The sequence below is a fragment of the Miniopterus schreibersii genome (genome assembly GCF_964146895.1).
Source record: "Miniopterus schreibersii genome assembly, chromosome: 20".
Lineage (NCBI taxonomy): Eukaryota > Metazoa > Chordata > Mammalia > Chiroptera > Miniopteridae > Miniopterus > Miniopterus schreibersii.
This window is the reverse complement of record NC_138122.1, coordinates 25,591,864-26,143,440: the sequence shown is the minus strand read 5'-3', so window position 1 is coordinate 26,143,440 and position 551,577 is coordinate 25,591,864. Positions and strand designations below refer to the sequence as shown.

At 52.8% G+C, this 551,577-nt stretch overlaps 24 protein-coding genes and 1 long non-coding RNA gene across 52 annotated transcripts in view; 13 read left to right on the top strand and 12 right to left on the bottom strand.

Annotated features, from left to right (window-relative positions):
• Positions 1 to 27,157, top strand: part of MPHOSPH9 (M-phase phosphoprotein 9) — a 27,274-nt gene extending 117 nt beyond the window's left edge. Inside the window, exons 2-24 of one of the 6 annotated variants that reach the window (XM_081123676.1) lie at positions 2,231 to 2,489; positions 4,325 to 4,434; positions 6,023 to 6,112; positions 6,313 to 6,836; positions 7,849 to 7,972; positions 9,566 to 9,662; positions 10,883 to 10,971; positions 13,734 to 13,859; positions 14,003 to 14,457; positions 14,991 to 15,146; positions 15,643 to 15,730; positions 15,956 to 16,171; positions 16,405 to 16,452; positions 17,012 to 17,076; positions 17,592 to 17,693; positions 19,487 to 19,624; positions 20,435 to 20,604; positions 21,355 to 21,501; positions 22,240 to 22,360; positions 23,113 to 23,216; positions 24,086 to 24,327; positions 24,624 to 24,692; positions 26,665 to 27,157. In XM_081123676.1, the coding sequence (XP_080979802.1) occupies positions 4,378 to 4,434; positions 6,023 to 6,112; positions 6,313 to 6,836; positions 7,849 to 7,972; positions 9,566 to 9,662; positions 10,883 to 10,971; positions 13,734 to 13,859; positions 14,003 to 14,457; positions 14,991 to 15,146; positions 15,643 to 15,730; positions 15,956 to 16,171; positions 16,405 to 16,452; positions 17,012 to 17,076; positions 17,592 to 17,693; positions 19,487 to 19,624; positions 20,435 to 20,604; positions 21,355 to 21,501; positions 22,240 to 22,360; positions 23,113 to 23,216; positions 24,086 to 24,327; positions 24,624 to 24,692; positions 26,665 to 26,766 (3,330 nt within the window). In that variant the 5' untranslated portion in view covers positions 2,231 to 2,489; positions 4,325 to 4,377 and the 3' untranslated portion in view covers positions 26,767 to 27,157. Of the gene's footprint in view, positions 1 to 2,230; positions 2,490 to 4,280; positions 4,435 to 6,022; positions 6,113 to 6,312; positions 6,837 to 7,848; positions 7,973 to 9,565; positions 9,663 to 10,882; positions 10,972 to 13,733; positions 13,860 to 14,002; positions 14,458 to 14,990; positions 15,147 to 15,642; positions 15,731 to 15,955; positions 16,172 to 16,404; positions 16,453 to 17,011; positions 17,077 to 17,591; positions 17,694 to 19,486; positions 19,625 to 20,434; positions 20,605 to 21,354; positions 21,502 to 22,239; positions 22,361 to 23,112; positions 23,217 to 24,085; positions 24,328 to 24,623; positions 24,693 to 26,664 lie in introns of those variants that run through there. The other 5 variants (XM_081123675.1, XM_081123677.1, XM_081123679.1 and 2 more) reach the window with 5 other exon arrangements.
• A 7,020-nt stretch (positions 27,158 to 34,177) lies between these two features.
• Positions 34,178 to 104,522, top strand: PITPNM2 (phosphatidylinositol transfer protein membrane associated 2). 2 transcript variants are annotated; one of them, XM_081123504.1, is made up of 27 exons: positions 34,178 to 34,507; positions 46,894 to 47,004; positions 77,157 to 77,329; positions 81,263 to 81,477; positions 82,151 to 82,272; positions 84,677 to 84,904; positions 85,887 to 86,192; positions 86,628 to 86,723; positions 88,742 to 88,846; positions 89,043 to 89,113; positions 91,599 to 91,846; positions 92,247 to 92,436; positions 92,590 to 92,709; positions 92,924 to 93,159; positions 93,599 to 93,777; positions 94,915 to 95,085; positions 95,602 to 95,754; positions 96,825 to 96,989; positions 97,687 to 97,830; positions 99,207 to 99,355; positions 99,672 to 99,788; positions 100,127 to 100,243; positions 100,362 to 100,510; positions 100,609 to 100,758; positions 101,115 to 101,298; positions 101,380 to 101,508; positions 101,599 to 104,522. In XM_081123504.1, the coding sequence occupies exons 3-27, from the start codon at positions 77,252 to 77,254 to the stop codon at positions 101,926 to 101,928; spliced, it is 4,152 nt and encodes a 1,383-aa protein (XP_080979630.1). In that variant the 5' UTR covers positions 34,178 to 34,507; positions 46,894 to 47,004; positions 77,157 to 77,251; the 3' UTR covers positions 101,929 to 104,522. The 2 variants fall into 2 exon arrangements, with proteins under 2 accessions (XP_080979630.1, XP_080979631.1); XM_081123505.1 differs by lacking the exon at positions 97,687 to 97,830 and having other exon boundaries at positions 34,179 to 34,507.
• On the bottom strand, positions 54,597 to 59,992 carry LOC308550102. Its single transcript, XR_013997841.1, has 4 exons — positions 58,517 to 59,992; positions 55,137 to 56,424; positions 54,859 to 54,979; positions 54,597 to 54,696 (listed from the first exon to the last, which is right to left on the bottom strand). It is a non-coding gene; the product is annotated as an uncharacterized lncRNA (long non-coding RNA).
• Positions 104,523 to 105,078: 556 nt separating the features above from the next.
• ARL6IP4 (ARF like GTPase 6 interacting protein 4) lies at positions 105,079 to 107,411 on the bottom strand. Its single transcript, XM_081122905.1, has 6 exons — positions 107,303 to 107,411; positions 106,810 to 107,009; positions 106,015 to 106,278; positions 105,812 to 105,929; positions 105,436 to 105,505; positions 105,079 to 105,356 (listed from the first exon to the last, which is right to left on the bottom strand). Exons 2-6 carry the CDS (start codon positions 106,970 to 106,972, stop codon positions 105,300 to 105,302), a joined length of 672 nt encoding a protein of 223 aa, XP_080979031.1. The 5' UTR covers positions 106,973 to 107,009; positions 107,303 to 107,411; the 3' UTR covers positions 105,079 to 105,299.
• Positions 107,412 to 108,111: 700 nt separating this feature from the next.
• On the bottom strand, positions 108,112 to 111,411 carry OGFOD2 (2-oxoglutarate and iron dependent oxygenase domain containing 2). Of its 3 annotated transcripts, none has more exons than XM_081122903.1 (7): positions 111,229 to 111,411; positions 110,784 to 110,840; positions 110,266 to 110,379; positions 110,081 to 110,180; positions 109,699 to 109,826; positions 109,213 to 109,470; positions 108,112 to 109,138 (listed from the first exon to the last, which is right to left on the bottom strand). In XM_081122903.1, exons 1-7 carry the CDS (start codon positions 111,358 to 111,360, stop codon positions 108,875 to 108,877), a joined length of 1,053 nt encoding a protein of 350 aa, XP_080979029.1. In that variant the 5' UTR covers positions 111,361 to 111,411; the 3' UTR covers positions 108,112 to 108,874. The 3 variants fall into 3 exon arrangements, with proteins under 3 accessions (XP_080979029.1, XP_080979030.1, XP_080979028.1); XM_081122904.1 differs by having other exon boundaries at positions 110,953 to 111,240; XM_081122902.1 differs by having other exon boundaries at positions 108,112 to 109,470.
• Positions 111,412 to 116,417: 5,006 nt separating this feature from the next.
• ABCB9 (ATP binding cassette subfamily B member 9) lies at positions 116,418 to 134,843 on the top strand. 2 transcript variants are annotated; one of them, XM_081122901.1, is made up of 12 exons: positions 116,418 to 116,583; positions 120,544 to 121,242; positions 123,245 to 123,359; positions 123,873 to 123,952; positions 124,873 to 125,078; positions 127,055 to 127,252; positions 127,975 to 128,103; positions 128,735 to 128,923; positions 129,405 to 129,578; positions 131,528 to 131,687; positions 132,077 to 132,213; positions 133,630 to 134,843. In XM_081122901.1, exons 2-12 carry the CDS (start codon positions 120,636 to 120,638, stop codon positions 133,888 to 133,890), a joined length of 2,256 nt encoding a protein of 751 aa, XP_080979027.1. In that variant the 5' UTR covers positions 116,418 to 116,583; positions 120,544 to 120,635; the 3' UTR covers positions 133,891 to 134,843. The 2 variants fall into 2 exon arrangements, with proteins under 2 accessions (XP_080979027.1, XP_080979026.1); XM_081122900.1 differs by having other exon boundaries at positions 123,822 to 123,952.
• Positions 134,844 to 150,589: 15,746 nt separating this feature from the next.
• Positions 150,590 to 171,630, top strand: VPS37B (VPS37B subunit of ESCRT-I). Its single transcript, XM_081123236.1, has 4 exons — positions 150,590 to 150,746; positions 167,451 to 167,622; positions 168,813 to 168,895; positions 169,612 to 171,630. The coding sequence occupies exons 1-4, from the start codon at positions 150,636 to 150,638 to the stop codon at positions 170,089 to 170,091; spliced, it is 846 nt and encodes a 281-aa protein (XP_080979362.1). The 5' UTR covers positions 150,590 to 150,635; the 3' UTR covers positions 170,092 to 171,630.
• Positions 171,631 to 174,926: 3,296 nt separating this feature from the next.
• Positions 174,927 to 199,621, bottom strand: HIP1R (huntingtin interacting protein 1 related). Of its 3 annotated transcripts, none has more exons than XR_013997851.1 (32): positions 199,439 to 199,621; positions 187,393 to 187,456; positions 186,819 to 186,961; positions 186,525 to 186,581; positions 185,357 to 185,437; positions 184,874 to 184,950; positions 184,706 to 184,767; positions 182,524 to 182,664; positions 181,819 to 181,876; positions 181,654 to 181,729; positions 181,332 to 181,472; positions 181,166 to 181,227; positions 180,862 to 180,934; positions 180,589 to 180,772; positions 180,395 to 180,483; positions 180,199 to 180,315; positions 179,985 to 180,086; positions 179,504 to 179,698; positions 178,935 to 179,082; positions 178,739 to 178,825; positions 178,232 to 178,339; positions 177,937 to 178,073; positions 177,600 to 177,710; positions 177,332 to 177,390; positions 177,016 to 177,046; positions 176,867 to 176,929; positions 176,493 to 176,607; positions 176,278 to 176,383; positions 176,031 to 176,154; positions 175,890 to 175,951; positions 175,532 to 175,741; positions 174,927 to 175,270 (listed from the first exon to the last, which is right to left on the bottom strand). XR_013997851.1 is itself a non-coding variant. In XM_081123632.1 (32 exons), exons 1-32 carry the CDS (start codon positions 199,529 to 199,531, stop codon positions 175,223 to 175,225), a joined length of 3,210 nt encoding a protein of 1,069 aa, XP_080979758.1. In that variant the 5' UTR covers positions 199,532 to 199,621; the 3' UTR covers positions 174,927 to 175,222. The 3 variants fall into 3 exon arrangements, 2 of the variants coding, with proteins under 2 accessions (XP_080979758.1, XP_080979759.1); XM_081123632.1 differs by having other exon boundaries at positions 176,507 to 176,607; XM_081123633.1 differs by having other exon boundaries at positions 174,927 to 175,267; positions 176,507 to 176,607.
• Positions 199,622 to 203,258: 3,637 nt separating this feature from the next.
• CCDC62 (coiled-coil domain containing 62) lies at positions 203,259 to 220,035 on the bottom strand (the record flags this gene model as incomplete). Its single annotated transcript, XM_081123634.1, has 13 exons — positions 203,259 to 203,840; positions 204,534 to 204,623; positions 206,301 to 206,426; positions 207,574 to 207,721; positions 209,766 to 210,488; positions 211,275 to 211,390; positions 211,742 to 211,830; positions 213,145 to 213,246; positions 214,752 to 214,923; positions 215,802 to 215,903; positions 216,791 to 216,957; positions 217,755 to 217,947; positions 220,000 to 220,035. 12 exons carry the CDS (start codon positions 220,033 to 220,035, stop codon positions 204,576 to 204,578), a joined length of 2,022 nt encoding a protein of 673 aa, XP_080979760.1. The 3' UTR covers positions 203,259 to 203,840; positions 204,534 to 204,575.
• A 2,485-nt stretch (positions 220,036 to 222,520) lies between these two features.
• On the bottom strand, positions 222,521 to 229,788 carry DENR (density regulated re-initiation and release factor). Its single transcript, XM_081123235.1, has 8 exons — positions 229,655 to 229,788; positions 228,830 to 228,944; positions 227,290 to 227,309; positions 226,538 to 226,622; positions 225,770 to 225,853; positions 224,904 to 225,020; positions 224,119 to 224,258; positions 222,521 to 224,014 (listed from the first exon to the last, which is right to left on the bottom strand). The coding sequence occupies exons 2-8, from the start codon at positions 228,933 to 228,935 to the stop codon at positions 223,970 to 223,972; spliced, it is 597 nt and encodes a 198-aa protein (XP_080979361.1). The 5' UTR covers positions 228,936 to 228,944; positions 229,655 to 229,788; the 3' UTR covers positions 222,521 to 223,969.
• Positions 229,789 to 234,811: 5,023 nt separating this feature from the next.
• HCAR1 (hydroxycarboxylic acid receptor 1) lies at positions 234,812 to 238,397 on the top strand. Its single transcript, XM_081123525.1, has one exon. The coding sequence runs from the start codon at positions 235,380 to 235,382 to the stop codon at positions 236,364 to 236,366; it is 987 nt and encodes a 328-aa protein (XP_080979651.1). The 5' UTR covers positions 234,812 to 235,379; the 3' UTR covers positions 236,367 to 238,397.
• Positions 238,398 to 243,449: 5,052 nt separating this feature from the next.
• Positions 243,450 to 244,544, top strand: LOC308549788 (hydroxycarboxylic acid receptor 2-like; the record flags this gene model as incomplete). The annotated part of the gene is made up of 1 exon (XM_081122783.1): positions 243,450 to 244,544. One exon carries the CDS (start codon positions 243,450 to 243,452, stop codon positions 244,542 to 244,544), a length of 1,095 nt encoding a protein of 364 aa, XP_080978909.1.
• An 8,854-nt stretch (positions 244,545 to 253,398) lies between these two features.
• KNTC1 (kinetochore associated 1) lies at positions 253,399 to 300,509 on the bottom strand. Of its 3 annotated transcripts, XM_081122704.1 has the most exons (65): positions 300,443 to 300,509; positions 299,439 to 299,557; positions 298,203 to 298,373; positions 297,068 to 297,188; positions 295,642 to 295,757; positions 295,205 to 295,283; positions 294,273 to 294,350; positions 292,860 to 292,894; positions 292,508 to 292,618; positions 291,786 to 291,879; positions 291,389 to 291,441; positions 291,055 to 291,170; positions 290,582 to 290,636; positions 289,946 to 290,044; positions 288,830 to 288,873; positions 288,660 to 288,725; positions 288,477 to 288,552; positions 288,233 to 288,358; positions 288,053 to 288,142; positions 287,339 to 287,392; positions 285,788 to 285,849; positions 285,094 to 285,205; positions 284,238 to 284,381; positions 283,987 to 284,043; positions 283,799 to 283,900; positions 283,452 to 283,571; positions 283,215 to 283,358; positions 282,602 to 282,700; positions 281,868 to 281,971; positions 281,616 to 281,715; positions 281,034 to 281,168; positions 280,390 to 280,509; positions 279,683 to 279,755; positions 279,032 to 279,099; positions 277,392 to 277,672; positions 276,583 to 276,755; positions 276,068 to 276,165; positions 275,494 to 275,632; positions 275,231 to 275,287; positions 274,591 to 274,754; positions 273,516 to 273,620; positions 273,011 to 273,139; positions 272,463 to 272,579; positions 271,587 to 271,696; positions 270,812 to 271,019; positions 269,355 to 269,444; positions 268,090 to 268,261; positions 267,945 to 268,003; positions 267,608 to 267,824; positions 266,745 to 266,818; positions 266,150 to 266,360; positions 265,923 to 266,032; positions 264,792 to 264,838; positions 263,484 to 263,562; positions 262,281 to 262,399; positions 261,768 to 261,903; positions 261,068 to 261,163; positions 260,691 to 260,747; positions 260,031 to 260,085; positions 259,883 to 259,946; positions 259,245 to 259,374; positions 258,115 to 258,204; positions 257,558 to 257,703; positions 257,088 to 257,178; positions 253,399 to 256,506 (listed from the first exon to the last, which is right to left on the bottom strand). In XM_081122704.1, the coding sequence occupies exons 3-65, from the start codon at positions 298,329 to 298,331 to the stop codon at positions 256,486 to 256,488; spliced, it is 6,627 nt and encodes a 2,208-aa protein (XP_080978830.1). In that variant the 5' UTR covers positions 298,332 to 298,373; positions 299,439 to 299,557; positions 300,443 to 300,509; the 3' UTR covers positions 253,399 to 256,485. The 3 variants fall into 3 exon arrangements, with proteins under 3 accessions (XP_080978830.1, XP_080978829.1, XP_080978831.1); XM_081122703.1 differs by lacking the exon at positions 299,439 to 299,557; XM_081122705.1 differs by lacking the exons at positions 260,691 to 260,747; positions 299,439 to 299,557.
• Positions 300,510 to 300,783: 274 nt separating this feature from the next.
• On the top strand, positions 300,784 to 317,217 carry RSRC2 (arginine and serine rich coiled-coil 2). Of its 2 annotated transcripts, XM_081122605.1 has the most exons (10): positions 300,784 to 300,948; positions 305,091 to 305,247; positions 306,535 to 306,578; positions 308,963 to 309,153; positions 310,043 to 310,246; positions 311,377 to 311,499; positions 313,597 to 313,676; positions 314,603 to 314,835; positions 315,322 to 315,411; positions 316,233 to 317,217. In XM_081122605.1, exons 1-10 carry the CDS (start codon positions 300,943 to 300,945, stop codon positions 316,410 to 316,412), a joined length of 1,308 nt encoding a protein of 435 aa, XP_080978731.1. In that variant the 5' UTR covers positions 300,784 to 300,942; the 3' UTR covers positions 316,413 to 317,217. The 2 variants fall into 2 exon arrangements, with proteins under 2 accessions (XP_080978731.1, XP_080978732.1); XM_081122606.1 differs by lacking the exons at positions 300,784 to 300,948; positions 305,091 to 305,247 and adding an exon at positions 307,344 to 307,421 and having other exon boundaries at positions 306,559 to 306,578; positions 308,941 to 309,153.
• Positions 317,218 to 319,633: 2,416 nt separating this feature from the next.
• Positions 319,634 to 336,057, top strand: ZCCHC8 (zinc finger CCHC-type containing 8). 3 transcript variants are annotated; one of them, XR_013997840.1, is made up of 15 exons: positions 319,671 to 320,027; positions 321,090 to 321,132; positions 323,236 to 323,310; positions 324,815 to 324,920; positions 325,971 to 326,048; positions 328,359 to 328,462; positions 328,580 to 328,645; positions 329,220 to 329,280; positions 329,755 to 329,897; positions 330,171 to 330,313; positions 330,953 to 331,074; positions 331,399 to 331,485; positions 331,734 to 331,845; positions 332,736 to 333,581; positions 335,293 to 336,057. XR_013997840.1 is itself a non-coding variant. In XM_081123502.1 (14 exons), exons 1-14 carry the CDS (start codon positions 319,829 to 319,831, stop codon positions 333,509 to 333,511), a joined length of 2,115 nt encoding a protein of 704 aa, XP_080979628.1. In that variant the 5' UTR covers positions 319,634 to 319,828; the 3' UTR covers positions 333,512 to 335,086. The 3 variants fall into 3 exon arrangements, 2 of the variants coding, with proteins under 2 accessions (XP_080979628.1, XP_080979629.1); XM_081123502.1 differs by lacking the exon at positions 335,293 to 336,057 and having other exon boundaries at positions 319,634 to 320,027; positions 332,736 to 335,086; XM_081123503.1 differs by lacking the exons at positions 328,359 to 328,462; positions 328,580 to 328,645; positions 335,293 to 336,057 and having other exon boundaries at positions 319,665 to 320,027; positions 332,736 to 335,086.
• Positions 336,058 to 341,337: 5,280 nt separating this feature from the next.
• Positions 341,338 to 408,236, top strand: CLIP1 (CAP-Gly domain containing linker protein 1). 10 transcript variants are annotated; one of them, XM_081123135.1, is made up of 26 exons: positions 341,340 to 341,537; positions 357,965 to 358,158; positions 358,931 to 359,502; positions 365,726 to 365,850; positions 366,323 to 366,545; positions 369,202 to 369,399; positions 369,988 to 370,091; positions 371,212 to 371,272; positions 372,522 to 372,554; positions 375,545 to 375,649; positions 379,512 to 380,456; positions 382,202 to 382,318; positions 383,164 to 383,221; positions 383,738 to 383,821; positions 384,715 to 384,871; positions 386,055 to 386,220; positions 386,312 to 386,527; positions 391,282 to 391,398; positions 392,645 to 392,751; positions 396,607 to 396,727; positions 398,438 to 398,490; positions 403,362 to 403,479; positions 403,553 to 403,703; positions 404,248 to 404,297; positions 406,169 to 406,293; positions 406,571 to 408,236. In XM_081123135.1, exons 2-26 carry the CDS (start codon positions 358,044 to 358,046, stop codon positions 406,794 to 406,796), a joined length of 4,347 nt encoding a protein of 1,448 aa, XP_080979261.1. In that variant the 5' UTR covers positions 341,340 to 341,537; positions 357,965 to 358,043; the 3' UTR covers positions 406,797 to 408,236. The 10 variants fall into 10 exon arrangements, with proteins under 10 accessions (XP_080979263.1, XP_080979261.1, XP_080979258.1 ...); XM_081123136.1 differs by lacking the exon at positions 372,522 to 372,554 and having other exon boundaries at positions 341,427 to 341,537; XM_081123129.1 differs by lacking the exons at positions 372,522 to 372,554; positions 375,545 to 375,649 and adding an exon at positions 387,888 to 390,155 and having other exon boundaries at positions 341,432 to 341,537.
• A 1,215-nt stretch (positions 408,237 to 409,451) lies between these two features.
• Positions 409,452 to 422,545, top strand: VPS33A (VPS33A core subunit of CORVET and HOPS complexes). The gene is made up of 13 exons (XM_081122998.1): positions 409,452 to 409,649; positions 411,611 to 411,676; positions 412,132 to 412,259; positions 413,108 to 413,294; positions 414,883 to 414,999; positions 415,918 to 416,092; positions 416,451 to 416,644; positions 417,772 to 417,898; positions 418,382 to 418,449; positions 419,009 to 419,146; positions 419,479 to 419,616; positions 420,875 to 421,043; positions 421,419 to 422,545. Exons 1-13 carry the CDS (start codon positions 409,548 to 409,550, stop codon positions 421,598 to 421,600), a joined length of 1,791 nt encoding a protein of 596 aa, XP_080979124.1. The 5' UTR covers positions 409,452 to 409,547; the 3' UTR covers positions 421,601 to 422,545.
• Positions 422,546 to 425,162: 2,617 nt separating this feature from the next.
• On the top strand, positions 425,163 to 425,297 carry LOC308549897 (uncharacterized protein; the record flags this gene model as incomplete). The annotated part of the gene is made up of 1 exon (XM_081123026.1): positions 425,163 to 425,297. The coding sequence occupies one exon, from the start codon at positions 425,163 to 425,165 to the stop codon at positions 425,295 to 425,297; it is 135 nt and encodes a 44-aa protein (XP_080979152.1).
• Positions 425,298 to 425,600: 303 nt separating this feature from the next.
• DIABLO (diablo IAP-binding mitochondrial protein) lies at positions 425,601 to 433,633 on the top strand (the record flags this gene model as incomplete). 3 transcript variants are annotated; one of them, XM_081122996.1, is made up of 6 exons in its annotated part: positions 425,601 to 425,695; positions 426,402 to 426,528; positions 431,883 to 432,014; positions 432,717 to 432,827; positions 432,998 to 433,094; positions 433,440 to 433,633. In XM_081122996.1, exons 1-6 carry the CDS (start codon positions 425,646 to 425,648, stop codon positions 433,631 to 433,633), a joined length of 711 nt encoding a protein of 236 aa, XP_080979122.1. In that variant the 5' UTR covers positions 425,601 to 425,645. The 3 variants fall into 3 exon arrangements, with proteins under 3 accessions (XP_080979122.1, XP_080979121.1, XP_080979120.1); XM_081122994.1 differs by having other exon boundaries at positions 425,614 to 425,695; positions 432,783 to 432,827; XM_081122995.1 differs by lacking the exon at positions 426,402 to 426,528 and having other exon boundaries at positions 425,610 to 425,695.
• A 590-nt stretch (positions 433,634 to 434,223) lies between these two features.
• On the bottom strand, positions 434,224 to 435,618 carry B3GNT4 (UDP-GlcNAc:betaGal beta-1,3-N-acetylglucosaminyltransferase 4). Its single transcript, XM_081122997.1, has one exon. It carries the CDS (start codon positions 435,613 to 435,615, stop codon positions 434,554 to 434,556), a length of 1,062 nt encoding a protein of 353 aa, XP_080979123.1. The 5' UTR covers positions 435,616 to 435,618; the 3' UTR covers positions 434,224 to 434,553.
• A 2,144-nt stretch (positions 435,619 to 437,762) lies between these two features.
• Positions 437,763 to 449,509, bottom strand: LRRC43 (leucine rich repeat containing 43). The gene is made up of 13 exons (XM_081123196.1): positions 449,401 to 449,509; positions 447,585 to 447,845; positions 446,454 to 446,564; positions 445,173 to 445,312; positions 443,118 to 443,356; positions 442,392 to 442,579; positions 441,727 to 442,013; positions 440,351 to 440,492; positions 440,050 to 440,196; positions 439,772 to 439,960; positions 439,393 to 439,420; positions 439,224 to 439,268; positions 437,763 to 438,194 (listed from the first exon to the last, which is right to left on the bottom strand). The coding sequence occupies exons 1-13, from the start codon at positions 449,491 to 449,493 to the stop codon at positions 438,091 to 438,093; spliced, it is 1,974 nt and encodes a 657-aa protein (XP_080979322.1). The 5' UTR covers positions 449,494 to 449,509; the 3' UTR covers positions 437,763 to 438,090.
• A 3,059-nt stretch (positions 449,510 to 452,568) lies between these two features.
• IL31 (interleukin 31) lies at positions 452,569 to 454,322 on the top strand (the record flags this gene model as incomplete). Its single annotated transcript, XM_081122782.1, has 3 exons — positions 452,569 to 452,584; positions 452,690 to 452,829; positions 454,035 to 454,322. 3 exons carry the CDS (start codon positions 452,569 to 452,571, stop codon positions 454,320 to 454,322), a joined length of 444 nt encoding a protein of 147 aa, XP_080978908.1.
• Positions 454,323 to 463,065: 8,743 nt separating this feature from the next.
• On the bottom strand, positions 463,066 to 502,501 carry MLXIP (MLX interacting protein). The gene is made up of 17 exons (XM_081123674.1): positions 501,984 to 502,501; positions 478,636 to 478,742; positions 477,760 to 477,845; positions 476,812 to 476,901; positions 476,368 to 476,409; positions 475,824 to 475,995; positions 474,968 to 475,057; positions 474,301 to 474,392; positions 472,709 to 473,363; positions 472,213 to 472,331; positions 471,936 to 472,116; positions 470,368 to 470,495; positions 469,634 to 469,735; positions 469,429 to 469,556; positions 469,073 to 469,196; positions 468,609 to 468,738; positions 463,066 to 468,016 (listed from the first exon to the last, which is right to left on the bottom strand). Exons 1-17 carry the CDS (start codon positions 502,394 to 502,396, stop codon positions 467,895 to 467,897), a joined length of 2,781 nt encoding a protein of 926 aa, XP_080979800.1. The 5' UTR covers positions 502,397 to 502,501; the 3' UTR covers positions 463,066 to 467,894.
• A 3,903-nt stretch (positions 502,502 to 506,404) lies between these two features.
• BCL7A (BAF chromatin remodeling complex subunit BCL7A) lies at positions 506,405 to 524,593 on the bottom strand. The gene is made up of 6 exons (XM_081122797.1): positions 524,269 to 524,593; positions 518,825 to 518,906; positions 516,178 to 516,274; positions 515,100 to 515,267; positions 511,191 to 511,312; positions 506,405 to 509,310 (listed from the first exon to the last, which is right to left on the bottom strand). Exons 1-6 carry the CDS (start codon positions 524,358 to 524,360, stop codon positions 509,239 to 509,241), a joined length of 633 nt encoding a protein of 210 aa, XP_080978923.1. The 5' UTR covers positions 524,361 to 524,593; the 3' UTR covers positions 506,405 to 509,238.
• A 4,445-nt stretch (positions 524,594 to 529,038) lies between these two features.
• CFAP251 (cilia and flagella associated protein 251) lies at positions 529,039 to 550,849 on the bottom strand. The gene is made up of 20 exons (XM_081122811.1): positions 550,484 to 550,849; positions 549,898 to 550,038; positions 549,028 to 549,137; positions 547,775 to 547,886; positions 547,448 to 547,528; positions 546,832 to 546,909; positions 546,678 to 546,728; positions 545,622 to 545,836; positions 543,805 to 543,999; positions 542,775 to 543,025; positions 541,922 to 542,073; positions 541,093 to 541,266; positions 539,586 to 539,770; positions 536,896 to 537,010; positions 536,617 to 536,780; positions 534,810 to 534,900; positions 534,449 to 534,592; positions 533,080 to 533,308; positions 531,883 to 531,984; positions 529,039 to 530,527 (listed from the first exon to the last, which is right to left on the bottom strand). Exons 1-20 carry the CDS (start codon positions 550,796 to 550,798, stop codon positions 530,397 to 530,399), a joined length of 3,036 nt encoding a protein of 1,011 aa, XP_080978937.1. The 5' UTR covers positions 550,799 to 550,849; the 3' UTR covers positions 529,039 to 530,396.
• Between the last annotated feature and the right edge of the window lie 728 nt (positions 550,850 to 551,577).

Sequence of the window (551,577 nt, the reverse complement as noted above, 5' to 3'; positions counted from 1 at the left end):
TCGCGGGGAGCTGCAGGTCTCGGGGGGGTGGATGGGGGACGAGACTTAGCGAGACACGGCCTTGGAGGAGCCCTGAGTGTGCTGGGGCCCCGGGGCGGGAGAGGACGGCGGCCGCGCGACGCGGGCCCCTCGCCGCCCTCGGGCGTGTGGGGGCCCCGCCTGCGGCCCGGTGCCTTTTCTAGCGTCGGTGCCCTTGAGTGACACCCGCGCGGCCCAATCGCGGCGCGCCTCTCCCCGAGGGGCGGGGGGCTGGTGGGCTTCCTCTTTTTCGCCCGGAGGCGCTCCTGGTGCTCACTTTAGGGTCTCGGGAGCAGCTGGTGGGACGGGGCCTCCCTGCGTTCCGGCGGCTTCTCCCTCCGGCCTGCCCGCCCCAGCCAGTGGGGTCTGGCCCGCAAACCTCTCTGCAGGCGCCCCTTCCTCCCCCTCGGGCTTCCCGCAAAGCTGATCTGCATGGTGCATGGTGACTTTTATAAATGAGCAGCAGACCCCGTTCAGGGGCTCGCTTCCCCCCCTCCCCCAGCTCCTTTTTTTTTTTTTTTGCTAGGGGTCAGGGAGACCAAAAGCATCATATTTTGTTGCTTAGAAATATAACACTGTCTCTGTTTTTTCTATCTATTCTCCATGAAGTTTTCTTAATTTTTTTTTTGCACTGTATATCGCCCCCCATCCCGTTTCCCTGCCCTCAACACCCCTCCTCCTGATGCAGAAGCATCACTGCATTGAAAGTGGTTTTCCTCCTGGATCTGCTGCATCCGGATGATCTCAGCCGGGAGAGAATAGATGGGTTGCAGGGCCCCGTCCCTAGAGAGCTCGGTGTTTTTTTTCGCGTAGAAGAGCCAGGTGATATGAATCCAGGTATTCTCGCTGCCAGCTGGAGGGGGCAGCCCCTGATGTTGTCAATACCCCGTTTGTCGCTGGTGCTGGGCCGGAGCCACTGGGGAGAAATGCATTGAGTTAGGTCCGGTTACCTGCCCTTGGCTTCCACACCTGTCCCCAAAGGACGTGGTTCCTTTATGAGATGATGTGTCTGAGGCTGTGCTTTGTAAAAACCTGGCCCTAGGAAGTGGGAACCTAGAGGAGCCAGAATACTAGATAATTTCCCTCTCCTTTCACTTCCCAGACTTTCCATTTTGTAAGCAGCAAGATTTTCTTTTTCCTTGCCTTTTTTTTTTTTTAAATACATGAGTTTCCTAAGAAGGAGGCATATTGTTTGACCTGTTATCACCCATTTGCTTCCATATACCCAGGGTCAGTTCAGTTTCAATTGGTCTGGCAGATAGTTTATTTTTAAAGAAGTAATGGGTGCACAGAGCACAAAAGGCTGTGTATGCAACATGCATCCCTTCCACTTCCAGCCGGTGGGAAACCACCACCGGGAACCGTTTAACGGGCTGTTTTCAATACCAAGTTAAATCCTAAGCAGTTCCTGTTTACCTAGTCACTGTGTAAACCAGCAAGCATGGATACTGGGTAGAAGTTATTAAACAAATGGACAAGGCATGTAAATATTCCGGTTGTTTCCTAGTAGCATTGTGTCTGGAACCTTGATTATTAAACACACACAATTCTGAAATGTTACCTGGAAAAGACGATGCTATTTTGCAAATCACAGATTTTTATTGAGATATAACTCACACACCATTCATTCTTTTAAAGTGTACATTACAGCTCGTGGGTTTTGGTGTGTTCACAGAGTTGTGCAACCATCACCACTGTCTAATTCCAGAACTTCTCATCACCCCAAAAAGACACCCCATACCCCTTTTGGTCACTCCCATTCTCTCCGTTCCCCAGCTCCTGGCAAACATTCATCTACTTTCTGTCTCTGTAGATTTGACTATTCTGGATAGTTTGTGTAAATGGAATCATACAATGTGTGGTCTTTTACTGAGCTTGTTAGCATGTTTTCAGTGTTCACATTGTAGCGAGTTCAGCCACATTGTAACAAGTTTAGCTACTTGTAGAGTGTGTCAGTACTTCATTCCTATTTTTTAGTACTTCATTCCTTTTTATGGCTGAGAGAGATTCCTTTATGTGGATGCACCACATTTGTTGATCCATTCAGCAGTTGATGGACATTTGGGTGGTTTCTGCATTTTGGCTGTTGGGAATGATGTTACTCTCCTTAATGTAGACTCATATAAAAGGATCAAGGTTTCCAAAGTCACAAAGAGACAGTTGCTAGGTTTAGTGGCTTTTTAGTAGTATTTTTCCCCCTATTCGTTTTCAGACCCTTGGGAGCTTAGGATATCTCAGTTCTGAATGTTAGCACCTGAAAATGCCGGTAGACGAGGAAGCACCTGAAGATGACTCGGACCCAGTTTCTTCAGACAGTGAAAGAACCTACACTTACCAGTGAGAGAGCCTAACACTTTCTACACCATGGAGGACTTTGACTTGGTGAAGCACTTACAAAAAACTCCGTCTTCTGTAGGATCTGATCTAAAAAATTCTCCCTACTCTCTTGGACTGAACTTAAATATTAATAGGTAAGAAAGGGATAGATTTTTTTAAATGTATTAACAAATCAAAATAAATTTATTTGTGTAGATTACCAGTTTGTCCAAATAATGTCATAGTTACTGATTTGCATTTTTTAAAAAACAAAACAAACTATGATCAGGAACTGTTGGGGACAGATAAGTATAATTTCAGCCCTCCCACATTTTTTATTTCTGCCAGTGGAATGTACTTTTGTATGGGGAACAGTGTGAAAAAGTTGTTGCTAGTTGTAGCGTGCTTTATACTTTTTCCGTTTTTAGTAAATTACAAGAACATCTTTAAAATTTAGTTGCCTAAATATTGTTTTTGCATTTTTAAGACCAATAATGCTTAATAATGCAGAAATAGCTCACCAATCTGGATGTAGCAATTAAGGTTGAATACTAGGAAGTAAGAAAAAAACAAACAAAAAAACCCAGACAGAGTCCACAAAATAGATGCTGTCAAACAATGCATTTTATGCATTTTTTTTTTAAAACTACCCCACATCTGGCTTGTTTTTAATCAGAGCCGGTTTACTCTGATTGTGTACATAGTCTGACAAGCTTGCTTACTTGGTGTCTCAATTTACAGTAGCTGAAAAACAGCGAAGAGGCAGCAGGGACTCTTAGAGGAGGCCAACTGTAAAAAGCTGTCGGGGTAAAGGGAAAGCAGCAGTCGGGCCTTTACACACAATAGGAGGAAGCATGACTTCAAGTAGGGTGCAAGGAAAAACCTGGCGTGGGAAGTGGCCCGGAAGGGCCGTCTGCGTGGGAACCTGACCCACTGCCGAACGTGGGCCGCGCTGTTTCCTGTATCGCCCGGTGGCCCCTCGGAAGCCCGTTACTAGGAGAAGCCCCTTTAGAACCCGGTGCTGGATTTGCCGGCGGGAACCTAAGTGCCTTTCTAATGAAAATTATGGGACGGAACTCGCCTCCCTTTCGCTGTGCCTGCAGCTGAACCTGCCAAATTTAAGCTGGATTAACATACACCCCTGACGGGTGACACACACTGTCCTCCTGCCCCTGGAATTTTTACTCATATTTTCTCTGACCCTGATCTGGTTGGCTGGTGTTTTCATTGGTGTCCTCTCTCTCACAAATTCTTCGTGAAACAGTATCAGTGAAGAAACAAAAGTGGCCTTTCAGTGATTGGGATGTAAATACATGTTATCGCCCTTCATTGTGCTGTTGGTGTTTTCATGAAACATCTGAAATAAACTCGATTCCGGCTGGGAAAGGCAGTCCTGGAGGGAGCCGGCACTGTACACACTGAGTAGGAGCAATTCGTCCTGAATACTGGCTGCTGATGTGCTTGGCTCGACTTTTATTCAAAGATGTGCGAAGTTAAGCATCAGCTTATCAGGCCAAATTAGAGGGACCCAGGCAACCCGACCCCGCCGTCACCGTGGGTGGCGGGACAGAGCCCCAGGACAATGAAGGGCTGTGCTCAGGGGCCACCTCACCCGTCCTGCAGTAACTCGGCTCAGAGAGGCCGGGGTGCTGCTGCTGATTGTTCAGCAGAAACTTTTATTTTCTGCCGCTACTTCCGAGTGGCCTCTCACTCCTGAAAAAGGCCTTTCTGTCGTGTTCTTTAAAAAAAATTAAATGCTCTCTGTCTCTTTACTGCTGTTTTTCTTTTGCGGGCAAACGTGGGATCAGATTTGCAACAAATGTGGTGCCATTAAGACGGATTAAGTGTCAGTGGTTTTGTTCTGCGCTGCTAAATCTTGGGCTGCTGAATTATTCAACACTCTGGTGGAACGAAGGAAACCATCTGAATTATTTGTGTTTCAACAGAAGTAGTCCCCACCTTAGTACAAACGGGGTGTCCTCTTTCTCAGGGAAGACCAGAGCGTCCGCAAGCCGAGGCGCAGCTGGAGCCCTCGCCCCTTTGATGCAGGAGCTGCCGAGCCGGGCGGGCACTGATTCGCAACTCTGGAGGAGCCGTCAGGTACCCAGCTTTGTTTTGTTTTGGGGATTTTAAAATAGCTTTAAACGTGCCTCTACTCAGCTCTAACCTCTTAGGAGTTTATATCCTGGAGCGCGTGGCTGCTGAAGGACGGTGCCGAGGGCTTAACTGGGGACGAGACGGGGCGGACGGAGCGGGTGGTTGGAAGCACGTCAGGATATTCGTGATTAGACCTGCCACTGAGTGATACCTTCAGTGTGGACTGAAACGTCTCTTCAGAGGAACCCGAAATTATTAATACTGTTATTGATCCCCATGTTTTAAGTGACTCACGGAATTGTCCTCATTTTGAAAAACCTAAATGAGAGCATTCAGAAGACGTAAATGAAGGCCTCTGTTGACTTAGCGCCTTACCAGGCGGGGCTGCGGTGGGTGTGTTGGGGATGCTGAGCTCAGGGCAGTGGTCCGCAGGCTGGCTCCTGATGTGGGACCTCGTGCAGGGAACACTTGTGTGTATAGACCTTGCCTCGCCCTGGCAGGGGCTCGGGGCTGGAGCCCATCCCGAGCACCGAAAGGGTTCAGGTTCGGTCCTGGTCACATCCGGGAGGCAGCAGGTTGGCGGTTCCGTCTCCTCCCTCCCCCTCCAGTCAGTAAACAGACCCTTGGGTGAGGGTTTAAAATCTTTTTGCTTCATAGACTAATGCCCGCAATAGACTTTCCCCGGCTAGCGAGCTGTGTGCTGCGGGGGGGGGGGGCTGGGGTGCAGGAGCCAGTGGTGCGGCCCGGCCGGTGCGTGGTGGGAGAGGGGCCGCGGGGTTGCACCTGTGCCGCCTCCTGGAGCACGGCCGCCCTCGGGAAGCGGGTCTCTGCAGAGTCCGCGCCCCTCGCCCCTCGCCCCTGGCCCCTCGCCCCTCGCCCCTCGCCCCTGGCCCCTGGTCCCTCGCCCCTCGCCCCTCGCCCCTGGCCCCTCGCCCCTCGCCCCTCGCCCCTGGCCCCTGGTCCCTCGCCCCTGGCCCCTCGCCCCTCGCCCCTCGCCCCTGGTCCCTCGCCCCTCGCCCCTGGCCCCTCGCCCCTCGCCCCTGGCCCCTCGCCCCTGGCCCCTCGCCCCTCGCCCCTGGCCCCTGGCCCCTCGCCCCGCCGCCTTCAGGCACCGACCGCTCGTGAGGGTCAGGATGTCCCACCGAAGGAGGCCGTGAGGGTCACAGCCAGCTCCTGGGCTCCCGTCTCTCCCCCTGCAGTGCTTTAAACTCTCACCCGGCTTTCAGAAGGCATTTTTACTTTAAGAAAAAATGAATTAGGGGCTAAAATCTCAAAACACCAAACGATTTCTTGTTTTAAGATGTGTAAGTCAGTGTTTAAGAAAATCGTTGGCCGTTTCGAGGAAAGGAGGAGGAACCTGCGACGAGGGCAGGGCCGCCTCCCCGTTGCTCCATCCGCAGTGGCGGTGGACATCGTTAGGAGGCCGTTTGAAAACGGTGTTTGCGCATTAAATACGGTTTTATAACTAATTCAGCTTACAGATTTTACATTAAAAATGTATTTTAAAAAAGGCCCTTTCCCACTGGAGGGATTTTTCTGTGAAATGCTAGATTAGAAATGATCTTCACCTAAAATCCCGTGTATCCACTAGGCCAGGTGGTTGCAGCTCTTCAGCCTGGTGGAGACGCAGTGCCAGGAGCAGATCGCTGCCCAGCAGGCGCAGTTCCACACGCAGGTCCAGGTGAGTCCCCCTCCCGGGCTCCTTAGCCCTGAGGTTTGCAGAGCCAACTGAGACTTTATATCAACTTTGTTTGCAAACTAAAGCACAGCGTTCATGTCATCTTCACAGTCATATCGCATACTTTGAACACTGTTTTCATACCATGTATAAAATGTGGTGTTGATACACTTTCTTACCCAAACCTGTAACTTTCTTTTCAGCGGATACAGGAGGAGATAAAAAACCTGGTCAAGTTACAGAGCAGTAATGCTGCGCGGGCTTCGTGCCACACAAGCTCTTTAAGCAAACACATCTCTCCTGGAAGGCAGATGGGTTTCTTTTCGGAAAACAGTGACAGAAATGAGTCTGTTCTCAGCTACCCGAAGTCTAAGGAGCCCGAGACGCAGCAGGACACGGCCCCGTCCCAGCCTGACTGCACCATGGACAGCAGCTCCGTGAGCAGCGGCTACGGCACCTTCTGCGTCTCAGAGTTAAACACCTACACGCCCAAGGGCCCCCAGGACTTCAGGGAGCCCGCAGAGGCCTCTGCGGGGCAGTGTGGGGCGCCCGCGGTGCAGGACTCGGCCCTCGTGGACAGAGGAAAATACAAGCGTTTCTTCTTCCACTCTCCCGAAGAGCTCGGTGCCTCCCTAAAGGAACAGATTCCCGTTTTCCCTGCAGAATTTGAACACAGTTTTCTTGGTGAGAGTCAGATTTCGGAAGTATACAGTGGGAAAGCAAACAGGTAAGCAGGGTTTCTGCAGCATTTGTGGGGGAGTTTACGTGTTTGTTACACTTTGAATCTAGTAAATAAAGCTCCTTTTGGTTGGACTGTAATAGAAGGAGGTGTGTTTGAGCATTTATCAGTTTTACCGACGTCTTTCGTTTAGTACCTGCGGGCGTTGAAATAAACAAAGCACGTTATATCCTAATGACATCTGATGTCTTCCCCGTTTGTGATGCTATTAGACAAACTCTTAAGGTGGAAAGGAGGCCTGGCCAGAAAAATACGGTATCTTGTAGGTTTTCTAGTCACTAGAAACTTGCTGAAAATGACAGAATGGGACCGTGTCAGGAGTGGGATTTTGCCACACGTTCGTATGATTGGAAATAAAAAATTATACACAAGCAAGAAGCGTTTTTCTCAGTCTGTTGAGATCTTGCTCTAGGCATGTCCTCTGATTGGCTCAAGTAAACTTTATATTTTATAAAAAAGTATACGTAAGCATGCTTAATTGTGTTTTTTATATATAAGAAGAGATCTGTAAGTTTAAGGACATTTTGATTGATCCAGGGAGTTTTTAGTGAAGGACACTGTAGCTGAATGTTTGTAAAACAAAAAATCATTTGAAAGTGTGTAGTTTCTCTTGAATTTCCAGTTCTGTGTCTCTGAAATGTGCCCTCTGAAGTGAGGTTTGGAGCCATAGCAACAGCAGCCTTGTGCGCAGACAGGGTAGTTACCAGTCCATGCAAATCAACCTGTCCTCACTGTGGGGAGATTTGGAGCTCGAGGGTCCCTGTGTGGCTCTGCTCCAGTCCCTGTGTGTTGTTAGTCCCTGTCGGTCTCTCGGTTCACTTTGCCTTTGGTAGCGAGAAACTGGAAGGAGAAATGTAGGTGAACCCGTAAGTGTCCATCCTGTCTTTGCTCTTAGAAAACAACGCAAAGCCCTTTGCACGGACACAGCGGGGGCGTGCGTTGGTTTCCCGCGGGAAGGGCAGCCTCTGAGGAGCCATGTCGGTTTTCTCTCTCTGAGTAGTAAAGCGATAACGTCATGGGCCCAGAAGCTGAAGCAAAACCACCCAAAGGGAGCTCACGCGGAGGAGGGACGCCCCAGACCCACGCATGGAGGCGAGCGGCCCCAGAGAGCGCCTGCGGAGAAGGTAGGCGACACATCACGTGACTGCATTTCATCCAATCAGACGGGGCCAGCTTCTAAAGTTTGGAAAAAACCCGACTTTCCAATTTCAACATATTATACTGGACAATGCTGTTTCCTGGTAATTCAGGTCACGGGGCTTTAGAGATTCTTAAAACGTATCAATATCCATAAATCTAACGAAAGCAGTTACTATGTTAGCAAAAGGGCCACAGAGGATTTAAACATTTAATGTCTTATAACTTGGGTTATAAATTCAGAGCTGTCCAGATGCCACCATTTTTATACACAGGATCTGAAAGCCTTCACATACTCACTACTACGTCTCACAGCTCAGTAGTAGCACAAATTATTTGAGGGTTTTTTAAACAACTAAATGAATTACTCTTGGGTTAAATGTGACATTTGCAGTAGAAACATAATTAGGGCCTTTGCAATTCAGTTCATTTTTTCTAGTATTTCCTCCCTCATGAGTGTTGATTTCTGGAAAGAACCAGGACTTAGAGCCAGCCACTGTTTCCACCCCCTTGTGCCGCCAAAAGGCAGAGCTGTCAGTGGAACAAACTGACCATGCAAAAGAAAAGGCAGAATGTCGGTGCAGCTCTTTTGAGGCGCATCTTGAAGTTGGGTGTTGTTTCGCATAAGGATTGTCCAAAGCTCAAGTCTGTCTTTGTTTCCCCGGGCTGGGACAGACCTGATGTTACCACTCCCCCGGCTGCAGACTCTGGTGGCTTTCCAGTGAGGGCGAGGCTCAGCCAGCTTCCTGGGAAGGGCTTTCACTTCGTCTGTTACGTACTGACTGGTCAGAAATGCGACCAGGTGGGCGTTTCAGAGGAGGCCGGAGATGACATAGGAATTTCTCAGTGAGGAGAAGACGCTCAGCCTCCCCCGGGGCCCGGGTGACGGCCCCTCCTCGGTGGGCTCTGCCTGTGCAGGGGCCACGTGTGAGCCCAGGCTGCAGCTGCAGTGGCTTAACCGGGTGGAAGTTTGATGGTGGTGGGACTAAGAAACTTTCAGGTTAAAATAACCTTCTCACATTTCTATCTGGAAACACAGATTTCTGTGACAACGCCAGAGACCGTAAGGAGAGACTGGCTCAGAATTCTTATTAGAATTAATGAGCCAGCGTTCTGAGCCTTTTCTGAGTCTATAACCAATTGTTTGTATGTAAGACGGAGTCTGCTATTTAAAGTTCACGTTAATTATTGTTTGTGGTTTTCAGAGTTGGCTTGATTTATTGTAGTTTGAATGATAAAATGAATTATTATAGCTCTTATATTAATTTTTGTACCAAAGGACTTTGATCCTAGGCACCTCACATTTCTTTGGGAAGTAGATGGCAAATTAGAAATGCATTTCATTCCAAACTCGTTGATAACACCTGCTCCCGGTTTTCTCCTCCCAGCTCCACAGAAAACCCCAGTTAACTTTTGTGAATTACCCAGGAAAAGACTTACTGATAGTTCCCGCTGTTTTGCATCCTTGTAACCAGAGGGCCCGCGGCCTCCTCCGAGCCTGGCCTTGGCCCTGGGTCCCAGGGTCGGCCGTGTGCCTGAGGGTGTTGGGCTGTCCTCACAGTGTCCCTCTTGAATTGCAGTCGGAGTTGGAGTTCGCCGCTGCTACACCGCCTCGTGCTTTTTACCTCAGCAAACCAGATGAAAGTCCCAGTTTTTGGATGCCCGATTCCGGAGCAGGTACGAGACTTACATTTTTAAAGAGTATTTTTTCTTTTTTAAAAATAATAACAACTGCATTTCCCGCGGGTGAGGCTCAGGGCAGTGGGTAGAGTGGTGTCTGTCAGGCTCCACGAGTGGCCGTGGCAGCTGTCAGCCCCTCCCCTGGTGTCCGGATGCCGTCGGGAGAGAGGATGTGAGTCTGCAGGCTTCAGGCAGCTGCAGGATCATCTCGGTGCATCTCAGGTGCCGCACAGGGAATGAGACGCAAGCCCTCTGCGAGCCGTTCTCCACTCCGTGGGAGCCTCATTTTAGTTCTGATGGTCGGACACAGGGGCTCCCTGTCCACACTCCACATCCAGTTCACCGGGATGAGTTAGCTTTGCTCCTGAAGAGTGCCCGACTCCAACCACCTTCACGCTGTCAGCGTAATAGAGCCCGTCATCTGTCACCTGGGCTCCTGCAACTTCTAACCAGCCTCCCGGGCTCACCTTTCCATCTGTGCTTCAAACAGAGCCAGCTGCTCCTTTTAGAGATGAGTCAGGCCATGTGACTCCTCGGCTCAGACTCGGGTTCCGCCTCCCTGGAGTGACAGGAGTCCGGCGGGGTGGCTCTGGCTCACGCCCTGCTGCTCTCCCGTCCCTGCTTCTCGGGGGCTGTTGGCCACACTTGCCAGATAGGCTCTCAGGTTAGGGCTTTTGCCTGGGCTGCTGCTTGCACTTGGAATGTGCCCCCCATGGGATCTGCCTCACATGTGGCTAAAATGGCCAGCTCCTGCTTAACTGTTACCTCGCAGAAGGCCAGCCCTGACCTGTTCAGAAAGAGTACCTGCCCACCTCCCATTACATGTTCTCTTCTGTCCAGTTCTTAAATGTTTCCAGCCGAGTGCCTCCCAGCCTCTAACTTCACATATTGTGTGATTTTCTGATTGTTCGGGTCCCCCCTCGCCTGGCACAGTAAACGCTCCATAAATACTGTAGTTATTGAATTCTTTACGTTGATCATGAGATCTGTACTATTCATAAAGACTTTTTTTTAAAATGATGCTAGCTGATCTTGACTTGTCATATTTCAGTTTTAAATGTTTGGACTGTGACAGGCTCTTCCATGGGAAGGCACTTATGTGAACCTTTTCCTATTCAGATGGGCAAAGACCAGTCACTTCCGCATTTCGCTTTCTTTAGGTAGAAATAAGTTGTTGTAGAAACACTTCTGTTCTCTGTCCTCTGTGCTGTGCTCAGGCCTGACCTACTGGAAGCTGGAGGAGAAGGACCTGTACCACCCGCTGCCCGAGGCGTCCCTGTCTTCCACCCGCGTGTCGGCCAGCCAGGTAAGTCGGACACGACCTGTGGGTTTGCGCTGTCACAGGGCAGGCAAGTCCTCCATTTCAGTACATGGTCTATACTTTTCTATTTCTGACGCAGAGAAGAAAGCATGGGGTTAAACCATAGGCACCTGCTCTCAGAGTCTGTCTCTCTCTTCGCCTGTGTGATCTCAGGGAGGTTATTTAGAAGTGGGATTTAAAGAGCCCAGTGAGGCCGGGCGTGGCTCAGCTGTTGAGCATCGACCTAGGATCCAGGAGATCGCAGTTCACTTCCCGGTCAGGGCACATGCCTGGGTTTCCGGCTCGATCCCCGGGGGGGGGGGTGTGCAGAAGGCAGCCGATCAGTGACTCTCATCATTGATGTTTCTCTTTCTCCCTCTCCCTTCCTCTCTGAAATCAGTAAAAATATATATTTTTAAAAAGCCCATTGAGCCCTGGCTGGTTTGCCTCAGTGGTTGGAGCATCGGCCTGTGGACTGAGGGTCTCAGGTTTGATTCTGGCCAAGGGCACGTACCTCGGTTGCAGGCTCGATCCCCGGCCCCAGTGGTTGGGGTGTGTGCAGGAGGCAGCCAATCGATGTGTCTCACATCGGTGTTTCTGTGTCTCTCTCCCTTCCACTCTCTCTGAAAAGCAATTGAAAAAATATCCTCAGGTGTGTGGGGGGAAGCCCAGTGAGTGCTTTGTGAAGTTAAACGAGGTTCTGTGCCTGCTATTTTACGTGCAGAGGGTCCACATATACACTTCCCCTGCTCTCGGACCTGCTTGGGTTTTCCACCCCATCACCCCCCCAACCCATCTGTATTCTCATGCTGAGCAGTTTAATTGGCAGGTTAATTTTGAGTGAGAAATGTAAACATTTCAGAGCAAAGAAATAAAACTCTCCAATATGTGCACATTGAGGTACACGCCTCACTTCTGTGTTTCGATCAGGTGATGAGAGGGAGAGGGAGAGAGACGACGGAAGTGACCAGGAGAGCTGAGCCCGAGGGGCGGGCAGACGGGGTGCAGCAGACCTGCAGACACCAGGGCTGGGAGGCCAGCGGGCTTTGTGCTCCCAGGCTCCCTGTGGTGCCTGATCTGCGGCGTCAGCAGTTAACACTGTGTGTGTGACTCAGGTGCCGCCCGTTTCAGGGCTTCCTGCCTCATCGGCTACCAAGAGAAAGATGACCAGCTCGACTGATGCGTGCTCGCTTATTTATCACTGAGAATTTCTGTTCTTTTTTACAGAAAGAGCTTGTAACTAAGCACAGGTTTCTGTTGTATAAAGCTCATACTTAGGAAGGAAAATGTAGGTGAAATACATTCGTTCAAACCTCTTCACCTGAGAGGCTCACCCTCCTCCATCCCAGTGCTGGGTTCTGGCTCCCACACGGCTCTCGGTGGTGACCTGGCGTTTCTTTAAAGGCGATGAAGGGCCCTGGTGCCACGCTGGGCAGCTGTGCGGGGCTGGCCCACTTCCCACTCCCCGATGGCGGGGGGGCAGTGTTGCTAAGCAGGTCCGCTCCCCGTCCCTTACGTAGCGGCTCTCAGCAGTTCCAGCGCCGCCTCAGGACTCCTGTGGCCAGTCTTGATGGCTCTGGTGGTTGCTCACGAGCAGGCAGAGACAGACACGTCACAACTGTCACTTGACTGAAGTAGCTGCAAGATGCCAGAAACTACAAGAGGCCTTGTTTCAGAGATGTTACACTATGAAGGGAAAGGGAGTCACCAAAGTGGGGACACGTGGTGGCTGTTCCACCCGGAGTTCTAAGTAAATAACTTCACTTGCCCAGGCCACTGGGCAGGGGTCCCGAGGCTGGAGCCAGGGCCAGGGCTGGAGCTGGAGCTGGAGCTGGAGCTGGAGCGCTGCTGCTGGTCCCTGGCCTCGAGGCTTGAACAGGGCCTCTGGGTTGTTGGTATAGAAAACGTAAAGTTTTAAAACAGGATTATGGGGAATTTTAAGGGTTTACATTTGACAAATTAATGCCTTTGATACACCCACATAAATATAATGGATTGTCTTATTTGCAAGCTAGTTCTAGGGTTGATTTAGAAACACTAATTCATGGTGCCTGCCGCCCGCGCTGGGTCTGGAAATGGGACCTAGGTTAGAGCTGAGTGATGACTGTGTTCTTTCAGTGTGTCCCTCGTGGAACCTGTAACCTCACCTGACAGAAGGTCCACGGGTTATTAACAAGGTTAAGTGGTCCCTTGTCACACCCACAGCAGCTCCCACCTTGAAGTAATTTAAACCCAGAGTTTTACCACTTGGAGCGTAGACCGAGTTGCAGTATTTCCAGCGTAGCGGGGGCCTGGATGTCAGGCTGTAGACACACTTTCTCCCTGTCTGCCAGCTCTTGAGGTAAACGTGGCCACACAGGTAAGGGACCGCACCTCTCGACAGCCGTCCCCGAGCCGCAGGAAGTTGATCTGGGGCAGTGTCCTGCCAGCTTCATCCCCTCGTTCTGAAGTCTTGTCTCAAAACCTGGTCCTTATTTTGAGTAGGGGGCTACCAAGGATTTTATTCTTTGAAAATATCTAGGCTGCTAAATAATTAGGTTCAAATAACTCCCTTAGTATTTATTGTGAGGGATATGAAAACATTCTCATTGTGAGGGACACTTGTTATTACAGGTTTTGACCTCTAAACTTTTACTATAAATCTACAGCCCAAAGTCTCCGTTTACTTAAAGCCTTTTTAAAATCTCTTTATGGTGCTGATCGTGATATCAGTCAACTTTTTCGTTGTTGCTGATACCACTGAAATGATTGTGTTTTGTGTCTTTAAGTCCAACACTAGCAGTGAGATGAGGCTCCCGTCACTGAAGGACATTTATCATAAAAAGCAGAGGGAGACCAAGCAGTTACCAGAGAGGGATCTCGCGCCTGCCTGCAGCCTGGAGCACCCGCCCGAGGTAACGTGGCCGCCGCCCTGCGGGGGGCGTGGGGCTGCGCCCGCCCGCCTGGCCTTCGCTCCCTCTCCCCAGGAGGCCTGCGGCTGCGCACCCCAGCACCAGCCCCGCGCAGTGGGGAACACGCGGCCGTCTCTCCTTTCCAGGTGCTGACTCTCGACCCAACGTTACACAGGAGGCCGGGTGGGCCGGTTTCAGGGGCCCAGCCGCCTGGCTTTCTGAACGTCCTGCAGGACAGGCTCTCCTCGCCGGACTCAGTCCCGGAGCCCAGTGTGTCTGCTCACTCTGATATTGATTCGTTCTCACAAGCAAGTAATGTCCCTTCCCAGCTGTCTGGGTTCCCAAAATGCCCCTCAGATGCGAAAGCGTCAACAGGGGCCTCCTGGAAGAGCCCCGTCTCCCCCAGCGGGAGCAGGACCAGCTCCACATTCCCCTCGGTCTATACTGTGACCTGCAACGACACCTCGGTCAGCACGGTGGAGGAGGGCTCTGTCGTGGTAACTGCAGCCTCGTTCGGTCAGTCCCAGCTCCCAGGGACAGCCAGCGGCGGCCCAGAGTGCGTTTCCTTGGCTTCCCTGGAAGACCCCGGGCTGCTGTCTAAGTATGTATTTCAGCCGCTGTGTGTCTCTTACTCCATTCCCTGTGGTGTCTGCTTAAATGATGAAAGTGATTTCTTTTGAACTTCGGTGTTGCTTAGTAAGTTAAAAAGAGATAGGTCCAGCCGGGTGGCTCAGCGGTTGAGCCTTGACCTGGGATCCAGGAGGTCACGGTTCAGTTCCCAGCCAGGGCACATGACCCGGTTGTGGGCTCGATCCCCGGTGGGGGGCGTGCAGGAGGCAGCCAATCAGTGACTCTCTTGCATCATTGATGTTTCTCTCCCTCTCCCTTCCTTTCTCTGAAATCAACAAAAATATTTTTAAGGAGAGAGAGAGCATTTTTAAGGTAGATCATCAAAAAATTAAGTAATCCGTGTCTTTTTCCTCTTTATTAGTGTTCAACTTGTGTATTAATCTATTTCCTGAGTGTGCAAAGGAAAGGCTGCATTTTCTTTGCATAGAAGGACTGTTCCTAGTTGCTCTTTGGGGTTAGAGATGAGGCCATGGTTCCTAATAAACCTTTTACTCCCCCCGACAGCATCCGGCAGAACCTGAAGGAAAAGCACGCCCGGCACATAGCCGACCTTCGGGCTTATTACGAGTCAGAAATAACCAGCTTGAAACAGAAACTGGAGGCAAAAGAAATGTCTGCAGTTGAAGACTGGAAGAAGACCAATCAGATTCTTGTGGACAGGTAGAACTTAACGTTTAACTGCAATTAAAAAGTATAATTTAGCTGTCAGTGTTTCTCCAATTTGGAGATACTATTTTCCCCCAAGTATAATATATCGTGATGATAAAACACTTTAAAGTCCTGTGCTTCAGGTGTGAACATTTTAACACTGAAAACATGTTTGCCTAAGTATTTGTACAGATTTGAACCAGCCTCTTAGACTATACTAGTAACTGACAGCTGGTTCATGTGGGCAAAATCCTGAAACAGTTGAGCAGCTTTGTGTGTGTCAGATGTCAGATGCCGGGCGGATTGGTGCCACATGGGTTCTCCAGTGAGACGTCGATGACTAATGTCCTGGGGCAGGTCTCAGCCGTTTTCCTACCCAGTCGCTCATGAACCCGTGGGAGCAATTATCCTGTTAAAGCAACTGTAGGCACACGGGGGAGAGAGGCTCAGAGCACTTGCCGGGGAGGGACCTGACCTTCTAGTTGTCTCACTTCCATTATGGGCTTAGATGCAGCCAGCTGGACGGTGCTCTGAGTGAAGCCACCAGCCGTGTGAGGACGCTTGAAAATAAGAACAACCTGCTGGAAAGAGAAGTGGTGAGTATTTCCTGTTGTTCTAGTGTCGTTTTCAGTCCTCACCGAGGGAGAGAGAGACATTGACGGGAGAGAGAGACGTTGGTCGGTTGTCTTCCATACGCGCCCGACCAGGGATTGAACCCACAACCATTTGTTTTGCTCTGCGGGACGGCGCTCGGCCGCGAGCCACGCTGGCCGGGCTGCACCTGCTCGTTGTAAACAGCCGGTTACCTGGCCCGTCTGCAGAGTGATTTCCGAGAGCGCCTCAGCGCCGCCAGCAGTGCCTCCAAGGCTCTGCAGGACCGGATCGAGGAGATGCGAGCGAGCGACAAGGAGAAGGACGGCACCCTCCTCCGGCTGAAGTCGCGGCTGCAGGACGTGGAGGAGGCCCTGGAGCACACGTACAGGCTCTCCAGCGACAAGGACACCAGGCTGAAGCAGGAGCACAAGATGTTTCAAGACGTAAGTGACGGCGACCGCTGGGCACGTGCTCGGCGGGGTGACTGGGTGCTGCCCAGGCTCTGTGGCTCCTTCCACTGCGTGTTTTACTAGCTTTGCCGTAGCTGAGCTAGGTTCCCTTCCCACGGGGAGAGGTGGGTCTTTTTTGAAGAGCGTGGGCAGTTGTTTTGCAGAGTATCCTTCGGCTGATGTTACGATGTCTGATTCTGTGGTGCGATTCTTTGTTTTTTCTGCAGCTTTTAGGAGAATACGAGTCCCTTGGAAAAGAGCACGAGAGAGTGAAGGTGAGAGCGGGTCACCCTTCATGTGCTGAGCTTGCGGTGGGGGCCGGAGCGGCAGACCCCAGACCAGGGGCTCTGAGCCCCCCGCCCCACACGGCTGCTGTCACCAACCACTCGTGTTTCCTCTCCCTGCCAGTGGGCTCGTTTTTAGATCTCTCCCCCTGTAACTCACAGGCAGGTGGATTTGTTCATTTAACAAATGTTTATTGAATGGCCGTTGCATTTGAGATGAGTTGAAATTTTTAGAAGAGTAGGAGTCCATACAGATGCAAGTCACTGGCGCCATTTAAATGTGAAGTTTTGTTTTCGAAGCATTGACTCTGTGGGCTTAAACTTGCCCATCGTGTGTGAACTCAGCCAGAACTGGGTTTGGGAAGCACCCTTCACACTCAGACCCACGGTGATGCCGGGCGCTGGTTGGTGCACACGGACTGAGCATCGTGATTTTCTCTGTAGCTCTCTGGTCAGCCTTAGGTTAGCTGTGTGTTTTGCATTTTTAAGTAAAAGGGCTGCATTTGAATGCTTATCTTCAGTTCCCTGAGCATTTCCATTTTTTCCAAAGGACACGTTAAATACGACAGAGAACAGATTGCTCGATGCGCAGACTCAGATCTCTGACTTGAAAAGGTAAGTGTGTCGTCTTGTGACGGGCTCCGGGGCACGTTCTGTCCGCACTTACATGTGTGTCTACTGAGCGTAATGAAAAGAACGTTTTTCCTGAGGGTTTTAAAGCCCTTTGAGATTAGATTTTACCCTAATGTCCCCAACACAGGAATACATTTGATTTTTTTTATTCTTACCCGAGGATATTTTTTCCTTTGATTTTTAGAGAGTGTGGAAGGGGGGAGACAGACAGACACGTAGATTGGTTGCCTCTTGCACAAGCCCCGTGACCTTGGCTGGAATCGAACCCGAGGCCCTTCAGTCTGCAGGGGTTAGCGCACTTGTCTTTCGACCTGCCCTCCCTGGGCCTGGTCGGCTTTCTCAGGTTCATGGTGGGGCCTGATGGTGAGAAGGTTTAGGGCTGCAGCCCCTTTGTCTCCCCTTCTCTAGAAGGGTCTGTTAAATGAGTAATTTGTAGTCGAGCTGTATGTTTAAATTTATTGCAACATATTTACTTTTATCTCACTGCTTTGAACCAGAACAATCTCCAAACTCGAAGCCCAGGTTAAGCAGGTGGAGCACGAGAACATGTTAAGTCTCCGGCATAGTTCCAGAGCTCCAGCGAGGCCCTCGCGTGCCAAGTAAGTCCTTCTGTGCCATCCCTGCAAAGCTAGAAACGGGTGCGCCTTCTCCCGAACTCAGAGGCTCATCTGTGTGAATCACAGGAACGTCAGGGCTGAGTGTCACGACAGAGTTAGATGTGTGAAAACATCCCATTAGCAGGTGTCGCGAAAGCTCTGCTGCGGAGCGAGGCAGTTCTCGGAGGGCGGGATGGTGGCGTCGGGTTGGGGGTGAGGAGAGTGGGGGTGTTTCTGTTTTCTGGCTGTCCAGCTGCATGACCTCAGGCAAATCACGTAATTTTGGGGAGCCTGGTTTTACTATCTGTAAAAATAAGGCCACTGGGCTGAGACATCTCAGGAGGGCGTGTAGCCTAAAAGTCGCGGCGTTTTAGTCCCACGTCGGCGGGAAGGCCTGTGAGGCGGGTTGTCACCGGCTGCTTGGACCCTGCTGCCTGGTTCCTCACTGTTAGCTTTGCTGGCGTCTCAGCGCCGCCTCGATGGTGCATTTCCAGAAGACGGGTCTTCCCTGGTAGAATCGGTCTGTATGGTTTTGGTGGAAGTGACGAGTGTTACTGAGCAGACCATGGCCTTGTTACATTGTAACCGTCAACCTGAGTCGTCGTCGTCCAACGAGAAAGTTTTTCTAGGTCTTTGTCAGTCCGACTTGGTGGAACATAGGGAATTATTTAAAGAAAAATCATATAAGCCACTGAAGTTGAACGTTGAGAGGACGGGAAGGCTGAGGCTGGGCTGGGGCCTTTCTGGGGAGGTGGCTGGAGGCGGGGGCGTGCGGGGCTGTGGGCGTGGGCGCCCGAGGCAGGGAAGCGCCCTCCGCGCTGCGCCCTGACGTAACCTATGGAACAAGCCCCCAGCGCTCCTTTGTTTCAGTCACTAACAAGCCGGGCAAGCCGGCACCGTTTGTTAAAACTGAGTGCGGGCGGGTGCCTGTCCGAGGAGCCTGCATTTTCTAAGTTGAAGGCTGAGAAGGAGTGACTGGGCTTAAAGTGAAAATCGGTGGGAGAGACGTGCCTGGAGGGGGGCCGTGCGGGGAGCGGGGCGGCAGGCAGGGGTGGCTCCTGGTGTCAGTTCTCGCTCAGGTGCCACGAGGGTTACGTTATCTCGGGCGGCAGGCCGGGCAGAGTGGCCGGAGGAGGGGGCAGGAGATGGTCACCGGTTACAGGAAGGTCTGCTGCCCGCAGCGCTGGGTGTCCCGCTGAGGTGGGGAGAGATTGTGTGGCACCCCCCAGCTGCGGGAGCGAGGGCTCTGGGAGGGGAGGCCGTGCAGTCGCCAGGCCGAGGCGCTGGCTGGAGGAGGAGCGGCGCCAGGTCCTCGGCGAGGCCCAGGGCTCCCGGGTGTGGCCTTCCCGGTGCAGGGGCAGAGAGGGGGAAGAAAAGGAGACGGCTCCAAAGTCCAGCCAGTGACTGGTTATTCGTTAAAATTAAGAAACATTTAGAAATGGGTTCTTCAGTCTCAGTAGCCACGTTTCGAGTGCTCAGTGGCAGAGTGTGACTGGCAGCGGCGGGTGTGGGCTGGGCAGAGAATCCTGTCCCCTTCCCTCCCCTCCTGCCCTGAGCTGGTGCTGGGGGCTGGCCGGGGGGGTGCAGAACTGGGGGTGTGGGAGCCCCTGAGTCTCGGCAGGTTCGGGAATGATCACATCGCAGAGCGTGAAATGACTGTGCAGTTCAGTGTTGAAACCACGACGTAGAATTCGTAGATCTAAAGTGATTGCTGTCTGCGGTTTTTATTTCTGTGCGAGTAAGTACCTTTCAAAGCACAAACCTCGTAACGCCCAGAGCACCCCTCATCCCCACAGCACACTGGCCACCTCGGATGTCAGCCGGCGGAAGTGGCTGATCCCCGGGGCCGAGTACTCGATCTTCACGGGGCAGCCCCTGGACGGGCAGGACAGGACGGTGGACCGGGACCGGCGGGAGGAGACCTGCCTCCCCGGGTGAGATGTCTGTCAAAGTTCGTGCTTAGGGCTGCTGTTTGCCTAGAGATCCCAGTTGCCTTTATATAAAGAGCCATCTCCTTGTTTCCTCAACATGTTCAGTTTAAGGACCTGATTTTTATTTTACTTTGAAAGACTAATGCTCTCCGGACAGTTCACTTTTGTAACTGCGCAGAGCTTCCCTGCTTGTGCTCTTGGCACCGGGTGTGCCACCCATGGGGGTTAAGATAGGATGTGGGTCCTCTCATACCCTGCACCATATACAGGGAGCATTTCCTTTGTGCTGGGATGTGAGACGGACCGGGAAGCACTGGGCTGTGACGTGCAGGTTCCGTCTTATTTGCATTGTGAAGCACACATTCACTGCAGAGCGTAACTGTCAGCTCTCCTGTTTCTCCCTCACCATCCCAGTGACCTGCGCATCTAGCTCGGCTGCTGCAGCCAGTCACTGTAGACCAGGGGCTTACGCATCCAAGGTCTCTTTCCTACCCTTCTGCAGGGGGAGGTCTGAGGTCAGGTGCCAGCAGGGTTGGGTTCTTGGTGAGGGCCTCCTCCTGGCTGTGTCCTCACTGGTCTTTTCCTCTGGGGGGGGGAACAGAGGGAGAGAGAGAGAGATTTTCTCTCTTTTTTATTAGGGCACTAATCCCATCGTGGGGGCCTCACCTTCTTGATCTCATCTAAACTCAGTCAACTCCCAAAGGCCCCACCTCCAGATACCATCACACTAGAATTGAGGCTTCCACATGTGAATGGGGCGGGGGGTGGGGTATTCAGTCCATAGCACTGTGTGAATTGCGATTGCTGTTGAAGGTTCCATCCTTCTGAGGAGGAGTCTGCGCCCGGAAGTTCACCAGCAAACTTCCTGGTAACGAAACAAAGAGCGTCCGACTCGCCGATTGTGAGAGCTCTAAAGGAACTCGAGGGAGAAAAAGTGTTTAAACACTGGGGCACGCAGACCGAGAAAGAGGACACTTCGAATAGTAAGTATTTTACTGTTTAACATGGATGTGGAGAGACAGGTGCACTCCCTTCCCCGACCGCGTTACCTTCTGTGCAGTGGGATCCCCCCGACGGCTGAAAGGCTACTTTGGTTTACTGCTGCTTCAGTCCCATTTCATAGGTAACCGTGTCCCCCAGCGAATAGTTTATCACAGTCATGGCTTAACACGTACCTTTTGTAAGAGAAGATTACGCATTATGTTCTGATTATTAGAGGTTTCTGTGGGGTTCTCAGGATATGTGGCGAGTTTCTGCATCAGGTTTCCTTACATCAGAAAGCTGTGGCAGACGCCTGGTGGTCATAGTGGGCGGGGGCATACCTGCTCCCCTCGTGGTGCCCAAGCGCCCAGCAGAGGGGCAAGGGCATCTTCAAGGCTGGTTCTCCTGGTCCAGGGACCTGCCGCTGCTCCTGGTGCTTCCTCTCTGCTCGCTCGCTCGGGCCTGCTCATCACGTCAGTGACGTCTCCGGTGTAGCATCCAAAGCCGTATCTCCTCGTAAATAAATGAGTGACCTGCTTTCCAAAAATAAACTCTTGAAAAAAATCACCTTGGCTTGTAAACAGAACCAGACCAAACGCATCATAAACTCCCACATTTTTCGTCTGTAACGTGCGTTCACAAGTCGTCATCAGCCGACGGCGAAGGGCTGCTCACTGGTGTGGCCACCTGTTAACAAGGCGGACGACCGAAGCTGGCTGTCTTATTTGATTTTTTTTTTACATTTGTCTCAGAATTAGCAAATCCTCAGCAACCTGAAGTGCCCGTCGGTGCGAGTCGGTCCCCAGAGAAGTGCACCCAGCAGAGACCCCGGAGGTTCAGCTCCACCGCGCAGAGGTCCTCGTCTTTACCGCCTTCCAACCGCAAGTCAGGCACTCCAAGTAAGAGCCAGGCTTCACCCCGCCCGGAGCAGAGGAGCACCCTCGGCGAGCACAGGGACCCTTCCTGTCCCCCTCACGCTCCCTCTGACTCAGGGCCCCTGAATGGGACCTTTTCTGAGAGTCACATTGTCTGGCTATACGGATACTGTGACTAGCTGAAAAAGTGATCAGCTTATTGAGTGAGATTTTTTGTGTGTCCAGCAAATTTTTGCCACTAATACCCCTGCACAGTTTTTGAGAGAGTAGCCAACCATTAATTGAACATTGTGCAAACATTAAGTTCGCCTGCGAAGAGACATTCCTTGCATATACTTACCAAAGGTTACTCGGCACCAGCTGCCTTTCTCTTTAGCTGATGACAGGGATGTTTAACATTTAGACGCTGGATTCCATGTCCTCGATTTTCACGTTCACAAAAGCTGGGGCGAGTCCTGTTCGACTGTACTTACAGGAGCGCTCGCGGGCTCTGGCATTGCGTCTTATTTCCAGTCTGCTTCTAAAATCCTGAAAAACCAGTTTTGAGCTAGAGCCGGAGCTACAGTCTGCTGTGTAAAATGTTGGCCTGGTTCCCTCCAGATGTCAGGGTTAGGGATTATTTCATTTTTATCTTTTACACTCTCATTTATCTTTCAGAAAGTTTTACAATGAAGTTGTAATTTCTTCGAAAGTTAGAAAAAAGAACTGAAATATAACGTGGATCATACAGAAGGAAATGTTTCCTCTCGTTTTCTCCTGTAGCGAAGAGAGAGATCATGTTAACGCCAGTGGCTGTGGCGTACAGTCCAAAGCGGTCCCCTAAAGAAAACTTGTCCCCAGGGTTTAGCCACCTGCTGAGCAAAACCGAAAGCAGTCCGATTCGGTAAGTTCTCTAAAATTATAGCATAAAACACATATATTACCGATTTTATTTTTTTAAATGTCAACTTGTGCCCGTAGCTGTCATTAATTTTCCAGTTAATGGGAACTCTGGATGTAAATCGTGTCAGTGAGCGTCATACTAAAGACAAAACCGCTGTAATAAATGAGGACAGTCTGTGACTGTGAACTGCCCGCTGCTCAGCGCAAACACCGTCTCAGAGCCCTTCCTTCTAGCTCGGGGTGTAGACGATGATTCCTGAGTAGGTTAATGGCACAGGGACATTTCTGAGCCGTTTGTACAAGAACCTGGGCTGTCCTGGTGTGGCCCTGGCGCTGAGTCTCAGTTTCCTCGGCTCCTGGGAAGTGTCCTCACTGATGTGTGGTCAGCGGTGTGAACTTGGGAGGGGGGCGGCCACTGACTCCTGCTGAGCAGCCCCCGCGGCCCCTGGAGGAATCACTCGGGCAGCAGACCTCAGTGTCCCCTTCTGTAAGGCGGGGAGAATAGCTGCCCTGCTGACTGTTAGCTGCTTAGATCGGACGCGATGCCGTGGGGGGGATGCTGGAAGTCTAGTACGTCGCTATAATTTGTGTTAGAAAACACTAAATTTCAGTTCTAGAAAGTTCTATGACCAGCTTTCTTTCTAAAAAAAAACATCAGTGTGTGAGTTACCTGGACGCCAGCTCGTCTTTCTAGGGGCGATAGGGAAACCAGGTGACAGTGTTTTCTCACAAGTTACTTGCTTCATTCAATAGATTTGATATACTTTTGGATGATTTAGATTCTGTTCCTGTGTCTACGTCACAACGCACCAACCCAAGGAAACAGCTCCAGTTTCTCCCGCTAGATGACTCGGAAGGTATGTTTTCCTCCAACATTATTCGTTCTGGCTTTAGTCATTCGTTTTGTTAGTTTCTGGTATCATGTTAAAATTCCCTTTACTTACGTATTTTGTAACCAAGGGCCTTTAAAAATAAGCGCTCACGGTGCGTCCGCCTTGTGTTCTCTTGGACGAGTTGGGAGACTGAGGTACAGGGATGTTAACGTGTAAACCAGGGCCTGCTGCTCAGTGGTTCTCTCCACTTCATACTCTGGTTTTTATGCAACTTAGACTTTGGGTAACTTTTTAACTTTTTTTCATTTATATGTTAAGTTTGGAATAAAGTTATAAGACAGTGTAGGTGAGGCCATGTGGGCAGTGACCTCTTTAGTGTTGGTATCAATGTCTGTTTAGTTATTAAACTTTTTCTTGCCTTAAATTTACTTAAAGTTCACTGAAGTTTGTATGTATATGTATTTTTAAAAATATGTCTGTTGATTTCAGAGAGAGGAAGGGAGAGGGGGAGAGAGAGAAACATCAATGATGAGTCATTGATCGGCTGCCCCTGGCCGCCCCCTACTGGGGACCAAGCCTGGGCATGTGCCCCGACCGCGAATCCAGCTGCAGTCTCCTGGGTCGTAGTCGATGCTCAACTGCTGAACCACACTGGCCGGGCCATTTAAGTTTATAGAAAGTCTCCATTGGCTTATTTAGGGAGGATTGTCTGACCGAGGCAAAGCTTTTAGATTCGGTGGAGAAACAGCTCTGAGTAACTGGCTGATGTTGCTCCTTACACGTTTGGCCCTGTAGCAGCTATTTCCAGAAAGTGCACTGGGTTAATTTAGTGTGTATGCGAGCTATTTGGAAACTTGATATGAAATAAAAGAAATTTCTTTCCTCTCTGACAGAAAAAAAATATTCAGAGAAAGCCACGGACACCCATGCAAATAATAGCTCTCCCCCCGAGCTGCTGCCCAGTGGAATGAAGGCCCCAGGGCGACCTGCCTGGGCGAGGGGCGAGCCGGGCAGCTGCGAGCAGTGTCAGTCCACACCCGCCCCTCGCGCCCAGGACTTCGAGTATACCGCCAAAATCAGGACCCTGGCAGAAACCGAGCGGTTTTTCGATGAGCTTACAAAGGAAAAAGACCAGGTAAAAACAAAAAAAATCTTAAAATCTTTTTCTGAACTTATGCTTATGTCTAAGGACCAGTCCGAAGGGAGTCAGTGAGTCAGACACACCCAGGAAGTCGCTGTGAATTTCACACCAACGCTGCACGTGTGTGAGCACAGCTGTGGTTAGCAGTCAGGACAGAGGGACTCGGTGGGGACGGGATGGACAAGCAGATGCCAGGCGGGGCCTCTGCTCTCCGGTCTGTGCTGCACACCCCCCCCCCCCCCCCCAGCAATGAGATTCTCGTTTTCATTTGAGCTGTTTCGTGTTGACAGATCGAGGCCGCCCTGAGCCGCATGCCTTCTGCAGGAGGACGGGTCACCTTGCAGACGAGACTGAACCAGGTGAAGCGACAGCCTGACTGCTGGGGAGGCAGGCGCTGGTCAGGGCCCGTTTGCTGGGTGATGTTTGAATCACGCTTTTTGCAGGATTGTAGTAGATTTTATAACTTCAGGCCAGCTTTCAGTGTAAAAACAGGTCTTACCTTTACATTCAAGAAGACCCCGTTGTCGCCATTGTTTCCAAGACACGACCTTTGGGCGCAGGGCTGGCTGGAGAGAGGGCTGTGGCCCCTTAGCTCAGCAGGAGGCGGGGCAGGTGACAGGTGCTCCCACCTCTTTCAGCTGCTTTTCAAAGAAAATGAAAACACAGGAAGCCACGGGACACTTAAATTCTGCAACATTTAAACCTAACAGCCGCTCTTGGGTTTCTCAGGGCCTGAGCTCAGGGAAAGTTCATTCCCAGGCTGAACTGTGATCCCAGAAGGACAGATGGACAGAAAGTAGCCGCTGTCTCTCTCCAGGGCCTGTAGCCCTAGCTCCTCTTTTTTTCTGTCTCTTAAGTCTTTTTGGTTTTATTGGTTTAGCTGTTCTGGAAGTTTTTATTCAGTAATTTGTAAGATGCAGCACGTGAAACTCTTTTTAAAGTCATTTACTGGGAAGGCAGAAGGAGAGTCGTTGGTACTCTGACCCTAAATCTGCCAGAAACGTTTGCCTCGTGAGTTTCCATAGAATGATTGTAAGCTCTTAAAGTAAGGCTGGAAGGGCACTGGCGTCTGTTCACACAGGGTGGGCCGGAAGGAAGTTTACAGCTGCGGATATGTGAAACAGCTTATGCTCGTGTTGTTATTTATTGTTTACCGTGTTTTCCACGTGAAAACTAAACCTCCTTTTGCCCACCCTGAGCATCAAAGCTCGTTCAGCTCAGCAAGAAGACAAACGGCAGCAGAGAGGGGCTGAGGGTGAAAAGTAGCCTCAGCAATGAGTGAAAACAATACGCCTTTAAGCAAAGGCATCAACATTGGCAGGTATTTTTTAAAAAACAGTTCCTGGGTGGGGGAGTAGAAATTGCCACAGACTCTCTGGAGTCCAGCTTGACGTCCCTCCAAACCTAGAACTTTGCCTGCCTGTGGGCCTCGCGCCTTCGCCCCGGGAATGACTCCTCAGGCAGTGCTCACACGTGTGTGCGAGGAGACGTGTTTCAGGGTATCTGGTGCAGCCTTATTTGTGGGTCTAAAATTAGAAGCCACCTAAGTTTCTACTAGAAGGTTCTCCGTTAAATATGGCACATCGATGAATGTTGCACTTAATTTAAACCAATGCTGTAAAAAGATTTCCTAACAAGACAAGTTCAGTTGGGAGACATTTTGAAGTAGCGAGTTGGATTCCGTTTTAATTTTTCCTCTTGAGCGTGGTGAGCGTGTCTGCAGGAAAAACAAGCAGAGGACAGTAGTTAGTTACTTCCTCCTGTCCACCACCTGCGCCATAAGGAACATGGGTCCTTTTATAACTAAAGTTTTAAAGAGGAAATTTTAAAGTCTTATGTCAGGGTACCATGGGGGGTACACGCTGAACGAAGTGCCTAAAATGAAAAATACATATTCCAGGTGCTATTTATTTAACATTCGCAGTTGCTACATTGATTCATTGTAAAATCTCTTCCTTGGAAATGTCTCCTCCAGATGTTGTTTTTCTTTTTAACTTGGACATTTTTGTCAGGAGAAAGCCATGTCCTGTGTGCGGCGCTGTGGCCGCTGCCTGGTGGGAGGTCTGGGTCCTCTGCCGTCTGGGCTCAGCGGAGCCAGCGCTCCGTCCGCGCGCTTGTGCCTGTGGCTGGGCCCCCCACGCCCTCGCGCGAGGAGGGCAGGCGCAGAAGGCAGTGGGGCGCCGACGCTGGGCCACACGGCGCAGCGTGTACGAATGTCAGTGTGGGTTCCGCTTTCGCGGGTGTACTGTTCTTTTGGAAAAGAAAGGCCCATCTGGTGGTGAGGAACGGCGACCTGGCCCAGGCAGAGTCCTAACGATGCTCTCCCCCCAGGAGGCCCTGGAGGACCGGTTGGAGAGGGTCAACCGGGAGCTGGGCTCGGTGCGCATGACCCTGAAGAAGTTCCATGTGCTGCGCACGTCGGCGAACCTGTAGCGTTACCCCGGCGGCCGTTGGCTGGAGTCTGTCTGTCTGTCCTCGGGCGGCCGGTGTCCCTGCCCGGCCCCGGACGAGCTTCCCAGCCGCGCTCTTCGCAACACTTGCTCTTTTGTACTTAAGACAGCCACATATTTTCAGGATATTTTTGTTACACTCAGGAATCTCTTGTATATTTTACTATTTAGAAAGTGTTATTTTTAACTAGCAGCGACTCCAGTTTATATTGGGGTGAGGAGGTGTGACCGGGCGGCGGCTGGTCCCCACGAAGTGCGTCCTGTTGGTGACCTGTGCCCCGTTTTGTAAGCTTGTCCCACATTGTGTCATTTTTTTAAATAAACGCTTCGGAACAGCTTTCCTGATGGGAGGCTAATGCCGCTGAGTGCAAACCGCTGCAGCGCCCCTGGGAGGTGGTTTAAAGCGCTAAGAATTCCTGCCCCGGCCGGCGGCGGGCTCCCCGGGCGCCCCAGGCGGACCCGCCTCGCGGGGCGCTGCTGACCCCGGGAGCCGGAGCCGGGAGCTGGGGGGCAGGGCCCCCCTTCACCCCGCCAGCGGGCGCCCGGTAACCCGGGAAGGGGCTGGCCGGGGATGTGGCTGTTTATCAGCTGCCCGCGGGCCTGCTTTCCGGGGTGTGTGTAAATACATTTTTATTCGCGTTTTTAGAGAGAGGAGGGGGGGGCGAGGAGCACGGGGGGGGGCGCCCCCCGCACCCTCGGCGGGTCAGGCCCCAGCCCCGCGGTGCCCGCCTGCGGGCCCAACGGCCGCCTTCGGGCGCCAGGACGCGGCCCCGCCTGGCGCACGCGGGTCCGCGGGCCGCCCTCCGGGCTGGGGTTCCGGGGGCGCGGGTCCGGGGTCGGCCCCGGAAACCCCGCGCCTGGGGCGGGCGGCGGCGCGGGGCGCGGCGGTCCTTCCGGGGAGGCGCCGGCGGCCCCGCGCGCCCCGCGGCCTGACGGCGGCGCAGCGGCCGCGAGCGGGGGATGCGCCCGGCGCCGCCCAGACCCGCCGCGCCCCCGCCCGGCGATGCCCGCGGCCCGGCCGCTCGCGCGGGGCAGCTGGCGGGGCCGGGGCCGCGGCGCCCGCGCCTGGCCGGCGGCGTGAGCGTCCAGCGCGGCCGGAGCAGGCGGGTGAGTGTCCGCGGGGAGCGCCGGGCGCGGGAGGGGCGGCGGGGACCCCGGGACCGGCGCAGCGCGTCGCCCCGGCCCCAAGGCTGATGTGCGGGCTCCCGCGGGGCGCGGTGGGGGTGGGGACCCCCGGGCAGGCGGCGCCTCGGGCGGGCGGGTGTGCGCGGGGCCTGCGGGGGGGGGGGGGGGGGCGGACCCTGGGCCCGCTGCCCGCCGCCCGACCCCCTGCGGCCTGGGCGGGCCCGGGGTGGGCGTCGGGGCCTGGACCCGCCGAGGAGCCGCCACCCCACCCCCACCCCCACCCCCCCGCGCCCGCGGCTGGAGGGGAGCCCGGCCCATCTCCATCCCGTTGTCACCGGGGCTTCCTCGCCCTGCCCCCCCCCCGGCTTTTTTCCATCAGGGGCAGGGCTCAGGGGTGACCGGGGAGAGGGAAACTTGGGTGCCCCCTCCCATGGGTGCCCTCATGCCCCCCAGGAAGCCCCCCAGGGACATTCTGAGTAAGCACAGTGCTCGAGCCACAGGAACGTCATTTGGAGGCAAGTTCTCCAGCTCTGTCCCCTCGGAAGGACTCGCTGTCCCTGCAGAGAAGTCCTGGGCCCCTGGTCCTGCACCCTGAGGCCGGCGGCCTCTGCCCACCCGGGATCCCTCAAGACCTCATCCAGCATCTTTCCTGGTCCACTCCCAGCTCGCTCCCCACCCCCACCAAGTGTCGCTGTGGCTGAGAAGACAGACACCCCATTTCCGGGGGGAAGGTGGGCACCGCTCCCCTTCTCTGAACGTCCCCCACAGCCCCAGCCCCCCAGGAGGCTGGCCTCCGCGGGGACTCCCGCAAGTCCCAGCGCGGTGTTCCTCTTACCAGCACCCGAGCTCCTTGTTTTTGGTGACTTGGGTGCCTGGCTTATCTCCCCGCCGGACTGGGAGCTCCCGCAGGACAGTGCTTCATTCGTCCCCGGTCCCCCGCCCTGGGCCTGCACCCTGGATGGAGTCGGAGGCCCTCCCCGGTTCCCCCCACCCCGGGACCCGGCTGGCCTGACTCCTAGGGCCCTGGCTGTGAAATTATCCTTCTGTCAGGAGACTGCCCGGCCTGGAAGGTTCCCGCCCTCTCCCTTCGCAGAGGGGAACACGGCGAGTTAGGCAGGGCTGTTATCCTTGTAGGCAGTGACTTGCCACATGACAGGGACAGTGCATGCTCTTCTCTGACGGCAGGCGCAGACCCTGGGTCCCCCGGGTGGTGAGCCTGCACCGGGAGGCCTGGGTTCCCCGGGGGGTGAGCGTGGGGCGGGCCTTCTCTTTGGGTTGCGCGGGAGGCGGGAGGGTAGAGGCCCGGACTGCGGGAGTCGGGGTTCCAGGCCTGGCCATCCCATAAGGTCGGTACAAGCTTCACGAAGTCCCTGGCTTTCTCTGGGTCAGGACCTGGGGCCCACCTCCTCTCCCTTATCAGCTCTTCATTATCAAGACCCGGACCTCCGGTTCGGTGGTTAGAGCCTTACCCCCATGGTCAGCCTGCCTGTTTCTACTTTACTGCCCGGCCGCGTCGGTGTGTATGTTTACGTGTAAATCCGCCTGTCTCTATAAGTCATCCGTAAAGGGTTCTGGAAAACTGGACAGCCTACGCGAGTTGAATGCAATAAGTAACGTTGCACCTAAAAGTTGGGCCAGCTCCCCGTGTCGGGGAGATGCCCCCCCCCCGTGACAAACGCGGGGTGTGTGTTGAGGGAGTGTTGCTCCAGCAGCAGGTAGAGTTCAAAAGAGGAGACACCCTTTCTGGGAAAGGCAGTCAGGGTGGACTTCCTGGAAGAGGTGGGATTTTGAAGAGGCCTTGAAGAATGGGTGGAGTTTTCACAGCCACAGCTCCCGTAAAGGGTGTGCGAGTTAGAGTCTGAAATGTGTTTATGGCCAAGGCCCCATCAGAACAGGTCTTTGGACCTGAAAGGAGAGAACTGGTTCGGGGGGATAGAGCGGGAGGCCTGGCGACGCCTTTTCAGTCTCAGCGGTGGGCCTGGAGACACGGGAACTGGGAGGGCTGCGCCCCGTTAAGAATGAGGGGTGAAAAAATGAGACCAGCAGAAGAGAAGTGACCCGCCCTTCGGCCTGGAACCCAGGCCCCCAATTACCAGCTCCGGCTGACGGGCAGTAGCCCTGTCCATCGGCTCTCTTTCCCCCTGTGAAATGGGTCTGGGGTCCTGACTTCCCCACGCCCAGCACTGCAAACACCGTGACAAACCCCTGCAGAACCTTTAGGGCCGGAGACACCGAGAGTGTCAGCAAGGGGAGCTGGCTTTTGCTGAAATTACTGGCCTTGCCAGAGACGGAAGGAAAATGAACCAACAGGCAGGGTTCCGGTAACAGACAAATCAGAGCAGCAGCCTCGGGGACAAGCATTCAGCAGGCGGCTTCTCTCCCTCTGCTTGCCGGAGTCCTGCACCCCTCACTAAACTGTTCCTGGGGACCCCACCCTGCAGTTTCCTCACTGTGGGAAGGGGCCGGGAGTCAGGGAGCAGGGGAAAGGCAGAGACTTATCCAAGTGGGTCTCGGGGGCCCCTGAGGCTGATTCCCGTCTCAGAGCGACGCTGACAGGCGGTCGTGGGCGCCACAGCCCGCAGCCTAGGGGCGTGTGGCCCCCGCAGGGCGGGAGGCTTCCAGGTATAACGCACGCCCTGCGCACGGCCCAGTCTCGCTGCTCCCGGCAGCTCTGCGCCGTAACGCGCTATGAGCCCCAATCAGCGAATCCTGAGCCAGGGCTCCTAGGGAGGGGGAACTCGGGGTGCGGTTCCCACGAGCCTCTGCACATGTTTGTCAACCAGTCGCTCATGCATTTCTGTTTCAAGACCCCTTATTTTTATTTTTTAAAAATTTTCCATTGATTTTTAGAGAGAGTGGAAGGAGGAAAGGGGGGGAGAGAGAGAAACATTGATGTGATAGAGACACACTGATGGGTTGCCTCCCGCACACGCCCAGCTGGGGCCCGGGATCGAACCTGCAGCTCAGGTACCTGCCCTTGGCCGGGAACCGAACTTGCAAACCCTTCGGCATGCAGGCCGGTGCTCTAACCACCGAGCAACCCCGGTCGGGGCTAAAGACGCCTCACTGACTAGATATTGATTCATTAACGCTGAACTCGGCCAGCAGCACTGTCCCTCGCCCGCACGAAGCTCGTTCACGTGTTTCCCCCGTGAGACCCGTCACCGCCGTCCTGCGCTTGGGGACGCTGGACAGCGCTTGGGGCCGTTTTAAACAGTGGAATCACCACCAACAAAAAAGCACAGAAGTGTGACAATCGTAGGACTAAACAGCCCACGCTAAGGGCCCTGCTGACAGCTTGAGCTGGGGGGGCGGGGCGGCTCCTAGTTCTGCCTCCGCCGGGGCTCGCACCTCAGGTGACTCAGCATTTCTGCCGTCTGCACGTGCTCACGGGTGACCTCAAAGGCGCCGGGAGCATCGATTTGGGGGTCACGGATAATTTTAGCGACGCTGCAAGTTCGTGACTATGGAGTCCGAATGAGGGGGGTTGACCCTGTGCGGGGTGACTCCTGGAGCGCGGCGTTCCCGAGCCGCAGGAGGGACTGCTGCCCGCTGGCCACGGAAGAGGAAACGGGCTCTGAGAGGTTGAGCAACGTGCTCGAGCCTGCACAGGAAGCCCGGCCCCGCCAGGACGTGCGCCCACCGCCCGGGTTCCAGCTGTGGCCCTGACTCTGGGCCTCGGGCGCCTGTGGGCAGATTCTTCCCTCCTCTGTCTCCCCCGGCAGGGGGCCGGCCGCCCCACGTTGGCGCCTCTCACAGAGCGGGTCCTTCTCCCAGGACGGCCCCGGGAGGAGGTGTTTCAGGCCAGCCTGGGCCTTCTGGGGCCTCCAGTCCCAGCCTCCTTGCTCCTGGGAACGTTTCCAAAACCGTTCCGCCCCAGGTGCCCTGTAGAGTCGCTGCGGTGATAACGCACATCACTGCCCCTCCTTCTCTCCAAGGCTCCCCTTCCCTCGGCCAAGGGTGGGATTTTCTCTTAAGGCCGCTGGGGGGCTTCTCAGGCCCCCCCCCCCCGCCCCGGGCGTCCTGAGGGTCTGGCTGACACGCGGGCTCTGCTGCGGGCCTGTGGGGCCTGAGTCGGGGCCTGCAGCCTGCTGGCCTCACCTGGCCTCACCTGGCCGCGGGCCACCCAGGAATCCAGCCCGGGGAGGGCCCACCAGGCCCCAGTATCCTGGGCGAGGCGAGTGCAGGACAGGCCAGCTCAGCGGGTGCTGCCAGCTGTCCCCTGCTGTCCCTACAGCCCCTTGAAAAGCCACCTGAAAGGGCGGTGGGGGGTTAGGTTCGGTGGGGGGGTGTCAGGGTGGAAACACACCCTTCCCATTTCTCCCGGGAGAGCCTCCGTCAGCCCCGGGCTGGGGGGGGCAGGGTTTCCCTGCAGGGCTGGAGGGGTCGAGGCCGGTTCAGCCACAGAGCGTCCCCTCCCCTCCCCTCCCCTCCGTCCTCCTGAAGGGCCCGTTAATGGCTTTTCTCGGCACTTTGTAAGAGTTGACTTTTCACTTGTGCTGGTTTGTTTTCTCCCCCCATACGAGGGAGAAAAACCGAACATTTTGCGCAATTAGAATTTTCCCCCCTTGGGCAATCACGCTGCGGAAAGCGTCAAACGCCTTCGAAAACCACACAGGTGCCCTGGCCGGTGCGGCTCGGTGGTTAGAGCGTCCGCCCAAGCGCCGAAGGGCTGCGGGTTCGAGCCCCAGCCCCGGTCGGGGCACGTGCGGGAGGCAACCAATCGACGTGTCTCTCTCACGCCGATGTTTCTCTCCCTTCCCCCGCTTCCGCTCTCTCAGAAAAGCAGTCGGAAAAAATGTCCTCGGGTAAGGGTTGAAGAAAATAATAATAAAATAAAAATAAATGGAAAAAACATCCTCGGGTAAAAAAAACCAACCACACACGCGTGAGGCTCCCGAGTGGCGGGCATTCCCTCAGCAGGCTGGCAGTCGGGGCCTCGGTGTATGGAGACGGCGATTCACGTCTGTTTTGGGTTTGCCCCTTGAAGCGTGTTTCGGGGAGCCGGCCGGGCTTGCAGCCCGCGGGCCGCACGTTTATTGTGGCCGAGCCGCGGGGGGTGGGAGGCCGCCGCCTTCCCCATGGCAGCCAGTGGGTAGCTCCGGGCTTACGGGGAATTTGTTTAAGAGCCCGGCGCTGAGGCACCTTGATAACTCGGGCCCCGGAGCCCCCAAGCAGCTCACTTGTTTGGACGGCAGCACCCGAGGCCTCACTCCCCCCCCCCATGCACATGCAGGTGACAGTTCTCAGGCCTGCGAGCCACAGTGCGCCCGGGGACAGTTTGCGCCAGCCGGGCTCGAGGAGGGGCTCATTAGCTTATACTCGGGGAGTCGCCAGGGTGCGGTCACCAGATGCCGGCATTAGCCTGCGGCGGAGCGCTGGCCTGGCCGAGGGGTGGAGGGAGGGAGGGAGGGAGGGAGGGAGGGAGGGAGGGATGGAGGGATGGATGGATGGATGGATGGATGGATGGATGGATGGCGCCGCTTTTATTTTGGTTCCCGGCCTTGGGTGAGTCACCGAGAGTCGTGAGTTCACGCGAATGACTGCTCAGCACCAGCACAGTCTGTCTTGCGCTCCCGGGGACCGAGGTGGACAGTCCTGATGACACCTATTTTTCTTTTCACCTCTGTTATTAACCAACCCCCTCCCCACCGCCGTCCCTGAAAGCCCATGGTCCTGAGGAATGTTCTGGCTGATTTTCCAGCCGCGGGGAGAGAAAGGAATTCAGAATCTTAGGGACAGGCCAGCCGGAAGGAGCACTGGAAAAAACCAGGCCCAAGGGTGTGACCTTTCTCTCCACCCAGAGAAATGACTTTCCGTTTCCCTGAAAGCTTCGGATCCCAGGGCCGGGCCTAGAGGGGACTGAGACGTGAGGCCTCAGCGACAGGGTAGGGAACCGGAGGCCGGCTCATAAAACCTGGGTGTCCCCACCCTGGCCGGTGTGGCTTGTTGGGTAGAGCGTCGGCCTGTGCACCGAAGGGTCATGGGTTCGATTTCCGGTCAAGGGCACGTACCTGGGTTGCAGGTTCGATCTTTGACCCCAGTCTGGGCTCATGTAGGAGGCAGCCAATCGATGTGTCTCTCCCCCCTACCCCCTGCCTCTGTCTCTTCTGTTCTCTCTAAAAAGCAACGGAAAACTATCCTTCATTGAGGATTAAAAAAAATAAATAAATCTGGGTGTCCTGGTGGCCCGGGAGCTGCAGGACTGGTGTTTGCAGAGTTTAGTCCAATAATGTCACCCGACCAGGTGACCTTGATCCTGGGATTTTCCGGCTGCTGAGGTTCCCGCCGGAGAAGGAGGCAGCTCTCCCCGCGTCAGGCCACAGGGGTCCCCTGTGTGGCCCAGCTGCTCCAGAAGCCCAGGGACCCTGGCCTATTGGTGTTTGAGTCACTGGTGCCCAGCACAGTGGCCTGGTGACTGGGGCAGGCACTGGTGCAGGTCCCGAGGTGGAGGGGCCTTGTGCGCCCAGCTTTTGTATAATATGCTCCGTGCACACAACGCTTCCTCTTGCTCTCGCTCGCCTCTTGACCGGAGACAGTGAAAGACAGCTGGGCCGAGAGGGCCTGGGGGTCCCGAGGCGCGAGTTGTCCCGTCTCAGGTGAGAGGCTCTTGGTTTCTGTGCCCATCCGTGGGGGTAGTGACGCTCCCGCCCAGGGATGCTGTGCGGATGGGAGGGGGCCTGTGGCAACTGTCAGTGACCTTGCACACGGGGCGAGGGACGGCCTGGGTCTTCATGGCTCACAGGTGTGACATTGGTGGTAGCTGGCCTCCCACCCACCGGGGCTCCCCTGTGACTCCCACCAGCCAGAAGGTCCCCTCCCTCCAAGAGGTTCCAGCTCCAGCAGAAGGCGGCAGGCGGGTGTCCTGCCTCCCAGGAGCCTTATGAGCCCTCGCTGACCCCAGCCCTCAGCCCCGGAGCCACGGGGCAGCGGGGACGCAGGGCCTCCTGCAGCGCAGGCTCTGGGCCGGCCCTCGCTGCTCGGGAGGGTGAGGGGCGGGGCAGCTCCCTGGGGAGGGCTGGGCGAGCGCCGAGTCACACTTGCTTTCATTAGGCTAATTACCCGCTGCTGTGAAGTGGCTCCAGGAGCTGCCTTAGGAAGAGGGTTCTCTGGGCTGGGCCAGCTCCTCCCGGTGCTGCCTCGGGGACTGTCGGGGCCACTTTCTCTCCTCCAGTGAAGGGGCTGAGTTACTAACTTCCGGCCGGTGACAGGCGTCCAGTTGCCCGCTTCGTGCCTGACTTGCGAATTTTCAGGCCGTTGAAAGCGAGCTGTAACGCAGGCCGGTCGTGGGCACCTCGGGAGAGGAGCCGAGCGGAGGGCGGGTCCGTGGAAGGCCGTGGAGACTGGGGGGGTGTTCGCTTGTGTAAAGCGCTGGCTGACGGGTGTTTCCCGCTGCCCCGTGGCCGGCCCCGCCCGTGGAAGGCAGCTTTCTGTGTGCACGCCCGTCACGGGCGGGTCCTCAGGCTGCCCAGCGACCACAACGCGACCCACCAGGTGGCTGAATGACTGGCTCTTGGGGCCCTTACTCTGTGCCAGGTCCTCACCGGCCCTCTGCAGCAACCCCATTTGACAGATGAGGAAACTGAGGCCCAGAGGGGAAACGTGGCTGTCCCAAGGTCACGGGGCAGTGGCTTCAAGCACAGGCCGCCTGGCTCTGGAGCTCGAGGCTACAGGGCTGTTTTAGACAGTTCACCCCACGCTGGGCTGGGCTGGTCATGAACCAGGCTTTCGAGAGCCCATTATGTAAAAGTTTTGTCTGCATGGAAACTTGTCCCCAGGCGAGGCTGGAGAAGGTACAAAGCCTCCTTCCCGGGCCGAGCAGTTCCCGCCCGGAGGCCGCGGTGCCCGCAGCTCGCTGGCTCGGCCCGCTGTCCAGGCCCCTTGGCGACCATCTTCGCAAGCTCTCCTGGGGGCACAGACGGTTCACCAGTGTCCTTTCCCCGGGCGGGCAGGTGGGCTTTCTGTTTGGGCCACCGAGCCTCGCTGAGGCCCTCACAGCCGGAGCTGAGCCCTCCAGGTGTCGAGGTTTCGGGAGGTGGAGGTTTTGTTTTTAGCCACACAGCCTCTGTGGTTCCGTCACTATGGAGAGTCCAGGCTGGGGGCCACCAGCTCCAAGCTTTTCCTGCTGGTGAGGAAAGTGGGCCCCCCAGATACATCTAAGGCGGGGGAAAGGCCCTCCGCTCCCAGACCCGTGTGCTGTCCTGGGGAGCCGATGAAAACTCTCTCTTCTGTTCCTGCCGTGGACTCACTGCCCCGCCTCCAGCAGGAGGGGACACTGGGCACCGAGCTCCCTTCCTACCGTGGGCGTAACTGAGGCTCGGAGCGGTTCAGGTGTCTGTCCAGAGCGGCACGGCCCTAGGCCCCGGAGCCTGGACTGAACAGAAGTGTCTGGACGCTGCAGCCGGCGCTCTTTCTGTGGCTCTGTGCGGGCTGGGGGCACAAAGGGACGGCCAGGGATGGGCCATCGCCCGTGGCACTTGTCTCCTCCCTCCCTCCCTCTCGCATCTCAGTCTTGGCTCTTACCCTGCAAATGGGAAATGACACGTGTTGGCCAGGATGTGGCGAGACGGCAGCTGTTGTGCATTGTTGGTGGGAACGTAATTGGTTAAAGACCAGCCGATGGACAGACAAACACGTGGCCTATCCGTGTGGTGGAATATTACTCGGCCCTGAAAAGGAAGGGGGTTCTCACACGGGCAGAGCCATGGAGACAGAGCAGAAGGGTGGTTACTGGGGTCTGGGGGTGGGGTACAGAGCTCCTGTCTGGGGTCATGAAAATGTTCTGGGAACTGAGAATATCCTTAGTGCTCCTGAATTGTTCACTTAAAAATGATTATAACGGTGCCTTGGCCGGCGTGGCTCAGTGGTCAGAGCGTCGGCTTGCAGAGGGGTCGCGGGTTCGGTTCCCGGTCACCGGCACGTACCTTGGTTGCAGGTTCGATCCCTGCGCCCGAGGCAGGGTGCCTGTGGGAGGCAACCAGTCGATGTCTCTCTCTCTTTCCTCCCCCGTCTCCCCCCTCTTCCATTCTCTCTGAAAATCAATGGAAAAAATACTCTTGGGTGAGGATTTAAAAAAAAAAAAAAAGATTAAAATGGTAAAAAAAAAAAAAAATCTCAGGCTCCCCCTGGAACCTCAAGTGGGTCTCGGGCGAGGACCGGTGGCCTCTGCATTTAGAGCCTGTAGGTGCCCCCGGCTTGGGAGCGGCCCCCTTGCCTGCAGGCCCCGCCAGGGCCCCAGCTGCACCCGGCCTGTTCAGGGAGGGCGTTCCCGACGGTTGGGTTGACGACGGCCGGGCTGTGTGAGTGACATCTGTCTCAGGAGCGCGGTGCACCTGACGTGGGCTTGTCCTTTTATGGCGCGCTCTGGCCGCCAGCGAGCGGAAAGATAAATACCTTTTCAAAGAGCAGATGCCAACTGCCCCGGGTCCCGGCGTTCGCAGCTGCGAGGCGCGTGGGAGACGGCCCTGCCCCGGGCAGGTGCTGCGCCCGGGTTGGCGAGAGGACGGGCCCCACGGCGGGGCCGAGGCCCACGCAGGCAGCACGGGCCTGTGGCGGGAACTAGGGGGCCACGCGCCCTCCCGCAGCTCCCGAGGTTTCACGGGGGCGTGTGGGAAGGTGTCCTCATGAGGCTCCCGGGCTCATCCTGTCCCTGGCCCTCGGGAGGTGGAGAGGCCCCAGGCTCCCCCGGTGTCCTGGCGGCAGAGCGGTAGAAGGTAAGGCGGCCGGGCCGGGGGTGCTGTGACCGGAGGGGCTCCAGCGGAGCCAGCCCGCAGGGGGCTCCCCGTGCTTGGACTGGTTCCCGGGGTGCGTGTGATTTTCTCACGGATCAGGAGGCCCGACGTCCGAATCCGGGTGGGGGCAGGTTGGCTCCCGGGAGGCTCTGAGGGAGAACCTGTCCTCTCCCAGTGTCCGGGGGTGGCCGGCTGTCCCTGTGCTGCGTGGACGTGTAGATGGGCCCCCCCCCCCGCCCCGGCTCGCGGGTGGGCGTCTGTGTGTCCGCCCGCGTGGTTTCCTCCGCGTCCCTCCCTCTCCCTTCCCGACAGGCAGGGGCCGTTTGCTTGTGGTTGGGGCGTCTCTGCGCCTCCCCCAGCGCGGCTCCCGGCCCCGGGCTCAGGACCAGCCTGGGAAACACATAAGCAGAGGGTTAAAGGCTCGGAGCGAAAGAGCTTAGAGCCTTTCAGCAGATGCCGGGAAACGCATTTGATAAAGTGCATCCGACATCCATTACTCCTGAACACGCGGAGATGGAGGGCCCGGCTCGGGTTCGGCCCTTGGGGAGCGTCGCCCGTCAGCAGGGACCTAGTCCCGCTCCGAGGGGGAGACGCCCGCCGGCAGCCTCTCCCTGAGCGAGTCCCCGAGCCGGGGCGCTCGGCCCCGGGGGGATGGCGGGACCGCGGGCAGCGTCCGGGCGGCTGGGCCGGGCGCTCCCTTTCTCCCCTGCGCGGCCGGCGGGCGAGGCACCCGGGCGGGCCGGGCGGGGCTGTGGGCCAGCTGCCCTCTCGTCGCCCGAATCGCCCCTCCCAGCCGGCCAGCGGGACGGGGCACAGCCCTTGGAAAGGCTTTTAAGCGGAGTCAGCGTTCGTCGTGGGTTTTCAAAGCAGACGCCCCGATAAGCCAGCAGGAGTCAGGAGCAGGACGGGTGGGGTTCCCACGCGCGCTCCCGGGCGGACGGAAAGTGCTTCTCCTGTCCCGGCCGTGAACCCGGCCGGGCCGCGATGTCGGTCCGTGAGGGTGGCGGGGTGCCCGGTCCCGTGATCCAGGTGCCCCCGGCCGGGTGCTCAGGGTTAGCGTGGTTCCGCCCACGGACCGAAGGGTCCCGGGCTCCGTTCCAGCCACGGGCACGGGCCTCGGTCGCCCAGGTTCCAGCCCCAGTGGGGCACGCGGGGGGGGGCAGCCAGCCAGCGTTTCTCCGTCACGTCGATGTTTCTCTCCCCCCCCCCCGAAAAAGCCTGTGGAAAAAATATCCTCAGGCGAGTTTAACAAACAGACAAACAGACATCTCTTTACGGTGCCACCTGCAAAGCGTCAGAGACGTGGGCGCTGGATCGCGCCTCAGCGTTAACCCGCCGCCGACAGACGCACTTGCGTGAACCGGGAAGATCCTGGAAGTGCCAAGTGAGCCGTGGCCGTGAAGGGACCGGGCCACGTGCAGAATGGCACCGGGGGGCTTCGCGAGATCGCACGTGGCCCCGCGGCAAGGGGCCGGCCGACGGGCGGGCGAGGCTTCGGCGCACCCTCCTCCGCCCTCTCCCCCTGCCGCCGGCCGCGGGCGCCCGTCTCTGTGCTGCCCGAGACTCTCTGCCTGTGTGAACCTGTATTATTTTTAAAAACCCCGCTAATAGCTGCCTAACCTTGTGCGCCTGCTGTTTCGACTTAGCAATTCAGGAACCCGGAGGGGGTCCCCCGTCCGTCCCTGTCGCTCGCCGGGCCTCTGACCACTGGCTCAGCGTTCGGCTGCCAGAAGCCCCACCGCTTATTCCGCCAGCTCCCTCGCAGGGCGTTTGGGATTTTAACAGCAGAAAATTGGGAGCCCGAGGGCACCGGGGGCCGGTTTCCACGCACCCGGGGGAGAGGTTCCAGGAGCAGGTCGGCGGTCAGGGGCGGCCTCCCTCCCGTCCCCAGCAGCTGCTGCCAAATCGCTCTGCACAGACGTGGGGCCGCTTTACACCCCCGCTTACGCCGCGAGTGCCAGGCCGCGGTTTTCAACCTCAAAACCCCAGGCAGGGAAGAGCTCTTAAGCAAAATGAAAATCGGGAGAAAGCCGTGCGAGAGCCTTGTCTACTGCAAAGGGCGGCCGAGCGGGTTCCTGGCACAGCCAGGCGAGGGCACCAGAGGGGGTCCTGGGCGCCTCCTGGGGGGCAGCTGCCTTGCCCGCCACCAGCCCACCCGTCACCAAGTGGCTGAGAAGCTCTGGGAGCTTTAAAATTACCCCAGGACTTTGTAAAATCGCAACATAATTTTGCCAAGGAAGGACATTATTATTATTTTAAAAATGTACGTCTTTATAGATTTCAGAGAGAGGAAGGGAGGGGGGAGAGAGAGAAACATCAGTGATGAGAATCATCGATCGGCCGCCTCCTGCAGGCCCCAGGCTGGGGGTCGAGCCCGCGACCCGGGCCTGTGCCCCGACCGGGCGTCGAACTGCGACCTCCTGGGTCCTAGGTCGACGCTCAGCCGCTGAGCCCCACAGGCCAGACAAGGACATTATTTTTAAAGAGTCACCGTCCAGGGCGTTTTCAGTCGCCAAGGGTGTCGGTGGTAAGGAGACGGTAGAGCCGTGGTTCACGCTGGCGGGAACAGCCCGCCTGCCCCCGGTGTGCCCCCTGCAGGCCCCGTCACAGCGCCAGGCCTGGCAGACACCTGCGACGAGTTTCCATTTGACTCACCGTTGTCGAGAAGGTGACAGGACTTACCATATTTTCAGGGCGCCACGGTCCCCGAGCCGCCGCGGCTCCCCGCGTGGGCGGCAGGCGTGGGCTTCCCACTGAGAAAACCGCCGCTTTGAACAGGCTCCGGATGGAACTTTTTTGCTTTCACTAAAGAAAATAATAATAAAGCAGCTCACCCAAACACACCCTTTAAAAAAAAAAATCTAACGTCAACCCAGGAAAAATATCTCTGTATCCAGCCTGGTATCAGAACACAGCCGAGCCGCCCGGACAGGAGGAAGGGGACACCGTCCCTTAGCAAGGTCAGACGTCCATCTTTCAGGGGCGGTGGCACCCGGTCCTTGCCCCTGCCGCCTCCCCAGCGGGCGGAGCCTGGGCACAAGCAGCTCAGACGCGCGGGAACTGGGCCGCGTTGCCTCTGAGAACTCCCAGCGGGGCCGCTGCTCCCCCGAGACACCCCAGGAGGCTGCAGGGCCGGGACTGTCTCGCTCGGGACACCGGAGTCCTGAGGGGTCCCTGACCAAGGCAGGCCGGGCTGCCGTTACTGATGCTCGGCCCGGAGTTTGAAAGCTCTGTTCCCGGGCTTCGGGTGCCCAAGGCCGACGGTGCGCCCGGGCCGGCTGAGCCCCGGGCAGCCGACGTGGCCCCTCGGGTGCCCCACGGGCGGGCGTGTGGCAGGAACGGGCCCGGGGCGGCCGCCGGAGTCCCTGAGGCCCGCCTGTCAGCGCCGAGGTGTCAGCGCCGTGTCTGCGGACGGCCATGTGTTTGACAGCCCTCCCCGCATCTAGCGGCCAGATGGTCTAAACAACCCATCCGTGGTTCGGTATGTAAATATTTCCCGTCATTATCGCGGTCTGCCGTGTTGACATTAACAAGGATGAAGAATGACTCTGAGGATCTTGCCACCAGGAGCCCGTCAGGGCTGCAGAGCTGGCCCTGCACCGTGGAGGGAACAGCTTTCGGGGCGAGGCCGCCCCCGCCCCGCGGCCTCCTGCCCGGGCACCCCCTCCCTGGCGCAGTGACCCCGGGGCGCGTTCCCTCGGAGCTCTTAGCGAGGACGAAGTGTGTTTCTCATCATGAGCCGACGTGACGTCTCCACTGCTGGGGCGAGCTCCACGGCCCAGCTTATTTCCCTTTTTGCTGTGCCTACTAGGAAGCACACGGCTAAGTTTTGTTTTGTTTTGTTTTTACTCATTTGCTTGTAGATTTTCCTCTGTCAGGAGCATCAGTATAGATTTTCTTCCTTCGTGGTTTCTTTCTTTCTTTACTCCCCTAGTTTTCTGGGAGGCGAAGCTGTGTTGTAAGGTTTTCCTGGAAGCAGGTAGTGTGACTAACGTGAAGAAGCTCTTGTCGTGAGCTTAGTGTGTGATTGCGGGCCCTAAGCCTGGTCTCTAGCCCGTCTCCTTAAATGGTCAGCTGGATAGTGGTGCCAAGAGGGGCAAGACTGGGCGCGGGCCTAATTCTCCTGTGTACCCGTCACGCACTGGACACGTAGTAACAGCCTGGTGAACGCGTCAGGATAGGTACTGCCAGCTGCTGCGACAAGCAGTCCCCCTTCTCGGCGGCTTACGGCGGTAAAGACTTGTCACTCTTGTTGCAACTGGGTCGGATGCTCTGGGGCGGCCTCCACGCAGGGACTCAGGGATCCGGGTCCTTTCCTGTCGTGGGGCTCCCTCGGGGCCCTCCACTGGGAGGCTCACATGGGGCTTTTAGGGGCCAGGCCTGGAAGGAGTGTTCGTCCCTCTACACAGACAACTGGTCCCACAGGGCCAGACGGTGTTCAGCGGGAGGGGGTTCCACGAGGCCGTGGCTCCTTGGTGGTCCCCAAAGTAACCGTCCATCACAACCACTCTGGGGGAAGATCTTTTGCAGAAGCGGCCGGGTGGACCCCGCACACAGAGCCACCCGAGGCCCCTGACGTGCCCAGGTTCCCCTGACCCAGGCGCCCAGAGGCCAGGTTCCCTTGGGCAAGCTCCGGCCGGACCGGCGGCCTTCCCTCGAGGAGGCTGTGGCGAGGGCCGCCTGCTCCGCGTCGCTCGCGGCTGCGGCTGCGATTACATAACCTGTTGTTCTGTGCCGCACCAGGCCCCGGGGACTTGTCAGAAGTTTCTGGAAGCCAGCTGTATGAGCTCCAGGCAACTGGGGGGGCTCTCCCTCATAGTATTAGTCACTCTGTACTCGGCTAAATTTAACTTTTATCGTCCAAATGATATTTTTGTGGGCTTAGGGTTTTACATAATTCCACCAACTGCTGCAGGCCGAGGATTTCTCTGATTTGTTAGGCGTGTCCGTGCGTGCATGTGTTGCGTGTGCGTGTGCCTGGGGGGGGCGTCTTCCCCCGTGAACTTCTGCCGCCCGGGGAAGCGTTGCCGTTTCCCTGCCCTCGGAGGCCTGGGTTTGCCCTTTCGGGCTCCGCTCTGCTGGGGAGCAGTCGCTCCTAAGGGCTCTCTGATGGCCTCCCTCGGGCCCCCTTCCTCACTCAGGCCTCTCCGCTCGGGGAGGGGGTCCCCCAGGGTTTCCTGCCGCCTCCAGCAGGCCTCCGAGGGAGGAGTGAGCTCCGGAGTAGGGTGTCCCTGGAGAAAGCAGAGAGAATGATCCTGAAGGGTGGGGGTGGGGAAAGGAACGAGATAAGAAGCCCAGCCCACAGTGCGGGGTCCGGGGTGCTCACAGGCGGGCAGGTGCGGGGAACGCTGGGCTGCGGGCGGCTGAGTGGGGAGACCCGGCCTCTCCCCGGGGGGGGCCCGGGGGCAGCCCAGGGGGACCCGGGGACGCAGCTCCGCCATTCCCCCTTCCTCCCAGCTGCTCAGAAATGGTGGCTCGTGGGTGTCCCCAGGGGGCCTCCTGCTCTCCAAGGTAACTGTGCGTGGGGGTGCCCACCTCCGTTTTCCAGATGGGGAAACTGAGGACCACGTCCGAGGGCCGACGCAGCAGCCAACATTGGGCGCTCGCCATGTGCCAGGCCCGGTGCTGGGCGCTCGCTCTGGCTGGCTCGTGGGCTCTTTGTGGCCCTTCTGTGAAATGGGTATGCGTGTCGGGGCGTGTTACAGAACAGGAAACCGAGTCCCAGAGGCGTCCAGCACACAGGGTAAGTTGCTGGAGGCCAGGTGTCAAAACCCGTCCACCTCCAGGCCCTCTGATCTCAGCCACTGGGCCTGTCACCTCTTCCCTGCTACGGGGACTCCCAGGGGCGCAGACGGCAGAGAAGGGACTCGGGCCAGGCCCCGGGCGCTTTCCAGAGCATCGCTAGTCTCATGATGTCCTCATATAGTTGCCCCGTGGCCTCTCCGCAGGCCGTCTTTAGAATAAAACGGTGCAGGTGTGTATAGACTGTGTCTGGGGAGAGGAGCTGGGTGCTGGGGAAGGGACAAGAGAGACTCACTCTCACCCTGCACCCTTTGTAGCTTTTTAAAAAATACAGATGCACCATTTTAAGTAATTTTATTTAAAAAAAATTAGGAACCCCTAGGTATAAACCCAACAGAATTGAAAACATACGTCCACACACAGACTTGTACGTAAGTGTTTACAGCACCGTGATCCACAGCAGCCGAAAAATGGGAACCGCCCCCGTCTCCATCAACGGAGGACGAGAGAAGCAAACGTGATCAAGCCGCACGGTGGAATTTTACGCAGCCATGAAAAGGAAGGGAGCGCTGGTCCCGGCTGCGTCCTGGACGGACCTTGAGAGCCTGGTGCCAAGTGAGAGAAGCCAGACTCGGAAGGACGCAGTGTGATTCCATCGCCCCCCCCCACCCCTCCTTCCCCACCTGCCCCCCCCCCCCCCCCCCCCCCCCCCGGCTCCCTGCCCGCAGCGAAAGGAAACGAGTGTTTAACTTCGGTCACACCACCCACTTGTTTGGAACTCAGGCATTTGGCCAGGGCCAGCGGAGACACAGGCACGCCTGGGCACGCCGGTGAACTGGCGCCTGGTCCAGAGGGCATTCGTTAAGCGTTTGACATTTATTTAGTGGGGACGGGGGCAGACCAATAACCCATTAATAGAAACCGCGTGGTTCACATCCGACGACTGAAACAAAGTCAGGGATCCGGAAAATTTTCAGGACAGAAGTTTGGACTTCCTGTCTCCAGAGGGGGGTTTGGTTTCTTGGTTGGTTGGTTGGTTGGTTGGTTGGTTTGTTCCCCAAACCCCGCGAGCGGCACTGGAAGACTTAAGTTTAACATTTAAAGGAGGGCCTAGTGTATGTCACGATCCTCGAGCGGGTGATACTGTGCCATGTGAGTGAAATTTGCTCATAGCTGAACTTGTCTCACTCCCCCCGCCCCCGGCAAAAAAAGTGAGTATGGGGGTGATGGCTGTGTTAATTAAAGATTTCAGGAACCCTTGCCCTGGCCCGTGTGGCTCGGTTGGAGAGTCATCCCACCCAGAGGTCGCCGGTTCGATCCCCGGTCAGGGCGCATGCCCGGGCCGTGGGTTCAGTCCCCAGTTGGGGCGCATGCCCGGGCCGTGGGTTCAGTCCCCAGTTGGGGCGCATGCAGTGCGGGGACAACCGGTCAGCGTTGCGCGCTCACATCGATGTCTCTCTCAAGTCAGTAAAAACAAACAAAAAAAAAAGAGATGGGAGGACTCCTTTCACGGTGCATGCACACATCAAATTATCACCTAGACGCTGTGTTACACCTTCGTCACAATGTATCACAATGTTACCACTGTACCTCAGTAAAACTGGGGAGGGGGGCGCATAGGGGAGTAAAACGTTTCCTTTTGTTCCCAGTAAACAGAAGAACGTGTATTATTTCGTTTCAGGGCCCCCCCGCACCCCACAATGCCGCAACTGGGGGTGTGCGTGGGACCTGCGCGCGGCGAACCTCAGCGCAGAGCGCGTGGGGTGCTGGCTCCTCGCTTCCCCTGGGGGGGGGGCTGACTTGCTTTCTGCCTGTTTTGTGCGGGTTGGGGGTGGGGATGGGGGTGTCACCCGGGGAACCTGCATCACCTGGCAGCACCTTCCTATGTTCTCCCAGCCGTGTGTAGCCTCCGCCCTGAAGGAGCCGCCTCCCTCCTTAAGCTGACTCCACGTTGGTTTTTTGTACTCTAAACGCTCTTTTGTCAAAACAGTCACCTCCCGCATGTGCCTTTGTCCCTGGGCCCCTGTGGGTCTCCTGCCGGCGGCTGTGAGTCACCGGTGACCTTCTCACCCGGGGATCGGCGCCCGGCGGGCCTGCAGAACCCTGCTGCGGGGACGGGTGTGTTATCCCGGGGAGCCCGTGACTCCGACACGGGGAGACGCGCAGGGCAGGGCAGGGCAGGGCCCACGTGGGAGCTGTGGATTTGGTGGCTCCGACCAAGAGCAGCGGGCGGGCTCGGCGTGCCCAGCGGGGACTGGCACCTGGGATAGCGGGACGTTTTGTTCCCTCGGGGCCCAGCGTGTGTGGGGCTGTCGGAGAGGCTGCCGTGACGGGAGGGCAGGCTCAGGGCCGGGATGGAGGCTGGGCCCTGCAGGCCCGTCCCAGGGAGGAGTTTGCAGACTTGGCCGGGACTCGGGACTCGGCAGGGAGTGTGGGACTCGCTGGGTGGTGGGCGTGTGAAAGCCGGTCTGGGCGCTCTGCTCTGCGGGGCTGGCAGCCACACCTCCCACTGCTGTGCCCCCCCAGTTCTCTTCACCTCCCCAATTAGATCTCCCTCCTCTGCACTCTCACTGTCTGTCCTCACCGGGCAGTTTTGCACTTTTGTTGTCCGCGGCCACGAGGACGTTCCTCTTCTCTTAGCGTCTGTCAAGACTGCTGGTCCCTGGCGGGTACAGGCCGGTGTCCCCGGAGCCCCCGTACCTGGCCTCAGGCCCCCGAGGAGGGTCGCCCCGGAATTGGGAGTTGGTTTCTAGAACAATCCCTGCTCCTTCGGCCTGCAGGGGGCTGCCTTCTGCTGCTGGTCCCTGGAAAGCCTCCTGGGCTTGGGGACAGGTACAGGGGCTCGCTTCGCACGTGGTCAGACAAGCAGGGACGTATGTCAAGCTGCAGATGTGGGCCTGGGCGTCTCCACGGGAGCCCTGGGTCGGTGGCGGCATCGGCGGTGCCTGTGAATTTTCTGACGTCTTGTAGGCTGGTCGTGCCCGGGACTCCCTGGGTCTCCGGTCACACGCTGCCCGGCTGCAGGGGATCAGAGGGAAGGCCAGAGTCAGTCAGTTGCATCACCCCACGATGCTGACCATCGGGGTGCTCCCAGCTGACCGCCAGCTCTGGGCTGCTTCCCTCCCTCCCCCTTCCACCTGCCTCCCGATGCAGCCTGAGGTCCTCGGGGTTTGATGGGTGAAAACCTCAGGTCTGAGGCCGAGGGCTCCGAGCCGGGCTTGTGAGCTCAGACAGCTCCCGTGTGTGTCTGAGGTGTGGGTTCAGGGTCCCCAGCACGGGCGCCCGAGGACATGTGCAGAGCCTCAGTCTCCACGAACACATCCTTTGTCAGATGGATACTCCTCTAGCCGGGCGTCCCCCGTCCTGTCCTCCGGGCGCATCTGAATTTCCAGTCTCCGGCCTTCGTGGCTCAGGATGAGGCCTGGATTCATCCATTTCCCAGTGGGGTTGGTGCTGGGTGATCAGAGCGACCAAGCGTCTCACCTCCTCCCCCGCTGGGCTTCTCCCTGCAGGATGCTGGCATGTGGGTCCTGGTCCCCGACACCCTTCCGTGGGCCTAGTCAGCCGAGCCGTCCCGCCGCCACCGTGGGACATCGAGGGAGCCTTCTCACGCAGACCTACAGGTAAGGCCCCCCCCCCCGGCTTCAAAGTTTGGGGGTGCCAGGGCTCTGTTGCCGTTTGCTTCCTTCCTAAACATCGGACTTTATCTAATTAACACAGGGTGGGGCGTATTAATCGATTCTCCTTCTTGCAAATATTGGCTGCTCTTCGCTGAGTCCCAAGGACTGGTACTCGTCTTGGGGGCTGTAGGTTCCAGATTCGACCAAGCTGGTCACTGTGCTTGGTCTAGGGCGCCTGGGGCCTCCCTTCTCTGGGCTCCCCTGGCTCAACCTGACCCCCCCCAGCCAACAGGACAGGACAGGAGTGTGGGGCTCCCCGAACTCCGCAGTGGGTAGGGGCTCGCTGTGACCTGGTGTGACAAGCTGTGGTCGGTGACACTAAAACGAAAATGTGTGTATTTTTCACGTCAGCGTCTCCCTAGACGAGAAACTGAGGAGGACATGGCCCAGGTCCTCTGCGGGGTCATGGGCGGCCTCAGGACTGGAGGTCGAATCTCGGGGCGCTTGTTTGCTTTCTCTCCTTCTGCCCTGACTTAAGAGTGGGAGCCCTGGGCCCTCCTGGGGCCCCTTGTCCATCCCGTTGCCTTTCACGCCCCGAGTCTCAGGCACAGGCCTCGCCCTGTCCTCTGTTGTGATGCCAGGGCCTCTGGCGGGTAGAACAGGGAGTGATGTTGCCCTTTTCCTTCCTAAACTCCGACAAAACCTCCTCCCTGTGCGCTGACCGGCTGGATTGAGCTTTGGGGGTACAGAGGTCGGGTCTGTCCTGGGAAGCTGACCCAACAGGGCGACAAGGCCGGGAATGGGGATCTCAGGCGTCCGTCCCGTTTCTGTTCTGTCCGCCTGGCTGTGGGCTGTGGACACCCAGTAACCTGTGCAGGAGCCAGGACAGTCCCTGAGGAGGCCAGGGCCCAGAGACACCAAGTACCTGGCTCGAGGTCACACAACTGGTCAGTACTGGGCTTGGGACTCGACTCCAGATCTAGACCCAGAAGCGCATGGTCTGGTTTCTAAACACAGGCGAGAACTCCCCGCGGGACGGGGCCAGGCCCAGCCTTCCTTGCAGTCCTGCTCCAGGTGGGCCCCTTCCCTGCTCGGGCCTCCCCTCCCTCCCTGGGGTGTCGGCAGGGAGCACAGGCCTCCTCGAGTGCCCCTCTCACCGCCGAGCTGGCACCGGAGGCTGTTTCTGTCTAATTGCTCGTTCTCAGTTGCTGCGAAAAGGCCTCCAAGTGCTAAGGAGGAAGGGTGCTGGGTTGTATTTTGTTTTGTTTTAATTTACTTTGCAAGGTGGTGTCTCAGCTGCCAGGGTGATACGGGATGGGGGGGCGGGCAGGGGAGCCGGGCACAGACCCTCAGCCTCCGGGAGGCCACTGTGGAGGTCACCTGTGAGCACTTGCCTGCCGCGCCTGAGCCCGGCCGCCCCCGCGTGGCTCCGAGGGCCCTCCTCCGGCAGAGCCCTTGCTTCCTGTTTCCTTTCCGCAGGGGGGGCTCTGCCCCTCCTCACAGCTGCACCCCCGGTTCCCGGGCCACTGACGGCAGCCTCGCTGCCCATCTTATCCAGGGGGCCCCACTTAGCGCTCCTCAGCTTCACTCGTTGGTCCAGCCAATATTATTGACTGCTCAGTACCCACCAGGTGGGGCTCCAGGTGCTGGGGACGCAGCTACGGACACAAGAGACAAAAGCGCCCCGCGTGGAGCCGACACCCGGTTGTGGGCCCAGCGCTCTCTCCACACTCTCATTTCATTTCTGCTGTGAGGGTTCCCTCTCCTCACCTCCACCCAGACCTGGAACAGGAAGATCAGGGTCACTCCCATAGGCCTCTGAGCCCCTGCTGGGAGTTGGTGGCCTTGAAGGGCCCTGGATGGCGAATCGCATGGTGGGGGGACTCGGCCCTTCCTTCCCCTGGCTGCTGAGAAAGTGGCGTCTCCCCATCTCCTCTGCAGGGCGCTGAGGGAGGAAAGGGCTTCAGGAGCAGGGTTTATTTTTAGAGGAGTTTCTTGCTCCAGCGGAACTCCGAGCCCTTCCTTCCAGAGGTGGGGGTGGGTGGGGGCCGGGCCAGGATAGCCGGGGTCCTTTCCTCAGCTCTGCCCGGCTGTCTCTGCAGTAGCTTGACCTCCAGGCAATGGCCCTCGCCGCCGAGAGGGTCTCCCCCAAAGAGGAGTCCCCGTGGGGTGAGCCTCTGCCCTCAGCCCCCTTCCGGGCGTGAAGCTGTTTGCGGCTCTGAGCTGCTGAGCGGAGCTTCTGCGTCCACAGTGGGGAGGGTCCCTGCCCAGCCGGCTGCGCTCAGAGGCGGTCACTTCCTTCCTGACTCCCCGGGCTGGGCTCTCGCAGGGAGGGGCGCTTCCTGCCATTGTCTCCTCCGAGGCCTCCCCAAGGTCACTGTCTCCCAGGGAGGAAGAGAGCTGAAGACTCAGGCAGGACCTCTGACCACGGCCACCCGCTGACACTTTCCACACCCACCTCCCCTGTCCTCAGCGCCCCTGCATCCCCTCCTTTCCCCGCGGAAGCTGCATCCCCTCCTCCGGGGTCCTGGCAGGGGGTGGGGTGGGGCTGGGACCACAGAGTTGGCCGCTGTTGCCTCCGGGTTTGGTCCTGTGATGAAGGGCAGGTTGGGTCCTGCAGCCAGCAGGGGAGACCCCAGGTGCGGAGAGGACGTCCTGCGTGGGGCTCATCCTCAGTTCCTCTGCGGTCCCCCCGCGGCACTCAGGAGACAGCGGGCGGATCTGACGCCCCACTCGCACCCCTTCTGACCTCTCCTGTCCACAAGTCTTTTTCTTGTGTTTTTTTAAATGTTTCTTTTCTTTTTTTTTAAGTTGGCTTTTTTTATTATTATCATTTCAGAGAGAGGAAGGGAGAGGGAGAGAGAGAGAAACATCAGTGATGAGAGTCATTGATCGGCTGCCTCCTGCACGCCCCCCGCTGGGGATCGAGCCCACAACCGGGGCCTGTGCCCCAACCGGGAATCGAATCTGTCTCCTGGACCATAGGTCAATGCTCAACCGCTGAGCCACGCCGGCCGGGCCCCAGTTCTTTTCCTGATGAGGAATGAATGACTCAGGGTAGAGGGCGGGCCTCCCTCCCACTGCGAGCCCTGCACCTGCCTCCAGGGGCCGCAGCTTTGGCCCCCGGGACCTGCATTTGGTGAGCGAGTGCCTGGGAATCGGCGAGGCCCTCGGGTGCGCTCCCTCTGAGTATTTGCTCTGGCTCTGAGCTGATTAGCAAGCCGATGCCCGTCAGGAGGCCATGCCACCTCCGGTGTCCCCACAGCCCGGGGGGCTGGCACGTATGTCTTGGACTTGTCCGCTGCGTCACGACAGAGGCCGGCGGCCGGTAGGGGAAGAGGGATTATATTGTTTCCATCTGGCTTCGGCCGCCTTTCAGCCCCATCCAGCTGTTCCCCGGTACCCAGTGCCCGGCGGCAGGTGCCGGGGGCGAGGTCAGCCAGGCGCTGGGGACCTGTCCGTCTTCTCCACGTGCACGTCTTCAAGGCTATTTCTGGCCTCACCATTATCCCAGAGGCTTTGGTGATAAATATAGACGTGGATTGAAGAGCCCCAGCGGCAGCAGGCAGGCAGGCAGCGGGGAGAGGAGAGCTTGCGGACGGGCACACAGCTATAAATAAGTCCGCCAAACACCTCCCCAGCCATACCGCTGGTGGGAAGACAGGTTTCCCTGCCACGCACTCTGCCTGGGGGCTGCTGGGTGAGCAGGGAGGGAGGGTCCGCGGAGGGAGAGGGACAGAGGATGCCGGTCTATCGGGACCTCGCACAGGAAGGCAGGCTGCCGGCAGCGACTCCCCCTTCGCCCTGTTAGCAGCTCATGAAGGACACTGGCCAGTGGCCCCAGCAGGAGTCACGGGGACAGCTACCTGGAGGGACAGTGTGCTGTGCCGAGACCGATGGCCCCAGGCTGGGCGTCTGCTGCAGCGGGGGCCTCGGGCAAGGGCTGGGCCCGGTGATCCTGGGCCGGGGCGAGGCCTGCAGGCAGCTCTGTCTCTCTCGAGGCCCACGCCCGTCTCCTTTCCAGCTCCTGCGCTGCCGGGATCCTGCCTCCTGGCGAGAGCACAGCTTTGCTTCTCTGCTGGTTCCGGGTCCTCACCACCCAGCAAGGCGGCTGCGGAGTGACCCTGGCTTAGGCTCAGGGAGGGGGCCCTTCCCGCCCGCCTGCCTTTGCTCCTCTCTCCCCTCCCACCCCTGATGCCTCCTCCAGGCAGGAGCAGACGCCTGGGGCTGGCACCTACCAAAGGCCCATTGCAAGGAAAAGGGTAGAAGTGGGTTAGCGGATAGGAATCTCCCTGTGGACCAAATAGTGTTGCGGTGATGTCACCCTCGTGTCACAGGAATCGTCTTCCTAGCGTCCCCTGCGGTGGCCCCATGGAACAAAGGCCAGAGGCTGGCGTGTGCACGCGGGCCGGGCAGGGGGAGAGATGTCCGTTCACCGCTCATGCGCAGGCAGTGCCCCGGGAGTGCCCGCTGTCCACGGGCGGGAGCGGCCAGCCCCGTGGAGGAGGGGTCCGCGCCCTGCCCCGCAGGCCGTCGGGCCACAAGGACAAAGAGTTGCTTTGGCTTCCTGAGCGGGTGGCACATGTGGGGATCCGGCACTCAGCGCCCAGTGTGGCTTCAAGCGGAGGGCTGCAGAGATGCATCGCACCTGGGTCCCACTCTCGGATCTCATCGGACACCGGAGGGGGCAGAATCCGAAGCAGTTGCAGTGCCCGGGGTACACGCCCGGGGGGAGGACGGGATGGGATGGAGACACCGTCTCCTGGGGCCAGGAGCCCATGGAGGAAGCTCTCAGGGGCCTGGCACCTGAGCTGGACCCTCTAGAATGCCCAGTTCACTAACACAAGAGGCAGGGTTGGAACGGAACAGGAAGGGGCTTCCCAGCAGAGGGAACAGCCTGTGCGAAGGCACAGAGGCAGGAGGATCCTGTCTGCCGGCCAGGCTGCTTGGGGGCTGTGCTGGGAGCCAGGCTGAGTGGAGGCCGGGGGCCAGGTGCCTCACACGCCTGTTGGGGAGCGGGGAGGTCCCCCGGAAAGCCGAGGGCGAGCATGGGCGGCCCTTAATCAGAGCCGTGTCAGGGCGTCTTAGAAAAGGCTTCACCCGACTCCACGGGGATGACAGGCTGGGGGCGGGGGAGGAGGGGCGGGCCGGGGCCAACATCACGGTGTCTTGCTGTGTGAGTACCTGAAGGGTGTTTTTTTTGTTTGTTTTTTTCTGCCCGAGCCTGTGAAATCGGGATGAGAAACTAGGAGTTGGAGAGCCTGGCCGGTGTGGCTCGATGGTTGGGTGTCATCCCAGGCACCAAGAGGTCACGGGTTCGACTCCCGGTCAGGCACCTGCCCGGGTTGCAGGCTCCATCCCCAGTAGGGAGCATGCAGGAGGCAGCCGATCAGTGTTTCTCTGTCATCATTGATGTTTCTGTCTCTCTCTCCCTCTCTCTTCCTCTCTCTCTAAGAAAAGCAATAAAAACATATTTTAAAAATCACTTAAAAAATAATAAAAAAGAAACTAAGAGTCATCGAGATGGCAGTGCCCGGCGGGGGGCCTGTGCCCGGCACGGAGCCATGGTTTCTGACTTGCTCGGTTCCCCTTGTCACCAGAGGGATGACCTTGTCCAGCAAGCTTGACCACGGCCAGCAGCCCAGGTCCGGAGCAGAGATAACGAGCTCCCAAGGGGCTCAGCCTGCGACCTGGGGCTCCCCCTCCAAGGCCCCGAATCAGCGGCTGCGTAAGGGGTGGATGTATCGCTCTCAGCCGCTTCCCCCCCATACCCCAAAAAAGAATCGGCCTGAAAAGTGCTGCGTGACGGAAAGATAAACAAGTTTGCACAAGGGAGCCACAGAAGTTAATCTGGCCGTGTAAATATTTTCGTGTGCGCGGGATGCTGTGGCTGCCTGTTGATTAAATGGAGCAGAGGGGAGGTTGTGGGGCCCTGAGCTGGCCTTGGGGGGAAAGCGGGATCCTTATTAAGAACTGTGGGCCACGCCCCGACGGGTGTGCTCGGCGGTCAGAGCGTCAGCCCGCGCACCTAAGGGTGGCGGGTTCGATTCCCACTCAGGGGCAGGCAGCTGGGTTGCAGGTTTGATCCCCGGCCCCAGTCAGGGTGCCTGCAGGGGGCAACCGGTCAATGTGTGTGCGTCTCTCCCCCCACCCCTTCCGCTGTCTCTGAAAATCAAATGGAAAAATACCCTCAGGTGAAGATTAACAAAACACACACACACACACACACACACACACACACACACACACACACACACACACACACGGCTCGTGTGAGTCAGAAGCCCAACACTGCTCTCAAGTTCGGGCGCCTACGTGGACTGAGAAGGTCCCAGCCAGGAGCCTGGCCAAGGCCATTCGAGTCTCGGTGGGGAGCGAAGGGAAAGTTTCTCATTCGACATTCCTGACGCCCCACGTGGGGTTTCCATTCAGGCAAGTCTCCCGCCCTCTGTGGACACCAACCAGGTGTCTCACACGTTGATCCTGTCTGGCCGCCGGTCCCCCCATCCCCTTGGGTCCTCGGCGACACGTATCACCCGCAGGCCCTGGGCTGCGTGCTTAGGCCCTTCCCGTCTCGGCCTCGTTTTTTGCATCTGTGAAATGGCTCTTACACGCTAACGCTCAGGCTGGCTTCCCATAGCCGGCCCGGGGCTGACCCTCACGGGCCTGGGGACCGACTGACCGGGGGTGGGGGTGGGGAGGAGCGCTTGGCGACCGGGAGACTTTTTATTTATTAATTAACTAAGAGACTGTGATGCCTCAGGACGTAAGAGGAGCTGACAGGTCACGTGGCCCCTGAAAGCACAGGGCTGGTAATCCATTTAAAAAAACATTTTCTCCTTTGTAATTTAATGGAGGAAATCATTAGCTGGGAAATTGGTAGAACTGATTTATTCCCATTTTGGGGAGGGGGAATGGGAGAGAAAGCCGGCTCTCATCGCCGCTTGTTCTAGAAATATGTCGGCACAATAGTCCCATTAGCTGGGCCTGGCGTGGGCAGGGCAGCCCGTGGAGCCGGGTGAGGGCAGGGGGCTCTTTCTGGGCGCAGGGGGGTGGCCGCGATGTCGGCAGCAGCTGCGCATCTTAGGAAACACGGCAGACGTGCCCGGGCCCGGTGGCGGTGTGGCAGGGGCCCCGGCTGCCCGCAAGCCCAGGATCACGCTCACGCCCTCGTTCCCAGGGACGCGGGACCTGGACCGGCTGGGAAAATGGACTACGTGCCTCTCGGACTTCATCCGGTTCCAAGGGGAGGCAACTGGGTTCACCCTAAAAATAACCAAACTTGCAAACAGCTTCAACATGCAAATGTTTCTCGTATCGATAGGGCCACAGCACTTAAAGGTACAGCAGTTTTTCCACCGCCCCGATCTGTTTGTTTCCCCCGCGTGGGGAGGAGCTCTGGGGTGATCTGGGCCCTTCTGGGGTCACCATCTTCCAGCGCCCGGCTGAGGTCTGGCTGGGCTTCTGCCCTCCCCGTGGGCGCCTCCTGCCCTGGGGCACCCCAGTCTGGCAGGGGTGAGGCACCTGCGACTCTCAGTGGCCCCGGGTGCCCCCCGACTCGGGCAGGGTGGCTGGGCGGGAGCACTGTCGCCCCGTCAGGCTCGCGTGTGTGCGCCGAGGGGCTCGCCTGACTTTGACTTTCCAAGCTCCTCTGGCCCAGAAACCCGAGTAAATGAGTTTTCAGAGAGGAGGAGCCTATAAATAGCCAGGCAGGATGTGGAGAGGTGAGATGCAGGGGACCGCCACGGTTGTGGGCCCCGCTCTGAGCGGTGGCTGCACCGGGACCCACCCCACCCTGCCGGGTGCCCGTCTCCCCACTCTGTTGGCAGAGTCCTGGCGTCACAGGCCCCTGCTGACCTCCGGCTGTCCTGGCCGCCACGCCCAGCACGGGGCCACCGTGAGGCTCTGGGGCACCCTGTTATGTCCCCTGCTGGGGACTCTGTGTCCGTGTGCTAACTCTTCCACAGATGTGCCATGTCTGGGGGGGGGAAAGTGCACCATCAAGTGGGGGGCTGAGTGTGGTCGCACCCCCTGGACGGCGGGCCTGGGACTCCAGGGCCTTAGGGCAGGGCCACCGTCGCCACCGTCTCTGGGAGTCGTGAGGAGGTGCAGGCCTAGACCCTTGGGGTACTAACCTCTGCAGAGTCTTCGTTCGTATGTTCATTCACCCCTGAGATCATTCATTCGTATGTTCATTCATTCCTTCCCGCGTTCATTCGCTCCTGAGTTCATTTGTTCATTCAGCGCCCGCTGGGCGCCAGGAGCTTCCGGGCCCTGGGGATGCTTCAGTGAATGAACCAACCCAAAGCCCTGCCCTCACGGAGCCCCATTCCTGTGGGAGAGAGACTTTAAAAAACACACGAAAACACAAAACGTGCTACACCGTGGACGAACCTGGAGGACATGAGGCCGCGTGAAACAAGCCAGACACAGAAAGACAGACACCGGGTGATTCCGCTCATCGGAGGCGCCTAGAGTCAGATGCATAGAGAGGGAAGGGGGGGGGGGTGTTAGTGTCTCGCGGGACAGTTTCCATTTGGGAAGATGCCAGTTCTGGGGATGGTTGCACAGCAGCATGAATGTGCTTAATGCCACTGAACTGGCCACTTAAAAACGGTCGCGACGGCCCATTGGGTGAGGTGTGTATTATACCCCGATTTTAAAAACAAAAAATATAGAAATGAGAGGAAAGGAATGCACAGTGTATTAGATGAGGGTCGGTGCTGGGAAGAGAGCAAGAAAGGGCGGGAGAGGGCCGGGGCTGGGTTAAGGCATTGTCAGGGCGAGGGAGGGAGGCCCGTGGGGTGGGGGAGGAGGCCTAGTGAGAAGGGGCTGAGCGGAGGCGGCAGGAAGGGGAAGCGCCTCCGGGCAGAGGGGACGCAGGGACCGATGCCCAAGGCAGGCAGGGTGGAGCCTCCAGGCCTTCACTCCGGGTGGGTGCCGCCAGGACACTTTGGGCCCAGGCAGGACGTTTGTGGGTTCGCGAGGGGTCCCTCCGGCCGGCCGTTCTTTGCAGGGTGGGGGTTTGAGGCTGGGTGCCCCGGGCCTGTTCCTGAGCTCAGCGCACAGTGGGGTAGGGTTCTCTGCGGTCGTGTTTAAGTTTTTCTGGAGTCCTTGGCTGTCGCTCCCAGATGCCACTTCTCCCTTTGCCACTCGGGCAGGGTGGGGTGGGTGGCGTGACGAGGCGGGATGGCTTGGCCAGGGTTCGGTTCCTGCTGCTGGGGCCTGGAGGCCGCCCCCTAGGCCCCTGCCTGCCCCGCCTGGGAGCTGAGTGCTGAGGGCCCGGGAACTGGGCCTGTCCCAGAGTTGCCTCTGGGGGGGGGGGAAGGCCCCTGCTGGCCAGGTGGGGGGTCGGGCCGGGCTTCAGCCCCACCTGTTGTCTGCCCCACCCTGTGTCTTCCAGCTGTTCCTGGGTTTCTGCATCTGCAAAGGGAGAGGGTGGGACTGGGACCCGGTCTGGATTCCAGTTTCTGCCGGGAGCTCAAGCAGCTCCGTGCGTGAGGGAAGGTCCCCCTGAGCACCCCCCACCACCCAGCCGGGGCCCAGCGCCCTCTGCACACCCCACGGCCCCTTCCACCCACCCCGGCTGCCGCTTTAGGACGGGGGAGGGTCTGTTCTAATCCTATAGCTCCCGCCCAGATATTCCAGGGGTGACCTCAGGAGTTGCTGGGGGAAACAGCAAGCGATGGGGTTCTAGAACGGGTGTCAGGGGCCAGTTGGGGCAGGAGGAGCGGCCAGTGGCTCGGGGACCTGTCATTATGGCGCCCATGGAGCCCACTCACCAGCTGGAGCCCCCTGTGTTCCCCGAGAGCCCAACCACCTGCCCTCTGTCCTTCTAGAAGGGGCCTCGGGGGCGAGGCCACAGACAAGCCCTCTCCACCCCGAGGACACCCCGAGGACACTGTGGGGTAAGTCGGGGGAGGAAGGGGCCAGGAAAGAAGACCGAGGGGCTTGGCGCTTGGCCGGGGCCCTGGGTCCCACACGCCTGTCTTATCCAGTCCTCAGAGCTGCTCTGTCTGGGACGATCACCACTCACCCCATACGACTGTTTAATTTTAAATTAAATTGAAATAAACTTAATAATCGCGTTTCCAAGTCACACAGTCACATTTCAGGTGCTCAGTGGCCACGTGGGGTGAGTGGCGGCCAAGCTGGACAGCGCAGGCGTAGAAACATCCATCGGCGCAGGGAGTTCTGTGGGACAGAGTTGGTCCCCACTCGAGCAGCCCCACGAGGTTGAGGCTGTTGCCCCATTTCACAGATGGACAAGCTGTGGCTCTGAGAGCAGAAATGGCCTGCTGGTCGTGCAGCCGGGGAATGTCAGAGGGCGCAGGACACAGGTCCGGTGGGTCTCAGGGCGTGGATGTGGGGCTGGTGCGGGCGCCGTGTCCAGCGGCCCAGCGGCTACTTCTCAGGACAGAGGGGCCTAAGGCCCACCCGTGGCCCACCCACATGCCCTGGGACCTCTGCCTCCTCCAGGAGCCCTCCTGTGCTCAGTGACGCTTTATTGCAAAGGCAAAGCAGGGGTTAACATTCAGTTGGGGCCTCCAGGGGCCTGCACCTTGGAGACCAAATCCCTTAGGAGAGACTCAGGGGAACTGCCAGGAGCCTTGGCCAGACAAGGATCCCGGCCCAGGGGCTCCATCCACTTGGGGGGCCGGGTGTGGCTGGGAGAGCTCAGCCCACCCTCCCCCGCCTCCTGCATAGGTGGCCCTGGGCATTGGTGTTCTCCTGTCAGTGGGCACCCCTGCCCTCCTCAGGGTGGCAAATGTGGCAGAACCTACTGCGGAATTGGGACTCAGGTCTCAGCCACACTGATTTTGAGAAGTGGGGAGGCAGGTGGGGGTCAGAAACGGCTCCTGGACACCAGGGCCCAGCTGCTTCCCGGGCTGGCTGTCGGGAGGGGCTCTGCTGTCCTTAGGCCTGGCCCTCTGGGAGGCTGATGGGGCATCCTGAGCCCCGCAAAAGCCCTGCGGTTCCTGCCCCGCCGCCCGGCACGGAGCTGCTCTTTGCCCCACCGAGACGCAGGTCCCCCACGGCCTGGCCCTGTGGCCCGGAGGCCCGGCTTGGGGGCGGCTGCTCCGGCAGGAGGGTGGGGATGGGCTCTGCTGCCGCCTTCCCTCTGGCATATGGCTCCGCCGCCCGCCTCGGGCTGTGCCAGCGGCTCCCCCTTCTCCATGGCAACTTCGCTCAGTGGTCCCAGTGGAGGAGAGAGAATCAATTCTCCCTCTTCCCTCCCTCCCTCCCTCTCCCCACCCCTTCCTCTTGGCCTCCTGCCTCTTTCATCCCTGCCGGGCTCACGGCTCTTCCCTCCTCAGCTGGCTGTCCGTCAGTCCATCCAGGGGACCTCCCGCAGCGCCCTGAGGCCGAGGGCGCCGGGACCTCCGAGGAGGAGGACCTCCGGGGACATGGGGACCAGCTCCTGCGGCGTGGGGTTCCCGGCGGCTCTCGCACTCTGTGCCCCTCGTCCCCCCTGCTTGCATTTTCCTCCCGAAAGGTAATTTTCTGCTCTAACCGTCACAGCCTGAGGAGGGCTGATTAGGCAGGAAGGCTCTGTCCCGGTCACGTGGGCCGCTGGTTTCCTCTGAGTCGCTGGGTTGGAGGGAGAGGCGAGGAGAGGCCGAGTTTGGGGGCCCAGGGTCTCCTCCAGGGCTGTTGTGAGTAGCGGGCCTCGGGCCTCCCGGTCGGTGCTTGGGCACCGCTGTGGGTGCCCATCCATTTTCCAGTGTAATCGCCGCTCACTGGGGACAGCCGGCCTTCCTCGCCCGAGGTCTGCGGGGAGGGGGCAGGCGGAGGCAGGCACATGCACCCCACATGGGGCTGGGCCCGGGTGCAGGGCTCCCCGCCTAACCCCTCTCACCCGACAGCGGGGGACCGTTTCGTCCCGTAACCAAGACTTCCCCAGGAGACGGTTTAGGTGGATCTTGGACCGGCCGGTTCCGGGCAGAGCGGTCCCGCCGGCACGGTCTGCTGGGCACAGTCCCTCGGCAGAGTTTGTCCACAGGCTGGCTTTTAAGGCGGCTGCCCAGTGGGCGGACATTGTCCGTCGCCCCTGCCCCACCTCCCGGGTGCGGGTCAGGATGGCTTCCCTGGAGGGAGCGCATGAAGTTAGCTGCGGGCGCCGTCCCCGGGCCGTCGCCAGGTCTGCAGCCCCTCCCCGTTACCTCTCTGCCTCCTGCGCCCCGTGGATGGAAAATACAGCCCCTCCCTGTGCACAGAGCACCCCCCGTGTGGATGGGAAGCCAGGCCCCAAAGGCACGGGCTCAGCACCCAGTTCTTAGAAGCCGAGGGTTCCACACCGCGTCTGAGAGGAAGCCCCGTGCGGTCTTTAAATAGACCGAGGACGCCGAGCGCCCCGTCTGACTCACAGGGAAGTTCAGAGCCGGTCGCAGGTATCAGAGAAAACAGCTCCCGGCTGCGAGCGCGGGACCCAACCTGGGGGGCAGAAATGGCAGGGGTGCCTGGCCACGCAGGTACGCGGCTGGGAGGCAGGCTCGCGGGCGGCCAGTCGGACTCCGCGTCGCCTTCTGGGGTGGCCCCGGACAGGCCGTTTTCATAACAGATTCGGCCTTGACGGTGCCCCGGGGCTGGGCCCCCCCCTGCTGCTGGGGGCTGGGCCGGGCCCCTTTCAACTGTCCTTGCCCCGAAGCCGCCTGGGACCCCGGATTCCCTCTGCGCTTCCTTTGATGATCCGATCAGTTCCTGTTGGGCGGGTAGGAGCGAAGCTTTTGTGTCTGCAGACGGGCCACGCCGCGCCTTGTTTTTCCTCGGCTCCGAGCCTGGAGTCTGTCACCGCGACCCTCCCGGCATCCGGCCGCTGTGCAGGCTTCTTAATGACATTACCCGCGCCTGGCCTCGCGGGTGGCTGCGCCGCACATTCTGATGGGTTTGCGAGGAGTTGTGTGACGGGCGGGCGGGCGGGGAGGCGGTGCGCCGCTTTTGTTTGGTTTGGTTTTGGTTTGCCGGTGAACGGAAAATCTGATGTGACACGGAAAAGGTCAGTCCTGTGAGCGGCTCCGTGGAGCCCTGGGCCTCCCTGCGGGGCGGGGGGGGGGCTGGCCCGGAGCCCCCGCGACAGCTGGGGTTCCTCTGCTCGGGGTCTCTCCTGGGTGGCCCGGGGTGGGCTGCCTTTGATGACACCCCCCGTGTGCGTAAACCTGAGGTCGGAAGGGAGGCAGAGCAAGGCTGGCCGGCCTCGGAGGAGGCGGGAGGCTCGGCCCACCAACCTCCCTGCTTTGTCCCGAGTGACTGCTGAGCTCCTGTGCCAGCCCCTCCCGCGCGCCGGGAGCCAGCCTCCTTTCTCAGCGTGATTCCACCGAGCGGAGCGGCGGGGACTTACTTGAAAGCCTCGCAAACAGCTGTGGAGGGTGTGGGAACTGGTCGGAGGGGGGAGCCCGGCTGCCGACGGCTCCGGCCAGGGGTGAGAGCGTGGGCAGCTCATTCCAGGAAAAGTGGAGTAATCGCCGCGTTGGCCGGCGTTCAGGCGGTGAGTGGATGTGTCTTCTTGAACTCGAGGGGAGCTCCGAGATTCAGGGAAGGGCGCGGCGGGCGGCCGATGGTTCCCACAGACCTCACAAAGTACAGGAAGCTGCCAGGGGAAGTGACTTCTCCCCCCACCGTGTGCTGGCCGCTCGCGGTGTCCACCTCCCAGGCCGCGCCGAGCAGGACAGGCAGGGCCCGGGACCACCTCCACCGGGGAGGCCTAGCTGGTGCCCTCCAGGCCCCAGGCCCAGCTCTGAGAAAATCTCTCGGTGGTGTCTCTTCATTTTCATTGTGTGAATGGCTTAGAAACTGTGCGGGAGGAAGGAGCTCGTGAACATCAAACTCTCCCCGGTCTGTCTTGTGATGTCCCCGAGCATACCCCCCCACACACACACGCTCACTCATGTGCACACCCAGCTCCCCTGCACCGTGCATGCAGACACACACACACACACACACACGCATGCATACACTCATGTGCACACAGCTCCCATCCACCGTGCATGCAGACACACACACACACACACGCATGCATGCATACACTCATGTGCACACAGCTCCCCTGCACCGTGCATGCAGACACATACACACACACACACACGCATGCATACACTCATGTGCACACAGCTCCCATCCACCGTGCATGCAGACACACACACACACACACACACGCATGCATACACTCATGTGTACACAGCTCCCATCCACCGTGCATGCAGACACACACGCATGCATGCATACACTCATGTGTACACAGCTCCCATGCACACATGCACTCTCATGCACACACACACACCCCGACGTTTGCCCTCCTGCCATCAGGGCCATGCCTACCACCTGGCTTTCTGCTCCTGACGAGATCTCCCTTGAACAGTCCTCGGTGTTGGTAAGACCCCGCAGCTGCCTGTCTGTGCCCCGCCTTCAGCTCATCAGCTTACCTGCGTGAGACGGGCCGTTCCCGTCCGCTTCTGCAAGGAGCTGCCTCGCTCTCTCGCTGCTCCTCTTTTCCATGCCACCCCCCAGGCTCTGCCCTGCCCTCGGTGTGTGTCTGTGGGAGACCCCCCCGAGTGCCAGCCTCCCACCCTGGGCCCCCGAGAGTCCAGGTCAGAAGGAAGGGGCATCGTCAGAGAGAGACCGCTGAGCTGAAGATGTGCTGGGCTGCAAGGCCACGCGCACGCGGGCATGTCCTCCCCACGTTGTCCGTAATTTGCCACCTTCAGCTTTGCTCTCCATTTCTCCCTATTTTCTGGTTGATTTCCAAGAGCAAGGCTCAGCAAACTCTGAAGCAGGACCTGAATTCCCACCTCATGGGCTCCTTCGCGAATATCATCTAATTTAACAGTTTGCGGCCACCCTAGAAGTGCTTGCTGTGAGCAAACTGAGTCTCAGAGCGGTTGAGTAGCTGCCCTGGGAAGGCAGGGCCAGAACTCATTCATTCATTCACTCATTCATTCATTCACTCATTCATTCCTTCATTCATTCATTCACTCATTCATTCACTCACCTGTTAGACATGGAGCCTGCTCTGCATTGGGCCGGGGGGGGGGGGGTCCATCCATCCCAGTTGTCTGAGGAAAGCAAAGAAGCGGCGAGCAGGCCTGGGAGGAGGGGCAGCCCCGGGGCCTGAGCTGGGAGCCCCTCGTGGCCCCCCCAGCCCGCCGCGCCCGCGGGAGTGCGGGATCCCGACCGCCTGGGTCCCTCCTCCTCCTGCTGTGGGCCGCCCGGCTCACTCTGCTTTAAAATCTGTCACAGCATGGTCCTGTCGCCGGGAAGGCAGCCTGCGGAGCGGGGCCGCCTGCTCCACGCCGAGGACTTCAGGGCGGGCGGCTCGGCGCCGAGGGGTTACAGTAGGAGGCCGTGCCTCGGTTTCCTCCTCTGTCACCTGCGGGCAGCGCCGCCTGCTTCACACCGCTCAGCGCGAAGGGAGCGGTGGACGGGCGCTTGGCAGTAAGGCCCACGATGGGCGTCAGATGCTCCCGAATTACGATGGGGCTACGTCCCGGGAGACCCTTCCGGAGTCGAATATCGTAAGTCGAAAACGCACGTGCTCACCCGACCTACCGACCGTCGCAGCTTAGCCCAGCCCACCGCACGCGCTCAGAGCACTCGCCCGGCCCGGGTCGGACACAGCCCGCCTCGGAGTGCCCGGCGTTGCGAGAGTGCTGTGCCCACGGCGCCCGCCCAGGAAAACACCGGAATTCAAAACCCAAAGTTCAGTCTCTACTGACGGCACATTGCTTTTGCACCGTCTCGTAAAGCTGAAAAATCGAAAGTCGAGCCCGGCCGGTGTGGCCTAGCTGGTCGAGCGCCGCCCTGGGTACCAAACGGTCGCCGGTTCGCTTCCCGGTCAGGGCGCAGGCCCGGGTTGCTGCTCGATCCCCAGCAGGAGGCAGCCGATCGAGGACCCTCGTCATTGACGTTTCTCTCTCTCCCTCTCCCTTCCTCTCTCCGAGACCAGTAAAAACATATTAAAAAAAGAAACCGTAGGTTGAACCCCGTAAGTGGGGGGCCGTGGGTGCAGAGGACCTGCCCGCAGAGGTTGGGGTGGAGTGAGCACAGACGGCAAAGCAAACGACCCGCTTCACGGTGGTCCCGGGCAGAGGGAGGTGCGAGCGAGAACTCTGTTATTTTTGCAATTCTTTCTGTAGGTTAGAGAATATGTGAAAGAAAAAAAAAAATGACGTAAGCATTTGAGGGGCTTCCCCCAAAGGTGGCAGAATGAGGACTGAACCGAGCAGGGTTCGCACCCGAAGGGACCACAGGAAGCCCCGTGGCAGTGGCCGGCCCTGGGGGCGGGGATGGTGTGTGCTGTGCCCGTGTTCCGCCCGGTGCCCTCGCCTTGCCCTTGCCCGCGCCCTTGTGAAGCACTTTGCAGCTTTCTAGGCGTGGGCCTGTGTGATCGCCGCCTGGGGCCGTGAGCAGCTCCACAGGCTGTGCAGACAGGGCCCGGGAACGGGTCGTGTTAAAACGCTCCTGCCCCCGAGCTGATCTGCCTGCTGGGCCCCCGGGAACCGCGCGGCGGCCGGGGTCCCGCCTCAAGGGCTCTGGGCTCCTGGGATGGGAGGCGGGAGGCGGGGGCTGCTCGGGGTGGCGGGAGTCCCCGGGTTTGAGTCCCGGCCGTGCGACCTGCAGAAGCGCTTGGTTTCGGAGCCTGCGTTGCCTCGCGTGGGGCGGGGGGCCGTCCTGCCACTCGGGCGCTGGGTGACAATCGCGAGCCTGTGTTTCTGGCCTGGCCCGGGAAGGAGCGAGATGGCGACAGGGCGACCGTTTTATAGGGCGCTTCTTCAGTGCGGGGCTATAAAAAAAAAAAAGAGTTGGCCTCAGATGGACACTGTGTACCAGAGGCTGTCCTAGGATCAGGGCCAGGCTGGCCCCTGCTCTCCACGCTCCCAGTGTTTGGCGAGCGGGCCCCGGGTCGAAGCCAGCGGGACCTCCTATCCCGGGGCGCGGCCGCTACGCCGCCCGTGGCCTGGAAGACGAATGCCCGAGCTTTGCCAGCCCCCCCGAGGGCACGTGGCACAGCAGTGTTGCTGGTGGGGAAACGGAGGCGGGGGGAGCGTCTCACTGTCAGAGCTGGGTGTGGCCGAGGCTCCGAGGAGGGGCCTCCCCTGGACCCAGCAGGAGAGCAGGGGCCGGAATTTGTGTCTGGATCACCAGCCAGCGGCTTCCTTCCTCCCCCCGCCTCCCCGTGCCCCCTGCTCACAGCTGCGGAGGGGCCCTGCTGGCGTTGGTGACATCCCTGCCCCACGGCAGGGGCACCGTTGAGGCACTCTTTCTTTTTTTTATAACCCTCACCCGAGGGTGTTTTTTCCGTTGCTTTTCAGAGAGAGTAGAAGCAGGGGAGAGAGAGAGAGAGAGACATCGATGTGAGAGACGCACCGATTGGTTGCCTCCCGCAGGTGCCCCGACCAGGGCCGGGGGTCGAGTCTGCAACCCAGGAGCGTGCCCTTGGCTGGAACAGAACCCGGGACCCTTCAGGCCGCGGGTGGCCGTGGCATTCTTGGGGCTGCCTCTTGCCCCAAGTCCATCCAGGTTGGGCCGGTGCGTGAAGGGGCACGTTGGCTCAGGGCCTTTGGGGTGCCCCCCATGACCGGCCCGGGCTGCAGGACCGGTTGGTCCCTGTGAGGCCATTCAGAAGACGCAGCTCCGAGTAAGCGGCAGCGGCCTCCCGGGCACTCGGAGCAGAGCTTCCCGCCTGATGGGCAGCCACGCGCCTCTGACCGCTTGGCAGTCCCTGGACCTCGCACGGGAGGCAGCCAGCGGGAGGGCTCCTCCCTTGGCCCGGCTCGCGTCACGTCCCTCTGAGCTGCCAGTCTGTGGTCCGGGAGGGTTCAGAGCCACTGCCCCTGAGGTCTAAGGGCCCCTGGAAAGGGGTCAGTTCAAACCCTTCTGCTAGAGCTGGGAAGGTGATGCCCACGGAGGGCTGGGGACCGGCCAGTCCAGCTCCCAGGGCCTGGGCAGCACTGACTGGCACGACCTCCTGTTTGCAGCCTGGTCATTTTCAGGGTCTTGGCCCAGGTCCCACTGTGGGTGCAGGATTGTGGCAGGATTTCTACCCCCAGGAGCACTGAACGGTGCAGGGGAAGAGGCGGGGAGAGCGGCTGGGACCCGCCTGCCTCCCTGCAGGGGACTCACCTGCCCCCTCCCCGCCCCCGTCCACCTGTGGTCTCCTGGCCGGGCTCCTGCCCTGGATCCTCAGTGCCGTGTGTGATGCGTTAACAGCGGGGCTCAGAGCTCACGCTGGGATTCGCTCCTCGGTCCGTCCCGTCTTTGTCCTGTGAAACGGCCGAGGCGGAGGCCTGGAATCTTTTCCACGCAGAGAGCTTGAGTGAACCCTCCAAGGTCAGACGGCCGCTCTGGGACAGAGCGTGGACTTCAATCACTTACAGCAAATATTTGCCGGGCGCCTGCCTTTATTGAGCAACTGCTCCAGCCAGGCCCTGGGGAGCCACTGGGAGCAAGAGGCTTGCAGGAGAGCGTGCGGTGATGTCACCGTCTGGGAAAGGCGTAGAGGGGCGTCAGGCCAAGTGCCCGGGAGCCGGCGGGGCCCACCCGCAAGGTTTCCCTGGGAGTAGGGCTCTTGGAGTGAAGGGGTCTCAGTCACGGGACTCCAGGTGTCCCCACCAGCAGCTGCAGGAGACGGAGATTCTAGTGTCGGCCCCGCCCTGGGACCTCAGGCAAGCCCGTGTCCACCTGCAGGAGAGGCTGACCCAGGCCATTCTTTTCATTCTCTGGGGGGCTTCCCAGGACCCTCGGGGAGTGTGTGAGACTCAGGGCCCAGGGCTTCCTCTGTCCAGGAGGCCAGGGAGGGAGGGCCCGGAATCTGCCCTTGAACAAGCCCTGTTGGGGTTCCGCAGCTGGGTCTCCCTCCCCTCCCGTGTCCTGCAGCATCCTGCCCACCTAGGGGGCTGGGCACCCTACCCTCGCTCTGCTCTGCCTCTCTCTGAACATCCAGCCCTCACCGGGCACCTCACCCCGGGGCACATTGTAGAGGTGTCACCTTGACACCTGGCTCCTGCGAGAGCCTTTATCTCTAGGCGTCCAGGGCCTGTGTCTGAACACTCCTCCCGGTGACGTTGACATCAGTCTCCACACAATGACACCAACACCAGACTGGAAGGTGTAGGCGGGTACCAGGCCCAGACCTGCCATGACCTGCTGGGGGCCTCAGGAGGGTCTCTGTGTCCAGACACCTGCAGGACGGGGGCTGGAGGGGGCTGCCCGGCAGAGGTGGCCGTGCGCAGCCCCTGAGGGATGACCCAGTGTGTCAGGCCAGGGCCAGGCGTCACGCTTTGTCTAGGTGCCCAGTGCCTCGGCGTCGTCCCATCTAACCCCACCCCGCCCTGAGAGATGGGTCGTGTTTCTAAAAACAGGTAAACTGAGGCCCAGAGTGGGTAGACAGCTCGAGAGAAGCATGAGTTCAATCGTGGGTCCGCCTGGCTCCGGAGCGGGTCTTTCCCGTGGTGCCTCGGGGCCTCCAGCTGGTTCTGGTTGTTTCACGACCGGTTTGTGTTTTGTTCAGGGCGGGGGGGGTGCACCTGCCCCTGCCGCCCCCCGACTGCCCCCCGTCCTGCTGTTCTCAGCTCGGGGCTGTTCGCCGCCTCTCACTCCCACCCCGCTGACACGGGGCTGGCTTTGTTTTTGACCGTCAGCCGGGCAGGGAAGTGGCAGGCTGTGTGCAGAGATTCCCGAAATAGCCCCAGGCTCCCCGCCAGAGATGGGAGAGCCAGGCTGTGCGCGGTGGGCCGGGGCCTTGAAGATGACTCAGTTCCCCGCACCCGGCCACCCCCTCTTCGCGCCCTCCCCTCGGGCTCTTCTGCCTGAGCTGCCCCCAGCCCTGCCCGCCCGATGCCCCCAGGATGTGCCGAGAGGCCGCCCCAGGCTGGTGGCTTCGGGGTGCCGGCTGGGAGGGCTTTGGTGTAGCCCTGGCCCCGGAATCAAGGGTTCTCGTGCCCTCCCTTTGCCTGACTTGCCCCATGGCCTTGACCAAGGCCCCGATGACCTTGACCAAGGCCCCCGTCGTCCTGTTTGCTGCAGTTTCCCAGTTGGGGCCGGGGAGGGTGTGTCGTGGGATTGTGCGGACAGAGGCCCCAAACAGGCGTGGGAAGGTCGGTGACAACACCGATGGGTTATTTCTCCCAGTCCTGGCTGGTTTTTGGTTTTTGTTTTTTTCCTAAGCCTCACCTGAGGACATTTTTTCCATTGCTTTTCAGAGAGAGCGGAAGGGAGGGAGGGGGAGAGACTTGACTGGGAATCGAACCCTCGACCATTCGGTACATGGGCCGGTGCTCTAACCGCTGAGCCGCCGGCCAGGGCTCGCCTGCCATTCTCGTTGCCCCTCCAGGATCCAGCCCAGCCCAGCCCTGCCCCCCGCCCTCCCCCTTGCCCAGGTGCAGGCCTGGGGCCGCGGGAGGACAGGCGCTGGCCCGAGCAGGTGCCCGTGGCCACCGGGCTGCACGGGGCTGGGCTCTGTCCCCGAACGGGGCTTCTGCCTGTGGCCAGTGATGAAATCCGCTCCCGTCGCTCGCGGTCTGTGTCCGTGTGCTGCTGGCTTTTGCTCTGTGACTGACCTTGTGCTGCGTCCCCTGGGTCGGGGTGGGGCGAGCTTCAGGGGCGGGTGCGTGTGACCCGTCGGGGCCGAGGCTCAGGCTCGGCTGTTTCCCGGTCAGGGGAGAAACACCCCAAGGCGCGAGCCAGGGTCCCTGACCTTCCATCCCCAAGCCCAGCAACTAAACGCTTTTTCGTAACTCGTTTGGCAGCCAAGTCTCGCCTGAACCGAGGTGAGGCCATTTTTTCATGGCCGTTACGTGTCTTCGTTCGCGTCTTTCGCTGCAGAAATGTCGAGTTTGACTGTCGGATGCTGCCGAAAAATGCCCCGAAAGTGCAGGGAGCTCTGAGTTCTTGGACACCTCTGGCCCGAGGGTAAGGCCTCTGCTTTCATACCAGTTACAAGCAGCCTCTGCCCCCAACTCTCCACCGTGTCCTTCCCCTGAGATTCCTGGGGCTGAAGGGGTGATGCCGCCCACGGCGCCTCCAGCACCCAGCCCCTGGCAGCACCCGGGGGGGGATATTTTTAATATCACTGTAGGCGCTAGAACGCATCCCTGTTGCCAGGCGCGGCGTGGGGTGCTCTGCACACTCACGCCTGACCCCCTCATTGGATGTATCGCCATCCCATCCCCCTTTTACAGATGAGTAAACTGAGGCTCAGAGTTTTAAGTATTATTTCTAAAGACAGAGAGGTGAGAAGGGTGAGCGCTGGGGCTCACACCTGCAGCTTCATTTGCTGCCTCTCGGGGGGGGGTGTCTGGGGACCCAGTGGCGTGTCTCCCTGGATTTGCGGCCGTGGCACGTTGAGATTGGGCTGGAGCCTGAACTCTCAGCGCCAGCACCCCTGGCCTCCCTGGGCCCGGGCGCCTCAGCCCCGTCTGTGGGCCCGTCTCCTGAGGAGGGGGGAGAATCCGAGAAGCCCCGGGTCGCGCCCCCCTCCCGGTCCTGATTTACACCAGGCCGATCTGGGGCACTTGGTAAATATTTATAGGATGAGAGATTCATGGGACTACTTGTACTCTTAGGAACATTCTTTCCTTTGCTCTTCCCAGTGTTCCCACTGGGGACAGAGGGAGACACACGCACGCACACGTGCACCCCACCCGTTTGGGCTCTCAGGCTTCAGGGCACCCCAGCTTGCCCAAGGCGAGCAGCAGCGACTTCAGTCCACACCTGCCTGATCCCCGGTCAAGGCCAAGGGCCGGACCTCCGTGGACAGGGAGCTCCTGGGACTACGAAGCCCTGTAGGGAAACTTTAGGGCATGTTCCGCGCCCTGGTCGTCGGCCTCATGAAATCCTGGGGGAACCAGGTGCACGTGGCCCCCTCATTGGGCTGAATGTAGAGAGAGAGCCAGATCCCCAGGCCCAGGCTGTAGGCGGTCACCCCGGCGTCCGGCCCAGGGCAGGGAGGGCAGTGTCCATGTCACCCAGGGCTGGAGACGCCAGAAAGACTGTGAGCCTTTCTCCATCAACCCAGGGGGACTTGCTGGAGGAAGAGGGCAGGGCAGTTCCATTTTTCCTCAATTTATGTCTCATGGACGGAGGCAGCGGTCGGTCCCAAGCTTCCTGGTGTTGTGAGGAGCTGCTGACACTGATAACCTGACCCAGCCTCGAGGAGGCACCTCCGGGTGGCACCGTCCCGCGTCTGCCTGCCCAGGTGAAGCCTTCCCTGCGAGGAGCTGGCACGCAGCTCCCTGGGGCAGCTCTAAATAGAAGAGGAGCTTGTCTCCCAGGCAACGCGAGCCTGAGCCATCAGCCTCCGCGCCCCCACCCAGCGTCGCCCCGGAGCTCCCTCCGAGTTCAGGTGTGAGCGCTCCTTCCCGGACGGGTAAACCGAGGCCAGAGTTACCCGACACGCACAGGTGGCCCCAGCTAAGCCTGACGTTCTCCCCACTGACCCTGCACCGCCCCAACCTCGCGTCCAGGGACCCTCAGAGCTGACTCACGGACGCTCGACGGGGCCGGGGGCCAGGAAGCGTCCCGGGAGCCAGGTGGACCTGGGATTCAGGTGGGGAGAGGTCAGCATCCCAGGGAAGCGCCCAGAGGGAGGCGGGGCCTGCGGCAGCGGCCGGCGGGTGCGAACCCTTCACTAAGAGGCGCCGCTCTCACCCTGGCTGGCGAGTCTCCGTGGTTAGAGCTCCGGCCCTCGCACCGGAGGGCCGAGGGTTCGATTCCCGGTCAAGGGCACGTACCCGGGTTTCGGGTTCGATCCCCAGCCCCGGCCTGGGCCCGCGTGGCAGGCAGCCAGTCGATGTGTGTGTCTCACACTGATGTTTCTCTCTCTCCCCACCCCCCGGAGAAATCAATGGAAAAAACATCCTCGCGGCTCTTGGGGTGAGGGTTACAAGAAAATTTAAAAAGGCGTCGCTCTCAGCTCCTCTCCGTCTCTTTTAATTTTGCTCTCGCGCGGTTTCCACTGACATCTTGCACGTGTGTGCGCCTGTCTGAAAACCATCGTATTATTACTGTATCGGGGACGCTTGTAGACGAGGCCCCTGGGGACGCCCCGGCACCAGGCCCCCCGCCCTGGATGCTTCTTTGGGGGAGGGGAGCAGACGAGGGGGGCTTAAGGGTCTGGCCAGAGGGGGAGAGGGGGCCTCGGGCCTGCTGGAGGGACGGGTCTGGCTGTGCAGCTGATCCCGCAGCCCGAGCTCCCTCCGCGTGGCTGGGAGACACGTGAGCCTGCGCCGAGTCCACCGGCGTCTGGTGATTTGCAAACAGGCGTGCGGAGCGGGACAGTGTGTACACAGCAGCCTGCTGTTCCTGCGAAGCTGCGTCAAGATGTCACCGAGCTGGGGTTTATTTTCGTCCCGGGTATTGTATCTGTTTAGCACCGAGCCCGCCTGGCACTGTGCTCTCGGGGTGGGGCCAAGCTGGCGGTGTCACCACCTCCTGCGGGGGAGACAGCCTTCGAGGTCGGCCCCGGGCAGGGGGGACCCAGATTGGTGAGAAGCCCCAGGGCGAACCCCCAGAGTGACAGAAAGGGCCCGTGTTTCGCGGTGAAGTCTCCGTGTGATGACAGGGTGGCCTGTGTCCAGAACACTGTGGCCTGGCGTCTGCCCTGCACCCCCAGCCAGCTGCGTCCTTCCCCATGGGGCCGACCCGCCGTGGCTCCCGTGGACTCAGGAGGTAGCCGGTGAGATTTCAGAGCGGTCGGAGAGGAAAGTCACCCTGCGGGCTTGGAATCGGCCCTCGTTTTTTGACCTTGGGGTCGAGTGAACTTGCCCTGCACACCCTTCCGGAGGAAACGGTTTGCTCGCCAGAGACGGGCGCGCAGCAGGGCGGGGGGGGGGGGCACCGCCTGCAGGCAGTCGGGGTACCCGGCGCTGGCTCCGCGAGAGGGGGACCTGCCCGGGGTGCAGGCGACCTTGAGAAGAAAATGTAGAGATTGTCGCCCAGCCGGCGCGGCTCAGCGGTTGAGCGTCGGCCTAGGATCCAGGAGATCAGGGTTCGATTCCCGGTCAGGGCACGTGCCCGGGTCGCGGGCTCGATCCCCAGTCGGGGGCGTGCAGGAGGCAGCCGATCCGTGACTCTCATCATTGATGTTTCTCTCTCCCTCTCCCTTCCTCTCTCTGAAATTAATTTAAAAAAAAACCCCACATATTTAATTAAAAGAAAATATAGAGATTGTGCTGTGCAAGCGGCTCAGAGAGAGAACACAGCCTGAGTGTGGTCTGAACTGTCTGCCCCGAAGTCGTGTCCAAGTCCCAGCCCCGGGCGCCTGTGGATGTGGCTTATTTGGAACTAGGGTCTTTGCAGATGTGATCAAGTTAAGACGGGGTCCTGTTGGGGTGGGGGGCACCCTGACTCCAATGACCGGTGTTCTTATAAGCAGGTGATGTGAGGTCACAGGGACCCAGAGACACACGGAGAGAGAATGCCACGTGACGAGAAGGGGGGATGAGAGTGCTGTGACCCCCGAAGCCAGCACGGAGCCGTGGAGCGAGGCCCAAGCTTACCAAGTGACCACGTTCTGGACCTCGGCTCCCAGAACCCCGCGAGGACACACGCGTGTTGCTTAAAGCTGCCCACTTGGTGGTGCCGTGTGGGGGCAGCCCCAGGAAACAAGTACACCCTATCTATAGGGCGTCCCCCCAAAACACGTACACACTGTGAATAATTATAAAGGCAACGTTTATTAAAATATATTTCATTTTCAGAATTGAGCCATCCGCTGTTAAAGTGTGTGTACATTTTTGGGAGACACCCCGTATTTGGGGAGGAACAGAAGAATTAGAAAGGGGTGCAGAGAGCGGCTAGCCGGGGCTCTGGGGAGCGTCTCAGATGGGCAGTAACCCAGGCTCGCGGCGAAACAGATACAGGCCTCAGGAAAAACAGACCCCGTCCGAAGTCTCCCAGGGTTTCTACAAATAACCTCCGCAGAACACGAGCCGTTCGGAGTCAAAAATAGCCGAGCAGAAGAGCAGATAAGGCACCGGAGGCTCCGGAGCCGGCAGGGACGAGTGAGAGCAGAGACTGCCGCGGACCCCCCATACGGCAGTGTTTAGGCCCCGCTGATCAAATGACCACGCTTGCTGCATTTAAACAGAGAAAAGGCAAGGTTGCAAATTCAGGCTGTCCCGCCGGCCGGCGAGGCTCAGCGGCTGAGCCTCGACCTAGGATCCAGGCGATCGCGGTTCGATTCCCGGTCGGGGCACAGGCCCGGGCTGCGGGCTCCATCCCCAGTCGGGGGCCTGCAGGAGGCGGCCGATCAATGACTCTCATCATTGACGTTTCTCTCCCTCTCCCTCTCCCTTCCTCTCTCCAAAATTCATTTTAAAAAACAACCACCATACTTAAAAAACAAACAAACAGGGTGTCCCCAAAAACGTACACACGTTTAACAGCTGACAGCCCGATGGATGTGTCTTTCTTTTCAGATTGAACCCCCTGGGATTAATAATTATCCAAAGTGTGTGTACATGTTTGGGGGGACACCCTGTACGTGCAGGTAACAAAAAGGCATAAAAAACGATGAAGCCGATTTGGAAAAGGACCACACGGACTTTTTATAGGACAACAGTCAGAACCGGATCAGCAGCTGGAAGGCGGAGAGGCCGTCGCCCGGGACACGGCGCTGGAAGGACCAGGGAGCCGCGGAGGGTGAGACCCGCCGGGGAGCCGCTAGCAGGACGCCCGCGTGATGGGGTTTCCAGAAAGGGGAGAGCGATGGGCCAGAGGCCGGGCCTGACGAGATCGCCCCGAGAATTTCCCGGAACTGGTGAAAACCGAGGCAGGGCCCTGGCCGGGTAGCTCCACTGGTCGGTTCATTGTCCCCATACCCCAAGGTTGCGGGTTCGATCCCCTGTCAGAGCACCTACAAGGATCCACCTATGAAGCATGAATAAGTGGAGCCACAAATTCATGTTTCTCTCTCTCTTTCTCTAAAAATCAATCAATCAATCGATACAGAGACGGGCAGGCACGGAGCGCCGTTTGGAGAAAGGGAGGGCGCGCTGGGGACCTCGGTGAGATTCAGCTCAGGGAAGAAGCCCCGTTCCTCTCAGGTCCCGGGGCGCCGAGCCCTCCTTTCCCGCCCGGCCCCCAGAACGACTCGGGAAACGCCGGGCCCTTCCCCTCGGCTGCCGCCCGGCCTCGGCCGGTTCTCCCTGCCCACGCGTCACCTGCCGACGGGCAGTTCCTGAGAACGGAGGGGCCCTCGTGCTAGGATAAGGCGACAGTGAGGGACGAGCCGTGAGACGCTGGAAGGCGTTGCCCCAGATCAGGTGGGGCCCTTTGCCCGCACTGCCCAGCTCGAGAGGGTGCCAGTCCTGGTGCCGTCCATGAGAACGTCACCTCCTGGAGTAGACAGTGCCCAGCCGGCCGCCCCGGGCAGCATGGCCCTAAAGGCCATGCCACTCGCTCCCTGAGGCCGAGCAAGGACCTGGGCAGCGTTGTGCAGGTGCGTGAGTTTGCGTGTGCGTGTGCGTGTGCACACACATGCGCGCCGCCCCCGGGGGACGCCAGCTGGGCCTTTTGACGCAGGATCAGGCTTGGCCTGCTTGCTGCCTTCTGAGTAGAACATTTGGACCCAATTGTTGGTGGCCTGAGGCTCCTGGACCCGGGCTTGCCCAAGAGCAAAGTAGATCAGACCCAGGGTCACGGCCTTAAATCGTGATTCTAGGCCTCCTGCCCTTGCCTCGCTGTGTGGCTGTCAGGTGACTCAGCCCCTCTGGGCTTTCCTCTCCCCACCTGCTCTGGCTGCTTCCAGGCACTGACTTTGCAGTGTCATAAACCGTAAATCGTGAGCATCTGAGAGGGGCTGGCGGCCACTTGAAGGCCACCTGGGCCACCCTGCGGGCAGGGCCCTATCTCATCCGGGGCCCCGCCCCACCGTGGGAAACCCCCGCGGCCCTCTGTCCGTCTGTCTGCCTGTGTGTCTGTCTGGTTGGGGTTTGCTCCCCTGCACACACTCGGGGGGAGGCCCGTCTGGCTCCGCGCACAGTCTGAGTCACAGACGCTGTCAAGAAGCCGGTTTGTTATTTCGGGGACGCGGCGGGGGGGAGCGCTGCTCTTGGCGGAGCCTCGCTGCTCGGAGGAGCAGCTAACGGAGCAGTCGGCATTAGCACTTTGGCTGCTCCGCGGCGTCATCTGCCTGGAGACGCTGGGTTTGGGGAGCGTTTGCCAAGCAGACCTCCCCGAGTCCCTACTAAGTGCCAGGGGCCCTCATTCCAGAGGCTGGAGCAGGCAGTGGGGGCTCCGCCACCGACAGGGACGGACAGGAGCCAGCTGTGCCAGGGCTCGGGTGGAGCACCGTCCCGATGTATCGAGGTTGCGGGTTCAGGGCATGTACAAGAATCAACCAATGACGCATGGATAAGTGGAGCAACAAATCGATGTCTCTCTCCCCCTCTCTCCCTCCCTTCCCCCCTCTCTCTCTCTCAAACCAATAAATAAAAACGGCTGTAACAGCCCTGGAGTAGAATATTACTCTGCCGTAAACAGGGAGCAGGGGCTGACGCCTGAGCCTTGAAAATATGGTGCTGAGTGAAAGACGCCAGACACAAAAGGCCACACGGTGTAGGATCCCAGTTAAATGGAAACGTCGAGAACAGGCAAATCCACAGACACAGGAAGTAGATTAACTGGTGCCGGGTGCCCGGGGTGCGGGTGGGGTGGGAACAGAGTGTGGGTGCCCATGAGTACGGGGTTTCCTTTCGGGGCAAGAGAATGTCCTGAAATTAGATAGTGGTGCTGGTCACACAACTCTGTAAATATATTAACGTGACTGAATTACACACTTTGAGAGGGTGGGCGGCATGGTATGCGAGTCACGTCTCAATAAAATAAATAGACAAGTTGGGGTACTAGATCTGCCCCAAGGCCGTCGTCAGCATTAAGTAACTCATAACTTATTCGCGTGGCCTGAGTGTGCGAATGAGTGAAGGGAGTCGTGAGCCCCCACCCGCCCGCCCCCGGTCCTGCGGAGCAGGGCAGGCTCCGCGGTGCCCCCAGGCGACCGCTGTCCCACGGAGTCTGATGACACGTCCCGCAGTGGCCTGGCAGCTGTCCCCGGCTTGGCACCCGGGCATACGCTGTGGGATGTATTGCTTACCTTGCAATGTCGGTGACTGCGGGGGCGCCAGGACTTTGTCGGGGACACGTTGTCGGGGGGCTGCGCCCTCCAGTTCCTCACGCCTGCAAAATCCAGGCGTCTTCTCATGTATAAACCGACGCTCGGACTGGAGCAGAGGTCCTCTTGGTGGAAGTCCAGTGCCTAGCAGATGAAGGTGGAACTGCGCGCCCCCCCAGCTCCTTGCAGCTCAGACTTTCCCGGGGGCTGTGCCCGCTCCCGCTTTACCCTCGGGACAGAGAGGCAGCCGATGCGTTAGCTGCATACACACGCTCCCCGTGGCACCCCACGCCAGGCCCGGCAGCTGGGCCCTGGGGCGGAAACAGCTGCCCCTTTCCTCTCCCGCGTCCCTACGGTCCCCTCCGTTCACCTGGAGGCTGCCTTCCTGGACGGGGCAGGTGAAGCTCTTTTACTATTTCCCGCTCTGGCCCCTGATTGGGAAGCAGGCAGCCGAGGCGGGCGCTTTCCTGGAGAACGCCGGGGAGAGACCCCAGGAAGCCAGAAGGGTTGTTCCAGGCGCCCCAGGTCTCCAGAAGCTGCCCGTGGCCCCAGCGCCCCGCCGGCCGCCCGCCCCACCGCCACCAGGCTCAGCAGGCTCCGCTGGCCGGCTGGGAGCAGCTCCAAACTAACGCGGTTGGATGCACGACACCCGCTTTGTCCCCACGCAGCCTCGGTCCTAAATTCCACCCGTGACGTCGGACCCCCGCCCATCGGGGAAGCACAGAATCGGCTCTGTGCACCCGATCCTCTTGCTGCTGTTCCCAGGTGGGGTGTCTCCCTGCGGCCCCCCTTCCTGCCTGCGCCGCCCCCCCCGGAGCCAGACCCAGGCAATCCACCCGTCTTCACGGGAGCCCCTCCGGCCTGGCCACCCTTTGAGCCGGGAGCCGTTTCTGCTGCCTGGACACCGCCTCTTCCCCACGATGCCCTGGGGGTCCCTGACGCCTTTGGGCTCCTGCCCTTGATTCCTCAGGTGACACCATGTGCTCTCGGTCAGCTGCGGGCCTGTCCCCTCTCTTCACGTTGCGGACTCTGGCTGGACAGGCTGCCTGAGGATGAGGAGGGGGACCCCCACCCCACATCCAGGCCGGGGCTGCAGACACAGGCTTGCCCAGGGCTGGTCCTGCCCCCTAGGGCCTCCCTGGTCACCGAGCCAAATGGCCTCCAGTCTGACATTGTCGGCCCCGCTGTTTCCTCAAAAACGCTGATGTACATGGGGCCTGGGGCCCTTTCTAGGGTCCTGAATACAGGGGTCTGGAAGCCCAAGGCTTTTCTAGAGAGAAGGGGCCAGAGGCCATAGTAGAGGGTCCGTCCCTGCTATCCTTAGAGAGGGGCTGTGGGTTGTGCTCCTGGGTGGGGTTTGTCACCCAAATTCCTCGCCTGGCTTCCCCCATAGAAGGGCCTCTCAAGACTTGTATTTTCCTTTCTTCCCTCTCACCCGGCCAAGCCCCCGAGGCTGCCCTGTGCAGAGCAATAAAATATAATTCCGTCTAACCCACCCCGACTCCAGGGGGGACGGAGATGAAATGTGTGTCTGCCTCACGGCCCGGAATGAGCGTAATGAGATTGTCTGTGGGTTCAGCTGCCGGGCTCGGAGGGCTCGGGGGACAGGCGGCCACTCTGCCTTCTGTCATTAGGCGGCTGGGGGCTGCCGGGTCCCCTCGCTTCAGGCTCATCCAGGAGGAAAGCAAGGGGACCCTGTTGTGGCCACTGGAACCTGCCAAGGGGCCGTGTGTTCTTCAGACGTCCTGCCCTGGGTGCTTGGCTGTCCTTCCCTGACGGCAGTGGGTTTAGGGTCCTGTATCTTGTGTGTGCCCTGACCAGCAATCAAATCAGCAACCTCCTGGTGCATGGGACGGACGGTGCTTAATCAACTGAGCCACACCTGAGGTGGCTGGGAGGAGAGGGGACTTCTTCAAGGTCACATGGTGGACTCGTGGTAGAACCAGGACCAGCACTCCAGCCTCAGGTCTAGACCGGGCCCTTCCTTGGTGTTCTTGTGCCCACTGGCCTTTGCAGAAACTGACTCTCCTGTCCTCTCTTTCTCCCTCAGGGGTCCTTGGTGAATTCTGTCATGGTTATTTAAGGAACCTCACCTAGAAGTCCCAACACGCAGTTCCCCATCGCTGGGAAGGCCTGGACTCCAAGATGATTATAAAGGAATATCGGATTCCTCTGCCGATGACCGTGGAGGAGTACCGCATCGCCCAGCTCTACATGATACAGGTGGGGGGGGGCTGGCCTCGCCCAATGCGCACACGGCCCTCCACACCTGTGGGTGGTGCTGTGGCCTTCACGGCACAGCATCTGCCCGCTAGGCTTCTGGTCAATGTCTGGCTGCCAAGCATGGTGCCGGGCACACACTGGGATCCCTGGATGTCTGGCATGGAGGGTCTCGCCAGTGCTCTATTCTCGGCCTTTAACACAGATCCAGATACTATCCTCATGTTTAGTTGGCTCGGCCGCTGGAACAAAGTACCCCAGACTGGGGGCCTGAAACAACAGACATTTATTTCTCACTGGTTCTGGAGGCTGGGAGGTTCGAGGTGAGGTCAGGGTGCTGACAGATTTGGTGTCTGGTGAGGGCTCACTTCTTGGCTTGCAGGTGGCCACCTTCTTGCTGCATCTTACACAGCAGAGGGGTAGGGGCTCTCCAGGGCCCCTTTTTATAAGAGCACTAATCACCTCACAAAGGCCCGGCCCCTTCATACCATCCCATTAGAGGTCAGGCTTTAAGGTGTGAATTTTGAGGGGGATAGGACACAAATTCAGAGCTGGCAGGGCCTCCACCTCCACCCTTGGGTTTGCTTGATGGCTTCCACCCTTCAGTCCAGGCCTGGGAAGTTAGCTACAAGCTCCCTACAGAGCCCCGGCCCCCAGCTCCCTTCTGGGAGGAGCTCGATGGAGCTGGGAGAGTTTGAGCCAGCTCCCAACGTGGGAAGCTCGACTAGGAAGAGAACAGAGGCAAACTCGGCCTCTCTGGGGGGCCGAGTTTGCTCTGTGCTACTGCAGAAGTGGCACTCAATTCCCTCTTGAGCCACTTACCCCATAATTATTCCTCGAGAGCAGGGAGACAGGAAGACACTTCCATTAGCCCCCCGCCCCTGCTCTGAGTACCCTGGAAACTGCTCAGCCTGTGCAAGGACCAGGCGGATCTGCCACAGCCGCTGTTTATCCTGCAGCTCCGTAATTCCCGCGCATGCCAGGGGAGCCCCCGACCACAGCGGCAGTCCCCCAACCTCCCCCCCTTTCTGCTCTGCCTGGCCTGCTACATCCAGATCCTAGGGGACAAACTCCCAGCTTCTAGAATATCCAAAGTTCTTTCGAACATTAACCACCTCTGACTCTGGGTCCCTCAAAACACCTGCCATCTTCACCCCCTCTTTTGAGGTTATTTTTTTAAACATCTATCCTTATGCCTTTCATGAATGTAAGACATACCACAGCCTCCCATTTGACGCCCCCTGCAGCCCAGGGCTGCCGGTGCACTCTCCCTTTCCTGATCCCCACTGACATCTGCCTGCCTCTCGGGCCAACCTCCCCTCCTCCTGCTCCCATGTTTGTCTCACCCGCATCTGGCCCTGCGTTCCCGGGGTCTCTATATTCACCGTGTGGGAGACAGACAAGTGCATTATCTCCATTGTGTGACAGTTTCACGGGTGTGAGCACACGTGCGTCAGACCTCAGAAAAGCTGAGCTACACTTTTGTGGGAAGGAGAGCAAGGCCTTCGTTCATTTCTCACCGGTCCCGCTTACCAGCTGGGATGGCGGCTGAGAACAGGCTGCTTTCTGAACCAGCTGCCTCCTCCGGGAGGCTGTGAACAGGATAGTGCGAACGCACCCCGGCTGGCTTGGCTCAGTGGTTAGAGCGTTAGCTGGAAAACCGAGGGGTCGGTTCCCGGTCAAGGGCATGTGCCGACGTTGCAGGTTTGATCCTGGGCCCCCCAGTCAGGGCCCCTGCAAGAAGCAACCAGTCAATGTGTCTCTCTCACATTGATGTTTCTCTCTCTCTTTCCCTCCTTCCCTTTCTCCTTCCCTCCCACTCTCTCTAAAAAAATCAATGGAATAAATATTCTCAGGTGAGGATTTACAACAATAACGAAAAAAAGGGATGAACTCACATGTTCTGTGCCTCGTACCATGCCTGACCAGCGCTCAGTATATGTGTTCTGAGTTTTAAAAACACACAAAAAATTGGCCTGGCTGGAAGCTGACCAGGCTGGGAGACACTCTTATATCCTAGAGGAAGCAAATGCTTAGCTCTGTGCGAGCCATCAGGGGCGGTTGGCCAGCTCTGGGAGCTGGTGCCTTGGGGGTTTCTTGCTCTCTTCCCCTTTCTATCCCCTCCATCAGCCCACCCACCTGGGAGCCTCCTGTTTCTGAAGGATCCTGGCCCCATCGGGTATGTGCTTTGTCTGCATCAGGCCCGAGGTGGCTCGGTCCCCTTCTGTGTGGCCTCAGGTCCCAGGGAGGGAGCAGGCAGGGTTCTCCACCCAGCCCGTGTGGGCCGAGCAGGCCGGGGTCACAGGTGTGCGTGTGTGAGCATGCGCACACCTGCTGTTCAGGAAGCTGACCTAAGGCGGCCTTGGCGGTGCCTTCATGTTGTCATGGAAACAGATACTGGGCTCAAAGTCGGCAGCATCTCAACCATGAGGTTTTCTGCATACGCAGAAACCCGAGCTTTTGGATGTGAGGAAGGACATTCATGGCAGAGAGACACTTAGCGGTGGCCTGGGCGTCATAGTGCTCAGGCCGTGGCTCCGAGGCCCCTTTGCACTCCCCACAGTTGCCCTTTCTGAAATTTGAGTGAGCGCAGGAGGCAGGATTGGCTTTTGTGCCTGTGTGTTTTGTTTTATACCAGCCTTATTGCGATGTGAGTCATACACCCCACAGTTCTCACGTTTAACGTGTGCAGTTTAGTGGTTTTTAGTATATTCACAGTTATGAAACCGCAATCAATTTTAGAGTGTTTTTGTCTCCTCACACAGAAGTCATTTTCCATTCCCCGCCCTCCACCCCCCATCCCTGGGCAACCATACTCTGCTGTCAGGCTCTGTGGACTTGCCAGTTCTGGACATTTCATAGAAGTCGGGTCATACAGTATGAAGTACGTGGCCTCTTGTGTCTGGCTTCTTCCACTTAACACAATGTTTTCAAGGGTCATCCACATTGTAGCAGGAGTCAGTGCTTCATTTTTATGGATGGGCCATATTCCATTGTCTGGATATAATATTTTTGTCCATTTTTGTTGTTGTTAATCCTCACTTGAGGATATTTCTTCCACTGATTTTTAGAGAGAGTGGAAGGGGGGGAGACAGAGGTGAGAGAGGCACATCAATTGGTCCAGGGCCAGGGACTGAGCCTGCAACCAAGGTACTCGAACCCAAGATCCTTCAGTCTGTGGGCTGACGCTCTAACCACTGAGCCAAGCTGGCTAGGGTTCCCCTTGACATCCTAACAATATTAAATCTTCCAGTGCACAAACACAGATATCTTTCCATTTATTTAGGTCTCTAATCTTTCAGCAGCGTTCTGTAGTTTTCAGGGTACGAGTCTTTCACTGCCTTGGTTGTTTCTAGGTATCTTATTGTTTTGGATGCTGTCGTAAATGGAAATAATTTTCTAATTTTCTTTTTTGCATTCTTTGTTTCCATGTGTTGACTTTGTATCCTGCAACTTTGTTGAATTCATACGTTAGGCCGAACGAGTTTTTAGGGGAATTTTTGAGAATTTTTCTGTATATGAGATTATGCCTTTGGTGAAGGGAGATAGTTTTATTTCTTCCTTTCCAATTGTGATTCTTCTTGTTATTTCTTTTTCTTGTCTAATGTCTCTGGCTACAACCTCCAGTACAGTGTTGCAAGGAGGTGAGACAGCAGACATCCCCACCTTCTTCCTGACCTTGGGACAGATGGGAGTCAGGATGGAGGTGTTTGCACGCGCAGTGCTGGGCTCAAGGGGAACCATGGCCTGTTCAGTCTCCTGCAGGGGTGCTGGGGTACAGGGAGCTAGGGTCTGGATTTAGGGGTCCTGCAGTGACTCAGGAGGAGCCAGCCTCGTTGTTCAAAGCCCCTCCTCCCATTCGGCACTCTGGGGCTTGGTCTCCCTCCTGCAGAGCACTCTGGCCCCTGCACACAGACCGTGCCTTTGTCCCCACAGAAGAAGAGCCGCAACGAGACACATGGCGAAGGCAGCGGCGTGGAGATCCTGGAGAACCGACCCTATACAGACGGCCCTGGCGGCTCTGGACAGTACACGCACAAGGTGTACCACGTGGGCATGCACATCCCCAGCTGGTTCCGCTCCATCCTGCCCAAGGCAGCCCTGCGGGTGGTGGAGGAGTCCTGGAACGCCTACCCCTACACACGAACCAGGTGAGCAGGGAAGCACCCCGCGAGCGGCCCTTCAGGTAGGCTCAGCCCCTGCACCCCAGGCTTCCAGGGAGCTGAACCTGTGTTCCCCAGGGTGCCCCTCAGGAAATGCAGGAGAGGGATGCCAGGGGAGGAGGCCTGGAAGGCATGAGTTCAGCAAGGACCAGCTGAGACCCCCTTGCCACCTAGGGGCTCAGAGAATACAAACTCACGTAGATGTTCACCTGAGAATGCAGGACAGTCGGTGGGCTGGGAAGAAACACGGCCTGAGGGTAGACCAGATGGTCTAGATTCCCTCCAACCCTGAGACCTTCAGCTACTAGGATGTCTTGTTACATCCCACACTGAACTGGGGTTTCCTTTGGATCCCCAGTAGGGGATCCTTCACTCTGTGACCCCATCCTGCCCCGTGTAGCTGAGCATGACTGGGTTAGACCAGATGGGGGCTGCACCTAGCCACCTGCCCACTTGCCGTGCAGATGGTGTCCCCACGAGTCTCCTAGGGCTCCCTTCCCCACCCTCTGAGGGCCTAGAGCTTGCTGAGGATCCATGGAGGTCACTCCTCCTTCCAACAGCACTTTCCTCCTCTGAGCTCATCTCCAGCCCAGAGAGAGAAGGGCTGTTCCCCGTGGGTCCTGATGGCTGTTTTTCTCTACGCTTCCCCCCCCCCCCATAGGTTCACTTGCCCTTTTGTGGAGAAATTCTCCATCGACATTGAGACCTTTTATAAAACTGACGCCGGAGAAAACCCCAACGTGTTCACCCTGTCTCCCGTGGAAAAGAGCCAGCTGACGATTGGTAACCGTCCACCGAGTGGCTCCCATGCTGGGGAGGGCAGGAGTGGGTTTCCTTGCCCATGGGCCCCTCATCTCCAGGCCTGGCAGGCTCCAGACCCACTCCTGACCTTGACGAGACAGTCAGGGCCTCGAGCAAGCATGGGTGGAAGCACCAGGGGAGATAGGATGGGCCTTCTTGACCCCATTTTTCTGACATGCACGCTGAAGCTTAGTGCCTCTTACACCCTGAGCCCCTTCCCTGCTCCCTTCGAGGTGTCCCCACCCCCCAGAAGTGCCCATGTGTGCTCAGAAGGCCATCTCAGTCTGATCGCTGTGCCTGGGTACAGTGGGCCTGGCAGGGTCATGTCCCCTTAACGGCAGGTGGTGGCTTCTACTCCACTCCCCTCCAGGTGACTGTGCCATGTAGGAGAAGGCCCCATTTGTTAAATCTACTTTTCCAAGTGAGGCCAGAAATCAGGATTTTCATGTGACATCTCCCAACTCCTAAATGTTAGGAACTAATTAAAAATATACATACATAAACTCACTCTGGCCACACAAAACACATCTGCGGCTGGATGCAGCTCAGCAGCCACCAGTCTGGAACTCTGGGTTCCAGGCCCCCCACCCAAGGAGCGAGTCCCGTGGAGATGTCTCAGTGCTCGGCGGGCACTGGGGAGGCGGGTGCTGGCACCCCAGGAGCAAACAAACTCCCAGGCAGCCTCTCTGATGGGGGTGAGGGGCTTTTCCCCTGAGAACAGCCCTCCATGGGCCCCAAGGGAACCTGGAAGCTGTTAGTTTTCTGGGGTTGCTGGGACAAAGTGGCTCAAACACAGAAGTTGATTGTCTCTGAATTCTGGAGGCCAGAAGTCCAGGATCGACGTGTCAGCAGGTGGATTCTTCTGGGGTCAGTGAGGAAGGCTCTGCTCCTGGCCTATCTCCGGCTGGCACCCCTCGGTGTTCTTGGCTTGTAAACACATCTCCCCAGTTTCCACCTTCATCTTCACCCAGCGTTCTCCCCGTGCGCAAGTTGGGTCCGAATGTCCCCTTTTTATAGGGACACTAGTCATATTGGAGCAGAGCCATCCTGATGATCTCATTTTCATTTGATTATATCTTTAAAGGCCCTGTGTCCAAATAAGGTCATATTCTGAGGTGCTGGGGCTCAGGACTCCCACATATTAACTTGGGGGGGACGCATTCCACCCATAACAGGAGGGATGGATGGCCCCATCGTGACGCAGGCCCTCTGACAGCTCTTGTCCGGCCAGCTGCAGACATGGCCCAGGCTCCTCGGGCTCCCTCCAGAGGCCACCTGCGTGGTTCCTACTCCCAGTCCTCCCCTGGATGACCTTCCGGCCCCGGCAGGTTGGGCACATGGTCTGCTCCAGGCAGGACTTCCCCTCGCACCAACTGCACACCATGGTGGAGCTAATGTCTGTGCTAGCAGACCAGACCGCAGCCCAGACCCGGTGCCAACACGCCAGGGAAATGAGACAGCCAGGGCCTGGCTGGGGCAGGGTGCCCCCCAAGTGCCATCCTCCCCACACGTAGTAAGAAGGGCTCTGTGAGCCACACACCCTGCCCCTGGCTCCTTCCCAGCCCCTGTGTTCCAGCCCCTCGGGAGCCGGCACAACTGGTGGTTTTGACTTGGGGGGAGGCGGCAGGTGACAAGAGGTGGCATGGCTCATGTCCTTCCCAGAGTCACTACCATTCCTCTTGTCACCCCCCACAGGTCCTACCAGTCCCCAGTCCTATTTCCCAAGTGCCCAGCCCTGTGGCATCTGCTACTCAGTTGTCAGGACCATCCTGGTCCCGGCACCTCCTGCTGGGCCCTTGACTCAGCTCTTCTGGTCTCCTCCCTTCTGTCTGGGAGGTTTCCTACAGGCCACCTGCCTTAAGACCACATATAGTGCCGCTTCCCCCTCGGGGGACTGTCCAGGCACTTAGCCTGTCGAGAAGTGGCCCTGGGCCCAGCCTTATCACCTCTCCCCACGTGCACCCCTCGGAGGCCCCCCGCTCCTCCACCTCCCAGTCGAGCCACTGTGCTGGGATAGTCCGGGCCGCACAGGGCTCCTGCAGCTGAAACGCCGCCTTCCTGGGAAGCTTCTCCTGGCCTCTCTTGGACCTGCCCACACCCACCCCCATCCCCGGGCGCCTTCTGCTCGGCACCTTAGCAGCCTGCTTTGGCCATTGGGGGAACGCACAGGAAGCATGGGGGTTGCCCAAATGATTTGAAAGGACGACCCGGGAAGCCGTAGGCCTCCCAGCCAGGGGAGCTCGAGGTCAGGGTGGCCCAGAGCAGCATCCTCGCCTCTGCCTGCAGCCCTGGTACATCGGGGCCCAGAGCCCGCGAGGATGCGGAGGCAGGACGGGGGCGGGCGGAGGCCGGGGCGCAAGTGCCCATTCGCAGGGTCTCCCCGCAGACTTCATCGACATCGTCAAGGACCCCGTGCCCCCCAGCGAGTACAGGACGGAAGAGGACCCCAAGCTATTCCACTCGGCCAAGACGCAGCGGGGGCCCCTGTCGGACAACTGGATCGAGGAATACAAGCAGCATGTGTTCCCCATCATGTGCGCCTATAAGCTGTGCAAGGTGGAGTTCCGCTACTGGGGCATGCAGTCCAAGATCGAGAGGTTCATCCACGACATAGGTGAGCGCCCGGCCGTGTCCCCGCCGCCTCTCCACGCTGCTCCCCGCCGAGGGGTGTGCACCGCGATGCTGGGGGCTCCTGAATGGTTTCCTGACCAGCTTTATTGAGGCCTAGTTTACAGACCACACACTTCGCCGGTTGTAAGAGGACAGTCATTCTAGTGTGTTCCAGAGCATCCCAACATCTCAGTCTCTTGTTCCTGTTCACAGTCACCCCTCCCCACTCTCACCCCAGCCCTAGGCAACCCCCATCTGCTTTTTGTTCTTATGGTTCTTTTATTATTATTATTTTAATTCTCACCTGAGGATATTCCATTGGGTTTTTTAGAGTAGAAGGGAGGGAGGGGGAGAGAGATAGAGACACGTTGACTGGCTGGTTGCCTCCCACTCGCGTCCTGAGCAGGGCCGGGGATTGAACCTGCAACCCAGGTACATGCCCTTGACCGGGAATCAAGCCTGAGACCCTTCAGCGCACAGGCCGACGCTCTAACCACGGAGCCCCATCGGCCAGGGAGTTCCTTTATTATTTTTATATCCTAAAACCACCTTACTTTAAATGCACCTGTATTCTGTTAGGACGAGAACCAAGCTGCTTTGAACTTGAGCTTGATTTTCCCTGGGAAAGTCAGTGGGAAAAGTGTACCAGACGCTGAGACTGGAGACTCTCAGGAGGTCCTCCCCCAGCATCTCCCCCCCCCACAAGGCAGAAATCTGCCCCCACCCCCAATTCGGCCTGGCTTCTGAGCAGACGCATTACCTAAGGGAGGCCAACTGTGAGCCAGACCCCACATTCACAGGAGGGGAAACTGAGGCACGGGGTGGGGATGTGATTTGCTGGAGGCTCCACCGTGAGTGCGGTTGGAGCCTGACCCGCAGCGTCGGGCAGGCACCTCCCGGTCCCCAGCCTGGGCCCCGCGCCCCGGGGGACCTCGAGGTGGGACTGACGTGGCCTCCGCCTGCGCCTCTGTCCCCCGCCCGAGCAGGCCTGCGGAAGGTGATGGTCCGGGCGCACCGGCAGGCCTGGTGCTGGCAGGACGAGTGGTATGGGCTGAGCATGGAGAACATCCGGGAGCTGGAGAAAGAGGCCCAGCTCATGCTGTCCCGCAAGATGGCCCAGTTCAGCGGCGACGAGGAGGAGCCCCAAGTGCTGGCCAAGGGCGAGGCCGGCCAGGCCCAGGCCCCCAGGGAGTCCCCCCAGCCCAGCGGCGGCAGCGAGCCCCTGGCCAGCCGGGGCCTGAAGAAGCAGTGGTCCACGTCCTCCAAGTCGTCAAGGTCGTCCAAGCGGGGAGGTGAGCACCCCCCGCCGCCCCCCAGCCCAGCCGCAGGGTCCCTGCCCTCTGCGTGTCCACCCGGGCGACAACCCTCAGCCCTGCCCGAGGCGGCCCCGGGCCCAGAAAAGGGACCCTTGCTCTCGGCGGCCTCACGGGCCACAGCGGCAGGGAGTCAGAACCGCTCTCCTGCTCGGAGGGAAAGCCCAGGGTGCCCCTCCCCTCTAGCAGGTGCCCCCGGACGCCCCTCCACAGCCCGGGCGAGACGGGCGCGCTGGCCCTGTGGGAACCCCGCTCCCAGCCTCTCCCACTGGGTGGGTCCCACGCAGCACACTGGGTGGGGGGGGTCTCTGCTCCTGAGGGGGGATCCAGGCCAGAGGAGCCCAAAAGGCTTCGGACCCCGAGCGAGGCCCCTCTGGGGACCCGTGTGGACGGCGGGTGGGTTTTGCCTTCCAGCCAGCCCCTCCCGCCGCAGCCTCTCTGAGTGGAGAATGCAGAGCATTGCCCGGGACTCGGACGGCAGCTCCGACGACGAGTTCTTCGACGCCCATGGTAGGTTGGCCGCCGGAGCGCCCTGGAGGCCTTCCCAGGAGGGGTGTGGGGGCCCAAAAGGGTTGGAGGGCTGGGGATTGATAGGATGGTTGCTGTGCAAAGTCCTGGGCGAGCAGCATGGAAGAGAGGGCAAGACTGAAGTCGTCACCCCCAGTCGCAGGCTCACCCCACCCGGATGTCGGGATGCGCGCGGGGCCGGCAGGCGGGGACCGTCCTCGGGAACGCCCCCATAAATGGATTTACAATCAGAAAGAGGATTTTTTTTTTCTACGTGTCCATTTATTTCCGTAAGAAGCTCCATAAAAGCCTAAGGCCTTATAATGTTCTCTTTGCTTTCCCCAATTACCTTTTTTTTTTCTTCTTGGTTAAATTAATACACAGCCGATGTAAAAAAACTTTAGACAACGCAAACAAGCAGAAGATACGTGAAGTGCCCATTTCCCCACTCATCCCAAAATCCGCGCAGCGAGCGCAGGGCCACCTGGCTGGAGGAGCCAGTGCAAAACCCTCGCTCACCTCGGCCCTCGGCCGCTCCTTCCAAGGAAGTGACAGGGGCCTGCAGACAGGTGTGGGGGGCGGGTTTCCAGTTTTCAGGTTGCAAGCGGGACACAGGCTCAGAGAGAGACAGAGACTAGCCTCCCGGCACACAGCAGGACAGGGGCAGGGCCAGAGCCTTGTCCAGCCACCTCTGCGGCTTGACTCCTGAAGAGGAGCCATCTAACAATTAGGGCATCTTAGTTAACAGGCCTTCCCTCGAGGGAAAGAATTTGGGGTGTCTGTGTCCAGGCAAAAGGGAGGTGCCTGGTTCGGCCTTGAGGTAGGGACCTAGAACAGGTGACAGGTGGTTCCTGAGCTGGCCCCTGCACCTGGGGCCTCCCGAGGGTGGGGAAGGGTGTTTTGGGCATCCCACCCATCCCCCACCAACCAGGCCCAGAGGCTGAGCCCCTCCTGGCTGTGTCCCTGACACAAGGAAACGATCCATCTCGTGTAGAAACTTTAGAAAAAGCCGGAAAAGAGAAGAGGCCGCAGAGCCGGGAGACACCAGACCGGCAGTGCCCGGGGGAAGGGGCCCGGCGGCCCATCTCGGGGTTGGGGGAGGGGCCGGCACGTGCCCGCGTCCCGACAGCTGCCTGCGACCCCGCGGTCCTGGGCGGGAGTTCTCGGAAACAGGAACCACGGTGGGATTGTTCATAGCAGCGCTTCTCACGAAGCTGTATTTTGTGGATGTTGGAAATGGTTGGGAACATGAGCTGACGAGCAGAGAGACAAAATGTGGTCCTTCCAGACGGGGACTAGGATTCAGGCATGAAATGCAGGAACCTGGGAAACACAATGCTGGCCCCGAGAAGCCGGGCTGTAAAGATCACATCAATTCGAAATGTCCAGCACAGGCAAATCCACAGACAGAAAGCAGACGGGTGGTGGCCAGGGGCTGGGGAGGGGGGAGGGGGAGTCGGCTTAGGGGGACAGGGTTTCCTTTTGTGTGATGAAAACGTCCTGGAACTAGACAGAGATGATGCTTGCACAGCATTGCGAATGTACTAAATGCTGTTTCTCAGCGGCTTTAAACTGTGACTTTTGGGGGGGGGGGAGAGGGAGAGAGAGAAACATCAATGACGAGTCACTGACCGGCCGCCTCCTGCACGCCCCCTACTGGGGATGGAGCCCGCCCCCGGGCCTGTGCCCCGACCGGAATCGAACCGTGACCTCCTGGTCATAGGTCGACACGTAACCACTGAGCCACACCAGCCGAGCTTAAACGGCGACTTTTACGTTAGGTGACTGTTACCACAATTTTTTAAAAAGGCGAGGCAGCAGCCCCATGGGTGCGCAGCATGTGTCTGTCCTGTTAAGGAAGGCAGAGAGCAGAATGGAGCCCGGAGGGGCCCACGGCCAGAGCAGCAGGGGAGACCCCGGAGCCACCACTCCTGGGCCCCCCACCTCCAGGAGCAGACCTCCCAGCACCCCCCCAGTCCCTGTTCCCAGACAGCATGCTGAAGCCCCTCTCTCCTTCCCAGAGGACCTGTCCGACTCAGAGGAGATGCTCCCCAAGGACATCACCAAGTGGAACTCCAATGACCTCATGGACAAGATCGAAAGCCCTGAGCCAGAGGACGGGCAGGGTAACTGGCTGGGGTGCTGCGAGGGTGTGGGGAGCAAGCCCCTCCTCTCTGACCCAGCTCCTGGGCATGGGGTGGGGGGCGAGGGGGATGAGCGACACCCTGGGCCCCACTTGCCACCATCGCGGCCTCTATATGGGGGACCTGGAGCTGCCCGGCCGCCCCTCTGCTCATGGGACCCCCCGTTTCTGTGTTGCAGACGGTCTGTTTCGCCAGAACGCCCCTGAGTTCAGGGTGGCCTCCAGCGTGGAGCAGCTGAGCGTCATTGAGGTGGGTGCCCAGGGGTCATAGAGACCCAGCCAGGGCTGCCGGGGGAGGGGCCGGGGCTCAAAGGACCAGTCCCCTGGGGCTGCAGAGGCAGAACTCAGCACCCACAACCTCACTCACGTCCACGCTGGCCTGGGTCCCCCACCCCTTCTGATGTCCCCGAGAAGCGGCAGGGACAGTAGACAGCCCCCGAGGAAGGACCCGACCCAGCTCCCGGCCTGGGAAGTAAAATGAGGAACTTGTAAATTCCAGACCAAAAATAAGACCTTCACCATGTTCCCAGCCTTCCTGAAGTTCCTGAAGAGGAAAAGATGGAAGGGAAGGAAGCAAAAGCCATCTAGGCAGAAGTGATGTGGCCGGTGGCCGCCACCCGCTGGGACGGGGAGCTCCCGGTGCCCAGTAAAGCCGTCTCGGCGGAGCCTGTGTCTGCTTTGGGGGCTCTTTGCACGGAGCTCACGCCCCTCCTCCTCCACCTGTGGGTGGTCAGAGCTGTTGGCGCTGGGGGCCGGAGCCCCAGCCGGGCTGTCACATGCGGCGGCCACCACACTGCTCTGGCTTCAAGCTGCCCAAGGTGCAGACAGCCCCCGGGGACTCGGGACCCCTGGGGAGTCTGGACTGGGTGGTAGTGGGGGAGGGAGCTTCTACACTGCCCTCCCCCCTTTTGGGGTTTCCTGCTCTGAGGTCTGAGGTCCCACGGGCTTTTCTGGAAGAGTAACTGGGGTGATTTCCACTTGCGGGTTAATGGCGATAAAGCAGGCGGAGCCCCCTTCCCACCAGCGTCGCACACAGCTCTGACGGCCCCCGGGAGGGGCAGAAGGGGCCCGGGCTCCGGGTTGGCGGAGGGTGTGCATCCAGCCCAGCACGGTTCTGGGCACCGCCACCCGAACTCAGATCTGCTTGCTGGCAAAAGCCCCCAAACCAGAGCCTCCTCTCCCGGCCTGTGGAAGGTGGGGGGCTCTACGGAGACAATGACAGGTTCCCTGTTTTCTCAGGGCCTGTCGCCCCCGCTCCCCCGTGCTGTGGGCTCCGTTCCCACTGGGCTCTCGTCTCCGGCAGGGTGTGCCCCCTAGAAAGCAGGCTCACAGGGAGAAGCTGTGTCTTAGGCTGGCCTCCAGGGGTCCCTGAATGGTCCCAGCAGAGGGGACACAGGCAGGATTCCCTCAGCTCCCCACTGCTCAATCCCATGACCAAGTGCCACTGTCCTGGCCCCGCCTGTGGTCTGGGCAGCTGGTGGTCCCGCCCTGCCCTGGACTGTGAACTCATCCGTGCCCCACAGGCGGGCAGCAGTGGGCAGTACATGTATGGGGACAGGTGTCATCCCCAAACTATGCGTCCAGGCCCTGTGGCCCACAACTGGCCAGTCAATGACCAGTCCCCTCTACTGGTCAGTGGCACCCGCTCCCTTCCTGGCAGCCTCACCAGCCCTGGGTCCAGGGCCCAGTTCAGGTCCAAGTGCCCCCACATGTGCCCTCCAGGTGGCTTCAGCTCCTTGGTCTGTCTCCCTGGTTCCTCGGGGACAAGCCCCTCTCTTCATTCAACTCCCTTCCTCACCGCCCCCCCCCCACCTCTTGACAATACGGGTACAGCAAGTGCTCACCCGTGACCCCTTTTGGGCCCAGGCCTCACCCACAGCCATCCTACACCAGACGCTGGGCTCAGGGAGAGGCCCCTGGGGATGGTGCCACAGCCAGGGGTGGCAGCAGCTCTGGGTTCCAGTCTAGCTTGGCACTGATGTGCTGTGTGACATTAGGCAAGTCCCTTGGCCTCTCTGAGCCACTACCGCCTCATTCCTAAATGGAACTTACAAATGTACACAAGTCTCAGGTCTCACTTTGACCTCGCAAGCAGGAGGTGGGTTCCTTACCCTCCACAAATGAGGGGGTTCAGACAAACACACCTGCCTGGCCCTCCCCGCTCTGAGATGCTGGGATATCTCTGCCCCTGGGACCTTGGTCTTATTGGGGGTCTAGGAATGGCAGGGTCTGGGGGGCGGGGGCCAGAGAGGAGGCCCCATGTAGATGTAGGGAGAGCTGCTAGCTGCTGGCAGAGTGGCCAGGCTGAGGCCCTGACCCCAGCCCCTCTTAAGTGACCTCATGACTTTGAGCAGCTTTTGGCCCTGCCTGCTGGGACTGAGACAGACCCATGCCTGGACACAGACACACCGAGGGCAGGCAGCCCCAGAGGCCTGGACCGGCTGAGCCTGTACCCAGGGCCAGGGCTCCCCAATGGAAGTGGAGTGTATGCCTTCGGGGTACTAGTCTCCCCGCTGTGTGCCCTCTGCCGGGGTCAGACTGGCCGCTGAGAGCAGGAAAATGGGCTTAGCCTCCCCAGAGGGTGGTGTTGAGGCAGCTGACACCAGGCTGAGAAACTGGAATCAGGATTCTTAGAGGGAGCCAGGGGACCTCGACAGGCCTCCCCCAGGGTGACAGGGGCCTTAGCAAGGAGCTGAGTGCCCAGGGGAGTTGACACCCGCCCCTTGTCCATGCAGGACGAGGTCAGCCTGCCGCTGGCCATGCCACCCTCCAAGATCCACGTGCTGCTGCTGGTGCTGCATGGGGGCACCATCCTGGACACGGGCGCCGGGGACCCCAGCTCCAAGCAGGGCGACACCAACACCATCGCCACCGTGTTCGACACTGTCATGCGTGTGCACTACCCCAGCGCCCTGGGCCACCTCGCCATCCGCCTGGTGCCCTGCCCGCCTGTCTGCTCAGATGCCTTTGCCCTGGTCTCCAAGTGAGTGTGCTGTCCCCTCCCGAGGGCCGTGCAACTTCTCTGGTGTCCGGACACCTGTCTGGACATCCAGACCTGCCATCCAGTCCGTTCTGCCCAGATGTGGCAAAATCTATGCAGATGGCTGGGCACAGAGTCAGGAGGGCTGGGGCCCAAGACTGAGCCTCAGTTTCCCCAGGTGAGGATGCTCACCTACCTCCAAGATACGGGGCCTTACTCCCCAGCCCTGTCCCCACACCTGCCCAGGGACTGACCTGGAAGCAACCCCACTAGGTTTGCCGAGTCACAGCTGAGGCTCCCGGGTGGCAGGCAGCCCCTGGCCTGTTGCTCAGGGCAGGGGACACAGGCTCCTTGGGCTGACCAGAGGCCACCTGCTCTGTCCTGACCGGGCCCCCTCCCCCAGCCTCAGCCCCTACAGCCACGACGAAGGCTGTCTGTCCAGCAGCCAGGACCACATCCCCCTGGCTGCCCTGCCCCTGCTGGCCACCTCCTCACCCCAGTACCAGGAGGCGGTTGCCACAGTGATCCAGCGGGCCAACCTCGCCTACGGGGACTTCATCAAGTCCCAGGAGGGCGTGACCTTCAATGGGCAGGTGAGTCCTGGGGTGGGGGCAGGGAAGGCAGAGGCCCCTGCGGGGCGGCTCTACCCAGACCTTCCGCCCGGCTGTGCAGGGTGTGACGGTCCTCCCCAGCCGCGCCCCGCAGGCAGGGCCGGCGCTCAGGCCTGAGAGCCCCTCTCTCCCCAGGTCTGCCTGATCGGGGACTGCGTCGGGGGCATCCTGGCCTTCGATGCCTTGTGCTGCTGCAACCAGCCGGTGTCTGAGAGTCAGAGCAGCAGCCGCAGGGGCAGTGTGGCCAGCGTGCAGGTACCAGGGGCACCTGGAAGAAAAGCCGTCAGTCCCTGACCAGTGGGCAGGGGAACCATGGGGACATGGCGGGTAGGGTTCCCCCCACTCTGGCTTGGGGGAGAGCTTGGCTGGGCAGTGAGTGGCCAGTGGGCCTGGAGGCGGGAAGGAGGACACTGATAAGAGGGCGAAGCCAGTGGCCACCTGGCAGTGAGCCTGCATGGGGCTGTTCCAGGACACTGACCTGCTGTCCCCGGGCATCCTGGTGAATTCGTCACACGGCGGTGGTGGCGGTGGCGGTGGCGGTGGCAGTGGCAGCCTGGAGAGCAGCAGGCACCTGAGCCGCAGCAACATCGACATCCCCCGTAGCAATGGCACCGAGGACCCCAAAAAGCAGCTGCCCCGAAAGAGGAGTGACTCATCCACCTACGAGCTGGACACTATCCAGCAGCACCAGGCCTTTCTGTCCAGGTGGGCAGGGCTGGCAGGAGCCCGGGGGTCAGATCAGGAGGCCCCTCCGCCAGGGGACCATGGGGACTCCTAGAGGGAGGGACAGCCAACGTGAGGGTCCTGGACGCCCCCAGCCCGGCTGGGTCCCCAGCGCTTCAGCAGGAGAAAGAGGTTTGCAGGAGACAGCTGTGGTCTTGTCCATGCTGAGGGCCATCTTGAACCAGAGGGAACAGATTGTCAGAGGGGAAGCAGTGTCAGGGACAGAGATGACCAGGTGCAGCATGGTCCCTGCCAGGCCTGTCCCAAAGGCAGCGGGCCCCCTGCAGCTGCGCCTGAAGGGCAGCACAGGTGCAGCCTCTTTGGGTCTGATGACCTCTTAGGGGCCTCCTTCAGGAGCTGAAGAAAGGCCAGCCCTGGGATTGGCCTTGGTATGACCTGGCGTGTCCCCCCTCCTCCACAGCCTCCATGCCAGCGTGCTGAGGAACGAGCCTGGCTCCCGCCGCTCAAGCAGCTCCACCATGCTGGACGGCACGGGAGCCCTGGGCAAGTTCGACTTTGAGATCGCCGACCTCTTCCTCTTCGGGTGCCCGCTGGGGCTGGTCCTGGCCCTGAGAAAGACTGTCATCCCCAGCCTGGATGGTGAGAGTCCTGCAGGGGCAGGGTGGGGTGGATGACACCTGAGCCCATCATAGGGCCTCAGTTGTACCCCTGTCAAAAGGCCATGGTTGGTCCCAGGCCCCTTCCCGTATCAGCCTCTTTTTTTGTCCTACGCACTAGGAGCCCGAACCTCTCCCCTGCTCCTCCTTCAGCAGCTCAGTTTCTTGCCCCTGGCCCCCAACATCTGCTGTTTCATTTTATCTCCAAGGCACCCGTGGGAGCCAAGGTTCAGATAAGAAAGGGACCCTTCCAGGGTCAGATGGGGATAGACGCAGTCCCCCTGACCCAAGGTCTTCCCAAAAGGGAGAGGTATGAAGCCGGGCACTCCCCAAAGCCTTCTTGGCGCAGTGGCCTTCCAGTCCCGGAGGTGCCACAGCCACGCTGCTCCGAGCTCCCTCTTAGTCTACACAGACAGAGAGGCAGGGCCTTATTTATATATTAGTGCACAAGGACCTAGGGACAGTGACGCTATGTTAAAAAGAATGTGGCGGAACTATGCGTGCTGATATGAAAGGCTCCAAAATTAAACGAAGAAAAGAAAAAACAGCGAAGTTCAGGAAGTATAGCATGTGTGTGTTTTAAACGCGAGATGCACACCGCTGACCCTCTGTGCAGGTGTCCCCCGCTCCCCGAAAGTGGAGCACCCTGTGAACGGTCATTATAACTTTTCCGTTTTAAAAACGGTTAATAAAGGGAAAATGGCCCAAACAGATCCCCAAACCTGTAGAAGACACGCTGTCAAGGTGTTCTGTGTGCAGACCACACCCGACCGCGCCCAGCTCCGGGCCCCGCCCCTTCCAGAGCCCGCCCCTGCAGGCCCCGCCTCCCGGGCCACGCCCCTCCAGGCCCCGCCTCCCGGGGCGGAGCCAGCTGCCGCCCAGCGACTCCGCTCCGCGCCCAGCTCCGGGCCCCGCCCCTTCTAGAGCCCGCCCCTGCCAGCCCCGCCCCTGCAGGCCCCGCCCCCGCAGGCCCCGCCTCCCCGGGGCGGAGCCAGCTGCCGCCCAGCGACTCCGCTCCGCGCCCAGCTCCGGGCCCCGCCCCTGCAGGCCCCGCCCCTGCAGGCCCCGCCTCCCCGGGGCGGAGCCAGCTGCCGCCCTGCGACTCCGCCCCGCCCCCCAGTTTTCCAGCTGCGGCCCGCCTGCCAGCAGGTGTACAACCTGTTCCACCCCGCCGACCCCTCCGCCTCGCGCCTGGAGCCCCTGCTGGAGCGGCGGTTCCACGCCCTGCCGCCCTTCAGCATCCCCCGCTACCAGCGCTACCCGCTGGGCGACGGCTGCTCCACGCTGCTGGGTGAGAGCCCCGCGGGCGGCTGGGCGCTGGGGGGGGGGGGGCGCCTCTCCTGGGTGCTGCAGGCCAGGGTGGGCCCGCTGTGCGCGGAAGGGCAGCCTGCCCTGGACACCTGAGAGTCTGGGCACCTGTGCAGGTGCAGGTGCGGGTGCGGGTGCACTGGCCCCACCGATCCCAGCGAGTCGGGAATGACATCAGGGTCTCACCACCATGCCAGGGGACCGGACTACCGTCCCCACTGCCCAGGGAGGCATAGCAAAGGACCCGACCCCTACAGGGGGGTACAGGAAGGGGGGGCCAGAGAGTAGACCTGAGCAGTGAGTGAGTGTGAGACCTGCCCAGTGTCCCTTCTTGGCCCTCCCTGGGAACGGCCCCATCCCACCCATCCCAGCGTGTGTCCCAGTGTCTTGTGGCGTCCTGGTCCTCGAGGAGCCCCGCGTGTCTTGTGTCCGAGTGTGTCCGGACGGCCCACGTGAGTGTGTCTTCTTGTGCTCTCTGTTCTCTCCCGTCTGCCTCCAGTTGAGACCGTGCAGAGAAACCCTGAGCTGGTCCTGGAGGGCGGCCCCCTGACCCCCCTCCCCGGGGATGGCTTCCTGGAAACCAGTATCCCAGTTCCCGAGCTCACCTGTCAAGATGGGCCCCGCCCAAGTCCAAGTCCGGGCTGTGCTGAGTGTGTGTAAAACCCCTGCTCGTGGTGGGGTCTGCTTCACTGGCTAACCGCTGCTCCTCAGGGACCCCCACCCTCTGCTCCTGGTCACTAGGAGTTTGTGGGACTTAGGTAGCGAGGAAGGGAGACCAGGCAGGACAGGTCCTGGGGAGCAGGTCCCGGTGCCCCTTCTCTGCACACCAGGCAAAGCCAGGAGGAGACCCAAAGCACAGGGGGCCCAGGAGCCCCGAGAGGGGAGCAGCTGTCCAGGGTGACCTAACACAGGTGCCAGTAAAGGACTCTTCCCCCATTGTGAGGCTGGCAGAGGCAGCCAGGAGATAGGGTGGAGGCTTCCAGCCCACTGGGACTCACCTGCACCCCCAGGAGAAGCCTTCAGCCCTGGTGAGGGGTTGGATTCTCAGGGCCCTACTCCCTCCCTCCCGGAGGAGGTCCAGGCACCTGCACCCAACCAGATATGGGTCCTTTAGCCAAGCCACTTATCCCAGCTCCACCCTGCCCTGGGCCCGGCCCAGGTGAGGCTGGTTCAAGCCCTCAGCACCTGCCTTTGTCAGTGTGGCCTGTGTGGGAGGGACGCATGTGAGGCCCCAGCATAGGGCAGCCACCCAAATCCCTGTTGTTAGTGGCCTTCAGTCCCAACTGCCATGGGCTGTGGGTGAGGGTGAGCTGGGCTGGGCCCTGCAGCCAAGAAGCCTAGATTAGACCATACCAGGAGCAGTGCTGGGGTAGAGGGTGGTAAGGATGCCCTGGGGGGACGTGGGCCTGGCTGCATTGCCTCACTTCCCACTGTGTCTGTGTCAGTTCTCTGTCCATCCTGTCCCAGCCCTCCCGTCTCCCCTGCCTCGACTCTGTACCCTGCCCTCTCAGCACTGAGCAGGCAGGCCCTGGCACACTTGGGCCCCTCCTCACTGCCACCTCTGCTGTCCTGCCACTGGAGGTGTCGGCCTCGCCTGGCACAGCCACCACTCTGGCCCCCCCAGCCCATGCTGGACCCTCCCTCCCACTGCTCAGGAGCTGGGGGACAGGGCAGGGCAGGGCCTCTCTTACCCCTGGGTCTCTGGTCCCTGTCCACCTGCAGCAGAGGCACTCCAGACCCACAACACGGTCTTCCAAGAGCACATGGCCCCGTCCTCGCCTGGCACGGCCCCCACCAGCCGAGGTTTCCGCCGAGCCAGTGAGATCAGTATCGCCAGCCAGGTGTCGGGCATGGCAGAGAGCTACACTGCGTCCAGCATTGCCCAAAGTGAGTGCAGCAGTGCCCTGCCTGCCCTCCCTGCACCATCCCTTCTGTCCTTCAGGGGGCAGGATGCCCCCCAGGGAATAGTTGGCAGTGTCTGGACACAACTGGGGAGGGGGTGCTGCCGGGATCTGGTAGGTAGAGACTAGAGATGCTGCTCAACTCCCTGCAGTGCCCTGGATGCCCCACAGTAAAGAGTGATCCGGCCCCAGATGTGCACATCTGGAGGGAAGGAGTGTTGGAAGGAAGGGGTGGCCCAGTGGGAGAATGGCGGCACCCTCTCAGAAAGCTGGGAGATAGTGAGCCTGGTCCTAGCCCGGGGTGGGGGGCGGGCAGGGTGCTCCCTGAGGAGAAAGCTGAGGGGGCTGTTTCTGGAGAGGTGAGCAGAGCTGAGCAAGCTGGAGGGTTGGCTGAAGGAGTCAGGGAGGTGAGGTCTCACCGTGGCCACCTGCCCCTCCTGCCGCCCCAGGGGGCAGAGGACACATGGGTGGAGTCCGGGTCGCCCCTTCTCGGTCCCCCCTGCCATCCTCCCTGCCCACATGACCAGGTTTCAGGCTGCCCATCAGAGCCAGCGCTGCTGGGGCGAAAGCTGGTGTGGTGCCCTGTGAGGAGGGCCCGGGGGCCTGGCGCTCTGCCCAGCATCCTTCCTGGCCCTCAGCGGGGGCCGCAGTGCTGAGGCCTCTCCCTTGTTCTCGGTTCTCAGAGGCCCCAGTGCCGCTCGGCCACACCCCCAGCGTCAGGCGCCTGTCCCTGCTTGCCCTGCCCCCCCCATCCCCCTCCACCCCGGGTCCCCGCGCGCAGGCCAGGCGGGTGCACTCCCGCCTCCCCGACTTGGACTTCAGAGAAGGTACCGGGCAGCACATGCCCACCACTCACACTCACCTCCTCCTTTCACTGGGGTCACTCCGTTTCCAGGCACAGCCCTGCTCACCTGCCCCGCTGAGGACTAACCTGGAGCCCGAGGCTGGGCTGGGGGCACTCAGACATCCAGGGAGGAGGCAGGAGCAGCTGGAGTTGGGGGGGAGGGCCCATGGAGCTGGAATGAGGGGGTGGGGTGGGGATCAGGACTGTGGGTCAGGCAGGCAGCCGGCAGAGGGCAAGATGCCTGAATTTCCTGTGCATCTGCATGTGGCCACCGGGGAGGCATCTCTACACCTCATCTCTAGCTGGGGTGGCCGCCCAGGCCCGAGGGGGAGCCGACACTCACACGCAGGCCTGTCCGACCTCACCGGGTCCCAGGCTGAGCGGGCCTGTCCGACCTCGCCGGTCCCAGGCTGAGCGGGCCTGTCGGACCTCGCCGGGTCCCAGGCTGAGCGGGCCTGTCGGACCTCGCCGGGTCCCAGGCTGAGCCGGCCTGTCCGACCTCGCCGGGTCCCAGGCTGAGCCTGCCTGTCGGACCTCGCCGGGTCCCAGGCTGAGCGGGCCTGTCGGACCTCGCCGGGTCCCAGGCTGAGCCGGCCTGTCCGACCTCGCCGGGTCCCAGGCTGAGCCTGCCTGTCGGACCTCGCCGGGTCCCAGGCTGAGCGGGCCTGTCCGACCTCGCCGGGTCCCAGGCTGAGCGGGCCTGTCGGACCTCGCCGGGTCCCAGGCTGAGCCGGCCTGTCCGACCTCGCCGGGTCCCAGGCTGAGCCTGCCTGTCGGACCTCGCCGGGTCCCAGGCTGAGCGGGCCTGTCCGACCTCGCCGGGTCCCAGGCGGAGCGGGCCTGTCCGACCTCGCCGGGTCCCAGGCTGAGCGGGCCTGTCCGACCTCGCCGGGTCCCAGGCTGAGCCGGCCTGTCGGACCTCACTGGGTCCCAGGCTGAGCGGGAGCGCAGGCCTTGCCGTGGGTCCAGGAGTTGTAACTGCACTGCAGTGAAGCCTTTCACGGCCTCGAAGCCTGGGGTGGACGGGAGCCAGGAGAGAACAGCGGCGGGGCCTAGGGCAGCGGCCACCAGGACAACAGGACCAGGGACAGGGAGTCCAGCCTCCAGAAGGGCTCTTCCCCTCCCCCTCTAAATCCACACGCCCACCCGAAGGCCCGCCCCTGGCACTCTGCTGCCTGCCCCGTCCTGGCCTGCGCCTGCCCGAGCTCCCTTTGTCACCCAGCCTGGCAAGGGGACTCTCGCTTTGGCTGCTGCCCTTTCCCTGGTTGGAGGAGGGTCTTATCTTTGGGCCAAGCTGGGCCTGAGGGGCCAGGTGACCCTCTGGGGTCCCAGCCCCGTCACAGCGCCTCCTCCTGGCAGTTGCCGCGAAGTGGTGGGGCCAGAAGCGGATTGACTATGCCCTGTACTGCCCCGACGCCCTCACGGCCTTCCCCACGGTTGCCCTGCCACACCTCTTCCACGCCAGCTACTGGGAGTCGACCGATGTGGTCTCCTTCCTGCTGAGACAGGTACCTGGGGCCCCTGGGGTCCTGCATGCCACGGCTGCTGACACAGCCCCATCTCGTAGACGAGGACAGTGGGGGGCCCTGCCCTCTGACCCTGTCGGACAAGAGCAAGCGGGATGGAGGAACCCTTGGGAAGCTGAGATGGGGAAATGCATTTGCAGTCACGGGACATGTGTGACCCCGGGGGGCCCAGAGCATGGCTGTAGAGGGTTGAACGGTGCCCCACATAACCTCACAGCTTCCTGCTTCCAGCTCCCAGAACAGCGGGCCCAGGGTGAGGCCACTCCATGACCTGCCCCTGCCCTCCCGTGTTCCCCAGGTCATGAGGCACGACAGCTCCAGCATCCTGGAGCTGGACGGCAAGGAGGTCTCGGTGTTCACCCCCTCGAAGCCGAGAGAGAAGTGGCAGCGCAAGAGGACCCACGTGAAGCTGCGGGTGAGGGGGCTCTGGGTGCCGGGGCCCCATGCCTGTTGTCCTGTGGGATCCTCCCAGGAAGACCCAGCTTACAGATGAGATAACTGAGTCTTACTGAATTCTCCGTTTGCGAGGTTGGAGCTATTACTCCACTTACAGACAGGGAAGTGCAGTGCACGTAGCTGCTTCATTTCCCCACGGCCACGTGGCTCCATGGTTGAGCTGGACTTGAACCCAGGCTTTCTGGCTGTAAGCCCAGCTCACCCCACAGGCCCACGGGAGGCTCAAGCTGAGCCCAGGAGACCCCAGCCACCCCTCCGTCCCCCACCCTGACCCAGCATCACCCCTCCCCTTCCCAGAACGTGACAGCCAACCACCGGATCAACGACGCAGTTGCCAACGAGGATGGCCCTCAGGTTCTCACTGGCCGGTTCATGTACGGGCCCCTGGACATGGTCACGCTAACTGGGGAGAAGGTGAGGACACAGGGAGACGGCCGGAGCCCCCCTGCCTCCCCCGCTCTGGCTGGGGTGTGGGGGTGGGAGGCCAGGGTGCACAGCCCACTCGTGACCAGCCTGCCCTGGGGGCTCCCAGGTGGATGTGCACATCATGACGCAGCCGCCCTCGGGCGAGTGGCTGTACCTGGACACGCTGGTGACCAACAGCAGTGGGCGGGTCTCCTACACCATCCCCGAGACTCATCGCCTGGGCGTGGGCGTCTACCCCGTGAAGATGGTGGTCAGGTTCGCGCCTCCTCAGGGCGGATGGGTGGGCGGGGGGCCTGCTCTGGGGCGGGAGGAAGGGGCTCTGGTGGGTTCTGATGAGCCGCCCCCGCCCCCAGGGGAGACCACACGTTTGCGGACAGCTATATCACTGTGCTGCCCAGGGGCACGGAGTTCGTGGTCTTCAGTATTGACGGCTCCTTTGCCGCCAGTGTGTCCATCATGGGCAGCGACCCCAAAGTGCGGGCCGGGGCCGTGGATGTGGTGCGGTGAGTGGCCCCAAGGGGCATGGTGGGTGGGCCCGGGGGCCAGAGTAGGGGACATTTGGCCGGGACCTTGAAGCTGCTGCCACCACTTCCTGGCTGCATGACCGTCACTTGACCTCTTGATGTTGGTGCCTCCGTCCCCTCCGCTGGGAGGGGGGCTCACAGGCCCAGGTGCGCGGCTGCCAAGTGCATCTGTGGGATTGCGTGGCTCAGGCTGCGGGCGCCGCTGTTACTGTTGAAGCCAAGTCAGAGAGACCCTTTTCTGCGGCCCCCGTAGGGGCCGGCTGGGCAAGGAGGCGGGTGGCCCAGGAAGGGGGTGGGGCTGCTGTGGGACACCCGGGCCTGCCCCTCGCCCGCAGGCACTGGCAGGACCTGGGCTACCTCATCATTTACGTGACGGGCCGGCCTGACATGCAGAAGCAGCGGGTGGTGGCGTGGCTGGCCCAGCACAACTTCCCCCACGGCGTGGTGTCCTTCTGCGACGGCCTCGTGCACGACCCGCTGCGGCACAAGGCCAACTTCCTGAAGCTGCTCATCTCCGAGGTGGGTCCGGGGCAGGGGGGCGGGCCGGGCGGGGCTGGCCGGGCCGGGCCGTGCCCGCGCCCACACCGGTCTCGCCCGCAGCTGCACCTGCGCGCCCACGCGGCCTACGGCTCCACCAAGGACGTGGTGGTCTACAGCTCCATCAGCCTGTCCCCCATGCAGATCTACATCGTGGGCCGGCCCACCAAGAAGCTGCAGCAGCAGTGCCAGGTGAGCGGGCGGCGGTGGCGGGTCACACAGGCGGGCAGGCTCGGGCCCTGCCCCGCGACGGCCGCCGCCCTGACCGCCCCTCCCCCACAGTTCCTCACAGACGGGTACGCGGCCCACCTGGCCCAGCTCAAGTACAACCACCGGGCCCGGCCGGCCCGCAACACGGCCACCCGCATGGCGCTGCGCAAGGGCAGCTTCGGCCTGCCCGGCCAGAGCGACTTCCTGCGCTCCCGGAACCACCTGCTCCGGACCATCTCTGCCCAGCCCAGCGGGCCCGGCCTCAGGCACGAGCGGACGCAGACGCCGAGCCAGCCAGAAGGCGAGCAGCGGGGCCAGCGCAGCATGAGCGTGGCCGCTGGCTGCTGGGGCCGAACCATGGCCGGCCGGCTAGAGCCAGGGGCAGCCACGGGCCCCAAGTAGGGCCCCGTAGTGAGGCGCTGCGGTCTCCATGGTGCTAGGCCAGTGGCCAGCCCACCAGGAGGCCTGGCCTGGGCACATGCCGTTGGCTGGGGACAGACTTGTCCCAGGGCCCAGCAGAGGACACTAGCTGTACCACACACAGCCCGCCCAGCCCTGCCTCACATCCTAGGGTCTTGAGGGGGTCCAGTTGCCATGGAAACTGGCAGGACAGCCAGCCCCAGGATGACAGAGGGACCAGGACCCCCCCACGTGGACCGGCCTTGAAGATTCTCCTGGACAACCGCCCTGCGTTGACCTCGAAGCATCCTCACGCCAGGCCTAGGCCCAGCCTGCCTCCTCCCTGGCCACTAGCTTGCCCTGACCCCCACATACCCTCCCACCTGGTAGCAGCTCTGATGGGGGACAGCCTGCTTCTTGTTAACGCGAGTTAACTCTTCAGCCTCACTGGTTTTGCACTGATTTTTGGGAGCAGAGACCCGTTACCCTCTCCTGTGGCTATGGGCACATCCACACGCATGAAAAGTCAACTTTTGCTGATCCGGGACCTAGTGCCACACGGAAGGCTCCAGGGTGGCAGATCCCTGTGCAAGCAGGAGAGAAAGGCCATATCTTAATTTCTGCAGCTCTGCCTGACTATGGCAACCCCAGACCCCTGCCACCTGCCCCACCCGGAGCACAGTGAAGCTGTGAGCCTGACGTCCTCACAGGCGGCGAGGCCAGTGAAGACCAGGGCGGGCTCTCGGGAAGCCCAGCCTCAGCCTACGGCGCCAGGCCTGGCCGCCTCTTCCACTGCTCGCCTGCCATAGGCCAAGGCCCCACGCCTGGGCCCTCCCGCGTTTCTACACCTTTCTACTTCTCCGATCTGGTTTCTACGAGGTTTTTTTAAATAAGCAATCCTTGGCTGCTTCCTTTTCTTAACTCTTTCAGTACCAAGTGCAGCCCCTCCACACAGAAACGCCCAGCACTGTGACGGAGTCCAGCCTGGTTCTGGGTCCTGGGGCCCTGCCTCCTGAGCCCACCCAGTGGGGTGTGGGCTCCCTGCCTCACCTGACCCATTAATCCCACTGAATTTCTACTCTGGAGTGGGTGGGGCACACACTTGTTTCTTTTTTTAACGCCAATTCCGTTCCAATGCCGAGTCTGAAAAGCCACAACTCCCGTCTTTAGCTTAAGGGCAGGCAGCCACGGCGTGTCCTACCCGGCCAAGGCCGCGCCGTCCTGCACACTGGGCCTGCCTCAGCCCGCCCTCCCTGGGACTGCCTGCGAGCTCAGCTGCGGCGCTCGGCTCTGGGCGGCCCCTCTGCTGCTCCTCCACCTTCTTCAAGGCGGGGGGAGCCTGTCTGGCCTCATCCAGCCGTCCAGCCACGAGGCTCCACATCTGATAAGCTGCCGCCAGCCTGGCTACGCACGGCCTGGGGGCCTCCTGGGCTGGGATGGGGAGGTGCGCCGATCCGTGTTAACTTTTTTCCCGTGTGTAGATATGTACAGCCAAAGGGTCGTGTAAATGTTCTGCAAAAGGGGGCCTACACAGAGCGAAAGCTATTTATTTTGTGCAGAGAAGTGTCTGGAGGGATGGGACCTCCAGGCTTATTCATATTTAAGATGTAGCTTTTTGTTTTCCCAGGCGTTCTGTATAAAGCGACGATTATTTTATGGACCGAGTTTTAACGTAACTGTTGCAGTGAAAGTGCAATATCTGACCTCCCCCTTCGCCCCCCAGCGGGAAACTGCTTGGCCGACAATCACAGCCCCTTGGGGGGCCCCTGTGGCCAGTGCCTCCCCCTCTATGGGCCCCACCTGGCCTGGGACTAGCCATTGGGAGGAGAACCCGGAAGAGTTCCGGCCCGCCTGCAATAAAGGCTGAGGCTTCCTGGCCGGGGGAGGCCCTGTGGGCGGTGGGCTCGGCCCCCCCCAGCCGGCAGCCTGCCCCCCACAGCTCTGCGCTCCCCACCTTCCTGCCCAGCCGCCAGCCATGCCAAGGACAACAGCAATAGTCCCCCGGGCCTCTCCCAGCGGCCCCCAGCCATAGATGGCGAGGTGGGCAGCCTCCCCTCCCGCTGACTTCTCCTCCGTATCCAGGTCTGCTTCCTGCCTCTCTTTGAGATTCTTTTTGACACAGTCTTCTCTTGAGGAAGCACCAGTTTTTCAGAAACTAGGAGAAGGAGGGCAGAGTCCTTTAAAAAATATATACCAAAAATGTTTACAGCGTTGGGTGCTGAGCTGCGGGGCTCAGGCCTGACCGGTCATTACCAAAGGGTAAGGCAGACCTTGCTGACTGCCACCCACCCAGGCCTGTTAGAGTAGAAGCCTTAGTCCCATGCCCACCCCCCCCACCTGGCCACCTGCCTTCTCTTTGATTTCTAAAGAGGGATTTCGCAGAGACCCCCATCCCCTGCTCAGCTCTGAGCCGCCCGCCCACCCACCACGTTGGTCTCTATGTCTCAGCCCCTCCCATCTGTCTGTCCGTCCGGGCCCTGTGTGAGCAGCGTCCTGATTCCCCACCTGCCCTTGCTGTCCCTGCGCCATCGGGCCTGAGTGTGCTCTGTATACGGTGTCATTGTCTGTCACACAAATTAAAGAAGCAGGACGGCTTCCTTCTGGGTCTCGTTACTGCACCAGCCACCAGAGCAGCAGGTAGGGCGGGGGTGGCAGAGGGGGCACAGCTTGTCCTGTGCACAATGCCCACTGCATTCATGGTAACACCAGTGGACTTGCAAGGGTCTGATCCTGTGCTGGCCCATTCTAGCCCCTTCCTGGGAGTGAACTTGGCTAATCCTCCCAGCAACCCAGTGACGAGGGCGCTCCCAGTCTCTGCTTCACAGAGGACACAGCTGGTGAACTGCCCAGGACTCCCTCCTGGACCACCTGCCCCAGCACCGGGACCCTCAGCTATTGCCATCTTCAGCCTGAACTCCCAGCTGCAAGGGCAGCTGACTCCCTCCAAGCCTGAGGGAACTGGGTTAAAGAGCCGAGGCTCTGGGTTTGGGGTGGGGGTGGCAGTGATTCCAGGCACACTGATCTGGGGATGAGCGCACAGCCACTAGAGCACACCCTGGCTTTTCCCAAAAGCTCCTGCAGCCCTTATTTGTTCCCGGCAGTCTGGCAGCACCCTTCCCTCCCTCTCAGCACAAAAAAGCAACACAACAGGAGAAGTCTCCAACCAGGCAACGTTTAATATCTGGGAAACTGCATTCTTTCAGGAGAAGGGGAGTGGGTTAGGACAGTGACCCGGTCCTCCTCCCCTGCATCTGAGAGGCGGCTGGGACAGAGGCCGGTCCACAGGAAGAAAGACAAACAGCACCCGTCTGGCTTCCTGCTGCCCACCCTCTCATGCCACCAACACTGTCCACAGACCTTGGTTGGCAGGGCCCTCAGGGCAAGAGCCCTGCTCGCATCTGGAAGGCCAGGCCATCCCCTCGGGTGGCTTGCTGGATAAGAGAGCACACAAGAGGGGGCACGTCACAAACAGAGCCGAGAGTGAGCCCTGGGCACAGGGGTGACACCCACCTTGTTGATCTCCTTGTGTCGTTCCTTGGTTACGATTTCCTCTAAGACCTCGCCGTCTCCCTTAATGAGCCTGGGGGAGGAGTGGGAGCAGGCTGAGGCCCTAATGCCAGACAGAGCACCAGAACTGCCCAGCAGAGGGGTGCCAGGCCTCAGGCCCCACCCCTCCCTCTCTCCCACCCTTGGGACAAGGGTAAAGGTGGCCAGGTAGCCTCCGCCATCAGATCAGCCAACAGTGGCATTCTGATCACCCTCGAGAAGGCCCTTCCCACCCCTGCAATCACTTCGGGAAATGGGGGAGGAATGGCCTCAGAGGTCCCACTGACAAGTGACTGCTTTGCTCCCCACCCCTGGCCTTTTCGGAGCAGCAGCCCCCCACCTGGTGCGGCCGGTCTCCGGGTCCACCACCTTGCGGATGACGCTCTGCCGCGCATCCCACTCCTCCTTGGTCATGGGCTTCATGGCCTGGATTCGAGACTTCTGCTCATCCGTCAGCACTGGAAGGGGAGATGGCAGGGAGGCGGTGGTGGGACCTTGGGGAGGGGACCCCCTCGTCCCGTGCACCCGGCAGCAGCCCAGTACCTGGGCCGTCGTCTTCCTCCCCGGCGGGTCTGTGCCACTGGTCCAGCGAGGGGCCTGGCGGCGCCTCGGGTGGCCGCACCTTAGCCTTCTCCTTGCCCTTCCTCTTCAGCCGCTTCTTCCTTTTCTTCCGCCGCCGTCTCTTGTCCTCGCGCTTCTCCCGCTTCTTCCGGCTGCGGCTGGAGGAGGAGGAGGAGCTGGAAGAACTGGAAGAGGAGGAGGAGGAGCTGGACCGCGGCCTCCTGCGGGCCTTGTGCTTGCTTCTCTCTGTGAGGCGGAGAAGGTGAGGCTGGAGGCTAGGAGCGGGGAGTAAGCCCCGTCCCCTTGCTCTGGCCTGTGTCCCCCCCCCTTTGCTCTGGCCTGTGTCCCCCCCTTTGCTCTGGCCTGTGTCCCCCCCTTTGCTCTGGCCTGTGTCCCCCCCTTGCTGTGGCCTGTGCCCCCCCTTGCACAGCCTGTGTGGGCTCAAGCCTAGGACGGGGGGCTGGCAGGCATCGGCACTCTCCAGACAGGCCCTTTTGGGCTCCACACAGTCACTGTCCAGCAGCAGGGCGGCCGGACCCCACGGCTCAGGCCCAACCGCACGGGAAGCGTGGCTTAAGAGCCCCGCTAAGCGACGCGCGCTGCACGGGCCGGCCCAGCCCCGGTCCCGGGTGTCCGTCAGTCCAGACCTGCACGCCCCACTCTGCACCCCTCGGACTACTGCTCACGGCGACCTCCCCGCAACCACCCCCAGGAAGCCCGCCCCGCCGAAGTCCCCGCGCCCCTTCCCCCCCATGACCCCTGACCCCCGACCCTCACCCTCGGCCCCAGAGGCGGAGGCGCTGGCCTTGCGGCCTCGCGATCTAGACGCTGAACGGCTCCTCCGGGCGTCCTTGCTGCTCTTCCGGCTCCGCTTTCCCGACCCTCGCCCCCGAGACCGGCTGCGGCTCCTCGAGCGCTTGCGGGAGCCCACGTGGGCCATAGCGCCGCGGGCTGGGGGCCGGGGGACCCGGGGACCCCTGAAATCAACGAGGCTCTCAGGGGTGCGGGGGCCCGCAGGCTGGGCTCCAAGGCCCTTGGGGCCCGCTCCCCACCCCCACCCCGGGGAAGGGAGACGAGAAACTCCGCAGCAACCTCACGACCCGCAACCACCCGCTGCCCCCGGAGACCCCGGATTCCCCGCTGCGGCCCCTTTAAGGGCCCGCCCCCGCCGGGACGCTCCGCGCCTGCGCCAGCAGCTCCGGCGCCCCCGGGAACGGCCGCCACGCTCACCCGCCAGGTGCGTCCTGAACCCCTTCCCACGCGCGCCTACCCTGCACCCACGCGCCCTCCGCCTGAAGGAGGGTCCCCGGGGCGGCTCCGTTCCCCACTCCGCTGCCCACGCGTCCCGCCCCACACCACGCCTCCGCGCTCCGCCGCGGCTCTGGGTGACTTCCGGCCGGGGCGGTGCTCCGGGAGGCCGTCCGGCTGGAAAGCGGGGAGCTGCTTCCTTTAGTTCTGAAGCCCCAGGTTCCGCCTCTGGGGCGGCTCAGGAGACGCTGTCGGGCGCACCCACCCTCCGTTTAAGAGGCGAGCCGGGCGTCCAGGTCTCACCTCCAGGCCCGTGCGAGGCCCTGCCGGCTCCCGCAGCGCCCGGCCCAGCCCGGCGCCAGTCCCCGAGCTCGCAGGCCCTTTGCTGTTGCACCCGCCTCCAAGATCGCCCTTCCAGCGCGCTGCGGCGCCCCTCTCCCCGACGTCCTAGCGGAGGCCACCCCACTGCGCCCCGCTTGCCAACCTGGGTTGTCTGCCGCCTTGTCCGCTCCATCAGGCCGTGAGCTCCAGGGCTCAGACGCCCTGGCCTTTCCAACGTCCCCACGCGGAGACGGCCAACCTCAGTGTCCATCGGGGGCCTGAGAGACCGGGGCCGTGCAGGGGGAGGGGCTCCTGTGAGGGGGGCCCGCGGGTGTTCAGACCGCGCCGCGGGGACCCTGCTCCCGCCGGTCTCTGCAGTGTGGGAACGGCGTCTGATTTTCAAACCCCTGGTTTTCAAAGGGGCGACCACCCCGTGTGCACAGCTGCACTCCTCACCCAATTGGGGGGCCAAATTGCAAGCTTTTCAGTAATAATGACAGCAGCGAACTCGGGGCTGTTAAAAAGCACTTTATAAATCATTGGACTCTTACAGTAGCTCTAGGACATGGGCACTTTCCAGATGAGGAAACTAAGGCACAAAGAGGTCAGGTAGCTTCCCACAGTCACAGAGCTGGACGGGGCAGAATCAGGCTTTGAACCCAGGCAGTCTGGCTCCAGAGGCCCTGCTCTTGACCCCTCAGCACCATCTAGAAGATGCTGTTGGTGGCCCACCCAGATCCCCTCTAGAGGCAGGGGCCCTCACCCGCAGCTGTGATGTCGGATGCTGACATCTACACCTGTACATTTCTCTGGAAGTTTCCCTTGGCCACTGGGAGCCACCTGTCCTGGAGATGGATGTCTGGGAGGTTGTTCACACATATCCTGCCCCCCCCATGCCCTCTCGTGACACACCCTGTAGCCAATAACCAATGCTGGGGGCAAACTGGTAGATTCATGCTCCAGAGCTCCCATGGGACTGGCCTGGGCTTAGATGCCATCTGAACCCACGTCCTGGCCCAGCTCCTTCCTGCCTTGTCCTGCTTCTTGGACTCCTTTCTCCTGAGGGTATTCCCTTGAGAAATAGGAATCCCCATCTCAGGTTCTGCTTCTGACCTAAGCTGGCCCGTCTGCTGAGAGAATAACCCAGAAGCCTGCTTGTCCTTTTGAACCAAGAAGTGCTGAGGGCTGCAGGGAGTTTATTTCTGCCCTCCCCCAACCGAGGTGGCAGAGTTCTCCGCTGGCAGGCCACCCCCGACACGGGTCCCAACCAGGCTCAAGTCAGGGAGCACACATCCACCGTCGTGGGCTCCTCTCGGGTGAAGCCGTCGCCGAACCCCTCGTCGTCCACCAGGTCGGGCGTCCGGCAGCACATGGGGCAGAGGCGGTTGCGCACAGCGGAGGCCCGGAGCCAGACAACGAGGTTCCATCGCTCACCAGCGCCCAGGGGCCGGGCTCCGTGCAGCTGGCCGCCTCGATGCAGGATACCCTGGCCCACCACGTGCTCCACCTCCAGGGGCTCGGCCAGGGCTGAAGGCGCCTGCAGACAGCTGGGCTGAGGCCTGGGCACTCCCGGCTACCCCAGGCCCCGCCCCGTGGGTCACACACACTAACCTGGAAGAGGCCTCCGAAGTATAGGGCACCCCCCGTGAAGGTCTTGCCCAGGGCCACGTTGATGGTCAGCTCAGCATTATCGTAGTGGCAGCCCAACTCTCGGTCCTGGCCTGGCGCGTACTTGACCACGAAGGCTCGGTGGCTGTCGAGCCAGCCTCCGCCACAGTCTGGGTACAGCAGGGCCATCAGTGGCTGGAGGAAGCGCTCCCGCAGCGGTGTCACCAGTGGCTCATCCAGGCCTAGCTCATGTAGCAGCACCTGGGAGAAGGGTCCTGGGGTCAGCAGGGAAACTGGTGGGGCCTCGCTCTGGATCCCCAGTGTGTCCTTTGACTTGTTTAACTTCATAATCCTTCCTCGGTTTCATTTTTACAGCTGGAGAGACCGAGGCACAGAGAAGACCACACAGCTCATCCGCAGCCCTGCAGGTCAGTCTCCCAGACCCAGGTGTCCCTGTCTCCTCAGCCCACCAGGTGGAGCCTCACCCACCCCGTAGTTGTTCATGGTGTTGGGTCTTCCCTTGGGCATATCTGACTGCTCGAAGTGCTCCAGCTCCTCCAGCAGGGCCTGGCAGAACGGCGCTGTGAACACAGGCAGCCGGTAGATCCGCTTCTCCTCTGCAGGGAGGGACAGTGTGTCGGCCAGGAGCTCTGGTGTGGGTTTCGATCTCCCCGTTGAGTTGTGTAGCCTGGCACACCTTTTCACCTCCCCCAGCCTCAGTCTCCTCGTCTGTACAATGGGGATACCGTGGGTACTCTACACTCCTCTCAGGGCTATTATGACGCTTTGGTGCTTGGAGGCAGACAGAATGGGTAGCAGGACTCCAGTCTCTCACGCCCTATTCTGCCAGGTCATGGGGCCAGGACCTCACCTGACACTGTCTCCAGCCGGTGGAGGAGGCCCTTGAGGTCTGCACCCGGCATTGCGCTGTACTCAGCTGCGGCCAGAAACTCGGGGGCCAGAGCCACATCCTGGGGGCAGAAACACACCCACTGTGGGGCAGGCAGCCCCCCAGCCTGGATGCCTCCTCCTCAGTAACCTGCCCCTGCTGGGTACCTGCAGCAAGCTGTAGATCTCTGGCCGTGCCGGGTGGTAGGAGCTGGCGATGAGGGCTTTCCTAGCAGCCGACTCCTGCCCCAGCCGCTGTCGTCGCTCCACCTCCTGCTCAAGCTGGGGTGGCACAGGGCCTGGTTACCAGAAAAGGGCCTCCCATCCCCTCAAGGCCATTGTACGGATGAGGAAACGGAGGCTCAGGAGGGCCAGAGCAGAGCCCAGGCTGGGAACCAAGCCTCCCTATGTTCCTGACTCTGGCAGGGCTGACTGCAGGTGCGGGGCTGTTAGCTGAAGGGGCCTCCTTCCAGAAGGGGGCGCATCCCCCCCTGGGCTGCGTCAGCCGGAGCCGGCTGGGAGGAGAGCCCCGAGATGCACCTCGGCCGGCTGGGGCCACTCAGGGAAGGGAACAGAGTCCCAGCCGCGCCTTGTGTTCCAGAGGCTGCAACAGGGCTCCCCTGGGAAGCTTCCCACCGCTAACCCCCCGGTGAGGGAGGAGGGGCCGAGGCAGGGACCAGTGTTACCTCTTCTAGCAGCTGCTGGAAGTCCTTGGGGCTGACGCAGCCTCGGCTGCGCAGGATCTGGGAGCAGAAAGGTCAGTGAGCACGACTGCGCGACGCCGGGCGAGCCACCTACCAGCTCTGAGCTTCAGTTTCCGCTCCTAAAATGGAGTCGAGCGCCCCCCGACCTCACCGAGCCCCCCGATCATCGCGAGGGTGGAATGCGGAGGCCAGGGCAGGGCTCCCAGCTGCTGTCTCGGCGCCGACAGGGCGCACTGCGCCCGCAGGCTGGCTCACCCCGCCCCCAGCCTCACTAAGGAGACACTGTCACCCCCGTTGAAGGCGAGGAAGCTGGGGCACCGAGAGGCGAAGATCTGAGCTCGCGGGCAAAGCAAACGGCCCGGAGGACCGAGGCGCCTCCTCCCGCCGTCTCGCCCGCTCCCCCGCGGGGCCGACGGGGGCCGCTCACCGGGCCGTAGTCCCGGCGCAGCTGCTGCTCGCCCCGGAAGCGCAGGTGCAGCCGGTAGCGCGCCACGTACAGGTTCTCGGTGCAGAAGCAAGCGCAGCGGCAGAAGCGCCGCGGGACGCCCGCCGTCGCCATGGTGAAGAGGCGAGCGCGCGCGGCCCCGCCGGCTTCCGTAGGAGCACTTCCGGGGACGCCCTCCTCCGGGGCGGGATGTGAAACCCGCGGCCAAGGGCCCGGTTTAAATTCCCAAGCGCAGAGAAGAACGGAGGCTCCGCCCCGAGAAAGCGGCCCGCGGTGCAGAACGGCGCTCCCGGGGCGGGGAGACAGGGACGCGGGCCGCCGCCCTCAAGGCCCCCGCCCCCTCCCTTTTCTGCTCGGAGCCTTTGAAGAACCAGCCAACCCCACAGCGACCGTTACGGCGCCGGAATCCAGTTCTGTGCGTCTGAGCTCGGGTTTGGCACTTTCCCCCGGTCCCTGCCCCCGCCCTCCCGTTGCCAACGCCACGGTCTCTTAGGATTCGTCGCTGGTTGTCCCGGTGTCTCCACGAAAACGCTCCGTCCGGCGCGACTTCCGAAGCTTTCAGGGGCGGGGCGGGGGGGACAGGGCGTGGTCTGTCCTCGGCCACACCCCGCGCCCGCCGCTTCTGGTTCCGCGCAGCCGCCGGGAGAGGAGGAGCGTTTGTGTCTCACCGAGCGCGCGTCCCCGCTGCGGGGAGGCCGGCCGGCGGGCCCCGAAGCTCGGATGGCGTCCCGGTTACTGAGACGGGAGAGCCAGGGCGGGGAGCAGGAGGGAAGTCCCGGACCCTGGGACTGGTTCCTCCAAAGAGCGACCTTGCGGCTGAGCCCCAACTGCTGCAGCGAGCGCTGGCAGGAAAGGGTTGCAAGCCGGGGGCCGCGTGTGCTGAGGGTTGCAGCTCACTGAGCATCTGGGGGGGCCCAGCCGGAGGGAACGGGGCCGGTGGTGTTGGGGCCGAATCGCTGGGCGCAGGAATTTTACCCTCCGCGCAAAGGGAAGTTTAATCTTCACAATAAACCCTATCGCATGGGAACTATCCCCATTTTACAGATGCGGAAAAGGGGGCTCAGAGAGGTCGAATGATCCACCCAAGGTCACACAGCTCATAAGTGGTAGAGTCTGAATGGAACTCAGATCTGACTCAGCTGGGTTGTTTGTAAAGGTGCAGCCAGGTCTGCATGGGTGCCCCCTCCCCCGCCCAGGCATAAAAATTACTGGGTCCCTGGGGACCCCTAGGCTCAACCCAAGCCTTCTGAAGCTACCAGGCTTTCCTAAAGAGAATGGCTGTCGGGGGCCTGCGTCCTTTCAAGGGCCCCGCTCCCCAGCCCAGAGCTGTGTGGCCTGAGAAGGTGTTTAAAGTTTCAAGGGCAGCTTGATTGCCCAGCGATAGCAAAGGACCCTGCTCTCCAGCGAAGGATCCATTTCCCAGCTTGATGTTCAGCACCCCGCGAACTGCCCTTCTGCCCAGCCTGCCACCACACAGGCCTGGCACCAGCGGCCTCCCCAACCCGGTCAGGTTTCTCTCTTTCTCAGCAGTTTGCAAGATGAGCCTGTTCTGCTTGTCAGCTTAGACTGGCCTTCCCCATGGCCCCCCTCCTCCTCGGGGACAGTGTCCCCACCCCCACCCCGCCCCAGCCTGGCCTCAGCCAGGAGAAAGAACAGCAGCAAGAGTATTAACAGTAAGCACCAGATCAATGCGACTCCCAGCCAGCAATGACGTGTTTTTATTAACTGCAGGAGGTATTTCCATTATCTCCATTTTACAGATGAGGAAACTGAGGCTCGGTGAAGTGCAGGGGTCTTCACCTGGTGAGAATTAGAACACCCATCCTGCGTGGTTCCAAAGTGGCATGAGTCCCGGTGTGTGTGTGCGTGCATACACGGGCATGTGTGTATGTAGCACATTCTTCTGCATTAACATGGGGCACCCATACAGAAAGGATACAAATCGTAAGTGTACAGTTTGGTGAATTTTCACAAACTAGACACCCAAGTAACCAGCACCTAGATCCAAATCAGAACATCCCAGCCTCACAGAAAGCCACTCCCCACGTCCCCTCATCTCAGTCGCTCCCCATCTCCCAAGGGTCTTAAGAGCAAAGATCTGTTCTTGAGTTTGCTGCAGAGAAAATCACAGTGTTATTATTTTGTGTACTGCTTCTTTCGCCCAGCATGCTCTTGAGCTTCATCTGTGGTGCGTCGCAGCGGTTCCTTCTCTTTATGGCTGCGTAGTATTCCCTGGGGTGGTCATCCCGCCGTTCCCTGAGCAAGCCCACCGTTGATGGGCCTTGTTTCCCGCTTCATGAATGAAGCTGCTAAATTCTTTTCTTTTTTTCCATTGCAGTAAAATACACATAATGTAAAATCGACCATTTTTAACCAGTTTTTAAGACTTTTATTTTTATTTATTTATTTTTAAGTTTTTATTTATCTTTTAAATTTTATTTTTGTTTAAGACTTTTTTTTTAAATAGCAGTTTTAGGTTCACAGCAAAATTGAGCTGAAAGTACAGAGATTTCCCATATACTCTCTGCTCCCCCCCACACACAGAGCCTCCCTCACTATCACGTCCTGCACCGGGGTTGGACATCGGTTACAATGAATGAAATCACGCTGACACAGCACCCAAAGTCCACAGCATACTTTAAGGGTTCACTCTTGGAGCTGCGAGGTCTCTGGTTTGTGACCCTGTGTAACGATGTGTGTCCCCCACTGTAGTATCATACAGAATAGTTTCACCTCCCTAAAGGTCCTGGGTGCTCTGCCCATCCCCCCCCAACCCCTTGTAGCCACTGACCTTTCTGCTGTCTCCATAGCACGTAGCCTTTCAGGCTGGCTTCTTCCACTTGGTAAATAAGCATTTTAGGTTCCTTCATGTCTTTTCATGGCTTGGCCGCCATTTCTTAGCGTTTCTTACCCCATTGCCCGGATGGACCATGGTTTGTTTACCCAGTCACCTGCTTTCTTCACCATTTGTTGAAAAACAAAAAACAAAAAACGATCTTGGCTGTGCTATATTTATTGCCCTTGGTCCTCTGTCAGAGATCAGCCGGCTATATCTACGTGGGTCTATTTCTGGTCCCTCTGTCCTGTCCCATCGATCTGTCTGGTTTTTGCTCAGCGCCACACTGTGTTGGTTACTGCAGCTTTACAGTAAGTCTGGACGTGGGCGGGGTCAGCCCTCGGACTTTGCTTTTTTCCTTCAATATCCTGCTGGCTCTATTCACACAGCAAAAACGACAGGGCGGGGGTTTGGACCCAGCTCCGAGTCGCTCTAACGTTTGGGTAATCCATCCAAGATAGGCCCTTTGGGTACAATCATGTGTTTGCTTTTGTTTTTGCACAAACGGTAACATACTTCAACTGTATTCTGTCCCTTTTTCAAAAAATAAAAAAACCATTGATTTTTTTAGAGAGAGAGAGAGAAGCATCGACTTGCTGTTCCATTTTTGTGGGCACTCATTGGTTGACTCCTGTATGGGCCTTGACCAGGGACAGAGCCCGCAACCTTGGTGTGTCGGGACACGGCTCTAACCAACCCAGCTACCGGGCCAGGGCTCTGTCCCTTGTTTCTACTCAGTACGTTTAGAAGGTCATTCCATTCCTTGGTGTAACTCTGCATATAGATAGATAGACAGATTTGTTTCCACCGCTGTAGGGTGCTCCGCTGAGCAATGCTGTGTAATTATTTGGCCAGTTCCCTGTGGAAGGATATTTAGGTTACTTCCATTCCAGACTTTTGCTACTGCAAAAACCATCCACAAGCTAGTATCTTTGCTCCCCTCTAGGAGTCTATCTATAGAAGAAATTCCTACTGGGTCAAAAAAAAACCACACACACAAAAAAGTGTGTTTTAAATTCCAAACTTCACCCAATTCCCCTTGAAGGAGGCTCTCCCATGTGACTAGCTAGCGGAGGCTGTTTTAAATCAGCGCTTTAGGCCTCTGGCTGAAGGATGAGGGGTGTGGACATACCTGCCCCCCCTGCTGCCCCCCTGGGCCTTGACCTACTCTCCCCAGCTCTCCTTCGGGTCACACTGACCCTTCTCTGCGCCTCCAATGGCCAGGCAAGCTCGCCGGCCAGAGCCTTTCGGCCTCGCGAGGAAGGCCTTCCCCGGAGCCCTGCCGGGGCGCCCTCCCCTCCCCTCCCCGGCGCCTTGCTCCGAGAACCCCCCCAGTTACGCAGCCCTGGGCGCGTTCCGCGCCTCCCCAGTTCCATTCCCTTTGCAGGCGCCAGAAATCGCCCTGCGCACCTGCCTGTCGGTCTCCTGCCTCCCGCTGCCTGAGGGACGGGACTTTCCTGTCTCTTTCTTACACGCTGCAGGGTTCCAAGCACCCAGCGCCCGGCGCCCAGCACCCACTCAGGGCGCGGGCCCCCTCCCCGCTGCCTCCCCTCCCAGCCCTCGCTGCCGCCCTGCCCTGTTCCCCTCCGTACAATGGGTTCCCTCCCAGCACGTGCGCTCGGCGGGCTTATCACGTGTGTCGCCCGCCCGCGGCCCTCGCTAGAATGTGCGCCCCAGAAGGGCAGGGGTCTTGCTCTGTTCCCCGGTGTCGGAAACGCTGAGAGGGGGCCGGGCACCCAGTAGGTGCGGGGCGTGCGTTTGTTGAATGCATGGGGAACCGCACCCCCACCCTCCCGGGAGAAAGGCGGGTTGAAAGCCCGCGCCTGCAGCAGGTGAGGACGTTTCCGTGCGCAGAGGGCCCGCGGGGGGGGCGGGGCTGGTCGCAGGTGGGCGGAGGCCCCGCCCCGCCCTGGAGGCCCCGCCCCTCCAGCTGGCCCCGCCCCCACCAGCTGGCCCTGCGCCCGCCCCGCCCTGGAGGCCCCGCCCCCTCCGGCTGGCCCTGCGCCCGCCCCGCTCTGGAGGCCCCGCCCCCTCCGGCTGGCCCTGCGCCCGCCCGCCCTGGAGGCCTCGCCCCCACCAGCTGGCCCTGCGCCCGCCCGCCCTGGAGGCCTCGCCCCCACCAGCTGGCCCTGCGCCCGCCCCGCCCTGGAGGCCCCGCCCCCTCCGGCTGGCCCTGCGCCCGCCCCGCCCTGGAGGCCCCGCCCCCACCAGCTGGCCCTGCGCCCGCCCCGCCCTGGAGGCCCCGCCCCACCAGCTGGCCCCCGAGGCCCCGCCCCGCCCCGGAGGCCCCGCCCCCGCCAGCTGGCCCCGCGCCCGCCCCCTGCGCGCCGACCTTGCAGCCGCGCAGCCCGGGCGGGAGGCGGGAGGAGCGGAGCGAGCTCGGCGGAGCGGGCGCGGCGCGGAGCGCAGTTTCCACCGGGCGGCGCGGAGCCGGCGCCCCGACGACCCGAGTTCGCTGCGGCCCCTCCTCACGGCTTACCTGGTGCCACGTTAGGTAACAGGTAAGAGCGCGGCGCCCGGGGCCCCGGACGCGGGGGCGCTCCAGGCTGGGGTGCCAGGCAGGGCGCAGGCCCGGGGCGTCTGGGTGCCCCTTGCCCGGGCGTGGAGCAGGCATCTCCGTGGGAGGTGGGAGCCTCCAGAGAGCCTTCCTGGCCTCCGCCCCGGTGCCCCCGCGCCCGCAGGCCCCAGCCCCCCATCCCTGCAGCATCCTTTCCACGCCCGCAGGGTAGATGTTGCATTATTATTTTTTTTAACCCCGCAGGTGCCACTGCCTCTTGGGAAACGGTGGGAATGCCTCTGGGGAGGATCCTGGGGTGGCTGTTGTCGCCCCAGGATCCACTGGCTTGTCTTCCCAGGCTCCCCGCCCCACACAGCGGGACCTGCCCACGCACCCTGAGCGCCTGGGGCTCCTGGGCCCGCTCGCCTTAGCGCACCCCTTCCCTCAGTCTCCCCAGCCCCCTGCGGCCTCATGCATTCACCCTGGAGTTAGGCCTGTGGGTTCCTGGGACCCTCCCTTGTTTCTGGGCCTCTGTGAAAACAGGGGGCCCTCTCCCCAGACCTGATCTTCAGTAAGACAGCTTTAAGCTGGTCTGACAGGACTCCCTGCCCTCTGTTCCACCCCTTGGTGATGGTTGACCTCCATTCCCCTCTCCAGATGGAACAAATGCCAGGTGACAAGAGGAGGGTTGTGGAAAGGCCACGGCAGCTCCTCAGTTTGCCTCGCCCAGAGCCACAATCACCTGAACCAACTTTTGAGTCCCAGCATGGGAGGTGGTGGGCTCAGCAGTGGTGGGAGTCAGGATGGAACAATGTGGACCCAGCCCAGCGCTGGCCATGTGTCCTGAGACCCCGCGGGGACACCACTCCACAGACCTGGCCTCAGCCAGCCAGGGTCCACCGAGCAGCGAACGGGCCTTTTCACCGCTGGGCAGCGGATGGCCACTGGGGTGAAACGTTCACCAGGTTAGGGATGACCTGAGCTGCCTGGGCCACCCAGGTCCCTCAGGACCCTGTTCTTTCAGTCCCTGGGAAAGGACCCACCTGGAGAGGGAAGTGTTGGTTCCAGTCCTGCCTTTGCCTAATCTCTGCATGTCACTTAACTTCCCTGAGCCTCAGTCCCCTGATCTGAAAAATGGGGATGACTGTGAGGACCTCCGGCCCACCAGCCTGCTCACCTGCCCCGGGGTGGTGGCAAGGATGAGCTGAGAAGGGAGGCGCAGGCACGCAGCACTTAGTAACAGCCCCTAAACAGTGGCTGTTGTGGGTGAATAGTAATCATTTATTATCTCCCGGCTGTCCCAGACTTGCCTGACAGCTGGAGGTGCCCCAACCACCATTTCTTCTACTGGAAAGAAAACCCTTTGACTGGCAGGACCTCCGTGGGGTGGGGCCCCTTGCTAACCCTGTGTCTGAGGTCAGGGCGAGGTGCCCCTGTCTTCCTGGGCCATGCTAGCCCTGGGCGGTGTCTGCCCTGGCCTCTGTCCACCACCTTCCCCTTGTCCCTCGGGCCATGTACACGATGTGCCCTCCAGCTGCACCTGGCCAAGTCCTCCAGCTCAGGCAGGAGGAGGGACACACCTCCAAGCAGCCCTGTGGCCCTGACTCCCTGCCACACGGTTGTGGCTGGTGGTCTTTTCCGCTTCACCCCACCACTCGGTAACTTGAAGAACAGCACAGTGGCCTGTCCCCACCCAGGGCTGTAACCCAACCGGAGCTGGACTCTGCCCCATCGGGGCCTGGACTAGAAGGACCCGGTACTCGGGAGCTGGGGACCACGGGCTGTCACTGCTCTGCCTCCCGCTTGCTGGGTGACCGTAGGCAGACTTCGCCGCCTCCCTGTCTGAACCTCAGTTTCCCCATCTGTAAAACACAGTCCAGATAGCCTCTGATGCTGGAGTGCAAAATTTTGTTTATTTTGGTGAAGATAAACCGGGTCTCCTGGGTAGGTGGCTGTCCCATGGGGTTGACATTACCCAAAGCAGAGGGGTGTCAGGAGGGAAGTCCCCCAATGACTAGGAGTGGAGACAGGGAGAGCTGGCCAAGCCTCTGGGCTGGTCTCTGGCAGATCTGCCTCGGGCCCCACTTCTGAACCCCAGATCCTTTCTGGGGGCTGAGAGGGACTCCCTGTGCCCACCAAGAGGGGAGCAGCATCAACGTGGCTGGCAGGGCCTGTACAGCCGACAGTGGCTTGGCTGGGAGGCCTGGTGGGGCGCCAGGCCAGCAGCATCCCTCCCTGGGCTTCGACTCACGCTCACCCACTCACTGGCTCCCCGAGGCCTCTGCATTGCAGCAGGCAGGAGCTAAACCAGCAGCCCAGCTAGGGCTGGGGGCGGAGCAAGGGCCTGGCAGGGGGGTGTCGCTCCCTTGTCCCCACCCCTTTGGTCCCACCCAGCCCTGGCTTCCTTTGGAGTGGCAGCTGCTGACAAGGTAACCACCTTCCCCAGAGACTTGAGCTGGCCTGGAGTACCGGGTGTGCAGGCAGAGCCCAGGCTTGGGACCATCACGCCCCTGGGTCCCCTCAGCACCTCAAACCCCTCCTCAGCATCAGTAGGAGAGGGTGTTTTGAAGGATCAGGGCTTTGCAGTTGAGAGCACAGACTCTGGAACTCGAAGGCCTGGGTTCACATCCAGATCTGCCGCTTCTTAGCTCTGTGACCTGAGGCAGGTTGCTTAACCTCTCTGTGTCTCAGCTTTCTCAGCTATACAGTGAGGATAGTAATAGGATGCTCCTGAGGCTTAATGCCTGCACATTCCTTAGAACACTGACCTCAGTAAGCATCAGCTGTCATTACCATTATTGTCACCATCATTGTTGTCATCACTGTTACCAGCTCCACTTGGCAGAGCCCCCTCTGGTATAGACTCTGTTTTCCTTAGACAAGCACTCCCTGAAAGCATCGATGAGCATCCTAGCTTAGTTTAGAGGCCAGACTCTGGAGCCAGACAGTCCCAGCTCTGCTGCTCACCAGCTGTGTGATCTTGGGCAAGTTCGTGACTTCTCTGGGCCTCGGCTTCTCCACCTGCTAAATGGGGATGACGACAGCTTACATCTCGAAAAGTCATCAGGAGAATTAAATAAGCGGATACATGGTGATGTACAGGGCGGGGCTCGTGGGAAGAGCTGTGCAAGTTACCTTGGCCTGTAGTTATTGGGCGCCTGCCATGTGCCAGGCAGGCGGCCCAGGGCTTGAGTGAGCTGCTGGGATCCCTCCCACACAGGCTCAGGTCCTGGCTTGGGCCTCTGTTGGCAGAATGATATAGGGCACATGCTTTTGCCTTTCTGTACCTTGCTTTCCAAGTTAACAGTAACAATATTTATAACAGAAACAGGGGCCACTTATTGCACTCTGCTCATCTCAACTTCATCTGCAGAGTCCTCCAGATCCCTGCCCCCTCACCTCTCTGACCGCATGGGTCCTCTTCACGTCCCTCAAGCACATGGGCACAGTCCTGCCTCAGGGCTCTTGAGCTATCTGTTCCACCCATCCAAAATGCTTTCCCCCCAGATGCCCACGGGGTGGACTCCCTCACCTCTTTCAGTCGTGCTCAAGATTTACCTTCACAGCACAGTTCTCCCTGGCTGGCACCCCCTATATAAAATCGCCCTCACCCCATGGCCCTCCCTCTCCTACCCCCCTCTCCCCGCCCCCAACCCTATCTCTAACATACTATATCATTTATTTATTCTGTTTAGTGTCTATTTCTAGCATGAATGTGTCCTCTCCCCAAGAGCAGGGATCTCTGTTATTTTTGTTCGTTGTTAAAGAACAGAGTCTGGCCCATAGAGGGCGCTCAATAGCTACTCCTTGAATGAATGGAAACCTCACAACACCCCGGTGAAACCAGTTCTCTTGCCGTTTTATAGATGAGGAAACTGAGGCTCAGAGATGCCAAGTGACCTGCTCAAGGTCACACAGCCAGCCTGTAGCAAACCCGACCCCCTCGCCCTTTTTGCCCTGACAGGTCTGGCCTTGCCCCGCAGACGATGGCTTCGCCCCCCGTGAGCTAGAGCCTGCCCCACCTTCCCCGGTGCCTGCCCGCCGCCAGCCAGCAGGATGCAGCTGTGGAAGGCGGTGGTGGTGACCCTGGCCTTCATGACCACGGACATCGGCATCACCACCGCCATCTACGCCTTCAGCCACCCGGACCGCGGCCTGCTGGAGGACATCCGCCACTTCAACATCTTCGACTCGGTGCTGGACCTGTGGGCGGCCTGCCTGTACCGCAGCTGCCTGCTGCTGGGGGCCACCATCGGCGTGGCCAAGAACAGCGCCCTGGGGCCGCGGCGGCTGCGGGCCTCGTGGATGGTCACGGCGCTCGTGTGCCTCTTTGCGGGCATCTACGCGATGGTGAAGCTGCTGCTCTTCTCCGAGGTCCGCAAGCCGGTCCGGGACCCGTGGTTCTGGGCCCTCTTCGTGTGGACCTACATCTCGCTCACCGCCTCCTTCCTGCTCTGGTGGCTTCTGTCCACGGTGCAGCCGAGCACCAAGGCCCTGGAGCCGGGGGCAGGTGCCGAGGCCGAGGCCGAGGGCTTCCCGGGGGAGGACCGGCCACTGCCGGAGCAGGCGTCCGGGGCCACGCTGCAGAAGCTGCTGTCCTACACCAGGCCCGACGTGGCCTTCCTCGTGGCCGCCTCTTTCTTCCTCATCGTAGCGGCGCTGGGTAAGCGAGCACCGCGGGCCTGCCGGGCACCCAGGGCGCCGGCCCCTAGGGCTACAACCGCCGCCTCTTGCCTCTTACATTTTAGCATTTACTTACACCGTTCAAGCAAACTGATAGAGAAACAATGAGAGTTTCAGTCCTAATTCTGCCCCTGATCCCCCGGATCCCCCAGAGCTAACTATCGGAAAAGGTTCCGGAAACTTCCAAGTGGGCCGGAAACCACTTTGATTCATTTCTTGTATATGCTTACGTAGCTACGAACCAATAAGAACACCTTACTCACCCCGTCTCACGATCTGTTTCGTGTTTTGCCTTTGGCACTTAACAATATATTCTGAAATGTCCCCAGTCAGTACCCTGTTCTTTTACTGGGCTGCATAATGTTCCACCGTGCGGTCACACCCAGCGATTTGGTAGGCCTCCTGTTGTTGGCCTCTTGGGTGGTTTTTCTCTTTTTCTCTTATGGCTTATAACCCTGTTCACACCCGGTTCACGTGAACGTGGGTATAAGTAGAAATAACTCCTGGGGGTGGGAGCCCTGAGGCCGAGCACCGTTTGTAACGAAAGCAGAATAGACTAGAGACCATGCGAGCGTGTTGCCTGTGGTAAGATTAAGTGTTGTTTCGTGAAACCTTTGTTTCGGTCTTGTGTGCCTGTGTGCTTGTGTTTGTTACTGTGGGTCCAATATTTTGACAGACTGGAGAGTTTCACACGATTCTCGTGCAGACCGGACGAGAGGGTTTGCTCAGCACAGCGCCCGCGCCCAGTATGGGCTCGGGAAACGCGCTGTGGTTATTACCAGCGTTAACTGGTGCTTGCTGGGGTCAGAATGCAGCTGGAGCTCACTGGTGCCCTTCTCTCCCCTGTGGGTAAACTGAGGCAGAACTTCCACTTGGCTGGAACTCCACCAGCAGTGGCTGGAGACTGGAGGCCCAGGCCCTCTAGGCTGCCACCTATGGTCCCTGTGCCGACGCCAGCAGAGGGCGTCAGAACCCCACGGAAGTCCCTGCCCGCCCTAGCCCGTCTGTAGAGCTAACAGGAATTCATTCACTGCCCTTGACTGAGCGCCTACTGCGTGCCCGGCCCGAGCCCAGCTGTGGACCATGGAAAGGGCTGCAGTGAAAACAGGGGCCCCAGCCTGGCCTGGCCACGCTCCACCCCATGTCCTTCATTTCCAGAAGATGAGAGTGGGCGTCCCGGATTTAGGGGGGGAAGGGGCCAGGAAAGACCACTCCCCAAATTGGAAACTGGTTTGGGTTTGAGACCTGGCCCTTTCTCCTCAATGCTGTGTGACCTCTGGCAAATTACTCAGCCCCTCTGAGCCCCCCATTCCACCTCTGTGAAAGGGGTGGCATCCCCTCTCAGCCCCCTCTTCTTACCCCTGCCCAGGGTGTTGTGAGGATACAACAAGACAAACGGGTAGGAAATAATCCGGCAAACTGTGAGGTTCCCCACCAAGACGGACAGGGGGCAGTTCCCGGCCCTGCTTGGAGCCAGAGTATCAGCAGCTTCCGAGGCTGCCACCCGAGGTCCCTGCAGCAGCCGAGGCCTGCTTCCCACTGCCTTCTGGGAGCCCCAGGGGCAGGACTCCCCATGCCTGTGGCCGAGCGGCCCAGATCCTCTGGGGCGAGTGGGGTGGGGGTGCAGAATCTGAAGGAAGTGAACTTTGGAGTCCACCTGGGCGGGTGTCATCTCAGCTGTTTAGTTTCATTTTCCTCAGCTGCAAGGTAGGGTGACAGTGACCAACTTCACAGTGAAATGCCGCTCGGGCCCCGTGGCCCCGTGGCCGGTGGCCGCGATGATACCCACACACTCTACAGACTGAAGCCCCCCTGCTTCCTGTGTCCCTCTTCTCTGAAAAGTGGGGTGTGTGTATGGCCCCCCCCGTCCTGCCGAGAGGAGGAGTTTGCTGGTGGGGGGTGGGGGTGGGCCCCCGGGGCTCCGGAGGAAAGGCCCCGGCTCCCCGGCTGCGGACGCCCCCTGAGCCCCCGTCTCCCGGCAGGAGAGACTTTCCTCCCCTACTACACGGGCCGGGCCATCGATGGCATTGTCATCCAGAAGAGCATGGAGCAGTTCAGCACGGCCATCATCATCATGTGCTTGCTGGCCCTCGGCAGGTAGCCGCTCGCAGCCCCGCCCGCCCCGCAGGCCACAGTGGGGACAGGGGTCGGGGCAGCTCCTAAGGGGCAAAGGAGCCAGAGGGGCCCCAGAGATGCCCCTGGTGGGCCTGGTCCCCAGCTGGTCACCGCAGGAACCAACAAGCAGCTGGCTCAGCACCCGTGTCCCTCTGGTTGAGCCATGCCCTCCTCCAGGGCTCCCCTGTCGCCCTCCCCGCTGGTTTCCAAGGGCCAGCCTTGTGTGCTTTCTGAAGGAGAGGGGTCCAGCTGGCGAAGCTGAGTCCTTTCCCCCCATAAACACAGCCCCCTTTTTGCCCCCACCTTGGGGGCTCCGGGTGGGGACCAAGCCCCAGGAGGCTGCGCCGGGGCCCCGGGCCTGCCAGCAGCGGGAGGGTCGGCGGTTTGGTGGTGGGTTGCTGGAAGGACGCCGTGCTATGTATAACATCTCTTATCTGCAATTAGCTCATTTGCCGCAGGTATTCGGGGCGGCATTTTTACCCTCATATTTGCCAGACTGAACATCCGCCTCCGGAACTGTCTCTTCCGCTCACTGGTGTCTCAGGAGACGAGCTTCTTTGATGAGAATCGCACAGGTGGGTCCCCCCGGGGCCTTGGGTCAGGGTGGGCTTGCCTTGCGCCGAGGAAATGGATGGGCGCGTTTGGGGTCTCCAACGCTCTGGCCCTTCCTGCCGACCAGCGCAGGATGGAATTGGCCTAGGAGGCAGGCTCGGGCCTCCGGGAGGCCTGAGCCCTGGGGAGCTGGCCTGCTCGCCGAGGTTTTGGTGTGAGCTGTGGCCACTGTAGGACCCTGGCCAGGCCACCCGAGGTCCCTGCAGCAGCCAAGGCCCTGCTTCCCACTGCCTTCTGGGAACCGCAGGGACTACCCATGCCCGTGGCCGAGAGGGCCCAGATCCTCTGGGGTGAGTGGGGTGGGGGTGCAGGGCCAACATCGCAGGCTCTGGGATGGACCAGCCTGGGCCCAAGCCCTGGTGCTACGGCTCAGTAATGTAACCTCGAGGCCTCTGTTTTCTCATCTCTAAAATGGGAACAAGAGCAATAGCCACCCCATGGGGTTGTGAAACTCTTAGCTCAGCGTCCAGCAACTGGTAAAAGGGCCTCGGCTCCTTCCTCCCGCAGCCCAGATTTTATTTTTGTGGGAGGGAATCAGGGATTCACCTCTCTGCCAGGGACAGTGAGGAGACAAGGGTTTGGTTCCAGCTCAGTCACAGACAATCCGTGTGGCGCTGAGCAAGCGTGCTCCCCCTTCCGAGTCTCAGCTGCCTCCTCTGTGCCCCATAGATCCCCGTTTGGGGGATATAACATCACAAAATGCCAGTGACAAGGGCTGGGCTCAGAGCAGCCCTTAAGGGGGCATCCACTCTCCTCCCCTCCCCATCCCCCTAGAAGACGGAGGAGGCCCGAGCTCCTGGGTGCCTCTCAGTGTCCCCTGCCCCCGCCTGCAGTGGCCCCGTAGCCACAGCGGGAGCTGGGAGCTGAGCTGCCTGTGTTCCAGGGGACCTCATCTCCCGCCTCACCTCGGACACCACCATGGTCAGCGACCTGGTCTCCCAGAACATCAACGTCTTCCTGCGGAACGCAGTCAAGATCACGGGCGTGGTGGTCTTCATGTTCAGCCTCTCCTGGCAGCTCTCCCTGGTCACCTTCATGGGCTTCCCCATCATCATGATGGTGTCCGACATCTACGGCAAGTACTACAAGGTAGGCCGTGGGCTCGGACGGCTCCGGAGTAACCCCTCGGAAGGGGCTCGGGAGCCCCGGGGGGCTAGTGAAGGACTTGTCGGCCAATAAATATTTACTGAGCACCTACTACATCCCAGGCAAAAAGATACATCAGTGAAACCGATAAGGGCCCCGCCCTCAGGGAGCATAAATTCCAGTGGGAGACACAGAGGATGAATAACAGCAAAGATAGTGACGTGTAATATGGTAAAAGATGGTCAGTGCTGAGGGGAAAAAAGAAGTGATGAAGAGAGATTGGGGGCAGCTGCAGCTGTAAATAGATCTTCCCGAGAAGGTGACATTTGGGTCAGGAGTCGGCCACTGGGGGGAAGCACATTCCAAGCAGAGGGCACAGCCAGTGCAAAGGCCCTGGGGTGGGAACGTGCATCTGAGGAGCCTCAGTGAGGCTGGAGTGATGAGCGAGGGAGAGGAGAGGAAATGAGGGTGGGGAGGTGCCGGGGCCAGACAGCGTAGGCTTAGTGAGAACTTCGGTTTTCGCTCTGAGTGCAAAGTTCACTCTTTCTGTGGAGAGTCTGTTTTTGGGGGGATGCTTGGGCCCCCGTGAGCGAGGCCCTTGCCCGTGCCCTGGCTCACTCACCTTCTGCCTCCCAGGTTGGTGGGTGCCCCAAGCCCCAAGGGACCCAGGCTGTGCTCGGACAGCTGCAGGGGGCCCTGCTCAGGGGTCCAGGCCTGAAGGGCGCGGGGGACTCCTGAGCGGAGAGCTCTGACACGTGATCACCTGGGAGGAATCCTTGGTGTTTGTGACCTGATCCAGCTCCAACAAGAATCCATTCCCCACAACCCTCGTGTCACCTGGCAGGGCCGCCCAGGAGGGCCCGCTCGCCGCCTGTTCTGGGTCACGGGTCTCACTGTTTTCCTCCCCAGTAGGAAAAGTAAACTTGCCAGTTGGAGTTGGAGCCAGTTCCCTTCCTGCGCTCCCCACCCCGCCCTTCCTGCCTCCCGCCCTCCCCAGCCCCTGGGTCGGGGCAGGAAACCCCCGCTGCTCCAGCCGGGCGCCCCGCCCGCCCCGGTGCCCACCTCAGGCCCGCCCCAAGCCCAGGCCGCGGGGCCTCAAGGACGCTCTTTGTCCGCCCGCCTCCTCCCCACACCTGAGTGCTGAATATAGCCACCGAGTGGTCGCCACAAGCCACACGCTGCCGACAGCCAGAGGTGACTGGGGCGTGGCCGACCCTGGGCACTGAGTACACGGCACAGTTCCGACGGCCGGGCGTGACTCAGAGGTCATGGGACAGGACATGCCCGTGCGTGGTCCCCGCCTGGCCTCCGGGCAGCCTCCGGGCTGGTTTGAGAAGCTCAGTGCGGTGACCGTTGCAAAGCCCGAGCAGCGCTGCCCTGGGGCCTGCCCAGGGTCCACCTCCAGAACTCTGGGGGCAGCAGCCCCGGGGGGCAGACACCTGAGACCACGTCTCAGCCATCTGTCCCCTACGCCCACAACACAGGCAGACTTTATAGCCCCTGCCCTCTGCCACGGTCTGGACCTTGGCTGGGAGGTCAGCCTCCCACCTGACTTAATGTGGGTCGGTGATGTGAGTGGCACCCTGCACCCCGCTCCGGGCACAGCCTGAACAGTCATCCAGGGGCTTCACTGTCTTCCTGTCAGCACAGGATCAGGAGCTCAGGCTCCTTGCCCCAAACCGTCTGGTCACGAGTAACCTCTGGTCACTGGAGATGACTTAGCGTTCGGCACCCCTGTCCCTCAGGGCTGGGACTTGGGCGCTCACCCCAGAACCCAGCTGCAGTCTGATCTCTGAGTGCATCAAGACAGGCTGGGAGGAGATGGGGGAGAGCTGGGTCTCCCCTTGTGTCCCTGGAGCTCCCTGCATGCGGCTGGCACCAGCCAAGGCAGAGAAGCCCAGAGAGGCCTGGGGGCTCAGGCCGACCGTGACACTGTCTGTCTGGGGTCAACCCCTCCTTGTGCCCATCCCTGCCCATAGAGGCTCTCCAAGGAGGTGCAGAACGCCCTGGCCAGGGCCAGCAACACGGCCGAGGAGACCATCAGCGCCATGAAGACGGTGCGGAGCTTTGCCAATGAGGAGGAAGAGGCCGAGGTGTACTCGCGGAAGCTGCAGCAGGTGTACCAGCTGAACAGGAAGGAGGCGGCCGCCTACACCTACTACGTCTGGGGCAGCGGGGTGCGTGCCCCTGGCCCCGGGCCGGTCCCACCGCGGGGGGACGGGACACGAAGGCGGGGGCCCTCGCTTGGGACATCAGCCGGGCCCCTGAACGGGGTGGCAGGCGGTTGCACTTGACTTTACTGCCCCAGTGCTCTGCGTGTGCATGGAGGCGCTCCCCAGGAAGGGACGCACACCCCAGTGAATGTCCCCACAGGGACCCCTCTGTCCCTACCTGTGGGGTGCGGGGCAGGGGCTGTCTTCTCAGCTGGGGGAGCATCCTGCCGAGGCCGGAGTCACCCCGAGGCCAGCCAGGGCCTCACTGTGTGACCTCAGCCAGTGGGCTCAACCTGTCTGATCCCTGCTCTTCCCAGAGGACGGGGGCCTATGGCTCCCGCTTGGCCTAGCCGAGGGTTCGGGGCCTGATGTGTGTGCCAGGGCCTTACAAAGCAAGCCTTGTTCTCGGCCAGGCCCGTGGCCAGCTCCAGCTCCAGCTCCAGCTCCAGCTCCAGCTGGGGACCTTTGCAGGGAAAAACTCCACTGGGGGGCGGGGGAAGGCGTGAGTGACAGACGGGCACCAGCCCGTGGGAGGGTGCTGCTGGCTGGGGTTTCAGTCTATGGCTGGGAGTGCAGGGCCCACAGCTGCCCTCACCTCCCCCTGCAGCCCGGGGCCGGGGAATGGGGCTGGGGGAAGACGTGAGCCAAGCCTCCCGTGACCAGCACCCCTTTCCCTCTGCCCCCAGCTCACGCTGCTGGTGGTCCAGGTGAGCATCCTCTACTACGGGGGCCACCTTGTCATCTCCGGGCAGATGACCAGCGGCAACCTCATCTCCTTCATCATCTACGAGTTTGTGCTGGGAGACTGTATGGAGGTGAGGGTCCGGCTTGGGGCCGGGGCTCTGCAGGAGAGAGAGGGCTGTGTGACCCGGGGGAAGTTCCTTGAGCTCTCTGTGCCTCAGTTTCCTCATCAGCACAAAGGAGACAGCAGTAGACCCTACCTGGTGGCACATCCAAAGTGCTCCCTGAAATGCATCGTCATATTATTTACAGTTATATCGGGCATATGTTTTTTTAACCCAGGGAGATGTATAGTATAAATTAAGACCCTTTTTTTAAAAACTGGCATTTTCCCAACACTGCGGCAGCTAAAGGAGAAGGTTCCATTCCTGTTTTGCCACATTCTGGTCAACCGGTTCCTTTAGCTTCCCTGCTTCCGTTTCCTCCTGGGGAGGGGGTGGTGACACCCACCCCTCGGGGCGGTGCTGAGGTTTAGCTGCACCCCCCGTGAGGCGCTGGCTCCTAACACATCAGCGCTGATTACTCCTGTCCTCACTTTTTCATTGTCGTGAATTAGCAGGTGGGACCCCAGCAGCTTCCCAGGGCCCCCAGAATGGATGCCGTGTCCTTGCTTTCTCCACACCCCCCTCATCTCCTGGCACCACGGGCGGGGGGGATCCCAGGAGCGGGCTCAGTGGGACAGGAACGTGTCTCCTCCCCCCGCAGTCCGTGGGCTCTGTCTACAGCGGCCTGATGCAAGGAGTGGGGGCCGCCGAGAAGGTGTTCGAGTTCATTGACCGGCAGCCGACCATGGTGCACGATGGGAACTTGGCGCCTGACCATGTGGAGGGCCGCGTGGACTTTGAGAACGTGACCTTCACCTACCGCACTCGGCCCCACACCAAAGTCCTGCAGGTGAGGGGGAGGTCGCGGCCTGCCCCGGTCATCCTCCCCCCACCCCCGGCTCTTGCGGCTCCCCCACGCCAGGCCAGGGCAGTGCAGCCGGGAATATGCAAGGTCCCTGTGCCCTGTGCAGCTTGGGCTCCAGTCGGGCTGGGGAAGACTGGCTATTAACAGAAGGGCGGTGTGATAGGAGTCATATGCAGGGCTGATGTAGCAGTCAAGGAGGGCTTCTCGCAGGAGGTGACATTTGAGCTGAAACCTGAACAAGGAGCAGGAGGCGATCAGGTTGCTCTCTGCAGAAAGAACATTCCAGGCAGGGGAGACAAGTATACAAGTGCCACCAGATCCTAGATAAGAGAGCATTCCAGGAGCCAGCGGTACCCAACCATGGCAGAGGGGCCTGGGGTGGGCTGGGAAGGGCGCCCGCCTGTGTCTGGGGCCGGAGCACCAGAGCCAGCGGCCCCACACGGCGGCGTCTGTGTGTTCCTTGCAGAACGTCTCCTTCAGCCTGTCCCCAGGAAAGGTGACTGCACTCGTGGGGCCGTCGGGCAGTGGGAAGAGCTCCTGTGTCAACATCCTGGAGAACTTCTACCCGCTGGAGGGGGGCCGCGTGCTGCTGGACGGGAAGCCCATCAGCGCGTATGACCACAAGTTCCTGCACCGAGTGGTATGTGGCGGCCCTTTCTCCGTCCCAGCTTCTCTCTTGTGAGCCGCAGCACAGATGCAGTGAGGAACCTCGAGTACATGTGTGGTTCAAAGACTAATCACCAATGTAACACCACCCGAATCAAGAAACAGAACACCCCGGCGCTCCAGGAGGCCCTCAGAAGCAACATCTCACCCAACTTTTAAGATCATTATTTCCTTTTTTTTCTTCCCAAATACAAGCATGAGTTTATTTAGAAAGTCACAGAAGTAGAAAAAGAAAAGTGAGCCATCTGGGCTGCGTGGGCCCAGGAAACAAGTTACAGAGGCAAACAGAGGGCCCTTGGAGCAGAGAGGGTGAGAGGCTGGAACCACAGCACGTGTGTTCATCAGTATGTGGCTTCTGCCCACAACATTATTTGTGAGTTGCATCAGGTTAAGGCTGTGGTTGTAGCTCATTCCTTATCAAGACTGGAGGATAATCCCCTGTGTAAACATGTCACGCGGTCTACTTCTGCGTTCTGCCTTTAACGGATATTGGGGTTGTTTCCTGGTTTGATACCAGCAATGCTGATGTGGACACAGTTGTCCCTGTTTCCTGGTGCACACGGGTGCAGCTGCTTTCCCAGGGTGGATGCACAGCCCGTGTTCGCAGCTACTGCCACCAGGCTGGTCACACACTTCACACCCCAGCAACAGCAGACGAGAGTCCCAGTAGTTGCACATTTAAGTCATCCCCAGGACTCAAAGGAGGCTGTCGGTGACTGCACAGTTTTGGGTAATCCTTTCAGAAAAGGAGCCTCAGTACCTTACTCTGTGCTGACATGGAGCAGGAACACCCTGGATGGTCGTTCGGGTTGTACCCTGCACAAGAAGCACCAGCTTCTGAGGACGCACCATTTGCGTCATCAACGTTTTTTAAAAAATGTCTTTTTAATGGATTTTAGAGAGGGGAAGTGAGAGAGGGAGAGAGGTAGAAACATTGATGAGATAGACCAGCCGCCTCCTGCATGCCCCCTGCTGCTGAGGATTGAGCCTGCAACCCCGGCATGTGCCCTAACTGGGAACTGAACTGGTGACCTCTTGGTTCATAGGTTGACACTCAACCACTGAGCCACACTGGCCGGACTCCTAAACACACATTAAGTCATGTGAGAACCTGAGGGTTGGCACAGAGGTTCCACGTAGAGTTTCCTCCCACCTCACCTTTCAAATCGCACCCCGTGACAGTGACCAGCGTTAGCAGTTCAGTAAATATCCCGTCCAGCCTGTTTCCCATCTCTCTATATATAATCCATCGATATATAAAGGTCCATGTATAGTTTTTAAAGAAAAACAGAACCATGCTCTGTGTGTGTGTGTCTATGACGATTTGATTTTATGGATGCACTGTAATTATTTAACCAATCCCCGATATATGGACAACTAGATTTTAATTTTAATTTTGCTCTTTACAATGTTGCAGTGCTATGCTCCATGCTATCACTTCTGGAGGCCACATTCCTAAAATGGGGACCATGGGACAGCAGCTGCTTTAAGTTATCCTGTTAGAAGGAGGGAGGTCTGGCCTGTCTGGGCTACGCCCGCCCTCCGGTCGCCCCGTATGAACCGACTCGCTCACAGAGCTGCCGTCTCCCCCCTCCCTCTCTTTCTCTCTCCTTCCCAGGGCAGGACAGGGCAGACAGCGAGCTCTGTCGGAGGTCGGGGCACTAGGCTTAGGCCAGAGCGGCAAGCTGAGCGGGCCCCAGCCTGGGGGTCGGGGGGGCCGGGGGCCTGTGCAGAAAGCGGATTCCATTGTTGGGAACGAAGAGAGGCGGCTGAAGGCAGCAGCCGGGTGCAGCCCCGATCATATTTCAGACCCAAGACCCCTGGCGTCAGTCAGCCGGGCCGGGGGCTGGCGAGGTTCCTGGTGACAGCTGGCCGCACGTGTTCCTGGCCTCTCATGCCCCCTCCCTCCTCCTCCCTCCGCAGATCTCCCTGGTGAGCCAGGAGCCCGTGCTGTTCGCCCGCTCCATCACCGACAACATCTCCTACGGCCTGCCCACCGTGCCCTTCGAGATGGTGGTGGAGGCCGCGCAGAAGGCAAACGCCCACGGCTTCATCATGGAGCTCCAGGACGGCTACAACACAGGTACCCTCGGGGCCCGGAGCGCCACCCTCGGGGAGGCGACCCTCTCGGTTGGTTACCCATTGCCCTCGGCCGGCTGCCCTTTATTATTTCGGGTGAAATTCACGTCACATAAACGTAGCTGTCTTCTTTCTTTAAATATGTTTTTATTGGTTTTAGAGAGAGGAAGGGAGAGGGAGAGAGAGAAACACTGACGTGAGAGAGAAACATCAATCGGCTGCCTCCTGCACGCCCCCTCCTGGGCATGGAGACAGGACCCCTGCTAACCTCACTTTTCCTGGAAAGAGCAGCCCCGGGGCAGCAGGGAAGGCGGAGGGAGGGGGCTTCTCGCTCACCCCAGGGCTGCCCGGCCTGACCTCCCACTCACTTGTCCCTGTGCCTCCGCCACACAGAGACGGGGGAGAAAGGCGCCCAGCTGTCGGGTGGCCAGAAGCAGCGGGTGGCCATGGCCCGGGCTCTGGTGCGGAACCCGCCTGTCCTTGTCCTGGACGAAGCCACCAGCGCTCTGGACGCAGAGAGCGAGTTCCTGGTGAGTTGCGGGTGATGTTGGAGCAGAGGGTGCTAGCAAGGGCTTGGAGATGGCCAGGGGCTCTTCTGGACGGTCAGCTTCCTACTCTAGGGCATTGTGTCTGTGTGTGTGTGTGTTTAAAATGTTTTTATTGATTTTAGAGAGAGAGGAAGGGAGAGGGAGAGGGAGAGAAACATCCATGTGAGAGAGAAACGTCCATCGGCTGCCTCCTGCAGGCCCCCTACTGAGGATCGAACTCACAACCCCGGCACGTGCCCTGACCAGGAATCGAACCGACGACCTTTTAGTGCACAGGCTGGTGCTCGACCAGTGAGCCACACCAGCCAGGGCCGTTTCGGTTTTGAGGAAAGGAAAGGAGGGAGCCATGGGGGCCCTGGGGTAAGGGTGTCCCAGGAAGAGGGGCAGCAGGCGCACAGGCCCCGAGCGGGTTCACAGCCCAGCCCGAAGGCCGGTGTGTCTGGTGGGCGAGGCAAGGACAGAGTCAGGGGGAGACACAAGCGCCTCGGGCCCCAGTCAAGAGTTTGGACTTTTAAAAAAAGTTAATAGGTTTTTATGTTTTAGAGCAGTTTCAGGTTTCAAAAAAATTGAGCAGAAGTACAGAGAATTTCCACATGTCCCCTTTCCCGCCACCAACAGCCTTCCCTGTTATTAACATCTCGCATTCTCGTGGTACGTTTGCCAAAGCTGACGGACCACCATTAAGGCGTCATCGCTAGCTGGGGTCCGGGCCTTTACGTTAGAGGTCCCTGCTGTGGGTTTTGACGAACGGAGGATGCTGGGTGTCCACCCCACAGACACAGACTCGCCCCACAGCCTGGAGTTTGGGTTTTATATCAAGGGGAACACGAAGCCGTTGGAGGGCCTGGAGCAGGAGCTCACCCAGAACTGACTAAACGTTCTTACGCCCACGGGGGGAGTGGGACAGGGAGCCGGGCAGGGAGGCCGCGGACGTCCAGGAGTGGCGGTGGAGGTGGAGAGGCGGGACAGAGCGGGGTGACTGGGGAGATGGGGTCCACAGATCTGCTGTGAGCTGGATTTGGGCCACAAGGGAGGGTGGGGAACGGAGGGCGATGGTTTTGCTGGCGTGAGCTTTGGAGGCCGATGGTGAGACCGTCCCCCAAGGCCAAGGTTAGAGGATGGGGCGGGAAGGCCGGAAGATGACCCGGTTAGGGCCCATCTGTCAGTCACTGGGCACTGCCCTTGTTGCCAGTCGCTGTGCCCTGGCCCCCGGGAACGGAAACCCAGGGAGCAGGTCCTGGCAGGCCCTGGCCTTACGACGAATGGGGAACTGAGCTCAGCGAGGCTCCGCGCCACTGGGAGGCGGCAGAGCTGGGATCGAAGCCGGATGGGGTGGGTGGCGGGTGGATGGGGTGGGCGGTGGGCCCCCGTGCAGACCGGCCCCTCCTGTCCCCCCAGATCCAGCAGGCCATCCACGGCAACCTGCAGAAGCACACGGTGCTGATCATCGCCCACCGGCTGAGCACGGTGGAGCGGGCGCACCGCATCGTGGTGCTGGACAAGGGCCGCGTGGTGCAGCAGGGCACCCACCAGCAGCTGCTGGCCCAGGGCGGCCTCTATGCCAAGCTGGTGCAGCGGCAGATGCTGGGGCTCGAGCCCCCCCTGGACTGTGCCGCGGGCCACAGCGAGCCGCCGGGCAGCGGCTGCCCCAAGGCCTGACCGTGGCCCCTGCCTCTCCCGGTGGGGCAGAGGCCCGGCACCCACTTGGCAGATGTACCCACGGAGGGAGGGTAGCCCTCAGCTGTCCCAGAGCTCGGGCCCACGGCGGCGGAGGGGACCTGCCGCGTCCCACGTCCCACGTGTCGCTGCTTCCTGCATCTTGCCCTGGTTCCCGTTTCGTTCCCCGGCCGCCACCAGCCCTCGCTGCCACGAGCCGCTCCCTCCATCCGGCAGTGGAGACGCCGAGGTCTCTCCACCTGGTCTCCCAAGGGTTCCACGTGAAGGTCGCGTCACCTTTTTAAACCAAGTTCTCTCCAGGTGGTTTTGTTTTGTTTTGTTTTGTTTTTAACTGGTTGGTTGGATGGGACCCGGTCTACTCCCAGATTTCAAAAGCATTTTTCTAATTGGGAGTAACAGTGGGCAGGGTCACTGAGATGTTCTAGAAACTTCTGAGCCAGGAGCGAATGACCCTTCCTAGTAGCCTAGGGGAGGTCGGGGGGAACTAGGCCTCTACTATTTGCCCCTGGAGAGAAGGGGCTTCCCTGCCCCCGAGGGAAGTCACAGGGAGGGGACTTTCTGTCTCTCCCTCTTCCCAGCTTTGTGAGTCAGGCCCCGGGCGGCCCGGGAGGGTGGGAGAGGCCTGTCTGTCTCCCGGCCCTGCCGCCTGCCAGATCTAAGCCAGTCTCACTGTGAACCACTGTGAACTTCAAATGGGGGAGTGAGGGGCTGGCCAGGCCTGGCGGAGCCTAAGGGTGACCCTGGCCCAGGACCCAGCTTTAGCCCCTCACCCCACCCCCCACTCTGCTGTCCCGAGGCCCTTTGATGTTTGGGAGACGCGTTCTCTTTACCCGATCAGTGGATGGGAGGGTGGCAAAGTTCAGGGTCTGGCTTTGCAGGGAGATTGGGAGATGTTGGGAGAACTCGGTCAATAAAGTGTACTACCTCTGACCCCTGACCTCCGACCTCTTCCTGAGCCACCCGCCCCATCACCTGGTTAGGTTTTTCCATCGGGCCAGCTCTCCTTCAGGCCCCGCCTGGGGTAGTCGTGGAGAGACTTCGGGAGGGGTCTCGGGCCTCTCCCCGGTGTCTGGGTGTCCCGGGACCCCCAGCGCTGACATTCACATCGCTGTCTGTCTCCCCAGGGCTGCGCTGGGTGACAGAGCCCTGTCTCCATCAACCCCCCGAGGCGTCTGTGCCTCCAGGGAAGGCCGAGACCCAGCAAAGGCCACCTGCTCTTTTCCCTTAGGGCCCAGCACCCCACGCCCACACCCACGCCCGCCCACGGAGCTGAGAAATGGTGCGGAGCAGAACAGCTCGGTCGGGTCCATCTGTCCCTTTGTCAGTCGGATTCTTCCTTGGGCTGCTGAAAACCCTCCCACAGCGTCTCTGTGCATGAAACCCAAACACACACACACACACACACACACACCCCACCTGCCTTTCGGCCTCAGGTTTGAACCCCCCATGATCTGCTGCAGCCACACTGGCCCCCTGAGCTCATTCTTGCCTCTGAACCTTTACACCGGCTGTTCCTTCTGCCTGGCACACTGTTCCTTCCACTCGGTCCCCAGCGGGTTCCTTCTCACTGTCTCGGCTCATGTGTCCCCACCTCCACGACAAGTCCTAAATGTGTAAGAAGCACGTATGTGCGTGTGACCCCAAGCACAGGACACCTGTGAGAGACGCTTGGAGGGCGTGTTGACATTGGCAGCAAAGGCCACAGATCAAATATTAGATCCGAGCTCTCAAATAGAAGTTCCTCCCGGAGCCGCGCGGCCAGCCAGCTGTCAGGAGCATCGGGCCCGCTCCCGCTTTCTCTTCTGCTTTTCCATTCTTTTGCCTTGGTGCAGAGAGATCTTTCTGTTCCATTAAAAATAGAATTGGGTGCAAGCCTGAGGATCGATGGCAACCAAGGCTCGGCGTCGGGTGACAAAAGGGGGAGGTGGGGACTGCGGCTAACAGGAGAGCTCGAGCTCCAGGGGGTGCCCGGGACTGGGCGCCAGCGGCTCGGGCCTACAGGAAGGCGGGGCAGCAGGTCTTCAGATACTTCCAGAGAAGTTGGCAATTCCAGTTTTAATATGAGATCAGCTGCTTTTTATAGACAGGCTCGAATTATTTTTACAAAACCGAGGGTCAGTAAAACACATCTCCGGGCCGAGTTCAGCCCGTGAGTCACGTCTGCAGCCTGTGTTTGTTGGGCCTGTCCTCCCATCTGCCCATGTCTCTGCCCACCCGCCCCCTCCCAGGCTGGCAATTCCAGGTTCCCCTCCCTGTCCCACGCCAGGGAGTCAGTTCCAGGGCCCCAGTTTGCAAACCTGAACCCCTAGTGGTTCCAGAGACCCCACTAGCCCCCCTGTAGAAGGCAGATAGGATTTTTTCCATACAGGGGTGGGCAAAAGCAGGTTTGCAGCTGGGCGACATTATTGTCATAATCAGAACCTGCGTGTCTTTCTTCCACACACCACTGGAAACGCACTTCTGCCCATCTGCCGGTGTGACGTGGAGAGCCGTGACTTTTGCAGCTGACGTTTTCTGTGTTATGATTAACTGAGCAGATATGGCTGCCTGCCCCGGTCCCAGGCACCCCGCTAGGCAATCGCTGTGGTCAGAGCACCGGCCACGGGGACCCAGAGCAGGCTGAAGGCTGGCTGAGGATCCAGGGGCAGGGAAAGGACAGGACCAGCCCAGGGCCCAGGGCTCAGGAGGGCCGCCCATCCCCCAACCCCCACCACCTCATTTGCTTAATGCCCTGCAGCCTCCGTCTTGAAATTTGTTTAGTTTAGTTTAGTTTTGTTAATCGTCACCAAGAATATTTTTCCCCCCTCCCCTCCCCAGGGTATTTTTTCCATTAGTATTTAGAGAGGGAGGGAGGGAGGGAGGGAGAAACATCGATGTGAGAGACACACATCGATTGATTGCGCCTCCTGCACACGCCCGGACGGAGCCAGGGATCGAACCCGCAACCCAGGTACGTGTCCTTGACCGGGAATCGAACCCACGACCCTTCGGTGCACAGCCGACCCTCTAACCACTGAACCACACCAGCCATTGCTTGAAATTCTTAATAATGTTTCAACGAGGGGCCCGGCATTTTCATTTTGCACCGGGCCCTGCAAATGAGGCAGCCAGGCCTGGGTAGTGGTCTCAGCTGGAGGCTGGGCCCGGGGGGAGCCTGTCCCCACAGCTGTGCCTCTGGATCTGGGGGGAGGGGGCTCAGAGAACCCTAGAACCAGCACTCTGCCACACCCCCAGGTCCTCACTGTGGGCTTTTCTCAGGTCACCCCCTCCTCTCCCATTCCCCCCCCCCTCCAAGCGGGTCTCTGAAGCTGAGTTAGCGCCTTAGGCAGCAGCAGATGGGTTTTTCCAAATGGTTGTTCCCGGCAGACTCTGACCCAGAGCGCGTGTGTGGGGGGGAGGCTGTTCATCTGATTTGGGGTCATGGTCGGAGCTGACAGCTCCAGGGGCAGAAACTTGGGGCCTCGAGATGCTGCTCCCCAGCTTCAGAGCCACAGAAGAGGCTGCAGGGGGGCTCGGTGGGGCCGAGCACCCTCGCCTGGGCGTCAGGAATGATGGTTCCTCGGCGCCGTTCCGGTATCCATCGCACGGGGGCTGTGCCCACGTTCCCCTCAAGCCCCCAAATCCGCTTTCCTCCCCAAGTCTGGCTGAGACCTTAGGGAGCATCCGTAGCTACTGGGCTCGGAAACCCATCCCTCCTCCTCTTCACCAGGCTGCCTGGTGCCGTTGAGCGGGTGGGGGCCTGCACGCAGGTGCTCAGCTGCGAGATGGAGCCCCCATCGACCCCCCTTTACCCCAGGGGCAGTACTCAGAGGAGTACACAGGCCAGAGGGCATAAGTGAGTAGGTGGAACCAGCTGTAAGGCATTAGGGAGCAGTGGGGACTGTGGTGAAATGGAGACCTCGCTCCCCCTTTAAAGGGGGCGCCAGTTGTTCAATTCTGCCCGCTTTCACCACAAGGAAATGGGTACCAAATGGGGCCCGGTTCCCCGGTTTTTCAAGGGAAGTTGGCCAACCACATTTTGTAATCTCCCAGTTTTAACTGGAGGCATCTCGTTCAAGCTTTTCCAAACACAAGCAGGCCAAACAAAACAAGTCCTTGGGCTTCTCGATTGTGCGCTCCGGTTTATACCCACAATTCAGCTCTGAATTGTCCTCCCGATTCTTATTCTCTTGGGTATTTGTTTTTTGTTTTTTTAAAGTATGGACCCTGGCCGGGGAGCTCAGTTGGTGAGAGCGTTGTCCTGATACACCAAGGCTGCAGGTTCCGTCTCCGGTCAGGGCACTTACAAGAATCAACCAATGACGCGTGAATAAGTGGAGCAGCAAATCGATGTTTCTCCCCCCCACCCCAGCACATTTATTATCTCCTTTGTTTGAATGACCATCCCACAGAGATTAGCACCTAGATGGATAGATGATAATGCTGACAATGATTATTCTGGTAAAAAAACACACACAAAAAAGGCATTTTCAATGCACCAGCCAGTGAGCACCAAGGACTCTTTTAATCCTCACAAGCTCATGAGGCAGCTATTGCCATTAACCTTATTTTTCTAAAAACAAAATTGAGTAACCTGCAAAAAGTCACACAGCCAAGTGGCAAAGCTGGGACTTGAACCGGCAGCCTGAAGCCCTGAACCCCACCCGGGAGCCCTTCACCAGTGCCCAGGGCTGACTAACAGGCTGCGGTGGGCACCCAACTCCCCGCCCAACTTCTTCGGCACCTTGGTCTTTTCCTTTCCTTTGCAATAAGTCACTAAGGGTCACTCGTTCCAGCCCGAGGAGCTGGGGCCTGCTGAGTCACTCCGGGAAGCTTGGAGGAGCAAGCTCCTCCCTGTTCCTGTTCTTTCCGGGGCCGGGAGGAGCCGTCTGAGTCACCCCAGGGTGGGCCCCACAGCACCTAAACTGTCACATCCCTGCAGCTCCTACCTGAGATCAGACATTCAGCAGCGATTACTACGTACCGAGCGCCTACGGCGTCCCGGGTGCTGTGCTAGGCTGCGGGTCGCCACGGGACGTAAGAGGCAGGGGTCACCTACGTTCTAACGGGCCCTGAACCCCAAATGGTGAAAAAGACAAGAGAGCGATTAGGGAGAGGGGCGCCGCTTGCGCCTCGGCGAATGAGCCAGACGGGTTGCACTTGGAGTTACCGTGCGACCCAGCCACCCCACGCCTGGGCATAGACCCCGAAAAATGAAAGCGGGTCTGAGCAGGAGCCCGCGCATGGATGTTTGTCACAGCAGCCTGACGGCGGGAACACCCCGAGCGCCCCTCAGCGAGCGGCTGGACAAACCGCGGGCTCGGCCTGTGGAGGGAGCACTGTTCATCCCCCAGGAAAAGGAAGACGCTCTGGCGTGTGCTACAATGTAGACGAACCCCGCAAACATTGTAGCAACGTAAGAGCCAGACCCACAAGGCTACAAACTGTAGGGTGCCTTTTCTGAGATACGCCCCGAATAGGCCCATCTGCAGCCCGAAAGCAGGTGCAAGGCTCGCAGGGCCGGGGCGGGGGCCGGGAAGGGGCTGCTAAGTGGGTGAAAGGTGTTTTTATGGGGTGGTGAGAAGGTTTCGAAACCCCCGGTGGTTGTGCAACATTGTAACTGCGCTAATACCAACCAAAGTGTCCCCTTTGAAGGGACTGATTGCACGGTTATGTGAATTTCACCTCATTTACAAAAGATAAGAGGTAGGAAAATATCGATTCCAGCAAAGGAAGCTTGGACAGGAGCCCAGCTGTGGCGCCTGGGAGGGCGTCTGACTCCCTCCACATGGACTGGAGGGTGTTGGAGGGTATTTGTACCTTTTCAGAAAAGGTGGGAGGGAGAGAGAGAGAGAAACGTGGATGTGACAGAGACACATCCGTTGGTTGCCTCCCATACTCGCCCCGCCTGGGCCGGGGGATTGAGCCTGCAGGTGCCCTTGGCTGGAATCGAACCCGGGGCCCTTCATTCCGCAGGCCAATGCTCTAACCGCTGAGCCAAACCGGCCAGGGCGCGTTGGAGGGTTTTGATCGGGGTGTGAGGTGACCGTCCTCTGGCGGGCTCTCCGGGCCCCTCGCTCCCCCTGAGGCGGGGCCTGCGCTCGGGGAACGTCGGCCGCGGAGGGGCGGGGGCGGCCCGGTTCCGTCAGCAGGCTTTCCGCAGCCCTTGCTCAGGATGTCCTGCTGTTATTTATAACTGAAGGGGCCCGGAGAAGCGCTGAGAGGCTTTGAGAAGCACTTCAAGGAATTTTCTGCTCCGCACGTGGCCAGAAGTGGCCAGTCAGCAGGGACCTTGGGGCAGCAAGACAAGCGCCAATGGATCCGCGGTAGAAGCCCTTCACCTCCCTTGGCGCGGGAGCTGGGGCCGCACACCACACACCAGGGCAATCGGGGGCCTCCGTGACCCAGGAACAGACAGCGATTACGCAACTAAAGCCCGGTCAGCTGCCAGAGAAGAGGTCCCCGACCTTTGGCCCCCGACGATCCAGCTTTTCTGGGTATCCACCTAGAGAAGGAAGGCTTTTCCCATGAGGGAGTCGGCTGGAAGCCGGGGCCGATTCGAGGTGGCGCTGGTCGAGGACAGGTTTCACCAGAACAGGAAGACGGCTGAGTTGGGGCCATCGTTTGTGCCCCGCTGCCTCTAGGCAGCCTCCCCTGATTTCTCACTACCCCAGCCGGTCTTCTCCATCCTCTGGATTTGACCTGTCGCCGCCGCCCTGGTGCGTGGCCTGCGCTTCGAGCATCCGGGGAACTCCCGAAAGGCGGGGCCCGCGCCTTCCACACCTGGGCCCCGCAGGGTGGCCGTGCTCTGCTCTAACCCTAACCGCCAGAGGAACCTGTACACCTCCCCGCCTACCCGGAATGTCCCTTCTTATGTCCCAAAGACTCATCGTGGCAGAAACGCAGCCTCTGGAGATGCTCCTCCCAAACCTGCTTTTCTCGCAGCCAGGTCGTCTCGGCGACACCCTCGCCGGCTGCTCCAGTCGCCCGGCTGAGCTCACACCTGACTCCTCTCTTTTCTTGTCCCCTGCAGTGCCTCCCGTGGCGAGACCCCTGGGCTGTCAGCTCAGCCTGCTGAGCCAGACCCTCTTCCTCCAACTCCTCCGCCCACCGAGACCCACGAGACCCACGGGACCCACGAGGCCCATGAGGCCCACGGGACCCATGAGGCCCACAAGGCCCACGGGACCCATGAGGCCCACGAGGCCCACGGGACCCACGGGACCCACGAGGCCCACGGGGCCCACGGGGCCCACGAGGCCCACGTCTAGCCCGCAGGCAGCATCAGTAATCTCCCAGCCCCCTCCTAGCCATCCCCACAGCAGCCAACAAGAGCTTTCTTTCTTTCTTTTTAAATATATTTTTATTGATTTTGGAGAGAGCGAGGGAGAGAGAAACGTTGATGGGAGAGAGACACGTTGCCTGGTTGCCTCCCTCACACGCCCGGACCGGGGATCAAGCCTGCAACCTACGTGCCCTTGACCAGGAATCGAACCTGCGACCCTTCAGTGCTCGGGCCGGCGCTCCACCGCCTGAGCCACGCCGGCCGCGTGAGAGCTTTCTTTCTTTCTTACCCAGGCTTTCTTCCCTGGAACAGTTTTAGACACACAGGAAAACTGCAGAGGGTGAAAGGGTTCCCGTACCCTGTCCCCAGTCCCCCTGCCGGTCACATCTTTCATTAACATGGTCCCTCTGCCCGGCATCAGTACATTATTATTAAGCCTATACGTTATTCGGATTTTCCTGGCGGTCCCCGCGATGTCCTCCTTCTGTCCCGGGAGCCCGTCCAGGACACCTCACTACCTTCGGCCATCCTGCCTCCTCTGGGCTGTGACGGTCCTGGGACTTCCCTTGTTCTCGGTGACTCGGACCGGGCGGGGACGTGGTAGTTTGTCCTGCTGGAACCTGACGTTCTTCTCGTGACTGGGGTTGTGGGTTATGGGAAAGAAGGCCACTGGGACACAGTGCCGTTCTCATCAGGTCACGTCAGAGGGACACGCTGCCAGTGTGACTTGTCACCGTCGATGCTGACCCGGGTCACGGCTGGGGCGTGTCTCTCAGGTGACGTCCCTCCTCCCCCACTTTCATACCGTCCTGTCTTGGGGGGGGGAGGCCTCCGCGCACAGCCCAGGCCCGGGGATCAGGGAATCTTCCGGAACCCTGGAGCCGTGGGTCAACGCCTCTCACTCCTCCGCTCAAACCCCGTGACAGCTTCTCCTGCCCTTGGGATACAGCTGACCACCTGGCCCTGGCCGGTGTTCTCGGTGGTTAGAGGGTCTGTCTGTCCAAAAAAGGGCCTCAGGTTCAATTCTCAGTTAAGAGCACATACCTGGGTTTCGGGTTCGATCCCCAGCCCCGGTCTGGGCACGTGCTGGAGGTAACCAGTCGATGTGTCTCTCTCGAATCAACGTTTATCTCTCCTCCCCGTGCCCCCTTCCACTCTCTCTAAAAAACAAAACAAACAAACAAAAAAATGATGGAAAAAATATCCTCAGGTAAGGATTAACAAAAATATAAATAAAAAATAAATTAATTAAAAATCATCCTCAAGCTTGAAAATGCTTACAAGGAATCGAGGGCTATGAAAGCAACACAGCAGATCTGAGAAAGGACCAAACAGACTTTCTGGATAATTAGCGAGTCCTCGGGAGAATGATGCCGAATGCAACGGGAGACGACCGAGGTCACAGCAGCAAGGAGCCAGGACAAGGGGCCTCCAGGGGCGTTGCCTCGGCCATCCCTGCGGGGGCTCCCGCAGAGGCGGAGAGCAGGGCGCGGGGGCCCAGGAGGAGCGGGGCCGGGATTGCCCAGGGCTGGCGCGGGCCTCGGCCTGCAGGCCCGGGAGGCCCGGGAGGCTCCGGGAAGCTGCGCCTGCCCCTCCCTCGCCCTCGGCTGCCTGGGTGGGAAGCCCCCCCCTTCTCAGGCGATCAGGGTTGGAGAGCGTGCCAGCTCTGTGCCCTCTCCTGCCAGGTGTCCCTCACCCGCCGTTCAGCCCTTGTCCTCTGGCCGGGCCTCCCTGGCTATCGGTGAGGCTTAAACTAGACGGGCGGGCGGGCCAGGAAAGCCGCCCAGACACGGCGCTGGGAGCAGCCCAGCCTGCAGCCCAGAATTTGCCCCTCGGGGAACAGGAATATCTAAACCTGTTTAGCAGTTTTTCTTGGAACAAAGGGAAACATTTCATACCCAGAAAATCCACCCAGCTCCCCTTCCAGCCAGAGAGAAGGAGGGAAGGGGGTGAGAGAGTTTGCTTGTCATCAGGGGACCACCCACCACGCAGACCAGGCCACGATCCCCGCCCCCCGCCCCCAGCGTGATTTTCTGGAAATATAGGGTGTCCCCAAAAGTGTATACACACACTTTGGATAATTATAAAGGCCGTGTTTATTAAAATACATTTCATTTTCAAAATGGAGCTACCAGCTGTTACAGTGTGTATATATTTTGGGGGGATGCCCTGTATAAGGAATGCCTTCTTTTCTTGCAGCAAAGGCCCTGAGACAGGAATTAGCCCCATTTTCCAGATGGGAAAATGGAGGCCCAAGAAGCAAAGTCATTCGCTCTTCCTGTCAGTGGCCAGAACCCAAGGTCTCCGGTTCCCCAGACCAGGCTGCTTTCCTCGCCTGCCGCCGGGAACCAGGGGCCTGCCGGGTATGAAGCGTGTTGCCAGACTCTGTAGGGGACGGTTGTCTGGTTTTCCTGACCCCAGGAGTTTACAGTTAACTGGCAAGGACAGAGCAAACCCCGGTGGAGAGGTTCCAGGCAGTTTACAGAAGAGAATTCAGAGGGGTCGGCAGAGAGCACACGGAAGCCGTGGGCCCTGATGAAGTCACCTCACGCTTTAGTGAGTTCCACAGGCATTGCTTTTTTTAAAAAAAATAGATGTTTTTATTGATTTCAGAGAGAGAAACATCAATGATGAGAGTCATTGATCGACTGCCTCTTGCAAGCCCCCTACAGGGGATCAAGCCTGAAGCCCAGGCTTGTGCCCTGACCAGAAATCGAACCTGCAACCTCCTGGTTCATAGGTCAACGCTCAACCGCTGAGCCACGCCGGCTGGGCACAGACGTCGTATTTTTTTATAAACTGAAGGCAAGACCCTCCCCTGGCCAAAAGATGACCCCTGTCTTTATTGGGGTGTTCTGGGACCGAACCCGAGATCCCCCAGGACGGATAACACGCTTACACTGTGCATGAGCCTTGGACAAGTTACGAACAGTGAAAGAAGCCGGACACCGAAAGCACAATATTGTGGGACTCCACTCGTGTGAAATACGGACCCAGCACATTCACAGAGGGGGCAGGATGGGAGCTGCCCGGGGCTGGGGGCGGGGGCGGGAGCTGTTCAACGGGGACAGAGTTTCAGTTCGGGGCTGATGCAAATGTCCTGGGGACAGATGGTGGTGCCGGTTGCCCAACCACACGATTGTCCTTCATGCCACTGAACTGCCGGTTTCATCGCGGTGAACGTGGTACATTCTCTGTGATGTGTATTTTACCAGGATACAGAAATATTTTGCAAAGCGGTCGGTGGCTGCGGTGGTTCTCTGGGCCTCCAAGCGGAGACGGAAGAGTATTAAGTGATCGGATGCCATCTGGGCTTTTCGGTTTTTTGTTTGTTTTGTATGTTCTTTGTTACCAAAAAGAAATCCACCAAAAAGAATACTAAATATGCTGCGTGTCCATACATTAAAGAACAGAAACGGTCGGGAGAAATACCCCCCTAGTGGCCCGGGAGACAGGATGGGGGACCGAGCGAGGTGGTCAGAGGGGATCCTAGGCTGTGGCCTGTTTCTTTTTAAAGGAGGCTGGTGGTGCAGGCTGAAGAACAGCCCCCCCGAAAACCCACACCCCGATCCCCAGCACCTGCCGACGCAGCCTCCTGCAGAGAAGGGGCCCGGCAGGTGGGACTCGGTCAGGGATCCTGAGATGGGAGCCGCCTGGGTTGCCCAGGTGGCCGGGTGTCCTTATAAGAGGGAGGGGGGGCTCGAATCGGGGGCCGTGTGGCGGTGGAGTGGAGCTCGGAGGGGTGTGCGTGGCAGATGGAAGGGGGCCGCCAGCTCAGGAGTGCCCAGGCCTCTAGAAGCTTCCGGAAGGAACCGGTCCTGCCAACACCCTCCCTTGAGGACTCCTCGACTCCTGATGTCCGGATGGTAAGAGGAAAATCTTGTTTAAGCTGGTGGTGGCCCGTTAACTTGGGAAACACATACGGATGGATTCATACATCACACGGGCAGTTAAAGGAAAAATGAGCCCTGGCCGGCAGCTCAGTGGTTAGAGCGTCAGCCCCAGCACCGCAGGGTGCGGGGTGGGTTCAGTTCCCGGTCAAGGGCAGGTACCCGGGTTGCGGGTTTGATGCCTGGCCCGGTCAGGGTGCGTGCAGGGGGCGGCCCATCGGTGCGTCTCTCTCACGTCGGTGTTTCTCTCTCTCTCTCCCTCCCTCCCTCCCGGCCTCCCTTCCACTCTCTCTGAAAATCGAGGGGAAAAAATATCCTCAGGGGAGGGTAAAGAACAACAAGAAAAGAAAACATTACAAAAATGATGAAACTGAAAGACGGAGGGGGCAGATTGGGGGGGATCAGATAAGGCGGCCCCTCCTGAAAGAAGAGAGAGCCAGGAGGGCTTCTGGAAATCGCAGCCAGGAGCCGGGGTCAGGAAGTGGGGGGCGGCCGAGGGTGAGATGATGTCAGGCCCCAGCCTGTGCGGAGCCCCCTCCAGCGAGCGAGACCCGGGGCGGGGGGGGGGGGTGCAAAATCAACTCCCGTCCCCGCTCTTTCTGCGAGGAGGAGACGTGCAGAATTTCACAGTGATGACAACGTCCCAGATTTAGCGCCTGAGTTAACACCTTCTGCCGAGAAGAATCTTCATTAAAAAAAAAAAAAGCTGCATTGAATTTAAAAAAAAACACAAACCACACACACACCACTCAAGCTATTTTCAGCGCTAAGAGAGGAAACGTTACCTTGGGGGGGGGGGTGTCTGCCGAGCGCTGTGGGAATTACCTGGGGGTCACACACTATTAAGGAGTCGTATTAATAAAAAGCCGACGTATCTTCTTTATCGACATGATTTCAAGATGACAGATGCTGCGGGAGCCAAACATGGTCCCTGGAGCCTGGGCGGGTGGCAGGGCGGAGGCGAGCTCAGCTGCTCGCGCACACGCTGAACGACACTCCGGGGAGCAGACACGGGCTGTGTGTTACCCCTTTCTTTGCTGTTTGGAGAATAACATCACCCAGCTAGGAAACGAAAGATGCAAATTACTTCTAGAACTAAAACACACGGGACGGCCGGGGCCCTGCCGGTGTCTTTTCAGAACACACCTTGGGAAGGTTTCAGTTTCTCCCTAGAGCGCGGGCAGGTGGAAATCCTGCCTCTGGTCTTAACCGACGCCTAAGTCAAGTCCGACGTCATCGCCGCCGCTCAGATGTCAGGTTTTTCCCTAATCTCGCCAGGGCTTGGAAGCGACGTTGAGAGCTGAATTCATTTCTTGGTTCGTGAACTTCATATTCTTGAAGGTGCCGGGCCTATTCTTTCTAAGCCCGGGACAAACCGTCCGTGGCTGCGGGGTCGGGGCAAAACCAGGCCCCGGTGTTGAAGGGCCGCTTACGGAAGGCCTGTGGGTGATGAAAACCGAGCTCTGGGGTTTGAAAGCACCTGGGGTTCCCTCGAGGGCCGGCCTGTGCGGTTCCTCTTTAGCAACAAGCATGTTACGTGAGAAAGGGATGGGCTGATGAACCGAAGACAAAAAATAGCTTCATCCCCTCTCGTTTTCACTGGGGCTGGGGGGAGACTGGTCAAAACAGAACTGGTTCTGGTGGGAGATACAAATAAGCAAAGCGAACATTTCAGGAGCCCTCTTCCTGAAAATCACTAGTGAGAGGAAAATTTTAGCAACACCCGAGTAGGGAGTTTCAAGGACATCGGGCGGCCCAGCCGGTGTGGCTCAGTAGGTCGCCGGGTTCAAGTCCGGGTCAGGGCACAGGTGGGAGGCGGGACCGATGTTTCTCTCTCACTCTTAAAATCAATGAAATAAAAAATAAAGGGTACCGGGCTGTGAAAATTTGTGTTCCTCTGATTCGTGGCATAGGACCCCACAATTCTTTACTCACGGCGGGTTCACTCAGTGTATAAACTCGGGGTTTAGGAAGTTTATTTTTGGGGGGTGACCATCCTGGTCTTAGCACTGATGTTCAATACAATTTCTTCCCCCCGAGGCCGTCAGCAGCTGCTAAAAGGAATCTACATCAGTTTTCTTTTGGTTAAAAAACAAAACCAAAAAATTCTTAATGCGCAAGCATCGTTGTAAACTTAACTCAAATAAAAGAAAAAATTTTACCTATGGTTGTGTCCACCAACAACATACAGACTGGTTAAACTCTCTCGTTTTCTGTACGCCTGAGACAGTTTATTAAACCTCCCCGTGAGAGCAAACGATTTTTTTTTTTTAATATATCTTTATTGATTTCAGAGAGAGGAAGGGAGAGGGAGAGAGAGAGAGAAACATCAACGATGAGAGAGCCATTGATCGGCGGCAGCCCGCAACCCGGGCCTGTGCCCTGACCGGGAATCGAACCCTAATCGCCTGGATTCTAGGTTGACGCTCAACCGCTAAGCCACGCCCAGCCGGGTGAGCAAAAGATTTTTAAAAATCCCAAAACTGAGGGAGCCGAATCTTCAATGGAAATAATCAAGCTTTCTGCACCTTCCGCCTTTATATCAACCTTAACTATAATTTCTAAACCACTGCTCTGTTTTCATAGCTCCTCTCACTCTCCAAAGCAGGGCCTGTGACGAAAACGATTTTTTTTTCCTTCTTGATGACTGGTGCTTAGGTAACGTTGGGCATTTAGGTGTTAGCCGATGACAGGGGACAAGGGCGGTGGCAATGTGAGGCTGTGCGTCCTGAGAGGGGCCTGGCTGGCCGCCCGCCCCACCCAGACCTGCCCACGCAGCCGGTGCTGTGGCTGCCTCGTCAGCGGGTCCACACGTGTCCTCCCGGCTCTTCAAACTGGAAATCATTCGTGAAGAATCCTCCTACCTGCATCAGGGAGAAAGAATGCTGATCTCAAGGCTGCAGGGTTTTAAGGTTCAGCTGCGTGTGTGTGAAGGTTAGAGGTACTTTTTTTTTTTTCTGGTGGGTGCTTTCCAAACAGTTCCTGGGGTTGTGTAACAGGAGATTCATTTCTGGGGTAACAAAGCTCCCATTGAGAGAGCAGCCCCGGCTCGGGCGTCTGCTGCCCTTGATCTGCCGGAGCAGAGCCTCAGTTCACCCCCCACCGACGTCACACGCAGACGGAGGTGCGCGGGGAAGCTCGGGCGCGGTCTGGGGCAGGCAGGCGGGCGCCCACCCGCGCGGGAGATTGGCAGGCGGGACGCCCGCGGGAGGGTTTTCTGTGTCTTTCCTATTTTCGGCCGCTTTGGAGAGTGTCGAGAAGTTTCTCGAGCAGCAGAAAACAAGGTTTCTCTGCGGTCGGCCCTGCTTGACAAAGGAAGTGGTGTGAATGTGACCCGAATAGGTTGGCGGCAGAAGGTAGTTGGAGAGGAGCCGCGACGGGGCTGGGCAAGGCCGAGCCGGGAGCCCCCTTCCCACTGAGCGTCCACACGGGTGTGTTCCTGGGGGTGCTCTTGGCTAAGCCGCCCCGTCCCTCTATATTCCGGAACACGCCCCGTCCCCTCGCCTTTTTCTCACCTCCTGCGGGGATTGGGAGGAATTTCTGGACATCGTAAGCCTCATAGGTGAGACTTTTCTGGAAAATACACCTATGAGTCTCCACTTGGCAGGTCTGATCTCCTGGAGAGAAAACACACACACAATGAGCTAGTACCCTGACCATAAATTTGACTTTCTACTTTCCCTTCCTCTTTTTTGTGGTGTTTCCTCCTCAAAGCCACATTTTTAAATTAAACATCTTTTTAATTGATTTTTTTCTTGAGAGAGAGAAACATTGATCAGTTGCCTCCTGCAAGCCCCCTACCGGAGATCAAGTCGGCAACGTGGGCACGTGCCCTGACCAGGAATCGAACCGACAACCTTTCGGTGCAAGAAACGACGCCCAACCAACCGAGCCACACCGGCCACCTTTTCTGACCAACTCTAACCAGTTCAGAGGAAGATGATTATTAAACGCAATGAATGCTTTTACTTGCAGCTAACATGACACGTGTCCTCTAACTTTCCTCATTTTTTTGACACCTGTGTGCCCTTCGTCACGAGGGGCTAGGAGGAGAGAGGAGGCCAGCAGAGTCCAGGCCAGCGTAAGGCTGCACAGCCCAGACCTTGTGTTCTGCAGACGGAGAAGCAGAGGCATCGTCTTCACACACAAAGCCCATCAGTCAGCCCGCAAGCGTGCCCTGAATGCCTCGCCTGTGTTCAGGGCCGACGGGCTCAGTGTGGTGTGATGCCAGCGTGGTGGACGCCAGCCTGGGAGCCAGGAGACCTGCCAACGACTTGATTTTGGAAAAACAAAACGAAAACTTCCTCTCCCCGGGGGCCACAGTTTCTTACGTGTAAAGTTAGGGGGCTGTAGTGGTTAACCTCAGACTCGGGTTTCTTTCCACTAGAACCGCGGCAGGTTCCGAAGCGGGATGAGTTCCCAGACTCCCGGATCTCCAGCGACTTCCAGGGAGCTGCGGAGACTGAGCGATGACACCCTAAATTACGTCATTTCTGAAAGGGCGCAGGTCGGCCCACCTTGATGTCCAGGTGCCGTCCTCTGAGCGGGTGCAATGGGGCCACGGGCACGGGTCCTGGGTCACGATGATCCAGCCATCCTGGTCTTCTCGTTCCTTGAATGTTCCAAGCTAGTCCTGCCTCAGGACCTTTGCACATGCCGGTCTGGCTGCCTCCGGCTTCCTACAGGAACGGTGGCTGTTTCGTCCGCTCCTGTCCTGTAGCTCCGCTGAGCTGTCGCCTTCTCCGAGAGGACCACCTTTTACTACTCTCCTAAAGAATGGCCCTAGCCGGGTTCGCTCAGGGGTTAGAGCTTCGGCCCCAGGACTGAAGTGTCCCAGGTTCAATACCAGCCGAGGGCACAGAGCTGGGTTGCAGGCCCAGCTGGGGGTTGGGGGTGTGCAGGAGGCAACCAACTGGGGTTTGTCTGTCTCTCTCTGTCTCCCCGGCTGCTCCCTCCGGAAAGAAATGGAAAAACATCTCCCGTGAGGCTTAAAACAATAAAAAGAAGGCCTTCCTTCCCCCCTCTCAGGCCTTCCTTCCCTCTCCCAACTTGTCCCCACGCCACTTGTTTGCTCCCCCGGCCGGCGCGCCCCCCGGAGCAGCGCCCCACAGCCCAGCCCCCAGGAGGCCTCAGGAATCGCAAGGGAGCGATGGGACCCCCGCCCCGCGGGCACCTAAGGCCTCCCCGCAAGGCCCCTCCTGGGGCTCAGCCTGGGCCGCACCGACTCCCGTCCTCCGCCCACTTCCTCTGCGTCTGGGAACCAGGAGAGGCTCTTATGACATCACGCCGCCCTCCGCTGCGCCGCAGTGACATCATCGCCGCCGCCCTTGCGTCACGCGTCCGGGCCCGAGCCCCTTCCCTCCCCGCGGGAGCCCCCGGCCTCCCCAGGCCCGCGCCCCGCGCCCCGCGCCCCGCGCCCCGCCAGGTGAGCGCCGGCGACGCCCCGCCCCGCGCGGTGACGTCACGCCCAGGCTGGCGTCACGCGCCCCCTCCCCGGGCCGGGGGCGGGGCTTGCGGCGGCCCTTCCGGTCGGCGGAGTCCGGCGGCCAGAGCGGCGGCGGCGGGGACGCGGGATGGCGGGCGCCGGGGCCGAGGCGCGGTTCGCGGGGCTGTCGCTGGTGCAGCTGCACGAGCTGCTGGAGGACGAGGCGCAGCTGGCGGCCATGGTGCAGCGCATGGAGGAGGTGCGGGGCCGCGGGGCGGGGGCGCGGGGCGGGGGCGCGGGGCGGGGGCGCGGGGCGGGGGGCGCGGGGCGGGGGCGGGGGCGGGGGGCGCGGGCGGGGGGCGCGGGCTGAGCGGGGAGAGGCGTCGGGCCCCGGGGCTGGGGTCCGGGCTGGGGATGAAGCGGGGGATGGGGGCCCGGCGTGGGCTTTTGGGGGCGCAGAGGACTGTGGCTGAGGCTGGGGGGCGGGGGGGAGCCGGGGGGTCGAGGATCAGGGGTGACAGGCCGGACTGAGGCGCCGGGGGTTACGCCCGGGCAGAGGTTGGGGTTTAGGGGGAGGCTGGGGTACAGGGAGAGGGAGGCACGGGGTCGGAGGATAGGTTTTGAGGGGCCGAGTGGACTCGCTGGGGGTGAGCCTTAAGGAGAGAATTTTTCGGGTTCCGAGATGGGTTTGAGGGGCTGACTGTGGCCGAGTCTCGGAGGTCGTTGTGGGGGGCTGAGGGTCTGTAGCTGAGTCTGGGAGGTAGTTTCGGGGGGCTGTGTCTGTAGCTGAGTCTGGGAGGTAGTTTTGGGGGGCTGTCTGTAGCTGAGTCTGGGAGGTAGTTTTGGGGGGCTGTGTCTGTAGCTGAGTCTGGGAGGTAGTTTTGGGGGGCTGTGTCTGTAGCTGAGTCAGGGAGGTAGTTTTGAGGGGCTGTGTCTGTAGCTGAGTCTGGGAGGTAGTTTTGGGGGGCTTTGTCTGTAGCTGAGCCTGGGAGGTAGTTTTGGGGGGCTGTGTCTGTAGCTGAGTCTGGGAGGTAGTTTTGGGGGGCTGTGTCTGTACAGCTGAGTCTGGGAGGTAGTTTTGGGGGGCTGTGTCTGTAGCTGAGTCAGGGAGGTAGTTTTGAGGGGCTGTGTCTGTAGCTGAGTCTGGGAGGTAGTTTTGGGGGGCTTTGTCTGTAGCTGAGCCTGGGAGGTAGTTTTGGGGGGCTGTGTCTGTAGCTGAGTCTGGGAGGTAGTTTTGGGGGGCTGTGTCTGTACAGCTGAGTCTGGGAGGTAGTTTTGGGGGGCTGTGTCTGTAGCTGAGTCAGGGAGGTAGTTTTGAGGGGCTGTGTCTGTAGCTGAGTCTGGGAGGTAGTTCTGAGATGGGCTTTAGGGCTGGGCAGGGGTCTCCGAGTTTGGGATGAGATGTGAGGGGTCTGTGTATCTGAGGGGTCCCCAGTATCCCAGGGGCCCTCTGGGGTTTGACTTCGTCTGGGAATGGCCCTAACAGCGTTACCCCCCGGGGGGCTCTTTTCGCCAGCCTGTGGGTGGGGCTCAGGGTGGTGGCAGGATCCCTGCCTCTGTAAGAGTCGCCCCCTTCCCCCTGAAAGAAGGGAATTCTGGAATTCCAGTGGAGGGTGCTCTGCCCTACAGGGTTGTCTCTGCCCCCCCCCAAGGAGATTTCCTCCAGCTGTTTTTGGGGGGAAGATAAACTGGGGAAGGGGGGCTGACAGCCAGCCCCCCTCTCTGATGGCCCAGGGTTACCCCCCTCCCGGCATGGTTGGCTCTCGCGGTCGCCGACTTCACCCTGTGCCTCTGCAGCCTGCTTCCTTCTCGCCCTTCCTCCCGGCTCTTTCTCTGAAAGTCCCATCCCGTGGGTCGGGGTCGCCGACGGGCAGGTGGGCCCGGGCGGGTCCCAGCCCTCCCGCCGGCGCCCACTCCTCCTCCTTTGTCTCTGAAGCCTGCGCCTTCCCACGCCCGCCCGCCCGCCCGCGGGCCGGGCCGGGCCTGTGTGGGGAGGCTCTTGGCTTTCTTTCCGGGGAGGGCGGAGGGATTGTTCAGCTCCCGGCCAGCCCCTCAAAGGGGTCTTGTCTGGAGGCTGCACATTCAGAATCCCTGGAAAACCCTCAACAGATCATTGTCCCGAGCTACAGAGAGGCCCCTGTCGTGAGATGGTGTCAGTCTTTCCACTAAGACTCCCCTTGTATTCAGTGCCGTGTAACTTGGCGCAGAGAAGGTTTCCCCGAGATGCAGTGTTACCCCGTTTGTGGTCTCCATGTGGCCCTTTCCATGCTGGAGGATAATTGAGTGACAAAATCCATCTTTCCCGGCTGAATGAAGAGTCTCAGAAGAAAGAAAATCTGTGCTTTTTTCTCTGCTTCTCCGTTGCCAGGAGACCTTTTGTTGACTGCCCAGCAGGCATCTTTCTCGGTTAATAATAAAATGATAGGTGTGTTATTCTGACGTGGAGCCCAAGTTATTTGGCTAGACGTGACTGTCCTGTTTCAGTCAGAACTGAGCGCTGTAGTTATATCGGTGGAAGATTAAATAGAAATAAACCGCCTGTTAGTGGAGGGAAGATTGTGGAAGGCAAGTAATTCTGCTGACCGAGGCTGTTAGGGGCCTCACTTGCTGCCTCTGCCTAGGAAATGGAGATAATTATTTTAAGGGAAAGGCAAATTACGATAGCAGCTGTTTTTTTTATTGCGGGTTGTTGGTGGTTTGGCTTGGTTTGGGTTGGTTTCTGAGTCAAGGTGACATTCATACCTGAGTAATCTCTGTAAGTTCTGAGGACTGGCTGACTCCACTTGAAGAGGCCACATAGTTCAGGCTAAGAACTCGGCAGTCACTGTTTTTCAGGGTGTAGTGCTTTTAAATAAAACAAGGAAACAACTCGAAGGCCAGAATACCTGACATAGCCGGGCGGCTCACCTGGCCGCGGTCGCACTTAGCAGTTCCTGTGGCCCTGGTCCCGGGCAGGGCGTTTCCGAGGGAGCAGGTGTACCGCAGACGACCAAAGCTTTGCAGGCGTTCATGGGCGGTGGGAGTTTTCGCTCAGCTGCTAGTGTTATGCGTTGGTTTATCTGGGGGTGGTTGTGAGACACAGGAGAAGAAAATACTTTGTGAACTGCCCACTGGTGACCAAATGGAACAGTTAAGCTCCGGCGGAAAGAACATCCAGGTTTCGGAATCAGACAATCCAGGCTGGACGCGGCCCCGCCCCGGCTGTGCGATGCTGTGTGGTTGCAGGCAAGTCACGGCACCTCTCTGAGCGTCTGCAGAGGAGGGTCATGGGATGGTATTTATTTCCGGGAGTTGATGTGGGGAATATGTGAGACAGTGCGTGTTAAGCCCTTAACGCAACACACGGTCAGTGCTCAGTAGGGTGATTGCAATTTTTAATAATCATTTGTAGTTCTTTCTCTTTTTTTTTTTAATCTTCACTCGAGGATATTTTTTCCATTGATTTTCAGAGAGAGTGGAAGGGGGGAGAGAGAGAGAAACATCAATGCGAGAGAGACACATTGATTGGTTGCCTCCTGAACGAGCCCCAACTGGGGCCGGGGATCAAACCGACAACCCAGGTGTGTGCCCTTGACCGGGAATCGAACCCACGTCCCTTCTACGCGCCAGCTGACGCTCTAACCACTGAGCCGCGCCGGCCAGGGCATGTAGCCCCCTCTTTTTAAGATAAGTTCCTGACAATCGTTAATACCAGATCACCCGGACACATCAATAGGGTCTTATTTCAAGAATGTTAAGTACAAAAAAAAAAAAAAAAGACCGTTAAGTACATTTTTACTTGCCATTAGCCTGAGACACGTTTTACCTGCCTGTGGTCAAGAGGATTAGGTGTCCCAGTAGGTGCTAGGGTGAGCCTGTCAGTGGAGCAGGCCTTTTACAGGACAGGATCGCTTAACCTGGACCGAAGCCTCTCTCTCTCTCTTTTTTTTTTTAATTGGCAGAAGGACATGTGTTAAATTGCAGAGTAAGGCTTCTCCGAGCCGGAGGGGATATTTTGTGGCGACTGGAAAGTGTGGCTGGGTTTTGAAGGCCTTCATTCCTGTTAGGCGTAAAGACAGCCGGGCATTGTGCTCCACTGAGATTGTTTTAATGGGGGGGGGGAGCTCTCCTGCCGCCAGGACGGGACGGTCGTGTTGGAGCTGCGGACGTTCCCGCGTTCCAGGCCGCGGGTGTCTCCTGTTCCCCTGCAGGCGGCACTTCCCCGGTGATCTTAGGTTCTCTCCTGTTGCCTCGGGCTGATGTTTCCTATGTTCACATTTTTTTTTGCATTTTTTTTACATGGCCATGGCGTGCGCCTCTCCCGCCCCCCCCTTTCAAGGCCCACCTGACCCACAGGTGGGTGTGCAGGGCACTCCCTTAAAAGGAACTGTCATCTAGGAGATTGGGCGGCAGAACCGGACCCCCCGGGTCACTTCTCCCACCCAGCAGATTGGCTGGTGCTAAGGATTCCAGTGCCCACCTGCAAAACCGCGGAGGGTCTGAGACCCAGACCGTGTGGTGGGGAAGTCCAGCGTCTCGACTGGAAGGAGCTGTTTCCTCCCCCGAGGCGCGTGCTGGATGGAGCGTGTTCTGGGTGGAGCGTGTGCTGGGTGGAGCGTGTTCTGGGTGGAGCGTGTGCTGGGTGGAGCGTGTTCTGGGTGGAGCGTGTGCTGGGGCTCTGTGCGTGGGGCCGCCGGCCGCCGCGGGATCACAGTGGGCTCGTTGCAGTGGACCAGCCTCGCCGCGCACACGTGGACGCTGGGGCGAGGGGCGTGTGGGACCTAAGATTTAAACTCTCCCAGTGTGTGGGACGGCGTTGGTTCCTGCTCGCGTCGCACGGTCATTATTGCGCATGTAAAGGCTTCATCTGCCCGTTTGTTTCTCCCATTCCGCGGACCTGTTACTTTAACTCGAGTGAAAAATGACTGCGCCGGGCCCCTGGTGGGGTTGGGGGCTCGATCCCCAGCAGGGGGCGCGCAGGAGGCCGCCGATCGGTGACTCTCATCATGGATGTTTCTCTCTCTCCCCCCTCCCCTCCTCTCTCTGGAATCAATAAAGATATATTTTTAAAAAAGGGAAAAATGACTGAGCCCAGGATATTTCCTGAAATTCGGTTTTTAATCTGATTTTACGTTTTTTTAAAGTTGTGTCACCTTCTTCCGGTTCTTTGCGCCCTATGCTTCGGTTTCTCCGCTGGAGGGGGGCTAGCGGCCCTGCCTGCCTTCCGGGGTTCCCGAGGGGGGCAGTGGAACCCCAGGGGAGACAGGACGCGGATGGAGGACGCCCGCAGTGGGGGCTGCTCCCTTTCTTTAGCGAGAGAGTTTCAGAACTGCTGGCCGGTCCTGCTGCATCGCTCTCTGCGGCTGCCGCCGTGGTCGACGGCGCCGTGGGGGTGGCAGAGGACACCAGCCGTGGGGCCACTCAGGCTCTCCAGGGGCTGCCTCCGCGTTGAAAATAGAGGGGGTGACCAACGGTAAGCCACGTCCGGTGGGCTCCACGAGATAAGCCTGTAAGATGCTCCGCGTGGCCCCAGGGCCCCGGGGGAGCCTCAGTGAATTGTTACCGTTGGCCGTCGTCGCCGAAACTGAAAGGCAGGGTCTCTGCCGCCGTCTCCAGAAGGTCCCGTCCCGGCTCCACAGCCGTGGCGCTCGGGCTGTGCGAGGGATCGTCAGGGACAGACACGTGAACAGGCAGGGCCCCCGTAGTAAACCGGGGGACGAAGCCACGTGCACGGACCCCTGCAACACAGGACAGGATGGGACGGGAGCTTCCGCGTGGGAAGCTCTGGGTGGGTGGGGGTGACGGTCGCCCGACTGTGTGAATGTGCCTCGCGCCCCTGAGCTGGGCACTTAAACCCGGCGCCCTGGCTGGCGCGGCGCCGTGGGTAGAGCGTCCGTCCGTCTGCACACGGGAGGGTTGCAGGCTCCGTCCCCGGCCAAGGGCACGTGCCTGGGCTGCAGGTTCGATCCCCGGCCCGGTCGGGGCGCCTGCGGGAGGCAGCCCGCCAGCGGGTCCCTCTCACGCCGACGTTTCTCTCTTCCTCTTCCCTTCCACGCTCTCTGAAAGCAGTGGGAAAAGTACCCACAGGTGGGGGTTAGTAACAATTTTTTAAATGGTTAAATGGCCCTGTGCTTTCTTCTGAGCCTAACCCCCCCTCCCGGAGCAGGTGGCGGTTATTAGCTATAAAGGCGCCTCAGCGGCACCGGGACAGACAGACACGGAAGATCAGGAAGAGGCCACCCGCGGGCGCGGCCGGGGCAGGAAGGCCCGGGACAGGTTTACGGCCGGTGAGCCCGCTTTTGCCAGATCAGATTTGCCGAGGGGCAGGGGAGTGACAGGAAGAGGGGCCGTGGGGGCAGAGGGCCGGGCGCGGGCTCCGTGGTGGCGGCTGTGTTTCCTCCACTTTGGAGCAGAGGGGCACGTCGGGAAGGAGAGCCTGGCAGCAGGCCGTGGGCGGGACTGGCGAGGGGACATGCCAGGGGACCAGGTGGAAGGCGAAACAGAAGTGCCGGTGAGAAGTTAGGATGGGAGCCCGGGCTCTGGAGAGGAGACGCAGGCCGGCTGTGGGCTCGCCTCCCACTTCCCTGTCCTGGTGGGATTGTCCCTCCCCTGCCCACTGGAGGGACCTCGCCAGCCCCGCCCCCCGGGCTCTCCCTTCTTGGCATGACTCTCCGTGGCACTCGCCACAATCGTGTGAGTTCTTTACTTCCCTGTGTCCCCACTGAGACTGGGATGCGTTTTTGTTTGTTTGTTAAATGTCTTTATTGATGTCAGAGAGAGGAAGGGAGAGAGAGAGAAACGTCAATGATGAGAGTCACTGATCGGCTGCCTCCTGCACGCCCCCCACTGGGGATCGAGCCACAACCCGGGCACGTGCCCTGACCAGGAATCGAACCCCGATCTCCTAGATCCTAGGTCGATGCTCAACCGCTGAGCCTCGCCGGCCGGGTGAGCCTGGGATGTGTTTCTCTCTGTCCCGGCTCCTGGCACGCTGCCTGGCACACAGGATGTGTGGGCAAGCGCTGCCCAGCGAATGCAGAGAGCTGGGCGTCCAGCAGAAATTAGAGGGTGGGCCAGAGGGAGTGGGAGGTGGGAGAGGGGGTCACAGAGTCAGGGTTGGCCTGAGCGTGACGGACAAGCAGGGCAGGTCCACCATCCGGCAGGTTTGGAGCCAAATTTGGGGGCCAGCTTCCTCCGGGTGCTTGCTACAGGGGGATGTACAAGGTTGAAGGATCGCGGGGAGTAATGGGGCTGGGAGGAGGAAAGAGGTGGCATCAAAGGGCGGAGGCGCGGGCGGTGACCTCCTTTGACGGACAAGCTGACATCCTGTTGCGGCGGTCGTGTCCCGTCGGGCGGACGGGCGGAAAGAGGAACCTCGGAGTAGACAGAGCGTCTTGGCCTCGGCCTCCGTCACGTGTAGCAGTGATGGGCTCTCGGGCTGAGCCGACGTGGCTGGTTACTTTTTCGGCTTTTATCTCAGTATTTGGGGCAGAATAGCTGCTGTGGGGACGGTGGCAGGTGCCCGGGCCTGGGCCGGGGCCGCCCGTCAGGGAGCCCTGGAGGTGCCGAGCCGGGCAGGGCGCTGTGGTCTCGCTTGCAGTGTCTGTGGCGGATTCAGGCAGCCAGTGGGGGGAACGGACGGAGGAGACGCGACCGGAAAGCAGGCAGAGCGGTTGAATGCTGGAAACCAGCGGGTACAGAGGCCTTGGGGGCCCTCGGTGCCCAGGACGACTCGCCCTGGGCTCACGGCGCGGCCCGTCTCGCTTTGCGCGCAGTTCAGCAGCACCTTGGGTCGCCGCGTGTGGTTCGTCTGCCAGTGGCAGACGCTTACCAAAGGGTGTCGGGAAAAACACAGCCAAGAAATCGGTGATAGACAGAGAGGCAGATGTTATCAAAAGCTGTGCACAAAAAGGTAAGGTCAAAATAAAGTAAAACCTAAAAATGTGAAGTCGACGAGTCAGCCTCGTGGTTGAGACAGGACTGGGCTTGCGTCTCGGGAACTGTGGGCACAGCTTACGCTCCCCGGACGTCGGTGTGCTTAGTGGGAGTTTCCTAGCACCACCCTTAGGAGCTGTCCTGCGGGCGACGCAAGAACGTTTGTAAACCTTGGACACAGTGGGTGGCGGTGTTACGTGCCCAGCAGGCGGGAGCCGCGGCAGTTCAGCGGTGGGGCCGCTCGGGGCAGGGTTCCCCTTAGAGCCCCAATTCTGTGGATGTTCACGGTGATCCCCTGAAAGGGCCGTGTGGCAGTCGGGGTTAGGAAAGCAGTGGTTAGGTAAGAGGGTTTCGCTCTGCCTCACTTTGTCCAGTGGGCACTGCCGGGGCGTGGGGGGCGCTCCCCAGAGGGCCACGCGTGGCAGCTTTGCCACAGAGCCCCTGGGGCACGCTTGGCAAGTGCTTATTTAGGGGATATGTGGGCCCGTCGGCTTCCACAGCCCACGGGCTCGGGTTTATAAAAAAATAACTTTTTTTTTGCCCGGCCAGGCGTGGCTCAGCGGTTGAGCGTCGACCTGGGATCCAGGCGATCGGGGTTCGATTCCCGGTCAGGGCACATGCCCGGGTTGCGGGCTCGGTCAATGGCTCTCTCATTGTTGATGCTTCTATCTCTCTCCCTCTCCTTTCCTCTCTCTGAAATCAATAAAGGTATATTTAAAAAATAACAATAATATTTTTTTACGTGTTTATCATAGGACAGAAAATGAAATACAGAAAACTGTAGGGAAAGATATATAGTCGTATGTGTTAACGGACGTTTTATCCGTCTGCTTTCTCCACTGGGTTCATTCTGTTTATACAGTTTTCTGTGTGTTTTGTGTTATATTCTGGGCATTTTCTTACTGGAATATAAGAATGTATCTGGGCTTTTTTTTTTTTCAAAATTTTTTTTCTGGCTGTTATAAGTTATACCACAGTTAACATCGTTGAACCTAAATCTATGAGAAAAAAAATCAACGTTTAATTTTTTGGAAATGGATTCGCCTGAAGTATCCAGCCACGCCTTTCCGTGGGACCGTCTAGTTTCCTCCGTCCGATAGACTTGCCAAGGTTTTCTTGGTTGTGAAGTTTGAGTGGCTGGTTTCTCCTCTGATGAATCCTCTTCTTCTGTAGCCACAGACTTTAAAATAAAAACTCCCTGATTAGAGCAGCATTTTCTCGACTTGACTAAGGGATGAGTAATTTCAGTCATGTGAGAGTAAATGTTATCTGTCCGACCGAACCCTCGAGTCAGGCGTTGGAAGCGCGTCTCGCTGCGTTTTTAAGTGTCAAGGGCGCAACTGCCAGGAGGTCGCGCCTTGAAGGTGAGCCTGGGGTGGGCCCGGTAGGAGTTTTCCTCTGTGCGCCTGTGCGGAGACTGCCCCAGAGCATTGGCGTTTCTTGCACCTGGTGGTTAAAAAGGCCGTAGAGTAGAGAGAAAAAAGCCTGAGCTCTTGCTAGCGAGCGAGTGCTGTGGCTGACGGTTCCAGCCAGAAACTGCTACTGAGAAAAGCAGGGTTTCGAAACTGCCTTCTTTTTGGGCGGCTTTCTTTGGGGGGAGGGGAGGAGGGACCTGGTTTTTAAATTACAGTGGAAGCTACTAATTGACCTCCCTGCACTTAACCAACGTGGGCCCGGGGTTGACCGGTCCGTGCCCTTCGAGTCTAATGATCGATGCCGCCCCCCCCCATGACCGTGACCGTGACCAGTTAGCAGGCATTGCTGTTCCCACACTCAGAGGTGTTTGCTCGGAGACCGGTCCTTCTGGTTTTGTTGTTAGGGTAATGAAATGACTCCGTGAAACCCTCCAGCAGCTGCGGAGCCGGGAGGGTAAGGAGAGGGAGAGGTGTGGGCTCAGAATTGGCGTCGGCGATGGACGCCAACCAGGCGCGGACCAGGCTGGGGGGAAACGGGGGTCCCGGGAGGCCTCCGCCCACCTGGCTCGTCCAGCGCCTGCCCGGTCTGGGCGGGAAAACGCTTGGAACTCGAGCCAGTGGACACGCTTCAGACCTTTGCCTCAAATGAAAAAAGGGGCAGGTGTGTCTTTACAATCTCGTGTCTTTAGCGATTTCCTGCTTTAACCAAACCGCTGGGTTAACCAGCCGCTAATTGGTTCTGACCGTGGGGAGGGAGGGAGGGAGGGCTCCCGGGGCTCCCCTGGCTCACCCGCTGAGACTGGGACTCTGTGGGACCAGGTGGGCCCAGTGTGGGGAGCCCCTTGCTGTTGGGGGACGAAGGCAGTTCATTGTGATCAGTTGGGTGCCCCATCCCCCTTCCGCCTCCCCCACCCAGAGCCCCAGGCCTTAGAAGGCCCCCGATACTCTCCTAGTGACCGTTACAGCCCGGGACAGTCCCCAGAACCGGCACCCCCGGTATATCCACATACATCCAAGAAGCGGGGAGAGCTTGGGTGGTTTTCTCCGAATATTAGGAAATAAGTCGTCTAGGAAAAAAACCAACAAAGCCTCCCTGGAATGTTGTGCGGCCAGAACTGGAAAACGATAAAATCGTGTGTCCCCAAGACCACTTAACGGCTTCTCCGGGACAGTCCGTTGATTTCCAAGCCCAGCCTTTTGTTTTTTGGTGTGTTTTTTAAAATCCTCACCTGAGGATATTATTTCCGTTGCTTTTCAGACAGTGGAGGGGGGAGAGACACTGATGTGAGGGACACATCGGTTGGTTGCCTCCCGCTCGCACCCCAACTGTGCCCAGGGCTCGAGCCTGCAGCAACCCAGGTACGTGCCCTCGGCAAGAATCGAACCCGGGACCCGAGGGGCTGACACTAACCACTGAGCCAAACTGGCCAAGGCTCAAGCCCAGCCTTTTGCATTTGTGGGGTCGCCCGTCCTTAGAGTGACGGGCATACTGACTTAAGATGCCAGCCGGCCCCACAGGGAGGGGTGCCCGGCTGCTCTGTCCCCGAGGGCAGCCAGCTCCGTCTCCACGGGTTCTCGCTCATCTCACCTGTTGCTCGTTGCGTGGCTGCCCCGGTGGAAGGTCCGAGAAGCAGCTGGTAAATTTCCCTTCCCGAGCAGGCTGCCGCCCTGGAGACGGCCTCGCGGGCCCACGGGAGTGCTGTATTTTGGGACAGTTTCATTGTGTTCCACTGGGCTCTCGCTCTATTTTTGTATATTTCCAGATCTCTCGTTTTGTTAATGTGTTAAACAGGCCAACTCTGCAACCGTTGAGGGTTGTTTTTTTTTCTCATTAAAACTCAAGGAACTGCCCTGGCCGGTTTGGCTCAGTGGTTAGAGTGTCAGCCCGCAGACTGCAGGGTCCGGGGTTCGATTCCGGTCAGGGGCACGTGTGTACTTGGGTTGCAGGCCCCATCCCCGCCCAGCCACCATCTGGGCGTCTGCAGGAGGCAGCCAGTCAGTGTGTCTCTCTGTCCCTCCCTGTCCCTTCCACTCTCTCAAACTGGGCTGGGGCATGTCCGCCCTCGGGCCTTACACGGCCCTGAGGGATCCTTTGGTCAGGCCCTGCCAAGGCAGCCACAGGCGGGACTCGAAATTCAACAAACTTAGGAGCTCTCCTCGTAGCTGATTTTTAGGTTGATAATTTTGTACGGCCCTCGAATGATGTTATAAATAGCCAAGCGGCCCTTGGCAGAAAAAAAGGTTCCCCACCCCTGCACAACTCGATAGAGAAAATATCCTCAGGTCAGGATTTAAAAAAAAACAAAGTCGGGTGGAAGGCTCGGGTAGGAGGAAGCGCGTGGGCTGCGGGTAGCAGGCAGCCCCGGGCACTGAGGCCTTGGGTGGGTCACGGCTCTGCCTGACGCCCGCGGGGAACCGGCTCGCCCTGGAAAGGGCGTCTCACCGAGTGGAGGTGAATTTGGGCTGCTTTCGAGTAACCTAACCTTTCGCATCAAAGGCCGAGCTCACACCGCACGTGACTCTGGCGGCCCTGACCCTGAAGCAGCCGGTGAGCTGGATCAGGTGTGCGCAGCCCAGCGGGAGACGAGGTCAGCCTGCCCCGCGCCTGCCAAGCCTTCGCCACCGAATCCGCCGGCCGGCCCTGCTTAAAGGGCCAGCGCGGCCCAGCCGTCGCTGCCGTTCGCTCGGGCGCAGCCCTGGCGGCACCGTCACCTCTCCCTTCCCGGTGCATTTCCAAACCGCGGTCACTGCCGAGAGGCGGGAGCGCAGACAGCTCCCCAGCCAGCGGCCGGTGGGTCCCTGTGTGACTACCTGCGGTGAGCATTCTAAGAAGTTTATCTTCAGAGCAGTTTAGCGAGTTGTTAACAATTAACTGACAGTGGCCTGAGGCTCCCGAGATCCCAGTTCCTGCCGATTAAGTTGAGCAAGTTTTTCTCGGTAGCCGGTGCCTGCCGGGTGCCCTGCTGGTTCCCGGCATCCGGAGCGAGCGACAGTTCTCTCGGGTGGGTGTGAGCTCCTGTCATTTTACTTCATCGGGAAAGCCCTTCCCTTCCGTCATCCAGGCTCTCACAAGGCGGGGCCCGGCCCAGGTGAGTAAATAAGCAACCACCTGTGATTCGAGGTAGAACACGCTGCGGGGACATCACGTGCCGCCAGGAGCATCGCAGGAGGGAAAGGGGTCGACGTTTATGCCAGGGCAAGTGCGTGGCAAATCCTTGTCTCCTTTTCTAAGACAAAGGCGGGCTATTCCCTGGAGCCCCTGCCCTCTGGCACCACTGATACCTGACAGGTGGTGGTGGTTTTTTTGTAATTAAAAAAAAAGACTTTTTCTGTAAATTCGCCCTTGCTCGTTACAGTGAGCCGAGCATTGTACACAAGCAGAGGGAGGAAGGCACCGAGGTCGCGCCGTGTGGAGGTCACTGTGGGCTGTGGGTGGACATCCTTCCCGACAGCTCCGGGCTCAGGGCAGACAGACACACAGACGGGCAGAAATGACCCCGTGAGTCGCATCCTGCGGTAAATGCTGCTTCGTGCATCTGATTTTCCTCCGATCACAGGAGCAGGAAGAGAAGCTTCAGTGAAACTGAGCACACGGATGAAAACGTTTCCTTACCACAGAGATTATTTCCTGAAAAGATCTCTCTCTGGTTAAGAAAAGGGAATACGAGGCCGTCGGGGGCGGGCGACACTGTTTTCAATTTCGGGCGCCTGCTGGCTCCCAGTGCGGCGGCCTCTCCCGCGGTCTCGGGTTCGCTGTGCGGATCCGTCACGGCCGCCGAGGCCGGGGTCGGTGGGGGTCGGGCTGTGCGTCACCCCGAGTGGCTGCCACTGGCCTGGGCTGTGCGGAGGGCGCCGTGTGGCTGTCCCCATGCAGGGGCCCCGGCCCTGTCCCCCACCTCCCGGGCTCCTGTCCCCCCAGCTCGCCTTTCCGGCGGAGCCTCGGGAGGGAATATTGAGGAGGAAAGAGCGTTATGCGTGGCAGGCGCGTCCTGGGCGCGCTCTGGGCGTGGTCAGGTGCTCGGGAAGAATCCCGCCCGCCGGGCGCCTGTCCACCTGCGGGGTGCTGGGGGGTGGTCCGGGCAGCCACGTAGAATCCACTGAGTTTTTTAAAATGTAAAAACATGAATACGCAAAGAATATAAATAACACAGCTGGCCCCGTGGGCGTCGGTGGGAGTTTTCCTTGGCCTCTCCTGTTGGCTGGTGACTGACTTCGCCGTTATGGTTATGCAGACGAACTGCCTTTTGTCTGTGGCCTGTGCCGCCCTGTGTTGCCCGCTGGTAGGACTTCTAGCAGGGAGAAGTGACATGGCCTGGCTTAGACCCTGTGCTTAGCTGCCCGAGGAATCACATGCCCGGCCCCTCCTGGAGAGCTTGGCAGCCTTGGGCCCGGGCTGGGCATTGGGGTTTATCAGTGCCCCGCCTCGCCCGCAGGTGATCCGAGGCCGCAGCTGACACTGGGACCACTGCCGGGAAGGACACGGGGCCTGTGCTCGCAGTGCTGCCTCGGAGAGGACTTTTGGGGAAATCCACTTTCGGAATTACCCTCTCACGTCCAGTGTGAGACCCCACTCTCCGGACTCAGCCTGAGAGGAATCATTAGGGGCGTCCCCTGTTGAGTAAGCAATTTGGGGCATTTCCTTGGCAAACTCAGCTTTTTGCTTTTTCTTTTCCCTTTGCCTCCGCATTTCCTTACCCACTTCGTTGCCAGCCCTGGCCTGAGTGACGGGCCGTGTGTGGCGGGCACGGCCTCTCTGGGTCACTCCGCAGCTGTGCTGAGCGGCTGCCGGTGTGCCCAGTGCCCGCCTGCCAGTGACAACGAGAGGTGGCCCAAGTCGTTCATGCTCCAGCCGGGAGGCAGAGCGCCAGAACACAAATTACATGCTCGTTGCGGTTGGTGGCAGGAAAGAGATGGCGCTGTGACCGAGGGTGGCCGCTGGCCTAGGGGCACCGTCAAGGAGGTCCCTGAGGACGAGGCATGAAGCTGGAGCCCGGCCGTGGGACAGGGCCAGAGGCCCGCGGAGGGAGGAGCTCGGTTGGTTCTCAGGATCGGGTCACCCCGGGCCGCGGAGACCAGGACGCAGCCGGTTCGGGTCCGTTTGTGCTGACTCTTGAGTTTATCTGAGGACAGGAGCCCTCCTGTCCTCTCGGCTCCCTGCGCCCGACTGAGGAGCTGGATTAAGAGCTGCCGTGTAAACGTTTGTTGAACGAAGATTGATTGAGCCAGAGCCGTGGGTCTGGGAGCAGGAGCCCGGGTCCTGGCCGTGGCCTTAAGCACCTGCCCCGGGCTCGTCCCTCGGAGGCGAGACCAGCAGGAGGAAGGAGCTCGTCAGCGGATGGTTTGCGCAGGTTTCAATGTGGAGACGGTTGTAGAGTCACGTGCAGTTGTCAGAAGGGCCCGTCACCCAGTTTCTCCCAGAGGTAGCACCTTGCAGAGCTGTTGTCCCCACCCACAGCCAGGAGGGTGACACCCGCGCAGGACGGGGGACCGGGAGGTCCTGGCACCACGAGCGGCCTCCGGTTGCCCTCCTGGAGCCACTTCCTCCCCCGGCCACCAATCCGCCTCCGTCTCCATGATTCTGCCCCTTTGGGACGGTGTGGACACGGGACCGGAGCCTGTGGCCCCCGGCGGGCGTTTCTCGCTCTTCCATCCGCGTTGCCACGCGGGTCGGCAGTTCTCCGTTACGGCCGATGGCGTTCTGTGGCATGCAGGTGGCGCGCCCGGTCCCCGCCTTCACCCGCTGAGAGACGCTTCACGTTTCTGCGTCGGGTTTTGGGTGATTACACACGAGGCCGCTCAGAACACCGACGTCCGGGTTTTGCATGAACACGGTTGTCATTTCTCAGGGACAGAGGCCCAGGAATGCAGTTTCTGCTCGGATGGTAGTTGCGTGTTTAGCGTTAAAAGAAATTGCCGACCTGGGGGCCTCGGACATGCTACCGTGTGGCAGCTGAGCCCCTCCCTGCCGCCCCCGCCGCTTGTAACTCACCAGTAAAGGCCCCCTGACCCCAGGGGAAAACCCTCTGAGCTGCGTCTCCCAGCGGCTGTGTGGTGGCTGGGTTTTGTCCCTTGTTCTTTGAAACGCTCAGCGGTCGAAGGAAGGACCTCGGGACACAGCTCGAGCTACAGGGCAGCGCAGTGCCGGGGGGCTGGGCAGAGGGAGCCCCTGCTGGGCCCTGCGGGGACCCCCGTGGTACTGTGAGCCCCGTTGGTCGGTCCCAGGCCTCCCGGGTGCTCCTGGCTCCAGCGGGAGACGGTTCCTGCTGCCCGAGGGCGGAGCGCTGAGCGGAGGCCTCCGGCTGCCTGTGAGCTGAGCTCCGTGTTGAGCTGCGCCCGCTCCCCGGCCCGGCGCCCACGCCCCTGTGGGAGAGTCCTCGGAAGGGCGTCGGGCCTCCCGTGCTCTCTTACTCCACTAAGTCGTGTGTGTGCATGTGTGTGTGCCCGTGTGTGCCTGCACGTGTGTGTGCGTGTGTGTGCGTGCGTGTGTGTGCATGTATGTGCGTGTGCGTGCATTGTGTGTGTGCATGCGCGTGTGTGCATGCGCGTGCGTGTGCGTGCATTGTGTGTGCGTGTGTGCATGTGTGTGCGTGTGCATGTGTGTGTGCGCATGCGTGTGTGCATGCGTGTGCGTGTGCGTGCATTGTGTGTGCGTGTGTGTGCGCGTGTGTGCGCGTGCGTCTGCACGCATGTTGGTCAGTGTGCCGGGAGCCGTGCGGGAGCCTCCAGTGGGCCTGGCTCGGGAGGGCAGCGGAGGCAGCCCAGCCAGGGCTCTACCCTCTGACTGTCGAGAGGAAGGAAGTAGCAGCGAAAAATAGACCGGGGGTGGTGGGTAGGAAACCTGCAGGGGAGCCCGAGGGGACTGGCGTGGGCTTGAAGAAGAGGCCCGAGGGAAACGGGCAAACACTGGGGACCGCGGCTGCTGACCTTGGGGCCCAGAACGCGCGCTTGCATGACCTCGGCCGGCCGGCCTGGAGAAGCCGGTCAGCCGCGAGTGAAGGGAGCCTGGAGCAGGAGGGACCTGTGTGCCTGTGTTTGCCTTTTCATCGCAGTGTTGTCCTGGCCAAGCTTTGTTAGGCTTTACGTTTCTCTCAGCCCTTCCGTCCCCCCCAGGCCGGGGCAGCGGGCTTCTCCACCTCCCAGATAGTGAGCCCCCGGTGGGGCAGATAAGTCCCCTCCCCCAGCCCAGGGTCAGGCTCGCCGGACTGGACGCGGCCAGGCGCCGGAGGCCCTGGGGCGGGCGTGGGAGCCAGGAGTGGCCTCGCTGGGAGCTCGCCTCCCCAGGGCCCCGTGTCCCAGCTTCCATCTCCCTGGGACCAACCGTGAAGCCTGAGTTGACATCATGCCAACTGGCCCTGCCCTGAGACAGTGATCTTTTAACTTCCCCGGGGCAGCAGAAACCTGCCCTAAAAAACCCCAGCCCAGGATCTTTGCTCCCAAGGGGGTTGAGGAATTCCAGCCGCAGCGCAGCCGCCGAGGCCGGTCCTGCGCGCTCCTTGCAGGGGACGCGGCCTTGCTCGTCAAGGGCCGGGAGCAGGGTCCGCTCGGGACATCAGAGGGGCTGGGGGGGCCTCTGGGGACGCGGCGGGAACCAGCGCGCTCGCCCGGGTTCTCACGGGCCGGCCTGTTCCTCGCAGACACAGAACGTGCAGCTCAACAAGGAGATGACGCTGGCCAGCAACCGGAGCCTGGCCGAAGGCAACCTCCTGTACCAGCCCCGGCTGGACGCCCGAAAGGCCAGCCTCACGCAGAAGTACCAGGAGCTGCAGGCGCTCTTCGAGGCCTATCAGATAAAGAAGACCAAGCTAGGTACGCTGCCCCGGGCGCGCTCGGGCGCGGGGTGGAGGGGAGCACACGCTTGCACGGTGCCGCGCCCCAGGGAGGAAACAGTCTCGCGGGAAACCTCAGCGCCGCGAGGGCGCCGCCGCGAAGAAATCGTGGACACGCAGGACTGGGCCGCCAGCTTCTGCCTCCCCACAGCGCGGGGGAGGCCGGGGCAGCTTCCTGATCGCGACGCGCAGCAGGCGGTTTATCCTGCGCCGTTCGGCCCTGAGTTCGTGTTAACATCGTCAGTGGGGTGTTTTCTGTAAAAACTTTCATTTTCATTTTTTTATGGATTTCATTGAGAGGAAGGGAGAGGGAGAGAGAGAAACAGGGCGATGAGAGTCGAGGATCCGCTGCCTCCTGCGCGGCCCCTGCTGGGGACCCAGCCACGACCCGGGCCTGTGCCCGACCGGGACTCGAACCGTGAACCTCCCGGATCCTAGGCCGACGCCCAACCACCTTGCCACGCGGGCCGGGCCCGGCCTTTTTATTTTAATGTCACTGAGGCACCACTTTCGTTTACAGCCGTTAGCAAAGAGAAGTAGGGACTGAAGATCGAGTCCTGAGGGCTTCGGGTCGGTTCCCGGGAGACTTAGGAGATTAAAAGTCATCCCCTTAGCGAGGTCCCAGTGGCGTCTGGTACCGTAGTCCCCTCGCTGTCTGCGTCACGTCTGTGAAAAGGGACCAGGACACACCCAGCCGGACGGACGCCTGCGGAAAGGCCCGCAGTGCCGGGCGCCCGGGGACGGGGAAGCGCAAACTGGCAAAACCGCCTCGGCCCCTCCGAAAATGAGAGACGCACACTCCGGGCCCGCGCGCCACCCCTGGGTGTCTCCCTCGGAAGTGAGCGCTGACGTCCATCAGAAGGTCGCCGGGATGCGCTGGGGCTTTATCTGTCAGCTGGGATTCGGGCGCAGTCTCAGTGTCCACCGTGCGGCGACGGCCCCACGGGCGGCAGACGGGCAGTTCCCGCCGCAGCACAGGGACTGGAGCCGGCGCGTCTGGGGAGCAGCAGGGCTCCTGTTGGGAGGCCCAGGGAGTGTCCCCTAGAGGCCCCTTCTGGCTGCAGTGCTGCTGCTCTGAAGGGGAACGTGGGGAGCGAGGGGCGGGGGCGGGGGCGCTGATTTCCGGGGTCCGGCCGGTGCTGCTCCTCACCTGCCTCCTGCTTCCTCCAGACCGACAGCCCAGCAGTGCTTCCCTGGAGACCCTGCTGGCGCTTCTCCAGGCTGAAGGAGCCAAGATTGAGGAAGACACCGAGGTAACGCCCGCCGGTGCCCCTAGCCCAGTTCCCCCGGGGGTGGTGTGCGCCACACCCCCGAGGCAGGAGGTGGCACCTCGCAGGCTTGCAGGGTGCTCCTGAGCCCAGGGGGCTCAGCCAGGGGGCGGGGGAGAGCCAGCTGGAGCCTGGGCACGCCGCAGGGAATCTGGTCCTCAGGTGCCGGGCGCAGGGGGCGGAGGTGCCGGCTGCTGTGCGTCAGCGGGTGGGCACTGCCTGTGGGACTCGGCCAGCCGGGCCCTGGAGGCCGGAGCCTCGCTAAGCGAGGAGATGAGTCAGGGCGGACGGTCGTAGCTGCGAGGCCGGCAGCCGGCCCGCATCCAACTGCACCGTCTAATGAACAGTCAGGCCTGGGTGGGGCCCGGTGGGCACGAGCTGGCTCCTGCCTGCTGACCCTGCATGTGCCAGGGTGCAGCCAGTGGAGGGGAGGGACGGGCCCCAGCTGGCGTGAGGAGGGAGGGTGGGAACTGGGCACAGTGATGTCCTCTCGGGGCCACCGAGGGGCCCCCTGCATCCTGAGGCCGGAGGCAGTGCCCACGGGGTGAGCCAGTGTCTGCGGTTGGAGCCGTGGTGGACGAGAGGAGGGAGGGGAGTTGGGAGGAAGCCGGGGTCCTCTTCGAGCTGCTGGGTGGTGAAGGGAGCGGCCTCCCCTCGGGGCTGGGCCGTCCCGGTGACCAGGCGTCCCTCGCTTCTTTCAGAACATGGCGGAGAAGTTTCTCGACGGCGAGCTGCCCCTGGACTCCTTCATCGACGTCTACCAGAGCCAACGGAAACTGGCCCACGTGCGGAGAGTGAAGATCGAGAAGCTGCAGGAGATGGTGCTGAAGGGGCAGAGACTCCCGAAGGCCCCGGCCCCGCCGAAGCCCAGGGTGCCTGAGCCGGTGCCCACGGTGCCCCTGCCCTACCCCCCCCTGGAGGCCAGTGGGCCCCCCTCCGCCATGCCCCGGCGCATCCCGCCCCCGGTGCCCGCAGGACGCTTAGCCACGCCGTTTACCACTGCCCTGGGCGCTGCGCAGGCCTCCCTGTACCCGGGACCGCCGTGCCCCCCCCTGCCCCCCCGCGTGGGCCTCCCCCCCCAGCAAGGATTCCCCGCGCAGTTTGTGTCTCCGCACCCGCCGGCTCTCCCCCAGCGGCCCCCGCCCCGCCTGCCGCACCAGCCGGGCTTCATCCTGCAGTGAGGGGCCCTGGGCCGTCCTGGAGACTTTGCCCTCCCGCCAGCCCGCTGGCCGGGCCGCTCGGGAGGCTGCCAGGCCCGGCGGCGCCCGACTTCACCGCCGTAGGTCGGGGTGAGTCACGTGGGGCCCTGGGCCGTGCATGAGCCTCAGCCTGGCACCCGGGCCGGCTGGTGTGTGTGCTCGTGCGTTTCCTAGGTCCTGTCGTGTGGGTGAGCTCGTAAATCGGGGGAAGCCGCCTGGCCCCCTTAGGATCGGTCCTCATCTCAGCTTTCCTCAGTGAGCGTGGCCGTCTTACTGCTTCATTTCCAGGACAGCTTGTCCCGGCCTGCCCAGCCCAGTGAGGGTCAGCCAGGAGGTGCTCACTTGAGTCTGTGTGGGGTGGGCGGTTGTCCCCCTGCCCCCCCAAACCTGGATCCTTCCAAGCCACACGCAGGGTTTGCACTTGGCCCGCTGCCCATGAGGCCGGGCCTGTGGGGTGGGCAGAGCTGGACTTTGCACAGATGTCCCGGCTCCCCCCTCCCCTCCCCCCCAGCCCGTCCCCCTCAGCCGGCCCCAGGGTTTCTAGGAAGAAATATTCCGATATTTTTACTATGTGTGTAAATTTCCTGTTTTATATTGGGGAAGGAAACTTTTTGACACAAAGCCATTCAGGGAAACTTTATAAAAACGCACGTCTGAGCAGATCGAAGTGAACGCTGTTTCCTGTCTCGCACCCCAGCACAGTCCCACCAGCGACCTGCAGGCCCCGTGCCTTAGCTTCACCCGGTGCCAGTGGGGGCTGCCTTGGGCACCCGCAGGCCCCCGGGCCATGGGATGGCCGTCGCCAGCTGCTGTCCCTAGTGGCTTGTTCAGGAAGCTCAGTGTTGTAAAAAGGCTGCTGCCCTGGCCCAGGACCCTCTTAGCCAATATCACTGCCCCCAGCTGGGCCCTGGGGCGTGGGTGGGGGCAGGGGCTCCAGCCAGAGGGAGCTGGCCCCCTGGGAGAGGGAGGGTGCCAGCAAGCTAGGGCCCTCTTCCTGCCCCTCGGTTCTCAGCTACAGGTGCCACACGTGCTGAATTCCCAGGGGTTGGGGGTCAGCCGCCGCCTACCTGTTGACAAACAGGCCAGGTGCTCAGGCGTGAACTGGCCTTGGCCTCTGACTACCTGCCCCGCTGGCTGCTGCTGAGGTGACGGGATCCGGGCAGAGCTCCAACGGTCCGTCCTGGCGGCCGTGGGCGAGGCCACCGACCTTCGTGCTCAGTTACCACACAGCTTGGCTCTGGACTTGAACTCTACTGTATTGTAACTTTTTAAGGAAACAACGCTGTATAGGACGATTTACTGCCATGCCAATCACGGGCGCCCGCCACGTTCTGTGGACCTCGAGAGCAGTGCCACCCACCCCGATACCTCTGCCGCCCGCAGGGGGCGCAGCCAGCCCTGGGCACTCGGCTCAGACGTGGCGAGGGGGCTGCCAGGCTGGCCGCGCCATCTCTCCAGGGCACGTCTGAGCTGCGGTTGTGAGGCTGTAGGACCCTTTTTAATAAAGAATTGTTCGTAACAGCTGTGCTGTGTGTGGTCTCAGAACATCGGTGGAGCTCACTGGGGCGTCTACTGGAGTTAAAAATAAAAGCTGCCCAGATGGCCCAAGTCCTGCCTTGTCCGGGGCCCCGGCCCTGAAGCAGGGCCTTTGTTCCTGCTTTAAGTCAGGAATTCTCGTAAACATCAGTAAAGGGCAGGAGGCGGCAAGGGTCTCGGGTGGCTCTGGGGTCCAGGCTGCCCTGTCAGGACCTCAGTCCCTTCCTGGCTTCTGTCCACAGGGTCCCCTCTCCACCTCATGCTGCACAGCTGGTGGAAACTAAGACAGTCTTGCCTGTTTCACATGATAGAGGTCAGTTGCTTTTTTAAATTTAAATTGATTTTTAGAGGAAGGGAGAGAGAGAGAAACATCAATGATGAGAGTCACTGATCAGCTGCCTCCTGCACACCCCCTTCTGGGGATCCAGCCCGGGCCTGTGCCCCGACCGGGAATCGAACTGATGGCCTCCAGGTTCGTGGGTAAACGCCCAAGCCGGCTGGGCAGTGCTAACATTTTGCTCTGGGGACTTGCCCACGGTATTTAAAGGGGCCCCACCAAGCTGAGCCGCGCCAGGGGCCCTCACTGCCTGCTGTCCCGGAGCTGCATGTTGGCCTGATGCCCTGGGGGGGGCTTTGCTCCGTGGGTGGGGACACAGGAAGCACCCACAGCAGCCCTGAGCTCACCCACCTCGGCCCCTGCGCGGGACACCACTCCCTGCGCAGCCGGGTGCCGCGAGGACCCGTGGGAGACACTCCTGGGGCTTTCCTGAGAGAGCAATTTGCACCTTTTTTGTTGAAGAGAATTTGTATCTGGTTTCTCTTTTCCCATTGGCTGCTAGGGAACTTGCAGCCAGAATCACAGTGGGCCCGGCTCCTCCCCAGCCTCCTCCTGCCCTCCGGGCCTCCGGGCCTCCGGGCCTCGGCTCCGGGAAGATCCGGGGAGCGGCACCTGCCCCGAGGCTTCTCCTGCGTGGCCTCCGGTTCCAGTGTCCCCGACTCACACCGGTGCTCACTGGCCTGTACCGGGGGAGGGAACCAGCGCTTCAGTCTTTTCTCCAGCTGTTTCCCCTCAGGAACAAGAACAGGCGTCGGCCGTAAACAAGGCCATCTTACCGTTTGCGACAGCGCGGATGGGCCGAGAGCATGACGCTAAGTGAAACAAGCCAGTCGGGGAAAGACAAGCATCCCATGACCTCACTCCTGGGATCTTGCGAACAAAATAGAATCAGATAGAGACTGACAGCTGTCAGAGGGACAGGGTTGGGGGGCTGGGTGAAGGGACTAAGAAAACAAAAAACAGAAGCCCCCACAAAACTACAGAGCCCTGGCCAGTTTGGCTCAGTGGTTAGCGTGTCGGCCGTCGGTCCGAGGGGTCCCGGGTTCAATTCCGGCCAAGGGCATGTTCCTCGGTTGCAGGCTTGATCCCTGGCCCTGGTCGGGGCGCGTGCAGGAGGCAACCGATTGCTGTGTCTCTTTCACATCAATGTTTCTCTCTCTCTCTCCCTCTCCCTTCCACTCTCTGAAAAGCAATGGAAAAAAAATCACTGGGAGAGAATTAAAAAAAAAACACCAAACACCACCTGAGACACAGACGACAGTAGTGATGACTAGAGGGAAGGGGGCGGGGAGGTAGGCGAGGGTAAAGGGGGGATAAGTGGTGCTGGAAGGAGGCCTGGCTTGGGGCGAACACAGCGCAGCATACAGGTGATGGTGTGAATTGTACACCTGAAGCCTATATAATTTCATTACCCAATGTCCCCCTAGTAAATTCAATGAAAATGTTTTTTTAAGAAAGAACAGGAAGGACCCCCTCCCCTTTCATGGAGATTAGTTTTCAAAGCACTTCACACCTGCCCACCTGGACCTCACGGTCACCTGGGGAGGCAGAGCCTACTTCGCCCTTTAGGAGACCGAGCGCAGGGCGTGGACGGGCCGGACGAGGGAGGCCACACAGTTCTGCCAGCTGGGCAGGAGCCACCCAAGCTGCCCTTCCCTCCCCACACCTGCACTGTCCTTTTGTTCCAAGTGCTGCATGAGGCCAAGGGCAGTGCCGGAAGCCTTCATCTCCCGGGAAAGGGCGCAGGGGCGCTCAGCTGTGAACTCGGGGACCTGGGCTCCCGCGAGGTGGTCAGTAGGAAGGCTGTGCGGCCCACATCAGTCAGGGACCCTCCCTTTCCTGAGAGGCGAGGTTGGCCACAGGCTGGGGGGAGGGGATCACGAGCCATGGGGGCTGGGAACCAGGCCTCCCTAACAGCCCGGACGACACCTGGCAGAACCAGCAGCACTTGCCAGGTTTGCGGGGTTCCGAGGGCCGTTGTCACCTGCCGAAGCTAAGTGGGTCCCACCCCAGGTCCTGGCCCCCGAGAAATGAACAGCCGAGGCGAAGCCCCTCACGGGACACTGGTGACTACAGTCCAAGTGTTTTATTGCCAGTCAGACTCCAGTATAAGGAAACACTGCACTCCCGGCCGAGAGCTGGAGGCTTTCCCTCTTCCCCACGTGGCCGGTCCTGCGCGGCAGGGGGTGGTTCGCGCAGCCGCGGTCGTTTCCTCGCAGCCCGGGCCCCGCCCCACCCACGGGACCACACCGAGCTGGGTCCACGGCTCAGCGAGTTCATCCACGCCCTCCGGGCAGGCAGGGCAGGCGGGGCGGGGCCGGGCCTCCGCGCGGGCGGAGGGGGCACGAGGCTCCCTGGACCTGGAGGAGGGCGGGCGGCCCCAGGCAGCGTCAAGCTTCTGGCTGAGCTGGCGACCATCCCGCGCAGGTGGAGGTGGGCAACGGGAGCGGCCAGAGCCGGCCTCCAGGGCCAGGGCAGCCAGACGGGATGGAAAACAGGAAGCGGGCGGCCCCAGGCTTCATCAGGAAGGGGCTCCAGGAGGGCAGCGCCTGTGCCCAGCAGGTGAAGGGCTCACGGCCGCGCCCGGCCCGCAACAGCACCCCTCCTGCCTCTCCCCCCGGACAAGGGCCACATGGTCCTCAGTGCCCCCTCACTGGTGCCCTAGAGCGCGGCCGAGGAGAAATGGGCGACCCCAGCCCACTCCAGAGCATCCTGCTTTGCATAGGGTCCCGTCTCCATGGAAACAGTGTCCCAGACCACAAACCCAGGGGACAACTCTCGCAGTCCCGACAGCCAGCAGGAACTGTGTTCTTTCCATTCACCTCTCACCTCAGACCCCGAGTCCAAAAGGCAGGGGAGGCCCTGCCCAGACCCCCAGCCCGGCCCCATGGCCTTGCTTCCCAGTGTGCAGAATACAAATTCACAAAGAAGCGTGCTAGCTGGCATGGTACAAATGCTCTGTATTTCCTAAACCGAGGCTCAGGCCCACTGGGGCCTGGCTGCTCTCAGTTCCTGCTGCAGATAAGTACATCCAGAACTGCCCCACCAGCCCTGAGTGGCCCAGGTGCATCCCGTGGGCTCAGCAAGGACTGGGGGCCTCGGGGACACTGATCCAGGCCGTGGGGCAGGCCTGGGCACCTGGTGTGGGGACCGCGCCCCTCAGAGCCTCCTTAACCGAGTCAGGGGGGCCACGTGAGGCCCAGGCCGGCCCATCAGCCTCTCGCTGGACCCCTCCGGAGCCTAGGAGTTCACGAGTTGAGCCGGGCAGACACCATCCTTTTTGTCCTGCTGCAGGGGTCAAAGATGAGAGGCTCACTGGACATGGCAAGGAGTAGGTGACCCAGCTCAGGTCCTCCTGCACCTTCCCCTTGAGTAAGCTGAGCCCCACCCCCCGCCCGTGTTGCTGGGGCAGCATTTTTGCTCTTGCTGGTCAGCATTTCTGACCTTCCAGAGGCCCTGTGTCCCACAGACCTGGGAGCACAGGCCAGGGAGCCCCTTCCAGGGCCCCGCCCCATCCCAGCACTGACGCCTGGCACCCAGTGGTCCTACCTGGTGGTCTTGCCTGGGGACCACACTGGGCTTCTGGGCCAGGGGTGGCTTCTTGGAGGTCCCACTGCCATAGGTGGGAGCACTGGGCTGGCCAGGCTCCTCCTCGCCGGGTGTCCCCACCCCCACGGCCAGCGCGTAGTGTTGCTTCCGCAGCTCCCCCAGCCGCACGCGCTCTGCCTCCAGCGTCTTCTCCAGCTCCAGGACCCGAACCTGCGGCGAGCACCACTCAGCACACCCTGAGGCCTCTCCCCGGGGAGTCCTCCTGCCCTTTGGGAGCTTAGCCCTGGGAAAGGGACAGGCTCGGAGGCTGGCCAAGCACCTGGGGAACAGGTGGCTGTGGGGTCCGATGGGCACCTACCTGGGTCTCCATCTCCTGCTTCTTCAGCTTGATGAGGGACAGGCCCGAGAAGTCCATGGTGTCTGTGGACAGAGTGCGGTAAGTGCCTGGGCCCCACCCCCACCTCAGCCCCACCACTCCCGGGCCCCAGCCTGACGTCACCTCGGTCTTCGATCTGCTCTTGGCCTGACTTGGTGGAGGCCACCACGTTAGCGGCCATCACATTGACCGTGCGGGAACACTCCTGCAGGCGGCCCAGGTGGCGGCTGTCCTTGTTGGCCTTCACCTGGGGGAGCGTGGGGGCGGGTCAGGGTGGGCCCCCTGGGATCACCCCCATCCTGAGGTCGCCGGCCACATGCAGTGCATCCCCTGCAGCTGGGAGTTGGGGAACCTGAGCAGAGAGCCTCACCTTGGAGGCGGCTACCAGCTGGGCGGTGCTGGCGGCGATCTCGTGGGAGCAGACGATGAGCTCCTCGTACTGGCCAGTGTGCAGCACCACCCTGTCAGCGGACTCCCTGCGGGCAGGGGCAGGGCCTGGGTCTCCAGCCCACAGAGAACCGCCACCCCCACACTCCCTCCCCAGATCCCCAGACCCTGGGCACCACATTCCCTGCTGCCCCCCACCTGGGGCCACATACACCAGTTGCGTGGCTCCCCAGCCCACGGCCTTGGAGGCGGAGATGAGGCCTTCAGTCCACCGCGAGTTCTTGGCGTAAAATTCCTGTGGCGAGGCTGCCCCCTAGTGGCGACATGAGGGAAGTGACGGGCAGACCCGTGGATGGCATCACAGGTGGCAACATGCTCCCGGGGAACTTCTCCCTTCCCGCCAGCCACAAAGGCGCACCCCTGGGCTGTGCTGGATTCAGCTGTGGCTCCCAGGCACATGTGTACACCACGGGGTCTCATCACCACGCACGGGGGGAGTGGTCTGGGACGAGGGGGGCGCTGTCTCCTCCTCGCTGTCAGCTGTACCCTGCCCACCCGGAGGCCCAGCTCACCCTGCCGCTCTCCACGATCTCCTTCTGCAGGCTGGTGGATGTCGTCACCAGGAGCCGGATGGCCTGCCAAGACCAAGACACATGTCACCCTTGGGGCCGCCCTCTCAGCTACAGAGTCTACCACCCCTGGGGTCCCGCTGGCCACTCACCTTCATGAGGTCTGTGCAGGACTTGAGGATCCTATTGGGGGGGGGGGAGTGAGAGCTGCAGTGTGGCCCCAGAAGCCACGGGGAGAGATGGGGTCAGGGAAGGGCGGGAGCAGGGCGCCAGCTGGGCCTCTGGCCTCTTGTATGGACAACCCTGGGCCTGACACCGGGTGCTAGACACCGTGGGCCCATAGGGCAGGGGGTGCACTGCTCACACCCTGGCTTCTGAAGAGCTGAGCAGTCAGGAGGGCAGCCCCCTGGCTCTCGGAGGTTAGGGGGAGCCTGCCTCGTCCTGGGCCTGGGGATGAAGTGGGCTCACCTCTCGTTCACCTCCAGTTTCACCCCCGAGCTCGCGTGGCGGGCCTGGTTCATCATGTCCTGCACCAGGGACAGTCGTGAGTGGGCTGGGAGGAGGGCAGGGGGAGGAAGGGGGCTGCGGGTGCTAGGCGCAGGCCCTGGGAACAGCCACTGAGCCGGGGAGGGGCGGGCTCGGCTCAGGTCGACACACTGTCCTTGGCAGAGGTGGGTGCTGCCTGCCCGCAGCCCACCCAGCCCAGGGCTCCTGCAGGAATGCATCCCGGTCCTACCTCAATCCTCCGCACTGCCTCCTCGATGGCCGAGGATGTGGCTGCCATCTCCTTGTCCACCATGGCCCCGAGCTCCTCCTGACGCACATCCAGGCTCTTGGGCTTTAGCTCCTGGGGGAAGAGGGCACCCGGGGGGTCAGACAGGGTGCATTCAACCCCCGCCATCCCGTGGGGAGCCTGGGAAAGAGGCTGGGGCAGCAGGGGGTTGCTCTGTCCCCAAGCACCCATTCAGTCCAAACTAGAAGATGCAGAGAAATTGGGGACCCAAACCCCACCCCAGACCCACTGACCCCCAACAGAGCCCGGCCCACGCTCAGTGCCCCGGCTGCACCCTCACCTGGCCCAGCTGAAGGATGCCCTGCAGGGGGGTCCGCACCAGGCCAGGCTGGGCCTGCTGCACAGCCTGCTGGTCCTGCAGCTGCCCCACGAGCTCCAGCGCCCGGGCCCCACACTCCCTGCAGGCGTCAATCAAGCCTAGGGGGAGAGGGCTGTGAGGGGAGCTACGCCCGAGAACCCTGGGAGGAGCCCCCACACGGGCCCCTGCCCAGGGCCCGACACCAGAACCTGTCTGCGGCCCCCACCCTGCCCTGGTCCACTGTGAGGACATGTGTGACACAAACCCAGCCACTTACGGTCAGCAGGGTCGGTGGGGGCCAGGTGGGAGGTGGCACTGCCATTGACGATGGTGTCGGCAGCCAGGTGGGAGAACTGGGTCAGGGCTGCCACCAGGGCAGAGGCATCTGTGGTCAGGGAGAGGAATGAGACCCTAACGCTGCCGCCACTGAGTGAGTCCCAGCCAGTGCCCTAAGCAGGAGCCAATCTCTCCGCCCAGCAAGCCTGAGACAGGTCCCCGTGCCCCAGTCCACGGAGGAAGAGCAGGGCTCAGAGGGGAGGACACATTGGGCAAGGTCTCGCAGCTAGAAAACATCAGAGCAGGAACCAAACCCAGGTCTGTGACCCCAGGCCCGCAGGGCAGGGCTCCCAGGTGGGCATGGGTGGGAGAGCACTTGCTCAGCTTCCTGAAGAGGTACCTGTGGTGATGGGAAACCACCCCAAAGGCAAGAGGCAGCCAGGGACAGTGGACCCAGCACCCATGTGCCAGCAGCCTCTCCCTGCCCAGTCCGGTCCCCAGCACTCACCTGACCTGGAGGTCAGGTACTGAGCGTGGCCCGTCTCCAAGGAGCTCACGGCTTCCAGGGCTGCCTGGGCTCTGCTCACCAGGTAGTCTGCAAGCACAGGGAGGAGGCGTGAGGGGCAGAGCCTCAGGGTGGGGGAGCACCTCCCTGCCAGCCGGTCAGGAAAGGAGGTGGCCGAGTGCCTCGCCGGAGGCCCTACCCGGGGAGCTGGTGCAGCGCAGGTGCAGGGGGTCGTCCAGCTTGCCCACGGCGTCCTGCAGGATGCGCTCGGCCTCAGCTGCAGTGCGCCGCAGCACCGAGAACTGCTCGTCTAGGAGCCGCTGCTGCAGCCCCTGCTCCTGAGACTCCTGGGGGGGGCAGGGGAGAGACAGCTTGGAGACCACGCACAGCCTCACAGCAGTCAGTCAGGACCCAGAGACCCTCTCTGGGGGGGGTCAGAGAACAGGCCCGCTCCACCCCCAGGAATTGGGCCATGAGAGGAATGAAGTCCTGAAACAGGTGACCCTTAACAATGTACTGAGTGCAGAAGCCAGCCCTCCTGTACGGTGCCATTTTCATGAAACGTCCAGAACAGGCAAATCCAGGGACAGCGAGCAGGTCAGAGGTGGCCAGGGGCTGGGGGTGGATTAACCGCGTATTGGGCAGGGGCTTCTCTTTGGGGCGGTGAAAATGTTCCAGAAGCACCAGATGAAAGTGCTCTCGGCAGGCGGGCTGTGGGTGTGACTGTCTCAGGCCAGCTGCCTGTCACCGGGCAGCGGAGGCCCCTACCTTGTCCGCCAGCCGCCCCCGCAGCTCGTCCCTCTCCTGGGAATGCCGCTGCTGCTCCTGGCTCAGGGCCGCCTCCTTCTCCTGCACCAGGCTCCGGGCTGCCTGCAGGTCGGCCTCCCGCTGCCTCACGGTGCTGCTCAGAGTCTCCTTCTCTGCACTCAGCGCGTCCAGTCGCGAACTGAGCTCCGACCCGCTCTGCAAACACCGCCGGGCAACTGAGCAGGGCCTCCAGGGGCCTGGCCACCCCTCGCCCCACCAGAGTTTACAGACCATTCCCTTAGGGCCCTGCCTTCGTTATTCCCCTAGACTGCGAGCCTCCCGAAGGTCAGGGCCCATTTCCTGTGTGTCCTCTGGGTGCTGGGTCAAAGCCACACGCCAGGCTCGCAGAGGGGCCTCTGAGCCAACCCAGTGGCATGTAGGCGTGGCCCAGTTCACGAGAAAGGAGACCCTAACTTCTGTTCCGCCCCAGCCAGCAGCTCACCTGCTCCGTGCGGCTCAGGTCCTCCCGCATGCGCACCAGCTCTCCGGCCTTGGCCTCCAGCTCCCTCTTGAGCTTCTCTAACTGGTCACTCTGCTCCTCTAGCTGGGACGGGAAGGAGTGTGTCAAGGGGACAGTGTGTCACAGGGACAGTGTGTCACGGGGGCAGGGGTGCTGGGGGACTCCAGCACCAGGTTCCGGGCTGTGGGGGACGCACCTTCATCTCCGACTCCCGCTTCACCTGCTCCACCTGGAAAGCCAGCTGTTCCTTCACCCGGGCCACCTCCTCCTGGCTCTGCTGCTTCTCCGTCAGCTGCTTGGCCGTGTCCGCGTTCTGCACGGCAGGGCATGGGCTCATGCTCTGCTGTCGTTGGGGCTCCATCCCCCCCCAGCTGCCTACCCAGCCGGCCCACCTTTCTGAGCAGCTCAGCGTGCGTGGCGATGAGCTTGCTGTGCTGCTCCTTCAGCTTGCTGTAGCGCGCCTCCGTGGCGATTGCCTTCTCTGCAGGGGACGGGGATGGGGGGGGGGTGAGGCCGTGACCTTCAGCTCAGCAGAACCCCCCCCCCCCGCAGGAACCAGTCCCTCCCTCGGGGCTCGGCCACGCACTCTCGGCCTCCTCGCGCAGGCCCTGGTTCCGCTCGCCCTCCTGCCGGGCGGCCCGCAGCTGGGCCAGCTCGTGGCGGAGCTGTTCGTTGTCCACCAGTGCCTTCTGCTTCTGCTTCCGCTGCTCCTCCAGCTCCGCCTCCAGCGTGTTCACCTGACCCTTCAGCTGGCCGATGTACCGCTGGGCCTGTGGTGGCAGGAAGGACGTGGTGGACGTGGACCCGGACGTGGACCTGAGGGCCGTGCCAGGCCCACCCTCCACCCGCATCACCTCACCTCCAGCCTCATCTTCTCCAGCTCAGCCCGGAGCGTCTCCACCTCTCTCTTCAAGGTCTCGATCTGGAGGTCCCTGGGGACAGGGCGAGGCAGGCAGGGCTTTTGAGGCCGCACAGTCCTGGCGACCAAGTTCAGTCGACCAGGAAGATCAGAAGCCCACCCTCTGGACAGGAACTGGTGGTCTCTTTGGCAGCCCCTTGGGATCTGGGTGTCTCAAGTTCACATCCCCCACCCATGGCCTTTCCTGACCACAGTTGCACGAGGGCCATTTCCAGCCCCACCCCAGGGCATCCCAGGCCCTCACCTGTCATCCTTCATGGAACCATTGGGGGGTCCAAATGTCTGGTCAAAGAGGTCGGCCACCACCTGCCACGGCAAAGCACAGTGACTTCCACCCTCCAGGACAGGGAGGGAGTGGAGGGAGGCCCAGGCACCCCCAAACCCCCATGCAGGAAGAGGGGGCCACTCACCGCTGGCTCCCCAGCAGGGGGGCCCGTGCTGATCTCAATGAGGTTCTCGGGCTCCTCATCCTCGGGGGCCTCCTCGGGGATCACCACCACCGGCTTGATGTGCTCAGCCAGCGCCGAGGCCCGCAGGAAGTTGGGGGGTCCCTGCAAGGGCCGCAGGTGGGAGCTGCTCAGCGTGCCCCCAACCCTGCACATGGGCCTTCCCTTGCCATCCCCAGAGCCCATGTGGGGCCCTGCCAGGCGGCCGGGGTTCTCAAAGGACTCAGAACCCAGAGAGAAGCAGGGCTGCAGCCCAGGGGGCGGGGGCGGGAGCCTGGGCAGGTACCTCGGGCAGTCGGGGGATCTGGATAAGGCGCTTGAAGTAGAGCATGTCCGATGCTCTGCGAAAGAAGTTCCTGAGGCTGCGGGGACATGTGCGGGGGGTCAGAGGGAGCCAGTCCCGCTGACAGCCCAGCCCCATGGCCGTGCCCGAAGCCCTGCCAGTTGGTACCTGTGGAACTGCTCATGGAACCGGTCCCTGTGGCCTTGCAGGGTGTCCGCTGGGAGACCTGGGGTGGCACAGGCTTAGTGAACTTCGTCCTGCTCACTGCTCCGTGGCCATCGAGACCTCACAGTCCCTCCCTCCCTCCCCACTGCCTGTCCCTTCAAATTGGAGAAACTGTCAGAGGTTAGACAGATCACCACCACCCGGCCAAGTCCCTGAGATGGAGGGAGAATCGGTGAGTGGGAAGGGCAGTCCCAGGACTATGGCAAACCCGCCAGGGCCTGGCTTTGGGGCCACAGTCCAGTCACTTTAGACTTGAGTTAACCCTGGGCTAGTATTCGAATGGCTCAGATGCTCCAGGCCAGCGATTCTCAAAGTGGGGCCCGGGGACAAGCCCTGTTCTGAACACCCTGGAGACACTAGGCACCAACTGAATGCAGGAGTCCAGGGAAGCCCCCTCCGAGGCCAGGCATTCGAGGGAGCGGCAAACACGTCAACTATGCCGCTTTTCTGTTTGTTTTGGAAAACAGCGGTTTTTCATAACAAGTATGTTATTTATGTTAATAGTAACGAGCTTATCACTGCTACTTTTAATTAACTTCCTGACTTTTCATCTCTGACACAGTACACCTGGTCACGTCAAGCCTCTCTGGGGCTCTGGCTGGACTTGGGGGCCTGCGGGCAGGGGGCGGGGGGAGCTCTGGGACTCACAGGCGTGCAGCTTAAACATGAGCTTGACCGTGTAGTGGTAGAGGTGACTGCAGTCCTGGATGACCTGGATGAGGGGGGCCAGGCGGCACTGGCCCGAGGACATCTGGGACACAGCGATGGCCGTGTTGAGCTGCCGGAAAACTGCACGAGAGAAAGAAAGGGAGGGAGAGAGACAGAGAGAGAGGGAGGCGGGAGGAGCGTGAGCACGGGAGCCAGGAGCCACAGGCACAGGCTGACAGGGGCAGCCAAGTGGCAGCCGTGGTGTGGACGGCACCTCATGGCATCGTCATAGAAGCCTGGGGAGGTGACAGCCTGGGTCACCTGGCTTTCCCTCTCCCGGCTGGGAAGTGGGACTCTATCTGGGTCCACGAGCACCAGGGGGCCCCTTACTCCTAGAATAGGTGGCCCCAGACCAAGGCCAGTGCTCCCTTGAACTAGGGTGACAAGGTCGGGCAAAACCCCGGCTCAGCTTGGCCAGGGTTTCCCAAAGAGCCTCCCAGGGCGGGCCCAGGACGAGCAGCTGCAGGGGCAGGAGAGTCAAGACTCAGCTCTGCAAACCCTCAACCCCAAAACCTCACCTGCACCCGGGGTCAAACTCCCTGGACCTTGACAATCAAGCTTTTCATCAGATCGTCCAAGTGGGAGGGTCAGGGACAAACGTGAGGCTGCCCCCGCCACCCAGCCCCTTCTCTAGGCAGCCCGCCAGGATGGGGGAGCTGCCAGGGCACCCACACAGGACACGGATGCCAGGGACATGGCTCCAGAGGGTGGGCTCCAAGCTCTGGGTCCCCCTCTCACCCTGCCTGGACTGGGACCGTTGGCAAACCTGCACAGTGACATGAGAATGCCCAGGAGGGAGGGGACAGGAAGGAAGGAGCTAGGTGCTGCCCCCACATCTTTCCAAAACTTAATTTTTAATTCCCTCTCAAGTACAATTTCCTTGTAAAAAATGAGAACACACATGAAGTTCTATCTTGGGGTGCTTTTTTTTTGAGACACAGCCATCTCTCCACTGAGGGGCGCTCGGGACGTTCCCATTGTTGGCTGTTGCACACCGAGTGGCAAGGAGCAACCTCCCAGCAGGGCAACGCCCTGCACCTCCCTCTAGGGAGATGCTGGCACGAGGCACTGCCAGGATCCCTTCTCTGTGCTTCATTAAGACATCACTACCCAGGCCGGTGTGGCTCAGCAATTGAGCATCGACCTGTGATCCAGGAGAGAGAGATTCGATTCCCGGTCAGGTGCCACACCCGGGTTTCGGGCTTGATCCCCAGTGGGGGGCGTGCAGGAGGCAGCCGATCAATGACTCTCATCATTGATGTTTATATCTCTTTCTCTCCCTTCCTCTCTCTGAGATCAATAAAGACATTTAAAAAAAAAAAAAAAAAGATATCAGTCACTACCACTGGGGGCCCACCTGTGGGCTTTCTACACATTCCCTCATGGGGACCCCTGCCCTGTCCACACTCAGCCCCTGCCCAGGCCAAGAGCAGGACACAGCTCCTGCCTGGCACATCTCTGCCGGGGCCCAGGCTGGCAGCCAGGGCCCTGGACACCTGCCCCTGCTCCCTGGTTGGGTGCTGGGCAGGGCTCCCTTCCAGGCATGGAGGTTCGGTGCCAAGCTGCCCGCTGGACCGCCAGCCTCAGAGTCCAGATCCGGGAGGCTGCCCAGACCCACCTCTTCCTAGCTCCCAATTTTCCCTTAAAAAGGCATCTGCTTCTGTGAGAAGCGTGAGTCACCCACATGTTATTCTGAAACTGTCGCCCACAATAATCACCTCTGCGGCCCTGGAGGGGGACCCTGAGGTTTCCTGTCCCAAGGCTGCCAGGTCCCTAGGCGGGAAAGTCCAACACCCTCAGAGGCCTTTTATAGCAGAAAATAGGCAAATGGCACAGACTAACTCTCCCGGGGGAGGCCAGATCCTGAGTCTGCACCCTGCGGCGCAGCTCCTGGCGGCCCTGCCCCTGCGCCTCCTGCCCCGGGACAGGGGCGGGTTCACTGGGTGGAAGGAACGGCAGACACCTCTCCCGCCAGGGGCCTGGCACCCTCTCCCCTGTGCTTTGGGGGCACCTGGAGGCTCCCTCGCCTACTCCTGGGGGTGTGGACCCCCAAGGGGCAGGTGCATGCGGGAACATAAATCAGCCTGGCTAACAGGCAGCAGGTCGGCCCTCGCAGGCTCACCTGATTCCGACAGCTTCAGCTCGCAGTCCAGATAGTCGAACATCTCCACGGTGAGCTGGAAGCTGCAGGGGGAGGGGGAGAGGGCTGAGTGGGAGAGGTGGGGGGACAAACAGGGAAACGGGGGGCAAGGGGACGGTGCCAGGCCACGCCACCTCCCAACGGACTCACATGTCATTGATGTCGGTCCCAGCTGCCTTCTCCAGCACCTCGTCTGTCACCTCAAGACCCGCAGGAAACTGGGGGTGCTGCGGAGAGGACACCCCCTCAACAGGAGCCCGTGTTGACTCGGGCCCAGAACCAGTTCTAACTTCTAAGGGAGGGGAAGAGGCCAGAGGAGCCCCAGCCTGTGGAGATGCCACTGGTCTGAGGTGCTGGCTGAGGAGGGGGGACCAGAGACCGAGGACAGAAGGCAGGACGTCTGGCCAGGGCGACAAGGCTGCCCAGAGCCCAGGGCAGGGCCAAGGCCACCTCCAGTGTCCGCGGGAAACACCTCAAGGGGATCTGACTTCCAGGACATCCCTGCATCCCTTGTGTCCCCTCCCTTGGGTCAAGGCCGGCGCAGAACAAGACCTGCCCCCCTCTAAGTCCCCAGACATCATGGAGGGAAGAGCCCAGATCCCTCCGGCCCCACCACCCTCCCAAGGACACTACCTTGAGGTGGAAGGAGATCTTGGTCAGCAGGAGTTTGGTGTAAACATTGACCAGCTGTCCGTACCGATCATGCAGATGCCCCTGTGGAGGCAGGAGGGGGTCAGGGTCCACCGCCCGGGAGGGGGCCCGAGGACCCCACAGGCCCTGGCGCGCCGCGGGGCAGACTAGGAGCTGAGGTGGGGCGATGCGAGGTGACAGCTGAGTGTCATTCCTCCACCCACCCACCCACCAGTCACTTTTCACTCAACAAACGTCCTCCTGAGGCGGCTGAGCCTTCTGAGCGACCCCGCCGATCCCGTCTACGGCGCTCTCCCCTCCCTTCGTTCAATCTCACTCCTTGTCAGTCTTGCCAAAGAGACTCCTGTGACAAGAGGGCTCTTTGTCCAGGCGACAGGCCAGTTCCGGGCTGGGACACTTCATTAACATGCTGGCGGCAGCCGGGGAGGCACATTCCGACAGGCGCGTGTCCATGCCCTCCCGTCACCTCCCGGACCGCGTCCCCTGTGGCCACACCAGCTGGACCTGCGTCCGTAAGTGGCACCCTGGCTGTGTTTTCCTGACTTCAGTAAAACACAGTGGCTCTGGGTCTCGCCACCCGGCTCCCAGGGGCTGCCCTGCCTGGCGGGGCTCTTGAAGACAAAGAGGCCCGAGGCCCTCTCTCCGCCCAGGGGCCCCCCGATTCCCGAGGGTGCTGGGGTGACCCTGGGTAACAAGCCCTCAGGCTCGCAGACTTGACCGTGGATAAGAATCTTCCGGGGACCTTCTTGAGCACACAGACTCCGATGTGAGATTCTAAAGCAGCCAGTCTGGGGGCCTGGGAGCCTACATCCCTCCAAGGGCTCTAATTGCCACTGTGACACACTAGACACGGGGACGGCCACGTTCCTGACTCAGGGACTGAAGGGCTGGTGATTTCTGGGGCTGGAGGCCCCTAGTCATGTGTTTGGAACTTCCTTGACCAGGCCTTCTAGAGAAAGGAGGCAACAGCTCCCTCTGTGGCCCCCAGAGCATCACTCTAACTTCTGCTCTGAGAAAGACACTGTTGCAGGGCACTGCCATTGCTCGGCCAGAGTGCTGGGGGCTCGAGCACCAAGCAGGCCCAGGGCCGGAGTCTGTGGATGTCCTGTCTGTGAGGACTGAGGCTGCCAAGCTCGCCCCTTGCACCTACCCACAGCTCTCCGATCTCCCGGATGTTGCTCCGGTACCGCTGGCAGTCATGCAGGACCTGCAGCACAGGGAGGGGGGAGGCGGGTGAGGAACCCAGAACCGGCAGGGGGAGCCCAACGCGCTTACGGCACGGGGACGGCAGCAAGTAAGGCGGGACCGTCTCCCATTTCAAAGGGACACTGCTCTGCTCCCCTGGGGTGCTGGCCTGCTCAGGTGGCACAGACAGAAGGCCCAGGCTCCCCCCGAGAGGCTTGGGGACTGAAACTGGAGACCCCCTGGGACAACGGCGACTCACGTTGGGGTGGCCGTCACGCAGGACCTTGTGGAGAACGTGGCAGAACTTCCAGCTGAGGATGGAGCTGCTGGGCAACGGCAGGCCGATGGCATAGGACCAGAAGGTGAAGGCCCCCTTCTCGTGGTGAGTGCCCAGGATGATGCCTGCGAAGTCAAGGCCAAGTGCAGGAGGCAGAGACAGCGTGGGAGGCCCGGGCACTCAGCGACCCCCACCCCACGGCTGCTGAGCTCCTCCCGCTTCCCTCCCTCCACACCCGCAGCAGTTACGATTCTCAGCCAAGGGCGAGGTCACACCTCTCAAATTCAACCCAGCCCAACAGCCTAAGATGACAGATGATGTCCCCCAAGACGGGGCTCAGAGTCTGACAGGAGCTGAGTGAGACGGGAGACCCGGCTGGGCCAGGGCCACAGGAGAACACTCGTCGTGGGGCCTCGTCTCCCTGAGGGTGGACCTCACAAAGCCTCGGTGCCACCTGCAGCGCCACCCTGCTCCCAGGGTATCCACGGTCAGGGACCATGCAGGGCTGGCCCGTCCGCGCCCCCCCACCCGCGCGACTCGGAGGCAGGAAGGATACGCCGGGCATGCTTCTCCTTCACGGGGGCCTCCTGGCTGTTGATGGCTTTGCTGATGCTGATGGCCTGGCGGGGGGACAGAGGAGGCGGGATTTAGAAGACGCCCCAGCAGAGAAAAGGGCAACGCCAGACAGACAGGGCTGATTCTTTCGTGCGGAAGGCGCGTGTAGAGATGGACAATCAGACGTAAGCAAACCAGACCTCCGGAGGGACCTGGGAGGTGGACACGAGCTGACAAGGCCCACACAGCCACCACGTGGAAAACCGGGATAAACCCAGCTCCGGTTACCTGCCAAGCAGCCTGCCTCTCTCCTGGGTGGGGGCGAGTCCTGACTCAGCTCCCACCCCCACCGAGGCAGACGACATGGTCCCGCTGGGGGGGGGAGGAAGGGAGGTTTCCCTCAGCACCCTGCTGCGGTCACTTGGGCCCTGGGCAAGCAGCAATCTCATCCCTGATGAAGGTCCTCTCCCATCTCCACCTGCTGGAGTCTGGTCTTGTCCCCTTTTGCTTAAGGCCTCCTCTTCCGAGAAGGCTTCCTGGATGTGACTGCTCCCTCGCCAAAGGCTCAGAGCACCTACTGTCACCGTGGAACTACCACCAGCCCTGGGTTTACTTGTGGATGTTTTATTTCTCCACCTGGCAGCAGGTCCTACATGCCTCTGTCCACACCCAGCACTGAGCTGGGGACATCAGTGTCTGTGGAAACCTTTCTTGGCCAGCTGACTCTCCCAAGTCTCCCACGACTCCTTAGGCGGGGGTCCACACTGCCTTTCCCCCAGGAGCTACATGCCAACCCTTCAGGCAAGACCTGAGCCCCCCCACCTTGTCCACAGGAAGCACAGGAACTCCGGCAGGAGCTAGAGGGGACAGGACAGAGAGGGCCTGAGGGACAGTGCCGGCGCTTTCTTTTTACAGCAGAAGCCACTGTGCTCCCACCTCTGGCATCTGAACAATAGCAGCTGCCCCTGCCCAGCGTGGAGGCGACTGGCTCGCTTCTAGTGTATTGTGAGCCGACTTGGAGCCCGCTCAGAGATTTCCTCTGTAAGAAAAGCAGCCCCATGGGAGGCAGGCGGCCTTTCAGATCAGACTCAGGCCTGGGGGCCGGGGCCGGGCAGGGGCAGTGCTGGGCCCGCCCCAGCGAGGCAGGCTGCCCTCCTTTCCCACACAGCGCCCATTGTGGCCCAGTGCGCCGGGTGCGGGCAGGGCTGCAACCACACGCTCTCCAGCATTGAGGACGGGCTGGGGAGCAGCTCCTGCCTGGGTACCAGGTCCTGAGAGGGACGCAGGCCGGCTCTGGCTTCTCTGACTGTCAGAGGCTCTGGGAGCCATACTCGGAAGGTGCCCTTGACCGTTCTTGACCGTTGGCTGTTTGCTGGGCCTCTGCCAGCACAGCCTCCGAGCCCTTGGCGCCACTGAGCAGCTGCTGGGAGAGGGCTGGGCCCCACGTGAAAGTCACACCCCACCCGGGCAGGATGTGTCCATGACAGTGGCGAGATGGTGGCAGGCACCCAGCTTATCCTGTGCCTGGCATGAGCAACATGCCTCCCGGCAACAACCCTGGGAAGTGTTCATGAGCCCATTTCCCTGATGGGGAAACAGGAATGGAGATTAGGCATCTTGTCTGTACAACTAATAAAGGCAAAGGCAGGTCTGGCTGATTCCACGTTTCATGTCCTTAACGATTCTGCCTGCAGCTCCCTAGGCACCTCCTTCCGGGGCGGGTACAGAGCTGGGAAGGGGGGCGGGAAGGCAAGGGGAGGGTGCCTCCCCAGCAGCCAGCGGCTGCCAGCTCCTAAGCCAGGCGTGTCCTGTCTCTGAGGGTGTGTAAACTCATCCCCCAGCTGCCCTGACACCTGAGCTGGCTCTCCTGACAACTGCCACCTGGTCCCAGAGTCCAGGTGAGCACGGAGCAGAAAGCCACCCGCACAGAGCAGGCCACCCAGGAGGAGACTGAGGACCGAGGACGTCACCCACAGGCAGTCGGACAAGAGCTTTCTCCGCCCCGGGGCCCGAGAGGACCCCACGAAGGGCCGCATGGGAACCCCTCTCCCTCCCGCAGGCCTCCCCCTTTCTCCTCCAGGCCAGGGCAGGGCCAGGAGGGAGGCAGAGCCTGCCCAGCAGCAGTGGGCTGGCTGGGGCCCAGCAGGAGGGAGGGGCGGGCTGCCCGGGCCTGGAGCGGGAGAAGCGGGCAGCTCAGAGGGGCCCAAGGTTGGGGCCGGGCGTCCCCACCTCCCAGTCTTCCCTGTAGGTCACTGGGCACAGGCTTTACTGTACTGAGCTCCCTCTCACTGCCGGACCCGGGGGCCCCCAGAAACAGCACTTGTCCCCCTACCCTGACCCTTTGGGTCTCACCCTACTTAAGTCTCCAGATTACACTTCCCCGTGTACTCGGCACCCAAGGACAACAGGCTTTCATTACCTATTACCCTCGCCCCCTACGCTGTCAGCACCGCAAGAGGGTAGTTCTGCCCAGCGGCCGCTGCTGCACCCCCAGCCCCTCACGGTGCCTGGCACGGAGAAGGTTCTCTGAGGCAGGGCGCCATCGGTCAGGCCTGCCCGGCCCTCCGCGCCCCCCTCCGGCGCTGGCTGGCTGCAGGGGAGGGTCCCTCCCAGCGGGAACACGGTGCCGTTGTGTGCAGGGCAGATGTGCGGGTCGGCGCTCACAAGGAGGCTCAGTGCTCACACAGAGGGCGTCTGTGGACACTGCACAAGGCTTCGATGTTCCTACCAGCAGCAGTGGCCAAGGCCTGTCCCAGGAGGGGACAGACATCAGGCCCCGGGGATGCCCGTCCCGTTGGACTTTCCTCTGATGGGCACACGGATGGGACGTGCAGCCGGGTCCTGCTTCGGGCTGGACTCTGTGCTGGACGGTTAGGACCCAGCTCAGCTTTGGGGCTGACGGTCTCCATAGAGGCAGCCCGTTGCCTCGTTCTGTCTACACAATGTGGCACCCTCATGCCAGCCCAAGGGGTTCTGCGGGAAAACTGAAGGGTGGGGGTGGCCCGGGACCACTGTGACTGAAAATCCCTCCCTCCCTCTGCCGCCACCAGAGCCACCTCAGCAGCACCGACAAGAGCAGGTGCAGCCCCTCCCGGAGACCTGGCAAGGGGATCAACCGCCGTGGGGGGGACCGTCTTCCAGGGAGACACAAGCTGGGTGGGACGGATGGTTAGGGCCCTCCTGTCGGGGTGGAGGGCCCAGTGCTGGAGAGAGGGTCCTGGGGGAAGGGAGGACAGGTGGCCACCATCCTGGGGACTTGTCAGCTTCTCTGAGTCCCGGGGAGAAAGGGAGTGGCTCCCACTCCACCTTTGAGTGGTGGGGAAGAGGGGGCAGGGAAGGGCTCCCCACTCCTGAGCACGGGCGGAGAGGGGTGTGCCTCCCGGCCCCAGGAGGGCAGGTTTACAGTTTCCTGGGCATTCAGACCACTGCTCCGCTGTGTGGAAAAATCCAACAAGCCCACACCCGGGAGCCGCCCGGCCCGGAGCTCTCCCCCATCTGCACCCCACTCCGCCCAGCGCCCAGTGGTGTGGGAGGAGCCTGACCTTCCAGAGCCTGAGGTGGGGACGGCAGGGCGGCCACAGGCCAGGGATGGGAGGCTCCAGCAGGCCCGAGACACGGTCAGGGTGGCCGGGCCCTCGCAGCCTGTACAGGTGTGTCTCCCGCCACAGGTCGGGATGACCTAATAACAGAGGGACTTTTACCCAGCTCGCCACATGCCAGGCACCACTGAGCACCTCGAGGAAACCAGGCTTCGGGAAGGCGACCACTCGCCAAGGTCACAGCAACGAAATGCTGGCCGCAGGCTTCTGCCCCTCCTGGGCTGTTCCAAGTACTGACGGTCACTCACACATCCTTGCCATCCACTGTGATGAGGACACTGCCGCACAGGCCGCCTGCTCCCAGTGACTGTCTTCTCAGCCCCACACAGGCCACCTGCCCCTGGTGACTGTCCCCTCAGTCCCCACATGATCCCCGGGCCTCCCTGGCTGCCTCGGGGGGGGGGGCAGAGGAAGAAGGGGACCTTCTCTGTCCTGCCACTTGTCCCACCACAGGAGGGAACCGGCTCCCCAGGACCTGCCCTGACTGTCAGGACGCAGAGTCTGGATCAGGATGTGTTCAAACCGGGGTGACAGCAGCATTGGTGATGCCAGGAAGCTCCCCATCCCTGTGCACCAGGGCCCTGGACTTCACCTCAGCCCCCTCCAGCTCCCTCCTGGGGTGGCCTCTGTCCTGTGGCCAAGGGGGGACATTGGCAAGGGGTCGGAGCTGAGTGACTGTTCTCTGGGAGATCTGAGGTCCTCTAGTCCCTGGGATGCTATTCACAGTGGGGGAACACGGACTTGGGGAGACCCCTCGCCAGGAGACCAGCGCCTGGCAAGCCCACGTGCCTGGGGACAAATACAGCCACTGCCAGCCCTCAAACACGGTCCCCTCCGGCCCCACTCAGTGGGGAGCCTTCCCAGACCACAGCTGCCCCATCTGCGGAGCAGGAATAAACACATCCCCCGTCTCCCAGGATGGAAACACACGCAGCCTGTGTAAAGCGGGGCGCTGTGTTCCAGCCACCGTGCCTCCCCTCAGCTCCCCCAACGAGCCAGACCCCCCCCCCCCGCCGGGCTGAGCCTCGCCCCTCCCCCAGCTCTGGACTGAAATGCGCCACCCCCCAGGGTCTGTCCCACCCACCCCCACACGGAGACACCCTCCTGCTGACTTTCACCCCAGACATTTATCATCTGAAACCACCTTGTTTACCATTTATTCTCTGTCTGCCTCTGACCCCCGCACGCACGGCCTGAGGAGTCCTGTGGGCCCTGATCCCCGCTGTACCCCGACTCCCCAAACCCTGGCCGCAGCTGCCGGGAAATCTCGACTGGATGAGTGAAAGAGTGAGCGCCTGAATGAACAAAAGCTCTTTCAAATCCACGTGCCGGTTAAAGTCAAGGTGGTGAGTGGCTCTCTCCAGCTAATAACTTAACCACGAGTGTTAAATACTAAAGGCAGCTATAAAACAATTTCCATTTTAAAAACCAACCCTGTGATGAATCAGGCTTAAGCCTCGTGTCCTGTTATCAGGAGGCTGAACAGGAGGCTGGCTCTTGGAGGGGACAGACATGTCCCTCGGGGAGCAGGGTGGGGGACTGGCGCAGGATGGGCGACTCTGCCTCAGCGGTTCCAGGGCTGTCTGAGGGGCAGAGAGATCTCATTCAAAGGCTTCTGCCACCTCAAAGGCCACTGATGAAAGCGATCCCGCAGCTGAGGAGGTGGAGAGGATGTGGTCACATGCAGAGCAGCCTGGGCTGGGCGAGTCTGCAGCTCGGCGACTCCTGCGGCTCAGTCTCCACTTCTCTCCATTCGGATCCCGGGCCGCCCACTCCCAGCCTCTCCCTTAGGAACCGAGGCTGAGCTGGGGCCACCTGCCCTCCCGGAGAACGGGCATGAGTCAGGAAGGACCCTGCCACTCACGGGACAGCCTGGCCCACTGCCTCCTCCGCCCCGGCTCTGAGGGTGACACAGGACAGGGAGACGCACCGAGTCCGGCTTCCTGAATGGTCAGGGAGCCAGCCTGGGCAGTTTCGGTCCCTGGTGACATCATCACTCCACAGACCTGTCTGTCCCACAAGCCACGGGCCTGAGTCACTCGCTGGCAGGCGAACTGACTGCAGTTTGAGGACTGTGTTTGGGCAGGAGAAGCAGTCCCACCTCACCTCACTTTTCTCAACTCAGCCCTTCCCCGCAGTGGGCGCCAGGACCTTCCGGGCCCCACTAAGTGGCGACTTGGAAGAAGGGAGGCTCCTGTGGAATCCACGCACACCGAGTGTCCCCTGAGCCGCGTGCTCCTGGGTCCTGGGACACAAGAGGAGCCAACATCTCCCTGCCTGAGGATCCGGGGGGTCAGGGGGTGATGCGTAGGGGGCCCGGAGGGGAAGCGATGCAATCATGCCCAACCTTGCATGTGCCCACATCTCAGCTGTAGTGGGGGGGGGGGCAGGGCGACGGTGCCAGTGATGTCATGAGAACCAGGGAGCACTGAAGGCTGGGCAGGAGGAGAGCAGCCGAGGCCTCACAGACGAAGTGATATCTGAGTCCTGCCTGAGATCAAGTGGACACGGGGGAGGGCCTGGCTGACAGTACAGCCCAGGTGGCCGGTGTCTCAGGTTAGCCGGCTGGGTTTCCCTGTGCCCCAGCCAAGCAGGCCCAGAATGGACTCCAGGGTTTCCAGCGAGCTGCTGGAATTGAGTCCCAGTCGCAGTTCATTCACAAACGGCCCTGCCTGCCTGGGCTGGGCGCTGGCCTGGGGCAAGGTCAGGAGGGCAGCGTTTCTGCCAAGGGAGCCACAAGCTGGCTGCCCCAACTCCCTGGGGCTTCCCCTGGAGGATCTTCCCAGGGGACCTGGTCCCTGGAAGCTGTCCCGCTGTCCTGGGGAAGGGGACCATGCACTCCTGCAGGCTCGTACTTCTGGAGTTGCCCAGATGTGCTGCAGATCTGCTGCCCTCCCCAACAGCCCCGGCTCCTGCTCCTGCCCTGTCAAACCAGGACACAGGGACGGGACCCAAGGGGGACATTCTTTCTACTTCTGTCCGACCTGCCCTTCTAGGCACCATGGAGCAGCTAATGCTGATGAGGCACCTGCGCTGCACCACCACCAGGCAATTCCGTCACCCCTCACGGCCATGATGTGGGTACGGCCATCATGTCCACTCTGCAGGTGAGAAAACTGAAGCAGAGTCTTGCTTCTCACTGCTGCTACAGCTCACCTGTCTACCTCCCACCTCCTTCCCTGAATGATCTTTCTCGCCTGGCTGGTGTTGCTCAGTGGTTGAGCGTGATCCTGTGCATCAAAAAGTCACCAGTTCAATTCCCGGTCAGGGCGCATGCCTGGATTGTGGCTCGATCCCCAGCAGGGGGTTCACAGGAGGCAGCCGATCAATGACTCTCTCATCATTGATGTTTCTATCTCTCTCCCTCCCCTTTCCTCTCTCTGAAATCAAAGATTTTTTTTTTTTTAAATAAGAATAAAATAATAATAAAAATAAAAAATAATTACCTTCTTCTTCCTGTACCACACCCCAAGGCACCGGGAACGAGCCAACAGACACACAGTAAACAGTCCCTGTGAACTAGCAGCTCCATCCCCACCCCCATCTGGACCAAGAGGTCACCTGGAACCCGGGGACTGAGGGGGTTTCTGGCAGCCCAGAGGCAGGAAGTGAGCTGCCCGCCCAAGCATCACCAAGAGGGCAGAGGCAGGTGGGAGGGCACAGCTCGCCACCCACGACCCACCCCAGCTGGCGGACCGCAGCCAGCAGGCGAGTGCAGCTGAAGCGGCTCATGGCAGCGTCCCAGGGTGGCTGTGCGCCTGGTTCTCTCTCATCTTTTCAGAAAGGAGCCTTGGCTTGCCTCTGTCCTTCAGCCACTCAACCAGTGTGTTCCAGGAGAAGACAGGCCTGCCCGCCCCCAAGACAGCAGTGGGACGGAGCTGGGACGTCTTGGCTGTCCACCACATGGTTTGGATTTCTTCTCAAACTCAGGAACTCTTTTTGTAAACATTTAAATGAGGCCCAGGAAGGGGCTAGTGACAGTGTTACAATACCATCCCGTTTGTAAGGAATGATGAAGACACGAGGGTGGCCATGGAGGAGAGCCCACGGAGGGGGTGATGGCATGCGAGGGAGAGGCCACGGCAGAGGGACCAGCATGTACAGAGTATGGGGTTTCGAAAGAGTGCTGTGTGCTTGGAACAGCTGTTGTTTTTTTTGTTAATCTTCACCCAAAGATACTTTTTTCCCCATTGATTTTTATTTTAGAGAGAGTGGAAGGGAGAGGTGGGGAGAGAGAAACATGGATGTGAGAGAGACACATCAATTGGTTGCCTCCCATACATGTCCCAACCGGGGCCGGGGATCAAACCTGCAACCCAGGGATGTGCCCTTGACCGGAAATCGAACCTGTGACCCCTTGGTGCATGGGCCGATGCTCTAACCTCTGAGCCACACAGGCCAGGGCTGGGAACAGCTTTCAAAACAGAAACTTGAGTTCCCCAACACTTGTCTGTGTCCTGTGGTCTGCCTTTAATAATGAGATTCTAAAGAATTCCTGGCAGGAAAACATTGAAAACAAAACAAAACAAAGAAAACAATGCCCTGGGCTCCCACCCCGACCAAATGACTCCAAATCTCAGGCACCCAGGCGCTGACATTTTTAAAAGCTCCATCCCCACCCCTCGGTGATTCTCCCACGGCGCTGTGCTGTCTCCGCTGGCCACATGTGGCCACTGAGCACCTGAGCGTGGGAGCCCACACTGAGACGTGCTTGGAGTGTCACATACACACGGATTTTGAGGACTCAGTAGGAGCAAAGGAATGTAAACTATCCCACTCATAATTTTTACAGTGGTTACATGTTGTAATGGTCAATTTGGAGGCACCGGGCTCAAGAACAGAGATACAATTAAAAGGAATTTCTGTTTACTTCTTAACGGGGCTCCTGGGAAGCCATACACGTGGTTTGTGCTGTTTCTATTGGACAGAGCTGTTCTAACAGGAGCCGGGGCTGAGAAGTCTGGAGACCAGTAAATGCTCATCTTTATAAGACACGGGCTCCCCAGAGGCTGCAAAGGGGATGTGTCACCGAGCTGGATGGCTGGACTGATGGACTCTTTTCCACGGGCTGCCCCTCTCTCCAATTCCTTCCCCATCCCTAACACCTGGGCCGCTCACCTCTCTCTCCCCATACTGGGCTCAGCACACTTGTGTGGCTCCTCTCTCATACTGACCTCGAGGGAATCACCTGGACTCTATTTTCATGTCCTTCAGGGGAAACTGAGGCCCAGAGAAGCAAAGGAACTTGCAGATAAGAAAAAAGCAAGCTTGGAATTTAGCATTTCCAAGAATCCTATCTGCTGAGGCCTCCAAGGTGGGGCTCCTCGCTCGTGGAAGGTCTGAAATGGCTCCGAAATTTTAAAGCTTTTCAGGGACAGGGGAAGAAGGGAGAAAGATGGCCAGCTGACAATCTGCAGAACACTATACTATCTGCTCTGCATGCTGTATGTATTAGTAACCTACTGCTGCTGTAACAAATCACCACAAACCCAGCAGCTCAAAACACCTATCAGCTCACAGCCCTGGAAGTCAGAAGTCCAAAATGGGTTGGTCTCATGAAGCTAAGGTCAAGGTGCCAGCAGGGCAGCCTTCTTTCCAGAGGTTCTGCCTTTCCCAGCTTCCAGAGGATGCCACGTTTATCTGCTAGTGGCCCCTGCCCCCACCTTCAAGGCGCCGGCCATCGAATCCCTCTTCTACATTTGCAGGCCTCATGATCGCATGGGGCCCGCCAGCTGTCCCAGGCTATTAGCTCCATTTTAAGGTCAGCTGATAGACTTTTTTTTTTTAAATTCTCACCTGAGGATATTTTTTCCATTGCTTTTTCAGAGAGAGAGAGAGTGGAAGGAAGAGAGAGAGAAACATCAATTGGTTGCCTCCCGGGGCCAAGGATCAAACCTGCAACCGAAGTGTGTGCCCTTGGCTGGAGCTGAACCTGGGGCCCTGCAGTTGGCGGGCTGACACTCTAACCACTGAGCCAAACCGTCCGGGGCTACCACACTGTCTTTTCAGTGGTACAGGCCATTTTCCAGTGCAGAGGGCAGGTGTGCTATACTCTGGGGTGGTCTATATTCAGAATACTACTACTACAAGAAGCCGACATGACATCCTCACATCCACTTTGCAAAGAGGTTTTATCACCAAAGAGACTAAAGTCGTGGGGGAGAACAGACCAGCTTTCTGGACACTCCCCTGCGGATTACAAACACACACATACACTCACATCACACAACAACCACAAGCACCAGGTCCCCACCCTGAACACGCCCGACAAGGATGGGAAAGGACCTTCATAAAACAGGGGGTGTGGCGTGTCAAGAAAGCTAATATGGCCCGGCCAGCATGGCCTAGTGGTTGAGTGTGGACCTGTGATCCAGGAGGTCACAGTTCAATTCCCAGTCAAGGCACATGAACGGGGTTTCCAGCTCAATCCCCAATAGGAGGCGTGGAGGAGGCAGCTGATCAATGGTTCTCATCATTGATGTTTCTCTCTCTCCCTCTGTGTGCTTTTCTGTATCCAGAGGAGACGTGTCAGTGGCAACCTCAGCTCTCCGGGTCCTTCCCACCAATGGGCCTGGCTGGCAGCTCACTAGATATTTCTGGGAAGGATCTAATTAAATATTAACCATGCACAAAACCTTATTTCTACAGCCCTCAGCAAGTCGCCCTGAAGACAAGCAAAGCCAGACGCAGAACCCGAACTTTATCTTTCCAGGAAAATAAAAGGAGCTCTGGAATGGGTACATAGGTAAATGCGATTTTCACCCATTAGAAACTTACTCATTATAGGTAACGCTCTCAGCCCCCGAGCAAAACCCAACAAGCCAAACCGAACAAAACACCTAGTTTACCAAACCAGCTGCCAAAGTGTGTGGACCTCTATCAGAGATCCCTTCTCTTTGACATTAAGGAAGGTTGCCCTTGATTTATAATAACTCAAGCGTTAGATCCATGAACTTAGCCCTGTAAATCCCACCTTCTCTATGTAGCAATCAGACCTCTTTATACCGGCATCAAAAGCAAGACAGAGAGAGAAAAAATAAATAAATCAGTGAATGAGAAAGCAAGCTTCTGACAACATCCAGATTCTCTCGGCCTATTAAATTTCCCCCCATCCTTCCAAGAGTTCCTGGCACGATCGGTCATGTATTGATGATTTCAAATGCACATTTCTCTTTTCGATGGGCTGTCCAGGTAAAAAACAAACAAAAAAAAAACACAACAAAACACTCCAACCACACGGTAAGCCAGAGGATGCCGACCATCACAAGGATAAATTCATTGGTGGCCAGGTGAGTTCTAGCACTCGGCTTTCCATAAAACCTCGGCGTCACTTACATGGTTTAATGACAAGCACAGTAGAAGGCCCCTCCACACACACACCCTGGGTTTTTCTTATTTCAAAAAACCAAGAGCTGCTGTGGACGGGATGTGCCAACTCCTTTCGAAAGCAACGGCAAGAGTCACCACCGTCTGTCTGCGGGGACCGGCGGGGCGGGACCTGCTCAGGGCGGCCACAGATGTCCCCACGCAGCCTGGGACAGGAGGGGCAGGGAGTCCTTGGGGCTTCCTCTATTTCGAAAGTAAGGGGTGTGTGGTTTTTTGGGGGTTGGTTTTTTTTTCTGGCTATTTCAGCCGCGCTAGGCTAGGCTCCGTCTGCCAAATGCACAAGTTCGCCGGGCCCCAGGACACCTCGTCCGCGTTTGCAAAGCGCGCAGGAGCCGGGGGGCCGGCGGGCGGGCGGCGCGTTCCCCGCGGGGACACAGGTCCACGCGCGCGCGCGCCCGCGCCATTGTCTCCCGGCTACAGTCACTCCCGGGCTGCGGGCGCGGGCGCCGCGCGGGGGGGCCCGGGAGTCCCCGCCGGGTAATGAGGGGGTGTGCGCCTGGCCGGTGCGTGGGCCCGCGCTCACGCAAACCAGTCGGGCCGCATACGTGAAACTTTTCGCCCGGCAGGTAATGAGACCCTGCGCGGGCCTGGGCACCGGCTCGCGGGGGAAGGAAACGGGGAGCTTCCTGCACGGAAACGCGGGCTTCCCTGAGATGGGGGCGCCTTCTGGAGGGAAGGGGGGGCCCCGCAGCTGGTCCCCAGGGGCCGGGGCGGAGGGACCCAGCCGGGCGGGGCCGCGCGCGCGCGCACCTGGGCCACGCGCTCACCTTGACCGGGCCCCCGCCCCCACCCCGGGCCCCCGCCGCCGCCGCCGCCGCCTCGCGGCTTCCGGCCACCCCGCTCCCCGGCCGCACCTCGGCCCCGGTCGCCGGCGCGCGCTTCCGGTTCACCTGCGCGCGGGGCGGCTCGGGCGCGGAGGCCGGGAGCGAGGGGGCAGGGAGCGGCCCCGCCGCCCCGGATGCGGCCGCCGGCCTGGCCTGAAGGGACGCGGGTGAGGGGGCCGGGGCCGGGGCGCCGCCCGCCCGCCGCCCGCCCGCCGCCCGCCGCCGCCCCGCCGCTCGCCTGGGTCTTGTCGAACTGCTCGCGCTCGGCCTCCAGGCTGTGGCCCGGCCTGCGGCTCAGCACCCGCGCCGGCACGTTCTTGATGCTGTTCATCCTGCCGCCCTGCGCTCCCGGGCCGGCGCCGCGCCACTGAGCGCGCCCCGCCGGCCGCCCGAGCCTAGGCACCGCGAGGCCGCCGGCCCCGCCCCGGCCCCGCCCCTCCAGGCCCCGCCCCGCCCCAGGCCCCGCCCCGCCCGCCCGCCCGGCTCGCGCCCGCCCCGCCCACCAGCGGAGGCCCCGCCCGCCCACCGCCCCCGCCCACCTCCCGAGGCTCCGCCCACCTCGCGCAGGCCCTGCCCCCAGGCCCCCACGCTCGTTCCCCCCGCTTCCTGGGCGGTCCCCCCTACTCCTTCCCGAGGGGGGCTCCAGCCAGTTCCTTTCCCACGCACAACCCACCATCCGGGGCTCACTAAGTCCTGTCTGCACCAGCCCCGGATCTGGTTCATTAGAAAACTTGGCCTCGATGGGTCTGACCAATGGAAGCAGGACTAGACATTTTTTTTTTTCCCCAGTTTCAGCCTCATGTTAATCTGTGTCACAGTGCAGGCGATTAAGCAGCCCTTTCTCTCTGGGCATCTCTAACGTCACTGCAGCTGCTACCCACGGGCGGTGTGGGGCGTCCTTTCCGAGGCTGCGGGCTCCGCCTGAGGACACCTGGCTGGAGCCAGGAGCCGGGAGGGGAGGGGAGAGGCCCAGGGCACTGGACGCTCGGGATCCCGGAGCACTTCACTGCAGCATCACTGCAGCGTCTCTGATGAGTTTATCTGCTTGGAGGTAAGATTTTGAGCTCCTGCAGGGCAAGGGCCGCTGTCTTTTTTTTAAATATGTTTTTATTGATTTTAGAGAGAGGAAGGGAGGGTGATAGAAATAGAAACATCAATGACAGAGAATCATCAATGGGCTGCCTCCTGCACGCCCCCTACTGGGGATCCAGCCTGAAACCGGGGCTTGTGCCCTGACTGGGAATCAAACCAGGGACCTCTTGGCGAGTGGTACAACACTCAACCAGCTGAACCATACCCGCCGGCAGGACCACTGTCTTACTGTTTTATACCCTCGGTGCCTAGGGCATAGCAACGTTCAAAAGTGCGTGTGAGCCTGGCGGGCGTGGCTCAGTGCTTGAGCACCGACCTAGGATCCAGGAGATCGCTGTTTGATTCCCAGTCAGGGCACATGCCAGGGTTGCGGGCTCGATCCCCAGCAGGAGGCACGCAGGAGGCAGCCATTCAATAACTCTCTCATCATTGATGTTTCTCTCTCTCTCTCCCTCTCCTTTCCTTTGTCTGAAATCAATAAAAAAAATAAATGCGTGTGAAGTGAAGGGTTGAAAAGTGAGTTGGTAACCCCCATAACTTGCTACACGTCGGCATCCGGCTTTGTTCTATGGAAGAGCGTTCCTGGGAGCACAAGGACCGAGTTTCCCCAGTTATGCTTTGTCAGGGTTCACCTCTCAGAACATCTTCAGGAGTGCTGACTCTGATGGGCCAAGACTCCGTACCATCAGAATCAGGGCACTGCTTTGATGTCTCCAGGGCTGTTTAATGCTCCCCTCAGGGTGTTACAAAGGCAAAGCATTTGTGATATGAGTTAGGCTTTGTTTCCAAAAAAATTCAAGGAGGTAATACGCAGTAGAGTTGACGTCATTGCTTATTAAAATGCTGCTGCTGCAATCCCCACACTGCCTCATGGACACGTGAGGCCCTGGCCTCTCTGTCCAGCTTCATCTTGCGCCATCCTGGTCCATCAGGCCTGAAAGTATGTCACACTCCTTGCACCTCAGGGCCTTTGAACATACTGTCTGGAATGCTCTTCCTCTTGTTTGCCTACTCACCTATCATTTCTTAATTCAGATGTCACCTCCTCAGGGAAGCCTTCTCTGAACCCTCCGCCCTTGCCCTATGCCTCAGTTGCCGCCTGTTGCATTGCTCAAAGCTTTATTTCATAGCACTTACCAGCTCTCCGTGACCTGTTTGTGATTATTTCATTACGGTCTCTCTCCCCCACTAGACTGTAAACAGGCACGGAGTCTGCTTTGCTCACTGTTGTGTGTCTTCTGTAGTGGCCAGCAAAGCAGTACTTACCGTGTGCTCAAATCATTTCCTTTTTTTGTTAGATCTTCTGAGTGTGCATTTGGCTGAGAACCCAGAAATCATTCTTACGGGACCGTGTCTTTTTCATTTGATAAACTTCTCTCAAAGACCATGCTGGTTTTTTATCCACCTTGTCAGCTGTGGTCCTGGTTAATATGTCTGGCTTCTTAATCCGATCTTATCACCGTTTTCCATGCCTTATGAAGTGGTTGCTGAGACTATTGTTTAAGGCCTAGAATGACGAACCTTCCTGAAATGGATGCTAATAAAATCGTTCTCAAATGGCTCGAGAGGAACTAAGGTGCACTACTTGGAAACAACTGCGTAGCTACAGGTATCTCAACAGAGGGGGGAAAAGACCTCAGGTCTAGGCCACCAAGGAAAACTCCAGGATCGAGTGTCCAAGGCATGCATAAGGTTTCAAACCTCAGCCGTGTTCCTGAATTGAACTAACCTTACCCCACAGGGCCTCTCAATTCTATTAGCACTTTTTAAGTAAGACTGTTTTTAGTGTTTCTGTATTACTTTGATTCAGGATTTCTTTCTTTTGGGGTATTTCTATTTGTTGAAAAGATCTGTTCCCACAAATTCTAAAAATACCCTTTTATCAGTTTCTTCTGATGGCTGAATTTCTGGGAGGCAAATTCTACTATAATTCAGTTGCCTCCTCTCAAGATAAAGGATATAAGTTACACAAAACATAAATGCTAAAATCTAGTTTTATCCTGCAACTATTTCAAACATACTGAGACTGCTTCTCTTTAAGAAGAAATTGCTCACATTTAAATAACTTTAGCCACAAAAAGAAAAAAAAATGTCTTTGCTTTCTTTCTCCTAAATTCTGAGAGTCCCCAGATTTGCGACCAGGGGAGCAGTGAGCAGCAGTGTGTCCCAGGCTAACCCCCGAACCTGTCTCCAAGGGCCCTCCTTTGCCTCTGTAACTTGTTTGCAGAGCCCACACAGCCCAGCTGGCCCACTTCTGCCTTTGTGGCTTTCTTTCTAAAAGGCCAGGGCAGCCTCACCTAGGCCCACTCCTGTTGCTGTGATCTTGCCTCTTCTATTATAAGCCCTTCCTTTGTTTCACTCTCTCCAGCTTTAATAAACATACAATAAAAATTAATACTCACTTTAGCCACAAAATAATTTTTTACTTTTTAAATCCTTTATTCCTGAAATTTAGTTCCTGAAACACCTAATCGGTGTTCTTTCCACGCAGGTTGACATGTGGCATGAAGAGAAATCCGATCGTATCATAAAGAGAATGTTCACATTTGACTCTCAGATGGGAAGCAGCCTCTGCCGGGATATCATAGGTTTCTGACTTGGGGGTGAGAGTTCAGGATCAACCATCCCTTTCTCAGATCTGCTTGGTACCAAGCAGCCTGCCCAGACGGGAAAAGCAAGCATTTGTCTAGAACACAGCCAAACCTCACCCATTTCTCTTTTCAGCACCCTAACTAAAAAGGCTCCATGGAGTGGCCTCTCTGCTCTCCTGAAAATCACCTCTGAAGTGGCCCTAGAGCCCCTGAACAAAGGGGCGTTTACACAGCACAGCAGAACTCTGATGTCTAAAGTGCTTAAAGACCTGTCCCCATTCCTGAGGAAGTTAATGTGCCAGGTTCAGTTTCAAGTGACCAGCCTTCCTCGTTTCACTCTTGTGTGATAAAAAGAAACCAAATAAACTTATTATTAAAAATATATTTTATTGACTGAAGCTGATCAATTCTCTTAGAAGGACAGAGAGGCACATAGTATATTCTTTAAAAAATTAAATTACAAGTTAAAACAGAAGTGTTTTAGACTTTAATTTTTAAAAAGGCATATAAAACTTGATCTTTCGGCAAGCTGTTGTTTGTGCTAGTCAATGGGACAACTACATACCACTTTATGTCTATGTACACAGCCCTGGCCAGAGCTGGAACCAAGAGGGGAGACGAGAGGAGAGAGTACCGTTTCTCCTGTATCTGGAGCTGGCTTCTTGTGACTGGTTGAAACACAGGGAAGTCTGTTTCTCCCTTAGCATAACTCCAAGTTTGTGTATCCACAACACAGAGTAAGGTCTGATTTCTTACACATGAGAAATATTTCTGATATATGCAAATGGTCAACTTGAAAACAAACAAAATATACGTGTTTAAAAATTAACTTTTGGTTTCTGCTCCCCTTTGGTATGAAATGCTGCTTATGAGGGATGACAGTCCTTTTGTTCTCAAGGTTAAGTACCAGGTATTGAAGGCTGCTTCCTGCCTTCCGCAGAGATGAGAAACCAGCTTCTGTAGGAAGGAAACCTGGAGTTAGTAAGATCAATGATGCTAGACCATGTGCTAGGAGCTCTCAGTCTCTAAAAATTAACTGTATCCTGATTTTCATCAACATAAGGTCATGCAATATATTACAAATACGGAAACTCAGCGGAGAGTGCGAAGGAACAGGAGAGAGGAAGAAAAGGAGAAGACTACTAACACTTTCTGTTTTCAGAGTTTTTAAAATGCTCTTCTGTTTACATTGAAAACAACTAAAATAATTAATACCTTTTAGCTTACACTGGGTTCTATGGAAACTGCATGTGACAGTAAGGTTTGATAGCAGGAAACACAAATCGAGAAAGGGCTTACTAGGTCAATAAACCTTCTTTCTGGAGCATGAAACCCATGAAGAGACTTCTTTCCAGACATTCAGATGAGGTGTTCATTCAGATTCAGATTTCGAAAGCTCTATGTGGTCACTGCCTTAGATTTAAAATTCTAGGTATTGAGAACAATAACTTTTCTGATCTCCATTTCTCTTACAAGTAACTGACATTTTACCCTGATTAAATTTAGAAGGTATGTATAAATAGGTCACACAAAAGAGAAAGAATTGCAGGTTAAACAAACGTGGGGCCTTAACTCCACCTTATCAGTGTTCCCAGGTTACTCATTAAATCTCCATTGAGATAGAAAGCGAGATACACAAAGGTGACTTACCCACGAATACTGCATGCTGAAGTGGACTTTTGTTTTCTTCAATTACTGAGAGGTGTTTTTCTGAGCTGACTCTTCTGAGGCTTCCAAGTTCTACAAAACAACTCCCAAATTAGTAACCAGGACAGAAAAGCCAGAAAATACTTAAGACAATATAGATATACCTTGAAAAGACCTCAGGGATGAATTAAATACAGTGAAGGAACTCCATACAACTACCATCCTTCCGTCCAACCAGGACTACTGATTTCCTATTTGGGTGGGGCCCCGGGTCTCACGGTGGAGCTAGGACACCACCGTTTGCTGTACGTCAGTGTTGCAGCTGAACTCTGCTAATTATCACGTCAGCCTTCCTAGAGACTGAGCAGCAAGTCCTTATTGAAGACAATGGTCATCACTAAGAATCAACAACCTTACGTGCTCTGCCTTCATTCAAGTGCCTACTGAGGGCTTAGTCAGCACTGTTAGGTGTTTGGGGGGGTATTTTTAAAAAAGGGGGTAAAAAGGAAAGAGGAGGATGACCCCTACAGACGCAGGAGGTAAACTTCAGCCTGTAGGTGAGCCCCCCGCCAGCCGCTTCCCCCCCATGGCACCTATGTTTGAACAGTGCTGGGTGCTTGCAGACCTCCCTGCTTTACCCTGCTGCCTTCTCTCTACTCAAACGCCTTCCTATGTCTCTTACAATCAGATGGATTGTACTTTGTTCACTTGAAAACATGATTTTAAAAGGGATTCCTAGCCTTTACTGGCCTGCCATGAAGTGAAGACCCTGTCAGATGACACCTAGTCTCAAACTAGCAATGAGGACATCCTGCCCGTGTGCCAGCCAAAACTACAAGTTCAGTTTCAGGCCAAGTCCCTCCCCACGCCCACACCTCAGGCACGCAGGAGGCTGCTGTGGGGAAGGGGATGGGGTCAGCTGTGCTGTGCCCTACTCTTTCCTTCTCTCTGTTTTTAAGTTATTGCTATTTTTTCAATAGTAAATACACTGACATGGTTTGAAAATAAAAACCATATTCCCACCCCCTTTCATACACATGGGAAACACTGTGTGAACCTTTCAGTGTCTCACTTCTTTTCACTTAATAATATACCCCAGAGCCTGGCTGGGCATGGCTCAGTGGGTTGAGCTTCGACCTAGGATCCAGGAGATGGCAGTTCAATTCCCGGTCAGGGCACATGCCTGGGTTGTGGGCTGGATCCCCAGTCGGGGGCATGCAGGAGGCAGCCGATCAATGACTCTCTTATCATTGATGTTTCTCTCTCTCTCTCCTCCCTTCCTCTCTCTGAAATCAATAAAGATTTTTTTTTTTTAAAAAGTACTTATTTGTTAAAGACACATAACGAGGTATTTTTGAGTAAAATGATGTCTAGGAGGAAACACATATGGACAGAGACAAAAAAATGGCAGAAAGTTGATGGTTGCCAAAGGTCTCTGAATGTAGCATTCATCTACTTCTGTATTTGAAATTTTCTATAATAAAATGTTTGTTTCAATCCCCAAGAATTTTTTTTTTCTATGCCCAGGTAATTCGAAAGAGGAAGTTTGGGTGCAGTGACATTTGAGTATGACTTTTTCTTCCTCAAAACCAGTGTGCTTAAAAAAAACACACAAAAAAAACCCAAAACAACAAAATACCAATGTACTGCCACCTCCCTCAGAGACAGAGACAAAGCCTCGTTCACTGCCCGACCAGACACTGGTGCACAAGGACTCAGCGCAGCGCTCAGGTACAGTACTACATGCAGGGTGGAGAGGGGAAGCCGTACCTTTTTGGCAGCGCTGCTGGCACTCTCAGAGCTGATGGGGAGCAGGGTGCTCAACTCCAGGTCCGTCACCATCTGGCGAGACTCTGCCAGCAAACGCTGCAGCTTACTGGTGGGAGAAAAATCGTCCTGGGAAGACAGTGCAAGGTAAGCATCCAGGAAATCAAGAAGCATTTTCAAATGTTTATGTTTACAAAATTGATATAATATACAAGCATTAACTATCCGTTAATTTTTCTTTAGGTTATTATGTATCAAAATAGGCCATTAAGTATGTATTAGAATAACCAAATCCCATTTATTTCTTAGAACCTACTTGGCTAAATAATTTGATTGAAACAGACCTTACTACAACTAATTAGTAATGTCCATGTGATGAAAAAATCCCAGGCATGGTTTAGCTCTCCTAAATCAACTTGCCAAAGCCATAGTTAGAATGTCAGGACACTTGCAAAATGCAACTTTAGCACTAAAGGCTCATAAGCTTTTTAAACTATGTGGACATGTGCCTTAGTTTGTTCTTGTTCAATTTTCGACCCTGGGATCTGAATTTTTAGCCAACTCCTCTCAAAGCACTGAGACTAATTTTTTCATTAAGAAAAATTAATTTCTAATTTCGCATGAACAAAGATCACTACTGATCTAGATTTGGAATATGGTTAATAAATACCTAATGAATATATACTGACTATGCACACACGCACGCGCACACACACGTACATGAGTGGACAACACAGGCACACAATGTCATACACTGCCTCAAAAAAAACGGTGCAAACATTGAAAAAGGGTCTCTCAAGAGCTAAGAAAGGCCATAGCTAATATTTCCCCTCATTATTTATGGCTTGGAAGATTAATAGCTTTGAGGTAGAACTAACATACAATGAACTGTGTAATTACCGTGCAGCCTGATGGGTCCTGACAAGTGCACACCCATGACCATTCCCACATGACTAGGGAGTGCATTCCTCACACCTATGCCCCGTGGGAACTGCTGCCCCTGTGAGTCCCTCCCCTGATCCTAGCAACTACTGATCTGCTTTCTGTCACCAGAGGTTACAGAAAGAATTTGATATAAACACATTCATATGTCTGTCTGGCTTCTTTCATTCAGCATAATTATCTTGTGTGTGTAAACAATCATTTCTTCTTGTTGCGTTGCAGAGAAGTCCCCCATTGTAAACAGACCGGTTTATTCATCTACTAATGTGTATTTGGGTTGTTCCAGTTTTTAACTCTTACAAACAAGCTGGGCATTTCCGAGTGAAATACAAACCTTTTCACTGGGCAACGCCACATCTTTGTTCAGGAACAAAATCCTAGGTGAGTTCTTTCTATCAGAAGAGGACTCTGTCTCCACCAACTTCTCCTCCTCTCTTAGGACAGCACCCAAACAGTGGGAGTGCTGGATGGCAATGAGCTCGCTGTAAGAAAACCAGATAAAGAGAGCCACCTTAAAACGGTATCGAACACATGTCACCAATAATCTTACACTTAAAAGTATCTCAACAAGACAAAGAAAAGGTTGCTTCTCTTTTTTAATGGAGGCCCAATTTTGAGTAGATTACAGATCTGAACAGAACATTTGAGTAAAATACGATAAGTTAATGCATACCCTTTGCAATAATAAAACAAAATTCTTAAAAGGTAACTATAGAATAGAGAATTCCCCTCCTGTCCCCGCCAAAAAAGGTGGCTCAGGGATAGAAGCAACCAAAAAGGAGGGGGAAAACAGTATAATTTGTAAAAATTTTAGTTTTTTGGTTTGTGAGACCAATTTCTGTTAATGGTATTTAGAAGTCCTTTTGTGAAAGTAGAATGGCATTGTTGTAGCTCATTAATTCTATAGTTTCTCCAAATCAAAGAACAGACACATGCAGCTAAGCTTCTGGGTGTGTTATTGGAGTTAATAACAAAAGCTGCTCTGGCACTAACGGGAGGCAACAGCCCTCCTCCCGCCATATCACCTGTAACTAACTAGGTGAGAGCAGGCTGCCGTGGCTTCTCCCTCCACAGGTAACCTCTATTATCAAATGGAATGGTGTACAGATGTAAGCACTCAGTCAGATAATAGAGTAGGTACACAAGGTCTCATGATCTAAGAAAAATAAAAAAATAGAATTATTTTCTCTACTCAGTCACTTACCTGTCATGCGATGCCCAGCATGTGCCTCTGCTGGCCCAACAAGGAGTCACTCCAACTACTTCAAGCCAGGGAGGTCACGACCGCCTCAAAAGAAAACTCCGGATTTAAATTTGGATTTCTTTTGTACGTAAATTTAATATACGTCCACTGTGCTCTTAAAATCATCTGACACAGCTTTTCCCGTAATATACGGGTGTTCCTGCTCAGTAGTGTAGTCTGTGAGGTGGTGTCCTGCTCAGTTACCATGATCTAAAGGTCTTCAGAAACCAAGTATGAATACATAGCACTTAGTGTGACAACCAATATCTTAAAATTCTGCAACTGATGGAATAATTCCCTGTATGACTTTAAATGGCTCAGGTTTCCAAGAGCCAAAGGACAATTCAAATAATGTAAACACTAGAAAAAAAAATTTAGTCATAAAGTCCTACAAAAGTCAAAGGCCCTCAATATAAAAACTGTCTTTTCTGTAACTTAAGGTTGAATAGGGCCACCTGACCGCAAAATTCAGCCATTCTGACAATCCAAGGAGCCTGAATAATGCATATATGCTAATAACTCATATGCAGTTTATGCTAATAACTAACCCATCTTCCTCTCTTAAATAACTTTGCCAACCTGTTACATACAAGTACTCTTTTTTTCCCATGATTTTGAAGAATAAGAATGTCTGGGAAATGTACAGTGAACACAAAGGCAGGAGCAGCTGGATGTGCAGTATGGGGGCAACCCTGGAGAAGAGCGTTATCTGGGGCGCAGGTAATGCATTCAGTCTGGACAGAGACATAGCTTATCCACCCAAACCCTCCCAGGTGAGGAATGCCCCAGAGCAGCGTCAAGTGAATCACCTGTTTTAAATAAAACATATTTGCCCAACTCATGACAACTGGCTTGGTTTTTAAGCAAAACCTTTGCCTCAGAGGCTGTCCTAGGTACAGCTTTTCACTGGAATCTAGTTCAGTCTCCGCACAATAAAAAACTCAACAGCCGCCCTGGCCGGTGTGGCTCAGCAGTTGAGCATTGTCCCATGCACCAGAAGGTCACCGGTTCAATTCCAGGTCAGGGCACATGCCCGGGTTGTGGGTTCTATCCCCAGTAGGGGGTGGGCAGGAGGCAGCCAATTGATGTTTCTCTCTCTCCCTCTCCCTTCCTCTCTCTCTCTCAAATCAGTAAAAACATATTTTTTGGGGGAAAACAAAAACTCAACAGCCTGTGCTATGATGAGAGGAAACAGGTTATCTCTAATACCACCTGTCTGCAAACACAGTGGCTACTGCACTGTGGGGGGCTCCCTGGGCATTACAACGTGAAACCTCACTAACCTCGGGGAAGAGTTGTCTTTTGTCCGGCTGGCACTCTCGGTGCAAGTGCACATGGCCTTGTGGCAAACAACTCCCTGCCGTCGAGAGGGCTTGAAGATGCCCATCCACTCCACATCGGACATCTGGCCTGGGGCTTCGACGACGAAGCTGCTCGGGTGGCAGCATCTGAACTCACACGCGTCGTTCTCACCCAGACAGGCTTCGTTTTTATGGCAACACGAGAATCCCGATCTCCCTGTGGGGTCTTGGCACTCGGCATCCAGCTTCTCTGGCCATTTTGAAGCAGAGCAGTTGGACAGGCCCAGGTACACACTGACATCGTGCCATGGCTTTTCATCAGATAGGGCCAGTGTTTCTGAGAGCTGTTTCTCATCCGTCTGAACCCTGAGTCCATCACCTTTGGGGGACCTTGCATGGATCTTGCAAAATGTGCTTTTGTTTTGGGGTTCGATCTGGAGTTTTCCTCCTGGAGACCAAGACTTTTGTTTCTCCGTTAAGTCTTTTGCAAACAGAGATGAGATAGCAATTACTTTTTCCCCAAACGAAGTATTAACCTGCAGCTTCTTCTCTTTGCACACATCGCAAGAGCTCTTGTCTGGCCTATTTTGCTGAAACAACGTGGTCTCAAATTTCTGGTCCTTAATCAGTGACTTCTGATATTTCTCCCTCTTAATATCGACTTTTGGGTGGTTATTTTCAAGGTCAGATAAACACATGTCTCTGCTACGGTGGCATCACAAAAAACGGAAGTTATAAGACACACTCGATACTGTCATTCTCAATAGTTCACCCCAACCTCATTAGCTGACCTAAATCCTAGTAAGACCCATTTGTCTATTAACAGGAAAATCAAAGTAAGAGCAGAGCTCGCCCTTAACTAGCTGAGCTTCTCCTGCAGCCATGTACAGCATTCTTGGCATCACTTCTTTTAGGCGAGTATCCTGTCCCTATGTCTTTTTTTTTTAAAATGTTTTTATTGATTTGAGAGAGAGAGAGGAAGAGACAGAAACATCTATGCATCATAGACCGGCTGCATCCTGCAGGCCCCCTAGTGGGGATCAAGCCCACAACCCAGGCATGTGCCCTGACCAAACCCAAGACCTCTTGGTACACAGGCTGACACTCGACTACTAAGCCACACCGGCTGGACCTGTGTATCTTTATTTGCCCTATTCCTAGCCTAGTGCCTACAATACTGAGTGCTGAATGAACAAACAAGGAATTCATCCCTGTAGTTTCTACTTTAATTCAAAGCCTTCTACATAACAGACACACAGTTAGTGTTCAATGAATATTGTTTATCAAATGGCTAAATTAGAGTCATGCCTAAAATTCTAAGCTCAGGTCTCACCACAACCCAGGGTTAAAATGATCATTATTATCTCACCTAGGTTTCTTCCCTACCACATAGAGGATAGTAGGTGCTGGCCCACAGCAAGCACTGAACAAACACTGACTGAATGATGGAATAAATACAAGATCATGTTAACAGCATCTTCCTAAGGTTACCTGGACTCCACGGCCTTTGATTCCTCCATCCTTGAGTTATATATGTGTATTAACTCCTGAGAATTTTCCACATTGAAATTCAGAAACTGTAGATCACTCTGTTGTTTTACATAAATCTGCCGTAGATATTGGTAAGTCAATATAAAGTATAACAAAACTAAATTCAGCCAAAAATTGGGTACTTTCAAATATTAAAACAGATCACATGTTGACTAGAGAAATGTTAAAAATGCTGCTTTTATTTTTTTCCTGTGTCAGCATGGAGATTTGTTCGTATAACTAGTCTCCTCACATTTAATTACCATAAACAAGGCCCTCTCTGCTATACTAAATATGATACATATCTAATGTAGCTGGGATTCCAAAAGCACCACAAACGAAATCAACAGACACACACTTCCCTAACTTGCTGTTTGTTCCTAAACGTCTCCCACCTAATAGTAGAAAGAGTGAAACTGGGGACGTACCTGCCTCAGACTATGCAGCTCCGCGTTCATACGCTCTTGCTTTGACTTTGCAATATCAAGCAACTCGTCTTTCCTTTTCTCTCTCTCCACTATTAAATAAAAAGTATTATTAAGATATTTTTCATCGGCCATACAACATAGGCCTCTTCATGTCCCAATGGGCTCATTAGAGTATTATCTAACAAACTCCATATGCCTTACTTTAAAAATCATAATAGGATTAAGAGTAAAAAATTGGTGAATCAAAAAGAAAAGAGACTGTTAGAACCACCTGACCTCCCATAGCATTTCATTCATAGCATTTGTATGGTACTAAATTCTCTAGGCCTGTGAGATTCTTGGAAAATAGCAGAGTGCCCGGCACACAAATGCTGATCCAAAGACCGTTTGAATTTAGCTCTGAAGCTACTAATATAGATATGTCTTTAATATATCTATATATATCTTTAGCAATAGAAGACATCACTTTGAAACAGCAATCCCAATAATGGAAACAGTGACCTCTAGTGGTAGAAAGCCATATTTTGCACATGAGATTCAAATTAAGAATTCAATTTATTTGAAATTTTTAAAATAAAATATTGCATTTTGCCCTCTTCACTTTATAGAAATGTATTCTCTTCCTAGAAGGCAAGGCATTGAAGGTAGGTGTGAGTAGACAAAAAAAATTTTAATTACTATTTGGAATTTTACCTCCAAATCTATGATTTTCCTAGTACAAACTACCAAAATGAAAGCCTAATAAAATCCTCTTGGCTGGCAGGGATAGAAATAAGACCTACATATCAGTGATTCTCAACTGGGAGTAGAGAAAGGAGAGGTTTTCACTAGTGGAAACAGATATTGAGGCAGGCGGGGGAGGGGTAAAGCGTGGGAGAGTATGGGGGGGAGGGAACGCAAGTTTTATCAGAAGGGGGCCAAAGTGAAATCTAACTGACAAACTAGCTTTTGAATCATGAAAAATTCGTCCCCAACATTATTAGTTTAGGGTTAACCTGATGTAACAAAACACATGAATAGTTTTCCAACCATAATTACAGGTGATCTATTTGCAAAGTGGAAAAATGTTAAATTGCTAATGTTTATATAATATCTGCAAAAGTATAAACAATCTTCCTTCAGTTCATAAGAGTCTTAATGAGTTTTTAGTGAGAAGTATAGTCATGCGTTCAAGCTGGGAGGGAGGGTAGCTCATTTTACAGAAGAGGAGACTGTTAACTGGGAGGCATTGTTACAGATTTAAGTCCCTGCCTGGTCCCTCTCCATCCCTCAAAGGGTGGTTAAAAAAAAAGAAAAAACTATTTTAAGGGCAACATAATTCCTTTAGCCTGCCGTAGTAGTATCATAGAAAGCTTAGGATACAAATATCTATCTGTTCAGTCACTTAAACTATTTATTTTTACCGGTAAAAACCAATTCGTCGTGCAGACAACTCTTCTCCTGCTTGAGGCGAATGATCTCTTCTCGTTGGTCATTGTTTTCTGTCGTCTTTTCATTTAGGTCCTCTTCACAAACAGAAGGAAGAAAAGCAAGTTCTCAGATCAACAGCAGATCCGAGAATACGCACAGTGGCTGCCTCTCCTGTCCTGTCCTGTCCTGAGCACCCCTCCAATGAACAGAAGTCCTGCTGAATCCACAGCCAAGACATGGCTCACATCCAGCAGCTCGCTGCACCCCTGGCAACGACCCTGACCAAGGCTCTGCTGTCTCTCACCTGACCAGTCTCCCTGCTCGAGCCTTGCCTGTTGTCCACGGAGCAATCAGGGCCGTCTTTTCAAAATAAAAATCTGCTCATGTCACCTCTCTGTTAAAAGCCCTCCTACCACACTTAGGATGAAATTCAAACAAGACCTGCTGGCCCAGCCTGGCCTGTCACTCTCCCTCCTTTCCTTCTGTTCCTTAACATGTTCCAACCTCAAAACCCACCAGGGCTTTTGCATTTGCTGTTTCTCCACCTGGGAGGTTCCTGGCCAGCTCTTCACATGGCTAGTTCTTCCATCACCCAAGTTTCAGCTCGGGTGTTCTCCTGAAAGATGCCTTCTCTCTCCACCCAAACTGAGTCTTTCCCCTCACTCTCTAGTCCACTACCCATTACCTTGTTTTTCTTTTTTTTAAAAAGTATGAATAAATATCCAATTTATAAAATAAAGCATTAATAATGAAATATAGACTTTTTACTTGAATACCTTACCTAGGTATACATGGTATTCAATAAACATTTATCAAATGCCTACAGTGTACCCTAGGGGTCATGCTATTAACAGCAGGTCCAAACAAAGAAGACAGTCTGTCCCTGATGTCAAGGGCTTACCAGATGGTCGTGGTTCTAGCTGAAGCCACAAATGGGAGACAAAACCTATGATCTGCCCCAAGTCAGAGCATCACAAGAAGAAGACTGAGTCTTTTAAGTTTAACCAGCCACAATATGCTCACACAATTTCAACAGCAACTTCCTACCTCATTAGACACCCCACAAGGACAGAGGCAGGGTAACTCCCACCATACTACGGTTTGTGGGAAGTGATGGTGTCAGGTCCTCCCGCTTCTGCTTCCTCTCTTAGGCTTCGGCCTTCACTATGGGAGGAAGTGCCTACTGGTGAGGAGATGAGCCCGTGAAGCAAACTGCCCCAGATGAGCAGCTCTGCGGGGCCCAACCGAGATCAGCCAACTCCCATCAGCTTCCTGACCCATGAGTGTAACAAAGGCTCACTACTGCCTGCCCCTGAGATACTGTTGCTGGTTGTTACAGAGCAGTATCAGTAGTAGCCGACTGACTGGTGCAGCCAAAGCAGGGTTCTTTAACAAAGATCATGCATTATGCAGTTGCCCCAACTCTATGATTTATCCTGTAACACAGAAACAGCAGCATGATGCTACACACATGAGATGCACATTTCCAAGGAGGACCCAGAGCCACCAACAGACCTACTCTCGATTACAAGATTAAGTGAACCCGAATGAAGAAATACATTGCCAGGATAGAATGCCTACACTTACGTCTCTTCCTTACCTTTTAGTTTATTGACTTCAACCTTAAGGGTCTTCAATTTCTGCTTATAGTCTTGCTTTTCTTTCACAATACAAGTCTCCACCATCTTGGCATCACGCAAAGCATGCTCTAACAATTTAAATTTCCCCGAACAGTCTGAAATGTGATTGACTGCCTCAATAATATCTTTGTCCTGAAAACCAAATTTGAAAACTGTTACAGAAGATTTTTAAATTCCAACTAATCAAAACAAAAAGATTGCATTTATTAAGATGTCACTGTGTGCCAGGTTTCATGTGTTAACTCATTTAATCTGCACAGTAACTCTCTGAGGTAGGTGCTATGTTTATCCCCCAAGTGACCTATGAGTCAGTAGTAAACTGCCCACCATTACACAACTAGTTAGTGATGGAACTCCCATTTGAACCAACCAGCTGGCCCCAGGAACCAGCATGACCCACCATAGCTTACTGTCTCAGAAAACTTAGAACCTAACAGTTTTTCTCTCCATTAAAAAAAACAAAATGAACAGTGCCAATGACTTCATGAGACCTAACATGGATCCCTCAGAAGAAAACGAGCTAATCCAGGCACCCTAGATCACGGCATGGGTCTTGGAGACAGAAACCACCAGTGGAGTCCTGCCTCCCCTCCCAGTGCCTTGAGGGCATCATTTTAAACTTGTTTCATCTCTAAATTGAGAATGTGAAAAAAGATGCCCAGCCAGGTGTGGCTCAGTGGTTGAGCATCAACCTAGGATCCAGGAGACTGGGGTTCGATTCCCGGTCAGGGAACATGCCTGGGTGGCGGGCTCGATCCCCAGTTGGGGGCATGCAAGAGGCAGTCGATCAATGGCTCTCTCATCATTGATGTTTCTATCTCTTTCTCTCCCTCTCCCTTCCTCTCTCTGAAATCAATAAAGATATTTTTTTTTCAAAAAAAGAAAAAAAAGAGCAACACTGGTAGCTCTACCTGCATAGCTATGGGATTTAAGAAAGGTCATGTATGTGACTATACTTCATGAACGACAAAGCTCTGGCGAATGGAGGCAGTATCATTATTCTGAATTACCTTTAGCTTTATCATTGTAGTGAGAGACTGTTCTCGAGCCTGTAACTGTCCCACCTGAGCAGAAAGTTCCACTAATGTGTTGCTGAGATTTTCGTTTCTAGCCTGTAAGGGAACAACAAATAAACACTAATGCAGGAGTCATTTAAAAGCTTTCATTACTATCAGCACCCACACTCTGCTTATTCTTGTTTCGTTTTTTCTTTGTATAACTCTTTTTTAGAAACAAAGTGGGCTAAGTAAGGAATTATCAAAAGGAGACAAACACTATTCCTCCACTACCTCTAGCATCCTCTCAGCCCACGTGGACCGAAATACTCCCATTTTTCAATGGAACATGTCAAAAGATTCTAAAATAGTTTTTACTTAGTTTATAGCTAGAAACCCTCTACTATAGTAGTCCGGAAAAAAATATGGAAAAAGGCATGCAATGCTGTCCTATTATTATACATTATTAAGACCTGTTGTATTACTGAAATCTATACTGAACATCACTATGAAACACGAATATGAAGGATGAAACAGAAAAAAGCGGCTCTCTCCGTGCCTCTCATAAAGCATGAGCTCAAAAAATAGCTGATGAATCACCTGCTACAACTAGAAACTGAAAAATCAGTCTTACAGATTTTATCCCCAGTACGCGCCTAACGTGGGGTAGGTATCTGTTTATCATGTCAGGTAAGACACGGTTCTTTAGAAAGCATAATTTGAAGTGCCAAAAACTTGGTGATACTGCTCTCAGACTGTAAGATGATGATAGATGCTACTAAACCAAATGGCCCCACAGTTAGAAAAGGGTTGTAATGAAGCCTCATCTCCAAGACAGACAGCTAACAGAGCAGTACAATGAACGCGAGACCATGACGATGGACAGATGTACATTCATACACATGCATACGCATTTTTGATGGAAACATTTACATTTAAATCTTCAACAACTGAAACACAAACAGAATTTGGGCTAGTGCAGCTGGTCATAGAATAAAACAGACCTCAAGGTCTTCGGAGAGGAGAGAGGAATGGGTTGCCTTCTGAGCCATTTCTTGGAGCTGGAGCTGAGTCTTCTGAAGAGCTGCCTGGCATTCCATCTGATTAGATTCCAGGGTTTTTACCTTCTTCGTGAGTGACCTGATGATCTCAGTTCTTTTATGTAGTTCACCTGAGGGAAATTTCATCAGTAACTTATTTGTGATCAGATCTGAAGCTTAAAATGCATTATTTTCCAACACATGGTTAAAAAGTAATTGTGCTAAAGAATATTTTTAAGATAATTCTTCTTTTAAAAATTTTTATTCCAGCCCTGACCAGTGTGGCTCAGTGGCTGCAGTGTCATCCCGTACACCAAAAGGTGGTAGGTTTGATTCCCAGTCAGGGCACATACCCAGGTTGTGGGTTCAATCCCTGGTCGGGGCACGTGCGGGAGGCAACTGATTGATGTTTCTCTTTCTCTCTCAAAACAATCAATGTTTTTTTCAAAAAAACCCACAAATTCCTAAAGAGTCACTTTTTTTTAAAAAATATATATCTTTATTGATTTCAGAGAGAGGAAAGGAGAGGGAGAGAGAGACAGATAGAAACATCAATGATGAGAGTCACTGATCGGCTCGCATGTGCCCTCACCGAGAATCGAACCCCGATCGCCTGGATCCTAGGTCAATGCTTAACCGCTGAGCCACACCTGGCTGGGCCTAAAGGGTCACTCTTAACACTCCATGTTAGCTGGAGCTGGAGCCAGCACTCTTTCTACATTTAAGTGCTTTGTTCGCCCTACTTTAACTCACATTGTGTTTGTGTGTTCGACTGAGAGTGTTCACAGGGTCTTCCTAGCTTCAGTGACACAGATTCCAGGACAGTAGGTACTGTGCTGGGAGGTTCCTTCTCTATCGCTCACGGGAGCCCTTTCAATGTGCTAGCCTATGGAAGTGCAGAACAGATGTGGCTGGGTGCATTTCTGACCTTCTAGTTTGCTGCAACGTTCTTCCAAAGTCAACACTTTCTGCCGATCCTCTTCCCACGAAAGAAGCTGTCTCTGATGCACCGCGACCATGTCATTGAGCTCTTTATCGCGATCTTTCAGTTCTCCGATGAGCAGCTGCAGCTCTTTCCGTTGTTTCTCGATAGTGGAAACCTCAACCTCTGACCCGATGTTCTAATCACAGAAAGCAGTTTCACATCAAAATAAGACTAATCAATAGCATAAAACAGCCAAAGCATATTTCCCAAATAATTATATCTGCTTTTGCTGCCAATGGAAGGTAGTTACGTCAACCAAGTTTTATTCAGTTTATAACATGGCGTCAAAACTGTGTATTTAAAACACGTTCACACCTACTCTGCACTGCCTCATACCACACACACCACTGAAAAAGTGGGACCGTTTGTAAAACCTCTACTGGCTAGTTACAAATGAATCCGTCGCTGCATTTTTCTTCTTTGCTGTCAACCCTCCAGTTACAAATGAACCCGTCTCTGCATTTTTCTTCTTTGCTGTCAACCCTCTCCTTGTGTCAATCAACATTACCCCTCACCTTGCCCCAGCAATTCTGGAGCAATTAAGTGAAGGGAAACATGAAACAATTACTGGTTAAAAGTAAATAGTTTTCATAACATCTAACACATCTGTACACACTCAGTCTACCAAGAACAATTTCATATTGGGTCTGGTCCAAACTCAACATATCTATTAAAAAAACAAATTTTGTAAAGAAAGATTTTCAGACATACACAGAAGACAGAGAAACAGCACAATAAACTCCCACGTGCTCAGAACCCAGGTCCTGCGATTATCAAGATTTTGCAGCGTTTCAATTTTCTTTTTCCTTTTTGTTGATAAAAAATACATTTCACTCATACATACTTCAGTGTGCATCTGTAAAAACGGACATTTTTATATAACCACGATGCCACTTTCATACCTACCAAAATTATCTACAGTAGTTCCCTTTTAAGCTCACTTCATTTTAAAGTCTAGTGCAGGAGAGCTGGTCTGACCTAAGTGGGGATCCAGAATTAGCCACTTGGTGGTTCTATAACCTTGGGCAAGTTACTTCACTGTAGGCCTTCGTTTCCTCCCCTGTAAAATGGTAATAACAGCACTACTGTGGCTCCTCAGGGTTGTGTGGATTCCGAAAGAGACGCTCTCTGTAAAGCACCTCGGAGTACTTGGCACATCACTGGCACTCAACAAACTATTATTAACACTGTTCCTTACATTTCAAAATATGGTACTGTCCCAGTCAATGAAACACAGAACTAAACGTGCTACTTTAAGACCCACGCACATCATTCCCGCTTTCTGAAAAACACGAACTGTTTGTAAATAAACAACAACAAAAACGAATGAACTACAGTTACTTGTAACTAAACACAAAATAATGGAATTTGGAGTCCAGGGATTCCAAATCTAGGAGACTTGAATTGCAGTCTTCGGTAAGCCCTTCATCCATTCAACAAATACTTACTGAGCACCGAGTGGCTGCGGATACACCAAGGAGCATAGATTCTAGTACCGGAAAACAAGCCACAGGCTACCTAGACGAAAAAGTTCGTCTCATCCTATACCGATGAATGCGAACCTTGGGCAAGCTCACTTTCAAGGGTTGTTTTTTTTTCTTTTTTCCCCATAACACCGAGTTATAAGGATGCGCCCCCACTGGCACGTTACCGTGGAGCGGAATAGGGGCCGGGGAGCGCGGTGGCGCAGAGAAAGCAACTCTGCCCGCGCCCGCTGCTATCGCTAAGCAGCGAGCAGGGGCCCGGCCCCGGTGGCTCAGTTGGCTGGGCGTGGTCCTTGCACCGGAAGGTTTCCGGTTCCGGTTTGCTTCAGGTCAGGGCACACGCCCAGGTGGCGGGCTCGACCTCTGGGGGGCGTGAGGGAGGCAGCCCATATATGTTTCTCTCTCTCCCTCTCTCTCAAAATCAATTAAAAAATATATTTTTTAAAAAAAGAGAACGAAACGAGCACCTGGTCCCACCACTGGTCTCAGCGCCCGGGCTGGACAACAGGTTTCTTCTGAGAAAGAAACGGGATGTGACGGCCCTGTTTCCTCGACGCCCTGGGGCCTGTTTTACACCTGAAGCCGAAACCGTGCCTAAAACCCACCCGAGTTCGCCCCAAATGCACGCTGTGCCCCGAGGTCCGCCTTCCCGTGCCCCCCGCGCTGGGCCGGGCCGGGCCGGGCCGGGCCGCGCCGCCGCTCACCTGGCGCCCGCTGAGGAAGCTCGCCGAAGGGTTCATAGGCGTTTCCTCCGCCCCCGGAGAAAGTCGCTGTGCTCAGCGTCACCTTAGAAACGCCATAGGCGCGCCTGCCCGGAGCGGCGGGGGGCGGGGGGAGCCCCGAGCCCGGAGCCCCGAGCCCTGCAGGCGAAGCGCGCCCCCCAAACCGCCTGCCCAGCGGAACGCGCCCGCGCCGCCCGGCGTAAGGGGTCCCGCTCGCTCTCGCGATACCTGGGCAGCCGCGCGACCGGAAGCAGGAAGCTGGCTCTCGTCCGACCACGTGCCGGGCGGATGGCGCGCGCTGCTCTCGCGACCTTTCGTTCTTACAGGGGCGGGCCTGGGATTCGCGGATGGTTTACCTGGGAAGAGACGGTCCCGTCCGTACTCCCGGGTCTCAGCGCCGGTGAATGCACGAGGCCAGTGGAAGGCTGCTTGTCCCCAGGGCCCCGGGGCTACGACGGTCGAGTGGCTCTCCGATTACCCCTCGCCTGCTGCCCTGCGAGCTCAGGCCTTTGAGCTGCCGTGTGCACCGGGCACCGAGAGCAGCACCTGGCGTTCAAAACGAGTAAGTGGATGGAGGCCGACACCAGTCCTGCAGTTATTAATAGTTGTTGGACAGCCTGGCAACAGCTCTAAACTAAGAATCCCATATCCAGAGACGTAGAAGCATGGATCAGATCGAAGGATCTCAGAGGGAAGGTGGGGATGGGGGGGTGTGGGTGGGGAGAGATTAATCAAAGAACTTCCAGGCTCATATGCATAACCTGTGGACACAGGCATTGGTCTGGGGAAGGCCCGGGAGCGAGGTGGATGCGAGGTGGAGGGGATCAATGGGGGAGAAAAGGGGACATCTGTAATACTTTCAACAATAAAGATAAATAAGAATCGCAGGTAAAAAGGGGGAAAATTGGACTCTCGATGTAGCTCTTGAATAACAATGAGAACCTTGCAACTTTATCGTGACAAAATGTAGCACACATCTGGGTTGAACCTAAGCTTCTTCATGTGTCGTTTCCTAGTCCCTCCCTTAATCCCTTTTACGCTTCATGTTATATAGGAACTGAACTATGAAAAAAACAGTATTTATCACATTCAACCCCTGGTCACCAACCCCGTACTGCTGAACCCATAAAATGGCACTAAGGCAAGACAAGTTACCAAGTACAGTCTTGTAGTATTTCGGCTTTACTTTTTGTTTGACTGAATTAGCAAAACATGCCCTTGTGTTTATAAAGTCTGAAAATGGAAAAACAAATTTACAATTTCTTACATTTGAGCTTCACTGATTTGGGCAACACTTGCCTCCTTGGGATAGGCTCATGTTCAGGAGAACCAACAAGACGATGTCTTAGAATGTAAAGCCAAGAAAGAAAATCCAGACTAGTTGTTAAGAACAGCCTATCAGCAGACGACTATGCAGTCTTGGTGAAATGAGATGTAAAAGGAATGTAGTTGAATGTCAGTTTTCCAGTTGAGGAACGTTTTAATTCAAATGCTTTTCAAATTTCACCATAGTAAGACTTGGATTTTTTTTTTTTTTTTTAGGAAGCCCTAAAATGCCATTGTGCACCAGGCAACCACAGGCCACTCACTCACTGTAAAAATGAGTACAGATACTAAGAAATGAGGTTCACCTTATGACATTAAGGGTGGTAAATATTAGCTGAATGTCATGAGAATATTATTAGTTGCAAATCAAAAACCTCAATATTTTAAGTTCATTCCCACAAGTTTTCTTTAAAACAGAAAACCTTTAAAGATATTTTTAAATGGCATAAAATGTTTTCTGAAGGCTGTAAGAATTATACTGCATCTGATTTTACGCTTAGTTTAATTCAAACTGATGAGCTAAATGGACTCATTCCAGTCTCCCTACCTTATTTCCTAATTAACAAGGACAAGATCTAAAAGGTAGAATTCATTTTCCCTGGCAGGGTTGCTTAGTTGGTTTGAGTGTCCCATACACCAAAAGTTGGTTCGATTCCCCATCTGGACACATACCTAGGTTGCGGGTTCAATCCTTGCCAAGTCACACAGGAGGCAACCGATTGATGTTTCTCTTTACCCCCTTCCTTTCTCTCTAAAAAAGCAAAAAATAAATAAAAGAATTCATCTTTAAAATTGTAATTTTTAACTAAGAGAAAGCTACCATGGACTTACACCTTAAACAACAGCTGATTTACTGAGGTTTCTATATAATAACTAAAACGAAACTTAAAATTACTATCAGCATCTATTTTTTTAATGACTAAAATGCTGCATACTGTATTTGCATTTGAAGTTGCCAGCTTAATTATGGCAAATCTCTTATACATATTATGATATATGACTGTTTAAGGGTTATTTTTTGCTAAAAATACTAGACTCTGAAAACATTCCATGAAACACACATAAAAAAAAAAAAATGAATTAAAGTCAATCCTTGTGCTACTGGCTCACTCTAATCAGAGATTAAACTGTGCTGCATTTTAAATTCAGGTCAAAGAAAGAGACTCACACACGTTATACACAATGACAATTTTAATCCTGCATTTTCCAGCAGTAACATCCACTGCTGGCTATAGATGGGTTGAAACTGCATTCACCAAGAACTGTGAACATTAAGAATCTTTACATGAAGTCACATGTGTTGATGATACAGGCACACAGACATCTTCCAGCACCAACAGCACACATAACACACACCAGATGGTCTCGATGGATAAATTTGCTTCATCAGATAATAATCATATTTAATAAAACTCAGTTAATGCAGATTTTTTTTTAAATTTACATCTTCACTATACATTCCAAGATTTTAATTATTAAAAAAACACATTCAAGATTGTAATTTGCATGGCAATAAACAATAGGTTCTAAATTTCTTAAAGGGGTCTATAGCAATTAAAATAGCACGAGTCTTCTTTTCAATTTGTAGCACCTGACTTAAGACCTTTATAAAAACAAAGTTTAAATTCATTTAGTGCACTCATTAAAATGGTCAGTTTCTCTTTGTGAGAAAAAAACATGTTTCAATTGCTATTTCCCAGACAATATAGGGAACATGGGTTTATAACATCTGCAGCTGGTTAGCAGGATTTTACACTCAAAGAGCCTCTGAATGGCCTTCCACGCAAATCGACGATGGTAATGTGTAAAACGGATTTGGGGTCAGCCCCCTACTTAACATTATGAAACATGTTCCCAAGTATTCTTGGGAAATATTTTAAAATATATGCGTAATATTCTAACATATGATGCACCATCACTTCTTTAACCCTCTCACTTATATCATTTGTAATTTTTTGATACTATGAGTAACATTGTGATGAACACAAGACTTGTATCTTTAGGATAATGTTGAAGAAGTGGCTTACTGGGTCGGACAGTGCAGATGGTTTTAAGGCTTTTAATATACTTTACCAAATAATATCCAAAAGAGCTTGAACAACTCCTACCAACAAAGTGGACTTGGTTGGTAACAATGAAGCCAACTCAACCACAAACCTATGAGATGCTCAGGCACCTCAAAACAATCACACCAAAGGAGCAAGGAGACAGTTATGACGGGGGGTGAAGCCAGATTACAATTCTTTAAAACATCACTCAGCTTTAAATCATGATCTGATGAAATCACGGCCATTTGAAAAACAATCAACAGATATACTTTCCACAAAAAGTCTACAGTGCTTTTTCAAAAAATAAAAAGTTTGAGAGAGAAAAGTCAGTACCAAGTGACCCAAAATTTTTATTTGTCTAAATTCTATCTCATGCAGAAGCATGACTGAGTCTCCCGTTTATTAGACTTTGGCAATAAAAAAAAAACAAGCAGCCTTGTACAGAACAGTGAAAATGCCAAGGGCGAGGGTCGTCCACAGCTTTACTGCAGGATAAATATAGATTTTTTCAAAAGGCCTCTCCCCCTTTGGCTATATCAACTCTCAGTTCAGACCATTAAATAGACAGGTTTCCCAAATCACTTCTTCACTTCCCCAAGGTCTTCGATGCTCTCGTCATCCACCTATAAAACACAAGGAATCCCACTTCGTGAGTTGTGGCATCAAACGTGGAAGCAACCTGCTTTAAAAGCTCACTTCTGTCAACGTGTGTGGTCCCTACACTCACCTCCGGCCATTTTTCCTGAATGACATCAATGATGTCGTCTGTAAAGTCTCCCTGAATGATGATCTCATCCTCCCCTGTCACTGAGGCACCACAGGAGAATTTCTGAGCAAAAAATCTTTGTGCTTCTTTAAGATCGATTTCTGTTATTTTAAGAAAAGAAACAGCAAGACTCTAATTAAAACTGTATGTCAAAGATATTTTCCCATTTTGAAATTTAATCGGCACTTTAAATTCATAAAACAGATCGTGTTGACAGGTTTCACATTCCTTTCAGAGCAGTAATGACTATCGCAGGCGGCGGTCTTAACAATTCAACAATCCACGTAAAATACAGCCTCAGGACATAAAAATACCATCACCCATAATATGCATAACTCATACAGTAAGACCAAAATAAACCCAGGACACATTAATTCCCAAGGGGACAGCCATTCTGCAACCCTTTCGTCACCGAACCTGCAGGGCTAGAGGAGCAGCATTGGTGGGCTTCAAAGGGAACCCTCCCTCCCTCCCTCCCTGCCCCTCCTGCTACATGAAATGTGCCCAAGCAGGAAACTGGAAAGGAAAAAGTTAAACCAGTTCCCTCTGCAAAAGATATTAAAATTTCTTCTTCAAAATTTGATTTTGAAGCTATAGTAAGAAATGTAGATAATCTCATTCTGTATCTCCTTAGCAACAGACCTGTGAAATTTTTGACTCCAGTTTAGAGAGAGAAAAAATATATATACACATATATATGTATATATATATTTTTTCACACATTTTAAACATAAGCTTAAGCTCACCGAAAGTTGCAAGGCCACACACTCTGGTTACGTACTTCTTCTTGGCCCTGGGGATCTTGGCTATGGCGACCTTCTGAGGAACGGTCTTCTTTTTCTGTTTTATTTGACCCCTTCCACCTTTATTTATTAAGAAAGAGCTCAGCATTAATTGATTCACTTTACACATAATTACAGAACACTGTCTTTAACTTTGTTCATTCCCTGAAGGGACTGCATTTCATTTCTGCACCTTCCTGTTGTAATACAGAATTAGTGAGCACCTGCCTGGGTAGCCCTTCAGTCGATACTTAAGTAACGTGCACCAGGCACCGGGGTAGGAAGGGAGGCAGGGGGGTGAAGCAACAAAAGATATGGGCTCTTGGGAAATTTTTTTAAAAGACGCTAAGTCCTGAAAAATATGTAGAGGCTAATTTTAATCACAGGGGAAAATAATTAAGGATGGAGAATCAGCGGGGACAGGGTCCGGAGGACAAGGCGTGAGTCTTAGGAGAGACAGGTATATGCAACATCACTTAAAAACAAACAAAAAACCTCAACTGAGCTGTCACAAGTAATGAAAGAAATTTTACGTAAATGTCCTCACTCTAATTAAATACACAGGTATTTTAGTAAAACGACAAAGTTTTCAAATCAACAAGCTGGCAGGTTGGTTTTCCTGTATATATACGGCAAATAAAGCATGTTTCTTAGGTCTAACTTACTGATAAAGCCCAAATCATAACATAGCCACCCCCCTTGAAAACAGGGCTGTCTCCCGCTGAAGGATATTCATGAGTCACAGGACCAGGCGGGTGTTCCTCGCACCCCAAACGCCTCCGTCACAGAGGGAAGGCGGCTGGCGTCCGCCGCCCGGGGCTGGGCCTCACCTCGCTTCTGTTTCTTCTTCTCCTCTTCCTCCCCTGCGGCGCCTGGACCCTCACTGACTCCAGCTTCTTGTTTGGGTGAATTTTCTACATGTAAACATGAAAATTCAAAAGCATGAACATCCCCCTTCCTACTGTTAAAAAACTACCTTTGAGCAACCCCACACACAGGTAAGCAATTTTACCAACAACTGAGCGTGACTTTTTTGTTGTTAACCCTCCCCGGAGGATGCCTTTTCCACAGATTTTTAGACAAAGTAGAAGGGAGGGAGGGAGGGACAGAGGCATTGATGTGAGAGAGACACGTTGATTGGCTGCCTCCCGTATGAGCCCCAACAGGGGCCAGGGATCAAACCTGAAACGCAGGTACGTGCCCTTAACCGGGAATCAAACCCGTGACCCCTGGCTGTGCAGGCCGATGCGCTAACCGCTGAGCACACCAGCCAGGGCCCTCCCCATCATTCCTATCTACCTATTCCCTGTTTGTCTTATTATACTTATTCTGTCCATGTCCCCTTCTAGAACATAATTTCCAAAAAATGGTGACACTTGGACATGCCCTGACTCGGAGAGAGGACACGAGCAGCAGTGTGTGATTTTACATGAGGATGTTTAACCCAAGAACTTGAAACAGTTTTAAAGTTCACGGATACAGGTTATTATAATTCTGTAATTATCTCACTAAAGGAAGGCTTTCTATCTTTAAAACAGTGCCTTATGTGCATTTGTTTCAGATCTACAAGTTCTAATGAAAAACAAAAAAGTTCATACCTACTGTAAGCTTTGCAAACTCATTTGGAAAGTTCTTCTCTAGCCACTGTCTGCATTTAGCAACGTCTGGCATATATTCACAGTACTGGGGAAGAAAGGGACACACTGCGTTACAGGAAGACGTTTTCAATCAACCTGTACAAATCAAAGCTGTTCCCTGCACCTGCTACGTAAAGAACGCTAACTACTCCCACCTGCCAGTCTTAACTGCAAGAAATCTGCATTCAACAGGAAGCACCCCACAAGAAATCAGAAATTAAAAGGAATTAGGCACTTCCCTGCTGTAGTAATTTATTTATTCTCCCTCAAACAGAAGGGCCACTAGAAAAGGAACACACAGACTAAAAAACCAAGCATGTCTCCTTCTTGCTCTGGGCACAGGGGTGTTTCATTATTTTCATGGCTTTGCCCACAGAGCCTGACTAACAAGCTCATTAAAAGAAGGTTTACACACAATTCATGCTTTCCTCTGCTCTGACGTTCAGTTTTGTCTTTAAGGTGACTCGTTTTATTAGCTGACCGACTACTCATAACTTCCATGCAAAAAACCCAAACTGTACAGCCAAGTGCACAAGATGTACACGAAATCTGACAATTTGTACAACCATGAAATTATCCTAAACCAAATGTCTCTATAAAAAGGTTGAAAATCTACTATCAAGTGACAGGAAATGAAAAATAAGAAAAAAGTTCTCGAGCTGTAAAATCGATGACCTCAAATGCATTAGTGAAAGAACTCTAGAAGAACTTACCTCTGTTGGTAATGAGCACACTGGGGAAATGGAGAGAAAAAAAATGGTTTTTTTAATTTAAATGTATACACACACACCACTCACCGTAACTTTTATCTTTTAAATTTCACAAATGCCTCATTTCTACTTTTTCCTATATTTTTTCTGTACTACTTTTCAAATGCTACCCATCAGACTTTTTTTTTTTTTTTTTTTTTTAGGCAAAAGGCACACGGTTAATAGAAACATCCTGATCTTTCAGATCTAAAGAATGTCTCCTCCAGTGGATGGAACCTCCAACTATACCATATGGTTTCGCTGTAACCACTTGGGTGGGTCTAAAGCTAAGCCAAAGTGGGAACAATTTCCATACAACAAGACCTGAATGGAGCTGGTTATTTCTTTGAATAGCTTTATCACAACCACCATGGCTTTTTATTCACACAAACACATTTATAAACTTCAGTAGCACTTTGTTACCACTTCTCTGCAACCTACTTTTCATTTCCTATAGGTAAGATCGAGAGCTTGTAAAGCTGGCTGGAACGCTGGTGCAATCTTGTCACCGTATAGCCTGCAAGGGCTAAGGAGCCAGAGAACTCAGATGGTTTTCCAATTTGAACTGTAATTCTACTACTGGGTAAGTTGTGTGTTTTGTTTTCATTTTTAAGGTAAAAATCGAGTAGTTCATGGTGCCCAACATCCTGAAATCTGGGAGGGCAGGGAGTGGTACACCATTACTAACAACAGCAATTACCACATAGCGGGCGCCTACCGTGTGTCAGGCCCTTTGCTGTGCTTTTTACCCAGGATTACGTTTAGTCGTCAGGACCCTACGAGCTAAGAATCGCTGTATCTGTCAGATACAGATGGGGAAAAAAATGAGACTGACAATAAGTAACCCACCTGCCTCTGGTTAGCAGAACAGGATTTGAACCCTGGCCTGTTTCTGAAGCTCATGCCCTTAACCGCTAAATCAGATCAGGCAGCAGCTGCGTGCCAGCCGGATGGCCGTGATCTGCCTCCTTACCCCGTCATCGCCATTCATCGGAAGCGCCAACAAAAAAAGGTTATGTCACACATCCGATGACAAAGGTGGTGTGTGGCAGGAGAAAGCAGGAATCTAGCATCTCCCTATTTCAAGTTTACTAACGCTCCCCCTGGTTAACCAGAGCCTCTAACCCTCACGGTTCAAGTCCAGATACTAGTAGGTGCCTCCAAGACCCGCGCCAAGCTTTCCTTCCCCCACTCCCTTGTCCTTCGTTCCCTAAGACCCAGTATCCTCCAGGAAGCCCGCCTCTAATAGCCAGAGTAGCCAGTAACATCAGGCTGAAATAATCTATTCGCATGTCTCTATTCCAACAGGACTGTGAGCTTCACCAGGGGCCAAGTAGTAACACACGGGTCCGGGAAAACCCGTCTCCCCCTTCCCAAACTAAGGCTTCACCCAGCGACGGAGACAGGCTGGGAAAGGATCACCAGGACCAAACGTGCACCGACGACCACAGGGGCACACACACGCCGGCAAGCACAACAGTCCTTTCCGCGCCGCCGCACTTGCCTCCGCAGTAGAGGACGCGCAGCGGATAATCCGCATCTAACTTGGTGTTGCTCCTGGAGTCTCCTTTGCACTCATGCCCCCCGGATTCGGAAATGTCAGCAGCCATCTCACAAACCTGCAAGCGAGGAAAAAAAATAACAACACAGCTTCACAGTCCTGGACGGAGACCAGTCCCCAGCAGCAGGGCGCCCGGCTGTGGTCGCGCCGCCCCCCCCGCCAGAAACCCACCCCGCCCCGAATCTGCTCCATCGCTCTGTGGTCGAGTGAAGGGTTCACAAAACGTGAGCCATCCCGGGCACACCTCGTGTCAGGGCTCCAGGGAAACCGGGGGCCCCCTAGGAAAAGAGGAAGCGATGGGGGGAAGGGACGGGGGGTGACTGGGGTGGACGCGGGGCGGAAGGTCCGGGGTGATGCGGAGGGATGCGAACTGCAGCAATCGAGGCCGCACGGCCGGCGGGAGAAAAGGACCCAGGACGAAGGGGCGGGTCCCCGGGGAGCCCCGAGGGCAGGGCGGGGGCGGCTGCGGGCCCGGGGAGGCGGCGGGGGCGGGGAGGCCGGCGTCTCCCGGGGGAAAAACGGGGCCGGGGAGCCGGGAAGGGGCAGGAAGTCAGGGCCCTGGGGTGACACGGGCGGCCCAGGTGCGACAGGGGGACGTGGGGCGAAGGGGCGGCCCGGGGGGGGGCGCCGGAGGGGCCCACGTGGGCGGGGACGCGGGGACAGCCGGCCCGGCCCGGCCCCCTTCCTCCGGGCAGCGGCCCCGCAGCTTCCCCCACGCGCTCGACGCGACTTCCCCCCGAAGCGGGACAAGCACGAGGGGCCCTTTACCCAGGCGGCCGTCCAGCCGCCGACGCCGCCGCTCCCGCCACTACCGCCGGCTGAAGCGACACATGCGACTCCTCTGCCGCCGCGCCGGGGCCACCCGAAGAGCCCGTCCGCCGGCGCGGTCCCGCGAGACAATGAGCCTTTATCGCGAGACTCAGGCCGTCGCTGGGGGGCTGTCGCGAGAAAGCCGGGAGGGCGGTGAGGCGCTGGGGAGCATGCGCGCGCCTGCGGGGGCGGGGCCGGGCCGCCGGGAGGCGGGGGGCCGGGAGGCGGCGCCCGCTACCCGTCGGACGGGGCCGGTTGGAAAGGCGGAGGCGCGGGGGCCGTCCGCGGCCACCCCCGGTTCGTGAGCCTCGAGCCGGCGGAGGAGGCAGCCCCGCGGGGCGCTGGGCGCTGGGCAACGCGTTCGGTTGCGAGCGGAGCCCGTCCCCTCCGTCGGCGGGGCTCCTCCCGGGAAGACGCGCCCCGTCGCCGCCCTCGCGGCCGCCTCGCCCCGCGCCGCCCTCGCCCGGTCCCCGCCCGCCGTGGCCGCCACGCCGCGTCCCTCTCCCGCGGCGTGGACGGGGGCCCGTGTTGGTCCCGTAACAGGAGGCCCCGGGCGCGGACACCCACAGCCCCCCGCCCGGCCCGCGCGGCTCAGCGGCTGCGCGCCGACCTGGGGTCCAGGAGGCCCGGGTGCGAGTTCCGCTCAGGGCGCGCGCCCGGGCTGCGGGCTCCTCGGTCCCCAGCAGGGGGCGCGCGGGAGGCAGGCGGTCCCGGACTCGCAGCTCTGATGCGTGTCTCCCTCCCGCTCCCCTCCTCTCTCTGGCATCAATGAAGACTTATTTAAAAAAATAATAATAAAGAAAGAACCTGCCCTTTTGGGGACGCAGAGCCCGCGGGGGAGACTCAGTCCACAGGACTTTCCCGGGCTCCCTCTGCGCCCCAGGCGGCGGTGCCAGGCCCTGAGGCTGCAGCCAGCAGGACACAGTTTCTGCTCTGGTTGACCGGGTCTTAGGATGTCAGCTGATTTAATCCTTATGTAAAAAACACCCCAGGACGCTCTGGCCGTGGGGCTCGGTGGGTTGGAGCGACATCCCGTCCACCAAAAGGCTGTGGGTTCGATCTCCGGGCAGGGCACGTGCCCAGGTTTCGGGTTCGAGGCCCAGCGGGAACATGTAGGGAAGGCGACCAAGCAATGTTTCTCTCTCTCTCCCTTTCTCTTCCCCTCTCTCTAAAGTCAAACATATCCTCGGGCGAGGATTACCCAAAAAATAAAAAATAAAAAGGCCTTGGCCTGCCCCCCTTCTTTGTGGCTGGATCATGGACACAGCCACAGCCGCCCTGCAACGGGAGAGGCCAGCCTGAGGACAGAGGGCCACGGGCTAAGGATTATCCCGGGGAACCTGTGAAAACAGCCGGCGTCCCTGACGGCGTCGAGTCAGCGTGTCAGCTCCCGAGTGCCTGGCTTCCTGGGGCTCCCTGCTGTGAAACACACACACGCACCTGCCATCTGGTTAAATGAACCGGCAGCATTTTCCATCACGCCGCAGACCGCGCCCCTGAAGGAAACCTGCAGAAAGCCGGGTATTTAAGACAAGAGCGGAACGCGCCGTCAGGCAAAGCAGGCCCGGAGGAGGGGACAGCGGTGACGCCGGGCGGGAGGACAATGGGGAAGTCGTGTTTGGAGACCAGCCACTCGGGAAGCGCGCAGGAAGCGGCGTTGGCTTTGACAAAAGTCTCCTACGAAAGGAAACCCGTTTCCCGGGCTCCTTGGACGAGACGTCGCCGGTTACCACATGGACACCTTGTCCCACCCCCATCTGTTTTCTCAAGACTCCTGGGTGGGTTTTTTCCATTCTTGGGGATGGATTGGCCCTTAGCCAGACATTTTCTTTTACCTGGTTCTTTCTGGGCATTTTCAAGATACTTGGTGTGGAGTGGGTATTTGTGGATTGCCTTTTTTTTTCAAATAATATGTTTTTGGACATTTTCTTGATTTCAGAGAGAGGAAGAGAGAAAGAAACATCGACTGGCTGCCTCCTGCACGCCCCCTACTGGGCATGGAGCCGGAACCCGGGGCACGTTGACCCAGAATTGAACCAGCCACCTCCTGTCGCGGGAGGCGAGGCTCCACCAACGGAGCCACACCGGCCAGGGGGTCCCCTGGAGTTTCCTGGAGCATCTTTTGTCCTAATGAGGTGGTTCTTGGTGGGCTCCTGGATGGGGGCTGGCCACCAAAACGACCAAGGCGTGATTAGAAGGTTGGCATTGCCAGCCCCACCCCCCATTCTCCAGGAGAGGGGAGAGGGGCTGGAAATGGACTCAGTGATGGATCGTGCCTATGCGATGAGGCCCCCATAAAAATCCCCAAAGTAGGGGGTTCGAAGAGCTTCTGGGTTGGTGAACACGTGGAGGGGCTGGGAAGGTGACACACCCCGACGCCATGGGGACAGATGTCCGGAGCTTGGGACCCTTCCAGAACTCACCCGACGTACCTGTTCCTCTAGCGTCACCTGCGCCCTTTATCCCATGGTTTACGTAGGAGTGTTTCCCTGAGTCCTGTGAGCTGCGCTAGCAGAGGAAGGTATCCGAGGACGGAGGTCACGGGAGCCTCCGATTGTAGCCAAATCAGACAGAAGTTGCGGGTAACCTGGGGGCTCACAGCTGGCGACTGGCATCGGAAGTGGGGCCCAGTGCGGTGGGACTGAGCCCTTCGCCCGTGGGGTCTGCACTGACTCCAGTTAGCGCCGGAATTGAATGGGACCGTGGGACAGCCACGTGGTGTCGCAGGGACTCGCTCGGAGCGGGAGACACATCCCCCCACATCTGTCACCCGAAGCGGGGGGAGCACCGCAGCAGGGCGGGAATAGAGGAGCAGCCCGCAGGACGGGGTGTCTTTCCCCCGCCAACCACATGCAGCTCCTCCTCCCGCACCTGCCAGGCGGCCACCCCAGGATGCTCACTTCCTGTCCCTGTCACATAGAAAGCGACACGTTATCTCGCAGGACATCGCAGGAGATGGCAGACAGGGCCCAAGACCACGCCCGATCAGCCCGGCAGGCGTGTCTCAGGTTCTCTGGACCCGCCCGTCCTATTTGCTGGTGTCTCCTCACCTCGAGGATCGGGGTCATCTCACCAGTTCCCTCACATACTCAGCACATACTCACCCAGCGTCCCCTCAGTGCCAGGTGCTGGGCATCCTGGGCCTGAGAAGCTAAAGCAGAGCCAGCGCTGGTCTCCGCAGAGGGAAGGGCGGGCGCCGAAGGGGGCACAGGAGTGAACCGTGGCTGCAGTGGGTGGAAGTGTGGGGGTGGCCAGAACCCACAGGGAGGGGGCCCTAACCCAGACCAGAGAGGGAGATTCCAGGAGACTTGGGGCACAGAGGAAGTGGTGTCCGGGGCTTCCTACATGTTGGCCACAAGCCATGTGTGGCTTTTACATGAATTACAACGAAATAATATTGAAAATGCGGTCCCCACTAGCCCCATTTCAAGTACTCAGAAGCTACGCGCACACCCCAGATCGTTCCTGTCACTGTGGGACGTTCTCCTGGGGCAGGGTCTCCCTCCCAGGAGCATGCCCGAGGCTTTCCCTCCCCCCTCCTCTGGCGCCACAGGCCCCGCATCCCCTAAACTCGAAGGGTCCTTGCAAGACTTGCAACCAGGGGAGCAGCGGGCCGTGGCAGCTCGTCCTGGGCCAACCCCCTGACCCTGTCCCCCGGGGCCCCCTTTTGTCTGACTTCTTAGTGAGCCAAAGCAGCCCAGCCCAGGCTCGTTTCCCCACCTAGCCCCTCTCCTGTTGCTTCCTCTGTCACATCGATGTTTCTCTCTCTCTTTCTCCCTCCCACTCTCCGAAAATCAAAGGAAAAAATATCTTCAGGTCAGGATTTAAAAAAAATTAAAAAAAATTAAAAAAAAAAAAAAAGCAGTGAGACTCCCAAAACGAGGAAAGTGGCAGGAGAATGCATTGGAAAGGTGGCCAGTAATAGGGAGTGGTGGGGACTGCAGCAAAGTGAAGACTGCTTGGCCGGCCTCAGAGGGGCAGCTGCTCCCAGCTGCGGCTGATTGTGGTTCTGCCAGGTGGTTGGCCCAAGAGAGGCTGGAAATACAGGTTTCAATAGGCCGGCCCCAGGTTTTGAAAACAGGTGGGCCAAATCAAACTGGTTTTCCAGCCAGATAGGCTCACAGGCCCATAGAGCTGCACCTTGGCGGATCGAAGGGCCCGCACGCTGGCTTGGGGGGCAGGGGAGGAAAGCGTAAGACCTTATCTCTACTTTAGAAAAATCCCATTGCTGCGTGGGAGGTGAATTACAGAGAATGAACTAGAGGAAAGGAAACCAGTTAGAAAACGCAGCAGTTTCGACTGCGGGGAGGTGACAGGGGTCCCAGCCGGGGCGAGGGCCGTGGAGAGTGCTGTGGGGCTGATCCGGAGTCTCGGGTTCGGATTCGGATCCGGTGGGGAGAACCTGGAAGAGGGCGGGCGTTCCTCCAGCGGCTCCCTTCTCACCCCTTTCCTGTGCTGGGAGCCCAGAGGCACAGGGCAGAGAGTTTATCTCAAAACCAAAGGAATGGAAATTTTAGCAAAGACTCCGACTTCGGCGCCGTCTAATTTTACCCACGATTATTTTCGAGATAAGACTCCTTGACCAACTGCCCCAACCCTCAATCGCCCCCACCCATGGGCTCAGCACGTTAATTAAAATAAAATTAAAACATACATAACGTGGTGTTTGGCTCTTTTGAGCAGCCAGTGGGAAACTCAGAGCCAAATCCCCTTTTGCAAACAGCAGAGGGAAAACCGGGCCGGGCTCCCAACAGGCCGTTTCATGGACACAGAGACCTATGCGCAGTGGCCTCAGACCCGTGTCACAGCCTTGCTGGTTGTGCAACTAAACCGGCCACGGGGTCCAGTCCGGGGAAGGAGGTGAAGGGTAGGAGGAGACGCGAACGGAGGGGAGGAGAGGCCCACGTCGATCAAAGGATTTTTTTTTTTTTAACCCCCCCACGAGCAGGGATTTTACAGCTCCTTTCTTCCGCAGGCGGACCCTGCTCGGTTTTGAGGGCTGCGTGTTTGGGTGTGGGCACAGGAAAGGGCTCCGGGCCTCTCGGTCTCCGGCAGCGCCTGGGAGGGCCCCAGGGGACCAGGGCGAGGAGCGGGCAGTCAGGCAAAGGTTAGGGAGGAAAGCGGAGCGGAGGCCGGGACTGCTCCCCGCCCGGCTCCCCTCCCGGGAGATGTTTGTATTCCCCCTCGCCCGGGAGGGAGGGACGGCCGGCCAGCTCTTTCGGTGCCTCCCGGGCAGCCCTGCGCTCTCCGGCCGCGCGGAGTCCAGGGGAAAGGGGGAGGCTGGGAGGAGAGAGCGTCCCGGGGCTGCGCCCGGCGACTCCCCTGCAGCATGAGCCTGCCGGGACCCGCCAGCCGCTTCCCACGAGCGAGCGCGTCTCACAGCCTCGCGGGGCTGCAGGCTCGGCCCCTCGGGGAGACGGGCGGCTGGTGACCCAGGCTCCGGAGAAAGGCCGTCCCCGGGGCTCTCGTTTCCCGGCCGAGGTTCCCGTTCTCCGTGTGTGTGTGTGTGCGCGCACGTGGGCGCTGCACCCACCCACCCACCCACCCGTGGGGCCGGAGAGCCCCTGCACCCCGGGGCGCAAGCAGCAGCCGGGTGAGTGGCATTCAGGTCAGCATCTGTGTCCCCGTGGGGGCTGCGGGGGCCGCAGGGCACACGGGGGACAGCGCCCGCCCCGCGTCCGCCATGGACAACGGGTCCTGCTGCCTCCTCCGGGGGGACCCCATGGCGCAGGTGATGCCCCCGCTGCTGATCCTGTTCTTCGTGATCGGCGCCCTGGGCAACGGCCTCGCCCTGTGCGGCTTCTGCTTTTCCATGAAGACCTGGAAGCCGAGCACCATCTACCTGTTCAACCTGGCGGTGGCCGACTTCCTGCTCATGGTCTGCCTGCCCTTCCGGACGGACTACTACCGCAGGGACAGACGCTGGGCCTCCGGGGACGTCCCGTGCCGGCTGGTGCTGTTCATGCTGGCCACCAACAGGGCCGGGAGCATCGTCTTCCTCACCGTGGTGGCCGCCGACCGCTACTTCAAGGTGGTCCACCCGCACCACGCGGTGAACGGCATCTCCAACCGGACCGCGGCGGGCGTCGTCTGCGGGCTCTGGGCCGCGGTCATCCTGGGGACGCTGCACCTGCTGACCGAGAGCCACCTGTGCGCGCAGGGCGCCACCGTCTCCTGCGAGAGCTTCATCATGGAGTCCGCCAACGGCTGGCACGACATCCTGTTCCAGCTGGAGTTCTTCCTGCCCCTGGGCGTCATCCTGTTCTGCTCGGTCCGGGTCGTCTGCAGCCTGCGGCGCCGGCGGCTGGCCAGGCAGGCGCGCATGAGGCGGGCCACGCGCTTCATCATGGTGGTGGCCGCCGTCTTCATCACCTGCTACTTGCCCAGCGTGTCCGCCAGGCTCTATTTCCTGTGCACCGTCCCCTCGAGCGTCTGCGACCCCTCCGTCCACCTGGCCCTGCACGTGACCCTCAGCCTCACCTACATGAACAGCATGCTGGACCCCCTGGTCTACTACTTCTCAAGTCCCTCCTTCCCCAAATTCTACACCAAGTTCAAAATCCGCAGCTCGAGACCCAGGCGTCCGGGGCGGCCCGAGGCCCCGAGGCCGGAGGAGATGCCCATCGCAGATCTCTGTCGCAAGAGCTGCGCCAGCCTGGCCAAGAGCTAGCAGAGCCAGCCCCGGGGTGCCCGGCGCGCCTCGGGCCCCCCCCCCGCCCCCCCGAACGCCTCGAGCCGGCACCAGAACAGACGGACGATATTAATAAAATCGAAGAAGACAGGTCGGCGGGCGGAGAACCCCTTCCCGCAAAGGGGCCGGGGGGGGGGGGGGGGGGGCTTTGAAAAGGCCGGAGCCCCCTCGCTCCGCTGCGAACAAAATTCAGGCTCCTGCGCGTGTTGGGAAGGTCCCAGTGAAGTGAGCCCCTGTATCTCTGCGCCCTGACTCGGGCGACAGGCGACAGGGTGTGTGGGTCGCGGGCCTGCGAGGGCCAGCTGAGGGGTGGGGTCAGGGAGAGCAGGGCTCCTGACTAATTGTAAACAGCCGGGGAAACAGGTGCGAGTGTTTCTTGAACCTGTCCCGTCCCCCCCGCTCCCAGGGAGTTAGCGAACCCGAGGACTTATCAGTGTTTCCTACCCTCCGGCCTTAAATCAATACTTGTCTTGGAAAATAGAAACCGGGCTAAGTCAGTGCTTTCATTTCGGGCTGAGGGAGGCTGTGCAGATGGGACTGTCTGGATTCCAGTGACTTTCATCTTCGAGGGGAGGCGGGGCGGGGGGGGGAGCCCCTCTGTTCATTTCTCGGCGTCTCGGTGGCAGGACAGCAGACCCGTCCCCTCTGACCTTCCCCGGGCCGCGCGTTTCCACAGGCCTTTGCATTTCAAAGAGCACGCCGAGGGGGATGTTTGCCTGCCCCGGTTTTTCCAGTGGGAGCCGAGTGCTTGGGAAAAAAAAACCCAAAACACACCCCCCCCCGTTGGCTGTTGGGAGGTGCCAGGCCAAGCGTAACTGCTTCTGCCTGCCTGTTGCGAGACTGCCCGTCGAAGCCCTTCCTTCGTTTGTTCCACGGTATTTGCTGAACCCGGATTGTGTGCCCGGCACTGTGCTGTGTCCCTTTTACCTGGAAGGTGGTTAGTCAACTCTAATAGGGCAGTAAAGTGGGGTTTTTTGGGGGGGGCTCAGGGGAGGCGGGGGGTTAGTGACCTTCATCCTTTCAGTACAGTTTGTAGAGCAGTTTCTGTCGACAAACAGCCAGGAGGGGAAGGTCAAGTGTCCCTCACGCAGGGGACTTTCCCCCGCGTAGAGCCCCCGGCTCCAGGTGAGTCTGCGAGATGACCGGCCGCTCGGCCCTGGATTCGGGGACAGACGCCAGGCCAGCCTGAGCCGGGCTCTCGAGCGGCACGCACGGTGCGACCGGTTCCCTGCGTCTCCGTGTCCAGGTTCCCAGGCTCCCGCGGGGCCCTCCGCGCTTCAGGACCTCACCCGCTTTGTCGTCGTTGTTGTTCTTGGGCCTCCGACACCCGCGCCCCCCTCTCCGGGCGTTTCCACGGCCCAGTGGCCGAAAGCTGGGGCTGTAGGAAGTGAGATGAATCAAAGCGGGAATCCCAGCCCGACCGCCCACCAGATGCGCAGTGGGGGGGGTGGGGGGGTGTGATTTTACTTAACCACTTGCAGTTTTAATTTCCTCCTCAAACGGGAGTGACGCCCATATCGCGGTCGGCAGGGCGTTGGGCAGATTCGGCGAAGCTAAGGTCCTGAGGCGCGGGGCCTTTGCTCGCTGTTACACCCCGGCGCTTGGAAGGGCGGCTGCGCTTAGTAGGTGCTCAGCGAATATTTGAATGAGTGAGTCAGTAAGTGCAGGGAAAGCATTAAGCACAGTGGGTGGCGGGTAAGGGTCTCGATATTATGGCTTTTTATATTAACATACTTCACATGTTAAAAAAAAAACAAACCACGGAGGGACGTAAGTAATTTCCTTCGGGGTTCAGAGCCCCCCTAAGTAGCTGCTGCACTGTGACCACCTGAACCTCCTGCTCCCCAGCCGCCTGGGGAGCACTGAAGCCGGGAGTCTTACCGGCATCAAGGACCCGTATACCCTCCGGAGAGAAGCTTGTGAAAGGCCGCACTTGTGCTTTCAATCCCGTTCCCAGTTATTCTTCCCCGGCTGCTCCTTCGTAGCTTTATGTCAATAAAAATGGGTTCCTAAAGCAGGTTCTCTATCCTGTGTGTGTGGCCCTGTGTGAAATGACTCACCGGAGGTTTCTCCGCTCCACAGGAAAAAAGTCTAAACGACCCAAAAGCTCGTGGTGGGGAGAGGCTCTCGCTAAGGAACAGCGAGAGCCGCGGAAGAGACGCCGGCCAGAAACCCAAAGGCGGGCGCGGCTCTAACCTTGCTTCCCCTTTTCAAGTTCATAGGACGGGACGAAAAATAAACCTTAACGAGAAATGTTTCTTCAGGCCCTGGCCGGGTGGCTCAGCTGGTTAGAGGGTCATCCGGATACGCCAGGGTTGTGGGCTCGATCCCCGGTCGGGGGACGTGCAGGAGGCAGCCGATCCATGACTCTCTCATGATGGATGTTTCTCTCTCTCTCTCTCCCCCTCTCTCTGAAATCAATAAAGACTTATTTAAAATACACGCACACGCACACAGTGCAGGGGCTGCTTAGAGGGGATTCGGACGAGGGGTCCAGGCCAACTGTTAAAGGTTCCACCGCCGGGTGGGCGCTTGGCTACACCGTGATGCCTGGTCTCAGCTTGCTTGCCTTCCGGGCCTTCTGTTCCGCAGGGGTTTTCGATATGAGTCAAGGCTCCATCATCGCAGCGAGTGCAGAAACGGCTTCGGAGCCAGCTCCACGATCTGCCGGGCCCCGTGCAAAACAGAAATGCGAGGTCCCTTGCTCAAAAGGGCGTTAAGGATTTCAAGGTGGTGACGGCAGAGCGTTAAACTAAACACAGGACCCTTCTGAGCTCATCCATGAAGCTGGGGCCCTAAATTTTGGATGGATGGATGAATGGATGGATGGATGGATGGATGGATGGGTGGGTGGGTGGGTGGGTGGGTGGGTGGATGGATGGGTGGATGGGTGGATGGGTGGATGGGTGGGTGGGTGGGTGGATGGGTGGGTGGATGGATGGGTGGGTGGGTGGGTGGGTGGGTGGGTGGATGGATGGATGGGTGGGTGGGTGGGTGGGTGGGTGGATGGATGGATGGATGGGTGGGTGGGTGGGTGGGTGGGTGGGTGGGTGGGTGGATGGATGGGTGGATGGGTGGGTGGATGGGTGGGTGGATGGATGGGTGGATGGATGGGTGGGTGGGTGGATGGATGGATGGATGGATGGGTGGGTGGGTGGGTGGGTGGGTGGGTGGATGGATGGATGGATGGATGGATGGATGGGTGGATGGGTGGGTGGGTGGGTGGATGGATGGATGGATGGATGGATGGGTGGATGGGTGGATGGGTGGGTGGATGGGTGGGTGGGTGGATAGACAGATAGATGTTGAGGTGGAATAAACAGACGGCCTCACGTATGGGCCTAGTATGTATTCAGTGTCCAGTGATGAGACAGTGGGAGTGGGAAGGGATCACTATTTCATTTCTTGTGAAGATTCACTCACTCACTCTTTTCACACTTACTAGGCACTAGCTCTGTACCAGGCATAGTAGAAACTATGGAAAACATAGCTCCTGACCCCATGAGTTCTACTGTCGTGATCAAGGGAAAAATAAGATTTCCATTGAGGGTAACCGTGGTGAACACGGTCGACAGGGGGTCCTACAGGAGAGCCCAGCCCTTAATCCCGGCTTAGGTGGGGGAAGGCTCCTCAGAGGAAGTGATTCATGAACTTGGGCCCGAAGGATGGCTGGGAGGCAAGCAGATGACTCAGTGGGGAAAGGTATTCCAGGGAGAGAGGGGAGAAGCCGAGCGGGAACTGCAGGAAATCCAGGGCCCGGAATAAAAAGCCCGGCTGGGCTGCAGCAACCTGAGAGGCACCAAGGAGAGGGGTCTGTTAGCAGCCGGTCCGGACAGGAGATTCATGAGCAGCCTTCCAGGTTAAGTTAAAAAAAAAAAAGTCTTTATTGATTTCAGAGAGAGAGAAACATCAATGATGAGAGTCTGATCAATCAGCTGCCTCCTGCAGGCCTCCCACTGGGGATCGAGCCCAAAACCCAGGCATGTGCCCCGACCGGGAATCGAACTGGCAACCTTTCCGCGCCTGGGGCAACGCCCAACTGAGCCACACCAGCCAGGGCTATTATTATTTTTAATTAAAAAAAAACAAAAACAGTTCCATCCAGCTGGGTGGCACACGTTCAAGCTGTAGGTTTGGAGAATCTAATTGTGAGAGGCAGAGGCTCTAAGGGCACTTCCACAAGTCTCGGTGGAGTCACGGCCTTCGCTGTTGACATGATCCGTTGTAACAAGTTTCTGTACAACTCATGCACTGGGAAGAAAAACATAAATACACCAGCGAAGGACACATACATGCAAGACGAAACATGCCCGTGGCGGGGTGGCGAGGCGGGAGGCTCCGCGGCGGGCGCCGGGGTCCGGGAGGCCAGACTGACCATCTGCCCGGCAGCTGCGAACGCGGGCTCGGGGCAGTGATGTCCCACCTTCATCGGCTCCCGGCACGTGAGCCAGTGACCCACATTCTCTGCGGCACACCCGAAAATATATTTTTTGCCCCCGATCTGACAAAAAAATAAATAAAATAGGTATAATTTTGTCTCATTCACACCAGACGGCTATTGTGTTGGCTGTTGTCATTTATTTATTTTTATTTTTTATTTTTTTGTAGTTGTCATTTTTTAAACTTGACTAAGGGGAAAAGAGGTCAGTGCCCTGACTGCACGGCCGGGTATTGTGTGTTTTAAGCATCCTCGCGGCGCGTGGGTTGAACGTGGCCGGTTTAGAAGAATAAGGCATGAGACCCGGACGGAGGCTTGGAGGTGGGCGAATCCCCGAAAATACACGTGAGGAAGGGGCCGGGTTAAGAGGGCTCACGGGGAGTTCATGATGGAGCCGGGACCAGCGCCCAGCCGCTCCAGGTTTTCTCTTTCTTCAAACTTAATGATGTTGTTGCTTCCTAATTTTCTCCATGATTATTGTATTTTTAAATTTTTATTTGTTGATTTGAGAGAGGGAGAGAGAGAGAGCCATCAATGTGCCTGTCCCACTTACTTGTGCTTTCACTGGTTGCTTGTGGCGGGACTGAAGCCGGAAGCCCGGTGGATCAGGACAGCGCTCCTGGCCGGGCGCTCAGCTGGCTGGAGCGTGGCCCGGATACGCCAAGGTTTCGGGTTCAATCCCCGGTGAGGGCACGTACAAGAAACAACCCCTGAAGGCATAAACGGGCGGAACAACAAACTGATGTTTCTCTCTCTGTCTAAAATCACATTTAAAAATTAAAAAAAACCCACCCAAATATTATAAAATTGTCAAATTTAAGAAACGGAGGGTCCCCTGCAAATTTGAGCTCCCAGAAATAACTCACTAGTCGGCGTTTCTGACATTTCGTTGATAAAGACCCTGAGGGTTCCTTCACGCGAACATCACCGACCAACCCACACCTGTCCAAGAAGAAAGTGTGATAGTCACAGGCAGCAAGGGTGTGTAACAAATACCGATCATTTTCACTACACGTGATGTGACACCCACGCGGCGTGACCTCAATCCGGCGCAGCCTTAGGGACGAGGCAGCCTGTGCGACGCTCAGGGACACGGGCTTGGAGGCCAGGGCTGGATCCACACCCAAGCTCTGCTCGTACCAGCTGGGTGGCCCTGAATACAGGACCCGCCTCTCCGAGCTTCGCTTTCCTCCTTTGAAACCTGAGTCGGTAGAAGTCCCCACCTTCCGGGCTGCAGTCGGGGTGAGACGAGAGGCGGGCGTGGGGTCTGACCCACGGGCAGGTCCCGGTAACGTCGGTGCAGACACCACCTCTGTCACCACCTTCGTCACCAAGGATGTCTGGTTTCTAATATTAGATCATCCTGACTAATTTACTGTCCCGAGTCTGCAGACCTCTACTATTGAACTTTCCTATTCCTAACTCAAAGCAGAAGCGGTTTAGAAACTTCTAGCCGAGCAAGATGTCGACAGGCCCCTATGTCACCGGGTAGAAATGTTCGGCGGGGTTCCACCCGATGATACCGAAAAGCCAAGAAATGATGTGTGGAACGATCGCCGGCCTCAAAGCACAGTTCAAAGTCCTCTTAGGTCCTGTCTCCTGAGTGTAATTATCCAAAAAGAAAATAAAAATAAATGAGGGCTTTTAACATACCAGGCGCCGAGGGGGGGCGGCCGTGCGTGCGCGGGGATGGGGGACACGCGGGGACTCTCTGCACTTTCCGCTCGATTTGCCTGAGGGGCTCAAGCTGCTCTGCCGAACAAAGCTTGCTAATTTTATAAAAATCACGTACTCGGGCATCAATCATCGGAGCACGCAAGCGGATCGAAATCGAACACAAACAAAGACCTCAACTTATTGTAACATACCCCTGGCACGTTTTCAGCTGTCTTACGAAATTTTCTACCGCTCTCAAGTAGCTTCTTTTTTTTTTTTTTTTAACCTTTTGCAAAAGTAGAAATTAACTGCGGAGTTCTGGCAACGCTGCACTTTGGCTTGGAGACATAATCCCGGGCACGTCGGTCCCCGTCAAGTAGACAGTGACCGTCTCCTCGGCTTCTCCAAGAGGGATCCGACCCCTGCCGTTCCCTCAATTATTTGCACGCTAACATTTCATACGGGTTCTTAATGTTTCTGGAGAACCAGGCTGCTTAGCACGATACCTTACGGTGGCTATTTTTGTTTTGCGAAGGCTGCCGGCGAACCCCGCAGCGGTGAGGGAACCCTCCAACCCTGCGGTCGGCGGACAGGCTCCCGGGGGAGGCCCGGCCCGTCTCCACAACTCACCGGCGACAGCCGGCTTGCCCCGACGCATTCTCTACATTTAGACGATTTTGTGGGTTCCTGTCTGCTAGAGGGATTTTTTTTTTTATTACTTGTTGATGCAAAGAGCAAGTTGCCTAAGAGCCTTGCCGGTTTTTTTTTTTTAAAGCAATTTCGTAGTTTCCTGGTAACCATTCAGTCATCTATTTCAACACCCCGATGTGACATAAAGGCAGGCCCGGCCCACGCGCGCCCCACACGGACGCACACCTTCCTCCTGGAGCGGTCGCTCGCTCGCTCGCTCGCTGGCTCGCGGGGCCGGGGCCGGGGCCGGGGCCGGGCGGGCGCTCCCGGCGCGGGCCATGAATCCGCCCCGCCCGTCGTGGGCCCACAACCTGGAGATCCACAACAAGAGCTGCTGCGTGTTCCGGGATGACTTCATCGCCAACGTCCTCCCGCCGGTGCTGGGGCTGGAGTTCGTGTTCGGGCTCGTGGGCAACGGCCTGGCCCTGTGGATCTTCTGCTTCCACCTCAAGTCCTGGAAATCCAGCCGGGTTTTCCTGTTCAACCTGGCGGTGGCCGACTTCCTCCTGATCATCTGCCTGCCGTTCCTCATGGACAACTACATGAGGAAGTGGGACTGGAAGTTCGGGGACGTGGCCTGCCGGCTGATGCTGTTCATGCTGGCCATGAACCGCCAGGGCAGCATCATCTTCCTCACCGTGGTGGCCGTGGACAGGTACTTCCGGGTGGTCCACCCCCACCACGCCCTCAACAAGATCTCCAACCGCACGGCCGCCGCGGTCTCCTGCCTCCTGTGGGCCGTGACCATCGGCCTGACCGCCCACCTGCTGTACAAGAAGATGCTGGTCCCCAACGGGGACGCCAACCTGTGCAGCAGCTTCAGCACCTGCCACACCTTCCAGTGGCACGACGCCATGTTCCTCCTGGAGTTCTTCCTGCCGCTGGGCATCCTCGGCTTCTGCTCCACGCGCATCGTCTGGAGCCTGCGCCGGCGGCAGATGGACCGGCACGCCAAGATCAAGAGGGCCATCGCCTTCATCGCGGTGGTGGCCGTGGTCTTCGTCGTCTGCTTCCTGCCCAGCGTGGCCGTGCGCATCCGCATCTTCTGGCTCCTGCGCGCGGAGGGGACGGGGAACTGCGACATCTACCGCTCGGTGGACCTGGCCTTCTTCATCACCCTCAGCTTCACCTACATGAACAGCATGCTGGACCCGCTGGTGTACTACTTCTCCAGCCCGTCCTTCCCCAACTTCTTCTCCGTCCTGATCCGCCGCTGCTTCCGCAAGAAGGCGCCGGAGGAGCGGGAGAATAACCGGAGCACGAGCGTCGAGCTCACGGGGGACCTGGGCGCGGCCAGGGGCGTCCCGGGCACCCTGATGGCCGACCCCGGCGAGCCCTGGAGCCCGTCGCATCTGACGGCAGCCTCTCGCTAAGCAGCCGAGCCGAGGAGGGAGGCCGTCCCCGAGAACCGAGATCCCCCCAGAGGCGGCGTGGCCGGCGCGGAGACGACCGGCCGGGGCCGGCGTCGGGCCGGGCCGGCGGCCTCCCGGAGCGCCCAGGTTCGGAGAACCCGGTTTAGGGGAGCCGGGCGGCGGAGGCGGACACCTCGGGGGAGCGGAGATGGAGCTTCTAGGCATGGGGACCCCGCCGCTCCCGCTGGGGCACTCAGGGGGCCGAAGACGGCAGAACCGCCCACGTTCCTGCCAAGGGGAGCGGGAGCCGCGGTTCACGGGCGTCTTCCCTTCGCCTGCCTGAGACCTGGCGGGCTCTCGGCTCCCGGGGCCACACCTGGCCCGCTCGGGGGGCTCCGGCTGAGGAAATGGGGGCCCAGTGGCTGGAGGGGAGCTGCTGCTCTGGAGGGAGCCCTAGTCTCCTGGGTTCCCTGGGACCAACTGTCTTTCAGCCAAATTTTAGCGGAACCGGACTAGACAAAGAGACTCATGAACTCTGGTTAATATCCAAGTTCCCACTGGTGGTAAGAAGGGGATTATCCCCGAGAGGGACTGTTGTGCTACGAGAGGGGGCATGGCATCCGCTGGCGATGAATCCCTCTCCCTCCTGTTCACACTCACTGGGAGGCTGAGCCATGAGAGAGGCTTCAGGGGAGAGAGCGGCTTCCCACCTCCGTTTGCTTTTGTCATTAAAAGGGAGATGCCGTTTCCCCGGTTCGCGGGCAGAGAGGCCTGCGGTCTGTTTGCTTGTTTCTGTGCCCGTAATAAACTTGGATGTGGGACGCGGAGTCTGGGGTTGCATGTGTCTGGGTGACAGTTCACAGAAACGGGGCTGCTTACTCAAGACGGGACCTTTGTGGGTTGTGAACTGTGTCCTGCCAAAAAGTAAAAACAAAAAATACCGTCTCATGTAACGTGAGGAACACCATGGATTCAGCTGAGACGGTTAAGTCAAAATTCCACACGCGCTGGGGCCAGGATGGGGCAGGGCGGGGGGTTAATGAAAAAAAAAACACCCCACCAAAAACATTCAATTTGGAAGAGTGGCTACAGACAAGATCGCAAGAAGAGTTTACTTTGGTGAATATTGCTACTATTATTTGTGTATTTAAAAAAGGAATCGGGCCCCTGAGACCTGTATCATCTTATTAACCCATGTCACCCCCCCCAAAAAACTAATAAAAGTTTAAAACGTAAAATAAAAAGGGAATCGGGACGGGCTGGGGTTTTTACATAGAAGAGGGAAGAAAGAACTTCCTATGGGATAGTTTTGGTTCCCGGTTCTGGGGTGGAAAGGAGATGTCCTGCTTTGAGCTTGTGATGGGTCCCGGTTTCTGTTACGCTTTCATTTCCAGCTCCTGTCTCTCCTAGTTTATTCAGCAAGACGCGACTTGCGCGACTTGCTCCGAGGCTGTGACTTGGACACAGATAAGAAACGCAGATACTCAGGCTCCCAGCCTCAGCTGGAGAGAAAGAACCGCAGGCAGCGAGACAGGGGAGGCCTTGCACTCAGGGTGCTCAGAGCGCTTGGCTTATCGGTTCTCCCATTGGCTCCTAGGCGGGAAAGTAGGGGCTCCCCAGCCTCCACCTGTGAGTCAGCGGGAGCCTCGCAGAGAGATTTGCGTCTCTGCAGAGCTGTCAGCTCCCCTTGGGCCGCGCATTCGCTCATTGGTCACATTTGCTTTTGCAGAGTCAGCACCGGCGGCTGGGGAGGGAGGGGCGGCTGTTGATGTAAAAAAACCAGGCCCGAGGAGTAGACGAATGAATGGAAAGGGCGCTCCCCCCCCCCATGAGTATTAGGGAGACGGGGAGGCAGGTGACAGGGGGAAAAAGGGAGCCGGGCTGGGGTGACCGGGAGGATCTCTACTGAAGAGTGAGCTTCACCTGGCCGGCGTGGCTCAGTGGTTAGAGCCATCGCCTGCTGACCGAAGGGTCCTGGGTTCGATTCTGGCCAAGGGAACGTCCTCGGGTTGCAGGCTCAATCCCCAGCTGTGGTTGGGGACCGTGCAGGAGGCAATCAATTGATGTGTCTCTCTCACATCGATGTTTCTCTCTGCCTCTCTCTGTCCCTCTCTCTCTCCCCCCTCCCTTCTACTCTCTCTGAAGAGCAATGGAAAACATATCCTCGTGTGACGGTTAACAACAAGAAAAAGTGACCTTGACAGAGCCAACAATGCAGAAATCCCGGGGAAGGGCATCCTAGGCAGAGGCAGGGGTAAGTGCAAAGGCCCTGAGGTGAGACTCAGTTCGGCGCGTGTGGGCGCATTAGTGTCCTAGGGCCGCCGTAACAGTACCATGGGCTTGGCAGCTTCAAACAGCTAACACTTGCCCTCTTGGTTCAAATTCACTTCTTCAACTTGGAATTGAAATTGTTAGACGGTTGAGGCTGAGCTGGCAAACTTCCCCAGAAGGAAATTCTTTTTCCCCCCTCCTCACTGTCATGAGCCGATGCCTTCTTATCGTTGCTTAACTCAAGGTCCTTGTGGATGCAAATCACTAAAATCAAGTTCAAAGGAGCCTAAGCAGAGAAAAATTAAAGATAAAAAAGAGAGGTGCCCGGCAGGTGTGGCTCAGCGGTTGAGCGTCGACCTAGAATCCAGGAGATCGCGGTTCGATTCCCAGTTGGGGCACGTGCCCGGGTTGCAGGCTCGATCCCCAGGTTGCGGGCTGGATCCGCAGTAGGCAGCCAGTCAGTGACTCTCATCATTGATGTTTCTATCTCTCTCCCTTCCTTTCTCTGAAATAATATATATTTTTTAAAAAAGAGAGAGAGGAAAATCCTGGTGTGACCTCACAGAAACGGAGAGGAAATGAAGCCAGGCTTGGGCAGCTGCGGGAGACAAGCCCTCGGCCCTGCACCCCGGCCCTTAACCTTGAGCGTGGCCTAGCCCCCCAAACCTGTGTGTCTCGGGTCAGGTTCCCACAGGAGGGAATCTGATTGATCTCAAACCGCTCTTCGTGGCAGGGGCGAGACCACAGTCCTTCGGCAGCTGGGGAAAGGGTACTTTTAAACCACTGTTTGTGTAAAAACATGCTCTGTGGCAGGTGTTCCTCTGATAACATTTCAGATGGCCTTTTGTTTCATCAACTCAAACAGCACGCTTGGGCTCTTATCAGAGTCGATCTCAATTCTCGCACTTCTAACGTTTCTGCTGGGGCATAAAATGACGGCCCCAAGAGAGCGGAGAGGTGACCGTGGCATTGCTTCCTGAAGGTCGGCTGGTTACCGCGTAGGCCCCAGGCGCCTAAGACAGTGTCCAATCATCTTCCCGACACAAGGGTGGGGCAAAAGTAAGTTTACAGTTGTTCGTGTGGGAAATAATACCATTAATAAATAATACAAGAACAGATCTGTGCTTCCAGCACTCGCCACTGTAAGCCCACCCATGTCCCGTCCTGTGTGTCTCAGTCGGCCAGTGGTTCTAGAGCTCGGCCGGAACACCCATAGGTGTTTATTTAAAGCCACTTATCACCTATCAATCTGAACGGGATTTCACACGAGGCCTGCGGTGCTGCACAGCAGAGAAATGCAACCGCGGGAAACATGGAAAAGCAGTGTGAAGGGCAGGTTGACTTTCCATAGGCAAACATTGCCCAACTGCTCCTCCTCTCCTCCCGTCTCCCCTTTGTTCAGGGGTGGGAACCAATCCCAGAATTCACTAACATGCCTATTTTTAAAAAACGGAATGAGAGAGAGAAAAAAATTACACTGTTCTCTGGGGCTCCCAGAGAGGCTGACATTTCAGACATGATTTCAAATATATATATATATATATATTTTAGATTTTTAAAAATTGATATTTAGAGAAAAGAGAAAGAGGGATGGGGAGAGAGAAACATTAGCGTGAGAGGGAAACATCGATCGGCTGCCTCCTGCACGCCCCCTACTGGGGATCGAACCTGCAACCCCGGTATGTGCCCTGATCGGGAATCGAACCAGCAACCTTTCGGCACACGGGGCGATGCCCAACCAACTGAGCCACACCAGCCAGGGTCCAAAAATATATATATTTTAACAAAACTACTAAAATTATTAGAGTCAATCCAGGAAAGCACCTTTCTCAATATTTTTATCTACTGTTATTGCTACTAACAGATAATTTTCACGTAAAGCTCTTAAGAATTGTCTTTCTAAAACAAAAACTGAATGATGCCTCTTTTCCTACCACAAAACCCTTTAATTATCAACAGAATAAAGTTCACACTCAGGGTGGCCTCTTGCCACCAGGCTACGTGGTACCAACGTGGAATGGCAGAGGCAAAAGGGAATGAACTTTGGAATCAGACATCCCTGGGATGAAACCTGAGCTTCGCCACTCGCTGGCTCAGTGCCAGGGACACAGAGAAGACAAAAGAGCCCTAAGACCTTCTAGCTTTTGAAGCTCATGGTGTATTTTTTTCATTGAGATATAATTTACGTACTATAAAATTCACTTTTTTTTTTGCCGCTTACTTTATTGCCTATCTTGTGCAGGACACCAATCAGAAAGAATACATGCCCCCCTATGTTCACAGCAGCATTATTTACAACAGCCAAGATCTGGGAACAGCCCAAGTGCCCATCGGTAGATGAGAGGATAAAAAAGCTGTGGTGCGTTTACACCGCGGAATACTACGCAGCTGTGAAAAAGAAGGGTCTCTTACCCTTTGCAATAGATGGAGGGACCCGGAGCTATCTTAACCCAGCCTGGGAACTCAGGAGCTAGGGAAGAAAAATGGATATATTTGACTATGTAAACAGCAAAACGTTTTGTGTGACAAATGATACCCTAAATAAAGCAGCCAGCTCCAATGGTAGAGCCGGAGAAATATTTGTGATATAAATAACAGTCACCCGCCGCTGTTGAGGAACGTACTGTGTGCCGGGCACCACTGTGTTCACTGTGCAGGTACGAAGTCATTTACGTCCAGAACGACACTACAAAGCAAGAGTGATGGAGGTGACGATGATGATGATGACTTTGTAGGTGAGTCAACGGAGGCTTAACCAGGTTAACCGACTTGCTGAGGTCACACGGCCGGGCAGGAGCTGAGTTCCAACGTGACCTTTGGCCGCCGGCCCCAGAGCCAGTGCTCTCAATCACTTATGAGCGATTCAGCCAGAGGCCAATGGACACTATATAAAGAGCTTTTACGAATTGACCTGAACAAGACAAACAACCGATGCAGAAGTGGACTTCGCCTATAAATAGACGGTCAACAGAGAGGCACAACCAAACGGCCAGCAAGCGTACGAAAGGACCGTCAAATTCAACAGTGGTCAGAAAAATGCCAAGGAAAGAAACCATGGGACCTCGCTTTGCGTCCGTGAGATCGACACAGACCAGACAAGCGATTGACAGCAGATGTTGGCAGGGATATGGAGGAAAGGGCGCGCTCATGCATTCGGAGGTTTGCAGCCACTCGGAAAGCAATCTGGCAACATCTGTTACCATTGAAACTAAACATGCCCTTTGACCCATTAATCCCACTTCTGGGAATCTGTCCCAAAGAAATAAAAAGACCGCTAATTAAAGATAAGGATGTTTATTGGAGCCTCTGTGTGTGTGTGTGTGTGTGTGTGTGTGGCAACAAAGCCAATGCCCATCCAAAGGAAAAGATGGAATGGATTATGCTGTATCCACTCAACAGACCTTTTAATAAGATAAAGTCCATCAGGGTTGGCTGGCCCAAAGGGCTGGCAGGTGTGTGTGGAGGATCCAGCAGTTTTTATAAATCCCTGCAGGCTTTCTGCCTGAGGACGTTATGTTTGGAGCAGCTGAGCCCTTCTGTAGTGTGAGGAGGGAAGCAGAGTAAAGGATGGCTGAGCAGAAAGATGGAAAGAACCTGGGCTCTTGATTGCATCATCGGCAAGCTCTGGGAATGTGATCTCTGTACTTCTGATTATGAAAGAGGGTAAATGCCCTCTTTGCTGAAAACCATTTCTAGTGGGGTTTTCTGTTACGTGCAGCCAAAAGCACCCTAATGATACAGACTTCGAGGTTCTGAAAGAGGAAGGCAAAGGTGCTCTAGTTTGTAGGTAAATAGCTAATGAAGAATTGTGACCAGTTAATTCGCAGGGTTGAGCACGAATTTTGTTTGCGCATGTGTGTGTGTGTGATCCCCAAAGGAACCCCAGTCGCACCCTCCCTGTGTGTCTAGCCAGTCTTAGTATTTCCAAAAACAGGATGGACTTGCTTTAGGTGCAGTATTGACATAATTAAGAGAGTTGTCGGCTCTGAGAACTACGGGCAGGATGGAGTCACAGGCCACACCGCTGTGTAGGGCTTCTCTTGGGATTTGAGAGCTTCACGATGAACACGGAGACGCGACCAAACGTTGTGGAAAAGTCACGCTCTCTCCGTGTGACACATCGGGTCTACGCGGTGAAGGTGAGCACATCCCTCTTCAAAGTCGGGGTGACTTACCTGCGTCACTAGGCCGTGACTGGGAGAAAGCAGAGAGAGGGGAGGGGTTCTCTTTCCACCTCTCCTGTCCCTCGCTCCTCCGTGGTTCGGGAAAGTTCTGTCACGGCCGCCCTATAATATAGGTCCCTGCTCTACTCCACATAGACGAAGGTTTCAGGAAAAGATAAGGCAGCTGGGTGGGGTTTTATAAGGACAGGAAAGGTTCGTAGCAGGGATTAATAACCCAAGTGCTGGATTTGATCTTGCTCTCACAGTATTTCTTGGCAGTTAGTCCTAAATTGTTGTGTAATGTGTAAACTATGAGAGTAAATGACTTTAAGTCGCCTCGGTGAAAACCTGTTTTTCAGCGGATGGATCAAGGGACACAGATCCTGTATCTATGCTGATGAAGGTTGCAGGGACCTACGGGGAGGGAAGGGAGTTAAGATGATTCCTCCGAGACCGTCTACAGGGGCTGTGGAATGAGGCTCCTCTCTGTCTACGCATCTCCGTGGTGGTGTTTTTCCACTCGGCTGGGAGTTCATCAGAGTCAGTGGGTCTTGTCTAGAAAGAGGTGAGTTGTTTATCCCTGAAGTCTTGAGTCGCCCGGAATGTGAAGTATTTCCAAAACAATGAATAAATGGGCTAAAACAAAACAAAATACAAAATCCTGCTGACTTTCCCAAGGCTGCCGGGGTGAGGGCACCGAGTGAAACCTAAGGGACTGTCAACATCCTGGGGGTGGGGTGGGGGTGCCTAGGGGCCAGCTGCAAAGACAGAGAAATTTAACACTGTTCTCTGAGACTCGTCCCTCCAGGTTCTCTTATTTACTTTAAAATCTGTTCCTTTTTAGCTTTTCTACAGACTCAAGGGGATAAGAAAAACACACAGGTGCTTGGTTAAGGCGGCCCAGACCATGGGGCCTGGCAGAAGGGCTAGATTCTGGTTTAAAACACCTGAAAACCGGAAACCTCTGATTATCACAGAGGAAAACACTAAAAGAACACGCATTGTTTATGAATTAGAATCACGGTTGGAAAAAAGTTAGACTTAGCCGTAAAAATCCAAAGGGGAGCCTCGGCTAGTGTTGCTCAGTGGTTGTTACCGGGAACGGGGGGGGGGGGCGCTCAGGGCTGCCCGCAGCTGTGTCCAATTCAGCAGAGGCCGGTTGAATCGCCCAAGGCGCTTAGGGAGCCGCCGGCCAACCAAGACGGGCCCACGAGCATCCAAAGCCTGTGTTCAGGAGCGGCCGAGGGGTCCCTTCCACCACGAACAGGCCGGGGAGGGAGCGCGGCCGCGGGCAGTCCTGGAAGTCGTTCATTCTTCCGATCTTGGCCGCCTGGCGACGTCTCCAGAAGGCGGTATCTTAGCCCATTGTTCGCAGCTGCGCCACCTCCTTAATTGCTTCAGTCGGCGACCAAGGGCCTAGGAGAGAAGAGCTTAAGGAAAAACCCTTAAGTCCCTGCTCACGTAAGTATGTGCTCCACAATTTTATAAGTAATATAATTATATTTCAGATTGATTCAGGTGCTCAGTCTTTGGAAATTATTAAGTGGCCCTAAATCAGTTCGAGCGTCGGCCCGAGCACCAAAGGGTGGAAGGTTCGATTCCCGGTCAAGGGCATGTACCTGGGTTGCAGGTTTGACCCCGGGCCCATCGGGGCGTGTGAGGGAGGCAACCCACCGATGCTCTCACATCGATGTTTTTCTCCCTCCCTCCCTCCCTTCCACTCTCTCTAAAAATCAATGGAAAGATATCCTCAGGAAAGGATTAAAAAAAGAGAGAAGCAGCAGCACGTGCTTTCGTATCATTTGATGAGTCAAGTTTTCCTAGATGTCCTGGCTCCATACGACCCAAAACATGAACGACGACAGGGCACGTGACGTCACGGGGTGAGGGGAAGGGGAAGAAATTTTGTAAATAACCACTTCTCCTTTTGAGGTATGAAATATAGTGCGGGGCTGTGTCCTTTCAAGGCTTAAAAAGGAACCAAGTCTATATAAAGAACACTGGGGAAAAAGGAGCTGACCGCTTTGGTTCTGAGATAACTCAAGTCCTCCTGGTTCCTCGCGTGACCTCTCTGAATACGAGGAATGTCCTGCTGCCTCACACGGGTAAGCATATTCCTGTAAGTGAGACATTCCCTTAAGTGATACTGAATAAACATGGTAGGGAACGCCGGAGCCCGGGCCGGTGCGGCTCAGTTGGAGCATCGCCTGGTGCACCAGGAGGTCGCCGGCTCGATTCCCCGTCAGGGCACGCGCCTGGGCTTCAGGCTGATCCCCAGCAGGGGGCGTGCACGAGGCGGCCGACCTATGTTTCTCTCTTGCTCCCTCTCTCTGAAATCAATAAAGACATATTTAAAAAAAAAACAAAACGAACTACTGCCACACAAAATAACATAGGTGAATCTTTTAATGTCAAAAAATGAAGTCAGACTCTAGATCGGTCCATTTATAGGAAGTTAAAAACCATGGAAACACGTAGTAACCTGTGATAAAGGTCACCACAGCGGTTACCTTTGGGGAGAGTGCACTCTGGGAAGGGGCGCGAGGGAAGTCGTCTGGGACCCTAGAACGTTCTGTCTTGATAAGTATTATGATACAATAGCATAAATATGTAAGGAGCTGTAACCACCGGCCCACCACACCTACGACACCAGCATTCACCAGGAAAAACCCTGCTGGTCACCCAAGCTCCTCCGTGGGCTTAGTCGGCGACTCCCAGCCGGACAGACGTGATCGCCAGAATTAATCAGTATTGTTCTCTCACTCAAAAACGTGTCAAAAACTACCCGAGGGAGGATCCGATGTGTTTACAACAAACACAGCTTCCAGCCCCAGAGCAGCAGTATGGAAAAGACTGAATCTCCTACTAATAAAATCCCCGCCTCCAAGTCGACGGAATGGAAACCTAGCACCTCATTCAGAACAAGAGATGATGCAAGAATAGCCGTGAGCCATGAAAATTAGCGATAGTGCCTTCACTTAGTCGCTGCTAACTCCCCCTTTTCTCTGTGTGCAAGGAGGGGCTGCCGTTGGTTCGTGTGATCATGAAACATTCAAGGGAAAAGAACTACCCTGATCAGGGGCAGTCAACCCACCTACCTCGTACATATTTGTCCAGGGTCTACTACACGAGGCACTTCTGGGCGTTGGGGACAAAATGAACAGTGAGTTGACCGATAAGCCAACAGATAGTTTGGATGGATTGTGAAGGTCAATGTCCATGTCACAGCAGGTCACTGGGGGCGCAGGAGAGGCCGCCGAGGCTGGGCTGGTTGGGGAAGGCTGGTCAGAGGACAGGCGCCGAGCTACAGAGACGGGGGGCTGGATCTCGCAGGACGGTCCAAGCCACAGTAAGGGGGGGCGGGGAGCACGGAGCTGTGACGGGTCCAGCCTTCACACACAGTGCTTTTTGAAAACGGGACCCTGCACAGGGAAGGCCTTTGTGCAGGTCCGCTCAGGGGAGAGCCTTTTATAACCCATCTTCCCAGAGTGCGTCAGTCGGCAACCTGGGTTTTACACTACATGAAACGGGGAGCCAATGAAAAGTGTGAGGCCAGGCACTGAGGACATCAGGCTTTCATTTTTAAAAAAACATACTTAGGCAACAGTACGGAGACAAGAGTGGAGTAATTAAAAAATAAAACAATCAAGGCTAATAAAAATAGTACGATAAATATAACAGACCCGGCTAACTGCATACTTGAATGTCAGATGACCTTATCCTAAAAGAAATTCAAATACATTTTATGTTTCAAAACTTGACTTCTCTGGCACACTGGAGGCCAACCCTTTGCTTCTGAGAATTGTATTCGGATCAGGGACGTGGTGTTGGGGCTGGGAAAGGGCTGTTTTAGCTGCGCTTGAGTCAGTCCGGCAGCCGGCTCTTTCTTATTTGTGACATTCTAGTGCCACCCCTTGACCCTTCCGTCTCCTTGCACGTTTGTGCCCAAGGATACAAGTAAGGGCTGTGCTTGCAATGCCGGCCTTACGGTTGGGTCACATAAGTATCAAAGAAATGCAAACCTAAGTAGTAAGATACCACTGTCACCTACGGGATAAGCAGGAAGCTTTTAAAAGGTCGCTCGGCGTGGGAGATGGATGCAGGCGAGCAGGCGCTCGTTCGCCCGGGGCAGGGATGGGCGTTTGCCGAGGCCTGCGATGCACGCGCGTGACACTTGCACCGAGCCTTCAACACGGCCTTCCTTCCTTCTAATCTGGTCAGTCCGTTCCTCGGAGTACATCTTAAGGAAATAATTGCAAATGTGGGAAAAGCTTTGTGCAAAATGCTGCTGCATCCTATGTAAGTGTCCCAAAGAGAGCAGGGGAAGGACCACTCAGGCTTCGGGAAGTTCTGCAACCAGCCCCGGAGCACGCGACGCGCTCGGCTAGTCCGGGGTGCAGCCAGAATTCAAACCCAGACTTCTTTTATTCCAAAACCCGTGTTTTCAGTCACAATCTGGTATAGAAACGATGTTTTCTCAACTGACAAAACAAGCAAACGAATCGTAGCAACGCCAAGTTATTCACAAGCACAGCAAACGATGACGAGGGTGGAGTAAGAGCTACGGTGTTGGCGTGCGCGTGGAGGCCTCTGCCCGCTTTCGGCGCCTCACTGCCCTCCTGGCCGGCCTCCCACTCCCGGCCTTCCAGCCCGCACACCGCACGCCCGACTCCTGGCCAGAGGCTTCTGCTCGGCCCTGCCCTTTCCTGGCACTGGCATGAGAAGGAGAGGTTGGAGAAAGCACGGAGGCACTTCTTTTCTCTTTCGGTGGCGGCGTGGCAGAGGGAGCCGCAGGGAAGGATGCCCGAGGGCGCTGCGGGCGGCGGTGGAGGGGGGCAGCAGACCAGAGCGGAGGAGACTGGGCCTCTGGGGGGAGCAGCGGGGGCTCCACCAGCTCTGCTGTGAATCCGGCTGGAGGCTCCAACCCAGAGGCAGGAAGGAGCAGCTCCCTGACCTTAGACCAACAGCCTTTCCCCCTTTTTCCTCCCAAGCCACCCCATCTCCTTTTTGCCTCTCAGTTCTTTTAATACCTTTAAAACCAATTCCCGGCACTCAATCCATCTCCACGTGAATTACCTAGAGAGTTTTCTATTTTTCTGTCTGGCCACTGACGGACACACGCTGCAGCAAAGACAATATACATGTTTACTACAATACCATCAAAAAGAAGGACATTCTTATTTTTATAGGTGGAAGACATTGGCTATAAGTAGTTGCTTTTCTTCTGGGGGGGGAAGAAGCAAAATATTTTTGTATTTTGTTTCCTTTATATATGGTACAAAAAAAAAAATGACAGTCTCTATAAGTTAAAGTTACACAACTAGCAAATAAAAGATTTATTAACATAGGATATGAGTTTTTTATGGGACAATCGGGCTACCAAGTGTCTTAGTTATCACTTGTCAAAGGACATTTGACAACAGCTATAACACAGAGACTGCACGATTTAAAAACCATAATAAATAGGGTCGGTTAATAGCGGGCTCCAAATGTCCTCTTGTGCTCCCAGAAAAACGTCTGATGATTTACTAGGATCCATTTAGAAACACCTAAATGGGAAGAAACACAGAAGTATCTTCATGAGTGTCATTTAGTGTTTTTACCTGAAAAATTTTTTTTTTTTTTTTTTACAATTGCAAATTCCTCTTTTTTCCATAGTGGACATCTATGTTTTAGGGAGCTAAGAAAGGAGAAGTAGCCCGGCCAGCGTGGCTGAGCAGCTGAACATTGACCTAGGATCCAGGAGATCAGTTTGATTCCCGGTCAGGGCACATGCCCGGGTTGCGGGCTTGATCCCCAGCAGGGGGCATGCAGGAGGCAGCTGATGAATGACTCTCATCATTGATGTTTCTCTCTCTCTCTCTCTCTCTCCCTCTCCCTTCCTCTCTCTGAAGTCAATAAAAACATATTAAAAAATAAAAAACAAAAACTGCTTGACACAGAGCTGAGAGGAGGACCATGGCCTCTTCCTTTCTGGCTGGGGACTCACACACACACAAAAAAACAGAGAAATATACGCAATCCCACGTGAAAATGCGCTGCTCTCTAGAACAAGTCTGGCTCAATGTCAGGACCCTGGAAATAAGAGATGGCGTCAGGGGAGCGTCCAGGTAACTGCAGGCGGCGTTACCTTCAGGATCTCACAGGGAGCCGCATCTGCCGGCACAGGCATCCCACGGTGCTTAGAGTACTCAGTGACAAAGACGGAGGCTTCATCTAAACTGTGGTATTGAAGGAAAAAGAATGGCGTGAGGACACTCTCAGGGCGACGACTACGCTCACTAGCTGGATTGCGGTGCCAGCGTTACAGGGTTAGACACTTTCAAAATTCATCAGGCTGCACCCCTGATATATGTGCAGCCGGTTCTACATAGATTATACCCCAGAAAGATAACACTTGTGCCCAGATGACAACATGAGATTATGGCTGGATCACAGTGACAAACAAGCAGACTGCTGACCTCTGGGTGCCTGCAGCAGTGTTACAGTGTAACATTCGGAGCCTTTCATTGCAACCAAATAGCTCTGTAACTGATATCTTCCTCCAAAATAAAGATACATCTTAAGGAAATTGTATAGTGCTTTTTTAAATTCACATACCTTAATTCTTTTGCCAAATAGGTCACCAGGTCAGTGACGTTGCTAGTGTTCATCATGTGCAGCTTCAACACTTGAAAGTATTTTGTCTTCACCAAAACCCCAAAGTCCTTCTTATTTATGATATTATTCAGAACCAGGTTTCGAATCTGCAGAATGACAGGTGGTGTGATATTAAAAATGTGTTTGATGCCAAGTTCTATTCAATACTGGAATATTTGTGACAGTCAGGAGTTAGGCCATCTCGTTGTAGCTAAGCTAAGCCTCCTTTCGGGGGGTGGGGAGGAAGAGGCCCATTGCAACACTGTGTAGAGTAAATGAGTAAAAGGTAATTGTTGTTAAGCACTTTAGGATTTTTTTTTATGAGCATAGCAATAATAAGACAGCCAGAGTCCCGGCTTTTTTTAAAAAAAATTATAGGTTTTAATAAAAGCAAAATAACTGTACATATTAACAAAGAGACTGAGGTAGTAATTTTCCGCTTCATCTTGGTTTGGGGGAAATGATTACCTTCTAATACCTAACTTTTCACAGCAAAAGGAGATGGGATTTTCTCTTACTTGATGTGAAAACCCCGCCAACTGGCCAGTATTCATATGTTCTTCTAACTGCTGCAAGATGATCTGAGGATCACACGAGTTCAGAAAGTTCTAGAGAAACAAAAACATAATTAACGGAAAAGGATAATTACTACGAATTCCTGTCAAATCTGTAAGGTTTTCATTTTTGAATCTGAAATGTCTTAAAGGATTTCTATTACAGGAAAAAAGGCCTTGGTCAACAAAAATTTATTGACATAAGGAAAAAAGGCAGTTTACAAAAAAATACCCATGCCAACAGCAAGAGCTGTTTAGTGAGCATTTTGTGGTTCTAAGTGCCAAAAGGAGTCTATTTAGACACTAAAACTTTGAAAAGCGGCAACGGATGAGCTTATAAATAGAACAGAGCAGCCTTAGCGATGAGCACAGCTTTGAGACATGAAACAAACAGAACCAATGAGAAATAAAAACCTGTGTGTTCGTTCTCACGGATCTCTGTCTACTGGCTTCACTACCTTTGGGGAAATAACCGAAACATCTCCAAATGCTTCGTTCTACTAGTTCTGTATTATAGAGGGAGGGAGTTAGTTTTTAAAGCCCTGTCCTCAGAATGCTGTGGCTCCCACACCCAAGACCCGACTCTCTCCTCTCTCCCATCTCTCCCCTCCGATCCCTAAGTCGAGCTGCCTTCCTCCAGGCCTCTCCCTCTAGTTCATCTTCATTCACTGCTACCACCCTACACTGGGGAGGGATCCCCTCAAGCTATCCCGGCCTCTCCACAAGGCTGCTGTGCGTGGATTAAGAGAGATAACAACCTCCCCAGTTTCCTTTCTCAACACCTCTCTCCTCTGTTCAAGCTGACGTGGATTATTCCTTCTGAAATATTCTCTGATCATTTCTCTTTACTCTTCTGGGAAAATTCATTGTTCCTCACTGACGAAGATGCGCTCTCAAGGCATCCCTCAGCCTAGCCTCAGTCCCTCTTCCATCTCACCCTCCCACGAAACCTCCCACAACCCCCTGTACTGCTCATACTGATGTAGCCCTGCTTTGCAGGTTTGGTCAAAAGAAAATGCAGCCTTTCTCAGGAGACATGCAATATGAGACCTTCCATTTTTCTGGCAGCCCCGGAGGGATGGTTTCCAAGATACCTTAATCTGCTGGTGTCTTTTTTCCGAGTGGGGCATGAGCATGAGACAGGCTAATGCAAACGCCGGGAGCTCTAACTGGACATACTGCCTGGCGACTCCAATCATGTCGAGATCGCCCGAAACCGGACATCTTCGAGAGAGCACACGGTCAGTCACTAGATGATACTGTCAGAGTCCCTCGATTCCAGTTTCCCACAGTTGTTAGTTGCCTATGCTTTCAACAATTTTAAACATTATGAGTAACTCTTCTACGGCACTCTTCCCGGAATAAGAGGATCTACCTACAGGAACGCAGCCGCTGGCTGCTGCTATGAGTACGCCTGAAAGCCTCCACACGCCTAAGACAAATCCTCAGAACACTCACAATCTGTGAGAGGACACGGTGTCCCTCAGGGTAGTCACAGAGGGCACTCTATACCGACATTCAAAGTGGGGGTCATCTGAATATCCATTTACGAGCTGTACCTCACGTGGAGAGTAGACATTAGGAAAATAAGATATTTCATTTCAAAAACAAGTGGTATGCTTTCCTTCCCAAGAAAAAGGAATTACTCACAAGAGATGTTTATTAAAAAGGAATTTGAGAGGCAGTAACTTGGATTTTTTTTGAGGGGTAGGAAAACAAATATTTTACTTACTCGAGAACAGCAATGAGACTTTCACAACAATCTGATAACTGGCTGGGGCTTAAAGGGCAAGAGGCTGAAATAAAAAACAACGAAAGTGTGTATTATACACACACAGCTGTAAGGTGCTGTTCTCAATGTCCCAGAGGAGAGGACCTACCTGAAAGGAGGGGTATCTGCACCACCCGCTGCCAGGCCTTGCTGAAGTAGGGAACCTGTGGGGATGAGCATATGACAGAGCTCACGCCTGGGCTATCAGCAGCTCTTTATTTTACAGCCATAAGATATATACAAAAGCTTATGTGCTAGGTGCTAAAACCAAAGTCCTAAGTTGACATCTCTGTGTTTGAGGTGATTAGATTCTAGGATAATTTTCAGCAGCCCCTAACCGGGTTGCTCAGTTGGTTAGAGCATCGTCTGGATACACCAAAGTTGCAGGTTCGATCCCCAGTCAGGGCACATACAAGAATCAACCAATGATGCATAAGAAAGTGGAACAACAAATCGATGTTTCTCTCTCTCTCAAATAAATTTTAAAAACCCCCACTTAATTGTACATTTTAAAAGGGTGAATTTTACATGTGTGAATTATATTTTAATTAAAAAAAAAAAAAAAAAAGAAATCTCTGCCGGGCCAGGAATGGAACTGGTGACCTCCCAGTGCATGGACGACACTCGACCAACTGAGCCACACCGGCCACGGCAGTCCTGTTCTTTACTAAGGAGACGATCACTAACCCAATGTGCCCAGCCGCCACAAGGCCAGAGAGTATAAACACTAAATTCTATAAAACTTACTTAAAAAAACAAAACTCCATACCTGCCATAAAGAATGGATACTAGAAATGGCTGTTAAAACTTTCCTTAGGTAAAGGATCTGTGGGAAAAAAAATAAAGAAAAAAACATTCCAAAGATCATCAAAATAGAAAATTTCCACATGAAGTATCGGGTTCTTTTGAAAGGAATATCAGTTGAATTTATCTCCCCTGAGACCTGCCGAAGCAGTTCACTCACAAACTCCCAAATATCAAGAGGCCGGGGAACCCAGCCCTCCACTCGTTTCCTGTGAGATCTGTGTCATTTTTCGAGTCTGCATTTTCTCTGGCCTCACACTAACTCCTTCAAGTCTGGCCTGAACCCAGCAAAAACGAGCGCTTTAACCTACACATACCGTAGCCCAGGGCACCGAGTCTTACCATGTTGAAGCCAAGCAGCTTTTGCAGGAGTCCGTTCCACAGCTGCAGATCATAGATTTTGTATTCTAAACAGAGCTCGGTCACCAATCTTACTGCCTAAAGCAGGGGGGGAAAAATTGTACTGCTTTAAGGCACCAGACAATTAGACCACCTCTGGGAAAGGCATGCATCCCGCCCTGGGCTCCAAAGGCCTAGAGACTAAATCCCCAACAGCCAGGAGGAAGTGGAACTACACCCCTCCCAACCTAGGAACCTCTCTCCTCCTGTCCAGGCGAGGACAGGCGGGCCTTGGGGAGGATTAGAGACCTGCCCTCTCTCCTAGACAGGGACGGCCTTAGGCCTTCAGGAAGAGAGGGAAGGGGACTCCCAAATTGCCTTGTCATCCACTGGGACAGGCATGAACCAGGAGATCGAGGTTTGACTCCTGGTCAGGGCACAGGCCTGGGTTTGGGCTTGTTCCCCAGCAGGGGGCGTGCAGAAGGCAGCTGATCAATGTCTCTCATGATCGATGTTTCTCTCTCTCTCCCTCTCCAATCAATAAAAACATATTAAAGAAAAAAAAAGGACAGAAGAGGGCCTCACAGCCACAGACCTACTCGGGAATAAAGTCCCCCGGTTTTCTCCTTCGGGCACCCGAGGAGCAGCAGCAGCTGAGCAAACGGAGGTAGCAGCCCCACCCTTGGATGACTCGGGTACATACCATGGACTCGTGGCTGTGGTTTTTCCAAAGACCCTTAATCATTCCTTCCTTAGGGCTGTTGCAGAACAATTCATATGTGATGGGGATATTCAAAGTCTCAAAAGATGCCAGGAAAGTTATACATTTCAGATAAGACCTGGAAACAGAGGCATTTACGGAAAAGGTCTCATGGGCCGCGTTTACACTTAAAAAAATGAAATAAAAGCCACCCTACGGGTAAACATAGGCCTGTTTGTTTTTAAATGCCTGTTTAAGGCTTCTAAATATATTCACCGAGTATAATATTAGAAAGAAATCAATCTGAGCAAGACGTCAGTGTCCAACATCTCCCAGGAACGAGGGAAACAAGATGTTCTCCAAGGCCTATTTCCCTGCTGCCAAATGTCCAGGACTAGAGGCTCCATCTCCGCGGCCACCCTAACGCACCCTTAGGAACCAAGGGCTATGCAGGTTATCCTTCCAAACAAAGACCTGTCACCTGTTTCTCAGTACAGTTTTAAAAATTCTACTCACTTGACGTCTTCGATGGATTTTTTGAAGAGAGACTCTATGGTTTCCTTGTCAGCCAGGTAGAGGAGACACTGAAGGGCCCGTGTTCTGTGGGCAAAGGTCAACTGACGCATATCCAACGTCTGTAAAACCAAAGAAGGTTTGGAGGGTTGTGTGCCTGCGTGCTGTGCCTGGGTTAAAGCTTGGGCAACATAAGCAACATCATTTAAAAAAAAATTAAAACCAATCTCTGCTCTGGGCGAGTCAGTGGTTTGCAAAGTGTGGTCCATGGAACCCTGAGGAGTGTTCCTCAAACTCATTCAGGGGGGAAAGGTCAAAACTGTTTTCCTAGTAACACGGCTGGTTCAGCTCAAGGCAGGAACCCGCCACCGTGGCAGCAGCCGCTGGATTCTCCACAGCCCAGCCTTCGCAGTATCGAAAGCAAGCGATGGCCCCTGCTTAAGAAGGTTCTTGGTGAAGCAGTAGAAATTAATTTTATAAACCTCGACTCTTGAATATATTAATAAGGGTTCACATTTGAATACATATTAATGTTAGTTAGTGAAAATGTACTCATCAATGGGAGGCGTGTGTAGAGCATGCTTTTCCGTATGATGGTTTTTTCAGGGGAAAGCGCTTGTACTGTGAGCTGAAGGAGCCACTTTTCCTGGAACACCATTCTTACCTGGAAAGATGACTGATGTGCTTGGGGAAAAGGGGATATTTTCCCCTTGCTGTCAAGGACATGCCCTCAGCACCGCAGACCTCCTCCCTTCCCTTCTACCTACACCTTCCTCTCCCTGGGCTCCAGCTGCCTTGGAATATTTCTAGATGCACAAGCCAGAAAGCAAAGAGGCTGGGCTGCCTTTAGGGAAGGGACAAGGGATGGTTTGGTCCAGGTGAATCTTAGTGGCATGAATGGAGGGGAAAGACAGGTTACACAGGGCCCTGAGGCCAGGGTGGAGGCTTCTCTGGTTGGCCCCTTGCTCTGAGGAATGCTGACCAACTGGGGAGTTGGTAACTGTGAGTTAGATAACCCATGGGAACGGGCACACCATTCAGCTGGCTAAATGGGATGTGACCGGAGCCAAAGTGAGACATGCTTCGGGTAAGTACACAAGTGAGCAGTATCTTAATCATGTTAGTGATATCGAGCATGGAAATATGCAGGAAAAAACAGTAAGCTGAGATGCAGACATGAATCCTGACTAAGTTCCGAGGACTTACAGTTGTAGCTGATGTTGCGAAGATAAACAGCATTCTTGAACTATAGTCAATCGGACGAGACAGGAGGAGATACAGGACCCTGGAAAAAAAATTTTAAGTTTAGTGATAGATTACCACTGTCCACAGAGAAAGTCATTAGACCTCAAGGGCTATGGGTCAAGGACATTTTTGCTTTCCCTTTTATCTAAAGACCATAATAAATTCAATAAACACAGTCTTCTCATCTATGAAATGGCTAGTCGATCTCTGACCATTTAAATTCTCTCCATTTAAGAAATTAGTATGAATAATAGCTGCAAAGTGCATTGAACACTATGCATGGACAATTCTGTTTTCATTTCACAGGACATTTCAACCTGTGGACTTGGGGTTGAATGGCCCCCTCCAGAGAAGGAAGGGCAAGAGGGACCAGGGGGTGGTGGAGCTTTCTATGGGAAAAGACTGGAAGTTATGAAACTGGCATGAAGGAAAAATCCCTTTTGGAGTTTGTTTCTTGGGACACTCTCTGTTTGAATTGTTTCCCTCTAAGACTTCCCTGTGGCTGACTCATTACCTTGTGCTTAGCCAAAGGTGCCCCTGCCCACAACACTATGCAAGGACCAGGTGAAGTCCAGAGGGAAGGAGGCCATGGAGGCGGTGGTAGGCCAGCTCTGTCCAAATCAGGAGAAATTCTCCCCTTCGGTTTGTCTTTCCACTTCGTCTCTCAGATCTCCGGGACTGAGGCAGGGCTTCACGAGTGACCTGACCTACTTCTGGCCGAGACCAGGAATGGCACGAAGCTGGCCTGCGAGCCACCACTCCCTCTCCCACGCCCAGGCCACGCACCACTAATGGATTACCACATTCTCTCTGATTTGGGCCCAGATAGTCTTCTCAGGACGTTGTGACCAATCAGATTCAGCACACTGGACGAGCCCGATGTGCCTTCTTTGGTCTCAGGTTGGCAGGGAGAAGAAATCCTGGTCACCAGGGGGAGAGGGCGGAAAGGGGTCTGGGGCCAAGCTCTCAGCTGAGGAAAGGTCTCCTTTGCTTGAGGTGAGCTCTCTGCTAAAGACATTCTCAGTGCCCTCAACACTCTGGTAGGAACTCACTGAGGGCTCAGAAATCCTGAATCTTGGCTGCTGCTTATTTATTCCTGGGGATACTTATGTCTGCTCACAGCAACACATCAAAGAATTGATTCTTCTCAGAGACTCTGGTCCACGTTAGATCAAGAATATATTTTCAAAACCGACCTCCGACACGTTTACCAGTAAGATTCCTATCGGGCAGCAGGGTACAGACAAGTGTAAGGAGAGAGAGAGTTACCTTCGTAGTGCTTCATCTTCTTGAAGTTCGAATATTTCTGATGGGTTCTTTGAAAAAGTGAGGAGAGAAAAAAAAAAGTAAAAACTCAAGTCATGTTTGTTGATCTAGACAAAGTTATGAAAACTTATTAGATGGAAAACTCAATATAAAAGACTGTGCTCACACACAAGAAATTACAGTACGACTCATTACTTTAAGATTTCTGCTTAGGAAACAGGCTCATTCAGTTGAGAAATAATTACTGAGCCTGGCCGGGCGTGGCTCAGCGGTTGAGCGTCGACCTAGGATCCAGGCGATCGGGGCTCGATTCCTGGTCAGGGCACATGCCCGGGTTGTGGGCTCGATCAATGACTCTCTCATCATTGATGTTTCTGTCTCTCTCTCTCCCTCTCCTTTCCTCTGTCTGAAATCAATAAAAATATATTAAAAAAAAAAAAAATTACTGAGCCTTGTTCTTAGGAAACGTACTTACAACTATTGAAGGGTAAGAGGGGCATGACATGCGCGATTTACCCTCAAGTGGTTCAGACAGATCTCATGACTATACGTATCACAGGGAGAGTATTAAAGCAAATATGGCCAAACCTTAACCACTGATGGAGTCGGGTGAAGGGTAGACAGGAATTACTATTATTGTTCCTAAATATGTTTTTATTGATTTGAGAGAGAGGAAGGGAGAGGGAGAGAGAGAAACATCAATGATGAGAGCCACTGATCGGCTGCCTCCTGCACGCCCCCTGCTGGGGATCGAGCAGCAACCTGGGCTTGTGTCCTGACTGGGAATCGAACTGCAACCTCCTGGTTCATAGGTCGACGCTCAACCACTGAGCCACGCCGGCTGGGCAGGAATTCTTTTATACCATCCCGACTTTTCTGTATGTTTAAAATTACTTCAAAATAAAAAGTCATTCCCATGAATCTGAGTGTAAGAACAGGCTACTGCTTTTACACAGGTATTTGCCTGGAATCACCAATGAAAAGGTAAAACAGCTGCAAAACACTATTTAAGCCAAAAAGAAAAAACTTTGCTAAAACTCAGCCGATAGTAGAAGGTATGAAACGGAACAGAGGTTCCTTCTTTACGGTTCCGTGCTCCTAACAGGTAAGAGGTACTCTGGAGAACACGCTCACCTCTCCGGGCTTTGCAGACGGGCACAGCCATTTTTCCAGCAGCATGTCCCAAAGCTTTTCCAAATTAATTTCATTGACTTCGGCTATTTCTTTAGCAGCTGCGTGAATATCTAAGATATTCAAGAGGTAAAGAGTTAAAGAGAGAAAAGTCCACGCGCTCAATGCAGACGACTGGGAATCAAAGCGGCGGCTCTCCCGGGACAGGGATGAGCAGGGTCTGCCCTCACCGGGACCGTCTCTGCCGGACGCGCTCTGAATCCTGCGGTCGATGCTGGGGTGCTCGTACAGGCTGGCAATGAGGTGTGCGGGCTTCCCGATCACTCTGAGGTACTCTGCCGTGTTCAGCTTGTGGGCTATGAGCACGGCCTCCGTGCCCGAGCGCCGGTACTGCACGTGCAGCTTCTTCAGCAAAGCCTCGGCTTTCTCACGCGTTTCATCCTATAAAAAGTCCCGCGCACAGGGCACGCTCACTCTCCAAGGCTCGAGGGAGGCACAGAACCCGCCCTTCGTTTTTCACACTGAGTTTAATTTTTTTTTTTTTAAACCCTCACCCGAGGATATTTTTTCCGTTGATTTTCAGAGAGACACCCCGATGGGTTGCCTCCCACACGAACCCCAAAAGGGACCGGGGATCAAACCTGCAACCCAGGTTCGTGCCCTTGACCGGAATCAAAGCCGAGACCCTTTGGTGCATGGGCCGACGCTAGGGCTAGAATCCATCTTTATCAATCAACGGAGGGCCCTGCCTTAGTGACATCACTATGGATCCCACACGAAGGCAGAGTTTTGTTTCTCCATTTCAGGCATCCAGTCCAGACACACCTTAGGTGGGATATTCTGTAGCCATCTCTCGGCTAAATACAGGCAGAATTTCAAACTGGACATCTTGAAGGAACCTAAAAATACCAAGTAGGGACTGATAAGCAAATCTTAATCCTTTCAAGACCATGTATTCTAGTCGAATTAGCAAGTTGATATATTTTTTTAAATTATAAAAATGTGTACCCGTAGTAAAGAACAATTTAAACAGGACAAAAAAACACAAATTAGGAAGCAAACCCAGAGGCCCCTCCTTCAGCCTCCATTCCTACTCCCTAGAGTCTCATGTTCCTCCAGAAATTTCCTCTGTGTGCACATTTTAGCCTTAATGGGGTGAGATTCTACACGTAGTATGATTTGCTGTTCTCACTTAATATACATCTTGGACATCTTTCCAAAAATCAGCTACATAGTATTCCGTTCTATGAATATGCTCTATTTTTAAAACCAGTTCCTGGCCAATGAACATTAAAAAAACACACAAAAAACTTCAACTTTCATTACAATGAAAACCATGGCAACGAGTGCGCGTGTTTGTGGACTCGTCTGTGTGGGAACACCTGAGGGTTCATTATTGGACGTGTGATTGGCTACTGGGACGAAAGCATCAATTTCTATTCCCTCCGTCAGGGTGGGGCCTACATTCCCACCCGCTGAGCAAGCAGAAAGGAGTTTTGCTTACTTGCCTGGGGCCATTTTAGCCCTCAGCAGTAAAACCAGTGAAGGCAGAGGGCACATGCCTTTCTGAACTGTCCTAATGCTTCTCCTTAAAGCCATGAAAGTGCTCTCTCTCTTTTTTTTTTACTACAAGTTCACAAAGCAACCCAGCTGACCATTTTCAGGGCAGTCAGGGGAAAAGTCCGTACCTTCGGGGATATCCTGGGCAAGGCTGATGGCAATCGCCACAGCCCATTCGGGGTTGACTATGGACAACAGGTAGGACTCGATGGTCTGGGTGATCCTCGTTATTTCCTTGTTAATCAGGGTGGAGGACTTGGCTTGTGGTAGCTTCACCAGTTTGGGCTTCAGTTTTTTTTCAAAGACGTGCTTGGCGGTAGACACATACAGAGTGTCCAGAGAGAACTTCAAAGAGAAAAGCAAAGCCAAGGCTGACTGATAGGTGAAAGCAGCACGCAGCGCTCTGCAAGGTACGCGAGTTAATTCAAGGATGAGGAAACATCTTGCAAAGCTCCCACCTATTACCTTCATCAGCTTGGAAATCAAGAGCAGTGTTGGGAAGGACTCCTCGCTGAGTTCCGTGGCTGGAGAGCAAACGAGGTCGATATGATTTGCTTAAGGAGAGGATTTTGGAGACTCAGTAACATTCATGAGACGTTCAAGAACTTACATAGAATTTTCCAGAAGTTCTGGGCTGTGCCAAAAAATATCAGGTGGAAAGGCAGCCTGGTCTGGGCGGCGGACGGCAGCGTGATCACGTGCTCCAGCATGTACTGGTACTCCAGGTCCACCGGCGGGGAGAGCCTCCTGTAGGACTTCAGGTGCTTCAGCAGACTCAGCGCCTGCGTTAGAAGAAAACGTTTTCCTGAGGCTACATCGATCCTGCGCGTTTCTGAATCACCTAACTCTACGCTATCCTAGGTTTCCATTTCTGAGACAGTGCTGTTTCCATCAAGATGACCAAAACTTTCTAGTTTTACCTTTTTAAAAAAATATATCTTTATTGATTTTAGAGAGAAGACGGGAGAGAGAGAGAAACATCGATGAGAGTCACTGATTGGCTGCCTCCTGCACGCCCCCTACTGGGGGTCGAGCCCACAACCCAGGCATGTGCCCTGACTGGGAATCAAACCCCGATCTCCTGGATCCTAGGTTGATGCTCGACTGCTGAGCTACACCGGCCCGGCCTGCAGTTTTACCTTTTAACGTTACTCTTCTAAACTGTAACTGATGTGGTCACTAAAGAAATTATCCAGCAGAGCCCTGTGGGTGGTGGGATGTGGAAGCAAGGGTCTGGCAGTTCCCTATGCCCCCTTCACCTAGTTTGAGAGCTGTCTCCAAAATATTTGATCTCGTTTTTAAATACAGAGGCAGTAGATCTAAAACTTATCTTCTGTGTCCTTTACTTTACTTCAGTTTTTGTATCTTATATTTTTCCTGGCTTGTACAAATAACCTTTGGAATCAACCCATTTTAACTTTTAAAATCCAATTAAAAAAGAAAACATAAAAGTTACTATGACCAAAATTCAGAAAAAACTAAGAAGTTACTGAAAGTACTGAAATAGGATTGAGTGAGGCCCAGACCTACCTACTAACAGAAAAAGACGAGTGGGATGTGGGCACCACAAACATTTTCATCCCCCGGGTGACAAATAATTTTGCCTTAATTTCTCCGAGTCAGTCTGTTAATGGTTTCACAGTCTTAGACTTAAACTGCCTCAGTAGAGCAAAAACTGGATTAAGATAAATGATAAAATATGGAGAGCAAGGAAACCCTTCTTACTTCGGAATCCCTTTTAAAGAAAAGGAACCAGAATAGGGGTAATGTGGAGTTTCAGGGGAGCCCAAAGGTGTCGGGAAAGACACTGCATAACTAATTTTTTAAAGATCCAAATAAAAACAAAAAGGTAACTAAACAACATATTTGCTATACCTGATTAATATTAATGTTGGTTATTTTCTCGTCAGCTCTTTCAATAACTTTCAGGACAATTTCGACCATTTCATAATCGTAGGGGTCCAACTGTATAAAACCAAAAATATGTGAGAATTTGATAAGATGGTGCCAGGCTGGTAGACGGTTTAATTCAGTTATGTTCCTCAGTATGGAGGTTACGAATACAAAATCTCAGAGCATTGCAATGTTATTTTTTAAAAAAACAACAGCATTTTCTCATGTCTAAAATTAGTTCTATTAGGATAAACACACACGCTTTAAAATGTCTCAAAAGTCACTTTTTTAAAAAGCTGGATAAGGCAATATTGTTTTAATAAAGATGTTCTTATAGTACTAAAACCCTACAAAAGATAAAAGTATTAAAATTTCATAATTTTGTAAGGTTTTAAAATTAAAATTCTACTTCTTCCATTTGTGATGGGAAAATTGGAACAGGAGGAACTGACCATTTCTTGGAAATGACATAACTAAGGGTGTGGCCCTCTAAGCAAATTTTTCAAAGGATCCCACTCCGGCTCTAACCACATTCAAAGACGAAGAGCTAAGGGGGGGGCATCTGTTTACGCACAGGGAGGAAGTATTCTCTTTGTACTTTGTTTCTGCTCACACATCATGTCTCCCCCCCCATTTTTTAAATGCCAGCCACCCCAAGTCACACGAATAGCACTGAACAAAGTGGGACAATTACTTCTATGGCTCCTAGAAAATCTGAGCAAGTTATATACCATTTTTGGCCGAATTACAGGGAAGATGTAAAACCGAAGTGTTTCCTATAATCCTATCATCTTAGTTCCCCTTCCATTTAACTTCCCCAGCAAACTACCCTTGACCTGAAAGTTCCAACTCTCAGATCTCCTAATCAAAAAAACCCCCAACACAACAGACAAACAAAAAATCAAACAAGAGGGCATGGAGATATTCATTGTAACACTTTATAGTAAAAAAGTTTGTAAACTAAATGCTCATCTATAGAAGCCTCCTGTATATACAGGAGAGTTCATACATACCGTGGAGTAATAATTATGTGCCAAAACCGAGATAGATGGATATTCACTGACACATGACAGTGATATAGTAAGTGAAAAAAGAGAGTAACAGGACCGTATATTTAGTGCACAATAGTCACCAAACTATTATCAGTTTTGTCTATGGGAACACGGTTAAAAATTTTCACTTTTTAGATTTATATCTTTGTCTAGTTTTTCAAAGAATATGTGCTATATTTTTAAATCTGAAAAAAAGACTTTTTTTTTTAAAAAGAGAAAAACTGCTGTATTAAGCTACATTAAAAATATGAAAATCTAAAATTACTTCAAAATTAAAAGTTTATAGAAAATGTAGGGCTTATATTTCAAATTTGCTTCTATATATCTAATTAAGTGCAGGAGGGACATTTAAAGTGACCTCATATGTTCATTTCACTGTTTGTCTACCTTGTGGAGTATCCCGCTAAGACTGATGACCAAGTCTTTGGTGCTCGTCAGGAGAGGAACCATTTCCAGGGCTTTGGCCAGGAGTCTCGAATGCTGCTGCTTTGCTGGGTCCGAGTTCGCGTCCCCCTGGCTGTGGCTGGCATTCGTGTTGTGCAGGAGTGTTTCAATGAATAGCTGAAGGGCTGCATCACAGTTCAACTGAAAGGTGCTAAGAGAAGTGTTCGGTTACACACCAATCCCCCCCAATGCGTGTTTCCACAGAAAACTTCTCACAGGAAACTTAGGTCCATGCTCCCATCGCTGAAATCTACCCTCCTGGTGTCCAGTCTTATAATCAGATAAGCTACCTATCATTGGAGTTAACTACTGCCTTAAAAAAAAAAAAAAAAATCACACATTAGCTCGAAAGGCTCAGTGGTTAAGCGTCAACCTACAAACCAGGAGATCGCAGTTCGATTCCCAGTCAGGGCACGTGCCAGGGTGGCAGGCTCCATCGCCAACAGGGGGCGTGCAGGAGGCAGATGATCAATGACTCACATCATTGATGTTTCTATTTCTCTCCCTCCCTCTGAAATCAATTAAAAAAAAAAAGGTGGTATCTTAGGAGAATTTAATCTGGTCCTGGATTTATCCAGTTTAGTGGGTGAGCAAAAGAAGACATCACAGGCCTGGGGACCACATATGGCAATCATCCTTGTTACTGTGTTCTTGCAGTAAGGGTGACCACAGCTTGTTAGGCCAACAGCAAAATTACCATTACAGTTTACAGAATTACCTGCAATATTCCAGAATGAGGCTTGTGTCCATGTCTGCATTCGCCACGAGAGTTTTGAGGAGGTCTTTCTTGGTGAGAAAGTGTTGCCTGAAAACTGGCTGAAAAGAAATCTAGAAATAAAAAGAGCAAAACAGAAAACTCCACTAGGCTGAAATGCATTAGAGTAAGGGCACCATGAGATGGGCCTTTTTACTATCTTTTTTCATAGAAACACATTTTTCTATAGCTGCCCCAACTTGCTTTATTTTGCCACACTATGCAACTTGACCACCACTCTGAGATTTCAGGTATGTGTGTGGCAGTGGGTCCAAAGCCCTCCCTCTTCATCAGTGAGTCTGGTCGTCAGCGACAACCAGTCCCATGACCGCACAGGACTTAGGCTCCAAGACGCATACTGTTTCTGTAGTGGTTACATTCCTGGTAGGTCAACTTTTCGCAAGTTAAATAAAACGTAGTTCTTAGAGCTCGGTACACCTGTGCATACGTTTTAATATCACCTCTAACCGAGTAACAGCAGCAGTAAGTATGGGGCTAAAGGCCAAGCCTGAAGTAGTAGAAACACCAGTTAATGCTAGATATGTTCCTAGAAATGAGAGCGCTGAGCAGATGAAAGTGTCAAGCCTCTTTTAATTTCCTTAAAAATACAGAGAAAAGGAAATGAGGCCAAAGGTACTTTTTCGTCTTTGAAAGCACCAGTGTGTACTTAATATCCCTAAAATTTACGAGTCATTATATATATATAATGTATACATGTATGTGTATATATGTGTATATATCCTCTCCCCAAAAGTAAAGGACGGGATCTTTGTTTTAAGTTTTCTCACTGAGAGGGTGTCAGAATGGACAGGACTCCCTGGCGCCGCAGAGAATACTCACGCCGAGTTTACCGAGGCGAATGCCCCACTGGGCATCAGTACTGAGCTCACGGAACTTGAGCTCCATTTCTGTCTCCTGATAGAGACTGGCCAGCTGAGAGCCCACCAGAGAGATGGCCTGCAAGTGAAAACGTAAGTAAAATTCAACTGTAAGTAGAATATGTTCCAGTACCTTTTAAATGAAAACCAGCAATGAAAATCATAACCTTTCTTTGTGCTAATAACGTGAACTGTTACATATTGCTTTGTACAGAGTCACTGCTTATACAATATTTACGTCGGTCAGCTCTTGGCACAATGCTGTAAATTCAGCCTGGCTTTCCTTCGTAAGGAAAGGCCAAAATTTAGTCATCCTGCAAAGCAACTCCCCCCACCTCCCCACTGGCAAATTTTAAAACACACGTGTCACTAGTCATGCAAAAGCTGGCAGAAACCAAGTGGGTCAGTGAGACATTCCTTCTGCTAAATCCTAAGATCTCATGGCAAAGCCAACCTCCTTTCCCTAAACCTTCACTATTCGAGTCCTGACGGTGCGCTCCCAGATCATACCAGAATCTTGTCGTAATTCTGCCATGCTTTATCTATGAGCTTCCAGAGGTTTTCAAACACTTCCTTTTGGGGTAAGAGAGTGCAATAGCCCAATGCCAAGTCAAGATCCACCAGGCGACAGTTAAATACCTACAGGAAGAAAGCATCGGTCCAGAGAGGTGAATTTTTCAGTCAAAACAGAACACAAGCTCTAAAGGTTTGTCACTAAGTTTAATTACAGAACCAATGAAAGAACAAGTGTTTCGTACAAAGTCAGTTATTGTAACATAGTTCCAACTTGTTTGCTTAGTTCTAATGTCCTTTATCAATATTGTAAGTTTAAGGAAAGCAACTATGACAGTTTTGTTCCATACAGCACAGAAACCTCACCTTCTCTCCTGGCATGACCATCTCATTGCTTTTCTTCAAACCCTCTCACCCTCCTCGCCCTTAACCTCACTGAGAAATCAGAAACAATCAGGAGAGAAAAAAACAGAGTAACAGCTTACCAAGAACAGATACTCACTTTGTGCAACAGTGTTGTAGCATTTCCCCTGATGAACGGGACCGCCTTCTCCTTCAACGCCATGATCACCTTCCTCGATTTAACTAATGTGGCCTCTCCAAACAACTGTTAGAAAACAACAAGCGACTTGTTAGGTCTGCTTCTATGCACCACTCTGAAAATTGTCATCATTATATGCAAAAAGCAGTAGCATTTAATCTATGATGACAGAAAGCTGGGGCTGGGGAAGAACTGACTAGGCAAAAAGGAACCTTTTCAAATATCTTTGTTTTTAAATCTGTTTATACCTTTGAGTCTATATCTTGATTGTGGTGTTGGTGACAAGATGAAAACATTGGTTGATACACTTCAAACATGTGCATTCTGATTTTGAAAGCCAGACTTCAAAGAAGTTAACTTTTTTTATATTGATTTCAGAAAAAGGGAGAGGAAGAGAGAGAAACATCAATGATGAGAGTCATTGATTGGCTGCCTCCTGCACGTCCCCTACTGGGGATGGAGCCCGCAACACGGGCATGTGCCCTGACCCAGAATCGAACCACGATCTCCTGGACCATAGGTTGACACTCAACCACTGCGCCATGCTGGCTGGGAAAAGTTAATTTTTAAAAATTGTCATTTAAATGAATGTGATTCCCGGAGACCAGCTTCGAAGGCGAGTTACCAACCGGCAGTCTGTCTTCTGGAATCTGCTCACCGACACTGTCAAGCAATGATGACAATAACTTGGGCCACAATAAAACAAAAAGCTGATACAGAGTTCTGACCTAAATAAGAGTTACCATTGCGACCTAAAACCTCAGGCAACTTACTTTACCTTCCTGAACGTGAGTTTCCTGGCTTGCAAAATGGAGAGGCTCGGGGTTGTAAAGACTGACAATGAAATCTGTGCAAGGACATGAACCCCACCTGAATCTTGGCAGATGCTCAACAAATGTTTCTTAAATCTGACGAACTATGGATTTCCTTGCTTCTGAGCCAAACAAGAACATGTGGACTCCAAAGCCCTTCTTTTTGCAGTGCTCCTGTGCCTGGATTCACCCAAGGCAGAAAGTGTTTCTTCTCGAAACTGTACCTTTTCACTCAAACTGGCATTCATGAAGCTTGACACTGAATACTGGAGACAGGTACCAAACGAATGCACTACAAATCTCAGGGCCAGCTCCCACTGGCTGGATTCCTGAAGGCTCTGAAGTAGGGCGGAGATGGAGTTTATACTGGGCAAGATGAGGCCGTCTCCTGGGAAATGACAAAAGCATGTTAATATTTAGATTTTTCTTTAAAACAAAGATAGATCATATTATTGAAAATTGTTTTTAGGTACTGCATTGCTTCTTCAGCACAGATAATGGTCTCAAAGTTAGTAAATGAGAGTTACCGTGAGGACTGATTAAAGCCTGAAAATCTCTAAGTCTGCCAAACAATGAGGTATTTTGATGGGAACCTGCCTACTTTGAGGTGCTTAAGTCATTAGCTGAGGAAACCACCTCTCTACTTGGAAGACCAAAACCTATGAACAGGTTCAACAAAGTTAAAGCCATGAGCCTCATGACACAGTTTCCTAACGCCTTGGAAAAATAACAATGTAACAGTGATAAGTAACTAACTACACCAAGAGCATTAAGTCAGATCCACACGCAGGATTTCAAGGAATTTCTACATTGGCGCATTTATGAAACTGTGACACAATGGCGTACATTTCTGATGTCAAATACCTTCACTGATGGAGCAGTATGGCAAACTTGTAGAATGCAGGGGATGTCTCTTGCTCTCTGCAAAAGAGAATAAGTTAAACGACGCTACATAAAGTAACTCTCTGCGGAGCACACATTCACATCACAGGGACATTCTGTTGTGTCTGGCTTGGTTTGCTCAGCACGATGCCTGGGAGGCTGTTCCTTATTACTGTGTGGTTCTTCTTCCAAACCTCTACTGTTTAAATTCTCGTCAATAACACAATGACACGAATGAGATTTACCAGCCGGAGGGACCAGTGAGGAAATCAGCTCGTAAATGACAGGAAGCACCATCTGGGACTCGAGGACGATTCCATCCTCACTGAAGAAGTTGCTGTAGGACCACTCTTCATATGGATCTTTGTGGGTTCCAAAAGAAGTCTAGAGACCCAATCACACAGAAAAAGATACCGATAAGTAGACTCCAGAACACGCAAAACTACCCTCACTGAGTAAGATTCAGAAACAGAAATATTAGAGTCAAACACGGTTTTGATGGTCAAACACAACTACGGAGTCTGCTTCTTCTGGCCGATGGCTGGTAAAATGCCATTTTAAATTAAACTACTACCCTAAGACATGGACAATGCCCAGAGATGACTTGTTTCAGGCCCAATATTTCATAAGACTGTGCAAACTAGAGCCAATAAACGCGACTGGAAAAGAGAAGTGGTCTCATGACCATTGATCCAGAGTAAGAAAATACAAGAGGTAGTAGAGTCAGTATTTGTGTGAATTATGCAAGTGGTTTAAAAGTGGTGCATGTGGACTGGCAGGGCTTTTGCTTAAAGCAAAAGAAGTTTAAAAGCCATTTACTTTCATCAGAATTCCACCGTCATCCATCTGGCACTGTCTGGAAAGCTCGACTGCCGTGAGCGTGTATTTACATAGTTCTAAAGCGTCTAGTAGAAAATCTGGAAGATAATGGAGAGAAATCATCAAACTAATACTTCATGTGCTTAGAACACTGACAACAACCTTTTAATAATCACCATTCAAAATTCTAAGGCCACAAAAGCAGAGAGAGAGGTTTTCACGTAACTCTAAATAACACAGGTCAAATGTTTTCTTAAAGACCAGGTAGGGGGGGAGGCGCACTGAGAAATTTCACAACCCTATTAAAGTATTGTCAACATTCAGGAACAATATCATTAACATTTGGAAATATTTTAATAATCCCCACAGAGAAGCTATAATTGTCCCTTTGTGAAATGGAGACACGACCTCTTCTCTTGTTACAGTGACGTCCAATTGTAAAGGGTCAGCATTTGGGAGACAAGCATGACATGAACCAGAGACAATCAAGCTAAGTGTATTACAAATCTGGTCACCTGGGCTGCAGATGGTGGCAGCCTGGCAGGCGAGACCGTGTATTTCAGAAGGCAGGCTCAGTCCCGCAACTGTTGTCATCGGGACGTCATTAGCCAACATCTGGCAAAGCTTCTGGCACGTCAGGAACAGCAGTTTCCCAGTATCAGCGTTGCAGTGATACTTAAACAAGTCTCTGGAAGAAAGGAAACGTCAGAAGTGAGAATACTCTTATCGAAGGCAGATGCACTTGCCTTTCTTGAATTAATATATAACCACTGCCAACTTTAATTTTTAAATTTTTATTATTACTTTTTAATCCTCACCTGAGGATATTTTATCCATTGCTTTTCTGAGAGAGTGGAAGGGAGAGAGAGAGAGAGACATCGATGTGAGAGAGACGCCTCAATTGGTTGCCTCCCACACGAGCCCTGACCTGGGGCGAGCCTGCAACCAAGTACATGCCCTTGGCCAGAATCGAACCAGGGACCCTTCAGTCCACAGGGCGACACTCAAACTAGAGCCAAACCGGCCAGGGCTCACCTACTTTTAAAATGACTTCATGTTAGATAGTTCGCTTGGTTTTCAATGTATATGGGATGATGTTAACTGTCGGAATGCAAAGTGACCTAAACCCAATGGGCGGGCTGCGTAACTATACAGTATTTAGTCAGTTGTCTTCTATGCTACTGCCTTCTGACCCAAAAGTCCAAAATACGCTTTCAGGGCAGGAAACCAAGAATTGCTTCCGTGAAAATGAAAGTTACCACCTTAGAAATAAACAAAGCGCATGCTCCTTCAGAGGAGCTGTGGGATGCGGAGAGGAACGCACCTGCATTTTTTCAACGCCACTCCCACGTTCCCATCGTTTAGGGCCCTCAGGGTCAGCTCAGCCTCCAGCTCCTGTCTGGACACCTGCAGGGCCAGCGCCTGTCTGTGCAGCTTGGACTCAGTGCTCAGGCTCTTCTCCTTGGCGGCCGCCGGCCCTGCGGTGTCCCTGGGTTTGTGCTTTGCCTGAGCGGCTTCCTGAGCTTTGATGTACTGTTCACGGAGCTCTGCTACCAGGGAACGGTTGCTGTAATCTCCAAATGAAAGAAAGACCTCAAAGTTCTCCTGTCGCAAGGAAAGCGAGACAAAGCCCCAGGTCCGTTTAGTTCGTCCACTGTGAAAACCATCGGGATGTCTCAAACCTCTTCCTCAAAGGCTACTCCTATATAAATGAAGGATTTAAGACTTCATATAGCCCAGCTGACGTGGCTCAGTGGTTAAGCATCGACCTATGATCCAGGAGGTCGCCAGTTCGATTCCCAGTCAGGGCACATGCCTGGGTTCTGGGCTCAATCCCCAGTAGGGGGCGTGATCAATGACTCTCATCATTGATGTTTCTTTTTCTCTCCCCCTTCCTCCCTCTGAAATGAAAGACATATATTTTTTAAAAAGACTTCATATAAATGTCTAAGCACCATGCTGTACACTTCAAACTAATACAATGTTGAATGTGAACTGTAATTAAAAAATTTTTTAACAATTAAAAGAAAAAGGACTTCATAGTTCAAGGTATGGAAGTAACAATATTATAACAAGTTTAGAAAAGAGGAAGACATCACTTTAACCCAGGGTGTCCTTGCCTTCAGCACTATAGAAAATTGGGCCTGAATGGTGGGGGAGCCCTGAGTGGAAGGAGGGAGGGCTTAAGCACTGAATTTGGGTGATTTTACTCCAGTGGCTTGAAGCTCCCAGCTTGGCTCTTTTCTATCATAACTCCTGGCTGGCTGACGACTCCAGGCCCCGAATGGATTTTTCTGACCCAATAAAACAATCCCATGAAGGCCACGGGAGGCCACCTGGAGGTGGTGGGAGTGAGGCAGACCTTTCACTGCGACGCCACACTTCAGGGCAGTTTCTCAACCTCGCTGGGTGCCTGTCTGTTGTGGGGCCGCCTCATGCACAGCAGGGCATTTTGCAGCATCCCTGGCCTCTACCCACTAGATCTGGAGCCACAGATGTTCCACAAACAGCAGCACGATAAATACGCACGGTTTTGCTTAGATCAAACCCAGTGCTTCAAAATCCCTTTCAGAGTTAAGAACGTGAGAACATTAACTTACGCTGTTTGTTTACATTTTCATAGAGAGAGGGAGGGAGAGGGAGAAACAAACACTGATGTGAGTGAAACGTCCACTGGCTGCCTCCTGCTCACCCCACACCGTGGATCGAGCCCATAACCCGGGCATGTGCCCTGACTGGGTATAAAACGAGCAACCTTTAGGTGCCCGGGACAACGCCAGCCAGCTGAGCCACGCCAGCCAGGGCTCAACAAAGCTGTTTTTAAAAAGAGGGGAAAAGCAGGCAAGCCAGTCCACCCGAAGTCTCTGAAGGCCAGTGCAGAAACTTTTTCGGAGGGGCTGCTCGCTTATGTCGAAAGTGCGCATTAGTCAAGTAATAACGTTCAGTGCAGCTCAACAGCTTTACCTGCAAGCTGGCAACGGCTTTGAATAGACTCAAGGTTTCTTCACACTCATCTTTCTTCTGCAGATTGTCTGTGATTGAAAATTTCAAAGTTATGGCAGACATCCAAGTGCCCACGGGATCAGAGTTTATAAAGGCTAAAGTTTTAATTCGCTTTGGCTTTCTTATCTCAAGTCCTCAGTAGTTCTACTGAGATGAGGACATAGGACAATTTAAGCTCAAGAAGAAACCTAATTACTCTTTCAGAGGGTACAGAAGTCTATGGGTTACAAGAGAACTGGCAATTTTTATGAAATAAATTGCTCTCTTTCCTTCCCAAAAGTTACTCTGTTAATCACTTTAAGTTCAAGGTTAAATGGGTTTCCCTCCATCGTAACCAAATGATGAGAAACATGAAAAGTATAAAGCACCAAGGAAACCTAGTCCAGCAGGAACAGCTCCCTGAACATATAAACAAACCCTAAGTTGACTGTAGTTACATCTATTCTTATGCTACAAAGTAAAACCAGGAGGCCAGGAGGATTTTTGGTGAAGAAAGATGGGTGGGGCCAGCAAAACCATCAGAGCCAGAATGGGAGCTGGCACTGATGCTCCCTCCTGAACAGGGTCAACTTCAGGACAAAGCCAAGGGGAGGGGACAGAGGGAGACACTACCTTTCTGAATGTCGCATAGTACTTTAAGAATGTCCACTGATGTCCTCACTACAGATGTTCTCCAGGCCTTGTCCTAGAAAGAAAGATGCAGAGTTAAATTTGTTTCCTTACTGGCCACTTTGGTAGTGCACACATGACAAACTCATGAAAACTGTGGGATCAGAAAACACACAAAATTGCTGAAAAACAAAGGTCTCTGTTACTGGGATCTGGGTGACCAAGAAATGTGTCAAAATGGAATCATATATAATATAAACATGAAAAACACCAGTATGGACCTTTAGATATATGATTGAGAAATACCATAGAATAGACACCTTTCAGCTATAGACAGCTGGATTTTTGTTTGTCTGTTGTTTTTTTAAATAGTTATTATTATTTGAAAACACATTTGGAAAAGGTCTCTGGAAAAGTTAAAAAGAACTGAACTTGTTTAGCCTAGAGAACTGAAGTGCAATCATTATCTTCAGGACTAAAAAAATACATAGAGAGAAACATCGATGCGAGAGGGACACATCGACTGCCTGCCTCCCCAGAGCACCCCGACCAGGGCTGGGGATTGAACCTGCAACCGATGAACATGCCCTTGACCAGGAATCGAACCTGGGGCCCCTTGATGCACAGGCCGTAAGTGTATCTTTTCTATCCTATTCCTGACTTTGCATAAAAACAGAATGTATCAACATTCTATTTAGTGAAAACCTCACCTCTTTAGAATGATCTGGTTCCTCCTGCAATGCCAATCGTGCCCATATGATGACTCTTTCCGCCGTCCTCTTAGCTTCAGCAGGAGGCAGAGACCTCAAAAGGAGGGCACAGTCCTCACTCTATAAACAGCATTTGAAGGAAGAAAAAATAGCTGATACCCTTGTGCAAAGAACAATTTGGACTTACGGCTCTCTTTTCTACCTAAAGATAGTAAGATACTTTGGAAACTAGGTTATGGTCAGATAAAAATATGAAAATTCTGTTGATGACAGCAAAGAAATTAAATTAAAATACTACTCTCTATACTTTGTAATTTCTATGCTTATAGAATTACCGGAAAGTAACGACACTTAAAAATACAAAAAGCCCGTATCCTATTCTGGAATCAAAAGATACCACGGAAAATGTAAAACATAAATCTGAGTTTTGCTAAGTACCGAAGAGTAGGAAAACCCATATTCATAAAACACTTTTCAAGAACCTACAGAGATGAAAAAACATGGTCAATCTAAATGCAATGCTTTTGTCTTGTTATAAGTTACCCTGTACAGGTCTATTTGGATAATTTGAGTATTTTGAGTTTTCAAGAATTTCACTAACAAAGAAACCATATGAAGCAAAGGACAACATGAAACTTCCGTACCTGATCTCGGTCTATCAGGTCAATGATCCTCAGACTGTAGATCTCATCATCAGACAGCAGATAGGCCTGGGCCACCTTCAGAGCATCTTCTAAGGAAGATGGGACATCTTGTTTGAGAATGTATCTGACCACCCTCTGAAACAGAAACAGTATATACACTTCTTTGCTATAAAGTCTCATAGAGAACCTGGAAGTCATTTGTTCATAAGGCAAAGTATTCACTAAATTAAAATAAGGGAGCAAAAAACTAAGCTATGAAAACATTAAAAAATAATTTACATTCTGCCTTTTATGACAGTGCTGCCCAACTTATTTTTCCCTCCAGCTTTATTGGGGTGTAACTGAAACAGAAACATTGTATATATTTACGGTGCACAATGTGATGATTTGATACACTCCTTTAGTTTCTTAATTTACCATCTGTTGTCTACTCTAATAAACAATTAAGCACCCTGTTAGCATTCTGTTTAACAAAAGGGGAACCTAGCTCTATCACCTTTAAGAACATGAAATCCTTATTAAGTTTCCCATGTTGCCCTGGAAATGGAACAAAGGCGTTAAAAGGCTCTTCCTTGTACTTACCATGATTTCCTTGTTTAAGAGGTTCACCTCTCTTATTCCATAGCCTCGTAAAAGTTTCTTCATCTCCATTAGTTTGTAGCTCTCCTGCAACAACTTGACCCTAAAAGTAAATCGATGGACATTAACATGGATCCTCTTTTTTATGAAATACCAGGGGGCACAGTCAAGGACAGAAAACCAGAAATGAGTGTCAGCTCGACACACGAGGTTCACCCCACACCGATGAGGCTGCCTGGCGGGCTGCCATCTTACTTGGGGTGGTCCATTTCCAGGTGCTGTTTCACCAGCTGCTCCACGGCCGCACTCCAGGGAACCACAGCTGCATACATGATCTTCAGCACGGCATCGAAGATGAGCTACGGAGACGCACGCGGGATAGTGAGCAGCCCTGGCAGCTACGGTTCATGCAAATTCATGGCGCTGCCTAATCTACGGCAGAGGCCTTACACCTACTGTCTGGTAGGCAGCTTGAGAATGTTTCACCTTCTGAGTGCAAACGCCTATCTTTCTTTCCATCTACACAGACAAACGGCAATTTTAATATTCGGAAAAATTTAGCAAAGTCTTTTTCTCTGCTGAAGATTATGTCCTATAACTCTATTATTTTCTACGGCCTGTGTCTGAAGGTGTTCCTCATGATTTTTTATTCATATTTTATAACGGTGCCTGTTAACAGTGAAAGTCGAAATAAAGGCATATTGTAATGTGTTTTTAAAATGCCTGTGTCTGTGAAACCATAGAAAAGCCTAGAAATACATGCATCCAGTTGTCGATGGTGGTTTTTCCAAGGGTGGGGATAAGCAAACTTTCACTTCTAATTTTGACAATTAAAGAAAGTAAGAGTTCTGGGCAGTTCCTGTTTGTTTCCCTTTTTCATACTGCACGGATTCTCCTTAACAAGCATACGTTGCTTCTGTGATGAGAAAACAAGTTTCAAGGAAAGATGCGATGCTGAAAAGGAACCTGCATGGTCCCCGTGTACTCACGTCTGTGTCGGATAAACAGCCTATGACGGCCATGGCCTTTGCTTCCCACGCCGTCTCGAAGAGCGACGTGGACTTAGAGCTGCACCTCTTCAACAAATCCTGACAAGGATGAGCATATATGTGTACTTAAATTTAAAACTCTCACTGAAACAAAGTAAAACACACATATAGCTATAAACAGCTTTTACGGGTGTGTGAAGACACAGAAAATTGTACTTCACCGTGGGTGCTGAACAATGGTCAAAAAGTGCAAAACGGCCAGCACCCTTGCCTTCGGATTTACATGGTACAGAAATTTATGAAGGAAACATTCTTGAGGGATCTATCAATAAGATTACTGCACCTTATTAACTTCTACACAAAATAATTGTGAATATTTACTGGGCAGTTGCTCCTATCCTCTCACAATAACCATTCGGAGAAAGCCCTGGTATTATCCTGTGTTGCTCAAGATTACCAGTCAACCAGCAGCAGAGTCCACCCACATTCGTTACCAGTATAAGCTGCACACATGAAGCGGTTCCCTCTAAGGAGCTGATACACTGCATTACAATGTAACACAGCAGCTCACTGCATAGGTCCAGGAAACGAGCAGATGCAAAGGAAAAGTCACCTCTATGTACAGGAGGAGGAGCTCCTCCTCTTGCAAGTCATGCTCCCTCATGTAAACTCTTATGAACTTCTCCAGGATGGAAGGAATGAGCTCCGGGGCCAACACTTTATCGAACATTCGGAACACGATGGTGGTTGTGTTCTCCTGGATGCCAAAAAGAAAGAAAAAGATGGTATAAATGTAAACTCCACTCACCCTGGCTGTGATAAAAAACAATGCTGATAAGCCTAGACTTACCTTCTCAAAATCAGAGAGGGCCAGTTTGCAGTTGTACTTCCTGTGCAATGTGATCAACTCTCGCAAGTTATTCACCAAAGTCCTTAACTGACGTACTTCCTCCGTGTTTTCATAATCCTTCTGAAAAGAAAGTGTGACAGTTGATAAGGATATGAAATAAAAGCATGAGGGAAATATGCAAAACAGTCAGAATTATTTCATATAAAATGTGAAATGGCCATGATTATACATAAGAGAAAATACATATTTTCCCTTTTGGTTGGTTCAATAGAGAAAAAGAATGCATTATGATAGGTTTAACATGAATCGAATGTTTTATCCCTAAAAGTCTGTTATCCATATCGTACCAAGGAAATCCAATGCCAAGAGGACACCAATCCCATCTCGTCTGTTTTTTCTGCTGTAAAAAATACTTCTGCCAATTGAAGTCCATTCTCTGGCCAGTTTGCCTTTAAAAAATTTTACAAATCATTAAAAATAATGATTTATGCCATTGGGAGGGTTGTGTCTTTTCAGTGATAATTATACAAATTACCTTATCAGTTAATTCAAGGTTCCTGGCTGCTTGCTCCAACCATTTTGCAAGAATTTTCTGAAATAGATATATCATTTAAAAATAAAATACTGCATTAGCTAATCATTGAAATAATTTATAACGTCCACAACAACCTTTCAAAAGAAACACTAAAACGAACTAACTGGTGTTAGTGCGACTTAATGTTCAATGACATGATGTAAAAAAATAAAACTGAACCATCGAGAGTGGAAACACTAAAGGCAACTCACCTGTCCATCCGGTACAATCCTTCTCACAAATGGGATCACGTCATTTTTAAGCCAGGGACAGAGCTTTTGCAAAGAGACTGGTGTGGAAATCGAGTTGAGCAAGTTCTCAAGCATTTTCACATCGAATCTGCTTTCAAAGTTTGCCTGAATCACGCAGATGGAGAAGTTAAGGTTTATCTGCGAAATTTAAACTGACAGCCTCCCAGAAAGAAGAGACTTCTTAGGATGTCATTTCAATTATTATTTTACTATTTTGATTAGCATTAAAAGTGATTTACTCTATACAAATGATTTGAGATGGGAGCCACAAATTCTATGAATTTCATGGCAGAAAATTCCATATTAACAAATGAGGTGACAGGGGAACTGGCAGAGATGGCCTTCCAAGGAAAACTTAACTGGAGGTGATAATACTGATCCCAGCAATGTGTCCACTAAAGACATCACACCCAGATAACTACTTTTTGGACCTAAGTTTATACGCCAACATTAAGGGGATTCCGAGCAGCAATTTTCCCTTTACAATCTGGACAGCAATAGAAATACCTTCTCCACTACGTAAGAAAGCCCATCAATAAGTCACTTAATAAAACATTGCTTTTGAGCTAAGTTTAGGAGCTAATTAGATCCTGACTGATGAGATAAAGGAAGTTCCTACTACCATATATCTTTATAATATTTGAATCTTAGTTAATGTCATCACGGGATAGTTTACTCTGGGACACATGTTTTATCAAACTGAAGATATCCTATCACCCAGGCATACTTGCCACCCTGTTAGCTCCCAGTGCTGATTCAATCACCTGTCTTTGGGATTATGAAGCCCTTAAGAAAAAAAAAAAGCAAAACATGTTACCCGGTGTCTAAGCCAAAGGTACTGTGCACAAACAAGGTTTCCTTCTCTTAGCTGCAAAAAAATATCCTTGAGGTCATCTTCATTGTTCAGAAACTCAATCCAAGAACTACCACTGCAAAGTCAAAGAGGAAAAAAGTTACCAGCTGAAAAAACAGATTAAGGTTAAACCTATTTGATACTGGTGACGGAGAGGGAGATGAGATCGACTGGATACAATGCAGGTCCAGGGACAGGCTTAAACACACGGGAGGTTTTCAGCAAATGATTAAGGGAATGTTTCAACTAGTAGTGAAGATGTGTATTGTTGAGTAAGAGTACAGAATAACTGACTAACCACAAGGAAAAAAAATAACGCTTCCCTTTCCTTGTTCATCTATCCTGATAATACACTTGTCTGATCTTTCAGGTAATTTTATATTTGCAAATAATGATATTCTTGGTGCACGTTAGTGTATCTAATAAAACAAATTTCCAGAAATAAAATGGCAAAGGCAAAAGGTATATGCATTTAAATTTGCCCTTTCAATGTATCGAATCCCATACATGGTGTAGGAGGTGCCCAAAGCTGAGAAGAGAAAAATGTTTTCCCTCCCCAGAAACACAAATCCATTCAAAGCAATGCTGTATCTTCTACGACAGTCCAAATTTAAATCTAATTCACAGTCTAAAAATTGAAAATAAGGAACATACACACCTGAATTTTTCTGGTCCAAATGCTCCATAAAAAGTCGTCAACTTTGCGTGAGCCCTTAGAACCTAAGGAAGAGTAACTTCATTATCTGTAGGTCATGTGCAGTGATATTAAAATTAGGCATTCTGTGCAAGAAGTCTCCCACACAGTCTCATTTAGCCAATTCCCACAAATATGACTGCCTTTATTTAACACAAAACAAAACAAAAAGTTGAAATGATGGAAACATTTCCAATCGCATTCAGTGCAATAAGGCTGCAAATGAGAGGAAGCCATTTGCACATTAACTGTGGGCACCCTACAAAATCAATTCATTTTCCCACTGATTTATAAATGCCCTTATGGGAAAACCTAGCTAGATCATACCAAAAATGTTCTTTGAACATTAAAAAATATATATGCCTAAGTACATATGTACACATATTTTTGGTACCATCACAGTCATCATCACAGTTGACATTTACTTGCCCGCTTAACAGGTTCCAGGCACTATGCAAAATGGTTTATCTAAATTACTTCATTTGACCTCAAAATAACCCTGTAAGTACTACTATTATTCCCATTATGCAGGTATGGAAACAAATATCAAAATAACTTGCTCTAGAAAAATACGACAGGCCTATCTTTAAATGAAAAACAGTCACGTGCCACATAACGTGTCAGTCGGTGAGGGACCACACATACGAGGGTGTAGTTATGCACCCAGATGGTGCATAAATGGTGAAGGAAGGAGATCGACCAGGGTGGTGAACACACACACAACACAGTGTATGGATGATGTGCTGTGGAACTGCGCACCTGAAACCTGTGTAACTTTGTTAACCAGTGTCACCCTCATAAATGCAATAAAAAGAAAAAAAAGTCTGCTGTGAAACAGTATGTCATGTTCTGCCAGCAGCAGCCTCATCCACGTGTTTACTGCATCTCTTAATTGTATCATATTCTCTTGTGCTTGACTGAATCTCATGTTTTATCAACTGAGTGTAGCCTAAGTGCACAGTGTTATAAAGTCTACAGCAGTGACAGCACTAGGCCTTCACACCCACTCACCAGTCCCTGACTCACCAGGAGCAACTTCCAGTCCTGCAAGCTCCACTCATGGTAAGTGCCCTATACGGGTACGATTTTTTATACAATATTTTTACTGCACATTTTCTATGTTTAGATACCCCAATACTTAGCATTGTGTTAAAACTGCCCACAGTATTCAGCACAGTAACACGCAGCACAGGTGTGTAGCCCAGGAGCATATATGATTAGAATCATATAGCCTCAGTGTGTAGTGGGCTGTGCTGTACCATCTAGGGTTTTACGGTGGTTTTAAAAAAAATCTTCCTAAGAATTTATTTGAGCCAGACTGAAGACACATGCCAGGGAGCAAGAACTCAGAGGCTCCTGCACCATCCAGGTTTGTGAAAGTGCCTCTGTGATGTTCACACAGTGACATTACCCAAAGACACACTTCTCAGAACGCATCCCCATTGTTAAGTGGTGCCTGACTGTACTGTAAGGTACATTCACCCCCAAATTAACTTAGAAATGTAGTGTAATTACCTCTTTTAAGCCATAAGAATAGACGGGAACAGTTCTATCTTCTTTATTCAAAAGCTAAGATGAACAAGAAACAAGGTCAGACTATCTGCTACATCAGCTTTTTCACAAAAGAAGATTGAGTATTTTTGTGAATTAAAGAAAAATGATCTCTAAAAATAAAATGGCATTAAACTCTGAGATAAACAGTGGACAATAAAGGAATGACATATCTTGGGGACATCAGTAATATTTTTAAAAATAAAGATTAAAAAAAAAAAAAAAAGAGCCCAGCCTGCGTGGCTCAGTGGTCGAGCATTGACCTAAGATTCAAGAGATTGCCTTTTGTTTCCGGGTCAGGGCACATGCCCAGGTTTCAGGCTTAATCCCTAGTAGGGGGCATGCAGGAGGCGGCCGATCAACGACTTTCTCATCATTGATGTTTCTCTCTCTCTCTCCCTTCCTGTCTCTGAAATCAATAAAAATATATTTTTTAAAAAAAGAAATGACATATCCTAAAAAATAATGCATTTTATGAAAAAAGCTCACAACATTTTGCCTGTTACACCTTGATTTTAAGGAATATAACTAGCAATGGTATTCAAAGGTCATTGAGGGGAACAACTGATAGCAAAATGCACTTTTAAAAAGGCCTACGATGGAAAAACCCCACTATTTTTGAAATAACTTGTTTTGCATAAGACAAACTAACATGTACAAATGTTATAGAAAACTTACCCTGGTTTTGGCATAATTGAGCATTTCCTGGGTTGTCTCATAGGTTATCCACTGAGCTTCCAAGCAGTAATTCACCACAAATTCATCGTCCTGTTTCACAAACACCAGACATAGAAAGGTGACCTAGTGCTGAGCGACCTGTTGATCTGAACACACTAGCACGTGGCAGGGGGCACACACCTGGATTTTATGTAGCGTCTCCTTAGCTTCATCTACGAGTTTTTGCCATTCGGTGTGCTCACCGGTGTCCAGAGAACTCAAAGCTAGTTTCTCCAATATGTCATTTGATTTTACCTTGTAAACAAGCTGTAATACAAATATGTCACACCAAAGAGCTTGAAGCCAAAAACACTGTCTCCCGAGCATCTAGTACACACACAGATAAATGCCTGTTCAACAAGCGAGTAAATTCATGAGCGATTACCTCAACATCCAGCCCAAACTGAATGGCAAAGCTCTCGGCTTCAGCAAACCTGTGCTTGTGAAGCAACCGACTCAATCTGTCAGGTGGGAAAGAAATTTTGGCAAAATTTTTATTCATCAGGGGATTTCAGTTTTTCATTAAGAGATGAAGCCTAAAAGAAACCCGTTTTCTTTTAAAAGTTACCTGTTTTCTGGTAGAGCTTCTGTGAGACATCTGAGTACTAAAACAGAGACCGAGTCTTCAGATGGGCTGAAAGAAAGTTTTCACTGTATGTTTGTCATCTAATATTAATAAGTAAATTTTAACGTAGCTGTGATTTAACAACTTATCTGATGAAACAAAACGTGACCTACTCTGGATCATTTTTGGAAATTCCCTCCAGAAGGTATATGGTATCCTACAACAGTAACAAAAACATTTACGATTGACATGCAGAATCAATTCATTTCAGAGTTACTAGAGTAACAACTGGTTTAGGCAGAAATTATCTATCAGTGGAATTGTAAAATCCCTGGGAAAACTGCTGGGGAAAAGTATATTCCCATAGCCTTAAAAATAACACCGCGGGAATGACTTACCCATTACAAAGGAGAAAATGTACCTTTACAACGGAAATCCGGCATAGCTGCCTTAACTGCGTCACCAAATGTAACATTGCCAAAGCAGGACAAAGGGACATGAGCCCCACAATGTAACGGGGTCAGGACACAATGTTCCCTATGCAGTATTCTTGCCAAAAAAGATGAGCATGAACCTTATCATGATTGAACAAACAAATCCAAATAGAGGGATGGATATTCTAAGACTCAAAAAACACCAACGTCATAGAAGACAAAAAAGACTGGGGAACTGTTCTAGATTTAAGTAGACTACCGTGTGACCATGACAAGAAAATTCTATAGGTGATGCCTGGTTGGATCCTGGATCAAAAAAAAAAATAGCTTTAGCGCAATTGGTAAAATTTGAATTTGGATGGTATGTTTCATAATAGTTAAATTTTGTAAGTATGACAGCTGTGTGGTAGAAGAATGCCCTTATTCTTAGGAGGTACCTGCTGGAGCATTTAAGGGTGACAGGTCAGGATGCTGGCAATTAATTTCTAAATGGTTTGGAAAAATATAGCGTGTGCATAGAAAGAGATGCAACAAACAGAAAAAGTTTTTTACAGATCACAGTTAAAAATTAAATAAATAAAAGCAATTACCCCCCCCCCCCCAGTTATCATCTAAATTTCTTGTGGAGACACAAGAAAATGGAACGTGCAGTTGACTGATATTTTATTTAATTTTCTTTTCTTTTTTTAAAATGAACACTGACCTTGGGCAAGTGTATTTGAGGACATCTGATAACAATAAATACAGTTATAAACCTGTGATCTATCCAGGTATTCAACCAAATTCCACTTGGGCTTAGCTTAGCTGTTCTTTATATTTTAAATATAAAATAGTTCAAAATATACATCAACTTACTGTGCTAATTCCTGTATGGACCAGAGTGGAAACACTAGATACTTCCAAAGAGTATAGTATTTCCATCGTAGGTAATGAGTAGACCATGAGGTTTTTCATCTGAAAAAGAAAAATAGCAGAGTGATTAATTTAGTGGGTCAACATAAACCTCGGAGCGCAAGCCCACACTTCACAATTGAGGGTATAGATTACCCTCATGGAACAGAGCTGCATGCAAAAACTATTTTTGTAAGTCTGTTTCTGTATTACTTAAATGTTACATAAAAAAATTATGTTCTATCCCACCTTTCCAATCTGCTGAATGAAAATCCATGTACTTCAAATCCATTCCACAATTGGTATTTAAGGAGAATGTAATTCCTCAGTGCCAGAACTGTAAGAGTCACTTTAATAAACATTCTCTTGTGGACAGTTTTATCCCAAGAGTGCTCCGATTAAAATGTGGGGCTGAGATTTATATCCGTAGTTTTTAAACGGGTGAAAAAAGAACTCTTGGGGGGTTATTTCTGATTTGTCAGGTGTTTGCGTGAACTTAGAGCTAATATGCTGTGAGCACTACCTACCAACTATTTTTGTAGTAATGCTATTTCCAACACATAATATGGAAACACAAACGTGAGACGAATTTTCCAATACCTTCTTGTGAGTCGTAGTTGTCAGGGCTATTAACTTGAGATTTGTGATCCCCTGCCTAAAAGAGAAAAGGTATAAGTGAATCAAATGAGATTTGCCACTTGTAAGCTAAGTCAAAGGGATGTTCTTGCATAAAAGTTAAAATGGACACACACAGATGACACTGAACTTGATTTCTGCACAATTATGGTTCAGACTGACACTCTTTCTTTTTCTGGAGTGATTTTTAATCTGGGTGCATAAATCAGCAAGATGTAAACTTCACTTATTTTGGACTCACATTGTAACACAATCACTTGAAGGTTCTTATTGCCTGTCCTCAATAAATCTGTCCAAGAATGGTCTTTATCCTGTCAGTCTGCTCACAGTGTAATTAGAATGCACCATGTAATGAATGATCAGATCAGATCAGATTGGAACCAGGTAGGAAACCTATTTGTAACAGAAGGGGGAGCACCACTAGCATCACAACGCACCACGTGACTGAAGAGGGCGAATCTGCTTCTGTGGTGAGGAGGAAGTCTTCCACGTGAAGAGAGGGCCAGTTCCACACGGGAGTCAGAGTGTAAATATCCCACAAGCTCAGCACGCTCTGCAAAAGAGACACTTCACTGGCACGTTTTCACAAGGGCTAAAAATTTCCATTTCAGGGAGTGTCTTTTGATATGTGTTTATACTGAAATAAAGCACAGTATCCAAGACAGTAATTCATCCACCCTGGCTAAGGTCTGTGCCTTTGTAAGTCTGACATTTCTGGTGTAAAACACAATACCAAGGGAAATCATCAAAAGAGAAATATCGAAAACATACATCGGTATCAAGAACAAAAAGTAGGTTGTCTATCAGCTGGAATTTCTTGGCACCTACAAAAGAGAAAGCAAGGTGTGTAAGGATTATTATATTTCTGTGCTACATGGAGCCACATTTAAATAGTAAACTAACATTTACGGACAAAAAGTTCCCCTTTGTACTTATCCCTGTTTCTGTATTTTTTTGATGACCACTAAAATGAAAAGCCACCCCCCAAAAAAGAGTAACAAAGGCAACATATCAAGAACAGTCATGTACGTGGAAAATTATCAATTTAATCTGGCTCGTTTCAATGAGTGGTCTGGTTAAACGGCTCATATGTGCTAGACTTAGTAGAGTGACATGAATATTAGAACGCACTAATAATTACCAAAAGTAGTTTCGTTAACTTATTTACCTCTGATAATCTCTGCATCGACAACATTCTTAACTGTCATTTCCTTCTTGAGAGGGTCTGGCTCCCATTTGGAGAAGGCACAATTACCAGTTCCCTGCAGGAGTGACAACAGTCCTTCAGCTGCAGATTTGGTTCTTAGATCTGAACTCTCCTCACGGTGGAGACGCCTGCCTAAGTTGTACACATTACTAATTTCAAAACATGCATTTAGATGCTCAAGCCCAACTCGCGTTCATCTCTCAGTTCCTCTCTTCATTTGTTTTTAACAGGACAGAATGAAAGGGACAGTGAAGTGTTGTTATTTGTTGTGACCATGTGAATATTTAATAAGGAATAGGTATATTCAGGCAATTCACTCTAAAGACATAGGGTAAACTTTAACATATAAACTTGGCAAGTAAAAATGTTGTAAATGCTGTAATTATACTGAATCTTTGCCTACTCCTTGAATAGAGTATTAGAGGTTTTATTTGTTAGGTTTTTGCCTACACTCATAGTCAAAAGAAATGATAAATTTCAGGTAGATATTTATGAAAATAAAGATGCAAAATTTTTCCAACATAGTAACTTAGGCTTACTAACTAATTTTGTGAACTTAATTTTACAATTCCTATTTCTGTTACACATTACAAATTAATCTGTAATTTAACCAAAACTGTAGGTTTTAATGAAGAAACATTTCGGAAACAAAAAAACCAAAGTTTTATAGAAAGAATTATTACCCCAATGATCATAGGGATTTTGCTTGCCAAATCTCCAGCCACAAGATTCAGACAACCATGACTATGATAATTTTCAGTAGAAATGAAGCTGGACTTGATTTGTCCTTGTAACTGCAAAATTTAAATAATAAGAATGTTATATATACACACCATAGGCCAAATTCCTTGGAAAGACTGATAAAAATCAGTGTAAACCAAGTATTTATTTTTAAAGAATGGAAATGTTATTAAAATGTTACATCATGCTAAATTCCCAAAAGGTCAGCCAGTAGACAACTACATCCAGAGATTTATCTCCTAAATTTTCATTAAATCTAAGTTTTAACAAGACAATGTAATTTTGTTTTCTTACCTTTTTAGCTTTATTGAAGTCTACATTTTCAATCGCTGTATGAAAAAGAGAAAGCAGGCTAAACTCATAGTGTTAACCTATAAAACACATAAAAGTTGCCCCTTTTGTGTCAAGGTAAAAATTATACACAATCTAGTGAGAAGAACATTGGGTAGAAATTAATAGGACAGTGGTGACTTTCAGTGTTGCCCTTGATATGAACTGTGACATGCTGCCCTTAGGGCACCCAAAGGGCTGTCCCTACGGTGCCTCTCCACACCTTCCCTACAAAGAGGATCTTCTATTAAAATAGACTCCAAATGTCCTGCTTGAGCGCTTAAGTCCTACCTGTGAAGTCGTCACTTTACACTCCATTTTGGAAAAGCTACTTCACTTGTCTGCTCTTTCACTAAACTGGGGAGCTATGCATCTTAAATCTTGTTGTATCCCCTGGACCTCGCACGTTCTTGGCATATAAATTAAAAAAAAATATTTGTTGAATACATGTCCCAAACCAATTCCTCAATCTCTTCTAGCTCAGAGGGAAGGATGGTCCGTACCACTCACTGAGCACAAAGTTACTGTTAAGTTACTTTGTTAACAATATTGTTAACACTTCTGTAGTCATTTCTGTTTCTGGGTTCAGTCATTCCATCAAAAAGCATTTATCACTCCCTCTTGCATCTTGGCCACCAACATGCCATCCAGACTGAGGGAGACCTGGGAACTTTGGGGCTACGTGAGCCATGGACACAGCCACATTGGCAAGCACAGGAAGCACCCTGGAGGCCAAGGTAATGCCAGTGCCTTACATCATCCCAGGACTGACTTTGACAAATATCACCCAGATTCCTTTGGGAAAGTTGGCATGAGGCACAACCACTTAGAGAGGACCCAGAGCTCCTGCCCACTATCAACCTTGATAAACTCTGGACCTTGGTCAGTGAGCAGACACAGGTAGATGCTGCCAAAAACAAGACAGGAGCTGCTCCTATCATTGATGTGGTGCGATCGGGGCTACTACAGAGTTTGGGGAAGGGAAGGCTCCCAAAGCACCCTGTCATGGTGAAGGCCAAGTTCTGAATATAAAGGGGGGTGAGGGGAGGTTGTGTCCTGGTAGCTTGAAGCCACATTAGATGCTCCCAAGTAATAATTAAAAAAAAAAAAAAAAAGCACTTATCACTATGCTGATGTCTTATCTCTCTAAGCTGTAAACTCCCTGAAGGCTATAAATAGATTACACTTCTTCAGATTCTGTTGCAGCCTGAACATTGGAGAATAAATACATTAGAAATGCCTAAAATGTATACACAGTATCGTAGAGTGTAATGAAACTAAAGTAACTGTCTTAAAGAGGATATTTAAAAATTTACCTGGAGCAGTAATAAGAAATATTGCTGTGACTCAATAATAAGAAAATAATACATTACTTACCTTGTTGAATTTTTACAAGCTGAATGTTTGTAATACAAAAAAATCCATTGTTTGTAAGAAGCAGCATATAATAGGTACCTATTAAAATAAAATTAAGCCAGTTTCTCTAAAAGGCATATAAGTATAAAATTTAAGCCAGCATCTGAACCTGGTTTAAAAATATGACAATTTGCTCATTTAAATTCTAATCATCAAATAATATAGGAATGATACAGGTAAAACTTATTTACAAAGCATTGTAAAAACGATGTTAACTCCTGTGAAACGTTTATAAACCAAACTTCATTTCCCAGAAAAACAAAACAAAACAAAAAAACCCTCAGATATACCAAAATAAGTTAAGGTTCCAGTTAACATTTGTTGAAATGGAAATGTGATGAATATGTTGGAACCCACCGCCCCCCAAAACAAACATTTTAAAAGAATATACTGTCTCCTTGGTAATCTATGGAACTCTCAAAACTATAAAAATTAGTTTAGAATACTATACTTAGGAAAAGGACATTTAAGCCTCTGAAAAGAGCTAAAATAAAAACTTGTTTCTGCCCAGCCGGGCGTGGCTTAGCGGTTGAGCGTGGACCTAGGATCCAGGCAATCGGGGTTCCATTCCTGGTCAGGGCACATGCCCAGGTTGTGGGCTCGATCCCCAGCAGGGGGGCATGCAGGAGGCAGCCGATCAATGACTCTCATCATAGATGTTTCTCTCTCTCTCTCTCCCCCTCTCCTTTCCTATCTCTGAAATCAATAAAGATATATTTAAAAAAAAAAAAAAAACTCGTCTCTTACAATAACATTGGTTGCACTGCTAGAAAATTTAACACTGTGTAGGTAGCATAATAATGAACTTATAGAATTCATTTACTATAAAAATGATATTTTGATTGGGTAGCAGTCAGAAGATATAAAAGAAAAAAAGAAAAGAAAAAACTTACCTTCACTTGAGCCATCTTTCTCAATAACCAGAGTTCGGTAAGTACACTGATTTTCACCATTAGCTTTCTGAACAAAAGCCTAATTGCAAATTAATTTCAAGTAAGATTAAACCCAGAAAAATATAATCAAGGATTATGTTCTTTAAAATCGCAGAGCTATCGATTATCATTAGCAATAGATCTGCCCACGTTCCAAACATTTTAGTTTTAAGATGGAAAACTATCTTGAACAAGCCTACTAATAAGAATATCCGCAAAGCTTAATTTTACAACTTGGCATTTACTCTGTATGTTTCTAAGGCATGAATTTTACGTTTAACGTAAAGGAACATTATTCTTTTAAACACAAATTAAGTAATGGTGCACTCAAGTTTTAGTTGCGCAACAGATCGTTTAGAGCTTAGGTGATGAAACCAAAAAACGTGACAGGATCTTACGTTCGTGAGCAGAGTCTGCTTTGACGTTACGTGGATAAAATGCAAGTTGCCGCTCCTCTCCCCAACCAAAAGGAACTTTCCTTCTTGACAAAGGCCAACTACATCCACTTCTGAGTCTGAAAATTTCAAAGTTACAGGCTTCCTTCGAAAATGTTTATTTTCAATACGAAAAGTTGTAAACTTTGTCATTAAAAGTCAACTAGGCAAGCTTCTTTTAAGTATTATTATTATTTTTTAAAGTGGTGATTAAAATAAAAAAGAATGCTATTGACTCTTCATCAGTCAACAGATATTTACTACTGGGCGCTTCCCCATGAAGCACTGTTTTAGGCCTTCTGCACATAGCTGAGAATGTGAGGTTCACTTTCACGGAGCTGGAACTTCAAGGCAGGTATCGGATGATAAACTGAGCATAAGAAACCCATTCTGTGACATGTAAGAAGGTGATAAATTCTCTGGAAAAAAGAAAACGCAGAGCAGGGAGAGAGAGCGCAGAAGAGCTGTGCACGCTGCGGTATTGTTTAGAGTGCTCCCAGATTGCCCCCTTTGATAAGGTGAGACATGAACAGAGACTTGAAGGTGAACTTGCTGTTCGTGTAAGAGGCCGGGGCAGTGACATGCAAGCTGAGAGGGGAAGGGGGAAGGATAGAAGCAGTAGCATGGAAATGGCTTAAGAACAGAAATTATTCAGTAGCAGTACCTTCATACAAATGTATCCTGCGTTCACACAGCCCACTATTTCATTGGTGAGACTGTGGATTCTGGAGACCCATCAGGGTAGATATGCTAAGATCCCACGAAATAGGAGCGTCTGGCTCCACAGTGTGCGCAAGGTTTCGTTGGAGTCCCCCCCCGCCCCCCGTAAAAATCAATGGAAAAAATATCCATGGGGATGGATTAAAAAAGATAGCATTCTCACACGCAATCCTCCTTTTCAGTCATCTCAGTTGTTACACAAACACTTCAACAGCCATCTTCCTCTCAAAATTTACTCTTAAGTCCACATCTGCATATACTTGAAGCTCTTTAACTCAATGAGGAATTTGTAAGTATTGAAAAAACTTCTTATGGTGCTATACATTCTAAATGTATTCAAATATCCGTTGGTGATATTGAAATTATGTACAAGATTTAGATACCTGAACACACTAGGCTCAACTGGTATTCTAATACAAAAGCCACGCAAGTGAAGTAAACTATTGCTTTACCTTATGTTTCCCCTCAACCTACTGAGAAGGGTTCACTCCAGCATTCTTTGAGTCTAGTAACTCAGCACAAAAAAGAGGCACTCAAGATTCATTTCTTGAAATTAGTCTGATCTCAAGTCTTAGAAGCAATGGAGTTGAGAAAAGGCAATGCAGCAGAAACTGGCAGCAAGTACTTGACTTCCAATTTATTTTATTGCTTTACTGTATGCTTGACTTACCGAATATGAGTTGCAACTGAAGGGATCTACAAATACTGTCAAAGAGTATCACTGACTGGTCAGCTACAATAATAAATCCATCACTTAGGCTGCAAGCTTTTATCTTTGGATTTAATGAGGCCTGTGGGAGGGAAAAGCATGACTAAATTAAGACATTTTTATACACGCCTAACAGTACCGATCAACAGTATCATCAGAGTCCCAAGTACCCAAGTTGAAAACTTGACAGGCCCTTTTTTCTTTAACTCATGTGTCTAACTAGTTGAGCTTTTCTTTGTGTGGTGTATCTTGAATCCACTCACAGTCCAAATCAGGGAAACAGCCCAGGACTGCTAGGAAAGGACAAAGGATTCCCAAACAACAAGTCTTGCTTTCCTACGAGTTGATCTTATGACTATAGGAGCCAGCGGGGCATTGACATCAACGAACCAGTACTGGCATAAAGTCTCACCCGAAGCACACGGTTTACATGACAAATCCTGTGCTCTGCCTATTTATCCCTCTGCCAAAGCCCAACACCTGGCAGCCACTGATCTATTTACTGTCTTTTCCTCAGCCAGAACGTCATACAGTATAGCTGGAATCACATCACGTAGTATATAGCTTTCTCAGATTGGCTTCTTTCACTTAGTAATATACATTTACGGTCCAATTTATCTATTTTTCCATTGCTTGTGCTTTTAACATTGTACCTAAAACGGCTTTGCCTAATCCAAGGTCACAAAGATTTCAATGGATTGTATTTTTCATTTCAAATTCTACTTGTTCATTGCTGGTATAGATAGAGGGGAGCTGTTGAGTTTTGCATATTAACCTTGTATCCTGCAACCATGCTATAATCACTTATTATTCCAGTAGTCTCCGTGTTGATTCTTTCATATTTTCGACACAGATAATCAGGGCCATGTGAGAACAAAGACAGTTTTATTTCTTCCTTCTCAATATGGTAAGTTTGGTTTGGAAATACAAATCTTAATATAAGGGATGCAGATGGAAATTCCTAATAATTTGAGACTGAACCCTGATTACCTGACAGGGTGCTATATTCATTCACAAAACATTTACTATGTAGCTACTGGGCCTACCAAAAACTCGGTAAGAATTTTGTGAACAAAAACAGCAGCAGAACCATTACCTTTTCGGAGCAGATCTTCGCTAGCAAATCCACTTGATATAAAGCACTTCCATGTTCTTTTCTTGATCCGACACCTAGGTACCCACTTCCCGTATCATCGCTTGTTAGCAGCTCAATATCATTCCACATGTTTCTGAGATTGTTTTCCTGATTCGGGAACCACTGCCTTCCCTGTGACAACATGCAAAATTATAGAGACCCATTTATATTGTTTAACAGAATCCAGTTTCTTGGGAAATGAAAAGGTTGTATCCAAAATATGAATCAATAAAGAGAGACATTTCTGTATTCATATTATTTCTGTAGTCACTAGATACTTTGGACCAATAAGACAAATGGAACTAGAGCTATGATTTATCACTAAATAAGCACATATTGGTTTAGGAACACAAACAATTCTGATATCATCAATGAATCCTAGAGTTTCTAGTATTTTGTGTGCCTCGCTTGAAATTATAACAAGGTTTCATTTGAAATAAACCTTTAATCAGCATAGCAATAAACAGCAAAAGTTCTGAAGTCAGACCGGGAAATTTTAGGATGACAAGGTTCCAGATGAACTTAAAAAAAAGTCATTAATATTTCCAGTATTGTACAATAAAGGATAATATTAAGGGGAGGAGCAAAATACTGGATTAGGTTTTTGAATGAACCAAAGAGTATACCTGTAATCTTAGAAAAGTCTCTTAACCATCCTATCAACTCATTCTATGTGCGGTCTGCGTGAGAGCAGAGAATACGAAGATGAAAAATGAGAAACAATCCCTGGATTAAGGCTTTAAGATTGCTGGGGAACAATAACCGAATACTTACAAATGTTTTGATACATGCTAACAGACTATGTTTTAAAATCTATGGTTGGGACAGCGCAGGGAAGGAACAATTTCAGACTATGTGCTCCTTCACATTGACTTGTCCTTTAGCAAGGAACTTAATCTTTGTTTCTCAACTCGCTAACCTATAGAACAGGAATATAGCTGTACCTACCTGACGGGTTGTTCTAGGAGTTTTAAATGTTCACAAAATAATTCTTGATGCATGGCAAGCACTCAGTGTTAAGGGTTAGCGAATTTAGTTTGTACTGGCGGAAGCAGTAATATTTGGGCTAGTAATTGAAGGTCATTGGAGTTTTTTCCCCCCAATTTTTCAGTTACAGTGGACATACAATGCTATATTAGTTCCAGGTGGACAACAGAGATTAGAGGACCTTTTTAAACATAGGGGAAGAGTTCTTACCAAGAGTGTAAGGGTACAGAAAGGAGGCCTGCCAGAATAGACAACAGTTTCAGCGGGTGGGAGGTGGGAGACTGGGACAGGAGGGAGTGAATATCTGAATGAGTCTCAGGATCCCACATCTGTAAAAACAGGGAAGGCAGGACAGGGCTTTGTCATTGTGAAGTGTCTACTCTTGCAGGAAGGGCAAAAATAGAAACAGTTCACACGGGCTGCGTGAGCGAGTACGCAAGAGAGTTCTGAACGCTTTCCCCGTTTAGTCAACGCGACGGCCCGCGTTACAGCCGAGGTCACCTACAGGTCAGGGTCTCGGCGGCCAAGGCCACCTTTCCCTAAAGCGAGTCAACCACGACGTAGCTAGACACGGAGAAAAGCAGGCCCGCGCCCGGCTAGGAACTGTTACACTAGGAAGAAACAATGACACACGGTGCCAAGCGTTTCCAGGGAAACAAGGCGGCGCTAAGGGGGTGGGGGAGGGTCGCCGAGGGAGGGTTTGTGCGCGGAGGGAAGGAGCTGAGGAGAGCTGAGCCGAGACCCGAAAGGGCGAGAAGCCACCTTTGCAGAGCTGGGGGGAGGGGACACAGAAGTGAAAAAAAAAAAAAAGCTGAGAGGCTGGCGGGAGTCGGGGCGGCTGCCGAGCCGCAGCGGGAACGGAGCCGCGCGGGGGCCGAGCGGACAGGAGCGGCGACGGGAGTCCCCGACCTCCAGCCTGGGCTTATTTATCCTCAGGGCAGGGGGACGACACGAAGCAGCCCCGGGGCGGCCTCTGACCAACTTGAGGGCGCCCCGGCTGCGGGCTGAGGAGCGAAGCGAACGGCATGAAACAGCAGCAGCGAGGCCAGCGGGCGCCAGGGCGCCGGGCCGGCCGGAGCCGACTCCAACCTCTCCCACCAGCGTCGCGAAGGGGAAACACCCCTAACTGCGCCGAGGGCGCCGCGACTTCGACCTGAACCCCCCTCCCGCCCCCTCGCCCAGCTCCCTCCAGCGGCGCGACTCCCCCTCCTCACCCGCCAAGGCCAGCGGAGCGCTGAACTTCACGGTCCCCCCTTTCCGACTCCCGCAACCGCCCCTAAACTCTTCAGGTTCCACCGGGAGGCTTTGAATTGGCGGGAGAAGACCAAGCCCAACCCCTTCTACGGCGGCCGGGGAAGGCCAAGCCTGCTGCACGCTCCACCTAGGAAGTCGCCCCGCCCTAAACCCCACCCTTTCCGGTCTCCGGGCGGTGCAATCTCTTAGGTGTGTCCTTGGCTCCGCCCTCCTCCTAGGCTTGACACGCCCCCTTCCAAAGAACAACCAATCGCCGTCTCGGTCCGCGTTGCTATAGACAGCCTTCTCATCACCTCACTTTCCTCCCAGCAAGCTGTGCGACGCGCCAGGCCTCTTCCCCCTTTGTGCCATCCGGGTCTCTCGCCCGAGCCATTTAGTCTGTGGCGAAGCGTTAGGGCGACCTGTGTACTGTTGAGAGCGGCAAGGAAAGGCGCCGCCCCAGCGGCCAGGAGTCTGGACTATGGCGGTAGGTGGCGAATCTAGAGTTTGAAGCCAGGGGATGTTTTTCGGCTCCTCTCAAAGGGTACGCGAACGGCTCCCAGAGCTGTTGTCCGCGCGCGCGCGCGCGAGTGGACAAAATGGCGCCGCGGCCTCCTCCTGCGCCCGCCATCATGGCTGCCGGCCGTAGGGAGGGGGACCGAGGCGGTGTCGATGTCGGTGGGGGTGGGGGTGGGAAGCCGCCAGGGGTGTCTTTTTCCCCCCCCACCCCCCAGAACTTTCCTCCGTTCTCGTTCCCAGCTCTGTGTTCTTTTCGCCCCGCACACCTGCCTTCACTGAAGGGAGAGTGTGGTTTACATGGAGTTTCATTAAGGGCTTAGGAGTATCTGTGTTCACGATGGGGAAGGGCTCGGGGGTGGGGTGGGGAGAAAAGCGATCGGGGTCGTGTGGAAAACGCTGGGTCAGCCGGTAAGGGACAGGCCGTGGAAAGAGCAGTCTCGTAGCGATCGTGTCCGGTAAGGGGGCTCTCGTTTGCGTAATTCCGATTAGCGTTTGGTCTGCGGGAACCCTCGCTGGTTCCTCGGTGGGAGGCCCGGGGCAGGAGTGGGTGGAAAGGGGGCAGAAATGGGGCAGAAATCGTGAGAAAGGGCTCCGGGGGTGCGCGCGCGGGCGGGGGCTGCGTTTCCGGGCGGCCCGCGACGCGGTGGGTTTGAAGTGGGGGGAGCGGCTGGGTCAAGCCCCCGTCTTCGGGCCGCTCCTTTAAAACAGAAGAAGTCCCCGGCGACTCATTTCACCTTCAGTTAAAAAATAAATAAGTAAAATAAAATAAAAACAATGCAGCCCTTAAAGGATCTCCTCGGAACGTTAAGCCCGCTTTGGGGCCTGTGGTGCCCGGTCCCGCTGGATCTCGTTACAGTATCGGGCGATCACCTCGTTCTTTATACTTAGTAACTGTGAAAAGGAAAAATGCGGGCGTTTCGCGTTCCTTCGCGCTGACTGGGAAGGGCTTTCTCATCTCGGGAAATGGGCAGTGCTGGGAAGCGTCGTGGAAGATACATAGTTTCCTGCTCGTAACAATTGGGGCATCGGGGATTACAGCGGCCTCCCCCTCCCCCAACACGGAAGCGACGGGATTTACAGCCGATTAAAAAAAAAAAAAAGGTTTCAAACAGTTGGCAGGCTATTTAGTATCTATGCAACTAACCGATTTAATGTTTTCCTTTGTTCAGATGGTGTTTGGGGCCTCTTGATATGCTTAAAGTAAAAAAATAAAAATAAGGTAGTGTTTCACTTGGCCTCAAATATTTTAAAAAACGAAGTCAACTCGGATGTGTGTCCCCGCAGGTCCTCCTCCAGTAAAAAGCCGTGACTCCCTGGGGAAGTGGCCTGGTACTGGATCCAGCTTCCTTCTTTGCACAGGAAAAAAGATTCATGCGCTGTGTCTGGAGCCTTAAGGGGGTTTTAAACCAGATGTAAATTCTGAAATGGCCTTGCACGGAGCCAGCGCTGGGTGCAGAGGGCTGTTTTGCGGTTGGCGTTTAAGGTTTTTATAGAGGGATCCCTCCCCAATCAAAATAAAGCTTAGACATTTTTAGAGAAGTTTTAGTACTGGTTGATTTGAGGGGATAGTTTCGTGTGCTGGTGTAAAATGTCCTCGTGGAAATAAGAGCTGCAGGGGCTCTGAGGCCGCCTGTCATTCCTGTCTGCCTTGCCCTTTGGTGTGTTTACCGAGGGAAACGGCTGTTGGGTGTAATTAGCAGCCGGTGTGACCAGGTGCCTTCCCTTAAGCCCAGGGCGTCTGACTTCCCTTTCCCCGGTCTTCTGGGACGTGAAGCATGTACAGCTACATCAACCACTGGCTGAAGACGTTCATTGCCCGGCTAGGGGTTGGCTTCCCCGCGGGAAGGCTGTTTTCAGCTCTAGTCGTGGTCTCTGGAAAGCGGCTTGCCGGGGGCTCTGGAATGCCCTCCTGGCCAGGCTGCACTTGGAGAAGCTACAGCAGTGCTTCCAGCTTTTGCAATTTATTTACAAAGTTAGTTTTACCGGCACGTAGTACATCTGAAATCGTCCTGAAGGGTAGAGGGAAAGGACCGGTGTGAAAGTCAGGGTCACCCGTAATCATCCAATGCAGTGTCTGCTACCCGTGGACAGTGAAGAGGGTCATCTTTGGGGGGGTCAGCCAGTGCTGCCGGGTTCCACTTTAAAAAGGAGAAAGTGGAACTCCATTCTAAGGGATGGAAGCTTTTCAGCATAACATTTGTTTTTTAATTTTACCAATTTTTTGAGAGGGGGGAACATGGGTTTGTTGTTCCTTACTGATGATGCATCGTTGGTTGATTCTTGTATGTGCCCTGACCGGAGACTGACCCTTCAGCCTTGTCCTATCTGGACCTTGCTCTTAACACACTGAGCTCGGCAGCCAAGGCCAGCACCATACTTTTATGGTCCCAGCAATCACTCATATGTAGAAAACTGGGAAGGCACATATGCTTGAATGAGAGCCTCTCCGGTGTTTAGTTGCTTCTTTCTTGTAGAGAGAGAAAGAGCAACATCGATTTGTTGTTCCACTTATTTATGCACTCACTGGTTGATTCTCATGTGTATCCTGACTGGGATGGAATCCAAAACCTTGGTGTGTCCAGGCGATGCTCTAACCAGCTGAGCTACCCGGCCAGGTTCCTTTTGTTTCTTACTGGTTGTTTTTTTTGTACCATTGTTAGGGCTCAGCACATAATTTATGTCTTTAATCCCAACAAAACGTTAATCCTTCCCTTTTAATTTATCATTTTATTCCTGGAGTCTAGTATGGAGTTTTGGCACATTTTTATTTTCAGTAAATAGTTGTTGAAATAATGCAACTTCTTCCACGTCACTTATTAAAATTCTTTCCATTTGTTTTGGTTTCTGTTTGTTTTCTGAACTAATCTTCCTAAGGGAAGAATTTTGTTGTTAGGTGATTTTCTGCTGAAAATTTATAATGATTCCCCATTGATCCAATGCAGCTTTTTTCTTCCATAAAGTACAAGATCATCAATATCTTAGGCACTGTGGGCCACACAGAGTCTCTGTCACATTCTTTGCTGGCTGACTTGCTCGTTCACTTGTTTTGACAGTCCTTTCAAAAATGTAAAAACTATTCTTAGTTCAAAGGCCATATTTTGCCATCCCCTGTCCTAAGTAGTCAATTCCCCAGGCATATTAACTATTCTGTGCTCATTTAAATCAATTTCTTTTTTAGTGGTACTCTGTTTGTAATTTGGACCACTCAGTTCAGCAGAGACCCAAGTATTTTTTAATGGAAAACTAATAACTAGAATCCATTTCCTCCTCAAACATTGATTTATTTCTGTGCTGAGTACTATGTAGTTATATGCAAGGCAAGTGAAATTGTCTTCTGTAAACTGGAAAACGAAGTGAAATTTAGATGAAGAAACCTCTTTGAGGTAAATCAAGTCTGTGGGAAAGAGTGTGTACACTTAGTTTGACTACTGTTGTAATTTAAAAAAAATTTTATACTGTGATAACTTACAAACTGCTTTAAAGCAGAAAAAACTTAATGTTTCCATAGCCCAGAGCATATGTGAGGAGAGGCAGACCATATTTTGCAGCAGCACTGTGCCAAGGGGCTGTTTTCAGTAAAGAGGGTTAATGAAATTAAGATTGGGTTCTCAGATAGGTAAGTTAATTTTCTGTTGCTCTTTTCAGAAGCATTCTTTCTGCTAGCAGTTTTAAGATTTTACAGTCTTGAGTTTCTTTAATCTTTAACAGCTCATTTAAAAAGTATTGATAGAGTTGGCCAATTGAGTACACAATTTAAAATGGACTATATTTTCTCTGCTTGAATGTTTTATTGGAAATACTTGGAGCCCTTATCTCTTCCCCTTATCTGTTTTCAAAGTTATAAAAATAATGATTAAAAATTAAAGATACATTAATCCCATATTCCTTTGGTATTGGGTTAATCATTTCGATTTACTCAGGCCTATTTATCAGGTACAAAGCATATTTAGCTATTTGGAAATCAGCCATTCTGATTTATTGATTTTTATTTTATATTTTTTATGTAAAATTTGAGGATGACTACCTTTCCTCCCCACACTCTCTTTTAAGAAGTTGGTAATATTTTAAATGTTATTTAGGACTTACAATCATTTTTCTTTAAACTTTTAGGCTAGTGATACAGAACGAGATGGACTAGCCCCAGAAAAGACATCCCCAGATATTGATAAGAAAAAAGAGCAGTCAGATGTATCTGTTTCTCCTAGAGCCTCAAAACATCATTATTCAAGATCACGATCAAGGTCAAGAGAAAGAAAACGAAAGTCAGGTATGAATCGTTGGAAATGATGATAATAAAAACTGCCAACAGTTGTTACAATCCACGTAAGAGTATGCAAGACATAACCTGTTTATTGATAGCATTAATATGTGTTGTTCCTGGTTCAGAGTTGGATAGTGAAAAGTCCATTGGTAATTTTCTTGGGACTTTTTCAGTTATGAGCAATACAAATGCTCTAATATAGAAATTTTTTTACTTGTTCAAAGGCAACAATGTATGTTTAAATTTGTCATAGTAACTATTTGTTAACCCTAAGAACTTATTTAACATCCTTTGATGTAAGTTACAACAAGAACATTCGTAACCTTGCCTTTCTTTCTTAAAAAATTTTTTTCACCTTTTTCTTTTTTTTAAATTTTGAGAGGGAGAGAAACATTTGTTGTTCCACCCGTTTAATGATTCTTATATCTTGTATGTGTCTTGACTGGAGATTGAACCCGCAACCTTTTCAAATTGGGACGATGCTTTAACCAACGGAGCTACCCAGCAGGGATTTAAACTCCCCCCCCCCCCTTAATGTTAGAATATTTCTGAAGCAAGAGGTTTGGCATTTTAAAATGCACCTTATTTATATAAAAATAAACTGGTGTGTTATAGACAGCATGGTGTTTTGCTATTTTTTTAAAAAAACCTAGTATTGCTATTTAATGAAGATGTAAGTAGAACAGTAAGGAGTTTAAAAGATTTAAGGCTTGAGCTCTAGTTCTTTATCCTTTGTGTCCACAGATAATCATTTATAATATAGTTCAAATGTAATTTTTTAATCTACATATTTGAAACTACTGTATTAAACAATTTTGAATGGAAATTTTTCTAAACCCTAACATCCTTTTGACTACTTACACCAAATATAATTCAACCTGCTTTTCTCTTGCATTTTTCATTCTTAATTGTTAGCCTCTAATAAGCCTCTTTATAAATTTACTATGGACTAGGAAACACTATGGGTAGGCTAATCAGATTGTTCTGTAAAATATTAAGTCTTCTACCACCTAAAAGACAATGTCTGTTTTAACTTGTCATGGAACTTTTTTATTTAGTTCTTCCTCTTGATTATATTCTGGTTTGTTCAGATTGCTTTGTATGTTTTAGATGTGTGCAGTATTAATGTAGTAGAATAATCCTACTCTGCTATAAAAAATAGCTTTTGCAAGAGGACTAGTAAGTAGGATCTTTAGTCAAATGTACTGGAAACTGTTCTTTATGTGAGTATTGGAATTTGTGTTTGAGATGTTTCTGTGTCTGTTTATGGTGAATGTTTGTGTGTCTTCACAGATAATGAAGGAAGAAAACACAGGAGCCGGAGCAGAAGCAAAGAGGTAATTAACACTTTGTAGTGAATAGGCAGTTTAAATACTTGTAAAGTGTCTGATAGAAATGTTTGTGTGTGAATATATAATATTGTCAAGGTAAGTACCAAAACTTGAAATTTAAAAGGTTAATTGAGTTATAAAATAAGCATGATTTGGATTCATCGTTTTTCAAGAAGATAGTTGTTTATATGAAAAATTCATTCAAAAACTTAATTTTGTTGTGTTGTGAAAATATTCACAATAAAAATTTCATATGAAGAATATAATTGGTTTTTTTAGGCCTGTCACACAGAGCTTCCATTAATCTGAGGTCCCGAGTCTCCTTATGCCTGATGTCCACTCAGGATTTTAAGTAGCGATACACTAGATATCTGTGGGCTACTTTTCTTTATGGAAGGTAATGAGAGTCCTCTTTTCATTAGTGAACTAGTTCTGTTTCTCTAATAGTGGTATTGAATTTTGAAATAAAAGTGTCAGTGTGAGGGACAGCTAGAAAAGTGGCGGTGACAGCAATACTTGAGGAAAAGAAAGGCAGCAGCTGTATTGCGGAGGAGTTAACTGACCCACCTGTGGAGACAGGGAGCCAAACGTGAGCAGGAGCAGCAGAGAGTCTTTGGGGGCTGGGCGAGGGTCCTGAAACAGATGTGGGCAGGGACTTCACCTCTTCCCCTAATGGAAGCTCTGTTAAATTTCTAATTTAGGAGAGTTTTTGTGAAAATGAATATTTTGTTTAGCTCACATGATAACATTTCTATAATAAATCATACTCAGCGTGCTAATGCGCGAAGAGACTGAACTGAAGACGCTGCAGACTCAGATAGCAAAATAATAAGCCTACTTCATGATAAGGTAACTATTAGTCATTCAAACTCCTCTTTCCCTTAAGTATATCTTAAATCAGTTAAGGGTTTTAATGGTTTTTTAAAAATTAATAGTAATGTTACAAGTGAAAAACTGGTTTGAAATAAACTCTAAAACCTTTGGAAGTTTAACCACTTAATCACCTTTACAGTTTGCTGCTGTATGGCAAAGTCAAAGAAATATTTTTTTATGAACTCATGTTACAGAGAACTGGCAATGAAACTAAAATTTAGCTGTGTCTCCAGGTCTCTTATTTTTCTGCAGAATAATAAATTACATAAGTATGATCATTTTCAGATATATCATCATGCATGTTTTAAAATATTTGGCCATCTTTTTTGTTTTTAAGTTAATCTTCAGTGTAAAGAAATGTCTTATGGCCTGTTTTGGGAAACATGAAATAAGTGTCCTATTGTAGAAAAGCAGTGGCCTGAGCATCAGGAGAATGTGGGGCCTGGGCTCAGCTCTGCTGCCGTGTAGCTTTGCGACTTTAGACCTTAGTATAGTTACTTGTAAAGTGAGAGGAATTAGAGGGTCTGAGTTTCCTTCTGGCTTTAAATTGTGATTCTGAGGTGTCCAGGATTTTAAGCTTTAGCTACAAGGTGGATTTGACAAATATTAATGTGGGGAAGTCTAACGTTTCATACTTCTAGTTAACTATGAGTGTAGGGTGGAGACTTGATCATACAGTTAGCTCAGTCTCTGAATGCATATGTTGTGGAAACAAGAGCCTTGGTTTTTAGGTTTTCAGATACGGGAGAGGTGTGTGCTGTGTAATGGCATAGGGATTATGTTATGCCTAGGTTGATTTTATAAAAATTAAAACAGATACGGTTGCCATTTTCTGTCCTAGGTACATGAACTGTAATAGAACTCCAAGCCTGTTGGGATATTGCCCGATGAAAAGTGACTGCCGCACAGTTTAGACATTGGGAGAAAAGTCAAGAGCCGTCTTTTAGAGAGGATGTGGCAGTATAGCTATAAAAAGGACACATCAACTCTGCGTAAAGTAATTTTAAGTTGCAGAAAATATTAATAGCAAAATTAGTTTTACTTAGCTACCTAATTTGAAATGCATTTTCTGGTGCATTTCTTTGTGTCCTTATTATCTTTATTGTTAACTAAAGGTCAAATAACATTATGTACTTTGGATTTAGAAGTTGATGTATGTACTTGGTCTGTTCATCTAAAAGGTTTGTTGGAAAATTTTCTAAATTTATGATACATGTGTACTTCCCTTATTTAGATAAAAGAGACATTAGAGGTTCATAATTCAACATTAAATTGTTTTAATTGTGGTATTGAAAATATCTGGGGGAGGAAACTGCATTTTGGGATTCATAAAGAAGTAAAATTAGCAATATTACATCTGCAACATGTGGGTAATGTGAAGCTAGATCGTTTTTTAAGTTTACCACATACTCCTAAGGTTACTAATGTTGCATCACAACATTTTTGTCTACTGATACCCATACTAACTCTCTTTGTTGCACTATTTTCCTGAAAGAACCAACTTCTTCTTAAAACAGGCAAGAAGACATGAATCCAAAGATAAATCCTCCAAGAAACACAAGTCTGAGGAACATAATGACAAAGAACATTCTTCTGATAAAGGAAGAGAGCGACTAAATTCATCTGAAAATGGTGAGGACAGACACAAACGCAAAGAAAGGAAATCATCAAGAGGCAGAAGTCATTCAAGGTCTAGGTCTCGTGAAAGGTAACTGGTCCTGGTGTTTGTAAGTTAGTGCCTTCTGAAGCACTCCAGAGCTGCATAAAGCTGCTTATTACCCAGCACTGCCCCCAAATCTTAATTAGAACATTGATTCATCTTTTCCTTCTTCTTTTTTCTCTAAGTCAATCTATTCCTTTGTGCACTAATGTCCACTAATAGGAGTCTTTTGGGCTTTGGTTTCTGATAAAGGCAAAAAAAATGGTTGAGGGGGTAAGGGCTGATTGTACTTAACCTATTCAATTAGTGACTATATGTTCTTTTAACTTCTTGATGTATTTAATTTTTGCAGTGAAAAATTATATTGCTAAACTACGTTTATATAACTTAAGCCAATATAATAGCCCTTTTATATTGCTGATGTAGGATCTATTTGCTGCTAAATTCTAATCTAGGTTTTCTCTTGTGGTAGAGATGCAGATAAAAAGACTTGAGATACTGGATCATAGCTCAGGTTTCTGGGATTTTTGTTTTTTAAGAAGCCAGTATTTAACACGTGTTTGGAGATTTCTTTGGGGAATATGTGGTACCAGATTTGGTCAAAAATTTTCCACAGTAGGGTAACATGATTAAGTATATTCTTAAATTTTATAAATACTTTAGTAAGGCAGTAGATTTTAAACTGTTAATCTTAAATTGGGATAGGATGCTTTGCATTTTTGTTGTATTATAGTTTCACTGTGTTAGCTAAGAGACATCAAGAACAAAGGCCAATTTTTTGTTTAACTCCTTCCATTGAAAACCTCAGACTATCTTTTTTGTACACAATGCAGTATAATTTATTACCTTTACTGCAGACACTACAGGTAACTAGTTTGTAATGTCTGTAATTGAAAAGACACACCTCTAACCACAAATGTGTGCACTTTAACTTCAGGCGTCATCGTAGTAGAAGCAGGGAGCGGAAGAAGTCTCGATCTCGGAGTAGGGAGCGGAAGAAGTCAAGGTCCAGAAGCAGAGAGAGGAAGAAGTCTCGATCCAGAAGCAGGGAGAGAAAACGTCGGATCCGATCTCGTTCCCGCTCAAGATCAAGGCACAGGCATAGGACTAGAAGCAGGAGTAGGACGCGGAGTAGAAGCAGGTGGGTTTTCACCTTCTTGGTTAAAATCAAATAGGCCCCTCACAGGCTGTGTCTTCTGTCAATCTGAGAATAAATTGTGGGTCAGAATTTATTTACAGAATAATCACATCCTGACCAGAAAGGACACATCTAAATACTTGTAAAACATTCTTACATAGTAAAATTTTATCAGATTGCTGTGAAGTTTAGATGTGAATAGTCCCGTTTAAAATTATTATCGTTTGGTAAATGAATTCATCATGTTTATGTTATAATCACAACTGTATTGTGAGCTAGACTCATCGAACTTAGGTTGAGTAACTGCCCAGAAGCCTAAAATCACAGTTACTAAACGGTAAAACTAGGACAGGGTCCCAAATGTGTGTGAATGTAAAGTCAGTGTATGTGCTTATCCCACCATACTGTGTATACTGTCTCAGATGTCCAAAAGGATGAGCTTAGATTATGCATTGTAGGATTGTACACCCGAAACTTACATAATGTTATTAGCCAATGTGACCCCAGTAAATTGAATTTTTTAAGAAAGATGAGCTTAATTCAAATCTGTCTTGATTGAGAGGAGGCTTTAACTTGTTGAGACAAGACAGTGAGCATGGGGGGTAGGGATCTTTAATTCTTAATATTCAGAGAATATGTTCTCTACTCAAGATTATTATAGTGCATTATATCTATAGTCAAATATATTGATACTAAAATAATGGAAAAACTTTTAATTTTTTTATTGCCTAAGTTAGTCTATAATAGACAAATAATAGATAAAAGTGGACTGGGACCGTTGCACCTATTCATCCACTACTAGGCATTTATTCTACATGTTGACCTACACAAGCAGAAAATGACCTCAAGTAGAATGTACAAGGCAAGTCTTTGCAACTCTGGGTGTAACAGTGAGATGGAATCAACTTAAATGTCCATCTGATAGGGATGGTTGAATGAACTTAGAAGATTAGCCACATACACAGGCACTTAGGATATCGTGGAAGATGTAGGACAGGCAGAAAGCAAAAGGTTCAGAGTGTATTTACTGTGCAGTTTGATTTTTGTTGAACCATGTAAATATAACTGGTTTGATTCAACAAAGTTGTTATTACTTGGCCATACTGAGACATGTAAAATACAATTTGTTACAGAGATAGAAAGAAGAGAATTGAAAAACCGAGAAGATTTAGCAGAAGTTTAAGTGGAACTCCTAGCCCACCTCCCTTCAGAGGCAGAAACACTGCAATGGATGCACAAGAAGCTTTAGCTAGGAGGTGTGTATATTTTCTTTTTATTTGATGCATTTTTTTTCCTTTTCGACTTGAAGTAGATGCTCAGTTGTGTGGACAAAATGAGTGCTTGCAGTCAGAGGATAATGGAAATAGTTAAATCTAGCCATGAATGCTGTCTGTCCCGCCTTTGTGATCTAGAACTAAGTAAGTGGTTTAATTCTTATTCTGAACATTTACTTATTGCACACCTGGAAAGATTGCGAGTCTGCAGCAGTTCTTCTTTTCCCCTTCATGATTAACTGATTCATTCTTCTCAACACTAGAATCCTAAATATTTTTAGTTTGGAATTGAAACTTTTTTTAAGTCTTAAATGGGATTTAGGAACTTGGTTGATTTTGCTCTAAAACGGCTGTCTTTTGTTTTTCTTCCTCAAGAAAAGAATCTCTGAAACAAGTAGAATTTTGTCGGTGGTTTTCTTATTATAAACCAGTTTATTTGACCTTCCAAATTTTACTGCTGAGAGCAGAAGGAGACCATCATATTTCTGAATTTTTAATGTTTCAGAAACGAGTGATAGTGGGACCACACACAGCAGGGCTACCTGACTGAAATCCGAAAAACCATTAAAAGCACTGCCTCATCTCCAGAGGCAAGAAATAAAGCTAAATCCAAGTCCTTGTTTGCAGGTTTTCCCATATCTGAAAACTATACTCTTTTGATTTTGACTTTTTTTTTTCTTTATGAAATTGAGTTTGTATTTTTTTTTTTTCCATTACAAAAATACAGTTGTCACAATGTAACCTGACGGGCTGCTGCCCTGTGAACCCAGCCTGGCAGAAACTCCAGCTGAACAGCAGCAGCAGCAAAGGTGTGAGCTCACCCCTCCTCCATCCCATTCACCTTAGTGAATGGTGTCAATTCCAGACTTGCAGTGGCCATTTTAAATGTGCACCAGTAGTAGGCAAGCATATTTTCATTCTGAAACTAAGATCAATAGAATTAGGAAATAATTTCCCACAGTATTTGAAACTGTGGTCCATTAACTCTGACCGGTATTTTTTTAAGTCATGAAATTTATTCTTATTTACTACAAGTTTGTTACGTTTTAATTTTTGGATTTTATTAAAATTGAAGCTTACTGATTTCTAAGTTTTTCTTTTTAGTCTATAGCTTACTGCCACTGTGTTTTACTACTCATAGCCCCCCAAAGGAAACGAAACCTTTCCCCCAGTCCTTGTGCCTTGATACTCCGTTCAGAGAACAAAGGCGCGGCATTTAATTTGTACTTGGTGAATGAGGGAATTCTTCCAGGAAGGGTTTCTCTTTCAGGAACTCGTTACGAGGGTAGTATTACTTAGGGTTTGCCATGTAGGGCGTAGGTGCTGACTTGGCAGCATATTAGTGTGTGTGTTAGTTAGTGAACTTAATGTGAGCCAGAATGTGTGTTTATTTTGGTGGGGGATGAATTTGTGTTTCATGTTTCCGGTTCCTTTGCTAATGATAAATTCTTTCAGGTGCTAAAAAGTAATTTCCTAATACTGAGTCCCCCCTCCTTTTATTAGATCATAGAGGTTGGCAGTTGGGGTTTGTGTGCCTGTTTTGGAGGGGATTGGGTGGTTTTGTTTTTATTTTAATTTGAAGGCTGTATAATAAAGTCTACTTAACTGCAAAAATCATTGTCTGCATGCTGATTGGCCTTATTGTGTATCGGCCTCCCTGAGAAGCATTTGGTACACTTGTCAGCATCATTCCTACTTAATGTGGGCCAAGGCTCCCGGTGCTCAGTGTCATTTGCAAGATTTCACTTAATCCTTTCTTCTGTAACCAGCACTGATAAAAAGACTGAATTGTTTTTATTTTTAAGCCACACTCTGAGAACTGTGTTAAAACTATTCCAGTTTTGATTTTAGTGAATTTAAAAGTGTTTATAACCAGTTTAAAAATGCTTACCTGTGACTGATAGCATCTTAAGAGTGATTGCCTTTTCCCCCCACATGCAGCTATCAATTTGGGAAAGTATTAAACATAATTTAAAATTCTAGATAGAGTGTTTTGTGTCTACTTTTTACCTACTGAGAAATACAAAGATAAATATTGGTTTTATGTTGTTTTAAATTTATTTGCACGCTGTTTGACAGGTTGGAAAGGGCAAAGAAGTTACAAGAACAACGAGAAAAGGAAATGGTTGAGAAACAGAAACAACAAGAAATAGCTGCAGGTAATTTTTATTACGGAAGTGTGGTGTTTCTTTGTAGAAAATTTGAAAAGTTCAGAAAAGTAATAGGAATAAAGTCACGTAGGAGCCCTACTACCCACCAGTACGCTGTCACATCTTTTTCTATTAGTTGCTTTCCTACTTCATAAAATCTTTATGCGTTTATATTTCTGATTTGGTCTGTGCAGATCATTTTGACAAGGAAATAGTGACTTTTTGTTCACATAGCACTTTAGCTATCACTACACGTGTCTCTCAGTTATGATTTTGGAAATGCAGTTTATTAACGGTGATGGCTTGAACTGGAGTATGTATTAGTAAATCAAGTTTTTAGACATAGCCTATTGGCTGTGAATGATAGAACGTGATCAGAGAGCTTACTGTAAAATTATATGAAATGTAATCTGGGAGGGGGTTTTTTTTCATCTGGTTGCTTGGTTGACTTTTGTGTGTGTGTTTTGTTTTTGGTTTTGTTTTTACATTCCTAGTCAATAGTGGTACTTTAAAAACTTAAAATTTTACAAGATGATGTTAGTAGTTTAGAGAACTTTTTAAGCTTGTATTCTGGACTGACAGAAAAATGTAATTTGAAGTCTTTCTGTTTAGTATCTGTTAAATGTGGGTAGTGCCTGTTTTAATATTTTTAAATGTTTGTGAAATAACCTGAAATAACTTCGTAAGTTAAAGAACCATACAAATAAAATCTCGTATTGTTTATAAGTTTAACTACAAGCACCGAAGTTCATGTCCATTGAAATCATATACCTTTTTACTATTTGTAGAATTCTCTTCATTTTCAAGAAGTAAATGAAGTTATATTTAGGGGATCATATATAGAAATACAGATATCGATAAATACATTCCTTAAATGTTGGTAAATTCTTTTGCTTTATAACCTAGTGCTCTGTCCTACTTACCTCCTCTTTCAGCAGCTGCAGCTACTGGAGGTTCTGTTCTCAATGTTGCTGCCCTATTGGCATCAGGAACGCAAGTAACTCCTCAGATAGCTATGGCAGCTCAAATGGCAGCCCTGCAGGCTAAAGCTTTGGCAGAGACCGGAATAGCTGTACCTAGCTATTACAACCCAGCAGCTGTGAATCCAATGAAATTTGCTGAACAAGAGAAAAAAAGGAAAATGCTTTGGCAAGGCAAGAAAGAGGGGGTAAGTCCTTTTATTCCCCTTTTGTCACTTATTCCTAATGAGCAATTGTTTAGAAAAACAAATTTGAGTTGGAAAAAATTAGTTTGCTTTTTTTTTTTTTTGAGAACCTGATTAGAATAGTTTAGTTTGCCACAGTTATTTATTACTGAAAGGAAATGCATGATGTAGTTCAGGCTTCCAAAGCAAACCAGAAATATTACGTATTTATTAAGGAAAAAGACTCCCTAGCTTAGGTTGTTTTGTAAGGTATATTATGATGTACTTTCATTTCTTTGCTTCCATTACTCTGTAATAGAAATCTTAATACAATTCATTATAAACTTCATTGATAGAATGTCATTAATGCTATTGTTTCTTTTACTTTATACTATGTATTATGGAAAGTTTTTTTTGTTGTTTTTTTTTTTTGTATTATGGAAAGATTTAAAACCCTAGTAAAATATATTTAAATTTTATATATTCTAAAAGTTTACTGTTTCTTAATAGGACAAATCCCAGTCTGCTGAAATATGGGAAAAATTGAATTTTGGAAACAAGGACCAAAACGTCAAATTTAGGAAATTGATGGGTATTAAGGTGAGTATATACACTTTTTATTAAAGTTCATACTAACTTGTATTTTCAGGGTCATGTTGATTCTCAGCTTCAAAGTCATTTCAGTGATGTGTCTGCCAACTCTGGGTACCTTTTTTCTTTTTTTGTTTTGTTCTCCAGATTAATTTTATAGAATTAACTAAAATAATAATACATTGTTATCACTAGTTGACAACACAAATTGTTTGACTTAAATTAACAGGTTTATTGATTATTACTGTGTATTTATACGTTACATGAACATTGTTCCAGATCATAAGCTTCTGTTTGTAAGTAAAAATGAAATTGTAAAAAGGAATTAATGGATTTGCTTTTTAAAAAAGATACTGCTCATTTAAGGTTAATTGTACCTGGTGGAGTAGAACTTTCTTGATTATTAAAGTTTCAAGAAAGCTTTTTCTTAAATGTAGAAAATTGAGTTCTTGCTGAGTCAGGTGTAATACAGAGAGTGTTAGATTTCATACAACCTGGAAAGGTCCACAAATGCTCAGACATTGGTCATCACTAAGGGAATTGGTTCTTCGTTGAAGGGATATTTGACTTTAACTAAGCTGCACTGAGCTGGCTGTTCACACGCTGTCTGGCATGTTCTGCGTGTTCTTAGTCATGCCCACTAAAGTGAGGTTGACTTTTGTTACATCCCAGTACCTGGAAAGGATCGGTGCTGAATGAATGAATGAAGCAAAGTAATTGAGGTCAAATATGTATCCTAAATATGTAATTTACTGGTGCTGTGACATGAGAGAAGCACTTTTTATTCCCACCTGAATTCATTCTGATAATGTTTTCTATCTGATGTTCAGAGTGAAGATGAAGCTGGGTGTAGCTCAGTCGATGAAGAAAGTTACAAGACTCTGAAGCAACAGGAAGAAGTATTTAGAAATCTGGATGCTCAGTATGAAATGGCAAGGTCACAGACCCACACCCAGAGAGGAATGGGACTGGGTTTCACATCGTCAATGCGAGGAATGGATGCAGTTTGAGAAGGATCACACTTAATGTTTGGAACTTTCTAGACTTCGGTTCTGATGTCAGGTCCTTGTTCACCAAACAGCTAGCATTCTAGCTTGCATGGGTGTTGCATTGACTTTAATTTATTGAAAAATAACAATTTTTTGTAAATATCAGATCAGTGATACTGGTGTTAGTGTTGTAATTAGGTTAAACCCACTTCCATTAAATTTGACAGGACTATAGAAGGACAATATTTTTAGTTGATGAATTCTACTTTCAAAATATATATAAAAGCTGCAGGTGGGATAAAATCTCATACATGGGTTTTTTTGTGTCCGCTGTCTTGTGTACTTTTGTACTTAACCTTGTACAGTTATTTTCATCTCTTGAAACATGAAAGATGTTATGTAGATGTTCTTTAGACGATCTGGCCATTTGGTATAGACGATCTGGCCATTTGGTACATACCAGCACAAATGAGCTGGGTGGTGGTGATAATAAAAATGGTTTTCTCAAAACTGGTGTTAATTTAAGTTACCTGGAATTATTTTAATTTGTTTTATGGTTTCTGTAGCATTTTGCAATTGCTATTAGAAAACACTTGCTAAAATTTCCTTTCTTTAAAAAAAAAGCTTTGGCAGTACCATAGTGAGCAAAAATGTAAAAGGAAGTTAGGAGTAAGCAAAGTTATTAAAACAATACTGTTTTCCTACTCTTACAAGGGACAGAATTGGTGTACAGTATTTGTTAAATATTCCATATGTTATTCAGGAAATAGACTAATACCTTAAAGGGATGTAAGCACTTTTATTTTAATAAAGTGCCTTATAACAAGTTCTTTGTATGCCCTTCACTCATTATCACTTTGAAGTCTTCTCCAGTGTAAATTAAAGTACTACACCATTAGAAAACCACTTTGCTACTAAGTTGACTAGGGCATAAATCTGGTGAGGGGAGGGGACTACAGAACTTGTAATTCATTAGCTTTCCCTGGAAAAATTCTTTGGGAAAGATCGCCACGATGTAGTAGCACAATACAACATGGGAAGACTTATTTTGGTAAATGTTTAAATTCGTTTTTTCCAGAGTACAGTAGTTCTGTAGAGAAATGGCTTCATGCTTCAATGACAAAATCAAGTTTATAGGGAAATGACACCATGATTTTTCATTTTGGCATCACAGATTCATTTTTCAGTTTTGTGTATACCTTCTTAAATCAATTTCATTAAAATTTTCATGGACTTTTAAGGCATAGTGGATACAAAAGCCCGCATTAACTGCTTCCTGTATTTCTCTACAGTATTTTAGGAGTTTGCCATAGAATGAAAGACATGGGTAGAAAGAATTCTGCACTCATCTACTGCAGCAATTTAAAAACTAGTAGCCAAGTTTAAACGTGAGACTAGTACAACTAAAATAATTCAACAAGTAATCAGTATTTTTAGTTAATATTTTACATTATTTTCATACCAAAATGCTTTAAATCCAGTGTGCATTTTACATTTTGACGCATCCTAATTGGGCCCAGCCAGATGTAGCCAGGGGCAACCATATTCATATTAAACAGTGCAGATCTAGAGGGAGACATTGATAATTTTAAGTTGTATAATTAAACTTTAAGAAGCAATTATTGGAGTCCAAGGTTGGGAGGCCAGTAAACTGCTTCACTCAATTGGAAATAAGTTTATAGGGGAGATGTATTCCATAGATTTTATTAACCCTTTTGCTACCCCTTTTTTTCTGGCTGTTCATGTGCTTTATATTTCAAAGCCTAGTGCTCCATGATGGATGTTCTGGCTTTACCCTTGTAAGCAACAGGAAGATGGTTGCTGTCCAGGAGATACATGGTGGGGAAGCAGGGCAGTAAAGATTAGACCACACTATTTGAGGCAAGGTGTGCTGAGCAGTGTGAGAGCAGTTGGGTTTGAGGCTAACTTGAAAGGTAAGGTAGGATTTCATAGTTGTGTATAGGTGTTCAGGAAAACGGTAATTCAGATGAGGTTTCCAACTTGGGTGAACTTTATTGCAAGTTTAGAAAATACCACTTAAGAAGTATTTGGTGGAAGGAGATGGAAACAAGTTCTGTTTTATATATCAATCAGTTCCATAGGCCAAAAGGTTTAATTATACACTTAAATGTGTGGTTTTTAAATGTTTTAAAAAACTTCATGACTTCAGAGAAAGGGGGAGAGGGAGAAAGAAACATTGATTTGTTCCATTTATTTATGCATTCAATGGTTGCTTCTTGTGTGTATCCTGACTAGAGGTCGAAGCCTAAACCTTGGTGTAAAACAAATGAACACACATTCCTTTTACGTCGGTGGATATAGGGTCGTTAACAGTTAACATGATAATAATGAGGGACTCTGTAGTCTCCTGCTCTAGTGGGAGATTGTGCCCTGAGGGGTCTGGAAAAAGGAAATTACCCTGACATTCCAAAGGTATGTTATCACGATGCAAAAAGACAGTAAGATAGGCTCAGTTAAGGTAAAGATTGAACTTTGTCAAGAAAGATACCTGCCCAGGACCTGACTACCTGCCATGAATTGCCTCGTTAGAAAGCTTTAATTTCAGACCCTTCTATGTGGCTACTTAAGGTCTCCTGAGTTTAGCTCTGCAAGGCCGCCATGCCGGCCTCCCCTGAGCTTGTCAACATGTGTCCCCTTTTCCGTGCAAAAGACAAATCTAAAACTGTTTAATTTAGCATTTCATTTTATCTTCATCCAGGATATGTTTCTTGATTTTAGAGAGAGGAAGGGAGACAAAAACATTGAAGTGCGAGCGAAACATCAATCGGTTGCCTCCTGTATGAACCCACAACTTAGGTATGTGCCCTCACTGGGAATCGGACCCGAAACCTTTTGGTGACCCACCGACCCACCCAGCCAGGACAATCCAGCTAGTTTTTCGTGAAAAGGGGAAGCAAGCCCAGTAAACTGAATAGCTGTCCAAGACCACAACGGTAGTCCACGATCAAACTGGCGTTCCCGGCGCTCATGGCTGCTTGGCACGCACCGCGGAACCCGGGATAAACCACGCGTTGCGCTCCTTTTCCAGCCTCCGCTGCAGGACCGGGACAACCCGCATTGTCTGAACACGGTGATTCACTCGAGCTTTCTTAACGTTTGAAAAGGACCAATCCCAGTGCGCAATGCAAACAATGAGTGAACAGTCGCCTAGGAACTACAAGTCCCAGCATGCCACGCTCCCGGGCCACCTGGGAAGCGGGCGTGAGGGGCGGGGCGCCATTGCATTCTGGGAGTCGTAGTCTCTCGGGACCCGCCCGCCCCTTGTGCAGCTTCCGGGGCCTACGTTTGCAGAAAACCGTACAGGGTGGCCTAGCGCCCTAGGGAGAGTGAGAAAGAGAGAGGTGCCGCCCTACGATCCTTGCCCCCGGCCTGGGTGGCCAGCTCCGCCTCCCCTCGGATCTTTCCCACAGCCCAAGATGGCGGCAGAGGTGGATTTTGGCGATTTAGAGCTGTTCGAGGCGTTCGACCACCCGGAGGAGTCGCTTCCCAAGCCCGTTCACACGCGCTTCAAGGACGGCGACGGCGACGAGGGCGACGAGCACGGGGTGGGCGACGCGGAGCTGCGGGAGCGGCTGCGGCAGTGCGAGGACAGCCTGGAGCAGCTCCGCGCCGAGAATATCCTTCCCGCGCGCGGGCCCGAGCCCCGCGTCGTCTCCTCCCGCGCCCAGCGGCGGCCCGGGCCTCCGGGCCTCGGGGTTCGGGGTTCGGGGCCTCGGGCGGCGGCGGCCTCAGCCCCCGCGGGCCCCCGGGCTCGCCTCGCTCCTCCCGCCGCCCAGCCCGGGCCCGGCCTCTCGGGCTGCGTGCGCCCGCTGCCGCTGTTGGGTTGTCGACTTGGCGGGGGGCGGGGGCGCCCCTCTCTTGGGTCTGAAGTTGCCGCAGTCCCGTCACGGCGGCGTGTGAGGAAGGTTTCGGAAACTTGGACTTGGGCGTAGACCTGATTTTTTTAAAAAAAATCCCTAGAAGCGAGCGGTCCCCAGATGTAGAGTTGGGGGCCTTGAGCAAGGTCCAGGGGTGCAGAGAGGGAGGGTCCGCGGCTTGGCGACGATTGGGGGCCGCGTGGGCGCTTCCCGCCGGTTTTCTTTCCGCTTTTTTATTTTTGCACGAGGACAAGCCCTGGTAGCCAGACTCGCTGGTGTGTTTATTCACATACAGTCGTAGGGATTCATCATCATTATTATTATTATTATTATTATTATTAAACTGGGTGTATAGATAGTTTGGGTTCGAGTGGTTGAGGATTTGTCACGATCCCGGAAAGAAAGCGGCTGGTAAGTTACCTTTTAGTGTTTCCAAGTCGGTTTTTTTGTTTGTTGTTGTGTTTTTTTGGTTTTTTGGTCTTTTCACGGCGCCTTTCTGTTCCGTGTGTCGTGGTGAAAGGTCTCGGCGCCGTTGAGGGCGGGTCTCCCGGCCGCGGTCGCGCGGGGGGAAGAAACGTTTTTTCGGCGCCTCCTGCGGGTTGGTTCGGGGCGGGACCCGGCGGCGCTGCGGGCCGGGGACCCCGCTTCCCGACCGGAGGTCCCGGCGGGACGGAGGCGCAGCGCGCGTCGCCTCCCAGGCGCCCGGAGTCCCCGGAACGCGGGTGACCTCCCGACGCCGCCGGCCACAGTTAGGTGCCTGTTCTTTACGACCTCCCGGGGTGTTTGAACGAGGCCCGAGGACTCCTTAACGCGTGGTCACATCGGGAACTCCGACGGAAGCTGAACATCCTGACTCGGCCGAGGTAGGCGACCTGGGAACCGTGCCGTGCGCTAGGGGGGGGCCTTTATTTTTATTTATTTTTTTAATCCTGATCGTCATAACCGCAGGTTTTTGATAAAAAGGGCTGCTGAGGATCTTTGTACCATTTTTGTTTTGTGGTGTTTTATGTTGTTGTTGAGCCTACTCATGATCCTTTAGGGTTAACTTGTTGGAGGTAAAAGTTTGACTTCTCATAACTGCATGAAACCGACCTACTGGGTGAAAAAGTATTTGTGAAACAGTCCAGAAGGTGTTGACTTGATGTTCAGAACAGGGGAGTCGGGCAGCCCGGCGGACCTTTCCGGGTAGTTAGACCGAGGATTGCAGAATTAATCTGAAATACCTGTGCAAGGACCAGCGTCCTGTATGGAAGGTTATATTCCTTCAAGCTGTCAGAATCGGGGGCCGCGGGTGGGGTCGTCACACGGGCCTTTTTGCCCCTGGCACCTGCTGGACCAAACTGACTGCGCTGGTGACTGAAAGGGTGAAGTTTGAGAATGTAGACGCACTCTAAACTCGCTTTTGGTTAGTGATTAACTATTGACTGTAACTACGATTCCTCAGAAGTCATCATCTTACATATATTTTATTTAGATAAGCATGTTTTCCAATAGGGTTGATTACTTAAACATCAAGTATTTATTTAAAAGTAGGTTATAAACACCCAAGTTCGAATGACTATGGCATCATAGGCTCTGCCAACTTATAACAAGTAGGCATTAGTGTCATGAAAAAGAAATAGTATTTTCTTTTTAGAATCAGTGCCCTCCACATTGTCAAACTGATAGAGCGTTCTACAGAAAACCAAGAAAAAGAAATAAAATTATTTCCCTAAAACTTGTACCCCAAGCATCTTGGTTTAATCCTTACTTTGGAACCATCATGATCCGAGGTTTCCCTTTTTATCCAGTAAACATTATGTTTACTTGTTTGTTTTTTTCCTTCGTGTTATGAAAATTTCCAAACGAAGACCATGGAAAGGACAGTACAATTAATACCCGCTTTTCATCCCTTGCATTCACAGTGACCATTTTGCCATATTTTTTTCTAATCCCATACGCACATTGCGCCCCAAATATTTTAGCATGCATACTATTTTTAAAAGTACTTTTTTGTGCATAACCACAACAACTGTTATCACACCTGATAATTGTCATGATTTCCTTGGTAACATTCCCAGCCCAGTACCTGTTCGAATTTCCCCAGCCGGGTGCCTGTAACTGATGGTTCAGACTGGACTCCAACCCGAGACCGTGCAATTACATGGGATTTTAAAAGCAGGATATATTTTTCAAAAACTGAAGTTTGCTTAAATTGAAACAAGCCTCTGAACTTTCCCATATTTTAATTTCATTTCTCTGTTTGACGAGAACCATTCCAAGTGCAGAGTGATGTATTTCACATGCCCTCCAGGAAGGGGAATGCGAGGCAGGTGAGGCAGGTGAGGGGGAGCCGGGGTTCAGCTGGTCCCAGGTTCCCGCAGGGGCGTAGTGCAGGCTTCCCGGCGGCCTTCCCCCCCCCCCCCCCCCAGTCGCCTTGCAGTATTTGAAAGGGAGATCCAGAGCAGTGTGCTCTTCACATCTCTACCCTAGAGTCTTGGGTCTGAGATATTTAGTGCAGTGTGCTTTGCCCTCCGAAAAGAACCTATTCGTTTATCTATAGTGTTGTTTCCCCATAGAGTTCTAAGCCAAATTCACTCTGATTCTTTCAGAAATGTATTCTTATAACCTGCTGGTTGGTTTGCCCAGTCCTTCCCTCCCCTCCCCAATTTGTAAAGAAACAACCATTAGGAAAAGAGACGTTTTGGTTGGAAACTGAAAGATTAACCGCAGTTTTTATTTCTTGTGTGATATATTTTTAAAATGTTATATTTTTATGTATATAAATATGTGTAAAACCATTAAGCAGGGAAAGTGGTGAAACAGATTTTTCTTGAGAAAATGGGAGTTTTTGGTGGTTCCTGATCATATATGTAAAATGCTGTATGATCCGTGGTACTTAAGAATTATATAGGTCGTGTGTTCATATGTACATATGCAAGTTTTACTTTAACTCCTCTAAGAATATGTTTTAACGTCTGTTTCAGTGGAATACTGGTGAACAACACTAAGTTAGATGGACCTTTACTACAGATTCTGTTTATGAACAATGTTATTTCCAAGTAAGTGGCTTTCCCTTTTCTAAATGGGAGGAATTGGTGTTTGTGCAGCAGTGTGTCCTGTAGGAAGCGGTGCTCGTTTGCGCCCGCACCGTCCTTACTCTCGCACTTACAGTGGACGGAGTCCTGGTGAAGAGCAAGGACGTGAGTCCTGTAAACTTGAATTGGAATCTGGTCTCTGACTTTCTACGCCTGTGTACCCGGGCAGGCCGCTGACCCCCTCTGCAGTCCCCTTTCCTCACTGGGAAACAGTACTAATAGTAACCACCACCTAGGTAGCCAAACAAGCACCTGTAAGAACCCAATAAATAGCTTCTAATAAATAATAAAAATAAGAACACTAGCACTGCAACAATGGTGTTAGCCATTTCTCTGCCCACGTCAGGTAACAGTTTTCCCTGTTGACTATCTTGAAAGCTTCCCCACACGATATACTTTAATATCAAATCTAGACCCTTGCAGAAAGCCTTCCAGAGTACTCGGGTGTAGAGTGACTGCATTCCCGCAGTGCTTGCTGGAGTTCTGCAATGGTTTGAGGCTGTGCCCTGTCCCTTCCTTGAAGATTGGTTCAGACAGTTGTTTGCCCCCTCCCATGTCACTTAATCACATTCTCTCACGTGCTGGGCAAAGTGAAGATGGTAAAGGGAACCATATACAGCGTGTTACCAGTGGGGCAGGCCCATTACCTTCTTTGTCTTAGCAGAAGAGGAGCCTGAGGGTCTGAGGGGTGGGGAAGCTAGTGGTGAGTGGAGCAGCAGCAAGGTGCTGGGCGCAGCTGGGCTGTGGCACCGCTGTCACCTTCAGATTAGAATCAGGATCTACTCTAGCTCCCAGCAGTCAGACTTCTGCACCACTCACCTGGTGTTTCACCTGCAGAAATCTTAGAATGTCAGAGCTAAAGGGACTTGACAGATCCCCAGGTCTGTGAAGAGGAAGCTGGCTGCCCAGCTGGGGCCTAAGCTGGGCTCCTTGGGCACCTCCTGGACTGAGGCTGAAGAATATTCAATGAACGGGGTTCTTGACCGGGAAAGCTGGAGAAAGTAGACCTCAGTAGTTCTTCTTGCATTGTATTTTGGTTTTACTTTTTCAAATTTAATATTTATATATAGTATTTCCTCATATGTGCATAGGGTGGTAGAAATAGGCAGCGTGCAGACAGGGTGGGAAGGGGGCCTTTCGTTAGGTAACCCTCTGACTTCTTTCAGCTATCGAACCACTTGCATGTATTATGTATTTAGAAGTTAAATACATAAAATCTATTTAAAAATCCACTTATTCTTAGCACAAATACTTGTCATGCCAAGCACCGTTAGGTTAGCACCATCGTTTTTTAACTTGGCACTGACGTGTGGTTTCCTCAGGAATAGATCCTGAGTGTTACGGCGAGACCATGATTTGATGAACCTGAAACACCAAGTCACAGAAGTGACACGTGACACAATCGTGACTTCAGTCTGTACCATGTTTTCCTCTGTCTGAGTTCTGACCGTTTTGTGCTCTTACGCAGGCAATATCATCAAGAAATAGAGGAATTTGTGTCAAACTTAGTAAAAAGATTTGAGGAGCAGCAGAAAAATGACGTGGAAAAGACGCCCTTTAACCTTGTGCCCCAGGTATTTCTAACGGAAGGGACTGTCAGATTAGGGGCTGTGCTCTTCACTGCTGGTTACCAGGCCACGAGGGTCCCCTTGAGTCAGAACCTGCGTGATTCAGGCCGCCTGTCCCCTCCCGCCTTGCAGCCTGCAGCCTGCAGCACTGCTTTCCCCGCAGTGCCCGGTGCAGCCCCGGGCTCTGGATGTGGCTCCTTTTCCCACGGGAGTCAGAGTCAGACCTCGCTGCACGCAGAGTTGGGGGCTTTCTATTCATTCCCTAACTTGAACGCGGGGATTTGTATAGAAAATTAATTTTAGACCCCCCTCCCCCAAAATCTGTATTTCTGGGGTTTATAAAATATGGATCCTTTTTTTCTAAAACCAACAGTTCATGTACTGTCCTTTTTTTCCTCCTCTAAGTGTTTAAAAAAAAATCAATAGCGTGCCCAAAGAAATCTGAGAAACTTTAATATGAATATTAGAGCATGAATTTATGTTTAAAAAAATCAGAATTATGTTTTCTGGGCTTTTTTAAAGTAAGAAATTAAGGTAAGTAGAGTCAAGTAAGGATCTTTAGCTGTTTATTCTCTGAGGTTGGAGAACAGAGTATTCTGATTAATTAAATTTTTAAATCACCTTTAGTTTTCACCTATATACAATTTTTAAAGATTTAAGAACTGGAAAATACATTTAATAATAAAAATCATATTAAATATTGTTAACGTTTTGATTTAAGGTACACTTCAGAATTTTTTAGTGGCTTGAGGTCAGTGAAGGTTATAGTAGTTTTGACCATTAATGTATTAATCTTGCTGGTTACCTGATTTCAAGATAAAGTCTGCCTTGCCAGTTTCAGTGTTGAAATTTCCATAATTAATATTAATATCTTTTTAAATTTCCTACTTGTGAAATTTCTTTAACTCACCCTTGTTATGACTAATGAATTCAAATTTTTATATACCTTAATGGTACGTGTTAGAAAATAAAGTGAGTGTGTTCAAATTGCTAATATTTAAATTGTAAAGTTGAAAACTGGTTACCCTTTGTAAAGTGTGTTTTCCTTTGTATTAGCCATCCAGTGTTATGCTAGAAGAGGACCACAAAGTAGAAGAATCCTGTGCTGTTGAAAACAACAAGGAAGCTTTTAGTGTAAGTTTGGGCATTTTAGCTTTAGAATTCTGCAGATACGTGTTTCTTATCCCGTGTCAGCTGGGCAGTGTTGAAGCGATGATGTGGCAGAGGCCTGTGCCATCAGGTGGTCACACATTCTTTCATTAAATTTGTTACGGACAACAGTGTAGGCTTCAGCCTCTAAATACTATGGTTTGCTTTTTAATAACTATTTTCTTGTGACCTGGGGGCAAAACAGACATTGTCTGGAGGACTTTATTTTTGTCCTGACCTGTGTTTATTTTCAAGAACTTTGAGGAAGGTATGGAAAGCATGCTTGCTGAACTGGTAAATGGTTGAAGCTGAGAGGGAGAAACAGCCAACCTGGCAGATGGCAGATTTATAATAGAAGACGCTTGACAGGGATGAACCTGTGTGTAGGTCTTTTCAGTACCTGTGTAGAATTTAGCAGTGTCAATGCGATGCAGTGGTGTGACTTTTGTAACTTAAAATTTTTTGAAGATGATGATGGAACCCCGGATGCTGTTAAAGGAAGTCTAGTTTTCATGTGCCCCATTGAGAAACCACAGTTTAGAGACGTGGGGTTGCTGGGATGATGAAGAGCCCACAACCCTCCTTGAAGTGATGCACAAAGGATTTCACATCTCTGCAAAAAGACTATTATTTGCAAAGGTGTCATTTCAGGTCACCCTGTGTAGTGCCAAGTGGCAGGACTAGGCCCAGTGATTGGATTGAGAACAAAGAGGCACATTTCAACTCACCATTTAGTAGGTAGGAATTTCTCTCAGGCATGTGAAAAACAAAGTAGTTTGTCTCGTTTTTTTAAAAAGTGAATTCCATGTTACTGGAGTCAAAAGACAGATGCTATCAGGCACTTGAAAGAAAGATTTCTGGATTTGAACTAGATCACTTTTCCCTTCTAAACTGAGGTTTGGGGGGTTTAGTGGCACCTGCCTGGAAACTGGGAATTTTGCACATTTGTTAATTTTAATAAACACTGATAAATATTTGCTAAGTGCTCCTTTGTACCATGGACTGTTCTAGGTTCCAGAGACATAGTCGTGAAAGAAAGAAAAAAGGCAGAGTCCCTGCCCTCATTGAATTACATTTTAGTGGGGAAGGCAGTGCCCGGGAGAAAACTAAAACAGGCTGAGGAGCGAGTAAGGGGGGTTTTGGTTTGTGTGCTGAGGGTTTGGTGACGGACAGCCTCTCTGAACCGAGACCTGAGATGCAGGGAGTGAGTCTTCCTGCATTTGAGAAAGGAGCATGGTAGGAAAGGAAGTGAAAGCCCTGAGGCAGAAGCAAGCATACTTTGTCCACTCTATAGCCAGCACTGTTCTAAGCTCATGACAGATATTACTCCTGAGAATGCTGTTATCTATCTCATTTTACAGGTGGGGAAACAGACATGGGGACTAAGGGACTTGCCAGCAGTCCCTTAGCTAGTAAGCGGTGAAGCCAGGGTTTGAATCCATGCCTCTGGCTCCACTTACGTTGCCTTACAGGCCATAGAGAGGACTTGGGATTTTACTCTGCATGAGATGAGAAGCCATTGGATTGTTTTATGTAGACATGTGACATAATATAGCTTGAATTTTTAAAAGAGCTGGCTCTGTGGAAAGTCTGTAGCTGGTTGCATGTACAAGCTGGAAACCAGTTAGGAAGTTAATGTGCTCTCTAAGGTGAGATAAAATGACAGATTAGAGTAAGGTGATAGTGGGGGTGACTTACTTTGTTTAAATGGCTCAGTAAAAAGTAAATGTGAGAAAAATTGTGTGTGTGTGTGTGTGTGTGTGTGTGTGTGTGTGTGTGTGAGAGAGAGGGAGAGAGGAGGGATGTGCATACAGAAACGTCAGTTATCAATTGTACAGTCTAGGTGGAGGGCACGTGGGTGTTCATTGTACCATTTCAACTTTTCTGTCTGAAATTTTTCCCCAAAAATGGAAGGAAAAGACTGAGAGGAAAGGAAATGGAATCAATAAATATAGACAACTTTTCTGAGAGTCTTGCTGCAGGGGAAGCAAAGAAACGGGGAGCTGGAGGGGAAAGTGAGAGCTGTGGGCAAGTTTCTATTTTTTTTTTTAAGTCCAGAGAGGGTGCAGCTGATAGTAATGATCCAGAGAGGAAAAACTCAGTAATCGTGGAGGCATAGGGAAATGTAAAGATGTAGCTTTTACTTACACATCAAAATCTGGCTCCTTTAACTAGGCAGTTGGTTATTTCTGATAATTTCATCCGAGATAATTGTTACAGCGATTAATCATAGTCTTATCTACTGTCTTCTTTTTCCTGCTTCAATAGCAATATTTTTTGACTTGTTTTCTGCAGGTTGTAGGAAGTGTCCTGTATTTTACTAATTTTTGCCTTGATAAATTGGGGCAACCGCTACTAAATGAAAACCCTCAGCTTACCGAAGGATGGGAAATACCCAAGTATCCTACATAGTGAATGAAGATCTTTTATGCACCTTGCCATTAAGTTTATCTTTAAAAAAACCTTACCCAATTTTGCAGACTATGATAACTATTCCTTAATAAAATTCACTAAAGGTACCATCAAGTCTTCAGCCACATTGTTTCTCTAGAAGGGCAAGAAATACAAGTAAAGGCAAAAAGGTTTGTGTGGGGAGTTGTTTTTGTTTTGTTTTCTGCTTTTTAAAATTTATTTTTAACCAAATCATAAACTCTTTTAGCTTGAAAAGTTAATATTCTTTATTGCTGGCTTACTGTCAATAAAGTACAGATGAAGCTATAATTTTAATGTACAGACCTGTATTAAACGTTTAAATTGATCTTCTGTTGATTGGAATTCATTGGTTCATGCCTGGTGTGTCTGGGTGGGTGGAAAGGTTTAATTGTTGCTGTCACTGTGATTGCTGTCTTGAAACCATCTGCCCCTTTCCATGTTGCCTAAAGGAAGAATGGTCTGTTTGCCTCAGTGCTTCTGGTACTAACCACTGACAGCTCAGAGGTAACAGATGAGTCGGGAACTTGGGGTTCTTGGTTAAAAGTACTGTTTGTTTAAATCACTAAGTACAGGAGCTGAAAGTGTGCCCATTGCAGATCTCAGTAATCTGTGATCGATGCGCTTTCTTCTCTTTGACACACTTTGCTGTCCTCTAGGATTTTATTGATTTGCTTTTATAGTTTCACTTACATTGTGAAAATCTGTGTTTTTTTGACCAAATAGGCCAAGGCCTCACTGTTTCAATTGTGGTTCTGAAGACCATCAAATGAAAGATTGCTCAATGGTAAAGTTTTCTTCTCTAAAAAATATCTTTGAACCAGAGCTTTCTAATGTTTTCAACATATTGATCACATTGTGTGATACAAAGAAACTTTCTATGTTAATTTCTTGTGGTGCTTGAGTTTGAAATCTTTTCAAATTTGTACTTAAATTTGAAGGCATTAGATTGTTTTAAAACTTGATTACAGTCCTCTGTATTTGAGATGAATGGAACATTATGAGAGTCAATTTTTAGACAGCGTATTCTAAAAACTTGATTTTAGGTTATAGGAATACTAAAGTAATAAGAAATTCAAGTGACTGCTTCTCTTTCTGGCTTATTTTTCTAAAATATCCACCCTCTTTTAAACTTGTTCGTTATACATTAAAACCGAAACAGTCTGTTTGCTTGACCTAAGCAAAGTGCTCATATTTATTTAATTTCTGAAATATTTCTAAAGTGCTTGATACCATTCTTTTCAAATGCATTACTGTTTAGCCTCGGAATGCTGCTCGAATAAGTGAAAAGAGAAAAGAGTACTTGGATGCCTGTGGGGAGACAAACAATCAGAATTTTCAGCAGCGGTACCATGCAGACGAAGTAGAAGAAAGATTTGGAAGATTCAAGCCAGGAGTTATTAGGTAACTCCTGTCCATTCACCATAGAATGTCATTTCTGTGAGACAGTGTGTATTTAGAGTAATTATCAGTATATAAGTTTTCTCTAGCAAGGCTCTCAATGATATACATCAATCCATTTGAAAGTGTTCATTGAAATCTTAACTATGTATTTGACAGGCACTGTGTCACATGCTGAGTAATGTAAGATAGAATTGTTTTAAAACAGCGATGTAGTATGTGTTTTCATCCCAACAAGAACACAGTCTTTTTTCTTTCTCTTTTCTTTTTACTTAGTGAGGAACTTCAGGATGCACTGGGCGTGACGGACAAGAGCCTTCCACCTTTTATATATCGAATGCGCCAGCTAGGATACCCCCCAGGATGGCTCAAAGAGGCCGAGCTGGAGAATTCGGGGCTTGCGCTCTATGATGGGAAAGGTAATGCTAGATTAGATAAGGCAACTTCAGTGTGCCCAGGTAGCAGAGACCACTCTCACCTGTGAACTGTTTTCATAGTATCCACCTCTCAGCGTTGTTGAGAAGATTAAGTGAATTATACGACTTGTAAACTATTTAAAACACTATCTGAAAATACTATCTGGTACATAGTAAGCATTACATAAAAGCTTATTAAAAAAAGCATTGGGATAGAGCATTGGGCAGATCATAGGATCATTGCAAAATAGACTTTAAAAAAATTCTCACCTGAGGACATGCTTGGCGGGGGAGAAACATCGATCCCTTGCCCTCCACATGTGCCCTCACTGGGAATTGAACCAGCAGCCTCATGGTGCACAGGATGACACTCAGCCAACTGAGTCACTATGGCCAGGCACAAAACAGACTTTAAGCAACCCATGGAAGAACCAGATTTTCCAAGGTTTTAAATATTTTATCAAAGTAACCTGTTCTCATTGTTTAACAGTCTGATCTAATGGTTCAGACATTGTAATTAAAGCCATTCACAGAGTAATGCTCTTGCCTTGCACATAAAGCACTTTCTAGGTCTCCTTTTGGTCTGGAGAGGGACCGATGTTGGTTTCTAGCAATATTAACCCTTTTGATGGTCTGTAATAGATGATGCCAATGGGGAAACAGAAGCTGGAGAAATACAACAGAATCAAAATGTCACTTATGATCTCTCGAAATTGGTAAACTATCCGGGTTTTAATATATCTACGCCCAGAGGAATTCCAGATGTAAGTATATTGTTTTTTATTCTGAGATGTGTAGATTGTTCAAAATGTTAGCTTATTTAGTAATCACCGTTACATAAAGAAGTAACTGTGTTACTTACGTGTTTAACTTTTTAATTTCCTCTATGTTGGCTAGACTCTTAAGTGAAATCTTATATTCATCAGAGTTGAGGTTTACTTTTCCTTCAGTGCACCATTATTTGCATTAATTCCCCAAAAAGGAAAAGTCACATGTGAAGCAGAAATGTAATCTGAGACCTCCCCTTTACGTGCTTTGAGCAAAGCCTCGAAGCGCGCCGCTTTCCCAGCACATGCCTCCCCCCCCAGGAGTGGCGGGTGTTTGGATCCATACCCATGCAGGCCTGTCAGCAGAAGGACGTGTTCGCCAGCTTCCTTACTTCTAACTTCCAAGCGGTAAGGGGACTTTCGGGGTGCCCTCTGAAAGTGTGTTGCCCCTGGCGTGGGACTCCGTCACGCGTTAGCGGCCTGTTGCCTCCCTTGCCCTGTGTACAAGCTCTGTTTTCTGGTGAGTGAGAGGAAAGGGTGCTGAGCTCACCCGGCACCTACACGTGGCTCAGGTTGGTTTTCTGCGTCACATTTAAGCGAGGGGTGGCTTCCTCCTCCGCCTACCCTGCCTGACTGTGGTTTGGCTTCTCCGTTAGCCGAGTGTGAGGTCTGCCTCCAAGAGGCCTTCGTCTCGGTCCAGCCCAACCAGTCCAAAGAAGGCGAAGAAGGAGGGCAGCGCGGCGCCCGCCCACATGGAGCCAGCCTCGGGTAGGTCCCGGCGCGCGCTGCGGTTCCCTTGGGGCGGGACGCGCAGGCTGTGCGCCCGCGGCCCTGAGGGAGGGGCAGCCCTTATGCGCCCCAGCTGGAGAGAGGGTCTTTTGCTCTGCCCTTTTTTACATTTTTATTGAGTTTATTGAAGTGACCAACAGGAGCGGCCTGAAGTAACGTAGTGGCTCTGACAGTGTGCCAGGAAGGGCGGGCCCCAGAGAGCCCCGATCCTGGGTGCAGCAGAGGGTGCGGTGGGCTCGCAGGTGGCCAGCAGCTTTCAGTTTTGGAGTCCTTAACCAGATATCGCGGCTGCTGCCATTAGAGAGGAGAATCCAGGTTTTAGAAAAAGATCCTTTGTTTTGCACAGGTTGGATCTGCTGTGTCTGGGACATCTGGCTACATGAACCCGCAGTTCGGGCACAGTCTAGGCTAGAGACAGATTAGAGATAAGCCTTGTCTGCTCGGCCTTGTCTCCTTCAGCCTTCCACACACTCAGCGGTCCAGCCAGCCTGCATTTCCCATCAAGCATTCTATGTTCTCCCACGAACCCCACCCTCGGTTACAGCAGACTCCCTAGAAATCTCTCCATTTCACCATGCGATTGTCTGTAGTGCCTGGCTCTAAAATGATGCTCACAGCATGAAAACAGACTTCCCTGCGGGGCTGGTTAATGTTCCGGGCACCAGAAGGTCCCACAGCTCCCCCTGCAGGTGTTCTTTTCAGGTGGCTTGAGGATGAGGCAATGGCCGTGGTGTGAGTATCCACAGAGTTTTCCCCTCAAGCCAGTTATTCTTGGCCATTGAAGCTCTGAAAGCCTCCGAGTTCAAGTAACACGTGTTAGTGAAGCCAAGCGTGGTGACAGCTGAAGCCTGTTAACTTTCTCATTTCAGATGCAGAGGCCCTGCCTGCTTCTCCCTGCAGGAACGCCACTCAGTTTCAGCCACCCTTGCCCCCTGGCCTGCCTGCCCCACTGCCACGGGACACTGCGCCCACCTTCATGCCTCCGCTCCCCAAGGGCACCCTGCCGCCGATCCCGGGTGACCCACTGCAGACCAGGACGGCACCTGCGCCCGTGGACGAAGACACCCTGACTCTGGAGGAGCTGGAAGAGCAGCAGAGGCGGATCTGGGCGGCCCTGGAGCAGGCCGAGAGCGTCAACAGCGATTCTGACATCCCTGTCGACACGCCTCTGACCGGAAACTCGGTTGCCTCTTCGCCTTGTCCCAACGAGCCAGACCTCCCTGCCCCAGAGGCGAGACCGGCGGAAAAGCAGGCGCCAGAGCAGCCCGAGGAGCCGGACACTTGCGCAGAGAAATCGGAAGTCGGACGTTCCTCGAGCCCGGGTTCCGAGGCACCGCTGCTGCGCGAGGACAGGGGGGAGGCGGCGCAGGGCAGCCCTGTGGGTGCTGCTCTCGGCAACGGCAGCGCCGCGCCGGACTGCGACATCGCGAATGGGGGCGGCCAGAGGCTCCTGCACGCGGACGCCAGTCCCTCCGCAGCCGCCAAAACCCATAGCCCTATCCCTGACATGAGCAAGTTCGCGACGGGAATAACGCCCTTTGAATTTGAGAATATGGCAGAGTCGACGGGGATGTACCTCAGGATCAGAAGCTTGTTAAAGAACTCGCCCCGAAACCAGCAGAAGAGCAAGAAGACCTCCGAGTAACGCTTGACCCGGGCAAGACCTGTTTGGTTGCCTGTACCTTGCGTTCTGGCCACTAGTGCTAAGTGGACAGGTAAAACTGTCTTCCTGTTTGTCCCTCCCTGTTTAAAAATCCACCCGAGGCTTGTTTGTGGCCCAAAGTCAGGCCTGTTTTAATGAATGGAAAGATCAGGCTCGCTGGTTTACTATATTTTATTCTCACTGCTAAAAACTTGGGGGGAAACGTAAGTATGAGCTGGTCTAGAGATAGTTTGTTAAAGTTTATACTATTTTTGGATTGTGAGTGTCCTCCCAGAGTGATGGTTTTTATCTGTCTTTTGTACATCGTTTCCCCTTTCTACATTTTGCTAATTACCCTGTATATAAGTTTAATATATCACTTTTTAAAAGGAAAAATTCTAACCATTTTAAAATCACATTTCAACTTTGACAACCAAATGAGAAAAATCAGGGATGAGCATCTTTACCCCATTTGGGGTATTTTTGTAAGTGATTTACGTATGTCAATTTTAATAACACTTTTACTTTTTTGTAACTGCCTCCTCCATCTAAGCTTGCTGTACAGGTAATGTTCATCCTGTACAAAGGCGTAATAAACTAGTTTTCATATACATAACCTAAGGCTTTGAATACAAAAAAGTGATTCACAGTTAAATAAGTATATAAAACCCTGTAAATTTGGAAGTAAATTATGCAGAAATTAATGGAAATGTAAACAACAGGAAAACAAAGGAAATACAAGAAATTGCAAATTTGTGTGTTTTCATCCTTAAATATAGAATCAGCAGAATAGTAAAGTAATCATTTTGCGGGGGAAAAGAATGGAGGGCAGCTAGCCTTTGTAAAAAAAATAAAATAAAATTCTAGAGGTGAACCCTAGAATAATAGTTTAAAATAGAAAGTAGCCATAAAAAAATTGCTTTTAATTGTCAAATCTATGAAAGTACTGAAACTATGGTGTGTGTTTCTTTTTATTTATTGATTTTAGAGAGAAATACTGATTTGTTGTTCCAGTTATTTATGCAACCACTGATTGATTCTTATATGTGCCCTGACTGGGGATCGAACCCCAAACCTGGGTGTAACCAATTGAGTTACCCGGCCAGGACCTGAAACTATGGTTTTTACCTATCTTGATGTGGAAACTGTTACGTCTTTTATAGTCAAGTTCATGAAGATAATCATTTAGATGATTTTGAACTATTAGTCTCAGGTAGTTTAAGGTGGGGCAAAAGTCTATTTACAGTTGTTTGTGTGGAAAATAATACAGTAAGTAATAATACGAGAGTAAACTCTCGGGAACTCGCAACTGTAAACCTACTTTGCCCCACCAGATATTATCCTGTCCTTAGGCCAGCAGAGGGAGCAAAGTATAACCATTCTAGATTTTCATTTTGAGAACTTGAGCCATCCAGTAGACTGTTCTATAAACAATAAAGGGAAGGAAATTCTATATGAAAAGGGGAAATTTATTTTCAAGGCCCTCACAGAACATGCTAGAAATGGAATAAAATGTTAAGTACTTTTGGCTTTTTTTCTGAGCTGAAGTATGTAATAAAAGTAATCTCTTTCATTATCTTCGTATTTCTATCGGATAAGTAATGTCACCACACTATGTATATAACGTAAGAACTTCAATGGCGTAGAGGTTAAAGGGACTCGTCAGCATTCAAGCAGTGGTTACTGAGGCCAGTCTCCAACCAGAGACTTGCCTGTTCCCTAAATCACAAAAGTGGTTGTTTAAGTGCCCCCTTTTTAAAAAAATATGATTTTATTGATTTTAGAGAGAGAGGAAGGAGAAGGAGAGAGGGAAACATCGATCAGCTGCCTCCTGCGCGTCCCCTACTGGGGATCAAGCCCTCGACCCAGGCATGTGCCCTGGCTGGGAGTCAAAACGGTGACCGTTTGGAAAATGGGACGACAACCAACTGAGCAACACCAGCCAGGGCGGCTCCTAATTCTCGATGTATTCAATTCTGCGTATTGAGGACGCAACTGGTGCTAAGTTGTATGCGCTTTGGGGCATTAAGAGAAGACAATCAGAATTTGCTGTAAGGAGCTTATCCACCAGTGGGAGAAAGTGATGGATGTTCCTTCTTCGTTAATGAGATCCGCTGAGTGGCCATGTGAGGAGGGCAAGGTACACGGGCTGTTTTGGGGTGGTGGGAGAAGCACCTCGGGAGGACTGGCTTCAAATTCACGGGGCCACGGGCTTAAGTTCATTTGGAGGGTATTTGAAGACTCCTGGAAAGAGAGAGCCTCTGAGCTAATCCTTAAAGGGTAGGTAGGAGGATTTCCATAGACAATGAGCATTGAAATGTATGGCGCAAGAAAACGAGTCATTGAAACAAGCAGACACTTGCCCTGCAGGAGTGGCTCGGTTGGCGTCATACTGTGCACTGAGAGGTTGCCGGTTTGACTCCCCGTCGGGGCACGTACCTGCGTTTCAGGTTCTGTCCCAGGTTGGGGCACATACAGAAGGTAACTGATCAATGTTTTTCTCTCACATCAATGTTTCTCTGTCTCCCTCTCCCTTCCCCTCTTTCTCGAAAATCAATAAAAAATACATTAAAAAACAAGCAGACACTCAATTGTAGGATGGTAGAAAAAAAGACAGTGATGCTAAGAACTCTTGATTGCTTTACCGTGGGTTGGGGTTTGAATTTTATTAGGAAAAATGATCTAAAGATTTATCAGTGCAGTGACCTCACTGAAAACATCCAAGAGGCGTTTTAGGAAGAGAAATCCTTAAGCAGAATTCAGAATAAATTGGAGAGAGGAGACATTTTATAGAAAGGGGCCCAGAAAAATGGGAAGTAGTTGCCTTTAGTAGGTGCCCCATTTAAAAAATTTATTCTGTTTGCTGTATTTGAGTATAAATTATGAAGAACACTGGGTGGGGGACCAGGGTGTTGTTTGCACTTGTCCATGCTGTGACAGGTCTCCAGGTGTGGGTAGGTGAGGTCATAACCAAACACTTAGACTTCAGGATGGACTTGGCCCAGGGGTGGGGACCGGTTTCTAATCTTTGCCTTAGGTTCAGAGGAATGTGCATTGCAATATACAGGTTGCTAAAACAAAGCCAGCTCTTTGTCATCTCCTTCAACAGGTAAGTGGAGAAATTTCCGCCTTACTAAAATACCAAATGACCAATTTCTTTTTTCAAAAGATGGCATTTCTTTTAGTGGTCAAAGATTCAATGGTCTACTTACTACCAACAAGAGGTTTCCTCCTAGTTGCTTCTGTTCTTCAAGTTCTCCGCTGGAATAATTTTCCCCTCTGTCTCCTGCTTTGTAGATTATCATTAGAAGGTAGAACCAACGAGGGTGGTGTAACAATTGTGAATATCCAAGTGGCTTCTAAGGCGTGACTCTGTTCCCAAGATCCCACATGCACACAGCTGTGTTTTTCTAAAGCATTTTAGGATAATTCTTTTTCCTTCAACTTAATATATTTGTTTGATTTAATGGTATCAGTTCACTTTAAAATGTTTTTAAGATTATTTTGTTAAAGTATTCATAGTTTTCAATTATAGAGCCATGACTATATTCTTTGTTTTTTTAAAATATGTTTTTATTGATTTCAGAGAGAGGAAGGGAGAGGGAGGGAGAGAATCTCAATGGTGAGAGTCATTGATCGGCTGCCTCCTGCATGCCCCCTACTGGGGATCAAGCCTGCAACCGGGGCATGTGCCCTGACCCAGAATCGAACCCTGACCTCCAGGTTCCTGGGTCGACACTCATCCACAGAGCCACACCGGCCAGGCAATTCTTAATAAATTAGAAGATTCTGAACAAGCATGTTTTGTAAGCCAACAGTAATCTAGCTAGAATATTGGAATATCGAAAGTGGCAGCTGTCCAATAAAACAGGATTTTTTTTTTTAAATCTCCAAAAGAAATACCTGCATGGAGACAGGGGAGGAATGAGGTTGTAAGAGATTAAAGTGAAAGAGCTCCTTCCTTATAGTGTTGTAGAGCATGGTCTCACGATTCACACTTGGGTTTTGAATCTGTGGGTTTTATAATTTAGAAAACAGCCTTTCTGTAAAATTCCCATCCCATAGCCTTCTGTGAGCGGCTGGTGGTCAGTGTCCAAGCATTAGGTTTCACTTCCATTGCATTCTCATTTGCAGTTAAATTATATACCCTTTTATAACCATTTAAAGAGTAAATTAAGATGCTTTATTTTTCTTTGTTTAAAACGCTTACTTTTTAAATTGTAAGCAGGAGTAACAAAGCCATAACCCATAGATAGGACGCCCAGGCCATTATCCTTCATGTCGAAATTTGTTTTCTCACCAGGCCTTTTTCTAAACACAGAATGTTTTTTTCTTTCCCAAAATGGAAATTCTTGATTTTGTTGCTGATTATAAATGTAATACATACTTGTTTTATAAATGCAAAGTAATATAAAGTAAAAGTCCTTCATATATATATATATATATATATATAGATATATATAATCACAAGTTACAAGTTTCAGTTCTCATTGTTCATTGTTCATAGTTTGGTATAACTTCCTGTGCAAATACTAAGAAATTTTTTATTTTTATTTTTAGTATTTTGTATCTATAAGTCTTACAAGTATGTGTTTTAACAAAAATGAGATTATGCTACACTTTCCTTGTCAGTATATGTAATGTATTATTCTTAATGGCTGCATAGTAGCATCAATAGTTTATTCAATATTGTTTACAATTTTTTGTTAAGTGCTGCAGTGAACATTTTAAAAGGTAAACCTTTGCATATTTGTGGAAATATGTGTAGCTATACACATATGCATGTGTACCTATGCATTCCCAGATTTTCAGGTTGAGGATCATTGTATTGGCAATTTTTATTTCTTTGGTGACTTGTCTTTTTATGCTTTGTTCATTCTATGGGTTTACTTGATATATAGGAACTCTTTATTAAAAATATATATCTTTTGTTAAGTACACTGTAAAATTATGTTTTTTATTTGTCATGTTTATTTTCACTTGTTTATGATACCTTTTGCAGTACACAGGTGTCCTATTGTTACGAGTCAAATCTTTGAATCCTTTATGAATTGGCAATTTCCGCGTGATGGTTTATTTTGCAAAATTTTTATTTTGCAAATTCACCATCTGATATCCAATAATGTGGTTATTGACTGAAACTGGTATTGAAAAATTACTTCCTCTCCAGGATTTAAATGATGTAATTAATAAGACTATCCACTTACAACTAAGTTTATTTTCATGTAGATGATTTTACTAATTACTGTCCAAATTCAGTTCACTATGCTTCAACCTATCACTATATTTTAGGCTTTCTTTCTGAATAAAGATTTTTTTTCCTTATATATGGAATAATGAAAAAGTCTAGAAAGAATGACTGAGGCAGAAAAGGCAAAAATATTTTATAACCTAAGCAAAAGAAGGAACAGATGATGCCAAAAAAAAAGTTACGATCCTAATCTTTTTATTGTATCTATGGTAATGGGAAATTCTAACATCACAAATTCTAGATATCATAAGTACATTTTCTAAACAAAATTAACTATCAACAATGTGACGACATTAAGAATTTTTGTAATACAAGGACTCACTGAAAATACAAGTGGTAGCCCCGGACTCAGCTTTCTATGGTTCTAGATAGCCGAGATTGCTTCTCCGTAGGAGTGACCTCATACCAGAGTGAATTCTCAAATGTTTTCAGCTGTGGAGGCTAGCTGCATTAGTCATAAGCGAGGAGTGACACACGAAACTGGATTAGGGCAGGTTGTGGGATTAGACCCAGGGCAAATTTCTCATGGGCTTCAAACACATTTCCTTCTGATCCTACCACACACCTTCCGTGCCTGGCCTAAACCAACTACAATTGTTTGTTGTATTGGTCCAGTTTAAAGTTTTCATATGGGAATATATGGAAGAATATTGACGCCCAGCTATATTAGGGTAGTTGAAAGCTAATACGGGTTTCAACCGTATTAGCAGTTCATGATTTAGAGCAGGGGTGGGGAACCTTTTTTCTGCCAAAGGCCAATTGGATATATCATTTGAGGGCCATACAAAATTATCAACTTAAAAATCAATCTGCTATATTTGGTCAAACATTTAACTCACCCCTAATGTGATGGCTGGAACTGCTTCTCTTTGGTTAGGCCTTGGCAGAGCCAGAGCAAATGATTTTTCAGGGCCCTATAAGGCCTGCGGGCCGGACGTTCCCCACCCCTGATTTAGGGAATCAAAGATCAGGACGGGCATAGCAGGCAGGTGGTAGGAAGAGAATGTGTGGCCTAGCTTTGTGTTTGAAAGAAAGAAACGTTTAAGTTTCTTTGAATGGATTTTAGGGGTTGCCACCACCGCTTTGACCTTGGAGCTAGCAAACCAGGGCGATGTTGAATTAGGAAATAGCATTTTTTTGACTTAAAATGTGAGTCGAGGGGATGGACCCCCAGGTGGATTTGCTTGGTTCCAGCGTCGTGCTTTTCCACTGCAGCGCCCTCCCCTGCTCTGTGCGCGCCCGTGGGTCCCTGCAGCCCCGAGCTTTGAGTAAAGGTCAGCCAAGGGTCACCCTCCCGACGATTCTCCGCCCGGCAGCAGGAGGAAGCCGGGCCTCCTCACCCGCGGCTGAGCCGCTCGCTGCAAAACCCTGGCGGCTGCGAATCCCTCCCAGGAGCTGCGGGGCCGCCGGGGTTGCCATGGGCCGTGGGAGCGAAATGCTGGCCGCCCTCCGCTGCGCCAGCCCAGCGGGCGTCGCTCCCCCCGCCAGCCCCTTTCAGCAGCTTTTAAAAGGGATCCATCCCTGGGCGGGGAGGGGGGAGGAACGCGGCATTACCCAGGCTCGCGTCCAGGCGGCTGGGCGCATGAGAGGGGCCTTTCTCCAACCAACGGAGCCAGCGCGGGGCTCGCTCCACGGGGTTTTTAGCCCGGTCTTTCCCGTGCGCCCCAGGCCGCGGCGGCGCCTTCCAGCTCCCCCGGGACTCCGAGCCCTGGTCCTCCCCGCGGGGGGAAGGGCGCGCCCGGCTCCGAGCCCGTGCGCGCAGCTCCTCCCGGTTTCCAAGGGTTTCTCGCCCAGGGCCTGGGGGGGCGAGGACAGAAAAGACCGAGCCGCCAACTAACCGGCTGGGGTCCAGGCTGCAAAGGGGTCGTGGGGTGCGCCTCGCACACTCGGGCACACTTTCTGAAACGCGGAACTGAAATGCTGAGCAGCCGGAGCGCAAGCTCCTCGGGGTCCCTCGCACCTCCCACCCCAACCGGGTCCGCAGGCTGGTCCCGGGCGGGACAGCGGGCGCGGGTCTCGGCTCGCCTGGGACCCGGCGGGTGCAAACAAAGCTGCCGCGGCGGGCGCCGGCTCCAGGCGCAGAGCGCAGGGCGCAGGGCTCTGGGCGGCTGGGGGCGGGGCTCTGGGCTCGGCTCCGAGGGGTTGGGGGCGGGGCTCTGGGCTCGGCTCCGAGGGGTTGGGGGCGGGGCTCTGGGTTCCGAGCGGCCGGGGGCGGGGCTCTAGGCTCTGTGCTCGGAGCGGCCGGGGGCGGGGCTCTGGGTTCTGGCCTCCGAGGGGCTGGGGGCGGGGCTCTGGGCTCGGAGAGGCCGGGGGCGGGGCTCTGGGCTCTGGGCTCCGAGGGGCTGAGGGCGGGGCTCTGGGTTCTGGCCTCCGAGGGGCTGGGGGCGGGGCTCTGGGTTCCGAGCGGCCGGGGGCGGGGCTCTAGGCTCTGTGCTCGGAGCGGCCGGGGGCGGAGCTCTGAGCTCCGAGGGGCTGGGGGCGGGGCTCTGGGCTCGGCTCCGAGGGGTTGGGGGCGGGGCTCTGGGCTCGCCTCTGGGCGGCCGGGGGCGGGGCTCGGGGCGGCCGGGGGCGGGGCGCGGGGGAGGAGCCGGGCGGTGTCCTGCGCTGGCGGCGCGCGCCCGCCCGGCCCCGCGGCGGCGGCGCGTCACGCTCTCCCCACCCCGCCCCGAGCCGACGAGCCGGGAGGCGGGAGGCGGCGGCTGCTGCTGGTGCTGCTGCTGCGGCGGCCGCAGAGGTGCAGGTGGCGGCGACTGGCGGCGAGCGAGGCGGCGGCCGGCGGTGAGCGGGGCCCTCTCCCTTCCCCGTCCCTCCTCCCCGCGCCCCTCCCGTCATGCGGGGCCCGCGCCGGGCCGCCCGGAGTCCGTGAGGGGGCCGCGTCCGCGCGCCGGGACGCTGCTGGGGCACCCGGGAGCCCTCGGGGGGATGGCCCTGGAGGCCCGCGGTCCCTGGGGCGCTCCCCGGGGAAGCCGGGACTGTGGCCCGCCCTGTGCGCGCCGAGCCCGGCCTTCCCTTCCTCCGCCCGCCTCAAGATGGAGCTTGGACTCCTTGCCCTGCGCCGCCCGGGACGCCGCTCCCGCCCGGCGCCGCGCTCCCCTCCGCTCGGCCCTGGGGGGTCTGGGCCGGGCCAGACCTGTTGCCCCCGGGCGCCGCCGCCGGGCCCCCCGAGCCTTCCCCAGGCCCCCGTTCCCGGGGCCTGCGAGCCGGAACCCAGGGCACCATGGCCGTGGCCTCCGTGGCGGGCGCCGGCCGGCGGGATGGCCCTGGCCTGGCTGGCGGTGGCTTTTGTCCCCGTCACCCTCCTCCCCACCCCCAGGTGGGACTGTGATTCTTGGAGAAGGTGGGTGACACGAGGGGACAAGGATTTCCGAAATCACACCGCTGCTCGGTCCCCCGAACCTCCTGCCTGGGCAGGGGATTGGCCCGGAGGACAGATGACACTTGTTTAGAGGTTATTTTAAAAGCGGAGCCTTCCGATGCCCCTCGTTGGGACGTCCCGGGCTTCAAAAACCTGATTTGGGTTTGGGGGGTGAATCCTGAACTCGGGGCTGTTTGTCCACTTCATGTGGCGTTTCCATCTGGCCGGGGCCGAGCGCCACCCGGTCCTCCCTTCACAGCCCCACCTCTTGGGCAGGGAGAAATTACACGTTAAATGTGCAGTCCTTGTAGATACCCGTTTTTAGCAAAACTTGGGCACCAATTACCGTATTTAAAAAGGAGGGTGGAAAAAATTCTGCAACTTATTTTTTATTTTTGGATGCGGCAGCCTCGCCTTCCTGTTTTAGGTTAGGACAGTGTCTGGCCAGTAAGAGCTCAGTAAGGATTCATGTTGCTGCTGCTGATAAAGGTTATGATTCTGGTTGTCGTTACTATTTTATTATTACTGTTACTTACAGTGTCCACAAGTCCGGAGACTAAAGTCTTTGACTTTGGCTTTTTTTTTTTTAAAAAAGGTGTTGTTTTTTTTTAAATTTTTAAAAACTACAGTTGACATTCAGTATCATAGTGTTTGACTTTGGCGTTGATAACCTATTGCAAGAATCCTCAGGTATGTTGCTCCCCAGCCTGGGGGCATTTTCCCCTCTGAAAATAACAATTAACGTTTATTGAGGGCTTCTTGGGTCAGGCTCTGGGCAAGTGTTTTATATGTTTTATCTCACTAATCAATCTAACACAATGAGGGTGCTGTCACTATCTTCATTTTATAGGGGAGGCTTGGAAAGGTTAAGCACCTTGTCCAGGGTCACACAGCTAATAAGTGGTGGTGTCAGAATTTGAGCTCAGGTATTTTGACTCCAGGTTCTTAATAATTAAATTAGTATAGTAAATCTCTAGCAAGAAGTGAGGCCGGCCTTAATTAAAGCAAAGAAGTGAGTGATTGCTTGGCCGAAGACTGGTGCTGAGTTTTTAGGGTTCAGAGAAAAAATGCATCTTAGGCTTCCCTCTAGGCCTGGTTCAAAGGGGTAAACAAACGAACTAAAACTTGGTGGAAACCTGCAGGTATTCCATCTGAAGATAAAGATTACACCCTTCTCTACTTTTTCAACCTTTTTCAACAATTGCTTAAGCTCCTACGGGTGTCTAAGCACAACATAAGCTCTAATTCCTATTATTTATAAGTTTAGAATTTCGAGCCCTTATTTATATTTAAAATAATTTTTTTTAACCCAGCGTCTAATATTGAGTCTCTCACATCTCACATGACCCATAAATGCATGTGAATTTAACTTAGTAATGTTTGATTCTTGTTTTTTTAAGTGCTGTCTCTGTTGGGACAATAACCATATTAATAAAATTTATAGTGTGATACATGGTAAGAAAAAACAAAACAGGGAAGGGGGAGTATTAAGTTTTAGATAGAATGGTCAGAGGAGACCTTGCTGAGAATGTGACTTTTTAGTAGAAATCTAGAGGAAGTGAGGGAATGTAGATCCAAGAGGGAAGAGGGAACAGCAAGTGCAAAGGTCCTGAGGTGGAGGCTTGAGAGGGGGGCAGATAATTTAAGGCCATAAATGTAGTTCTAAATATATACTTATTAATAGTGCTTTAAAATAGTGAAAGGTACAGAATGCCATGTTATTAGTGACTTTGATGAAGAAAGTTAAAAGTGGGGGAACTGCACTCAAAGAATTGTGTTAACTTACTAAAAGAATTTTGTTAACTTACTAAATTGAACCCGAGCTTATGTTATGTTAAGCAATGCAGAGAGTTTGTTGGCAGTGGAACCCTCAGTGGCTGGCAGAAAGGCTAGACCAATACTTGGATGTTCAGACTTGCTATTGGGTGTATACTTTCCTGTTTGTGTGCAGGATCTTTGCTCAACCCTGGGAGGCCTTGTAACTGATATTTGCAGGTAGAGCTTTTTCCTGGAATTGTGCTCCTGGAAGCAAAGCCTTCCTTTTTTACTCTCAAAAGTTTCATGGTTCAAAATTTATGTTTAATATAAACCTTTATGTTGGTCTCCTAAATCTTAATTGGAAAGCAGTGGGAGGATCACCCTGGATATGATTTTTTTAGTTATCTGTTTAGGGAGGCTTTAAATTGTTATAGCATCTTATATATTTTTAATATATGTAGTATATGTTTTCCCTGTAGATAGAACTCAAAGAATCCATATGCTTTTTTTTTTTAAGCTTTTTTTTTTTTTTTTAATGTCTTTATTGTTTTCAGAGAGAGGAGGGAGAGGGACAGAGACAGAAACATCAGTGATGAGAGAGTCATCAATTGGCTGCCTCCTGCACGCCCCCCACTGGGGATCAAGCCCACAACCTGGGTATGTGCCCTGGAATCGAACCACGATCTCCTGGGTCACAGGTCTATGCTCCGCGGCTGAGCCATGCTGGCCGGGCTCCATGTGCTTTAAATCAGCATTTGAGTTTCAATGCGCTTTTAAGGGAAACCATATTGACTGATGGTACTACATAAGACTTTCAAGACTGACCTCTTCAGATTTCAATCAGGGCAACAGAGCAGGCCCTTTTTTTTTTCTTTTGGTAGGTTGGCAGACTTAATTAACCAACCTTGAATTTGGCCAGGACATCTGGGTTAATATCCTGGCCCTGGCACCAAGTACCAAGGAATCTTGGCCACAGTTAGGCGCTCCCCCCCCCATCCCCCAAGAGTCCATCTGGCACTTCCAGAAGGACAGATTCCACTCATACTAACTCAATGGGTGGGTCTGTTTTTTTAATTGTCTATGTTATCGTGGTTCAGCAACAAAATCTTACAAGTATTCTTTGCAGAACATTAGAAAAGAGGAAGTAGCCCTGTTACAGAATCCCCACTGGGAACCTTCTCTGGTATGTGTTTCCCTGGGGAAATGTACTCATCCACCTGGCCTCAGGAATCCCAATGAGACTACAGAGACATTTTGCCGCCCTAATGTTTTATATGAGCAGAAGGTCTGATATACTTCTGACTTGAATTAAGTAGTTTGATATTTGTGTTCTCCTTTGCTTACTTATGTCTAAGGATAGCTTGGATTAGATTCCAGTTTTAACTCTGCCCATTTTTTACACTTAAAGTTGCCGAGCCCTTGATTCACTGCATCTCTTCTGAAGTTAAGGGCCTAAGATTCAGATGTTCAGAGTGTACATATCGTCCGGAGTCAGGATTTGATGTATAAAGGATGTATAAAACTTTAATGTTTTGTTTTGTTTTTCTGACTCTACAAATCCCTAGTCAAGTAGTGCACTGAAATATTTGGCATATCTTTTTCCTCTCTCAGGAAAGATAAGAGGTATTAGGGATCTTTTACTAAAAATCTCGTAATCAAATCATTTGGCCTCCTGCATTCTCTCTTTAACTGATTTCTTCCATAGAATGATTTCTTTCTTTCTTTCTTTTTTGGTAATCTCCACCCGAGGATATTTTTTCCATTGATTTTTTTAGGGAGAGTGGAAGGAAGATGGGGGGGGAGAGAGAAACATGGGAACTGGGGATCGAACTTTCAACCCAGATACACTCCCTTGACCAGGAATGGAAGCCACGATCCTTTGGTGCTCGAATCATCGTGCTAACCACTGACAACATGGGCCAGGGCACCTCCCTAGAATGCTTTCTTATTGGAGATGCTATGTTCTAATACCTAAGGCAGGAAGGGACCTGTTTAGACTTTTCTTTTCCAGGCTATGGAATAAATAAACTTTATAGGCAGGATAGATGTGGTACAGTACTGTAATTTTTAAAAATTTTTTAAGGAACTGCCATGCTGTTTTCCACAGTGACTGTATCATTTTATATTTCCCCCAACAGTGTACAAGGGTTCCACTTTGTCCATAACCCCTGCCAACATTTGTTATTTCCTGGTTTTCTTTTTTTTTAATTGTAGTTATCCTAATGTTTGTGAGGTGGTATTCTTAGTGTAGTTTTTATTTCCATTTTTTAAATGATTAATGATGTTGAGCATCTTTCATGTGCTTATTGGCTATTTCTATAGCTTTGAAAAAATGGCCATTCAAGCCTTTCCAACCTTGAATTTGGCCAGGACAATTTGAATCTGGTTGGTTGTTTTTTGTTGAGTTTACCAGTTATCTTTTAATTCATATATTCATCAGGCGTTTATTGAGCGCCTAATGTAGGGAAGCAGTAGCTCAGGTGTTGGGGATACAAGTTGAGTAAAACAGGCACACATTCTCCCTGGGGGGAACTCAGGGCTATAAATGGAAGTGAGCTTATGAGCAAGAATTCAGCCCTTTGCCTGGCAGCAAAGCCCAACCGTGTTACCTTATGGAACCTTGTATAAACTGCTCAGCCTTTTGGAGCTCAGTTATCTGATCTGTAAATTGGGGATGATGGCTACTTCCAGTACTCTTTGTGACGATTAAATGAACTTATGTAAAACTGAGTACATGTTAGAACTCTTCTTTCCCCTTCCCTTTATTCCCTGTGGCTCTCCCGACTTCCCATTGCTAAAGGAATCAACACCTCAGTCTTCTTCTTTCATTTAAGTTAGAATGGAGGGAAAACCCTCTTCTACTACTACGGGAAATGAGCACCATTCTTCCTGCCATGGTTTAGAAAGTTGAGTTGAGTAGGAGTGCCTTGCCAGTACTGAAGGCCATATTTTAATTGAACAGTTGCCACTCAAGAACTTGTCATTTGTGAGGAGTTAAATATTCAGCATGGAAAAACAACTCGTGCTCCTCATGTCAGAACTTGTGCCTTTCCAGATTTCAGGCCCTTTAGTGTGTGTGTCAGTTTTATTTTCCATGGCTTAATGACAGGAGTGGTGGTGGTGAGGTCTTTCTAAGGTAGAACCTGTTGTGTGTCTGTGTAGAAGCTGATCAGAACGGGTAAGAAAATAACAATGAGGTTGAGTGTTAAGATCCAGATGACACCAATTTCTAGTTTCCATTTATAGCGTGTAGGGTGGTTGTATAGCAAACTATCTTAGGGGCTTGTGAGTAAATTTAGTACAGTGTTACCTTCTCTTGAAATAGCCAGGTATCTTCGGTAGGTATTGTGAAAATAGAAATGTGGTTATTTTTTCCATTGACTCTAAAGACCTATGACCCTGGGGTGGGGAACCCCAATAAATGTACATCACTCAGAGGGGAGGGGGAAGTACATCCCTAAGGGAGGGGGAATGTCCCAACTATTAAATTTGCTCATTTGCAAAGTGAAAATAAGAAAGCTTTTATAAAGAGAAAAAAGCCAACACGGAAGTAACTGATTCGTGTGTGAGTTGTCTTTGTGCCCCTTTCTTGTTCAGAACAAACAGTTGGTATGTGTTTGCTTTGAGTGGGGGCAGATCAGGCACTTTTACTCATCAGCATACTTTAGGCTGGGAGTCTTTCACCTGGAGGTTGGGCTTTAAGTCCTAGACTGTTAAGTAACTGGGACCTTAACAAGTGATTTCACTTTTTAGAAGTGTTTTCCTCAGCAGTAAAATGAGGAAGTTGAACTAGATTGCCGAGGTCTCTTCTGAGTGAAATTTTATGATGCTATATTAAGCACAGTTGCTCCTTTTTATGAATTAGTATAATTGACTGCTGTCGACCTATTAAGTTCGTTCTTCTGGGAGATACTAACCAGGCCTAGTCATTTCAACCCTTTTAAGATCTGTCTTAAGTTGAAGGTATTTGAGTTACAAAGGCACAGGATTTTGTAGAAACTTGTGTTAAATAAGCAAAATAGCTCAAATTATTCAGCTTTTCATGTCTGCCCCCACTCTCCCCTTTTCTGTTCTTTGGCAGATGGAGGAACTTTGGGAGGCTGCTTATTTTTTGCTCCGATCTAAGTAGCAGGAACATAAAATAAATCTTCACTCAGACTGAGCTGTACAAAGATGCAGGCACTTTGCACCATGGCCCAGAGTTCCAAAAACTTGTCTCATGCTCCAGCTTGCTTTGCCTTAACTGCATTTTGGCCCCCTCTCCTTTTTACTTATTTTTACTTTTAAAAAATATCTCTATTGATTTTGGAGAGGAAGGATGGGAGAGAGAGAGACAGAAACATCAATGATGAGAGAGTCATCAACTGGCTGCCTACTGCACGCCCCCTACTGGGGATTGAGCCCAAAATCCCGACATGTGCCCTGACTGTGAATTGATCCAAGATCTTCTGGATCATAGGTTGATGCTCCACTGCTGAGCCACACCAGCTGGGCTTTCCTCCTTTTTAAAACTGCTGGAGACTTTGAAACTCTGGGTACAAATTGTATTCTGTACTGTGTCATACACACTTTAAGTTTTAAACATGTAATTTTCAAGCACAAAATAATTTTTTAAAGGGTTATATCTACCTATTGATACCCTGAATGTTGACTTTATTCAGCAGACATCCTAAACTTGAGTCTCTAATTACTTAAAATTTTACTTCTGACTTTGATGGAAAGAGGTGGCAGAGCTTTGTCAGTATCTTATGTGATATTCTCAAACCGTCACTTAAGGTTGGTAGGCCGATTTCATAAATTGCTTTGTTAAGGGCTCTGCCAGTTAGAAGTTGGAAGTACAACTCCCTTGTAGCACCATTTGAATTAAGGAGCCAATTAATTTTTCCCCTCACTGGCTCGTGTCAGTCCTTTAGTGTCTAAATGGACTTTCACAATGATCTTTTTAAACGGTGACTGTACTATTTGCTTATCTTTTATCTTTTGTACTTTACCCTGGCTGGAGAATGCAGTTTTTGTTTTTTAATTGAGTTAATTTAAAGCTGTTTGAGTCTGGCCTATTTAAGAAATTGTATCCTATATCATGTATGAAATATCCATAAATACATATGCAGATAAACATCAGTGCAAATAGATCTTAGTGGTCCTCTGGTACAGTGAGGTGACAGGAGGCTAAGGAAGACCCAGAGTTCTGCTTCCTGAAGTCTTCCTGATATTTTTTGGCTGGGACGTTCCAGTGAGTGCTTTCCTTATGAGTCCAGAGTGATGAAAGCAATAGGGCCTATCCAGATGTGAGAGAACAATTGGAAAGTTCCCAGGGGGTGGAAATCTTTGAGGAAATATTGATGTTGACTGTTCTTGTCAGTGGAGTAAAAAAAGGACAGTTTGCATTCCTTTAATACTCAGTAAACTTTTGCTCAGGGATCCACCTTGGATCTGAAATTAATAAGGGATGGCCCCTTGTAAGTGAAGACGGTGACGACCATGTCTTTGAAGAGTAGCTGTGATCACTCTTATTCTGACACATGGCTCTTTGGAGTTAGTCTAAGTAAATCCTGTAAAACAAGGGATAAACTTGAGAGGGAGTTGTGGACCTGAACGGAAGTATTGACAGGTGGTACCACATAGTTAAGTTGGTGTTTTTTACATTTTACCTGTTTTTCTCATGTCTTCTTTTCCCTTCCTTAAACTGATTTTATTATTTTGTGTTATGTTTTATAATGGTTTGTGAAATGTATAAATTTGGCAGTACAAGAATATAAGCTCTGACTTCAGCTTGTGGATTAGCTGTAAGTTTATCAAAAATAACTTAAATGAACTGCGAGGGAGGCATCAGGCAACTTCGCACCTTGACTGACCACTCATGTGCTTGCCAGGTACTCTGCCCTGGAGGAGAGGCCTCCCTCTCCATCCCCCATGGAATATTCTGTGTGTTTGTTCAGACTAACTGGTTTCCCAGATGTTGAAAAGTGGGACAGTGCCCCCCCCCCATCTTACAGTTTAAATAATAGTCAAAGGCAATTTACTCAAGGTTGGGGGAGAAATATCCAATTAGTAAGAAACGAGTTACTGACAACTGAAGTCACATCCTTTACCCCTTTCTCCCACAGTTTTCCCTGCAGTCCTCAAGCCTGTCTTTCCAAAAGTCCTTATCACATGGGGTTGGTTTCCTGCAATCAGAAAGACTGCAAAAGCTAAGCTGCTTCTGTAGAGTACCTACCGCTCTCCCTCCCTCTGTGCTTGAAATGCTGCCTCCCGCTATAGGGCCTTACTGCCAGGCTCCAACTCTCAGGATCCTTTCTTGTAGCTTGAGACACGCTTATTAAATTTTCATCTGTAACTCAATCGCCGTACTTTGCTTTGAGTTCTGTGTGGGCGTATTTTCAAACTCCAAGTGTTGAGCTGTCAGTTTTACTGGGCCTTGTGCTATATACAAGCAGGGCTTCTTTATACATTACATATCCCATCAAATGGGGGTTTTAAAGGTAAATGCTATTTTTTCTCTTAAGAACAGTTAAATTATTCATAGTTTTTTATGAAAGAGACTTTGTGCTCTTTTCCTCACTTATGTGTTGTAATGATGTAGGAAAGACATTTGTTGTCTACTCAGGGGGACTTGGGGTATCTGTGCCCCAAGTTCATTATCAGTGCCAATCCCAGAGCTACTTTCTCTTCTGCCTCAAACATGTATTCTAGACCTGTAATGTCCAGTGCAGTACCCTAAGCCACATATGGCTGTTAAGCATGTGAAATGTGGTTAAGTCTAATTTGAGATGTGCTCTAAGTATAAAATACATAATAGATTTCAAAGACGTAGTGTGAGAAAAAAGAATGTGAAATAGCTTATTAATTTTCATATCGATTACATTTTGAAGTCATATTTTGGATATATTGGATTATATAAAATGTTATTCATTTCAGCTGTTTCTTTTTAATTATTTATTTACTTAAATATTTTAGTTGATTTTTAAAGGGAGAGGAAGGGAGAGAGAGAGAGAGAGAAAAACATTGATCTGCTGCCTCCTGCACGTCCCCTACTGAGGATCGAGCTCACAACCCAGGCATGTGCCCTCACCAGGAATCGAACCTGCAGCCTTTCTGTGCACAGGCTGATGCCCAACCAAGCCACACCAGTGAGGGCTCTTTTTAATTTTTTAAAACATGGTTACTAGCAAATTCAAAATTTTACATTTGTCTCGCATTATATTTGTATTGGACTGCACTGTTCTGTAAGAGTATAGTAGAATGATATAATTTGAGACTTATGGCTCATGTATACTACTGAGGTAGTAATTGAGCAGCTTGCCTATAGCTGCATTGACCTACTTTTAGGAGGCTCCAGGGTTGGGAAATCCTCTAATGCTGTCGTGTTCATCAAATGCTTAGGGAGGGATGAGTTCCAGTTACTTAATGCTCTAGTAAAAAAATCGCAGTAGTCCAGCATTTGGTGGATTCTTCTTTTGATGCTGAGTCAGTTCAGGACTTTTTAGAACTCCTGGTATGTACCACATATTTTTCTAGGTCCTTTGGATGCAGAGACAGATCTCATCTCTGAGCACGAGGGACTTAGTCACAGCATGATATGCAAACAAGACGGGAATGAGCGTGATTCATGGTTCAGTAATAGAAGACTGCACAGTGGCGAGAGTAGCCCAGAGGAGGAGGAGGGGGGCAGGAAGCGTAGTCAGGAAGACCCTGGAGGAGGTGCGGCTGCTTGTACTCTTAGAACCAATTCCTGAGAAAGTGTGGGCTTTGGGTGTAGAAACAGCCCATTTGCTGACGAGGCATAACTGTACCCTTCCCTTCTCTGGACTTTAAGCACAGTTCAGCTAGGATGTGAGATGTGTTTAAATTGGTCCCCTGCAGGCCCATCAGCTTATTGATTATATTGATAGTCTTTTGTGAAGTTATAACCTTCCGTGTTTTACTTGAAGAAAACATGTAAATGCTCTTCAGTTTTGTTTCCTTCAGCCTTTTCTGTATATACGGACATACACATGTGAAGAACTGAAAGGGGGAAAAATAGAAAAACTTGCCATTTTTTTAGTGGAAACGCAAGTCAGTTTGGAGAGCTACCCAGTGTTGTGTAATGTTTCCAGTGGCCGAAGCAGACGAGCTCAGGTTACATTGCGTCTCTGTGTGTTGGGGGTGGGGGACAGCAAGTGACACAGCACACGACACTTACATAACCATGACTTCAGGGAACAGGATCAAGCTGTGAATGAACATCTCAAGCTCAAGAATATGATATTAGAACACAGCCTTTGAATTTTTCTCCCGTTTGGCTTGAAAATCAGCCTCAAAAACCTTTCTCTCAGACTAGACTTCCGTGACTCTCGGATCTTCTTTCCCTTTGGTTGTTAAGTTCATGGGCACATAGCGTTTTAGGATTAGAAGGGAGCTCAGAAGTCTCAGAGTGCAGTTGTCTACAGGTAAGTCACTTAGCCTTCCTGCTGCCGGATGTCTTTGGGTTCCCTCTGTTGTAGCCTGCAGCCCTTTCCTGGAGGCCCAGCGAGAAACTCTTTCCTGGCAGATTAAATTCATGGCCAATTCTTAGACTCTCCTTTGCCTCCCAACACAATTTCCAGATGTAGTAAATAAAGGAGTGTGTTCGTTTTGCTGATGGGACGAAACGGACTCTGAAGGGACTTAGGCTGAGTGTGGAGCTGTGATTTGCCTTGGATGATACAATGGAGTGTGCCAGGAGATGCTGAGCTTGTTAGAAGCTGATCTTATCAGAGTTGTCTTCCTTCTGCACTGATGGCAGAGGACTCTGCTTACCAGCTGCCGTCACTTCCCTTTTGCGTTTGAATCCTTGCCCTTTCACTTGAGTTTGGATCTGAAATCCAAAACAGTGGAACCACAAGAGGGTGGAGTTAGAAATGGATCTTATCTAATCAGTATCTTCAGGATATGAAGGTCTGGGGAGGGGTCGTATACTTATTTGAGGTCATTCAGCTGGGAAGTCCTGGTGTTCATTACGTAGTCTAATTTTCTTTTTATACATTTGTATTTTTAAGCCACAAATTTTTTATAGGTAAAGTAATAAAACAAAAACTAAACAAAACCTTAAGAAATCAGAGAAGAATTGTGTTCCTTTTTATTTGACCATGATTTACACTATGCTTGTTTTAGGGAACTGCTTGTTTTGAGGAACCTCTTATTTCTGTAAATTGCTTAAGTGTTTTTTAGGTTATGAAGGGTTGAGAAGGCAGCGTGGTTTGGATTTTACTAAAACATCCTCTACAATAAAAATTTTGTGTTAGATGTCAAATATATAGTTATCAACTCATCACCAATCTTCTTATGTTAGTTTTAGTTGGCTGTAGTACTTTTACTTATTTGTATAATTATGCTTTTTTGTGGTATGAAGCACTTCTGTCTCAGGTGCTTATCCTAAAAGTTTTTTTGAGCAGCTTAGCCAGGATGATTGCAAAGCTCTAAGCAAAGTTTCCGATCTCTTTGCCCCACTGTATTAGGTAAGATAAGCTAGCTGCTGTAACAAGCCCCACTAAGTTTAGTGACTTACAGATGAAAGTTTATTTTCAGTTATGGAAAAGCCCGGGGTAGGTTTTTCCTGATGAGGGAGTGGGGAGGAGGGGCTCAGGGGTTAAGGCTTCTTCCATGTGGGGACCCCGCGGTCCCAATCCGTGCCTTTGACGTTGCCCAGCTTGTCTTCATCAGGCCTTCGCGAGGGCCTAGAGCGTGGGGGGTCGCACGTGGGAAGATTTTATGGGCTAGGCCTAGAAGTGGTGCACAGGTCACACGCTTCGCTGCAAAGGGAGCTGGGGAATATGGCCTGTTTCTCCCGGAAGGAAAATGCTTGGCGACCCTGGACCCCGCCACTGCGCGCGCATCCGCGTCTCGTCCTGCGTGCGCCCGGCTCGTTCCCTCGCCGAGAGCGGCCGGGGCCGGTTGGTTGGGCGTCACCCGCGCACCTTCGGGCACGTGCCTGGGCTGCGGGCTCGGTCCCCGGGAGAGGGCGTGCATCGTGTTTCGTTTTCACAGCGATGTTTCTCTCCCCTCCTGTCTCTCTAAAAACTAACTAAAAAAATAAATAAAAATCTTTAAAAAAAAAGAAAGAAAGCAGCCCAGTCTGCTTCCTAAGTCCCTGGTTGAAGCCATTTTATTGTGGCTCAGAAATCATTAATATTTTTTTTACTGCTAATGAAATTATACCTGTTCATTAAGTAAAATTTGAGAAACCCGAGAAAATGCAAAGATGAAAACTAACAGTAATCCCAGCACCTGCGGGTAATTATTATTAATCCTGTGTTATATTTCTTTCCAATTAAAAATTTTTTAATCATGTAGAACTATTAATAAAATTTCACTAATTCGTATTTTGTGCTGGCTTGCAAATGCCAAAACTCAGGAGGGTGGTAAAAATAACAATCTGGGGATTTTGTCTTTTCTCAGCAAAGATAGACTGTTGCAGAACTGTGGTGAGGTTTTGCACTTTTGGCGTTTTTGAAAGGAGCTTCTTGTTTACACATAATAATCCTCACTTCACAAACAGTAAATACTGAGGCTGGTGAAGTTAGCGATGTATTAAAATGGCAAGGCAGGGATAACGTTTAAACTTTCTGATCACTTCCTACTCAGTTTTCAGAATTCTTAAATATACCTTCATTTTCAAGGAGAGAAAACTAAGGAAAGGTGCTTCAAATTGAACCCAAATAAAAACTTGAAAACGTGAAAGATATAAAAATACGTTTCTGGGGGTGAGCTGAGTTCTTAGGTGGGTGTGCTTTTCTCTGCTTACCTGCGTTGCTTTTTGGTCAGCATTGGGGAAGATGCTGCTGATCTGAGATGGGAGGATAATTTATTGGGAGAGAAGGTACGTTTCCTGAGTCATCAGCTCCAGATACAGGGATACAGGACCTTTTGGTTTTTCCTTAAAGTGCTGAGGTTGTATCCTAGAGGCAGACCAGCATCAGAATTCCTGCTTGTGAGGTCATTGTCATGACCTCACAGCCAGGATTGCTCAAAATGTTTGCCCAGCTTCTGGCAGGATATGAGCAAGGCCTGGGCCGATTCTCCAGACACCATGAGGTACCGCTGTGTCCCATATTGCCAGATTTGTGTTGGCTTTTCTGTGACTTCCTGTGGATAAAAAGTGGACATTGATGTTAGGCCCTCCATAGTTCACTGAAAAAGATTTGTATAACGAAAATCACTGTTTTAAAACATCCTCTGGCAGAACATTTAATAACAGAAAACTCAATAGAAGAGCAGAGATATTTTACTGTGTGAATGAGTATGTGGTTAACCATTTGCTATGACAGCGGCATTGCAATTGCCAGTAACCATTGGCTCTATTTACTATGAAATTTCTAAGGTTTACTTCCCTAAAAGAAATGATTATGCCCTCTTAAATTTGTTATATAGATCAGATCTCAGAGTTAAATCACAAACCAGGATGTTTTATCTAGTTCAACATTTTTGCTTATTTCAGGCCTGGCTTTTTTTGTCTCTTAAAATAAACCTGTAGGTTACGCAGAAATAAATAACACTGTTCATCTAATGTTGATGTTTAGCAACAAAGCTTCCTATTTTTAGGTGGAACCATAAATGTCTTCATGACAAGAGTGTCAGAGGAGATCGGGCAGCTGAGCCATATACATCCTGGAGCCTTTTCCCCGCATCCGTAGTTGGTGCTTGGAAGTAGATTGCTCTTCCTGCTTCTCACTGTTGAGAAGGTGCAAGCAAAACAGTAGCTATTTTTCAACTGTTCAGAAGTGAGTTGAGTTCTAGAGATAAATATTTTATAAGTGGTTCTTGGCTTGAAAAAATATTAGAACTATGGCATCAGTCAGTGGTGTAAATAGAGGATTCTGGGATCGTGTGTATAGTGTATGTTGCAATCTTGTTTGGAAAGTGAGATTATAGAGTAATGTGACTGACTTACGTTTTGTGCTTTGTGAATTCTTGGTGCTTTACATATGTAGGTCGTTTTAGTGATGCTGGGACTAATGTTTTCATTGTGTCTCATCTTTTCTAAGGACTCTGGAGTCACACTTGTGTTCACATCTGCTTCTAGTCAAATGAAGAAATGCATGTGTTAATCTGAGGCTCTCCTTCACTTAAGAGAGGGTAAGAGTAATAGCTAATCCATCGCATCGTAAGGCTTAAGTGGGATGATAATGTGCATAACAGTTATTTTAAATTACTATATTCTGTGTTATGGTCCTTACGTGTTGGGGGGGGGGAAGAAGGGTAGTTTGTCCTATTTTAGGTAGTTTGTCTTTATTCAGTGAGCATGGGCATCAAAAATTCTATTATGTCCAGCGTATTAGTAGAGCAAGAACATCCCCCCCCCCCTTTTGCCTGTGTTTTGGATTGATTACTTTCAACATGACACTCGCTGACTTTGAAGCATTGTGCAGGAGTGTTGCTTTTGGTCATTACATTTTGTGGATGACCACAACCAAGGCTTTGATCTTTCGTTTCTCAGTAAATTGGTTTTTTAGAGTAAGCTCGACATGCCATTCAGTAATAATGCATGAAGCAGAAGCTTAAATTGGAAGATTAAAAACCCAACATCATTGTTCCCAATTCTTTTATTGAGACAGACTAGACTTCTCTCCTTCATTAAATCTTGGCCACAGTTCCCTGCTTTGGGATTCATGTACCTTGGGTGGACTGGGAGCTAGGGGCATGAAGACTATACAACTGAAGTTGTCAGCTTTGAGTTTGTGACCCTTCTTAGGTTCTTGATAAGCACTTGCCTCTGTTTCTCAGGCTGAGGCTTAGTCAGATTTTTGTGAGTTTAGGAGGATGTTGAGCTGCAAGGTTTGAAATTGGCCAAGGCTTGCCTTGTTGCTTTTCGTGGTGGTTTCCAAAAATTCTCTTCAGAGAGGAGTGCTTGACCTGAGCCCAAGAGTCCACTGCTGCGGCTGAGTGAAATATTTTAAGGACAACGTCTTCTCTTTTCGTCACCATCATCGTGTTTCCTGGACCATTGTGCCTCCTTTGTCTGTCCTGTTCTCCTGCCTGACTCTTGTCACTTTGATGATGCTGGGCTGAGGTGAAGAGTGGTGGGCCTCACGGTCATTCCTGCACTTAGCCTGTCCCCGTCCTCCTCAGATTTTTTGTACATGTGAGGAGCCTTTCTCAGCTGAGTCCAGAGGGGACTCAGCCAGTCCCCTCTCATCGGTCTAAGCAAGGAACTGCGTGCAGCTTGTAGGTCGTGTGTGGAGGGTCTGACAGTAAAGCAAGTGGTTTCAAATCTGACTCTAAACTGGAACCACTGGCCTGAGACCAAAGTTGTAGATTCATACCTGATACTGAGTAAATCAGAAGTTTACTGTGTTTCTGTAGACAGAACAAAGTTAATTTTCCTTCAGCATTTCCTAGATACAGCTTTTCCTAGAGTTTGAACCCTTCTCTAACATATACATATTTTTGTATTGAGTATTGCATAATTCTTTGAATTTAAAAAAATACACAGCTAAAATAGACTTGCGGTCAATAAAACTTATGCAATACAGAAGCGAATGGAGTGAAAACTGAAAGCTCTCCTCTCCTCCTCCACTAAGTTAGGTGCACCTTTTCCTGAGCCCTCTTTCGCAGATTGTGTGTTTGTAGGCACTGTATGTACTGAGCTGGTATTATTAGATACTATAAAGAAAAGTGAATATATTGCTAGTGTGAGCTACTTGTCTTCAGGATAGCAAATTGCTTTAAACCCACCTCAGCAGCATTTTGTGTTTTTAATATCTAGTGTTTCCTAGGTTCCTCAGTTCAGTGCAGAGATGGTTTATTATCATAGATAAGAAAAAGTTCAGGCTTTGAAAGCTATTTTATTTTATTCTAAATATCTTTTTATTGGTTTCAGAGAGAGGAAGGGAGAGGGAGAGAGAGGTAGAAACATCGATGACAATCAGCTGCCTCCTTCACGTACCCTTCTGGGGACTGGGCCTGCAACTTGGCATGTGCCCTGACTGGGAATCGAACCAGTGACATCCTGGTGCATGGGACGCCCAACCAATTGAGTCACACTGGCTGGAGTGAAAGCTGCTTTAATAATAACTGTAGTTTCTACCTTCTTTCTCCTATAGATTCTATACTCTTTTTATATTTTTCTCTGCAGATTTCACCCAGAGACTGATTTCCCTGTAGAACCACCTGCAGCTGTATCCATGGTCGGGGAGAGATAGTGGAGCAGGCACATGAAAAGCAGCTCTGCCATACCGAGGACAATGAGTATGCTGAAGCCAAGTGGGCTCAAGGTCCCTACCAAGATCCTGAAGCCCGGCAGCACAGCCCTGAAGACGCCCGCTGCTGGTAATGCCTTACGTTTTCCTTCAGAGCCAATATGCTACAGTCCCCTCTGAAGACTCTAATGTGAGGATTTTAAAAAGACCATCTTATAAAACTTCATATTCTTGAAAAATATTTGAAAAGGCTTTAATGAATAGAATATAGCATTTTATGTCTAAAAGTCTGAGTCAGTGAAGAGTTTACCTTGTAGGTTGTCTTTATTTCGTTCAGTTGATTTCATGTCGGGTGATAAGTAGTTGTCGAGCTAAGTGCCTTCAGCGTTCGACGCTACAGTGCTGAGGGACGGGCGCATTCTGCCGGCGTGGAGCAACGGTGGCGGCTGCGGCACGAGCGCCCCCTTCAGTAACCCGAATGCGGGTTTCTGGCTCAATGGTCCTCGTCTGGTCGGCTTTCCCTGGCTGCTCAAATGGGGGAACGAAGCCCATCTCGGGATCTGAGGGCATGTTCAGAGTGGGGGTGAAGTAAAGAATGAAATCAGGCCTGTGTTATGAGCTTTGGAAAAGGACCAGTTTTCTTCTTTCTTATTTTACCTTCTTCAAATCTTAATTGCAAGTAAGGATTAAATCTCACCAGCTCCCTGAGGTTCAACAGCACTGAAAGTGATAGCGCTGGATCAAGTAATTTTTGTCTCCTTGTTAAAAAAGAAAGAAGGAAAAGCAGAATTCCTCTGGAGGAGTGGCCGCTCCTGTTGCTTTGGGCTGTCCCTAGTTTATTTCCCTTTAAGTTGGGAGTTACCTGAAATTGAATGTCCTCTGATCCTTTCTTCCGTTTCCAGTTGCAGCTCCAGTAGAAAAAGCAATCTCCAGTGAAAAGGCATCCAGCGCTCCTTCCTCGGAGACGCAGGAGGAATTTGTGGATGACTTTCGAGTCGGGGAGCGAGTTTGGGTGAACGGAAACAAGCCCGGATTTATCCAGTTCCTGGGAGAAACCCAGTTTGCACCGGGCCAGTGGGCCGGGATCGTTTTAGATGAGCCCATCGGCAAGAACGATGGCTCGGTGGCAGGAGTTCGGTATTTCCAGTGTGAACCTCTGAAGGGCATATTCACCCGGCCGTCCAAGCTGGCGAGGAAGGCGCAGGCAGAAGAGGAAGCTAACGGCCTGCAAACGACTCACGCTTCCAGAGTGAGTTCGCCTCTGTCCACTCCTGCAGCCAGCATGACGGGCTCCTCCCCAGCCACCCCCTCAGGTATTCCTCAGAAGTCGTCCCAGCCAACAGCAAAGGACCCTCCAGCTACACCGCCGGCCACCAACCTTACAAAAACGGCCAGTGAATCTATTTCCAACCTTTCAGAGGCTGGCTCCATCAAGAAAGGGGAGAGAGAGCTCAAAATCGGAGACCGAGTACTGGTGAGTCCAGACACCCAAGTCGTGTTGAACTGAGATGTACTGATCACTGATGAGTGGTTGACATACAGGCTCAGAGTTGTTCTGGAGGGGTGACCACTCACCGAGAAATTAATCAGCTCTTCTGGTTGTTCAGTTTATGTGTAAACGTACTACAGATTAGAACCTGGCCATGTAGCTTGAGCATAGTATGAGCGTAAGTTTGCCGTCATCGACTCTGGTTTAATCTCCCAGTTTAGCCAAAAGAATATTGAATTCATAACTTAGTAACTTTACTTGAGAAAACAAGCTCAGAAGTGGACTTAGATTTCTTTACAAAAGTTTTAAAAACATATATTTTTCTTTTGCTTTAAGGACGCACAAGAATTTCTTTTTTCCCACTAAAGTGAGAAAAAATTAAAGTACTAGTCAGGTAGTGTGCTGTTTGGCTGCTAAAACAGAGAAATGACAAGGTCAAGTTGGTCTGACTCATAACCAGAGGCCTCCATGAGAATGTCAGGAATAAAGTGGCCTGGAAGAAGAGTAGGAATAGCCAGGCAGAAGGAAGTGTGGGAGGTGAGAGAGAACGTTCTAGCAGAGGAAAGGGCAAACTCCCGTGATGAGAAGGGGTTAGTGTGTTGGAGGAAGAGGCCAGGTTCTTCTCCCAGCTGCACCTGGTAGGAGATGAGCCTCGTTTACTAGGTGGGGTCTGCAGGGACTGGTGGTGACACAGGGCCTAGGAAGATAGGTCATATGAAGGATTTTGGTTTCGTCCTTGGGAGCAGGGAGAGTGACGAGCAATGTGATTGGGTCTGTAGTTTGGAAAGGTCACTCTGGCTGCTCTGTAAATGTAGAAGTGGACGAGAATGGATTTGGGGCGACTACCCCTTGAAGAAGTTGGATGTTGAGAAGAGGGTGGTCAGGCTAATGCTGGAAGAGTGTTGAGTCTAGGGAAGGTTGTGTTTATTTTTTAGTTTTTTTAAAGGTGGCAGAGGTCCAGAGTGTTAAATATCCTGACTGAAATGGTCTAGAGGAACAGTATGGAGATACAGTAGTGGCAGTGGGCCAGTGATGGAATGAGCTTCCTGGGGGGGGTGGGAAGAGGGGGGCACCCTGGGCACACACAGGGCTTGACTGGCCTTTGATTGAGAGGGAGACTTGCTCCATGTTTATGGGAAGGAGGAGACTGCAGGTGCGGGTTGGTTTGGAGAGGTTCACGTGGCATATTTCTAGGGAAATTTTAATTACATGGTCAGAACCAGCATGAGTCTTAATTCAGATTCATACAGGATTTTATTTGAATCGATGACAGTCTGAAGTCTTATGAGTGTGTTATTGAAGGTGATAGAGTTATTTACTGCCTTTGGTTAGTATTCCTAGGAGAAGTTACAGGAGCATCTCAGAATCACAGTATGTTAGAGCTGGAAAGGACATTTTGAGACCATCAAAGGCCTCCTTTTGCCTGTAACACTGAAGCCTAGAGAAGAAAGGTGACTCGCCTTCAGGTCACACGGCTGTGTGATGTATGTCCTCATTTATCCCCAGCGCCTATGTTTTTTATACTTTAACACGCACTCTGTTTAATAGAAATCTTTCATTTAGAATTATAAAACATTCATACTTTAAAGTTAATTTATTAAGGAAATTAGATTCAGAAATCTAAAATATTTGATTTGGAATTTTCCTAATTAAAGAAAAATTCTGTTCATTACCAAAATCCCAATGGAACTAAGATGATTAGGTCATTGTTATGTGATAATAGGTGTAGAATTTTCCCAGTCCCACCCCTGGCGCCCACATGGTTCATGCCCTGTGGAGGGCAGGGGTGAGCCTGCCTTCCCCATACAGCTTGCCTGTGTAACTTCAGTCTTCCTCTCATTCAGTCTTCATGCAGGAAAGGGGACTTCTGCATTAGGTATGATGTTTAGCCTGATGATATCTGTAAGATCCAATGATAGGAGCTCCTGAGATGTGACTGTAGCAGGTGTTCCTGTCTTGAGGAAGGTGGTCAGGGCTCGGGAAAGATCCCCCTTGTCACCTCCCTCCATATGCTCTTAGTCCTCTGTGGGGTTCCTGAGTGCAGAGAGTTGTGCTGGCTTTGGTAATATATGGAGACTTGAGGAGGGTGAGGCAGAGCTGCTTATAACAAACCCACCCGTGCCCTTCCCATCTCTCTCCGGTCTCTCTGTTTTTCCACTGGTCCTCATGCTTCGACTCTGAGACATCCCTCCTTCCAGACTGAGACTCCCTGGGGTAACTGCCCTGAGTATTTCTGAGTTGGTCTTGCTGCGTTTTCGGGGTATATAGGGTATTTCAAGGATGTAATGTCAGGTTCTTGAGAAACGTGACTAACTCCCAACTGTTGTGTTTCAACATGGCTGTCTCCATGTCCGGGACTGTATGTTCTACGCTGGATTCTCTGCTTATGACTATATGTGAGAAGGAGATTTCAGACTTTTAAGTGACAAGCTTTATCTTTCTATGGGCTGCTCCCGAGGCTCTTACACTAAGAATCTTATAGTTAAATCTGTAGGTGTTTCAGATACTGTGAAAAGGGGAAACAAATCTGAGGATTAAAAAATATATTTATAAGATTTATTCTGCTTGTGTTTGAACCTTAAGTAACTTGCAGTTCATCTGGTATGTCCTTTTCTGTGTGTCTTTCTTCATTTGTTCAACATTGTGTCTGAGATTTCTCTCTATAACATGACATTTAAAACACACTCAGTGGGGTCATATTATACACACACCATTTCACAATGCACTTCGGTAGACTTGCTGCTCTGACATGCATGCATTACCGTCCCTCTCTTTTTTTTTTTTTTTTTTAATATATCTTTATTGATTTCAGAGAGAGGAAAGGAGAGGGAGAGAGAGATAGAAACATCAGATGAGAGTCATTGATTGAGCCCACAACCTGGGCATGTGCCCTGACCAGGAATCGAACCCCGATCGCCTGGATCCTAGGTCAACGCTCAACCACTGAGCCATGCCCGGCCGGGCCGTCCCTCTCTTATTTTAAGCTAAACATATTTAACTGGTATCTGTTTCATTTTTAAATATCTTTATGGAGGTATAATTTATGCATTCATTGTAACTATATAATTCAATGACTTTTAATAAATATATAGAGTTATGCAGTCAGTTTTAGAATATTTCTGTCACCCCCCCCCTCCCCAATGTTCCTCATGACAGTTTGCAAGTCATTTTCCACTCCCACCTCCAGCCCCGGGCAATCACTGATCTGCCCGCCGTCTTTTCATGGACATTTCCTGTAAATGCCAGTGTATAACATGTAATTTTTAAATGTCTGGCTGCTGCTTTCACTTAGCATATGCTTTAAGGTTCCCCATGTAGTTCATTGCTTTTTATGAGGGAATATATTCCATTTTATGTGTATGCCACATCTTACTTATCTATTCAACTATTTATTTAGTTTTAATTTTTAAAAAATTTAAAGAATTTGTGCTCATAGTTTAGAATGTCCAATTTTGGGTGCTTATATTAAAAAAGAGTTCTATGCCCATTCTCTAAGGTAACAAGTTAACCTGTCCTCTTCCCCCCCCCCCCCATTTCTGATATTTTTGAGGTCCTGGATCATGGAGTTAATATGCTTTTCAGGAGGGAAGATTAGTTTCAAGAGTTATTTATAGTGCAAGTCAAGCCTAACTTTTTTACCTTTTCACCAGCATCTTCATAATTATGTCATCTTTTCTTTGCCTGTTTGTTCTGGGGAGAGTTAGAGTTTATAAGAGAATATCTTCTATACATCATCAGCTCTTGTCATGTTATTTTTAAAGGGGGTTTATATACCATCATTTGTTATAGATGGGGAGACTCAAAATGATGTCATCAGGAAGCCACCTTACAAAATCTTGTTGCTCACAAAATTCCTGTGAAACAATCCCTATTACCACTCGTTGGACTTTTTACAGCTTTGTAAACCAAGGCCATTGAGACTAAATGACTTGTTTGGGCCTTGATAATGAATAGATTGGCGCGTTCAAGGAGGATTGGGTGTTTCCCTGGTCCTGTTTGTGGACCCTCCTCAGCCCAGCAGTTTATCCCTGCGCTTATTTTCACATGAGTTTATGAAAAGGGTGTTTGTTTCTGTTCCCATAGCATTTTTTAGAAACCTCTTTAAATCACTTTTTACGGAAATTATTTGTTTGAATCTCTCCATCAGTGGCGAACACTGTTCTGTTTATCTTTGTATCCTAAGGGCCCAAACACTCAAGAAATAGTATATCGAATGAATGAGTGAGGACTTAAGAATCTAAGATTTGCTAAAGCATGAACACAGCTAGGTCTTTCTTTAGCTGAGTTTGTCTCCAGCAGTGATTTCACATTTTGACGTAGGTTGACCATAGTGTTAGATATTACGTGCTCATGTTCTGAGAATAAAGAGAATGAGCAGTCGTTAACTTGGTTTGCCATGGAAATCTATTTCTCGTTTTGGTGTTTAAATTGTTTTCTTGAATAATCTATCTGCCCCGAAACATAGACTTGAAAGTTGTGGCTTATAATAAATGTAAATGCACACATTAGTGTTCTCTGTAACACATGAGACGTAAAACCTAACTTTATAAAGTCATGTTTACATGCTTAGAAAAAATTTTGACTGTAGAATGTTTAAGTAGGAAAGTGTTTGAATGATCTTTAGGACATCATGTAACTGAAGATACTTTGAATGATTGCTGACGATCTTTTACAGGGAAAAGGAAAGTATCTTGTCTGTTCTGTGAGTCAAGACTTTCAGGTTTGGTTGGGAAAAAGTATGAGAAAACTGCCCATTTTAGTTACTAAACAAACTTAGTGGCACGACATTTTTTCCCAGGGTAAATGTGTATTATATTACTGCATTTAGAGAAACAGTTGCCAATCTGTTTTGTGGTGACTTTTTATAAAGCTTCGGATCTGAATGAAGCCTGTGGTTTGCTTGGAGCTTGTACTGACCACAGCCTGTCAGACGCCTCGTGGAAAAACAGTCATCATGACAGTAACTTCGACTCATCCCCAAAGAATCCAGCAGATTATCTGAGGAGATTGCATCATCTTTAGCTAATGTGCTGCATGCTGTTCACATGACGCTGGTTAGACTTGCTCTGAAGCAAGTGTGGTGTAGGAGGGGGAGGAAACTGAGGCCAGTTTTATATAAGTGACTGTTTATAGATTCCACAAATACCAGTAAGAGTGTTGGAAGGTCAGATGTGCTGAATCTAGAACTGTAGTCTCATTAGCTTGTGCAAACTAGCTGCTAACATACAGCGTGTCCCAAAAAAGGGTATGCACACTTTAGTAGCTGATAGCTCAATTTTGAAAATGAAATGTATTTTAATAAACTCTGTCCTTATAATTCAAAATTTGTATATACATTTTTTTGGGACACCCTATATATTGGACTCCTGTGCTATCTGTCAGACACTGCTAAGTAGTTTTATGTGGATTATTTTACTTAATTGTCACAACAGTCCTATAAGTACTCCTATTTAACTTGTGAGGAAATAGATTTAGAAATTAAGCACCTAGACTGGTTAATAGACAGAGCTGGCACTTGAACTTGTCCAGCTTTAGAGTTCACATTAGCGTATTTCCTCCTTTTCTTGCTTCCGAGACATAGATACAACCTCAGCCATGGGATGTCTTTTTCCTGTAGTTGGTTCACACAGAAAAGTGGCCTTTTCTATGGAGGTCCCAACGGAGGTCACCTTTCATTCATTCAGCGCATGTTTGTTGAGCACCTGGGCATTGTGGGTTACAGGGCCGGATACAGCAGAGTTCCTGCGTGGAGTGTCACCTCCCATGACACCAGCAGGTGCCCTCTTGTCAACCTTTACATGCCCTCCCTGCCTAGAGTACCTTGAACCATAATGCTTTTGTTCTTTAAACCAGTTTCACAAAATGTTTCTCTCAGAGAAAAAATACATAACTCTGAGACTTTGATATTTTCTATCGTCAACAAAGGGGTTAAACAGAGCTGGGGGGAGGGATATGTATCATCCCAAACTCATGAAAAGCTAAATTCAGAGAAAAAAGTAGAAACAAATGTCTTTAGCATTAAAAAGCAAAACAAAAAATAAACTTAGTATTGGTCTTAGGGAATGAGGGCAGAAGGAACAGTAAAGCGAAGGGAGCAGGAAGGGAGCTGAGAGCCATGCAGGGCGCAGCGCTGCTGTTGGCTGGAACCGCAGAGGATGAAGCTTTGGGACTGTGTTCATCTCTTCATTTTAACTCTCTCTCCTTCTAGGTTGGTGGCACTAAGGCTGGTGTGGTCCGGTTCCTCGGAGAGACAGACTTTGCCAAGGGGGAGTGGTGTGGCGTGGAGTTAGATGAGCCTCTGGGGAAGAACGATGGTGCCGTCGCTGGAACCAGGTTTGTCTGGAACTGCCGCATCTCATCTCCCTCCCGCAGGGGAAGGCACTCCCCCAGGTCTCACCCATGGTGTCTGGTAGCTGGGAGTGTCGCGAAGCGCGGCTGGAGTTAGTGCTTGTTCAGTTTCCTTTATCCTGTGTTTGGCCCGGTTTTATCAAGTGGGATCCCTGTATTGCTGAACTCTGCTGGACGCTCATCTGATGGTAGAAATATTTATTCCCTTCACTACCTTAGTGGCAGATGAGCCATCCTGTCTCTGCGTATCATATTGTCATTTACGAGTGTGTTTTCTAAAACATTGTTGAGGTTATTTATCAGCCTTCATCCGTGTGAATGCTGCATGCTCTGAGTCACCCCCACGGATTGGTACAATTGACAGCAAACCAGTCGTGACTTATGAGTTAGGAGTTTTTTTGTTTTAGTTATTTCTCATAATTAAGGTTTTTGTTACTGTTCTCATTGCTCTCTAAAGGTATTTTCAGTGCCAACCCAAATATGGCCTGTTTGCTCCCGTCCACAAAGTGACCAAGATTGGCTTCCCTTCCACAACACCGGCCAAGGCCAAGGCCGCTGCTGTGAGGCGAGTGATGGCCACCACCCCTGCCAGCCTGAAGCGCAGCCCGTCGGCGTCCTCTCTCAGCTCCCTGAGCTCGGTGGCCTCCTCCGTGAGCAGCAAGCCCAGCCGCACCGGATTAGTAAGCCTCCCTTCCTTACCGCATGCCCTGCCTCGGGCACGGCCAGTGCACCTGCTTTGCTTTGGTAATGCTAAGTCGCCCCTTGCCCTTGTGGTAAATGTTAGTTGTACCTTGTGAAGCTCCTTACGAGTTTCACAGAATAAAACTCTAGCAAGAATAAAGTTTTTATCAACCCCTTTCAGATCCTTAAGGCTTTAAGTTATAACAGTTCCTGGTGAACCTGCAGTCACTGCTGAAGAGATGCCTGCTTTTCTCTGAAATTACTTTGGGCACAAGAATGACAGGAAAATTGGGGGCTCTTTTTCTTCAGGGACGTAGGTCTCTCTTTTCAGTTTTATGAGCGAAAGTATTTTGAGAAAAGCCCTGTTCTTAGAATTTTAACGTTCCTACAGTCTAATCCTCCGAAAGCAGCTGGTGTGTGGGGTGTTCCCGCCTTGGGCTGGGGGACCGGGCACCTCTGCAACTTGAGGGGTGCTTGCAAGAGCTGTGTTTTGTTGTCTCCTCCCCATCTCCTCCCCTCACCCCTTCTTTCTTCCCCCTGTTGACATTGCTAAAAATAGTCATCAGAATTAAGATAAAATAAGCAGTGTCCCGTTCTGGTTGTTAACCTGTGTTTTATCAGGGTCAAAGCAGTGACTTTTTGGGTTTACCCCCCCTCCTTTAAGCTTACTTACTGGAAGTGAGGCAAACACTGTCGAGCTTTGAAATGGCAGCATTGCCCTCCAGGCGGATTCGGGATCTCTGCATGATGATGGATGGTGAGCTACAGACAGGAGTTAGAAGGTTCGGTGGTGTGGTCTTGCTTTGCTCTCTTCAGGTCGATACAGGGCAGGGTAAGGAAAGGCGGAGGAAGCTGTCCTAAAGTGGGGGCTGAGCCCTCTGCTCGCCGGCTTCCTTCTTCGTATGTTCATGGTAAAGTAAAAACCCGCTTGGATGATTGCATGTTGCATTTGAAAAGAAAGTCTGCGCCTTCAACAGAAAAATTACAAATGGACTTTATGAAGAGGCTTGACAAAAGCAATGAAGTGGAGGGGAGGAAACAGCTCATTTCCGACAAAGCTTATTCCAGGGATCAGCCAACTCCAACGTGGGCATCCAGTCTGCTTCTCCAACCCTGGACAATTCCACAGAGGAGTCAGGTCCGGGTTAGGATTCTTTCTTGAGTAATTTCTATTACGTTGTAATCTTAAGTCCCATTTCTTTGGGAAATAACCAAGCTGCCCCCCCTCCCCACAAGCTGCTAAATTACTTAAATCACATAAGCTGTGTGAGGCTTGAGGAAACAATTCTATCATTTAATTAGCCTGGAAATTTCCAGGGTTTGATTGGATCCTCTGCTCTCATAGTTAGCAAATCACCTCACTACAAGTTGATGGCGGATCCCCATCCTCAGTCTGCGTCTCAGACGAGAGCATAGACAAACTGAGGAAGACAAGAGCCTTCGAGCAGCTAGTGAGGCTCCAGCTGCAGAGGGTGAGGCCAGGGCTGCGTGGATGAGAGTCAGCGGTCGCTGGGGAAGCCACCCTGGACACACACTCACCAATGGATGAGGCCTTTCCTAGACCACCAGCCTCTGAAGCCTCGCTTGGATGAATAGAACTCGACTTGCCCAGTTACCTCTTAGCATGTAGTAAGAGGTTCTTTTCTGTGTGTTTCCACATGACTTTAGCCTCAGGTTGGAAGATGGGGTATGTGAAACATGACAGCTGAGACCTGCTCCTAGCCCACCCCTCACCCACCTGCCATTCTCTCCATTCTCCTCTCCCTCCCCCCCATTCTCCTCTCCCTCCCCCATTCTCCTCTCCCTCCCCCATTCTCCTCTCCCTTCCCCCCATTCTCCTCTCCCTCCCCCATTCTCTCCCTTCCCCCCATTCTCCTCTCCCTGCTTCTCTCTGTCCATAAATGTCTCTCCCCTCCTTTCTCTCTCATGTTCTTTTCTCTCTCTCCTGTCCTTGCCCAGACCCATGCACACACGCTCCCCCCCTCCCCCACACTTGCAGGCAAATACAGGTTTTTCTTAACCTGGTCTTTATAAATCTCTCTGGCTCAGGGATTCAGCTCCTTGGGGTTGGATTGCTGGGCAAGGTTGCCTCTGCCTTTCACTCTGAAACGACGACGAAGAAAGTCCTGACAAAAGTCCAACTATTTAATAGTTCACGGAAGGCTCGTGACGCCACGGGGGACCTATTGGTTACTTAATTTAGGGGCTTATGTTGAAAAAAGTCTCAACCTCAAGTCTAAAGATCAAAAGATTGTCCAAAATGTCACAACAAGGAGAGAGGGTGGTCAGTGGAGCTGTCAATGACGGCTGTAAAGGAATGAAGTGGAGAGAAAGGCGCCAGGTGGGGCCTGTGGAATTTTTCCAGATCCCTGCAGGGCCCTGTCAGCTGAGCTCAGGGTCCTTTGATTTGAGCCACGCGTTCTTCTAAACACCTTCCTGGCTGGTCCACAGCCTCTGCTTGATGTGCTCTTTGTGAGTTTACAGACAGGAGGCACACACTGCCTTGTCTCCTGATGACAAGCCTTTCCCAGTAACTGGCAAGTCTGAACCTGGGGGTGCTTTTGCTTTGCCGAGGACACGCCCGCCACGCATGCACCACTCCCGCCCGCGCCCCTCGTAGCCATCACCCTTCACTTCTTTAACTTTCCTTTGCAGTTGACTGAAACCTCCTCCCGTTACGCCAGGAAGATCTCCGGCACCACTGCCCTCCAGGAGGCCCTGAAGGAGAAGCAGCAGCACATTGAGCAGCTGCTGGCCGAACGGGATCTAGAGAGGGCGGAGGTGGCCAAGGCCACGAGCCACGTGGGGGAGATAGAGCAGGAGCTAGCCCTGGCCCGGGACGGACACGACCAGGTGAAGTCTGGCGCTGGCCTTGCTGTGGCGATGGTGATGGGTTCTGAGCTGATCTCGTTGCAGAGATGGTGACGGGTTCTAAATTGAGGGAGGAGGCCGAGCTCCCTCCGTCCCTGGTGCTTGGAGCCGGGGAGCTCCTCTTAGGAGCACTAGAAATGTCTCTGCCAAGCTTGTTTGAAAGCTGTGACCGGGGGTCCAGTTTGCATCATCGAGACGGAGTTTTGTTGTTCCTGAGTCCTCCTTAGCCTTTGGTCTTTATGTCCAGGTCTTTTGGCCTGTTAGGTGAGCTGGTTTCCTGGGACTTTACCTGTGACTGCAACTTCTGGCCTGTAGATGATCCTTTGTATGAGTTTCCGCTTCCATAGGTGGGGCAGTTTTAACGTTGCCCTCTGTTGCCGTAGGGGTGTGGCTTCCATCATCGCCTTCCGGGAATGCCGCCGAGAATAACCTATTAAAGATCATAGAACGCATTCTGACGTGGGAAGGTTTTAGAGTAACGCCAGCCCTCTTAGCCATAGCTCTTTGGAGGCATCCCTGGGCCTGTCTGGGTAAGAGAGAGGCCACTCACCAACATCCTTGCTTCCCCAGCATGTCCTGGAGCTGGAGGCCAAGATGGACCAGCTGCGAGCCATGGTGGAAGCCGCCGACAGGGAGAAGGTGGAGCTTCTCAACCAACTCGAGGAGGAGAAAAGGTGATCCTAGTGTTCCCGGGGCACACGTGGCCTTCTCCTTTTAAACGACCTTCCCGTTAGCAGCTGTGTTGGTGTCGACCCGTAGAACCAAAGGAATGGCCCTGCTCAGCGGAAGTAGTCTTCATCCTGTGAGAGGAGGGTTTGATTTGATTCAACTTCTTTTGAGTTGGATGGAATCATCCAGACATGGTCTGATTAACTGATCAGATATTTGTCAAGCACCTACTTTGTGCCATGCATCTTCTAGAGGACAACCTTGGTCCGTGTCTGGAGTTCACTCAAAGCCGGCTTCCCCCGGTGCCGTCCTGGGCAGGGTATTCTGGGCCGAGTTCCCTTTATGGAACTCCTTCCAGTAACTGATGAAATCATATTCTGCCTGGTGGGTGCTACAAGGTCCCTCTCCTCGAGAAACTCAGTACCTTCTTAGGGCCTCTCTCTGAAGCAATTAGGGAATTATGCAGGTCAGGACAAAACCGGGTGCTAAACTGAGAGACAGAGAAAGCAAGGCTGGCTCTTATAAAACGGTTTTGAGGCCGTTAGCAAACAATATCTCTAAAAAATGTCTTCAAGGAAACCATGGTTATGGGATGTCTGTCTGCCGTTGCACTCAATGCCACCTTCTGTTGTTTCTGGAAGCAGCGACTTAGTTCACTAGTGATCTAATGTAGCTGCGCCCAGGATGGCCACAGACACTGCATGGTGAGGGGACAGCACAGCTGCCCTTGCTCTGCAGACTGCTGGCCGGAGGACCGTCCTCCCAGCTCTGCAGTAGCCTGAGCGCATCATACCTTTTCCCATCTGGCAGACCTCGTCTTGATTAGGTCTGCTCTGGTGGTGGTGACCGAGGGAACCAGTTGATCTTTCTCAGCTCTTACCTCCGCCTTCTGGAATGCGTACCTGGACGCAACTCTGGAGCTTCCCGAGTATAGTAGAGCTTGGAGATGCATAGACCAGAGGCCTAAAGATGTTTGTTTTCTGTGCCTCTGAGGCATTCCTTTCCATGCTGAATTCACCAGGGTGTTGATTGTAGACACACACACATGCACACACATATTTTTGGTAAGACAGCCATGGTCCTCAGTTACTTTCTTAAGTGCTTTGTTTCCATCTTGCCCCACAGGAAGGTTGAGGACCTCCAGTTCCGGGTGGAGGAAGAATCAATTACTAAAGGCGACCTTGAGGTAAAACCCCTCCAGCTGTCTAAGCGTGTATGGGTCCCAGTGTTCAGTGATGTGGACGAAGTCAGTGGGCTCACGTGGCCAGAACGGGCAGCAGAGGGACGGCAGGAGCCCGGCCCCTGGCCAGCTGGGCCGTGGGTGTGGCCGCGAGGAGGTGATGGAGCCCCTCCCCGAGCCTGTGACTGTGCCATCCCGTCTCCTGCGACTCTGAAATTTTCAGTACTCTTTCCTTGTGCTTTGGAATTCAGAGCCTTGAATTGGAATTAATCGAGTCATAAACCTGGCAGTGTGTCCTGAGTGAGACTGTGTCTCTCCGATGGCCAGCAGTGGCATTCCTTGGAAGGAGTGTTTTCGCTTCCTCCTCACAGTCCAAAACAGAGCTTTTGCTTTATCTCAGCCTTGCTTCTCAGTTGAGCAGGACAAATCGTTTATAACCCTATAAAAGGAATAAATATGTTCTAGTTGTTGATTTTTTTTTTTAACAAAAGTAATTACCAGAAAAAACAAGAGCAGTTTCTTTTTCTTCCACAGTATATTTTAAATTAATTTTCCTTTACCATCAAGTTTCCCCTCTCCTAACATTATTCCTATTCATTTTTTAATTAGGCACCAGAATTCAATGGTTTTGATGCTTTTCAAACTGCTGCCAGATATATGACAAGTGTAAATTATTGAATTTTTCAAATTCTGCAGATTTTTGGTACTTTAATCTGTAATATTTTAGTAAAAATTGCACTTTTTTGTGCAGCTCTCAGAATATACATTTATGCCACCATTAAAATTTTAGTCTGTTGACTGCCCACACTGTGCTTAAATCTCAAGGGCCCTACCAAATAGGAATTCTGATTTCTTTGGAAATAAATGTATCTTTATAGTTAACAAAAAGGAAAACATTTTCTGAGTTTCAGTTTTAAAAGGCCCAGGATTTAATGGATTATTAGTAATAGTAATTCTTCACTCATTTTATGTATTGTACAATTACGTTTCTTTAGATTACTTTTGTGTTACTCTCATCCATTTAAAAACACCCCACAGTCTCATTAGAAGTTTCATACCATCATCTAATTCATTTGAAATATAGCCTAGGGTGTTTGGGAGAGGGACAGATTAAAATATTTACATCAGCACTAGGTTAGTCTATAGTCTGTTTGGTAAACTGACTTGAAATTAATCAAATTTATTTTGCCCCTAACATTGAAATTTTTAGTTGAATCTCTCTTTTGTTGTTAATTTTTTATTTTTTTACTGATAGCAAAAGAGCCAGATATCTGAAGATCCTGAGAATGTAAGAGGGCACTTAACTGTGTGGATATTCCCTTGTTAACACAGATTGATTACAGATTAAAATGCTTATTGATATACTCAAGTACTAACTGCATAATCTGACCTTGAGACACTGGCCTTAATATTTCTGTGCATGTGGCTTTTAAAGCAGTTACATTTGTATCCCAAAGAAATTGTGTGTAGTAACTAAGCTCTGTAAACCCATTTGTTTTATGCATAGGCATATGTTCACTTTATAAAGAATTTTGTCAAAATAATTTTGTCTGGGGGCCTGGCTTGCACTTAATTCATAGTGTCGTCTAATTTTAATAGAATTATTCCAAAAGAGATGCTAGCCGACTGAAGCATAAAACGTATTGCATGAAGGAGTTATAGAAATTCTGGGGGAAATTTTCCCACGTTGTCTAATTTTATTCTCAGGAGAGTTAAAGGGAATTGTGAATCCCAGACTGACTGTCTTTGGTGTGAGTGCCCCCTGCTGGCCAGTGCCTGTTCTTGCAGCTGACTAAAAATTCAAACTTGGCATTTGTTACTGTTATTTTCCTTAGTTTTTGAAATTAGAGGCTGGCAATCTTCAGTGAAGTGACTGAGTGTTTTAAATTTATTATTTTCAAAGTGAGGTTTTTCGGGTAGCAGTGCTACTAGGCATGTAGGTGTTTTTCTTTTCCTCCCTCCTTCTGCTTAAGATCAAACACCCAGTTCAAATCTTACCAAAGTGACCTCGAAAGCCCACCTTCTTGGTGCCCCTTGCCAGCTGTGGTACCAGCTGAAAGAAACTTAAAAACTTTTTACTTTGATTTACCACCACGAGAGAACAAAATTAAAATAAAGAATGTTACTTCCCACTGCCTCCTGGCAGCCAAAATAGACAACTCAAGACTAAACTTTTAAACCAGCCTCCGTTCTGAAGGTTTCCTTTCTGTGAAGCTACTTCAGTGATCTGGGTCTCCTCTCTCCTTCCCACACAGGCTCCCGCTGCCTCTGGTGTCAGTCTGCATGGGGTCTCCCTCCCGCTCTCTGTGCGCTTCTCGCAGAGCCTCTGCTTCCCTCCCAGCCCCTGTCCCAGAACTGCCCTCTAGGATGCGTGTCTTATTCTGAGAAAGGAATCATTTTAAAAGGAGGGTTGTCCTGTTGAGTGTAACATTTTTACAGCATACCATGGCATGGAAGTGGGTCACTAGTGCCCGTCCTGATGGCTGGTCCAAGACCGTTGTTGAGTCTCAGGTCATCTGTGTGCATCCCTGCCAGCAGGGAGATCTTGCTGCGGTCACCTGGAAGGGCTGGGAAGGGGAGAGAGCACATGCAGTGGATATGGGCTTTTTATCTTGAAGTAGTGACCTTTCACCCGCAGGACACTGAACTCTATGTCCAGAGGAGGGGAAAGGTTTTGTGGCCCTTTGCTTTCTGGGTTTTAGTGCTTGAGGCTGTGACCACAGTTACGTAGGTCTGTCTGGATTAGAGTCTTTTCTCATAAAAGCAGGTGAACTGAACAACTTCTATCCAAGGCACATACAGACGAAGGGGACTATCCAGACAATCAGGTTTCCAGTGGGATTATTTCTGTTCAGTGTAAGAGCTAAAATAGATAAAGGTTTGTTTTTTGTTTTGTTTTTTACATTTTATGTTCACCGTTTAAACATTCCATGAGGATTTATACCTGGTTTACAAGCAAAGGGAGCTTTTGAGTGCACCGGCCTCTTCAGGGTACCCCTGGAGTGAGATGTTTATAATGTAAAACAGTCCCCCCTCTGCTTAAGCTCCGCACTACTTTTTGTTACTTTATGTAGAGTTTGTTATTTTCTCATTGCCCATAATGGTCCAGACTGGTAGATCTAACCAGTTAGAACCACAAAATATTTAAGTTACAATAAGTAAGTAGAAGCTGCTGGGAGCAGCTCTCCCAGTAGGTTTTATAGTTGATTATGCTGAACCTGTCAGGTAGGAGAGGTAAGCGGGAAGAGATACATTCAGACTGACATTGAGATTATTTGATGAAGACTCTGGTAGAAAGAGGTCACATCTGGCTTCTCCATCAGGTTACATTTGAGTGATTGAGGATGGGGAAGCTCAGAGGTTTTAAAACGTGGTAGGATCTTACCAGCTTTTCTTGCATGGAGTTCAAACTCATGCTTTTGTGTCACCATTTCTTACCTCTGAGCTGATAAGAACTACATCTAGGGATCAAGATAAAAAGTCCAGTTCTGGCCAAACTTTTCTCCTGCTCTGGGCCTTAGGGATGGAGGCTATCAGAGCATAACTATTATTGAATTTTGTTTTTATAAATCTGATTTCCTTTTTTTTTCCCCCTGGTGACAGCCTTTAGAAAAGCCACTGTTGGAAAGAAATTAGAGCTTCGATGGCTCTTGCCTGTCAGATGTGAGAACGTTGCTAAGAATCTCAGCAAAGGCCACTGTTGTGATTTCCTGAGCTCTCGTTTCTAGGTTCCCTTTGTTGGGAGTCATTCTTGACCCCTGTTCACATCAAATGTATGCCAAAGTGCAAGGATCCGCTCTAGGGATTTTCTGAACCTTACGAGGCTTGTGACATCGCCTTTCCCGTATTTAGGTCATGGCGTTCATTTTGAGGGTTAAAGTGACCAAGTCAGTTCCATACACATTAATGTAAAAGCTGTTGTGGGGAGGAGGGAGGATGGTAGCTTAGAGGAATATTAACTATTCTAATTTGTGCTGATAAACTTCACTTATCAATGTAACTCATATTTGGCTGCATGCACCTGACCCCTCATCTTGCCTCACGTGGTCCCCCTTTTCCTTCTCGGTAGACTAGCTCGCGCCCCGCCATCTCATCCTCGTGCCGTAGCATCCATCGTCCCGCGGCCGCCGCATCTCACTCCCCTCCTCTCCCGCCTCCATCACCGCCCCGTTCACCCCTTGGCGGAAGGTGCTGGTGCCCCGCCCGCATGCCGCGCTCTCCTCTGTGCTGGCACGTCACGGTGGCACTGTGTTCTTTCCTCTTCCTTTTTACTAACAGACGCAGACCAAACTGGAGCATGCCCGCATTAAGGAGCTTGAACAGAGCCTGCTCTTTGAAAAGACCAAAGCTGACAAACTGCAGAGGGAGTTAGAAGACACTAGGGTAATGGTTTTCACTATTTAATGAAGCAGAGCCGTGTATGTGCGTGGTGAACACCTCGGTGACTCGCCGTGCAGCTGGCCTAGCCTTGACCCAGTGGTTCCACCTCAGTTTGGTCCTGATGCTGTTCATGAGCTTACACGGATGGGTACGCCCAGGAGTCTTGTATCAGATCTTTCGTCAAAGACCCATTCCTTTGCTTAACTCAGCCAAAATCAAGATCGGAAACTCTACAGCCATATCCCTGGCGTGGACATCCACGGCCTCACTTGAGGTTCTTTGTATTAATACCTTGAAACTCATTTCTCCAGCTTGCCACAAGCAGTCAATTGTCCTCTTACTCTCACATTCCTAGTTCCTGGGTTTCCTAGATGACTTTTTATTTTTATTTTTTTTACTTTAGCTCTCTTTTCCTGCCTTCTTTCCTGGCCTCTTGGAGGAAGGGCATGGAAACATTGATTCTTTTAAATGAGAGTTGAGGACTTTCACCCTAGTTACCTTCCTTTTTTCTTGATACCTGCTCTCTCTTCGCACTTCCCTCCTTTCTGTCCCCTAGGAAGTTAAAATCTCAGCTGTCAGGAAGGAAAAGTATGTTGGGAACAGAATGGCTTCTTACCACTCCCTCCCCCTCAGAGCCATTACATCTCTCCTATTTTTGCTTATGTATTTATTAAAGCACCTACGCAGTGCTACTTCATGCCAGACTCTGTTCCGAGTCCTTTACAAGTATTAATATAGTCTCACCACAACCCCAGGAGGGAGCTGGTAGTATTGTCTCCATTTTACAGATGAGGACACTGAGGCACAGAGAGGTTAACTAATTTGCCTAAGGTCGCACAGCTAATAGTAAGATGGAGCCAAGATTTATATTTAGGCCATTTGGCCCCGGAGTCTGTGCCCTTAACCACACAGATAAATGTGTCTGTTATGGAAATAGTTTTGTGCTGAAACATTTAAGAAATAATGAGTCGTTTACACAGAAGAAAACATATATTTATGTAAATAATACACCTTTTAAATGATGAATTTGATTGTCAGTGGCTAAATTGCCAAGATCCTTAACTTTAAAATTTCAAAAATTACTCTATCTCTGATCAAATATTGATATCCTGATTTTTTCTTATGAATTATTTGTATTTTTAGAAATTTCTCTTGTTAAGAAATCATCAACCGATCTAAAAATCTAGATAACTGAATGATTTTTCTTCTCTAAATCATGTTTTTATTTTTTAAGAAGAAAGAAAATGTTCAGTCAGCCTCCAAACTAAAGCTATCTCCTGTGTATTGGGTGAGAAAAATGTCCTGGTAGTTTGGTGCTGTTTCTTCGTTGCTCGAGAGCCAAAGACTTGACCTGGGAAACAGAAGGGACGGATGATAGGACTGAGCCCCTGTAGTGAGACTGGCTGTTGAAGTAAGGATGTTTTTTTACTTCCAAACTCCTCTCCCAGATTGCTTTGTCATCAAGCAACTTGGATGCTTTTGTTGTTGGTTTTTGGCTGTGGATAAGAAGACATCCGTTCACAGCATGAATATTCATGTATTTCAGATTCAAGCTGTCATTTTTCTTTTTTTCCTAAATAAAAAAAAAATTTCTTAATTGATTTTAGAGAGAGAGGAAGGAAGGGAGAGAGAGAAACATCAATTTTTGTTGTTCTGCTTACTTATGCATTCATTGGCTGATTCTTGTACGTGCCCTGGCCGGAGATCGAACCCGCCGCAACCTTGGCATATCGGGAAGATGCGCTAACCAACTGAGCTACCCGACCAGGGCTCAAGCTGTCATTTTTCTGTAACAAGTCCTGTCTTCTGTTGATCCTCACTCTTGGTTTGTCAAGCGTGAAACCGACCAGTGACCCATATATGTTTCATATCACCTACATGCCTTTTAGGAAGCACTCTAGAATTCCTCTAAGCCAGTGAGCCCAGCTTATAAACAGTGTGGCCGGTGCCGTAGAGATCTCAGCAAGAATAAGAAATGACACCTAACTTTTCTGGCCTCTAACAGGAGAGGCAGGCACATAGATAGTTTCACCTGAGGGCAGACTTTGGGAAATAAAAAAATAGCTGTGAAAATGCTACATGAAGTATCACACTATTTCTTTTGCTTATTTTTTTACTTGGCATTTCCTTAGTTTGACTGTTTGTTCTGCCTAATTAAGAACTATTGCCCTACTGGGTTTATGTCATAGACCTTGTAGCAGTGAGGTTTATTAATGTTTTGTGTAATGTTACTTTGTGATAAACTTTTGAACTACTCCACCTCACATCCCAGTATGTTGATGAATTAGCATCTTTAACCTGAAGCGGCTATAGCCCTGAAACACGACGATTATAGACGAACAGTTCTGAAATATTTAATGACTTGATTGTGCAGTTTTGGATACCCAAGTACTTCTCTTGCTACCTTTTTGTGGACACTTTAGTCTTTATCGATATCACAGCCTGCAGGCGGACAGAGGAAATAGAGGCAGCACAGCCATTGCTTTCTGTCCCAGGAAAGGCAGTGAGGGGAGGAGTCTTTATCTGGAGGAGTTTGGGTCCTTGAAGTTTGGGACTCACTGGTGTGTTTAATTCATTCACGTTCCCTTCTATTTCCCAGGTTAGTCAAGTAATTTTTATTCCCAAGGCTACCATTTCCCACATACGTTGTGTACTAATCTGACTGCCTCAGAGGTGGCAGAGGGAAATAATTTCCTAAGAAAGAAAGGGCACAGGTAATGAAAGTGTTTTTCTTAGTCCTGGGGTGTTTGTTTAAGAGAATCAGGTTCTTGGGTCCTATCCCAGAGCTAAAATAGAATCAAAACACATGAGAGTGACAGGGCACCTGCACTGTAGACATACGTCCAGGTGACTTACGTGTACTCTAGAGTTTGAGAACCACTGGGTTAGGGGAACAAGGTATGTACCTCAGAATGCTGACAGAGTTAATTAAAAGTACAAAAAGGGGTACTATATAGGATTCTTACATATTATTGCAGGTAAGTCATCATTCTTTGTCATTTTTATAAATAGGTCAGTAAATTAGTTCATCACCCAGTTGAGGCATTTATTCTACAGTTGATGTGATATTTGTTGAAACATTGGTTAGGTAATTTTACACCTTTCATATCTGTGCTATTCAATAGAAGTATAATTTGAGCCACATATATATATAATTGAAAATTTTCTGGTACTCCCATTAACATATGTTTTTAAAAGATAAAAAGGAAATTAAGGTGAAATTAATAACATATTTTATTTAAATGAATATATATAAAATATTTCATCATGTAGTCAATATAAAAATCATTAAGATATTTTACGTTCTTTTTTCTCCAAGTCTTCAGAATCTAATGTATATTTTACACTGAGAGCCACATAACTTCAGATGAGCCCATTTCAAGTGCTCAGTAGCCATACGTGGCTCAGGGCTCCTATACTGGACAGCAGCGTCCTTTAAAATCACCTCCGTCAGGTTGATGAGCACTTATACAGAGGGGAGCTGGCTAGGGAAAAACAGGAAGAATCAGAGGATTCTTTCTTCCAGCCCGCAGCTGTATTTGAGAACTTTGAAATTTACTGTTTCTGTTAACTTATCAGTCGGTGGGTACTTCCCCAATTTAAGCCTCTTCAGAGGAAAAAAATATTTTTGGAGTTAAACTATAAGTTTTAAATTCCTTTAGCATCTCAAAGTGTCAGAAGTTTGCCAAATATTATAGTTTTGAATTGGAGCTACCAGAACTGGGCTTAGGTCAAGATCAAAGTTAGAGACAGATTAACATGTAGGCTGCCTTGAGATGGGGTAGTTATTTAAGATCTTCAAAGTTAAAATTGTCGGTGATCTGTTGTTTAAATGATCTCTTTTTCTTTGGACTGCTGTTAATAGGTGGCTACAGTGTCAGAAAAGTCTCGTATAATGGAGCTAGAGAAAGACCTAGCGTTGAGGGCACAGGAGGTAACCGAGCTGCGAAGAAGGCTCGAGTCCAGTAAACCTGCCGGGGATGTCGATGTGTCGCTCTCCCTTTTGCAAGAGATAAGCTCTTTGCAAGAGAAGTTAGAAGCCACCCGTACGGACCACCAGAGAGAGATCAGCTCTCTGAAGGAGCGTTTTGGAGCCCAGGAGGAAACTCATCAGAAGGAGGTGAAGGCCCTTCAGGCTGCCACGGGGAAGCTTTCCAAGGAGAACGAGTCCCTGCGGAACCAGCTTGGCCACGCCAACAAGGAGAACTCAGACATGACAGCGCTGTGGAGGTCCAAGCTGGAGGCGGCCATCGCGTCCCACCAGCAGGCCATGGAGGGGCTGAAGGCCTCCTTTAGCAAGGGGGTCGGGGCAGAGGTGGCAGAGTTTGCCGAGCTAAAGACACAAATAGAGAAACTGAGACTAGATCACCAGCACGAAATAGAAAACCTGCAGAATCAACAAGACTCCGAACGGTCCGCTCACGCTCAAGAGGTAGAAGCTGTCAGGGCTAAGCTGATGGAGGTCATTAAAGAGAAAGAGAACAGTCTGGAGGCCCTCAAGTCAAAACTGGACAAGGCAGAAGACCAGCACCTCGTGGAGATGGAAGACACCTTAAGCAAACTGCAGGAAGCTGAGATAAAGGTAAAGGAGCTGGAGGCACTGCAAGCCAAATGCAGTGAACAAACCAAAGTTATTGATAATTTTACAGCACAACTCAAGGCAGCTGAGGAAAAGCTCTTGGATCTGGATGCCCTTCAGAAAACCAGTTCCGAAGGTAAATTGGAACTCGAGAAACTTAGACAGCAGCTCGAGGCAGCTGAGAAACAGATTGAAAGCTTGGAGGTGGAAAGGAATGCTGAAAGTGACAAGGTTTGTGCCAGCACCCTCCATCTTTTTTTTTTCCAGTTGTGACTCTTACTTTGCATCGTATTTTTTTTTTTAAGTTGAGGTTAACTCATCTCCCAAATTCCTGATTTAGTTAAAACAGATTGCTTGGTGCTAGCAAATTCCCCCGTTGAGTATAGTGTCTTCTGATTATCTTGAGTATGGTTTCATCTGATAGGATTTGAGAAAATAATGGCTTGATTATGTGAGTTTGTTTTGGTTTCCTATAACCTGGACAGTGTATTCCTTTACCTCCGTGCTGTTCTGTGACCTCCTGTTCAAGCTTCTAGACCTCAAGATTCTAGAGGTCTAGAATCTCCTTTTAAAATAGAGAACTCCCCAGATTAATGGTGCTAAGGTAAATGAACGAATTAGATAGAAACTTATAAGATTATCTCCTTCCCCAGTACCATCATTGCCTCGTCTGTGAGGTTGTATATAAAACAGAGTGTGAGCTCTGAGCTCTACTTGACTGTCATAAATGAACATGCCACTATGAGTAACGTTCACAGCAGAATTGGGGTCTAGAGCCCAGAGCCCTTTGTAGTGCCTCTTATGTCCCATTGGAGTGTTTTCTGTGCCACAAGGAGAGCACAGTCTAGTTCCTACTTTAGGGAAAATACTGGATGGGGATGCTTTTGGTTGAGGTATAGGAAATTCTATGAAACATTCACCGGCTACATTTCCCATAGCTGTCTAGGCTTGTCAAATGTCGTCTTCGTTTTAAGGCTTATCTGAGGAGCGAATGCTCCTTCCCAGTACTCATGCTGCTAGTTGAGGTGCTGGTACTGATGCCGAAGGTTCTGAGCTACTTGCAGGAGAAGCTGCTCTGTCAGCAAAGAAGGAGGGGCTGTGAGAGTTAAATAGGGAGGAGAGGACAGACAAATGGCAGAAATCGCTAAATAACCTTCATTGAAGATGATAAACTACTTACAGGAAATTTTTCTCAAATCTCACTCGGGTCCAAAATACCGATCAAGCCCGGCCGGGCGTGGCTCAGTGGTTGAGCATCGACCTAGGATCCAGGCGATCAGGGTTCGATTCCCGGTCAGAGCACATGCCCGGGTTGCGGGCTGCAGCCGATCAATGACTCATCATTGATGTTTCTGTCTCTCTCTCTCCCTCTCCTTTCCTCTCTCTGAAATCAATAAAGATATATTTAAAAAAACAAACAAAAAAAACAAAATACCGATCAAAAACCAAAAATTAATTAGTGGAGAAAATGTAGCTAATGGTTGGTGTACTTTTTTACATGAAAATTTAATGGAAGCCCATTTCAGATGACTGTGGTCTAGTGCATTTTAAAGTTTCATTTTTATGTTGAAATACTATCGGCACATAAAAAATACAGAGACAGGTAACATGGACCACATATATCCATTGCTTCTATCCCAAGGTTCTTAAAGTCCAGGAAATGAAATTGCTCAATTGACTCGTTCAGAAAGTAAGCGTCCATACTTCTGCTTTAAACCATGCTGATGCTCCAAGTGCAGGTATAGGAAAGCACTCTTATCTTCAAATAGCCATTAGACCGTCATATCTAGAACTGACTGCGAAAAGCCATTGATTTCCTAGAGTTAAAAAAAAAAAGATTTCTTACCCATGGCTTCTCCCCTTTCAGTTGTGTTTGGTTGTTTGTTTTTCATAATTTTTTTGTCATTTTATTTTTTGTTTCTCATTCTTTTTTGTTTTGTTCATTTGCTCCTGCACCGCGTGACTCTGTGTGGTAGGCCAGTAGCATTACCAAAGAGCTGCAGGGGAAAGAGCTGTCGCTCAGTAAGCTTCAGCAGCACTTGGGTGAAGTCAGTCACGTGAAGGAGGCTTTGGAGAAAGAACTTGAGGTATTGGTAAGTACCTGCTGTGCCTCTGGATCTCAGCGTTTCTGGCCATTCGAATTGTTCCTATTTAAAAACGAAGTCTCCATAGAGAAAGAAGTATTGCACCTATTTCCTTTCTCTTTCAAAGTATTGATTTAAGTTTCGTGTATTGGTAATTGGCTGATAAATACCTTGAGGGGCATCAGATCAAACCCAAACTAGCAATAAAGGTAGGTATTACAGTCGTCACCCCTCATCCTCGGAGGATACATTCCAAGACCTCCACTTGCCTGGTGACAGCAAGCCCGCAAGCCATCCTGGACATTGGCACCCCGCTAGCAAGGCAGGGCGCCCCTTCCACAAATTCCCAGAATTTGCATCAGGAGGGTCCCTTTCCTTTCATGCATCCTTGTTCCTTAACCTTGAGTCCTAAGGCTTCTTTTTCTTAGCTTCTCTCAACTGTTTTCCCTTCCACCTTGCCTCCTGCATTGAATACTTGAGCTCAGTCAAGGCCCATAACCATGGGCGGTGCCGGTGACACCCACACACGGTAGGAAAGGAGCGGTGGGCTTGTGGAGGAACTAGATAAGGGAAATATACCACACACGTGCATATATGTAAATAAGTCTGCACACGCACACATGTACGGATGCACGTGCATACTGGTCATGCACACGCAAACCCCATTCACTCGTGCGTAAACACGCACAGTAGGCATACGGTAGTAATTGGTGCTTGTGTGTTTTTAGAATAAATTAGTTTTAGTGAAACAAAGCCAGCCACAAACAGTAGATGGCGTAGTTATAACTGGTTGATACATTTAATTTCATAATCTGAAATCTTTCTATTCTGAATACCCGATTCTTTTTCTTTAGAAAGAAAAGTTTGCTGGTGCATCAGAGGAGGCGGTCTCTGTCCAGAAAAGCATGCAAGGTATGTGTTTCTAGCATGTGAGCAGATCGCATTAGAGAGTGTCCCATTGTCGCAGCAGAGCTGGCCCCACACAGTACTCGCTGCTCAGAGCCCCACTTCACCGTCCTGGAGGCTCCTGCTGTGCTCAGTAGTACTGGATTCCATGGGCTTCCTGAAGCCTCACAGGCCCAGTAATCTTTTCTTCTCGACTTAGTTTGTTTCATATTAAAATGTAACTATACTTGGAGAACAATATTATTTTACCTAACCTTTAGTCCCTGATAGCGCTATTGAGTGTTAAGTGGAAGGCACCCGGTGCCTGCCTGATCTACAGGTTCAGAGATGTGGAAGAGATGCGTGCTTATTACTTCTTGAGGTTCATTGTACAGTGTTTGGTCGGCAGTGGGGCTTTCTTAGCATTCCCGTGACCTCAGATCTCAAGCATAGGATTTGATTTGATTTGATTGTAGGATAGCCAAGCTCTAGGTGGCTTATTAAATATGAAATATATTAAACTTTTAACTTTATCCCAAATAGAAACTGTAAATAAATTACACCAAAAAGAGGAGCAGTTTAATGAGCTGTCTTCTGAATTGGAGAAGTTGAGAGGAAATTTAACAGGTAAGAAGATGGCTCTGGTTACTAAACATTAGATATAGTAGGCTTCCTTGGATTTGAGATCATTGTGTGTTAGACTAACGTATCTCCTATTCATGTTTAACGTCTTCACTCGTTGTGGTGATATGATGGGATAAAATACTTGTTCGAGGCCTGTAACTTTCAGCAAATCCTCTCGGCCCTGTTTTCTACAAGTAAGCTTCCTCCACCACATCGCTCCTCTCCTGCTGCCCTCGAGCCAGCCAGCGCCTTTCATCGGCTACGCTAACAGCTGGCCTCCTGCTCTGCCTCCTGCTCTGCCCGTGTCCCCTTTGGCCTGTTCTCAACACAGCAGCCAGAGCGATCCTTCAACACCAAGTCAGCTCCTGTCACTCTTCCACTCAGGACTGCCCATTGGCTCGCACCTCACTCAGAGGAAAAGCTTGGTCCTTACCATCACCAGGCCCTGTGTGCTCTCTGTTTCACCTTGTACTGCTTTTCTCTGTCCTCTCTACTCCGACCATAGTGGCCTCCTTGGTGATCCCTGCATATCAGGCATGTTCCTGCCTCAGGGCCTTTGCGATTGCTTTCCCCTGGCCTGCAGGCCCTTTCTTTCACTTCCTTCAGGTCTTTACTTAAATGTCAGCGTCTCAGAGAGGCCCTATCTCGGAGTTAACCTCCTCAGCTTCTTTCTAGTTCCTTTCTCTGCTTCTTTTTTTTTCTTCGTAGCACTTGTCACTATCATACCATTTATCTTCTTTATTGATCTTTATTGTCTGTCTCCTTTGCTAAATATAATTTTCACAGGGATTGCTATATGAAAATATCCCCAGAGCAAGGCTGGGTGTACAGGATGCAGGCAGTACATTTTTGTTCATTATAACACAACAGTGCTATTTTTTTCTGTATATATTCAGACATGGAGTCAAAATTTAGAGAGAGAGATGAAAAAGAAGAGCAGTTGATAAAGGCGAAAGAAAAACTGGAAAATGACATTGCAGAAATAATGAAAATGTCGGGAGATAATTCTTCTCAGTTGACAAAGATGAATGACGAGTTGCGTCTGAAAGAAAGGTACGTGCGAGCAGGAGTAGGGGCGCCGCTTCAGGCCCCACGGCGGGTCTCGGTGGGCGGGAGCCCGGTCCTCAGCGCTGGGAGGTTTGTTTCCTCTCTCTTCTTTCTCCATTACCTCAGTATATCCTTGAATCTCCTACTTAACCTCTAAGGAATACAATCTTGTAGGCCTTTTGTTGACTTGTTAAGAAAAGGTAGTAGTTTCCCAATGGCAGTAACATCTTTTACAGGCAGTTAAAAATATCTTTAACCTATTTCAGTGTAATGCTAGCTGACGCTTATGAAGGGCGTACTGTGTGCCATGCACTATGCTGACAGCTTTAGAGATGGAGTGTATTTTCTAATTCTCATAATAATCCTGTGAGGTGAGTATACTGCTCTGGTCCTTACGCTGAGGTCGTGTTTGATTATTTCCTCCTATTGATAGCTGCCATATAAAAGTCAAATATCTTATAAAGCAAACATTTTCAGAGGACATTTTAGGACCATTAGACTTCCGATTCTGAAAGTGTCACTACCTGGCAAAGTTAAGTTTACACCCAGCCACGCACCACACACACTTCAATGTTGGTGGGTGACTGTGACTGGGCCTTGCTTGGCCCACTTTGGTCAGCCCTGCTGTGAGGCAGGTGCCACGGGTGGCTGTGGCATGGTGTCATGGAGAAGGTCCATTTCTGTAGGTGTTTTATAGGCATAACACCCAGAGGCACCACCAGGTTTCCCTCCTCCAGTCTCCAGGTTGATGTCCCATGTTTTCTGTACATCTTTCTTCGACCACATGGTTATCTTTAAGCTAGGACTTAAGGTTATTTATTGTCGTGTTTATATCTTTTGTTCTCAAGCATCCCTAGAATGAGTTTTTTATAATCTCGTCTGCTAAAATTTTGAAACTTTGTAAATACTCAATCTTTTTACTTTTCACTCATTTGTCCTTATACATCTGTTAACATAAAATAACAATTACAGTCGTTGTCACTCTAAATAATGTATTTATAACTATGACCATTGTTAAAATTATTCTTCAGGGCAAGTCAAGTTTTTGTTGTTGCTTATGTCAAATGTTATTAATTCCTCGTAATATTTATAGTCATTAATATAGTTATTAATAGTATCTTTTTAGTAGAACTCTAGAATTGAAAGCATTCTTTTGAAAAATCTGACACTTTGTGTTAAATTGTTCTAGAAACGTAGAAGAATTGCAGCTAAAACTTACCAAGGCCAGTGAAAAAGTGAGCTCTCTGCAGAAAACTATTGGGGAAGTAACACTGAAGGCCGAGCAGAGCCAGCAAGAAGCAGCTGCAAAGCACGAAGAAGAGAAGAAAGACTTGCTGGAGAAACTGCAGGGCCTGGTAAGGGAGCAAATGGGGGCCGTCTGCCCCGGTGACAGGGAGGGCAGCTCAGGTGTGGCCAAGTGACTCGTTCCTTCTTTTGGCCTTGCAGGAGAAGAAGGTGGAGCTGAGCCACAACCAGTGTCAGGATCTGAAAGCCAGGTATGAGGAAGCCAGCTCTAAGACCAAGGCTAAGCATGAGGAGGCCCTGCAGAAGCTGCAGAAGCAGCTGCTGGATGCGGAGGAGAGGCTGACGGCTGCCCAGCATCAGAACAGGGACTTGTTGCAGGAGATGGTGGAGCTGAGAAAACAAGCCGACAAGGCCAGAGTACGTGATGAGAGAATCACTTTGTGTTCATTTGCTTGAGTCCTATGCAGGCTGCAAGGGCAGGGCGCTTAGCAGGCGGCAGCTAACTGGATAAGCTCAGTTGGCCTTGACAAGCTCAGTCACCTTCCCACTGCATGACCCCGTAGTGAACCACACTTCCTGTGGCTTCAAGTGTTCTGTACCAGCCTCTGTCCTTCTCGGGGGTGGCCATGGCTGCAGGTGTCTCCCCTGAACGCACTGTGTGGTCATCACCCCCTTTGCTGCTTGCTCCCCAGCTGTCGCAGAGTCTGATGTGGCCTGAGCTCTGTCTGCCTGCTTGTAGCAGACTCTTGTGGAAGCCTTTTCCTCTCATCTTGGCCATCTCGCTGCCACCTTGTGCTGGGGTTAGGGGAGACCTGTTGCAGAAAAGCCAGAGGCAGAGGGCAGGTGAAGAGGTCAGCAGGGCGTGGAGCCTGGCTGGAGGAACAGCTCCCAGAGGAGAACTTAGAAGAGAGGGCTCTAGATAGCACTTTTCATGTCCCCAGAAGGTCACCGGGGTTTACTGGCAAGGAAGCTGGATGCAGGGACCATGAGGAAGCATCCTCTTATTAAACAGCACAGCTTGATGCAGTGCATTTTGCTTTATGCTATCAGGGTTGTATCTGTGCCCCAGCAGGTGTTTTTAGACTCTGGTAACTTAATGAAGTTCAACCTTTCTACTATTATTTAACCTTTTATAGTTCGTTGGGTTGTATTTTTAAAGATTCTTTTATGCATCCTTTCTACGATAGGAATTTTTGAATAATTAGAATGGCAGGGAAGAATCTTACAGCCTGACGTCAAAATCACGTGGCTATGTTTATCTTCTAGGTAGCTCATCAGGAATAATTTCAAAAGTTCTCTCAAAGATGAAAGGAACCAGTAGCTATCTCAGTACTTTGCAGAGCTAAACCCACTATGTAGTATCCTTTTTTTAAATTAAAAAAAAAAAAGTCATTTTTGGTTTCAGAGAGGAAGGGAGAGGGAGAGAGAAAGAGAAACAGCAATGATAAGAGAGAAACATCATCGATAGGCCGCCTCCTGCACGCCCCCTGCTGGGGATCGAGCCCACAGCCTGCGCATGTGCCCTGACCAGGAATCGAACTGCAATCTCCTGGATTCTAGGTCGATGCTCAACCGCTGAGCCAGACCGGCCAGGCTGTAGTGTCCTTTTAGGGGCTCTGTTCATCGGGATTCATTCCCCCGTTATCCAGCTTCTATGACATTTATTGTAAAAAAAATTTTTAACTTCTATGATTTAGGTTACATTAAGTTATTTGGGCTTGCATTTGTCTGCTTGATTTCATTTTGTTTCCATTCTTTCCACCTTTTGTTCCTGTAGTCGCTAACTTATTTGTTAACATCAGCCAAAAAAGAACTTGAACTAATGTCAGAAGAGCTGAGGGGTCTGAAATCTGAGAAGCAGCTTCTCGCACAGGAGGGCAATGCTCTAAAGTTAGAGAAAGGCTCGCTCTTGTCCAAGCTCGTAGAGGTGGAGGCCAGAATAACATTGCTGCAAGAAGACCAGCAGAAGCTGTGGTCGATAAATGAGGCTCTTAATTTAGAAAAGGAGAGAGTCTTCGCGGAAAAGCAAGGTGCTGAAAAACTGTGTCAACAGGAACAGCTCCATAGCGAAGCGTTGGCTGTCGAGAGAGAGAAGTTGCTTAAAGAAATCAATAATGCACAGGAAGAACTCTTGAAGATAAACATAGACAATGATTCTCTGCAAGCATCCAAAGCAGCCTTGCAGGCTCTCGTGGAAGAACTCCAGCTCAACAGAGACACTCTGCTTGCCGAGTGCGAGAAGAGTCGAGACGAAAAGGAGCGCCTGGAGAACCACATCAAGAAGCTTATCACAGAGAACCTTGCCTTGGCTAAAGATAAAGACGAGATTATTCAGAGGCTTCAGAGCTCTTATGAGGAGCTCGCCAAAGATCAGAAAACCTTGGTGCAGGAGATCAAAGATCTCACAACAGAGAAAAAGTTAGCGTCAGAGAAACAGTCAGGCCTTGAAAACACGTGCGTAGCCCTGAAGGCAGAAAGGGACGCACTCCTGCAGAACAGCAGGGACCTGCAGGTGGAGAAGAGCACTCTGCTCCAAGACCAGGACAAGCTGAACATCAGCCTGGCAGCCGCGCTCCAGGTCAAAAAGCTGCTCAGCGCTGAAGCCAGTGGGCTCCGCACGCAGCTGGACGACACCAGCAAAGCTCTGAGACAGGCTGAGCTGGAGGCGGTGCAGCTCCAGGCCACCAACACCAGCCTCACAAAGCTCCTAGAGGAAATTAAGACCAGCCGGGAGATCACGGACTCCGAGTGCATCCAGCTCCTGCATGAGAAGGAAATCGTGGCCTCGTCCGAGAGGAGGCTCCTGGCCGAAAAGGAAGAGCTTCTGCGTGAAAACAGGCTCGTCACCGAGAAGCTCAACAAACGCTCGGAGGAGGCTGCCCACGTTGAGGTGAGCCTAAACGAGAGGATCGCTTACCTGGCTTCCGAGAAGGAGGTGGTTTGTCAGAAAATGTCCAAGATCAAAAAGCAGCTTGACAGTCTCCTGCGAGAAAAGTCAGTGCTGGAAATGCAGAACGGAGATTTGCTTGCAGAAAGAGAAAACTCCATCAACACCATCGGAGAGCTTAAGAGGAAGTACGACCAGGAGTCCGCAAACAGAAGGGTCGTCGTGCAGGAGAAGATGAAACTCCTCGGGAATCTCGATGCTCTGAAGAGAGAGCTTCAAGAGAGGAAAAAGGAGAACCAAGAACTGGCAGCCACCAAGTGTGAGCTCTCGCTGATGCTCAAAGAGGCTCAGAATGCCAAGAAGCATCTAGAAAAAGAGCATAGCAGTGTACGGCAAGCCAAGGAGAGCTTGAATGCAGAACTGGAGACGTGCTGCTCTGAGAAGGACATGTTGCTGAGGGACGGGCTGAACCTGCAGGAGGAGTGTCAGAAGCTCAACGAGGAGGTGCAGGCAGCGCGGCGGTCCCTCACGCTGGAGAAGGAAGCCAGGGCCAAGGAGGCCGAGTCCTCCTCGTATGAGAGCAGCAAGCTCTACGGGAGGGTGGCGCTCCTGGAGCAGGAGCTGGGAGAGCTCAGGGCGCATACTGAGGAGCTCCAGGCTGAAAATTTCATGCTAATCCAAGAGAAGAGCAAATCGGAGCAAAAAGTGGCGGAGATACTTAAGGAAAAGGAGCTCCTGGCTGCAGAAACGGCGCGGCTCGCCGCCAACATAGAGGCGCTGAAGAGCGACTTCGCTTCCTTGTCCAAGTCCAAGTTAGAGCTGCAGGAGCTGCACAGCTGCCTCAGCAAGATCCTGGACGACCTCCGGCTGAAGCACGAGGTGACCCTGGCCGATCGGGCCAAGGCGCTGCAGGACAATGAGAGCCTGCTGGCGGAGAAGAGGGAGGCAGTGCAGGAGAGGGATGAGCTCCTGGAGGAGAAGGGGAAGCTGGCCGAGAGCCACTTCGTCCTGCAGAAGGAGGTCAGCCAGTTGGCCAAGACCAACAGCCACCTTTCCGCCAATCTCCTGGAGTCTCAGAACGAAAACCGTATTTTGAGGAAAGACAAGAGCAAGCTCACTCTTAAAATTAGGGAGCTCGAGACTCTTCACTCATTCACGGTAAAGTGGGAGGTCCCAGCACTGAGCGCCCGGACTCACTGCACTAGCTCGCTAGTGGCCAAGGGCATCTGTCCATTTCCATACCAGGAAACCACCCCATTCGCTCAGCCACTTGTGTGTCTCCAGCTGTTTGTTGCCACCCGAAAGGGCAGATGCTGACTACATGCCTAACTGCAGTAGCCTCTCTCCCTCAGACAAGTTGTCCGCTGTGAATAACAAAGGTGTACGTTTTAATTTGGGGGCTCTCCGTGGAAAGGCCCACTGTGGTTCTTACGGGCGTCCGAACACTAGTAAAGCGGGCACGTGAGATGTACAGTGTCTTCCATTTGGCTTCTTACTGTTTCATTGTGTCTGCCCATTTGGAGTCGGAAGATGCTGGCGGAGCCTCCACGGCTGGTGTCGGGGAAGGTGTAACGCAGAATTCCCATTCGCTTTATTGGACCACTTGAAATTGCCAGCAACTTCCTAAAAAAGATTTTCAGTCATTTTAATGATTATTTTTAATAGATTGCCAGCCAAGGGTTTATTCCCGTATTTCCATTATCTTTTTTATTCACAGCCATATTGATATTCATCATCCACAGCTTCTCATAGACTTCTCCATTCAGTGCTTCTCCTCAGACACTTGCCCCTTACATTGTAATTGCCCAAATAATTTTTATTTCTATTTGAAAGATTCCCCACCTAAATTCTGAGTGATTTCAAAAGGCCCCCAAGTAGAAATAGCAAGAATAGTATTTTAACCTTGAACAGGAAATATGATTAAGAGAAAAACTCAGCTGTATAAGGATGCTACTCTGTATTATCACTGAACATTTCTCTCAAGCATAAGCCGGGATGGTGAGCATAACGTGGAGCTGGCATTGGGAGGTACAGGTCCAGAGGGGTCTGAAATTATGCACGTTGCATATGACAATTGGCTTGTTGAAAACTGGCCCGGGAAGGATGTGTTCTACCTGAAAGCAAAGCCCTTTTCACACCTCGGTCTGTGTGTGCTGACATCAGGCTGGCCCGTCCTCTCGGTGTGGCTCCTAAGCCACACAGACACTGGCGGTGCCCGCGCAGCACAGCCAGAGTGGGGTCGGTGAGGGTGTCCCCATCCCTTACAGTGCTTTCTTGTGTTTAGGCTGCTCAGACAGCAGAAGATGCTGTGCAGATCATGGAGCAGATGACCAAAGAGAAGACCGAAACCCTGGCCTCCTTGGAGAACACCAAGCAAACCAATGAAAAACTGCAGACCGAAGTAATCATGTTTAAATGGCTTTTTATACAAAGGACAGTGTGTCGACTTCCTAGGATGTTTGATCACTAACTCAGGATTGTTTATTTTTTGAAGTGTGGCCTCATACAGGTGTGATCTACATTAGTGGAGTCGAATGTACACCAGAACCAGGATAATATTAAAGTGCATTGCTTCACTGCTACCTAGTCGGATCCTTTTCAAAGTGAGGGGAAGCCCCAGTAGCATGGCTTTCTATGGTAGTTGTTTGGTGATAGAACTAATGAGAGGAGGTACTGATTACATGCTCTAGATTTTGTATCTTTTATCTTAGATCACAAATACTTTTTTTTCCCAACTCTCTCCCAACTTTGAGCCACTAAATTTCATTCCTCAGCTCTGAGTTTGACGTAGGCCTTTTCTTGGCCTAATTCAGTACTGGTTCCCAATCTTGTCATTTCAAATTACTCACTCCTGGGTCTTGGACAAGTTTGTGACTTTGAGATGATTTTGATCCTGTCCAAAAGTAGCATTCTCATTCTTATACCCTTTTCTGATTTCCTTCTTCCACCTTCCCAAATCAGACCAGCCCTTTCTATCTCTGGTCACATTCCCACTCCTCCTTGTCACGTGTCTGGACTCCCGCCAGGGGCCAGGCAGACCCTAAGCTGGCTGCGTCCCCTTTGGGCAGGTGACGGGGCTGAGGGTGGGTGAGGGTCTTTCAGTCCCACGCCGTGGCTTTTTCCTTTTCAGGCTGAAGTTCAGGTGGATAACTACATTTCCCCCATCTACAAATGATTTTGAGTCCTTTTTTAAGTGAGGACTATGTCCATTTGGTGCTCAGGTTGAAAAAGTCACATCCTAAATCGCTAATCTATGGGGAAGGAAAGGAGTTTGTTTTCATTACGAAGCATAACCCTTACTTTTGTCATGCCTCTGCAGTTTCTTTTTTAAAGACGGTCATACTTGAATAGCAAGTTCAATGATACGTATCGGTGATTGTACACAAAGTGAAAGGAGACTGGTTTTCACTTATGAAGCAGTTTAGTGTGATGTTTTGGCCAGGTGTACGGGAGTGTCCAGCTAAGTGTCAGGAGGTTCACAGTGGGTAACAGACTGGTCATTTGTAATCTCTTCACCCAGGTGCCTTTTTTTAAATGACTAATTTCACTGTATTTTTAATGCACATTTTCATGAATAATTTGTCATTGTTCAGTCACATCATTATAAAATGAGTAATTTCACTGAGCTTTTTCTCTTGGTCTCTAAGTTGGACACACTTAAAGAAAACAACTTGAAAAACGTGGAGGAGCTGAACAAGTCCAAGGAACGCCTGACCGTCGAGAACCAGAAAATGGAAGAATTCAGAAGAGAAATGTAAGTTTCCCTCCTGTGAGATGCTGTATCGCAGTTACTGAGAATCACAAAAGAGAAAACCTTGCTCACTATTTAAAAAAATACTTGACAAGTACACGAAGTAAAAATAGTCACCCCCTACCCCCCAGGCGCTATCGCGCCTGAGAAGTCGCTCCTGTAACACTGTTATAAGTCAGAACTACAGGTGCGGTGAAGGTCAGAATGCAGTGTGTGCGAGCTGGTGATCAGGACCTTTGGGTTCAAATGTGACTATGTAAAGCCTTGTGAAAATACAAGTGGAATCAGAGTTTTGTAGAGTAGTGTGATCACACAATAGCCAGTCTTAACGTTTCTCAGCATCGGGCCCTTTAATAATAAATCCCTCAAAACCTTTTCTATAGGGGAAAAAACCCCAGCAGTGCTGAGATTATCAGTCTTGACTTTTAAGAGTAATCACATCTCCTGGCCTGGAAATGAAATGAGCAGGATTTTGGAAGCATTTTTCTAATCAAGATTTACCCATCAGACTGTTGCCCAAACTGAGGCAGACAGGTCGTCCATGTTTCCTTGGTCAACACCACATTTCAAGTTCGGTTCTTATAATTATGCAGGTAGCTGTTTAACTGGCATTTAAAAAATATATATGTCTTTATTGATTTGAGAGAGAGAGAGAGGAAGAGAGAAACATCAATGGGCTGCCTCCTGCATGCCCCCTACTGGGGATTGAGCTCGAAACCCAGACATTCGCCCTGACCAGGAATAGGCCCAGCGACCTTTTGGTGCCTGCCAAAGCCCAGTAACACAGGTAGTGGTCACCGTGGTGGGGAAATGAATTCAGGGCCAGTACAGCTCTAGATTCCAGTTCCCCAGCCCCATGACACCCATAGTTCTGCTAACCTGGAGCATTCGAGCACTGAGTTTACTTCAGTTCATTTGTGTCACACAGGCAGCTGGTGAGGGAGGATATGAGCAGCAGGAGAAGATTCCCTAACCAGCCTCCCCCTGCCATGATCCCACCTCCGAGCTCTCTGGGCCACACTAGGTAATGGAGGGGCAGGGCCAGAGTGGGCCTCCCAAGAGAGCTCGGGAGTTAGACAATATCCCTCTTTCCTGCTGGGAGACTTCAGAGCCCCTTGCCGTGTCATTCCATTCATACAGTGTTGACGTGTTCAACGTCCTTGCTAAGTTTTTTCTCCTGTTACCTGCCCCGACAGTGGGGGTGGTTTCACCTCTCGTAAGAGAAATTGTTTTTGTGCCCCCTCCCTTGAAAGCTCAGCCTCGTGCCAGGGGAAGCAGAGGACCAGGAGCAGAAGACAGGCCCCCCCACCCCTCTAACTTTAGCCTGTCTTCCTCCCTGAAGCTGTGCTCCCCAGATCTCTGACTCCTGAGGGCAGTGGGCCAGGCGAGGGGCCAGACCACAGGGCGGACAGAACCTAGGCTGCTTTTTTTGAATCCTCACCCGAGGATATATTTTCATTGATCTTTTTAGAGAGAGAGGAAGGCAGGGGCAGTGAGAAGCATTGATTGGTTGCCCCCGTACAGTGCCCTGACCAGGAATTGAACTGGCCACCTTTTGGTGCACAAGATGACACTCAGCCAACTGAACCACACCGACCAGGGTTAGGCTGCTTTGGTCCTTAACTTTTTTCTGGCCCACCAGCCTTGAGGGAACCACGTCTTCTGCCAGTCACTTGCCCAGTATTCTTAGCAGGAGGGAGGGGCAGTAGGGGACACCCTAGTGACATGTCCGGAGCTGGTGGAGGGAGGTATGAGGAGTGGGTGGAGATAGCCCCTACCCTCAGAGACTCATTGTTCCCTGCCCTAGATTTGGCCACCTTTCAAGGGCCATCTAATATGTGTCCTATGTAACGGGAACAGTGCTTCTATAAAATAAAAATAAAAAGCAGTCATTTGACTGCTCCTTAGTCCCTCAGGGCTGAAAGCTAGAGATGAGCAGGTGTTTGTTCTATGGTTTGGCCTGTGTACGGGGCTCTTCGTGTCCTCTAGAGCTTGTCTGGTATTTCCCTCACCCAACAGGACTGTGGGTCCTCAAGGACAAGGGACACCAGTATAGACACAGGAGGTCTACTGGGAACTATAGAGCATTGCCCTTGGCACTGGCCGCCCTGCACCTAGACCCTGTGTTCCTTTTCCTCTGTGCTGCTTGCTAGACTGGTTTTAGGAAAACTCTTCCTTGGGTTAGCCAGCTCCTACTTTCAGATGGAAAGAGAGAATGCAGTGGTGTCTCTCTGCCGTATAATATTGAACCTTAGGGACAATGACACGAGCAATCTAATGTTTTTCTTTATTCACCTGGCAAGGTGCTAAATGAGACAATGTACGTAAAAGCGTTTTTGTAGATTTTAAAGCATCGAACCAATACTTAGGGCATTTTGATATTCCTCAGATTCCTTGTTTTAATTTCCTGGCTGTGGGTCCCTAATAGACACCAAGGACTTAAACTTTAAAAAATAAAAATCTTTCATAGAGAAAAGGCAGGACCACAAACGTGACTCACAGGCCACACAAGCGCTGAGACCAAACATCCCCTGAGGAAGGCAGTGACCACCTGGGAAGAAAAGGTTTGGCTCATGATGACGTCATCCTAAGTAAAACCTTCCATTTTGTCAAGAACTGATAGGTTTTAGAAGATGAACTTTAGCTGCCCTGTGTGGGTGTTACTTCGATCCATAGTTAAAATCAAGCCTCCCAGGTTTTGAATGACTAATTCCCTCCATCTCAGTTTTTCTTCACTTGTTAAACAAACATCTCCGTAAAACACTACATTTAATGTGCTAAGAGAATCGTTTTGTGGATTAAGTTCCCCAAATCTTCGTGCGGTCACCCCCGTGTGGATGTTATAGATGAATGGAGAGCTAAAGATCTAGAAAACTGAGATGCCACTGCAGCCTGTTAGACAGTTGAAGTTAAAAATAGATGTGCTCATGCGTCAGCAGATGGATTCGTATCCAGGTGACTGGACTCAGAATCCAGCCACGTAGCACAGCTCACCCAATGAGGGTAGCCAGCTCAGACTTAGGATTCACAATTGCATCAAAACCCGAGATGGCACAAAACTAAAATCTAGTCATTGAATAAAATATTTGGAATGTCCATGTATAGAGAATAACAATTTGGGAAGTATATTTTGGATTAATTTTAGTCTTCAAGGATGCTGAGTAAATAGACTTAGCCTGCTCATATTTTATATGCTGATACTGATGAGATAGGTTAGGAGACTGCTTTTTTATTTACTTCTTTTAATTATAAATTAGCATTATGGAAAGAATAGAGTCCAAATAAAACACCTATTATGTAACTAGAAAACTGAATTTCCTTGGGGATTACACCTCTAGTTGGCCAAAAAATGCACTGAGATTCATGTCAGCACTTGATTCTGACAGATACGGACAAATGAGACCATTAGATTTTGATTTCTGCCAGAAAAAAAAACAGATTACAGACTTATGCAGTTAGAACAGAGCGCCTTGGCAGCAGAGCAAATCCTTTGTCAACATCGGTAGGCTTTAGTATTATTTTCTAATGGATATAGTCCTACCGACCATTTCACTTGTCACTTATTTCATGGTAACATTGCATTTTGTGGGGGGCGTGTATAGAAGTAAGGTCAGTGTGGGTGGCGAGAGGCTGGATGCAGAGTTTATTAGGTTTTTAGAAAATGTAATTGTGGGCGGCAGTCCTCCTGAGGTCAGAGCCCCGCAGCCCCGCGTGGGGATAACACTGCCTCCTGGTGTGCAGATCCCATCAGGCACGTGACCCAGATATATTTTCCTCGGTGCTGTGAAGCTGGTCGGCTCCCACAGTTTCCGTGCCTGTCTTGTTTCTATGGTAACCCCGCGCCCACTGTCCTTGCAGAGAAGCCCTGAAGCAGGCAGCCGCTCAGAAGTCCCAGCAGCTTTCGGCGCTGAAGGAGGAGAACGTGAAACTTGCCGAGGAGCTGGGGAGGAGCAGGGACAAAGTCACGAGCCACCAGAAGGTCAGTGGGCCTCGGCCGGGGTGCTCCCGGCTCTGCCACACCTGTGCCTCCCGCTGCACGGGGCTCTGCTCCAAGGGGTTGGGTCGTTCCGCCTGGGATTTCATGTTGCCTGTGTTCTGTGCTCCATGTTCCAAGTGTGCTGCTTAGGGGAGAAGTGAGCTGCCATGTCCTTAAGAAAAACAAACAGCACTGGGAACTTGCAAGCAAGAAGAAATTAAGATCTTTCTTAGCTGATCTTATAGCGATGCATTTTAATGGACAGGGACAATGTCTTCTTCCTACTGCCGCTTGGATTTTAAAATGATTTTTCTCTAAGGTCTTTTTTTTTTCTTTCATCAAATTGGTTTTAAGGAAACAGATTCCAAGAATATGGTTTTGGTGTGAGGGTTGGCAGCTGTTTCTAAATAGAACTCTGCTTTACTTTAAATAAAAAATGTAAGAGACATTTCCTAATGGAACTGTGTATCCATGTGTACCCGTGTGTGTTGGCGTGTGGGATGTGTTACACCTGGAATGAATGCCAGCCACAGCCCATGTGCTCCTGCACTTAAATCCCAAAGGTTCCTGGCAAGTTCATTAAACACTGAAACCAAACTGAGTTTAAAGAATGCCACGTTCTGCCCTTTACTCTTCACCCACTGAATCAGGTGCTAGGTAACCGGTTAGTCCCATCTCACGTCAGAGCAGACGCCCAAAGGGATGTCATGGAGAGAGCGTCACTGTGTAGAAGCTTTGATCTGTACGTCAAGGGGAAATTTTCCCCCAGCATCCTTTGCAAACATCTATTCTCACGGGTAGAGTAGTTTGGGGTAAGCGTAGAGCATCCCTGGACATGGCACCATCTGTGGCAGAAGCACTTTCTGGAGAGTTGATCTCAGACTTTAACATCCTCACTGTAACTTTCCACACATTTTTTACTTCATGAAAGAGATACCACGTCTCTAGCCTCTGGGAGTATGGTGATGCCGCCGGCGGTGGTCTCTCCCCTCTGCTGGGTCCTGCTGTGTGACAGGCACACATAGGTGACAGCTGCCACCTCTCTCATCTGTAAAAGGGGAAAGGACCACAGAGGTGAGGTGACTTGTGCAGCCTCCTGCAGCTGAGTGTCAGGAGCCCTCTGTCTTCTGGTTTGGGCCAGGAAAGGACCAGAGCTAAGTAGGGTGGCTGCCCTCTCCTGTGATAGGATGTGAGAAGCCAGAGCTCGTGAAGAGTACAGGCCCTTTCTCCAGAGGAGGTTTTCTTCCCTGGCACAGACAGAGCATCCAAAACATTGGCTAGCTCTGAGCTCAGTGTGTCCGTGAGATCTGGCAAGGGAAGGGCCTCGGCCCAGTGCCGCGTCTGTTCCCATATCCCTTCATCTCATTTTGTTGAGTTTGTCTGGTGGAGAGAACACCCAGAGGAACACCCAGAGGTCACCCTCTCGTCGCATGTCGTGACCTTCCCTGGACCCTTGATTCATCTCTGTTTCTGTCACCCAGACCCGGAGAGGATTCGGGGGGGCGGAGTGCCATGTGCCTGGGAAGTTTCTCAGGGCCCCGCTCAACCCTCCAGGTGGTCCTCTTTCGCATGTTGGGGTCTCAGCTTCCTTTTGAACAGCTTCTGTGACTAAACATTTGAAAATCAGGGATGTTGAAAGGTGTAGGGCATGAGAAGTAGGCTTCTCCTCGGGCTCGTTAGCAACTGAGCTTTTGTGTGTGTGCTTTTTTCCAGGTGGAAGAAGAGAGATCTGCGCTCAATAATCAGCTGTTAGAAATGAAAAAGAGGTAGGTCGTCTTTTTCTGTGTATCTCTGGCACGTGTGTGCGTGCGCGCGTTTAACCAGGAAAACGTGAGAACTTGATGTGTACGGAGACTTGTAGAAAGCGTACGACCTTCTCGTTCAGAAACTTGCACCGTGGTAGTTCCGCACTCGTAACTGACACATGATGAAGCCTCCCTCCCGGGAGTCGCAGCATTCGTTACTAACGCCAAGAACAGCTGAACTTCTAAGCCGCTTTCAGTGGCGTTTGTTCGGAAGTGTTCTAAAGTCGGCCTGTCTCACCACACTGCTGTTCCCCCCTAGTTTCAGTAACTAAACTTGCTGTCGTTTTACAGAGAGTAATTGATCTGCGTAGAAACACTGATTCCCGTTCCATAAAAATTTTCATTTTTCAGTAATAACAGGCAACACAATTATAAGTGTTTATGTTCTGAAAAAGAGCTTTGTTATTTTTTCATGATAATCAAACAGTATTCAAATGGAAGCCTCCCGATCCTTTTGAGTAAGAATACATGGGCCCGTAGAAATAACCATTGGGAAACTCGCTTATATATCCTGACAGTCTGCTCTTTTAAAATGTGCCGTTTCTGTGTAATTAAAAATAATAATGAAATAGAATAGGAAAACAAGAATTCTCACACTTGCAAAGTGTTCTCTTCTTACTTGCCAGGGCTGAGGGGCTCCCCTCCCCTCCCCGGGCCACTGGCACATGCGTTTTAGTCCCACTGCAGTGCCCCTCCTGCCCGCTCGGCCGCTGCTGAGGAATTGAGGGCTGTGCTCAGCCTACAAGATAGTTGAGTTCCATGAACTACATTCTATAGGACGTTAGGCCTTGGTCCAGGGCTGCCTCTCTTCCTCCTTTCCTTCTGTAATTAAGAAACACTGAGATTCATAATTCTTTAAAGTTTCACACCAGAACGTGTGTGTTTTGGTACCGCCAGGCTCCTGGTCCCACTGGGTGTTCTCCAGGGAACCGTGCGTGAACCATGGTGACTGGGCTGCCCCGACCTAATGCACAGCCCTGCCCACATGGGCCTTGGATGCTTATTTTTACATTCATAAGACTATTTCTTTCAAAAGAACCTCATGTCCAAAGTTACCCAGGACATGTGAAAAAGTTCATAGAGCTATTTCTGTGACATCCTGGCCAGGGGACGTATAAAAATGAGCTGATGTAAGCGCTGGCATGTCCCCTTGCATTTACATGGCACTTCAGAATTCACAAGTCTATCTAATCTCAAAACAACCCAGTGAAGTATAGAATGAGGCGTGCATTTAAAAAGGGTGGAGCGAAAGCCTGAAGTCAGGCAGCTTGGCCAAGAATTCAGGTGCAGGCATAAGACCTAGGTCCTTGGATTTTTATGCTGGTTCTTGTCTCGCTATACATTTATTTATTATCCCTTTTTAAAAGAAAGATGCTATGCTTCTTCAGCCCTTAGCACATGACTAAATGTTTCACATACCTTTCAAAATGTGATTGGGCGTGTGACTTTTTTCACGGCTTCAAAAGGTGGGACAAATTTGAGTGCCAGCCCATCCCTGTCTTCATATCTCACCATCTCTGCTCCCCTTTTAGGTTCTGGATATGTTTAGGAGAATGCCTCTTAAAAATCACTCGTTATCAGTAAATGCAGATGAAGTGGAGAGGTGTGTCCCTCTGGCCGCTAAAGCCCACAGCAGGTGGGGGAGCTCATTTGGCTTCCCTCCCCACCCTCTGGGCTTTTTGATGTCAGAGAAGGGACTTCAGAGCCAGAATCATAGATGTGGACTTTTGGGACTTTTGGGGTCAGAATCAATTCTGCTAGTGTAAATGCCAGATGGCTGTGAGGACCGAGAACTGGTTGATGGTTCTGTCTACAAACTCTGCAGAGGTCCTGTGCTGCTCACTGTGGGTGGCTGACTGTCTGACTGTCTCCGAGCTCTCGCTGCTTACCGATGCTCATTTCACCCCTCTCTTTTCCCTTCCTACTCTTGCTTCCTTTGCTATATCTGTGTGTCTTTCATGGTAAGACTAAAGAAAGTCTATCCACGTTATAATAAATAAATTTCATATATTTTTAGTAAACCAAATTGTTGTATATATTTTTTGGCTGCCTTTGTCCCTTTGTTGTCTTGCTTTTGTTTTGTAAATATTCTCAGCAGCACACACACACACACACACACACACACTCCCGTTATCTTTTTTTGTACCTATATACGTCAAAGAGCTGCAGTGCAAACTTAGTTCTCCTGACTGACTTGCATTTCTCTTCATATTTCTAATATTTGGTTCTTGTTATCTCGCATTTTAAAGCTTGCCCAGTTACACTTTAAGGTATTCGCTTGATTACTAGAATTTGTTTCTTGTGTAAGTGGTAAGGAAAGAATCTGGCTAGTGCGTTCCCTTGGGGAAAAGATTTCTGGCCCCTCTGGCCCTGTTTTCATATTATGTTTATCTCCCCTTTTTGATATTTTGAGTCAGCCAGTATGATTTGTGACTCAGAGGTCAGTGACATTGGCATAAATGGCTTAACTCAGCCCCTCTTGGTTTGCACAGTAGGATTTGGGTTTAGAAATAGCCTAAGCAGCCAGCAGATAGGATCTTTCCCAAAGATGAGCTGCCAACATCTGTTTTTCCTGTCATTTGTCCCTTCCTCAACCACTCAGCTGTTGATAACTTGCACAGGAAAGGTTCTGCCTGCCCTCTTAGAAAGCAGCCTTGCTCAGAAGTTGTGTGTATGTGATGAGCAGATAAAGACGCTGTACCTTCTTCCTCCTGCCAGCTGGTGGTCCCCAAGACCAGGAATCTGTGACATCTTGGCTAACTGGAGTCCTGATGATGGAAGAACCTAAATCTATTCAGTGAACCCCAAATCCTGGTATTTTTCAGTAGAAACACTTAAAATAACATTCAGATTTGAGTTGGATTTCTAACAAGTGGAGCTCTTGGAACAGGTTTTACAATAGAGTAAACTACCGAGTAAGTTCACTAGAGGTTTAAGGAGCCCAGGCTTTATTGAATCTTCGGATAACGTCCAATATTTATTTTCCAGGTGGAAGAAGTGTCCGTTTATTCTGTCTGTTAAAATCATTCTGTTTTAACCCAAACAAGATCTTATTTCTTAGCAAGGTGTTAGTAATTTAGCATCACCGATGCCCGCCCCCTTTTCATTGTACAAATAACGCTTGGGTGTTGAGTTCAAGAAGTTTCTGTAAGTCTCAAATTCTTTTCTTACTACTTACCACTCCAGAGTGTAAGCGTAAGCCACACAGTGAGATAAATACAACACTTACATTTTTATCTTTGCGTAGAATTCACCATAAGTCATGAGAATTCTGTAATTCGTGTGCCGGATATCTTGGGTCTCACTAACCAGACACGTACATTCTGCCATTTCTAACCTGGGCCTCAGTTTCCGATCCTTCTAGTCGCCTCTGAAACAGACCAAACCTGACACGTTCCACACTCATCCAGTTACTGCCAGTGGAACGGGGAGTTATGAGTTCTCACTTGCGATCAGCTCTGTTGATGAAGAGTCTCGGTTATATGGCCTGAGGGCTAGCTAGGAAAATTCTCTCCCGTTTTGTTTTTTCCAAAATATTTTTGTGATACAACGTCTTTTTCCCCTTGTTTCACACTGCATGTAATTTTTAAAAATTACTTATTATTTTAAAGTTACAGATTCACAGAAGAGTTGCGAAGGTTGTTCAGAGTGTACCCACGTGCCCTTCCCCTAGGGCCCCCTTAATGTGAATGTTGTGCATTCCCTGATACATTGATCAGAACTTAGGAGGGGACACTGCTGCACACTCTCAGCTGGACCAGGTGTTACTCAGGTTGCCCCAGTTTTCCCACTGACATCATTTTTCTGCTCCAGGGCCCAGTATAGGCGGCCACACTGCATTCAGGGTCACTGCTCCCTAGTCTCCTCCAGTCTGACTGTCTCAGTCCTCACTCTGGTGACTTGACCATAACACTCTCGAATGCACGTAATTTCTCAACAGAAACTTAAAACGCACACAAACACAGAGCAGCCAGCCCTTTGGGGTTGTATCTAGTGTCTTGGCCCCCGCCCCCGTCTTCCCTTCATCTTTCCCCTTCTTTCCCACTCCTTTGCCTCCAAGATAAGTGTTTCCCTCTCATCAAAGGCCTGGTCCCCTCCCTCTGCTGATGACCAAACACTGAGTCAGGCTGAGAACATAACCCCAGTGCTCAGCCCCCCTCCCTCCAGACGCCCCCATGCATTCATTCTGTCCCTGGAACTCCATTTTAACATTTCTGCTCTGGCCTTTATGTAGTTACCTTTCATTCCTGTGAGCAATGTAGTGTCCTCTTCAGATTCCACGGATGAAAAGTAGTCTGAACAGTAGTGCTATTTGCTCCTGTTTCGGCCCATAAGATCTCAAAAACACATTCTTGGAACTTGCTGAAAGTTACTGAAATTAGTGAGAACCAATCGATACTTCCAGCATAAAACTGCTCTGCATGACATCGTATAACCGCTTTGCATGTGTGTATTTTAATCGTTGTTATTGCTTGGTAATAGTTTATTCAAGAAGTAACGGGATTCAGCTGGGATTCAATATTTAGAAGAATTCTTTGGGGGTGCAACAGTCTTGTTTTTCTTTTTTTAACAATTGTACGTCTTCCAAAGTTATTAACTTGTTTCTTTAAATTCAAACGGATGCAATGATGTGCAGGTTGTGGCATGTCTGCCTAGTAAACTTTTACTCCCCGGCGGTAAGTAAAGCGGAAGCACAGTAGCCTCCGCCCTATAACGCTTCCCTGGGAGACACGCTCGTTAACTGACGTTGATCGCGTGCTTGTTCTAGGACAGTCGTGCGCAGATCACTCTCTCGGCTGATTTCTGGGATTTTTAACTCTTTGGTCTTTTAGAGAATCCAAGTTAATAAAAGACACCGATGAGGAAAAAGCTTCCCTGCAGAAGTCCATCAGCATTACGAGTGCCCTACTCACGGGCAAGGATGCGGAGCTGGAGAAGCTGAGGGGCGAGGTAGGTACCGGCCCGCGCGAGCCCTCCCGCCGCCCGCGCAGGCCCGCGCCTAAGCCACGCCGCCGTGTTGCAGGTCGCCGTGCTGCGGGGAGAGAACGCTTCTGCCAAGTCCTTGCATTCGGTTGTTCAGTCTCTCGAGTCTGATAAGGTGAAGCTCGAGCTCAAGGTAAAGAACTTGGAGCTTCAGCTCAAAGAAAACAGGAGGCAGCTCAGCAACTCCTCAGGTAAAATGATGACCGCGTGCGTGGCGCCTCTTGCTGACCCCACTGCTCCCCACACAGGAGCCGTATCCAGTCGGGATGCACCACACCCCCTGACGTACCCCTCCGTCCTTGGCTGTGCCACCATTTAATCAGATGAGGGCTGATCATGACCCAGGTCCGATGCGAAGGGGCACCTGGTATCTGTCCCACTTCCGGACCTGCCCCTGGGTTCGAGTGCTGGCAGAAACATAAGCTGGCAGATGCCAGCTGCCATCGCTGTAGAGCTGTGGGTTCTGGAGGTGTACAGTGAGGAGAACAGATGGTCCCTCACTTGTTAAATTCACATGGACACGGGGGCCATTCTCACCTGGCAGTGAGCCAGCCCGAGAGAGGACCCCCGGAGGGGTCGGGCCAGTGGCACAGGTCCCTTGGGGTCCAGCGATGGGACAGGAGCTTACGAGTGCGTTCTCAGGCGCATCTGCCAACTTCACAGGGAATGGGTTTTCGTTGCAATAACGGGAAAAAGGTGATTATTTTTTTAAAACGCTCCGCTTTCCCCCACAAGGCAATACTGACGCTCGGGCAGAAGATGACGAGAGAGTCCAGGAGAGTCAGGTAGGGTCTTCGTTTTGCGATGCCTACTTGCTATTGTAAAAAATCATTTAATCTCTTGAACAGTGATACATTCATGTGGTCTAAGGATTAAGCAGTATTAAAAATATATACAGTAGAACATCTTCCTCCAATCCCTTCTCTTCTGGTCAGTTCCCAGCCCTCCAAACAGGCAATCACTGTGGTTAGTGTCTTTTAAAAAAATCTTTTCAGGGATTTTGAAAAACGTAAATATAAGCCAAGACTACTAGTCTTTTCCCTTTTTATGTACATGGTGCCATATTATATAAACTGACTGGCACTTACCTCTTTCATCGCTGTATAGTGTTCCATTAAATGGATGCACCTTAATGGAATTCATTCTCTATCGGTTGATGTAACATTTGGGATGTTTCTGATCTAGGTTCTGTAAACAATGCTGACTCAAATTTTGCAGATATACTAGTATTCCTTCGGTATAAATTCCTAGAACTAGAATTGTTCTGTCAAAAGGTTCCTTGCTTATCTCTGCCTTAAAAAGATGGGGTTCTTGAAAACTGTTTCCTAAAGCCAAAATTAACAAGATAGCTTTTAGCTTTAGAAATGCAGTTATATGGAGACAAAGTTTCTCTATCTGGAGATATAATGGCATATAGGCACAAGCATCCCTTGTCAATTTTAATAATATATTTTTGGGTATATTTATCGTGTTCAAAAATCACAGGTACAGAAGCCATCTTTGATTTGTAAATAAAAGAAAAGCGCAGGGGGTTTGAAAGGCATGGAAGGATTCAGCCAAGTACTAACTTACCCGGTTAGCATTATCTGCTTAGTGTGTCCATGTGATAAACGTCCACTTGATTAACAGTGTTTTTCTTTCTCCGCTTCCCTTTCTGCTTCCGCTTGCCTCATCTGCCACTGCCAACGCTTTTCTTCCGATCAGCAAATGGTTTGTTTTGTGTTTCCTAATTTGCGAGCGTGTGCACGCGCGTTTTCTCACTATGCTTCCATCCGTGTTGTGCATCCCTCCTCTTCCGAAACAAAGCTCTTAACACGATGAAGGCTTAGAAAGTGCAGGTTAAGAAGTGAGCATAGATCAGTGGGCCCACCTTCAGTGTTGGCAGGGATGTTCTGCAGGGAACCACAGAGCTCCCGATTGCTTTGTTTCGTAACATGCCCTGGCAGAGAAAAAGGCCAGCTACCTCTTTAAAAATGGAAATGTCTGTGTGTGTATACACTTGTACACATTTTTTTTTAGTATAGTCAAGTGGGATTTTTTCCCCAGCTATTTAGAGAAATGAGACCTTTTTATTATTTGTAGAAGAGGGAATGAACTTTTTGTTTTTAAATGAAAGTGCCCTTGGTTTGAAAGCAAATGTTAGGACAAGAGTGTTTTTCCCTGCTGGTCATCTCGTCCCACTGCCCAGTGAATCTTGGCACAGTTGCTTTTCCCAGTTGTGGCACCTGAGCGCCGCCCTGTACCTGAGCGTGTGCCACTGTCTCCTCAGTGGAAATGGAGCTTGAGCCTACTCTTTCAGACTCCTCCATTTTTCTCTGAGGACTCAGTCGCCATCCCACCATGATCCGTCAGTGAGCATGGTGGGAGGAGAATTTCCCTGAACTTTTCAAATCTCCAGATATAAGTCATGGATTGGTTCTACAGTGTAATAAAACAACTCCATGGTTATGCTTCTTGTAAAATGTTGTATGTGTACGTCTTTGTGTACACATCAAACATAAGTTCGGTGTCAGCCACTATTGGCCCCTCTAACATCCAGCACCCCCCGCATCAATAGCATGAGTCTGCGGCCGTGACTTCTTGATATTCACTCCACTGGACACGTTTCAGACGTTTTACACATCTGTTGTGTTGTTTTTTCCCCTGAACAAATTAGATTGATTTCCTAAATTCAGTGATTGTGGACCTTCAAAGGAAGAACCAAGACCTCAAGATGAAGGTAGAGATGATGTCAGAAGCAGCCCTTAATGGGAATGGTGACGACCTGAATAACTATGACAGGTATTTCATATGAAGCAGCACTGCTTAGAACCTAAATAAACTGTGGTTTTAAAGCTAGGTTCCCCAGTGGGTTGGAGAAACCGTTTCTCTGGGGCTGATTGGCCATAAGTCCATTTTCATCAATCTGGCAAGACAGTGATACACACTACAGAGGGTTCGACGTGGACATTTAGAGTGGGGATTGTGGTAGTTACACTTGTGGCTCAACTCTTGCTTGCTTTCTGTCCTTTACAAGTGGTAGGGGTGAGTTTCTGACCATGCACATTAATATTCGCAGTGATGACCAGGAGAAACAGTCCAAGAAGAAGCCTCGCCTCTTCTGTGACATATGCGACTGCTTTGATCTCCACGACACAGAGGACTGTCCTACCCAGGCACAGATGTCCGAGGACCCGCCCCACTCCACGCACCACGGCAGCCGGAGCGAGGAGCGCCCCTACTGTGAAATCTGCGAGATGTTTGGGCACTGGGCAACCAACTGCAATGATGACGAGACCTTCTGATGAAGCCTTGCGTGCGAACTGGGCTTTCTCAGACGCACTAGCATCTGGGCAACTGAACACCAGCATTATGTGTGCAGACTTCAGGAGAACTCATGTTATTTTTGACCCCGTCAACAAATCTAAGAAAATATTTTGATCTTCAACAAATCACCCTTTTAGTTTCCCCATATAAGTTAGACTAATAAATACTCAGGAGGTGAGTTTTCACCTCTGATTTTTGTCTTCTTGATTTTCAAGTTTCAACAAGACATTGCATCAGAGGCTGTTACGTTTATTGCCTCGAGGGAAACCTCTGAGAACAATCCCTACCCTTCCAATACCTTATTTAAGTAACTTTAAATTATGCCGTTACTTCTCATATTTGCACTAAAATCTTCCCAGGCTGCGTTTGTATAGTTAGATATTTTGGTTAAGCTTTGACACTGGAATGAGTTGAAAAAAATGTGCCATTTTGCATTTTCATCTGTTCATTTAAAGTCTTTTATTTTTAGTCAAAGAAATACCTGAGCTCTTCGCGCACTACCTGCTGTCAGTAGTGCCTTCATTTCAGGCTTAGTAACACTTAGGTGTGATTATAAAATCATGAAACAGATAAAGGGAGGGGCACACCCCCAGACTGTTGCGGGACATTTTATAATCGATATGCTGCACCCATTTACTCTACTGTGGGGTTTTGTTTGTTGGTTTTGCATAATTTCAGCTTCTATATATTATATGTATATATTTTTTAAAAAATCTCTATTTTGGGAAAAAAACATACACATTGTGTCTTTCTTTTCAGATTTTCACCTTTATGAAACAGAAAACACTTAGAATGTTCATCAGGACATAATGGGCTAGGCCAGAAATAGCAGTACACAGCTTTGGGACTGACTTATTTTTTCTCTTTTGTTTTCATTTTGTTCCTTTATCAGATATAAATATAATTTTCTCCCCTTCTCCAGCAGATACCCCAGCAGTCAATTAACTAGATAAATAAGCCACTATACAACACCTACATTAACCCATCTACGGTCTTTACAGGTTGTTTATTCTCTGTTTTTAGATGAATGTATGATGAGAAATTCAACATTAATAATTTTGGATTTTCTTATCACAAAAAATTAAATGAAGGACCTCAGCCACCAGAAGTTTATCAACCAGTTTTAATCTATTTATCTTGATTTGAATGTCTTCTCGAAGATGTAAAAAGTAATAAATAAATGTCTCTTCCATGCTATGTGTATAGTAAGAACTTCTATAATTGTACATATGCCTTTGATGTATTTCCCCCTCAAGATTATTAACTGTGTTTGGCAAGTGAAAAGTCTGTAATCAGTTGAAATTTCTGGTTATAAACATAATAGGAAGTGTTTCACAAACAGTATGTAAAGCAGTATTAAAATTTGAGCAAACAGATGTTCTATACCTACTTTAATAAATGGTTATTCTTTTTGTCCAGTGGTAGTAACGAATATTATTCTCAGGTTCATTTGTCATAATGGGTTTTCTTCAAACGAGCAAGTGCTATTATTCTCAGGTTCATTAGCAAGTGCTATAGATGCAAATAGCAATTTCTACTGCAGTCTCGCTGATAAACAGCTTTAAGAACTTGGGGTGTGTGTGTGTGTGTGGATTTGGGAGAGAAACATCTAAGTGAGAGAAGCACAGAGTGGTCGCCTGGGGGGGGGGGGGTGTGTGTGTCTGTGTGTGTGTCTGTGTGTGTGTGTCTGTGTGTGTCTGTGTGTGTGTGTGTCTGTGTGTGTGTCTGTGTCTCTGTGTGTGTGTGTCTGTGTGTGTGTCTGTGTCTCTGTGTGTGTCTGTGTGTGTCTGTGTGTGTCTGTGTGTGTGTCTCTGTGTGTGTCTGTGTGTGTCTGTGTGTGTGTCTGTGTGTGTGTGTGTGTGTGTCTGTGTGTGTGTGTCTGTGTGTGTGTGTGTCTCTGTGTCTGTGTGTGTGTGTCTGTGTGTGTGTGTGTCTCTGTGTGTGTCTCTGTGTGTCTGTGTGTGTGTCTGTGTGTGTCTGTGTGTGTGTGTGTCTGTGTGTGTGTGTCTGTGTGTGTGTGTCTGTGTGTGTGTGTGTTGATTTGGGGGAGAAACATCTAAGTGAGAGAAGCACAGAGCGGTCGCCTCCCATCGGCGCGCGCCCCGCGCGGGAACCTGCGCCCTGGCGGGGATCGAACCCGCGACAGGCGCGGGCGGCGCTGCACCCGCTGGGCCAGACCGGCCGGGCCCGGGCCAGCTTTTGTGTGAATTGCAGGGTCCTGTGATTCCCGCAACTGACAACATGCGAATTTTACGGATGCGGCGAGCGGCGGGCCCGGGGTCCCACGTGGGGCGGTGTCACCGTCCAGGAGGAGCCGCGGGGTTGGCCCCGGGCCCGTGGCAGCGGTGGCCCCCAAGCGCCAAGGGCAACGCGAAGGGCCGCCGGGCCGCTGTCATTAAAAGATTTCCATCCCCTTTGGCTCCAAGCTACCATTTTTCAGCGGCAATTTTTAAAACTCAAGCGGGGCGCGCGGGGTCCAGTCTCCGCCTTCGAAGCTCAGGCCCCGGCGCCCGCGCCTCGGGAGTCGGCGGCGGCGGAGCAGCGGTGCGGCGCTAGGGCCCGGGGGAGCCGCGGGCGCCGGCCGACTCGGGCTTCCGGGTTTGCGTGCTGCCGGGGGCCGCGGTCACGTGAACGAGCGGTCACGTGACCGCCCTTGCGGCTCTCGCCGAGGGGGCCGGGAGGACGCGTTTGGTTGGATTCGGGGGCGAAAAGGAGGGCGGCGGGGCAAGATGGCGGCGCACCTGTCCTACGGGCGCGTGAACCTGAACGTGCTGCGCGAGGCGGTGCGCCGGGAGCTGCGCGAGTTCCTGGACAAGTGCGCGGGGAGCAAGGTGAGGCCGCGCGGGGGCGACGGCGGCCCGAGGCCCCTGGAGCTTCCCCGGCGGCGAGCGGGCGGGAGCGGGGCCCGCCGGGGGGCCCGGGGCGGAACCGCCGGGACCCCGCGCGGCCTCGCGTTGCTTCGTGGCGGCGGAGTCCAGCCCCCCTGGTGTCTCAGCCCCTGCGGACCCGCGTATGGCGGGGGTCGCGCAGGCCCGGGGACCCCGGGACGGGTCGGGACGGGCGAGGGTGTCCTGCGTGACAAAGGTCGCAGTGTCGTTACAAATCCTAACTTGGCAAAGCCCCTGAAGCACCGGCACCTTGTCGCCTGCCGCCCACACGGACTGCGAGAGAAGCCGCAGTCACTTGAGGTCTGAACGTGACCCTCCTTTTGTAAAGTAAGGTGGTTTCTCCTGCTAGACGGTAACCACCGGCGCCCAGCTCGGAAGGAGTCGGAAAGCGCAGGCCGGGGACTTGACGGGGTTTCTGCTACCCCTCCCCTGAGGGTTATCAGCCCCGGCTGAATAGCTGGCAGTAAAACGCTGAACAGAAAAGGAGAACCGAGGACACTCAGGAATCAGGCTGAGAAAGAATAGAAACCCAAGAGGCAGAGCGGGCGCTAGGCACTGAGAGAGGGGAGCAGGCTGGGTCCCAGGTGCCCAGTTCAAGCTCCAGAAATGATGCTGGAGCCTGGGTCAGATCGTGGATTGGATCCACCTAACATCCTGGCTGCAATAGTTTACTATCGTTTTGCAAAATGTTACCATTGGAAATCTGGGTAAAGTGTACAAGGGATCTCTCTGTATTGTTTCTTAAAACAATACATCTCAACAATAAAGATAAATTAAAAATAATAATACAGAATTATCGACAGTTATCACAATAAAAATTTAAGTTAAAACAAAAAGAAAGCCCAGCCCGGCGTGGCTCAGTGGTCGAGCATCAACCTAGGATCCAGAAGATCTCAGGTCAGTTCTCCCATCAGGGCACATGCCGGGGTTACCGGCTCAATTCCTGCTCAGGATGGTGCACGCGGCAGCCGATCCATGACTCTCTCATCATTGGTATTTCAACTCTCTCTCTCCCTCTTCCTCCCTCTCTCTGAAATCAATAAAGATAGATTTAAAAAAAAAAAGAAAAAAAGAAATACCCCTGGAGTTTAGCAGTGGAAACTCTCCTAGGTGTCCAGAGCAAGGATCCTGTGGGGTTAAGTCCAAAGTTGGGAGTCCTGCCTACCTTATAAGATATGTGAGGTCCAAGGTCTCTGTGGCTCAAATTTTCTGAGCCTTTTAAAATATCTTCTGTCAAAATAAGATTTGTAGTACCTACATTAGAGGTTTTCATGTTATGTAATTGGGTTATATGATGCTTATATATAAAATAAAATACTAGGTTGAACTATTGCCATTGGCAGTTTCCATATGGTTTAATCCAATAGTACCATGACACAGACACACAACAAACTCCAGTTCCTTCTTTCTGTTGAGGACGGTGGTAAAGTCTTGAGTTTACCGTGACCAGTAGCATCCCTTGCTGTTTTTCTCTCTTTTTTTTCCCAATCCTCACCCAAGGATATTTTTTTCCGTTGCGTTTTCAGAGAGGATGGAAGGAAGAGAGAGAGAGAGAAACACCGATGTGAGAGACAGAGACATCGATTGGCTCCTCCCGCACACATACAGACCTGGGCCAGGGATCGAGCCTGCAACTGAAGTCTGGAATCATCCCCTTGTCTGGAATTGAACCCAGGACCCTTCAGCCTGCAGGCCGATGCTCTAAACACTGAGCCAAAATGGCTAGGGCCCTGGCTATTTTTCTTTAAACCGAAGGACATGTGCGTGGTCAGAGTCTCTTAAAATTTTTGTTAATTCAGAGTTTGAAGCAGAGAGTCCTACTATGTGTGACTGCTATTTTCTGTTGATATTGTTGAGATTCCTGATAGTAACCATAACAAGAGACTGTATCTCCCCTCTTACAGGCAATAGTTTGGGACGAGTACCTCACAGGACCATTTGGCCTGATTGCACAGTATTCACTGCTGAAGGTAAATGAGCTATTCAGGTTTTGTTCAGCGGTTAATAATTAAGAGTTTTTGAAATAATAATAGGGTTTTACATTTTCTCCTGAGTAATTGGCTTCTAAAGCTGTTTGGTCTCATGTAAACACTGATACTAATTCGTGGCTAACATTTTGTATACAGTGGTCCTTTGGTCTATGCTACTATACTGATTCTAATTCTAGGGAAATTACTAGCATTGTGTTACAGGGCCATTACCTGGTGCCTTTGATAGATAATCAGGGGAGAGTCATTTGAATTCAGAGGCGATAGCAGAGACTTCATCCTGCAGCTTAGGGCTTTATACACCTGGCTTTGGCAAATCTAAATATGCATAATTAAGTACTAAGTGCATTTGCCTGGGAGTGTAAGATATCTGAATCTGGATATGACAGGTAAAGACTGGTTATTTTGGTTAACCTTTTGTGTGTGTGTTTTCCTAGGAACATGAAGTGGAGAAAATGTTCACCCTTAAAGGAAGTCGTTTGCCAGCAGCTGATGTCAAGAATATTATTTTTTTTGTCCGACCCAGGCTAGAATTGATGGATATAATTGCTGAAAATGTGCTCAGGTATTTTTCTCAGGGCCTCATGTTTGGTCCAGAAGAGGCTGGTCCTGCAGGTCGTAATGTACCGAGCTCATTGCAACCCCATTCCCTCAGCAGTGCATTGGGAGGGGGTCTTTTGGAAAACGGTCGGGCATGAAGGATAAGAGGCGGGTGGGAAACTTGTAAAGTTGTTCAAACAGTTTGGAGGGGTCATCGTAAAACCCCACTCTTTTAGCACAGCTGAATATTTGGACCTGTATCAGTACAAGGGACCCTAATTCAGAGGAACAAAAGAAAGAAACCTGTAATGGGTATTTTTCAATATACTGAATATAGTGTGGTTGAACCCCATAAGCGGAATAAGAGCTGATTAAAATTTAATGCAGCATCTATAGAGCAAGTTGTCCCCGCCCAGTCTGCACTCCAGAACAGTTGTGGCCCCTAAAACCTTAAAAGCTAATGGGCTATTTTTGGGAAGCTCACCGTTCAGGAGAGTAGAGGTAGGGGCCAAGAATGACCTTTCATTTTAATGTAAGACTCTGGATCGCTGCATTGGTTTGGTCACAGGAGCCATTTGTTTTCAGGAAGACACAAATATCCTGTTTCAATAAACCTGAGAGCCTTAAGCCCCATAAATAGTTTAAGAGGAAGCTGGAAAGTGCATTACAAAGTCTTGGCTGTGAATCAATGCTGCTTTCCTGTCAAGGAGAAGGGAATGAGCAGCTGTAGCAGTTTGGATCTGAGAGTCAGTTTTGCTGTATTTATCTAGCCAGCATTTATTTAGTGCCTGCTGTGTATCGGGGAGTAACATGAACAGAATAGCCTGTGCCCCTAAAGAGCTCATAAGCTAACAAACGTTACTTCATTTGCAGTGAGGACAGACGTGGCCCAGTAAGAGATTTCCACATTTTGTTCGTGCCACGTCGTAGCTTATTGTGCGAGCAGCGGTTGAAGGATCTGGGTGTTTTGGGCTCCTTTATCCACCGGGAGGAGTACAGCCTGGACCTCATTCCCTTTGACGGGGATCTCTTATCCATGGAGTCAGAGGGTGCCTTCAAAGTAAGAGTGGTTTTTTCATTTGTTTGTTTTTTGTTGATCCTCACCTGAGGATATTTTTTCCTTTGATTTTTTGAGTGGAATGGATGGAGGGAGGGCAAGGGATGGGTAGAGAGGAAGAGAAACATCAGTGTGAGAGACACATTGAGAGCGAAAGAAACATCAATGAGAGACACATGTGCCCCGTGGGGGTGGGGGTGATACAACCTACCACCCAGGTACATGCCTGTGACTGTGAATCAAACCTGAGACCCTTTGGTGCTCAGGCCGATGCTCTAACCACTGAACCACACAGGCCAGGGCTCCTCAACATTTTTTCTAAGAAATTTCATACAGAAAAGTTGTAAGAATTGTACAGGGAGTGCCCATCACCTAGGTTCTGGGATTAACATTTTGCTGTGTCCGCTCTATCAAGGATCTGTCACCGTATACTCACACAGTTAATCCACATCTGTGTAATTAATGAGAACTGGCAGCAGCTCAGGAAAACGGGTCCTGGCATGACAAAGCCCGTCCAGAGGCAAGAGTTCCTATTTATTTAGGGATTTGCAAACAAGGGCAGAATTATTTTCTGCTGAGAACCGTGAGCCCTGGGCTTTGTGTGTTCACTAAGGATTCTGTTTAGAAACCAAGCATTTTTGCCTGGATGGTAAAGCTAAGGTTTACATTAGGTTCTACCTAATGTTAAATTCAACCCTGATTTCTGATGGAGCTCCATTTTACTTATCTATGTGATTTTTAAACAGTGAGCATAATTTAGCATCTCTTGGCATCAGGAGGCACTCTGGATCTTCCCGTGCTTTTAGGATGTGGTCATGATCATCCATCATTGTGCAAAATGTGGGAATGAGAACTCTGCCCAGTTCAATGCTCAATAGCAGTGCTAAATATAGTATGACCTTAATTTGTTTGTATATTAAAAAAATCAGTATATATAAAACCTATCTGCTTTGTAAAAACAAGTTGAAAAGATAACTTTGCAAGGTCAAAAAAATATGTGTATTTAAATGTTAATGGGCATTAGCATTTGACCCTCCCAAAAGATCCTCATGGCTTGAGATACCACCTGGAATTTCGCACGTGCAGAATGGAGTTGGGATATCAATGCAAATAATCATTTTTGTAAAAATGTTTGTAAAAACTGCAAAGTATTCTGTTGTGTGGTCATCTGGGACTTTGGGAGGTCAAAGAATACATGCATTTGTGGGTATTAGCATATGGCCCTCCCAAAATGTTCTACCAAAGTTTACATTGACCACAGCAAATGGGAGAACCCGTGTAAGTCCTTATTAATCAGTAATTTATTCAAGAGCTGGTAAACTAAGAGTGGGCATGCCTGGTGAACACTTTCCTTCAGGAGGTTCTGCCCCAGGAGAACTGCTTCCACAGTTGTACCCTGAGACCTGAGCTGGTGTCCTCATGGCCTAGATGCCAAACAAGTCCCCAGCAGCTTCATAAAGGGACTTGGGTCCCATCTCCTGCTTCCCCGGCAAAGCGGAAACAGTCTCACTCACTGCCAAACCCCAGTGCCAGACAGCGGCAGGCACCCAGGTGACCTGGCCTGACAGTGACCTTCCCTTCCTCCCCGTAGGAGTGCTACCTGGAGAGTGACCAGACCAGCCTCTACCACGCGGCCAAGGGGCTGATGACCCTGCAGGCTCTGTACGGGACGATCCCCCAAATCTTCGGGAAGGGGGAGTGCGCCCGGGTGAGAAACGGCGGCTCTCTGGTGGTGAAGGAAGGGGCCCGCTTGGCACCCAAAAATCAGGGAGCGGGAAGGCATTTACAAGCAAGTTCTGTGAATCCTTTTTATTTGAGAATTTGTCTACTTACTAAAACTTACTCATAACCCCAAAATCGATAGCATGTTGTGGACTTGCTCAAAGCAGCAAAAAATTCCAGTTGCCCAGTGCTCATGTTGGCAGCTGAGGTCGGACAAGGCTCTGCTCTGCCCTCCTTTCAGCTCCCACTGTGAACAGAATCCCTTCTCCACTAAACGGGGCCACGCACTGCTTGATGTCACATTGTTTGCATTCCTGTGCTTTTTGTTGGTGATTTTGCTGTTAAAACAGTCCTCACGCATAGTGAAGTGCTGTCCAGTGTCCCTGAGTGCAGGAAGGAAGCACGTGTGTTAGATTAGCTTCATTCAGGCACGAGTGCCGGTGCTGTTGGCCGTGAGTCCACTGTTAGTGAATCAACCGTATAGATGAAACACAGTGTCTTTAAACAGAAACATATCAAACAAGGTCATATGTTGCCTGATTGACAAAAATGTGACCCGAAGCTCCCAGGAACCTCACCCTGGGTTTCCGCTCGGAGCGGGGGCTCAGTGTTCCCTAATTCCTGCTCACGGTGACTTTATAGGACAGAACTACCAGGAATAACACAGACTGTCCCTGATTTTGTGCCTCACTGAGAAATAGTGGCTGCCATTGGGCACAGTGTAAGTGTTGGAACCGGTGGCCAACAGCAAATGCTTTTCTATAGCTGCCCATTTCTCATCAATTTCACTATTCCACAGTTTTTATCTTTTTTTACTTTTCTGATTGTCTTTCTGTTTTTAGCCAGATTTTAAAATATGCTCGTCCCTGGGAGGGTCCCACCTGATGCAATGTTTTGTTTCCAGCAAGTGGCCAACATGATGATCAGGATGAAGAGAGAATTCACAGGAAGCCAGAACTCTGTCTTTCCCGTCTTCGATAATCTCTTGCTGCTCGATCGAAACGTGGACTTGTTGACTCCCCTTGCCACTCAGCTTACGTATGAAGGACTCATCGATGAAATTTATGGCATTCAGAACAGTGAGTAAAGTGCCATTTATTTTTACCAAGAGGTCATCTGACAAAAATATCCAGCTCGTTTTTTTGAAGGTACTTTCTTTGCATATAAATAAGAGAATATTTAAAAATATAAAAATATTGTGTCCGAGCAAACTGTTGGTCACACGAGGGCTGGCCGGATGTGTAGTGAGGACTGTGCTTGTCCCCTGTGAGCAGAGGCCGGGGGTTAAATCCGGGTGGCACTGCAGTTTGGAGAACGCAGATCCCGTGGCCGGCAGTTGTGCAGGAAGCTGTGGGAAAGAGCCTCCCCGTGCCTGGGCGCCTGCGTGGTCCTCCCAGGAGACGCACACCGGCGCTCGTTCCCTTCCGTGTTGCCCAGGTTACGTGAAGTTACCTCCAGAGAAATTTGCGCCCAAGAAACAGGGCGAGGGCGGTAAGGACCTTCCCACGGAAGCCAAGAAGCTTCAGCTGAACTCAGCGGAGGAGCTGTATGCCGAGATCCGGGACAAGAACTTCAACGCCGTGGGCTCTGTGCTTAGCAAGAAGGCCAAGGTGATCTCGGCCGCGTTCGAGGTGAGCAGGGCGTCATCGCCCGCCGCTCTTGTCGCAGGCTGGGCTGCCCACCACAAAGAGGGTGGGAGCTGCAGACCGGGAGAGCGTCAGGTGGCGGCGTCTCCCTCATCCTCAGAAGCCACAGACGCTGCCATCAGAGGACCCAGGTTTCTTTTAAACTTTACCCAGGCCCATGAGAAAAGGTATTTTGTTAAGTTTTTCTCTCCCTTTTTTGGGGGGTTTAGGGGCAGGTTTGCAGCTTACAAGCTTTTGTCATAAACATTTCTTTTCCCTCCTTTTTCATTGTTCCCTGCCTTGCTTAGAGGAAGGCGGCTGTACTATAAATAAAAGATCCTCTGATAGAACTTTCAGTCTGAGGGGAAAACTCCAAGTTTGGCCAACATGCCGGCGGCAGAGGCGCCTGCGGATGTGCCGGGTGATAATGAGAGTGAAGTCCCGGGGGCCGGAGCTTCTAAACTGGCGGCTTCATTATCGCCCTCCCGCCGCCTCCCGCCCACTCTCCGCTTCATTCCCGTGAAGCTTGACTTTGAAATGTGGGAAATCAGTAGGATGGTAGACGGAATACTTGGGCTTTAGAAACATGAATTTGGAGACCTTTTGAAAACTGATTTTCCACTGAATATTTCCAGATTTCACCTTTCTTAGGAATTATGTCTACTAACTGATTTTCACATTTCTGAAGTTACTTTTGGTTTAAATGATTCAATTTTGCGAAAAAATATTTTCTCATCACTAAACGAGGTTCACTTTGTTCACGGACAGTACTCAAGGTTGAGGCTCAGTAGGAAGGATGGCGTTTTCTTCCCATTACAGAGGGAACTTTCTGCTGTTTATGTTCCCCTCTTAACATAGTGTTTTCCTCCTAAACGTTTGTGGTTTACCCAGTACTGTCCCCCACAAATACTCAGATGCCCACAAAACACTGTTCACAGCATAAGCCGGCCCCTTTGCCCTCTGCAGAAGCACCAGTGAACTTACCTTTTTAGTTTGCTCTGTGACGGTGGAGCTGGGTTCGGCCTGATCCCGATTCATTTGAATCCCAGTCTCCCTGTCCCATTAAATTAAACTAAACATCCTCTGAGCTGTAACAGTGAGCATCCCCTTCCCGTTGACTCTGCCCGCCTCAGGAAAGGCACAACGCCAAGACAGTGGGGGAGATCAAGCAGTTCGTCTCCCAGCTGCCCCACATGCAGGCCGCCAGAGGCTCGCTGGCCAACCACACGTCAATCGCGGAGTTAATCAAAGACGTCACTAGTGAGTACCGGTGCTGTGATGAGGCTCACCTGGGCTCCTCGGTACCTGCCAGTCTCTGGTTTATTCATTAAAACACAGGCTGTAAGCGCTGCCTCGGGGGTTGGTTGGAGCCCTGTGTTATGAAGTACACTTTGAATCTTAAATTTAGCACAGTGTTGGATAGAAATCAGCTGAAACTGGGCTGAATCTGGTGATAAAACACTATGGGGAAGTTAGCTCTCACTGGGACTAAGGCAGAATTTTTGAGATCTGTATTTGAGTTTTGAGGACAGCAAAGGGGTACGGGGTCAACTATCTAGATGTAACTGGGGGCACAGGTCGTGGGGTTTCCCTGCTTTTAGAAGGTTCTCGCCGGGTCACGTTTTCAGCCTGTCGCTTGCTGCTTTTTGTTGTGTCTTGTTTCTTAATCCATAAAAGCACGTTATTCAAATAGATGGACATTTGTTTAATTTCTAAGCTGTAAATTTCCTGATTACATTTTAGCTTCTGAAGACTTCTTTGATAAGTTGACAGTGGAGCAGGAGTTTATGTCTGGAATAGACACCGATAAGGTAGGTAAACAGTGAAACTGTCTACCAGATAATGTATCAGACATGAGATTATAGCTAGACAAGCAACGGCTTTGACTCCAGTGTCTTGCTTAAATATGTTTAAGGGCCAATGCAAAATGTGAAAATGTAGGTTTTATCAGGTAACAGGTATTTAACCTCTCTCTGTAGAGGGCACTTCTTGTGACAGCCAGAGAGGCGAGACCCAGCCCCCGAAATCAAAGAGCTTTAAGGACTGTAAGAGATAAATTAAGATACTGGCTTTCAGAGAGAAATGGTCATGTAATTTCCTTACATATTCACTTCTATTAGTGAATTTTAAAATGTTCAATTTATGAAAATAAGAGACAGATGAGTCCAGACAGGCATCTAGATTCAGGAGTGTGTCCTCGCCAGCCTTATGCTCCTGGTGATAGGTGTGTGTAGCAGGAGCTGGAAGGGTTTTAGGAAATGTGGGGGGAAAATGTGCTATCTTCCTACATATCCTCTTTAATTTTGAAAAATAAATAAGTATATATCAAGTCCTCGAGGTCCCAGGTGCTGGTGTATACTTTGTTTCCAGGTCAACAGTTACGTTGAGGACTGCATTGCTCAGAAGCATCCACTGATCAAGGTGTTAAGACTCATTTGCCTCCAGTCTGTGTGCAACAGTGGACTCAAACAAAAGGTTCTGGATTATTACAAGAGAGAAATTCTCCAGGTCGGTATATTTTTAAATTACTAATTTGCCAGGGGCGGGGAAACAGTTTTTTAAAAAAGACTTCTCAAGTCTGCTCACTTAAGTTGGGCCCATAAATGTTGACTCTGAATATGTTAAATCCTCTCTGAAATTATGAGGTAGGTTCATTGTGATGGACAAGCAATTCTGGGGCAGGTTTCAGCCGCTGTCCTTTCTCTGTGCCCACGGACGGTCATCACCTGGACCTCAGTGATGTGCCTTGGAGAACAGAATCGATTTATTGGAAGTGCTCTTGAAAGTCGCAGAAACCCTTTTCCTGATCTTACATCCAGGCCAAACGACTTTTCTTGTAGACATACGGCTACGAGCACATCTTGACCTTACACAACCTGGAGAAGGCTGGCCTGCTGAAGCCACAGACGGGGGGCAGGAACAATTACCCCACAATCCGGAAAACACTGCGCCTCTGGATGGATGACGTCAATGAACAAGTAAGGCGCCCTCCACACGTTAGCTTAGTCACTGGTGCTACTCGATCCACGCATCCACCTTGCTTTCTAAAAACAATTTTCTGATGTTTGTGAAAAAGTAATGCATTTGTGTGTTATGTCTGTCAGAATCCCAGCAGAAAACGGGGTAGTTTGAGGAGAGTTTCATGAAGATGGGAGGGGGGCAGTGAGAGGTAGTGCAGTGGGCAGCCCTTACCAGGCAAGGCCTGAGGGCAAGGAGATGGAGCGGTTCCAGAAACCTGTGTCAGACCTGGGCAGAAGAGCTGAGTGGAGAGGTCGTCTGACAAGATGAGGGGTGAGCGGCCTCTGGTCGAGGGACACCACCAGCCTCCAGCCATGTCACAGACAGGAAGCCAGGGCCAGAAAACCCTGGCCTGACTGCTGCCCACTCTCCCGTGTTTGTCTGGTGCCTCCCATGGGCCCAACCCAAACAGCACGGAGCACATTGGTACAGAGCCTCAGGTCTACCTCCTAGGCTCAGTGCTGAGGAGGAGGGCAGAGAGCCCCTGGGAGATGCCCAACACGTGCGGTGAAAAGTCAGCTCTTGCAGAAGTAAGGCAGACAGTGAAGTTAGGTCCCTTTCACATCCAACCCCAGTTTCTCCTCAGAGGCAGCTGTTGGTAACCCTAACCCACTTTCAACCCTTGCAGAAAGATTGTGTACATACAAACACTTTCTCATAAATCGTGCAAATTCTATACCATGTGCAGCTGTCTCTTGAAGAGCCTTCTGTGACCTGCCTCTTTTTTAAGTTCTCTCTAATTGCTACATAGTGGATTTGCAGATACACCTTATTTTATGACTTGACGGGTTTCTGTTGCTAGTAATTAAGGTTGTTCCCGGTCTTTAACTGGTACAGACCATGTTGCAGCTACTGTTCGTGCTGTGGTCTGGTCTCCCCTGGCATGCCAGCCCCCCTGTGGGATAAATGGTAAAAGAATTGCTGGGTTCAGAGGTTATGCACATTGTTTCTCAGCTAGAGGTGCCGGGTAACTCCCCACCCCCTACCCCACGAAGTTTCTTGCCAAACTAACAATTTTTCACCTCCAGTACCTGGAGATGCTTCGTGTCGCTTTTCAAGATGTGAATCAAAAGTGAACCTCTGGCTTCGAAGGTGCAGGGGGGTGGTTTTTTTGTCTTCAGAGATAAATCATATGGTTTCAGGTTACCCAAAAGGCCTCAGTCAGTGGCTCTTGGTCTCTATACCTAGAGGCTTTTTCTCTCTTTAACTATGTAACAGAACCCCACAGACATATCCTACGTGTACAGTGGCTACGCCCCTCTCAGCGTGCGGCTGGCCCAGCTGCTTTCCCGGCCTGGCTGGCGGAGCATCGAGGAAGTTCTGCGCATTCTCCCAGGGCCCCACTTTGAAGAACGGCAGCCATTGCCCACGGGACTGCAAAAGAAACGTGAGTCTGCGGCCAGGATCTGCAGATCGTTACGTGCCATTAGTGTGGTTTTCATGTATTATGCAGTTGCCTTGTGAAATACATTTGTCCAGTCCCTGGGCGTCAGAGTCCAATACACCTCTTTTGTTGATTGCTAATGTACACTGTAAGCACGGGAGTGCATTACTCCCTCGGGGGTTGCAGCTTTCCGCTCAGAGTGGAGAATCTCAGTAGTTAGGAAAATATTTGAGAGCAAAATCATGGGCCTAAGTTTCAAATGAACTGTCAGAGCCAGACATGGTTGACTTTTTTTCCCCCCTTACAAATGATGTTTTTTAAGAGGTAGGAAGAGAAACTGCAATAATAACTCTTAATTCTGAAATGTTTCAATTTTAGGCCAACCCGGGGAAAACAGAGTCACCCTGATCTTTTTCCTTGGGGGTGTGACCTTCGCCGAAGTTGCTGCCCTGCGCTTTCTCTCCCAGTTGGAAGATGGGGGCACAGAATATGTCATCGCCACCACTAAACTGATGAACGGGGCCACTTGGATAGAGTCTCTGATGGAAAAGCCTGTGTAGGGCGTTGAGAGCAGACAACAGGCAAACTGCAGAATAAACCGCCCCTTGGGGGAAGCCGCTGGAGGAAATACAGCCCCACCGAGGAACCCAACACAGGAATACGGAACCGCCTTTGGGGTCAGCCTCTTGAATTAGGCTGTTTTCTCCCTCCTGCTCTCTCTTTCGTGTTCCTAACTTGAAGAAACAAGAACAGAAGAGACAACCTGGGTCAAGAAACGCGGGTTTTTAATGTTCTAAGCTCAGGATCTTCGTTAGAGACCTCTGGAAATACACTGAGGATGGTGGGGATGGATCATCTACACAGCCACACAGATGGGCCAGTTCTTCAAATAAGAAAGCAGGGACCAAGCAGTGAAAGTGAAAATAAAAGTGGACATTGCGCCCTGGCCAGTGTGGTTCAGTGGTTGGAACATCTGTCCGTGCACCCAAAGGTCAAGGGTTTGATTCCTGGTCAAGGGCACGCACCTGGGTTGCAGATTTGATCCCGCGCCCCAGGGCCTCAGGTGAGGATTAACAATAACAAATTAAAAGATTTGCTTTTCCTGGGTTTAATTTGGCCTTGGCATTCAGACTTTGGAAATAGTCTTAATGAAAACGATTCCTGGGTTAGAAGTCCTTTCTCAGGCCCTTGTTATCCCAGGGAGATTAGTTTATACCTTCCAGTCCGGCAGTGGTCAGCCTCGGCTGCCCTAGAGAGTGAGGTGCGTTTTCCCCTCAGTGTTTTGGCTCATGGGATTCAATTCAAGTCTGGTCAGGTCTCCTTGGCTGGGGTCTTTGTCCTATGAACAGACACTCAGTTGTGTCTCATGTGTCTACATTCACTCATGGCTCTCAACTTGCCCGCTTAGAGCGTAGTGAGGCCAGCTCCTGAAAATGCATTCCACAGAAGACTTAAAAACATCAATTGCTTCACTTGTATGCAAATAGAAAGTGTGGATAATTATATATCACATGCCTTTGTGTCCGTTCATTTAATACTTGAAGCAGCCTTTGTCTCCAAGGAGTGTGGCCTTCCTGAGAAAGGGTGTGTGAATGGTACACTTATTCCTGGAGAGGGTGGATTGTTTACCTCACGTCTGGACTTTTTTGTAGTTGAGTAGGCAGCTCTGCTACACCAGCAGTCCCCTAAAAAGGGGGTCTGCGTAGATAAAGAAGTCTAGTCTGCATAGGCACTGTTTTGTGTCTTACTATACACTTCTGAATTTTAGCCAACAGAGAAATAAGCATTTGAACTGTAGTTAACTGGGGGGGGGGGGGGGGGACAGGAGCGTGATGGTTAAAGGAGGCAGACTGAAAACGGCCATGGAGGTCTCGGAGGGAACTCGGAAGGGAAGGGCCCGTGCAAGTCGCAATCCATTCCAGCTCTGCCCTCACTGGAAATGGATTACGATGGGTCATGACGGGCCCTTTTGTCTCTGGTTCTCAGCTGTACGTTAAACACTGGCCTGTCACTGGACAGGAGTGTTGATATTTAGCAGTGTTGAATTCAAGAAGAAATACTTTAAAATAGCAGGGTGAGCTGAGCGTCTGCAGACAGGAAGGGGGCTGCGATAGAGATGGTGGGTAGAAACGCGGCATCCACACCGTGAACACCATGAATCAGACTGAGCCTGGTGTGTTACACTGTCATGGGATTTACTGATGGCATAACACAGAAAACGGTGCCTTTTTGTGAGCCAGTCGAAAAAGGCAGTGATGTAAAATTTCTCAGATTCTTGTGTTTCTAAATGAATGCATCTGACCTTGAAGCCACGTTTTTTAGATTCAGTTACTCCATTGCTGTAAAATACCCCAAATTGTGCGGTGACTAGACACTGTGAAGGCTAGAACACACAACCGCCTTGAGACAGCCATTTGAAGGGTGTGCGAGGTGAAGGGGACCGAGGCAGGCCTGTTGCTTCCCTGCGGGATGAGGTATAGTCTTAGCCGTACTTCCTTTCCTGGGACTACATGGGACACAGAGGCCCTTCAGATGATCAGCTCTCTCGGGGAGCAATTACCACTCACCGACTTCCTGAGCAGCTTGATTATGGTCTGCTCTGGTTTTCAGCTGAGCTGCGGCCAGGGCAGTGATTCGATAATGAGAGGTCCTGATCAAATTAAGGAGCCATTTGCTTCTGGCTGATGATGTTGATAAAAGGGCTGGTGTGCGCACTGCCTGTTTTTTTTTTAAGGTCAATAAAAAACAGTAACGACAAGCTAGCACAAAAAGCAAAATAAGCAGCAGCCGCCTAAAGTTCGTGTTTTCTTTCACTCTTACGCTGGGAAAAGGGTCTGTTCTGTGTTTGCCGCAGTCCTGACTGGCTCTTCTTGTCTCTCAGTTGTAGGACTCGACATTGGAAGTGGGCACGTTGGGAAGGCGACTGTAGGATGAGTCTCTAACCTCACCCCTGTGAATTAGAACCAAGCACTCAGCTCTTGGGTCTCAGCGCCTGATTCTCACCCAGGTGCATGCTCATATTTGCATATTTTTTTTAGGACACCACTTTTGCTTAGTTGGGAGGACATAGTGAACATCGTTTGTACAGTGGTCTTTCTACTCTGAGAGTAGGGTGGGGTTGCTCTCAGTGTGTTAACAAAAAGGATCTGGACTGCATCGCACCGGCAGTGTTGAGAAAAGCGGACAAGAAGGGGCATGAAGTACCCCCTGGTGTACCGCTTCCAGCCCATCTGAGTCGGGAGCTTTGCAGCGCCCGGGAGCTCTGTGGGCCGTGGCGGCGGAGGGTGGGCAGGGTTTCCAAGGCCCCGCCCGGCCTGCGGTCGCCCTGCGCAGCTCGGGAGCTCGGGGACCTCGCGGGGCTTATGATTGGTCTGCAGACCAGCCTGCTGCTGCGCGCAGCCGCCGCCTGAGCACCCCAGCCCTGCCCAGGTCCCCGGGCGCACAGCTACCCTCGGACAGGGCGGCGAGGGAGCTCGGAGCTGCGCGGGCGAGGGGTCCTGCACGCCTGCCGAGTGAGTGGGACGGGGAGAGCGCGCCGCGTGGAGGCGGAGGGCGGGTTGGCGGCTGCCGTCGGGTCCTGCCCACGGCGGGAGAGCAGGCGGCTGCAGCAGCTGGACGGGCGGGACGGGGAAGGAGGCAGCCCAGAGTCGGGTGGAGCCCTGGCTGCCCGCAGAGCAGACGTCCTGCGCCGGGGCCGGGGCCCTGCCCGAGCCTGGGGACAGCAGGCTGTGCTCCCCCGGCCCCTTAGAGCGCTCGCAGCATTAAAAATGCAGGAGGTGGGAGGAGGAGAGGGCTGGCGGGAGGACGAGTGCGGCCGGTGCCGGACAGGGGGCGGCTCGGTCCGACCCGGTCCAGACGGGCCCAAGGACGAGGGGCACTTTCGGCCTAAAGGAAGGCGCGCCCATTGGGCGGTGGTTACGGAGAAAGCCGGCGCTTTGGGCCGCCTCAGCCTTAGGAGTTTCCTCTTTAGACGGCGGCCCTGTCCAGCCGCCCGCATCCCAGAGCCGGGCCCGCTGGGCGGCCGGGCTGCGTCCCAGGGGGCCGGGCCGGGCGGGGGCCGTCCCCCAGCGCCCTCAAGGCCGCCGCGCCGTGCCCCGCAGCCTTGGGCCTCCGCGCGGCGCAATGCCGGCCTCGTCCGCCGTCCACGTGCTGCAGCTGCTGCGGGAGCTGCTGGCCTTCGTGCTCCTCAGCTACACGGTGCTCGTCGGGGCGCTGCTGCTGGCCGGCTGGGCCACCTACTTCCTGGTGCTGAAGTGACAGCGCCTCCGCCCCGCTCCCGCCCTCCCGTCCCGCCCTCCCCGGGCCCAGCCCCGCCGCCCCGCTGGCCCCCGGCCTCGCCCCGCCCACTCCGCGCCCCCAGGCCCAGGGCCCGCCCAGCCCCGCCCCGCCCGCGAGGAAGCTCCGGCGGTTGGGCGGCGAGCACGGCCGTTACAGCCGTTTCCCTAAGCCCCGCCCCCCGCCCCTCCCATCCAATCCCGACTGCGCCCTCGGGCCGGGGCGCGGTCGTGGGGCCAGGCCTTCCCAGGTGGAGGCCACGCCCCGCCGCCGCCGTTCGCGAAGCTACGTCACTTCCGGCGTGTGCGTCTAGCGTCCGGCCGCCCGGGGATGGCGGCTCTGAGGAGTTGGCTGTCGCGGAGCGTAGCCTCCTTCTTCAGGTACCGCCGCTGCGAGGGTGGGACGAGGGTGAGATGAGGGAGGGGGAGGCGACGCAGAGGGCGCTGGCCGGGACCGCGGCGCGGGCCGCGCGGGCTCGCGCTCCGCTGCTCGGCCGCGCGGGCCGCGGTGCCCCGCCCCCCTCGCGGGTGTGAAGACGTCCGGCCTCCGCCGGGCCTGGGCCTCCCGCCCCCTCGGCCGGGTCAGGCCGGCCCGTCCGTCCGTCCCTGACGGCTGTTCTGTGATTCCACCTGCGGAAAGCGAGCCCGCCCAGCCTCCGGCCGTCTTCTTGGGGCGGCTCGGCCTCCCCGCGAGCTCCCGCCGCCTCTCGAAGCCCGGGCGGGCGGCGGGCGGCGGAGGGAGTCTTCCTTGAGGGCAGAGGGGCCCCGGGACCGGTCAGCCCCCGCGGCTCCTGCGGGCGCCAGGTGTGGTCCGGAGCGAAACCCTGCCCGCGGGAGCCTATGCGGGCGTGAGGGTTACCTGCTGAGCTCCGGGACCGTTGGGCCCGCCTCCCCGCCCGGCGGCCCTTTCGTGGGAGCCGTGCGGCGGGGCCCCGTTTAGCGAGCCCCGGGCTTCCCCACCCTCCGCGCCCCGCCGTCCGGAAGGCCGAACCCGCAGCTTCCCGCCGGCCCCGCGAGGCCCAGTGCGAGCCGCAGGGGCTTTCACAGGCTGCGGCCGTGACTTACCAAATGTGCCGCGTGTGTCTAGGTACAGACAGCGAGTTCCTGCCGGGGCCAGCTTCAGGAGGCGCTGTTTCTCGGAGTCGATCAGGCCATGGCCCAAAGCGGTGGCCGTCGGGTTCGGGGTCACCCTGTGTGCAGTTCCCATCGCGCAGGTAACGTGCGGCCGTGTCCCTGGGCGCTGCCTGTCTCGGCGCAGCGGGTCCTCGCGTGGGAAAGCGCCTCGTCTTACCCAGTGCGCATGCGCACCCGCGCACACGCTGGCGCGCCCTTGACCGGGTGGAACCAACATCAATATTCCCGTTCCGATTGCCTCTTTGGGTAGGAACAGAATGTGAAGTTGTCAAATTGTAGAAAGAGGAAAGAGAGAAATAAGACGAGTATATTGCAGTCTACCAGCGAAAAATAGTCTTTCATTTAACAAAAATGTATTGAGAATTCTTTGCGTACCCTACATTGAGCAAAACAAAGTTCCTGCTCTCCTAGAGCTTGCACACCAGGGAGAAAAATCAACCGATATAAAATGCCAGGTGGCCCTGGCCGGTGTGGCTCGGTTGATTCCTGGTCAGGGAATATGCGATCGATGTTTCTCTCTCTCCCCCTCTCCCTTCCTCACTCTCTAAAATCAATATAAAAAAAACAAACAAACCATTTTTAAAATGCCAGGTGGTGATAAATGCTGTGCAGAAAACAAATAGGGTAAGCGAATAGGAAGTTCTGGAGGGAACTGTTCCATTCTAGGGTGGCCTAGGATGGCTACTCGGATGGAGGGGTAGTTAGGGATCAGAATGATCTGAGAGAGTGATATGTAATACCTTGGGGAAGACTTGCCAGGCAGGAGGAACTCTCAAGTGCAAAGGTAGAAGCAGGAGTGTGCCTGATGTGTGTGGTGACCAGCAAGAAAGGAGAAAGTGCTGGAGTGGAACTAGGAAAAGAAAGGAATGAGGCCGTAGAGTCAGCTAAAGAGCAAATTGTGTTTTGTACTTTGTAGGCCATTGTGGAGTTTTAGATTTTATTCTGAAAAGGAGGCCACAGAGAATTTTAACACAAGATTATTGCAATCTGATGTAACTTAATTTTTTATTTATATTTTCTTCAAAATACAAATTTTGGAAGGACAGCAATCTGCATTCATTGCATGTATCTGAGACTATTGTGTGTGGTTGGGAGAAGTACATTTATTATAGACAGTTCTACATATTTAGTTGCCTACTTGGAATATGTCATCTAGATATTTCTGTCTTCATTTATTCAATGAAGTATATTTGCATAATTGACTAGGTCACGTTCTGAAGATTTAAAAATATAAAATAGAAACATTTTAAAGAAATCTAAAACATTCATTAAATGAAAAAACTTTTCGTTTTTCCCATCCTGGTTCTCACAAATACAGTGAAACCGAATTTTAGCCTTATCAAATAATAACTTGTGAGTTCTGCATAAGCAGTATCAGTTTCAGTAAGAGGGGTAATTTTGTTAAACTTCTGTTTTTGAAAATAGAGGCGTATGGCTGGCTCTGTGCCCCTCAGCAATAATTTTTTATTCTCATCTCCCCACCCTCTCTCTCCCCTTTGACAACCATCAGCTTGTTCTCTGTATCTAGGGGACTGTTTCTGTTTTGTTTATTCATTTATTTTGTTTTTTTAGACTCTGCTTATAAGTGAGATCACACAGTACTTGTGTTTCTGTCTTATTTCACTTAGCATAATACCCTCTTGGTCCATCCATGTTGTTGCAAATGGCAAGATTTCATTGTTTTTTATTGCTGAGTAATATTCCACGTGTGTGTGTGTGTGTGTGTGTGTACATAAACATCCATGCATATATACACATCTTCTTTATGCATCTATCAATGGACACCTAAGTTGCTTCTGTAACTTGGCCATTGTAAACAATGCTGCCATGAACATTAGGGGTGTGCATATATCTTCTCTAATTAGTGATTTTGTTTTCTTCAGGTAATACCCAGAAGTGGAATTGCTGGATCATATCGCAGCTTTATTTTTAATTTTTTGAGGGACCTCCATATATAAGGTGTCCCCAAAAATATATATACACACACTTTGAATAATTATAAAGGCAGTGTTTATTAAAATATATTTCACTTTCAAAATTGAGCTCTCCGTTGTTACAGTGTGTATACATTTTTTTGGGGACACCCTGTATTTTTCCATAGCGGCTACACTAGTTTACAATCCCACCAACAGTGCATGAGGATTCTCATTTCTCCACATCCTGGCCAGCACTCTTTATTTGTTGATTGGTTGATAATAGCCATTTTGACAGGTGCAAGTTGATAACTCATTGTGGTTTAATTTGCATTTCTCTGATGATTCGTGGTGTTGAGCATCATTTCATGTGTGTTGGCCATCTGTATGTCTTCTTGGGGAAAATGTTTGTTCAGGTCCTGACATTTTTAATTAGATTTTTTGGGGGAGGGTAAGCTGTATGAGTTCCTTATATTATATTGGATGTGTCATTGGCAAATATCTTCTCCCATTCAGTAGGGTGTCCTTTCATTTTGTTGGCGGTTCCTTTTCATTTTCGTTTGATAAAGTCCCATTTGTTTTTCTTTTGTTTCCCTTGCTCGAGATATACCCAGAAAGATACTGCTAAGAGCAGCGTCAAAAAGAGTTTACTACCTATGTTTTCTTTTAGCAGTTTAATGGTTTCAGGTCTAATATTTAAGTCTTTAATCCATTTTAAGTTTATTTTTGTATGTGGTCCATTTCCATTTTTTTGTAAGTATCCAGTTTGCCATCACCACTTATTAAAGAGATTGTCTCTGCCCCATTGTGTATCCTTGCCTCCCTTGTCATGGGATTCATTGACCATTTAGGTGAGAATTTATTTCTGGGCTCTATTCTATTTTGTTGTCCTTTTTGTGCAAGTACCACTGTGTGGTTATTGTAGCTTTGTAGTGTAGTGTGATATCAGGGAGCATGTACTTTTCCACTTTGTTCTTTCTTAAGGTTTCTTTGGTTATTTGGGGTCTTTTGTGGTTCCATTTAAATTTTAGGATTAGGTTTTCTAATTCTGAAGGGATGCCATTGGTATTTTAGTAGGGGTAGCATTGAATCTGTATATTGCTTTAGGTAGTAAGGACATTTTAGCCACATTAATCCTTCCAGTGCATGAGCAAGGTGTAGCCTTCCATTTATTTGTATCTCCTTCAGTTTCTTTCTTCCCTGTCGAGTACGTACAGGACTTTCACCTCTTCCGTTAAATTTATCCCTAGATATCTTATACTTCTCATGCAATTGTGAATGGATTGGTTTCTTAATTTCTACTTCTGGTCATTTGTTATTGATGTAACAGATTTCTATATATGGATTCTGTATCCTACAACTTTACTGAATTCATTTACTCTAATAGTTTTTTGGTGGGATCTTTAGTTTCCATATGTAGTATGGTGTCATCTGCTGACATAACTTTTTAAAGGTACATGTGGAACTGAGAAGACCAGGAGAGTCCAGGCATGAGATGATGGTGCGCTTGGTCTAGGTGGGCAGCAGTGAAGGGAGGGAGAAGTGGCCACCTGTGGTCAGTAGGGGTTGTTGATGGGTTAGATGTGGAGTATACAACCTAGATTCCAGTGCTTTTTAAAGGCCTAAGCAACTGAAAGAATGGAATTGCATTTACTGGGATGGAGAGGAATAGGTTTTGGGAGGGAAAAATCAAGAGTTTGGTTTTGGAAATGATGGTCTGAGATGTCTAGTAGACATCTAGGTGGAACTGTGATATGCTTTATCAGGAAGAACTAAATAGGAAACCATTTTAGCAAAATATTCCTGATATTTATATGTGTTAATTAGAAGTTTAACTCCATTACAGATATTTTCAGCATCCTCTGAGGCTCACTCATGAGCCCTCACCTTTTTGTGCCTCACTTCAGCCCTCATCGATGCACACTGATGAATCTTTAACCCTAAAACCCTTGGACAGCAGGCCATTTTCAGCAACAATTAGGACATTTTGGGTTTGTCCTGTCTCAGTTCATGTACTGTTCTTAAGCCCCATTTACCTCAGTCTGGACCATGTGATAGAAGCCTCTAGTTCTGTAGGAACAGCAGTTCTGTTCTTCAGAACCTGCAGTAGCTCCGTTGTGTTACAGAACTCAACTCCTGTGCCCCAGCCGGCCTTGCTTCCTTGTGCCACCCACTCCACCAGCTAGGTTCCTGAACATCCATGCATGCATGTGTTCTTTCCCTCGTTTCTTCTAGCCCAGGTGCCTCACCACTAATCCTAGTCCTTTCCTCAAGCCCATATCCACCTCTCTTTAAAGCCACCTGTCCAACAATCTCTTCTGACCACTTAATGTATATTTTCATATTTGGTGATAATCCATTTGCCACTCTTCTTGGTCCATCACAGAGCCTATGGAAACTGTGGAGTGGAAAGATTCAGTGTGAGGTCTAGATGTGTGCCTTTTTGGTGAAATTATATAACTACTCTGAGCTTCCATTTCCTCATCTGTTAAAAAAAGCAGTGAGGAGACCTGGACTGTTGTGAGGAACAGGTGAAAATGCTCTGAAAAATATTGGGCATTATGAAGACAAAAGTTACCAAAATACATCAAAACTAGCTTCTCATAAGCACAGATAATGTCATTCCTTCCTTTCTAGCCCCTTGGTGTCTGTTACATAATGAATAATTATTTGATTGAATGAAAAACAAAAATGATAAATCTTGATTCGCTCATGTATCAGAGATACTTCTTGACTGCTGTTTTCAACAGGCAGTGATTGTGTTTGCTCTGTAGCAAAAACAAGACAACGGGTGATAGAAGGGTCGGTTTCTTTGTTCTCATGCAGGAAATGCTCCGCTGAAGAAGCAGAAGGCAGTCAGATGGTTATGTTGCCCCCCCCCCCTTTTTTTTTTAACTTAATAGCTGAGGTCAGAGTGGAGAGTCCCCACCAAGACTGTACCGCTCATTCTGCTCAGAGTTGCCCATTTACTTCCTTCTACTCAGCTGAACCCTCAACTCTATAGCCTTTTCCAGGCTGTTCTCGTTCAACACAGAAGTGACTGCTCTCCGATGCGGGCCCCCACGGTAGCCCTGACAGGCTTCTGCCACAGCTCTCACAATGCTTGATTGCATTACTGTTTCAAGTTCTCTGTGAGCTCCAGCCCTCCCTCTCCCCATGTGAAATCTTTGAGGGCGGAGAATATGTCTTTTTTTATCTTTATATTCCAAGCATCTAGCGCTGTGGTAATGAATGAATCATAACTTCATGAAATGTGTTGGTTATAATTACTTACCTTTTATAAAAAGAAATACTTTGCTTTTTGGAGCAGAGACTAAAGAATAAAAATAGATGGAAAGTATACTCTGGGATTATTTCTATTTATTGTCGTAAATAGCCAAAATAAAGCTTAAAAAGCAGCAGCTGATACAGAGCAGCACAGTGCAGGTGCGGCATGAGAATTACGGTTCCCGCTTGGCTGGCTGTGGCCACCTTCTCAGCTCAGGCTTTGGAAGCTGAGTGGAAATGTTTGTGTTTTTCAGAAGTCGGAGCCTCATTCTCTTAGTAACGATGCACTAATGAGGAGGGCTGTGTCTCTGGTAACAGATAGCACCTCCACCTTTCTCTCTCAGACCACGTATGCATTGATTGAAGCCATCACAGAATATACGAAGGTAAGTGTCCTGTTAAATCTCGGTCATTAGATCAGTGGTCAGCAACCTGGCTCACAGACCACGCTAGACTGATGCCTGCTTTTGTAGTTTAACTGGAGCATGATCAGGCTCATTTGTTTATGTATTGTCTAGGACTGCTTTGGGGAGTTAATAGTTGTAACAGACTACAGGGCCCACAAAGCCTAAAATATTTACTCCTGTCCTGATCTAAAGCACTGGTTTTTAAGGAAAAACCTTAAATATAACAGCCCAGTTTATAAGACAGAAGAGCCAAGCTGATTTGGTTCAGTTAGGAGTGAAAGGATCCAAAGTCTCCCACCACCAGGGGCTTCTCTGTAAGGACAGTTTGAAAACCATTGATGTGAGCTAATTAGAGTATGTGGATAACAAAATCATTTAAAATTCTCATATATTTACCTTTATTTTCTAGCAGCTTTTTTCTCAGCCTTCTGAGTTCCCCTCTGCACCTTGTTCTCTGTCTGAATTCCTAACAAACATTTAAAAACACCAAAGTTTTCAAGTGGAGCTACCATCCTGGAATAATGACCCTACTTCCCACATTAGTGTGTCTGTAAGGCTGAGGACTGAAGGGCCTGTTTGCTGTAAAGGGGCTTCATCCATCTCCTGCAGGTGTGAGTCTCACTAATCCTACCACATATGCCTCACTTATTTCACTCAGACTTGTTTATTCTGTATTTGTAGGCTGTTTATACCTTAATTTCTCTGTATCGACAATATACCAGTTTACTGGGGAAAATGAATTCACAGGAGGAAGATGAAGTGTGGCAGGTGATCATAGGAGCCAGAGTTGAGGTAAGCAGCAAGTTAGGTATTTCTGTACTGCAGCTCCTGCCTTGTGGTGGTGTCTAAATTATTGATTGCAGGTGTCTAAGCAGTCAGTTCTCTAAATCCATCATTTTTAATAAGTCCGTTTAAATGGGCTTAACCTCTTCATGTTGTCTTAAGCACTGTTTAATTTACAGATGACTTCAAAGCAACAAGAGTACCTGAGGTTGGAGAGCACCTGGATGACTGCAGTTAGTCTTTCAGAGATGGCAGCTGAAGCTGCGTACCACACCGGTAGGTTAGTCTTCACTATGGAGGTGCCATTTGAGTTCTCTACAATATTATTTGTGTAGTAAAAAAGTTAAATTCACAAAACATCTATTTTAAGAGCTAGGTAGCTATTAAGATTGTGGCAGTTACATTTAATAATTATGATAGCTGCTCAAAGCTGGAAAAATATGCTAGAATTTTGACAATAAAAAAAATGCACACCTGAATGTGGAATTAGTTCTCTGCTCTGCAGACAGAAGGCTGGCAGGGAGGACAGTGGCTCCAGAAGGGGCTCAGATGACAGCCATGGAGCCCCCGGCTTTCCTTGTGTCCGCTCACACCTGTCCTGTTTGCCTGATCTCTTGGCAGGAGCAGATCAGGCCTCTATCACCGCCAGGAGTCACATTCAGCTGGTGAAGTCGCAGGTGCAGGAGGTCCGCCAGCTCTCCCAGAAAGCGGAGACCAAGTTGGCAGAAGCACAGACAGAAGAACTCCGTCAGAAAACACAGGAGGGGGATGACAGGGCTGAGCCAGAGCAGGAGGCCTACCTGCGTGAGGATTGAGGGCCTGAGCCACTGCCCATGTCTGCCACTCAGCCTGGGGTCGGCACAGCTTTCTCTGCAGGGAGAGGAGGCAGCAGGTCCTGCCCTGGCCCATTAGGCGGAGGCCTTTGTGAGCTGTGAGTGCCTGGCCCCTTCCCCCCAGTCTAGGCGCGTACTGGACCTGTTTCTTATCCTGGGGCGCTGCACCCCACTCAGCACAGCTGCCCTCTCACCCACGGATCTTTTTACTTCCCACACAGAGCATCTCACCCACCTGGCCAGAGCAAGTCCTTTTCTCATGCCCACAAGTTCAGTAGCCGTTTTAACCTCATTTTCTAGTCTTATTCAAATAGGATTTAGTATTTGCTCCCTTCATAGGAATGAGTTTTGAGGGGAGAGAGGAGCCTGTCCTGTTTGCAAGATTTATTTTTTAGTGCTTCTAATGCCTTCTCTGATCTGGCCCCACTGCCCTATAAGGACAGCCCAGGCCAAGGAGCCAAAAGTCCATTCATATTCTTAAGGGACTGGTACTGTCAACAGGACTTACTCCAACACATGCTTCTTATGTCCTTTCCTTTGAGTTTCTCTATTGTATCTAAGAATAATTTTTTTGCATTTAAAAAAGATGTTTGTGTGTGTCTTCTGGGATCCTCTGCAGCCTCCCACTTTCACCCTCCTTTCCCCAACTGGCAGAGCCCAAGGACTCCAGGACACACACCCACCCACCCTGGGGAGTTCTGGCAGCATTTGCTATGCTTGGGCTCCCATTCAACACGTGCCATCCAAGTTAGCCAGGTTCCAGTGTTTTTAATCAACGTTAGAGAAGTTTGGGAGGAGGTTACAAAAACTAAGTCAGCACTTCCTGGAGACCATCATGGTTCATGTTTCTCAATTTCTGTGACAGGAAAATCTACACTCAGCCCACTCGCTCAGCCCACCCCTCAGAGCTGGGACAATGGGGCAGCTGCACACTTGAGCCCCTCGTCTGTCACCAGTGCCCACATGGTCCACATCTCCAGGGGGCTGAGGCGGTGCACCAGGAGGAGCCCTCTGTACAGGCAGGGGTCCAGGGGATCCAGGGGCCGCCGTATCCCAAATGTCTTGAAGCCAGCATGGTGCATGGGGCTCACCCCCAGCTTCCTCAGGCACATACCCACAAAGACATCATCAATGGGGAAGAGCTCAGCCTCTTCCACAGCTGCTTGGAGGTGCTGCACGGTGGCTCTGGACATGACATACCCTCCACCCCCTGCATAGGGCGGGTAGTGGCGGGCCCTGTACATGGAGGGTGGGATGAAGTACTTGACCTTGGTGTTCCTGTTAGGCAGAGCCTGGCGGATGACGTCTCCCACCAGGAGGTCCTGGGCTGGGTCCCAGCTGTCCAGGAACTCCAGGACATTAGGGACATGGACAAAGACATCGTCATCTCCCTTTAGCGTGAAGTGGGCCTGGGGACAGGCAGCTGCCACCCAGCGCTGCAGGTGTAGCTCCTTGAGTGTCAGGTTGAAGAAGTCCTCAGTGAAGTCCCACTGTAGGATGTCGTCAAACTCCCGACTCTCATAGGCCAGCAGCTGGGCTGGGGGTGCAGGCCCCGCCACCCCTAGGAGGAACACCAGCTTCAGCTGCCGGCCCCGCGCCCAGTCCCCCGCCCGGCCCCAGGTGCTGCGGATGGCTGCACGGCGCTCCACGTGGCCGGGCTGCGATTTGATGGCCAGGAGCAGAAAGGTGTCCTCGGCACAGCCTGAAGGTTCCAGCAAGATGGAGAAGTTGCGGCAGTGGCGATAGGTCAAGAAGAGACGGTGACGGCGAGGCAGGGACAGGGAGGCATTAGCCATTGTGTGGTTGGGTGGACACGGGCTGTGGCGGGGCCCCGGGGGAGCCCAGAAGGGCTGGCGGGCGGTGGGGGCCCCTGTGGGCTTGGCCGCCCTGTTCAGGAAGAGCAGGCAGCTGAGCAGCAGCACAGCGAGGCCGTAGAGGACCAGCCAGCCCAGCCTGCGCAGCATGGCAGGGCCTGCAAGGAAAGAGCGTGTGAGCCGGCCGGCCGGCCCCAAGAGCAACAGTTACCAAAACCCCGTCCCTGCTGGCCTCTGGGACTCTCTATTTTCAGTCCGTCGTCCAGCTCCTCCCCGAGGCGGGCTGCACACCTGCTCTGCCAGCCCTCGCCTGCTTTCCTCAGAGGGCTCTCAGGTCAGCTTTTCCCCAAATGGCTTGCAGCCACTTTAAAACTGAGGCGCCACGAGCGTTTTCAGCATTTCCCAGGAAACTCAAGTACCTTACGTGCTTTAGGGAAAATGGCAGAGCTAGTTTAGCTTCCAGGTAAATTCCTTCTAGTCAAGCCTGGCATTCCGGGCTCTCAAGTCAGACCATTTCCAAGAGTCGAGTCTGCTCTGTTGGTGGCAGCCCTGTGTTGGGGGCCTCAGATGAGAGCCCAACAGAGCAGCAGACTGGTGGCCACCACACCCGCTAAGTGGCCTGGGTTTTGGGGACAAACCGCACGCGCAGAGAGAGCATGGAAGCAAGAAAGCCGGAGACTTGCTCTAGGGATGGCTCCCCTCCCGCGTACGGAGATCTGGTCTCCGATTCCCAGCCGTCCAGAAGGAAGGCAGAGGCCGCGCCCCAGTGCCCTCCTCGCCCCTCTCGCCACGTGGTCCTGGTCCACAGGCCTTCGGGGCTGCAGGCTACCGGCTTAGCCTCAGCCTGTGGGCCCCGCCGCCACCTCCACCCGCGCAAGAGCACCTCTTCTGGCTGCCGGGGATGTGGCGGCAGGACCGGGGCGGCCCTGCTGGAGGAAGGACCTGGGAACCAGCACGAACCTCAGACAGTGCTGAGGACGTGACAGCAGTGTCATGGGACCCAGTGACAAAGGACAGCTGAGGAACTGAATGGAGTAGGGGCCAGACCACACAGGGAGGCGGGGGCGCGCTGAGGCCCGAGCGCTGCTGCCCTTGAGGACAGTGCGGCGGCAGAGGAGAGGGGTGCGGACGGGCGTGGGCGTTACTGGGGCACCTGGAGACCCCTGGAGGATTCAGCAGGGGCAGTAAAGGAATTTACATTGTCTGAAAGGTGACTACAGCTGCGCCTAGATGGTGGCGCCCAGAGGGCAGGAGCGCACGCAGGAGACCCGCTGGAAGTGGCCTGAAGGCCCGGGACACAGGGTGGCTCCCTGGGGGAGAGCCGGACGGGTTCCCAGGGCGGGGGCCCGCGGGGGGGGGGGCGGGGGGGGGCCGCGGGGGCCCGCGGGGGGGGGCGGGGGGGGCCGCGGGGGCCCGCGGGGGGGGGGCGGGGGGGGCCGCGGGGGCGGGGGCGGTGCCGATCACCGAGAGGGGCAAAGCAAGCGGCGAGGTTCTGTGGACCTCTCAGCGCCCGCGCTGGGCTGTGGGGCCCCAATGCCCCCCCACTGTGCCCAAACCCCGCGGGCCCCCACAGCAGTCCGCACCGCAGTGGCCGGCCAGCCTCTGCCCCCACCCCCGGGGCGTCCCAGCCAGCACCCGCGAAGGGGCTCTCCCTCCCTACTGCGCACCCCGAGCCCGCGGGTCTGACACTGTCTCTGGGTGACAGCCGGCCCGACCTGCCCCGACCAGGCAAACAGCCGCAGGCTGGTTCGTTCCTCCCACGCGAGTCTTCACGGCGCTGCTGCGGGGCGCGGACGCCCCTCCCGGCCTGAGCGCACGAGCAGCGTCGCCCGTCGAGGCGCCCGGGGCGGCAGGCTCCGTCCCCAACGCCGGGCGCGGCCGCTGTGACCGCGGCGGGGCGAACCGGGGGCGAACCGGAGCCGAGGGGCAGCGGGAGGCCGCCCGCCCGCCCCCACGAGCCCGCCGCGGCCACGCCGAGCGCCGCCCGGGCGGGGTCCGGCGCTCCCGGGACAGACGGGGCGCGCGGGGCACAGAGGCACCGGCAGCCCGCGCCCCTCGGGTTCCTACCTGAGCCGCGCGGCGGGCCGGGCGCGGAGGAGCGAGGCGAGCGGGGACCCGGGCACCGCGGCGCGCACCTGGCTCCGCTCGGGCGGGGGCGGGGCCCGGGGGCGCGGCGCGGTCACCACGCCCACCCGTGGGGGGGCTTCTGGGCGGGGCCGGGCGGGCCCCTCCCACCGCGTGACCCCCGCCCCCCGACGCCCCGGCGCGCGGCGGCCACACTGACGCGGGACCAGCGGGGGCGTCCGAACGGCCTTTACTGCGGCTTCACCGCGGGGTCCGCAAAACGGCCTTTCCTGCGGCTACACCGCGGGGTCCGCAGAACGGCCTTTCCTGCGGCTACACCGCGGGGGTCCGCAGAACGGCCTTTCCTGGGGCTACACCGCGAGGGTCCGCAGAACGGCCTTTCCTGCGGCTACACCGCGGGGGTCCGCAGAACGGCCTTTCCTGGGGCTACACCGCGAGGGTCCGCAGAACGGCCTTTCCTGCGGCTACACCGCGGGGGTCCGCAGAACGGCCTTTCCTGGGGCTACACCGCGAGGGTCCGCAGAACGGCCTTTCCTGCGGCTACACCGCGAGGGTCCGCAGCGCCTCCTCGGCCGAGCGGCACTGGTTCAGCTGGATCTGCACCTCCACGGTCAGCGGCTCCGGCTGGTAGTCGCTCTCGTGCCCTGAGGACCAAGGACGCGCACTGGTCAGCGGACGCGGGCGGGCGGCCGGGCTCGGACCGTCCCCAAAACGCAGACCGGCCCCGCGTGCGCCCCGGGGGAGCCCGTCGCGCACTCAGGCTCTGTAATTACGAGTAAAACGAAGTCACGTTTCACCGGGGGACCCCCGTTTCCCAAGGCTGTGGTTCAGACGTGAGTATTTGGCAGGTGTTTTTTGTTTTTGTTTTTTTAAAAGCGCATGAGGTAAGCCTGGGACTTCAGGGAAAACAACTGAAAGCATTTTGAGAAGTAAATTGGTAGCACTTGAGCCTTCAAATAGAAACGAGAGTGTTTGAGCATCGCCTGCGCCACCGCGAACTCGGTTTCCCAGCGCTCAGGCTGAACTCATGATACGGGTGGTGACAGGAGCGAGTGTGACTTTTGGAAAAGGTATGAAATGGGCCCAGGCATTGGAAGATCTGCATAACTCGGCGAACCGGCATTTTACAAAGAAGCAGTGTCTGGTGTGACGGGCTGTGTGCGGGTCAGAGCCATGCATCTCGAGATGCAGGGCAGCCCGGTGGATTTTAACAGGACGGGCAACGAAAACGTTCATTCGTACACTCAGCCCAACGTGGAGAGAGATTTGCAAAAATGTAAACAAAAATAATTTCAAGATCATTCATCTTAACCCCACAGCCCCATCACAAATCACACGTCAGTATCCGTGAAGTCCAGCAGTGCAAGTCCTGTGTGCTTTTTCAGTTGTTTTGCCGACCCCAGGCCCCTCACATCTCCATATGCACATCGGAAGCGGGTTGCGGATTTCTACGACGACAAAATCCCTCTAGGGTTGTGACCGAGATGGCGTTGCATCTCTAGGTCAATTTGAGGAAATCCGACATCTTAACAATATTCAGTCTCCTGGTCCATGGACATAGTACACCTAGCTTACACATTTTTTAGGTGAATTGTTTTCATTGAGAAAAGTCAGCTGCCAGGTGAGGACACAGTGAGAAGGCCCTGGCTGTGGACCAGGAACAGGGCCCTTACCTGACAGCAGCGGCACCTTGGTCTTGGACCTCCCAGCCTCCGGAGCTGCAAGAAATGTGTGTGGTTAGGAGCCGCCCAGGCTGTAGGGCCCTGTTATCACAGCCCCCGCAGGGGAAGACAGGCCCTCGGCAAACACTGCCTGCCCTCGGGCGCCGCCGTTGGCTCTTACCTTTTTTACCTTTCTTATTCTTGGAATCCTGAGAGAAAGAACCACCGAATGAGCCTCTCACGGAGTGGGGGGGACGCTGGGGAAGGGGCGGGTGCAGATTCCCCTGCGTCTCGTGGCCGCTCCCACCCCTGCCAGGGCCTCTCCTGGCCCCCGGGGCAGGGCAGGGCCTCCTAGGGAGGAGTGGGCCGTACCTGCCTCTTGCCTGGCTCCTTGCACCTGAGAAGGCTGCGGACATGCCAGTGCCCCAGAGCCGAGGCCCTCCCTGCCCCCACCTTGGGAGAGGCCCTTCTCCTCCCTGGCTGCCCTGTGCCTTCGGGGGCCCTGCGGATGCTAGGGCTTCTTGAGGGGGTGGGGAGATGCAGCAGGGGCTCTACGGTACCCTGAGAAACGTCAGCCTGTCGGATTCCAAGGTGCGGATCACCCCAAACTTGCACAGGGTTGACACAAGTGGCTCCCCGGCCAGCAGGGGCTCCAGGACCACTAAGCCACTGCCCAGCACCCGCAGTTCGGGGGGGTCCTGGCGGAGCTCCTTAGAAAGCCCTCTCTTCTTCTTCAGCGCCTTCTGTTCCTGGGAGGAGAGGCCCGGAGAGTGACTGGGCCTGGCAGGGACGTGCCCAGGGCCCAGGGCCCACCGCCGCTGCCCAGGACCAGCAGTACCTTCTCTCTCTTTCCTTTGGCCTCCTTGTCGTCGCTGTCTTTCCCCTTCTTGTCTTTCTCTTTCTTTTTCTGGTCCTTCTCGCCTTTTCCCTTCTTGGCAGGCAAGGGAGTGTCGACGGGAGGTGGCACCGTGGGCCAGGAGAGGATCTAGGGGGACAGCAAGGCGGCCTTGCGTGAGCACCGGCCACGCTGGGGCTGGCTGGGATCGTTCTGGAAAGGGGCTGAGCCCCAGCTAACGAGGGAGCGGGACTTGGGGCACCCTGACGGGAAACCAGAACAGGAGGGGCAGCGTGTCTCCCACCTTCTCCTCCACGATGGTCACAGTGGTCCCTGCCATCAGGAAGGCCTTGAGCGGCACCAGGTCCCTGAGCGTGTGCTGCATCTCGTAGTTGCAGGGGATGACATCGGTCCAGGGCTTGCGGACGGTGCTGAAGAGGACTGTCCTGGGAGGGGACGTAAACCCAGGGCGTCATCACCCAGGGCCAGGGGCAAGGCTGTGGGGCTGGGGCCAGGAGGCCGGGAAGGGACATGGCACAGTGGAGGAGGCGGACGGTGGACGTCTCGTGGGGACTTCCTTCAGGGGCCGACGGTGCACTGAACGGTGGATGGAAACCAACCGGGAAGAAATCAGGAGGAGTTTTTGTTTTGTGGTTTGTTTTTTTAATGTCTTTATTGATTTCAGAGAGAGGAAGGGAAAGGGAGAGAGAAACATCAATGATGAGAGGGTCATGGATCGGCTGCCTCCTGCACGCCCCTGCTGGGGATCGAGCCCGCCACCCGGGCATGTGCTCTGACCGGGAATCAAACCACCATCTCCCGGATCCTAGGTCGACGCTCAACCACTGAGCCACGCCAGCCGGGCAAATCTGAAGTTTTTAAAAACTCCAGCAAAGTAGGAGTAGAACTGTTTGGATTTCCCTGAATTGTTACCGACTGATTCTCTGGTGCCAGGAGGAGCTCAGGGAGTCACAGGGCTGGACAAAGGGAGTGTGGGGACGGCCCTGGGAGAGAAGCGGGACGTCCACACGACACTCAGAAGAGCACTGGGGCTCGAACAGGCGCCCGCAGCCCGACCTCCACAGGGGTGTTACCCTCCGTGACCAAGTCTGTCGATGGAGGCGCAGAGGTGGGGTCACCACACCTCAGAATGTGACTCAGCGCTAGAGAAGGGAGGGGACCCTCAGGTGATGATTAAGAAGATAAAGTTCTAGCTTCTTTTATTTAAAAAAAGCCTTTAGCAAGGAAGGCGAACGGTGACACATGAAGCCCATGGCATGGAGGCGACTGGACTTAAGGAGCCAAGAAAGGACCTGGCCCTCGGGCTGGAAGATCCAGGCCTCGCGCCAGATGCCAGAATCAGTTCTAGATGAACTGAAACGCTAAGCCCGAAAGGTTTCCACCCTAAAGGGAATGAAAGGGGCTTGTTCCCTCTCGGGAGCCGGGGAAGCTCAAGCATTCAGGGAACCGCGGCCGCTCGGGGAGGAGATGCAGCGGCAGGTTGGGCGGGAGGTTGGGACTCCAGGAAAGAGTCGAACACTGAGCCCAACCCGCCTTCGAGGGGCCTCGGCGGCTCACGTGGGCTCCGGGGGGCGCTCAGCTGTCGGAAGGGAAGGGGCCGTGCGGTCTGGACTGGCGGGGACCTTGGTGCCCACCCGGCAGCCAGGCCTCCGTCCTTACCCGGGGGATGGGCAGAGCCGGAGGTCCATTCTCGGCCGCAGCTTGGCCAGCTCCTCTGCAGAGCCGATGGACCTGGGCAGGGACAGCGACCCGAAAGAGACCCCGGACTCCTCCAGGTCCTGGGACTGGGACTGGGACTGGGACGCAGTCGTGGGCCCAGACTCGGCGGAGTCTTCGACCTCTTCGGGGGCAGAGTCGTCAGGGGGAGCGGCGGTGAGGGGGGCAGGGGCGGTGACGGGGGTGACCTCCTTGGTGACCTCCTCTGCACTGGGAGAGGGCTTGAAGATCTGCGGGAGAAGACGGGGGAGCAGGGCCAGGGCTTGTGGCCAGGTCCTCGCCTGCGCGGTGTGAACCAGTGTGAACACACTCAGCGTCCGAAGCACGAGCACACGCGTGAACTCAGGAGGGTGAAATAAAAGCTGGTCGCCTTTCCCCCGGGGTCTGTGCATGGGACAGGGTCTCCCCGCCTCCCCCCCGGGCGGTGGTGGCCTTGGGTTTCCTCTTGGTGGGGGGACGAGAGGTGGAGGGGCTGGAGGATGGGTCAGTCTAGAGGTGAAATTCTGGGGGCTCCCTTCCCTGCTCGGAGTAGGGCCTGGGCCTCAAAGAGCCCGTCTGCCTGCACGGGAGCCCCCGCCCCACGTTCTCAGGCCAGCCCCGGGGCGCACCTCGGCCAGCACCCCTTCGAACTCGTTCCCTTCACCCTCTTCATCCTCGACAAAGTCGTAGGTCACGTAGTAGCTGTAACTGATGAAAGGCCCTTGGGGCCCCGGCTCCGGGTCCAAGATCGAGGAGTCCAGAACCCCTCTGATATTCCCGATCGTCACGACGAACTGTGCCTCACGGGGCAGGAAGTCTGCAAGCGGGAGGCGCAGGAGTGAGGGGCGCTGCGGGTTTGGAAGTGGGAGCAGGGACAAGAGGGCGGGGGGGGGCAGGCGGCCGGGCGCGCTGAGCCCCGGGGTCTGCGGACTTGGGTTCGGTCCCAGCTCTGCCAAGTTCAAACTCGGGCACTTTGGGCCAGTCCCCTTTTGGTGAGACACCCGCTCGGGCCTTGTTTTCCCCGATCTGTACAATGGAGTGACAGCAGCCGCTCAGCAGGGCGGTGTCACCCCAGCTGTCGTCGTAAACCTGTCACCACCGCGACGCGGGAAGGCTCCGGCGCAGCGTGTGGCCGGGGCCACAAGGGGGTGATCTCGAGCCACCTCGGAAGTGAAGACACTGATCTAAGGAAAGTTTCTCGTTTGCCTAGGAAGGGAGGGGACCGGGGAGGGCCCGGCCTCCCCACCCCTTCTGTCCCCAAAGCCCGTCGCGGGGATCAGGTCTGGGAGAGGAGTCAGAGGAAGACGATGGGGAGCTGCGGGGACAGTGAGGCGGCGGGCGGGCCGCTCGCTCACCCCCGCTGTGGTGGAGCCCCCGGAACTGGTACTTCTCGCTGGAAGACACGGTGATGTCGTCCAGCACGCAGAGCTGGGCCAGGCTGTCGATGGTGAAGCCGCGGTAATAGGGCACCAGGGCCAGCGGGTTGCCCTGCAGCACCAGGAGCCTCAGGTGCTTCAGGGTGCTGAGGCTGGCCACCATGCCCTGCAGGTCCGTCAGGTCGTTGAAACCCAGGTCCAGGGACACGAGGTTGGGCCTGGAAGGTGAGCAGAGGGGTGGGGACAGGCCTGCCTGCCCAGCGCCCCCCCGCACCCCGCATCCAGGACAGGAGGCCTGATGCTGAGGGTGGGCTGGGAGACTGCCCATTGTGACTGGCATGCCTTGGGCCGCCCTTGACCCAAGTTAGTTAGCCCCCGGCCCCCCCCATAGCGAAGGAAAGACCTCCTGGCTCTCCTGCCCCCCTCCCTGCGCCCCTGCCACCCTCACAGGTCGGACACGGCCCTTGTCACATCCTGCCTCGGCCTGACTTCCACCAACACAGATCTGCTCTTCTAGGCTAAACGACTCCGCTTCCCCGTGGACCCTGACGCGGCCTCGTGCATCTGGAAGGCTCCTGACAAAGACTGACTGGCTGTGGGGGAAGGAGCGGGGGTGGGGAAGAGTGTGGGGTAGTAAGGAGGCCTGGGGAGGTGACGCAGGAGACGCGAGGGGTCCAGAAGCTGGGGGACACTTTCCAAAGCCAGGCTGGCAGCTGATCACAGGAAGCGCTTGGTTCATCTCTTGGGGCCCCTGGGTGCAGGACAACCCGCCAGTGAGGGCGGAGGAGGGGGGAGGGCCAGCCGGGGGCAGGGGGTTTCCCCACCGCCGAGCAGATTAGAAAGCAAACTGATTTCAGCTCTGAGAACAGAGGCGAGATAAACACGGGGAGACACCTCCTCGGCACCATCTCTCACGATCACCCCCCCCCCAGACTGACTCAGGTTCTTCCCCTCCCCCCCTTTTATGGCCCGTCCTGCCCGTGATGTCGGCCAGCCAGTCAGTGGGAAATACACAGACTTTACCCACCATCAGCCTTTTCTTTTTTTTTCTAATTATCATTACTGATTTCAGAGAGAGGAAGGGAGAGGGGGAGAGAGAGAAACGTCAATGATGAGAGTCATTGATCGGCTGCCTCCTGCACGCCCCCGACTGGGGATGGAGCCTGAAACCCGGGCCTGGGCCCTGACCGGGAATCGAACCCCGATCGCCTGGATCCTAGGTCGACGCCCGACCGCTGGGCCACACCGGCCGGGCCATCAGCCCTTTCAACAGTGAGCGAGGTTGAGTCACCTGATGTCTACCTTCCTTCCCATTTCAAAACAGCGAGAGGTGGAGGTTTTCTAGGTTTTCGTGAAATCCACACTCGGCATTAAGGAGGTTACCTAGGTATTATTCTCCAAATAAAAAGTCGGGACCCCTGGCACTCTGTCCGCGGGACACGTCTGAAGTCCAAGCGCACGTCCCTTTCCTGGCTGCGGCCCTGACAGCTGCGGCCGGCGGGAGAAAACGGCCAGAATCGCGGCCTCGTGCTCGGGCCCGGGGTGTTCAGTTTCTCTCTCCTCACCCACCAAGGAGACAGAGTCACACCGAGAGCTGTCTGTAGGGCCGCCCTTCTCAGCTCAGGGCGATTCTGTCCCCAGTGGACCTTGGGCTCTATGTGGAGACAGTTCAGCCGTCACGGCTGGCGTGGGGCGGGTGCTGCTGGCCCCCAGCGGGGGAGGCCAGGGACGCCGCTGGTCTCCCTGCTGGGCTCAGGGCAGCCCCACGCGGACAGCCATCGGCCCAAGTGTCAGCAGTGCCCAAGTCGCACGAGCCTGCTCTCCGACGGCCAAGGTCCGCCTCGCTCCCACCGCCCCCGCGTCCTTCCCTGGCCTCCCATGGGGTTTTTGAATCGGGTCAGAGAAATCAAGCTTAGGTCTGGAGTCAGCAGCCAGCCAGGCGTTATCACAGAAAAGAGCAAGCCCCCGGAGTAAATCTCCCAGATCTGACGCTTAGTCCCTTCCCTGCGCTTCCGGTAGGGGCCCCCGAGTTACCAGTGTTGGGAGGTGATGTACACGCTTTGCAGGGGGCCCAGGAGCTTGTTGTGACCCAGCCCCAAGTGCTGGAGGCCCGGTGGCGGGCGAGCGCACAGACACTCCATGCTGGTGATGGTGTTGCCGTAGAGCTCCAGCACCTGCGGGGCGGGGGGCCCGTGAGCCCCGCGCGGCCCTGCACCCGTCCTCCCACCCCGGGAAGCTCGGCCCAGGCGGCACCCGAGCCTCCCGTCCACCTGGACCCCCGTGTAAAAGCCCGGGACGAAAACTTGAAGAAAACTTGAAAATTGGAAATGGGAGGTGCTGCTGGAGAGCGTGGGAGGGGACGTGCACAGCCCACCCACCACCCCTTTGATATGGTTTCAGTAAATGCTGACTAATACGTAACTTATCGATAAACAGCGTGTTTGTGTAAGAATTCTAGGAACTAACTTCAAAAGGGGCGGACTCCGGCCCTGGCCGGTTTCGCTCCGTGGTTAGAGCGTCAGCCCGTGGACGGAAGGGTCCTGGGTTCGATTCCAGTCAAGGGCACGTACCTGGGTTGCAGGCTCGATGCCCGGCCCCAGTTGGGACTGTGTAGGAGGCAACCACTGGGTGTGTCTCTCTCACATCGATGTTTCTCTCTCCCCCCCCCCCTTCCACTCTCTCTGAAAAGCGATGGAAAAAATATCCTCAGGTGAGGACTGAGAACCTCCAAGCCTCCCAGCTCCGGGAGATTTGCTGACGTTCAACCGTAGAACCGGGATGAGGGATTCCTCTCGTCTACTTTCTGTCTCTGTGGATCTGTCCCTTCTGTATACTTCACGGAGGTGCAGTCATCTAACACGTGGCCTTTTGTGTCTAGGTGTCTAGCCTTTGTCACTCAGCGTAATGTTTTCAAGTTTCAGCCACCGTTGTAGCCCGGGTCCCTCCTTTTCATGACTGAATAATATTCCACTGCGGGGACGGACCACACTGTGTTTACCCCTCTGCCTGGGGATAGACACTGGGGTGGTCTCCACCTTTGGGCTCTCGTGACTGACGCTGCTACGAAGACCGGCGAACAAGAATCTGAGCCCCTGCCTTCAGTTCTTCTGGGCTATGCCCGGGAAGGGAACTGCTGAGTCTATAGGGATGGTATTTTTTGAGGAATGTGACCCACCTCCGAAAAGCCTGGGGCTGGGCCTCACCCACAGCCACAGTGGCCAAAATGCCTGTGGCGGGCCGGGTAAGGGCAGGCCAGGGGCAGGCCTCTGGGCAGCGCTGGCTCACAAGCCTGAAATGGAGCCTGGGCTCTTTTACCTTGAGAGTTGGGGGCAGATTGGCGGCATCGATCTCCTTGATTTTATTAGCACTCAGGACCAGCTCTTCCAGCTTCGGGAATTTCAGGAGGTCTTTATCCACTAGGGTCACCTGGAAAGGAAGGAAAGGAGGCTGAGCGCTCAGGTGAGAGGGGCTACGCTGGAGCAGAAACCTGGTGGCCTAGAGGGTGGGGACCCCCTACCTGGTCCCCTAACCGTCCGCAGTTACCTCCCAGCACCCAACCCCTCCCCCTCCTGTGAGCCTTTCCTGCATCGTTGGGCCAGGATCCAGGGTCTAGGGCATTATGGGGACCTCTCACCTCTCCCGCCCTCACCCCTCCTCTGACTATGGGTGCTGTAGTTTCCAGCTCAGTGTCCCGTGTCCCCTGTTGGACTGCGAGCTCTGAGGGCAGGAAGCCCATCTCCGTGGCTAACGGAGCCACAGTGAACCCTAAGGTCTGTAGGAATCGCTGTGGTTTTCACACAGCGGGTCAGGCCAGGAGCTTCCCAGCCCGTCCACGAGTCCTTGGCTCCCTGTGGCCTCAGAAACATCAGGGCCCTTCCTGGCTGGGCCTCTCTTCTCTGGGGCGACTGACCACGCCAGCCTGCCTAGGACTGAGGGGCTAACACCGCGCCGGGCCCAGGCAAACAGGGTGCTCCCCTTCTTCATCCCCCAGGTACTGCGTCGTTCACAGTTTCCCTAGGAAACGAGACGCACGCTCGGGAGTCCGAGGCCACGTTTCCAGGCACATTTTGGGCTCTGTTACTGATACATGCAAAGCAGGCTTTTTAGGAGCAGGAATTACTATAGAACTATGCCTCCCCCACTCTGCCCCCCCCCCCCCCCGACCCTGGGCCTTTCAGTGGACATTAAATAAAATCAATGTGAATGCTGTGAAAGGTCTCTACTAGAACCCAGGAGGGTTGCTGCAGGGTGCTGTGGAAATGAGCTAAGACACACAGCGGACTTCCGCCCGGGGAAGGCAGAGGACATATGACAAACAGCAGGTGAGCAGCTGGCTCTGCTCGGGGGGCCAGCCCGAGATTAATTAGGAGGGGGAGCTCTCCCCCGCTTTAGGGGGGGTGGTCTCCTAAGCACCTCTGTCTGCGGGGGCCAGCCCCCAGCACTCACCTCTTTGTCTACCACCCGGAGGGACCTGAAGTAGGAGTAGAGGAAGGCGTCTTTGAGCATCAGGGGGTTCCGGATGGCCAGCTCCCTCAGGAAACGGTCCTCGGCGCTGGAGCCCTCCAGCAGGGCCCAGGGCGACTGGGGGCTGCAGACCAGGCCCAGCAGGTCCTCCACCGTCTCCTCCCCGGGGCTCCCGGCCTCCTCCTCTCGGGGGGTCAGCTCCCTCCACGTCCGGCAAGTTTGAGGAAGAAAGCGCGACTTGTTCTGCGGCGGGGGGTGGGGAAGGTCTCTGTTTAGGACTCGGGGTCCTCTCCGGAACTGGACAGATCGTAAGACAGGACGGCCGGGGAGAAAGAGTTCAGTTTAGGCAATGAGTGATCGGTGCTTCTGCCTGGTTATCAGACACGGGTGTCGCTACGGATGAGGGAAACGGAAAAGAGAATAAAAAGCTGTCCGGACAGCGTGGCTTGGCGGTTGAGCCTCGACCTAGGATCCAGGAGATCGAGGTTCAATTCCCGGCCAGAGCACATACCCGGGTTGTGGGCTCGATCCCCAGCACGGGGTGTGCGGGAGGCAGCCGATCAATGACTCTCATCGCAGATGTTTCCATCTCTCTCTACCTCTCCCTTCCTCTCTCTGAAATCAATAAAAAATAAATTTTTTAAAAAAAGAATAAAAAACTCCATTCCGGCCTTTGGGAGTTTGCTCTTGAGCGGGCAGCCTGGAAGATGCACGTGAAAATGAATAGTATTTAAGGAGAGATTTACGCCTTAGCAGCCAGGAGGAAGCTCCAAAGGCAATCCGTGGGACGTGATTATTAATGAAGGAAAGGCGGGCGGCAGGGCTGAACGGTAAATTCAGAACCTTTATTTTTTATTATGTTTCATCTTCACCCAAGGATATTTTTTCCATTGCTTTTCAGAGGGAGTGAAAAGGAGAGAGAAAAAACCCACATCGGTGTGAGAGAGACACGTCAACAGGTCGCCTCCTGCACCCACCCGGACGGGGCCGGGGATCGGGCCTGCAGCCCGGGCATGTGCCCTGACCGGAGCGGAACCGCCGTCTCCTGGACCCTGCATAAGTAGATGCTCAGCCGCTGAGCCACGCCGGCCCAGCTAGCAGGCTAATTTTTAAGTTGATAATTTTATATGGCCCCTGAATGATGTTATAAATATCCAAAGGGCCCTTGGCAGGAAAAAGGTTCCCCGCCCCTGCTTTAGATGCTGGAAGTGGAGGCGGAATGAATGCGTGCCAGGGTCTAAGTCTCTCCTTCCCCTTCCTCCAGGAGGCCCTGTGAAACCCTAGAGCCGGGCATGGTGCCAGGCAGGCAGGCACACAGCAGGTGCTCCGTCCATGCTGGCAGAGGCAGTGCCCACTGCGCCTTAGCGCTGACCAGTGGGTGCGGCCCAGGTGCCCACCGCGCCCCCGGGCCCCTGCCGGGCTCAGGAGGCTCCTGCACGTTTGAGGGGCCCCGTCGCACTGTCCAGCTCCCCCTCGGGGCCAGGGCCCCCCAGCTGGGGACAGGCCCCTGGCGTCGCTCTCGGGACAGCTCTGCGCGCACAGGGAGCCTGGGGTCTCCAGGGGCGCGGGAGGCCCTGCCCGCGCCTGCCTGATGTGCCCAGCGTGGGGGTCCCTGCCCCCCACCGGGGTCAGCTCCCGCAGGCCCACCCCGCAGCGTCCCATCCCCACAGCCCCGCACCCACCGCAGGGCGGGGTGCGCCCTAACGCCCAGATCCCCGCCACCTCCCAGGGGAACCCCAAACCGCCCCCTCTGGCCTGCCCGGGCCCCGCCGCCCCCGCGTCCCCGCGCCCCCCGCACCCAGCTGCCCGCGCCGCACGGAAACTCGCGCAGACACAGCTGCCGCAGGTGCTCCCGCACCACGGCGCTCACGGTGCCGCCCGGCGCCTCCATGGCCACGCGGCCGCGGCGTCCTGCCGGTTGCTAAGCAACGCGGTCTGCACGTGGCCCGGCGGCGGCCGCGCATGCGCTCTGGGGCCCCGCGGGCCCGGGCGGAGCCGTCGGTTCCCGCGGGGCGTCGGGGGCCCGGGCTCCGCCCCCGCGACCTGGGGTTTCTCTCCCGACCCCGCGCGTGCTCGCGGCTGCAAAACGGGGGGAACAGCGGCTCCCAGCGGGAGGGAGGCTGTTTCTCCTCCCGACTGAGATGCTCCTCCGTGGGCCGCACCCTGACTTGGGGGGCTGGGGGTCCCCACCGTCTGCGCACCCACCGGGTGCAGCGCCAAGACCCCGTTGTCGTCTGACCCCCCCCGGGGCCCCCGGGCCCTGGGCCGCGGAGCCCTGGCTCCGGTCCCCGCGCTGGGGAAACGCAGCGTCCGCCCCGACGGGTGACCCACGCGCCCCGAAATCCGCCCGCGGGGCGCGCAGCTCCGTGGGTTCAGTGCATTCGCGGCGCAGCTTAGTTCACGGGGCGCCGGTCACTGTCGCCTGACTTTCAGCGTTGCCCTCCCCCCAAGGGACACCCCACACCCCTCAGGCCGTCACCCGCCGCGCCCCCACCTGCCCCGCCCCTGGCAGCCACTAATACACTTTCTGTGTTTTGTTTTTGTTTTTGTTTTTGTTTTTCATACCCTCCCGGACTCCTATTATTTTACTTTCCAAAAAAAAAAAAGAAAGCCCTCTTAGCAGGTGTGGAGTGGACCCCTGCGTGCTGACTTGCATTTCCCTGATTCCTGGCTGAGGGTGTCCAGCATCTTTTCAGGGGCTTGTTGGCCATCAGTGTATCTTCTTTGGAGAAATGTCTATTCAAAGGCTTCGGTTACTTTCAAAATGGGTTCGTTTTCCTTGAGTTGTAGGAGTTTTAAAAATATATTTTGGATACACGGCCCCTTGTATTAGATATATAATTGGCAAATATTTTCTCCCATTCTGTGGTGTGTTTTTCCACTTTCTTGACAATGTCATTCGACAAATAAAAGTCTGTAATTTTGCCCAGCTGGTGTGGCCCAGGGGCTGAGTGTCCACCTAGGATCCAGGAGATGGAGGTTCGATTCCCAGCCAGGGCACAGGCCCGGGTTGCAGGCTCGATCCCCAGCAAGAGGGGTGCAGGCGGCAGCCGATCAATGACGCTCATCATTGATGTTTCTCTCTCTCTCTCTCCCTTCCTCTCTCTGAAATCAATAAAGACATATATTTATTTTTTAAACTTTGTGATTTTGATGAAGTTTCATTTATCTTTCATTGCTTTGGTAGCTTGTGCTTTTAGTGTCATTTCTAAGAAACCATTTCCTGATCCGTAAATTCGAGTTTGGCGACTTCCTTGTATATTCTGCTCGCGAGCCCTTTCTCGGATTGGTGATTGGCAAATATTTCCTCCCCTGCTAGGCCTGTCTTTGCACTCTCTTAACAGTGTCTTCAAAAGAGCAAAACATGTTTAATGTTGGGGAAGTCCGATGTACTGACTGTGACCCTTGCAAACACACCTGGTGTGGTGGATAGTGTCCCCCAGGAGGACACCTTTACTGTTATTAGAAAAATTCTCCAAAACTGGGAAATAACACAAAGAGGGAATCTTATGTCCTTTCAAAGAATGAAATAAATATCCATGAGTCTTTTGCCACGTAAACCAATCAAAGAGATGAATCAAGATTGACTCCCGGGATTTTGGTGAAGCCACTGGTGGTTTTGCTTTTCTCGCTTCTCAAGCCACCACTAGACGGCTTCCACCCCCAACGATTTGTTCAAACTCCCCTCAACTTGTCACAAAGTTCCCCGTGACCTCATGTCCCCCAGCGCAGGGACTCCCTCCAGCCTTTATCTTAATTGGCCTCGCCATAGTTTAGATGGGGCCGATTATTTCCTTCTCGAAAATCACTTTTCATCTTGTTCCATGACATGCGTTCCTACATGTCCCCTCCTCTCAAAAGCACCTTCTCAGTCCTCATGACTAAGTCATCTTCCTCGCCCCTGCTGATGGAGGTGCGCCCCGGGCTCCACACCTGACTTACACATCTCACACTGGTTCATCTCTTATAGGCCAACAGTTTTTTAAAAGATTTTTAATTCATTTTTTAGAGAGAGAGAGGAAGGGAGAGGGAGAGAGAGAGAAACATTGATGTGAGTGAAACATCGATCGGCTGCCTCCTGCACGCCGCCGACTGGGGATGGAGCCCGCAACCCGGGCATGTGCCCTGACCGGGAATCGAACCCCGATCGCCTGGATCCTAGGTTGAGGCTCAACCACTGAGCCACGCCCGGCTGGGCCCATTTGTATATTTCTTATTGCTTGATGCTTTCTTGGTTATTAATGTTGGGCCCCTTGCCCTCGAGGATGCCAGCTCCGCAAACTTCTTTGCCACCATCCCCGGGACCCTAGGAGAGCGCTGGTCAGAGCTGGCACTCAGGTGGCGTGGACAAAGCGCCCCTGAGCCCGGCTCCCGGCTCCAGGCCCGCGGCTGCCAAGTCCAGTGACGTTCAGGACCCAGCAGAGGCGAGAGAAAGCCTTTGAGGAACCAAGGTCACAGGGGCTGCCAGGGCTGTCCCCTCGCGCTGGCCTGGGCGAGCCTCAGACATTTACGAAGCCGCAGTATTTTGTCAGCGGGCCCCCTCTCCGCCTACGCGAGGCGGCTGTGACCCTCCCCAGAAATTCCCTGGGGGCGCTGGCCAGCACCCCCTGCATCGTCAGCGTCCGTCAGCCCCGGGCTTCGGCATCTCTTCTGGTCACATCGACAAGCTCTTTCCAAGAAGAAACGGCAAAGATGCGTGTGCCTTCCTGTGTGTGCCCGCACTGAGTCAGGCATCTGCCCACCTTGAGGGTAACCTCAGCACTTCCTTCCAGCTCTGCTTTCACTCAGCCTCGGGCGGCAGAATTTTTGAAAGTGTTTTCTGGAGAAAAGCTGAGCGATAATCTTGCCATGGGCGGAACGTTGACTGTCCTCCCTCACGACGGGCCCTTTATATATCACCCGGAGGCCATGGCGAGCACATCTGGCTCAAGGAGCTGTCGCTGAAGCAGCTCTGCTCCCCCTCGCCATGGTCTCCCGCCCAGGTACCGAGCGACGGGCGGGCGGGCCCCGAGGCTCAGGGCAGAAGCTGGGCGGACAGGGCCCTGCGCCTGGCCCGTGGGCCTCACAGCGGCGTTTTCTCTCCCCAGGACCCACCGGCTGCGCCCTGTTCCTGCTCTGCTGTATGGGACCCGTGCTGTTCATCCACATGGCTCCCATCAGCGTCCGCGACCTGCGGAGCATCATCATAGAATTGAAAGTCTCCTCTCAGAAACTTCTGGACAGCTACGTAAGTGCCCTACGGATCTCTCTTCCAAGCCATTTCTTTAAAATGCCTTTCGCGGCCCCCAGAAGGAGGGACTCTTTTCAGACCTGAGGCCAGGGCTGTGGATAGGCCGGGAAGGCACAGGGACAGGCTGCCGTGGGAGTTTTAGGCAGGGAGGGGTCAGACGCAGAGATGAGCCCCGACGGCCAGACCCCGACCGTTTCTCACGCCCGTAGGACCTGCTCTCGGGGGCTTGCTCGCCCCTCACGCGTCGGGCTCACGGTGCCGTTACACGAGGCTTCCCGCCTTGCCCACCGACCGGGCCAGGAGCCCGGGGAGGAGCGGGGGAGGCCACCCCGAGCCATGAGCAACGTGGGCCACCGAGAGTTCTGTCCCCACAGAGAAGGGCAGCGGGCAGATCAGGCGCCCGCTTGTGTCCACTGTTTAATCAGGACCCAGCCCGCTTCTGGCCGAGGCTCTGCTGAGCCAACCCTTCGGGGAGGAACGTCCCAGGCTGCACACGTGTCACTTGTGCCTCATTTCCTCGGGGCTGCGATCAAGACGGAACCTCTTAGGCTGTTTTGATTAAACAAACATAAACCGAAACGTGGAAACAGTGGGTGACATGGGCCTGCCTGTCCCTTCCATCCTGGCACCGAGACCTTAGCCCCGGGCTTTATAGACACGGAGGCAGAGGTGACTGGGCAGTTCAGGCCCATGGGCTCTTAGCTCCTCCAGTTGAACCCCCTCGGGCAGGGGGACTGGAGAGAGTGGGGTCTGGAGGCTGCGTGCGGCTGGAAAACCTCTCCCTGGCGTCCTGGAGGCCTGTCCGGGGGCCGGAGGCTGTAACAGCCGCCAAGAGCCAGCAGCAGCTCGGAAGGCCAGAGGCCTGTCCCTCCCCAGCTCCGCATCCCCGAGCGGCCGAGAGCAGGCTCCAGGCGGGGAGGGGGCCAGGCGGAGCAGCGGTCATCAGCGCCGCCCTCCGAACGGCTGCCTGGCGCGGGTGGGAATCGGGTCGGCCACTTGGCCTTGGGCCAGCCCCGCAAACCAGCCGAGCTTCAGTTTCTCCTGGGGCTGCGACGACCACAGCCTACGGGGGTCGAGACGTCGGGGGTGGCGGCAGGGGGCCCTCGCCCATGCGGGTCCCGGAGGAAACACCTAGAAGTCACCTGTTGGGGTTTCTAGCAAAGCTGATGGTCACCATCTCCCCCCCTGTTCCCCCCCCAAAGAAAGAGCGAGGCCTGCCGCCCACCCGGTTCCAGCTGCCGTCCTTCGCCTCCGCCTGCCAGCACCTCCTCCTGCACCACAACGGCTCCGCGGTCCTGCCCTACGTCAGGGCCGCCCGGCCGCTCCTCCAGGACGAGCCCGAGTTTCACTACGCCGTCCAGCAGCTCAGCAAACTCAGCCTTCCGCGGGCGCCTGAAGCCAGCGTGGCCGTGCCCACCGACAGCTTTGACTATAAAAGGTTCGTCCTGGCTGTCTTAAAGGAGTTTTCCGATTGCATGAAACAGCTGTAGCCGCTGAGCCTGTTCCTCTAGAAAGGGCTAAACACGCGTGAAGCCTGCAGACAAAGACGCGTGGCTGCTGGGCACCGGCCGCGGGTCAGTCAGTTACTCCAGGGGGAGAGCCCAGTGGGCCCCGGTGGAGACTGAGCGTGAACTTACAGCAGGTCCCCAACTGCGATCAGCCTTGGTATTTACAGAATGTTTCCCTTCCTCGAACTTAAATTTTATTTATTGTTGTCTTTTAACTTAAATTTTATTTATGGTTGTTCTTACTCCCTTGTGAGGGCAGAAAGTGGCAACTATGTTAACTTATTGATATTTATTGTATTGAGAGTTGTTAATGCTCCTTGGAGGAGCCCTTGGAACCTATTTAATAAATTATTTTGAATTTTTCTCATAATCTGTTTTGGATCTTGTGTGTGTGTGGGGGGGGGGTGTTAAAATCAGCGGCTGGGCGCCCGGGCCCGGTGGCGTGTGGCTGAGGGAGCCTGGGACGTGCTGTGGAAACAGATTCTGCTTCTCCCACGTCTCCCCACCGGACAGGCCTGGCAGCGAACGACAGTAATTCTAGCAGCAATAGCCACTCATCGGGCATTTTCTTTAGGCCAGGCCATGGAAGTTGCTGCTGTTCTTTTGTAGGTGGAGAAACTAACGCCGAAAGTCCTCGAGTCCCTTGCTAGGGGCCACAGAGCTGTTAAGTGGTGGGATCCAGATTCGAGCTGCTCTTCAGCACTCTGCCCGCCTCCATCCCTGCCTGGGTGGAGACTGGGCCTCAGGGGTACTTAGGTTGGCACAGGGCAAGCACCCGGGTGCCTGCGGCGGGGGCCCCCACTGCCTTCCCTGTCCTCTGCTCCTGCAAGGCCCGTCCCCTCATTGCACCAGTGACGTCCTCACAGGCCCAGAGCCTTGGTCATCCGAATGAAGGTTGAGCTCGGAGCTGTTAACCGATTCTCAAAGTGTGGTCTCTGGGTCACTGGGCAGCGTGTTAGGAATGCAAATCCATGGGCCCCAGGCCTCCTGAGTCAGACAGGTGGGGGGCCTGCAGCCAGCAGTCTGCTGTTCGGTGCAGCCTCCAGGTGATTCACATCCACACGCACAAGCCTGGGAGTCACTGGCCTTGAGTCCACCAGCACTTTCGTCTTTATTTTATTTTGGGGGAACCTGAGGCCCAAACAGACAGTACCCTGCCCAAGTTCTCATGTAAGGGGGACGAGTAGGACTCTGAGATAGACAGCTCGGCCTTGGGTTTCTTCTCTACTCCAGGTCCCCCAAATACCCTAACCTCCAATGACAATGCTCTGGTCAATTTTTCCATAAACACCCACTGCAGTGGGCAGCTACCCTTCTTCTTGACTGTCCAGTTATTGATGTATCAGTGGTTGATTCTTGTATGTGCCCTGACCGGGGATCGAACCCACAACCTTGGCGTAACAGGACAAAATGCTGACCACCTGAGCTACCCGGCCAGGGCCTTGGCACGATTTATTAGGGATTAGGTGCCAGAGCCCGGGGACTTGCAGACAGTTGGCGATAACCCCCGAGGGGACGGTTCGCTGGCCGTAGGACATTAGCCGGTTGGACAGCTACCTGAGCGCTTTGCCCCACCGCCCACAGCCTCAGGAGGTGGCCGGAGAGATGCTGGTTCCCTGGACGGTCCTTCGGATCGGTTGCGCCGGGCTGGCTGTCCCTCCCTTGGTGAGGCGAATGGAACCTCTGTCTCTGCGTGAGGAGGACGCTTTAACAGTCTGAGCCTCAGGTTCGGGAGAAGGCAGAGCCCGCCTCCCCCCTTGCAGCAAGGACGTGGGCGTATGAAAGAAAACATCTCCCCGCAGAGCACGTCTGCCACCGAACGCGGGGCTTCCAGCCAAGCGGGCCCCCTGCTCCCTGCGGACACCCGCCCGGCGTCTCACACGTCGATTCCGTCCGGCTGCCCGGAGCTGGTGCGGACCCCCCAGGATGAGGGGTCGGCCCCCCACCGCTTCAGACGCCAGCCCCAGGTCCCGGGTCACCCACACTTGCTAGAACGGCTCACGGAAGTCGGGAAACTGTTCACGGTTCCCACTCATGGTTCATTCTAAAGAGTGACGGCAGATTCAGGCGGACACCCAGCCAGGGGGAGACGCGCACGGGGTGAGGCCCGGAAGGGTCCTGAGCCCTGGAGTTCCCGCCCCGTGGAGCTGGGCTGTGCCACCACCCTCCCGGCACCAACCCAGAAGCTCTTCGACCCCCGTGATTCAGAGATTTTCACGGAGGCTTCGTCACTCGGGCATGATCGGTGCTTAACTCAATCTCCAGTCCCTGTCCCCCCAGAAGGCGGAGAGGGAGGGAGGGGCTGAAAGTTCCAAGCTTCTGATCACGGCCTGGTTGTGCGGGTGACCAGCCCCCATCCTGAAGATACCCGGGAGCCGGCAAGAGTCGCTTCATTAAAATCAGAGACACTCCTGTCCCTCCGGGAGCTATCCAAGTTCTGAGCTCTGTGTGGGGACCTGGGCACAGCAACCAAATATATATTTATTATGCCACAGCATGGGACGGTGGCCGAACAGACTGTGGCTCAGGGGCTGGCGACATGGAGCTGTCGGGATGGGCTGTCGGCCTGGTAGAAGGTTGATTGTAGCAGGGAGAGAGGGCCATTGCCCCCGGGGCAGCAGGGGCTGAGCTCTTAGTGGCTGCCAACCCCCCACCCCGTCAAGACCCTGCCTCCTTGCATCTTTTCTTTTTTTTAAATATATTTTTGTTTATTTCAGAGAGAAGAAGGGAAAGAGAGAGAGAGAAATATCTATGATGTGAGAGAGTCATTGATCGGCTGCCTCCTGCAGGCCCCCTACTGGGGATCGAGCCAGCAACCCCGGCGTGTGCCCCAGCCGGGAATCCAACGGTGATCCCTTGGATCCTAGGTCAATGCTCAGCCCCTGAGCCTCGCCGGCTGGGTCCTTGCGTCGCTACATAAACTCGGGCTCTGCCTGAATCAGCCCGAGAGCAGTCAGAGCTGCACAGCTGATGGGCCGGGCCCAGGATCCCCTTCTGATCTGAGCTGCCTCCCCCCAAGTCCACAGCTCTGCAGATGACTCAGCAACTGGCCACAGTTCTGACTCAAACCACCTCAGAGCTCTTGCAGGGAGAGGAAGCCTTTTGAAGTCTCTGATTTCTCCTCTTGTGTTTCCAGCAAATCCACCTACAGCTTCTCTGATGAGGGGGCTTATCTGCTAACCAATCCACTCCCCTCCTTTGGGGACAGAGTCCCCATCCCAAACACCAGTCAGCCCGCCCGCAGACGGGCCCACACTGGCTCTGAGGCGCTGTGGCCACCGTCTTGAAATTCTTAATGATTCCTGAACAAGGGGCCCTGCGTTTCCATGTCACCGGGCCCTGCAGATCCTGCCACGGGTCCCGCTGGGGTGTCTGGGTGAAGCGCAGACTCCTGGCTTTCACACCGAGATGCTCACTGAGCAGGTCAGGGCTGGGCCCTGGAGTCAGGACTTTTTCCGTCACTTTTCAGAGAGAGTGGAAGGGGGAGAGAGAGAGAAACATGGTGTGAGAGAGACACACCGATTGGTAGCCTCCAGCACGTGGCCCTTCTGGGGCCGGGGATTGAGCCCGCAACCAAGGTACATGGCCCTGGACCGGAATCGAACCCGAGACTCTTCAGTCCAAAGGCCGACGCTCTAACCACTGAGCCAAGCCGGCCAGGGCGAGATCCCAGCTCTATTCTGGGCGTTTCATATCAATGGAATCACACGATGCGGCCTTTCGTGTCTGGCTCCTCTCACTCAGCGTCATGTTTTCGAGGTTCATTCACGTCGCAGCAGGGGTCAGCGCTTCACTCCTTTTCATGGCCGAGTAATATTCCTCAGCCGTGTTTTGTAGTTTCCAGCGCAGGAGTCTTGCGGCCGACCTTTGTATATTGATCTTGCGTCCTGAACTCACTTACTAGCTCTAATAGCTGCGCGTGTGTCCTACAGGCACACATGTCGTGCGCACGTATGGACCGTTTTTCCTTCCTTTCCCACCGGAATGCCTTGTGTTCCTGCGTCTTGCCCAACTGCCCCGACGACAGCCTGCGGAACAGCGTTGAAAAGGAGCGGGGAGAACAGGCCCCGTCTCAGATGGGGGGCGTCCGGTCCCCCACCACGAAACAAGTCAGCTGCGGGGTCTCCATAGCTGCCGGTGTCGGGCTGAGGACCCTCTCGCTTGCTCTTAGTTTGCAGAGCGTTCTTGCCGCAAAAGGGAAGCCTTGGTTTAAAATAAGAATAATTCCTGCCACCCAGGATCTTTTTAGGATAAAAAAACCGGGTAACAGAAAACATCCGGCGTGGGGCTGGGACCCGTGGGCTGTCTTCACGGCGGGAGGGGCGAGGCTCTCCGGCCAGACACGCCGGCGTCCACGGCTGGGCCTCACCCGGGGGGCCGGTGCCACCCAGCAGACCATGCCACCCGGGAAGCCTCAGCTTCCTGATCCTGCCGTGGGCTGATAATAGCCCCCGTCTCGTGGGGCCGCCGCCTCAGCCGGGCAGCGAGCGGTGGATGTGATTTAAATCACGGGCTCACTGAGTGAGCGTCCAGGACACGGGCGCCCTGTGCTCGGGTAGATGGCTGATAAAACGCGACGCGGTCCCCGGCCGCAGGCAGGGGCGATCACGTGGCCCCAGTGCTGACAGTTACCAAGCAGGAGGCGGCAGGTGACGTGAGTGACAGAAACGGAACAATGGAGGTAGTTCAAAGCGGGGTGGGCCAGGCCGGCTGCAGAGGGGAGGAAAGTACAAGGCCTCCCGGGGGGGGGGGGGGGGGGGCAGAGGGAAAGCGCGTGGGGCGCGGCCACGGGGAGTCCGTTCTGCCCGGAACCCGGGCCAGGTCCCGGCAGACGGGAGACGAACACAGGGCCACGCCGAGGACGGGCTTCGCTCCGCAGCAGCAGGTTCTGAAGGGCTGGGAGGAGGTGCCGGCTAGAAGGAGAGGAGACTGTTGGACAGGGGTGGGTGTCAGACCAGAGCCAGGAAGGCTGTGAGGACAAGCTCGTCGCTCCCTGCACCGGCTGTGTCCGCAGCACGGGGTGGACCACAGTCAGCAACATTTCGGAGAAAGAATTCACAGCGCAGGACTTTTTTTTTTTTTTAATATGTCTTTATTGATTTCAGCGAGAGGAAGGGAGAGAGAGAGAGGGGGAGAGAGGAACATCAATGATGAGAGCCATTGACCGGCTGCCTCCTGCACGCCCCCTGCTGGGGATCGAGCCCGAAACCCCCGCGTGCGCCCTGACCGGGAATCGAACCACAATCACCTGGATCCTAGGTCCATGCTCAACCCCTGAGCCCCGCCGGCCGGCGGGGCCATCACAGGACTTAATGAACAGGGAGCGGGCAGGACGCCGGGGGTGTGGGCGGGCGGGGAGAAGAAATCAGAATAACTCTGGATATTAAAACGGGGATGGTCTTGGCAGCAGCATTAGTAACATCTGAGAAACTGGGAAGCGATGACTTGGGAAGCGGGAGGCGGGGAGGCAGGGAAGAGGGGTGCCGGATGGGAAAGTAGCTGACGTGATGGGCGTGGGGCCATTTAATCCTTACAGCGTCCAGTAGGGGACGGGGGTCACCAGCCCTCATTTCACAGGTGAAGACTTTCGGGCCCAGAGCGGTTGTCGCCGGCCCAGGGCAGTCAGGAGCCAGAGGGCGGTGGTTTGGATTGTAGCCTAAGCGCACTGGGAGCCCCTGGGAGCGGAGCAGGAAAAGGATACAATGTGTCTAAGTGTCTTTAGAGTGGAAAAGATACAATGTGTCTAAGTGTCTTTAGAGCGGATTCCAGCTCTGGGGAGGGGAGGGGAGGGGAGGGGAGGGGAGGGGAGGGGAGGGAGGAGCAAGGGCCACGTAGGAGTTTTTGCCCCCAGCGAGCAGCAGGTCGAGACTCGGAGTGTTTGGGGCGCGCGGGACTGGAAGCTAAAGGCAGGCCGGTGGGAAGCAGGCTTGAGAAAGAAACCTGTGAGGTGAGAGGAATGAGTGACACGGAGGAGAAAACTCGAGGAGGCAGACGGGGGAACACGAGGAAGAGCCCCAGGGGGGAGACAGGGCCCGGCTGCCCACGTGAGGGTTCGATTTGTAGCCCTTTCTGCCTGTGGAAAGTGCTCTTCTGTGGGTCGTGTCCCCCTTCACCGGCTGACCCTGCCTGTCCCGCTGGCTCCTGGCTCAGGTGCACCCACCGTGGGGATGTTCCCGGCCCCTCCCGGGCCTGGATCTGGACCTTCCTCAGGCTTCCTGTGCTGACCCCACTCATTTGTAGGTTTGGCTGGGTCTCCAATACAGTCCCTGCTGGATCTCCTGAGCCAAGTTCAAACTTAGCCTCCAGCACACACTTTTAAAATTTTTCTTTAACTCTCACCTGAGGATGTTTTTTCCATTGCTTTTCAAAGACTGGAAGGGGGAGGAGAGGGAGAGGGAGAGACATCAATGTGAGAGAGAGACATCGATGGGTTGCCTCCCACATGAGCCCCTGCTGGGGCCGGGGATCGAGCCTGCGACCGAGAGGTACGTGCCCTTGGCCGGAATCGAACCCGGGACCCTTCAGTCTGTGGGCCGGTGCTCTAACCACTGAGCACCCGACTAGGCCCAGCACTCGCTCCTTGATCAAAGGCTGGAGGAAAGAGGGAAACATTGGGTAAGCCCACGGCAGGTGTTGGGGGGCGAGGGACAGTGTGTGTATCCCGGTGGGTCATTCAGTCACACTGGTGGGCGGGCGGGCTGGGGACCGAGGGGACAGCAACAGGTTGGCACCTGGGCTTCGGGGCAGGTGGGAAAGGCCGCTCAGCCGTTCGCTCGGGCCCTCCCTGCCCGCACCGCAAATCTGTAATGGAAACAACTAGCCCCGCTGGGTTCCTTCCCCCAGGAGCAAAAATCAGTCAGACTAGATGAAGAGATTAGACTGCTTGCTGTGCCGAACCCATCGGGGCAGGAAAGCGAGACGCTTATCTTAGAAAGTCTTTCCCCTTTTTAAGCACTACGGGTTTTCTAGCTAATAATTCGGCGAAACAGAAACTCTGATCAATCAGAACTCCCCATTCCCCAGGTTTCTCATGAACTGTGACTTCGTAGCTTTTCAGACTCTCCAGGAGCTTTTTTTTTTTAGGTTTTTTTTTTTTCGATGTCTTTATTGATTACGGAGAGAGGAAGGGAGAGAGAAACATTAAGGATGGGAAAGTCATTGATCAGCTGCCTCCTTCGGGGATCCAGCCTGAACCCGGGCCTGTGCCCCGACCGGGAATCGAACCCCGGTCTCCTGGATCCCAGGTCGATGCCCAACAGCTGGGCCACGCCGGCCGGGCCCAGGGGCCTTTAGATGACCAGCAGGGCAGGCGTGCAGGCAATTCTGGAAATGGTACAAACACACTCCTAGTCACGTGAAACCCATGCGGTCTCGGGGTGCTTCAGGGCTGAGGGGCACACGACAAGACTGGCCCTCAGTGGACCGCCCAGGAAACGGACGATGGGCCCTCGGTTCCTTATGCTGTTCTACTTCTCTGTGTGCTGGAGATTTTCTGAAATAAAAAGATAAAAAGCAGACTTACTGAAATTTAAGAAAAGTGCCTCACGCCAGCCTACGGGGGCTGGACTCAGACGCTGACGCACCGAAAGGAGCGACGGGGACAGTGAGCTGTGTTCTGCAGAACTGAGTCCACGCCCGAGAGGAGGTGCCTCTGAATGCCACCTAGGTTTGGATATGACACGGAGCCTCTTCACTAAGTTCCCGCCTAAATTGCCAAGTTACCTTTTTATATTAAACATGTAGGTGTAGGAGTCAACCTTTAAACCTGTGCAGCGCCCGCGCCAGGCTGGCCTCTCCCACGCCGGGCCCCCACCTGACGGTCCGGCCCTGCGCCTCTGACGGGGACAGACGTGACCAGCTTGGACCTTCCCAAGCTCGTCCTGTGAGACGGACGGGGTGGACGTCGCAGTGGACTGGCTGCGAAGGGATGGTGACGTGGGAAGGGGGGTGGCACAGCGTGTAATGACCTTGGGCGAGATTTAGAAGACAAGCCTGACCGGGCTTGGTGTTGGGGGAGGGGAAGGACATCAAGGACAAAGCTTGCGTTTGGAACATGGAGAGCCCCTTTACAAGATAAAAAACGACCCCTCAGCCTTCCCGCCGGGACTATTTCTGTCTCTATAACGTGAAAATAACCACACAGACCTGAGAAGTGTCCGGAGGTGCGGATGCCCCGCAGTGGCCCCACCGGGGCACAGGGATGGCCTGTGCACGGGCCTCACTCCCTCTGGTCACTCTGCTCCTCCCTCCCGGCCCATCCAACCTCTACCGTCTTCTCCAAATTGCGCCCCAAGCACCCTCCTTATGGACCGTGGAGCTGGGCTCAAACATTAGGAAGAACCGGGCGGACACCTGCAGCTTAGCTCCCGGTGGGCCCGAGGGGTCCGCGAGCCTCTCGCCTCTCCAGGGCCCGGCTGTTCCGGCCCTGCGCCTTGTTGTGTCATGAACTTTTTTCCTTGGGGGAGGCATGGGGGTTAAGATCACACAGGAACCCGTGTACCAAACCACTGCGTTTCAGCCGCAGATACCGATCTGGCAGTTCGGTGAGGCGCCGCAGGTGAACTCTGCCGGCCTGGGGAGCGCGTGGGCGAGGTCGCTGACCCTGTTGGGGGGCCTCTCTTCAGGGCCACCAGCTTTCTGGACCTGCCCGGGCCGCCCCAAGGCCTCCGCCGCAGGCGGCACCCGCGCTCAGGGCAGCACTGAACACCACACACCACAGGCTTTTCCAAAAAATACGGCTTTTTATTGTTTTGGATGCAAATCTAGTTTTCAAACTGCATTGTAGTGTTGAATACAGCTGGTGGAAACGTGCTTCCCGCCTGTGGAGGGGGCTGTGTTCTGCGTGACGTGGGCCCGGGGAGCCTGACGGGGCCCTGCTGGGGCCCGTGTCTCAGACCACAGGGGTGCCTGCCTCCTCAAGGAGCCCCGACGCCATCAGCGGAGCTCAGGGCAGGAGAAAGCAAACCGTTACGCAACGCGCCGAAACCTGGGACAGGCCAAGAGCGCAGTGTTGGGGGGGGGGGGGATCGGGCGTGGAGGCGGCCGGGCCCCTGGGCTCACAGCCGGGTCCCCCGGGCCGAGCCCTTCCCACCCGTCATTGCGGGCTGTAAACTGTGGAAATGTGTAAACCCCGGTCTCTCCCAGGCCCACAGCCCCAGCTCCTGAGAGCAGCCCGTCTCTGCTCAGAAACGCAGAAGAGAATTCTCTTCTTCAAATCAGCGACGCTCGAGGTCGACTGTGGAGCCAGAAGTTTGACTGGGAGAGGAAGGTGAATTTTGCTACATAATTGGAAAGGAATTTCACAAAAATAAAACCCCATTAACACATACACACACACACACACCCCACATTCGATATAAAAAGTTCCCTTCTCTCATCAAGGCTGATTCCCACAGCCCGACCGGGAAGCAGCCCCTGGTGGTGGCCGGGAAGGCCACATCCTCAGGACAGGATCGGGGAGTTGACCCATGTGGAGGAACTAGAGGGGTCCTAAGGCTTCTCCCTGTTCCTGGAACCCCTCCGACCACAAAGCCTGCCGAGAGGGCCAAGGCCAAGGCCGCTACTGAAATGGTACAGGCGTGTTGAGCTCCCAAGCTCTCCCCTCCCCCAGCCTCCTCTCCTCGCCCCGCCCCCGTGTTCAGACGCGGGGAATATCCTAACACCTGCCAAGCCCCAAACCAGGGCCTGCTGCCCCGGGGCGTCCAAGTGACCCAGGCAGCCGCGTCAGGGCTCTCCCAGCTCCCATCCCAACCAGGTCCAGCCGGGAACACTTTGCAAAGCTAAGTGTAAGAGCGGTGAGGGGTTTCACCTACCGCACGGTTTAACGGGAAGCAGGCAACTCTAGGGAAAGGCAATTCTCCCACCAGGGAGAGAGCAGCCCAGCTGACAGCCCAGGCAGTGGGAAGAAGACCTGCTCGAGGGACCGGGACCGGGGACCTCGGGAGGAGTTGCTGAGTGGGCGGGGTGACGAGGCAATGCTCCAAGTGCTGTCTGAAGCCAGTGAATCAAGAACTGAACTGAGCCCGGCCGGTGTGGCTCAGCGGCTGAGCATCGACCTAGGATCCAGGAGACCGAGGTTGGATTCCCGGTCGGGGCACACGCCCGGGTTGCGGGCTCGATCCCCAGTGGGGGGCCGTGCAGGAGGCAGCCGATCAATGACTCTCATTATTGGTGTTTCTATGTCTCTCTCTCCCTCTCCCTTCCTCTCTCTGAAATCAATAAAGATATATTAAAAAAATAAAAAATAAAAAGAACTGAACTGAGCAGGGCCAGGCGGCGCAGGGCCTGGTCCACAGCACCCACCCCTGCACACCGAGAGTCTGCTGGCCACGCAGACTCAGAGGACAGCCCTGCTCCACTCCGAGTTCTTGTTCAGCCAGACAGTAAACGTGTGATCTTGAAAACCACCACCCTGCCACCCCAGGACTCGTCTAGGTGGGAAGCCCAGCCAGAGGAAGCCGGGGTGGAGCTAGCCAGGGCTGCACATGGAGACAGGAGTGTGTGACCCCTTCTGGAGGCGGGTGTGCCAGGATCAGGCAATGATGTCTCCCACTACCACACCCCTTCACCTGGGGTGGCACTAAGGGGTTTGGCACCACCCTGGGGTCCCATGTCCCCTGAGAATCTAAGTTTATATTTCTATTGGCCACAGAAAAACCCCTTCAGACCTGACCTCTGAAAAGAGAAAGTGGAGTCAGGTCACAAGGACAGGAATTGGAGAAAGTTGGGTGCCTAAGGACACGCAGGTGACCAGTGAACACCCCTCCTCCCACAGAGTCCCAGGAACAGGGCATGCTGGGCGTTTCTCTGCCCCACCCCCAGAAAACCTCTGCCAAGCTGCAGGTCTGCCACAGGGTTGGGGACCCCCTGAGGGGTGGCAGCTGGTGCGTGACCCACCGGAGACAGGAGGGACAGGCCTTTCTGCTTTCAGAAAGCCCCATAGTGGCCCCTGCTCTGTCCCTGCACCCTCCACTCATTGTGAAAGAGCGAGAAGCAGTGATGGCACAGAAAGATTTCACAGAAACACTTGCAGAAGTTTACGTGCCAGACAGGATTTTTTTCCTTTTCAAAATGATTCTCATCCACCAAAGTGTCAGCATTTTTAAGTTTCTTTTATGGGAGGTGGGACAGAGCGGGAGTGAAAACAAGTGTAAACAAACCACAGCCCCACAGTCAGCACCCAATGGAGGCGGCCAGCAGACTGCCTCGGTTTCCCCATGCCCTGGCAGGGGACCCCAGGATAGAGGCCAAAAGGCCCTTGTGACTGGCCGGGCTCATCAGGCAAGACTCCAAAACAAGAAAACCCCTCGAACAAGAAACAACTGTGTCTGCAGCGAGAGAAGCAGCTCTGTGGCCCTGTAGCCGCGGTAACTGCGAGCACCAAGAGAAGATTTAAGTAATCACTCAGAACAAAACATGCGACACACACACACACACACACACACACTTCAAAGTCACACACCACCCAACAGCCTTAAATACCTACAAAACAGAACCTGAACATTAAGTCAGCAAGAGGGAGAGAGGGGAAGAGGTAGGCCAAAGACACAAGAGGCCAATGTTACATCCCGGGGCATTTTAAAAAGGAGGACTCCCAGCAAGGGGTGGGGAGAAAGCTACTGGTTTAGGAGAGGCCCAGGCTGGGCCAGCGCTGTGGCCACCTGCGTGGTTTAGGAAGGCACAGATCTGGGGGGGGGCACAACCCTCCACAAGCCCTCACAGCTGCGAACGTTTCGTGTTTTCTTTTCCCTTTGACCCTAGTCATGACATGGTCTTCCCCTTTTGAAGGGTAAAGATGGTGCTCTTACATTCCCAGTGGAAATGAAGAACCAGCCCAGCCTCGTCCTGTGCCTGCCCCTCAGGAAAGGGAGACCAGAAGGACTGTAAACACGTTTTCTGGGGAGGCTGAGGGGGTGGCCCCACAAGCTTGAAGCACAGACCAGGGAGCAGGCGATGGGTCAGTGACCTGCGGCAGAGGTGGTGGCGCAGGCGGCAACAGGGAGAGAACCCCCATCCAGCCTCCATCACCCAAGGCTGAGGAGGGGCTGGTTGCTCTCTGAGTACCTTCCTCGGGCCTCCAGGAACCAGGGGAGCTTCCAAATGGATCAGAACTTCAGGAGGTAGCCGTGGTCCCCCCTCACATGGCTCCCGAGCCCCCTCAAAGCCCACCCAGGCCTCTAGGCCTGCCCAGCACTGCCGTCTCCATCTTGGGCGGGGACAGAGGAGTCAGCTGGCCCTCGGAACTTCACAGCAGGATGATAAAAGTACATTCTTTCAATGAGGAGGGGCCCTGGCGGGGCTTCCTGAGTGTTGGCGCGCCCTTCACCTGCTTGCTGCTCTGGCAGATACAGCGAGGACTGGCCTGGATCACCCTCCTGCCACGCCTTCCTCCGAGCCCTCCCCGCTGCAATTCCCACACTCGGGAACAACCCAGTGTCCCCAGGTATCCTCCACCTCGTCGACTCAGTGCAGCTCTTCACTGTCTGATCTGGACGACACCTGGAGACAGCTGAGGCTGGCCACCTCCGATTTCTGCCTGTCAACATTCAATTTCTTCCTCCAGGCACAGGACAGGACAGCTTTTGGGCATGGTGACATTTGGTCCGAGAACTGTTATGGTTTGAGGCTCCCAGGTGAACAGAACAGAAAAGATGACCAGGCTGGTGGGAGCGCCATGGAGTCTGGCTTTTTGAACGCCACACTGCAAGGGCCACGCCTGTCCATCAGGCACTGCTGGCCCGTCCGAGCTGAGCATGGAAACAAGTCAAGAATGGTGTGGAAGGGCCACTCTGTGAGCTGACATCTGCCGAGGCCCTGGGCCGAGTCCCCACCACAGTTCTCCAGTCAGTGACTCTGGGGATGCTGCCCGCCATGGCACACGGAGCTAAATCAAAACAGGTCAGACGCTGCCCGGGAGGGTCTCGAGCCGGAACAGCAGTTTTGCGTGTTCCTGCTTTCCTTCTTGTCCGTGTGCACCCACTACCTTTGCTTTCACACACTTGAGTCCCGGGGTTCCCCAGGCAGCTGATGGTGCGTAAGCCTGAGCAGCTGTCCAAGTCTGTCTACAGCTCAGAGTCTGGGGAAGGAAGGAAGGTGCTTCCAGCTGCCCCAGGGGCGGGCCAGAGCAGGCAGGGAACCATTCAGAGGAAATAACCGCCCAGGATGCGACAGACAGGGATGGGCAGGGACCTGTAAGTTCTCTAATTCCAGGCGCAGGCGTTGCCTCTGTGTCCCAGCTACTTCCGTGGGCCCCTAAGGCCAGCAGGACAGGACTGGAACTGTGCGTTCCTGTCTGGGCTGCCCCGAGGGCAGTGGAGATTGTGACTGAGGTCGCTGAGTGAGTTACAGCAAGGGGTTCCCAAAGATGGGCTATTGCTGTTGGCAGGACCTGAACCTGCTTCAGACCTGAGAGGGCGTTTGAGCAGCCCAGTGGGCCAACAGAGTTGGAGGGAGGCCCCGAGGCTCTGAGTCAGGAGAGGCGTGGGGTACAGCCTCCTCTCACAGGCAGGGAAGGGTCTTCTGGCATCTTGTACGGCACATGCCCACTAAGCGCTGCTAAGACTCCCCCGATCTCTTGCCAATCCTGGTGACAGCCTCTGCCGCCTGTTCCGGCAGCTGGGATGGGTCTGTGAGAATGGAGGTGGTGGTGCTCAGGTGCCGGAGGGTGTTCAGCACAGCTGGAAGACAGGAGAGGAATTAACCTGTTTGAGCCCCACCACGGACAGTGCATACACGTGGTCTTACAAAAACAAACATCATGTGACACTCATGCTTGCCAGGGGAGGAGAAGCACTGAGCTGGACAGAGGGATGGACACCAGGGCAGCCCTCCTGCCTTTAAGACAACCCCCCAAATCCTACTCATATCCTGCAGATAGGTGGAGAATCCTAAGCTCTTCCTGCTTGTCCACTGGTGTGGTGTTACTATCCCTTCTCTGTAACTTTAACATACAGGCATAGCTTTGTTAGTTATAAGAATTAAACAAGGAAACTTCTGAAAGGGCCTGGCCAGTAAGAAGAGTTCAGTAAACATAAGCTGGATCTCATGGAACCAACACACACACTGAAGCTACGGAGAGGTGCTGGGAGATGTACGCCCTTTCCCGCAGTTGGCATTTCTGGCTCAGGGCTCCACACAGCACCGTCCTGGTGTCCCAGGCCCTGTATGCATGGTTGCTTGCAGTGGGACCTAGGTTTTCTGCAGCACCCAGAACTAGCATGAAGGGTGACAGCCTCCAACCCAACCACCCCTGAGCAGCAGCCCACTCACTTGGCCTGAGGACAGGCAGGGAGCAGCGTTGGTCCAACCAGGACAGCACTGTCCGGTGCAGTTCTTCCAGGCTGCTGGTGGACACCATCCCCTTGAAGGACTCGAACAGCGGCTTGATGATGATACTGAACTGCATGGCACGTGGGTTAAAGAAAAGATAAGCCGGGAAGAGGGCCTGTGGCCGACTTCCCTTGGGACTGGCAAGTAATTGTGCATAGAGTTGAGAGAGCTCTGAACAAGGTAAGTGTGCCCTTACATTTCCCTAAAATGCTTCTAGCTGTAACTGACCACCACCACTTCTCAGCCTGGGCCCTCCTCGAGGAGAAAACTAGCCTTGGAGTCTTGGTGAACTGAATGACGACCATTAGAAGAGACTTTTTCTAAAGGACTGGAGTGCGGACGTCTGCTGTTCTGGTGCACTGGTTTGGAGTGGGGTGGGCAGGGCAAAGAAAAGCCAAAGATACAATCCAGAACTTCCAATTCTGCAGGGTCCGACTCTTTACATATTCGTCAAACATGTCTGTCATGTGATCAAACTGGCGCCGGGTGACGGGGACCCCTGTGGCAGGGAGCAGCTGCTGGCAGGAGCTGAAATGACAGGAAGAGTCAGAGGAAGCTTGGAGCAGCTGGTGATAAATACGGACCCTGGGGGTTCCAAATGGGCAGGGCCAGCCCGCTGTCAGGTCTCCAAAGGCCCAAGAGGAGGTCTGGGAAGGAGGAAAAGCAGCTTTAGTGCTGCACAGAGGACACAGAGGGTCCTGCCTGTGTGGCGTGTGTGGGAGAGGACAAGGCGCAGCCCGAGCCCCCAGGGCCCCCTCACATGATGGTGGCATTGAGCTCCTCAATCTCGTCCCGCAGCCGCCGAGCTTCCTCTTGCATCTGGCTGCGCTCCTGCTGCAGCTTGGTGATGTACTCCACTGTCTTCTGCAGCGTGATAGCGTGGCTGGTCTGCAGGCAGGTGGGGGATCAGAGCAGTGCCCTCGCCCAGGACCAAGCTCCCCACCCAACACCCCCAGGCTTCTTACCAGTTTGGAGCTGTTAGAGATCAAACTGTTCAGGGTGTCAAAGCCCATCTTGATGTTGAAGCGCCTCTTCTGCTCGGCTGAAATGTGCTTCATCTGCCGATTCTGTTGGGCAGTCGACCCATCACTGTGATGTGGGGGAGCTGCAGGCCACCTCCCCTTATCCCCCTTCTCCTCCCTCCCAACTTGCTGCTGACTGTGGGGGGGTTGAGGAGGGCAGGCTAGACCCTGGGGCTGGGCTAGAGAGCTAAGTGGAAGGAGGGGTGACAGGAAGCTGAAAGGCTCTAGCAGGAGCCATGGGGGGACAGGATGGGACTCTAGACAACCCTCCCTGGAGCATGGAGCATGGAGCATGGAGCATGGCAGGGACCTGAAAGACCCAGCCAGGAACAAACACTGCTGATCTGACACTTTCCAGCCACCTACAAACCTCCACTGTCTCTGTCCTTACAGCTGACACTACCTGCCACATTATAGGATTCAGTGTTGCTTCCACAGGCCGGTCGGTGGGTGGGGGTAGAGAAAGTGGGCTTAATCTCAACATTAAAGCTGCTGACTTTGACGTCCACGTATCCGATGTCACCTCAGCCTGGGGGCGCACCAGTCAAGCCCATGGCTCTCCTTTCCAGTGTGTCCCTTGTAAGGGATGTGGCTGACCCAAAGGTCCCTTGAACAGTCTCCCTCTCCTTGCCTCCCCATCTTTCCTAGGGAATCTCAACCCGAAAGAGACACAATACCTTTAACACAGCCACATTTTTGGGATCTGCCGAGTATTTCCCTGAGCAGTTGTTCTGGGGAGACTGAGGGCTGGGGCTGTGTTCTGAAGCACACGGAGAGGCCTGCCCTGAGTTCGGACCATCACGACCTGAGAAGAACAGACTCCTCTAAGGGACAGGGCTGCAGAGGTGGGTCCAACAAGGCTGCGCCTGCCGCAGTCCTCACCTATGAACGGAACCCCCAGCAAGTCCCAAGACTCAGAAACCCATCTTGAACTTTCCACAGCGGCCCCCAACCAGAAGCCAGAGAAATCACTGCCAACCTCCCATGAGGGTCTGTCAGGCCCAGGCTGCGCCTAATGAGGACTGACCACACGCAGAGCGCAACATGGCCCGAGCTTGGCCAGCCACAGGCCTTGGGGGATGTGGTAGCGTCCCGAGAGGAGGTCCCACTCCTAACAGCCTTTTACAAAGCCACTTAGAGACAGCCAGGGGTCTTGAAGAGTCTGTTTTTTAGACTCCACATTTCCTTATACTTTTTTCAATCTTACCCACTCCCCAAACTCTTTTAATTAAAAAATAAAAACACTCTTCTACCCACAGAGAGCGTGACTGATACTGACTGTGCTGCAGTTGCCAGGGCCGCTCAGGAGCTGCCCCCCAGACAGACCCTTCTGAGCCCCCAGCCTCTTCCACCTCACTGTACGCAACGCCTCAAGTTAATTCCTTGCTGCTGTGTTGTCCCCCCCACTCGCTCTCCAGCTGCCCAGCACAGTGCTTGCTTCCTGCATTCTGAGCCTCAGTGGACGCGGTGACATTACCTGAGCCCTTCCCTACGTGACTCTGAGGCCTCACCCATCACTAGCTGCATCTCTGTACACGGAAGCTCATATTCTTCCAATCCTGCCCTTGGACAGGTTGCTGGGTCTGGTCCCAGTAAGCAGAGGCCTTCCTCCTCGTGTCTCCCCAAGGTAGAAGGAAGACAGTTCCAGGAGCAGCCACCCATGGTCTGCTTTCAGACAAGGAGCCTGGTGCAGCGCCAGGTAAATCATTTACCCGACCTCTTGGCTCTTCAGACGTCACCAGGCAAAGTGAACACCACCCTGTCTCCCCAGTGGGAGGCCCACCACGTGGAAATGGGCTCACAGATGCACAGTGCCTGGAAGCTGTGAGGGACAACTGCACTGATGTAGGGACAGGTGGGGTGGCTTCTGTGGCTGCAGCAACCCTAGACTAATGTTTTCTGTAAACTATGGAAAAGGATTCCTCAATGGCCCATCTCCTTTTCTGGATCAGAACAGGCAGCTCAGAGCCAGGCCTTTCTGAGGGAGTTAAAAGTGGTGTTTCCCAGAGTCCGCTAGCTGCTCACGCGGCAACACGCCTGTTCCTTTTCAGCTCCTGTGTTTTACCCTCCCCTAAATCGAACATTTTCCCAGCCTGGGCCATCAGCAACCTTATGACAACTCTGCTCGGCCTGTAAGCCCAGGCTCAATCCTGGGGCACCCCACAGGTGGCCTCCCCAACCCAGGAGTGGGCCAGCCCATTTCACTCACAAAGTCCCAACCACCCCAACCACAATGAGCACTCACTGGAACCCACGGCAGCGACCTGGGGACTGGCCCCGAGCAGTGGGACCTGCTCGCCCTTCACCAGGGAGTCTTGCACTGCACTTGCAGAGAAGAGCCGGGAGACAGGGGCAGGCTGGCTGCTTGTGGCGTGGCCCAGGTCTGTCACCAGGATACCGCTGTGGAACTCTGTGACTCCAGGAGCCTGGGGTGACACAGGAAAGAGTAATGTTGGGCAAGGGCTGCCTAAGACAGGGCCACGCTGCAGTTTAGGGTGCTGAGGTCTTTCCAGGGCCCTCACCCTGGCGATGGGAGCAGGCGTGATGACCACATTGGACTGGGACACGGTAGAAGCCAACATCCCTTCTCTCTTCAGAGGGCCTGTCATGATCACTGCTTGTGGTTGTCCTGAAAAGGCAGCTGCCAGAACAAGGAGAAGGTGAGGGGAGGCCCCAAGCCATGACGACCTGCTCCTGATGCTGGCACTGACCCCGGGCCTGGTCCAGACGCAATGGGGTCCCCAGGAGAAAGACAAAGCCATCAGAGCAACTGACACTTTTTTGTAGTTTCCCTTGAAGGGGACAGATTCCAGACCCAGGAAAGAGGTGACCAGGACCATGTGCTTTCAAACTGGGTTGTGACTAACTTTAAAAGAACACCATAGAACAGAAAAGACCAGACTTATCGATGCAGTATTTCACTTTTTCACATCGAAATGTGTGTGTGTTACAAATTTCAAGCCTTGGGGACAGGGGAATATCCCTGGGGGGCACACTCCAGCTTCTCTCCCCACTCACCTGGGGCAATGCAAGCATTCTTCAATACCAAGGACACGGGCTCCGGTTTGGGAGCAGGCACTATTTTGGGGGGCTGCTTGGGCCTTCCTCCAGTCAAGGATACAGATTTGGGATGCACAAAAGTTAAACGGGGTTGGGGAGGCCCAACAGCTGGTTGCTGGGTGGCTGAAGACAGTGCCAGGCCACAGGGGGATGCTGAGGGGGTGGGGTGGCGAGTGGTGATGACAAGGCCCTGGCTCTGGCTGAAGGTGGTGGCAGAGGCATCATGTGTGGGGGTGGTAGAAGCCGTGTGGGTAATGACAGCAGGGGATTTGTTGGCTCCAGCAAACTTCTGTGGCTGCAGGAAGGCAGTTGGGGTTGCAGGGTTCAGGGTGGTGGCAGGAGGAGGGACTAACGGCATAGCAGGCGGAGCCGGCGTTGGGGCAGGGCTGGGAGAGAGCACAGGCACCGTGAACACAGGGAGGAAAGGCTGTGGGACACTCAGTGGGGGCGCAGAGGGACCAAAGTCTGCGGGCTGGATAAAAGAGTCCTCAGACTGAGAAGCGCCTTCACAGCTGGGCCTATCTGTGGGGTCCAGGGCGGTGGCTGCAGGGGACGCGATGAGGCTGTCAGGGAGGCTCACGGTGGGAAGAGAGGTGGTGGACAGGATGCTCTCCTGAGAGGGAAAGAGAAAGAGGTGAGGGAGAAACACTGGGATCACACAACTTGCCATAACTTTCTGGTGACGTCTGCCACGCACCTGAGAGGAACCCCTGAATAGAGGGACAAAGGCACCTCTCCCATCCCATTACTGCTGATCTGGGGAGATGGATCTGTGTCTCCCCAGGCGTCGACAGGGGTCTTGTTTCCATTAGAAACTAAATGATAACACAGGGCTCAGACAAAGTGACTGTCTGCACACAGCTGGCTCTCAGCCTGGGAATATCTTGTTTCTGGAGTCCAACAGGGGTCCCCCAAAAGTCCCTGCCATCTTCTGTTACAGAGCAGAGGCAGCCTGGATTGCATCTGCTCATGGAGTTCTCTCAGGACAGTTTCATGTATCAACTTCTCGAGAGGTCACCTTTTCCTAAAAGGGAAATGCTATAAGGAATCAACTGTTCAGATCTCAATCTCTATAGAGGAAATTCTTCCCAGCGCCAGATGGAAGAAGATGGGCCAGGTTACTGGTGTCTCACTGGATATAGGCACCAGCCTGAGAGCCCCTTCAGGGCAAAGGGCCCTGCCTCACTTGGCTCTGTAGCCCCAGGACATGGTAACCAACCTCTGTTGATTGCTGAATAAAAAATTAAGTACGCAGAACTTCTTTTCCTTAGTGATCCATGGTTTTCTTTGCTGTCTTGCTTATTACCCTGTCTTAAACAGTCAGAATAAGTCATGGCACACGGGTTATCTGGAGATTTAGGCAAGAGCATGTTTATGGAGAGCCTCTCACTGCGTGAATCTCTAGGGGGCTAGAATAATTGAGTGTGGTTAGCACTAGATCTAGCAACCCCTAGCACTTTGCTCATGACTGCGTGGTTATGTCATTAGCCTAGCCTAGCTGCAGAGGTTTTCTGACCAGCCCTGTGTCCCTCTCTCCCAGCTCCTTCTACCTGAGCAGGTGGGCTGTTGGGATCTGGTGCAGATACTGAGGCAGGTGCAGGCAGCATGGAGCCAAAAATGGAGCGGCTGGAAGGGAAGAGGTCTGAAAGACAACATCGAGGCTTTTGAGCTCTGTGTGCCCATCATTTCCTTAAACTGAAATGCAAACAAATCAGGCAGTGAACCCCACCTTATCCAGAGGAGAGCCATGGCCAGAGGGCATCCCCCCTGAGGTACCTCTGCAGAAAGAGGCCCTCTGATTGGAATCACACAAACTGGCAACTAGTGTGGGCTCTGAAACACTCCCAGGCCTGTCATTTCACCCACTCTTACAATGGCAGGAGCTCAAGGACCAGTTCTAACTGCAGGAAACTGGAAGCAGCTGTGTCATCAGCACCCTCTGCTGCCTACAGGGAGAACTGCTCATAGTCATGGCCAAACCAGAGGCTGAGACAGTGAGAATGAGAAGACCAACTTCCTGGAGGGCAATGCCCCAGAGAAACTTCCAGAGTTTGCAGCTACAACAGACAAAAGTAGTCGTTCTGGGAAAATTCTAAGCCCTCCCCACTCCCTTGCCCATTCTTACAGTTCCCTCTATGGAAAGGAAGCGCCAGTACACTCTCTCCTGGGCAAAGGAGATACAGGCAGCCATGCTCTCTCTCTACTCCGTGTCCTCACCCTGGAAAGGTTCAAAAGTGTCCATGAAGTCCAGATTGGGCTGCAAAGGAATCAGTCCTGGCTGAATCATATCTGCGTTTCCCAGATGTGCTGTAAGAACCAGAAAGGAGACAGAAGAGTCACTCTGCCTTCTCAGACACAGTTGCAGAACATATGAAAAGCCTGGGATGGGTCTTCCTGGCCCTGCTCACATTCTAAATTCTTCCAAGAAGAAATGTAGGCAACTAGCTGGGATGTCCACCTTATTCCACAAGAAGGTAGACATCCTGGTCATTCTCCACCCTCAGGATGCAGAAAAGAATGTGAGTTTTTGCAAGAAAGGTAAACTGAGTATCAGGTATAGACACTCCCAGGAATCCGTGAACAGCTATGCAGAGATGGCCCCACCTCCTGTTCTAAGTTTCAGTCTGTGGGCTCTTCCTTGAGGGGTGAACTGGACAACCAAATACAGCCAGGTGACAGGTCATGCCCAGCAGTGCTTCTGATTTTCTTTAGAGTGAGTCACAGGCCCTGTTAGTTGGCCTAGGCACGCATCCTCTGCTAAGGGACAGTATCAGAAATTTGAAACTGATTCAGACCAAATCCTCCACTGTTTTCTCACAGTAACACCATGGGCCTTACAGCTGCCCAGGTAGGCTCCATTTGCAGTCCCCACCCATTCAATGCATGTGGCCGTCAAATGTCAATGAGGTTGGTCAAGCCTTCTCCATACTTCCTGTTCTAAACAAGGGACATGTAGCAGCTCAGGGGTGGCCCTGAGGTGAAGCCTGCCTGGGGAGGGGGTGGGTTGGGGGGTGTTGACAGAGAAGGACACTAGCTGGGCATCTGAAGTCATGGATCGGGGGGGGGGGGGTACCTATTTCCCGTGGGTTGGGCCAAGCCACCGGTGGGTGTGAGGAGAGCGTGGAAAAGAGTGTGTCGCTGAATTCTGACATGAGCATGTCTGTATCCAGCAGCTGGTCCTCCTCCATTGGGACTGGAGTCTTCCATCCATCCCGGTGTTTGTGCCAATAAAGCATGTCATCATCCTACGGCCAACAGAGGGGGAAGGAGAAATCGAGCAGGCGATGGTGGACTCAGAGTTCCCAACCATGTCACGCTGGGGACATGTTTCCCTATCCTACAGAGCGGCAGGGGCTGCTGCACAGAAGATGAGGCAAATGGGTGGAGAACTGGGGAGAAACCCCCTAGAGCCTACCTAGCGGGGAACTGACCCAGCTCCTCAGCCCTTCAAGCCCTTCTTCATGTGAGAATGTGGTGGCCCCTCCTCTAGCCGCAGGAAGAGTCCATGTCCCCACCTCCTCTGCTGCAGGGTCCACTTGTCAAGCCACCCAAGTTATTGCTGTTTCTTGTCAAAAGGAGGTTCCCATGAGGTTCCTCACAGCCCCAGGCTCCCTCACCTGGGCCAGGCTGGAGAGGTCCTCATCCTTGTGCTGCTGTAACTGTGGAGAAAAGGAGAGACAAGGTGGTCACCCAGGGCCCCGGGAGGGGATGAGGCCCTCAGCCTCCCCGTCATAAAAGAGAGTAGACTCTGGAAGCATCTAGGCTACCTATTTCTAGAAGGGGGGGGGGACAGTCCTGCTCCCTGCCACCCCCAGGTCAATGCCAGGCAGAGGAGATTCCTGACCAGTATTTGTACAGCAAACATCCGGTTCACAGCTGGAGGAGCTGACAACAAAGATCACGGCCACAGCAGGCCCATCACTCAGGCAGTGGGACGCTGGGTTCCACAGGCAGCTATGGAGCCCAGCCTAGGGGCCACTGTTCTGAACGCAGGACTCGGTCCCTTCCCTCCTCTGTAGGGACTTTCCTAACATGCTCTTTTTGAAGCCCAAGCCAGATACCCTTTTCTTGAAGTAGGTTCTCCACTTGTGATACTCCCGGATCACAATCTCAATGCGGCTTTTCCAGTACTTCCCTTCTGTGGTGATGGCCTGTGGGAGAGATGCCGGTCAGCATCGGAAGACAACCTCGTGGTGTTGGAGCAGAAGTCAACCCCGGGCATCTAGATCAGAGCACCTCGCCATGTGCCTACAACTTCATTCATAAAGTGTGTCCCCCTCTTTTGGGCTGTAAGATGTGATAACCAAGGAGGGCTCAGCAGCGCAGGTCCTGAGGGTCTAATACCAGCTCATGTCCGGCTGTTCAAAACTGTCTTCATTAGGTTACTTTCCAATTTCCCCTTTTATCATCACAGTAAGACATGCTAGCACAAAATTAAAACGATGTAGAACATAAAGGAAGAGAGTCTCCCCTCCTCCTCACATTAACTATACTCCCCAGAGTAAAAGGTCTCTGAATATCCTTCTAGACACTTCCTGTGCATGTATAATCACACATACACTTGAACAAATTAACATAAAAACACTAAAACACTATAGTGCAACTTGTTTTTTTCTCATTTACTATTTCTTCAACATCTTTCCACTCCAGTATATAAAGATCTTGACGTCATTTTTAATTGCTAGAGATATCTGCTTTGTAAGGAGCCCAAATCCCTCCCTGTTTACTAAAGTAAATACTGATGTCACAGGAAAGTAGAGGGTAAGTCCCAACTGGAGAGTCCCTCAGTCTCTGGGTCAGCCCACTCTGAAAAGAGGGGCGCCACCTGCTCCCCATATCCCCATGGCCTCTCAAGGTTACAACAGCTGACAGGACAGCACAGCCGCAGCACGCTGCCTTGTAGTCTCCCAATAGGAAACCCAACCCTCGCTCCCAGCCCTTGGGGAGTTATCTCCTCCTGAGTGAGGGTGAGTCCCGTTCCTGGCTACCCATGATCATGGGCCAATTACCTCTGGCCGGCGATGCTCATCGACTTCCACAGAGCCGTCCAGCGGAGTGACAAAGTGGCACACAGGATTCTTGCGCTTCTCCAAATCTGGGCAGAGAGGGAGTAAGATGTCATCACTGTGACCAAGACCCCTGAAGGAGCCTTGTCCCTTTGTCCACACCCCTCCCCTTAGAATAGGACCCTCCCACGTGTGCTTGCTTTCTCTTTCCCTTAGAAAACGAAATTTCGGACAAATAAAGGGGTCCAGCTTAAAGCGAAAGAATCTGTCAGTAAGGTGTGAGCAAGAGAGGAAGTCGTGCTATAGAAACGCCAGCTTAACCCAAAAGTGGCCCAAGCACACCGATCTCCTGCAGAAGTTACCCAGGCTAGCTAGAGACAGAACAAGGCCTGAGCCTGCATTTCAGCAGGCCTTAGACCTGCTGAAAGTGGGAACTGTTCCCTGATGCTCCAAATGTCACCTCTTTGCTATACCCTTCCTGACTCCCCTGAAAAGAACTAACCCCTCCCTCCACCTCTGCCTTTTTACACTGGGCCCCGGTGTCTATCTAACAGTGGGCACATTGTGTTGTGAGCAATCAGCCAACACATCTGTCTCCTGCAGACTATGGGCACCTTCACGACACAGGCCACTTGGTTGGCCTGCTGTGCCTGATGGCAAGAAGTGTCCAGTTCACTAAGATCTGGCTCAGTTTTCCTGTCTCTGCAGACTGCCCAAGAGAGGCTTCTCTTTTGAGGCACAAAGTTCCAAGAGGGGGCTCTGGGGCCCAAGCTACACAGGCCTCCAGGCAGAAGAACCTGGAGGGCCACCCCCACAGGCCTCGGGCCTCTGCAGCCTCCTGCCCCGGCTCAAAGGAGGCCCAGCACACACAGCACTCACACTGCATGTACCACGCCCGCCAGATGGCGTTGTTGAGCCGGATCTTGTCTCTCCACTGGAGCTTCAGGCCTTTGAAATTCTTCCACTTTGGAGACACCAACTTCCCACTGAAAGGCAAGAAAGAGGAAACTCAGTGGTTCCTCTGAAGATGAAATGACATCAGAAAGTGCCACCCCATAATTCCAGGCCCCCAAATTCTGGATTAATCCATTGCAAGCCACAGGTGAGACTTGATAGAATATACAAGACCCTCTGGGATCTCTTTATTTATTTATTTTTAATATATATTTATTGATTTCAGAGAGAGGAAAGGAGAGGGAGAGAGAGAAATAGAAACATAAATGATGAGAGAGTCACTGATCGGCTGCCTCCTGCACACCCCTGACTGGGGATCAAGCCCGCAACCCAGGTATGTGCCCTGACCAAGAATCGAACTCCAATTGCCTGGATCCCAGGTCGACGCTCAACAGCTGAGCCACGCCCGGCCAGGCTCTGGGATCACTTTAAAGTGACATGGGAAAGAAGGGTTGGGGGCGGTGGTGATGTGTTAGGGTTCAGAGCAAACAGGGCTGGCCATGGGTTGTTAACTGTTGAGGCAGGGTGATCACTATCCTGTTCCACTTTTTGCATATCTTTAAAATTTTCCATAATTAAAAGTTAAAAAGAAGTCTGTTAAGTTCACAATATATATAAGTAACAGGATCACAGTGTCCTCAGTCCTCATGGAGCTCCCTGCATCCCTGGCTACCTGTGCACCCTCCAACCCCCCTGCTCAAACACCACCTCCTCTGAGCAGGCATTGGGCTCTCTCAGAGCACTGTTCACACCTCCAAGGGCCCTCACCTCAGCCCACAGAGCAATGTTTGTACCCACACCTCCCTCCATTAAACAGACCGCAGCTTCTAGAGGGAGGGCCCTTTAGGAGTCACTTACCCTAAGCACCGAGCACAGAACTTGGCACACAGCAGAGGCTCAGGTAGTAATTCTTCATTAATGAGTTAAAGAACCCTAGCAAAGCAAGCTAACAACAGGCAAGGAACATTCCCTGGAGGCACAGCCTCCTCAGACAGCTTAGCTTTCCAAGGGCTCTGCCAGGAGCCTCCCCTGAGCAGCTGGCACAGGGCTCCCCTTTTTCAGATGGCTTGAGATGGGCAAGGCACTATTTTTGGTTCATACCAAATGGGGTTCTCTGGGTCCTCCTGACCGGAGGCCACAGCCCTTCCCCTTTTCCAGACCCACTCAGAAAGCTCAAGTGACAAGTAGAGACATGCCAACAGTCACAACAGCTGAGGTCTTCAAACACAGTACCCAAGCAATAAACCTGAGCTGAACCCGAAAGCCTGGGTTATGAAGCAAAAGGTATGGCTGTACACCTGGCAAAACCTCGTGGCTCCCCCATCCGGCCCAGCACCTACCCAGCACCGGACCAGGCTGGGAATCATGGAATCACATCGGCCAGAAGGCTGTGACCCCCACAGAGAAAATGTCACAGCACATCCTCTTAGAATCTACGGGACAGACAGACAGCAGCAGCCTCAGCTCAAAGGGTTAGGGGCTTCAAACGAGTCAGTCACACACCTGCTTCCTCCCTTTCTCTCTCTCTCATCGAATAGTATTTTGAACCCATGCCCATGTGGCTCAGCTTTCTCCCAAGTTCAACAGCCAGCAGCTGCAGGGGTTTAGAGCCTCTACTGCATAGCTGTACCCTAACTGAACTTTTACGGTCACTTAACTTTTCTGGTACCCATTTCCTGGGTAAGATCAGAACAATACCATCACCTCTGGAGTGTTTTACTAAGGATTAAAGGTGTGTGCACACACGCAGACACACACCATGGGTGAACCCTAAAGCAAAAGATATTCATAACCGCCTCAATGATTTAGATTTAAGTTATTACTGAAAGGCCTGATTTTTAAAACCTCCTGACTGGAAACCTGCCTGGCTTGTGACGGCCCTGAGGTGAGCCAGAACACACCTGGTCAGTGCAGTGGAGAACAGCCAGTGCGGCCAAAGCCTGGAGGGGTGAGGGAGGTGGGTGCTTCTAGATGGACCAGGCTGGACAGCAGAGAGCATGCCAGGGAGTATTAGGTGCCACAGTGGGCAAAACCAACCCTCTTTCCCCACCTCTGCAAGATCTTTCAGCAACCTGATGCCTAGCCAGGTACGCGGTTCCAGAGGGGGGGAGGGACAAAAACCAAACCCCACAAAACAAAAGAGAAAACTGTCCCTATTTTTTAATTTCCTTAAGGGGAAAAAACATCCCAAACTTTTCTATAACTGATAGTTTCTTCACATTAAAGCCCAGGAAAAAAAGGCCACTTTCTATGTTGCGGGGTCCCGACCCAGCATCTGCTGCCTGCGGGGATGGCGCAGAGGACAAAGCAGAAGGACAGCAGTGGACAGTGAGGGCTCCTGGGAAGAGAACCAGCTCCCGTGCCTTCAGCGGTCAGTGAGGGACTAACCACTGGAGGGGTGAGGGAGGTGGGTGCTTCTAGATGGACCAGGCTGGACAGCAGAGAGCATGCCAGGGAGTATTAGGTGCCACAGTGGGCAAAACCAACCCTCTTTCCCCACCTCTGCAAGATCTTTCAGCGACAGTGAGGGCTCCTGGGAAGAGAACCAGCTCCCGTGCCTTCAGCGGTCAGTGAGGGACTAACCACTGGGCTTAACAACAAGCCCACCCTTAGCCCTGCTCTGTTACTGAAGACAAGGCAGGACAACATGCACCTACGAGCATCTCCTCAGAGAAGCGGGGTTACTGGATGGCTTCCGTTACTTACCAAGAAGGGGGTAGGAAAGTACACAGACAGATCAAACCCTGTAAGCTGGAAACCAAACCTGACAGGGTGTAGTTTTGGGGTTCTCATCTTCTTCCTCCTCTCTTGCTGAAATGTTTCACTTTTCCTTGGTGTTTATGTCAAACTTGGTCAGACTTCGGCAGGAGTATGTTCGATTTCAGAGCACAAACTGTCACACCCCCGCCCCAGGTTTCTGTAATATCTCAACAGCCAACAGGTGGCGCTCAACCAACACAAAGAAGAGTCCCCCAAACTAAAACCAAAACAAAACCAAAACCAACACCTAAACCACCCACAGAAGTAGAGGGGGTGAAAGGACAGGTCCAGGATGTTTTCATGGTGACTGACCACCCCTCCCCCGCAGCAGTTTCAAGACAAGAACTGAAGACACACCATGCTAAGCTCTACGGTAGAAAGGATTCCACAGGCCGTGTCAGGAAAACATGGGCCACGTTTCTGTAAGCTTCTTTAGTGATTGGCTTCTCACAGAGCCTCTAATGTGCTGATGTCACTGTCAGGCTGAGTGGAGGGTTAGAGGAGACACTTCCTATGCCAACAGCCACAGACCAAACCTGGACTGGGACCCTCGTTACAGGGCTAACCGGAGTCTGGTGTCCCATGCAACAGACTAGGAGAGGCTGGCTGCTCTAAGAAGTCCTTGGCAGAGCTCCCCAGAACCAAAATCTCCAGAAAGCATCTATGGTGGGAATTCTGCTCCCCTCGGCCCTGCCCCAGCTTAATTTATCTTTCAGACATGGCCGACTGGGATACATCTTAGTCTAACTCAGGATTATGCCCTATTCCTTCTTTAAAGTGTAACCAGAAACACAGAATGAAAATTTCTGAGACCACTGGCTTCCCCCAATAGATGAAAGACCTCTCCTGGCCTTAACCTCCCAAACATGACCCTCCTATATGTCTGTGTAGGTTCTGGGGCTTCCCTGACAGAACAATGACCTGGATCCACCTCACACCCTCCCACTCAGACTATGAGAAGGTCAAGACCTAGGTCTGACTCATCCCAGCACAGTGCCCGGCACCTTGGAGGTGCTGTTAAATATGCAGTTGTTAAATGAGTGCTAAACTCTTCCATAAAGAAATCTCACTTACCCTGCCATGCCACCCTTCCTAGAAGGCAGGTTCATGACATAAAACAGGAAGTTCACAGCACAACAAAGGTCCCTCTCAGAACTGTTGGTTAGAACTAGCAGACTGAATTCTTCAGAGGTCTGGCAAGAGGCTGCTTTGGAATGGAAAATAAAGCGCAAGCCTTGCACAGACTGGAGCTGGAATTAAGAACACGGGAGGGTGGGACTGGGGCGGGGACTTGGGATTCTGTGGGTCCCAGGTAGAATTAGCTCCTAACTCCTAGTCAGACCATTCTCTCCAAAAAAGCAGGCAGAGGGCGCCTGCATCCATCGCGAGAGGTCCCAGAACGGTGGTGGAGTCCACGTATTTGTTCATTTGACCACACTTACTTGTTATGGGATATACTCTGCCATTCCTGATGCTCCCTAGATGCCCAGTGCTGCCTCCTCTCCCTCTGTGCCAGCTAGGCAGAGTGGGCATGCCACCAGCAAGTATACGAGGAACTGGTGTGGGTGGCCCAGGCTCATCCCCTCCTCTTGGGAGCAAGCTGCCCACTGAGGGCCCACACTCATCAGGTTCTGCTCCTACAGAGCCTGGTGGAGAGAGAGGCCTGTCCTAGTCCAGGACTGCCTGGAACTACCTGGAAAGGCAGTCTAGGGTTCATTTATAAACCACATTCTCAACCAGATCAACAATAAAGGTGATATTATGGCCAGCATCTGCTGACTCTTTTTTACTGTGGTAAAGTACAAACTACATAAAACTTAGCATCTTAACCATTTTAAAGTGTACAGTTTGGTGACATTAAGTACATTCACAGTGCTGTGCAACGGTCACTGCTACCTAGTTTCTGGACTGCTTTCATCTCCCCCAAAAGAAACCCTGTCTCCATTCTCAGTCACTCCCCATTGCCCCCTCCCCAAACTCTGGCCACCACTGATCTACTTTCTGCCTCTTATGAATTTGCTTCTTCCAGACATTTCATATAAACAGAATAAAACATGTGGCCTTCGTGTCTGGCTTTCTGCACCTAGTACAATGTTTTCAAGGTTCATGTGTGTCCTAGCCCAAGTCCATATGCCGTTGCTTTTCACAGCTGAGTCATACTGCACTGGATGGACAGGCCACGTTTTGTTTATTCTTTCAGGGGTTAATAAACCTTCAGGCCTTTTCCTCTCTTGGCCACTGCCAATAGTGCTGCTGTGAACCAGCTCCTCTGTTTCATTTCCCTGTCAGCTCAGAACTCCGGCGGGGGAGACATGCCTGATCACTAAGCTAACACCGGGGCACAATGGTGGATAAAAACAACTGTGAATTTTGTTGGAGGGCAAATGGACAATTGTCTATCAACATTTTATATGTGCATCCCTTCTGACTCAACTCCATGGCTGGCACTTGATTCTATAGACTTGCACATGGACACAAAGACATAAATAGAAGGACCTTGAACTGCAGTCCCGTTTGTGGTGGCAAAAGGCTGGACACAACCTAGGTGTCCATCAAAGGGAAATGGTTTAAAAACTGTGGTATATCCACATAGTGAAACACTGGGGCAATTAAACACCAATACCCATTTATATGTGCAGATATGCAGGCAAGATCTATAAGATGCATTAAGTTGGGGGAAAACCAAAGTGCAAGATATGTAGTATGGCCACCATTTGTCCTTTTAGCAGGGAGATACACATAGACACACAGGAAGGAAAGAGGGAGGAAGGGAGGAAGGGAGGAAGGGAGGGAGGGAGGGAGGGAGGGAGGGAGGGGCAGGGAGAGAGCCAGTCAGGCTCAGGAAAGATACACAAGAAACAGGTAACAGTGGAGAGCTGAATTAAGGGAGTCAGTCAGAGACTTAGTTTTCACTGTTTAATGTTTTATGCTGTTTAAGTATAACATATGATGTATTACATTTTTTAAATAAAACAAGGAAAAAAGACCAGGGACAGTCCAAGACCTTACAGGGCTTCTAGTTAATTGGAGAAGACAATCATACAAGCAGATGGAAAATTTGTGCCTGTCAATTTTGTGCAAGAGATCCAAATATGAGGATAATGGCTATTAAGCGTTTTCTCTAATGAGTGAGTGGATGAATAACATTCAGACTGGTCTCTCTTCCAGGACTCTGATCTTTCTTCAAAAGAGTGATCTCTATTGGCTTTTCCTGGGATCTGGGCCTAGTTTCACAGGCTGCTAGGAGCCAAAACTAACAGGCTCCACACTGACAAAGGTTCACTGAGGAGTCAAGACATGGGGAGCAGCCATAGGAGAGGGAAGGCAGGAGGAGGGCAATCGCCTGGAGCTGTGGGCCCTCCACCCTGGGCCCCGGCCCAAGCAGAGGCTCCTCCCAGAAGAAACATGAGGTTTTCAGGTCCTGCTCCCACACCCAGGCATGGGTCCTCCTCCCTACTGTGCCTGAAATTCATTGTCGTTGGTTACTTGGCCTGTTTGGGGGCCTCGTGTATCACCGATTCACGTCCAATCCTGTGCTAGTATAACACTGCTTTAATAATTATAAATTGTGATGTACTTTACTATCTAGTATCTACGTAAGGTTAATGCCATCATTTTTAAAACAATGTTTAGCAGTCTTGCCTATTTATTCTTCCATGTGAATTTTACAGTCATGCTGTCAATTCCCGAAAACTATTTTGGTATTCTGACTGGCATTGCAGTGTGGACCAGTCCAAGTGGGTCATTACCATCCTAGGTGAGCGTATGTTTCTCCACTTATTCAAGCTGCTTAACTTACTTAAAGAGTCAGAGCAATCTGAAGCTGTGTGGTATTCTATACGTTTCTTCACATATGTTCTTCACGTTTTTAATCGTAATACTTTCATTAACATTTAAAAACAATGCCAAAAGAGAACACAGAAAGAGAAACCAACAACACAAACAAAAGCACATAGTTGCATGCCCAAACACAAGCACTATGCATATTTTATTATATTCAACACAGCCCCACCCAGATGATACAGTAAGTGCCACCCTCACCTGATCAAAGTGGCTAAGCCACAGATACAAATGAGACGTTTCTATCATGTTCAGTGCTAGGAATAACTACCTCAAAGAGCACTTTTATCCACCTATAGGAAAAGGTAATTCATTACTGGGTTCAAATATTCATCAAGGGTAAGCTTTTTACGTAAAGAATGAAAAAATTCCACCCCATTGCAGACATCTGGCTTAAGGAGGAAATAAATTAACAGAGGTCTTGGGCCAGAATACACATCTGGAGTCAGGACTCTGGAAACCGGCTACCAGAGATGTAATAGAAATAGACCGTGTTTGCAAATGTTTCTGAGTTCCTATGAAGACTGGCAAGAAACAAATGTTGTCACCATTATTAGTCATTTTCAAGGCCCTGCCAGCTACATCAGTTACTTAAAAGGTACAGAAATCTGAAGCTGTCTGATGCATTTCAAAGGATAAGGTAACACTCTCCAGGTAGCCAAGATCTATAAATAGGCTTTAAAAGCATTGGCTCCCAATCTAAGAGTCGGCTTTGACTAATAAAGAAAACCCGTGGAATCTGTTCTTTATTGAACATAAAACCCCAAACCTTGACTTTGACAATAACTAGGGACACAGTGACTGTAGGGTAAGTTCACTTAAGTTAGTATGGGTACATCTATCAAATGATAACCTTTCTGGGGCCAGGAGCTGGAGCCAGTAGTGAACAGTGTACTATGTGGCACCTATGCCCTGTGCGAAATGGTGCTTAACAAAGAAATGGGTTGATAGTAAAAAGTGGAATCTTTTCAGGTTCATGTGGCTAAACAGCATGGATACTGTGGCCAGGTTCATCTGGCTGAGATACCACTTTCTCTATGACACTATCCCGAATCGTCTGCTCAATTCACTTATTTAGCACTCTTCTAGGTGCTAAGAATAGAGCAGTGAACAAAACCAAGTTCTTCAGCCTTATGGAGCTTATATTCTACGGGAAAACACAGGCAGACAACCAAGTGTGTGCTGTGTCAGAAGTAGTCAGTGGTATGGAGCAGAGCAGGGTGGAGAGGGAGCTGGGAGGTGCTATTTATATAGGGCAAAGGGGCATGTGAGCAGATGTGAAAGTGACAGACGTTGGATGGATCCTGGCTGCTGCCTCAACAAGCCAACAAAACTGTTCTTGCCAAGGATGCTGATAACATCCACACTGTCAAACCCCAGAGTCACTTTCAGGCCTCGTTTGATCAGAGCTCCCTGCAACATCTGACGCCGCTCCCTGACTCCCATGCCTCACCCCACGGGCCTTCTCCTGACCACTCCTGGTCTTCTGGTCCCTCCTCCGCCAGCTTTCCCTCCTCCTTCCCTCAGTCTCTCACTCTGGTGACAGTTAGATAATTTCCCTCCATCTGCTACCGAGAATCAGCTGTCAGCCTAACCCTCTCCCTCCCTTCCTCCTCGCAGGCATGCTGTTAACCTTCCAAGCAGCAGGAGCTTGGGACTGGCGGGCGAGCTGGAGACCAATCCACTAAATCAAAGAGGCCAGATCATCTGGTCTGATCGGTCACTATTTCAGAAACACTGTAAGTCAATACTGACCCCACCGAGATGAGCACCCCCTTCTGCTGACACTGTCTCCCAAAACATGGGAACATATTACACCTTTATCAGATTCAAAATATCTACATTGTTTTCCTTTGTGATATACTTATTTTCACTCTTTCCTTTCTACTCAATTCACTTATTTAGCACTGTTCTCGGTGTCAAAAGCAACAATTTGTTATACATAAACTCAAATTTAAGAACAGGGGTGGAAGACGAGGTTTCGGTTTATGATCACATCCCCATTTTAACCTGGGCCCTTATTAACCCTGCTGCACGGGTATTTCCTGTCCTAACCGCTGCAGCACATGCTTAAAAAGAAAAGTGTGCTCTTATCACTCCATGAGAGGGTGAACACGCCTTTCAAAGCCAAGGTCAGGTAATGTATCTCATTCTTCACTCCTGTTTCAAGGCCTCCTGGGAAAATAGACAAAAATACAATGACAATATCCAAGGCTCAAATAATTTAACAAACTGCAGAGCGGGGGAAACAACCCAACACAGAAAGTGATGGACATTTATTTTCTCCAAACTGCAGTCCCCATGTGCTGGTGTTTACCCTCCCCCATTCACAAACAAAACCAATCAATGGGCCGGGCAGAACTTGTGACATATAACTAATGAGAGACTGAACCAAATGGCTAAGAGTTTGTGCTTCCTTATCTGGAAGATCTTTGGGGATCAGTGTGCGTTTTGGGGAGAGGAGAGTAGGAAGAGAGGTACAAAACCTGAAGCCAACCATTTAAACTGATTTTCTAAGCACAGTTTCAGAATCTTCATGCTACTGCAAGGGCCTGCTCCACCTTCCTGGCATAAGGAAGAACTGGCTAGCATCTGATTGCTCTCAAGTCAAAACCCCAGATATTACTGAGGAAATCTGATCCTGTCTACTGTGCCGGCCCTGATGTCATAAAAACGCATCTACCACCAGAATGCCAGGCCACCCTTCACGGGTTTCAGAAACACAGTGTGCCTTCCAATAGGGCTGACTCTGAAGTACAATAGCAGCTTTTCTAGTCCGAGGACACTTTTATGATCACTGGTTGCCTGCTGATGGCCATGGGAGAGGGGAAGAAATGATGCTGTCCCCACCTACTATGTGATCTTGGGCAGACGTCTGACCTTTCTGAACTTCATTTTCCTCGGGAAAAGAAAACAACCTATTTCACAGAGCAGAACATCTCTGAAGCAAGATATTTGGAACAAACTAATGGTGTCCAGAACACAGGAGGTTCTCAATAAAATAGATTTGTGCCTTCAGCTGACGTCCCTGTGACGTTTGGAACTGTTCTGACTTGACTCTGTGCTGTGATAAAGCACAGTCACAGGTCTCAGGCACGGCAGCCGGGCCTCCAAGCTGGGGGTGAATGATGAGTAAGGGTCTTGGAGAGCCCCGGGAACTGCCATTTAGAAATTAGAGATTCTTCAATGACAATGCAATCAAACCCCACCCCATCTGGGGCACAGATACAATTGTCTTTCTTATTAGCACACTTCACTCTCCACCACAGATGAGAGTCTACATAGCAGAAAAGCCTAATAGCGCTTCAACAGGAATTGAAGTTGGGGGGTTTCATGGTCTCCCATCACCTGCACGCAAAGCCCCCTCACCCCCCAAGGTGTCCTCAGGATGAAAATACTGCAGGGGGGACTCATTACTCGCCTCCAACATCAGCTCTTGGGTGTGCTTCTCAGTAATGTCCCTTATCAAGGACTACTTAGGCTAGGGATGGAACATCCACAAGGGGGCTGGTAAGAGGGAGATGCAAGCAGGGGTGTTCTAAACCCTGCCAGTGCTCCAGGAGGAAGTGCAAAGGCTTGTGGATTTATATATTTGGTAGTGTAGCTGACTGCTATGCCTCTTTCAGCTCAAAGTACATAACTCTATGACTCTGTTAAGAATAAAGAGTAATGAAAGGCACCAAATGAGAAATTGTTACCCTAGAATGTTAAGGGGCCAGCTCTGAGGCAGTTGAAACAATGAAAAAGGGAGAGACAAAAGGGTTTAAATTCCTCAGCTCTCTATAAGGTACAGATAAATATGTTTTGATTTTTTTAAAAAAAGCCTGCAAGTACACCTGCTTTCTCAACCAGGAAGCAAATGCGTGCATGCTGTAGGGAAGAAATCACCTGCAGGCGAGGAGGTGAAACACCAGCAACATTCACCCAGAGCCCGATGTGTCAGGCTCTGTACTGAAGACTGGGTGACAAAACCAGTCTCCAGCTCTTGTCCTCGGGACCTTACAAGCTAATGGGAAAGACCGAATGTCCAGGCTCCCATGCAGTGTATGGAAACAAGGGCCGGCACTCAGTGGCACAGTGGGTCCAGGACGCCTTCCTCAAGTAGGATGCCTGAGCTGAGTCTCCAAGAATGGGCAGGAGCTAACCAGCGAAAGGAAATGTAGAGAAAAGGGTTTAAGCAGAAGGAATAAAAAGGTCTTTCTCAAACTATGGGCAGTTTGGCTTCTGGGTCCCCTCCCTCCTCCATCCTTAGCTTTGATAAGAGAAGTTAAGATAAGAGCCACTGATTACAGTCTTGAGGATCAAAGTCTCAACCTCACTGCTCCCTTTTCCTTGCCAGTGCACATGGTGCCAGCAGCAGCAGCCAAGTCCTGGGAAAAAGAGAGCTATGGGGACGTCAGCTCATCCGTATCTCACATTTAGGTTCAGTGTAATTTTCTGAATCTGTAGTCCAGAAAGATGATGGAATAGAAGAAAGAGCTAGTTTGTCTTACTAGTTTCTGCAGTAAAGCAGACCAAAAAGGGGAGCGAGAAAGACAAAAAGAAACAAAGAAAAGAAGGGGAGAGGATTTAGAAAAGGGAGGTTTCAGAAAGACATGTCCTGTACTACAAGTGGTTTGACTACACATGAAATTCTCTCCGAAATAAAAAATCAATAAGCAACACTAGAAGATAATCGCGAAACTGAGGGAGATGGTGAAAAAATGTTAACGTCTAAGGAATTCTACAAAATCCATTAAGCTCCCAAATGACTTACTAATAATGGCAGAGAGAGAAACGTAGCTTTACAATGAAGAGAGCTAAGCAAATGACCAAATTTAGTCACTAAGAGTGGGACAACCTGACACCTGCACCTCTGATGTGACTATCTGTGAAGTACACCCACCAAAAACATTGAACCTAAATGTAATCAAGCTTCTGGGGCCTGTCATGTGGTTTACCGGAAATCCAGGGGACAGAGGAACGTGCTAAACGCCACAACAAGAAAACTAATACCGAATGTGGGACATTCTTCAAGATGGCTGGACTGGTTGCTTCAAAAAGTCAACGCCAAGGGGGAAAAGAGGGAAGGATCATTCTAGATTAAAAGAGACTGACGATATGAAAACCAAATGCAAAATGAAAGCCTTGACTGAGTGCTGATTCATAAAAACTAGTTACAAAAGACATTATGAGAAAACTGGAGAAACGTTAATGTAGACTGTATATGAATTAATATTTCTTTGGCATGAAAATGACAATGGTTATGAGAGGGAATATCTTTATTTTTAGGAATAAATGCCATGCAGTCCTCAACCTTTTTTTTAAATCCTCACCAGAGGATATGTTGGTTTTTTAAAATTTATTTTAGGGAGGGCGAGGAGAGAGAGAAACATCGATCAGTTGCATCCTGTACGTGCCTCGACCGGGGATCAAACCCACAACCTAGGTATGTGCCCTGACCAGGAACAAACCCACGACATTTTGGTGTACGGGATGGCACTCCAACCAACTGAGCCATCCGGCCAGGGCTGTCTCCAACTTTTTTCATGAACCATTTGAAAGTCAGAAAGACAGATACATAAAGCAAATACAGCAAAAAGTTAACAATGTGGGCTGTAGTGGTAGCTATAAAGGTGATGGCTGCACCATTATTTCAACTTTTCTCTAAGATTTTTTAATAACAAAAAGTTGAGAAAGTACTGGAAAAAGTGAGACCCACATCACAACTTAAGAAAGAGCAAAACAGAAGAACTAAAAGGAAATTCATAAATATAAAATAAATGGTCAAATTCAGGAAATAAAAAAATCACTAGAGATCAAAGAAATGCAAGTCAAAACACCAGCAATACCATTTTTTTGCCTATTAGGTTGACAAAGATATTTAAAAGCACAGTAATAATAGTACACCCTTTTCTTTGTTTAAAGGTACAGCCATTTTGAAAAACAGTTTGGCAGTTTCTTGTGAAGTTAAACATACACCTACATATGACCCAGCACTTACCCAAGGGAAGTGAAAACACATGCCCACAACAAGACTTGTACATAAACAGTTAATAGCAGCTTTGAACAATAAAATGGAGACAAGCCAAACGGCTATTGACAGGTGAATGGGTAAAAGAAACTGTGGTATATGCATGCAATAGACTACTAAATACTAATTCATGGAGCAACACGGATGACCTTTAAAAACATGCTGAGTGCCCGGCCGGGCGTGGCTCAGCGGTTAAGCATAGACCTAGGATCTAGTCGAACGGGGTTCGATTCCCGGTCAGGGCACATGCCCGGGTTTCGGGCTGCAGCCAATCAGTGACTCTCTCATTGATGTTTCTGTCTGTCTGTCTCTCCCTCTCCTTTCCTCTCTCTGAAATCAATAAAGATATATTTTTAAAAATAATTTTAAAAAATTTTAAAAATTAAAAAAATAAAAACATGCTGAGTAAAAGAAGTTAGGCAAAAAGAGTACACACTGTTTGATTCCATTTATACAAAACAGAAGGCAAGAGGGATGTAACCTGCAGTGAGAGCAGACGGGGGAAGAGAAGAAGGCCTGGGAAGGGCACAAGGGAACCTTCCGGAGCCCTGAAAACGTTCTATCTCTTGACTGTAGTGGTTACACATGTGGATATATTTGTCAAAACTTTAGAACTGGATATTTTAAAAGGCGAACTTTATTGTTTAAATATTAAACCTCAGTAGAACTGATTTAAATTTTAAAATTACAGTAATGGCCCAGCCGGGTGTGGCTCAGCGGTTCAGCATGGACTTAGGATCCAGGAGATTGCAGTTTGATTCCTGGTCAGGGCACATACCCAGGCTGTGGGTTCAATCTCCAGTTGGGGGCGTGCAAGAGGCAGCTGATCAATGATGACTCATCACTGATGTTTCTGTCTTTCTCTCTCTAAAATCAATATATATTTAAAATAATAAAATAAAATTACAGTAATGACACCCAGAGTTTGGGAAGATGTGGGGGAATGGGCTTTGTTAAATATCTTTGCCCTTTCATATGACTTTTCACACATACAAGTTAATCTGGTCAACAAACTTTACTGATGCATTTAGATAAATAATGGCTTCAGATTATTCAGTAAGAGGAGCTTATACGTACAGCATTATCTCACAACTATGTGGAGCCTAATTTAGTTATACAGAAGTAAATAAAAATAATTCAAGATAGATAATAAAGCTCTGTGCACTTGATTCAAAGAAGAGTCTCCTAACCCTCACCAAGTTAATTACTCTTATTTTATACTCAATTTAACAAGTTATGCAAACCAACAGAAAGTGGGAGGCACCAGACAAAAAGGGAGAGTAACTGGCAAACATTGCAGAGCACGTGGCAGCCAAGAGCCTGCAGGAGACAATCATTAAAGACTTGAAAACCCAACTCACCAAAGAGCCCAAGATCATTTGTTAGAAAAGCAAATATACCTTAACAGTACAAGAATATCAAGAGGTTACTGTAATAACACAACAAATTATATTCATAAATAGGCTTCTAAATAATCAAAAGTTATACAATCATCAATGTGTTCAAGAAGCAGTGAAGTTTATCAGGCATTTGAGAGAGATTTCCACTTTCCATCAGTAACAGCTAAATTTATAAAAGATATGATTAACAAATAATGGTGATATGGGAAGTTGGCTTATAACAAAGAAAGCTTTACTCCTTAAGAGAGGGGCAAATAAGATATTTTTGCAAACATTTTAATAGCTACTCAACTTCAATACCACTTAACTCAAAGGACTAAACAAAAGAAGTGATTTAGATGCACTGATAAATTCTTCTGTGCTCCTCAAATCATACTATGTTTGTGGTTCCCAAGACTATCTCTAAGACCTAGCCCTGTGGTTAAGGTTATTTTATATTACTACCCTCCCATCCAGCTCTGGCCACCACGTATAATCACCTCCTGCCTTTGAAGTTCCGTCTTTGAGAAAATGCACTTTAACTTGGCTGGCTGGGGCCAAGGTCTTTAAGAAAAATATATTTTTTTAATTTCTCCTAAGCTCTTCAAATGCCACTCTACAACCATACCTGCATTTGGAGAGCTAACCTAATCAAATGCAGAGAAACCAAGTTCCCACTCTGGGAGGAAGTGGAGTTTGGATTTTCTCACCACCGTGAGCTACTTCCACCCCCATGTGAGTTTCTGTTGTCCTTACCTGTGAGGCTGGGACTTCCACAAGGACAGCTGATATGACTAATCTGGCCACACAAATATGAAACTAATGAGGGGCAGAGGTGAGACAATGCAACCTAAGTCAGCATCAGAAAGAAGCCAAACACTGAGTTTCTGTTCCAGTCTTGAGGGACTGTGTCTGGGAGCCCAGCCAGAGGAATTATTTGCTCTATGGATTAAATCTCCAGCTTGAAGCATCACACACGTGATAGGGGCAGATGCCAGGCCAAAAGGTCAGCAGGAATGTCCGCCTTGACAGCAGGTGGGGAACCTGGCCAGAGCAGGTGGTCTCCTGTACTGGGCAGGCGAGTGCCAAGTAAGGCTGAGGGCACAGGCAAGCAGCTTGATTCCTGGAGGCTCCGTGCCAAGAGGCCACGATGGCTGTCATCCAGCTGGGGGTCAGGAGCAGCCTGGGATGCCCACTGACCAGCAGACAGCTGTCTACTCTGGAATGGCTAACTAATCGCCTCAGATGCTGCTGGGCACAGAAGGCAGAGGAAAGCAAGTTCTCCCATCTGGACCGGGCAGTCCTCCTCTGGCCTCCCCCTAGGAACACGGCTGAGGTGGAAGAAAAACAGCCAGTTTCAGAGCACCAGAGCGATTCAAACCAACCAACTGGTGCTTTATCCGAAACAATGCTAGCTTTGTCAGGAGACTGCAACAGCCCTACAAGAGCCAGTTGAAAAACCTGCCCTCCTCTACTCATTTCTACTCCCTGCTTCCCATGACTTTGAGACATCAAGCTAAAAAAGGGGGGGGAGGAGGAGGAGTTACATACATAAACCAACATCAGCCAATCCATGTGATGCAACAGGGACGGCTGCCATTCACAGACGACACATCACGGAACTGGCTGTTTTGTAGTCCTGGATCTCCTTCCAGGAGTTGAGTTCCCAGGATGCATTTGAGCCTCTCTTACTGATATATTTCCAGTGATCTTAGCCAACAAAGCACAAGGGCTGAAACGTCAAGTAGTTCTCCAGTGCTGCTGGGTCAATTTTCCAGTCAATTCGGGAGGGCAGCACACCCAAGACCTCAATTAGAGCTACCAAGCTGGAGTGGCTGCTCCCAGCTTTACAAAAGCATGAAAGCTGCTACTCCAGGGCCCTCTAGGGCAAGAAACAAAGAAATTCTCTCTGCGGGAAGAAATGGTGGGGGGTGGGCCCAGCAGATTACAGTACTTCCCACACTACACCCTGCCCTGTTCACTTCATCCATATTTCACAAATCACTGGCAATCATCTCAAAGCACTATGCAAACACACAAAGCCCCAAGGAGTCAGCAACAAGCACAAAAACAGAGATAAGCAAACTAAGTTATCAGGCAAAAAGCAGTTGGCTACACAGAGGCCAAGCCAGCTCCACTGTGATCCAGCAGGTCTCTGCTAGGCTGCTCTGAGAAGCATCTGGAAGAGGCGTGTAGATCACAGGTGAGTTTCCAGCACCACCTGCCTGCCGGCTCTCAGGAGCTGTGCAAGGACACCACCAAGGACAAGCCAGAGGCTAAGCTGATAACTGGAATTGCTTTCATGGGAAGGCTTTTTTCCCATGGGACAACACCTTCAGCCGAGGTTTCTCTTGGGGGGGAAAATCATGAATTCCAAAGCTAAAGTGAAATAGAGACTAGTCCAATAAATGGATGACCAGCCTCAGAGAGAGCTAGGAGGCTGGGATGCCACAGGAGGCACCCTAACCTCTCCATTGGGCTAAGGGAGTCAGATGACCTGATCTAATTTTTAAAACATAACCAAAGTCCTCAGGACTTCAACCAGCCCCTCCAGCACATACCCTGCCAGCATGGGATGGGTGAAGCCACAGACACCCACAGCTGATCAAACTGACCAGTAAGGCACTAAAGCCAGAGATCAGCATCTCGGAACTCAGTGTGACAGGAAGTATTTAAATTGTTTTCCAGAGAGTTGAGTCAGCTCTTCCTTCCACGTACCAGGGCATCCCAGCATTTTGTTTTGTAACTCGCAACAATATACATCCATACTGCTCCCCATCACACGTGAGCTCACCATAGCTGTGTGGACTCACAGCTGAAATCAGTCTCTCATGAGGCTCCATGCTCTCCCTGCCTCTGGAACAACAAAAAGCCACAGGAGGGATCCACCTGCTCACATCCCTGCAAAGCCCTGGCTCACAAGTCTGTCAGCCAGCAGGCACAACACAGACATGCAAGCTCGGAGCCAGTCCCGGTGTGCATGCTGCAGACGGCCGTGTCAGACATCATCCACCGTGTCCCCCACCTCTCTACATGCCATAGGGACACATGTGAGGACGCAGGGAACTTTCCTATCACAAACAAAGGCTACTTTTCAGCTGTATACCTGCTCACCACCTTCTTCCACATACACCTTACTAATGAGGGTGGGAGGGTGTGACAAGGCAGATGGGGCCTAACGTGGCAATGCCTACTGCCGCCTTTTTTCAAGAGTTCTGCTGAAAGGTTCTCAGGGTAAAAAGTGATTTCTGTCAGGAAGAGGGAGGCACAGGGACATTTTCAGAGAAAATGTAGCCAAGCTGGGGTACAGGAACAGAGATGAATGAAACAGGGGCCCAGAAACACGTTAAGGTTACCCCAAAATACCATGAAATATTCTCAATGACCAGGAGAGAGGGATTAAATAAATAGTACACCTGCACAATGAAATACTATTTAGTCACTAAAACATTTTTCAGCTAAATAGTTGGGAGCTTGGAAAGGTGTTCACAATCTATTAAATGGAAAAAATATATACTCACCATGCCAAAAAAAAAAAGAGAAGAAAAGAAAAACAAACAAAACAACCCACAAGGTCTGGAAGGATAAACACCAGGGAATTGACAGTGGTTATCTCCGGGTGTTACAATTCTTTTTTCTTGGAAGGAGGCCTGGAAATACAGTCAAATTCCAAAAAGTAAGTCCTAAGCTTAGAAAAATAATTTCCCAACACTTCAGTGAACATGTCTCAGCAGAGGAAACACTGTACCTCTAATAAATCCAAATCGTACTTCAGTCTGGCTTAGAAGCAGAAGTCATGGCATTTAAGAACCATACAGCTATCTGCCAACACCTTTCCGGATCAGATCAAACAGGGCTAGAACATCAGAGGGCTAAGAAGGTTATGGGACGTGTGCAAGGCGGCTGCACAGGCCATACTTTTGTGTGTGGATGTGTGTGCTGGGCGGAGAGTCCATTCCTTTCTTAACCACCTCAAACACACACACACACGCACATCATACTTATACTGGGGAAGCAAAGACAGAGGCCTGTAATGTAAGATCAAATAGATAGCTTAGAAACTTTAAACAAGAGCCAAGAGAGAGGCCTCCTCAGTCTAACTTAAAATTATGATTTTGTTTCAACTATAACTATGTCAACTGCCTGGAGTTAAGTCAAATTATTATCCCTTTCCTTCACCCCAGAATCACCCCATGAAACAGCCTCACCCCAGTCAAGTATGGTGGAGAAGTTAAGAGGTAATAGTTCGAAATGGAATGTAAAAGCTAAGAGTAGCCAACCTATGGTCCAAGAATTTCACAAAATGGAGAATCAACCTTCTACCTCCAAGATAAGATTATTTAAATAATTGCCCAAGTTCCTCGTAACTGAGAGTAACTGTCTACTAGGAGCATGCATACTTCCAGGGGTTTACCAGGCAGACAGTCTTAGATTTTGTATCTAGAAGATTATAGTCCTGTGACTTTAAACAGAGCCTGGGGCAGAAAGTACACAAAAGAGTGAGAACACTTAAAAAGACTTTCCTGCCCTAGCTGGTTTGGCTCAGTGGTTAGAAAGTCGGCCAGGTGGACTGAAGGGTCCTGGGCCAAGGGCATGTACCTCAGTTGCAGACTCAATCCCGGGCCCGGGCAGGGGTGTGTGTGGGAGGCATGGGAGGCAACCAATCGATGTCTCTCTCTCTCACATCAGTGTTTCTCTCTCTTTCTCTTCCTTCCATTCTCTCTGAAAAGCAATAAAAAAATAGCCTCAGGTGAGGACTGAAAAAAACACCAAAAACTTTCCTTGTGCCTGTGGCAAACAGCACAACACACTCAGGCTGAGACTTACTTCTAAACCAAATCCAACCTAGATTTAACTCATTTTCCCAGAATATCTAATACCTGAACTCAAACATTATAGGTTGACTCAAAACTTAAAAAGTAGAGTTCATACACAAATTCAGATTTCTTCCAATTTCTCAAATATGCCAGATCTCTTACCACTGGCAAGAATCACCCACCTGGAGCTGAGTGACGCGGCTGACCAAGCAGATACTCTAGACCCCACTGCTCCCTACTGCCTTTCCATCACTGAGACCAAGTCAATTTTATTTATGCCTACATGGTTTTCATAATAAAGAAATATGTCTCTATAACCATAACTTTGAAAGGCAGAAAATAAAAGATAACAAAGGTCGTCTTAGCCTTAAAGATGGCCCATTTTATTTCCTGGCCCATGGGGGCATTTGAGTTTGTGACCCCAACAGGCAATGTTAAGAGGGAAAAAGGTCTTAACAGGATTACCTCACAGAGGGTGATCTGGCAACCCTGGGGGCAAATTGGAGAACCAATTCCTGAGTTGATTTTAATCTAGGGGAATTGCTCAGGGTAGGTCACTTCCCCAACTACTCTCATTTTCTGTACACGGAAGAGATAGAAGATACAGAATTATGGAATTTCTAGACACTGACATATTTAAGATTTTTAACATCATATAGTCCTGTGCTTCCCAAGTCAGATTCCTTAAAGTTAATATTGAAAACCTTAACTGTTTCTGGATTTTTTTAAAAATTTAAATAACAGTTTTATTGACGCCTGGCCAGTGTGGCTCAGCAGTTGAGCATCACTTAGGATCCAGGAGATCTCGGGTCGGTTCCCATTTACAACGAGTTACCAAGCCTCGCATTAGAAAGTTCCTCTATTGAAAACTTAAAGTTTGAAGGGCACAGTGCTCTAAACCTTTAATCCCTGCTATTCCTTAAATCTCGCAGATTCCCGCCTTGGGTCAGGAACAGAGGGTTACTGTACAGGCCACACTGACTCGAGGTCACAGTCTAATTTTGTATCCCAAGGCCACAGCTTACAGGTCCAAAATGAAAGTCTCCTCAGATCTCCACTTCAGCAGAAACCCATGGTGCAGAAAGCTACTGCTTATCCCTAAATACATAAAAAGACCATCTCCCCTCCCCAGACATTCACACCAAGGCTCCCTAATAAAGAGCTACATAAAATTAGAGAAGTGAAACCAAAACCAACCACAAAAAGCAATATGCTAGAAGTGTTCAGAATCTGTGTGGGTGATTTACATGTGTGACATTCCTTAAAATGCTAAGAGGGCAAGAACCATGAACTATGTTCTAGAGTGCATAGCTCCGTTGTAGGGCCTTAGAAAGTATGAGCAAACCAAGAATGCATCTATTGAGTATTTGTGGAGCACACATTTGAAAGCCAAACTAAAAAACCTCAGTCAGACATGTTATTTCATTAAGTTTTGCCTGGGGGAAAAGCAACTTTTTCCCCTCCAAAACATTGCAATCTTTGAGCACATGATACAAGACAAAATCAAGATGGAAAGGGCATGGGTTTCAAGGAAACTACATGAAGTTGGAATCCCATCAGCTCTGTTATTTACCCACATGGGCCACTGGGCACTCACATAGTCCCAATTCCTCAACCATCCTATTTCCCCGCCCAAAGTCAGTCTTGCCAAAGACCCTTCAGGAGTCCAAGACTTTGTGTGTTCAGGAGAGGACCATATTCCGAATCCACTTCACAGGGCTGAGGAAAATAATCACAACTTCCCCTGCATTTTAGTTCCTCCCCCAAAGAGCTGTTGAACCTCATTTGGGAACAGCTGGAAGACAGCAGTTTACAGGAAACCAAACCCAAAAAAAAGCACAGAGTGTACCAGGGAGAGTTAGGCAGCTAGAACGAAGAGGCCAGGGGACAGACAGGAAGTTGGTTAGAAAGAGCCCAGGCCAGAAACAGTCACACAGAAGAGGAAGGCCAAGAGGCGCCCCAGCTGCCTTCCCCTTGGCCAAGGAGAAAACCTGGAAGCACTGGTGAAGGCTCAGGCCCCGCTGAAAGCAAAGTCAGACCACCTCTGAGGTTAAGTCGTCTTCCCTGGTCACCCCCTACCCGGGCCCTACTTCTCTGAAAGCCAGTCAGTGGTCATGACAGGACCAGGAGGACAGAGACTCCCTTCTGGAAGTTCCCTTGCTGCTTTCCATGCCAGAGGCTACAGCCCAGACAACTAACTGGTTTTGAGTCATCCGTCTGTCACCCTGTACCAAAGTTCCACACTGCCAACTCAACTCGAGGGCCATCCAAACCAGCCTCACACAGAAAGACAGAGCCCCTTCATGAGAAATTACTCGGCAGGCACCCACGGGAGACCTGCCTCGTTGGGACATGTGCACAGGGAACAGCAGTAACAGAAGTGAGCCAGCGGGTGGGAGGCATGAACAACAAGGTAAGCCTCCGACCAAACTAAGGGTGCGTTTTGCAATCAAGAAAGTTAATTGAGAAATGGCCAGTTGCCAAAATATTTCAGAAAGAAGTGGGGGTAGGGGGAGGATGCTATTACTAAAATTCCTTGGTGTTATTTAACAATAAGCCTTCAGGTTATCCAAACTGAAGGCAAAGGGGAGACTGGTTTATTTTTCCCCTCCAGGAGAGCTTAGGTGAGAGCTTTCTAGCCCAATACCTCTTGCTGCTCAGTCATCCATTCTCTCCCTGCACATGGAGTTTATATTAAAATAAGAACAGGATTAAGCTCTTTTAATAAAATGCATTCCTGTCTCTCACCCCTAGTTTTCTGTGAAAGGGCTCTTTTTCCCTGGAGCACAGGCTACAGTCTAGTTGGGTTTAAGTCCAACGGAGGTGCTCAAAATCTGTGATGGAGCAAGCAGGGCCGAAAGGAGGCAGAGGACTGCAGTCTCAAGACCATTTGTTTAGGAAAAAACAGGACATCTTCACAGGCTCAGTGCCAGCTGAAACTGGCAAGACCAGAGAAGCAGAGCAGAGCCCGACCAAGGCGCCATGGAAGGGGGGCAGGGAAGCACCACGGGTAACCTAGTGCGGCCGGCCGGTGGCAAACCAACCATCAGGGAAAACTTGGAGAGGAAATGGGAGGGTGGGGGCATTTCAGGAACCTAACAAAGGAACAAATGGATTAATCATTTATTCCAGAGCTAGAAAATGTCACCCGCAGCCCTGTGTCTAGCGTTTTAACTTCGACTTCAGGTAAATGCCTAATGTTTTAACTTGGATGTGTTCCGGGTTCATGGTTCTCCCCCCCACCCAAAAAAAAAAAAAAGGGAGTGGGATGGGGTGGGAAATAGTCCTGTACCCTTCTTGACGCTGTTCTGGAATCTCCTAGGAAATTCCCTAGGTGCCTGCAGAGGAGACCCCGGGAACAGCGCCCCGGCCGGTCCCGTTACTGAACGCAGCCCCGCGCGGGGGGCTCCCACGGCGGGCGGCCGGGGCTCGGGAGGGCGGCGCGGGCTCCCTGCCCCCGCGGCGAGTCCAGAGACGTTCCCAGCGGCCGAGACAGAAGGTGCCTGAGGCCAACACCTGACACGCACTCTCTGAGGAAGCGAGAGGACGGGCGGGCGGGCGGGCCTGGCCTCTCGGGGGCTTTAGGAAAAGGAGCCCTCTCCGCTCGGAGCCGAGTCCAGGAGCCAGGGCACTGCCTGGGCCGCCTGCCCTAGACGCCGGCATCTCCCGATAATGTTTCAGCGCCAGCCGGGCAGCCCTGCGCCTCGCCAGCCGGACAGACCGCGCCACCGCCGACAGCTGGGGTCCGAAAGCCTCCCTGGGGGAGGAGGCACCCCGGGCGCCTCGCAAGCTTGGGGGAGGGGGGCTTCCCAGTCAAGGGGGGCGCAGGGACACCCGGCCTCCCGCGGCTGGGGCGCGCGACAAGCCGCTGAGGCTGAGGCCGGAGCATCCCGGGGCGCGCCGGGCGCTGGGGGCAGGGAAGCACTTTCCCCATCTCGTCCCAGCCCCGCACCGGGCAACGGACAACGGGCGCGGATCCGACCGTCACCCCCCGGCTGCGAGAAGGAGACGGGCTCGGGGAGGGGGGACGGGGGGGTGACACCGCCGCTCGAGGCCGCGACCGGCGCCCAAGCGCCGGCTGCACGGTGGTCGTGACCGTGCGGGGCCCCGGGGGCAGGGGTGGGTGGCGTCCGGTGATAGAAACACGAGGCGCAGCCTGAACTTACCCCTCTTTCTGGCCCGAAACCGGTGGCCTCGGGACACTGGAGGGGGAGGGGTGGGTGGGGGTGGGGTGAGGGGCCTGGGGGGGCCGTGAAGCCCGAACCAGCCAAGCACGGCTGACGCGGGAAGAGGCCGGGACCCCGGACCCGGACACTCTCCTGAGGGGGGACGGAGTCCAGGGGTCCCCTCACCCCGGCGGCCCGGCCCCCCTGTCCCCCTGCCCCCCTGCCCCCCGCGCTTGTTTGGTCAAAGAGCGCGCGCGGCTCGACAGGTGGGGCCGCACGCGCGCCGCCGGGTCGCTACCTGTAGGCCAGGGTCATGCACTCGAAGAGCTTGGTGAGCGAGGCGTCGATGGACAGGTGGCAGGAGCTGGTCTTGCCGAAGCTGTAGGTCTGGCACGTCTGCTTGTTGACCGTGTCGAAATCGTAGCCCTTCTTGGGCGGGTGCTCGCGGTGCGGCGACGACACCATGAAGTGGCCGCTGTGGATGATCTGCTGGCGGCGCGGAGGCTCGTCGCGGCCCGGCCCGGCCCAGGGCGGCGGCGGAGCGGCGCTCGCGTGGGCCCGGGCCGGGGCGGCCGCGCCGGAGGCGGGCGGCGGGGACGGCTCATCCGTGTCCGAGTCGTCGTCGTCCTCCGGCGCCGGGGGTTTGAGCAGCACCGGGCGGCCCCGGCTGCTGGGCCGGCGCGGGGAGCACATGAAGACGTCGGCGGCCATAGAGGCGCCCGGCCGGGGGCATCCCCCGGGGCGACGCGGGCGGGCGAGCGAGGCGGAGGGGACGCCGGCCCGGCCCGGCCCGCGCGCCGACTGCCCGCGAGCGAGCCGCGGGGCGTGAGGGCGGAGGCGGCGGGCTGACGGGGCCGCCTCGGCGCCGGCCCCGGCGTGACGTCGCCGGCGCGTCTCGGCCAATCGGCTGCCCGCGTCGGCCTCTTAAAGGCGCAGGGGAGCCTTTCCGTCTCCAGGCGGACAAAAAAGGGGGGTGGGAAGGGGCGGAGCCTGGGCCACGCCTCCAAGCCCCGCCCCTCCCTCCGGGCGGTCCCGGCGCGGGCGGGGCGGGGCCTCCACGTGGTGGGTGGGGGTGGGGTGGGGCTCCTCCCCCCTCCCCGGTCTCCCACCCCCACCCCACCCCCGCTTTCTGCTGCAGGGCCCCGATCTGCGCGCGAGCCGCTCCTCGCCCACGTTGCTGGGCACTGGGGATGCTGTCCCCGTTTTATTGATGAGAAGACTGAGTCTCAGAAGAGCAAAGGCATTTTCTCAGCGTCAAAACAAGATCCAGAAAACGTCCCACGGAGACCCCGCTGAACACCGAGGTGGAAACTGGCTCTGGGGCGTCACAGCAAGTGGCAGAGGCGCCCACTCAGCTGGCCCGTTAGGATCTTAAGTTTGGAGGGCGAGCCAGCCCCCCTCAATAATTCCCAAAGGGGGAACTCTGAGCCATAGTTTTGTTTTCTTGAGGCCATAATTCCTATGCCTCAGAAAGTTGGGACAGTTAAAAAAAAAAAAAAAAAAAAAAGAGTACAAAGTGCTTAGCACAGCACCTGGCCCGGAATGAGTGCGAAATAAATGTACTTACAGATGGAAAGAACTGAACCAGCAGAACAGAGGTGCCTAAAATAATGCCAATACTGAGCCACCTTTGACCTACAGAAACAGCAGTTTCCTATGGTTGGGCCTCAGAGTTAACACTTCTGCAAAGCCGGGAGGGTTTCAGGAACTCAGAGCCAGCCTGGGATGGGGGCAGCCTGGGGAGGGCGCGGGTGGCAGGGCACCAGCAAGCCCCGTGAGGCCCCTGGGCCCACAGCACCCACCCTAGTGCCCGAAGGACCTCGTTAGCCCTCCACTGACTCACCCCTGCTCTGCTCGGAAGCTAGTTTCACATCCAGATTTGGATGGAGGCTGATGGCCCTGCCCCACCCTCCTCCTGAAGGGGAGGGAGGCAGGGAGGGCTCACCCAACTGGCTGCACTCACTCCTTTCCTAGACGTCTCCAAGGAGGAATAGGTCACAGGGACTGCCAGCTTCCGGTGTGAGTTTGAGATCCCCACCCACTTGCCCAAACCACAGCTTTGAACTCTGGTTGCAAAATAGCTGAATGTCCAGTCTTTGGGTTGCCTTCCTTCATCTGAAAATTTTTCCTTTCTGTAAACTTTTTTCTTTTTTTAATCGTCACCCGAGGATATTTTTTCCCGTTGCTTTTCAGAGACAGTGGAAGAGAGAGAGAGAGAAACACCGATGTGAGAGATACATTCATTGGTTGCCTCTCACACGGGGATCAAGCCTGCAACCGAGTTTCGTACCCTTGACCAGGATAGAACCCGAGATCCTTCAGTCCACAGGCCGACACTCTAACCACTGGGCCAAACCGGCTGGGGCTAACTATGGGTTTTCGGCCTCTGCTTATTTTCTTGTACTTTGGGGTGACTTTCTGGGGGGCAGGGGGCAGCAAGGGGATATCCTGGCCCCGCACATTCTTCAGACATCTGGGTCCTGTTGCAAGTTCTTTGCTGGCAGAATTGGTTTCAGGTGGCTTTACTGCAACTCTCTCTCCTCCTGAAGTTTTTTACATAAAACAACCCATGAAAGGGCAGGGGTGGCCTAGTGGTCTGGCAGCGTCCCTTTGAAAATAAACAAGCACAGAAAATGAAAGGCAGCAGCCATCTCTGGGGACTACTTGGAGAAACAGTTTGGGGCCTGGGCATCCGCCACGTGTGGCTCTCCTGCCCGCCAACCCCCCCCCCCCCAGATAGCAGGTCAGATATGGCGAAGCCAAAAAGGATGCTTCAGTGTCATTCGATGTCACCTCTGGCCTGGGAGACCCCACCCCCACCCCCACCCCAGATGGCAGTGACACCTTTGCTGGGCACGGTCACTCTGGTGGGGAGCATCTAATTGTAGGGGGAGCCGGAAGACTCCCGTGGCTGAATAATAGCCCTTGACAGTTTGGACAGCCAGCCTCACACCTCAAAGGGAAACGGAGGCACAACGGGGTGAAGAAATAGAGGCATGTGGGCAAGACCCAGTGAAAACTGACCTCAACTATCAGGGGCACGTATTGGCTCACAAAACTGAAAAATTCAGAAGGACCGGCTGGGGCCACGTGCCCAGTGCTGCTGTCCAGTCTGGGCTTTTCCAACCCGTGCAGTTCTGGCAGCCCTGCCCTCGGTCCAGCAGAGCCCTGGCTCAGAAACCTCCAGCTTCTCCTTATCAAGGAAAAATGAGCCTTTTAGCCCCACACCTGGGCTTCCTCCACCATCCTAGAAGCCTCCCCGACCACACCATCGAAATGCACCTCTCCCGTTAATTCCAAACTCTGTCAGGCAAAGGGTCAAGCTTGAGTCACTGCTGACCAGGGCTCAGCACACAGACGGTGCTCAACGGATGAATGACGACTGGTCCCTCGGTGGAGGGAGATGAGAGGAAGTCAGACAGCTCCACACAGGGAGCTGAAAAAAAAACACAAGAGAAGCCAAGAGAGACACAGAGAATGTGAAACAAAATGACTGAGGGACAGAGGTCTGGGGGTGGGGGGACAAGAGTGACACAGACAGAGGGGAAGATCCACAGAGACAAGCCTGGAAGGAAGGAAGCTTCATCCAGGACTGAGACCCAGGGAACAGGCACCCAGGACAGGAAAGGGGAGAGGGACAGGGGACCAGCTAATGCATCTTGTTGTTGTTAAGCAAACAGGCCCCTACAGTCTGTGTTCTGTCCAGCTGAACTTTCCATATCAGGAGTTTATTTTGCTGAGCAACCAGTCCTGGTAAAAACACTGGAAGACGTTAGAAAGGAAAAGGGGTGGAGAGCAGAGAGGCACACAAACAAGGAGAGAACATTTGCCTCCAGGTGTGGGTCAATGGGGAGGCGAGACTTGGAGCAGGCTCAACAGTCGTCCTACCCTTTCCTTATCTCCGCTCTCCCAGGGCCAGGTGTCAGGTGGAAGAGGAAGGGAGACTGGAGAAAAAAAATTTAAAAGTCACCTCAGGGTGGGAGTCTGAGCTGAGAGGGAAATGCCCGAGCTGCTGGAAAGGGCCCAGGGAAGGTTCTGGCTCTGGCCAGAGCATGTCAACAGATGGCGAGTTAAGACAAGTAAAGACCAAGTTGCAACCCACCTGCGATGTGGACTGACCTCTCGTCCCTGCCATGGGCCACAGCTGCTGTCAGGGACATGGCAAACTGGTGTCCTGGCCAGGACCCAGGTGGGGGAGGCCAGGTGTGCTTTTTTTTTTTTCATTGCTTTTCAGAGAGTGGGGGAAAGAGAGAAACATCGATGTGAGAGGCATCAATTGGCTGTCTCCTGCACTTGCCTGGCCAGGGATTGAGCCTGCAACCGACCTACGTGTCCTTGGCCGGAATCGAACCTGGGACCCTTCAGTCCGAGGGCTGACGCTCTAACCACTGAGCCAAACCAGCCAGGGCCCAGGTGTGGGCTTTTAAGCTGGGGCTCTGATTGGCTACATGACTGGTCCATGAGACAGTCCTAAAGTTGCCTCCCCGGGGTAAGGTGGCCGAGGACAGCTGCCTACAGCACCCAGCGGTGCCTAATGGTGGCAGTTGGCATGACTGTGGGAGATGCCGGTCCCTGCGTGCAAGCGGCTTCCGATGTCCTGTACAAAGTCAAGGCCACGTGGCCGTGCCGGGGACACACAGCAGCAGCCGTGGGACATTCTCACCACCGATGGGATTTTACTCGTTATTACAGGGCTACAAAACCGCACGGTGTCGTTCATGATTTGAATTTTTTTTTATTTTCTGAAATGGAACCATTGTACATTGTACAAACCATATCTACTGATGGAATAAATAAGTGAAAAAAATTATACTGCTGTACAGCACACCAAAAAAAAAAAAATCTTAAGAGGGGGGGGAAAAAATAATCAGGTAACGTGAAAAAAGGTCTTTATACCTCTAACCAGGTCCCTGGCGGTAATGAGCATTCCAAACCATGACGTCGCCCGAATGGGAGGTCACCGCCCTGTGAGTCGCTGGGCTGCCTTCCGGGTCAGGGTGCGAGTGCCAGCACTTTGTGGAATGTGAAGCCGCAGCCTCCCCAGCTTCGAGTCTCTCGGGGACCGAGTTTGCCCTGGGAGCCCTTTAGCCACGGGCCGGGTGCCCGCAGAGGCATTCGCCCAGGACCCCGCCCTGGCGCGGCCCGCGGAAAGGTCTGAGATTCGGTGGCGGCCGGCGGGGGCCCGGGCGGGGCGGGCGGGGGACAGCGGCTCCGGGGGGAGCAGGCTGCGGGAAGGAAGCACATCTGGATTTTGCAGTCTCATCGTTGGCCGTGGGAGGCCTTCGTGGCCGGCGTGGCCAGCGTCCGGCGCGGGGCTGCTGGCGCTCTGCCTGGCATGGCCGTGGCGGGGCCCACAGTCCCTGACCGCCGGCCCATCCCTACCTTCAGGCACTTCAGAGAAAAACTAATGATGGCCTCGGTGTCATGGATGGTGTGTCCTCTACCGTGTGGACTCCCCTTGCCTGTCCGGAGAGGCCAACAAACAGAAGGGGCGCAGGGGACCCTGGCCGTCCTGCTGTTCCCGTGGACACGCGTGCACAAGTGCGTGTGTGACTCTCCTTCATCTGTCTTGGCTGTCACCTCTCGCTTCCCAAAAAAAGAGCAGGAAATAAACATCCAAATTCATCTTTCGTCAAAATGAAGTTTTGCTGCAAAGAAAAACATGATTCGAACCCTACGGGATCTGGAGGTAAAGCCGCCGAGAGTCGCTGAGAGGTATCGGGCAGCCCAGTTCCCTAGAGCTGACCGCCCGAGGGGAGAAACTCATAAGGATTTCTTTTTTTCTTTTTTTTTTTTAAGAAAAACCTTTCAGCCATCGCTCACTCCGACATTGAGATTTCCAGAGTTTGTGTGTTTGTTTTCCCTTATTTCACGAGACGTTTCTGCATGAGGTATTTGAAAAACTCAGGAACATTTTGATTCTTGAAGTGCGGGAAATAGATTGGCTCCCTTCAAACTTAAGAGTGAGAGCCTCACCCTCAGAAACTCCTAGAACGTGGAACCCGGCAGACACTTCCCATGGTGGTCAGGAGAGAGATCCCACAGCAAAGGTGATACCTGAATATGCACCAGTTAGCAAAAAAAAACCAAAAAACAAAAAAAAAACAACAACAGAAAACAACCAACAAAACCCCGCCGCCCCCCCCCCACACACAGCTCAAAGGGAGTTGGAACTCCAGTGCAGTAAAGAAAGCTCGGGAAAGGGGGGAATTAAGGTCCGAGGAGTCCGTGTAGGACGTAAGAGCAACCAGGCCTCAGAACCAAACACTTAGGCGGTCGGTCCCGGGACAGCGTCATTTCAGTGGAAGGAAGCTGCCCCAGGCGGGCAGGGATGGAGGTGGGGACTCGGTCGCCCCTTCTCGGAGTGCAGTGCTTTCCAGCTCCGGGGCGCCTCCCTTCTGGCCTCCGAGGCCGAGCTACAGAGGCCGCTCCCTGGGACATCCGACCACGGGGCATCCTGGGAATAAGACAGGATCCAGCTGCTGGCTCGGCGGTGCCAGGAACGTTATGCAGAAGCAAGCGGACTTCATGGACTGCAATCTTGACCACCTCTCCCCCCAGGTGGGGCCGGGGGACCCGGGGAGGCAGAGGGCAGCGGGTTACTGTGGATTTGAAATCCAAACAACATCCTGTCCTATGAAAGTTCAGCACCAGCTCCCTCCTGCTGTCTGCTCCCGGCCTCCACAGCCCTTCTGTCATCTTGAGACAATCCCGCAGTCAGAAGCCATCCCGTCTTCGGAGATGTGGGAGAAAGCGGCACGGTGGGGGCAGAGGGTGGAAACGCCAGAACCACCGAAGGGCTCTGCATGTCCATTTGGGCCACTTGGAAACACCAGGTTCAGATGCCCCGAGGAAGCGGGCATATCAAGTGGCCAGCGCCTGGGGACAGTGCCCTGACATCTGACTCCTCCGACCAAGGAGGCTGGGCAGGTGGCTGAGGAGCTCCTACTCTTCTGCAGCCTCGGGCTCTCCTCCCCCCTGCCAGCTCTCTGTTCCCATTGAAGTCCGGGGGCAGGGAGGAGCGAGATGTGAGGGCCGGGGCAGTGGCAGCCTCAACAAAATCGAGAGGGCACTTTGCAAAGGGAGATGCAAAACAACCGGGAAAACATGCCAGAGGTCACCTCAAGGGCACAAGGCACAAAAAAAGAAAGCGGGAGGGAGGAATCAGTGGAACAGTGAACAGCCCCCACGAAATGCGAATTCCTGATGGGTACCACCCTCGAATAGCTTATATCGTTAGAGAAGTGGGGGGAGGGGGGAACAATACAGCAGCAACGCAAATGTAATCTTGGCTTCAGAGACAGTGTCTGACACTCCTGAGCTGTCGACCTGCCTCCACAAGGACAGTCACTTCAAGATTCGAGTGTTTGCTTCACAGCAGAAAGCTCTTCAGTGTCTGAGAAGTCACACCGTTCTCGGTTTTCTCGGATTTGCACTTGGTAAACTCGGAAAGTTAGTAGTTCTAACCCGAAGGCTCGATCGGGGAAGTCATAGAATCAAGCCTGCCGACGGATCTCCCGTGAAACACGGACCGGAGACTGAACCCCGAACGTCTACATCTCTTCGGAGTTTTGTTGCGAAGCCTCCAGCTTCATCTTTTTAGAGGGTGGCCCTCCTTCCAAATCCTTGGGGGAAGAGAGAGAAAAGAGAATGGCAGGTTAGCAGGCCAGGAGGTCAGTTTAGGGCAGCTGTGAGGTTAAAGGTCAGCCCAGGAGGGAACCAAAGGCAGGACCCTAGGGCCAGTCCAGCGAGCATGGACTTTAGGAGGTTCACAGACCTGCAGGGAACCCCAAGCCCAAACTCTTCCTGTGTCTCCCCGGCCTCAAGTCACCTAGGTCCCGCCTGTCCTGTCACACTGGCTTCCCTCCGGCTCCTCCCCCTGTGCCTCTAAGCCCTCCCTCCACCCCTCCTGGAGCAAGTGTCTCCATAATTAACCGCTAGGGTAATTATTCATGCACACGTTTAAAGTTTACTTCCCCAAGCTTAAAGACCTAGGCTAGCCCCGCCATGCTAACAACTGCTCCTTGGGGCCCAGCACAGGTGCCCGGCCCGGGCACAGGTATGTTATTCTGGCGAGAGGGTCTGTAGTTGTCACCAAATTCCCAGGAAGTCCCTTGACTTAAAGACAGGTTCAGCAGTCGCTCACCCACCTCCTGCCTTGACCATCCCACTCAGATCTCCAAGCTGACCTGCCACCTGAGATCAACTAACTTTTTTTTAAAATTGAATTTATTGGGGTGACGCTGGTTAATAAAATGATCTAGGTTTCAGGGGTGCAATTCTACAATACATCACCTGTATATTGCATTGTGTGTTCACCACCCACCCCCAATGGATGCTCCAGTGTCTGTCTGGGGCGCTGCCACCTGCCTGGGATAAAGCTGGGCGATGCCCAGGGGTTCCCCCTCTCTCCACGCTCCCACACCCAGCCTAACAGCAAGTCCCCTCAACTGCATCTCCTGATGGTATGTGGGTTGACACGACCCCAGATTTATTCAACGGGATCCCTTTCGACGAACTTCCTGCCACTGCGAACATCTTCCATCCACACCCCCCCGGGTCTCTGGGCGTCTGGAGTGACCCGCAGCCTGAAGGGCAGGTGCAGGTCCCACGGTACGTAGATGCTAACGTCTGAGAGGCACGTCTCCGGGGAAGGCCTGGTTCAAGGCTGCACAACGTCCAGACCAAGGCCTGCTGAGTCTCGTCCTTCCCTCGTTTCTGCTGCCACGTGTCAGTTTCTCCCGAGGTACCCGAAACCACTCAGCACAGCGGGAACAGTTTTATTCGTTGATGCTGGGATACTGCTGAGTCCCCACTCCGCTTAAGTGAGCACAGAGGATTGACAGTGACAGTCATCACGGTCACCAAGCAACACGGAGGAATCTCCTGTGTCCAGCTCCACTGTGTGTCACCCACGCTCTCACCTCACGGCACCCCGGTCCCATGAGGGCTCCGCGATCCCCTTTTGGCAGCTGGAAACATGGAGGCTCGGTGTGAGCTAAGTGACAAAGCTGGGATTCGAACCCGGGATGTCTGCTCCTATCCACCAGGCCACCTGCTTCTGCACTGTCTCATTCGGACCAGATTCTGACAAACGGTGATGACCCAGGAAGGGGTCCAGGCAGCGGGACTGTCTGGTCAGTTGCAAAATATTTCCAAAGAATATTTTATCCAGAGTTGAGGATCCTGAAGACGTATCTTCCCAGCTCTACAGGAGGTTGAGTTTGGGTGGCTGAGAGCAGGCGATGCTTTTGTGGAAGCAAATCAAGTGACAAAGCTGAGGCTGAGACAAAGGCTCCTTCCTCTTCCTGCACCCTCCGGTGTCCCATCCAGCGCCCAGGGCGGGACACAGAAGGATGCTCGCGCATCCGCGAACACACGAAGCCCCCATCGTCCAACGAGAAAACAACAAAGCAAAGTAACAAAACACCTCTCAAGGTACCCCCGACACCCCAACAGGCGCCCGGCCGACCTGGCTGCCCCTCTGAGGCCTCGATCGAGGTACCTGAGAGATTGAGGACGTCTCTACAGCTAGACCCGCGTCTCCAGATGGCTGCCGCTCGACTTTCTCTGAACTGTTCGTCGAGTTTTCCACTGAAGACTGTGAATTCTGCTCGTCAGAAGCATCTGAGGGGAAAGCAAGACGACAGACGCTGTTTTGAGACACGTGATTTGCGGGGCCAGATGGACCCATTACTAAAAATACCCGGAAGCTGGGTAGCTTGGTGGCTGGGGGGCTTGGGAAGCTTATTTTTTTAGAGATGTTTTTAAGCATCCAGGCCACATGCTGGCCCTGTGGCCCCCAACCATTTCCTGCACCCCCATTACCTGCCAAGGGCCCCCCAGAACACCTCAAGGATGCCACAGGCTCGGCGCCGCATGCGCACGGCGCCCTCTGGTGGACACAGCGCGCTCCAGCCACCCGGCTGCGGACTCCTCCCTCTCCCATCACAGAGCCGCATTATTCACCCCGGAGCCCGCAGAGGGAGCTGCCCCCGGTAAACACCGCGCTTAACAATATGGGTATTTTTCTGACCATCAGAGCAACGACTGATCTTTGCAAGAAACAGAAAACACAGAGAAAAATCCAGTTAGAGCCGCCAATTATCTCACGCCACCCAGAGCTACCACCCCAGTAACATTCTACAGGATTTAGTCCCATTTTTCCAGCTGTTTCCCCTACAAGCCCAGAATTATCCTCTCTCCCCAAAAGGGGATCATGCAGTATTTTAGAGGATTTTTCATGGCTTTAAAAATTCCCTAAATACAAGAGCACACAAGATGGCTGCACCATGTTCTGTCCACGATTGCTTACTTCATGAATCCTGTTTGGCCAGTTATTTGGACTATGTCTAATGTGTGGGTCCCCCTGCTCCCCCACCACGTCCCTTTAGCAGAAGGAAGGTGCAGGGCGTGGCAGGGTGCGTGAGGCAGTGCGGCTTTGGAAGAAGAGGCTACCCGGTCGGCCTGCAGCTTATCTGGGGCACAGAGCAGGAGCGCTCAGAGAGGGAGCAGCAACGTCCTGCCCGGAGTCCCACTCTCATGGCGCTCAGGGCCAGTAATGTATGTCACTCTGACTTTTTTTAAAAGTACATTAAAATAGCCGTGGCCAGTGTGGCTCGGTTGGCTGAACATCCTTCCATGCACCAAGAGGTTGCCAGTCCAATTCCCAGTCAGGGCACATGCCTGGGCTGTGGGCTCAAGGCCTAGTAGGGGGCATGCAGGAGGCACCCGATTGATGTTTCTCTCTCTCATCAATGTTTCTCTCTCTCTTCCTTCTTCTCTCTCTAAAATCAATAAAAATATATTTTTAAAATACCACTCCTAGGTATAGACATAAAAGACCTGACAATGGGTCCCCAAACTAATACTGGCACACAAATGTTCAGAGCGGCCCTATTTACAACGGCCAAAGCAGGGAAACAGTCCAAGTGTAAATTAACAGATGCATGGATAAGCAAACTCTGGTCTATCCATACAATGGAATATTACTCAGCCATAAAAAGGAATCCATGGATAGGTGGAACAGCAAGTTGATGTTTCTCTCTCAAAAAAAAATCAATTAAGCAAAAAAAGTAATAAAGTACCGATACATGCTACAATATAAATAAACCTTGGAAACATGATACTAAGTACAAGAAGCCAGCATAGAAGGTAAATGTTCTATGATTCCATTTGTATGAAATGTCCAGAACAGGTAAATCCATAGGCACAGAAAGCAGAGTGGTGCGTGCCTGGGACCGGGGGGGGGGGGGGGATGGGGAGTGACTGCTAATTGGGGACGGGGTTCCCATTTGGGGAGATGAAAATATTTTGCAACTACAGATGATGGCTGCCACTGACTTGTGCACTTTAATTGGTTACCTTTATCTTATGTGAATTTCATCTCAATTAAAAACCCACATGAATGTTATATTCTATTTCATAATACGTGTTTGCTTTAACGAACATTTATTTTCAATTGTAACTGTCCTCCTCTCTGACCCCAGTTCTCTTTCTACCCCAGAGAGAGCTCTGGGGAGTGGAGTGGGAGGTGGGGGGCCCAGATCGTAGGCGTAGAAATGACGAAGGCAGCTGGTCGCCTGGAGAGTCCTGGTGACCCTTCGCCTGGCCTGAGCGCTCAGTGTGGGAACTGGCCTTGGAGCTCGGGGAGCTTTCAAGGGCTCTGAGCAGCGGCCTGATTCTCTTAGCAGAACGGTACTGGAACTCACCCAGGGGAAATTATTTTCCTGGGGCCTAAATTTAGTGCAGGGAGGTTGAACATTATGTCATTCCCTGAACTCACTCAGCAGTAAACAAGTTCAAAGCAAGGTCAACAGCTGGTGATCAACCGCCCTGTCCCACGGGCAGCTTTCACCTACCTGGGGAGACCGGAGGGGAGGGGCCTCGGGCAGCCCCGGGCAGTGGGCAGGTGGGCCTGGCCCGCTGTGGTGGTCCTGCCTGAGCAATGCTAGGCGACTGTGCAGGCCCAGTGGCCTGGGGTGGCCGGAAGAGGACCCTGGTGTGGTTCCCACGTGGACCTGGTAAAGCTTGTGGCACTGTTGTGGGTGGGCATGGCAGTTACCAAAATGTGGCAGTTATGAAAGGAAGCCTTAACCCAAGATATGATTCCTGCAACTGGCCCTTTAAAAGGAGATGCAGGCCCTGGCCAGGTAGCTCCATTGATTAGAGAAAGCGGGACCGGGGAAAGAGGCGACACCTGGTCCTGCACAGCCCTGTCCCTAGCGTGCCGGGGTCACCCACCCCCACACGGCTGACCAGGCCCCTCCCCTCTCGCTCACTTTCCTGCAGTGACCTGACGAGAGAGGCAGCTTTTATTTGTCTCATTTTATAAAAAGGAAACAGGAAGGTGTGCAGGAGTTGACACTGGCCGCCCAAGGCCACACAGCTGGTAAATGCCAGCCCAGATGTGACCACTGCGTCCTGCGTCCACAACGCCCCAGCTCATGTGGCGGATGCAGACGAGGAGCTGTGACTCACCGCCCAGCACTCAGAGAGGAGGGACCGCACAGCACTGGCCCCGGAAAGAGCAAATTTTAAAAAGTACGGTTTCTATTGAATGCATATGGCTTTCCTATCATTGAAAAGTCAAAAAAACTAAGTGAAACCACTGTAAGTCAGGGACTGTCTGTATGTGAAAATTGTCTTTTAAAGGGGGTCCAGAGACCTGAAAATAAACAAAACACATACACGGGTGTACACACACACACACACACACACACACACACACACACACACACGGCCAGACCACTTCCCACTGCTTCCTCCACTCCCACCCCGGTGCAGCAGCGCCCCAACGGTCTCCTGCCTCCATCTGCCCTTGCCAACCCCTCCTCCCTCATCTGTTTTCAATCACGGCAACCAAAGAGATCCTTCAGATCACAGCATTCAAGCTCCCAATGACTTCTGGCTCACTCAGCCATAAAACTCAGGGTCTGCTAAGTGGCCTTCTGAACCCCACACACTCCAGGCCCTGCCTCCTCTCCAACCTCACCTCTGTCCAAGCCCCAAGCCCTGCCCACTCTCCTCCAGCCACCCTGAGCACGCTCCTGCCTCAGGACCTTTGCATGGGTTCCCTCTGCTCGCAGTGCTCTTCCCAGTTATCCAGGCGGCTTGCTCCCTCGCCTAATTTGCTCCGTGAGGCTTTCCCTGACGAACCTATTTAAAAATCACACACCCCCCCATAATGGGGCAAGACTCCCCATTCCCCTTTCTTACTTTATAATTCTCCAGAGCACTTATGTTCCAAATACTAGATTGTGTGGTTTTTAAATTGCTCCCCAAGAATATGAGCCCCAGGCATTACCTTTCTTCTGGGGCCAGCACATGGCAGGGCCTCCTTAAAGACCTGGGAACACCTGGACAGAAGGCCAGACAGAGAGGGCCCCCTGAACCTGGCCCCAAGGGCCCGTACCTTCGGCCCCGGGGAGCTCCTTCCCCTCAGCCTGAGCCTCATCAGCCTTGCTGCTGGCGCCGTCGCAGGACACAGACGAGTTGGGCTCCGGCGCAGGGCTCGAGTTGCTGCTGTTCTCCTGTTTGATGGGGGAGGCGTCTGCTATGGAGCTCTGGTTGCTGTTGTCATCTGGGGGGGGGAGAACCACAGGTGAAATCCCCAGGCTGCTGGGGAAAGGCGGGTAGGAGGGAACACCAGGGGGGTTACCCGGAACGGACTGTCTTGCTTTGGCCGGTTACATGGGGACATGTAGTTTGTGGACACTGCATGGAGCTATATGCTTAGGAGCTGTGTCCTTCCTCTCGGATAAAAAGGTATAAAGAGAAATAAATGCCAGCGATGTCAAGACAACGGCAGACTGGCTAAAACACGTCTCCAGCCTGGACATGCTCGGTGGGACACTGGTGACAACTTTTGAAATAAGACAACAGCCCAGCTGGGCGTGGCTCAGGGGCTGAGCACCGACCTAGGATCCAGGAGATCGCGGTTCGATTCCTGGTCAGGGCACATGCCTGGGTTTCGGGCTCGATCCTCAGTCGGGGGTGTGCAGGAGGCAGCCAATCAATGACTTTCGTCACTGATGTTTTTATCTCTCTCTCTCTCCTTTCCTCTCTCTGAAATCAATAAAGACATATTTTTTTTAAAAAAAAGACAACAAAGAAAGGTAGGCTTCATGTGGATCAACATGAAGTTGGAAACTCAGGTTGGAGCTTCCTGGCAGCCAGAGCAAAATAGGACATGGAACATAGAGTCATTCGTATAGTATGTCAGGCCCAGGAGGGGAAAACGCACGTCTCCTGTGGGATTTTTTTTGTCACTGGGGGCGAAGGTCTTATTTTATGTTTCCCGGCTTGCTGGGCTGGGAAAGAAAGTCGCTCCTTCGCAGAGCCTTGGCCTTGGCACAGAGGCCCAGTCCTGCCCGGTCCTCCTACCCCTGGCCTGGAATGTGAACGAACCTGCTGGTGAAACAAAGCGAGGCTGAGTGTCCTGCCCGGGCCCAGGGACCTGGCAGGAGGGGCCGGGAGGCCGGGGAGCTCACCGTGCATGTCCATCATGCCCGGGGAGGAGCTGTTCTCGGGTGTGGTCACCTCCGAGCCACACTTCTCACCTTTGCCTTTCTTCTTGCTCTTGTTTTTCTGTAGGAGAAAATTGGGGCAGAAACCGCGTCACCAGACCCCATGCGCCCGAGCAGGCGCGAGACCCCTGAGGGTGGCAGGAGTCGTTTATTGCGCTGACTCATCCTGGAGCCTCCCAGTCCCTAGAGGGCGCTGGTCGGCCTGCGTTTCAACACGTCCCTTTGGGGGCCTCACCTGCTGGGAAGCAGGAGGGAGGCTCGGGGCTGGGGATAAACCCCCAGGGTTTGTGGGGCCAGCACCAGCCGGCATGCAAACACCTGGCTGGGGGGTCTACTCCTTTAGGGAGAGCCCCTGGGGAAAAGGCCACTGTCACCCCCCAGAGCAGGTGGAGGGACACAGTTCACACGCTCCCGCTGCGCTGGGGCCCCAGGCAGCCACGGAGCAAGGCGGGGAGGGCGGGGGGCAAGGGGATGCTTCTCGCCCGTGGTTCCATTTTTTTACGACGGGAACAGAGCAGTGTTAGAAGCACCCTGGGCCCGTCGGTAAGAGACTCGTTAAATTAATTACGGTGCATTCGTTCAGCGTAACCTGATGCTATAACTACAGAGAGTAAGGCAGCTCTTCATTTAATAGCGGGGAGTGAGCTGCAAAAATGTCAACACTGAACACGTTTCAGTCCCTCCAAGATGTTTCTAGAGAGGGCGGGGAATGGAAGGCTGCCATGAGCGGTGACGGAAGGACAGATGAACGTGTTGTGGGCACCCGGGGTGCCTCCCAGGACGGGAGCTGAGTGGGGAGGGGCATGCGCAGGGATGGGAGACAATTTATAAGAAGATATATAGTAAAGCCCTGGCCGGGTGGCTCAGTTGGTTGGGGCACCATCCCAGGCACCAGAAGGTTTCGGGTTTGATTCCTGGTCAGGGCACTTGCCCAGGTTGCCAGTTTGATCCCCCGCTGGGGTGTGGACGGGAAGCAGCCGACCAATGTTTCTCTCTCTCTCTTTCTCTTTCAAGTCAATAAAAAAACATACCCTCCGTTGAGGGTTTAAAAAAAAAGATACGCAGACACCTCAGGACCTGGGTATTATTGCTTCATTGCTCGAAAGAGTGAGCTAAGGCCCAGCGAGGTGGGGTCACCTGTCCAGCGTCACAGGATCGTCCAGGGTGCTCTTTGCCCAGCCCGGGGCTGCCCGGTCCTTCCCGAGAGCCCATATATTATGTTTGCTCCTTGATCGCCATCCACTTGGCATGTCCCCGATGCTATTCTATAATTATCCTCCCCCGACGAGATTATAAATTCCTTGAGAGCGGGGACCATGGCTTCTCAAATGCAGCCGCGTTTCTACAACACCTAACGACGTGAGCGGCGGCCAGCAGCCAGACCAGAGCCGCCTTGAGGAGCCCGGTCGCACTCTCCCCTCCGGAAGGGCCATCCGCGAATGCCGCGACGGTCTCGATCTCGGGGCCCCTGGGGAAGGCAGCTCGGGTGGCTCCACGAGCCCAGGTCAGAACCAGAAGGACCGACAAATGCCCACGGTCTCAGCCTAGCGTCCCTCTGCAGGGGGCGAGCATGTGATCACAGGGTCAAGAATGGAGCCTCAGGCCCAGCCAGTGTGGCCCAGTGGTTGAGCCTCAACCCATGAACCAAGAGGTCACCAGTTCGATTCCTGGTCAGGGCACATGCCCAGGTGGTGGGCTCGATCCCCAGTAGGGGGTGTGCAGGAGGCAGCCAATCGAGGTTTCTCTCTCATCGATGTTTCTATCTCTATTCCTGTCCCTTCCTCTCTCTCTCTAAAATCAATAAAAACATTTTAAAAAAAAAAAAAAAAAAGAAAAGAAAGGAATGGAGCCTCAGCCCTGCCTGGAGACCCAAGACTGGTAACAGAAGACAGAGGCTTGACCCCGGCCTTTATGGCCCCCCTAGAAACCTGCCAATCATGGCCCTGTCATCCCCAGGAGCAAACGAAATCATGCCGCTCAGCTTGAACCATCTCCCTGGAGGAGGGGACTGTTCACGGGAACGGGAAAGGCAATCCGGGCGGGGGGAACAGCCCATGCAAAGGCCTGGAGGTGGGACTGCTCAGGACTTTGCCTGGAAATGAGAGCAGCTGACCTGGGGTCTTCGGGAGTAACTGGCCGGGGAGCCTCTAAGCTGGTGCTCCCCCTACTGGTCACAGTCACCACCCCTGCACAAAACTCACTCTGGGGTGAAAACCAAAAGGTTTCCGAAACAAGAGAGGACAGAGCATGTGCTCTGGAGTCAGACACAGTTGCCCCTTACTGTGTGACTCTGGGGCAATGGCTTCACCTCTCTGAGCCTGTGTCCTCAGTTGTACAGGAAAGATAGAGATCAACCCCCCAGACTCGGGGAGAGAGATAAATGAGGTGATCCTCGGCATAGAGTCAGGTGCTCCGGAGCAGGGCTACAATGATGGGGGGTATCTGCCTGTCTGTGGGTACCACTCTGGCAGCCCCCAAACCATGGTGCTCAGGGCCCCGGGGATGGGGTACCTCTGCACTAAGGTGTGTCCCCACTGGCAAACCCTGGGGCTCTCAGCCCAAGAGATGACACGCAGGGGACACTCCAAGGGGAGGGGCCCCTCATACTCACATCATCAACCTTTGGCTCCGTCACAGGGACCCACTTGTAGATTCGCAGGGATGTGTCACCCACAGTCACCCATTTCTTCTCCCTGCAAATAAGGAACAGCCTGTTATCAGGGGCTTCAGGAGCCGGGCCCTGTTCACCCCTTGTGGGGGCAGCTGTGATGTGGTGGCAGCTGGGAATTAAGAGGACAAGCTCTAGGTCCTCACACAGATGTGGCTCGAATCCCACCTCTGCTGCTCACTGGGCCCCTGGGCAAGTCCCTCCCCCCATCTGAGCCTCAGCGTCCCCATCTGCTGGACCACGTTTGGATGGCAATCTCTCCAGGCTGCTGTGAGGATCACCTAAGACAATGCATGTTGGAGTCTTCCAGTGCCTAGGAGGAGGTGCTGGTAAGACTGGGGGGCGGGAGAGGGGCTGCGATTAGGAGGCAGGATGGACCATCCAGAATCCCAGCCTTTCCCCACCTCCATTCTGAACAGGCAGAGGTGCCAGGAAGGGACAGGGGCGTTCCGAGAAACAGTCCCAGCGACAAAGCAACCATCATAATAGCCATTGTGTGCCGAGGCTTCGTGCCAAGCGTTTATTTACATGTCCTCCCTTCCCCAGAGATGGCCAACAGGCCTACGAGAGGGGGACTCCTGTCGCCCCACTTTATAGACGGGGAAATGGGAGGACTGGAGAGACTATAGCGCTAGTTCATGGTCACATAGTTAGTCAGTGGCAGAACCTGGACTAGACACAGGCTCGGACCCCACAGCCCACCTTCTGCTACTCTGTCCCATGAAAATGAAGAATCTATTCCACAAGCACATCAGCAATAGACGCTGGACAGGAGTGCCCACTGCTGGAAGCCTGCGCGAGTGACCAAAGGCACGCACTACTCACAAGCCCTCAGCTGGCTGCCTGGGCCTGGGCTCCAGGAGGTCAGCAAATCCATGGTTTGATTGTGTTAAAAAAAAAAAAAAAAAGGGAACTAACTTGTAATACACAAGACACCTTTCAGGGCACAAAGTGGGTGTGCAGGCCGCAGGTGGGTCAGGATGAGTGTTTGCAGTTGCAGGGGCTTCTGGAGAGGCTGCAGGGCCTGCAGGTTACGAGCTCATCGCAGCCAGGTTGCCCCGTTGCCCCAGCTCACCGGGCTTCATTCGCATTTCTAGGTGTGGACACCGAAGGGCTACTGGGCAGAGGGTCGCAAGTTAAGAACCTGACCTCAGGCCTGCCGTTCGGCCAGCAGTCACCCAGGTGGAGACAGGGCCCCGGAACTCAGGGGTAAGTCACTGAGTGAGCACCAGAAGGGATGGCACAGACATGTCACGTGAGCTCTGGGGGTCTTATCAAGCTGGCGGCTTGGCAGCGCCTTGGTAAACACCACCCACATGGGCTCAGAGGAGCAGCAGAGCTCCCACTGCCGCCCTCAAAGCCGTGCCCCGGGCACACAGCCCCCGCCCCCAACGAGGGTACTAAGCTGTAGTTATTACCTTACATCTCAGGTGGCAAACAAGTGGCCAACAAGCACATTTTGTCTGGCCTGCATGGTACTTTAAAAAATTTGAATCAATTGCCAAACTTTACAAAAAGAAGGAAAGAAAAAAAAGTCAGACAACATACAAATCCAGATTCCTGGCTACTCTCAAAAATACGATCTGACCGCAAAAGGCCCATGGACTCCCCCACCCCAGGATCTGAGCTCCCTCAGCTCCACCAGCTCTCCCCACCTGTAGACACTGGGCCCGGATTCACCAGGAGCACCAGGCCACACCCAAACCTTGCCAGGAAGCCACCTGTGGGTGCACTGAGCCCACTTGCCTTGATGGCCCCCAGTAACCAGCCGGGCTTAAGGGTCTCTCTCTTCCCCCATCAGACTGGGGCTCCTGGATGAAAAGACTAAATGAGGTCCTAGCTATAGAAACTAGCTATAGAAAGAGAGCGCCAAATGCCCCTCTTCAGCACAGACTCCTATATAAACTACAAGTACCCATCCCAGATTCTCCAGGTCAATACCAATTTCCAATGTTTGTCCAGGTCCAAGGGCGAGACCATCTAGGGGTCACGTGGCTCCCTCCAAGAGAGCGCTAAGTCCCTCACTCTGTCCATTTCCCAGGGCTAGTCCTTGACGCCTTGGGAGGCCTGGCTGATGGCTGGCCTTAGCCTAACTAGGCCGAGACCCACTCCACCTGCCCCTTGTCTGGCAGGAGCATGCCCCCTGGGGTACTGAGGTGAGGCCCTAGGCACAAACCTCCCCCTCCCACAGGGACAGGTGGGAAGTCCTTGGGAACAGGCCCCTCTCTCTAACCACAAGTCACTGAGGGGCCCTGCAGACCAAAGGCCCCGGGGTCCCCAGCCTAAGCCTACTTCTCAGCTCAGGCCTTTGCCTCCTGCCCAAGGACTCCCCTTCCCCTTCTCTTCACCGCCCACACGGGGCCTCCTAACCCTGGTCCAATTTCCCGAAAAGGGGTCCACCAGTTTGTCCTTCCCTAAGCCATCTTCTGGCTGCCTCACACTCTACCCGCCTGCCCTGCTGGGACACCAGACAGAAAGGACCGAGATGTCAGGGCTGGCTGCTGGCTTCTTCCAGGGGCAGGAGAAGGACAGGGCTGGCAGAGGGGGGATGGTTTGGGTCACTGGGGGTAGGGAGAAATACCACCCTAGGCATCCACGCTGAATGGTATGCCAGACACCTCCACTATCCTCTGGGTAAAAGACAGAACGCTGAAAATGAAATTTGAATGTCAGATGAACAATTGTTTTAGTACAAGTATGTCTCAAATAGTACATGGGACATACTTATGGTTTAGAGAAGTATTTCTAAAAATTATTCTGTTGTTTACCTGAAATTCAAATTCAACTCAGTGTCCTGTGAGTTTATTTGCTAAATCTGGCAACCCAGCCGCCCAGCCAGCGGTGACTGCATGGTAGGTGGCCACGCAGTTAATAAACAACCCAAAGTCTGGAGAACAGACTGGAGAGCCCATCCTAAAGGCACAGTGAAGGGGAAGACTTGGTTTCTCCAGGCTGGGGAAACCCAACACATAAGGCGAAGTCATTTATTTTTATTTTTTCTTAGAAGGGGTAGGGAAAAAAAGAAAGAAAAAAACAAACAAACAGGAAAATATAAGTTTCCACAGCATCTTCCTTACCATAAAGACAACCCTTACCGGCCGCTCCTGTGTGCCGGGATAAGTGCTGGTAGAGACATGATCTTACTCTGAGGGGCAGGGGGTAGAAAGAAGCACAAGACGACCCCCCTGCCCTTGAGGCCATGGTTAGAGAAGTTACATGGTTTGTCCAAGGTCAAGGGCAAGGAAGTGAACTGGATGCCTGGCTCCAAGATCCCAAAGCTTGAGGTCTTTAGAGGACGTGACAAGTTGTTTCCCAAAACAGAGGGAGGGAGGGAGATCTGTCTTCCTCCCCTCCCCACGGAACACAGGCCTGGCCTGCAGTGGGGCCCGCAGGGTGGAAAACCCCATGTAGCTCCATCTGCCCTCCCTGCGGAGCAGCTGGCAGGCGGGCCTTACAGGAGCAGCTGTCAGGGTGCAGGGCCTCTGCCCCCGCTGGGAACCCGGGGCACAAGGCCCTACGGCACCTCCTGGAACAGAGAACAGCGGGGCAGCTTGCCCCCCAGCCTCTTTCTCACCTCCAGGCCAGCGACCGGAGGGACTCCGGCCCAGACCCCCGGTTTCTCTGCCCAGGCCTTAACGGGGGGGACCAACTCCAGCCTTCCCTCTGGGAATCCCACAGGGGCAGGGGCTGTGTGGGCTTGTTGTTGTGTGTGTGTGTGTGTGTGTGTGTGTGTGTTTTAGCCTGCAGCTGTTTCTACCATTTTTAAACGGCTCCAGTCGGGCAGGGGGGGGTGCCCTGCGCACTAGGGGAGCTCCCACGGGCACCGAGGACTTGGATCTCAACTTTGGAAAGCCTGCCCTTCTCACGGTTCTGCAAATTCTTTGTCCCATTGGAGCCAAACCCAGCCCTCGGCCGGGCATCCGGCCATCTGCAGACAGCCCTTTCCATAGGAGGCCCGCGAGCACGTGGACTTTATTGATTTTCCTCTCGCCTTTTTTGTTGGGCTCGACTCAGAAAGGACAGCTAACTTGCGACACCCGGCTAGACTGGATCCTCGCCCCCTGTGGCTTTTAGAGACCAAGAAATGACGCCCCTAAACATAAACACAGCCCGCCACGGGGGAGGGGGGACGGGGGGGGGGGGGGAGCCCCGACCGGTTTCTAGGCTTTAAAATAAAAGGGTCGGGAGGCGCCCGCTGGCGCTGACACTCGGGCGCGTCGCGGCTGCTCTTCTGCCTCCCTGACCCCGCCGAAGCCGTGGGAAAAAAAAAAATCATCATCATCATCATCATCAAAAAAGTTGAAATCAGGGAGCCGGGAGTTTTCAACAAGTCCGCCCCCGCCCGGCGGCCTGGCTGCGCCTCGGGCCTGGCCCTCGGGCCGACTCGGAGCCGGACCCCGCCGCGGCCGCGCACACGTCCAGCCGGGTCCACGAATCGCGCCCGGGCCGCGCCGGACCCCCGCGAGCGCGCCGCAGAAACGCGCGCGGCCAACCCCCACCCCGCCCCCCCACCCGGGAGAACAAAACAACGGCTCCCTCCGCGCCACCGACGCGAGCTGCCGCGGCGGGGACAGGCGGACGCGCGGCCCAGGGCCGGTTTCTGGCCCAAAAGCATCCGCTCGCCCGAGCCCCGAGCGCGGGCGCCGCGCGGAGAGAGTGCGCGGGGGGCGCGCGGGGAGGGGGCGCGCGGGGGGGGGCGCGCCCGGCGCCCCGGGCCCCGCGGCGTCTCCTCCCCGAGCTCGCCCCCATCTTGCTTCCCCGCCAAGAGCCCTCGCTCCAGGCAGCCCAAAGCGCTAAATTTAAACGGCTCCCGCTCTGCAAACTCCGCAGACTCGAGGGCGCCGGGCACGGGAGGCGGGGAGCGAGCGAGCCGGCCGGGGAGGGCGCGCGGGCGGGAGGCCCGGGCGGGCGAGGGCGCGGGGGCCGGCGCTGCGCCGCCCGGGGCGCGCGGGGAGGCGGCGGCGGCCCGCTCGGCGCTGCACAATGGAGCTCGCGCTCTCCCCTCCGCCGCCGGCATCGCGGCCCCGGCGCGCGGGAAGCCGCTTTCATGTGACTTGCACAAAACGAAATGGCTTCTGGGGCCGGCCCGAGCCCCCTCCCGGGAGCCGCGCGCCGAGGCGGGGACGGCCCGCGGCTCCACCGCCCGGGCCCCGGGGCGCCCCCCGCCGCCGGCCGCCGCGCCAGGTGGGCCACGGGCGCGAGCGAGGGAGCGAGCGCACCTGGGCAGCGGCCGCGGCCCCCGCCTGGCGCAGGTGACCCGGCCCGCGCGCGCCGCCCGCCCTCTCCAACTCCCGGGCCCGCGGGGGGCGCTGCGCCCGCCGGCTTTTTTTCGGGGGGGGGGCGGGGAACGTGGTCTGGGGTCGCGCGGCCGCGGCGCCTCCGCTCACCATTTGCGCACTTTCTCGATCGCCGCCATGACCCTCTTGATATCATCTTTGGCCCGGCTCCTGGTCTCGGCTCGAACCGACCTGCCCGACATGGTTCTGGCGGGGAGAGAGAGGCTGCGAGCGCGCCGCCGGGTCCTGCTCGCGCTCCGCGGCCGCCACACTCGCACTCCCGCCCGCGGACTCGCCCGCGCCGCCCGCTCCCACACTCACACGCGGGCACACAAAGCCGCGGCCGCCGCGCGCCCGGCCCAGTGCGCAAGCGCCGGGCGGCAGCTGCACCGAGCAGGGGGAGCGGCGCCGCCAGCGGGGCGGCCTCGGGCGCCGCGGGGCCGCCGGCCTCCCGCACCCCGGGGAGGCGGCGAGGGGCGCCCCGCGACCCGGCCCGCGGGGGGGGGGAGGGGCGCGCGCGGACACTCACCCCGAGGCCGCAGGTGCCGCGGGGTCCCCCGGGGAGGGGGCGCGTTCCTTGGGAGCCAGCCCGGCGGCCCGTCCGCCGCGCCCCCCTCCCCGGGGTGGCGGCCGCGGGCGCGGGAGCGCGAGTCTCCTGCGGGGCCCCCCCCGACTTGGCGGAGTTGGAGGCGGCGGCGCGGGACGGAGGTGCGGCCGGAGCGAGTCGAGGCGCGCGCTCCCCGCGCACACACGCGCGCCACACGTCGCTTCCCTTTCCTGCGTCCTTTTGGAAAACGGGGGTCAGAGGAGAGGTGCCCGGGGCGGAGCGGACGGCGGGCGGCGCGCGCCCTGGCGTCTGAAACGGCCCTCGGCGGGGCAGGCTCCACGGTGGTCAGCCTTCGGAGGACGCTCGAGGTCCCTTCCTCGCCGCGCTGCCCCCGGACAGCCGCCCAGGTGCCCGTCCGTGTGTCCAGGTGCACGCCCAGGTGGAGGCCGGGGAGCGTGGGGCCGTGGGGATGGCCGCTTCCAGCACCAGTCACGTCACGCGTGGGAAGTTCAAGGTCACAGCCCTAAGTGAGCTCTTTGACTCCGATTCACTCTGGAACCAAGCAGGCTGCCCTGAGGTTTTGGTTTGGGGTAGAAACGCTACAGGGTAATGGGGGGGGGGGACGACACTGCACTGCAGGCCTTTCCCTAGGCATGTCTTTCTGCCGCGTGAACCCCAAGTCCCTAATGTGAACACTGAGAACACCTGCCTCGGAGAACCACTCTGAAGAAATACCCAACGGCCAGTCCTAATGCGCAGGTGTCATCTTGTCCGCCCTCTGGGCAGCAGATAGGTGCTGAGGGCCACACAGAACGATTTATATATAAAATTGTGTGTGTGTAAATACATATATATATGTGTATATATATAATTTTGTGTGCATTTTACTACAATAAAAAAAATCCAAATATTCACCTAATTTGATTAACCAATGTCACCCCAATACATTTAATAAAAAATTAAAAACACACATCCAGCTTTTCTAGAAATGGCAGAAGATCTACAAACTGGGCCCCGGTGCCACACGGCCACGACCAGCTGGAGTTAAGGAGCCCCGTGCCCCTCTGACGACGCTCTCCAGGTCGCCAGTGTGTCACCAGTCCCTTTACTCGTTTGTGTTACCAGATGGCCCCTGAAGGGATTTGATCTTGATCTCTGATTAAACTCTAAAGCTTTCTATAATGTTCTTTACAAATCCAGTATGTCACTTTTTATGGTTTCCTGTCTCTTGCACACACTTTAAAACGTCTTTCTTTCATCAAAGCACAGTTGTTTTATAGTCTGTGATGAGTCTAATATTTGAAGTGTTTGAGGTTCTGTTTTTGCTGGTTCTTGCTCATGGTGTCCTGCTTCCTTGTGATCTGCCAGCTTCGCTTTGACCATGCTGAACGCTATTTTAAAATGTACTAATAGGGATCATTGGAGGCCCGGGGTGAAGTTACCTTCCTCAAGAGATGCTTTACGTTAGCCCTGCCAGGCTCTTGAGGACACTGCTAGTCCAGGACCACCTATATCCAAGTTCAGGCCTTGTGGGTCCCTGGGCCACCCAGGTGATGCCAATATAGGCTGCCCAATTGAGCAAGACTGGTTTGCTGATTGCACCCTGAGGGTGGGGTCAGTGATGCGCGGCAGCTGGCTGACAGGCCTGCACTTTCCATTTCTGTGTTCAGTGACTTCCTGTTGATAGTTTGAAATCAGCCATGGCCGGAGCATTTACACCATGGAAATTGGCAAATGCTACATACACATCAGGACCCTTTCCCCAACTCCACCCGAAAGCTCGTTGGTAAACATTTACCAGCATACCGATGGTAGAGCCTAATGGGGCCCCAAATTATTGTGGGGAAGGTCTCCCCCAAAGTGTGAGCCCTCGGATAAGTTTCAAATAGACTGGGGAGGCCTTGAAAAAAAAAGGTTCTTGTTAAATCAAGCACTGCTAGAAAAAAAATGCCACCAGCTCAGATACTAGCGGATTGGCATCTCGCATACCCATCGATACAGCAGTTGGCTTACCTAAAAGTTGGTCCACTTGAAGACACATGAAAATGAGAGAGAGCAGACATAAGGTGTTTTAAAAGACTAACGTGCTCAAAGGTGAGACAGTGTAGTCTAGACACTCTTCTGACAATAAATGATTAAACGCAGACTGTCTGGGTCACGACCCAGTGACCTGGAGCAAAGTTGGAATCTCTCCACCACCAACAGGCTTGGGGACTTCTCAGGTCAGGAATCTAGAAGGTTCCTCCCGTGTGTGCAGTCATTTTGGCTGCCCAGCATCTGAATACCCCTCCGAGTTTGGGGGTGAAGTCACCCCCTCACACACACTACAGAAGCTAAAGGGGGCCTGGCTCTCTCTTCACCCAGGGAATTAGGTCCTGGGCATTAGCCAGTTGGTAGATGGCCTAGCCAGTTGATTTTTTTTTTTTTAATTAGTTTGTTTGAAATATCATTAACATACCATAAAACATACCCTTTCAAAGTGGTTTCTACTATGTCCACTGAGTTGTGAAACCATCACCACAATCAATTTTAGAACATTTTTGTCACCGAGAAAGAAACCCTCCGCTTATTAGCAGGCATTCTTCCTCCCCCCTCCCCCAGCCCCAGCCCCGCGCGTCTACTTCCTGCCTCTACGGATTTGCCTGTTCTGGACCTTTCACATAAAAGAAATCATATAATACGTGTCCTTTTGCGTCTGGCCTCTTTTATCACCGTTCATCCATTTATGGACATCGGGCTGTTTCCATTTTTTGGCCATTATGAAGAATGTTGCTATGAACATTAGTCCACGGGTTTGGTTTTGTCTTTTTTAAAGCCTCACCCGAGGATATTTTTTCCGTTGCTTTTCAGGGAGAGTGGGAGAGAGCGAGCGAGCGAGCGAGCAACATCCATGTGAGAGAGACCCACAGCCGGGGCATGTGCCCTGACCAGGAACTGGACCGAGCGAGATCTCCTGGTTCACGGATCGACGCTCAACCACCGAGCCAGGCCAGCTGGGCATTGACTTTATTTTTATTTTTTTTGAGAGAGTAGGCGCAGGGGAGAAATGACTCCCAGCAGGGCGGCCCTTGGAGAGCCTGAGGGGCCTGGAGCACGGAGCCCCCTCGGGTGGCAGTGCCGCTGGCATCGCGTCCTGGCTGCCTTTGGCCCCCCTTGTCTCCAGCGCTTGCTTCCCGGTCTCTCCGTGGAGTCTGTGAGTTGCCCGCCAGCGGCAGTGGAGCCGGCAGCGGGCAGCCCTCTCCCCGGGCCTGATGCCCCTCACCTGGGCACTAAGAACCCGCTGTCACCCAGAGAGGCAGGAGGCCTGTCAGCAGCTCAGGAAAACACAAGCGAAAGGGCACAGGGGCCCCACTATTAACTGTCCCCTGAGGTCAGTCCCTACGCTCAGGATTGCACTACTGCTGAATGTTGCATCAGCCTGGGTGTGTATTTAAATATGCCTCTAAGCTAAGCTAACACAGGTTGGTTATGTTGGATGAGCTGGGTGGCAACTTGCTGTAGATCCCCAGCGCCCCGTATCTATGTATCAGCGTCAGTTTTGAGGCAGCTGCCCGCAGGGAAACGCTAGCCAAATCCCCGAAGAACACGCTCAGGCTGAAAACAGCGGTGTCTAGCGTAGGCCGTGGCTTAAGGACACAGATCTTTAAAATGAGCCCCACCTGCCCGGCCGGCGTGGCTCAGCGGTTGAGGTTGAGCATCGACCTACGAACCAGGAGATAGCGGTTCAATTCCCAGTCGGGGCACATGCCCGGGGTTGGGGGCTCGATCCCCAGTCGGGGGCGTGCAGGAGGCAGCCGACCAATGACTCTCATCATTGATGTTTCTGTGTCTCCCTTCCTCTCTCTAAAATCAATAAACACATTGATATGTTTATATTTTAAAAGGGGCCTCCAAGGCTGGGCTGTGGGGAGTCACTGACACGGATCTTGCTGTCCCTTGCTAGCTCGGCATGGACCCCATACGGACTGAGAGGCCGGAAGCTGGCTCAGCTCAGAGGCGGCGTCTCAGCAGGGCTCTGACGGTGGTCCGGCCACAGTGGGTCCGACTGGCCCCTGGTTATTCTGCTGAGGACAGTTGTCCCGGTATCTGCAGTCGACAAGAAAAAAATCGGAGTGTGGGCCTGAGGAAGGAAGCCTCTGGTTGGTGTCCAGGCTGCATCCAGTTCCAAGCTATTATTTTTTTTAAAGAGAACAAGTCATTTGAGGGTTTCCTGTTCCCTAAAATGTCCCCGGGAACTTTATAACTGGCTGGAAAATATGTCTCCGAAGCCCTTAACAGCTGCAAAATTGATTCACAGAGCTTGTTTTTCTTTGGGTTGGTTTTTTTTTTTTTTTAAACAAAATGTAAACTAGCGCTGGTGACACAATGGGATCGGTGGGCGCCTGTGGGACCTGAGCCCACGCCGTCTGTCCCAAGGCCGCAGTGACACAGTCTGGTTCCGGGTAGACGGTCCCGGTCTGCGGTCCAGAGACTCCCGGTGCCAGTTTTCCAGGTGGAGGCCACGTAGCGAGGAAGGCTCTGCTGTTGTTTCTCCCACACAGACCTGGCTCCTGAGCACAAAGCACCTTGACCGGGGTCAGAAATGTTCCCCGAAATACTAGTTGCATCCTCTGGAAGGGCCTGGTTTGGGTGGGTGGGTGGGTGCCCTGGACCAAGCAAGTGCTGAGAATGACACCGGGCACGTTTGCCTGAATTAAAGACGACCTTGTAACGGAGGACAGGACTCTGAAATCAGACCGTAACGATCACCTGTTGGCACGATGCTGGTGCTTTATTTTTTAACTTTTAAACTTTTTTTTAAATATGTTTTTATTGATTTCAGAGAGGGAGAGAGAGAGAGAAACATCCATGATGAGAGAGTCATCGATCGGCCGCCTCCTGCAGGCCCCCGACTGGGGACCGAGCCCACAGCCCGGGCCTGTGCCCTGACCGGGAATCGAACTTCAATCTCCCGGATCCAAGGTTGGTGCTCAACCGCTGAGCCACGCCGGCCGAGCAAAGGTCAGAACACCAATGAGAACCCAGCGATGTTCCCTAAACACCCCCTGGGCTGGGGGACCAGCCGGGTTTGCCTCTGCGCGTGGTCAGCCCAGCGGAGTGTGAGGCGGAAGAGCCAGCAGGTGGGTGCCCGCCGCCCCCGCGGTTTCTGGCCCAGGTGCCGCACCCGCAGGGTTCTGGGTGCTTTCTCTGCATTCTCTCCAACGGCTGCCGCCGGGGTCAGGCATGACTGGTGGTGCTCCTCATAACGGCCGCGCCAACTGCCTGGGGGTTTCCTGATCAGACGCCGTGAGCAAGAGACTCCGGGAGCCCAGAGGCCCCAGCGCCCCCCCCCAGCCTGACAGCAGGCGGGGCCCATCCCGTCCACATTAGGCCAAGGGTCCAGGGGGACTCGGGGGGAAGGGAACACAGTCGCCCGCGTCGCTAGGACGGCCTGCTGAGGGCTGAGGCCCTCTCTGCCCCCGGGGACGGCACCACCACCTCTGTGTCCCTTTCAAACGCCCCTCCGGGCGGCCTGGCCCTGCTTGTCTCGCCTCCGCCCGCATCTAACTTTGCGAATTCGATTGCTCAATAGAAATTTGCTTTTAATGCCTAAACCGTTCGAAAGATTGGAGTGGCGGTAAGGGGACACGTGGAAAGTCCTGCCTCTTGGGGGGGGGGAACTCCCCTCCCCACGCACAAAGTCCTTTGCGCCTCAGACATTCTCCTCAGTGGCCGAAGGGTCTCGTCTGGAATCGGGTGAGATGGTCAGGCCGAGAATGTGGGTGGCGAAGATCTCTGCGGTGATCTCCTCTGGCAGTTCCTCCTCAAAGCACACTTCCGAGCCTGGCCGGGCAAGGAGGGAAGACAAACGCCTTCCTAACGATCGGGTTTCTAACTCGCAAGCATTTTCCAAAAATACGAGGAAGCGATACTCTGAGTGAGAGGCGCTCTGCTGCGGCTTGGCTTTGATTCCCTGAGAATTGCTTGGGGCGGGGAGGGGGTGGGGGGGGGGCTGGTTGAAACCCTTCCTCTACTGTTTGGGCCGCTTGTGACCCGAATCTCTCCGCAAACCTCACTGGAAAGCCTGGACTGCAAGGCACTGCTGATTCTACGGTCTCGAGACTCTTGGGAACACAACATAAATACATAACGATTGGGCAAGTTGCATCGTGAGACCCCCCCAAGTCCACAAGGAACCGGGAGGGGCAGGGGTGCGCAGGTTGGCAGTGACCATCAGACCCCGGAGTCTGGGACTGAGCTCGGGGGCTCTGTCTCATTTGAAGTTGGGGACAGACAGACAATACGAGAGGAAGAAAGCAGCCCCGAAAGGAACCTCTGCTCCCGACTCCAGTCGCAGTGACAGGGGTGGCTCTGAGCACCGCGGGGTCACCGGTCGCTGGAGTTATCCGCACCCGGCCGGGCCCAGGAGAGGGGTTCTGGGTGGGCTCCTCCTGGGCTTAAATTTTCAACCCAGACTCCAGGGCCATTTTCCTGACTCCAGGGGACCACAAGGAGGCAGGAAATCCCCGGGGAAGGAGAGAGAGAGGAATGATCCTTAACAACTTTAGCCCTGGCCCGTCTTGCTCAGTGGTTAGAGCGTCGGCCCGCGGACTGAAGTGTCCCGGGTTCGATTCCGGCCAAGGGCGCGTACCTCGGTTGCAGGCTCGATCCCCAGCCCTGGTCGGGGCGCACGTGCGGGAGGCAACCAGTCTATGTGTCTCTCTCACATTGATGTCTGTCTGTCTGTCTCTCTCTCTCTTCCCCCTTCCACTCTCTCTGAAAGGCAATGGGGGGAAAACAAATCCTTGGATCAGGATTTAAAAAACAAAAACAAAAAAACTTTCAAGTCTGGCAGCTTGTGCGGCCCCCCAAGGCGTCGCCCTCTCCTAACCAAGCCCCTCCTGACGGTTGCTCTTCTGACACAGCTGCCGAGCCGGGAAGATGAAGACCGAGGCCGTAGACTGAAGGGCAAGAGCCAGGCCAGGGGCACAAAGGACAGACGGACGCAGGAACAGCGGCTCAGACGCGACCGCCGCTCGCTGCCTTTTCTAGGGCTGCTTCATGCCCGGTTCCCGAGGCCCCGCTTTGCGGTGGGCGGGGAACTAGGAGAGCGGCTCGCACCCGGGCAGGAGAAACAAGCGCACTTCAGCCCACAGCCCACAGCCGAGGAGCGAGCCCTGGACAGCCGGGCCCGGTACCTTTGACGGAGTAGGTGGCCGGCTCGGACTTCCAGCCCTCGGGGTTCAGGCCCAGCAGCGTGGCGAAGCAGTCGGACATCTCCTCCTCGGTCATGTGCTCGCCTGGGCATCGGGGAGAAAAGAGGCGGCCGGTCAGCTCTCGGGGCCGAGCCTGAGCCCGATCCTGACGTGGCAGCTTCGCACCATCCTTGTGAGGTCTGAACGGGAATTATTCCACGATTTCCTCTTCTTGCGACGCAGGAACAGCCTAGAGCCCCGGCCGGGTGGCTCAGCTGGTTGGGCGTCGTGCCCGGGCACGGGAAGGCTGCCGGTTCGATTCCCGGTCAGGGCACATGCGGGGTTGGGGGCTCGATCCCGGGTCGGGGGCGCGCAGGAGGCGGCCGATCAATGCCTCTCCTCACGGATGTTTCCATCTCTCTCCCTCTCCCTTCCCTCTCTGAAATCAATAAAAAACATTTTTTAAAACTCTGAAAAAAGAAAAAACTAGAGAGAGAGAGAGAATCCCATGCTACTGTGCCATATACTCCCTTATATGGTGTAAAAATGGACTCCCGCGGGGGACAGGCTCTGGGGCTTGTCTGGCGACAGGCAGCTTTCTGATGCACACGGCCCTCGGCCTGACTTCAGGCTCCCTCACGTGCGATCCCCCCGGTTAGACTGAGAAAACGGGCTCCGCAGAGAGAGCGGGGAATAGCGAGGAAAACAGCGGGGGAAACGGGGAAACGGCGCTTCCCCGGGGTCCCACTCACAGCCGCCCGGCGAGGCCCACGGCTGGCGCCTTCACTCCCGCGCCGCGAGGAGGAACACGGACTCCCGAGGCCTCGGGACGAGGGCACGCGGCCGGCATCCCGCCTGTCACCCCACGTCACTAACGCGCATCCCTCGGGCTGAAGTCCTGGGGCTCGGGCTGAGGTTCAGCCTATGCACCGGGGGTCACGGCGCCCGGTCAGGCCCGGGCCCGGTGGCGGGCTCGATCCCCGGGGGGCGGCCAGGGGCAGCCGACCCATGACTCTCTCATCATTGATGTTTCTCTCTCTCCCTCTCCTTTCCTCTCTCTGAAATCAATGAAAACATTTTTAAAATGAATAAATAAAGATGCCGGGGGCCAGGGAGCGTCTGTCCCCCCAGCTCGCCTCTCTCCTGGGGGACGGCCCGAGGCGCTTAGCGGGCACCCTGCCACCCTGCCTCCGGGCTCACCTTTGGTCAGCAGCAGCCTCAGCAGGTCCTCCCTCCGAATCGCTTTCTTTCCCTCCGCGTTGGTGTAGCCCAGGATGTCGAAGCTCATCTGGATGGTGTCCATGGTGTTCCCGAAAGGCGGCCGGTGGTTAAGGTAAACTTTGAGGAAATCCGGTAAGTTGATTCTGTCCAGTACCTTCCCAGTGTCCACATACTCGCTGAATTTGATTTCGTTAAACATGTCTTCAATCTAGGAAAGAAGTAAAAAAAAAAAGTAAAAGACCGTGGTAAGCAGGGGGCCACGTGGGATGTGATTCTAAAAATCGGAGAGTAGCAGACAAATGTGCTATGCTATTGTATTTTACTGTTTTCGTTTTCACTTTTTATTCAATCTATTGGGGTGACACTCGGGGAAACAGCAGACAAATGTTCACGGTTAGTTTAAACACGTCTGTTATGGGGCTGATTCTTTGCAAAATTGGTATGTACGTAAATATATACATATAAATCCTTTTGTATTCTTCTTTCCCACCCACTATTTTCAAAGCAGCCACCATTCTCAATGCAACATTCCCGGAAAGGCCTTTTGAAATAACATCATTGGTTAGGATCCCAATGAGCTTTATAATTGATAGTGTAAAAGTAGCTTTCGACGGTAACACTGTTTCATACGTAGCATTTAGTGAGTTTACATTATATACAATTGCATGCTATGTTACATATAATTTTATCTATAAATAAAATGCTACCCGGGAGCACATTCTTTAAATCGTACACTATATAATTTTAAGTGTTGGCGGATACACATGTTGCGATCCAGCCGGCGGAGGCCGGGGCTAAAAGCACCTGTCTTAGGAGAGACCTCGGCGCAAACCCTGGGTCTGCCACTTCCTAAGTGACCCGGGGTGAATAAAACATTCCTTATCCTTGGTTTCCTCGCCTTGAAAAGGGTGTCATATGGTAAAACACATGCAGGGGGCTGGTTCGTTTTTGTTAATTCTCACCCGAGGATATTTTTCCCATTGATTTTCAGAGAGAATGGAAGGGGGGGGAGAAACATCGATGTGTGAGACGCACACTGATGGGCTGCCTCCCGCATGCACCCCGACCGGGGCCCGGGATCGAGCCTGAACCCCGGGCACGTGCCCTGACCGGGAATCGAACCGTGACCTCCAGGGTCATGGGTCAGCACTCAACCGCCGGGCCACGCGGGCCGCCCTCGGGGATGCCTCCAGGGGGAGTCTCTCTAGGGGCGCATCTGCTCGCCCGGAGCCGTCTCCCGGGTCCAGGTCTGCGAGAAATCTGTCCCGTTTTCACGCTGACCCTTTCACGAGGTCGCTTTCCTAACGGAACACATCCCGGGCCGTCCCCGCTCCGGCCGCCCGCCTACCTTCTCCTCCGACGGGTAGAAGCCGATGGCCCTCATGACGAAGGGCATCTCCGACAGGCAGATGTGTTCCGACGCCTTCCTGGTCTCCATGGTGTCGATGCCTTGGCTGCGGAGCTGAGAGTAGTAAAAATAGTCTTCCAGCTCCTGCGTGGAAACACAAACAGCCGCTGGGGCCTGCGTCTGGAGCACCCATTAAGACCTCAAGGACAATTTCTAGAAAGTACATTTTGAGCTCAGCAGGGAGCAGGGGGGGAAAAAAGAGCTTTGGGGGGAAAAAAGCAAGAGGGGTTAAGCCCGGACGTGTGTGTTTTGCAGACTTAACTAGACGCTACCAGGCAGTGTTTACTCTGAGGACAATTACCCTGTAGAATTTTCCTTCCCTGCCACCAGACACCAGGCCATAGAACGGGGTCAGGTCTTCGCCCCCAAGAGAAACAGCTGCCTCCAGGGCACTGGAACGGGAACAGAAATGGGGCTGTTAGAAAGCTCTCGGGCGCCGACAGCCCTGACAATTAGGGTCTCTGTAAACTTGTTAAGAAAACGCCCTCCACCGTGAAACCGAAAATGAAAAAAATTCCCTTCCTAGCGTGGCACCCAGTGGTACAGGTCACCCGCTGCCTTAACGACGGTGACGCCCGCCCGCGCACTGGTGGCAGAGCTGGCGCTTGGCGGCCTGTCCGCGGCCTTTGGGGAACACGTGTCCCCAGGGGGCGGGCTCCTGGGTGTGGGGGCCGCAGCCCTCCCGGGCACGGCCGCTCTGCCCGTAACTCTAGATCGTGTGGTCGGGGCCAAAGGCCCGGGGGCGGGGCGGGGGGGCACAGGTGAGCTGCCAACGCTAATTGCTTCCGTGAAAACTCGGGAGGCCACGGGGGACCCGTGCCAGCCGGATAAAAATAACCCTCTGCTCTCTAGCGCGGGGTCAGGCTTTCCAAAAATAGGCCCCGTAGGTAAGAAAACCTACTTTTTGTTTGAGACCGACTTTGCCTCATACAGAATGCTAATAATAATACGAAGTCACTGTAATAACCCACTAACTGGATCGCTGCTAATCAGGCCGCCAGCCTCCTTGCGGGCTATTAAAACACACTGCAGCGTAGACCACAGCAGGGGAAGGGGTTTGGCATCCGGACTCCGGGCTCCCGGCTCTGCCGCCTGCAGGTAACTTAGCCTCCCTGGGCCTCAGTTTCCTTCTCTGTAGACTGGGAATCATCGCAGGGTCTGCCTCCCGGGTGGTTGTGAGAATTAGATAAGAGAACGCAATAAAGGACTTGACACGGAGCCCTTTAATTTTGTCCGGTGCTGAACGGTTGCTGAGGTGTGGGCCCCACCCAGAAAGACCCGGTGAGGATCGCCACCCCACCGCTTACTCCGTGCGGGTCACGGAGCCCCTCCGGGCTAGGGCGCCGGTTTCCAGATCCGTACAACGGGGACAGCGACAGTCCCCACCTCGCAGGGCGGCTGGGAGGATGAAATCGGACAGTGCGTGGACGGGGCCCGGCCCGGAGCAGACTTGGCGCGGGGTGGTTAGAATCACCACTGCGCGGCCCGGCACTGGCACGACCTACACCCCTCTAAAAAGGGTCGGCCACCCTGGCCAGTGTGGCTCAGCGGTGAGAGCGTCGCCCGCCCACCGACGGGTCCCGTTTGAGTCCCGGTCAAGGGCACGTACCTGGGTTGCAGGTTCGATCCCTGGCCCAGGAGGAGGCTTGTGCGAGAGGCAACCAGCCGATGTCTCTCTTTCTCCCCCCCCCTTCCACTCTCTCTCTTAAAAATCAATGGAGGAAATATCTCCGGGTGAGCATTAACAACAACACCAAAATACGTATTCCCAACGACCTCTTACTGTTTCTGTAACAGACACTCTGGAGGTTCGGGCTACATCTGTCCAGCGGGTGTGAGTCCGCCGACGGAGAGGGAGGTGTCTCGGGGGCACCAGGCACCGAGGCGGAACCGCTCGGCCCTGACTGCGAGCCTGTCGCTCCCTGAGACAGAGCAGCAAGCTTTCCTCCCCATGTCCTTATGAACGGACGTCCCCGGGCGTGACCCGCAGGCAGGTCCTGAGTCCCCGGTCACCTTGGTGCCCGCGGGCCCGGTACAGTGCCTGTCCTGCGGTCGGGGCCTAACGCCCGCGTGCCGCGGCTGAGTAAGCGCCTCGCCCCATCGCCTACCTGAGGTTGACCTCCCACTGCACCACTGACAGGTCCTGCCCTCCCGCCGTGAAGACGTAGCGGCCATCGTGGGAGAGGGTCATTCCGGTCGTGCCGTTCGGGTGGCAGACGATAGCGGACGTCTTATGGGGATTGCCGTCGATGGGTAAGATCTGAAGTCCAACCTGGGAAGGAACATGCAGTCGGATATTCAGGCTCAGGTCGCCGGGCCCAGGCTGGTGGCTGCTGGGCACACGCGGAGCCCCCCCCAGAGGCAGAGCGCGCAGAGGGGACGCACACCTTGTCTCTGTTAATGAACACCAGGTAGCGCTTCTGCATCTCGTAGGTGCTCTTCACCGGCAGCACTTGGACCTGCTCCATGGGAGACCCGTAGAGGGGCCCGAGGAGCGTCTTTCTGCAGGAGGGGGAAAAAGAATCCCGTTTTCTTTTTTTTAAAAAAATTAAATGTCTTTATTGATTTCAGAGAGAGGAAGGGAGAGAGAGAGACAGAAACGTCCATGATGAGAGTCATTGACCAGCTGCCTCCCGCAGGCCCCCGGCTGGGCATTGAGCCCGCAACCCGGGCCTGGGCCCTGACCGGGAATCGAACCCCGATCTCCTGGTTCACGGGTCGACGCTCAGCCGCTGAGCCACACGGGTCCGGGTGGGGCCCTAGCCTTTTAAAATTCTTAATTCTGTACCTTTAAAAAAAAAAAAGAGGCCCCCCCAAAATCGCATACACTTCGCGCCCACTACACCTGCACGGCCCCGTGCGTTTCATTCATCTCACTGTATTGGGAGCCGCCAGCTGCTCGGCTGTTTCCTCCCTGGGCCCCCCGCGCCCAGCCCGTGTCTGCGGCCGCAGGGGCTACTCCGGGCGCGTGCCTGCTGCCTAAACGCAGAGCGAATGCCCGCGGCGGCCGGTCTCAGGCGCCTGGGGCACAGGCGTGAGGGAGTGTGGCTGAACTCGGTAGTGGCGATGGCCGGCGACTCTGTGAACACAGCACAAGCCACTGGGGGGGGGGAGGTAAATCTTAGGGTGTGTGAACTGTGTGTTAATTTAAATAATAAACAACCAAATAAGGTCAAGCGATTCAACCTGCGCCTCAGGCTCCTGGCTGGTAAAACGGGGAAATGGTGGCACTTACCCGCTGGGGTGAGCGCCGAACAAGCCAATACACAGAAAGCGCACAGTAGGAGCTGTGTGACTACTCCCTGGTATTGTTCAAATACCGAACACTTTCCCAACACCGACGTTTTTCTTCTCATCGAAAAAGTATCGCGTTTTTTTTATCGTGAAAAATTTCAAGCGTGCCGGCCTAAAGCAGAAAACCTAAACATGCCTCCAGGCCCGCTCCCTTTACCCCAGACGATCATCCGCACAGTTTGGCGTATATGTCTCGAGAATTATTTTTCATGTTCTAACCCACGTGATTCTAATTCCATGTGAATAAATATAAGTTACATAAGTACCATCTTCTATGAAAACAGATTCGTGCTCCTTTGGCGATCTGCCTCATCTCATGTTGTATCTCGGGGATATGTCCACGTTTCTGCGCGGACAGCGTGTCTTTCCCCTTTTTCCCCTCCCTTTGCTGAAAGCAGCGTCCTGCAGGCCCTGGCCGGGTGGCTCGGTTGCTCAGAGCATTGTCCCGACACGCCAAGGTTGCGGGTTCGATCGCCCGTCAGGGCACATACATACCAGGGATGCGTAAATACGTGGAGCAGCCAGGACCGATGCTTCTCTCTCTCCCTCCCCCTTCCTCTCTAAATCCATTAAATAAATAAAATTTGAAAAGGAAGAGCCGTGTCGTGTTTCAGCGCACTGACAAGGCACCGCTTAACTAATCCCCTATTAATGGGCATTTGGATCGTTTCCATATTTAAAAATATATTCAGACAAGACATCCTTTGACTTAGGCCCTGGCACACGGGGAGCGCTTCTGCGGGCTGCGTTCCTGGAAGTCAGAGATACCATCAGATTTGATCGAGGGCGGCGCAGGGCTCTCCCAGAGGTCGGCCGGATTTCCAGCCCCGGGGGTGGCGCCTGGGGAGCAGCGCCCTTCCCGGCGTCCCCGTGCCCACGCCAGGGGCCAGCGATCGTTCTCGCCTCTGCCGATCTGATCTGCGGAGCCAGCGCCTGGCTTTCATTTGCATCCGCGCTACACCCGTGAGCATCTGCTCGTGGGTTTGTTGGCCTTTTTCTGTGAACTGCCTTTTCGTGTTCTTTTAAATACTTTTTAAATGCGTTTTAAAATTGTTTTCGGATTTATCATGGAAAGACAATTCCTTCCTGGGTTAAGGTGCGGCCGCCAGGCTTTATTATTCCTGCAACTCGCAAGATGCTTCCTGTGAGCGGCTTTCCTTGGAAGGACAGCGTTGTCTTGGAACCAGGGGTGGCTCTTGTCCTCGGCGCGGATCTCCAGCCCGGCCTCCCCCATGAACTCCACTCCCCCCATTGAAATTCAGACTCCACAGTGAGAGAAACACGGTTTTCGTCCCTGCCTTCGGCACCTAGAACGGCACCTGGCCCAGGCGGGGGCTCGGGAAGCACTGAGTGAACAAGGGCAGGTGCTGCAGTGAACTGAAAATCTCCTTTCAGAACCAAGCGTAAGAAAAACCCAAGACTGGTAGTATTCAAGCACCCGTTTTCGTCCACGAGGGAAGAACCGGAGATTTTATAGAGCACCGGTGACTCTTCTGGCTCCTTCGCCAAGTCTCAGGCACCGAGCTCCGGGTGCCTCGCCTCTGCGCAGGGCCGGGCTCGGCAGCCAGGGCTCTGGGCTTGAATCCTGCCTCTGGCGCCTCCCGGCCATGTGACCCAGAGTGAAACGACTTGCCTCACCTGTGCCTCAGTTTCCTCCTCTGAAAAATCAGTGACCGCAACGGCAGCCAAACTGCGCGCAGGCCCTGAAGCTGGGACTTGACATAGGCCCGGGGGCTGAGAAATCGACTTACGCACCGTGGGAGTGGGAAGGCCCCGGACATACCTGCACATCTTGGTGGTAGAATTGAAAAGCTTCACTTTGTAGCCGCTGTTGGAGATGAGCAGGAAGAGCTCCTTGATGAGTGGCGGGTACCAGATCATACAGGTAGGGTAGTTGCCCTGGTCGGTTTGGTGGATGTCCAGCACTTCCAGGTGGTCCTTGGAGCTCTTGGGAAGGTTATACTCAATCTGCAGAGGAGCCCGGATGGACGCGCGTGAAGACTGAGCCGGACGAACTCAGCCCACAGTCCTGTTCTGACGGGAGCCAGTGTCAGGCCTAGACCCTTAACCTAATAAGCTACCACGAGGGAGCATTCACTAGGAGCACAGTGAGGAGCTAAGCACCCTAAGCCATGATGCCGTTTAATGCTCACGACGCCCCTGCCAAGTGGTACCGCGGGGCCCATTTTATAGATGAGAAGACCGATGTTCAGAGAGGTTCAGGGGCTTGCCCAAGGTCACACAGCTAAAAAGTGGTAGGGTGAGGATTCAGGTTTAGATCCAACTGACTCCAAAACCGGAACTCTCGCGGTTATGTTACACGGCTCCCCTTCCCATCATCTCGGGAAGTCTCCGAAGGTAGGAGCTCACTCATACCTAAATCTCAGCACTTGCCAGTCATAAACTAGCAGCCTGCTGAATTTCACCCATAGGTAGGTTTTGGTGTCCAGACCAGGATGGAAGGATGGATGGGTGGGTGGATGGATGGATGGGTGGGTGGATGGATGGATGGATGGATGGATGGATGGATGGATAGGTTGATGGATGGGTGGAGGGATGGAGGGAGGGATGGATGGATGGGTGGATGGGTGGGTGGATGGATGGGTGGGTGGGTGGGTGGGTGGATGGATGGATGGATGGATGGATAGGTTGATGGATGGGTGGAGGGATGGAGGGAGGGATGGATGGATGGATGGGTGGATGGGTGGGTGGATGGATGGGTGGATGGGTGGGTGGATGGATGGGTGGATGGGTGGATGGGTGGGTGGATGGATGGAAGATGGGTGGAGGGACGGATGGATGGAGGGATTTGGAGATTAAGTAAGGAAGTTAAGATGGGTGAACAGATACACAGACTGATTTTTAATCCTTTCTACTTGATCACGCAACATCACACTGGCCATGTCCCTACCGTTCCCTCTTATCTCACATCCTCTGTTAGTCGTCACATTTAGGTAAGAGCCTGTCCCCACCCCCTGGATGCAAAGAAAGCGTCAGCGAGTGTTGGTTTCCAAATTCCACGGAGAGGCGAGGGGGCTGAGCTGCCCACGCTGTGGGGAGCACCACCTCCCTGCCGCCCAACCTGCCGCCTCCCAGAAGCCTCCTCACTCAGAACACGAGGCCAGCGCGGTGTCAGAGCCCAGTGAAGACCAAGCGCCGGCCTGGAGAGGTTTATGCTACTTTGCAGGGCACCCATTTTCTCCAACAGACACACACACTGTGGGGGACACCGGGGGTGTAACAAGAATGACACGTCCTGGTGGCAGGTGAGCAAAAGCTAAGCAGCTCACCAAGAGCCTGTCTCGCCCGAGGCTCAGCAGTCTGGGCTCGTTGCTGTCCAGATGAACCCCGAACAGGAGACTCCGGATGCTTTTGCGATGAGAACGAAGTCTTGCCAAGTACTCCCAGACCCTTTTCCCGTTTCTGACCTTGACCATGAAAACGGCCACAGTGAAATTTGCATCCTGCATATCAGCAAAAGAACAGAAGTTATTCCTTTTTACATTTTGCAACTTACAAACCATCATATTTTGCCCGGCCGGCATGGCTCAGCAGTTGAGCATCGGTCTATGATCCAGGAGATCGGGGTACAGGGCACAGGCCCAGGTTTCGGGCTCGATCCCCAGTGGGAGTGTAAAGGCGGCCAATCAATGGCTCTCTCATCATTGATGTTTCTCTCTCTCTCTCTCTGTCTCCCTTCCTCTCTCTAAATTCAATAAAGACTTTTTTTCTTTAAATCATCATATTGCTCTGGCTGGTGTGCTCAGTGGTTAGAGCGTCGGCCCGCACACCAAAGGGTCACGGATTCAATTCCTGGTCAAGGGCACGTACCTGGGTGGCAGGTTAGATTCGGGGTGCATTTGGGAGGCAATCAATCCATGTATCTCTCCCATATCGATGTCTCTCTCTCTCTTATCTCCCCTCCTCCCTCTCTCCCTTCCACTCTCTCTAAAAATCAATGGAAAAAATATCCTTGCGTGCGCCCTGACTGGAGATCGGACGTGCAAGCTTGGCGCGTGGTGACGGGGCTCTAATCCACGGAGCTGCCGGGCCAGGGCCTCTCTGCGTTTCAAATAAGGTTGGTAAAACCACAGGCCGGTTCTCAGTGAAAACACTCACAGCGGTTGCCATGTACATGGAGTCGTGGGAGAAGCTTATGTGAGTCACGCTGGTCCTGGAATATTTGAAAGGCTCCGGGATTCCGTTTTCTAAGGACATCGCATCAAGAATGTGAACAGTCCCCTCTGTGAAGCCGGCTCCAAGAAGGGCCCCTGAAACCACAAGCCGGAGAACAATGATCTGAAAAGGGCTTCATTCATTTAAGAAACACAGACTCGCCCGGCCGGGCGTGGCTCAGCGGCTCAGCATTGACCTAGGATCCAGGCGATCAGGGTTCGATTCCCGGTCAGGGCACATGCCCGGGTTGCGGGCTCGATCCCCAGTCGGGGGCGTGCAGGAGGCAGCCGGTCAATGACTCTCATCATGGATGTTTCTCTCTCTCTCTTTCCCTCTCCCTCTCTCTCAAATCAATAAAGACATTAAAAAAAAAAACCACAAAAAAAAACAAACACTGGATCTGTGCCAGGCACTGTTCTAGGTGCCGAGGAGGCAGCAATGAAGGTGACAGACAAGGTCCCTAGAAGGAGGGAAAAAAGCCTGAAAATCAGGACTCCCCAGGATGAGAGCTCAGAGGAGGGAAAAAAGCCTGAAAAGCAGGACTCCCCGGGATGAGAGCTCAGAGGAGGGAAAAAAGCCTGAAAAGCAGGACTCCCCGGAATGAGAGCTCAGAGGCTCCTAAGCACAGCGGGCCGCAGGGTCCAGAGGGAGAGACGGGGTCTCATCGGGCCTGTCAGGTGGGCAGAGGGGGGCCGTGGGGCCGTGGTGAACTCCCTGGAGCTGTGACAGCCAAGGCAAGACCCACTGGGTCTGTTTCGATTTCGGGACCTAAGACAGGCAGGTGCAGTGAAAATACCTTCGGGGTTGTAGGTCAGGCTCTGGATGCCGAGCCCCTTCTCGAAGACCCTGCTGAAAAGGTATTCCTTCTTTTCATAATCCCACACTTTGATCATCCCACAGACGCTCCCGATGGCGATGAAGGGCTGGTAGGGGTGGCAGGCGATGGCGCAGATGGCCTCCCTGGGCTCTATGAGCAGCTTCTCGAGCTTGGTCTCGTCCGCCTTCAGGTGGTACACGACGGCATCGGACGTTCCGATGATAAAATTCCTGTTTGCCAAGGAGAGACCAGCCGGCGTCAGCGCCGGCGGGGAGCGCGCCAGCCACGCTGCTTCTAATTGCGCCGGGAACGCCTCTGTCGTCTGTAATTTAGTGACATTATTAACCCAGCGTCTCCAAAAATATACTGTGCACACCCAGCAGCCTCCATTTGCAAGTGGAAAAGCCCGAGTTTCTCCCTGTAAATGCAGCCGTTAAGCACGCAGATGGACGGTCGGTTGTGCAATTAGCTAATCTGCACATGCAAATATTCATTTGCGTATGCAAATACGGAGCCGCCTGTAGATGCCGGAGGGCCATCGAGCGGACGCGCGGGTCATTCCGCCTCGAAATGTTACGGCTGTTAATTATCAGACCCCGTTAGCGGCGCCGCTGGGACTACAGAGCGGCCCACAGGCGACGGGCTCCAGACAGAGCAGGGCTTAGAGCTCGGGGATAAGCCCCGTCCAGCTCCCAGCCACGGAAGATTCTTCAGATGAAATTAATGGTTCATGGCCCGGCCAGTGTGGCTCAGTGGTTGAGCGTCCACCCATGAACCCGGAGTCAGGGTTCGATTCCCGGTCAGGGCACAGGCCCGGGCTGTGGGCTCGATCCCCAGCAGGGGGCGTGCCGGAGGCAGCCGATCAATGACTCTCATCATTGATGTTTCTATCTCTCTCCCTCTCCCTTCCTCTCTCTGAGATCAATAAAGATATATTTTTAAAATATATAAAAGAAACACATTGATCACGTCTGACCCACTCAAACGACTAGATTCATTAACAACTCACCTTACGATAAAAAGGTCACCTTTCAGAGTGCAGTCCGGAGGGTAGTTTGACTTTTCGGTGGGGGCGGAGGCCGGGGTCTTGGAGAAAGACAGTGTTCTTATGGAGCTCAGTTTGAAGTGGCTGAACCAGTTAACGATAGACAGGGTGTGATCGTAGAACTTAATGTTGCCCTTGATGTCACCTGTGACAATATAGCTGGGATGCAGAATAACGTCTGTGCGTTAAGTAACAGTAATAAGTGCCACATATTTTTTTAAACATTTTTTTAAACTAAAAAATTTAATTGACTTTAGAGAGAAAGAGAGGCGAGAGAGAGAAACACTGACGTGTTATTCCACTTATTTATGTATCCATTGGTTGACACTTTTTTTTTTTTAAACCCTCACCTGAGGGTATATTTTTCCCATTGCTTTTCAGAGAGAGTGGGAGGGAGAGAGAGAGAAACACTGATGTGAGAGAGACCCATCGCTCGGCTGCCTCCCGCGCCTACCCCAACCAGGGCCGGGGATCCAGGGCTGGGGATGGAGCCTGCAACCGTGGTACCTGCCCTTGGCCGGAATCAAGTCCGGGACCCTTCAGTCCGCAGGCCAGCGCTCTAACCACTGAGCCACACCAGCCAGGGCAATTGGTTGATTCTTGTATGTGCCTGACCAGAGATGGAACCCATGACCTTGGCATAGGGGGGTGACGCTCTAGACAACTGAGCTACCCGGCCAGGGCCTAAGCACCATCTGTTGAACACTTAACTATATGTCAGGCTCTGGGTTCCACATGTTGTAAAAACTTCACTTAATACTCTGCCCTGTGAGGCTGATTTTACTCTTACTCCCTTTACATCTAGGGAACTAAGGCTCAGAGAAGTTAAGAAATTTGCTCAAGGCCTGGGGTTGCCAGATTTAGCAAATAAAAATGCAGGATGCCCAGTTCAATTTGAGTTTCAGATAAACAACGGGTAATCTTATAGTGTTCAATACGTCCCCAGTATTGCATGGGACATACTCACGCCTGGCAACCCTATCAGGGTCACACGGCGAGACTATGCGGGGACCCAGGCGTATCCAACACAAAGCCCCTGCTCTCTGCTCCGTGATTCCCTGCCCCCCAAGATCAGCCCCCGTGACTTACTTTCTCCACCATAAGGCTGCCGATGACAACAGAGTCTGTCTACCAGGCCTCCAAAGTCGCACGAGCTGCCAGCGGGACATGAGCCACTTTATAAGAAGGCCCTGCTGTTAGAGCCACGGTAAAGCCCTGTCCCTCACCACAGCCAAAGGCGGAGAGGCGGGACAAACCGGCTTTTATCTCCAGTCCGTCCCAAAGGGGCGTGCTTTTTTTAAGCCTCTGACATAATTCTAATCACAGGGTGAAGCAGTGGGGGTGAGTTTCCTCTTATGCACACAAAGTGATTAAATGAGGTTTCTGATTAATAAGCAAGGCAGGTGGGCTCAGTCATCGGCTAAAACGTCTTTCCCTGCCCTCTGCTGGACAGAAATGGCAAAATGGGCCAAATGTACTCAGAGACAAGTGTTTCCCTTCAAGGGCTCCCTGTCCCGGTCTGTTTTTTTTTTTTTAAATATATCTTTATTGATTTGAGAGAGAGGAAGGGAGAGGGAGAGAGAGAGGTAGAAACATCAGTGATGAGAGAGTCACGGATCGGCTGCCTCCTGCACGAAATCAGTGTTTCTCTCTCTTTCCCTCCCTTCCTCTCTAAAAATTAAAAAGTAAAATTTTTAAAAATTTTACTTTTTGATGGTCTTTTAAAAGAAATAAAACACTTTTACAGTCACCTATAGCTACTTTTTAGTTACGTTGATTACCTGTCAACTGTAGTAAGCACGGTGATGCCCTCTTTCTGCAAATGGACCAGTTTACAAGGTCTGATAACGGGCAGGGCCGGAGAAGCGGAGGCCGCGGCCGGCGGGCGGTACACATCCCAGACAACCAGCTTCCCTTCCGTGGTGGCCGAAAGCATTTGTGTTAAATTCAGGTGGAAGACGGACTGGCTGAACTTTCCCACCAGCTTGTTGAATGTCTGCATTTCATAAGGCAGGTTTTGAGTTACAGTTGGTAATGTAAATATAAAATATAACATCTACGACAAAACATTTATCAACACACAGCCTTTTATAACATTACACTGAAACATAGTAAAAAACAAGATCAAAAAGTTACGAAAACACACACAAAGCAATCGCTAAAAAAAAAAAAAAGCTCCCCCGTGTGCATTACTCTGGTCCAGGCAGCTCTGAACCTCACTTGCTGAGATCAAGCGAAGGGTTGTGTACTCTGCCCATTAAACTGTTTGCTTCAAGCAAATGACAGAGCGGTCGATCTCTGCTCCTGCCTGTCCCGCTTCTCTCACTGAGGTTTCAGAGGCTGATAAAGAAACTTACGCCTTCCATTTGCAAAAGCACCCCCGAGCTGTAAGATACCATAAAGTAATTCTCCCCGTCTCCTTGTGATCATAAATTATTTTCTCATCAGTGAAAATTAAGTACTGTGCATAGATGCGCCCCTCAGATTCCTTGTTAAGCCTGTACTACGTAAAACAGGGCACTAGCCGGCCGGCGTGGCTCAGCGGTTGAGTGTCCACCTATGAACCAGGAGGTCAGGGTTCGATTCCTGGTCAGGGCACAGGCCCGGGTTGCAGGCTCCTCGATCCCCAGTGGGGGGCGTGCAGGAGGCAGCCGATCAATGACTCTCATCATTGATGTTTCTACCTCTCCCTCCCTCTCTCCCCCTCTTTCAAATCCATAAAAATATATATTTTTTAAGTAAATAAAAATGAAAAGTAGCTGAAAATGACTGAGCTTACACGTGCGTGTTTATTTGCCACAAAATCAGATGTATAAAAAAGCAACAGGCATACTCACTTTTTCTGTTAAGAGTGGGGCGCTGTGAGTAAGTATATCTCTCTCTTCATTCTGGTAAGTACAGAAAAAAACCATTACTTAAAAAAAAAAACAAACCTGGTTTCCAAAAGAAGAACTAACTACATTTAAAACAAATCGAAGTATTTGTACTCACCCACAAATAATATATTATCTGTGTTTTACTATTGCTCACCAATTCTTTATTATTTGTTGGATTAAAAATAAGGTAGTTCTGAAATATAAAACATGGAGAGACGTATTCCATTACAATAAATTTCCTGTTGTTTTTTTTCTGGTTCAGTGAAACGTTAAAATTAAGTGACATTTTTATGAAAATAAATAACTGTCTAGGAACATAAAACAGAAAAGACATGGCATTTTATAAGCAATAGGACTATGATTTAAATACTGAGTGTTAAGATTAACAGGCTCAATGTATTCCCTTTCTTATTTAGTCTCATTTGTTATAGTTCATCATCTAGTAAAAGTAAACCAGCAGTCACCAGTTCTCTGTGTCCTTCAGGGGAACGACCGCTGCGTACACATTTCTGAATCTGACGGGGCCACTGGGAGCTTGGAATGATTACAAAATATCGTCCTGCCAAGGCGGTGAATTGCAGGGGTGCCTGGCTCCCTTCCCCCAAATCAACCCCGCAGATACTACAGAAGTGGGGGAAACGTGAAATGCAGAAACTAGACAGTAACACAAGACAGTGAGCCATCCCCGGGGAGATGTTTAGGTCAACCCTACAGGCTGGGACTGAACTCACCTGGAAGCCGTACTCTTTGGGGAGGTCCAGGGTGCACGCCGGTGTTTCTGCGGCCAAAGTCCACCTCCAGATGCAAACCTTCTGCAAGTGAGAGCAGGCGGGAGAGCCGCTGGAGCCACCACACCACGGGGGGTAACCCTGCAACTTGTTAACTAAATGCATCACCTGGAGCTAAGCTGCGAGCACGGAGCCCCTGACAAAGCACCGTGGAGTCTGGTCACCCGGAGAGCATCACAGAGACCACGTGCCTGAGCAGAGCTACTGCTGGGGACACTCTGGATGGGTTGGCCAGCCCGCCCACTGAGGCCACCCCGAAGGTCCCTGTACCTGGATTTCAGCATCTGAGATGGTTGCCAAGTACTTGGCATCACGGGTGATGGCTATGGCCCTGATGCCGTTACCTTCCGGGCAGCTGTCGAATATTGTGTGCACGGGAATCCTGCAAGACAGGTCGGGGGGCAAGCATTTGCTGGGCCTGCCTGGGTTCCCAGAGGGACCCACTTCAAAAGCATAACAACTGTGGATAAATAAATGTGGTATGTCCATACGGTGGAATACTACTCAGCCATGAAAAGGAATGAAGCACCGACACCTGCTACGATGTGGATGAACCTTGAGAACACAATGCTGAGTGAAAGAAACCAATGTATGATTCCACTGACATCAAACACCCAGAACAGGCCGTCAGAAAGCAGACTGCTGTTTTCCAGGGGCTTGGGGGTGGGGGGTGGGAGTGACTGTTTGATGGGAAGGGGGTTTTGGGTTGATGAAAATGTTTCGGAACCTGACAGAGGTGGTAGTTGCACAACCTCGTGAATGTGCTCAAAGCTGCTGACCTGTTCATTTTTAAATGTTTAGTTTTATGTTACGTGAATTTTACCCCAATAACTGAAATAAACTAAATAGGGTGGCCTGTGAAAGTGCTACTTGCTCTCTTCGCGAGCTCTGGCCTGTCCTTCATCACTGAGTGCCAGTTCCGTGCCAGGCGTGAAAGATGCACATGTGATGAATGATGCCCGGGACAGCGCCCTGGCTCTCGGGGGACAGGTGCTCTCCTGAGTAAGCAGGGACGTCAGCAAGCATGGGCTCCCCGGACAGCAGTCTAGCTGTTCTCTCTCTACACGGTAAATGCACATACTCTGAGCCCCTACAATCCCACCTCTGCAGCTGCTCCTAGAGGAAAAATAGCGAAAGTACAGAGAGCGATGTCATTCCTGCTCCTTGTGACTTGGCCTTCATAGCAAAAGCCTGGAAACAACACAAATCTCCATAGATATGGGAATTGTTAAAAAAAATGTTATGACATAACCACATAATGAAAAACTAGACCACCTGGCCGGTGTGGCTCAGCGGTTGAGCATCGACCTAGGATCCAGGAGATCACCAATTCGATTCCTGGTCAGGGCACATGCCTGGGTTGCGGGCTCGATCCCCAGTGGGGGCCACGCAGGAGGCAGCTGATCAGTGACTCTCTCATCATTAATGTTTCTATCTCTCTCTTTCCCCCTCCCTTCCTCTCTCTGAAATCAATAAAAACATATATATTTTTTAAAAAGTTAGACCACCTGTGCCAAACCTACCCCGTGAAGGAGTCCCATATAATTATCAGGCAGTTGGGCCCTTTGTCAGCCGTGGCGATCCACCGCCTGTCCTCGCTGACACAGAGGCAGGAGATCACGTTGGGGTGGCCCTACGGAGACAGAGAAAAGGCTCTGAAATGTCAAGGATGCGGCCCAGACTTGGTATCGGCAGGAAAGGCTGGGGCCCCACAGAGAGAACAGAGTCCCTCCTTTCCAGGCTCGTCTGGCTAGAAATTCTGCTCCCATAGGCTTTCCCATGTATTTGTTCATAGCCAGTGGTTTTCAAACTTTCAAAAAAGCTCTTATTGATTTTAGAGAGAGAGAGAGATCAAGGGAGAGGGGGAGAGAAACATCAATGATGAGAGAGGAACATCAACTGGCTGCCTCCTGCACGCCCCCTACTGGGCGTGCAATGCAGGAGTGTGCCCTGCTTGGTAACTGAGCTGGCAAACTGGGTGCACAGGACTCCCCAGCCCCAGCCCCCGTGGGCCTCCCTGCTGGCCGCATCTCCCTAAAACAGTGGCAATCCGGTCTCTGAGCAGCTCTGGAGAGAAAGCCTCCTCACTGGTCTCTCTGCTTTCACTCTGATCCTTTCCCCACATAATGGAGGAAGCTTCTAGAAACACAATCAAGAGGTAGCGCTCCCTGCTGGAAGCAGCCCGGGTGCCCCCTCCTCGTCTCCCCTCGCTTACTCTGCACGCCGGCCTCCCTTCGGGGCCTCACACACAGGCCTGAGAACCGAAGCCCTCCCGCTCCCTCTCCCTTCCTCTCTCTGAAATCAATACAAACATATTTTAAAAAAAGAAACCAAAATGCTGTGTTCAAGCCAGAGACGACCTCTGGGACTCACCACCAGACCAAGCGGCCTACCTGGAGGTGACGCTGGTCGTTCCTGAGGACGCTGTAGATGACGGCGGTGTGGGCGCTGGCGTACAGGAGGACCCTCTGCTTCTTGTCTTGGATGTAGAAAACCGGGAGGGAGCTGTTCCACCCGTATTTCCAAGTCATGGTCTGGAATGCAAAGGGGAGACCAGCAGGACACCGATGTGCCGGCCCAGCGCTGGGACCCCGGGCGCTCCCGGCGGGCGTCCCTGGAGGAGGGTTTCACAGCATCAGCCCAACAGGAGAGATCACTTTAAGAAAGTCCTCCAGCCTGGCCGGTGTGGCTCAGCGGTTGGGCACTGACCTAGGATCCAAGAACTCGAGGTTCGATTCTGATCAGGGCACATGCCCGGGTTTCGGGCTCGATCCCCAGCAGGGGCGTGCAGGAGGCAGCCGGTCAATGGCTCTCTCTCATCATTGATGTTTCTCTCTCTCCCCTTCTCCCTTCCTCTCTCTGAAATCAATAAAAATATATATTTTTTAAATAAAAAGGACCTTTCTGGTGGTGTTTGTGTTTTCCACCTGCATAAGATCCCCCCTCCTTCACAATTCTCGCAAAGCATATCACACTTACCAAGGGGTACACGCTGGCACTGACGTCCTTTTGAAACAAAATGTTCTCATAGGTGGCGGACACCAGTGAGCCCTTCAGGGCGCTCACTCTGGACTGGAATTCTTTCGCTTTTTCCTCGGTGAAGTAGGATACTCTTTTTTCGGGTCTCCTTTCGCCCTTTTCTGGTCCTGAGACTCCCCTTTCTTGATCCAGTTCATATGGGGGCATCTGGTCGGTTTTGTCCCCAAGCTCGCCCGAGGGCTGACTTCCAAGGGCTCTGAGCACTTGTTCCTCAGAGCTGACCAGTTCCAAATCGAAGTCTAACTGGGAGCTCATGGTGCTCGAACTCCCCAGCTGCGACGAGTACTCGGAGTCGCCACCTCTTTGGGTTTTCTTTAAAAATAAATAAAAGGAGATTGTGATTCCAAATATGGTGCATTCTTGTTTTCCTTTCTTTTCCTAATCAGCGGGGCTAAGTGTTAGCCTCACACTGGAATTATGAAGTGTTTTTAGTTTTTATTATTTTTTAATGTTTTTATTGATTTCCGAGAGCAAAGGACGGGGGGGGGGGCATTAGTGATGAAAGGGAGTCATGGACCAGCTGCCTCCTGCAGGCCCCCTGAAGGGAATCAAGCCTCGATCTCCTGGGTCCTAGGCCGATGCTCAACGGCTGAGCCACGCCTGCCGGGCATGAGATGTTTTGAAAAGGAGCCTGGATGGCCTCCTGCTCCCTCCTTCCTGCTCCTCCCTCTCTCCATGCTAACAGGTCCTCTTTTGCTTCCTGTTGCATATTTTATAACTAACCCCTTCCAGCCCTTTAAAGTCAGCTCCTCCTCCAGGAAGCTTTCCCTGACCACCCTCCAAGCTGTGTTAAGTTGTCCTTTGTTGGAAAATATCTCCTACACACCTCTCCGTCTCTGCCCTTAGCATACTGCCGGATACGGCTGGGCGAGGAGTCGGCCTCCCTACACACCCCACGGCTCAGAGAGGAAGAGCTGCGTCTCACTTGGTTTTGTATCCCCACAGCCCGGCACAGGGTGAGTATTCCATGAATCGCTATGAGTGATTGAAGGAGGGAATGAACGCATGACAGTTGCTACTTACCGGAAAAAAAT

Bases quoted from the DNA above. Each gene is read 5' to 3' on its own strand.
- MLXIP (XM_081123674.1), bottom strand. From the start codon at position 502,396: ATGGCCGCCGACGTCTTCATGTGCTCCCCGCGCCGGCCCAGCAGCCGG. The intron at 478,743-501,983 runs GTAGCGACCCGG...CTTGCCTTTCAG, and splicing joins TGCATGACCCTGGCCTACAG to TGGGAAGTTGGTGTCTCCAA. The intron at 476,902-477,759 runs GTAATTGGCCCA...TCTCTCCCACAG, and splicing joins ATGAGCATCGCCGGCCAGAG to GCCATCACCACAGAAGGGAA.
- VPS33A (XM_081122998.1), top strand. From the start codon at position 409,548: ATGGCGGCGCACCTGTCCTACGGGCGCGTGAACCTGAACGTGCTGCGC. The intron at 411,677-412,131 runs GTAAATGAGCTA...GTGTTTTCCTAG, and splicing joins CACAGTATTCACTGCTGAAG to GAACATGAAGTGGAGAAAAT. The intron at 419,147-419,478 runs GTCGGTATATTT...CTTTTCTTGTAG, and splicing joins ACAAGAGAGAAATTCTCCAG to ACATACGGCTACGAGCACAT.
- KNTC1 (XM_081122704.1), bottom strand. From the start codon at position 298,331: ATGTGGAATGATATTGAGCTGCTAACAAGCGATGATACGGGAAGTGGG. The intron at 285,850-287,338 runs GTAATTACACTA...ACTCTTCCTTAG, and splicing joins ATTCTTATGGCTTAAAAGAG to GTTCTAAGGGCTCACGCAAA. The intron at 276,756-277,391 runs GTGCGTTCCTCT...CCTTTCTTCCAG, and splicing joins GTGGCGTTGAAAAAATGCAG to AGACTTGTTTAAGTATCACT.
- ABCB9 (XM_081122900.1), top strand. From the start codon at position 120,636: ATGCAGCTGTGGAAGGCGGTGGTGGTGACCCTGGCCTTCATGACCACG. The intron at 125,079-127,054 runs GTAGGCCGTGGG...CCCTGCCCATAG, and splicing joins TCTACGGCAAGTACTACAAG to AGGCTCTCCAAGGAGGTGCA. The intron at 129,579-131,527 runs GTATGTGGCGGC...CTCCCTCCGCAG, and splicing joins ACAAGTTCCTGCACCGAGTG to ATCTCCCTGGTGAGCCAGGA.
- OGFOD2 (XM_081122902.1), bottom strand. From the start codon at position 111,360: ATGGCGACGGCGGGCGTCCCGCGGCGCTTCTGCCGCTGCGCTTGCTTC. The intron at 110,841-111,228 runs GTGAGCGGCCCC...TTCTGCTCCCAG, and splicing joins TGCGCCGGGACTACGGCCCG to ATCCTGCGCAGCCGAGGCTG. The intron at 109,827-110,080 runs GTGAGGTCCTGG...CCCTCCCTGCAG, and splicing joins CCGGCTGGAGACAGTGTCAG to AGGAGAAGCGGATCTACCGG.
- LRRC43 (XM_081123196.1), bottom strand. From the start codon at position 449,493: ATGGAGGCGCCGGGCGGCACCGTGAGCGCCGTGGTGCGGGAGCACCTG. The intron at 439,961-440,049 runs GTACTGCTGGTC...CTCTCCTCCCAG, and splicing joins CCAAAGGAAAGAGAGAGAAG to GAACAGAAGGCGCTGAAGAA. The intron at 438,195-439,223 runs GTAAGGGCCCTG...CTTGGTCCTCAG, and splicing joins CAAGGTGCCGCTGCTGTCAG to GGCACGAGAGCGACTACCAG.
- PITPNM2 (XM_081123504.1), top strand. From the start codon at position 77,252: ATGATTATAAAGGAATATCGGATTCCTCTGCCGATGACCGTGGAGGAG. The intron at 100,511-100,608 runs GTTCGCGCCTCC...CCCCGCCCCCAG, and splicing joins CCCGTGAAGATGGTGGTCAG to GGGAGACCACACGTTTGCGG. The intron at 101,509-101,598 runs GTGAGCGGGCGG...CCTCCCCCACAG, and splicing joins AGCTGCAGCAGCAGTGCCAG to TTCCTCACAGACGGGTACGC.
- B3GNT4 (XM_081122997.1), bottom strand. From the start codon at position 435,615: ATGCTGCGCAGGCTGGGCTGGCTGGTCCTCTACGGCCTCGCTGTGCTG.
- ZCCHC8 (XM_081123502.1), top strand. From the start codon at position 319,829: ATGGCGGCAGAGGTGGATTTTGGCGATTTAGAGCTGTTCGAGGCGTTC. The intron at 324,921-325,970 runs GTATTTCTAACG...CCTTTGTATTAG, and splicing joins CCTTTAACCTTGTGCCCCAG to CCATCCAGTGTTATGCTAGA. The intron at 331,846-332,735 runs GTAGGTCCCGGC...TTCTCATTTCAG, and splicing joins CCACATGGAGCCAGCCTCGG to ATGCAGAGGCCCTGCCTGCT.
- ARL6IP4 (XM_081122905.1), bottom strand. From the start codon at position 106,972: ATGGCCCACGTGGGCTCCCGCAAGCGCTCGAGGAGCCGCAGCCGGTCT. The intron at 106,279-106,809 runs GTGAGGGTCGGG...TCCGCCTCACAG, and splicing joins CTCCGCCTCTGGGGCCGAGG to AGAGAAGCAAGCACAAGGCC. The intron at 105,357-105,435 runs GTGGGTGTCACC...TCTCTTATCCAG, and splicing joins GACACAAGGAGATCAACAAG to CAAGCCACCCGAGGGGATGG.
- CFAP251 (XM_081122811.1), bottom strand. From the start codon at position 550,798: ATGAGCTCCCAGTTAGACTTCGATTTGGAACTGGTCAGCTCTGAGGAA. The intron at 547,529-547,774 runs GTACAGGGACCT...TCTCACTTGCAG, and splicing joins TCTCAGATGCTGAAATCCAG to AAGGTTTGCATCTGGAGGTG. The intron at 545,837-546,677 runs GTGAGTATGCCT...TATGAAATGCAG, and splicing joins CCCCACTCTTAACAGAAAAA to ACATTCAACAAGCTGGTGGG.
- BCL7A (XM_081122797.1), bottom strand. From the start codon at position 524,360: ATGTCGGGCAGGTCGGTTCGAGCCGAGACCAGGAGCCGGGCCAAAGAT. The intron at 511,313-515,099 runs GTACGGGCCCTT...CTTTCCCCTCAG, and splicing joins GGAGCTCCCCGGGGCCGAAG to ATGCTTCTGACGAGCAGAAT. The intron at 509,311-511,190 runs GTACCTCGATCG...TCTTCCCCCAAG, and splicing joins AGACGTCCTCAATCTCTCAG to GATTTGGAAGGAGGGCCACC.
- DENR (XM_081123235.1), bottom strand. From the start codon at position 228,935: ATGGCTGCTGACATTTCCGAATCCGGGGGGCATGAGTGCAAAGGAGAC. The intron at 225,021-225,769 runs GTGAGGCCCAGC...TAATAAATAAAG, and splicing joins GAAGAAGAAACAGAAGCGAG to GTGGAAGGGGTCAAATAAAA. The intron at 224,015-224,118 runs GTGAGTGTAGGG...TGTGTTTTATAG, and splicing joins TTCAGGAAAAATGGCCGGAG to GTGGATGACGAGAGCATCGA.
- CLIP1 (XM_081123129.1), top strand. From the start codon at position 358,044: ATGAAAAGCAGCTCTGCCATACCGAGGACAATGAGTATGCTGAAGCCA. The intron at 382,319-383,163 runs GTAAGTACCTGC...CTTTTTCTTTAG, and splicing joins AGAAAGAACTTGAGGTATTG to AAAGAAAAGTTTGCTGGTGC. The intron at 403,704-404,247 runs GTAAAATGATGA...TTCCCCCACAAG, and splicing joins GCAGCTCAGCAACTCCTCAG to GCAATACTGACGCTCGGGCA.
- HCAR1 (XM_081123525.1), top strand. From the start codon at position 235,380: ATGGACAACGGGTCCTGCTGCCTCCTCCGGGGGGACCCCATGGCGCAG.
- VPS37B (XM_081123236.1), top strand. From the start codon at position 150,636: ATGGCGGGCGCCGGGGCCGAGGCGCGGTTCGCGGGGCTGTCGCTGGTG. The intron at 150,747-167,450 runs GTGCGGGGCCGC...TGTTCCTCGCAG, and splicing joins TGGTGCAGCGCATGGAGGAG to ACACAGAACGTGCAGCTCAA. The intron at 168,896-169,611 runs GTAACGCCCGCC...CGCTTCTTTCAG, and splicing joins AGATTGAGGAAGACACCGAG to AACATGGCGGAGAAGTTTCT.
- HIP1R (XM_081123632.1), bottom strand. From the start codon at position 199,531: ATGAACAGCATCAAGAACGTGCCGGCGCGGGTGCTGAGCCGCAGGCCG. The intron at 182,665-184,705 runs GTGAGCCTGCGA...TCTCTCGTGCAG, and splicing joins GCTGAAGCTGTCGGAATCAG to TTTTCCGGCAGCTCAACACG. The intron at 176,930-177,015 runs GTGAGTGGCCAG...TGGTCTTGGCAG, and splicing joins CCTGCACAGACCTCATGAAG to GCCATCCGGCTCCTGGTGAC.
- RSRC2 (XM_081122605.1), top strand. The intron at 305,248-306,534 runs GTATGAATCGTT...GTGTCTTCACAG, and splicing joins AGAAAGAAAACGAAAGTCAG to ATAATGAAGGAAGAAAACAC. The intron at 310,247-311,376 runs GTGGGTTTTCAC...AATTTGTTACAG, and splicing joins AGGACGCGGAGTAGAAGCAG to AGATAGAAAGAAGAGAATTG.